The 560,926-nt window shown below is 51.5% G+C and overlaps 16 protein-coding genes, 6 long non-coding RNA genes, 1 other non-coding gene and 2 pseudogenes across 48 annotated transcripts; 9 read left to right on the top strand and 16 right to left on the bottom strand.

The window, feature by feature from the left end:
• Window positions 1–7,605: 7,605 nt before the first annotated feature.
• CRK (CRK proto-oncogene, adaptor protein) lies at window positions 7,606–41,071 on the bottom strand. 2 transcript variants are annotated; one of them, XM_055256368.2, is made up of 3 exons: window positions 40,681–41,071; window positions 19,373–19,908; window positions 7,606–8,626 (listed from the first exon to the last, which is right to left on the bottom strand). In XM_055256368.2, the coding sequence occupies exons 1-3, from the start codon at window positions 40,919–40,921 to the stop codon at window positions 8,489–8,491; spliced, it is 915 nt and encodes a 304-aa protein (XP_055112343.1). In that variant the 5' UTR covers window positions 40,922–41,071; the 3' UTR covers window positions 7,606–8,488. The 2 variants fall into 2 exon arrangements, with proteins under 2 accessions (XP_055112343.1, XP_055112344.1); XM_055256369.2 differs by having other exon boundaries at window positions 19,543–19,908.
• A 7,446-nt stretch (window positions 41,072–48,517) lies between these two features.
• MYO1C (myosin IC) lies at window positions 48,518–102,754 on the bottom strand. 8 transcript variants are annotated; one of them, XM_055256344.2, is made up of 43 exons: window positions 102,342–102,620; window positions 99,763–99,870; window positions 99,344–99,452; window positions 95,563–95,679; window positions 95,057–95,232; window positions 94,174–94,285; window positions 93,024–93,133; window positions 83,218–83,404; window positions 81,940–82,077; window positions 81,596–81,679; window positions 81,337–81,441; window positions 77,703–78,026; window positions 69,110–69,265; window positions 68,572–68,687; window positions 67,825–68,023; window positions 67,399–67,479; window positions 65,571–65,750; window positions 65,392–65,490; window positions 64,466–64,579; window positions 64,305–64,376; window positions 63,492–63,611; window positions 63,289–63,371; window positions 62,973–63,078; window positions 62,777–62,857; window positions 62,392–62,483; window positions 59,477–59,571; window positions 59,351–59,397; window positions 59,149–59,229; window positions 56,620–56,725; window positions 56,404–56,521; window positions 55,716–55,829; window positions 55,564–55,640; window positions 55,188–55,256; window positions 55,003–55,087; window positions 54,744–54,903; window positions 54,096–54,179; window positions 52,669–52,762; window positions 52,519–52,574; window positions 52,253–52,388; window positions 52,104–52,174; window positions 51,762–51,859; window positions 51,524–51,623; window positions 48,518–50,128 (listed from the first exon to the last, which is right to left on the bottom strand). In XM_055256344.2, exons 1-43 carry the CDS (start codon window positions 102,383–102,385, stop codon window positions 50,102–50,104), a joined length of 4,731 nt encoding a protein of 1,576 aa, XP_055112319.1. In that variant the 5' UTR covers window positions 102,386–102,620; the 3' UTR covers window positions 48,518–50,101. The 8 variants fall into 8 exon arrangements, with proteins under 8 accessions (XP_055112319.1, XP_055112320.1, XP_055112321.1 ...); XM_055256345.2 differs by lacking the exon at window positions 102,342–102,620 and having other exon boundaries at window positions 99,344–99,445; XM_055256346.2 differs by lacking the exons at window positions 99,344–99,452; window positions 102,342–102,620.
• A 38-nt stretch (window positions 102,755–102,792) lies between these two features.
• Window positions 102,793–116,147, top strand: LOC134735304 (uncharacterized). 2 transcript variants are annotated; one of them, XR_010118380.1, is made up of 4 exons: window positions 102,793–102,996; window positions 103,628–103,727; window positions 111,283–112,382; window positions 113,758–116,147. It is a non-coding gene; the product is annotated as an uncharacterized lncRNA (long non-coding RNA). The 2 variants fall into 2 exon arrangements; XR_010118381.1 differs by lacking the exon at window positions 113,758–116,147 and adding an exon at window positions 107,816–107,923 and having other exon boundaries at window positions 111,283–112,687.
• Window positions 103,898–153,547, bottom strand: PITPNA (phosphatidylinositol transfer protein alpha). The gene is made up of 12 exons (XM_055256371.2): window positions 153,284–153,547; window positions 149,284–149,314; window positions 143,213–143,358; window positions 138,043–138,134; window positions 131,071–131,078; window positions 129,587–129,661; window positions 127,354–127,437; window positions 123,262–123,339; window positions 123,003–123,113; window positions 122,087–122,209; window positions 107,492–107,559; window positions 103,898–106,434 (listed from the first exon to the last, which is right to left on the bottom strand). Exons 1-11 carry the CDS (start codon window positions 153,301–153,303, stop codon window positions 107,515–107,517), a joined length of 813 nt encoding a protein of 270 aa, XP_055112346.1. The 5' UTR covers window positions 153,304–153,547; the 3' UTR covers window positions 103,898–106,434; window positions 107,492–107,514.
• Window positions 153,548–166,170: 12,623 nt separating this feature from the next.
• On the bottom strand, window positions 166,171–219,767 carry SLC43A2 (solute carrier family 43 member 2). 8 transcript variants are annotated; one of them, XM_055256358.2, is made up of 15 exons: window positions 218,463–218,663; window positions 217,400–217,599; window positions 206,281–206,488; window positions 204,733–204,788; window positions 202,914–202,990; window positions 184,406–184,498; window positions 182,777–182,910; window positions 182,480–182,682; window positions 182,013–182,159; window positions 177,842–177,853; window positions 176,889–177,027; window positions 173,430–173,562; window positions 170,072–170,145; window positions 168,425–168,548; window positions 166,171–167,550 (listed from the first exon to the last, which is right to left on the bottom strand). In XM_055256358.2, the coding sequence occupies exons 2-15, from the start codon at window positions 217,557–217,559 to the stop codon at window positions 167,389–167,391; spliced, it is 1,722 nt and encodes a 573-aa protein (XP_055112333.1). In that variant the 5' UTR covers window positions 217,560–217,599; window positions 218,463–218,663; the 3' UTR covers window positions 166,171–167,388. The 8 variants fall into 8 exon arrangements, with proteins under 8 accessions (XP_055112333.1, XP_063485763.1, XP_063485761.1 ...); XM_063629693.1 differs by lacking the exons at window positions 177,842–177,853; window positions 218,463–218,663 and adding an exon at window positions 219,385–219,767; XM_063629691.1 differs by lacking the exon at window positions 177,842–177,853 and having other exon boundaries at window positions 218,463–218,620.
• LOC129470875 (small nucleolar RNA U13) lies at window positions 205,932–206,033 on the bottom strand. The gene has a single exon (XR_008653394.1). It is a non-coding gene; the product is annotated as a small nucleolar RNA U13 (small nucleolar RNA).
• A 4,884-nt stretch (window positions 219,768–224,651) lies between the features above and the next one.
• On the bottom strand, window positions 224,652–236,638 carry SCARF1 (scavenger receptor class F member 1). 3 transcript variants are annotated; one of them, XM_063629648.1, is made up of 11 exons: window positions 236,194–236,638; window positions 235,812–235,873; window positions 235,469–235,570; window positions 234,078–234,603; window positions 231,580–231,798; window positions 231,047–231,175; window positions 230,773–230,876; window positions 229,925–230,045; window positions 228,112–228,233; window positions 227,881–228,027; window positions 224,652–226,422 (listed from the first exon to the last, which is right to left on the bottom strand). In XM_063629648.1, exons 1-11 carry the CDS (start codon window positions 236,409–236,411, stop codon window positions 225,563–225,565), a joined length of 2,610 nt encoding a protein of 869 aa, XP_063485718.1. In that variant the 5' UTR covers window positions 236,412–236,638; the 3' UTR covers window positions 224,652–225,562. The 3 variants fall into 3 exon arrangements, with proteins under 3 accessions (XP_063485718.1, XP_063485719.1, XP_063485720.1); XM_063629650.1 differs by having other exon boundaries at window positions 226,183–226,422; window positions 227,881–227,990; XM_063629649.1 differs by lacking the exon at window positions 231,047–231,175.
• A 108-nt stretch (window positions 236,639–236,746) lies between these two features.
• LOC129469573 (rab-interacting lysosomal protein) lies at window positions 236,747–240,705 on the bottom strand. 2 transcript variants are annotated; one of them, XM_055256366.2, is made up of 8 exons: window positions 240,182–240,691; window positions 240,017–240,110; window positions 239,808–239,914; window positions 239,401–239,646; window positions 238,952–239,097; window positions 238,437–238,559; window positions 237,507–237,590; window positions 236,747–237,214 (listed from the first exon to the last, which is right to left on the bottom strand). In XM_055256366.2, exons 1-8 carry the CDS (start codon window positions 240,407–240,409, stop codon window positions 237,037–237,039), a joined length of 1,206 nt encoding a protein of 401 aa, XP_055112341.1. In that variant the 5' UTR covers window positions 240,410–240,691; the 3' UTR covers window positions 236,747–237,036. The 2 variants fall into 2 exon arrangements, with proteins under 2 accessions (XP_055112341.1, XP_055112342.1); XM_055256367.2 differs by lacking the exon at window positions 237,507–237,590 and having other exon boundaries at window positions 240,182–240,705.
• A 522-nt stretch (window positions 240,706–241,227) lies between these two features.
• Window positions 241,228–277,096, bottom strand: PRPF8 (pre-mRNA processing factor 8). The gene is made up of 43 exons (XM_055256343.2): window positions 277,011–277,096; window positions 276,703–276,813; window positions 275,765–275,933; window positions 274,399–274,563; window positions 274,091–274,309; window positions 273,752–273,964; window positions 273,191–273,316; window positions 272,988–273,093; window positions 271,563–271,753; window positions 270,931–271,050; window positions 270,657–270,846; window positions 270,392–270,511; window positions 270,148–270,282; window positions 269,198–269,327; window positions 268,611–268,807; window positions 268,147–268,353; window positions 267,849–268,012; window positions 267,570–267,696; window positions 267,277–267,469; window positions 266,809–266,996; window positions 266,100–266,338; window positions 265,406–265,552; window positions 265,017–265,227; window positions 264,742–264,858; window positions 252,666–252,913; window positions 252,371–252,550; window positions 252,030–252,165; window positions 251,750–251,919; window positions 251,455–251,584; window positions 251,189–251,335; window positions 250,757–250,917; window positions 250,272–250,463; window positions 249,449–249,686; window positions 249,180–249,308; window positions 247,252–247,365; window positions 246,997–247,170; window positions 245,947–246,140; window positions 244,382–244,621; window positions 244,147–244,288; window positions 242,250–242,390; window positions 242,016–242,155; window positions 241,709–241,911; window positions 241,228–241,557 (listed from the first exon to the last, which is right to left on the bottom strand). Exons 2-43 carry the CDS (start codon window positions 276,800–276,802, stop codon window positions 241,403–241,405), a joined length of 7,008 nt encoding a protein of 2,335 aa, XP_055112318.1. The 5' UTR covers window positions 276,803–276,813; window positions 277,011–277,096; the 3' UTR covers window positions 241,228–241,402.
• A 118-nt stretch (window positions 277,097–277,214) lies between these two features.
• Window positions 277,215–283,523, top strand: LOC134735299 (uncharacterized). The gene is made up of 2 exons (XR_010118367.1): window positions 277,215–277,348; window positions 283,148–283,523. It is a non-coding gene; the product is annotated as an uncharacterized lncRNA (long non-coding RNA).
• LOC129469956 (TBC1 domain family member 3G-like) lies at window positions 283,116–300,418 on the bottom strand (annotated as a pseudogene).
• A 2,807-nt stretch (window positions 300,419–303,225) lies between these two features.
• Window positions 303,226–303,861, bottom strand: LOC134735370 (uncharacterized). The gene is made up of 2 exons (XR_010118406.1): window positions 303,504–303,861; window positions 303,226–303,388 (listed from the first exon to the last, which is right to left on the bottom strand). It is a non-coding gene; the product is annotated as an uncharacterized lncRNA (long non-coding RNA).
• Window positions 303,862–311,361: 7,500 nt separating this feature from the next.
• Window positions 311,362–317,818, top strand: LOC134735300 (uncharacterized). The gene is made up of 2 exons (XR_010118368.1): window positions 311,362–311,409; window positions 317,443–317,818. It is a non-coding gene; the product is annotated as an uncharacterized lncRNA (long non-coding RNA).
• On the bottom strand, window positions 311,992–313,427 carry LOC134735305 (uncharacterized). The gene is made up of 3 exons (XR_010118386.1): window positions 313,117–313,427; window positions 312,420–312,512; window positions 311,992–312,240 (listed from the first exon to the last, which is right to left on the bottom strand). It is a non-coding gene; the product is annotated as an uncharacterized lncRNA (long non-coding RNA).
• A 3,846-nt stretch (window positions 317,819–321,664) lies between the features above and the next one.
• LOC129469954 (TBC1 domain family member 3G-like) lies at window positions 321,665–334,657 on the bottom strand (annotated as a pseudogene).
• A 2,507-nt stretch (window positions 334,658–337,164) lies between these two features.
• Window positions 337,165–338,019, bottom strand: LOC134735369 (uncharacterized). The gene is made up of 2 exons (XR_010118405.1): window positions 337,662–338,019; window positions 337,165–337,546 (listed from the first exon to the last, which is right to left on the bottom strand). It is a non-coding gene; the product is annotated as an uncharacterized lncRNA (long non-coding RNA).
• A 12,133-nt stretch (window positions 338,020–350,152) lies between these two features.
• On the top strand, window positions 350,153–374,226 carry TRPV1 (transient receptor potential cation channel subfamily V member 1). Its single transcript, XM_063629857.1, has 15 exons — window positions 350,153–350,436; window positions 351,150–351,316; window positions 351,387–351,539; window positions 352,101–352,241; window positions 352,387–352,685; window positions 354,094–354,273; window positions 356,609–356,767; window positions 358,969–359,061; window positions 361,569–361,639; window positions 364,314–364,479; window positions 364,886–364,952; window positions 367,489–367,811; window positions 369,112–369,239; window positions 369,716–369,831; window positions 374,054–374,226. The coding sequence occupies exons 1-15, from the start codon at window positions 350,153–350,155 to the stop codon at window positions 374,224–374,226; spliced, it is 2,520 nt and encodes an 839-aa protein (XP_063485927.1).
• A 9,338-nt stretch (window positions 374,227–383,564) lies between these two features.
• On the top strand, window positions 383,565–430,326 carry LOC129469951 (transient receptor potential cation channel subfamily V member 3). The gene is made up of 21 exons (XM_063629669.1): window positions 383,565–383,652; window positions 386,338–386,458; window positions 392,526–392,630; window positions 393,132–393,218; window positions 394,184–394,338; window positions 395,100–395,276; window positions 402,343–402,483; window positions 405,206–405,486; window positions 407,926–408,102; window positions 409,131–409,289; window positions 409,989–410,090; window positions 411,760–411,833; window positions 413,690–413,855; window positions 417,023–417,089; window positions 419,064–419,338; window positions 421,337–421,449; window positions 423,229–423,308; window positions 423,889–424,292; window positions 428,625–428,747; window positions 429,937–430,043; window positions 430,132–430,326. The coding sequence occupies exons 2-18, from the start codon at window positions 386,340–386,342 to the stop codon at window positions 423,984–423,986; spliced, it is 2,376 nt and encodes a 791-aa protein (XP_063485739.1). The 5' UTR covers window positions 383,565–383,652; window positions 386,338–386,339; the 3' UTR covers window positions 423,987–424,292; window positions 428,625–428,747; window positions 429,937–430,043; window positions 430,132–430,326.
• A 3,211-nt stretch (window positions 430,327–433,537) lies between these two features.
• LOC129469946 (TBC1 domain family member 3G-like) lies at window positions 433,538–444,670 on the bottom strand. The gene is made up of 14 exons (XM_055257185.2): window positions 443,736–444,670; window positions 443,386–443,458; window positions 443,141–443,223; window positions 441,809–441,848; window positions 441,255–441,335; window positions 440,694–440,801; window positions 440,258–440,367; window positions 438,956–439,004; window positions 438,310–438,430; window positions 437,501–437,595; window positions 436,482–436,581; window positions 435,960–436,112; window positions 434,541–434,979; window positions 433,538–434,500 (listed from the first exon to the last, which is right to left on the bottom strand). Exons 2-14 carry the CDS (start codon window positions 443,455–443,457, stop codon window positions 434,368–434,370), a joined length of 1,584 nt encoding a protein of 527 aa, XP_055113160.2. The 5' UTR covers window position 443,458; window positions 443,736–444,670; the 3' UTR covers window positions 433,538–434,367.
• Window positions 444,671–446,372: 1,702 nt separating this feature from the next.
• LOC134735188 (transient receptor potential cation channel subfamily V member 3-like) lies at window positions 446,373–459,041 on the top strand. Its single transcript, XM_063628412.1, has 6 exons — window positions 446,373–446,459; window positions 447,734–448,060; window positions 450,061–450,173; window positions 451,953–452,032; window positions 452,616–453,016; window positions 458,652–459,041. Exons 1-5 carry the CDS (start codon window positions 446,373–446,375, stop codon window positions 452,708–452,710), a joined length of 702 nt encoding a protein of 233 aa, XP_063484482.1. The 3' UTR covers window positions 452,711–453,016; window positions 458,652–459,041.
• LOC129469945 (TBC1 domain family member 3G-like) lies at window positions 458,969–473,381 on the bottom strand. 2 transcript variants are annotated; one of them, XM_055257184.2, is made up of 14 exons: window positions 472,464–473,381; window positions 472,114–472,186; window positions 471,869–471,951; window positions 470,526–470,565; window positions 469,972–470,052; window positions 469,411–469,518; window positions 468,975–469,084; window positions 467,671–467,719; window positions 467,025–467,145; window positions 466,216–466,310; window positions 465,197–465,296; window positions 464,675–464,827; window positions 463,256–463,694; window positions 458,969–463,215 (listed from the first exon to the last, which is right to left on the bottom strand). In XM_055257184.2, exons 2-14 carry the CDS (start codon window positions 472,183–472,185, stop codon window positions 463,083–463,085), a joined length of 1,584 nt encoding a protein of 527 aa, XP_055113159.2. In that variant the 5' UTR covers window position 472,186; window positions 472,464–473,381; the 3' UTR covers window positions 458,969–463,082. The 2 variants fall into 2 exon arrangements, with proteins under 2 accessions (XP_055113159.2, XP_063485760.1); XM_063629690.1 differs by lacking the exon at window positions 464,675–464,827 and having other exon boundaries at window positions 463,088–463,694.
• A 1,719-nt stretch (window positions 473,382–475,100) lies between these two features.
• On the top strand, window positions 475,101–484,852 carry LOC134735187 (transient receptor potential cation channel subfamily V member 3-like). Its single transcript, XM_063628411.1, has 6 exons — window positions 475,101–475,187; window positions 476,462–476,788; window positions 478,786–478,898; window positions 480,690–480,769; window positions 481,354–481,953; window positions 482,556–484,852. The coding sequence occupies exons 1-5, from the start codon at window positions 475,101–475,103 to the stop codon at window positions 481,446–481,448; spliced, it is 702 nt and encodes a 233-aa protein (XP_063484481.1). The 3' UTR covers window positions 481,449–481,953; window positions 482,556–484,852.
• Window positions 481,737–551,158, top strand: SPATA22 (spermatogenesis associated 22). Of its 3 annotated transcripts, none has more exons than XM_063629753.1 (9): window positions 481,737–481,754; window positions 526,431–526,541; window positions 528,277–528,405; window positions 531,175–531,235; window positions 531,364–531,459; window positions 541,972–542,314; window positions 544,515–544,644; window positions 547,892–547,989; window positions 550,830–551,158. In XM_063629753.1, exons 2-9 carry the CDS (start codon window positions 526,499–526,501, stop codon window positions 551,019–551,021), a joined length of 1,092 nt encoding a protein of 363 aa, XP_063485823.1. In that variant the 5' UTR covers window positions 481,737–481,754; window positions 526,431–526,498; the 3' UTR covers window positions 551,022–551,158. The 3 variants fall into 3 exon arrangements, with proteins under 3 accessions (XP_063485823.1, XP_055113153.1, XP_055113154.1); XM_055257178.2 differs by lacking the exon at window positions 481,737–481,754 and adding an exon at window positions 523,935–524,215; XM_055257179.2 differs by lacking the exon at window positions 481,737–481,754 and adding an exon at window positions 523,937–524,077.
• Window positions 490,968–523,290, bottom strand: ASPA (aspartoacylase). 4 transcript variants are annotated; one of them, XM_055257181.2, is made up of 9 exons: window positions 523,242–523,290; window positions 522,178–522,295; window positions 521,664–521,701; window positions 519,443–519,705; window positions 513,290–513,485; window positions 511,584–511,677; window positions 505,800–505,907; window positions 500,080–500,189; window positions 495,157–495,670 (listed from the first exon to the last, which is right to left on the bottom strand). In XM_055257181.2, the coding sequence occupies exons 4-9, from the start codon at window positions 519,676–519,678 to the stop codon at window positions 495,473–495,475; spliced, it is 942 nt and encodes a 313-aa protein (XP_055113156.2). In that variant the 5' UTR covers window positions 519,679–519,705; window positions 521,664–521,701; window positions 522,178–522,295; window positions 523,242–523,290; the 3' UTR covers window positions 495,157–495,472. The 4 variants fall into 4 exon arrangements, with proteins under 4 accessions (XP_055113157.2, XP_055113156.2, XP_063484461.1 ...); XM_063628391.1 differs by lacking the exon at window positions 521,664–521,701; XM_055257180.2 differs by lacking the exons at window positions 522,178–522,295; window positions 523,242–523,290 and having other exon boundaries at window positions 521,664–521,746.
• Window positions 551,159–557,326: 6,168 nt separating the features above from the next.
• On the top strand, window positions 557,327–558,266 carry LOC129470358 (olfactory receptor 1E2-like). Its single transcript, XM_055258096.1, is given in 3 exon segments — window positions 557,327–557,648; window positions 557,651–557,830; window positions 557,833–558,266. Coding segments are annotated over 3 exon segments (936 nt in total).
• The last annotated feature ends 2,660 nt before the right edge of the window (window positions 558,267–560,926 follow it).

Genomic DNA, 560,926 nt, shown 5'->3' with positions numbered 1-560,926 from the left:
TTGTTTGTTTGTTTGTTTTGAGATGGAGTCTCGCTCTTTCACCCAGGCTGGAGTGCAGTGGCGCGATCTCGGCTCACTGCAGGCTCCGCCCCCCGGGGTTCACGCCATTCTCCTGCCTCAGCCTCCCGCGTAGCTGGGACTACAGGCGCCCGCCACCTCGCCCGGCTAATTTTTTGTATTTTTTTAGTAGAGACGGGGTTTCACCGTGTTAGCCAGGATGGTCTCGATCTCCTGACCTCGTGATCCGCCCGCCTCGGCCTCCCAAAGTGCTGGGATTACAGGCGTGAGCCACCGCGCCCGGCGAGTTGTCTTTAGTTTTGTGCTTACTTCATTTTGCTGCATTGCGTACCCTGTGCCCTTGCATATTCTTTAGTAACCAGCTCTGTGCTAACTTTCATTTGAATATCAGGGCCTTGTTGGCTCATAAGGAACTTTTGTGGGACTCATTAAAAAAGGTACCCCTGCCAAAGAAATGCCCTCGGCTGGCCGGGCGCTGTGGCTCACGCTTGTAATCCCAGCACTTTGGGAGGCCGAGGCGGGCGGATCACGAGGTCAGGAGATCGAGACCATGGTGAAACCCCGTCTCTACTAAAAAATACAAAAAGTTAGCCGGGCGTGGTGGCGGGCGCCTGTAGTCCCAGCTACTCGGAGAGGCTGAGGCAGGAGAATGGCGTGAACCCGGGAGGCGGAGCTTGCAGTGAGCCGTGATTGCGCCACTGCACTCCAGCCTGGGCGACAGAGCGAGACTCCGTCTCCAAAAAAAAAAAGAAAAAAAAAAAAAAAAAGAAATGCCCTCGGTTGAATTAAAAAATGATCCTGCTGGGCGCAGTGGCTCACACCTGTAATGGGCGTGAGCCACTGTGCCTGGCCTAAGTGATTGTTATTTTAAGCCACTAAGGATTGGCATGGTTTACTTTGCAGCAAAAGCTAACTGATAGAGTAACTTTGTTTTGAGACAGAGTCCTGCTGTGATGCTCAGGCTGGAGTGAAATGGTGTGATCTCAGCTCACTGCAACCTCCGCTTCCTGGGTTCAAGTGATTCTCCTGCCTCAGCCTCTCAAGTAGCTGGGACTACAGGTATGCACCATCACGCCCGGCTTTTTTTTTTTTTTTTTTTTTGAGACGGAGTCTTGCTCTTTCTCCCAGCCTGGAGAGCAGTGGCATGATCTCGGCTCACTGCAACCTCCACCTCCCAGGTTCAAGCAATTCTCCTGTCTCAGCCTCCCAAGTAGCTAGGATTACAGGTGCCTGCCACTAGGTCCAGCTAGTTTTTGTATTTTTATTAGACATGGGGTTTCACCATGTTGGCCAGGCTGGTCTCGAACTCCCGACCTCAGGTGATCTGCCCACGTCGGCCTCCCAAAGTGCTGGGATTACAGGCGTAAGCCACCATGCCTGGCCTAAGTATCATAGTTTTTCGAATAGCCAAAAGTGGCACCTATAAAATTGATCTCACCAGAAAAAAAATAGACAAAGTTCATCCTGTTGTTCCAAATTCTAGTTGCTAGCCCAGTACACTGGTGTTTTATCTTCCCACTAAGATGAAATTTGCCACAAGTGATTCCAAACAAGTTTTCCCTGGTTCTTGCTGATGTAAATGTCGGTCACCATGACAACAACAGAAAAGACTGCCCTTGATCATATGGCAGGGCTTACTGAGGAACCAGAAGCAACTGGCCGGTTCAGACATAAACCTGATCCCACAGGCATGCCCAACAAGGGAAATGAGAAACTGGGGCAAATTTTTCTTCAAAAGTGAAAGTAGAGGAGGCACTGATTCTAATGGGAGAAAAGGAGAAATCAACCACTTTCTCTTACATTTTTTGAGGATGGTATCTGGCTTTCTCCTTTTTTTGTTATATTAAAAGACTCCTAAAAGGATATGGTCTCAGACTCACGCCAATTCTACCTTTTCTTTTTGTTTTTGAGAGGGAGTCTGGCTCCGTCGCCAGGCTGGAGTGCAGTGGCGCGATCTCGGCTCACTACAACCTCCAACTCCCGGGTTCAAGCGATTCTCCTGCCTCAGCCTCCCGAGTAGCTGGGATTACAGGTGTGCGGCACCACGCCTGGATAATTTTTGTATTTTTAGTAGAGAAGGAGTTTTGCCATGTTGGCCAGACTGGTCTGAAACTCCTGACCTCAAGTGATGCACTCGCCTTGGCCTCCCAGTGTTGGGATCCCAGGCATGAGCCACCGCACCCAGCCCCAACTCTATCTTTAACCCACCTTCACATTAAAATGGGGTTGTGACTTTAACCATGATGCACAAGAACAGTCACAAGAACTCTGCCCGTTAGTTGCTTTCTTGAGTTGAAGGCCTAAATAACAAGATAAGAGGTACTTTTTTTTTTTTTTTTTGAGACAGAGTCTTGCACTGTGGCCCAGGCTGGAGTGCAGTGGCGTGACTTTGGCTCACTGCAACCTCCACCTCCTGGGTTCAAGCAGTTATCCCACCTCACCTCCTGAGTAGCTGGGATTACAGGCAAGTGCCACTATGACTGTCTAGTTTTGTATTTTTAGTAGCGATGGTGTTTCACCATGTTGGCCAGGCTGGTCTCCAACTCCTGACCTCAGGTGATCTCCCTACCTCGGTTTCCCAAAGCACCGGGATGATAGGCGTGAGCCACTGCGCCCGGCCTGCTCTGTTTTTGAGCTTCACTTCTAGATGGCTGGTTCTTTTTTGCCCTCTACCTTATCTCCCATTTCATAGTCTTCAGAACATGGATGGCAACCGCACGCCACGTTCTCCGCCTCTCCCTGTCAAACTTAGCAGGGTTAATGGTTATTTTCACATTTTCTTCTATACCGGCCCCCTCTCATCTTTTCATACCTGTAAGAGGAATAGAATTTAACCTGGAAGTCAAGGTCACAAAATATGACAGCTGGTATGAATACTGTAGACTGTATAAAGGAACACACCATTCAACAGGTTTTTTTTTGGTTTTGGGTTTTGTTTCAGACAGGGTCTTATCCTGTCGCTCAGGCTGGAGTGAAGCGGCACAATCTCACTGCACCGTCAGCCTCTTGGGTTCAAGCAATTCTTCTGCCTCGGCTGCCTAAGTGGCTGGGATTACAGGCGCACACCACCACACCCAGCTGATTTTTTTTTGTATTTTTAGTAGAGACAGTGTTTCACCATGTGGGCCAGGCTAGTTTTAAACTCCTGATCTCAAGTGATTCCACCGCCTAGGCCTCCCAAGTGCTAGGATTACAGGCATAAGCCACTGTACCTGGCCTGCTTTCAGGCCTTTATATGATTCTTATGGTCCCCTCAAATCAGTATTTTATGACTCATACTGATGGAGACCCTTAAAAATATCACCAGGCCAGAGGCTGGGCGCGGTGGCTCACGCCTGTAATTCCAGCACATTGGGAGGCCGAGGCGGGTGGATCACCTAAGGTCAGTTCAAGACCAGCCTGGCCAACATGGTGAAACCCCGTCTCTACTAAAAATACAAAAATTAGCCGGGCCTGGTGGCAGGCGCTTGTAATCCCAGCTACTCGGGAGGCTGAGGCAGGAGAATCGCTTGAACCCGGGAGGCGAGGTTGCAGCGAGCTGAGATTGCACCATTGCACTCCAGCCTTGGGCACGAGAGTGAAATTTCGTCTTTAAAAAAAAAAAAAAAATCACGAGGCCAGGCACGGTGGCTCACGCCTGTAATCCCAGTACTTTGGGAGGCCAAGGTGGGTGGATCACCTGTGGTCAGGAGGTTTGAGACCAGCCTGGCCAAAATGGCGAAACCCCATCTCTACTAAAAATACAAAAATTAGCCAGGTATGGTGGCATGTGCCTGTAATCCCAGCTACTCAGGAGGGTGAGGCAGAAGAATCGCTTGAACACAGGAGGCAGGGGTTACAACGAGCTGAGATAGCACCACTGCACTCCAGCCTGTGCAACAAGGGCGAAACTCCGTTTCCCCACCCCGCCCCGCCAAAAAAAAAGGGCCAGATACGGTGGCTAATCCCTGTAATCCTAGCACTTTGGGAGACTGAGGCAGGTGGATCACCTGAGGTCGGGAGTTCCAGACCAGCCTGACCAACATGGAGAAATCCCGTTTCTACTAAAAAAACAAAATTAGCCGGGCATGGTGGCACACGCCTGTAATCCCAGCTACTCGGGAGGCTGAGGCAGGGGAATTGCTTGAACCCGGGAGGTGGAGGTTGCAGTGAGCCAAGATCGCAGCACTGCACTCCAGCCTGGGCAACAAGAGTGAAACTCCATCTCAAAAATAAATAAATAAATAAAAATTAAAAAAAAATCTGTATCTATATATCTCACCATTGATTAATCCCATCTTTTTTTTTTTTTTTTTTTTTTTCTGAGATGGAGTCTCGCTTTGTCACCTAGGCTGGAGTGCAGTGGCGTGATCTCAGCTTACTGCGATCTCCACTTCCCAGGTTCAAGTAATTCACCTGCCTCAGCCTCCTGAGTAGCTGGGACTACAGATGCACACCACAACGCCTGGCTAATTTTTGTATTTTATTGATTGATTGATTGAGACAGTGTCTTGCTCTGTTGCTCAGGCTGGAGTACGGTGGTGCCATCTCGGATCACTGCAACCTCTGCCTCCCGGGTTCAAGCGATTCTCCTGCCTCAGCGTCCCGTGTAGCTGGGACTACAGGCACATGCCACCATGCCCGGCTAATTTTTCATATTTTTAATAGAGATGGGGTTTCACCATGTTAGCCAGGATGGTGTCTATCTCCTGACCTTGTGATCCACCCACCTCAGCCTCCTCAATTGCTGGGATTACAGGCGTGAGCCATCATGCCCAGCCAGATTTTTTTATTTTTAGTAGAGACAGAGTTTCACTATGTTGGCCAGGCTGGTCTCAAACTCCTGACCTTGCAATCCGCTCACCTCGGCCTCCCAAGGTGCTGGGATTACAGGCATGAGCCACCACACCTGGCCTAATCCCACCTTTAATAAGCACCCACTGAGCTTGTATAATTGTTTATCTAATTATATGACTATAGGCTGCTGAAGGCACATACCTCCTATTCCCTAAGCATAAAGATTTACCTCTGGATGGGCGCGGTGGTGGCTGAAGCCTGTAATCCCAGCACTTTAGGAGGCGGAGGCAGGTAGATCACCTGAGGTCAGGAGTTCGAGACCAGCCTGGCTAACATGGTGAAACCCCATTTCTACTAAAAATACAAAAAATTAGCTGGGCGTGGTGGTGCATGCCTGTAACCCCAGCTACTCGGGGGGCAGAGGCAGGAGAATCGCTTGAACATGGGAGGCGGAAGTTACAGTGAGCTGAGATCGCATCACTGCACCCCAGCTTGGGCCACAAGAGCGAAACTGTCTCAAAAAAAAAAAAAAAAAAAGATTTAGCTCTTTTGTGAAAAATATTCAAAGATTACTTTTTCCAAAAGATCACCAAGCCAAACATTTGGCCATATTTTTATTTACTACATATACTATAAACATATACAATACATGCTACCAAAAAAATTTTTTTTAAATTTAACTGTCAAGAAAGTGTATAGTGTTATAATACAATGGCACATGTTTATATTTTATTTCAAATTGGTTTGCTTATCACCTATTTCAAACCATTAACAGTGAAATGTTACTTGTGGATAATTAAAAATTATCTATTTGCATTATTAACAATAAACGATTCCAACAAATTAATAAGAATTAACCATGTCAAATATTAGTATTCGAAAAATGGGATTTGCAGAAATGATTATATTAAATATAGCAGCCAATTTCAGTTTACTTTGCCAATAGGATTTCAGCATTTGTTGTTTTTGGAAGACACTTAAAAGACATCCTTTGATTTCTTGAGGTGCATTAACTGCCACACCCAACAGCCAAATCCAGCCCAGTGGTTCATGGAACGGCTCTGGATCACCGATCACTGAGGACTCCTTAGGACTTGAGTAGTGCTGCCTGTTCCACTGATATTACATACGATGAAGAGAGACATTACAAGCCAATATCAAAGCCAAAGGGAAATAGGAACATTCAAATCAGTTGCGACAAGGTTTTTCTACAAATATTTTAGATGCCATACTTTCAGGAAAACAAGATTTAATGTGTATGTGGATTTTACAGTATCTATGTTCTAACTGAAAATTTAACAAAGCAGTCAGATGGAATTACATCTAATATTACAAATTTGTTCATTCAACACTAATGAGCACCCACTCTGTGCATAGCACTGTGCTAACATTTTAAAAGTTGAGTTTCATGTCTTTATCAAGCATGACCTTAGTGTGAGGTAAAAATACATTAAATTAGCGTCAACTCATTAGTCTGCTTGTGGTCATGTATGGAATCCTGGGCCAGCTGGCTTCCCTGTGCCACGTCACCAGTTTCTCAGTCTCCTCATTCACTCAGACAAATACATGCACACTGACTGTATGTCAGACAATGTGCCAGTCATCGGATACCACAATCTGGTATAGGTTCAAAGAATGCAAATTTATCATATTAACCTATGCAGAACAATTAGAAAGGCAGATTATTTTTCCAAAATGAGGTCCAAAGCCAACTATAAGGTGTTTCATACCACATTACAGACCGGTAAGTGCCTTTATAGACTGAGAACTAACGTGGAAGTTTCATGCTGTCGTCTAAATAGCCTAGATCATTTTTGGTCTCATAGGTCTATTTTGTGGAGCACCTGACCCCGTATAAATCATTCCATACTTAAATGGGTTTGTAAACTAAACCTGAACATAAACAAAAAGAGCCAAAAATGAAGGCAGTTTATAATGTTCTTCAACAGCATTACTCTCCCCATGAGAAATGAATACTACATAAGTAATTCACGATTGGTTCAACTTTTTTCTTTTTTCCTTTTTTTTGAGACTGAGTCTTGCCCTGTTGCCCAGGCTGGAATGCAGTGGTGCTATCTCAGCTCACTGCATCCTCCGCCTCCCAGGTTTAAGCAATTCTCCTGCCTCAGCCTCCCGAGTAGCTGGGATTACAGGCGCGCGCCACCATGCCAGGCTAATTTTTTGTATCTTTAGTAGAGATGGCGTTTCACTACATTGGCCAGGCTGGTCTCGAACTCCTGACCTCATGATCCACCCGCCTTGGCCTCCCAAAGTGCTGGGATTACAGATGTGAGCCACTGCGCCCAGCCGGTTCAACACTTTTCAAAGCACTAACCCTACCCCAAACTCATGTAATACTAACTTGACTTTTATACAAGTTGCACAGAATGCAGAGGGCAGAATTTGGCCCCAAAACCTTCCACAGAATATTAGAGGTGATTGGTCCTTCCACTCCGAGTAGAACCTAAGAATTCCAAGAGTCTCCTAATAGGATACTGGCCCTCTGGAGAAATGGCCCTGCTAGATCCCATTAGTTAGGACTCTAGTTAGCTGCTGTAGAAGGGTGACCTACTACGACCCTTTTGGGGAAGGCAGAGAGCTGGGAGACTGGCTGTGCACTTAGTGAATCCAACACTGGCTTAAAGCTATGCACTGAATAAAGTGCTCGGTACATCCTGCTTTTCACCTGGAATGAAAATACACACTTATCTTAGGAATTAACCTACTTACAGGTTTCAGGGGACAAGAATGTCAAGGGCTGAAGGAATCCCAAGAAAAAGTATGAAGCATTGACTAGGAGGGAACAAATGCTTCTAGTAGTGTTTTTTTTTTTTTTTTTTTTTTTTTTTTTTTTTTTTTTTTTTTTTTTTTTTTTTTTTTGGAGACGGAGTCTCGCTCTGTCACCCAGGCTGGAGTGCAGTGGCGCAGTCTCGGCTCACTGCAAGCTCCGCCTCCCGGGTTCACGCCATTCTCCTGTCTCAGCCTCTCCGAGTAGCTGGGACTACAGGCGCCCGCCACCACGCCCGGCTAATTTTTTTGTATTTTTAGTAGAGACGGGGTTTCACCGTGGTCTCGATCTCCTGACCTTGTGATCCGCCCGCCTCGGCCTCCCAAAGTGCTGGGATTACAAGCGTGAGCCACCGCGCCCGGCTAGTAGTGTTCTTAGAATTCTTAGGATCTGAAATGTCAGAATGAGTCATACGCTGGTCATGCTCCATACAATGAAAGCAATCCTGCTTGATACTATTCACACGGTGCATGATTACTTCACAGGGGTGGAAGGGAACAGTCTGTCGCCATTTGATAGTATGGTTCCAGAATGAAAACAAAACCACTGAATCAATCAGGGTAAGCAGTGTGTAACACTCCTTCCTGTCCATCGGTTTTCCACAGGGTGATTTGCATTGCCTGAGAGAAAGGAAGCAAGATACCTATCCCCTCTGATACACACAGGCATGACCACTACATCCTCCAATTGCCAATTCAGAAGCTAACACACAAACCCTCCAGTTCGTACCCTGAATATGGTAAGTAAGACTAGGAATGGAGTAGTTCAGTCTAAAAAAGATCACAGGTAACAGAATGCTTATATAAACTAGACTGCTTTTGACATCTGTAAGAAAACTGTATAGATGGCAGTTGGAAAAAAAAAAAAAGATTGTTCCCATCTGTCAGCAAAACTGTTGAGCTATACTCAGCTGAAGTCCTCATCGGGATTCTGTTGATCCAGCAGACGGACATGTGTGAATGGGAAGTGACCTCGTTTGCCATTACACTCCCCTTCCCACTGACCACTCACATTAATCTTCGTAACCTTTACCAGCTCACCGACCTGCAGGAGGAGAATAAGGAGAGCACTTTATTTCCAGTTAGGAATGCAAGCTGAACAACTCCATTCTCTGGTTAGGCACACCCTGCCCATGTGACTGCTCTAGGGATATTACAGAAATGGCCATTTGCTGCCTCCCCAGCCCCAGCCACCAGACTGATTACTTGTGGTTAATGCAGGCAGAAGGAAGAAGTGTTTTTAGCAGTGCGGAAAAACAAGAGAATAAAGTAAAAAAGGATCCCAGATAATGATACTTTTTGATGAAAAAAGGAAAGTGATAATCATTGGAAACCTCAACTGTCTCTGCATGAGCAATCCCAGCTTCAGTGAGTTCGCTAGTGTTCCCTTTCTTTGTACTCACTACCCACAGCTTTCTGCCTGCTCCGCAGGCCCTGTCTGAGAAGAAGCAGCTTTCTCCCCCCTTTTTTTTTTTCCTTTTTTTTTTTGAGACGGAATCTCTCTCTGTCACCCAGGCTGGATGACAGTGGCGTGATCTTGGCTCACTGCAAGCTCCGCCTCCCAGGTTCAAGCAATTCTCCTGCCACAGCCTCCCGAGTAGCTGGGACTACAGGTGCCCGCCACCATGCCCAGCTAATTTTTGTATTTTTAGTAGAGATGGAGTTTCACCATCTTGGCCAGGCTGGTCTCGAATTCCTGACCTCGTGATCCACCTTGCCTTGGCCTCCCAAAGTGCTGGGATTACAGGCGTGAGCCACTGCGCCCGGCCGCCTTCTCCCCTCTTTAGCATATGGCAGCAGCACAATCCCCCAGCCCACTCGCACACATCCTGGCCTGTTACTGCTTGCACAGCAGAAAGCGATCATGGCAAGCATAGGTCACTTAGTCCTAGAGAATCAAGTGTTCCTATCACCTCCTGACCAAGGCAAGCCTTTTCCCATATGGGCAGGTATAGGCCAAAACTCCAACTCCAATTAGCTCCCAGAAAACCCCCACCTCATTCAGCAAGCTCCACTTCACAAGCCACTGCCTGCCCAGCCCCCGAATCCCACCATCGGACAGACCTTGCTGCTTCCTCAAAGCTGCTTGTTACCTGATCATTACCCAATGAGGGGTCAAAAAAACCAACTATGGCTGGGTACAGTGGCTGACACCTGCAATCCCAGCACTTGGTGAGCCTGACACAGGTGGATGGATTGCTTCAGCTCAGGAGTTTGAGACCCGCCTGAGCAACATGGTGAAACCGTCTCTACAAAAAATACAAAAATTAGCTGGGTGTGGTGGTGGTTGCTCATAGTACCAGCTACTCGGGAGGCTGAGGTGGGAGGATTGCTTGAGCCCAGGAGGCAGAGGTTGCAGTGAGCCGAGATCACACCACTGCACTCCAGCCTGGGCAACAGAGCCAGATCCTGCCTCAAAAAACAAAACAAAAAAAACCTTATGTTTTGGCATGTATTTATAAAATATCTCTTGTTCCAAAATGAAATATGAAGTTTTTTTTTTTTCTTTGAGATGGAGTCTTGCTCTGTCGCTCAGGCTGGAGTGCAGTGGCGCAATCTCGGCTCACTGCAAGCTCCGCCTCCCGGGTTCACGCCATTCTCCTGCCTCAGCCTCTCCGAGTAGCTGGGACTACAGGCGCCCGCCACCACGCCCCGCTAACTTTTTGTATTTTTTTTAGTAGAGACAGGGTTTCACCGTGGTCCCGATCTCCTGACCTCATGATCCGCCCGCCTTGGCCTCCCAAAGTGCTAGGATTACAAACGTGAGCCACCGCACCCAGCCTTTTTTTTTTTTTTTTTTTTAAGATGGAGTCTCGCTGTCGCCCAGGCTGAAGTGCAGTGGTGCCGTCTCGGCTCACTGCAAGCTCTGCCTCCCGGGTTCACACCATTCTTCTGCCTCAGCCTCCCGAGTAGCTGGGACTACAGGCACCCGCCACCACACCCAGCTAATTTTTTTGTACTTTTAGTAGAGATGGGGTTTCACCGTGTTAGTCAGAATGGTCTCGATCTCCTGACCTCGTGATCTGCCCGCCTCGGCCTCCCAAAGTGCTGGGATTACAGGCGTGAGCCACCGCATCCGGCCAAAATATAAAGTTTTAACAATCTATGATATATTTCTATCCTGCTATGAAACTTCAGAGGTCAGTCTGACGTATGGATTCACCCTGTGGGAAAATGCTGAATGGTGAAATAGAGCCTCAGATGTCACTGGACTAAAGAGTTTTATGACCATCCTTTAAGTATCAATATTTGAATTCTGAGCATACTCTGTTCATTTGGTTTTATTAAACCACCTACTATTTACTGAATTATTATATAGCACAGTAGAGGGCATTTTATACTTTATAATACTTTATATTACACTAAAATATAAGGTATTTTCCAATCCTCATAATAATCCTGCAATACAGGAACTATTTTCATTTCACAAATGAAAAGACGGCAGTTTAGAGAAATTGCACGATACCCGTGAGGTGGTACAGTTAGTGACAGGGCTGGGAATTTGAGCCCATAACTATCTGGATCCAAAGCCCATTTATGACTTTTATCTTTTTTTTTTTTTCCTTGGAGACAAAGTCTTGCTCTGTCACCCAGGCTGGAGTGCAGTGGCACAATCTCGGCTCACCGCAACCTCCGCCTCCCGGGTTCACACCATTCTCCTGCCTCAGCCTCCCTAGTAGCTGGGACAATAGGCACCCGCCACCACGCCCGGCTAATTTTTTGTATTTTGTTTAGCAGAGACAGGGTTTCATCGTGTTAGCCAGGATGGTCTCGAACTCCTGACCTCGTGATCCGCCCACCTCGGCCTCCCAAAGTGCTGTGATTACAGGCGTGAGCCACCATGCCCTGCCGTCTTTTTATCTTTTGTTTTTGAGACAGGGTCTCACTCTGTTACTCAGGCTGGAGTGCAGTGACACCATCATGGCTCACTGCAGCCTGTAACTCTTGGGCTCACGGGATCCTCCAACCTTAGCCTCCCGAGTAGCTGGGACTACAGGTGCATGCCACCATGCCCAGCTAATTACAGGCATGAGCCTCCACACAATTTATGAACTTTATACAGTATCAGGAACTTTCAAATTATGCTCCTGGGGTTGTACTGGGTTCCCTAAAAGTGTACGCAGGCACATCTACTGGCCAAAGCCAACGTAAGTCTAGCCGCAGGGCCTCTTCCAGGCCCAGCCTGACCTCCCTTACAGGTGGAACAGCTTGCCTATTGGCCCCTCCGTTGTTTCCTAAAGAACTCTCTAAAAATTACAGAGGCCTGAAGTCATTGTATGGGTGATAGGATGCTGAGAAAAGGAGGGACAGAAAGAAGGGGATAGAGAGACACATAAGATACAGAGGTTGAGAAAAAAATAGCAGCAGGCTTGGCGCAGTGGCTCATGACTGTAATCCCAGCACTTTGGGAAGCTGAGGTTGGGGGATGGCTTGAGCTCAGGATTTTGAGAGCAGCCCTGGCAAAAGAGTGAGACCTTGTCTCTACAAAGAATTAAAAAAGCCAAGCGTGGCCAACCGTGCTGGTGTGCGCCTGTGGTCCCAGTTACTTGGGAGGCTGAGGTAGGAGGTCACTTGAGCCTCCTGGGAAGTCAAGGCTGCCCCCTAGCCTGGGCAACAAGACCTTGTCTGCAAAACAAGAGAAAACCAAGCAGCTAACCCTGCCTGTGTTGTGACAAAGCCGGCTGAGCACACGTGTGGAAGAAGGGGAGGAAGGGATGATGGCCCTGCCTGTGTCGTGATGAAGCCGGCTGAGCACACATGTGGAGGAAGGGATGATGGCACGCCTATCCTTACACACGGGTGACAATCCTCACAGGCTGTTATCACCAGGGCTGTCACCACACTTGGCCTGCCAGCAATTTTAGAATTCAACCTTGGTTCTACCCTGCAGAGGAAAACCATGCCAAAATCCGAATCTTTTTTTTTTTTTTTTTTTTGAGACGGAGTCTTGCTCTGTCTCCCAGGCGGGAGTGCAATGGCGCGATCTCAGCTCACTGCAGGCTCCGCCTCCCGGGTTCATGCCATTCTCCTGCCTCAGCCTCCCGAGTAGCTGGGACTACAGGCGCCCGCCACCACGTCCGGCTAATTTTTTGTATTTTTAGTAGAGACGGGGTTTCACTGTGTTAGCCAGGATGGTCTCGATCTCCTGACCTTGTGATCCGCCTGCCTCGGCCTCCCAAAGTGCTGGGATTACAGGCTTGAGCCACCGCGCCTGGCCATCTTTTTTTTTTTTTACACCAGGTGCGGTGGCGTGCACCTGTAGTCCCAGCTACTTGGGAGACTGAGGGGAGAGGAACCCTTGAGTCCAGGGTTTTTTTTTTCTTTTTGAGACAGTGTATTGCTCTGTCACCCAGGCTGGAGTGCAGTGTCACAATCTTATCTCATTGCAAACTCCGCCTCCCAGATTCTTCTGCCTTAGGCTCCCAAGGACCTGGGATTATAGGCGCCCGCCACCACGCTCAGCTGATTTTGTATTTTTAGTGGAGACCAGGTTTCACCACACTGGACAGGCTGGTCTGCAACTCCTGATTTCAAGTGATTCGCCCAACTCGGCCTCCCAAAGTGCTGCGATTACAGGCATGAGCCACCTTGCCCAGCTGAGCCCAGGAGTTTGAGGCCTTCCTCAGCAACACAGTGAAACTCTGTCTCTCTTAAAAAAAAAAAAAAAAAGGCCGGGCGCGGTGGCTCACGCTTGTAATCCCAGCACTTTGGGAGGCCGAGGCGGGCGGATCACGAGGTCAGGAGATCGAGACCACGGTGAAACCCTGTCTCTACTAAAAAATACAAAAAAAAATTAGCCGGGCGCGGTGGCGGGCGCCTGTAGTCCCAGCTACTCGGAGGCTGAGGCAGGAGAATGGCGTGAACCCGGGAGGCGGAGCTTGCAGTGAGCCGAGATTGCGCCACTGCACTCCAGCCCGGGCGACAGAGCGAGACTCTGTCTCAAAAAAAAAAAAAAAAAAAAAGAGGCCAGACGCAGTGGCTCACACCTATAATCCCAGTGCTTCGGGAGGCCCAAGCAGGAGGAAGATTGCCTGAAGCCAGGAGTTCAAGATCAGTCTAGGTAACAAAGCAAGACCCCATTTCTACAAAATTAAAAGTACAAAATCAGCCAGGTACAGTGGCATGTGCCTGTAGTCCCAGCTACTTGGGAGGCTGAGGTAGGGGGATCACAAGCCCAGGAGTTTGGGGCTGCAGTGAGCTACAACTGGGCACCCTAGCTTAGGGAACAGAGCAAAGCCTGATCTCAAAAAAGAAAAAAGAAAAGGCCGGGCGAGGTGGCTCATGCTTGTAATCCCAGCACTTTGGGAGGCTGAGGCAGGCAGATCGCGAGGTCAGGAGATCGAGACCACGGTGAAACCCCATCTCTACTAAAAATACAAAAAAATTAGCCGGGTGTGGTGGCGGGCGCCTGTGGTCCCAGCTACTCGGAGAGGCTGAGGCAGGAGAATGGCGTGAACCCGGGAGGCGGAGCTTGCAGTGAGCTGAGATTGCGCCACTGCACTCCAGCCTGGGCGACAGAGCGAGACTCCGTCTCAAAAAAATAAAAAGAAAAAGAAAAAAGAAAAAAGAAAAACCACCAAAAACACAAATCTTTTCTTTACAGCTGATTAGCTTCTTGGCAGACAGGTTCAAATATACGGGGATGAGATAATGGCTATGCCATAAGTCAAACGATTCTTTTTTTTTTTTTTTTAAAGAGAGAGTTTCGGGCCAGGCGCGGTGGCTCACGCTTGTAATCCCAGCACTTTGGGAGGCCAAGGCAGGCGGATCACGAGGTCAGGAGATCGAGACCACGGTGAAACCCCGTCTCTACTAAAAATACAAAAAAATTAGCCGGGCGTGGTGGCGGGCGCCTGTGGTCCCAGCTACTCGGAGAGACTGAGGCAGGAGAATGGCGTGAACCCGAGAGGCTGAGCTTTCAGTGAGCCGAGATTGCGCCACTGCACTCCAGCCTGGGCAACAAAGCGAGACTCCATCTCAAAAAAAAAAAAAAAAAAAAAAAAAAAAGAAGAAGAACAAAGATAATGTAAGATTGAGGTATTTAAACATAGAGTTTGCTATCAAGTAAAATGGTAGACTTAAGACTATATCCTAAAGAACCACAATCCACAAAACACCTAGAAAAGTTGACTAAAATATAACAAGCATCCTTTCGTCTTCATTTTTTAGGAAGCAAGTCCAGCTGTATCATGGAGTCATTCGTAAAGAAGACTGAATGTGGTTACTACAGTTTCTTTGCTCCCAAGGAACGTAACAAACACTGGCTATTCCCTAGCTCTGTGTCATTTTCAAGGCTAATCGATCCTGGTGCAATCAGATCTAGAATTGGTCCAGGAACAAAAGATTACCCAGCTGATCAATGAGTTCCAGAGATAATGAGAACAAAATCAGAACCCAAATGGTATTAATTTTTGGAATTCACTACACAGGGGACATCACAGAACTGATTTTCTTTGCTGGCGCAAACCTAGGTGACTGCTTTTCCAGGTCCCTACTACCAACCAGCAGCACATCAGTGACTGCTAACATGCCTTGATCCAGACTTGCTTTCAGTGAGCTTAGGGCAAGAAGCACACACAAGGCCGGGCGCGGTGGCTCAAGCCTGTAATCCCAGCACTTTGGGAGGCCGAGGCGGGCGGATCACGAGGTCAGGAGATCGAGACCATCCTGGCTAACACAGTGAAACCCCGTCTCTACTAAAAATACAAAAAAAATTAGCCGGGCGAGGTGGCAGGAGCCTGTAGTCCCAGCTACGCGGGAGGCTGAGGCAGGAGAATGGCGTGAACCCCGGGGGGCGGAGCCTGCAGTGAGCCGAGATCGCGCCACTGCACTCCAGCCTGGGTGAAAGAGCGAGACTCCGTCTCAAAAAAAAAAAAAAAAAAAAAAAAAAAGAAGCACACACAAATTCATACACATAAAACCAGGGAAGAGCAAGTACAGAGAGGCAGCACAGGAGCCTTCTCTTCCAACCTCCTGGGCTCAAGCAGTTTTCCTACCTCAGCATCCCAAGCAGCTGAGACCACAGGTGCACACCACCATGCCTGGCTTTTTTTTTTTTTTTTTTTTTGATACGGAGTTTCACTCGTTGCCCAGGCTGAAGTGCTATGGCGCGATCTCGGCTCACTGAAATCTCTGCCTCCCGGGTTCAAGTGATTCTCCTGTCTTAGCCTCCCGAGTAGCTGGGATTACAGGTGCCCACCACCACGCCCGGCTAATTTTTGTATTTTTAGTATAGACAGGGTTTCATCATATCGGTCAGGCTGGTCTCAAACTCCTCATCTCAGGTGATCTGCCCGCCTCAGCCTTCCAAAGTGCTGGGATTACAGGCGTGAGCCACCGCACCTGGCATGTATTTTTTTTTTTTTTTTTAAATCACCTGGCTAATTTTTAAAAACATTTTTTGTAGAGACCGGGTCTCACCATGTTGCCCAGGCTGGTTTCAAACACCTGGACTCAAGCAATCCTCCTACCTCGGCCTCCGAGAGTGCTGGGATTACAGGCATAAGTCACAGCACCTGGCCAAACATCAGCCTGTTGTTTTTGCAGCTTTATTGGAACACAGCAAGCTCATTTGTTGTTTTATCTATGATTTCTTTCTTGCTACAATGGCAGAGTTGGGACACAGAATTTAAGGCCCTCAAAAACCTTTACAGAAAAGGTTTGCAGACCCCTGATCTAAGTAACAGGTAGTGTATCTAGGGCCCATCGACAGTCTTCCAAATCGATGGAAACAAATGAGGACAATTCAGCCTTAACAATTCACCTGCATCAGAGATGGACTGAAACTGGCATAGGTGGTATTGGTGGAAAGCTGCAGGTGTTTGAGATTTAACTGGTAGGCTTCCACATGAACAGAAAAAACATCCCACAGAATCCTGGGAGATAAGCCTTACCCTGGTTCTGGTGTGAGTCACAAAGATCTCTAGCTCAACAACTGATAATGCCTGAAGCTAAGCTCCCCATACCCTTGATGAGCAGTGACCACACATAGTACGTACGTTTTAGCTCAACATAAAGACATTTCTAGAAATTGGCCAGGCACGACAGCTCACACCTGTAATCACAGCACTTCGGGAGGCTGAGGTGGGTGGATCACCTGAGGTCAGGAGTTTGAGACCAGCCTGGCCAACATGGTGAAACCCTGTCTCTACTAAAAATACAAAAATCAGCCAGGCGTAGTGGTGTGTGCCTGTAGTCCCAAATACTCAGGAGGCTGAGGCAGGGGAATCACTTGAACCTGGGAGGCAGAGGTTGCAGTGAGCCGAGATTGCGCCACTGCCCTCCAGGCTGGGCGATGGAGAGAGATTTCGTCTCAAAAAGAACAACAACAAAAAAAAAATCCAAAAAAACCCAATACCCAAATCAAAAAGGAAAACTTACTAAAATCATGAACTTGTTTTCTACTCAAATCTTTACGTACAGGATGTGTGCTTCACAGCAGGCGGAGGAGCTCAACCGTTTTTTGAGCAGTGAAGTCTCTAAGGCAGGCATGATTAAATCTCCGAGACAGGAAACGCAAACAGAAGCAAAATTCACACGATAACTGGTTTCTCCTGGGTCAGCTGGCTTGTTCCATGGCTTTTTTTTTCTTTTTCTTTTTTTGAGACAGAGTCTCACCCTGTCGCCCAGGCTGGAGTGCAGTGGCATGATCTCAGCTCACTGCAGCCATGACCTTTCAGGCTCAGGTGATCCTCCCTCCTCAGCCTCCCGAGTAGCTGGGGCCACAGGCATGGGCCACCATGCCCGGCTACTTTTTTGTAGAGATGGCGTTTTGCCATGTTGCCTAGGCCGGTCTCCAACTCCTGAGCTCAAGTGATCTGCCCACCTCGGACTCCCAAGGTGCTGGGATTACAGGTATGAGCCACCATGCCCAGCCTTTGTTCCATGTTTTTATTTTTATTTTTATTTATTTATTTTTTTTTAGACAGTCTTGCTCTGTCACCCAGGCTGGAGTGCAATGGTGCGATCTTGGCTCACTGCAACCTCCACCTCCCGGGCTCAAGCAATTCTTCTGCCTCAGCCTCCCGAGTAGCTGGGATTACAGGCACCCGCCACGAAGCCTGGATAATTTTTTTGTATTTTTTTTTTTTTTTTTTTTGAGATGGAGTCTTGCTCTGTCACCCAGGCTGGAGTGCAGTGGCGCAATCTCGGCTCACTGCAAGCTCCGCCTCCCGGGTTCACGCCATTCTCCTGCCTCAGCCTCTCCGAGTAGCTGGGACTACAGGCGCCCGCCACCACGCCCGGCTAATTTTTTTTTTTTTTTTTGTATTTTTTAGTAGAGACGGGGTTTCACCGTGGTCTCGATCTCCTGACCTCGTGATCCGCCCGCCTCGGCCTCCCAAAGTGCTGGGATTACAAGCGTGAGCCACCGCGCCCGGCCAATTTTTTTGTATTTTTAGTACAGACGGGGTTTCACCATGTTGGCCAGGCTGGTCTCGAACACCCAACCTCAGGTAATCCGCCCACCTCCGCCTCCCAAAGTGCTGGGATTATAGGCGTGAGCCACCGCGCCCAGCCTGTTCCATGTTTTCATACTTCCTTCAACCCAGTGCTAACAAAGTCTGTAATAAATGTCAAGAGTTACATCTAGTGACTCAGTAAGGCCAGATAAAAATTTTAAAAAGCAGAGAGAAAAAAAAAGAAAATAAAAAAGTCAGATCCATCATACACACAGCACCATGCCGGATGTTACCGTCATCTGAACTCACAGGAAGACCTGAGGGTAGAAATCTATTTTCCTCCAAACAAGGAACGAGAACAAGAGGCAGTGATAACCCTGACAACACACATTCCATTTCTCATTCAAGCCAGGACTGCAGGTGCATGTACCATGCCTGGTGTGTGTGTGTTTTTTTTTTTTTTACTTTTTATTAAAAAAGCTGAGGTCTCATTATGTTTCCCAGACTGATCTTGAACACCTGGTCTCAAGTGGGCCTCCTGCCTCAGCCTCCCAGAGCACTAGGATTACAAGTGTGAGCCACTGTGCGCAGTCTGTACTAGCTTTTACACTGAACCATCAGCTCTTCTGAAAAGAAAGGAAGGGAGAGAGGGAGGAAGGAAGAAGAAAGGAAGGAGGTAGGAGACCAAGGTGTGAGTGCGAAAGAGGAATAAAGGAATTAACACCATGTAATGGCTGGCCAGAAGGAAGTGGGCTACCAAAGATATTTCATCACTAAAGGCAAAAGTTAATTCCTGAGGAAGAACTGGCTTTTTAAATGATTTAGAAAGACCCGTGCACCTGCCGCTCCTCGGAATGAGGACTTCTGGGTGTGCATCTCTTCAAACATCTACTAGGCCTGTTTCCTCCCGGATTCTACTCAATGAACACAATTAGTGGTAAGGAACTTCACGTCCTCTGAAGCAAAAACAAGTTTTTGCGGGAAAATTCCATTTAAGTGCTTTGATAGAGACCACTTATTACACTCAAATCCATCTGAACCCACCTTCTTTTAGACAACGACAAACAGAAAGCAAGAAACAGATGAGGATGTAGATGAGGAAAAACATTTGAGGTTAATTCCTGTGAATTCAGGTGGCGTTATTAAAGTAGTCCAAGTGTGTTTAGTAGATCAATTAAGAACATTCAGTTATACAGTTTTAAGCTTACTCACTCCCAAATAGGTTTTCTATGAAGAAGAGAAAACCCAACATTCAATGCCAAAATCAGTGCTTAGCGGCTTGCCATCTACAACATCCCAATGCTGTAGTCAGCATTGCTACAAAGCTCTAAGAGGACCGAGAGGAGACCCTGCAGCAGATCTCTTCTTTCTACATTGTGCACGTTATGTACCTCCAAAGCCAAGGCTGTCTTGTCGTAGGCATTGGGGACTCGCTTCTGGATAACCCTGGCATATATGGGCCCATTCTGGAGGTTAGGGAGCGGAGTGTTGACGCTGGGTTGGGCATAGGGCCCAGGCTCCGGCCCACCCAGTGGCTGTGGGTGGGAACCCTCCTGGTTACCTCCAATCAGAGCCGATACTGAGGCGGAGGCAGGTCTATACTTCTCGACGTAAGGGACTGGAATCATCCCTCTCTTGCCTTCGCTGTCCTCCGCATTCCACCACTGCTCTTCAGGCTTGTCCCGGATTCTCAAGATGTCTCCTTTCTTAAAGGGAAGATCTTCCTCATCATTCCCATTAAAGTCAAAGAGGGCCCGCACATACTCTGCCTCCTCCTGCCTGAGAGTCACTCCACTACCCTGCCTGGATCTGGAAACTGGTTCTATCAACGTTGTAGTGTCCAAATAGTGTATTTTGTAGAATTCCAGTAAAGCAGGCAATGAATCAAACTCTTGATCTCCTATTCGGAGTCTGGAGGGGCTCACCCCTGGAAAAAATAGAGCAGGCTGTTATTTAATGATGTACTATACTGGAAATGAAATGCAGATTTTATTTTTATTTTTTTTAGAGTTGGGATCTCACTATGTTACCCAGGCTGGTCTCGACTTCTAGGGCTCAAGTGATCCTCTCACCACAAACTCCTGAGTAGCTGGGGCTACGGGAGCCCCCCACTGTGCTTGGCGGAAATGGAGATTTCATGCATGCCTCATACACATTTAGTCAATATTTAATCAGCAAAAAAAAACTAGAAAAAATAACCCCTTCTCTTCACAGCATACCAACATCACATTTGAAAGCTGAAACATACCCTGGGAAGAAAGATGCCCATCACTACAGCCCCAGGGAAGGATCAGGAGGCCAGGAGACTAGGCTGGTCAGGACATGCTCTCATACTTGATCAAAGACGGGGGCTTTCACTGCATTCTCCAAATATGTTCTGTTGCTACCCCATTTACAGAGCAGTGTAAGCCTCAAGGTTCTGCTGCATATTTTTTTTTTTTTTTTTTTTTTTGAGACCAAATCTCACTCTGTCGCCCAGGCTGGAGTGCAGTGGCGTGATCTCTGCTCACTGCAACCTCTGCCTCCCGGGTTCAAGCGATTCTCCCGTCTCAGCCTCCTGAATAGCTAGGATTACAGGCTCCCGCCACCACGCCCAGCTGATTTTTTTTTTTTTTTTGTATTTTTAATAGAGACGGGGTTTCACCATGTTGGCCAGGCTGGTCTCAAACTCCTGATCTCAGGTGATCCACCCATCTCGGCCTCCTTGCTAAGTGCTGGGGATTACAGGTGTGAGCCACCACGCCTGGCCTGCATCTACTTTTCAACCTCAGGAAATGCAGCAAGCTCTCGTTTTTCATGGGTCCCTGCTGCTGTTCCAGAAGGTGGAGAGAGCTTGTGTCTACACTGAGCTCATACATTTTTTCTCTTCACATCTAGGATGTATAATTCCGAAGAAGAAAAACTATCTCTTTATTGTTGTGGTTTTTGTTGTTGTTGGGACAGAGTCTCGCTGTGTCGCTCAAGCTGGAGTGCAGTGGCACAATCACAGCTCACTGCAGCCTTGACCTCCCAGGCTCAAGCAATCCTCCCACTTCAGCCTCCTGAGTAGCTGGGACTACAGGCACGCTCAACCATACCTGGTTAATTTTTAAATATTTTGTAGACATGGAGTTTCGCTACGTTGCCCAGGCTAGTCTCAAACACCTGGGCTCAAGCAATCCTTCAGCCTCAACCTTCCAAAGTGTTGGGATTACAGGGATGAGCCACAGTGCCTGGCCTCTCTTATCTTTTTAAATCTAAGATAGGTGATCTCAATTTTATCTTTGACAGCTAAAAGGTAAAAGAACCAAGAAGCTCAACTGAAAAACTAAGGGGCTAACTGCTTAAAAATCAATTCCCAAGATCTTAAATAAAACATAGAAACTAGACTGTTCGCTATGAAGCAAACAGGTCATTAAAAAAAAAGAATGTTTGGGGAAATAAAGGGTTAAAACACTCAACATCTGATAACACACTGAGGATCCAGAGAAAGAACATATTACAAACGCTTAAAATTCCTAAGACACAAGTGTGTATGTGGCCCTACATACCATAATTCAGAATGGATTTCTTCTATGCTGAGATTCTAAAACTCAAGGAAAATATATGAACACACTCAAACAAAATGAGTAAGTTCAAACAAGAGTCAAAGTTTCTTTAAAAAAAAAAGAGTCAGGGTCTCGCTGTGTCACGCAGGCTGGAGTGCTGTGGCATGATCATAGCTAACTGCAGCCTCAGCCTCAAGCAAGCCTCCCACCCAGCCTCCCGAATAGCTTCAAATACAGGTACACGCCACCATGCCCGGCTAATTTTTGTATTTTTTGTAGAGATGGGGTTTCACCACGTTGCCCAGACTGGTGAACTCCCGGGATCATTAGGATTTCGGCTTCCCCAACTTTTGGGATTACGTGTGGGACACCACGATGGAGTCTCGCTGTCGCCCAGGCTGGAGTGCAGTGGTGCAATCTCGGCTCACTGCAAGCTCCGCCTTCCGGGTTCACGCCATTCTCCTGCCTCAGCCTCCCGAGTAGCTGGGACTACAGGCACCCGCCACCACGCCTGGCTAATTTTTTTTTGTATTTTTAGTAGAGACGGGGTTTCACCGCATTAGCCAGGATGGTCTCGATCTCCTGACCCAGTGATCCACCCGCCTCAGCCTCCCAAAGTGCTGGGACTGATTACAGGTGTGGGCCACTGCGCCCAGCCATAATGTTTCTAATTAGGAATGCAAACCTTTAATTCCCACTCAGCTAAGCACCCAAAATAGCAAACTATCTTCATTGGATTTTTCACATTATGGTTTCCTGAAGAAGTAATAAACAACTCTCTAATAACTAATAAACATTCTCCATAGAGAATGAGTTTTGGCTGGGCACAGTGGCTCACATCTCTTTTTTTTTTTTTTTTTTGAGACGGAGTCTCGCTCTGTCGCCCAGGATGGAGTGCAGTGGTGCAATCTCGGCTCACTGCAAGCTCCGCCTCCCGGGTTCATGCCATTCTCCTGCCTCAGCCTCTCCGAGTAGCTGGGACTACAGGCGCCCGCCACCACGCCCGGCTAATTTTTTGTATTTTTAGTAGAGACGGGGTTTCACTGTGGTCTTGATCTCCTGACCTCGTGATCCGCCCGCCTCGGCCTCCCAAAGTGCTGGGATTACAAGCGTGAGCCACCGCACCCGGCTTGGCTCACATCTCTAATCCCAGCACTTAGGGAAGGTGAGGCAGGTGGATCCCTGGAGCTCAGGAGTTCAAGACCAGCCTGGGCAACATGGCTGTCACTGCAAAAAACTTAAAAAATTAGCTGGGCATGGTGGCATGCTTCTGTAGTCCCAGCTACTCGGGACACTCAGGTAGGGGGATGGCTTGAGCCTGGGAGGTCAAGGCTACAGTGAGCCATGATCATGCCACTGCACTGCAGCCTGGGCAACACAGCAAGACTCTGTCAAAAAAAATAAAATGAATTTTGTTGGGCATGGTGCCTCACACCTGTAATCCTAGAACTTTAGGAGGCTGAGGTGGGAGGATCGCTTAAGTCCAGGATTTTGAGACCAGCGTAGGCAACATAGCCAAGACCTCAACACTACAAAAATTATTTTAAAATTAGCCAGGTTGGATGGGCACGGTGGCTCACGCCTGTAATCCCAGCACTTTGGGAGGCTGAGACAGGTGGATCACGAGGGCAGATCAAGACCATCCTGGCTAACATGGTGAAACCCCGTCTCTACTAAAAATACAAAAAATTAGCTGGGCGTGGTGGCGGATGCCTGTAGTCCCAGCTACTCAGGAGGCTGAGGCAGGAAAACAGCATGAACCCAGCAGGCAGAGCTTGCAGTGAGCCGGGATCGTGCCACTGCACTCCAGCCTGGGCAACAGAGCGAGACTCTTGTCTCAAAAAAAAAAAATTAGCCAGGCATAGTGGTGCATGCCTGCAGTTGCACCTACTTGGGAGGCTGAGGTGACAGATCGCTTGAGCCCAGGAGTTTGTGAGTACAGTGAGCCATGATCGCGTCAATGCACTCCAGCCTGGGTGACAGAAGACCTTGACTCTTAAAAAAAGAAAAAATAGGCCGGGCGCGGTGGCTCACGCTTGTAATCCCAGCACTTTGGGAGGCCGAGGCGGGCGGATCACGAGGTCAGGAGATCGAGACCACGGTGAAACCCCGTCTCTACTAAAAATACAAAAAAATTAGCCGGACGTGGTGGCGGGCGCCTGTAGTCCCAGCTACTCGGAGAGGCTGAGGCAGGAGAATGGCGTGAACCCGGGAGGCGGAGCTTGCAGTGAGCCGAGATTGCACCACTGCACTCCAGCCTGGGCGGCAGAGCGAGACTCCGTCTCAAAAAAAAAAAAAAAAAAAAAAAAAAAAGAAAAAAAGAAAAAATAAATAAGTTTGAAAAAAAAAAAATGGGCACAGTGGTTTATGTCTGTAATCCCAGCACTTTGGGAGGCCAAGGCAGGAGGACTACTTGAGGCCAGTAGTTCAAGACCAGCCTGGGCAATAAAGTGAGACCCAATCTCTTAAAAAAACAAAAAACAGGCTGGGCGCAGTGGCTCACACCTGTAATCCCAGTACTTTGGGAGGCCGAGGCGGGTGGATCATGAGGTCAGGAGAGTGAGACTCTGTCTCAAAAACAAACAAACAAACAAAAAAACTATTAGCCAGGCAAGGTGGTGCATGTCTGTTAGTCTCAGCTTCTCGAGAAGCTGAGGTGGGAGAATCGCCTGAGCCCAGGAAGTCAAGGCTACCATGAGTCGTGATCATGCCACTGCATTCCAGCCTGGGCAAAAGAGCGAGAGCTTGTCTCAAAAAACCTAAAATTGGCCGGGCGCGGTGGCTCACGCTTGTAATCCCAGCACTTTGGGAGGCCGAGGCGGGCGGATCACGAGGTCAGGAGATCGAGACCACGGTGAAACCCAGTCTCTACTAAAAATACAAAAAAATTAGCCGGGCGTGGTGGCGGGCATCTGTAGTCCCGGCTACTCGGAGAGGCTGAGGCAGGAGAATGGTGTGAACCCGGGAGGCGGAGCTTGCAGTGAGCCGAGATTGCGCCACTGCACTCCAGCCTGGGCGACAGAGCGAGACTCCGTTTCAAAAAAAAAAAACAAAACAAAACAAAAAAAAAACTAAAATCCAAGAGTTTTGTGAGTTTTTAGCTTTGTTGTTGTCTTGAGACATGGTGGTCTGGCTCTGTCACCCAGGCGGGAGTGCAGATCTCAGCTGAGTGCAACCTCTACCTCCCGGGCTGAAGCTATCCTCTCACCTCAGCCCCTGAGTAGCTGGGCCTACAGACACACATCACCACACCCAACTAATTTTTTGTAGAGACGGGATTTCGCCATGTTGCCCAAGCCAGTCTCGAATTCCTGAGCTCAAGTTATCCATCTGCCTTGGCCTCCCAAAGTGCTAGTATTATAGGTATGAGCCACCACGCCTGGCCTTGGCTTTGTTTTTTGATATAGGAGTCTCCCTATGTGGCCCAGGCTCATCTCAAACTCCTGGGTCCAGCGATCCTCTCACCTTAGTCTCCTGAGTATTAGCTTTTGTTGTTTATTTTTAGAGACAGGGTCTAACTCTGTTGTCCAAGCTGGAGTGCAGTCGTGTGATCACAGCTAACCGCAGTCTCAAACTCCTGGGCTCAAGATATTCTCCCACCTCAGCCTTCTGAGTAGCTGGAACTAAAGGTGCGGATGGCATTGCACCCAGCTGATTTTTTTTTTTTTTGAGACGGAGTCACATTCTTGCCGCCCAGGCTGGAGTGCACTGGAGCAATCTTGGCTCACTGCAACCTCCGCCTCCCGGGTTCAAGCAACTCTCCCGCCTCAGCCTCCCGAGTAGTTGGGACTATAGGCCCGCACCACCACGCTTGGCTAATTTTTGTATTTTTAGTAGAGACGAGGTTTCACCATCTTGGCCAGGCTGGTCTCCAACTCCTGACCTCGTGATCCATCCACCTCGGCCTCCCAAAGTGCTGGGATTACAGGCGTTAGCCACTGTGCCCAGCCCTTCACCCAGCTGATTTTGAAATTTTTTTTATAGAGACAGTGTCTTGCTTTACTGCCCAGGCTGCGGTTTTGTTTTTGTTTTCTGAGATAGGGTCTGGCTCTGTGGCCCAGGGTGGAGTGCAGTGGCATGACCTTGGCTCACTGAAACCTCCACTTCCTGGGCTCAAGCCATTCTTTCACCTCAGCCTCCCAAGTCGCTGGGACCACAGGCAAGCACTACCATGCCCAGTTAATTTTTGTATTTTTTGTAGAGACAGGATTTCACCATGTTGCCCAGGCTGGTCTTGAACTCCTGAGCTCCAGAGATCCACCTGCCTCTGCCTCCGAAAATGCTGGGTTTAGAGGTGTGAGCCAGGGCACCCGGCCTGTTTTTTTTTTGAGACAGGGTCTTGTTCTGTCACCCAGGCAGGGGTGTACTGGCATAATCTCAGCTCACTGCAGCCTCCACTTCCCAGGCTCTAGTAATCCTCCCACCTCAGCCTCCTGAGCAACTGGGACTATAGGCGCACACGACCACACCTGGCTAGTTTTTGTATTTTTTGTGGAGATGGGGTTTTGCTATGCTGCCCACGCTGGTTTCGAACTCCTGGGCTCAACTGATCCGCCCACCTTGGCCTCCCAGAGTACTGAGATTACAGATGTGCACCACTGCAGTACTGAGACTGCAGATATGAGCCAGTACAGTACTGAGATTACAGATGTGCACCACTGCAGTACTGAGACTGCAGATGTGAGCCAGTACAGTACTGAGATTGCAGATGTGAGCCACTGCAGTACTGAGACTGCAGATGTGAGCCAGTACAGTACTGAGATTGCAGATGTGAGCCACTGCAGTACTGAGATTGCAGATGTGGGCCAGTACAGTACTGAGATTGCAGATGTGAGCCACTGCATTCAGCCTATTATTAATTTTAATTATTTGCTTATTGGGATTTTTCTTGTGTGTGAAAGGGTCTTTTTTTTTTTTTTTTTTTTTGAAGACAGAGTCTTGCATTCCAAGCTGGAGTGCAGTGGCTGGATGTCGGCTCACTGCAACCTCCACCTTCTGGGTTCAAGCAATTCTCCTGCCTCAGCCCCCCAAGTAGCTGGGATACAGGTGTGTGCCACCACGCCTGGCTAATTTTTGTAATTTCAGTAGAGACACAGTTTCACCATGTTGGCCAGGCTGGTCTCAAACGCCTGACCTCAAGTGATCTGACCGCCTTGGCCTCCAAAAGTGCTGGAATGACAGGCATGAGCCACTGTGCCTGGTATGTGACAGGGTCTCACTCTGCTGTCCAGGCTGGAGTGCAGTGGCACAATCTCAGCTCACAGCAACCTCCCTTTTTTTCTTTTTTTTTTTTTGAGACGGACTCTTGCTCTGTTGCCCAGGCTGGAGTGCAGTGGTGCGATCCTGACTCACTGCAACCTCCCTCTCCTGGGTTCAAGTGATTCTCTTGCCTCAGCTTCCTGAGTAACTGGGATTACAGGCAGCTGCCACCACACCCAGGTAATTTTTTGTATTTTTAGTAGAGATGGGGTTTCACCACGTTGGCCAGGCTGGTCTCGAACTCCTGGCCTCAGGTGATCCCACCGACCTCAGCCTCTCAAAGTGCTGGGATTACAGGTGTGAGCCACCACACCCGGCCGCAGCCTCCACTTTCTAGGCTTAAGCAATTCTACAGTCTCAGCCTCCCAAATAGCTGGGACTATAGGCACAAGCCACCCACCAACACCCAGCTAATTTTTGTATTTTTATTTTTACTTTATTATTATTTTTTTGAGACAGAGTCTCACTGTTGCCCAGGCTGGAGTGCAGTGGCGTGATCTTAGCTCACTGCAAGCTCTGCCTCCCAGGTTCACGCCATCCTCCTGCCTCAGCCTCCCGAGTAGCTGGGACTACAGGTGCCTGCCACCACGCCCGGCTAATTTTTTTTATTTTTCAGTAGAGACGGGGTTTCACCGTGTTAGCCAGGATGGTCTCAATCTCCTGACCTCGTGATCCACCCGCCTCGGCCTCCTAAAGTGCTGGGATTACAGGCGTGAGCCACCGCGCCCAGCCCCACTTTTTTTTATTTTTTGAGATGGAGTTTCTTTCTGTTGCCCAGGCTGGAGTGCAGTGGCGCGATCTCGGCTCAATGCAACCTCTGCCTCCCGGGTTCATGCAATTCTCCTGTCTCAGCCTCCCAAGTAGCTGGGATTATAGGCACCCGCCACCATGCCCGGCTAATTTTTTTATATTTTTAGTAGAGATGGAGTTTCACCGTATTGCCCAGGCTGGTTTTGAACTCCTGACCTTGTGATCCGCCCGCCTCGGCCTCCCAAAGTGCTGGGATTACAGGCGTGAACCACCCCACCCGGCCTATTTTTTTTTTTTAATAACGGGGTTTTGCCATGTCACCCAGGCAGGTCTTGATCTCCTGAGCTCAAAGTAGTCCTCTTCCCCCTTGGCCTCCCAAAGTGTTGGATTATAGGCATGAGCCACCATGCCTGGTCTTGTTAATTTTGAGGCAGGTTTTTGCTGCACAGGCTAAACTGCAGTAGCTATGCACAGACACCAACACTGTACACCGTGGCCTCGTACTCCTGGCCTGTAGTCATCCTCCTGCCTCAGACTCCTGGGTAGCTGGGACTATAGGTGTGTAGCACCACGCCCAGCTAGAGACCTAATTATTTCGTTCAATGTTGGAAACATCCTGGCTAAAACACGGTAAGACCCCATCTCTACGGAAAAAAATACAAAGGCCAGGCAGGGTGGTGCGCGCCTTTAGTCCCAGCTACTTTGGAGGCTGAGGTGGATTGCTTGAACCTGGGGGGCGGAGCCTGCAGTGAGTCAAGACTGTGCCACTGCCCTCCAGCCTGGATAACAGAGCAAGAGCCTGTCTCAATTAAAAAAAAAAAAAAAAAAAAAAAAGGCCGGGCATGGTAGCTCATGCCTGTAATCCCAGCACTTTGGGAAGCCGAAGCAGGCAGATCACCTGAGGTCGGGAGTTCGAGACCAGCCTGACCAACCTGGAGAAACCCCGTCTTTACTAAAAAAAAAAAAAATTACCCGGGCGTGAGTCTCATGCCTGTAATCCCAGCTACTTGGGAGGCTGAGGCAGGAGAATCGCTGGAACCCAGGAGGTGGAGGTTGCAGTGAGCTGAGATCGCACCATTGCACCCCAACCTGGGCAACAAGAGCAAAACTCCGTCTCAAAAAATAAAAAGAATAAAAGAAAAAAACACAATTCTTCCAGTATGATCAGAAAAGGTACATTTAAAATTCATTCCACTTGGCCGGGCGCGGTGGCTCACACCTGTAATCCCAGCACTTTGGGAGGCCAAGGCGGGTGGATCACGAGGTCAGGAGATCAAGACCATCCTGGCTAACACGGTGAAACCCTGTCTCTACTAAAAATACAAAAAAATCAGCCAGGTGTGGTGGCGGGTGCCTGTAGTCCCAGCTACTTGGGAGGCTGAGGCAGAAGAATGGCGTGAACCCGGGAGGTGGAGCTTGCAGTGAGCCGAGATTGCGCCACTGCACTCCAGCCTGGGTGACAGAGCGAGACACCGTCAAAAGAAAAAAAAAATTCATTCCACTATTGGAGAGAGGTAAAAAGACAGAATGTTAACTTTGGAAGCCAATGAAAAGTCCTTCGGGTAGAAAGAGTACTGATGAGTGCCTTCTCTTTCCATCCAAATGAATGACGAGACCGTCTGAAGGGGAGCCGCACATTTTTCGTACTACCCAAAGTCCACCTGTGGAAGTCACGGCTGTCAGCTTAAAACAGTGAACAGCCCAGACTCAAGAATACTGGCCGTCTCTCCAATTTAAGACACTGAAAGGGGTGCAAGTGCCAGGACTGTCCTCTATGGCAAACACTCCTCATGCACCAATAGAAGGTGATTGCAAAAGTTCCGAGAGCAGGACTGGACAGGGGATTTTGGTTATGACCGTAGCAGAGCACGGAGGTGCTATATTCTGGAGATTCTCTTTATTGAGGAGGATCACTGATGGAGAATTATTCCTATTCAAGTCTGGTAGTCAAGGAGATTCATGACTGCCTTGCCTATCACCATTAGGCTAATTCTGGGTGATCTTTCAGGCCTATGGAGAAACTGTTAAGGACAGGGTCAGTGTGAGCATAGGGACCTACTTAGCACTGCCTGGTCAAGAAAACTCTAGGGCAGAGTGGTAGGGAGGCCACCTGGGCACCCATGGCTTAGAAATGGTTCTGATCACAACTGGGTGGAGAAAAGCTCCCTTGCTAAGGTTTACCCAACTACATGCCAAGGTGTTCTATTAGTTGTCCTTTTGGGACAGTGGTTGGCAGGTCAGTGCTCAGTTCAGTGTTGCTAATTTTTATATTTTTACTAGAGATGGGGTTTCACCACGTTGGCCAGGATGGTCTTGATCTCTTGACCTTGTGATCTGACCGCCTTGGCCTCCCAAAGTGCTGGGATGACAGGCATGAGCCACCGCGCCCGGCCAGATATTATCTTAATAAGCGTAACTCTGAAGTGCTGGAGAGAAGCTAAATACAATGCCCTCCTAGACTGGAGAAGCTCAGAGAAGTTCACAGGATTGCTGGAGATAACACGGCAAGCACAGTGTGGTTGGTGAACAAGGAGAAAGCGGCATGTCTTGGGAAGACAACCTCCCCATCAGGCTTTCACCTTCACCTGGATCTATGTTCCTGCTAAAGACAGTTGCAACAACACGCTGTGTCCTGAGATACAACAGAATCACCACGAGCAACTATGACCATCTGTGAACACTTCCAAGGTACTCTCTCCACTGGAAGAAGGACGGCAACCACCCCCTGCCACCCACTGTTATGGTTCCTCAGTTACCACAGTAGGCCGAGGGAAATGCATTTTGGCGGGGAAAGAACAAATAAGACTACTAAGCCAAGTCCCTCTGAAAGATGAGTGAGAGAAAACTTGGCAGATCATCTGGCACAAAGGTAGGAAGCAGGTTTAATTCTCTTCTTGTTCAAATGCTACAATAGTGTGAACTGGGCTATGACTTTTTTTTTTTTTTTTTTTGAGGCGGAGTCTTGCTCTGTTGCCCAGGCTGGAGTGCAGTGGCACCATCTCGGCTCACTGCAAGCTCCACCTCCCGGGTTCACACCATTCTCCTGCCTCAGCCTCCCAAGCAGCTGGGACTACAGGCGCCCGCCACCACGCCCGGCTTTTTTTTTCTGTATTTCTAGTAGAGACGGGGTTTCACCATGTTAACCAGGATGGTCTCAATCTCCTGACCTCGTGACCCGCCCACCTCGGCCTCCCAAAGTGCTGGGATTACAGGCGTGAGCCACTGCACCCGGCCATGACTTTCTTTTTGTTTGGCAATCCCAATAGACACAGAAATGTAAGCAAAACGCCACGGAAAACCTTTGATGTACTTTACTTATAAATTATTTTTCTATTCTGACACTATAATAATTTCACAGAGAAATGACCGTTTCTGTGAACTGCTGGGGGCCATCAAGCTTCATTCATCCAAACTCCAGAAGGAAGGGAGGAGAACAGAACACACATAAGTCCCAGATAAGCCCAAACCTCACCAGGGCTGTGTGTTCCGGCTCCTTTTCTCTCTTTCCTCTCCTTCCAACCACAAACAGCCAAAGGCAGGAAACAGAAGGGCGGGAAAGGAAGGAGGCACAGTCAGCCAGTCTAGAGAACAGAGGCAACGACAGGATTCTCGTAGCTATCTGGGACTTGGAAAACCTCAATGCCTTGTTCTACATCACCCCGTGCTGGATTCTGAACGTGGAGTTAGGAAGTCACACAAACGGAAATCAGAATCAACACAAGGAGAGGATATCCTTTTGGCTTCTCAGTACCTGTTCAGCCCATTACTTCTAAGCCTTCCAAGCATTTCAAGCCTCAGGTTACGACCATTTTTACAAGGCCACTCCCTGAAGGTTTCAAGAACACCTGAGGGCTCTGTGGGCTAAAATAGGCCCAATCACTTCTAACAGGTCTACCACACAAGAGCGGGCCAGTCTCTCCTTGATCTCACAGCACTTTCTCTTTTCCTTTTCCTTTTTTTTTTTTTTTTTTTTTTTTTTTTTTTTGAGATGCAGTCTCCCTCTGTTGCCCAGGCTGGAGTACAGTGGTGTGATCTCAGCTCACTGCAACCTCTGCCTCCTGCCTCCTGGGTTCAAGCAATTCTCCCTTCTTTAGCCTCTCGAGTAGCTGGGATTACAGGTGCCCGCCACCACACCTGGCTAATTTTTGTATTTTTAGGAAAGACAGGGTTTTGCCATGTTGGCCAGGCTGGTCTCAAAATCCTGACCTCAAGTGATCAGCCAGCCTCAGCCTCCCAAAGTGCTGGGATTACAGGCGTGAGCCACCACACCCAGCCCTCTCTTTTCCCTTCTTTCCTCAATTCTTGCTCCCTCCCTTTCTTCTTTGCCTATGGTATTTACAGGGGTTGCTTAGATAAATACCCACCAATACAAAACGCTAAAAAGGCCACTGGCTCGGGAGGCTGAGACAGGAGAATTGCTTGAACCCGGGAGGCGGAGCTTGCAGTGAGCAGAGATGGCACCACTGTACTCCAGCCTGGGCGACAGAAGGCCACTGGCTTCCATCTGAGAAGATATATGGCCTCCTAAGCAAACAGAATGTTCTAAAGATGCTGGGTATGAGGATGGTCCTCTGCAGGTCTGCTGTGTCCTGGCTCTCAGTTTCTAGCTGTCTGAGTGATCTAACTTCTGTGTGCCTCACCCCCGACTCTGCAAAATGGGGTCAAATACCTAATAAAGTTCCTAAAAGTGGCTAGAGGCTGGGCGTGGTGGTTCATGCCTGTAATTTTGGGTGAAAATTACAGCACTTTGGGTGGCAGAGCCAGGCAAATCACCTGAGGTCAGGAGTTCAAGACCAGCCTGATCAACATGGTGAAACCCAACTCTACTAAAAATGCAAAAATTAGCTGGGCATAGTGGTGCACACCTGTAGTCCCAGCTGCTGGGGAGGCTAAAGCAGGAGAACTGCTTGAACCTGGGAGGCAGAGCTTGCAGTGAGCCGAGAACACGCCACTGCACTCCAGCCTGGGCAAGAGCGAGACTCCATTTCAAAAAAAAAAAAAAAAAAAAAGTGGCTCGTACATTATAGGTGCTCAATAAAAAGCAACCTATCCTCCAAATTCCTTCAGCAATTTTCAATTCATCCTCAAATCCAGAGCCCACTGCACCGTTTCCCAGAGAAAATTCCATAGGATCTCAACATGCTTCTCACAAGTTCTGTGGTCAGGCAGGTGCAGTGGCTCACACCTGTAATCTCAGCACTTTGGGAGGCTGAGGCAGGAGGATCTCTTTATTTTTTCTCTATTTTTAAAAATTGATTTATTAATCAATCTTTTGGGAGAAATCTGTTGAGGCCAGGAGTGCAGGCCCAGCGTGGGTCATCCAGTGAGGCTGTAGTGAGCTGACGGAGCCACTGCACACCAGCCTGAGCAACAGGGCCATCGGCAGTCTCACGCTACCTTCAGAGAAGTGGCTTGGCCCAGCTGCCATCCTGGCATGTAGCTCTTCACTACCTAGAGGGAGTATCACAAACTATTACCACCCTAGCTTCTGTCCCACGCCTTCAAAATGAAGCACATTTTATGCCCCCCCTCCACCCGCTAGCACAACACGTGGGATGAGCGGGTAACAGGAGGCACCATCTTATTTCCATGTGCTGGACCCCAGGTCCTTTCGCACTTACGGATGGACCCCACCCAGGCACTTACTCCCTAAGACAAACTGTTTCACCAGTTCCTACCATCCACCATGAATTCCAGAGCCTCTCAAAGATGAGAAGAGTTTTCCATTTTGCTTCAAAAGCCCCCACATCTCACAGTTATGTTATTAAGATCAATATACATAAAATGCTTATAGAGTACTTAAAATGCCAGTACTTAATATGCAGTATCATTACAACAACCCTATGAGATTAGTATTACTATTTCCCTCCTTCACAGATGAGGAAACTGAAGCAGAGAAAAGTTAAACAATTTGCCCAAAGTTACACAAGTAGTAAGTGGTAGGTAAATAAGGCCCAACCCAGGATCCACAGCTCAAGCTTATAACGACTCTCCTAACTCACACTCCTTCAGTTGTGTCAACCTGAAAGGTTTAGCTGTTCCAAGAGGAAAATACTAGTTTCTTGCAAGCATTCCAAGGAGGTCCATCTTGAAGCCCAACCTGCCAGAATGTGACCAGTAGACTTGACCAAGCCCTTCCTTATGGGCCCCAGGGAACTCCCAAGCTATGGCACCATAGAAAGCCTATGCGAGCTGAGGACCCAAGACAAGTTAAAAACAGGTTCAACGGAAAACATTGAGAATCACTGGCCCATTCTGTACCCATGCCTTTAAAAATAATACCCAGCTGGGAATGGTGGCTCACGCCTGTAATCCTAACACTTTGGGAGGTCAAGGCAGGCGGATCACTTGAGGTCAGGAGATCGAGACCAGCCTGGCCAACATGGTGAAACCCCATCTCTACTAAAAATACAAAAAAATTAGCTGGGAGTGGTGGCGCATGCCTGTAATCCCAGCTACCTACTCAGGAGGCTGAGGCAGGAGAATGGCTTGAGCCGGGAGGGTGAGGTTGCAGTGAGCTGAGATCGTCCCACTGCACTCCAGCCTGGACAACAGAGCAAGACTCTGTCTCAAAAAATAAATAAAGTTTAAAAAATAAGGCGCAGTGGCTCACGCCTGTAATCCCAACACTTTGGGAGGCCAAGGCGGGTGGATCACGAGGTCAGGAGATCAAGACCATCCTGGCTAACACGGTGAAATGCCGCCTCTACTAAAAATACAAAAAAATTTGCAGGGCATAGTAGCGGGCGCCTGTAGTCCCAGCTACTCGGGAGTCTGAGGCAGGAGAACGGTGTGAACCCAGGAGGTGGAGCTTGCAGTGAGCCGAGATCACGCCACTGCACTCCAGCCTGGGTGACAGAGCCAGACTCCGTCTCAAAAAAAATAAAAAATAAGATAATGCCAGGCGCAGTAGCTCACGCCTATAATCCCAGTACTTTGGGAGGCCCAGGCGGGCGGATCACGAGGTCAGGAGATCGAGACCATCCTGGCTAACACGATGAAACCCCGTCTCTACTAAAAATACAAAAAAATTAGCCAGGCGTGGTGGCGGGAACCTGTAGTCCCAGCTACTTGGGAGACTGAGGCAGGAGAATGGCGTGAACCCGGCAGGCGGAGCTTGCAGTGAGCCGAGATTGCGCCACTGCACTCCAGCGTGGGCGACAGAGTGAGATTCTGTCTCAAAAAAAAAAAAAAAAAAAGATAAAGACGACACCTAAGCCATTCCATATATTTTCACCTATGTACTGTGTACACAAAATATACTCTGTAGGCTAGACGCGATGGCTCACGCCTGTAATCCCAGCACTTTGGGAAGCTGAGGTGAGCGGATCACTTGAGATCAGGAGTTAAAGACCAGCCTGGGCCGGGCACAGTGGCTCACGCCTGTAATCCCAGCACTTTGGGAGGCCGAGGTAGGCGGATCACGAGGTCAGGAGATCGAGACCATCCTGGCTAACACGGTGAAACCCCATTTCTACTAAAAATACCAAAAAATTAGCCGGGTGTGGTGGCGGGCGCCTGTAGTCCCAGCTATCCGGGAGGCTGAGGCAGGAGAATGGCGTGAACCCGGGAGGCAGAGCTTGCAGTGAGCTGAGATCGCACCACTGCACTCCAGCCTGGGTCACAGAGCGAGACTCTGTCTCGAAAAAAAAAAAAAACCAGCCTGGCCAACATGGCAAAACCCCATCTCTACTAAAAATACAAAAAAGTTGGCTGGGCATGGTGGCGCATGCCTGTAATCCCAGCTATTTGGGAGGCTGAGGCAAGAGAATTGCTTGAACCCAGGAGATGGAGGGTACAGTGAGCTGAGATCCCGCCACTGCACTCCAGACACGGCAACAAGAGCGAAACTCCCTCTCAAACAAAACAAAACAAACAGGCCGGGCACGGTGGCTCACACCTGTAATCCCAGCACTTTGGGAGGCCAAAGCAGGCAGATCACAAGGTCAGGAGATCGAGACCATCCTGGCTAACACGGTGAAACCCCGTCTCCACTAAAAATATAAAAAATTAGGCCGGGCGTGGTGGCTCACGCTTGTAATCCTAGCACTTTGGGAGGCCGAGGCGGGCGGATCACGAGGTCAGGGAATCGAGACCACGGTGAAACCCCGTCTCTACTAAAATTACAAAAAATTAGCCGGGCGTCGTGGCGGGCGCCTGTAGTCCCAGCTACTCGGAGAGGCTGAGGCAGGAGAATGGCGTGAACCCGGGAGGCGGAGCTTGCAGTGAGCCGAGATCGCGCCACTGCACTCCAGCCTGGGCGACAGAGCGAGACTCCGTCTCAAAACAAAACAAAACAAACAAACAAACAAACAAAAAAATATATATATATATAAAAATTAGCCGGGCGTGGTTGCGGGCGCCTGTAGTCCCAGCTACTTGGGAGGCTGAGGTAGGAGAATGGCGTGAACCCAGGAGGTGGAGTTTGCAGTGAGCTGAGGTCGTGCCACTATACTCTAGCCTTGGTGACAGAGCGAGACACTGTCTCAAAAAAAAAAAAAAAAAAGTAATAATTTTAAAAAGCTTCTTCATCATTGACTTTAGATAGCAGATGTGTATTGTCTGAATGATAAAGACAGTGGCACGATCTCAGCTCATTGCAACCTCCGCCCCCGGGGTTCAAGTGATTCTCGTGTCTCAGCCTCTCCAGCAGCTAGGATTACCGGCGCCCACTACCACGCCCAGCTAATTTTTGTATTTTTTAGTAGAAACGGGGTTTCACCATGTTGGCCAGGCTGATCTCGAACTCCTGACCTCAAGTGATCCACCCTCCTTGGCCTCTCAAAGTGCTGGAATTACAGGCGTGAGCCACTGCGCCGGGCTTCTTCTTGCCATTCTTTAATTCTAGTCTTTAAAAAACCTGGGCTGGATGCGGCTGTATGTGCCTGTAGTCCCAGCTACTCAGAGCCTGAGTCAGAAGGGTTGCCTGCCCCAAAGTTAAGGGCTGTAGTGCACTATGACTGTGCCTGTCAACAGCCACTGCACTCCAGTTTGGGCAACACAGTGGCGGGGGGGAACACAAGGCCAAAGTGGGTGGATCGCCTGAGGTCAGGAGTTCGAGACCAGCCTGGCCAACATGGTGAAACCCCATGTCTCCTAAAAATACAAAAAAAAAAAATTAGCCGGGCACGGTGGCACATGCCTGTAATCCTAGCTACTCGGGGGGCTGAGGCAGGAGAATCACTTAAACCTGGGAAACAGAGGTTTCAGTGAGCCGAGATTGCACCACTGCACTGTAGCAGCCTGGGGGACAAGAGCGAAACTCCGTCCAAAAAACAAACAAACAAACAAAAAACACCAAGTCTTAGACTCCAGGGCAGAGGCAAATTATTGAGGATATTGAGGATACGGACCTCTATGTGAACTGCTGAGACGCCAAAAGAACGCTGGCTTTGACAGAGTGTAGTGTAAAAGGGTCAGCTCTCAGGTCAGAATGCCTAGGTTCAACTTCTGAAAGTCATTTACTAGTTGTGTGACCTTAAGCAAGTTACTGAATCTATGAGTGTTTCCTCCTGTATAAAATGGGAATATTTTAATAAATGGAGATCATATTACTTATCTCACTAGATTGTCGTAGACAGTAAGTGAAATAAGGCACATAAAGCACTCAAAGTACCTGGCACAGAATGACCAGTCAATAAACATTAGTTATTAATATTGTATACGCCTCTCTAAAATTCAAGAAATTTCTCTGTGTGACTTCAAAAGGACTTGGTGAAGGGGAGAACAAAGATTCAGTATTTAGTACTTGAGATTTGTGAGGTACAAAGTAATTCTGAGGTTATACAGATGGGCCAGGCGTGGTGGCTCACGTCTGTAATCCCAGCAGTTTGTGAGGCCGAGGCGGGTGGATCATCAGAGTTCAGCAGTTCGAGATCAGCCTGGCCAACATGGTGAAACCCCGTCTCTACTAAAAAAAATACAAAAATTAGCTGAGCATGGTGGTGAGCACCTGTAATTCCAGCTACTCAGGAGGCTGAGGCAGGAGAATTGCTTGAGCCTAGAAGGTAGAGGTTGCAGTGAGCCAATATCGCGCCATTGCACTCCAGCGTGGGAGACAAGAGTAAAAACTCTGTCTCAAAAAAAAAAAAAAAAAGACAGCAAGCAACTGGCCAGGCACAGTGGCTCACACCTGTAATTCCAGCACTTTGGGAGCCTGAAGCGGGAGCTCTATTGAGATCAGGAATTTGAGACCAGCCTGGACAATACCATGAGACCCCTCATCTCTACAAAAAAATTTTAAACAGTTAACCAGGCATGGTGGATACGCCTGGAGTCCCAGCTACTCAGGAGGCTAAAGTGGGAGGATGGCTTGAGCCCAGGAGGTCAAGGCTGCAGTGAGCTGTGTTCATGCCACTGCAATCCAGCTTGGGTGACAGAGGCCCTGTCTCAGAAGAGAGAAAAAGACAGCAACTAAATCATAGAAAATGGGGTACAACATGGCAGAAAGAATTATCACAATACTCCTGAATTTTCCACACCCCATCCATGAACTTTGGGCAATCTTCACCTTCTTTCCTCAGCCAAGGAACTGAGTTCTTATCTGTTTTGAAAAGGTGGTGCTCCATTATTAAGGTAAGTGTTGAGACATAAAATCGTTATGCTAAGATGTGAAAAAATATCAAGCTAATAAACCTGCCTGCTGCCATTTTCAACTTTGGCAACCAACAAACACAAACAAAAGGCTGAAAAGTGAGTTTCAATGACAGTTTGCCATCATGTGACTACATATAATGCAAAACCCCAGATACCATGCAGGTGGCATCAAAGTAGAATATATCTGGTTCAGGGCCAACACAGGTACATCAATATTCCCATCTCATAATACTATTAAACTGGCCACAATGAGAAAGATCGAGGATAATTTGTGAGCTTATAGACCTCATACTCATTTTTAAAAAATGGTTATGTGTTGGACTGGGTGTGGTGGCTCACACCGGTAATCAGAGCACTTTGGGAGTCTGAGGTGGGCAGATCACCTGAGGTCAGGAGTTCGAGACCAGCCTGGTCAACTTGGCGAAACCTCATCTCTACTAAAAATACAAAAACTAGCCAGGCGTGGTGGCGTGTGCCTGTAATCCCAGCTACTAGGGAGGCTGAGGCAGGAGAATCCTCTGAACCCGGGGAGGTAGAGATTGCAGTGAGCTGAGATTGCACCATTGCACTCCAGCCTGGGCAACAAAAGCGAAACTCCGCCTCAAACAAACAAAGCTGGGTGCGGTGGCCCACGCCTGTAATCCCAGCACTTTGGGAGGCCAGGGCGAGTGGATCACCTGAGGTCAGGAGTTCAAGACCAACCTGGTCAACCTGGTAAAACCCCATCTCTACTAAAAATACAAAAAATTAGCTGGGCGTGGTGGTGATGCGCACCAGCAATCCCAGCTACTCGGGAGGCTGAGGCAGAATCACCTGAACACAAAAGGCAGAGGTTGCAGTGAGCCAAGATCATGCCACTGCACTCCAGCCTGGGCCACAGAGAGACTCCGTCTCAAAATAAATAAATAAATAAATAAATAAATAAGAAAAATTTAAAAAAATTGGTATGTGTTGGCCAGGCGCGGTGGCTCATGCCTGTAATCCCAGCACTTTGGGAGGCCAAGGCAGGTGGATCACCTGAGGTCAGGAGTTCGAGACCAGCCTGGTCAACCTGGTGAAACCTCGTCTTTACTAAAAATACAACATTAGCTGGTTATGGTGGCGGGTGCTTGTAATCCCAGCTACTTGGGAGGCTGAGACAGGAGAATCGCCATGAGCCGAGACTGCGCCACTGCACTCCAGCGTGGGTGACACAGCGAGACTCCGTCTCAGAAAAAAGTAAAATAAAAATTGCTATATGTTAACAACAAAGAGACTGCCTACCCAGTTCTCTTATTTCTGGCCGGAGCGAGTAAATCTAAATTAGAACTATCCTACAAGGGCAAGTCTACAAAGGATCGCTCAGGAGCTTCCTGATTCATATGAGACTAGTCTGAACCCAGTCTCAGCTGGCCAAGAAGAAACCGCTTCGACTTGGCAACAGTGTGAAGGCACGAGGACTCCTGACGCTGTTACACAGGTACACACACAATGAGAATCCCAGAATTACTTTGTACCTCACAGATCTCCAGTACTAAGGGCATCTATCTATTCCCTTAAAACACTTCCAAATCAACTCCAACGGCATCGGTAAGACAGTCAATCTCGGGGATCCCTGGCAAGGAAAACCCAGCGCAGGTAATTTACGTTCTTGGCGTAGAATGTGTTCCCAATATCCAGGAAGACAGCCCGTACCCCATCTTACTGAGCACGGTCACGCCCTGAAGTACACACTGACAATGTTTAAGTCCAAGGAAAATGAAGTTCCAGTCACTTCTAGGGAAGGGTCTGTTTCCATTGCCTCACTTCTGGTTTATTTTCTGGAATAAAATGCCTTTCCTCCACTAAACACTTTGAAAACCAGAACCTTCTAACAGCGGACAGTCTTCTGGACGCTTAGATCTCTTGCACATAGCCAGGCATCGCCTTAAACTGGGTTGGGCTGGTCACTGAAGGCTTTCTTCTACCACTATTTCTTCTATCACTTAGTTCACCACCTTCGTCCTCCACGGGGGAAGAGGACGGTACAAAGATTTTGGAAAAATGCCCAAGAAAGGAAAAAACTGACCGGTTTCCTGAGGGTGTCTCCATCCCTCCCGGCCAGTATGTGGTGACTTCCTACCAAAGGCCACCAGGGGAGCACGGCCAAACCCGGCTCTCCAACACGGCAGGAAACGTTTCCAGCCTAAAAGCCACTTGTAGGATTATCGGATTCATTCTGGGCGCCGCTGCCAAGTGATGCCCCCGCAGTGCCAACATCTCCCTCAGCTCTTTGTCCCCACGTTGCCTTGCCCTGCCCTACCCTTGCGCCTGGCCCGAGAGCCAGCCCCACCCTGGGACCGAAGCAGTTCCCCTTCCCCGGGGCTGCCCTCGCCAGGCACACCCCGGGTCTCGGTCCGCGGCTCCTCCTCCCCCACACTCCTGCTCCCCGGGTGGGAGAGAGCCCGAGTAGCCGGCGGGCCCCTGCCACGGTCACCCAGCCCTCTGCCTACGACCCCCGAGGGTCCGCTCTCGAGGACCAGCCAGCCAGGCTGGGAGTTCCGCGGCCCTCACCCCGCCCAGGGCCCGCCGTCCCGTCAGTCCCTCACCGGGCGGAGGCTGGGCGGGCGACGGTGGCACCGGCGGGCGCGGGCCGCTGCTGTTGATGATGTAGTGGGAGACGCGCGAGTTCTCTGAGACGCTGAGCACATAGTCCCCGGGGCTGGTGCTCGAGTCCCGCACCAGGAACACCCCGTGCCGCTGGCCCTGCAGCAGCGCCACCGCCTCCTGCCGACTCAGCCGCCCCCAGTACCAGCTACTCCGCTCCTCCGAGTCGAAGTTGCCCGCCATGGCTGCCTCCGCGCCTAAACGCTGGGGTGCCGCCGCCGCGCGCGCCCCTCCGGCCCCCGGCGCCCGCCGCCCAGCGGACCGGCTCCGGTTTCAGCTTCACAGCAGCGCCCGAAATGGCGGCGGCAGCCGCGGGCCTTCCCCACCGGAAATGACGCGCTCCCTGCCCTAGGGAGGCTGCCGGGAAGGGGCCCGCGGCCCGCCATTGGGAGAAGGGCAAGGCGCCACTCGCGCGCGCACTGCGCATGCGGCTTCATGGGCGGTGCCGCCCTGCTCGGCCCCGGGCTGCGGAGGATAGGAGGCGGGGTCTAGGGTCCGGGGGGCGGGGCCTCGCAGCCTCCCGCAGAGACGGGCGCCTGCGCTACGGACAGAGCGGTGCTTCTCCGGGCTCCCGTTCCTGGACGACCCGGGACTTATAGGCAGCGACTCCCAGACAGAATTGGAGGAGAAAAGATGCGTGTGGCCCTGGGGCCTGAGTTCTCGGCCAGGCTTCCTGCGATATCAGTCTGTTTCTTTTCTCTTTTTCTTTTTGAGACGGAGTCTTGTTCTGTCGCCCAGGCTGGAGTGCAGTGGCGCGATCTCGGCTCACTGCAACCTCTGCCTCCCGGGTTCAAGCGATTCTCCTGCCTCAGTCTCCCGAGTAGCTGGGACTACAGGCGTGAGCCACCGCGCCCGGCTGATTTTTGTATTGTTGGTAGAGACGAGGTTTCACCATGTTGGCCAGGCTGGTCTCGAACTCCTGACCTCAGGTGATCCACCCGCCTCGGCCTCCCAAAGTGCTGGGGTTACAGGCGAGAAACATCGCGCCCGGCCACGTCGCTCCGTTTATGCTCGTTCCTCTAGCTTCTCCACAGGCCAGCTGACGTTCTCATTTTCATTGATTCACCTAGGACGTTGTTGTTGACACTCCACTTGCACTACGGGTGCAAAGGTGATCAAGGCTGGAGACCAGTGAGAGGAACCAGGAAACTGGATGACAAAAGGATGACAAATGCTGACAAACGCTGTCATGGGAAATGGACATGAACACAGAGCAGAGCCCCCACATCCAGTCTGTGGAGTAATCCAGGAGGGCTTCCCAGAGGAGGCAGCATGTGTTGACTGCTGAATGACAAATGGGGAAGGACATTCTTTCTTTTTTTTTTTTTTTTGAGATGGAGTCTCGCTCTGTCACCCAGGCTGGAGTGCAGTGGCACGATCTCGGCTCACTGCAAGCTCCGCCTCCCGGGTTCACGCCATTCTCCTGCCTCAGCCTCTCCGAATAGCTGGGACTACAGGCGCCCGCCACCACGCCCGGCTGATTTTTTTTGTATTTTTAGTAGAGACGGGGTTTCACCGTGGTCTCGATCTCCTGACCTCGTGATCCGCCCGCCTCGGCCTCCCAAAGTGCTGGGATTACAAGCGTGAGCCACCGCGCCCGGCCCTCAACAACCTTACTTGACAAGTATTCCCATCTTACAAAAGAGAAAACTGAAGCTCAGAGAGTTTAAGTAACGTGTCCAGAGATACACGGTCGCAGAGTGAGGAGCTAGGGTTCAAATCCTGGAAGGAGAGACAGCTATGGTCACTCTGCTCTACCCTCAATTTTCTGAGATAGGAATTGGGAGGAAGGGGTGGCAGAAATCTACATTTTTAAAAAAGTCAGCTGTGGATTATGGTCTAATGAATAACACAGCCCTTCTGGACTCACACACCCTTGAGCCTGCTCTGGGGAAGTGGGGGTTGGGGGCTGGGAGGGACAAGGGCACCTTTCCTGCTGTAGGTGACTCATCGTGACCCTGGCTTAGTCACAGCCTGGCACTGTGAGCCAGCAGAAGCAGCCATCCCAGTGTGAATTCTGGCTGGTCTCTGAGCTCTGGACCTTACCCAGATACTGCCTGTTCCAAAGCAGTCCCTCTGAGATCCCTCCCTAGGGCGCATGGAAATTACAAGAAAAAGAATTTTTTTTTTTTTTTTTTTTTTTTTTTTGAGATGGAGTTTCACTCCTGTTGCCCAGGCTGTAGTGCAATGGCACAATCTCGGCTCACCACAACCTCCGCCTCCCGGGTTCAACTGATTCTCCTGCCTCAGCCTCTTGAGTAGCTGGAATTACAGGCATGTGCCACCACGCTCGGGTAATTTTTTGTATTTTTAGTAGAGACAGGGTTTCTCCATGTTGGTCAGGCTGATCTCAAACTCCCGACCTTAGGTGATCCGCCTGCCTCGGCCTCTCAAAGTGCTGGGATTACAGGTGTGAGCCACCGCACCCTGCCAAAAAAGAATTTTTTTAAGAAGAATAGGCCGGGTGCGGTGGCTCACGCCTGTAATCCCAGCACTTTGGGAGGCAAAGGCGGGTGAATCACTTGAGGTCGGGAGTTCAAGACCAGCCTGGCTAACTGGGTGAAACCGCATGTTTACCAAAAATACAAAAATTAGCTGGGAGTGGTGGTGGGCGCCTGTAGTCCCAGCTACTAGGGAGGCTGAGGCAGGAGAATCGCTTGAACCCGGGAGGCGGGGGCTGTGGTGAGTGAAGATCACGCCACTGCACTCCAGCCTGGGCGACAGAGGGAGACTCCATCTCAAGAAAAAAAAAACAAGAAGGAGGCCGGGCGCGGTGGCTCACGCTTGTAATCCCAGCACTTTGGGAGGCCGAGGCGGGCGGATCACGAGGTCAGGAGATCGAGACCACGGTGAAACCCCGTCTCTACTGGAAATACAAAAAAAATCAGCCGGGCGTGGTGGCGGGCGCCTGTAGTCCCAGCTACTTGGAGAGGCTGAGGCAGGAGAATGGCGTGAACCCGGGAGGGGGAGCTTGCAGTGAGCCGAGATTGCGCCACTGCACTCCAGCCTGGGCGACAGAGCGAGACTCCGTCTCAAAAAAAAAAAAAAAAAAAAAAAAAACAAGAAGGAGAAGGAGGAAGAAATCATAACTAAGATGGAAAACGAAGAGATAAGAAGGGAAGACCCCTCCATCAGCCGCCACTCAAGCGTGCTTCCCTCCTTGTAGACAGAGGAGAATCCACAAATTCAGATGCCAACAGCATAGGAACGGGAGTGAACCTCGGGACAATGAGTGAGCAAGCCCACCCCTCTCTCCTTTCTTTTCTCATCCTCCTCCATCCCCTTCAAACACAAGGATTTGCAGCTATGATGGCGGCTTTTGCCCTCTGATAAGCCTGAGACCTGTCCTACAAAGAAAGTGACCTCCTTGCTCAGGATAGGTTTCTGCTGTGTATTTGGGGCGGGGGGAAGGAGAGAAGGGAGGGTCCTGAAAAGAGTCTCTGAAGCAGAGGTGAAAGGGGGAGAGAATGGAAGGCTGCTCATTCCAACAGGAAAATCTACCCAAATCCTCCACTCCCAGCTCTGCTGACTAAAGAAAGACGTTCCTTCTTTCAGCAATGGGGAAGAAACTGGAGCTTGACAAGCTGCTTGCCCGCTGGTTCCGTCCCCTGAAGCCTCCAGAGCCGCATCATAGGGTCATGACACGGCACAAGGTTGGGTACCGTGTAAATGGCTCGCTCTGAAGTTGGGCTACTTATTCCCACTTTTCCTTGAAAAAAATAAAGTAGGCAGAAAGAAAATTATTTCTAGCCGGACATGGTGGCTCACACCTGTCATCCCAGCACTTTGGGAGGCTGAGGCGGGCAGATCACGAGGTCAGGGGATCGAGACCATCCTGGCTAACATGGTGAAACCCTGTCTCTACTAAAGATACAAAAAATTAGCCGGGCGTGGTGGCGGGCGCCTGTAGTCCCAGCTACTTGGGAGGCTGAGGCAGGAGAATGGTGTGAACCCGGGCGGCAGAGGTTGCAGTGAGGCAGAGGTTGCAGTGAGCTGAGATCGCGCCACTGCACTCCAGCCTGGGCGACAGAGTGAGACTCCGTCTCAAAAAAAAAAAAAAAAAGAAAAGAAAATTATTTCTATCAGTCTTTCCGCCATCTTTCCACGCCACCACAATGGTACCTGTGAATATCCTGGCCGATGCTGGCAACAGCATCAACAGTGCCGAAAAGAGAGGCAAACGCCAGGTTCTTTTTCTTTCTTTTGAGACAGAGTCCTGCCCTGTCTCCCAGGCTGGAGTGCAGTGGTGCAATCTCAGCTCACTGCAAGTTCCACCTCCCAAGTTCAAACAATTCTCCTGCCTCAGCCTCCCGAGTAGCTGGGATTACAGATGTGTGTCACCATGCCTGGCTGATTTTTGTATTTTTAGTAGAGACGAGGTTTCATCACGTTGGCCAGGCTCATCTCCAACTCCTGACGTCAGGTGATCTGCCCGCCTCAGCCTCCCAAAGTGCTGGGATGACAAGCGTGAGCCACCGCGCTCAAATGCCAGGTTCTTACTGGGCCGTGCTCTAAAGTCCTCATCCAGTTGCTCACTGTGATGTTGAAGCGGGGTTACATTGACGAATTTGAAATCACTGATGATCACAGAGCTGGGAAAATTGTTATGAACCTCAGAGGCAGGCTCACCGAGCGTGCAGGGATCAGCCCCAGGTTGGATGTGCAACTCAGAGATCTAGAAAAATGGAAGATAATCTGCTTCCATCCCACTGGTTTGGTTTCACTGCACTCAGCTGGCATCATGGACTGTGAAGAAGCAAGACGAAAACACACAGGAGGGAAAATCCTGGGATTCTTTTTCTAGGGATGTCATACATATTTACAAATAACATGCCTCATAGACCAAAAAAAAAAAAAAAGCAATTATTTGTTTTTTTGTTTGTTTTTTGAGACTGGAGTCTCGCTGTGTTGCCCAGGCTGGAGTGCAGTGGCATAATCTCGGCTCACTGCAACCTCCGCCTCCCGGGTTCAAACGATTCTCCTGCCTCAGGAGGCCAGGTTGGTGCCGAACTCCTGGCCTCAAATGATCCACCCATCTCAGCCTCCCAAAGTGCCGGGATGACAGGCGTGAGCCACTGTACCTGGCCTAAAAAGACAATTATTTGTATCAAGATGGCAAAAATGGCTATTTAAAGAGAAAACTGACAGTATCACCTTCCAAAATGTGTGTGAGAGAGAAAGAGAGAAAAGGTGGGTGTGTGCAGATACAATGTATGGTAGTGGGAAAATGCATTCCTGCCGTGTTCTCATCCACTTATGGAGACAGGGAGGGTAGAAAGGGGACAGGGAGGCCAGGTGCGGTGGCTCACGCTTGTAATCCCAGGACTTTGGGAGGCCGAGGCGGGCGGATCATGAGGTCAGGAGATTGAGACCATCCTGGCTAACATCGTGAAACCCCGTCTCTACTAAAAATACAAAAAATTAGCCGGGTGTGGTGGCGGGCACCTATAGTCCCAGCTACTCAGGAGGCTGAGGCAGGAGAATGGCGTGAACCCAGGAGGTGGAGCTTGCAGTGAGCCGAGATCGCGCCACTGCACTCCAGCCTGGGAGACAGAGCGAGACTCCGTCTCAAAAAAAAAAAAAAAAAAAAAAAAGAAAGGGGACAGGCAGATGTCCAAGGGATGGACGATGAGAAAGGGAGGCCCCAGTGCCTGCCTGTAGTTCTGCAGGGCGATGGAGTGAGACTCGTCTCAAAACACACACACAAACAAACAACCTGTTGCCCAGGCTGGAGTACAGTGGCGCCATCTCGGCTCACTGCCACCTCCACCTCCCAGGTTCAAGCAATTCTTCTGCCTCAGGAGGCCAGGTTGGTCTCGAACACCTGACCTCAAATGATCCACCCACCTCGGCCTCCCAAAGCGCCGGGTTGAATGAAGGAAGGATGAATGGAGAACTGGCGGAAGCTCGTCTAGAGCCAGGATTAGCTTTTCCCACAATTGGCAGATATTTCCTGGAGGGCACTGGACTTCCCTCAGGATGTGAGCTGAGGGCACAAGCCAGTCCTGGTTACCTCTCGAAAGGTCAGAGTAGGCTGGGCACGGTGGCTCACTACTGTCATCCCACCACTTTGGGATGACCACTTTGAGATCGTACCATTGCACTCCAGCCTGTGCGACAGAGACTCTGTCACCAAAAAAAAAAGGCGGACGCCTGGGTAATGTCTGCGATGTCATTCTCGCGTGCATTCTGGTTTGCTAGAGAAAGGAATGTCGACACAGTTATAAAGCACTTAACTCAATACCTATCTTAACTGTCAGCTTCTTGGAGCCACTGTTACTGTTGATAAAGTGGACGAATAATTGTGGTTTCATTTTTCCTCGGGAAAATTAATCATGGAGCGAGGCATCAAAATTTAGGTGTGTGTACAGGATTGTGTCAAGCCCAAAATATCACACTGCGTGTTATCTCACTGTTTGAGAATCTCCACCCCAGGTTACAAATCTAAGCTGCTCAGGCAGCTGGCCTGACCCAGGGCCAAACCTATTCTTGCCTCTAAGCTCTACATGCACCGTTCTCTCCACCTACAGCGTGCTGCCCTCTTGGAAAAACTCACAGCCATCTGCTGATGAGCTCCGTGGTTGCAGCTTGAAGCACCCATTCTTTCTTTTTTTTTTTTGCTGTATCACCCAGGCTGGAGTGCAGTGGCATAATCTCGGCTCACTGCAACCTTCGCCTCCCGGGTTCAAGGGATTCTCCTGCCTCAGCCATCCGAGTAGCTTGGATTACAGGCATGCGCCACCCTGCCTGGCTAATTTTTGTATTTTTAGTAGAGATGGGGTTTCACCATGTTGGCCAGGATGGTCTTGAACTCCTGACCTCAGATGATCCACCCGCCTCGGCCTCCCAAAGTGCTGGGACTACAGATGTGAGCCACCGTGCCCGGCCCACTCATTCTCTTTCTTGTGGAGGCGACACTGATTTCATTTTGGGGAGTCATCTCCTCCCACTCTTGGTCCTATGGTTTCCGGTGTGGTTCACGTAGCTCTGTCTCCGGGGCAGGCACTCAATCCAGGCCTGACCAATCAGAATCTACTCCTCTCCCTGGCTACAGTGATTGGGTCAGGGTGGATACCTCATTCAAGGTGCTGCACTGAGAATCAGCTCTGAGACTTTCACATTTTGGGAAAGAGGCACCTCCTCTTTCTGCCTCCAATGCTGAACTGACAGAATGAAAGCCTAGAGCTGTGGGTGGCTGTTGCTGCCACCCCACCTCCAGGTGAGAATCTGCTTGGGAAAGAAGCCACCGTAGAGGAAGGTTCAGCCAGGCGATGGTTCCAGACTCATTCCTGACAGTGTGTGAGCACCTGGAAGTAGCCTTACCCTGGGACTAAGGTGCTAATGCTCATAAATATCCTTTTTTTGGCCCAAGCCAGTTTGGACTGGGTTTGTCACTTGCAACAGAATTTGAACGAGAGGTGGCCGGGCGCAGTGGCTCATGCCTATCATCCCAGCACTTTGGGAGGCCAAGGCGGGAGGATCACCCAAGGTCAGGAGTTCGAGACCAGCCTGGCCAACACGGTGAAACCCCATCTCTACTAAAAATACAAAAATTAGCCAGGCATGGTGGCGCATGATGTAGTCCCAGCTACTCGGGAGGTTGAGGCAGGAGAATCACTTGAACCTGGGAGGCGGAGGTTGCAGTGAGCCAATATTATGCCACTGCACTCCAGCCTGGGTGACAAGAACAAGACTGTCTCAAGAAAAACCTGCAACACGAGGCCCTTGGTTGCCTCCCAGGGGCCCTCTTCGTTTCCTAATAGTCACAAGGAGACCACATTGGCAAACATGTATTGCTTTATTTAGTGTTTCTCTGGATTGCAGAAGTGTCAGCAGTGGGCTGAGACCCCCAGAAGGGCATAGAGGCAGCTGGGAAGCCCCCAGGCCCCCGAGGGTAAGAGCGGGGAGAAGCAGCAGAAAGAGGTGATACCCTGCCGCTCCTCCCAAGGCCAGCCCCTTCCCGACGCTCCCATGCCAGGGAGGGGTCAGGGGCCAGAAAAGGCCCTACATCCTTGAGTGGGCCCGAGTGTGTGGGCAAGTTGCTGTCTGTCATCCCAAGGCCTGTACTCAGGCAGAGGCGCTTCCCACCTGGCGGCTCCCAGGGCTGACTGCTGGTCAAGGAGCCAAATCTACTCTTAAGACATGAACTGGGTTTTATGGGGCTCCCTGTCTCTGGGAATGGCAGTGAGGCATGCTGAGGAAGGGCTGCCGTCTTGGTTTTGTGGCAACCTGCCGTATGACCGTGGGCAAGTGCCTTCTCCTGTTTGGGCGTCTGTCTTCTGCTCTGTAACATCAAGGGGCTGGGCTGGATGATCTCACACTTGATCTTAGCCAAAAGGCCGAGAAGCGATTGGGCTGGATGATCTCTCAGCATCTTCTAACCTCTATGGTCTAAGATGGCCTTCCCCACTCCAGCATGGCCTCAGACTGGGATGATGAGGACAGTAAAAGGGCATTCTTTTTTTTTTAAGAAGGAGTCTCACTCTGTTGCCCAGGCTGGAATGCAATGGTGGAATCTTGGCTCACTGCAACCTCCACTTCCCGCGTTCAAGCGATTCTCCTGCCTCAGCCTCCCGAGTCGCTGGGATTACAGACGTGCACCACCATGCCCGGCTAATTTTATATTTTTACTAGAGGCGGAGTTTCTCCATGTAGGTCAGGTTGGTCTCTAAATCCTGACCTCAGGTGATCTGCCCACCTCGGCCTCCCAAAGTGCTGGGGTTACAGGCGTGAACCACCGTGCCCAGCCTAAAAGGACATTCTTAAGGCAGAAAGAAGGGGGCAGGCAAGGGTGGTCTCAGCCCCCAGATGGAAGTCAGAGTGGGCTGCAACAGGTGCAGATGGGCAGGCAGGGAGACAGGCAGGCAGACAGACAGACAAGGTGCCAAGGGAATCAGGAAGAGAGGTGGCCGGGCCAGCGAAGAGGGCACCAGAGCCCAGCCCACACAACCTCCCGGCTACATTCCTCTCCCCGCTGGAGTCAGGGAAAACACATCCAGTGTGTCCTTGGGTGGGAAATGGCTTTTTTTAAAAAATAGTTTCCTATAAAGCATCAAAAAAACCTCAGAGAAAACCTCAGCAAAAGTTCCCTTCTCTCAAATATTTGGCATCGGCAGTAGGGCTGGCATGGCTTGCTCTGGCCCTGGCTTTCCTATTGCTGTGGCCCGGCCTGGCCCACTCCTGGGGCAGCTCCTGGCCCCTGCTGCTCCCTCAAGAGAGGGACGCGCAGGAGGTGGGGGACTGCAGGTGAGCTTCTGGGTATCCCTGGGTCCCTGTCTGGAAGCTCGAGTCTTTGGTAACTGGGAGGGGGAGGAGGAGAAAAGCAAAGCGTTGGGAGTTGGGAGGGTCCAGCGGGTGCCTTTATCACCGAGAATTCAGCCGTGGGGCGACCTGCGGGGGCGGAGAGAGACACCCAAGTGGTGAGGGGAGCAGACAGGGGCCCCGGTACTCAGGCTTTTTTATTCGTCCTTTTTTCCCCCTTTTTATGGAGAATGGGGTCTCGCTATATTGCCCAGGCTGGTCTTGAACTCCCGGGCTCAAGCTATCCTCCCACCTCTGCTTCCCTAAGAGTTGGGATTACAGCCGTGAGCCACCGCACCCAGCCCCAGCGCTTAGGTTCATGAGTTCGATGCAGGCAGGAGTGGTGGGGGCCTAGTGGTCTCCATCCTGGAGACTCAGACCTGACTCCCATAGGAATGCCCACCGCCCTGGCCAGAGTGAGCCTGTCCTCCCTCCCGGCACCCCCAGTCACCCTGTACCTTCCCTGCATTGCCGTGCTGCCCCTTTTTTTTTTTTGAGACAGGGTCTCATTTTGTCACCCAGGCTGGAGTGCAGTGGTGAGATCTTGGGTCTCATTGCAGCCTCAACCTCCTGGGCTCAAGCGATCCTCCCACCTCAGGCTCCTGAGTAACTGGGACTACAGGCGTGCGTCACCACACCAGGCTTTTTATATATATATTCTGAGACGGAGTTTTGCTCTTGTTGCCCAGGCTGCAGTGCAATGGTGCAATATCGGCTCACCGCAACCTCCACCTCCCGGGTTCAAGCGATTCTCCTGCCTCAGCCTGCTGAGTAGCTGGGACTACAGGCATGCACCATCACACTCGGCTAATTTTGTATTTTGTAGAGATGGGGTTTCTCCACGTTGGTCAGGCTGGTTTCAAACTCCAGACCTCAGGTGATCTGCTCGCCTCGGCCTCCCAAAGTGCTGGGATTACAGGCGTGAGCCACTGTGCCTGGCTTTTTTTTTGAGATGGCATCTCACTCTGTTCCCTAGGCCTGGAGTGCAGTGGCATGATCTCAGCTCACTGCAATCTCCACCTCCTGGGTTCAAGCAATTCTCCTGCCTCAGTCCCCACTAGTAGCTGGTATTACAGGTGTGCACCACCACGCCAGGCTAATTTTTGTATTATTAGTAGAGATGGGGTTTCATGATGTTGACCAGGCTGGTCTCGAACTCCTGACCTCGGGTGATCCACCCGCCTCGGCCTCCCAAAGTGCTGGGATTACAGGCGTGAGCCACCGCACCCGGCCTTTTGTATTTTTTTAGTAGATGGGTTTTGCTATGTTGGCCAAGCTGGTTTCGAACTCCTGGCCTCAGGTGATCCACCCGCCTCAGCCTCCCAAAGTGCTGGGATTACACGCATGAGCCACCGTGCTGCCACCTTTACAACTTTCTGCACTGGAAGAGGTGGTATGATGGCCTCTGGATGAAGGCCCATGGTGAGGGGAGGAAGGCTTGGCAATCGCAGCCAGGCCAGGAGCGGGAAAGCAGGCCCCACTCACCACAGCCAGGTGCCCGTTCTTGGCCTTGGTGATAAGCAGCTCCGAGCCGGGGGTGAAGTCAATGATGCCATCCCTGCCGGGGCCCCCTGCAAACGTGATGCTGGGGGACGGGGTGGGTGAGGGTTTTTCCATGGAGACAGACCCCCAACCCTAAGGTGGACCCCCGCCCTGTCCCTGGGTGCCCACACAGCCCCCTCGCCACCCCCCGCCCTGTCTCCGGGTGCTGCCCGCGCCTCACCTGCCCTGGTTGATGTTGATGTTGTTCACGCGGTCGGCACTGAGGGCTGTCTTGGTCAGTGTCTCAATCACGTGGTCACTCTGCAGCACCACATCTCCCTGGGGGGCCAGGCAGGAGGAGGGGTCAGGCCCTGCCCAGAACTCGAGGAATCCCCGCCCACCTCCCCATCCACCTCCCAACCCCCCAATCCACCCCCATCCGCACGCCCACCTCCGCATCCACCCTCCCACCTCCCTATCCACCCCCATTCCCCCATCTACCCCACCTCCTCATCCACCCCCCATCCCCCTATCCCCCCACTCCTCCCCACCCCCCCACCCCTCCCCATCCACGAAAGGGCACCTTTTGCTTATTGTCCTCACGCTGTACATGAAGCACAAAAAGACTGTCGCTCAGGCTGCTGACAGAGATTCCTGAGGGGAGAGGGCAAAGATCAGAGGTCGAGTGTCAGAGCAGGGGCCCTCCCCCTGCAGCCCTGGACCCTGGCTGACCGGTCAGGTTGGCGTAATCAATCCTCTGCTTGACTTTGGCGTCCTCCACGATGACCACGGCGTTGGGTGTGAGCAGCAGCTGCCGGGAGCGAGGCTTGTAGCCCTTGCGATCGTATTTCACGACAGGCACAGCATACTGGGGACAGAGGCCAGGCTGAAGCGGCTCGGGGAGAAGCTCCTGAGGCCCCGCCCATGCCCTGACCTGCCTCCAGCTCCTGGGCAGCAGAACCATGCTGCTGGACTCAGGGCTGTGGTCAGGCTCTCACCTGAATGGGCTCAGAGCCCAAGGCCTGCAGCACTCGGGGGCTGATCTCATCTGCACCTGCAACTCAGATGGCGGGGAGGGAGGTCAGCGGAGGCAACGGGGGACCAGGACGATGACGAAAGGTCTGAGTGCTGGGAAGTCAGGGGCTCACCAAGCCGAGTGCTGATGAAGAGCCTGGGCACACTCTGAGGGTAATTATCCTTCTTGCCCTTAAAGATCTCACTAGCCACGGCCTTCTGCTGCAGCTGAGGAGACAAGGGGAGTGAGGAGAGTGTCATGGTGGGGGCACCATCTCAGGGGGCAGAGCCAGCCTTAGGACTTGAGACAGCCTCCCTCACCCACTTGCTGGTCCCTCTCTGGCTCAGCACCAGGAGGCTGAGCCCTGCCCCCTACACGCCCATCAACCCCCCACTTCCTGACCCTCTGCTGCCACCAAGCACTCCCCAGCGAGGTCACGAAGGCACTGTCGGGTTTTGAAACCGGCCTTGGTAATGTTTCCCCACCCCATGAGGCCCTGAGACTCGGCTCCAGCTTGGGGTCTTGTAGTAGCAGATCACTAATACTCAAAGTTACTGGAGGTTATCTATGCTGGGTGGATCTTTTAGCATCATCCAATACCGAGTTGGCAAAAACATGGCACATCAACCAATGCCTGTAATCAGGGCAGACATCACCAATCGACCTGAGTGAAGACGCAGACTTTTCAGCACAAGGTTCTGAGCAGTCTCTACCAATCAAGGGCAGTTGGCCCACGATATGAACCCTATTGGCCACCCCAAATGTACTCCAGTGTCCACTTCCTACACCAGGCCCAGCAGGGCCTGGCATCCAACTGAGGTCGCCGGTAGACCAGGGTAAATACGGTAGACCGGGGTAAATACGGTACACCGGGGTAAATAGAGTAGACCTGGGTAAATAGAGTAGACCGGGGTAAATACGGTAGACCGAGGTAAATACAGTAGGCGGGGTAAATACGGTAGACGAGGTAAATATGGTAGACCGGGGTAAATAGAGTAGACCTGGGTAAATAGAGTAGACCGGGGTAAATACGGTAGACCAAGGTAAATACAGTAGGCAGGGTAAATACGGTAGATGAGGTAAATATGGTAGACCGGGGTAAACATGATAGACGGGGTAAATACAATAGACGGGGTAAATACAGTAGACCAGGGTAAATAGAGTAGACCGGGGTAAATACGGTAGACTGAGGTAAATACGGTAGACTGAGGTAAACACGGTAGACCGAGGTAAATATGGTAGGTGGGGTAAATACGATAGAGGGGGTAAATACGATAGAGGGGGTAAATACGATAGAGGGGGTAAATACGATAGAGGGGGTAAATAGGGTAGACTGGGGTAAATAGAGTAGACGGGGTAAATACAGTAGAATGGGGTAAATACGGTAGACCGCGGTAAATACGGTAGACCGGGGTAAATACGAGAGACCGCGGTAAATACGGTAGACCGCGGTAAATACGGTAGACTGGGGTAAATGCCCTCCAGGCGGACACCCTTTGAGCAATGCCTGCAGCTCCCTGACTCCACTTCCTCATCCTCGCCCAGCCCCGCTCTCCATACCTGCTGCTTCCACTCAGGGCTGATACTCCGGCAGTATTTCCACACCATATTCTTTATGCACAACTCCCGCAGAAGCTCTGAGGCCTGAGGGGAACAGTGAGGTCAGAGCTCCCGGACACCCTGGGCCCTTCCCTCTGAAGACATCGAACATACGCTACCCCAGCAACGCCCTCTCCATCTGGAGACGCTTCCACTCCTGAGTCAAGAGACCGTAATTACTCGGCTGGGCGCGGTGGCTCACACCTGTAATCCCAGCACTTTGGGAGGCCGAGGTGGGTGGATCACCCGAGGTCAGGAGTTCAAGACCAGCCTGGCCAACGCAGTGAAACCCCATCTCTACTAAAAATAAAAAAAATTAGCCGGGCATGGTGGCAGGCGCCTGTAATCCCAGCTACTCGGGAGGCTGAGGCAGGAGAATTGCTTGAACCCGGGAGGCGGAGGTTGCAGTGAGCCAAGATCGCGCCACTCCCTGGGCGAAAGTGTGAGACTCCATCTCAAAAAAAAAAAAAAAAGACCTTACTTTTCACTGCTCAGCTCTGGTCCGGGCCCACCGTGAGCCCTCCCTGACCGATCCTTTGGCCCCAAGAAATCAGACCCTTCTGCTGTGTACGTTGATGGCCCCTAAATTGGCAGGGGGCGCCCACAGACCTCACGCAGGGCAGGTGGGGGCGTGGGCCAGGAGGTGTCCAGGACATTCCGGGGCAGCTGCCGCCGCAGGTTTAGCAAAAAAGAGGTGCGCACATGGTCCAGGAAGAAGGCATTCTCGGGGCAGCGGGGGGCGTGGCGCAGGATGAAGCCTCGGATGAGCCTGCGGTGGGGGGCCAGACAGGGTTGGGGGTGAGGGGCCTGGCGGTGAACCCCCCACACGCCCTGCTCTGCAGCCCCGACAAGGCACCCTGGCACTCACCGCCGGATGGTCTGCGCCGCCCACTTCCTCTTGGCTGCCTTCCTGCGGCCCAGCGTTCCACGCCACCACGACTGGATGCAGATGGCTGTCGTGGAGACCACAGATGGCTGACCTCTATCTTCTTACCATGGTGGCCCCCCCGGCCCCAGACCCTGCCCCTCCTAAACACCCATGGGCCCGCGAACCTGATCTCTTCACCCGGAGAAATTTCTGCCGCCAGTGAAAGCCCCTCCAGGCAGCTTGGATCTTTGTGGCTGCGGTTGGGAAAGAAAGGCAGTTGGCCAGAGCACAGGGAGCCAGCTGGGAGCCTGGTGCCGTCTGCACTCCATGAATGGCATGAATGGGAGAGTGGCTGAAGGAACCAGCGAGCAAGAGGAGAGTCGTGAAGAAGAATGAATGTGGGGACTGCCCGGAAAAGGGGGGGTCGGCGAGCGGGATGGCGGGCTTGGGGCTGGAGCTGGTAGGGAGGGGTGGACTCCCTGGAGAAGGAGCCCAAGGGAGTGACTTCCCTGCTTCCCAGAAGGGACCCTGTGCAGCAGGAGGCGTAGGCCTCTCTCTCACCCAGGCTCTGCCGCCGGACCTCCAGGGCATCCTCTGTGGCAAACAGGGTCTTGGGGAAGCGGATGAAGATCTTGGTCCTGGGAGAGCAGCAGTGATCAGCCCGGGGTTGCCACTCCCATTCCCCACAGGCACCCGGCACGGGCACTACCCACCTGCCCATCTTGTACTCTTCTGGCTTGTAGCCCAGGTGTCGGACCAGCACAGCCACCCCATCCTGCGGCCGTCCTGCCCACGTGGGCCACGTCTCTGGGCACAGTGACTTGTACCTGGGGACAGGAGGGGCAGGAATGCACGCGGCCCCCACCCCAGTCAGCAGCCTGCCCTGGGGACCCAAATCAGCTTTCTCTGGGCACCTGCTGCGTGCTCCCACTGACTCGTTCACAGCTCGCAGGAGGCTCACTCGGTCACTGCCCCCGTTTTAAAGATGAGGAAACAGTTCTTGTCTACCTAAGGCCAAGTAACTAGAAAGCGGCAGAGATGGAATTCACAGTTTGACCCCCCAGACCCCCGACTCAGAAGAACCACAAAGCTGCTCCACCCTTTCGGAGCCCCTTGGAAGCTGCCCTACAAGGCTTGCTGTTTGCCTCTGGTGCCCGGCACGTGGACGGAGGCCTCCTGTACCCCTGACCGGGTGTCCTGGAGGGCACGGCCTACGGGAGCCGGGTATTCTTTCCACCCAGCTTGATGTCAGGTCCGCAGCACCAAGGGCCTCCACCAAGGGCAGCCCAGGGCCGCCGCATTTCTAAAATGGGGCCGAGAACCCTTGTCTGCCCTCATGGGACCTAGGGGCTCCTACCCTCCCGCTCCCCTTCCCTGGCACCAAGCCGGACCTGCCCCCACCTTTGCAGGAAAGCTTCGTATTTGCGGCGATAGGCAAAGCCGGCTCTGCGCACGCGCAGGTTCTCCATCAGCCCCAGGTACTTCACCTGGTGCCGGATCAGCACCTCGTCAAAGCGGCCTGGGGTAGGGGGAGCGCCGTGGTCAGCGGGCTGGCGCTGACAGCCTGTCTCCTGCAGGGGAGGCCCGGCCCCGAAGTCCCCCGTGGGAGGGGCCTACCGGGCTGTTTGGCATCATTCGGCTTGATGCAGCGGACGTAGGCGGGCTCCTTAGACTGCAGGATCTCCACCAGCTGCAGGAGGCTCATCTTGAACTGGGTGGCGACCTGGTGAGCCAAGAGGCATGGAAGGTTGGCCGGAGCTGGGCTAAAGCTGCTGACCCCAGCAGCGAGTACCCCACTCCCCCGGCTGGTGATGCGAGCAGCAGCCCCTGATTCTGCCTGCTCCTTATTCCTCCTACACCTTCCTCGCAGGAGAGGAGGGGGCCAGACTCCACCCCTTACCCCTCTGGCTGGGCGAGAGATCTCAGTCTACGAGCCTCACTCCAGCCTAAAACTCCTGCTCAGGTCTCCCAGCAATCTCAATGCTACACCTCCCTTTAGTGGCCCTTCTTTTTCTTTCTAGAACTTCAGGGCTGCATTCCTAAACAGCGTATCCCATGTTACGCATTCAGCTATTATCTGGGTATGCTGCTCTGCGGGACCTGGAAGGATCTCAGGCCTGGTGGAGAACACACTCCTTGGCAAAGACTCACAATCCCGCGTGGTCCGAGAGTAGCAGGTGTATGCCTGGGGGTTCTGAGAGCCTCATAAAGGAACAACTCATGCAGTCTGAGGGGTAGGGGCACTAGGTGAGGTCTTCTGGAAAGGACGCTCTGCTGAGCTTTAAAGGATAAGGAGGAGGGGCGGGTGCACTGGCTACAGGGAAGGACTGAGGGGAAGCTGCTAAGTACTCTGGCAAGATCCAGTGGCTGTCCAGTGGCTGGACTGGGGAGACAAGAGAAAAAGAACGAGGGGGCCGGGGCCAGGCGCGGTGGCTCACGCCTGTAATCCCAGCACTTTGGGAGGCCGAGGCGGGCGGATCACCTGAGGTCAGGAGTTTAAGACTAGCCTGGCCAACATGGTGAAACCCCATCTCTACAAAAATAAAAAAATTAGCCAGGCACGATGGCGGGTACCTGTAATCCCAGCTACTTGGGAGTGGGAAGTGGGAGAATGGCGTGAACCCAGGAGGCAGAAGTTTCACTGAGCCGAGATAGCGCCACTGCACTCCAGCCTGGGCAACAGAGCGAGACTCCGTCTCAAAAAAAAAACAAAAAAACAAAGAACCAGGGATGACACCCAGATTTCTGGCCTGGGGGACTGAGTAATCCCTGTCCTGAGTTAGGGAGAGAAGGAGAAAGCCTGGAGGGCAGACCAAGGGCCCGTTTGTTATAGACCAGTGGGATCTAGGGTGCCTGGGGCCATCTAGGGGAAGAGGATGAGATACACGAGTCTGTGGCTTGCTGGAGACGCCTGGGCGGGAGGGTGTGTAGGCATCCTCGCAGGGAGACGCTGGGGCTAGCAGGATGTGGGCGCTTTGGAAGAGGGTGGAGTGGACAGCAGCAGCGGGGAGGGGTGCAGGAAGCCAGACCCCGGGCAGCATGTCGCCTGCATGCCCTCCCTGCCAGGCAGTCTGGCTTCCACCTCTCTATGGACTCACTGACCTCACTCTTCTGGGGCTCCCCTGACCCTCTTCTTGCCAAGTCCAACAGCCGTACCTCCGCCTCCAGCTCGCTGGAGCTCTCCCTGCATCTGGCACCCTGGCCATGCCTGCCTTTCCCGGTCCTTCTCCTTGATGCCATCGCCTTCCCACTCACCTCATGGCCTTTTTAGACTCTCTGTATCTGGACTGGGCCCTCACTATAGGTTCACCTGACATTCCCAAGTCATCTCCAATGCTTCCTCCTCCAGGAGCCTCCCCAATCCCTCACCCCTTCCGCCCTGTTAGGCCGTTTGCTGTTCCCTCTTCTAAGTTTGCAAAGCACCCTGTGCACATTGCTGCAGGCACACCCACTCACTGTGGTACCTCAGTGCCTGGCAGCATCTGTTATAAATGTCTGCTGAGTGGGTGGACACATGACAGCAGCCACACAGAGACAGCTGTCAACATATGGGCACCCACAGAAACAGACGTACACACGGATTCCCCTACAGAGACAGCCCACACTGAAGACACACGGCTCCACTACAGACACAGCACACACACACAAGCAGGCAAACAGGGACGGGCACAGTGGCTTACACCAGTAATCCTAACACTTTGGGAGGCCGAGGCAGGTAGATCACCTGAGGTCAGGAGTTTGAGACCAGCCTGGCCAACGTGGTGAAACCCTGTCTCTACTAAAAATACAAAAAATTAGCTGGGCGTGGTGGTGGGCGCCTGTAATCCCAGCTACTCGGGAGGATGAGGCAGGAGAATCGCTCGAACCCGGGAGGTGGAGGTTGCAGTGAGCCAAGATTGCACCACTGCACTCCAGCCTGGGCGACAGAGCAAGGCTCTGTCTCAAAAAAAAAAAAAAAAAAAAAAAAAAAAAAAAAAAAAAAGTAGGCAAAGAGGCACCTAAGGCAGCCCCCCTACAGACACCTGCAGATGTGTGCACAGGCTCCAACACGGGTTCACATGCACGCTGCCCACTCCCAGGCTCACGCAGGTCCTCACGCACATTTGGGCGCACGCACCCCCGCACCCGGTCCCACCACCTCCTCACCGTCTCTGGCCGCTTCTTGTCACTGAGCTCGCTCCGGTCGAAGCACTGGCTCATAATGGGATTCTTCGAGCTACACATGGTCTGTGTGGGCAGAGCCAGGGTCAGGGTGGGGCACAGGGACAGGTAGGACAGGATCCTGGACACAGGTACAGAGCTGTGGGCTATCCCCACCCCCACCCCGGCCTCCCCAGGTCCTCCTCACCTCCTTAAGGTTCCGGAAGAGAAGGTCATTGTTTTTGTCCAGAAATCCTGGGAGGGGAGAGCAGATGTGAGGTGAGACAGAGCCTCCCTGCAGGCCCCTGTGGGGACACAGCCCCAGGATCCTCACCGGTCACACTGTAGGTCACCTCCCCAGCATAGTGCAGAAGGCGGAATTCCCCTCGGCCCAGAGATTTCCTGGTCCGCTGGTCAGCCAGCTTGTGCCTGGGGGTGACAGGGAGGAAGCTGCAGATGGCTGCCGGCCTGAGCCAAGCCCTCTGCCTGCTGAAAGGGCCTCAGGAGCAGGAACCAGCTGCCCAGTGAAGAGCAGGTGCACCCCAGGCCGGGCACAGTGGCTCACGGCTGTAATCCCGGCAGTTTGGGAGGCCGAGGCGGGTAGATCACAAAGTCAGTAGTTCGAGACCAGCCCGGCCAATATGGTGAAACCCCGTCTCTACCAAAAATACAAAAATTAGCCAGGCGTGGTGGCGGGCGCCTGTAGTCCCAGCTACTCAGGAGGCTGACGAAGGAGAATCACTTGAACCTGGGAGGCAGAGGTTGCAGTGAGCCGAGATCGCGCCAGTACACTCCAGCCTGGGTGATAGAGCAAGAAGTCGTCTCAAAAAAAAAAAAAAGCAGGTGCGCCCCCAGGGCTGGGTCACCGAGGCAGGCCAGGCAGGGCCAGTGGCCTCCCTGCTCAGAGCGGACCAGGGAGGCTCAGTGAGGTAGATGGCCTTGGCCAGGGCCACACAGTGCCAGGACCGGGACCTGGGCCTCCTGACGGCCAGGGCACGCTGCAGGGAGGGCAACTCTCGTTGCTTCCGGCCGCTGAGGGCTCTGCTCAGAAGGGGGTGGTGAGCTGCCCACTACTTTTCAGACTGGAATCTGCTGCCCCAAGAGAGCACTTAAGTCTTAGGCGTGTTTATACCTTTTCGCCCATTTGCTACTTTTACGAACTATTTCAAGCAGCTAACCAGACATACGGACAAAGATTGAAGGCACGGAGATGTCTGTGGCAGCCTTGTGATTTCAGCAGAAACCTGGGAGGCTGGCCAGGGGCACTGAAGGGCTGGGTGAGAGAGGGGAGTATCTGTGGGTCAGAGCTGCTCCAGGAAGCGTTCTGAGGAAAATGTTCTGTTTGATGATACAGGAAAATGCACAGGATATGGCATTACCCTGAGCTTCATACACAAGAAGTTCTCGACTATGAAAAAAAATGCATAGAAAAAGGCAGGAGGGAAGTGCCTCACACAGTTAACAGCCATGGCCTTCTGGCGACAGGATCACAGGTGGCTTTTGCGCACAATCCAGCTTTGTTCTAATGAGGAATATTATTTTTATAATCAGAAACAAGTTTTTAGTATTTGTTATTTAATGAATCAGGCAGCCCCTAAACCCGAAGAGATTCAGAGAGACTCCTAGAAACAAGTCTTTTTTTTTTTTTTGAGACGGAGCCTCGCTCTGTCATCCAGGCTGGAGTGCAGTGGCGCCATCTCAGCTCACTGCAAGCTCCGCCTCCCAGGCTCAAGCAATTCTCTTGGCTCCCAAGTAGCTGGAATTACAGGTGCCCACTACCACGCCTGGCTAATTTTTGTAGTTTTAATAGAGACGGGGTTTCACCATGTTGGCCAGGCTAGTCTTGAATTCCTGACCTCAGGTGATCCACCCACCTAGGTCTCCCACAGTGTTGGGATGACAGGCGTGAGCCACCGCGCCCATCCAGAAACAAATTTTCAATATATTATGATGCAAAAAATACTCATGGCTTTGGCATTCAACAGCCCTGGGACTGACCCCAGCTTGGCAACCTAGATGAGAGCTAATTTTGGGGAAATGACTTCGCCTCTTAGAGTCTCAGTGAGAAAACACCAAGAACCCCTCAAGGAGCGGCTGCAGGTGAAACAACGACGTGCACAGCACGCGTCAGACCGTGCTGGACAGAGGCGCTGTTCCTGTTGCTACCTCTTCCCACTTCAGAGGATTCCTTCAATAAAAAGCAATTTCCAAAAACGGAAGATGAAAAATCTTAGCAAGTTTCATTCTCAAAAAAGAATAGGGAGGAAGCCAGGCTACTAGTGTCTTGTTTTTTGTTTTTTTGGGTTGAAGTCTCACTCTGTCGCTCAGGCTGGAGTGCAATGGCATGATCTCGGCTCACTGCAACCTCCACCTCCAGGGTTCAAGCGATTCTCCTGCTTCAGCCTCCCGAGTAGCTGGGATTATAGGCACCTGCCACCACACCCAGCTAATTTTTGCATTTTTAGTAGAGACTGGGTTTCACCATGTTGACCAGGGTCGTTTCGAACTCCTGACCTAAGGTGATCCAACCAGCTCAGCCTCCCAAAGTGCTAGGATTACAGGCATGAGCCACTGCACCTGGCCTTCTTTCTCTCTTTTTTTTTTTTTTTTTTTTGAGACAGAGTCTCGCTCTGTCGCCCAGGCTGGAGTGCAGTGGCGCGATCTCGGCTCACTGCAAGCTCCGCCTCCCGGGTTCATGCCATTCTCCTGCCTCAGCCTCTCCGAGTAGCTGGGACTACAGGCGCCCGCCACCACGCCCGGCTAATTTTTTGTATTTTTAGTAGGGACGGGGTTTCACCATGGTCTCGATCTCCTGACCTCGTGATCCGCCTGCCTCGGCCTCCCAAAGTGCTGGGATTACAAGCATGAGCCACCGCGCCCGGCTTTTTTCTCTTTTTTAAAAAATTAATTAATTATTTTTTTCCTTTTTTTTTTTTTTTTGAGATGGAGTCTTGCCCTTGTCACCCAGGCTGGAGTGCAGTGGGTTTATCCTAGCTCACTGCAGCCTCAAAACTCCAGGGCTCAAGTGATGCTCTCGCCCCAGCCTTCTGCATAGATGGGACTCCGGGCGTGTCAGTGTGCCTGGCTGAGCTTCTTAGTTTCTGGACGCACGTGAGGGGTCCCTAACTCAGCACCTTCCCTGGTCACCTCCTTGCGGCTGGTGTTTTGTGATGGTGGAGGGACTCCTGCACTCCGCAGGCTCTGCTGCAAGTGAGTCCTCGCGCCCAGCAGCCCCGCAGCCCCACTCACGTCAGGAAGTGTGGATGGTGCTTGACAGTATCCTCCAGCTTCTCCAGGAAGGTCAGATCCGTGGCCTCCCCGGGGCGCAGACACTCCTCATCCTGGGGGGTGTGGCACAGGGGGAAGGACGTATGGGGGACAGGCCAGAGCGCACAGAGGATTGGGGTCACCGTGCTGGGAGGCACACACACAGGGGAGGGGCAGATCACAGGGAGCCTCCACAGAGAGCTTCCAACGGGGCGGCACCTCTCTCCATCCTCCATTCACAGCCCTGCCCTGTCTCTGCTCAGCCCCAAACTCTGGCCCTCTGTGGACCAGCCTGGAGAGAACGGAGATGGGGGACATCCCCCCACCCAGCCTCCAGCACGAGGCCTTGGAGGCACAGAGGACTCACCAGAATCGAGATGATGCCCTTAAACTTCTCCTCTACCAGATCACAGATGATTTTGTTGTTGAAATACTGGACGGGCTCCCACTGAGGGGCAGAAGGGAAGGAAGGCATCACCGTGCAGTCCTGGCACCCTCTCCCAGGGGCCCCGATGCCCAGGCTCCCCGTGGCCCACGGAGAGTGCCCTCAGGCTAGCACACACCGCGATGCCCTCCGCCTCGTACTCCTCCTGCTCCGACTTGAGCGTGAGCTCGATGAAGAGCTGCTGCAGCTTCTCGTTGCAGTAATTGATGCAGAACTGCTCAAAGCTGTAAGGAAGGAGAAGAGCTCACAGTGGCTCAGCGGGGACAGAGAGAGGGGAAAAGCTGGACGAGGCCCCTGAGCACAGGAGGTGAGAAACACAGAGACAGCCCCCAGCTGGTTGGGGAATCACAGGGCAGGAATGAGAGGCTGGGGGACAGAAGAGAGGGGGGAGGACAGGAGAACAGGAGGAGAGACGGGGGAAAGGTGGCACTGACCTGTTATGCTGAAACACTTCAAAGCCATAAATATCCAGGAGCCCGAGAACCGTGGTGCTCCGCCAGCTGGGGCTCTCCGCATCCTAGGGCAGTCATTCAACCGAAGGCGTGGGCCCCCGCGCGTGCCAGCCCCACCCCGCAGCCCCCCACCTCGCCGACAGCCCTCCCTCCTGCCTCGAGAGCCGTGTGGACCAAGCCCTCACCTTGGAGGCCAGCGACCTGTTGATCTTCCCGACGAGCCAGGTGAAAGTGCGGCTGTACACAGCCTTGGCGAGGGCGTCTCGCGCGTAGGCGGCCTGCTCCAGGTTCAGCGGGCTCAGGAGCTGTGGGCGCAGCGTGAGGCAAGGAGATGAATGCCACAGAGCCCGTGCCTCCCACCTGCCCCCAGACGCAGGCAGACCAGGAAGCCGTCACCACTCTGCACTCCCAGCTCCAGCGAGCCTGCGGTGTGGGGAGGGGTGCTGTAGTGGGACCTCAGGAGGACAGGTGGCCACCCCAGAGGGAAGGTGGTAGAGGGATAGGAGGCCTCATTCTCGAGGTGGGCGTCCGGTTCCAGCGGGACTGTTACTCTCTTCTTATGTGATCCTGCCCAGCTCACTGTGCTGCTTATTTTTTTTGAGACAGAGTCTAGCTCTGATGCCACGATCTTGGCTCGCTGCAACCTCTGCCTCCCGGGTTCAAGTGATTCTCCTGCCTCAGCCTCCCGAGTAGCTGGCATTACAGGCACCTGCCACCACGCCCAGCTAATTTTTGTATTCTTAGTAGACGGGATTTCACCACGTTGGCTAAGATAGTCTCGAACTCCTGACCTCAGGTGACCTGCCCACCTCGGCCTCCCCAAGTGCTGAGGTTACAGGCGTGAGCCACCGCACCCAGCTTTCACTCTGCTTCTCTGAGCAGCCTTCCTTCTGTCCCTCCAGCATTCCTGAGGGGACCAGGCGAAGGGGAGTGATGGGAGTAGGGGCTGCCTTGGAACACCTGCTCCTCCACACCCAAGGGCAAGGGCCTGGCCTCACCTCCTCCCCCTTGGCGATGATCTTCCTGTGTGTCAGGGCTTCTCGCAGTGTCGAGCCTTCCACACAAAGGAGCTGGCAAGGGCAGGCAAGGACGAAGTGAGGGTGCACCCCTAGCCCCTGCCCCCGGTGTCCTCCCGCTGCCCTCTGCCCGCCCTGCTCACCCTGGTCAGATACTTGAGCTGGTTCTCGGTGGTGACCTGGGCATTGCTCTCCTCATCGGCAGCAAAGTGGATGTTGCCCAAATGAAGGACGCTGGCCACGATACTCAGCAGGTCCTGGGGGAGCAGGCCAGGGGCAGGAGGGGGTGAGAGGGGCCGAGAGCCCCAAGAGGGCAATTAGTGGATGGCCATGCAGGGGTGGGTGGTGAAGTGTCGGAGAGGAGAAGGGGCTGGAAGTGGGAATGGGTGTTAAAGGTGGAAGGTGATTCTGGGGGTGGGCCGGGCACGGTGGCTCACGCCTGTAATCCCAGCACTTTGGGAGGCCGAGGCGGGCAGATCACCTGAGGTCAGGAGTTCGAGACCAGCCCAGCCAACATGGCAAAACCCCATCTTTACTAAAAATACAAAAATTAGCCAGGTGTGGTGGCAGGTGTCTGTAATCCTAACTACTCAGGAGGCTGAGGCATGAGAATCACTTGAACCTGGGAGGCAGAGGTTGCAGTGAGCTGAGATCACACCATTGCACTCCAGCCTGGATGAAAGAGTGAGACTTCATCTCAAAAAAAAGGAGCCAGGCACAGTGGCTCACGCCTGCAATCCCAGCACTTTTGAGAGGCTGAGGCAGGAGGATCATGAGGTCAGGAGTTCGAGACCAGCCTGGCCAACATGCTGAAACTCTGTCTCTACTAAAACTACAAAAAAATGAGCCGGGTGTGGTGGCGGGCGCCTGTAATCCCAGCTACTCGGGAGGCTGAGGCAGGAGAATTGCTTGAACCTGGGAGGCGGAGGTTGCGGTGAGCCGAGACTGCACCATTGCACTCCAGCCTGGGCAACAAGAATGAAACTCCGTCTCAAAAAAAAAAAAAAAAAAAAAAGGTGATTTTGGGGGTGTGACAGGAGGAAAGGGAGGGTCCCGGAAGAGGCCTCACCTCCACTTCATCCTCGGTGAAATCAATGACTGTCAGAGCCTTCCTGACGACCTTCCAGTCACTCTTGTCGTTGATGGAAGAGACTTTGGCACACTGGCCCTGGAGGAGGGGCACAGCTGCATTGCCAGCCCTGGCACCGGATCCCTGGGTGGCACCTGCCCTGCCTGCCAGCCACTCACCTTCACCAGGTACAGGTAGCTCTGGGGGCTCCGTTCCAAGCCCAGCCTGCGAAGAGTCTCCTCCTCGCCCCCCTCCAGCAGCTGGTAGAAGACGTGGAAGTTCCGCTCCCCGTGATTCTGGTGCACCACTCGTGACTTTTCCAGGAGGTAACTGAGGATATGGCCACCCACGGGGGCACCCTGTGGGCAGGGCAGGGCATGAGGCTGGGTCGGGGGACTGGGAAAAGGACCCACCGGCCCCTCTTCTCCCCTGCACTCCTGGGCTTTGGCAGCCAGACCTGGGCGCCAATTCCAGCCCTGCCACTAGTTGTGTGGGCTCAGGCACGCCACCCACGCTGGACTCAGTTACTTCATCTAGGAAATGGGGAGATTCAACTCCATCGACCTGGCGGCTCCACCTGGATGCCTGACAGGCATCACAAATTCAACAGGCCTGAAGCTGAACACTGGACCTTCTCCCTCTTCAAACAAGCTCCTGTGAGTGTCTGCCCACCTTGGTCAGTGGTGACTACATCCTTCTCGTTGTTCAAGCCAAGGACTTGGCAGTCCTCCTGGAAGCCTGTTTTTCTTCCATACCCTACATCCAATCAGGCAGCTGATCCTGCTGCCTTAACCTTTAAAACATCCAGAATCTAATCACTGCTCACCACTTCCACTGCACCACACTGGTCTGAGCCACTGTCACCTGTCACCTACACGATGACATCAGCCTCCTAACCGGTTTCCCTGCTTAGCCTGCTTCCCCCACCATCCATTCATCTGCTCCCAATCTCCCAGTGAAGCAGCCAAAGTCATTTTTTTATTTTTCATTTTTGGAGACAGGGTCTTGCTCTTTCACCCAGGCTAGGGGGCAGTAGCGCAATCACAGTTCACTGTAGCCTCGAACTCCCAGGGCCAGGCTGCAGGGCAGTGGCGCGATCTCGGCTCACTGCAACCTCCGCCTCCCGGGTTCAAGTGCTTCTCCTGCCTCAGCCTCCTGAGTAGCTGGGACAACAGGCACACACCACCATGCCTGGCTAATTGTTGTATTTTCAGTAGAGACAGGGTTTCACCATGTTGGCCAGGCTGGTCTTGAACTCCCGACCTCACGTGATCCACCCACCCCAAACTCCCAAAGTGCTCAGATTACAGGCATGAGCCACCTCACCCAGCCCGATGACTCCCCTTCTACTCAGAGTTAAAAAAAAAAAAAAAAAAAAGTTCTTGGAACAACCCAAAACGGCCTGCACCGTGCGCCCTCTTTTCCTGGGCACCTGCTCTCTTCTCTGGCCGCTGGGGCCTCCGTGCTGTCCTGCAACACTTTCAGCACCCTCGTATCTCAGGCCTTTGTCCTGGTCCTTCCCACTGCCTGGACAGGCACCTGCACAGCCTGCTCCTCTGTCTCCATCAAACCATTATTTTTTATTTTTTTTTAGAAACAGAGTCTCACTCCGTAGCCCAAGCTGGAGTACAGTGGCATGATCATAGCTTAGGGTAACCTTGGACTCCTGGCCTCAAGTGATCCTCCTGTCTCAGCCTCTAGAGTAGCTGGGACAACAGACATGTGCCACCCTACCCAGCTGTCAAGCCTTTATTAAAATGCCACTTTCTCAGTGAGGCCTACCCTAATACGACCGCACCTGCCCCCCAACTCCTTACTGTGTTTTATTTTCTGCCACGGCCTCAATTTCCCTGTTTATTGTTTATCACCCTGGAAGGCAGGATTTTCGTTTGCTTTGTTTGACTGCTGGAATTCCAGCACCTGGAATAGTCCCTGGTACCTAGTAGGTGCTTAACACATGTAGAGCCTACTGAATGGGAATCCTCACGACACACACATCCACGGTACCTTGAAGTCAAACTGCACATCCATGTACTTCCCGAACCTGCTGGAGTTATCGTTCCGGAGGGTCTTGGCATTTCCAAAGGCCTAGCAGTGGACGGGTGTATGAGGGACACCTGGCACTCTCCCCCTGCCCTCCCGCACTGGGCTTCTCTCCCCGCCCCTCCCCTCCAGCCCTGGGCTTCTCTCCCCGCCCCTCCCCTCTGGCACTGGGCTTCTCCCCCTGTTCTCTCCCTGCCCCTTCCCTCCCGCCCTGGACTTCTCTCCCTGCCCCTCCTCTCCCGCCCTGGGCTTCTCTCCCTGCCCCTCCCCTCTGGCACTGGGCTTTTCTCCCTGTTCTCTCCCTGCCCCTTCCCTCCCGCCCTGGACTTCTCTCCCTGCCCCTCCCCTCCCGCACTGGCCTTCTCTCCCTGTTCTCTCCCCACCCCTCACCTCCAGCACCGGGTTGCTCTGCAGCAGCCGGTCCCGCACAGCACCTCCGCGCTCGGGGGCTGGGCAGGTCTCTGCATAGAACTGTAGCAGCCTCTTGGTGGCCTCCGTCTTGCCTGCCCCACTCTCCCCAGAGATCATCACGGCCTGGTCCTGACGCTCCGTACGCAGTGCTCGGTACACAGTGTCAGCCACGGCAAACCTGGGGCAGAGGCTCGTCAGGGAGTTCGGGGAGGGGGGGGCCAAGTGGAGCCCCACGGGAGTCCCACTCCCACATCTGGGGTGGAGTCCTCTCGTGGGTGGGAGTTGAATACACCCTTGAGGATGGGGACTGGCGGTCCCTCGCAGGTGTGGGCCACGGGAGATCCGTCACAGCTGAGAATGGGCGTCCCTGCCAGCGGGAGGACTGAAGATCTCACAGGTGGGAGTCTGGAGGTCACTTAGGTGGAGGCTGGAGTCACTCACAGGTAGGGCTGGGGGGTCTTCACAGGTGGGGTTCAGAGGTCACTAAGATTGGGGGGCCACTCCCAGTCGGGGAATAAGTCATGGGTGTGAATCGGAGTAGGGACTGAGTCCCACTCAGATGGAGTTGAGTTGTGACATTCATCTCTGGTCACTGGGGGTTGAGAAACTGTGGGATTCCTCACAGATGTGGCGAGGGAGGCCAGGATCATTTTAGAGTAAGGGTTGGGCGGGTTCACCTCACATGGAGACAGAGGGGTCGCTCCCAGAGGGGGTGGGGTCACTCACAGGTGAGGGGGGACTTCATAGAAACTGACGCCGCGGTAACGCTCCATATGCTGCCGGCTGTAGATCTGCAGGTCCCGGTAGGGGTTGACAGAGACCAGGACGGGGCCAATGTAGGTCTGGGGTCAGGGGAAGAGGGTCAAAAGTTTATCCCGGGCCGGGTGCGATGGCTCATGCCTGTAATCCCAGCACTTTGGGAGGCCGAGTTGGGTGGATCACGTGAGGTCGGGAGTTCGAGACCAGCCCGACCAACATGGGGAAACCCCGTCTTTACTAAAAATACAAAATTAGCCGGGCGTGGTGGCGCATGCCTGTAATCCCAGCTACTCGGGAGGCTGAGGCAGGAGAATTGCTTGAACCCAGGAGGAAGAGGTTGCAGTGAGCTGAGATCGCGCCACTGCACTCCAGCCTGGGCAAGAGTGAAACTCCATCTCAAAAAAAAAAAGTTTATCCCGGTGACCCCTGGTGTCTCCTTCCCCCGCCTCCGCCCACCCATGTCTGTGACCCCAGCATCCCTGCTGTCTCCCCACAAGGGCCTCACGTAGATGAGGTTCTCCCGAAACCGCCGCCGCAGGTTCTCGATGAAGGCGGCCTCGCTGGTGAAGTTCTCCAGCAGCACGAAATCCTGCACCCCCACCCGGTCACGGGCGGTCAGCGCACTCTCCATGGTCACCCGAACCCCGTCACTGCCCAGGGCCTGCAGAGAATGGGCCACAGAAGAGGGTCAGAGTCATCGGGGGCGGGGCAAGGCCACTTCTCCACTGCGCCTGTGGGACCGAGAGGGAACGTAGGGGCTTGTGAACTCAGGGCTGGACATGAGCACGATGGGTGCGGAAGGCCTGGGTTCGGAGGGTCTGAGTGTGGTGGGCCGGGTGCGGAGGGCCCGGGTCCCGGTGTGGTAGCACAGGGATCGCCGAGGCTGCGGGCACAGAATAGAGACAATGTGAACCGCTTGGGACCCGGACACAGGGCACGGACACAGGCAGGACCAGAGGGCAGAACCCGGGAGGTGCTGGTTTTGGGTGGAGAAAGGGGGGTCACAAGAAGGAACTCCTTCCAAGAGCAGAAAGACTGCTCTGTTGAGCTTGGACCAATCCCCTCCTCTCTCTGGGTTGCTTCCTCCTCAAGGAGGAGGAGTTGAGTTAGACCAGGTGACCTCAGGTCCCTTAACTGTGAGCCACGTGTGACAGGTGCTTTGGAGGACAAATGGCTCAGGGTCAATTCTGCAGGCAGGGTGGGGCCATCTCTCCCACCCGGACCCACCCACACCTCCACGGGTAGAGCGTCTAGCACCAAGCAAGGGGTTACTCCCAGACTACACCAGAGGGGTTCTCCCTGAGGGCCTCCCACCCCAGCTGGGCTCAGCCACCCACTCCAGAAGGGGGGGCCACCCTCGCATGGCTGGGGCCACTCCCTTTTCTCCAGCTGCTGGGCTCCCCAGGCACCTCCTCCACTGAGTCCTGAGAAGCCTCAGGGGATGGGGGGTTTACCACGGAAAGCCCAGCTGCCTCTGGGTCCTACTGGAGCGTGGAGGGTGGTACAGGCTTAGCAAGACCCTCGCCCCACAACCAGGGCTGAGATGGATCCCTCTTCAAACAGGGTCTCAGGGCTCCAGAAAATGGACACCCAGAGTATCCAGGGTCAGAGAAGAACAAGGCGGTGGTGATTGGGGGTGGATCCCGAAGGGGCCGCCGGTGTCCTCTGACCACTAAAGGCCCAGATTTCTGGCCTGGGGCGTCACTCAGGGCCGGGCCGGGCCGGGGGCCTGCCCCTCCCCGGCTTGTCCTCACCGCCCCGCTCCAATCTCGCGCCGAAGCGGCTGCCAAATCCGGCCGCGGTCCCCGCCCCCTCGCCCTCGGGTCAGGGGTCTCCGCGTTCTCAGGCGTCCCCGGCAGCTCCTCATCCGGCCCCGGATCCGAGCGTCCCGCGCGGCCCTCCCCGCCTCGGCCTCCTCCCCCTGCAACTTCCCGGGACGTTTTTCCACCCGGAGTTCCTGGGCCACGCCCGCTTCCTGGCGAGGCCGAGGCGACGCCGCGAGGTGGGGAGGGGCGCCCGGGACCCCCCGCCCTGTCCTGCCGCCCCCAGGCTCACCGACGCCCGGTAGCGCATCCTGCCCCGCCGGCCTGGCGCCCGCTCCGCTGCCCGCGCTCTGGGTCCCGGGCTTGGCGGCGGCGTCAGCGAGGGAGGGCCCGCCCCCCGCACCGCCCCCACCCGGGCCCCTGAAGCGCGGGGCTTCCCCGGCCTCCTCCGCCTCCTCCGCGGCAGGGCTGGGGTCCCCTCCAGGTGGGGTTGGTGGAGGTGGGGGTGTCAAGGGAGGGGTCCGCGGGCTGGGGGCGGGGGCGGGGGCGGAGGCAGGCGGGGCGGGCTCCGCCTGAGTCAGGTTTTCCAGGAGGGACGCCGTTGGCACCAGGGTGGAGCCCGGAATCCGCGCGGCCGCCGCGTCTACACCGACCCGGAACTCACTTCCGGGCCTGGGACGACACTCCGCGGCGGTCCCGGGCGCTGGGCGGGCACCGAGGCCTGCGGGTCCCAGAGGAAGCAGTATTTTCCTCCCCCAACCCCCGAACTCGAGTCCCGGGAAAGTTAAAAATAGAACCAATGTCCAAATACGGCCGGCGCGCCGGGCGGGCTGAGCGTTCTCCGTGCGGGACGCCGTCCACCCACACGCGCCGGGGCCTGGCCCGAGCCTCGAACCCAGGAAGATCTTGGTTTCCTCGTCAGCACGGAGCGCGCGCCCCAGGGACAGGGACGGCCAACGGGTGCCCTGGCCGAGCGCGCGGAGTCCCCAGCCTCTCCGGAGGGCTCAGTTCCCCCTCTGGGAAATTCGCGTTCCCCCCGCCCACGGCATTTGGGGCCCACAGCCTCTCTCCACCCGGGACACCCCACTCGCCTCTGGGCCCAGACCTCCTCCCTCTCTCCTTTTTTCTTTTGTTTTTTTTGAGACGGGGTCTTGCGCTGGCTCCCAGGTTGGAGTTCAGTGGCTCGATCTCGGCTCACTGCAACCTCTGCCTCCCAGGTTCTAGCGATTTTCCTGTTTCAGCCTCCCGAGTAGCTGGGATTACAGGCGTGCGCCACCACACTCGGCTAATTTTTGTATTTTTAGTAGAGACGGGGTTTCACCATGTTGGCCAAGCTGGTCTCGAATTCCTCACCTCAGGTGATCCACCCGCCTCGGCCTCCCAAAGTGCTGGGATTACAGGCGTGAGCCACCGCGCCCGGCGCATCTCCCTCCCTGCTTAGTCCCTCGGGATCTCCGGGACGCCCCCCACCTCCGAACCGGCCTCGGCAGCCCCGCCCTCGCTGGGCTCTGCGGGCACCACCCTCCCACGCCTGGGGCGAACCTTGGCTCAGATCCCACCGCGGGCAGGGGCGGGGACGTCTAGAGCCTGCAAAAGGCTGGGCTGGTTCTTCCTCGCGGTGGGACTCTGAGCAAGTCACTTAACGTTTCGGCTTCTGTTCTTCATCCCTAACATGACGCTAACACAGGCCTAGAAGGGCCGTTGGGTGGCCTGAGATAGAGCGCGAAGGCACCTCCCAGACCCCCTATAGACCCCGCTGCCCCCACCCGCCGCCTTCCCTTGGCTGGACGCTCATTCCTCACTTGCTTGCGAGCAGAGGCCTACGGGGAGCCAGGCCGTGGGCCACGCTTCCGACCCGGTAGGGAGAGCCTCAGGCGCGTCTGCAGGCACCTGCCTCCTCCACCAACACAACGGCGGACACAGACTCGCCCTGGTGGGGTAGGCAGAGCGGGGACCCAAAGCCCCAGCGCCCCAACCCCAGCTCGCGGACCCCGCTCCCTGGGGAGAGGGCGAGGCTGCGGCAGGTGCGGGCTGGATCCTTGCGGGGAAGGCTCGTTACTGTAACAACAGCCCGGCCGGGGCGGCGGCCCCGGGGACCCCCGAGCGGGAGCACCAGCTGGTGGGGGAGTGGGAGCGGGGGAGGGGGAATGGGGGCGTCTCGGGCAGAGGCGGGGGAGGGCGGGAGGAGACGCCCGCTGCAGTGCCCCCAGGTTTAAAATCTAGAGGGAGGGCCAGGCGCGGTGGCTCAAGCCTATAATCCCAGCGCTTTGGGAGGCCGAGGCGGGCGGATCATCAGAGTTCAGGAGTTCGAGACCAGCCTGGCCAACATGGCGAAACCCCCTCTCTGCTAAAAAATACAAAAATTATCTGAGCGTTGGCCGGGCGCGGTGGCTCATGCCTGTAATCCCAGCACTGTGGGAGGCCGAGGCGGGCGGATCACCTGCGGTCGGGAGTTCGAGACCAGCCTGACCAATATGGAGAAACCCTGTCTACTAAAAATACAAAATTAGCCAGGCATGGTGGTGCATGCCTGTAATCCCAGCTACTCGGGAGGCTGAGGCAGGAGAAGCGCTTGAACCCGGGAGGCGGAGGTTGCGGTGAGCCGAGATCGTGCCATTGCACTCCAGCCTGGGCAACAAGAGTGAACTCCGTCTCAAACAAAAAAAAAATTAGCTGAGCGTGGTGGTGGGCGCCTGTAATCCCAGCTACTCAGGAGGCTGAGGCACGAGAATCGCTTGAACCCGGGAGACGGAGGTTGCAGTGAGCCAAGATTGTGCCACTGCACTCCAGCCTGGGCGATAGAGCGAAACTCCGTCTCCAAACAAAACAAAACAAAACAAAACAAGAATAATCTAGAGGGAGCAAGGAGGGGATTCAGCCTCCAGCCCGCCCAGGGGTGGGGAGCGTCCCAGAAGTCGGGGTAGAGAGTCAAGAGAGCCCCTACCGGAAGCTCAGCTCTCTTCCTGCCGGGCGAGGCGTGGGGTACTCGGGCCGGGGGCGTGGCAGGAGCCTGTGGGGGCGCGGCCAGAGGGCGGGGCGGAGCTTCGCGGCCGCAGTGTCCGCCCCGCCCCTCGCGTCACGCGGCTGGAATGAGGGGAATCCGCGCGCGGAGGGGTCGGGCCCGCTTCTTCCAGTTCCCGGGCCGCGCCGCCGCATTCCCGGGATGCCCGCTGGCGCCCCCGCAGCCACCGCCCGGCAGCGGAAGGAGGGGGCGTCTCCGCCGCTCGCGGGCCCCAGGGCGGCTCCAGCACTGGCAACCCCCGGCCTGCCCCGCCTCACTGGACGGAAGCGCGAGCCCCGGGTGGGGAGGAAAGCGGGGAACCCGGGTGGGAAAGACGCCGCGGCTGAGGCTGCAGCGCCAGGCGCCTCCTGCGTTCTCCGCGCTTTCTTAGGTTACTCCTTTCAGTGACCCCAGCCAAGCCATGAGGTCTGTATGATCACTCCAATGCAGAAGAAATTGAGGCTGGGCAGGTGACTTGTGCAAGGTCTGAGGAGGAGTGGGACTGGAACCTGGGCACTGGAACACCTTACTGCAGGGCTTCCCTGAGCCTCTTTGTGCGGTTATCAGGGCTACCAGGGCTGTGACCTTCAGTGACACGGTACAGGCCCCTGTCGGTGTCGTGTGATTCTATCATGTCACATGTGGGCTTTAGGAGTGGGCCAGGGCCTTTGGCTCTGGGCCTAGAGGTTCCCTGCAGGCCATGGCCCCTGAGTGACGAAGGAGACTTCTTCCCCAAGGCTGCCTCTGGGTCTTCTCCCACCTGGGGAGGCGTTTACTGGAACCACAGGGATGGGGTGGCCCAGCAGACCTGGGCTATCTAGTGCCCTTCAGCTCCTATAGGCCAGGTGCCTACAAGCCTGACTTCTGGGGACAGCGGAAACCTCAAATGTTCCCCCAGCCTAAGGGCACACAGATCTTGCCGTGGGGTAGGGGTGTTGGGGGCTGGGGGGAGGTGTCATCTGAGGCACCTGGGACTGCTGCTATAAACCGATGTCCACTGAGCCTGAGGCAGCAGAAAGGCAGCCATAGCCTGTCTCACGGGTGGCACAGTGCTGGGCACAGAGCAGGGCTTCAACTTCTGTTTATTAAACAAATCTTAGATCTGGGCCTGGCTGCCCATCAAGGACCATTCCAGGCCTCAGGGAACTGTTGTGAAGGGAAATGGGGAGGAGACGGTGGCGATTTACGGTGTCTACCCTGATTGCTCACTAGGGCCTCCTCGGTCAAGGACTAGCTACACAACCGTGGGTCTTTGGCTGCCAGACACCTCTGCCTGGGGGGTCCAGCCAACGTGAACAGAGGCAAGGTGCAGTGAGTGGCTCACGCCTGTAACCCCAGAACTTTGAGAGGCCGAGGTGGGAGGGTCGCTTGAGGCCAGGAGTTCAAGACTAGCCTGGGCCACATAGTGGTGAGACCCCTGCCTCCACTAAAATTTTTTTTTAAAAATTAGCCAGGCATGGTGTGTGCCTGTGGTCCCAGCTACTCAGAAGGCTAAGGTGGGTGGATTGCTTGAGCCCAGGAGGTTGAGGCTGCAGTGAGCCATGATGGTGCTACTGCACTCCAGCCTGGGTGCCCCAGAAGACCCAGTGTCAAACAAACAAATAAAGCAAAAAACCCATAACATGTTAACATAAATTTGTATGAGGGGAAAAAAAAAGTAAACGGCCCAGGAGTGGTGGCTCATGCCTGTAATCCCAGCACTTTGGGAGGCCAAGGCAGGCAGATCACTTGAGGTGTGGAGTTCCAGACCAGCCTGGCCAACATGGTGAAACCCCGTTTCAACTAAAAATACAAAAAATTAGCAGGGTGTGGTGGCACACGCTTGTAATCCCAGCTACTTGGGAGGCTGAGACAGGAGAATCGCTTGAATGCAGGAGGAAGAGGTTGCAGAGAGCTGGGATCACGCCACTGCACTCCAGACTGAGTGACAGAGTGAGATACTGTCTCAAAAAAAAAAAGGGAACAGGGCCTTTGACCCCAACCTGTACTCCCTGTTTAATGTCCTTGTAGAAAGAAGGGTGGCACTGTTTGAGCTGGTCATCACAGCCTGGCATTAACAGGCCTGCTCTCCTCCTTCCACTCCTCACACCAAGTAGTCACGACCTGCTAAAACCTCACCTCCAGGCCGGGTGCGGTGGCTCACGCCTGTAATCCCAGCACTTTGGGAGGCCGAGGCAGGTGGATCACAAGGTCGGGAGATCGAGACCATCCTGGCTAACACAGTGAAGCCCCGTCTCTACTAAAAAAAAAAAAAAAAAAAAAAAAATTAGCTGGGCATGGTGGCACGCGCCTGTAATCCCAGCTACTCAGGAGGCTGAGGCAGGAGAATAGCTTGCACCCGGGAGGTGGAGGTTGCAGTGAGCAGAGATCGCACCACTGCATTCCATCCTGGGCAACAGAGCGAGACTCCATCTCAAAACAAAACAACAACAACAACAAAAACAAAAACCTCACCTCCATCACTGCTCCTTACCTGGGCCAAGATAGCAGCCTCCTAACTGGCCTCCTTGCCTTCCTCCTATCAATCCATTTCCCCTCGGGCAACACAAATCAAACCAACACCTCATGTTCATAGAGTGAAGGTTTAGGGCACCCTCCATGTGCCAGGCCCATGATTCACACCCACTGCTGCTTACCAGAACCCTGCCTATGAACTCCGGAGACCCCCCTGCTGGCCTCAGTTTACCCCACTGCTCCTGCATTCTGGTGTGCGGTGGCCCGCCCCAGTCCCCTCTCTCCCCACCCCTCCCCCAGGAGGGGGCCTTCGCACCGTCGCCAGCCAGTCCAAGCTTCAGTGCCTGCACCTGCGGCTTCCGCAGCCCGGGGCACTCTCCCTGCCCACCTCACTGAGACTCGGCTCAGGTGTCACCTCCTTCAGAACCCCTTCCTGGTTCTCCCGAACACGCAGCGTCTCCTTATCGCACCCCGCAGGAATCAGCTGTTTCCTTGTCAGTCCCTCCCAGGAGACCTCTCCCACTCCCTACACCCAGCGAGGCACACGGTGGGGCTCAGTCACCCCTTCCTGGACCCCTGGATGAATGAATGAATCTCAGAGCCAAGCGGTGCGCGGGAGGCCGGAGCGTGAGGACTGAGGGCCGCGTGGCCATCCTCATTCTCCGGCCACCCCGGAGCCCCTCGCCCGCCACACTCGGGGCGCGCTGGGCCCCGGGGGCGGAGAACGGGAAGGGGCGGGTTTAGGCGGTTTCTCCGGAACCCAGAGGCAGAGCAGGGCTGCGGGCGGGGCCCGAAGGGCGCGCAGGGTCCTGGATCCTGCAGCCCAGGCCGCTCTTCCCCGCCTCCCGCTCCCCGCAGGTAAATCTAAGTCTCCACCAGGCTGCGCCGGCGCCTCCGGGTCGTGGGACCCCCCCCCCCGCACAGGTCCACCCGGCTGCTCTTCGGCCCCAGCGATCCCCGGCCGTGACCCCTGCTTCGCGCACGGCGGCTCCCGGCCCGGCCGCCCGCTCCCCACACCCGCCCCCCCGGCCGCCGTCCCCACGCCCCGAGTACCCACCGGCTTGGCTCTTCCGGCGCGGGCGGGGGCCGGGCTAGGCGGCGTGGCGGGCTCGGGGATCCGCGGCCCAGGCGCACTCTCCCCGCCCAGGGCCCGCCGGGGGCCGGGCCGCAGCCTGTCGTCATCCCGGGCAGGGCCGCGCACCCTCCGGCCCCGCCCCGCCTCAGCCCCGGCCGCGTCCGCGAAGCCTCGGTGCGTGCGGCCCCCACCTCGGCCCGTTCCCGGGGCAGGCGCGTCCGGCCACAGCGAACACGCGCGCGCCCCTCCGGCCGAAGACCGGGCTCCCCGCCGCGGTGCTGGGGGCGTGGGGGTGCCCGACTTTCTCCCTCCTCCCGGCCCTTTGCATCTCCAGCCCCTTCCTGCGGGCCGGGCCAGGGCCGCGCTCCCCCGTTTCTACCCACCCATGTCCCTTCACCCACCTCCCACACCGTCCTTCTGTTCTGAGTCTTAGGCGGTCCCAGCCCTGCGGACTGGAAAGGAGCGGGGCGTTGACTGAGCCTGGAGCTTCCATGCCCTCGTCCTTCGACCTCACAGCAGCCGACACTTGCCTTTTGTGCCCAGTATTCACAGTTCTGCCCACTGAGGTTCAGGAAGCTGGAGAAGAGTCAAGCCCAGACCTCCACTTCCAAAAATCCTGCTGCTAGCGGCCCTTACATCCTTACTCTTCTACTCACCCCGTCTTGTTCAGTCTGTTCTGGCCCCGCCAAGGATCGGAACCCCTCCGCGCTGCTCAGCTCTTGCCCGAGGGCTCTGCCTGAGAGGGGCTGCCCGGCCTTGGGGAGACACTCCCACCCTCCTCCCCGCCCAGAGCATCCCAGCTTACAAGCTTGCAGGGCCTGTGGGGATGAACCACGCGGATGATCTCCCCGGTGGGTACCAGCTCCACTTGCAGCGCCATTCCGCCCTGCGGAGAGCCAGCGCCCCTGGGCACTGGGGCCTGTGAGCAAAAGCTGCCTGCCCACTCGCTGGCTCTGACCGCTCCGGGAGCCAGGAACCGATGGTCTAACGCCGGGATGGCCACTTGGTTCTGCTTTAACTCCAGCCCCAGGGGAGGTGGCTGGTCCAGCGCCTCAGGACACAGCTGGAGCCGTCCAGGTCTGATTGGGAGGCCTCTTGGCCCGGATGGTTGGAGCAGGAAGAGGAGGGGCTGGGGGGGATGGAGGAAATGCCTGTTGTCCCAGGTAACCAGAGGAGCCGATGCAGCCACCCATGGGGTACCCTGGGCTCCAGGTCAAAGGGTAGGACGCCTTTCCCCTTCCCCCCATCCCCACAGCAGCTCTATGGCTGGGCCCCTCCTCCTGCCCACTCTCTGCTACCAGCTAGAGAGCACAGGGCCCACTCCCCGAACTAGAAGGCATGCCCTCCCCTAGGCTAAGAGGACCCCTCAGTAGGCACTGCCTTTCCTGCACATCCCCTCAACGGGGCTGCCCCCATAGCAGGTGAGCCCCCACGATGAGTTTGAGAGACCAGGGCTGCTGGGGCCTGGTCATGCGGGGCCCGGAGAGGGGGTGTCCCGCTGTGAGGAAGCTCTGGTCTTACTCTCCTCTGGGCCTCAGAGCTTGTGAAGTTAGTTCCTGGGTTCCCTGGGTGTGGGCAACCTCTAGCCCTGTTCATCCCTTGCGTTTCAACAGTGCCCCCAGGTGACCCCCACCCCTGATGTTCCTGCTTTTCTATTTTTATTGTTGCTAAATCACAGCTGACACTTTCCTGGCCTGAGACTGAGCCCTCCAGTCTCCAGCCATTCCTTATAGGAAGTAAGAACAGGGAAGTGGATAGGGGAAACAGACCTTTCCAGAGGGAGAGGCTGGCATAGGAAGGGCTGAGTCCCGTGGGCGTGGGCTGGCACGGACAGCCCCATAGGCAGGGGCCTTCTCCCCAGCACCCTTCTCTCTCCCCACAGCTTCCCCCGCCCCGGAAAAGCTAGCAAGCCTTCCTTCCTTCCTCCGGGAAGCACATCCATCCAGAGCAGGCTCATCCCCGGCGGCCACACAATGGCCCTTATCAGCCGTGGAGCCAGGCGTAGACCCAGTGTACACCAGGTCTCGCTTACTTCCTGTTTCCACCCAGCGGGTCGGGGTGGACCCAGAGCGGCCATATCCTGACTGGGGCCCAGAGGACGGAGAGCACCCCCCATTCCCCTTTCCGCCTCTCAATCACTGCTGGGTTCACCCCTCCCACACAGGAGGCTGGATGTGTGGGGACCTCAGTTCACCACGGGGGAGGTGAGCAGGTGGGGGGACCCCTGGGGTCAAGCCCCGGGGCTGCATTAATCAGAACGGGGAGGCGGGTCTAGTGCGATACACTTTTTACAATTGTTCTCCCACAAAAATCTTGAGAATAGGGACATCATCTATATTTTACAGACTACTGAGACCGCTCTGCGGGTGGGTTCAGACCCTACTCCTGTTTCTGGTCCTGTGGGTGCCTGGAACTTTGAAGAGGCTGCACCACTTCTCTGAGCCTTGGCTTTCCCGCCTGCCCAATGAAGGGTGCCATGCAGTGACCCTGGTGATGGCTGTGCATGTGAGAAGGAACAGATGGGCAAGTGAGGGCTTTGGAGGTCCCTAGGTATATGTGTTGGGGTCAGGGATAGGTTACCATGGGGGAAAAAAAGGGGCTGAGTAGAAGTGGGGCAGCAAGAAGATGGTGGCATTCTGGACTGGTTAACGCAGGGCAGAAGGCTCAACACCAGGGTATGCAGAGCAGCGGGTCAGGAGGGATGAACAAGAGCTCATTTGACTTAACAAGAGTACATTAAGCGGCCACCGGCATAGATGGCATGCTCCAGCTGGTTAGGGCCCCAGAGGCTCACCATTCTAGAACCTCATCCTAGCCCCAATCCTGGCCACTTCTGCAAATCTCAGACACAGAAGTCTAGTTGGGATCTACAGTGTCCCTGTTCCTGGAATCTATAGCTAGTCCCAGGCCCATTACCGTACCCCCCAACCCCCAATCATCAGTCACAGACAAGTGTAAAAGCCACGCTTCTAATTACCCCTGCACAATGTAACAGTCACAAAACAGCCAGCCATGGCCTGCTGGAAGCCAGGAGACAGTTCTTCATACACAGGCTTGCGGGGGAGAGTATGCAACATAGAGCAACTGGAGTAACCCTCAGTCCCAGGACACAGGATGGCAGGACGAGCACTGAGCAGGCTCCCAGAGGTGTCTTCTCCTGGGAAAAGGGCTGCCGAGTGACCATGGCAGGAGGCAAGTGGTGGATGTGGGGACAGGCCATGTCCACAAAGCCCCTAGAGTGTGTTCTCTGAAGACCCCCAGGGCCAGATCCTCCAAAATGTCTTGAGCTGGTTCTCCCTTCTGCCTGCCCCCACTCTGAGGTCCCGGGGGGTCCAGAGGGGGGCCCGTCGTCAATGACTCTTGACAAGGGTGGCGCAGATGCACCTAACCTGACAAGGAGCACCCTGGAAAAGTCTGTGGCCACAGCTCCTTGACCACTTGTCACCCCTTCCTCAGATGGCAGGGTGGAGGCATGGGACTCAAGCTACCAACAGAAGTGAACCTGGATCCTTCCCAGTTCTCTCTGTTCAGGATCTGGAACTTCCATGAAGGCAGACTCCATGCCGTGGGTAGGAAGGAAGGTTGTGCTGGCCGAAGGACCCTCATTAACCTGCTCACAACCATGGCATAAGAGCCTGGCTAGAGGGGCTCCTCCATTCTGCCCACTGAGTCAGACTGCTTTTGCTGAAAGCAGGAATCCCAGACCCTCTGCTCACTCCTCACGGGGACAAGCTGAGATGCCAAGACTCCTGGAATCCAGCACTGCTTGCACCAGTCTATGTAGCCTGTACAAATGTGAGCATCTCCCCTCCCAGACAGCCTGAGGCCCAGGATGGCATGACAAGAATGCAGGCCTGTGCCAAATGGGGCATGCGCCTGGCAGGACTACTTGGGCAAGACTAGAAGAGGGGGTAGGAATCCAGAAATGAGACGCAGAACTGTCCCCAGGTCTTCACTGTTGACACACTAGCTGGTTTCACTCACATCTCAGCAACAAAAACCTGTGTTTAAGTGGCTAATTCCAGAGGTGAGTAGTGGAGAGAGCAAAGGAGTCTGCTTAGAGCTCACTCTGGGAGGAGTTATGTGGAGCACACTCGGCTGTCTCTTCAGGGGGCCAGGCTGGGCCCCCAGCACTCCCGGCAGGGGAAAGGCAGAGCTGGCTGCCAGCTCTGCCTCCGCCTGGGATTCACTCCCATCCTGGCTCAGATCTGTGGCTGTGCTTCACCCAGTGGGTCCTCCCTCAAGGAGCCAGGCGGGATCTGCAGGGATAAAGCAGGTGCTGGAAGTGGAGAGCGGGTCTTCCTCCATGCTTTCCATCACTCCCATTCCTCCACTGCAGCGGCTCCTCATGTACAGGCCGGCTCCCAGGCCTGGGCCTCAGGGAACCAGTGATGAGCTCAAGCCCTCACCCTTCCCCTTCCCTCACCAGCATCGCTTACCTGGAAGGGTCTGCTTATCCCCACCACTGAACGCAGACTGTTGCTGTAGTAACAGAGGAGAAACTCATCTTCAGTTGTAGGGATATTGCTGATGTCAATGTAAACCTGGAGGGGGATGGACAGGACTGGGCTCAGCTCCAGGGCTCTGGGCTCCACCCAGCTCTGAGTGACAAGTTATTCAGCACTCTGTTCCTTCCACAAGACACGAGGGCTGAGGCAGGCCTGCCTGCTGGTGATGTGCCTGGAGCTGGTGACGTACCTGGTTCAGGTTGTCGCCGCAGGAGACCTTGCTGTCCCCGACCCAGGCATAGGACACGTAGTCATTAATGTCCCGCAGCCCCACCTGTGAGGGGGAGTCAGGCCATCAGTGGTCAGAGAGGACATGGGACCCAAGGCAAGTCCTGAGAAGATGGTCTCACTGCTGGGCCTGGCTACCGTACTGTACGCCTCCCCGCCGCCCTTCACTGCCAGCCCTTAGCTACAGAAGAACTGCCGGGGTGGATGAGGGTGAGTTCGTCAGCATCTGCCCAGCTCCCAGGAGCCCTTGGGAAGGATGAACCAGGGGCTGTTGCTGATGGACTTCCTGCCTTGCCACCACATCACCTTGTACAGTCCAATCCAGTCCCACGGGCTGCTGGGGAAGTCCGAGGTTGAAGAGTAGCTGACCATCATGTCATTTTCCACGGTCCACAGGTCCTCGGGCATCAGGACGATCAGCGGAGCAGACACCAATGGCTTCAGCTAGACACGGGGGTGGGAAGGGGGCTGAATCTCGCAGCATCATTCCCTCCTCTGAGGCTCAGTGTTCCTCACTGTGCCCTTCCAACATAGCGGGGAAGGTGGGGCACCCAGAGGGGGTGGGCGTGGAACTCCACGGGGCTGCTCCAACAGACCTTGGCTGGCCAGCAGGAAAGAGGGCCAAACACCAGCCAGGGGGGTGGCCGGCCCTGTCAGGGAATCCCATGGGGCCCAGCGCTGGGGGGTAGGAATGGCGGAGAGCAGAGGCACGGCTGAGAGGCTTAAGGAGGCGGCCAGGCAGCTGCTCTCAGGCCTCCCGTCTTATCTGACCCAAAGCCCCACATGGGGGGATGCTCTGGGGAGAACAGCTGTGAATGTGCAAGAACACAACGCAGACACCAGTGTGGGCCGGGCACGGTGGCTCACACCCATAATCCCAACAGTTTGGGAGGATCGCTTGAGCCCAGGAGTTCGAGACTAGCCTGGGCAACAGAGTGAAACCCTGTGTCTACAAAAAATACAAAACAGCCAGGCGTGGTGGCGTGCACCTGTAGTCCCGCTACTAGGGAGGCTGAGGTGGAAGGATCAATCACTTGAGCCCAGGAGGTGGAGGCTTCAGTGAGCTATGATACTGCCACTGCACTCCAGCCTGGGCGGCAGAACGAGACCCCGACACACACACACACACACACACACACACACACAGACGCCAGTAAACCTGTAAGAAAATGTGAAGCCTGAAGAAGGCCAACACCGCCTTGGTCATTTAGATAGCAAGATACAAGGACGCAGGGATGGAGGGGGCTCCTGTTGCAACTTGATCCAGATAGATTTAGGACAAATAAAAGACGTCCTACCTCTCACATTGGGTAATAAGCCTAATGGAACTCATTAGCCCCAAGGGAGAATACCCAAAGGAAATGGAAACCTTTGCACAAAGGGTTTGAACATGGTTTTGACAGACAGAGCCATCAACGGCTCCTAAGAGGAGCTGGGATATCTGACCTGGCAGGAAAGGCAATCATGGCCTCCACAGGTCTCCCCTGGGGGATTGGCTGACATTCGAATCCAGGGATGGAGGGCTTGGGGATGTGGCCAGCATAGCTATTCCTCTGGCAAGTATCAGGCAGCCCAGAAGTTCACCTCCAAGTCGAACGTGCCGGTGACAGGCTTATGGTCGCTGATGCCGTATATCATGTGGCTGCCGTAGCTCCTCAGAGACAGGGAGAAGTCTGGGGCCGGCGGTCCGGGAGTGTCGGGGCCAGCACAGGGCTGCCGCTTCAGCCTCCACAGGATGCGATCGGTCCACGCAGGCTTGCGTTTTTTCTCACTGCAGGGGCAGGGGGCATAAAGAAGAAGAATGGGGAGAGAAGAAAGGGTTGGCATAAGAGCAGAAATGAGCCCACATGAGCTTGCTGGAGCCCCTAACTCCAGCATCTACTGGCACCCACAGACCCCCTGGGCCAGAGCCGGAGGGAGCAAGGCGGCAGGCAGGAAGGTGCCCAACAGAATCCAAAGTATGCCAGCCCTTGTCAGACTTAGCCAGGACCCTCTGTATGTGTAGCTCATATTTTTATGGATCAAACTGTAACTCAGAAACATTCCATTTCAAAGCTTCGCTTCTTTCTTGAGCAAAAGCAGCAGTGGATCAAAGCAGCTGAGGTTTGAGATTCTGAGGCTGGACAGACCTGAGCTTGGATCTGGCTGCCCTGCATACTAGAAGTATGCCTCAGGAAAGGGAAGGGAAGCATTTGGGAAACGCTTATCAGACGATGCCTGTGATCAGTACTGTCACCACACCTTTTTTTTTTTTTTTTTTTAAAGAGGGGCTTGCTCTGTCATGCAGGCTGGAGTGCAGTGGTGACATCATGGCTTACTGTAGCCTCAAACTACTGGGCTCAAGCGATCCCACCTCAGCCTCCTGAGTGGCTGGGATGAAAAGTGCGTGGCACTATGCCTGGCTAATTTTTTTTTTTTTTTTTTGAGACGGAGTCTTGCTCTGTCGCCCAGGCTGGAGTGCAGTGGCGCGATCTCGGCTCACTGCAAGCTCCTCCTCCCGGGTTCACGCCATTCTCCTGCCTCAGCCTCTCCGAGTAGCTGGGACTACAGACGCCCGCCACCACATGCCTGGCTAATTTTTAAACATTTTTTTGGAAAGACAGTATGTTTCCCAGGCTAGTTTTGAACTGCTGGCCTCAAAGGATCTTCCCATCTCAGCTTCCCAAAGTGTTGGGACTAGAAGGCATGGGCCACTGTGCCTGGGTGTATCATGCTCTCTTCACAGGTGGAGAAACTGAGACTTAGCTTAGAGGGGAAGCACCTTTCCCAAAGTCACAAGCTACGTGGTGAAGCCAGGATTCAAGGCCAGCCAGCATGACCACAGAGCATGTGCTCTTAACCACCAAACTAACCTCTTTCAGGCCTCAACTTCCTCGCCTGCCAGTGGAGGGAATAACAACAGTTACCATGTAGGGTTGCTGAGGTGAGTAAATGAGATAAAGTCCATAAAATGTTTAGCACAGTGCTTGGTGCAAACGAGCTCGCCATGCACACTGGCCTTCATGATTTCCTCTCAAGAGTCCACTGAGAGGCGGGGCGCGGTAGCTCACGCCTGTAATCCCAGCACTTAGGGAGGCCAAGGTGGGTGGATCATGAGGTCCGGAGATCGAGACCATCCTGGCCAACATGGTGAAACCCCATCTCTACTAAAAGTACAAACGTTAGCCAGGCATGGTGGCGGGTGCCTGTAATCGCAGCTACTTGGGAGGCTGAGGCAAGACAATTGCTTGAACCTGGCAGGCGGAGGTTGCAGTGAGCTGAGATCATGCCACTGCACTCTAGCCTGGGTGACAGAGCGAGACTCTATCTCCAAAAAAAAAAAGAGTCGACTGGGAGACCTCCCACCTGTTCTTCACTTGCCAGCTTCCCTGAGGGCTTTGGAAAAGGTCATACGCCCCAGAGACAAAATGCATTCCTCCTCTAGGTAACTGAAGTTGACCAAAGACAAGTCTCTGACCCATAACTCAGCCTTCCGAAGCAACTACTGGGGCAGTTTCTAAGGCCAGCTTGGCCTTGAGGCCCTGCCCTCCTGGGGACCAGCAGCTCTGAGTCCTGAAGGTGGGGTACATGTGTGGTGGGGGAGCAGGACAGCTGCTGTTTCTGGGTTCCACCCCCTTCGTGGACAATCCCCTTTCTTGAATCAACCCAGAGTAATAAAGCCTGATTGGATCAATCAATCAATCAATCTATAGACAGGGTCTCACACACTCTATCTTATCTATTGATCGGTCGACAGGGTCTCACTCTGTTGAATCCTATCTATCTACCTATTGATCGATCAATCCATCGACAGGGTCTCGCTGTGTTGCCCAGGCTGAGTGCAGTGGCACAATCCTAACTCAGCTTCAAATGCCTAGGCTTCAAGCAACCCCCCACCTCCGCCTCCTGACCAGCTGGGACCACAGGCATGTGCTAGGGCACCTGGCTATTTTCGAACCTTTAAGGCATCTTCACTGCCTCCAGAATAAAGTTAAAAGTCCCCAAGTAGGGCTTTCAAGGGGCTCAGGAGTCTGACCACCCCCGTCCTTCATCTCACACCACTTCCCCAGACCCACTCCACCTTGGTGACTCTCTCAAGCCTCTGGACCTTTGCTTTTGCAGCATTTGCTGCCTGGAATACCTTTCTTCACCAGGGAGAGGCCTTTGCCAAAACCATCCCAGACATCAGCTTTTTGCTTCCGAAGCATTTTTTTTTTTTTTTTTTTTGAGACAGAGTCTCACTCTGTCGCCCCAGGCTGGAGTGCAATAGTGCAATCTCGGCTCACTGCAAGCTCCATCTCCCGTGTTCACGCAATTCTCCTGCCTCAGCCTCCAGAATAGCTGGGATTACAGGCACCCGCCACCATGACTGGCTAATTTTTTTGTATTTTTAGTAGAGACCGGGTTTCACCATGTTAGCCTGGATGGTCTTGATCTCCTGACCTCGTGATCCGCCCACCTTGGCCCCCCAAAGTGCTGGATTACAGGCGTAAGCCACTGCGCCCGGCCACTGAAGCATTTTATACCAGTATTATACGGCTAACACTACATTGCAATTTTGTTTCCCACTCAGCACATCACTTAGTGTGTACGCCCTGATGGCAAGGACTTAGCTGTTAGAGTGTCCTGTGTGTCCTCAGCATTAGCACAGATCCTGGCGCAGGTACTCAGTAACCAGGTACACTTACTAAAAACCCAAGCTGAAGCTCGCCCCTCAAAAATGCCCATCTAATCTCAATGTTTACAGCTCCGTATACTCGTAATCAGTTGGAAACACTATTTTTGTCTCCTTCTTTATTCAACTGCTATTTTTTTTTTTTTAAGACGGAGTCTCGCTATTGCCCAGGGTGGAGTGCAGTGGTGCAATCTCGGCTCACTGCAACCTCTGCCTCCTGGGTTCAAGCGATTCTCCTGCCTCAGCCTCCCAAGTAGCTGGGATTATAGGTGGGTGCCACCATGCCCAGCTAATTTTTATATTTTTAGTAGAGACTGGGTTTCACCATGCTGGCCAGGCTGGTCTTGAACTCCTGACCTCGTGATCCACCCGCCTCGGCCTCCCAAAATGCTGGGATTATAGGCGTGAGCCACCGCGCCTGGCCTATTCAACTGCTATTTTAAATAAATGTTCCCAATGTACAGGTGTCCCTTCAACAGTGAAAGAGTAAGTGTTCTAGCAACTGAGGAGAATGGTGGTGAGCTCAGACTTTAGAATCAGAGACCAGTTGGGGGAAGGTTCCGTCCTGTTAATTGAGAGCTGCATGCCCCTGGGCAAGTGACTTCATTTCTCTAAGCCTCAGTTTCTTCAACTGTTAAGATGGGGTGATAACAGTACTTACTTCAAAGAGCAATAACGAAATTAAAGGGCGTCAAGGGAGTGGTCAGGAAGCGGTAACTGACTAACCCTGGTCTGCCTGTTGGCTCCTTGGGTCATTTCCAATCTTTCACTCTCCTAAGGAGTGTTCAGAGGGCACTGGAATGTGGTATTCCCATCCCAGAGACTACAGACACTGCGTCCCTGAATCTGCCTTGGACAGCAGGTGCCTAGCAATGCTTACAACTTGGTAATGGGGCCGGGCATGGTGGCTCACGCCTGTAATCCCAGCACTGTGGGAGGCTGAGGCGGGCGGATCACAAGGTCAGGAGTTCGAGACCAGCCTGGCCAACATGGTGAAACCCTGTCTCTACTAAAAATACAACAACAACAAAAAAAATTAGCTGGGCGTGGTGGCATGTGCCCGTAACCCCAGCTACTCAGGAGGCTGAGGCAGGAGAATTGCTTGAACCTGGGAAGCGGAGGTTTCAGTGAGCCGAGATCGCACTGTTGCATTCCAGCCTGGGCAACACAACAAGACCCCGTCTCAAAAACAAACAAACAAACATAGGGCTGGGCGCCGTGGCTCACACCTGTAATCCCAGCACTTTGGGAGGCCGAGGCGGGCGGATCACGAGGTCAGGAGATGGAGACCATCCTGGCTAACATGGTGAAACCCCGTTTCTACTAAAAATACAAAAAATTAGTCGAGTGTGGCGATGGGTGCCTGTAGTCCCAGCTACTCAGGAGGCTGAGGCAGGAGAATGGCGTGGGAGGCGGAGCTTGCAGTGAGTGGAGATTGTGCCACTGCACTTCAGCCTGGGCGACAGAGCAAGACTCCGTCTCAAACAAACAAACAAACTTGGTAATGAACCACACAAATGCACGTTCTCTCCTTCAAAGCATTCTCCCTCCTTAACTTCCCTGTGATGGTTTGGAGCCCATATTTGCTGTCATGTAAGGGTCTTCCCCAAGTCCTGACCACAGCCTGTCTCTCCTTCCTCCTCAGAACTCTCAGCCCACCCCCACCCCCCTTTTTTCCTTTCCCTTGCCACGGCCAGGCTGATCACTGGGCATACCAAGATTTACTTAGCCCTTCTTATGTGCCCCGCAACTGGGGATATGAGAAATAGGATGGACACAGGCCGGGCGCGGTGGCTCAAGCCTGTAATCCCAGCACTTTGGGAGGCCGAGGCGGGCGGATCACGAGGTCAGGAGATTGAGACCCTCCTGGCTAACACGGTGAAACCCCGTCTCTACTAAAAATACAAAAAATTAGCCGGGCGTGTTGGCGGGCGCCTGTAGTCCCAGCTACTCGGGAGGCTGAGGCAGGAGAATGGCGTGAACCCGGGAGCCGGAGCTTGCAGTGAGCCGAGATCGCGCCACTGCACTCCAGCCTGGGCAACAGAGCGAGACTCCGTCTCAAAAAAAAAAAAAAAAAAAAAAAAAAGAAATAGGATGGACAAAGTTCTTGAGGAGCCTGTTTAGCAAAATCCAAGAAAGAAGCAAAGTGAGCGTGTACAAATTAATCAAGTTCTCTCCACCCCACCTTGTTTTTTTTTGAGACGGAGTCTTGCTCTGTCCCCCAGGCTGGAGTGCAGTGGCGCGATCTCGGCTCACTGCAAGCTCTGCCTCCCGGGTTCACGCCATTCTCCTGCCTCAGCCTCCCGAGTAGCTGGGACTACAGGCGCCCACCAACACGCCCGGCTAATTTTTTTTTTTTTTTTTTTGTATTTTTAGTAGAGACGGGGGTTTCACCGTGTTAGCCACGATGGTCTCGATCTCCTGACCTTGTGATCCGGCCGCCTCGGCCTCCCAAAGTGCTGGGATTACAGGCTTGAGCCACCGCGCCCGGCCCACCCCACCTTGTTTTTCTTTAGAGACAGGGTCTTGCTGTCATGCAGGCTGGAGTGCAGTGGTGTCCTCCTAGCTCAATGCAGCCTCCTTGAACTCTGAGGCTCAAATGATCCTCCTGCCTCAGCCTCCTGAGGAGCTGGGACTTCAGGGGTACATACCATGCCCAGCTATTTTTTTTTTTTCTTTTTAAGACAGGGTCTCACTGTTGCCCAGGCTGGAGTGCAGTGGTGTGATCACAGTCCACTACAGCCTCAACCTCCTGCACTCAAGCAAGGCTCCCACTTCAGCCTCCCGAGTAGCTGAGACTACAGGTATGTGCCACCACGCCCAGCTAACTTTTGTACTTTTTTGTAGAGATGGGTTTTCGCAGTGTTGCCCAGGCTGAACCTGAACTCCTGGGCTCAAGTGATCATCCTGTCTCTGCCTCCCAAATTGCTGGGTTTAGAGGTGTGACCCATCCCGCCTGGCCTTTTTTTTTTGAGACGGAGTCTCACTCTTGCCCAGGCTGGAGTGCAGTGGCGCGATCTCGGCTCACTGCAAGCTCCACCTCCCGGGTTCACGCCATTCCCCTGCCTCAGCCTCCCGAGTAGCTGGGACTACAGGCGCCTGCCACCACGCCTGGCTAATTTTTTGTATTTTTTAGTAGAGACAGGGTTTCACCGTGTTAGCCAGGATGGTCTCAATCTCCTGAGCTCGTGATCTACCCGCCTCGGCCTCCCAAAGTGCTGGGATTACAGGCGTGAGCCACCGTGCCCGGCCACACCTGGCCTTTTAAAAAAAGTTTGTAGGGGGAGGGTTCTCACTATGATGGTGAAACCCCATCTCTACTAAAAATACAAAAAATTAGCCAGGCATGGTGGCGGGGGCCTGTAATCCCAGCTATTCAGGAGGCGGAGGTTGCAGTGAGCCAACATCATGCCATTGCACTCCAGCCTGGGTGACAAGAGCGAAACTCTGTCTCGAAAAAAATAAAACACATTGTCTGGGTTCACAGTGGCAACTGTAACAAAACTCCAGTGTAACCCCGGACTTTAGCAGGATTCCCGCCCTGCCCTCAGCCCTTTCGCCCTCCCCTGTAAGGGAGCTGGCCTCGTTTCTCATTACATCTTGGCTCAGGGATGCTGTAGTGGCTGGCCCAGCACACTAACGCTCACAGTCACTTCATCAAACCAGCCCCCTCCAGGTGCCTCTCGTCAGTGTGCTGACTGATTGGAAAGCCCGCCCTTCTGCTTTCTGCCAAACTCTGTGCCTCCTTCAAGATACTCTCCTTGACAGGAAGTCTGATAGGCCTCTCCTAGCTTTAGCTGTCCACCTCAACATTTGCTCCAACCTTCTGCACGGAGTTCTAGAAACCTTCTATTGACTAACTCCCAGGCTTGGTAATATGCCAGGCACTGTGCTACTCCCAGGGATGGTCCTAAATCAGATCGTCTCTGCTCTCTGGGCAATCACAGTACAGTAAGAAAGGTACGCTGTGATTTAAAAGCAACACTGAAAGCATGGCGTGCGCAAGGCTGGGGGTGGCACAGGGCAGGAGAGGAACTCTCAGTGAGATGGGAGGGGCCGGGAAGGCGTCCTAGGAGAAGTGATGTCTCAACTGGGTTTCCAAGGATAAAATAACAGTGTCATTAGATAGGAATGTGTGTTCTCCAGGTGGGCTCAGGCCCTGCTCATTGCAGAACTCCCAGCTGCCCCTGGACCCTGGCCCCAGCCAGGAATATTTCAGTTACCATGTCCCCTGTTCCCGCCCAGACATTCTTCCATTTCCTGGGCTCCAGCCAAAGGGAAGGAGTACCGAAGGCTCATGAGTCTACAGACACACAGATACGAGTTCCAATCCTTGTGCGATGACGAAGTCTGTTACTCCTTATTTATATGTTCTTTGAGACTCAGTTGCTTTCCTTGTAAACAGTCAACAATAACTCTGTCTACCTAACAAGGACATGGTAGGAACTGATACAGGCGAAGCCTCGGCGCACACCTGCACGCCAATCACGATGAGCTGTTATTTGGAAATAGGTGTGTGCCTCCCACCGTGCCATCCTTCTTGCTGTTGCTGGCAAGGATGACCATGAATCCTGAGGTACAATGGGCTTGAGGAAAGCACTGTGGGCTCCAGACTCAGAGATCAGTCTTAGCCCCAGCTCTGCCACTCACTGGCTGAGCCACCTGGGGAAGCCCTTGAACTTCTCCAAAGCTCTCTACCCTTTCAGACCCTGCCAACTCCAGCCCAGATCCAGCTTTTGCAACAAACTTCAGTCTCCTGGAGGTCTCGCTGCCATAGGGCTGGGAGAAGGGGACGCCTGGCCGTAGGGCCTGCCAGCAGCTCTCTTCCTGCTGCTAAGTTTTTAAAGACGATTTTTTTTTTTGGAGACAAGGTTGCCCAGCTGGAGTGCAGTAGGTCAATCTCAGCTCACTGCAGCCTTTAACTCCTGGACTCAATTGATCCTCCTGCCTCAGCTTTCCTGAGTAGCTAGGACTACAGGCACATGCCACTACACCCAGCTATTTTTAAATTTTTGTAGAGACAGGGTCTAACTATGTTGCCCAGGTGGGTCTTGAACTCCTGGCTTCAAGCAACCCCTCCCCACCCAAGGCCCTACCCTGTCCTTACAGCTCCCACCATGACGCTTGTTTCCAATGGATGGCTGCAGAGACTGGCTCTCTCTGCAGCTGTTGATCTGGGCCGGCCAACCTGCTGCCCTCCTTTTTTTTCTGAAGCCTCATTATCTGGTTTGGAGACATGGCTTGGCCTCTTACCTCCTTTCCTGCCTGCTCTGTTGCCCAGGGCGGGTCCCTTCCCCAGCGTCCACTGCCTCCTCCTCTGTGGATGGCCCTGCTCACGACCCTACCCTGTCTTGCTCCACACTGCTGAATCGGCTCACTCTTCCCCCTTTCCTTGGCAAGGATACTTTGGCTTTGCTGTACCACTTCCAGGACCAAGCTTGAGTTCTACCTCTTGTCTTGGTCTGGCTGTGGAGATATTTCTTCCCTGGCTAAATCCCAAAGCCCTGGGCTGCCCTGCTGGTACCTCCCGCCTCCCTCACAGAGACACTCCGACTAGGAGGAATAACGAGCTGCTCCCGCTGGAACAAAGACCCTCATGACATGTAAGGGGCTCTTCTTTTCTTCAAAGAGATTAGGGCCCTTGCCCCAAAATGAGTCAGGGACATGTTGCCAGCGGTTCTTTCTCAGGTTTTGGTGGTTATTTGGCCCCCTTCTCAGCTTCTTAGAAAGGTTTTTAGTAAATCTATGACGGGAAGACATGAATCTATTTATTTTATTATTATTTTTTTGAGACGGAGTCTCGCTCTGTCACCCAGGCTGGAGTGCAGCAGTGAGATCTCGGCTCACTGCAACCTCCGCCTCCTGGGTTCAAGCAATTCTCCTTCCTCAGCCTCCCGAGTAGCTGGGATTATAGGTGTGAGCTACCCCAGCTACCATGCCCAGCTAATTTTTGAATTTTTAGTAGAGATGGGGTTTTACCATGTTGGTCAGGCTGGTCTCGAACTCCTGACCTTCAGTGATCCACCTGCCTCGGCCCTCCCAAAGTGCTGGGATTACAGGCGTGAGCCACCATGCCCAGCCGGCATGAATCGAAAAGTCACAATAGCAGTTCTCTCCCATGGTTACTGGGTGCTGGCCTCCCTCAATCCTCAGCCTCATGAGGTGTGTGCTCTTATCATCCATACCTTATAGCTGACAAAATCAAGGCCTAAACACTTTGGCTAAAGTAAGACAGAGCCGTGCTTCTAACTACCAGACTCATGATCTCTGCACTGATCCTGATGAAATTCTCTACCCACTACTTCACCTTCTCACACAAGACCTGACCCATTCACAGGCTGGGGCAGGCATCCTTAATACCAGTAACTGGCTGGGCCAAGCTTTCTGCCCCGTTTGGGGACCAGAAGGTCTGGGGTTTCCAGAAGCTGAAGTGCAGTCCCTCCTAGGTCAGGAGGCAGCTGCTCCACCCTCTCCTCTGGTTCTATCTGTAACACCCCCACCCCCCACACACCTCTCCTGCCCTTGCTGGCACTGGCTTTCCTCCCACTCTCTCTGAGACCTGGGACGGCTCCCCCAGTCAGCACCTCATGAAGTGGACAGAAGGTACCACTCTGGAGAGGGGATGGCTAGACCAATTCCTGCCCCCCTAACGCTTCTATCCTGAGACAGCTCCCACGCCAGCAGGGTCAGTGTAACCTGACTTCCTAGACCTCCTGGCCCCCCACTTCCTCCTCACCTGGTGTCATAGTTGTTGGAGTTCCTATCAAACTTGTAGGTGGGTGGGAAGAGTAGGCGGCCCTCCTGGAACTCCCGGAGCAGCGGGTCATGTTTCTTGGCAATGCTGAGCTGCAGACAAAGTCATAGTCCCCGTCTCCCAGTAGTCTCGACCCAGTGACCCAGCACCACACCCCATTCAAGGGGTCAGCACATGCAGTCACAAATGGGGCAAGAGTCAAGCAATGCCACTCCACTTCCTCACTGCCCCAGTGACTACTCAGCAGCCCACTCCCACCAGAAAGCAGGTGAATCCTTTCGGAAACATTACCAAGGCCCAGGGGAGGCAGCTGTCTGCTGTTTCCCAGTCCTTAGACTGCAGGGACCTGACTTGGAATTCCATCTCTAGAGGAGGTCACTAGCAGACAAGTGTCAGAGGGGAACCTGGGGGAGCCAGGGTCCTCCAAAGGGGCATCTCACCCTCCAGGAGGGAAACGAGGCTGGGGATGGGAAAGACGACAGGGATACGATGGGCTGATGCATGATGGTGCCTGGTGCAAAGCCCTTCTGGTTCCCTATTCTTTTTTTTTTTTTTTTTTTTTTGAGATGGAGTTGTTTTGTTTTTGTTGCCCAGGCTGGAGTGCAATGGCGCTATCTCTGCTCACTGCAACCTCTGCCTCCCGGGTTCAAGCGATTCCCCTACCTCAGCCTCCCGAGTAGCTGGGATTACAGGCACGCGCCACCACACCCGGCGAATTTTTTTTGTATTTTTAGTAGATATGAGGTTTCTCCACGTTGGTCAGGCTGGTCTCAAACTCCCGACCTCAGGTGATCCACCCACCTCGGCCTCCCAAAGTGCTGGGATTACAAGCATGAGCCACCGTGCCTGGCCCCTATTCTTCTTTTTTAAATAATTCATTTCATGCTTTGTATCTGGCTCCCTATTCTAAAGCACACCTAGGGGCTGTTACCCTGGCTTTTCCATGTGAAGATCAGGCACTGGCAGGCGTGGCTGCCTCACCCCTGGATGCGAAGCCCTGCTAGACAGCCTCCCCCACCAGACCTGGGCAAAGGAAAACAGCAACAAGGGCATCTAGCAACATTCTGCACAGCTCACATGGCCCCCACCGTGGGCTCAGATCACCCCCTGGGACCCTCCCCTCACTTGATACCTGGTCCTTCTCCCACAGGCCATTGTAGCACCGATTTTTAATGGATTCCCGAACAAAGTGCAACCCAAAGTCCTCGATCCGAAAGTTCATGTCTCCAAACCAGATAATGAGGCTTCAGAAAAAAAAGGAGGGCAGCCTGAGGATTTGTGATGAAGCCAGAGAAGGGAGATCACCAGGTGGCTCAGCCTGCTCAACCCAAGGGCTGCTGGGGCACAGAAAGCCCGAGGGGCAGGTGAGACGCCAGGGTACGCGTGGGTCCTCTAGAACTGTTCTCATGGCTCCTAAACCACCATTCAAACCGAAGAGACCTACCAAACAGCCTGCTCTGGCAAACACAGAGCAGGCCGTGGCCCTTCCTTCCTCTCAACTGGTCACGAGGAAAGGCTGAGAAGCCCTCCTGGTGACCTCAGGAGCCACAAGGTCCTTGACCTGTTCCCAAGTGTTCAGGGTTTCTAGGCAGGACAAACGGGCTGAAGGAAGGGGACCCCAGGCAGGCAAAGCAAGGGGAGACAGCAGATGGGCACCAGGGAAGGGGCAGGGAGAGGGTGGGAGCCAGAACACTGATGACCCTGGCTGGGGGATCCGTGACGGGGCAGAGGATGCCGGCTTGGGTTAGCGTGGGGCAGAGGGCGGGAAACAGTCTTCAGACCCAGGCTCACTCATGGGGGTCAGCGTGGAGCAGAGGGCGGGGAACAGTCTGCAGACCCAGGCTCACTCGTGGGGGTCAGCGTGGGGCAGAGGGCAGGGAACAGTCTGCAGACCCAGGCTCACTCGTGGGGGTTATCGTGGAGCAGAGGGCAGGGAACAGTCTGCAGACCCAGGTTCACTCGTGGGGGTCAGCATGGGGCAGAGGGCAGGGAACAGTCTGCAGACCCAGGCTCACTCGTGGTCCAGGATGTTGGGGATGTCTCGCCCCTCACAATTCTGCATCTCCAGGATCCGGTCAAAGTGCTCCAGCCGCTGGTAATTGTTGGAAATGTGGGGAGGCAGGTGGCAGTTGATGATGCTGATATAGTAGCCATAAAGCTTCAGGCAGATGTTGACTCCACCTTTGTTCCCCTGGTAGAACAGGTCAACAGGAGAGTGGGAAGCTACTCTGGGTTGGACACACCCCTCTTTCCACATCCTAGACCTAAGGGGAGACAGTCTCACTTCCCGCAGGGTCTCCTAGGGACAGTAGCTAAGCTTCCCAGGGTGATCTCTCCAAGCACAGGGCCCAGCTCGCCTCGCCTGGCCTCAGGGATAGCAAGATCACTCTGAAGCAAAAGAACAAACATGCATTGGGCTGGACAGAGGACCAAGATTCCTTTCACTTCCTTTTTCTTTTGCCCAGCTCCACAGTTCCCAGCCCTTCCCAGCTCACGACTCAGACAATAGCTCAGTCCTTACCCAGTACCCAAACAGGCCAGTGGGGGTGGATTTAGTAGACAGAATCTGGATATAAGGCAAATGCTGATACTTGGCAAAGACCAGTAAGAGGATCCCCTGCATACGGACATGGGAGACCTGCAGGAGAGAGAGGGCAAAGGTCGCTCATTAAACCGCACAGGCCAAGTGCAACCCTTCCAAGCCCCATGCTAGGGACTCTAGAGAGCCCTCAGCTGCATGCAGTGTCCTGCTCCAGGGTCTATGATATCCCAGTTTGAATCTCAGAGTTTCAAGCCTTTCCATTCTTCTCCTCAGCTGCCAAATGATACATTCTGGGGGCTGAGGGTTTAGATTCTGCTCCTGGGCCTGGGGGTGGCGGGAAGAGAAGATAAGGCTAAGGAGACTGGCTTTGAAGTTAGAGCTGGGTTCAAACCCTGGCTCTGATTCTTAGTATTTGACATTGAGGAAGTTTCTCAGTGTATTTTCTCATTGATAAAGCAGGAATCCATCTCATAGATGCTGTGGGGATTATCTGAAAGTTATTATTTTTTGGTTTAAGCATTCTTTTTTTTTTTTTGAGACGGAGTCTTGCTCTGTTGCCCAGGCTGGAGTGCAATGGCGCGGTCTCGGCTCACTGCAACCTCCACCTCCTGGGTTCAGGTGATTCGCCTGTCTCAGCCTCCCATGTAGCTGGGATTACAGGCGCCCGCCACCAGGCCTTGTATTTTTAGTAGAGATAGGGTTTCACCATGTTGGCCAGGCTGGTCTTGAACTCCCGACCTCAGGTGATCTGCCTGCCTTGGCCTCTCAAATTGCTGGGATTATAGGCGTGAGCCGCTGCGCCCGGCCAAGCATTCTTAAAAGGAAGGAACATGAGAGGTTTCCAGGATGCTGGAAATGCTCTTCTTTATCCCCTTCCCTTCCTCTCTCTCTCCTTGGAAATGTTCTTTATCCACCATCTGCCCCCATTCCTCCCTTTTTACTTAGAGACAGGATTCCGCTCTGTCTACCAGGCTGGAGTACAGTGGTGCGATCATGGCTCGCTGCAGCCTCGACGTCCTGGGCTCAGGCAATCCTCCCACCTCGGCCTCCTGAGTAGCTGGGACCACAGGTGTGCACCAACATGCCCGGCTATTTTTGTTTGTTTTGTAGAGACAGGGTCTTGCCATGTTGCCCAGGGTGGTCTTGAACTCCTGGGTTCAAGCAATCTCCCTGCCTCTGGAATCCCAAAGTGCTGGGATTACAGGCGTGAGCCACGACATCCGGCCTGCTCTTTTTCTAGATGTGGCTGATGGTAACACGGGTATATGTAAAAATCCATCAAAGTGTACACTGAATTTCTGCATGCTTTTCTGTGTACATTATAGCTCAGTGAAAAAAAAATAAGAAAATGCTCCCCCCAAACCCCATAACTATATACTGCGTGCAGCTGGGTGTCCATGAAGGCAACACCCATGGAATGCCAGTGGGTAAGGACACATGCTCACAGGCTGGGGAGAATAGCTAACATGTGCTCAAGTGCCTCCTCTCTCATTTCCTCCTGTCAACCCTGTAAGGAATCACCGTCCCTGTTTTGCAGATGAGGGACTAAGATTTAGGGAGGTTAAGGAACCAGTAGGGCTACCTGTGTTGTAAAACAACATCAAAGGGCTAGGACTGCCAAGATCCCTACTATCTGCAGCTGCAAAAGGTGGGGTGGGAATGGGACGCAGCCAGCAGCTCTCCCTCTCAGGTTCAGGCTGTCTACCACCAGCACCCGAGGAGCTGTTTCCGGAGAATGAAGTGTGGAGGCCAAGGAGGAAATCCCCGGGTGGGGAGCGTGTACTGGGGCCTTCCAGGAATTATGAAACTTGATCCTGCAGGCCACGAGCCCTAGCATAGCGGAGTCAAAGCAGGGGGACCTCAAACCCAGCACTGGGCAAGGGAGGCATCAGAACTTCAGGTGGGCCAGAGGTTGCTACAGATGTGTCCTCAAGCCTACCTTCCTCCCCAGTCTTCTCTCTCTCCCACACCCAAGCACACATGACAACAGGGATGGAGGACGGGCTGGACCATGAGGGGCTGACTCCCAGGGTCAGGATTGAAGCAAGGGGACTGATAAAGACTCAGGAAAAGTTTCAGGCTTAATCCTCACCCACAAAGCAGCTTTTGGCCACTGGGTTCCACCACAAAGACACTGGCTCACTTTGTGAAGGAGCAGCAGGGAAGTGGGGGCAGGGAGGGTGGGGTCGGGGCAGGACAGAGTTAGACTGGGAGAAAAGGTGGGGCTGTGGGAAAAGCAGGAGAGTTCTAGGGAAAGTTCTAGTTGGAGGAAATGAAGTAGGAGAAGCGAGGAAAGGACTAGCAGGAGGTGGCCGGGGGCCCTGGAGCACTGGAAGGGGGTCAGCCCTTCTCAGTCCATAGCTGGCAAATGCACACCTAATAAGAGGCTCACACGGAGCTCACCCACCCACCCTGGTTCTTGGCTGGGGAAAGAAGGGCATTCATTTTGGGTGCCAGGCCCTCAGTCTGGCCTCCCAATCTCAGTAGGCCACATGGGTAGAAAGGGCTGTGTCTCTGCCACAAGCTGAGCTAATTTCCTTGGCTCAATTCCATCCTACCAATCCTTTGCCAGTCAGCCGAGAAGCAAGGAGGCCTGCAGTCTTGGGAAGGGAGTGGCGGGTGAGAGAGAAGTGGTTCTGTCCTCTATAAGGATCTAGCTCCCTATCTACAGAAGGAGGCCTCTGGGTTTGATGTGGAGAGAACCAAGGACTCGGGCTGGCGTTTTCTATCCTCAGCAGGAGTTCTAAACCTTAGATTATTTCCTCCCCATTCTGCTCCCCCTCCAAAGGACACACAGCTCTTGCCTCAGGACCCCCAGGCAAACTAGGCTGACAGAATCCATTCTGAAGAACAAGAGTCATCCAGGAAGGGGAAAGAGGGAATTCTGGTATTTCTAAGCAGCTGTATACCAGGTGCTGTGAATGGGAGTGTGTTTCATCCCTCAGGTGTGCAGGGCAGAACCAAGGTGAAGATCTGGCAACCCGGGGCCTTCCTGTGGACTCTCCTACTGTCTAAAGACACCCCAGAGTATACTGGTCTCTCAGACTAAGAAGGCCGCCCAAAGTACCCACCACACCTGACTCCCCTCTCCTAACCTCTGGACCCCCAGAATCTGAAGTGCACGTCCCTATGACCTGAGGATACCCTGTGACACCAGCAGGCTAGCCATGTCTAAGACCTGTCAGTCTTAGAGTTCACCAGCATAGCAATGAAGTTAAGAACTTGGGTTATGACGTTTGAGAGATCTGGATCCAAATCCCAGAGAGCGCATGTGACTTCTGAGCCATGGTTTTCTCTGTAAAATACCTCTATTTCAACAGACTTGTTAAGATTTTAAAATAACATATATAATATAAAGAGCTACTTATGATGTTTAACACCAAGTAAGCACTTGATAAATGACAGCCGTATGATTACACTCAGAGACTTCAGGATGGGCATTTTGAGTAGAGACTGGTGGCTGGGGCAGGGGCCAGCACTGAGGTGTTGACAAGCCCTGCTGCACCTCCCCTCAGAATCTTCCCAAGCTGAAACATATCCAGGTGTTAACCCAACCCCTGGAGACTCCAGCTCCCTCAGAAAGGCGAAGGCAGGCAGCAGCCTCAGGGGTCCAGGTGGAAGTGAGGTTTAGCCCTTTAAACAAATGGGAAACAGCATGAAAGGCTGAGTAGGAGTAAGAGGAACACATCAGACCAAACAAGCAGGGGTCAGTGGAGATGTGAAAACACAGTTGTCAAGTGCCCATGAACTGGCAAGTTACCTTGATGAAGCTCAGAGGGGAAAGCACATCCATGAGGAAACTGCTCCACGAGTCATTAAAGGCAGCATCAGAAAGGAGGCTTATGATCCCAGAGTTCAATTCCTGCAAACTGACCATGCCAGCTCAGAGGCTTGGCGCCTGGCCTCCAGGCTACTTCCCCTGCCACAGATATTTAATACTGTCTTCACAGACTTTCAAGCCCTGAGTTCTGATGGCCATGAGGTCTCCCTCCCCTGCCTGCTGATCTCCAGCCCCCTTTGCCGTTGCTGACCCAGGACCAGAGACATGGGACTGTCCCTGAAGCAGGCTGAAAGCTCCCAGCCTTCAGACTCCAGAGCGGAGGAGGGCAGGTCACAGTGGTTCCCACAGGGAAACTTGGGACTGGTCAGGGATGGGCGAAGGAGCCTGCAGATACCTACCCAATGACGTATATGTCAAGATTCAGGTTCTGGTTGTTCAGCTGAAGCAGGTCACTGAGATCTAGAGGGGGCGCTGCCGAAGCCACGTTCCAAGTCACGACGTGTATGCTGTGGAAGGGATGCAGAGGGAAGTCATGGAGGAAGGAGGGTAAGATAGCGCGCGGGGTTGGCCGGGCGCAAAGGCTCACGCTTGTCATCACAGCACTTTGGGCGGCCGAGGTGGGCGGGTCACCTGAGGTCAGGAGTTTGAGACAAGCCTGGCCAACATGGTGAAACCCTGTCTCTACTAAAAGTACAAAAATTAGTCCAGCATGGTGGCAGGCGCCTGTAATCCCAGCTACTCTGGAGGCTGAGGTAGAAGAACTGCTTGAACCCGCGGGGCGGAGGTTGCAGTGAGCCGAGATCGCGCCACTGCACTCCAGCCTGGGTGACAGAGTCAGACTCTGTCTCAAAAGAAAAAAAAAAAAAAAGTGCACGGGGTCTAGGCCTGCTCATGTCACTGCAATCTGCCACACTCATAATGGGAAATGTGGGTTTCTGTGCTGGTGGAGGGAATGGGGATACTGAACCATCAGCTGTCCGTCCTCAGCTTTCTCTGCTGAAGCAAGAAATCCCCACCCTGGACTGGGTCCTCCATGCAGGCTCACAGCCGCCCACACCTGGCAGCACTGGTGCTGCTGATATAGCAGAGTTGCCAAAGGGAGCCCAAGACTTTCAGGTCAGGCTAGGGAAGGGTTAGGGGGCTGAACTGCCAGGAATGTATTGATTCCATCAGCTCCTCCAGCCACCCACACCCCTCCGTGATCATCTATGGCTCAGTTAGCAACTTCCAATCCCTACTTCTCACCCCAAGTGTTCCTAAGACCACCAGGAAGATCCTAGGGGTTCAGATTTCACCTTGTGATAGGCCTCAGCACTACAAGGGCAGAGGAATTTAAAAAATAAAAGAGATACCACCACCATATTCCCTTCCTCTCTCCTCCCTAGCAGATCCCTGGAGCAAACCAATTTTGCCAAGCACTTCAGCGAGCCTTTTTTTTTTTTTTTTGAGACTGAGTCTCACTCTGTTGCCCAGGCTGGAGTGGAGCGGGATGATCTCGGCTCACTGAAGCCTCCGCCTCTCAGATGCCAGCGGTTCTCCTGCCTCAATCTCCCAAGTAGCTGGGATTACAGGTGTGCGCCACCACATCTGGCTAATTTTTGTATTTTTAGTAGAGACGGGGTTTCACCATGTTGGCCAGGCTGGTCCTGAACTCCTGATCTCAGGTGATCCGCCCACCTCCGCCTCCCAAAGTGCTGGGATTACAGGCCTGAGCCACCGTGCCCGGCCAAGGAGTTTTTAAGTAACAGGTTTCTCGACATCTCTCTTAAGAGTCTATGTTCTATGTCTGTGTAGTATTCCGTGAAAAATAAAGAGTACTCTCTCGGGAAAAGTCATCAGTTGGATAACATTTTCCACCTCAGCTTACAAGTCTTAGGAAAGCAAGAAAACTAGATCGGGGCCTCAGTGACACTGGATCCAGTCAGAGGCTCAGGAAAGAGAGACCTACAGATGTCTTTAGTGGAACAGTCAGTCACAGTAGCTCTTCAAGAAGCCCCAGACTGTGCGGAGCACAGGGCAGGCACGAGCTGCAGACCCTGCAGAGACCAGGAACAGCCTAGCATGAGTCCTAGGCACACGATGAGGAATACCTGCAGCAGCTGGAGATCTGGAATGGCAGAGGGTACAGGGGGATGGGAGAAAAGGGCAGATGATGCCAAAACATCTCTCCTCCAACAGACCCTGTTCTTAGAGGTCGACGTTCTCAAAAGCACTTCAAGAAATTCTTGGCCAGTTTAAAGCAACTTCCTGTCCCTCCCTGTTAGCATAAACAACACTATACAGAAACCACCTTCCCAGGCACTCGGCCTGAGATTTTGAGCTTCATTTGTTTACGATCTCCCCCTGCTGTCCGACAGAGGCTTAAGGAACAAAGACCTTTTACTCAGAGACTTCTCCCAGACTCACTCTAAGAGGATGGAGAGCAGAAGTCCGGATTTCTTGTTCCCACTCTCAAATCCTACGATTAGCGGCAAATCCAAGCATCGTGACTTAGACTAAGTGGGCGATTAGCGTTGTTCCCCGTGAAAGAGCAGGCAACAGACCAGGCTAAGTCACTTCCCTAAAGGATCTTATCTCAATCTGATTTCGGATTCCCGGGGTTCACCATGGGATCAGGCCGACGTGCTGATGGAAAGTAGGAACAAGATTTCTAACCTAGAGCCGAAGGGTGACGGCCTCGTTATGTCTTTAACCTCAAACAACCCCACACGGCTGTCCTCTCCAAAAAGCAACCGGGACGCCTGCTTGCGCCCCAGTGGGAACGAGCTTGGCGGCCTCGGCTTGGAGGGGGCGCGAGGCTCGGGCCCAACACAGCCCACCTGACACAGGCGTGGGAGAAGGTGGGAGCGCCCCTGAACCAAAGGCAGTCACGGAGGTCTGGTGCCTCGTCTCCCAATCTGCGTCCACCCCCAGCCCGCAGCCCAAGGGGCGCCGATTCCCCCGAGCAGGCCTGCCTCTGCCGCCAGGGTGCCCTCACCTGAGCCTCCTGCCTTTCGGCCCGCTCAGCTTCCGAGAGCTCATGGCCGCCGTCGTCCCCGCGCGGTGGTCCGGCAGGTTCGCGTCTCCCGGCCAGCGGGTCCCGGCCAGAGCAGCCCTGCGGTCGGCCGGTCTCACGCTCCTCGCGGTCGCGGACTGTTTTTCTTCCGGACTCCGACCGTCCGCTCCGGCTTCCGTCAGAGACGCGCCCTCCGCGTACCCCGGGCTCTGGGTGGTGCGGTTCGCAGAAGGAGGCGGGACTCTCCCACGAGCGCAAAGCTGCGAGAGGCTGAACGAAGACGGGTTCGCGGACGTAAAGGGGGCGTGTCGGGTCCGTCATCAGCGCACGACGCAACACTGCCCCAGACAACGCGAGGTGCGCGGCAGTCACTAGACCCGGCCCAGCCCGCGCCCGCCGTCCGCAGCTCCCAGCCTGCCCCGCGCCAGGGGCCGTCTTCCGGCGGAAGTTGTCGCTTCACCGCAGTCGCAGCCTCCGTCCCAGTCGTGAGGGGTCCGAGGGTCCAGTCCTTGTGTTGTCTTCGCCCCGGCTCCCCGCCATCCAGAGACCCAGGGGTCAGACGAGGGTCGGGGGTGGGGACACGCATCCTAGCCACTGTCCTGCCTGGGATCCGGTCTCCCCCGCCCCCCAGCTGCAGGTAATCTCCCCATTCCCGTGGCGCTTACGCCGCTGCTGGAGCGCCTCCGTTCTCCACGCCCACTTTCAGGCGGCTTTCTGCTCCGAACTGATTGGATTACCTATTGCATATGGGACGTTTGGGGATTCCTGGACTCCTACAAAATTAGCCGTCAATAAATGAAACGTAGGCCGGGACGCGGTGGCTCAATGCCTGTAATCCCAGCACTTTGGGAGGCCGAGGCGGGCGGATCACTTGAGGTCAGGAGTTCGAGACCAGCCTGGCCATCATGGTAAAACCCGGTCTCTGCTAGAAATACAAAAGTTATCTGGGCTTGATGGCGCGCGCCTGTTAATTCCAGCTACTCGGGAGGCTGAGGCAGGAGAATCGCCTGAACCCGGGAGGTGGAGGTTGCAGTGAGCCGAGATTGCGCCACTGCTCCCCAGCCGGCGCGACAGAGCGAGACTTCGTCTCAAAAAAAAAAAAAAAAAAAAATTAGCTGACATGGGGTTTCACCATGTTAGGCTGGTGTCCAAATCCTGACCTCAGGTGATCCACCCGTCTCGGCCTCCCAGAGTGCTGCGATTACAGGTGTGAGCCACCGCGCCCGGCCTAAAACTACTTTAAGTAAATGTTTTGCTTGTTTGGTAAGGTGGATAAAGAGGAAGATGTGAAGAGGAAGCAGACAAAAGCAAAAGGAAATCCTGCCAGTAGCAAACGGCCAAATTACAATTCAGATGTGCAATGTTTGCGTAAGTAAACTGACAAGGGACTATTATATGCAGAAATCCACGTGCAAAATTTTTCAGACACATCTTTGTACCTCTTCCTAATCCTGCCCTGGTAAAATGGGGGTTATCAGTGCAAGTTTGAGGATACATACAGTTGGAAAATGGACATCACCAAACTGGACTCCAGAAAGTTCTGTCTAGGATTTTATTAGACTGCTTTTTTTCTCAATATACCTGTATTGGAAGATTGAGACAAAAAGGCACAAACTCACATTAAATAAACAAGGTAATCTAATCAATTCTACAAAGTGTAGTTTGTAAAAGAAGTAGCACTAGGAACCAACCAAAGTAAGTCAGGGAGTCCCAGCAGGAACTGTAGAAGAAATTGGGAAGCTATACACATGCCCACGATACTGACCCTGTCCCGGACCTCTCTGCATGAGAAGGCCAGACCCCAGCACCCTCCTACAGAGGCACTGCTGCTTCTGTTGGGGCTGTGACCCTGGAATTCTGATGGAAGCAGCTGGTGTGAAGGGGCATGGCACACAGGTACTGCCCCTGGAGTGAACCTTTATCATAAGTCCCTCTGAGTGCTAGTCAGTTTGGAGGTGGGTGAGGAGGAAAGGGGGTACTTAAAAGAAGCCAACACTGTTGCCCAGCAGCAACACCATCCGTGGGGAACAGACCAGGGACATCCTCCTTTATGTTTATGTGGGCTGGAGTTCCAGATCCAGGCTGACCTCAGCTCATAATGGATGCTTTTCAACTGGGGCAACAGGTGGAGGTGGGAGGAGGCCTTGCTAGGGCTAAAGTGATATGTGTGAGTCTCAAGAGCCAAAGGAAGGAGACTTAACAGCTGCTGACCCTCAGAACACATAAACAACTGTCTGCCTAGAATGTCAGTTTGTTTCTTTCAAGATAACCCACATCTGGACTTCCCCTAGTTGATGAATGAAGGAACGTCTTTAAGCACAAATATAATGAATAGCTAACACAGAGCTTATAGGAAAACACTGACATTTTTCTCCAGTAAGAATGCCTCTTCTCCAACTTTCCAAGTCAGATGAATGCTACCAGCAGTTGAGATGCTACCCAGATGCATTACTAAAGACCCCTCAAGGTGAGGAGACTCACACAGAGGAAGCTGCCTGTAACAAGACATCTGGTTCCAACGGGACCTGAATGAAGGTCAGAGCTAACCATGTTGGGGGTCTGAGTCTGTCCACCCTTGTCCCAGGGCCACAGGGAAGCGTCCATCAGGATGCCACAGGTGCAATCCTGTGAGACACTCCCTTATTGCACTTAGAAATGAGTAAGGCAAACAAACTGACAAAAACAGAAGGATACATTCTCCCACCCACTTCTTGCTTCCCGGACAAAGATTTGGTCTCTCATTAGCAGATGCACCCAGGCTAGCGTGGGCTGGGATCACGGCACATTTACGCCAATGTGCTTCACAAGGTTTGGGGAATGTCAGGTGACACTACAGCTCTCTCTGATTCTCCCACTAAGAGGCAACCTCAGGCTCTGTCAAGTTGTAGGAAGCTACGAACACTGGGCAGCGTCTGTTCCCCTGGAGCCTGGACTTCTCACCAGACTACTTTGGTCGGGTCCTGTACTATGATCACTACTTGCTTTGGGTTTTCCAGGGCAGAACTCAACATGGGGGTAGGACGAGCTAAGTTCTTGATCCCCAAATTCCTTTCCGGCAACTGGAGACGAAGGGAACATGTTCTGCTGGAAAAAGCTTTTTGCATGCTCATATTGTGCAGCATGAAAGATCAGGACTCTTGCGTCCTAACCAGCCTCAAAGACAGAGGACAGGGACCTAAGAAAGCACAGAGAAAAGAGGATTATTGCTGAGTGGCAGCACCAGCCCCAAAGGGAAGAGGAGGAGCAGGGACTTACAGAGCTCCTCGGGGTCGGACAGTTGATATCTAGGGGGTGACTCAATTCTAGGGGCCACACTGGACAATTCCCTCCAAGTGGAGAGTTGACTGGGGCAATTCTGTAGACTCTGCAGAGAGATTCAGAGCGGGCAACAGGAGGGCCAAGAAGCCACAGGTGTTTCTAAGAGTAGTAACTAGAGATTCAGTGATTGGGGCAGGGTTATTCGTATTTGTTAAATTTTCTTAAATAGAGACTGACTGAGCCTTGGGTACCTCCATAGTGCTAGAGTGCCCTAACGATGGGTTACTGGGAGCAGAAGTCAGAGCTGCAAAACCACATTGCTATTTTGTGGAAGTGGTGGGGGGACACTGTATCTTTAGCTCATTCCCACTCCCCATATGAGCACTCAAAATTGCAAAGATCTGCCCAGGAAGCAAAATACCTCAGTTTATCCCAAGGTTGAGAACAAATGAACTTAAATCATTTAAATCACCACATCACAAAAGGCAGCTATTTGATAAGACTGAAAATGTCACTTGGAAATAAAGGTCGGGGGCACACACAGAAATGGGTCAGAACACAATGGAGAGAGACGGAGGAGCTGTAAATACAGCAACCTACACGCCACGCATCTCGGAGGAGCAGGCTCCTGCACACGCGGGCTCTGTAACACCAGACGGTCTATTTGTTCACAATATTAAAGGGCATCTAGAATTAGCTACAGTAAGGAATCGAAAGTTGCCTGAAGAATGGGCACAGAACGGCTGCGTCCGAAGATGGCCTGTCACTTGGGAGGGTGGAGCTGCTGGGTCTTCCTGTTGACCACTGTCTTGCAAAACTAGAAGAAAAATGAAAGTATTAAGGAAGCAAGAGGAGAAAACAGAAACGCTGTAAATCATCATGAATGGGGAATTTCAAAAGGAGGAGGGAAGCCAGTGGGTGGGTGGGGAAGGGAGTGGGGGAGGGCACTAAGGCCCGAGCAGTGACTGAGAAGCTGGCATCACAGCAGTCCACCTAATTCCACCCTCCTGCCTCCCAGAAGCTGCTTTAGGAACACGGGGCAGGGAGAATAAGCAGGGCCTGGCATCACTGCTAGTGAGATCCTGGCCCTCCTTACCCTTAGTGTTAGAGGCCAGTTTTTATTTGCAAAAGTAATTTTCTCTCTGAGCCTAATTGGGAGCACAGCCAGGTTTTTCATTCAGTGATTAAGACTGCTTTGAGCTGCTGGAATCCCATGACTTGGGTGGTGTACAGGGCACTGGGAAACCAGCACCGAGCACTAACGGAAGGGGCTTGGGGAAGGGTGACAACATCAAACAAGGGGCCCCCAATCTGGCCCTGTGACCTGGGCAGAAACACCCTCCCAGCAGCTGAAAGATGCCACCTGTGATGAGGGCAGCTTAGTACGGGATCGGGGGGGTATAAAGAGGAAGGAAATGAAGCACCAGACACAACAGTGGGTGCTAACAAAAGCTGTCTGGCCGTCAAGTTTTCCAAGGGGGAAGGACAGGTAATGGCAGCTTTTGGGAGCTGGCGCTGGTGTGGGAAGGCCAGGGAGTGCCCAGCATGACAGCTGCAACTTGAGATGGATCAAGTTGCCAGACAGGAGGAGTGATTAGCAGCAGATGAACTTCCCTTCTATATCCACCACCCCCGTCCACTTCTTACCACCCTCCCTGTCCATGTCTCTATCTGGGTGGTTCTTTGGAAAACGTCCCTGAAATGTCCCAGTGGCCATAATCTCCTAGTGGAAATGGAGAGCTATTAAGCGTGGCAACCATCATTACTAGAGGGAAGGAGGAATAGGTTTGCTGACTCCATAGTGAGCTGCTGAGGCCTTGAAACCCAAACTGATTTTAGCTTCTGTGACACGCAGTGAGAAATTTGGTACGTACAGTGCAGAGGGGGAAAGGCGACTTTAGTCATCTGCTGTCATTCCTTTCACTGGGTCCTTTTGTCTCATCTGGAACAGAAAAAGCAGGAAAAATGGAAGAGGCTCCTGCCGCTGATGTAACTCCCGCCTCCTCAGTCCTGCCCACAGGTGGGGTGGGACATATTTTGTGTAAAAAGCAAGACACTGGAAGGACGGAAGAATTCTGCATATGGACTCGAAGCCATACATTTCCAGATCTGTGTCACTGGCCTCACCATTCATGATTTCTAGTTCTCTTCCTTGTGTCACGGTGTTTGAAGCACCTTTTTTTTTTTTTTTTTGGTAGAGACGTGTGTGTAGGGGGGTTTTCCTATGTTGACCAGGCTGGTCTTGGACTCCTGACCTCACGCGATCCTCTGCCTCAACCTCCCAAAGTGCTGGGATTACAGCATAGGTGTGAGCCACCACACTTGGCCCATTTCATTCATTTATTCATTCAACAAATACTTATGAAACATCTTTTTTGTGTGTGTGTGAGGAGTCTTGCTCTGTCGCCCAGGCTGGAGTGCAGTGGTGCAGTGTTGGCTCACTGCAACCTCTGCCTCCTAGATTCAAGTGATTATACTGCCTCAGCCTCCCGAGTAGCTGGGATTACAGGTATGCACCATCACGCCCGGCTAATTTTTGTATTTTTAGGGGAGACGGGGGTTTCACCATGTTGGCCAGGCTGATCTTGAACTCCTGACCTCAGATGATCTGCCTGCCTTGGCCTCCTGAAGCGCTTGGATTACAGGCGTGAGCCACCGCGCCTGGCCTCAGTGAGGCATCTCTTTAGTGCTAGGAACTTCCAGAGGGCTGGGGATATTTAGCTGTGAACTAAACAGACCAGTTCTCTCCTCAAGGAGCTTATATTCTGGGGCAGGGTGGGCAGAGAACAAACTCATCTATGTCAGCTGGGACTGTGGGCTGCTTGGATAGAGAATGACTGTGGGAGGCCGGGCGCGGCGGCTCACGCTTGTAATCCCAGCACTTTGGGAGGCCGAGGCGGGCGGATCATGAGGTCAGGAGATCGAGACCATGGTGAAACCCCGTCTCTACTAAAAATACAAAAAATTAGTCAGGCGTGGTGGCGAGCACCTGTAGTCCCAGCTACTCGGAGAGGCTGAGGCAGGAGAATGGCGTGAACCCGGGATGCGGAGCTTGCAGTGAGCCGAGATTGCGCCACTGCACTCCAGCCTGGGCGACAGAGCGAGAGTCTGTCTCAAGAAGAAAAAAAAAAAGAGAATGACTGGGGGTAAGTGCTATTTTAGGTAGTTACGGAAGCTTGTAAGTGAGGTTTGAGACGAAACCTGAAAGAAATGAGGGAGAAAATGGCTCTCCGGGAGAGGAGTTCCTGGCAGAGGAACAGAACTTCCCTTTCCTGACCTGTTTAAAGGTGGGCACAATGTGGTGTCAGAACTAGGCACAGGGATGCAGAAGTGGAAAGTGCAGGGGCAGGTCTCAGATCCACAGATGTGCGAGCCTGCTGGAAAACAGGATGGGGGCCTCTGTGGAAGCACCAAGTGGTCCCTGTCACTGGCACCTTCCAGGCAGAAGCAGACATCACTTACTGGGGATGCTGTAGATGTGATCTCTCTAAAATCAGTTCTGATTTGAAAACTCTATCCTATGTGAAGAATGTCAATAAGTATTTCTTCACTATCCATTAGTTTTCTGCTCAACTTTTGTTCTTTATAATGTTCAACAAATTTTGAGCACCTAATTGCATAGCTCCTAGAATCAAACTCCCTAGACTATACTCTGTTTTGAGACAGGGTCTGGCTCTGTTGCCCAGGATGGAGTGCAGTGGCGCAATCATGGTTCACTACAGCCTCGACCCCCCTGGCTCAAGTGATCCTCCTGCCTCAGCATCCCAAGAAGCTGGGACTACAGGCATGTGCCACCATGCCTGGCTTTTTTTTTTTTTTTTTTTTTTTTGAGACACAGTCTCACTCTGTTGCCAGGCTGGATGGCAGTGGTACGATCTCGGCTCACTGCAATCTCTGCCTCTTGGGTTCAAGCAATTCCCCTGCCTCAGCCTACCCAATAGCTGGGACTATAGGCACATGCCACCATGCCTGGCTAATTTTTCTTTGTATTTTAGTAGGGACGGGGTTTCACCATGTTGGTCAGGATGATCTCAATCTCCTAACCTCATGATCCGCCTGCCTCAGCCTCCCAAAATGCTGGGATTACAGGCGTGAGCCACTGCACCTGGCCGCCTGATTTTTTATTTTTTTGGTGTATGTGGAGACAGGGTCTCATTGTATTGCCCAGGCTGGTCTCGAACCCCTGGGTTTAAGTAGTCCTCCCGCCATGGCCTCCCAAAGTGCTGGGATTACAGGCATGAGCCACTGCGCCTGGCCTAGATTGTATTCTGACTCCATCACTAATTGTATGACCTTGAATAAGTTACTGCACTGCTCTCTAAGCCTCAGTTTTTTTCTTTTTTTTTTTTTTTTTCTTTTTTGAGACGGAGTCTCGCTCAGTCGCCCAGGCTGGAGTGCTGTGGTGCGATCTCGGCTCACTGCAAGCTCAGTCTCCCGGGTTCACGCCATTCTCCTGCCTCAGCCTCCCGAGTAGCTGAGACTACAGGTGCCCACCAACACACCAGGCTAATTTTTTGTATTTTTAGTAGAGACGGGGTTTCACCGTGTTAGGATGGTCTCGATCTCCTGACCTCATGATCTGCCCGCCTCGGCCTCCCAAAGTGCTGGGATTACAGGGATTACAGGTGTGAGCCACCGCACCTGACCTTTTTTTTTTTTTTCTTTGAGACAGGGCCTCACTGTGTCACTCGGGCTGGAGTGCAGTGGTGCGATCACCATGCCAGGCTAATTTTTGTATTTTTTGTAGAGATAGGGTTTCGCCATGTTGCCCAGGCTGGTCTGACACTCTTGGACTCAAGCAATCCACCCGCCTCAGCCTCCCAAAGTGCTGGGATTACAAACATGAGCCACTGAGTCTGGCCTAAGCCCCAATTTCTATAATAATAAAATAGAGATAACAGTACATGGGGTTGTGATGAAGATTTAAGATGTGCGGTCAGCAGTTCAAGACCAGCCTGGCCAGCATGGTGAAACCCCGTCTCTACTAAAAATACAAAAAATATTATCCGGGCATTGTGGCAGGCGCCTGTAATACCAGCTACTTGGGAGGCTGAGACAGGAGAATAGTTTCAACCCGGGAGGCGGAGGTTGCAGTGAGCCGAGATCGCACCACTGCACTCCAGCCTGGGCGACAGGGTGAGACTACATCTCAAAAAAGAAAAAAAGAAAAAAAAAAAAGAGAGATTTTCATGTACTTAGCACAGCAGAGTGCTTGACGTGGGAGTATACACTCAGTATTTGGGGCCTGTTGTAGAGATAAAAAATTATTGGAGACGCTGTTCCAAATGTTATTTATGTTATATAATAAAAAATTATTATTATTTTTGAGACAGAGTCTCGCTCTGTCGCCCAGGCTGGAGTGCAGTGGCATGATCTTGGCTCACTGCAACCTCTGCCTCCTGGGTTCAAGCGATTCTCCTGCCTCAGCCTCCTGAATAGCTGGGATTACAAGCGCACGCCACCACGCCTGGCTAATTTTTGTATTTTTAGTAGAGACGAGGTTTCACCATGTTGGTCAGGCTGGTCTCAAACTTCTGACCTCATGACCCGCCTGCCTCAGCCTCCCAAAGTGCTGGGATTACAAACATGAGCCACCACACCCAGCCGATAAAAAATTATTTGAGACCCTGTTTCAAATGTTGTTTATTTTATTCTTTCGTTCCAGACACTGTCCTATAGCAAAGGAGATGTGTATAGAAGCTCTGAAGAACCTGGAATTTTAAGCCATAGCCCACTTCAGAATTGTATTCTAGTCACTGAAAATTTAATACTGCCACATTTTGTGGAGATTCTATCTCTGGCAGTAGTTCTTCACTGGGAAACTTTTTTTTTTTTTTTTTGAGACAAGGTCTCACTCTGTCACTCTGTCGCCCAGGCTAGAGTGCAGTGGTGCAATCTTGGCTCACTGCACCCTCCACCTCCCGGGTTCAAGCGATTCTCCTGCCTCAGCCTCCCGAGTAGCTGGGATTACAGGCATGTGCCACCACGCCTGGCTAATTTTCTATTTTTAGTAGAGATGGGGTTTCTCCATGTTGGCCAGGCTGTTCTCCCAACCTCTGGTGATCCGCCTGCCTTGGCCTCCCAAAGTGCTGGGATTACAGGCGTGAGCCACCATGCATGGCCAGCTTGTCATATTTTTAAAAGACAACCCTGTGATGTTAGATTGGAATTAGATGCATTTGTGTGAACATGATATATGATGCAGATACAGAAATAACTATAAATGTGCAAGTCCCCTAGCTCTATCCTATGAGAAAGTCTGGGAGCTGCAATACCCTAGTGGAAATAGGCACACCCAGCACCCAGATCTCGTTTCCAAACACCCCTCTCCACTATACGGAAGCAGCGCTCCTTGAAGATGTGGCCAGTTACAGGGTCATGAAAAAACAAGACAAACCCGGAACACCTTGTGCTTCAAGGGGACAGCAGTAACCTCACCAGTAACTGGACAGAAAGACACAGAATAGGATAAAAAGAACAGAGTCTGTGACATTCAGGCTTCAAATACACAGGTGGGGTCTAATCATGCAGAAACATAAATCCACATTGAAAGACTTTCTTCAAAATGATCAGCCTATAACCTCCACAAACGCCAAAATCGTGGAGGTTCAGGAAGACTGAGGAACGGCACCAGGTGGACAGAAACGAGCACTGTGATGAATGGGGTGAAGCACGTGATCCTGGGCTGTAGCCTTTGCTCTAAAGGAATAGTCTCTGGGCAAAGGAGTGTACAGGAGTTCTTGGTACTCTTCTTGCCTATTTTCCGTAAGTTTAAAACTCTTTCATAATAGAATTTAAAAAAAAGACAATTTGCTCACTAATGACCATTTACAAAAGTTTTCAATAATCAGAGAATTTAACATCATGGGAGCAAAGCTCCTTCTCAACCAGATCCTTACACACGCTGAGAGTTCACCATCTTGCTTCAGTTACTAATGCAAAGCCAGGTCCTGTTTTCCCACTGCTTGAAATAAGATGCAACCTCCTACCAGGAGCATGATAGCTTCCCCTACTGTCAGAAACAAGGTTCCCCGCAGAGGGCACCACTGAAATAAAATTCATTACTTCAATCTTTTTTTGTTTGCTTTTTGAGACAGAGTCTTGCTCTGTCACCCAGGCTAGAATGCAGTGGCATGATGTTGGCTCACTGCAACCTCCGCCTTCCGGGTTCAAGTGATTCTCCTGTCTCAGCCTCCCAAGTAGCTGGGATTAGAAGTGCATGCCACCACATCCAGCTAATTTTTGTATTTTCAGTAGACAGGGTTTCACCATCTTGGCCAGGCTGGTCTCGAACTCCTGACCTCAGATTATCCACCTGCCTCAGCCTCCCAAAGTGCTGGGATTATAGGTGTGAGCCACTGCGCCCAGCACATTACTTCAGTCTTATAATGATCTAAGAATGCTTATTTCCTGTTTCCTGGGGCCTATATGACATGAGAGATTCATCTGATGTTGGTGGTGTTCCTCAGGTTTAGCCAATGTAGGCTATATATACACATATAAGATGGCTGAAGAAAATATGTGTATGTGAAAATAGGAAAACAGAAACTTCAATCCTGGTTGGTTGGTTGGTTTGTTTTGAGACAGAGTTTTGCTCTGTTGCCCAGGCTGGAGTACAATGGCGCGATCTCGGCTCACCGCAATCTCTGCCTCCTGGGTTCAAGTGATCCTCCTGCCTCAGCCTCCCGAGTAGCTGGGATTGCAGGCGTGCACCACCACGCCTAGCTAATTTTTTGTATTTTTAGTAGATGGGGTTTCTCCATGTTGCTCAGGCTGTCTCAAACTCCCAAGCTCAGGTGATCCACCCGCCTCAGCCTCCCAAAGTGCTGGGAGGTGTGAGCCACCGTGCCCAGCCCTGGTTTGTTTTTAACAGTGCTTTCCTCTAGGGAATGAGGCCAGGGGCTGAAACAAAGAGACTTTTATTTATGTATTCATCTATTAGTTATTTGGACTTCTATTTTAAAATTTTTTTTCTATCTTTTGAAAATCATTTTGACCATTAAGTATGAAATATGCCTTTGATCTAAAAAAATAGTAAAGTTCCTTCCTTCCTTCCTCCCTCCCTCCCTCCCTCTCTCTCTCTCTCTTTCTCTCTTTCTCTCTTTCTTTCTTTCTTTCTTCTTTTCCCTCGCTGGCCCAGGCTGCAATCTACTCGGCTTGCTGCTGCCCACGCCGCGGACTGCCTGGGACTGCCGGCGCGCGCCACCGCCTGCCTTTTCGCTGCAGGCACGCGTTCGCCATCTTGGCCACGCTGGTCGCCAGCTCCTGACGCCGAGTGCTCTGCCCGCCTCAGCCTCCCGAGGTACTGGGATTGCAGACGGAGTCTCGCTCACCCAGTGCTCGGTGTTGCCCGCGCTGGAGCGCGGTGGCGTGGTCTGGCCTCGCGGCAGCCCCCGCCCCCCAGCCGCCTACCTTGGCCTACCAGGGTGCTGGGATTGTAGCCCCTGCCCGGCCGCCGCCCCATCTGGGAGGTGGGAAGCGCCTCTGCCCGGCCGCCCCGTCTGGGAGGTGAGGAGCGCCTCTGCCCGGCCACCCACCGTCTGGGAAGTGAGGAGCGCCTCTGCCCGGCCACCCACCGTCTGGGAAGTGAGGAGCGCCTCTGCCCGGCCACCCACCGTCTGGGAAGTGAGGAGCGCCTCTCCCCGGCCACCCACCGTCTGGGAAGTGAGGAGCGCCTCTGCCCGGCCACCCACCGTCTGGGAAGTGAGGAGCGCCTCTGCCCGGCCACCCACCGTCTGGGAAGTGAGGAGCGCCTCTGCCCGGCCACCCACCGTCTGGGAAGTGAAGAGCGCCTCTGCCCGGCCACCCACCGTCTGGGAACTGAGGAGCGCCTCTGCCCGGGCGCCCCGTCCGGGAAGAAGTGAGGAGCGCCTCTGCCCGGCCGCCCCGTCCGGGAAGAAGTGAGGAGCGCCTCTGCCCAACCGCCCCGTCCGGGAAGAAGTGAGGAGCGCCTCTGCCCGGCCGCCCCGTCCGGGAAGAAGTGAGGAGCGCCTCTGCCCGGCCGCCTCGTCTGGGAGGTGAGGAGTGCCTCTGCCCGGCCACCCATCGTCTGGGAGGTGAGGAGCGCCTCTGCCCGGCCACCCATCGTCTGGGAGGTGAAGAGCGCCTCTGCCCGGCCGCCCCATCTGGGAAGTGAGGAGCGCCTCTGCCCGGCCACCCATCGTCTGGGAAGTGAGGAGCGCCTCTGCCCGGCCACCCATTGTCTGGGAGGTGAGGAGCGCCTCTGCCCGGCCACCCATCGTCTGGGAAGTGAGGAGCGCCTCTGCCCGGGCGCCCCGTCCGGCAAGAAGTGAGGAGTGCCTCTGCCCGGGCGCCCCATCCGGGAAGAAGTGAGGAGCGCCTCTGCCCGGCCTCCCATCGTCTGGGAGGTGAGGAGCGCCTCTGCCCGGCCACCCCGTCCGGGAGGAAGTGAGGAGCGCCTCTGCCCGGCCGCCCCGTCTGGGAAGAAGTGAGGAGCGCCTCTGCCCGGGCGCCCCGTCCGGGAAGAAGTGAGGAGCGCCTCTGCCCGGCCTCCCATCGTCTGGGAGGTGAGGAGCGCCTCTGCCCGGCCTCCCATCGTCTGGGAGGTGAGGAGTGCCTCTGCCCGGCCACCCATCGTCTGGGAGGTGAAGAGCGCCTCTGCCCGGCCACCCATCGTCTGGGAGGTGAGGAGCACCTCTGCCCGGCCGCCCCATCTGGGAAGTGAGGAGTGCCTCTGCCCGGCCACCCATCGTCTGGGAGGTGAGGAGCGCCTCTGCCCGGCCACCCATCGTCTGGGAGGTGAGGAGCGCCTCTGCCCGGCCGCCCCATCTGGGAAGTGAGGAGTGCCTCTGCCCGGCCACCCATCGTCTGGGAAGTGAGGAGCGCCTCTGCCTGGCCACCCATCGTCTGGGAAGTGAGGAGCGCCTCTGCCCGGCCACCTATCGTCTGGGAAGAAGTGAGGAGCGTCTCTGCCTGGCCGCCCCGTCTGGGAAGTGAGGAGCTCCTCTGCCTGGCCGCTCCGTCTGGGAGGTCTACCACGGAGGCCAGAAGCAATGTGGGGGCTGGACGTGGTGGCTCACGCCTGTGGTCCCGGCACTCTGGGGGGGTGAGGCGGGTTGATCACTTCGGGCTAGGAGTTCGAGACCAGTCTGGCCAACTTGGCGAAACATGAAGAATACAACAGACAGACCAACCAACCAACTCAGTGACAACAAAACAGGTCTACCCTGGAGTCATACTCTAATTTTTTCTATTTTCCTCCCTTTCTGATCCTTTATCCCACTTTCTTTTTCTTCCTCTTCCTTCTCCCTCTTCTTTGTCAAATAGAGGATTGAGTTATTATCACTGATCCATATAAAGTCCCTCTCTCATTTATTTTAACTCCCACCCCCCATTTCTATTCCCCGACTTCCCATGTGCAACCTTCCTAATATGTTTGATACGCATCTTTTTGTTTGTATGTATTTTTAGAAAATGTTTATTGTTTTTGTATGCAAAAAAATTAATAAAAAAAAAGTAAAAAAAAAAATAATAATAATAATAAAAAATAAAAAAATAGTAAAGTGTCAATGTTAATATCCAAGTTATTACATTGTACTATAGTTTTGCAAGATGTTACCATTGGCAAAAACTGGGTAAAGGGTACATAGATCTTTCCACATTATTTTTTATAACTGCAAGAGAATCTTTCAATCATTTCAAAATAAAAGGTTCGGTGCAGAAATGAAGCTGGCTGGGTGTGCTGGCCCATGCCTACAATCCCAACACTTTGGGAGGCTGAGGTGGAAGGATCACTTGTGGCTGGGAGTTTGAGACCAGCCTGGACAACATAGCAAGATCCTGTCTCTACAAAAATTAAACAAATTTTAAAAATTAGGTAGGCGTGGTGGCCTGCGCCTGTAGTCCCAGCTACTTGGGAGGCTGAGGTGGGTGGATCAGTTGAATCCAAGCGTTTCAGGCTGCCATACTCCAGCTTAGGCAACGGTGTGAGACCCTGTCTTGTTCTGTCGCCCAGGCTGGAGTGCAGCGGTGTGATCTTGGCTCACTACAATTTCTGCCTCCTGGGTTCAAGTGATTCTCCTGTCTCGGCCTCCCAAGTAGCTAAGATTACAGGCGCGCACCACCACACCTGGCTGATTTTTGTATTTTTAGTAGAGATGGGGTTTCTCCATGTTGGCCAGGCTGGTCTTGAACTCCTGACCTCAGGTGATCAGCCCGCCTTAGCCTCCCAAAGTGCTGGGATTACAGGCTTGAGCCACCATGCCCTAAACTGTATTTAAAAAGAAAACAGGGCCAGGAATAGTGAGTGGCTCATGATGGTAATCCCAGCACTTTGGGAAACCAAGGTGGGAGGATCACTTGAGACCAGTAATTCAAGACCAGCCTGAGCAACATACTGAGATCTTATCTCTAAAAAAAATTAGTCAAGTATAGTGGTGGGACCTGAAGTCCTAGCTACTTAGGAGCTTAACGTGGGAGGGTCACTTGAGCCCAGAAGTTGAGGGCTGCAGTGAGCTATGATCACAGCACTGCACTCTAGCCTAGGCCACACAGCGAGACTGTCTCTCTTTAAAAAAAAAAAAGAAAAGGCCGGGCGCGATGGCTCACGCTTGTAATCCCAGCACTTTGGGAGGCTGATGCCAGTGGATCACAAGGTCAGGAGATCGCGACCATGATGAAACCCCGTCTCTACTAAAAAAAAAAAATACAAAAAATTAGCCGGGCGTGGTGGTGGGCGCCTGTAGTCCCAGCTACTCGGAGAGGCTGAGGCAGGAGAATGGCGTGAACCCGGGAGGCAGAGCTTGCAGTGAGCCAAGATTGCGCCACTGCACTCCAGCCTGGGCGACAGAGTGAGACTCTGTCTCAAAAAAAAAAAAAAAAAAAAAAGAAAACAAAGAAAACAAAGCTACTTCCATAATTGGGGATGTTGGCTGATGTTCCAGATGGTCTGCAATCACTGCCAGCAGGTTGGAGGGAATTAAGACTCCCTGAGTGGCTGGGCACGGTGGCTCACACCTGTAATCCCAACACTTTGGGAGGCCGAGGGAGGCGGATCACCTGAGGTCAGGAGTTCGAGACCATCCTGGCCAACATGGTGAAATCCCATCTCTACTAAAAATACAAAAATTAGCTGGGCATGGTGGTGCACACCTGTAATCCCAGCTACTCAGGAGGCTGAGGCAGGTGAATGGTGTGAACCCGGGAGGCAGAGGTTGCAGTGAGCTGAGATTGTGCCACTGCACTCCAGCCTGGGCAACAAAGCAAGACTCCATCTCAAAAAAAAAAAAAAAAAAAAAAAAGAGAGACTCCATGAGGGCGGTGTCATCCTTCACATACAGGGATCCTGCAGCCTCTGCAGCTCCCATGAAAGTTTTAGAGACTGGGCGTGGTGGCTCATGCCTGTAATCCTAGCACTTTGGGAGGCTGAGGCAGGTGGATTGCCTGAGCTCAGGTGTTCGAGACTAGTCTGGCCAACATGGTGAAACCACCTCTCTACTAAAAATAGAAAATTATTGGCGTGTGGTGGCTGGTGCCTGTAGTCCCAGCTACTTGGGAGGCTGAGGCAGGAGAATTGCTAGAACCTGGGAGGTGGAGGTTGCTGTGAGCCGAGATTGTGCCAGTGCACTCCAGCCTGGCGCCACTCCACTCCAGCCTGGGTGACACAGCAAGGTTCTGTCTCAAAAAAAAATAAAATTTGGCCAGGCGCGGTGGCTCACGCTTGTAATCCCAGCACTTTGGGAGGCCGAGGGGGGGTGGATCACGAGGTCAGGAGATCGAGACCACGGTGAAACCCCGTCTCTACTAAAAATACAAAAAAATTAGCCGGGCGTGGTGGTGGGCGCCTGTAGTCCCAGCTACTCGGAGAGGCTGAGGTAGGAGAATGGTGTGAACCCAGGAGGCGGAGCTTGCAGTGAGCCAAGATCGCGCCACTGCACTCCAGCCTGGGCAACAGAGCAAGACTCCGTCTCAAAAAAAAAAAAAAAAAAAAAAAATTTAGATTCTTGGGTGGGCACAGTGGCTCACAACTGTAATCCTAGCACCTTAGGAGGCTGAGGCGGGTGGGTCATCTGAGCTCAGGAGTTCCAGACCAGCCCGGGCAACATGGGGAAACCCTGTCTCTACTAAAAATACAAAAATTAGCCAGGCGTGGTGGCGGGCACCTGTAGTCCCAGCTACTCGGGAGGCTGTGACATGAGAATTGCTTGAATCGGGGAGTCAGAGGCTGCAGTGAGCCAAGATCACATCACTGTATCACTGTACTCCAGCCTGGGCGACAGACCGATACTCCGTTTCAAAAGAAAAAAAAAAAAAAAAACAAGTTTTCTTAAAAATTTTTAAGTGAATCTCTTTTCTGAATCTCATTATCTAAAGAGTTAATGGCCAAAGGCCCAAGAGGTACTTGTTCAGTGAATTATAAAATGTCCTTAACTTCTGTGAGCCACAGTTTCTTTATCTACAAAATGAAACTAATACCTGTGTTATCGGTTGCCATGAAAAACTGAGTGATGTAATACATGTGAAACTCTTAGCATACGTGATAGGCACACAGGAAGTCCTCAATAAATGTTAGCTTCTATTAATAATACAAATATTTTTATTACTACCATATTTGGGAGACAGTGAGTTCCCCATTACAGGCAGTAATCAAGCATAGGCTGGTAGGAAAGCTGCAGAGAGGACTCCAGCACTGAACATACAATTGGACCAAATGACCTTTAAAATACCTCCTTCCACTTTTCAGATTATGGGCCTCTTAAGAGAGCAAGAGCTTGGGAAAGGGAGAAAAAAGGCAAGTTGGGGAGAAAGAGAGAGAGACAGAAAGAAACTGTTTTCCTACAGGCACATATTTCCAGAAATTTTTTCTTTTCAGGGCAAAGAACTAATCTCTCAATCCCTTGCTTCCCAAATCTTTAAGCCTCATTTTTTTTGAGACCCTGTCTCAAAAAAAAAAAAAAAAAAAAAAAAAAAAAAAAAAAAAAGAATTAAAAGGATTTTTGAGGCTGCAGTGAGCTATGATCATGCCACTGCACGATGCCAAGCACTCCAGCTTGGGTGACAGAACACAACCTCACCTCTTAAAAAAAAACAGGAACTACTAAGAGCATCAGCATAGATTATTGGAAAGTATGGAAGTAATTAACAAAAGAAACAACCATCAGAATTACAAGGGGCTCCTTCTGAGGGGGTGGGACGCATAATCCTGGGATGCTGAGTTTTAAAACTACAAAATATAACTTTGATAAAACATTTATTTTTAGATAGACAAAAAAATAAAAAGGCAAGCCACGCCAAGCACAGTCAGCACACAGAGGTCCTGCACAGTTGCTAAAGAGGCCACAACATGTACCACAATGAGGTGGACTTGCTTTCTCTCCCGCTGCAGACAAGTTTTAAAATTCTAATCCCAAAGAGAGTTTCTTCTATTTGCAGTTATCCTGGAGGATGGTGATCACCTAAGCTTTTGGCCATGATTCTCCAGGGAATGGAGAGATTTTCTTTTCTTTTTTTTTTTTCCCTCGAGACGGAGTCTTGCTCTGTCGCCCAGGCTGGAGTGCAATGGCGTGATCTCTGCTCACTGCAACCTCCGCCTCCTAGGTTCAAGCGATTCTCCTGCCTCAGCCTCCCGAGCAGCTGGGATTACAGGCGCCTGCCACCACGCCAGGCTAATTTTTTGTATTTTTAGCAGAGACGGGGTTTCACCATGTTGGCCAAGTTGGTCTCAGACTCCTGACCTCGTGATCTGCCCACCTTAGCCTCCCAAAGTGCTGGGATTATAGGTGTGAGCCACCACGCCCAGCCGAGAAAGATTTTCAAAAGGGGGAGAGATTAAAAAACAACTCTCTAACACTGAGGGCTCTCAAAGTTTGGATCTGAAGAAAGTAGATCCAGTAGATCCTCTGGAGAGTTCTTCTAGCTCCAAGAATTTGAATTCTACCCGAAGAAATGAAAGGTGGACAGCAAACACTTCCACAAACCCCAACACACGTCATGCTTGCCTTCGTCAGCCAGTGGATGGCTGAAGCTCCAGGCGAAACCTCCAATGAAAGTCTCTACGTTTCTTCATTTGTTAACATTTTCCCTTTCTTTTTTCAGGACTAGGGTGACCAAAAGCCTCAGGCTTCTCTTACACAGTCAGAATCACCAGACCCCTGGACACTGAGGTCTACCCCTTCCTAAAGATCCTTAGCAAAAGAATCAGGGATTGTGCCCCAATGAAATCCTGCCACTTCCCTGCTAAATGTAGCTAAATGAATAACCAAAACATCTGCCTTCAACAGGAACCAACTCAGTGCACCACTTACCAGTGAGTCAGCCCAGGAAAAGTATCATTCTGGATGGTAAAAACAGTTCGCTGCGGGGTTCCAGAGGAAGAACTTCTGGACCCAGTTTTCGCCCTAGACCAGCATGGTGAAGCAGGGAGCGTCCGTGCAGCACGGCAGCATGGGCGCCCAAGCCTGGCTCTCGCCTGAGGCCCTGCAGGAGAGCTGGGTGGCTGTTGCAAAGCAATGCCTCTACTGGATACCCAAACTCCATGCCAACCCCACCTGGGGCAAGGAGGAAGATGTGATGGCAGTTCTTATGAAACGGGGCTTCCTGCCTTATTATATTTTTAGCTCCAAGACAGCAGGAGGGCCCAAAATTGCATTTAGAAGGAGGAGTACAGGGGAGTGATTAAGAGCTGTGGTTCCAGGGCCAGAGAGTCCTGGGCTCTTACTCTGACCACATCACCTGCAAGACAGTGTGACCCAGGGCACCGCAGCATTGAGTTCTCAGAGCCTCCACTTCCTCATCTGAGGGTAGGGAGAGCAGCAGCACCTCCTCACGGGGTATCGTGAAGACTGCAGGACGGTGTATGTAAAGGCCCTCAGAATGGTGCATGGCACACAGTGAGTGCTTGAACGTTACTGACAATCTCCTCTGAGTGGGCCTCTCAGGGAAGCATCAGCATCTCCAAATGAGGCATGAGAAGTGCTGGGTCTTTAGGCTCCTGAGGAACAGGGAACCCTCCTTCTGCGATCCACGCCAAGGCCAAAAAAAGAAAAGCAAAAGCTCCCAACTCTGATAGCTCAAAACGACCACAGACAGCCGCCAGCTGTCAGCTCCTGCGTGCGCTGTGGCTGTCCTCTGTGGGTAACGTGCATGGTATTCACAGGTCAGCCCAGCCTGCCTCCTCCCAGGGTCACCTCCAGCTCTGCAGCCCCGCACGCTCTTCCCCACCAGGCTCTGAAGCATCGCTGTAGCAGCTGTATTACCCACTTGGCATTCGGCACATACTGCCATATTTGTCTCTGTGAATATGCCAAACTTCAACTCAACTGTCACTTCAAGAGCACAGGCTGTTTTCTTCCGTATAGTGCCCACATATTGCCCAGGACACCTTCCCTGTAGCAGACACTGACACGTTCCCAGAACTACAGGATGGTGCTCTCGGTGAAGTGCCCCAGCAAAACAGTCTCCTTAATCTTCGTGTGTTTATCTAACTGAGAGCCCCCAGAGCCCCCACTTACTTCATCCAGCTGTCTCTTTGTCTCTTCTTCCATCCTTCGAATGTCGTCCATGGTCAGGTCAACCCACTTATCGAGCCAGCAGAACAGCTGCCTGTGGAAGTTTGTAAACAGACGCCTCTCTTGCTATAGAAAGGAGGGAACCACGTTAGAACGCAGAAGGCAAAGGCTGCTGCCACAGCCCTTCTCTCCATGCCCTCCACACGAATGCCCACACTAGACTGGGGACGGGGGTACAGGAGGAGGAGTAATGCCCGGCTGGTTATCTGGACCAGCCATGGGTCAATGACCTTTGCCTTCACGTGTCTAACAGGTAGGAGGGAGCCCCCAAGAAAGAAGGACGCCTACCTCACACTAGGCCCTCTGCCCAAAGCACTAGCAAGACAGCAGCCCGTGAACTCCTAGGCAAGCCAAGGGTCCCAAACCACTGCCACATTTCTTCCTGTCTCCGGTGTCTAATGCCAGATTAAAACTGGCCAGCAGCTATGAAATATGGCCCAAGTGAGGCTCAAACACGTTGGAGGATTAAAAGGCTATAAAACTCCTTAGATCTGCCCAGCAGAGTAATTCAGGGCACTGGCCAATCTGGCTCACAGTACCTCTTGCCTTTTAGCTGCAAAAAAAGAAAGACTGAGTTTTATTTGTAGGTCAGTCATAGCAAGTCCCTTCCTGTGGCCTTCTTTTGCCTCAGTTTCCTTCCCTGTCACATGTGGTGCCCCTGGAAAGACAGCATTAAACTGTAAGACACTTACGTGCAAGGGAAGGTGGGCAGCTGGGAAGCCGCCAAACTGTGAGGTATGCTCATGTTGGCAACCCTGTCATGCAGGTCACATGGGCTGGGCCATCTTCTTCATTCGGCCAAACACCCCCCACCGCACACACACGCAGTCACTGGGAAGGCCTCAGCCAAGCTACTTACCTTATGGATAAAGTTCTCCACTTTGTTCTGCAGGCCCCACCACTTGAACTTGACAGTCACCAGTTTGTATGCACACATATACGGGCAGTCCTTCTGGTTTACAAGCTCTTGCTGCATTAGAAACATATACACGGGTAGGCGAGTAACAACGGGCAGACCTCAGGCCATCCCCAGCTCACCCCAGCCATTCCCCTCCTCCGCAGGGAGCGGCCCACCCACACGCTGCCCAGCCCCCTGGCAGTGAAGGTGTGAATGGTACCTTCCAATTGGGGCCCAAGGGTCCTCGGCCTGTTTTGATAGATTTAAATTTTGCTGGGTCTTCCTCTGCCTTGTAATCCTGAGAGAAATTGTGGAATTGGGGTTGGAGGGGAGTGGGAGAAGGAGTGAGACATGGGGAGGACAGATTTTTCATTAGCATTCACTTCATACCAGATCTTGATGCTGATGGCGCAAAGCAAATATGGGAAAATGTTATAAACAAGATGTGGAACTGTTTACAGTAGCCTCAGAGGAGAGTTCTATGTGATTTTCTCCAACAGCGTTTGTTTTCCATTTTGCCAGTGTGAAAGTATCACCAGACTGTCTGAGCAGGCACACATTTACGGTGTTGAAGACAGAGAATTTCAACCTGGGGTGAGCATCCAAATCACCAGGGAAGACTTTTTTAAAACACAAATTTTTGTGTCACTCCAACTAAAACCCAGTGACTGAGAATATCTGCAGGTGAGGGCAGCACAGATTTGTTTTTCGTTTTTTTAAATCTCTGTAAGTGACTCTAAAATACAGCCAGCGCCGGGCGCGGTGGCTCACGCCTGTAATCCCAGCACTTTGGGAGGCCGAGGCGGGCGGATCATGAGGTCAGGAGATCGAGACCATCCTGGCTAACACAGTGAAACCCCGTCTCTACTAAAAATACAAAAAATTAGCCGGGCGAGGTGGTGGGCGCCTGTAGTCCCAGTTACTCGGGAGGCTGAGGCAGGAGAATGGCGTGAACCCCGGGGGGCGGAGCCTGCAGTGAGCCGAGATCGCGCCACTGCACTCCAGCCTGGGTGAAAGAGCGAGACTCTGTCTCAAAAAAAAAAATAAAAAAATAAAATAAAATAAAATAAAATAGGCCGGGCGCGGTGGCTCAAGCCTGTAATCCCAGCACTTTGGGAGGCCGAGGCGGGCGGATCACGAGGTCAGGAGATCGAGACCATCCTGGCTAACACGGTGAAACCCCGTCTCTACTAAAAATACAAAAAATTAGCTGGGCGTGGTGGCGGGCGCCTGTAATCCCAGCTACTCAGGAGGCTGAGGCAGGAGAATGGCGTGAACCCGAGAGGTGGAGCTTGCAGTGAGCCGAGATCGTGCCAGTGCACTCCAGCCTGGGGGACAGAGAAAGACTCCGTCTCAAAAAAAAAAAATAAATAAATAAAAAAATAAAATAAAATAAAATAAAATAAAATAAAATAAAATACAGCCAGTGCTCAGAATACCCGGCTGTCATTCCTTAAATCTTCCAGTGTAATCTCCCTCTGGCTTGTTTTAACAAAATCATTACTGGAAATGTTCAATGTATGGAACCTACCCACTACTGGTGAGTCTCACTTCACAGATTTATAATGCAGTCAATTTCCTGTGTTAATTAACCACAACAAAAGTTTAATTTTCAGCTGTCCCTCTACATTGACTAATGTGGGCTCAGGAAATACAAACTTGTAGCATCTACTTAACAAAAATAACAAAGATAATAAATTTATCTCTCTCATAAAGTATTACCCAAAGCTGAGAAATTTTTTTTTTTTTTTTTGAGACGTAGTCTCGCTCTATCGGCCAGGCTGGAGTGCAGTAGCGCGATCTCAGCTCACTGCAAGCTCTGTCTCCTGGGTTCAAGCCGTTCTCCTGCTTCAGCCTCCCAAGTAGCTGGGACGACAGGTGCCCGCCACCACGCCGGCTAATTTTTTTTGTATTTTTAGTAGAGACGGGGTTTCACTGTGTTAGCCAGGATGGTCTCGATCTCCTGACCTCGTGATCCACCCACCTTGGCCTCCCAAAGTGCTGGGATTACAGACGTGAGCCACCACACCCGGCCTTATTTTTTTATTTTTATTTTTTGAGACGGCATCTCGCTGTCAGCCAGGCTGGAGTGCAGTGGCACGATCTCAGCTCACTGCAACTTCCACCTCCTGAGTTCAAGCCATTCTCCTGTCTCAGCCTCCTGAGTAGCTGGGATTACAGATGCCTGCCACCACACCAGGCTAATTTTTATATTTTTAGTAGAGACGGGGTTTCACCATGTTGGCCAGACTGGTCTCGAGCTCCTGACCTCAGGTGATCCACATGCCTCAGCCTCCCGAAGTGTTGGGATTACAGGCAGGAGTCACTATGTCCGGCCGATTTTTTTTCTTTTTTTTTTTGAGATAGAGTTTCGCTCTGTCGCCCAGGCTGAAGTGCAGTGGCACAATCTCAGCTCACTGGAACCTCCGCCTCCTGAGTTCCAGTGATCCTCCTGCCTCAGCCTCCCAAGTAGCTGGAATTATATAGGCATGCGCCACCACGCCCAGCTAATTTTGTATTTTTTTTTTTTTTTTTAGACAGAGTTTCACTCTTTTTGCCCAGGCTGGTGCAATGGCGTGATCTCGGCTCACTGCAACCTTTGCCTCCTGGGTTCAAGCGATTCTCCTGCCTCAGTCTCCTAAGTAGCTGGGATTACAGGCACCTGCCACCACGCCTGGCTAATTTTTTGTATTTTTAGTAGAGACGGGGTTTCACCATGTTGGCCAGGATGGTCTCGATCTCTTGACCTCGTGATCTGCCCGCCTCGGCCTCCCAAAGTGTTGGGATTACAGGCGTGAGCCACCGCGCCTGGCCCGTTTTGTATTTTTAGTACAGACAGGGTTTCACCATGTTGGCCAAGCTGGTCTCAAACTCCTGACCTCAAGTGATCTGCCTGCCTCAGTCTCCCAAAGTGCTGGGATCACAGGCGTGAGCTAATGTGCGCAGCTTCTGAGGAGATTATATTTATGTGTGCTTTAAAAAATAAATATTCTCCATCACTGCTTCCCTCCACTCACACAGATCAACGAGAGTTGACAAAATACTCAAAGAATCATACTTTTTGCTAGTATCCAGTTTGAGAAAATTCATCAAGGTGCATACTTATATTTACTTTGCTGTATATGTTAAACTTCCATAAAAAGTTTTTTGAAAAATCCACCAACGTTTTGAGGGTGGGGGTTGGGATATTAGGCAAGGAAGCACAAGATGGTTTTTATATCTTTTTGGAAATGTACAAATCAAAGTATCTTTTTTTGTGTGTGTGAGATGGAGTCTCGCTGTGTCGCCGAGGCTGGAGTGCAGTGGTGCGATCTCTGCTCACTGCAACCTCTGTCTCCTGGGTTCAAGTGGTTCTCTTGCCTCAGCCTCCCAAGTAGCTGGGATTACAGGCACCTGCCACCATGCCTGGCTAATTTTTGTATTTTAGTAGAGACGGGGTTTCACCATGTTGGGCAGGATGGTCTCGAACTCGGGACCTCAGATGATCGGTCACTTTGGCCTCCCAAAGTGTTGGAACTACAGGCGTGAGCCACCGTGCCCGGCCCCAAAATATCTTAAGTGCAGAGTGACCACAGGAAAGAGGTATCACACCCCTGGGATACAAAGAGCAAACATGCATTCCCTATCAGCGGGCAGACAGTTAAATTCCTGTCTTTTAATCCCAATGAGGCCTCTGCCTAGTAAGAATGGTAATGAATGAGGAGGAATCTAACTCCCTCATTCCCTGAGCAAATACTTCTGGGTGCAAAACAGTGAGCAAGCGAGACCTCGTCCCTCTTCTGACCAAGGTCATGGTCCAGCAGTGGACTATCCTTTTCCAGGGGTCTGCTCCAGTGTGTGTTACTGTGAAAAGGCACCACCAACTTCTTGAGGGCAGGGGACCTGTCTATTCATACATTCTGCATCCCTTACCTGGAACCCAGAGATCCTGACAGTATTCCACAACACAGTAGGCAGGAAATAAACGTTTTTTTAATTACTGAGTTGGAAAAATAAATTTGAGAACTGGTGCTCTGATTTTTCAGGCTAAGCATCATTTTAGCAGGGCAAAATACTCTAGCTACAGCACCTACTTAGTCCAGTAATAATTTTCAGAGGCCAAACAGGGCACACAAATTTGGGTCACTAATTTTCTGATGGCATCCCCAACTCAAGACAAGAAAACTCCTAATACTCACGTTTAAAAATAAAACAAGCAATACACATCAGAATTTCCTTTTGTGCCAAGTTGGGTATGGTTTCCTGGTTTCTTTAACATTGAGAAGTCATTTCTGCATCTCGAAGTCCACCCGCATCTTTAAACAGATCCTACCTTGCTAAGCACTTGGCTTCGATCTGCAATGTCTATATATATGGCTTCCACATGTTTCCACGTCTCAGGCTCCAGCTTATGCACCTGTGGGAACAAGTGGGTAACCACTATGCAGTTTTTGTCAGCTATAAAATATCCTTTAGCCAGAATGGACACCTAGGACCTGCCATTCCCATAGCTACAGATGTAAGATTCCTAATGGTAAGTAATTATACAATTACATACAAAATTATCCAAAGAAATGGGAGAATGGACTTTTTTTTTAACGGACGGGGTCTCACCATGTTTCTCAGGCAATGGCTATTCACAGGAGTGATCACAGCACACTCCAGCATGAACTCCTGGGCCCGAGTGATCCTCCTGCCTCAGCCTCCTGCCTGGGCCCGAGTGATCCTCCTGCCTCAGCCTCCTGAGGAGCTGGGACTATAGGTGCACAACACTGCACCCAGCTGGATTGTTTGTTTGTCTGAGATGGAGTCTTGCTGTGACGCCCAGGCTGGAGTGCAGTGGCGTGATCTTGGCTCACTGCAACCTCTGCCTCCCGGGTTCAAGCAATTCTCCTACCTCAGCCTCCCGAGTAGCTGGGATTATAGGCGTGTGCCACCACTCCCAGCTAATTTTTGTATTTTTAGTAGGAACGAGGTTTCACCATGTTGGCCAGGCTAATCTCAAACTCCTGACTTCAAGTGTTCTGCCCGCCTAAGCCTCCCACCCAGCCCCAGCTGGATTTTAAGTAGACATGACTGAGAATGAATGCTCTGACTGTTCAGGCTAAACGTCACTTCTGCAGGTCAAAATGCCTTCCGTGTGTTTACGGTGCCCACACCGTTTCCATATGTTCCCGGCTGTAAAGACTGTAAACCCTTCTAGAGATGGTGCCTGTTTAGCAACATGCTGATTATTTTGATCAGGCTGTACATGCACATAACACAAAATTATGACACAAATTCAAAATTACAACAGGATACAATAGAGCAACTAGAGTAACTCCTCTTCTTGCTTGTCCCTCGTCCCCAGTCTAGTAACAGCCACCTCTAAGAGATCCTACATACAAACATCCATGTGCATGGATTCTTCTTCTAATATGAAGGGCGGCATGCACACACATTGTTTCATAACTTCCATTCTTAACTGAACAGTAAACTTGAAGACTGCTCCCTATTGGTTTTTCCATGGCTGCAAGGATGTCACTATTTGGCTGCACCACAATTCATTTAATGTTGTCCTACTAACAGGCCTTTTCTTTTCTTTTTTTTTTTTTTTTTTGAGACAGTGTCTCACTCTGTCACCCAGGTTCGAGTACAATGGCACGATCTCGGCTCACTGCAAGCTTCGACTCCCGGGTTCACGCCCTTCTCCTGCCTCAGCCTCCTGAGTAGCTGGGACTACAGGTGCCCGCCACGAAGCCTGGCTAATGTTTTGTATTTTTAGTAGGGACAGGGTTTCACCGTGTTAACCAGGATGGTCTCGATCTCCTGACCCCGTGATCCACCTGCCTCGGCCTCCCAAAGTGCTGGGATTACAGGCATGAGCCACCGCGCCCGGTCTAACGGGCTCTTATGTTGTTTTTTGTTTTTGGAGACAGGGTGTCACTCTGTTGCCCAGGCTGGAATGCGGTGGTGCAGTCACAGCTCACTGCAGCCTTGACTTCCCAGCCTCAAATGATCCTCCACCCTTGGCCTCTGGAGTAGCTGGGACCACAGGCACATACCACCATGCCCAGCTAATTCTTTTTTTTATTTTTGGGAGAGACAGAGTCTTGTTATGTTGCCCAGGATGGTCTTACATTGTTTTTGATCTTTGGCTACACAAAGAAGACTGCAATGAGTCTCCTTGTATATATGTTATTTCACACATGTGAAAATAACTGTCTCATCTAAATTCTTGGGCATGGAAATGCTAAAGCATAGGTGTATTTTATATTTTGGGAGTTACTGCAAATTGTGCTCTATAGAAAACTGTAATTTTGGTCTTTTAAAGATACAGCTCCCATGTGCCAGGAACTGCACCAATCCAAGCAGTACGAGAAGACCCCATAAAAAGTTCCGGAGATCACATTTTGCAACTCAGAGTCACAGCAATCCCATGCAGGTAAGACAGGTCTAGGCAGAGGCCACTGCCTTCCTGGCCAGGCAAAAGAGGACCACAGAGAGGACCCCATGGTAGCGCTGGAGAAGCTACAAGGCAGAGACTCAAGACCTCACCCCCGGGGCTTTTGGGAACTACTACTCACATTCTCCTGCGTGCCAAGATCTGGTTTGTGCCAGGTTTCAATTTTAATCAGAAAGTCTTCTTTCATGTACTCATTCTGGAAGGAAAAAAAAATACATGAAAGTCACTAGGTTCACTGTTGAGAGTAACCATCTCCCATTACTGGAGATGGGCATTACTGGATCATGGGCAGCTAGGAGATTCCAGCCTCTGCCTTGTAATAACAGCTAACTTGACTGGGAGCCCACGACACACTAGGCACGTATTATCCCATTCAATCCTCACCCCAGCCTGAGAGCTCCGTAGAATCACCCTCATTTTACAGATGACGAAAGTGAAGTTCAAAGAGGTTAGGTGACTTAACCAAAGTCACAGAGATCGGGCCAGGCAGGGTGGCTCAAGCCTGTAATCTCAGTACTTTGGGAGGCCGAGGCGGGCGGATCGCTTGAGGTCACAGGATCGAGACCAGTCCAGCCAACAATGGTGAAACCCGTCTCTACTAAAAATACAAAAATTATCCAGGCATGGTGGCGGGTGCCTGTAACCCCAGCTACTCGGGAGGCTGAGGCAGGAGAATCGCCTGAACCCAGGAGGCAGAGGTTGCAGGGAGCCGAGATCGCACCACTGCACTCCAGCCTAGGAAACAACAGCAAGACTCCGTTTCAAAAAAAAAAAAAGTCATAGAGATGATGACAGCGTTGGGCCTCAAAACAGTTTTGTCTGACTTCAGAATCCACGCATTCAGCCACTCCAGCACACTTTAACGTGCAGAGTGCTGATGGGTAGTAAGCAGTGTGGAAAGAGCACAGACTTCCTAACCCATCAAAGATACTCACCACGGCCCCTTTCCCTCCAACTAGCCTGTGGCTGACACCTTAAGTTTTCTTCTCAGTAACTCAACCCTTCAAGCTAATTATTGCCTCCCTCCCTCCCTTCCTGCTTCTTAAAAATTGGAACTTCTCAAAGGAGGAACACATTAACCCATTAACTCCTCAGCAGGAACCAGTTTCCCTGAGACAGCCAGTGTTCACCAGCAGGGACAAGGCACTCAGATGAGTGTGCTGAATGGTTGGCGGGTGGGCAATGACAGAGGGGATGGCTGTGGAAGAGAAACCCCGTTGACTTCACGATTTTGCCAAGGATCAGTGCTCAGTGGGGTCAACAGATGCACAGATGGGGAAGGGATGTCGGTCAGGTCAGCTGAATGGAGATCTCTCTACAACCTTGAAAAGGTGTGACCTGGGGATGCAGGGCCTCGAGCCACCATGTACATGTCAGACCCACAGCCAGGATGCCCTTGATGGAGCCACAGGCCAATGCAGCTTAAAGCAGGAGGTCATCGTGCCAGTTAACAGGTTCCTTGTCAGTCCATTGACAGGACTCAGCCTCAGCAACTCCAAACATCAGCCAAGGGAAAGAGCACCCAAGACCACCCGTGCAGTTCCATTTTCCTCTCTCCTGTTCTCATACATCATCTACGGTTCCAACCCCCTTGACAATACTTACTGTAATAACTGCTCCCAGGCAAGGACATGGAAAGAAGAGAAAAAAAGATTAATGAAGATGAAGAAACACCTGCCCCCCTCCCCACAAGGACGAATGGCAGAGTTCTTGACTCCACAGCTACCTCCAAGCCCCAGTGAGTCAGAAATACCTTAACGCACCAACCCTCAAATTTCACTCAGACAAACGTCCCAAAAAACAAATAGGGAATTTAATTAAAGCAACGCTGCTACGGGCTTCTTGGGATTCTTTTCAGCAGGGCACTGACAGGGACCAGCGCTGATCAGTGGAGGTGCCGCAACCCATCACTCTGGCATCAGAGCGTTCCCGGGCACCTCCCACCCCTACCCCAGCCTCTACCTCCCGGGGCACAGAGCAGGGTGCTTTGGCCAGGCACTGTATCTGCCTCCTGCACCCTTCCTCTCGCTGTAATCAAACCTCCCAGGCTCTGCACTCCTGCTCATTGTAATGGGAACCCCTTAGAAAGCATGGTTCAATTATTTATCAGAGAAAATGACCGCAGCTCTCATGTCACTGGGGAACAGCCTAGCTCTAATCCTGAGACCGCCTGGTTCATTCTGTACCCTCTGAATTTAGGAGCTATGTCCACTTCTGCTGGCTGCCCCACTGCCATGTTTGTAGAATATGTGCGGCTAACAAACTCCATAACTGAAATTAAGGTTACCCCTGAGCAAAAAATGAGGCAAAGTTGAAATATAAAGAGTAAGAGCCATCATGTACAGAAATAACCCAAAAGACTGTCAGTAATCCCCCCAAACCCAACGAAAGACACTTAGAAGGAAGCACCAGATTAAGATTACAACGGAAAGGCCTACACTGAAGTAACTGCCCTGTTAGCAGCTTCAAGAAAACCACCTTAGAATAAGAAAGGGAAATGATGGGTATAATCTCTCGTCGGCAGAAATTCTCCCGTGCCGTGGTGGGCCGCGGAGCCCCAGCCCCCGCATGTGGCATCTCTGGCAGAGCCATCCCTGGAATGGGGGCAGCAGTGCCAGGCTGGACTGGTCTGATGACACCAGCCATTAAACTTCTCCAGCTAAGCACCTTTTCTGAATCCATCTCCTCTAAGAAAGCCTCTCCTAGTTCGGCCTCTCCGAGATGTGCTCATCAATGGACCCAAGAATCTGATCACTCAGCCAAGTGGACATTCTTTGCTACACAGTGGCATTCTGATTATAATTTGGTTTCTCATGTAGAAGAATCCACAAGAAAAGAATGCCCTGATCATCAAATGGGAATGCCCGGTTTCGGTAGTAATTTTGCATTTTAGTATAACTTCATAGATTGGCGTTGGGGTTTTTATACATTAGTCTTTGTGAGACCCTAGGAGACAGATCCACTCAATTCTGACAAACTGGCTTTCTGAAACCATGAGGGTGACAGCCCTTGCTGACCTTTTCATGCCAACTTGGGTGACCAAACAATCCTCCCCAAACCTTCTCCAGCCCTCCCAGGCCCTCAAACACCTCTCTCTGCATTCCAGTATTCCCTGTTCAAACTGCAACCCGAGGTACACAGAAAAGCCGCAGGAAATCTTTTGCAGTGGGAGAGCAGGGATTTCCAAGTAAGACTAACAGGCATTTTAAAAGCATGGCAGGGCCGGGCGCGGTGGCTCCTGCCTGTAACCCCAGCACTTTGGGAGGCCAAGGCGGGCAGATCACCTGAGGTCAGGAGTTCGAGACCAGCTTGGCCAACATAGTGAAACCTCGTTTCTACTAAAAATATAAAAATTAGCCAGGTGTGGTGGCACATGCCTGTAATCCCAGCTACTCGGGAGGCGAGGCAGGAGAATTGCTTAAACCTAGGAGGCGGAGGTTGCAGTGAGCCGAGATTGCACCACTATACTCCAGCGACAGAGGGAGACTCTGTCTCAAAAAATAAAAAAATTTAAAATAAATAAATAAAAGCATGGCTTAGTGATACTGTATCCAGCCGAGGGCTATGGTTCCAGGGAGAGATGGAAGGAGAAACAAACTTTCTTTTCCGGCCGGGCGTGGTGGCTCACGCTTGTAATCCCAGCACTTTGGGAGGCCGAGGCGGGAGGATCACAAGGTCAGGAGATCGAGACCACGGTGAAACCCCGTCTCTACTAAAAATACAAAAAATTAGCCGGGCGTGGTGGCGGGCGCCTGTAGTCCCAGCTACTCGGAGAGGCTGAGGCAGGAGAATGGCGTGAACCCAGGAGGCGGAGCTTGCAGTGAGCCGAGATGGCGCCACTGCACTCCAGCCTGGGCGACAGAGCGAGACTCCGTCTCAAAAAAAAAAAAAAAAAAAACTTTCTTTTCCTTTTCCCACTTTCTTTTTTTTTTTTTTTTGATATGGAGTCTCGCTCTGTAACCCAGGCTGGGGTGCAGTGGCCGCGATCTCGGTTCACTGCAAGCTCTGCCTCCCGGGTTTTGCGCCATTCTCCTGCCTCAGCCTCCCAAGCAGCTGGGACCACAGGCACCCGCCACCACGCCCAGCTAATTTTTTGTATTTTTAGTAGAGAAGGGGTTTCACCGTGTTAGCCAGGATGGTCTCGATCTCCTGACCTCGTGATCGGCCCGCCTCGGCCTCCCAAAGTGCTGAGATTACAAGCGTGAGCCACCGCGCCCAGCCCCTTTTCCTACTTTCATTCATTCACAGACCAACTCCTATCTTACCCTCTCCTCACTTCCAGCTCATCAGCTTCAAGGGAAAAAGAGAGAGGGAAACAAGCTATGAACAGCAAGAGCTGATCATTACCAGGGTGTCCCAGTCTGTTTTCACTCCACTCAAGGGAAAGGAAGAGCCTTCCAAAAGCCATGGGGCGTTTGACTTCACACTTCTTCATCTATCTTCCTTCAGACTCAGATCCACTGAGGCCAAGCTAAGATGTCTGAACTAATAACCACTCTCCCATCAGCCCCCAGAGGGAACTGGAAAGTAGCCTTCCTTGCCTGTTTGTATCTCTTATTTTAAAAGAGCAAGTGTCTAACAGATCTAAGATTCAACATATCCATTCTGTGTGAAGGTGTATCCTGAACTCAGCACCCACTGAGGAAACCAACCTTCCTTCCCCTACTCCCTGTCTCCATGAAGTATTTCGAAATTATATTTTTCCAGTGGAGCTCCAGTGGCGCAATCGGTTAGCGCATGGTGCTGATACAGAAATTATGTTTTTCGGCCGGGCACGGTGGCTCACGCTTGTAATCCCAGCACTTTGGGAGGCCGAGGCGGGCGGATCACAAGGTCAGGAGATCGAGACCACGGTGAAACCCCGTCTCTACTAAAAATACAAAAAAAATTAGCCGGGCGTGGTGGCGGGCGCCTGTAGTCCCAGCTACTCGGAGAGGCTGAGGCAGGAGAATGGCGTGAACCCGGGAGGCGGAGCTTGCAGTAAGCCGAGATCGCGCCACTGCACTCCAGCCTGGGTGACAGAGTGAGACTCCGTCTCAAAAAAAAAAAAAAAAATCCTTTTGGCCAAGGATCAATATATGAACATTTAATGTGCAGAAAAATGCCCATGTCAGCTGCAACACTCTCCCCAGAATTACACAGAGAACAGGGGCATCTCTCAGTTGGCACAAGCTGTGTACCCAGAACCCTGCCCCAGGAAGGGAGATGTCCACACTACCCGTTTGCCTCCTTTGTGCCAAGTTGGCTAAGGTTCTTGCAACGCATGCTCACTGCAACTCTCTTAGACATCAAGAAAATCCACCTTTGGCCCTGGACCAGACATACCCAGCCACACTGCATACTGCCTTTTTTTTTTTTTTTTTAAATAAACGGAGTTTTGCTCTTGTTGTCCAAGCTGGAGTGGAATGGCACGATCTCGGCTCACTGTAACCTCCGCCTCCCAGGTTCAAGCGATTCTCCTGCCTCAGCCTCCTGAGTAGCTGGGGTTACAGGCATGCACCACCACGCCCGGATAATTTTTTGTATTTTTAGTAGAAACGGGGTTTCACCAAGTTAGCCAGGCCGGTCTTGAACTCCTGACCTCAAGTGATCCGCCTGCCTCAGCCTCACACAGTGCTAGGATTACAGGCGTGAGCCACCGTGCACGATCCTGTCTTTTAAGAACATTTGTGTGCCGGGTGCAGTGGCTCAAGCCTGTAATCCCAGCACTTTGGGAGGCCGAGGCGGGCGGATCACGAGGTCAGGAGATCGAGACCATCCTGGCTAACATGGTGAAACCCCATCTCTACTAAAAATACAAAAAATTAGCCGGGCGTGTTGGCGGGCACCTGTAGTCCCAGCTACTCGGGAGGCTGAGGCAGGAGAATGGCGTGAACTCAGGAGGTGGAGGTTGCGGTGAGCCGAGATCGTGCCACTGCACTCCAGCCTGGGGGACAGAGAAAGACTCCGTCTAAAAAAAAAAAAAAAAAAAAAAAAAAACGAACATTTGTGCATGCCTCATTTCCAAGAATCTAACTTCCAGCCCACTGCTTAGGGAGTAGGGAGGGCTGCGCTTCAGCTGCAGCAAGAAAACTCTAAGGGTCTAACTTCCGGCCCAGTGCTTAGGGAGTGGGGATGGCTGTATTTCAGCTACAGCAAGAAAACTCTAAGGGTTACACATCCCAGACCCCACCAATGACCGCGCATCTCCTGATACAAGGTCCTTGAACCTGTGTGGGGCCACTGAGGGTTGCAAAGAGCAATGACCCCGTGTTCTGGATGGCAGTCATTCCCAAAGTCCACAGGGTAAGGGTGATATGCGTCACGTAAGGATCCCAGACTCATCAGACTCTAGGGAGTGCCAGGTGCCAACAAAGAAAGCAAGTGCAGGAGGACAGGTCAGCAGAGGCTGCCGGGAGGACCCCGCAGCCCAACACTGTACCCACACATGGAGGCTGGTGGGAGGAGGACCCCGCAGCCCAACACTGTACCCACACATGGAGGCTGGTGGGAGGAGGACCCCGCAGCCCAACACTGTACCCACACGGGGAGGCTGGTGGGAGGAGGACCCCGCAGCCCAACACTGTCTGTACCCACACGGGGAGGCTGACGGGAGGAAAGGTCACCCACCTCACAGACAAGTGCCAGGGGACTTCTCAGGACTCCCCAGGGTTATGAATCAGTACCAGCTTAGGCCCTCCCAACAGGTCTATTCCTAGATGGCCCTGGAAACCTAGGAATCTTAGAAAGCTAAGAATCTGAATCACTCAAAAGAAATCTAAGAATGTCTGAACTAGAATAGAAAGTTCTCTGTGGAGGTTCAAATCTTGCCTTTCCTTTCAAGAAACTCTATGCAGGAGACTGGCCAAGGTTAAGAAAATAATTATACCTCTATCTTCAATTACAGAACATGCTGTTTCAGCAGAAGCCACAGTTCATTCATATAATGGAAAACTATGCAGCTATTATAAATTAAAAAAAAAAAAATCAGATACCTTAGTGACAGGGAAAATGTTACCCATTCACTGAAGAAAAATGAGAAACTTAGGCCAGGCACAGTGGCTCATGCCTGTAATGCCAGCACTTTGGGAGGCCAAGGTGGGAGGATCGCTTGAGCCCAGGAATTTGAGACCAGCCTGGGCAACATGGTGAGACCCCATCTCTCCAAAAAAAAAAAAAACCTAAAAAAACCTAGCTGGACATGATGGCATACGCCTATAGTCCCAGCTATTTGGGAGGCTGAGGCAGAAGGATCACTTGAGCCTGGGAGGTTAAGGCTGCAGTGAGCTGTGGTTGTGCCACTGGACACCAGCCTGGACAACAGAGTGAGACAAAAAAAGCAATTTAAAAATCAGTAATCATATTAGTAATCCCAGCATTTTGGGAGGCCAAGGCAGGTGGATCACTTGAAGTCAGGAGTTCGAGACCAGCCTGGCCAACGTGGTGAAACCCTGTCTCTACTAATAATACAAAAATTAGCCGGGCATGGTGGTATACGCCTGTAATTCCAGCTACTTGTATGGCTGGGGCACGAGAATCGCTTGAACCCGGGAGGCAGAGGTTGCAGTGAGCTGAGATTGTGCCACTGCTCTCCAGCCTAGGCAACAGAGCCAGGCTCCATCTCAAAAAAATAATAATAATAAAATAAATAGTAATGATCTAAAATTTTTCTAGAAAATGTGTCTGGGCTGGGCACAGTGGCTCACACCTGTAATACCAGCAGTTTGGGAGGCCAAGGTGGGTGGATCACCTGAGGTCAAGAGGTCGAGACCAGCCTGGGCAACATGGTGAAACTCTGTCTCTACTAAAATACAAAAAATTAGCCAGACGTGGTGGTGTGTGCCTATAGTCCCAGCTACTCGGGAGGCTGAGGCAGCAGAATTGCTTGAACCCAGGAGCCAGAGGTTGCAGTGGGCTGAGATCACGCCACTGCGCTCCAGTCTGGGAAACAGAGCGAGACTCCATCTCGCAAAATAAATAAATAAATAAATAAAAACAAAAATGACTAGAAAAAAGGCCGGGCGCGGTGGCTCATGCCTGTAATCCCAGCACTTTGGGAGGCCGAGGCGGGCGGATTACGAGGTCAGGAGATCGACATCATCCTGGCTAACACGGTGAAACCCCGTCTCTACTAAAAATACAAAAAATTAGCCAGGCGCAGTGGCAGACGCCTGTAGTCCCAGCTACTCGGGAGGCTGAGGCAGGAGAAGGGTGTGAACCTGGGAGGCGGAGCTGGCAGTGAGCCGAGATTGTGCCACTGCACTCCAGCCTGGGCGACAGAGCGAGACTCCGTCTCAAAAAAAAAAAAAAAAAAGAAAATGACTAGAAAAATATACTAAAATGTTATAATGAATAACAATAATCAAAATTACAGCATCCCCAAGTGAGAGACTGGCTCTGTGCTCTCAGGCCGTGACGACCGGTGCTTCCCGCCCTGCTGTCCACCAAGTTGTGCTGGACACAGCACTGATACCCACCATCAGCCTGAAGGGGCCCCAGCCTGAGCCTTTCCCTGGTCTAATCCAGAACATGCAGGTGGGACACAAAGCCCTGCTGCCCGCCCCCCCGCCTGGCCGATGTGGCCACAGCTGCACTCACCGGTTCTGCAGTAAGGGTAGGCATTCCACGCTTTCTCGTGTATATTCAGGGCTCCCTCTGGGGCCAGCATTCGAACAAACGTGGGTACTTTGCTATAGCGGGAAAAAAAAGGGTTATAAAGAGAAATGGAAGAGAGAAAGGAGACAAGAGGCTTTTCAGATCCAGCTTCTTCATGGGGAGCTGACAAGCAAGTTTCCATGAGATAAGCAGGTTACTGGTGGGAGTGAGAAGTTACGTATGAGAGCCTGACACCCCACCTTGGCTGGCTCCTAACACGCACCCACAACGTTCCCCACCAGCCACCAGAAACAGGACCGCACAGGAGATCCCAGGCTACCTGCTGTGGCTTATCACCCCTTCCATCAGCATTACACATTTTTCCAGAGCCTGCTGGGCCCAGGGCATTATACTACAAGGTGCGAGAAAAACACACAAAGGAGATGCCTCCACGCATGAACCAGTCTCGGTTTAGGGCCAGGGTGACTGGCCGACTAACTTGGGTTTGGGATCCAGGATTATCTGATCTGCTTTCATCAGCTCTGAGAGGCCAGGAGGGCCTAGAACCATTTGCCTCCCAGGACAAAATATTTTCTTCTACTCAATTCTTTTTGTTTGTTTCTGTTTGTTTGACATGGAGTCTCCCTCTCTTGCCCAGGCTGGAGTGCAGTGCTGCGATCTTGGGTCACTGCAACCTCCACCTCCTGGGTCCCAGTTCAAGCGATTCTCCTGCCTCAGCCTCTTGAGTAGCTGGGATTACAGGCATGCGCCACCACGCCCAGCTAATTTTTGTATTTTTAGTAGAGACAGGGTTTCACCATGTTGGCCAGGCTGGTCTTGAACTCCTGACCTCATGATCCACCCGCCTCAGCCTCCCGCCGTGCTGCGATTACAGGCGTGAGCCACCGTGCCCAGCCTCTTCTACTCAATTCTTATCTCAGGTTACAGAACAACATGTACAGTATAAGCCCTTTTTTTTTTTTTTTTTGGTGGGTGAGTGGTTTGACGGAGTAGGAAAACATAGAGATTTTTTTTTTTAGACAGAGTCTTGCTGTGTCACCCAGGCTGGAGTGCAGTGGCGCGATCTCGGCTCACCGCAAGCTCCTCCTCCCGGGTTCAAGAGATTCTCCTGCCTCAGCCTCCCGAGTAGCTGGGATTACAGGTTCCCGCCACCACGCCCGGCTAATTTTTTGTATTTTTAGTAGAGACAGGGTTTCGCCGTGTTAGCCAGGATGGTCTCAATCTCCTGACCTCGTGATCTGCCCACCTCAGCCTCCCAAAGTGCTGGGATTACAGCAGCGTGAGCCACTGTGCCTGGCCTAGAAAAATTTTTTAAAATTAAAATGAATATAGTACATATATTCCTTTTCCTTTTTTTTTTTTTTTTTTTGAGATAGAGCCTTGCTCTGTCGCCAGACTGGAGTGCAGTGGCGCGATCTCAGCTCATTGCAACCTCCATCTCCTGGGTTCCAGCAATTCTCCTTCCTCAGCCTCCTAAGTAGCTGGGACTACAGGCATGCGCCACTATGCCCAGCTAATTTTTGTATTTTTGGTAGAGATGGGGTTTTGTCATGTTGGCCAGGCTGGTCTCAAACTCCTTACCTCGGGCAATCTGCCCGCCTCGGCCTCCTAAAGTGCGGGGATTACAGGCGTGAGCCACCGCGCCCAGCCGTCCTTGGTTTCTAACAGATAATCTATCCAGTCTTTGGCAAGCTCTGGCAACCTCATCAGCTTTAGTGCCTCAGGCCTAAGAAAGAAGAGCTAACTAGAGCAGAGCGCTAACCTGGAGAACTTGGGCCGACCTCTGTGATTCAACAACTCACTGCCATCCCAATTCAGGGGAGTATTTCTAGGTCCAGGCAGGGGGACACACAGAGAAACCAAACAGATGTGGCTCCCACCCTCAAGGAGTTTCCGGTCTACTGGGGCATGTAACTGGACAAGGCCAAGCACAACACTGTAAATTCATGCCATAATGAGGTCGGCACAGGGCCCTGGGTGGCGGAGTGCTGTGAGAACACAGTTGGGGACACGCAGTGCACCAGGAAGGCTCTGCAGGGAAAGTCAGCATGAACCAACACATGGGACAGAGAGTGGGGCTAAGCGAAGAGACAGATGGGGGTGGGGTGGGAACAGGTGGAGAAAAGAGGAAGAAGTTCAGTGTAACCTGTGCAGGTACAAGGTGGGGAATTCAAGGAGACACTTGAAGCTGGATCCTAAAAGATTTTCTTTTTTTTTTTTTTTTTTTGAGACAGGGTCTCACTCTGTGGCCCAGGCTGGAGTGCAGTGGTGTGATCATGGCTCACTGGCAGCCTTGACCTCCTGGGATCAGGTGATCCTCCCGCCTCAGCCTCCCAAGTCGCTGGGACTACAGGTGCACACCACTATGCCTGGCTCATTTTTGTATTTTCTGGTAGAGACGGGGTCTTGCTATGTTGCCCAGGCTGGCTAAAAGGTCCTATAAGTTATGTCAGACAGCATGGACTTCGTCCTGAAGGCAAAGGGAAGCCGTCGGCAGTTTTGGCTCTGGGAGTGACAGAACATCCAGACTGAACACTTGAAGCGGTGCTGAGAACTGGAAGGCAGGGAGACTCGTTAGAAGCTGCTGTAGTAATCCAGGCAAGAGGTGGCAAGGAAGGGACATGCTGGAGACACCCAGGAGATGGAGTCACGACCTGATGGGACACGAAGGGCGCGTGAGAGTGTTGCGGGGTAGAGTCAGCGGGACCTGATGGGACACGAAGGGGAAGGGAGCGTGAGAGTGTTGCGGGGTGGAGTCAGAGGGATCTGATGGGACACAAAGGGCGAGTGAGAGAGAGTGTTGCGGGGTGGAGTCAGCGGGACCCAATGGGACACGAAGGGCGAGTGAGAGAGAGTGTTGCGGGGTAGAGTCAGCGGGACCTGATGGGACATGACGGGGAAGGGAGCGTGAGAGTGTTGCGGGGTGGAGTCAGAGGGATCTGATGGGACACGAAGGGCGAGTGAGAGAGTGTTGCGGGGTGGAGTCAGAGGGACCTGATGGGACACGAAGGGCACGTGAGAGTGTTGCGGGGTGGAGTCAGAGGGACCTGATGGGACACGAAGGGCACGTGAGAGTGTTGCGGGGTGGAGTCAGAGGGACCTGATGGGACACGAAGGGCACGTGAGAGTGTTGCGGGGTGGAGTCAGAGGGACCTAATGGGACACGAAGGGCACGTGAGAGTGTTGCGGGGTGGAGTCAGAGGGACCTGATGGGACACGAAGGGCGAGTGAGAGAGAGTGTTGCGGGGTGGAGTCAGAGGGACCTGATGGGACACGAAGGGCGCGCGCGTGAGAGTGTTGCGGGGTGGAGTCAGCGGGACCTGATGGGACACGAAGGGGAAGGGAGCGTGAGAGTGTTGCGGGGTGGAGTCAGAGGGACCTGATGGGACACGAAGGGCGAGTGAGAGAGAGTGTTGCGGGGTGGAGTCAGAGGGACCTGATGGGACACGAAGGGTGCGCGCGTGAGAGTGTTGCGGGGTGGAGTCAGCGGGACCTGATGGGACACGAAGGGCCAGTGAGAGTGTTGCGGGGGAGCTGTGCTTTCTGCTTTGGGCAGCCAGATGGCTGACACAGTAAAGCTTCTCTTGTCACCACGGGGAAAGGTAGTGGTGGTAGTTACTGCTGGCCTTTTCTTTCTTTTCCTTTTTTTTTTTTTTTTAAGAGACAGGCAGGATCTCTGTGGCCCAGGCTGGAGTACAGTGGTGTGACCATGGCTCACTGCAGCCTTGACCTCCTAGGCTCAGGTGATCCTTCCACCTCAGCCTCCTGAGTAGACGAGACTACAGGCACTCGCCACCACACCTGGCTAATTTTGTTTATTTTTTGTAGAGATGGAGTCTCGTCATGTTGCCCAGGCTGGTCTCAAACCCCTGACCTCAAGTGATCCGTCCGCCTCGGCCTCCCAAAGTGCTGGGATTACAGGTGTCAGCCCCCGAAGCACCCAGCCAGGTTCCATCTTTTATATGTAGAGACCTCGTCTCTGCCAGTTTGGTTGGACCAACTTAGTTTTGGTCCCTTCTACCTAAAATACCAACTTCACCATCTCTTTTCAAAATCCTCTTTAAGAAATACAAATACCAGAGGAGGAGCAAAACGAGACATAGAGAAAAAGTGTGCTGGCGAGGAGACTGGGTGATGGTGAGGTTCCTCCCCGCTGGACAGCACTGCTCTCCTCGTACCCCGGCACTGAGGTCCTAGACCCTCTGACACCATCAAAGTGACAGACCACAGTGAGGTGGGGCTTTTACCAAATGAAAGTCAATTGATTTCAGTTCGGTTTAGAGACTAGAAATTAAGATCCAAGTTTCAGTTTCACAGCAGTGTGGACTTAATGTCACCGAACTGTATACGTAAAAATGGTGAAAATGGTGAATTTTATGTTATGTGTACTTTATCACAATTTTCAAAAAGATTCGGGTTTACCTTTACCAGTTCTGGATAGCTTCTAAAACTAGCTTGGTTTGACTTCCATTCACGCTGATGTATGATTAACATCATCACCGCCCTTTGGGTCTGCTCACAGTTTGCTGAAACATTACTGTTTTGGTTAGGGATTTAGCAAATTTGTGTAGTTTGATATGGATTCCAGTACACAAATCAGTTCAAGCTTCATTTAAAAATACTAATGCCTTTGACCCAAAGAGAGGTACCAAAATTTCTCTAGCAACCGATTTCACAATATCAGAATTTAAAACCCTATCAGCCCAGCAATTTTAGGAGTTCAATTTTAGGAATACTTGCTAAAAATCTGCATATACAAGTACATCAGAAGATGTACACGGCCTCCTCTGGAGGCCTTTACTGGATGATGTAGGCATCTGGAAATGACTAGAAATATGCGTCAAGACAGGAGGGTTAAACAACCTATAGCACATCTGTACCCCATGATACTGTGAATCGTACATGGACTTCAGAGACCGAGGCAGACAGAATAGGCTGAGAGAGGAGGCCATGATAAGTAACAAAACAAAAAGAATAGTATATTCCCATCTATATAAATGTGAGTATAACATTTGTATAGTCAGTATATAACTATTAATTGTTAGGATATAACAATTGGTATAATCCCATCTATATAAAACAATAAAGGAAATAACACTCATTCATACACACATGAAAGCCAGCATCCGGCCCCACTGCCCGCGCTGCGTACCTCTGCAGGTGGTAGATCTTGTGTGTGTACTGGCCTTTCTCACCGTCCTTCTCGTAGGGCTCATTCACCAGGACCTCCACGCCTTCGCCACCACCCGTTTCATTTTTACTGGCCTCAGCCACAGAATACAGCTGCCCCACTTGATACTAAAGGAACAGAGATAGATGTTATTCTCAACACAGACCTTCTCAATGGTTACACATAATCCAGCTGCCAGTAAGTGTCTGATTGGATCTCCCTGGGTCTCCTCATGCAGGAGCTCGTTCTGGAGTTTCACATCAGGCCTTGCCCAAATCCACCCAAAGCAACTGACAGTGCTGCTCCATGGCCCCTCTTGACCCATCAGACATGTTTAGTTCACCCTTCTCATTTTCACATCATCCATCCGGGTTTATTTTTATTTATTTTTTTTTTGGTAGAGACGGTGTCTTGCTATGTTGCCCAGGCTGGTCTCAAATTCCTGGTCTCAAGCCATCCTCCCACCTTGGCCTCCCAAAGTGCTGAGATTATAAGCATGAGCCACCGTTCCCAGCCAGTCCGTCAGGATTTAAAGAGGCAGGTGAATCTACTTAACCTCACACCACCATGCAGAAAACAGATTAGAGTCCAAAGGAGCTTTTGTGCTAAACCCGCTTCTGGTATTAAGACCCCAGAAGATCTAGGGTGGTTGCTAGAATCACTTGATCTCACTCATTTAAATAGATCCTAAGACATGATTTCTCGTCAAAGAAAGGTGCTCAGCGCTCTGTGAAATCCACTATCTCTGTTGTAAAACTGACTCATCTACTTGTTTCTGCTCTAGTGTTAGGCCTCTCCTCACCCCGCAAGTAGCTCTTTCAGGCAATGAAACCCCTTGACGTTTTCCAGATTCCTGGTGGGGCCAAGCAAGTATTCCTGCTTCCCACATGAGATTACAGATTCCTGCCGCACAGTCTGTGCCAGCTGGGTGCACCCTCTGTGTTGGCACTTTCTACATGGCAAAAGCCTAGTTTTCCTTTATTTGGGTCACATGCCACCCTATCAAGTCACCAGTCAACATGATTGGCCTCCTCTGACCCCATCAGGATGGGCCAATGACCTAGGCAGTGCCCAGACTTAGCCGTTCTGCCTTCTTCTCTGAGAAGCTGTCCAGAGGAGAAAACAAGGTGAAAAGAAAATGAACAGCAACATTTGAGGCAGGAAGTTATGTCTACAGCAACGGATGTGTCTTTCCTACCACTGCCCGTGCTAATCAGGCATGACTGCTTAGGGAATATGAGAAAAAGGAAAAAAGCTATGGGATTACTCAACATGCTGGGGGATGGAGCGGGGACAAAGGGTTTCCTCGAGCTCTGTGCCCAACTCCTGGTACCCCCGGGGGGAAGACAAGGGTGTTTCTCTATTTTTTTTTTTTTTTTAGACAGAGTCTTGCTCTGTCGCCAGGCTGGAGCGCAATGGTGCGATCTCAGGTCACTGCAACCTCCGCCTCCTGGATTCAAGTGATTCTCCTGCCTCAGCCTCCAAAGTAGCTGGGTTTTTCTCTCTTTGAGATTAAAACGGAAAGGATGTATCTCTAGGCAACTGCTACTTAAATCACTGCCTGCAACAGCAAGGAACAGAGGCAGCTTCCAGAGCTGCTTCACCTCAAACTTAGAAACCTGCTCTACCAGGCAGCTTCCTAAGCACTGCAGGGAAATTTCTGGGCAAAATCTGGAAGGTGAAGCAGAGGACCAGGACAATTCACTGCTCACCGCGAGGCTGAAACAGCCCCAACTTTCAAAGCAAAATCCCAGAACAAAATGCCATGAAAAGGGGCAGCAATCGAGGCTCAGTGAAATCCATCAAGAGGAACATTTGGGTGAAAGCCAGTCACCTTGACCTTGCTAATCCTAAGCTGCATCAGTGCTGCCTCAATGCCCCCCTGGAGCCCCAAACTGTCCCTGTGCCTTTCCAAGTCCACCACCTGGCTAGGCACACATGAAAACCCATCAAGTGGGTCAGCGCTTGGCTGAGCCAGGGGTGCCTAAGGAGGAGCAGTAGCTCCGTTTCAGAGAAGAGCTGTAAGAACATCTAACCGCTGACTCAGCAACCCTAAAGGACAGGCTGGGGAGAGGGGGCCTGGTGGAGGGGCGAGGTTCCCGGCTAGTGGTACCACTTGGGAAGGGGGCCCCCAGGCAGAGACTAATCGCCTTCATTTGGTTTCTCTTCAGCTGCAGGAATCAGAGGGCAGGTTCTAAGAGGATCAGCCTGTTGGCTGGCATCTTCCCCCTTTAATCTCTCTTGATATTCTGATCCTTTAATCCCAATGAGACATGTGAAGGCAGTTTTGTTAATCTAAAGGGGTAAGCAAGACTGGCCTGCACAGGCTACAAGTGAAGGGCGCTTTTCACGTTAGAGTTCCTTTTGGCACAGCTGCTCTGCCCCCTGGGAAAGCAGCCAGACTCGGATGGGGCAGAGATAGGAGTGGGGGGGTCAGATCATTAAATCAGATTTAAAAAAGCTCCAAGACTGGGACTCTAGCCTCCTCAGACCTACGATGATGTTCCTTGCTCTTGAGATCTGTTCACTTGTCCCAAAGAACTAAGACATTCAACTAAGAAAAACAGACTCCACCACTTTGGCAATCTGGGAGGGGGAGCCCAGTGGGTGGGCCTGCAATACTGACATGAAACACGTCATAAACAACAGTACAGCTTTGGTCCCACCAACGTGGCCCTGTCAGGCTGGGTACCAGACAGGGAATGGTGCCATAAATCTCTGGAAACAAGAAGTGAAGCAGCCCGGCCGACCTGTGCCAGGAAGCACTGGTGGACACACCCACGTCAAACAGCCAGGGCTTTCTCGCTCTGCCGCACAATGCCTAGACACTCAGGGTTAGACCAAAGGCTCTGGCCACCCAGAAGCGAATTCTGCCCCCAAAATATTGATGCAGGCCATCAGAATGATTAAAAGGCATGACCTTCTCTTTCTCTTTCTTCACTTTTCCCCCTAAATCAGAAAACTGCAAGGGTCTCAAGTCATGGCCTCCAATTTAGGAAGTGAGTCCACCAGTCACATGATGCTGAGCTGTTCCCATAGGAACTGAGTCAGGATGGGGTTACTGACAAACACTGAGAAGGCTGATCCTGACTTGCTTCTTCTTCGGCCTTCCCCTCCGAGATTTTTCTAATTCTCTGAAACTAAATTCCGCTTCAACCCTACCCAGGCCACGTGGTACTTTCTTGTCAATGGTTTCTTGCTGAGAACGGGCTGGCCACTGCCAGGCAGACAGCTGAATCCTGATCAGCACTCACTTCCCAAGCTTCTGCTTAGACTTGACGCTCTGATTACTCAACTCCGCCCACCACTTCCTCAATGCTGCAGAAAAACCATCACAAGCGAAAACCCGCCACCAGTGGATGCTCTCAAGGTGGAAGTTCCCCTTTCCTTCCAGTCTTGGCCCCGCCGTAAGCCATCAGTGTCTGGCCCTTCAGCCTTAATCCAAGAACAGCCTCAGGCGCTCCAGGACAGGCTGGCCCTCCTTGGTCTGCAGCACTTCTCAGAGACACTCCCGTCCTTCGTTCCATCAAGAAACTCCCTACAAAGGATCCATTTCACCCCTAATCACCACGCTGAGGAAATCCCGAGTTCCTGGGGCACATCTTCCTAACAATTGGGGTGGGATCATCCTGTACAGCAGAGAGGACGTCACTGGACACCTCCCCAGGAGCTGAGTTTGAGGGCAAGGGACGCGCTGGGCTTTCCTGCTTGGCCTTCTGCTTTAGAAAATCATCGCTTGCTATTTTCAATAAAGACAGCACAGGCTGGGTGAAGTGGTTGACGTCTGTAATCCCAGCACTCTGGGAGGCTGAGGCAGGAGGACTGCTTGAGGCAAGACCAGCCTGGACAACAGAGTGAGACCCTATCTCCACTATTTAAAAGAAATATTATAAAATAAAAAAAATAAAGACAGCATGGCCAAAGCAGGTAGGTTAGCAAGACCCTCCCAAGCCAACACCTGTCAGCCCAGGCACCTAGTTCTCAGGCCCCAGGTACATCCCCAGTGCCTACAGGGATCAGAGCCATCTACCCAGTCATTCCCTCATTTTCCCTGGTTCCCAGGTTCCCCAGTCTCGTTTCTCTTTTCTGCCCTTCCCAGAACCCCCAGATCACGGTCAAGGACCACCTCTGACCCCTCCCCAGGTCCCCACAGCTCTTATCAGATATGCAGCCCAGCCCTGGAGGCAGTCCTCTAAAGGGCCAGCGTCTGCCCACCCCTCTCGGGGGCCAACAAGCCTGGATGTCTGTCTCAGCTAAATGTGCTGCAGGCTCTGTTGGCCTGATTTCATTTTTCAAAGGTCCAGTTCATATTTGGAACGAGTGGAAGTTATCACAGAAGCTTCATGCTGACACTGCAGGAAAGAGAGACGGAGCCCAGTGACTGGAGGCACTATACTGGCTGACGAACCTCACCGAAACTCGAGTTTAACTGGAAGCTGGGGCGGGGTGGGGCTGTGACTTCAGAAGGAAGCAAAGAACAAGGCTGCACCAGGAGAGGAGAGTGAAAGAAATTCAGAGAAAGAGTGAGACAAGGGAGGTTCCGTGACAGTTTTCTGTTGTCCAAGAGACTGACTCTGAGTCAGCATGGCCTATGAACCTTCTTATAGCAAATCCTGCTGCCAGATCCCCACATACAAGGATGTCAGACCCAGGAACCATAAAAGGACAGAGGGCAAGCCAAGCCTATGTGTTATTCCCTGCCCTCCCTAAAAGGAGGGTTCTGTGTCTTGGTCTTTCCAGCAGTCACCTATTGTGGCTAGGGAGGGCCTCAAGAGATTTCCTGCCCTGCTGGTTTGCTGCGCAACCAGAAAGAGCCATGCACACTTGCCAGCCAAGTCATGGAGGTCCCAGAAATGCACACACTTGATCCCATCAATAATGTGTCCCCGGCCGGGTGTGGTAGCTCACGCCTGTAATCCCAGCACTTTGGGAGGCTGAGGAGGGCGGATCACTTGAGGTCGGGAGTTTGAGACCAGCCTGGCCAACATGGTGAAAGCCCATCTCTACTAAAAATATAAAAATTAGCCGGGTGTGGTGGGCACCTGTAATACCAGCTACCTGGGAGGCTGAGGCAGGAGAATCGCTTGAACCCAGGAGGCAGAGGTTGCAGTGAGCCGAGATCGCACCACTGTACTCCAGCCTGGGAGACAGAGTGAGACTCTGTCTCAAAAAAAAACAACAGGCTGGGCACGGTGGCTCACGCTTGTAATCCCAGCACTTTGGGAGGCCGAGGCGGGCGGATCATGAGGTCAGGAGATCGAGACCATGGTGAAACCCCGTCTCTACTAAAAATACAAAAAATTAGCCGGGCGTGGTGGCGGGCACCTGTAGTCCCAGCTACTCGGAGAGGCTGAGGCAGGAGAATGGCGTGAACCCGGGAGGCGGAGCTTGCAGTGAGCCGAGATTGCGCCACTGCACTCCAGCCTGGGTGACAGAGCGAGACTCTGTCTCAAAAAAAAAAAAAAAAAAAACAACAAAAAAAGTGTCCCCAAACATGCACAGCCTCAGCAGATAAAAGGGGCTGGTTTAGTCTCTACTCAAAGTTATCCAGCATACCAACAGCTCGGGGCAGGTTGCACACAATTACCCAGATATACAAACTGCCATTTTTCAACTGAAAGTGGCACCACGAAATTCACGTTGAAATATTTATGTTAGAACAAATAAGAGCCGGGCGCGGTGGCTCACTCTTGTAATCCCAGCACTTTGGGAGGCCGAGGCGGGCGGATCACGAGGTCAAGAGATCGAGACCACGGTGAAACCCCGTCTCTACTAAAAACACAAAAAATTAGCCGGGCGTGGTGGCGGGCGCCTGTGGTCCCAGCTACCCGGAGAGGCTGAGGCAGGAGAATGGCGTGAACTCGGGAGGCGGAGCTTGCAGTGAGCCGAGATTGTGCCACTGCACTCCAGCCTGGGCGACAGAGCAAGACTCCGTCTCAAAAAAAAAAAAAAAAAAAAAGAACAAATAAGAAAACTATATAAACAGGATAAACAGGATAAGCACTCAGAGCCCAGCTACACACAACTATGGACCAGAAAGTAAAAGGACTTACCTCATCTACAGACACAGGCAGGATTACTCGACTATAAGAAAGGGAAAAGAGAGTATCAACTTTAGGCTGTGCAATCTGCTCCAGGCTCTTTAAGGCATCATCCTAAAACAGGCAGCATTCTATTGCGTAAGACACTAAACTCAGTGACGAAAACCCCACAGAGAACGGCCCTTTGAGTGCTCTGGGGATAGGACCCTCTGTGCCCTAGAGGTGTAAGACACTAAACTCTGTGACAACTCCCCCCACAGAGAATGGCCCTCTTAGTGCTCTGAGGACAGGACCCTCTGTACCTTGGAGGCATCCCAGTTAGAACCCTATGATTCAGTCCAAACCTGTCCTCCCGCCAGCTACTTCCCAGGCCTCTACTTCACATTCGGAACTGGACATATGGATGATAAACTTCACCAAACTTGGCAATGAGTTGTCCCCCCAACAAGACTTGCCAGTGAGTCTAGTAAGACAGGTAACACAGGAGGACCTATCATGGTGAGGATTCAGACCCAAACAAGAGGCCCTGGGGACTTATATTTCTGTGGACCCAACCTCCCAATAACAGCCCTCCAGCGGAAAGGCCAGGAAGGGACCAAGCCCCTTGAAGCCTTAATCACCCTAAGAGCACACACCAGGCACCTCTGCTCAGGGCCGGATATTACAATCCAAGCTGCTACCACAAAGCCACCAAGAGGGCATTCAACTTATGTCCTGACCTCCAGGAGCTGTCCAAAGGAATCCCAATTTATCATTTTCTTTTCTTCTTCTCCAACTCAATGACCACCAATCGCTGGAGATGCCACCAATAACCTGATGGAGAAGCCATGGCCGGCAAAGTCTCCGCCAGGGTCAGAACCCCACAGACATACTAGGGCTAGCAGCACTTCTCCGGGTGCCTTGCATTTGAAATGCAGACCAAGAGCCAACCCCCAGTTCAAAGCTGTGAGGCGGGAGAGCTAAGACAAAACCTCTTGGTTTTACCCATACAAGTCCAGCCAGTTCCCAAGCTTAGAGGCTCGGTCCCCAGACCCTTGCTGGAGCCCTCTGGGTCCTTTTGTGTCTTGCATGTTTAGTGAAGCATTGGTGAAGCGTGAGCTGCTGTGCCTGCCTTATGCAGCGGGCTCACCACTCAGGCTCCTTGCTCCAGGCTAGTAAACAGCTGTTTTCCAGTTCCACAAAGGTCCCCCAGGAAGCAAGAAGGACACAGAGGGGTCTGAGGAAAACATCACATCAAAGGCAAGACACCAAGCAGGAAAGTAGCAGGAAAACCAAAATAGGCTCCAAGTCTTTACTGCCTGCTAACAACTCCCTTCCTCCAGAGTGACTCAAATAATAAATCCTCCAGTTTATTGCACGCTGCCACTGAGGCTCCCCTCCCATTACAGAAAGCCAGTGGTGCAGAAAAATATTCCCAACTTGGAGGCCAGAATTCCTGCACCCTTGGAAGAAACTTCCTAGAAAACAATAAGCCTTTTATCTTCAAGAACAGCAGTCAAAATCACATCCAAGATTTTGCAGAAATCAAATTAAACAGAATCCTGTTAGAGGAAGTGTTGGAAAAATCAACAGGGGCAACCTGCAGACGCTGGGTGGGAACCAAGTCTCACCCCAAAAGAGAATGCCATGGGCCAATTCCTGACGGGACGCGCGGAGGCTGCTGACGTGACGGCTGCACACTCTGACACTGCCCCCTTGCTCCTCAGGAACAAAACCACTTCGGCAGCAATAGGGTACAATTCCAAAGGACAGGGCCACAGAGGAGCTGCCGGGCTGGGCCTGGAGCAGTGCTCACTCTAATGTGACCTTCACTCGCACCCTTTCCAGAGCTGCAGCGCTGCAGCCACAGCCAAGTGTCTCGGATGCCCCTGCTCCTCCCCCATCCCCCGCCCAGGGATGCACACACACGGCACAAGTCGGGCAGGAAGGAAACGCAGATGCCAGGCGGGCTCTGCATCTCCGGCACCTTGGACTTTTCCCTTGCAGGCTTCAAGGGGAGGAGAACAAAGAAGGGGAAAGGAGTGCCTCTCTTCAAACCTCACTCAGATCTCTTCTGAAGGTCCCTTCCTTTCCCTGCCTGACCTTCATTTCAAAACCACAGATTTCTACAGATTCTAGGGTTCATCTGGGAACAGGAAAAAGAATCAGAAGGATGGGAAAAGCCTGTCAGTCTGGACATTGAAGATTAAAATCCAAAGTGTACCACGTTCTCCTGTTGGCATCCTAAAGTTCTTCCTCCTCACCATGAAAAGCTCCCAGCCCTGGATGAATTAACATCAGGCTGGACGTCAAGAAACAGAGGGGATGAGGCCTCAAGATAATGCTCTTCAGATGAGGTGTTTAGCTCGGCTCCCTCTGTTACCCAAACTCCACTCTATGTCCTAAATGTCCTAAGCACCTCCAAGGAGCCAGCCTGGTGGGGATGGTCAAAGTGCCATCGCTGACAAAGTGGCAAGAACCCTCTGCACACATGCCTGGCTGCCCAGAGCGCCCTACAAGTTGCTATTTGACCACCTCCCACTCCTGGGGCTTCTGGCCCTATGCTGCCCACTTGCCCTCCCTCCAGGAAAGCAGTTTCACTGTAAATTCTGTGCACACACGCGCACACACACACACACACATCCAATCTATCCTCTTTGGGGAGAAAAATGTCTCCTGATGTTTACTTGGAACCCTGAGCTTCAACGATGGGTCATCTTGTACTTGAAAGATTTAGCACGCCCAACATCTCCACCTGTCCCCCAGTTCCCTGGATTTCAGGAGCAAACCCATCATCCTGCAACTCCTTCCAGAAGTCACCAGTTTCCCACGCACCCCTCTTCACTACTCAAGAGCTCCCCACCCCTTCCACCATCTCTCCTCAGTTCACTGCTTCACGGACCCCTCAATTCCTCAAAGAATTTCCCCACCTCTTTGCACCGAGACTGAGAATCCCCTAGAAACAAGCTGGCCCTGCCCTGGTCTCCCCCATCTCCAACAACAGGTATACCCGTCCAAACATACTCTCTTTCCGGACCAGCCTCGACCCCTGGTAACTTCCTGGCCTTCTCCACTTCGGACCCTACCCAACATTTTCTGGCCTCCTCGCCCAAGTCTCCCCAAGTCCCAAGTAGTCATCCCAAGCTTGTTCCAAAAGCCTTCTCTTCCGCATCTGCTGCTTGAGCACCACGGTCACTCCGGTCCCCATCTCAGCCCCCTCTGCTTTATGTCCTCAGACCCTTCCCCTGTCTCCCGAGCCGGGCCCTGACTTCCTAGTCCTCCTCCTGCGTCCACTTACCACCACCTCTCACCTGATGCCTAAGGCGGCCACTCCTCCCCATCCCCATCCCAACTCCATCCCGGAGCCTCTGACCCACCCACCCGGCTCTCCGTGTGGACTGTTCGGCCCTCCACCCCTCCCCACCGCCGGGAGGCCCTGCCTGCCCCGGTGCGCCTCTTCCTCGGCCCGCCGCGAGGCCTCTCAGCGCCGCCTGCAGTCCCGACTGAGCCCGCGCCCTCGGCCCGCGCAGGGCGACCCCACGGCCCTCCCAGCGATCGGCGTCCCCTCGGCCTCCCCCAGTCCCGGGCCAGCTCTCCCTGCCCTGACCCTGTCTCGGGCCTGGCCTGGCCCTCGCTGTCCCCGGCCTCTCCTCGGATCCACTTGGGCCTCCGAGCCCGCGGGGCGCCTCAGGAGCCGTCCGTCCCGGTTGCCCCTCCGTGCCCGTGGGCCCCTCCATGTCCCGGCCGCCCGTCCATGCCCCGTGGGCCCCGGCTCAGATGCCGAACGCCCCGGCCGCCCCTCCACGCCCCGGTTGCCCCTCCACGCCCCGGCCGCCCCTCCGTGCCCCGTGGGCCCCGCCTCAGGTGCCGCCCGCCCCGGATCCCCTCCATCCCCGCTGGGCCCGCCTCAGGCGCCCTCCGTCCCTGCCGCCCCTCCGTCCATCCGGGCCCTGCGTCCCTCGCCGCGCCGTCGCCCCGGCGGCCGTCCCCACCCTCCCTCCTCCCCGCTTCCGCACGGCCGCCGGACACTCACTACTCCTTGAGCAGCACCATGTCGCTTCGCGGCTCGGAGGCTGCCCGCTGCCCGCGGCCCGCCCGGCCTCCCGCCCGCTGCCCGCCGGCCGCTCTCCCCGTGGCCCGGCCCGGCCCGGCTGCCTGTGCGTCTTCGTCGTGGTCTGCTCCGTCCCCGCCGCCCTCGCCGCGGTCGCCGCGCCGGCTCCTGCCGCCCCGGCCTCGTCACCTCTCGCGCCGCTGCCGACGCCGTCCGGAGCTCCGGTTCCGCAGCGCCGCGCGGGGGCGGGGCGTCTCTGCGGCAACCAGAGCGTCACACGCCGCGGTGCGGGCTGACGTCACGCGGGGCGGAGCCTTCCCAGGGCCGCCCTCCCGTCCTTAAATGGGCCGCGGCGGCGGCGTCGGTTCCGAGGTGGGGCCCCGGGGCTAGGGCCAGAGCCGGCAGAAGGCGGAGCAGACTCCAGGGTGTCCGTCAGTGCCCTCGGTGTGAACCGCCACGGATGCACGCGGGTGTTGGCTGGGGGGCCTCCCCGGTTGAGCGAATTGAGACCCAGGAAAAGGTTGTTTCAAAAAATATAGCCGGGCGCGGTGGCTCACGGCTGTAATCCCAGCACCTTGGGAGGCCGAGGTGGGCGGGTCGCCTGAGGTCAGGAGTTCGAGACCAGCCTGGCCAACATGATGAAACCCCCTTTCTACTAAAAATACAAAAATTAGCTGGGCGTGGTGGCACGCACCTGTAATCCCAGCTACACGGGAGGCTGAGGCAGGAGAATCGCTTGAACTGGGAGGCAGAGGTTGCAGTGAGCCAAGATCGCGATCGCGCCATTGCACCCCAGCCTGGGGGACAAGAGTGAGACTTCGTCTCCAAAAAAAAAAAAAGAAAAGAAAGGGCTGTGAGGCCAGGCGCGGTGGCTCCTGGCAGTAATCCCAGGCACATCATGCCTGTAATGCAGCACTCAGGAGGGCGCATCACCTGAGGTCAGGAGTTCCAGACCAGCCTGGCCAACATGGCGAAACCCCATCTCTACTAAAAGTACAAAAATTAGCCGGGCATGGTGGCAGGCGCCTGTAATCCCAGCTGCTCGGGAGGATGAGGCAGGAGAATCGCTTGAACCCGGGAGGCGGAGGTTGCAGTGAGCCGAGATCCCACCATTGCACTCCAGCTGGGGTGACAGAGCAAGACTCTGCATCAAAAAAAAAAAAAAAAAAAAAAGAATGAAAAGGGCTGTGAGAAATGAGACACAGGCTTAGCGCCATTACACGGGGGCGGGGGGAGCACCTAATTGAGCGTTAGGGATGTAGTCAGGGAAGGCTTCCTGGAGGAAGAGATTCTCAGATCTGCAGAGGGCTTCGGAGAAGAGCATAGCAGGCAGAGTGAATGCAAAGGCTGGAGGCAAGAGGGAGGGCATGGTGCATTTGGAGAACTGACAAGTGAGTGGAACAGAACGTTTCAGGGCTGAGCAGCTCGATAGGGGAGGGTTCCTGGTGGGTGATGATAAGGTATTTGGAGTCCACCCTAAGGGCATTGGGAGGGCATTTAAGGGCTCTGAGCAGTGACATGAGCGGGTGTCCTGGGCAAAGGCTCACTCTACTGGTTGCGTGGACAGAGGGGATGGAGTGCCAGAGCGTAGGCAGGGAGACTGGCGAGGTGGCTGCTGCAGATGTCCAGGTGCAGGTGGAGTAGGACAATAGGAGGGAAGAAAAGGAAGGGATGGATTCAGGAGCAACTCAGAAGGTAAACTCCGTGAGACTTGTTGACTCATTGGCTGAGAGGAGGAGAGAAAACCCGCGAGGTTTCTGGCCTGGGAGCCGGGGTGGACGGTGCTGTCTTCTCTGAGAACACAGGCAAGACAGGCTGGCATGGGGGCAGGTAATGACTCCAGTGCTGGACTCACACTCAGCGCAGGACGCTAGAGGGGCATCCAGGGGAGATGGTAAGCGGGCTGCCTAAGACAGGGACTTGGGAAGGGAGGGTGGAGCAGCTGGCCGTGTTGCTATCAGGATGTGACTGGCGCCCCGGGACTGCCCCGAGCACTGCGAGCACTGCGCTCACTTATCAGATCCTAGAGTGGGGGCCGGGCTGAGTGCCTCACACCTGGAATCCCCGCACTTTGGGAGGCTGGGGCGGGCGAATCACTTGAGGCCAGGAGTTCGAGACCAGTCTGGCCAATATGGTAAAACCCCATCTCTACCAAAACAAAAATTAGCTCAGTGTGGTGGCATGTGCCTGTCGTCTCAGTTACTCGGGAGGCTGAGGCAGGAGAATTGCTTGAACCCTGGAGGCAGAGGTTGCAGTGAGCCGAGATCATGCCACCACACTCCAGCCTGGGCGACAGAGCGAGATTCTGTCTCAAAAAAAAACAAGCCGACCACTATTCACAATAGCAAAGACTTGGAACCAACCCAAATGCCCATCGATGACAGACTGGATAAAGAAAATGTGGCACAGCCGGGCGCGGTGGCTCACGCCTATAATCCTAGCACTTTGGGAGGCTGAGGCAGGCGGATCACGAGGTCAAGAGATCAAGACCATCCTGGCCGAAATGGTGAAACCCCGTCTTTACTAAAAATACAAAAATTAGCTGGGTGTGTTGGCACATGCCTGTAGTCCCAGCTACTCGGGAGGCTGAGGCAGGAGGATCACTTGAATTCAGGAGGCAGAGGTTGCAGCGAGCCAAGATGATCGTGTCACTGCACTCCAGCCTGGTGAGAGTTAGACTGTCTCAAAAAAAAAAAAAGTCTCAGATAATGTGGCACATATACACCATGGAATACTAGGCAGCCATAAAAAAGGATGAGTTAATATCCTTTGTAGGGACATGGAGGAAGCTGGAAACCATCATTCTCGGCAAACTATCATAAGGACAGAAAACCAAACACTGCATGTTCTCACTCATAGGTGGGAATTGAACAATGAGAACACTTGGACACAGGAAGGGGAACATCACACTCTGGGGCCTGTTGTGGGATGGGGGGAGGGGGAGGGATAGCATTAGGAGATATACCTAATATAAATGACTAGTTAATGGATGCAGCACACCAACATGGCACATGCATACATATGTAACAAACCTGCACGTTGTGCACATGTACCCTAGAACTTAAAGTATAATAATAAAATAAAATAAAATTAAATTAAAATAAAAAAACAAGCCGACCTTGGACATCATGTCATCTCGCCCCTCCAGGTTACAGTGCACATTCTAGAAATATGCATATTTCTTACAAATGCATAATGCCATTGTCATACTTAACAATATTAATAATGATTTCCTGATGCTATCTCATCTCTAGTTCATATTCTAATTTCCCTGCTAATCTAAAAAATACTATAGTTTCCTTTAGAGAAGTTCAGTATCCAGGCAAGGTCCATGTATTTTTTTTTCACATTTTGAGTTATGTTTTTTACATCTTTTCCAGTAGCAAGTTTGCTGCAGGTGTCCATAGGGGTTAGAGGCAGGGGTCACACCACTCTCCAGCTGTGCCCCACTGTGAGCCAACAGCCCCGCCCAGGAGACAGACTCCCGCTGCCTTGGAGTCCCAGGCCTCCACTTCCTACCTCTGTGACCTTGTGCAAGTGACTTAACCTCTCTGTGTCTCAGCTTCTTCACTTGGGAAATAGGGAACATGCCGGTACCTGCGTCATGGGGCTGCTGAGCCTCCTTGGATGAGGCAATGGACATAAAGCAGCTTTGTGCAGTGAGTGGCATATTTCATTATTATTATTATTATTATTATTGGGAAAAGGGTGTTGTGAACAAGGAGGGATGGACACCCCTGCCCCTCAAAACTACCTCTAGGCTGATCACAGTGCCGCACACCTGTAATCCCAGCACTTTGGGAGGCCGAGGTGGGTGGATCACCTGAGATCAGGAGTTCGAGACCAGCCTGGCCCACATGGTGAAACCCCGTTTCTACTAAAAATACACAAATTAGCCAGGCATGGAGGTGTGTGCCTGTAATCCCAGCTCCTCGGGAGGCTGAGGCAGGAGAATCATTTGAACCTGTGAGGCAGAGGTTGCAGTGAGCCGAGATCGCGCCATTGCACTCCAGCCTGGGGGATAGAGCAAGACTCTGTATCAAAAACAAAACAAAACAACAAAACAAAACAACCTACTTCTGCATTTCTGCATGCTCCAGGCTTGACAGAGGAAAGAAACAAGCAGCTGTCCAGCGCCGTGGATCTCTCTCTCTCTCCCTGCCTTGCTCCCTCTGTCTGTCCTGTCTCTCAAGCTCCCTTTCTCTTCCTGTCTCTCAAGCTCCCTTTCTCTTTTTGTCTCTCCTGTCCCTTTCGTATCTCTCTGTCTCTCACTTGTGTCTCTCTGTCTCTCCCAGGCTGTCTCTCTCTGGACTTCTGTCTCCCTGTCTCATTCTCTCTCTGTTCTCTGTCCCTCCCTTCACATCTCTGTCTCCCTTTATGACTGTCGTCTCACTTCTCGGAGCTCTCTGCATTTCTGCCTCGCCTTTACCTCTCTTCCCGTCTCTTCTCTTTGGGCCTTTCCCTTCCCCTCTCTCCCACTTCCTGTGGTCTCAGTCTTTGTTTTTTATTTTATTTATTTATTTATTTATTTATTTATTTATTTAGAGACAGAGTCTTGCTCTGTCACCAGGCTCAAGTGCAGTGGTGATCTCGGCTCACTGCAACTTCTGACTCCCTGGTTCAAGCGATTCTCCTGCCTCAGCCTCCCAAGTAGCTGGGATTACAGGCGCGCACCACCACGCCCAGCTAATTTTTGTATTTTTAGTAGAGATGGGGTTTCACCATGTTGGCCAGGATGGTCTCGATCTCCTGACCTCGTGATCCACCTGCCTCGGCCTCCCAAAGTGCTGGGATTACAGGCGTGAGCCACTGTGCCTGGCCAATTTTTTTGTTTGTTTGTTTTATTTATTTTTTTTTTTGAGATGGAGTCTTGCTCTGTCACCCAGGCTGGAGTGCAGTGGCGCGATCTCAGCTGACTGCAAGCTCCGCCTCCCAGGTTCACGCCATTCTCCTGCCTCAGCTTCCCGAGTAGCTGGGACTACAGGCGCCTGCCACCGTGCCCAGCTGATTTTTTGTATTTTTAGTAGAGATGGGTTTTCACCGTGTTAGCCAGGATGGTCTCGATCTCCTGACCTCGTGATCCGCCCGCCTCAGCCTCCCAAAGTGCTGGGATTACAGGCTTGAGCCACCGCGCCCGGCCTTTTTTTTTTTTTTTTTTTTTAGAGACAAGGTCTCATTATGTTGCCCAGGCTGGTTTCAAACGATCCTCCTGGCTGCTGGGCGTCCCAAATTGCCGGGATGATAGATGTGAACCACAAGACCCCGCGTTTCGTCGTCTCTTTGCAGCTATCTCCTTTCCCGTGTGTGCTGTGTTCTATCGCAGTCTGTTTCTCTCTCTCTCACTCCTTCGTCTTTTTGTTTTGTTTTGTTTTTTCTTTTTTTTTTTTGAGATGGAGTTTCACTCTTGTTGCCCAGGCTGGAGTGCAATGGTGCCATCTCGGCTCACTGCAAACTCTGCCTCCCAGATTCAAGCGATTCTCCTGCCTCAGCCTCCCGAGTAATGGGGACTACAGGCGCCCGCCACCACGCCGGATAATTTTTTGCATTTTTAGTAGAGATGGGGTTTCACCATGTTGGCCAGGCTAGTCTCCAACTCCTAGGATCCAGTGATCCCCTCGCCTCGGCCTCCCAAAGTGCTGGGATTACAGGCATGAGCCACGGCACCTGGCTGCTCTTTCATCATTCTGTCTGTGGATCTCACGGTTCCAGTCCTCAGCATGGCTTCCCCTGGCTGGTTGGCCCTTGGTACTGCGTCGGTTACAGCCAGCCCTGTAACCCATCTCTGGGTGTCCTGGGGAGACTGTATTTCACTGTTTCCATCTTCCGCTCTGCTCTTCTCCCAGCCTTAGTCTATTTTAGCTTCTTTTCTGTTTATTTCTGCCTCTGTCTCTTTTTAAACTTCGTCCCCCAAATATTTATTGAGCAGCTATTCCATGCCAGGCACGATTCTAGGCACTGGGGGTAGAGTGGGGACCAAGGCAGAGCATGCGCCAGCCTTCAAAGAATGTTTTCCTCTTTTTCTTTTTTTTTTTTTTAAGACGGAGTCTCGCTCTGTCGTCCAGGCTGGAGTGCAGTGGTACAATCTCCGCTCACTGCAAGCTCCGCCTCCCGGGTTCACGCCATTCTCCTGCCTCAGCCTCCCAGTAGCTGGGACTACAGGTGCCCGCCACCACGCCCGGCCAATTTTTTGTATTTTTACTAGAGACGGGGTTTCACCGTGTTAGCCAGGATGGTCTCGATCTCCTGACCTCGTGATCTCCCTGCTTCGGCCTCCCAAAGTGCTGGGATTACAGGCGTGAGCCACCGCGCCCCGCCCAAAGAATTTTTTTTTCTGGTGGAGAGACAGCAGGCCAAAGAACAGAGAAGCACGTGACCCTGGCTGCCCTGCTCCTCCCATGGGGCGGGGAAGTGTTGGCCAGGCCAGCATGGACGATATAGGGAAACCACAACTCTACAAAAAATTTTTTTAAAATTAGCTGGGTGTGGCCGGGCACAGTGACTCATGCCTGTAATCCCAGCACTTTGGGAGGCTGAGGCGGGCGGATCACGAGGTCAGGAGATCGAGACCATCCTGGCTAACACGGTGAAACCCGGTGTCTACTACAAATACAAAAAAATTAGCCGGGCATGGTGGCGTGCACCTGTAGTTCCAGTAACACAGGTGGCTGAGGTAGGAGGGTCACCTGAGCCTGGGAGTTCAAGGTAGGGGGAGCTTTGACCATGCCACTGGACCCCAGACTGGGCGACGGAGTGAGACCCTGACTCAAAAAAAAAGGAAAAGAAAGTGGGGATGTTTTATATAAAATTCAGTCGTTCCAATTCCTTTTCCTTCTTTTCTTTTCTTTTTTTTTTTTTAAGACAGACTCTTGCTCTGTTGCCCAGGCTGGAGTGCAGTGGTATGATCTCGGCTCACTGCAACCTCCACCTCCTGGGTTCAAGCAATTCTCCTGCCTCAGCCTCCTGAGTATCTGAGACTACAGGTGCCTGCACCACGCTTGGCTAATTTTTTGTATTTTAGTAGAGACAGGGTTTCACCATATTGGCCAGGATGGTCTCGATCTCCCGACCTCAGGTGATCCGCCCACCTCGGCCTCCCGAAATGCTGGGATTACAGGCGTGAGCCACCGCGCTTGGCCTCCAGTTTGAGAAAAAAAAAAAAATCAGATTTGGTAACATCTGGCTGATTCCACATGACAATAATCGGTTGAAGCTTTGTCAAGGCTGTCCCTGTAGATGGGGGTTGCAACTTCCAGGCCCCCCAGTCTCCATCAGGATGTTCCCCACTCAGAGGTCAAGGTCTGACTGCCCTGTGTCATTGCAGGGCTTATGCTGTGGCTCTTTCTTTCTTTTTTGTTTTTTGAGACAAGGTCTTGCTCTCTTGCCCAGGCTGGAGTGCAGTGGCGCGATCTCAGCTCACTGCAGTCTCCACTTCCCGGGTTCACGCCATTCTCCTGCCTCAGCCTCCTGAGTAGCTGGGACTACAGGCGCGTGCCACCACGCCCGGCTAATTTTTTGTATTTGTATTTTATTTTATTATTATGATTATTATTATTTTTTGAGACAGTCTCGCTCTGTCTCCCAGGCTGGAGTGCAGTAGCACCATTTCGGCTCACTGCAAGCTCCACCTCCTGGGTTCACACCATTCTCCTGCCTCAGCCTCCTGAGTAGCTGGGACTACAGGCACCCGCCACCACGCCCGGCTAATTTTTTTGTATTTTTAGTAGAGATGGGGTTTCACTGTGTTAGCCAGGATGGTCTCGATCTCCGGACCTTGTGATCCGCCCACCTCGGCCTCCCAAAGTGCTATGATTACAGGCGTGAGCCACCGCGCCTGGCCATTTTTTGTATTTTTAGTAGAGACGAGGTTTCACCCTGTTAGCCAGGATGGTCTCGATCTCCTGACCTTGTGATCCGCCTGCCTTGGCCTCCCAAAGTGCTGGGATTGCCCGTCACCATGCCTGGCTACTTTTTGTATTTTTAGTAGAGATGGGGTTTCACCATGTTGGTCAGGCTAGCCTCGAACTTCTGATTTCAGGTGATCCAAGGGGACTTTCTTTATAAGCAGAATTCACCAGCAGCCTTGGTCTTCCCACCCAAAAGTCCCGTTGCTCTGCCCTCCCACACTCCTTCAAATGGCAGTGCAGATCAACCAGCAAATGCAGCCTGGCAGGGGTGGGGGTCAGGAACGCATCCCAGTCAAGGGACAGGGAACCTGGGCACCAGACAAGAGGCAAGAAATGTGTGATCTAGGGAGAAAGAGACACAGGAGCCAAGGAGGAAGCTGCTCGCAGCCATTCTCAGCATACATTTATTTAGTGCTTACTGTGTGCCAGGAAGTAAGCCAGGTGCTAGAAACGGCAGAGGAGCAGGGAAGAGGCGCATCAGCCACTGGGTTGACCCTGGTTAATACAGGGTACGGATTAACCCTTCAGGCTCCCTTCAGAGGGTCTGGGCCGGGTCTTGGGGCCGCTCCTGCCCAGGTGTTCTTTCCAGCAATGGAAAGGGATTCAGCGAGGTAAGACCCTTCCCCTCTCCTCCATTCAGGGAGAGGCACACAGGCAATCTCCTGCACACTCTTCCGAACATGTACACACCCTGACATGCCCGGATGCATCTCATACTTAGATACACACACACGCACACAGAGGCACGGTCACGCAGTTGTATGAGGATGCAGCATACAGGTGCCGCCTACATGACCGTACCTTGAGTCGCCCCACTCAGCAGAAACCTCACTCAGCAGAAACCTGTCTACTAGTGATTATCTCGAGCAGCTATTTGGCCAAGTCTTACCAAAATGTGAAAGCCACAAAAGAAAAGTGAACGAGAGAAGAGTTTCTTAAGGCTTTGCTGAGAGAGGGCTTCGGAGAAGGGCGGGGTCAGCAGATACAGACCTTACTTTTTTTTTGAGATGGAATCTCGCTCTGTCGCCCAGGCTGAAGTGCAATGGTGCGATCTTGGCTCACTGCAAGCTCCGCCTCCTGGGTTCAAGCGACTCTCCTGCCTCGGCCTCCCGAGTAGCTGGGATTACAGGCATCCACCACCACACCCGGCTAATTTTTGTATTTTTAGTAGAGATGAGCTTTCACCATGTTGGTCGGGCTGGTCTTGAACCCCTGACCTCAAGTGATCCACCACCCCCTCCCCCCTTCGGCCTCCCAAAGCACTGGGATTACAGGCGTGAGCCACCGCACTGGGCCCAGACCTTACTTTCTTGACTTGGCCACAAGTCTGTCCTGCTCAGAGCGGCTGAAAGTGGCTCTCCTGTTGTGTGGGCTTGGGTGTGGGGTGGTGGCCCTTTCCCTGTCCCAGCTGCCTTCTTCCTGGGCACTGAAAACGATGCTACCATTGTTAAGTGCCAGGCGTCCCACCGTGTAGGTCTTCACTGCGTATCCACGTAGCCGCACCCCGCAGGCATTCTTTCCTCCCTTTTGCAGACTGTGGCACCGAAGTTCAAGACTCGCCCAGGGCCACCAAGACAGTCCTCTAGCCTTTGGTCTTCCCTCCTTGCCTCCTCAGCGTGGGGTGGTGGAGCCTCGGTGTGAGAAGGGTCGGGGTCTGGGCACTGCCAGTGGCCGTGGCTCAGTCTCAGAGCTGCCCGGGGGGGTGAGGATGGCTAATTTGAGGAGCACAGGCGGAGGCTTCATGCTGGCAGGGAGAGGGCTGGGCTGCGGCAGGCCACCCAGGTGGAGTGTGCTGCACCTCCTTCAGTGGCCTTCAGGAGCTCTGTCCTCGCCCAGGGGTTGGGGTGAGTCAAGGCATGGGGCAACCGGCTCACAGAGGCCACCTGCTCACCCTGACCACCCCACCCCAGGGTACCCCAGGCTCCTACCTCTCAGAATCCCACGGTCTTTATTGGCAGAAGACGGGCTGGCACCCTTGAGGTGGGCCCCTGGTCGTTGGCACACATAAAGGGAGCTGCTGCTGAAGAAGCCCCGACGGCTGATTCTGTGGAGGCTTCTCAGAGCTCCTGGCAGGAGCCCCTCACCACAGGAGGCCCACAGCCCCTCCCAGCTGCAGATCGGCTCACATTCACGCGGCTGCCACACAAGTGCATGGGAAACGCCACTTGGCTAAACATGTCTGTGCTGCTCATAAGCCCAGTACTGGATGTCCCGCCATTTTCAGCCCCGGGGCCTACGGCAAAGTGACGCCCTCCTCGGAGTGCACCACACGGGGCCATGACAAGGAAGGTTTAAACGGAAGTTCTGGCCAGGACTATGCTGGGTGCAAGAGGGGACAGGGACGGAGCAAAACAGAAAGGACCCAGTGAAGGTTGGGACCTTGTGTATAGGTCCAGGCAGCAGGAGCTGCAGACAGAGGCCTAGAGGGTTTGGAGAAGGCCGACCACAAAGACATGCCTAGACCCCAGAGTCTAGTGACGAGAGGGGCTGGGGGCAGTGTTTCTGCAGCAGCCCCAGCCCCAGCCCCAGCCCCAGCCCCTTCCTCACTTATCAAAACCCCAAGCATAGGGAGCCCTTCCTGCTCCTTCCCCCCGGAGCCTGGAGAATGAGGGGCAGACGAGAGGCCTGGCCACTGGTGCCTGCTCCTTCCCCCCAGAGCCTGGAGGATGAGGGGCAGATGGGAGGCCCGGCCACTGGTGCCTGCTCTTTTGATCAGCTGTGGTCCCTTCCCCTTCACGGGGCACTTGTCTTGTTGTTGGTGTCACCAGAGAATTGCTCCCCCAAGTACCCATCAGCCTCCAGGGCCCAAATGATTCCACACAGTAGCTCTTGCCCCCTCCTCTGAGAAAGCTCTTGGCTCCCAGAAATGGAAACCATGCCTGGGCCTGCTCCCCTTCCTTGGGCTGTGGCCCCCCTGCCACAGAGGTCCCCCCGCCACAGAGGCCTGGTGGTCCCTGAGCTGCTGCTCCGTGTGGAATGTCCTGGTCTAGAGGGCTGTGGCTGCTCCAGTGTCTTAAGACCCATATGTGGGTCCTGGCTCTGACCTTGAACAAATTACTCCAACGCTCTAGGCCTCATTTTTCAGTTGTAAAGCAGGGATGATCGTATGTGTTTAACTCCTAGATTGTTATCAAGGACAACAATAGGAAAACATGTCACCTGTCAGCTCCACACAAGGCAAAGTAGGATGAGTGGCCCCTGACTAGGGGGTGGGGGTGCAGGGGGCACCCGACTCATCTGGCCAGCCACAGCCTCTGTACCCTGCTCCCATTTTCAGGCCTCAGTCCCCAAGCACTGTTGGCCCTGGACTGTTTTCCCAGCTCAATTCTGGTTTCTCAATGCCTGCTTCTTCCCAGTAAGTGCCACACCCTGAGGGTGGGTGGGAGAGTGAGGCAGCGGTGCCCACTTTGGCTGGGACTGGGCACTGCTGGGGACAGCACGGGCCACGTCTTCCCCATCTCAAGACTGGCTTTTTGGCTGGGCATTGTGGCTCATGCCTGTTATCTCAGCGCTTTAGGAGGCTGAGGTGGCAGAATTGCTTCAGCCCAGGAGTTCCAGACCAGCTTGGGCAAAATAGCAAGAACTCGTCTTTATGAAAAAGAAAAAAAAAAACAAATTAGCCAGGCATGGTGGCACACACTTAATAGTCCCAGACACTTAGGAGGCCTAGGTGGGAGGATCCCTTGAGCCCATGAGTTGGAGGCAGTGGTGAGCTATCAGTTGCACCACTGCACTCCAGCCTGGGTGGCAGAGCAAGACCCCAACTCAAAAAAAAAAAAAAAAAGTGGCCTTTTCCCAGGTGGCAGCACCCTGGCTAGTTAGGGTTTCCCTGAATCTGCACTCCTGTTTGATGGCGGGTCTCAAACGCTGGGAGGCAGCAGAGTCACCGGGCAGCAGCAAGGCCTGGAGTCTCCATTTGGAACCAGCACCCGGGAGCCTCTGCTGGGGGTAATCATGGAGCCGCACGTGGAGGCTGGTGGCTCTGGTGGTTCGAGCCGTTCCTCAGCAGCACGGCACACCCGCTCCTGAGGAGCCACTGAGCTCGAGCGTTCAGAAAGTGCTGTCAGTGCTGGCTCTAAGGAAACAGGCTTGACTTTAACTCAGCCTTTCCCGAATTTGACTAGAATACTTTCTTGAAAATTAGAATAACCACTAACATCACAAAACGAGTGTTCTCAGGAGTGGACGTGTTGATCTAGTTTTTTGTTTTTTTTTTTTTTGAGATGGAGCCTTGCTCTGTTGCCCAGGCTGGAGTGCAGTGGCGCAATCTCGACTCACCACAACCCCTGCCTCCTGGGTTCAAGCGATTCTCCTGCCTCAGCCTCCCGAGTAGCTGGGATTACAGGCACACGCCACCATGCCCGATTAATTTTGTATTTTTAGTACAGACGGGGTTTCTCCATGTTGGTCAGGATGGTCTCGAACTCCTGACCTCAGGTGATCCTCCCGCCTTGGCCTCCCAAACTGCTGGGATTATAGGCATGAGCCACCGCGCCCAGCCTTTTTTTAAACATTTGAGTGAACTAAAGCCTAGGAGATGTGTGTTCCAGCCGCCCAAGCTGTTAATGCGGAGCGTGAATGTGGCCTGGACCTGCCCTTTCCTCTTCTCCTTTCATCCCCCTCCCCCACGCCCACATCCTAAACTGCTCTGAGCCTGCAGAACCCAGCGGGAATCTTCAGGGTTGTGGAAGGGTGTAGAGATGGAAAGGGACCAGGATTCGCCTGTTTGGCTGGGAAAATCGGCAGAGGAAGGTGGCTCACACTTCTAAGATGTCTGCCGAGTTTGTTTGGGGGTGGGGGAGTAAGGTCTTTTCCTGGCCCACTGTCAGCAGTCCCCCAGAGAGACGAAGAGCAGCTGGGTACGGCTGGAGCTGGTCGGTGGCAGAGAATCTTGTCCTGCCTTTTCTTCTCAAGCTCAAAATAGGCACATGCAGCTATTAACTGATATGCCAGAAGGGGCATCCCTTACCAGGAGGAAAATGGATTTATTGCTTTATAAAAAAGAAGTCTAATAAAACTGAAGAGAAAATAACTAAAAATGCAAACATCAACTCACCCCTCTAAGCACGCCCAGGAGGTCTCAAGACACACTTCTGGGGGCAGTCAAGGTGGGTGGGTTGGTGGGCCAGGCGGACGCCTCCCCCGTCATCAGCTCCAGGGCCCCGCGGAGCCCGCCAGCAGGGGGTGCTGTGGGCCTGTGGCCCTGGACAAGCTCCCGGCCCCACGCCAGGATGGCTCCTGGGCGCTGGCGCAGCTGCAGGCCTGGCGACTCCCGCCTGCTAGGTGGGGATAAGGGCTAACTCCTACAGCCCACCTGACCCCACACACCCCTCGGACCCACCCACGTCCGCACCCCGGCCTGGACCTCCGTGTCTGCCGGCCACAGCCTTTCGTCCACCCCCACAAAAGCAGCTGTGTGTATGCAGGGGGTGCCCTGGCAGCGGTCCTCAAATTCCCGTCAGGTGGCGACAGGAACGAGGGTGACAGTGGAAACGTGTCCCCAGCATAGGCCCTGGGGGAGGAGGCGAGGGGCCACGGGCGACCCCGTCCACCAAGCCCGCTAAACCCTCCCCAGGGCGTAAGCCAGGTGGGGCTTCTCCACTGGCCTCCAAGGGGTGGACAGGCCCTGGACAGGCGACAGGGCGCTGGAATTACAAAGGAATTAGCACCAACAACAGGAAGCGGGTCCTTCCTTCCTCAGGCAGCCTCAGACTGGCCGGGGAGGGGGTGGGGGCCAGGCACGGGCGAGACAGTGCAAGCCTTTGTCCTCAGGCAGGTACGGCCGTGGGCATGCAGCCGAGGAGCAGGTGGCAGGCAGGGGACGGCAGCCCCCTCTGCTTTGGCAAGAGGCAGAATCCAGACACTGGCGGGAGAGCGCCTGCCTGCCGGGTGTTCCTTGCTCCTCCTGCAGGCGCCGCGGAGACCCCGGGCCCCGGGTCCTTCCGGGGGGGCGGCAGAGCAAAGTCAGGGCAGCCCCTGCGTTCGGCAGGAGAAAACTCGCATGTCCCGGGCCCTCTCCCGTCCTTGCACCACAGAGCTCTGAGGCAGGGCCCCGGGAGGGAGCGTGAACTCTGGCAGGGAGATGGCGAGGGTCCTGGGGGTGCGTGGGGTACTCTGGAGGGGCAGGACAGGGGTCAGTCACTGAAGCACAGGCAGGAGACCGCAGTTCCGAAGTGGCAGCCGCTACACGAAGGCCTCCTGGTTGGACGAGCCGTTGATTTTCAGAAAGAGTTTGTCGTCCTCCTGCCTCTGCTGCAGCTGCCGCTCCAGCTGGCGCCGGTAGCAGATCAGGTAGAGCGGGAGGCAGAAGCCCAGCAGGCTGAGAAGGAGCAGCCCCACGTTCACCTGGGGAGGCAGGGAGGCTGCGCATCACAGGGAGGCAGGGAGGCTGCGCATCACAGGGCGTGGCGGTGGGCCGAGGCTGCTGACCCGCCCTCCACTCGGGTTTGGGAAAAGGGAGAAAGTCAGCGGGTGGAGTGGGGAACGAAACAAGAAGGCCCACGAGGTCCCAGGGCCTGTCATTCCGTATTCCAGCATCCTAGTTCCCAACTCTTCACAGGCCACGTGGCCACCCTCAGGGCCTGGGCCCCCAGGAAACAGGGGCACACGGGCTGATCTGAACCTCTGGGCTTGGAACAAGTTCCTCGTTCCTGGTGAGGAAATCTGGCCCTCGCAGGTGGGGCGGGGACAGGAACTCTGTTCTTTTTTTTTTTTTTTTTTGAGACAAAGTCTCGCTCCATCGTCATTCAGGCTGGAGTGCAGTGGCGCAATCTCAGCTCACTGCCATCTCCGCCTCCCAGGTTCAAGTGATTCTCCTGTCTCAGCCTCCCGAGTAGCAGGGACTACAGGCACCCGCCACTACACCTGGCTAATTTTTGTGTTTTTAGTAGAGACCTGGTTTCACCATGTTGGCCAGGCTGGTCTTGAACTCCTGACCTCAAGTGATCCTCCCGCCTCGGCCTCTCAAAGTGCTGGGATTACAGGTGTGAGCCACCACGCCCGGCCCAGGAACTCTGTTCTGTTTCCCCCCAAATGAGGTCCAGAGAGGACATGTTTCTTCTCCTGCCTGGCCACCATTCACAAAGGGACTCTTAACCGATCCTAACCAACGCTCCCACATGTCCTCGGGGCCCTGAAGCCCCCCAAGGGGGGTCCTGCAGCTCGCAGTTAGCAGAAGGGGGCGGGCGCTCATGACCCACCATCCCCCGACCCCTCTTACCCACAGAGGGTCTCCCTGGAGGGGACCCATCATGGCCAGAAACAGCGGCTGCTGCAGGAGGGCGAAGAGCGCGCTGATCAGTGACTGCAGTCCTGTGAGGCTGCCGAACTGGGTGGAGGGGTACCTGCAGGGCAAGCGACAGCTCACAGCCATCCTCCCTCCTGGGCTTTGCTTGGCCCCAGGTGTCTGGTGACCCCAGGCTGCACCGTTGGTGCCAGAGAAGGGTGGGGTGCCAGCCCTTGGATTCCTTCCTGCTGGGCAGTGCTGTTTTTTTTTTTTTTTTTTAAGATGGAGTCTTGCACTGTCGCCTGGGCTGGAGTGCAACGACACGATCTTGGCTCACTGCAACCTCCGCCTCCCTGGTCCAAACGATTCTCCTGCCTCGGCCTCCCTAGTAGCTGGGATTACAGGTGCCCGCCACCACATCCGGCTAATTTTTTGTATTTTCAGTAGAGACAGGGTTTCACTACGTTGGCCAGGCTGGTCTCAAACTCCTGACCTCGTGATCTGCCTGCCTCGGCCTCCCAAAGTTCTGGGATTACAGGCGTGAGCCACCGCACCCAGCCCTGCTGGGCAGTTCTGCAAAGTGTTTCTCTTTGGACCAGCTCCAGGTCCCAGACTCCGGGGACGGCCCAGACTCTGGGGAGGGCCCACCCCACTCAGCTGTGCCCGGGGCCTGTGGGTGTCTGGCTGAGCCGAGTGGAAAGCGTGGTGCCAGCGGGGACCTGTGGTTTAGGAAACAGGCCCAGAGAGGAGTGTGGAGGCTGGACTTGGCTCCGCAGTGCCCTCGTCCAGAGAAGCATTGAGTAATCGTGGAAACTCAGCACCACAGATCCTGCCCCCTCCCTCAGACCCTGCCAGGACAGCCACAGCTTCCGCCAGGCCTGGGGAGGGGCAGGTGGAGGGCAAGCGGAGCTGGGATTACCCCAGGGGCTGTTGCGGGAATTGGGAGAGAGTTCCGGGCTAAATCTTAGCACACGTCAGGCTCTGCTGGCCCAGAGGTGGGAAAGGAATCCCAGCAAGGAATGAGCTGGTCCCACATCAGAGACTGTGGATGATGGTATTTGAGTTTCAGTTTTTGGGTCAAGGCCTGAGCCAGAGAAGGAGGAACCACCGTGGTTCCTTATGTTTCTGGGGCTTCTGGGAAAAAGATACAGGTTTCATGTTAGCCAGGGCTGGAGAAAGCCATGGCCAGAGCTGGGTGCGCTGAGGCTGTGGATGGGGCCCGTCTGGTGTATTCTCACTCAGTCATCCATGTTGCTGCCCGTGATGAGGGCCATTTGAACTTCGGCATTTAGCTTCAGGCAGCCAGAACCTACCCATCCTTCCCGGTGAGCAGCCAGGGCCGGCCCCAGGACTCGGTGGTGGCCCCTAAGGCCATAATGAGCTGCACAGGTGCCTGACCCTGGCTGGGGGAACTGACTTCGTGTTGAATGCCAAGGCTTGTGGGCACCCAACTGTCTGCCCACTGACCCGCTTCCCACAAGGTATTGCCTTTCCCTTACATACCCAGCAGAAACCCTGGTACCTGTCCCCTGATGCAGGAAGATGAGCCCTTCTGGGACAGGCTGACCCTGCCTCAGCAACCTCCCCCCGGCCATTCCCACGCCCTCGCCCACCAGGCCACCCGCAGCTTCCAGGACTTACACGGCGGCGTACAGGCCCCCGACAGCGGAGTGGATGAATCCTCGCACGATCGTGTGCAGGATGAAGGAGAGGATCTGGGGAGGAAAAGGAGACTGTGAGCATAAGGCCTTAAGGGACCCTCCCCTCAGCCCCCGCCCTCCAATTCCTGGGGGCCCTCACCTCAGGGGCAGTATCAGCCTGGGGTCGGATCAACCCCATCCTCCGGAGCCAATTGTGAATTTTCAGAAATTTTGCAAGCCAGTCGTTAACACAGTCATTTTTTGTTTGTTTGGTTTTGTTTTGCTTGAGAAGAAGTCTTGCTTTGTCGCCCAGGCTGGAGTGCAGTGGCGTGATCTTGGCTCACTGCAAGCTTCGCCTCCTGGGTTCAAGCAATTCTCCTGCCTCAGCCTTCGGAGTAGCTGGGATTATAGGCCCACAAAACCATGCCCGGCTAATTTTTTTATTTTTTAAGCAGAGATGGGGTTTCACCATGTTGGCCCGGCTGGTCTCAAACTCATGACCTTGTGATCCACCCGTCTCAGCCTCCCAAAGTGCTGGGATTACAGGCGTGAGCCACCGTGCCCGGCCTAACACAGTCATTATTAAAAATTAAATTATAGGCCGGGCATGGTGGCTTTCTCACCTCTCTCGTGAAGTGTTTCTTTGCTTTTTGTTTTGTTTTCTTTTTGTGGTTTGTTCTGTTTTATTTGGTTTTGTTTTGGGATAGTCTCACTCTACACCCCAGGCTGGAGTGCAGTGGTGTGGTCTCGGCTTACTGCAACCTCCATCTCCTGTGTTCAAGCGATTGTTCTGCCTCAGCCTCCTGAGTAGCTGGGATTACAGGCACGTGCCACCACGCCTGGCTATTTTTTTTTTTTGAGACAAGGTTTCATTCTGGTTGCCCAGGCTGGAGTGCACTGGTGCAATCTCAGTTCACTGCAGCCTCAACTTCCTGGGGTGCAGTGAGCCAAGATTCTCCCACCTCAGCCTCCTGAGTAGCTGGGACTACAGGTGCACTCTCCAACACCTGGCTAATTTTTATTTTTAGTAGAGATAGGGTGTCGCCATATTGCCCAGGCTGGTCCTAGTAAAGTTCTGTCGCTGTCTGTGGGAGGACCCCTGCCCAGGAAGGCTGCTGCTGAAGGAGTTTGCAAACTCCGAGAGGCACTTTTTAATGATCTCTGGCCGGCACAAGAGCCGTCCTCTTGGCCACCAGGTCCCTGTGGTTGCCTTGTCTTCTGTACACAGCCCTGCCACCCCGCCCAGCAGCCAGGACCTGTTCCCAGGAATGTGGGTGGCGGGGGGGGGGGGCAGGGGCTGCTCTTGGCAGTGTTGAAAGAGGGCTGTGCCCAGTGCCCACACACACACACACACACACACATATGCACACGCTGTGCAGGCCTCTCCACCTCAAATGCCTTGTTGCCTTTTTACAACTTTTCTTTCAGTGAGACCTACATAAAACAAAAAGATGACTGTCCCCATTGAGCACTGCCCCTCGACTGGACAAGGCGGTTAGGGCAAAGGTCCGCCAGTCTTGCAGAGAAAGCAGCCCAGGAGGCCAGGGAGGGCCAGAGGGATGCAGCACCCCCCGGGGCCGGCACAAATGTTCCACGGCCCACTGTGCCCTGCACGCCCAGTGTTGGCACGCACACATCACAGTTCCCACGGTGGGGCACACCTGGGTGTTCAACGTACCTCAAAGCCACCTGTAAAAAGGGAGGGACTCTTACTTCCCTCCTGGACTTGACCCAAGATACCATCTGGACTCAGGCTACACCTGTCTGTAAGCAAGAGCCACACTCGCGTCCCTCCACCATTTGTAAATTTAGGGATTGGGCCAAAACCTACTGCTAGACCGCTTTCACAGACCAATGGGTGGAGCCAGGCAGGTGACAAGGTCCACCTTACTCAAAATCTCTGTCAAAAATCAGGTTTCAGAAGCCTCAAAAGTTTGGCAAAGAAATTCAGTTTTTTTTTTTTTGAGACAGAGCCTCACTCTGTCGCCCAGGCTGGAGTGCAGTGGCGCAATCTCGGCTCACTGCAATCTCCGCCACCCGGATTCAAGCAATTCTCTTGCCTCAGCCTCCTGAGTAGCTGGGATTACAGGCATGTGCCACCACGCCCAGCTAATTTTTGTAATTTTAGTAGAGACGGGATTTCACCACTTTGGATAGGCTAGTCTCAAACTCCTGACCTCGTGATCCACCTGCCTCGGCCTCCCAGTGTGTTTTTGTTTTTTTTTTTTTTTTGAGACAGAGTCACTCTGTCATCCAGGCTGGAGTGCAGTGGCACGATCTCAGTTTACTGCAACCTCCGCCTCCCAGGTTCAAGTGATTCTCCTGCCTCAGCCTCCCGAGTAGCTGGGATTACAGGCGTGTGCCACCACGCCCGGCTAATTTTTATATTTTTTGTAGAGACGGGGTTTCACCAAGTCGCCCAGGATGGTCTCAAACTCCTGAGCTCAAGCAATCTACCTGCCTCCACCTATCAAAGTGTTGAGATTACAGGCATGAGCCACCGGCCTGGAATGAAGCTTTTGAATCCAGATACGAAGCCATCATGAAGGTCTTCCTCCACTCTGTTCAGTGTAGAAACCCCGTGGGACTCTGGTGACAGGGGAGCACATGCTCCCACCAACACCACAGATTGGCCAGACCTCTTTGGACGTCAGATTCCAGCTGTTTGAGCCAACACAAAACAAGTAACTCTACAGCGACCCCACACACTTCCGGGAAATGGCATGATGGTGGTATCCACGGTTATGCAAGATGCCCCCAAAAGCAAGACATGCCTTCCTGGGGAGGAGTCCCTTTGCAGAAGACAATCCAGGTGTCTAGCTCACCCCCAGCAGCAAGCACAGCGCCTGGCAGGGAACAGGCCCTCCACAGATAACAAAGGGCTGGTGGGCTGCTCAGTGGAATGGAATGAATGAAAGTCACCAACTGAGCCGGGCACGGTGCCTCACACCTGTAAAATCCCAGCACTTTGGGAGGCCGAGGCGTGTGGATCACCTGAGGTCAGGAGTTCGAGACTAGCCTGTCCAACATGGCAAAACCCCGTCTCTACTGAAAATACAAAAATTAGCCGGGCGTGGTGGTGCGCACCTGTAATCCCAGCTACTCAGGAGGCTGAGGCAGGAGAATGGCTTGAAGCCAGGAGATTGAGCCTGCAGTGAGCCGAGATAGCGTCACTGCACTCCAGCCTGAGCAACAGAGTTTGACTCTGTCTCAAAAAAATAAAGAAAGTCAGCATCTGCTTTGTGATGGCTTCCATGAAACATTACACACTTTTGAGTCTTTACATGTGCCTTCTTACTGCCCCACGTCCCACCTGGAGAAGCAGATTGGGAGGAGCCCCTCCCACGCCCCACACCCACCTGGAGAGGCAGGTTGGGAATGAGGCAGGTCACCCCAAAGCCCACGAGCAGCAGGTTGGTGAAGGCGAAGGCCCGCATGGCATTGGTGATCTTCTGGATCTGCCGGTCCCGCTTCTTCTTTTTCTTCTCGCCTCTGTGGAGACACAGAACGTGCAGGGGTGGGAGGGCTCCCCGGAGGAAGCCGGGTGCTCCTGAGAAGTCAGGCCTCAAGCGTCACAGCCCGTGAACGGACGCAAGACTCAGAAGCCACCCAGGCACGTTTTAGGGACTGTGTTGGGGCTGGACCAGCACTACGGACACTCCCGGCCCTTCTCAGTGGAGCGCTGAGTGTGACTCTCAGAGGGGGCCTCGGGTCAGAGAAGATGGCCGTCCCTACACTGCAGAGCTCTGTGAAGGCTGAGCTAAGACGACAGGGAGAGAAGTAGTAGCGTAGCTGGCACATGGCAAAGCCTCACTTCACCACTGGCTTCAAGTTCACCCACATCTTGCAGGATGCTGATAAGAAGCCAGATACAAGCCAAATAGGGGAGTGAATGGGTTTCCCCTTGTGGGGACAGGAGAGGGTAAAGGGGAAATGAGCAGGCAGCAGATGGAACTGGAGTGGACACAAATAACCCCTTGGCTGCAGGACCTGACCTAGATAGCACAGCACTCTGTTTTTTTTGTTTTGTTTTTTTGTTCTTTGTTTTTTTTTTGAGACAGAGTCTCGCTCTGTCACCCAGGCTGGAGTGCAGTGGCGTGATCTCGGCTCACTGCCACCTCTGCCTCCTGGGTTCAAGCGATTCTCCTGCTTCAGCCTCCCGAGTAGCTGGGACTACAGGCGTGCGCCACCTCGCCCGGCTAGTTTTTGCATTTTTGTAGAGGGGGTTTCACTATGTTAGCCAGGATGGTCTCGATCTTCTGACCTTGTGATCCACCTGCCTCGGCCTCCCAAAGTGCTGGGATTACAGGCGTGAGCCACCGCCCCCGGCCAAGCACCCTCTGTAATTATCTCTTGTGAAGGAACGATTACCGATCCCAGTCTCACACCCACGCAGACACCCCGGATGATCCAAGAACGGACCCCGGGTACTCGCAGACGTGCAGGGAGTCCCAGGCCCACCACTTCCTAACTGTGCGGCCCCAGGCAAACTACTGCAAGTCCCAGCCTCAGCTCCCTCATCTGTAAAATGGGTGTAACACTGGTCCCCACTTCACCGTGGTGTCGGGAGGCTTCACTGAGATACTGTGCATGGAGTGCCTGGCGGAGGGCCTCACGCAATAAACCGTAGCTTATTACATGAAGGTGTGGAGCCACAGAAAACAGCGTTTGGCCGGGCGCGGTGGCTCACGCCTGTAATCCCAGGACTTTAGGAGGCCGAGGCAGGCGGATCACGAGGTCAGGAGATCGAGACCATCTTGTCTAACACAGTGAAACCCTGTCTCTACTAAAAATATATATTAAAAAAAATTAGCCAGGCGTGGTGGCAGGCGCCTGTAGTCCCAGCTACTCGGGAGGCTGAAGCAGTAGAATCGCTTGAGCCCCGGGAGATGGAGCTTGCAGTGAGCCGAGATCGCGCCACTGCACTCCAGCCTGGGCAACAGAGCCAGACTCTGTCTCAAAAAAAAAAAAAAAAAAGAAAAGAAAAAAGAAAACAGTGTTTAACTCATCCTCTGACCTTGGAGCCCATCCCTTGCATAAAGTAGGACTCCGGTACCTTGTTTAATCTTCACAATCATGAACAATTCTATTAACACATAATATGGTCATAGCAACTTACTACTCAAACTGACTGGAATAAACCTTGCAGGCAGATAACAAAGGGCTGGTGGGCTGCTTGGTTGAATGGAATGAATGAAAGTCACCATGTGAGCCGGGCGCGATGCCTCATACCTGTAATCCCAGTACTTTGGGAGGCTTTAAGATGGTGTAGCCACTGCCAAGAGGTGGAGGGAGGGTAGTCTTAGGAGCAAAATGGTCTGCTAGCCGTTGTCCGCACGCTTTCACCTGTGTCTCTTTTTCTTCCATCTTACTCCACGCTTCTTTTTTTTTTTTTTTTTTTTTTGAGACGGAGTCTCTCTCTGTTGCCCAGGCTGGAGTGCAGTGGCGCAATCTCGGCTCACTGCAAGCTCCGCCTCTCAGGTTCACGCCATTCTCCTGCCTCAGCCTCTCCGAGTAGCTGGGACTACAGGCGCCCGCCACCATGCCCGGCTAATTTTTTGTATTTTTAGTAGAGACGGGGTTTCACCGTGGTCTCGATCTCCTGACCTCGTGATCCGCCTGCCTCAGCCTCCCAAAGTGCTGGGATTACAAGTGTGAGCCACCGCGCCCGGCCTGTGCTTCTTCTTTATTGTTTTTTCTTTTTGAGACGGAGTCTCGCTCCGTTGCCCAGGCTGGAAGTGCAATGGCGTGATCTCGGCTCACTGCAACCTCCACCTCCCGGGTTCAAGCAATTCTCGTGCCTCAGCCTCCTGAGTAGCTGGGATTACAGGCACGCTGCCACCGCACCTGGCTTATTTTTTGTATTTTAAGTAGAGACGGGGTTTTACCATGTTGGCCAGGCTGGTCTTCAACTCCTGACCTCAGGTGATCCACCCACCTCGGCCTCCCAAAGTGCTGGGATTACAGGTGTGAGCCATTGTGCTCGGCCCTCAGTGCTTCTTAAACTTTTTTTTAAGAGACATGGTCTTGCTTTGTCACCCAGACTGGAGTCAGCAGCATGATCATAGCTCACCGAAGCCTCAAACTGGGCTCAAACAGTCCTGCTGCCTCTGCCGCCTGAGTAGCTGGGACAACAGGCACATGCCCCCATGCCCACCTGAATTAAATTTTTTTTGAGACACAGTCTCGCTTTGTCACCCGGGCTGGAGTGCAGCGGTGCGATCACAGCTCACTGCAGTCTCAACCTCCTCAGGTCAGGCAATCCTCTCACCTCAGCCTCCCGAGCGGCTGGAACTACAGGTGCGCACCACCACACCTGGCTCATTTTTGTATTTTTTGGTGGAGATGGGGTTTCACCACGTTGTCCAGGCTGGTCATTAACTCCCGGGTTCAAGCAATTCACTCACCTCAACCTTCCAAAGTGTTGGTATTATAGGCATGAACCACCATCCCTGGCCAATTTTTAAATTTTGGTAGAGACGGGGGCAGGGCTGGCCATGTTTCCCAGGCTGGTCTCCAACTCCTGGCCTCAAGTGATCTTCCCACCCCAGCCTTTCACAGTGCTGCGATTATAGGCATGAGTCACCGCACCTGGCCTCAAACTTCAGCATTTCCATAGAATTCCAAAGAATTTCCATAAAGGGGAGCAGTTGAAATGCATGCTGAGCTGAGAGTGAGTCTCTGGAAGGACTCCGGGAGGAGCGGGAGTGCATTGCTCTCTCCCTCTGACCCACCCACCCTGTGCCTGACATGCGGCTCTGGGGTCTTTCTGCAGGGGCTGCGGGCTGGGAGCTGGGGCACCGGCCCTGCCTACGCACTGGTTGGTGTCTTTCTCCTCGGGCTCCTCGGAGGCGTCTTCACACTCCTTCAGCCTCCAGTCCATGATGTAGCCGATGACGGGGGCCGTCAGCAGGCACAGCAGCTGGAGCACGCCAAAAATGGAGGTGTAGAGGCCAACTGTGGAGGAAGGCGCTGCGTCATGGGGACGTCCGGCAGACAGCCCTGGAGCAGGGACTTGGCACCGGCTGGGAAGGGGCTGGTCCCCACAGGCTCTCTGGGGTCTGCCCCAGAACCCCCTGTCACTGTGGGTCTTGTGGGGAGCCCGGAGACCTTAACTCTGAAGTTGGAGCTGGAGCACGGGGCAGGCCACCTTCTTGGCTCCAAATCCCCTGCTTGTTTCTAAGAAACAGCTAATGAGACCCAGAGTGTCACAATGGCCTTCCCAGAGCTCCAGGAAGTCGCTATGACTTGGGAACTCCTGTGACGGAGGCTAAGTGATAGGCTGTTAGTTTCTGCCACTAGAAATAACCCAGAACGGCCAGGCGTGGTGGCTCATGCCTGTAATCCCAGCACTTTGGGAGGCTGAGGTGGGTGGATCACGAGGTCAGGAGTTCGAGACCAGCCTGACCAACACGGTGAAACCCCATCTCTACTAAAAATACAAAAATTAGCCGGGCGTGGTGGCACACGTCTGTAACCCCAGCTACTCAGGAGGCTACAAGGAGAATCACTTGAACCCGGGAGGTGAAGGTTGCAGTGAGCCAAGATCACGCCTCTGCACTCCACCCTGGGCAACAGAGCAAGAGTCCATCTCAAAAAAAAAAAAAAAAAAAAGAAAAGAAAGAAAGAAATATCCCAGAAGGGCACCACTCACAGGGCTCTGATGTCAGGGCTTCCATATTCAAAGACTTAAAATTACGGTAGATTTTCCAGACTGGCTGGGAGGGGACATCACAGCATTCCCTGACAATACCCCCCACCCCCTGCTTACCCGTGGCCATCACTGCATCAAGAAAGCAAAAGTGAAAAAGCAGAAAGAAGAGAAATTAGTGGCAGAAATCTCGTTGCTACAGAGAGATGGGAGAGGAGGCAGGCTCACTCCACACCCAGCAAGCACTGCATTTCCCACACTGTGTTTCCCGCACTGCATTTCCCACCAAGCGTGACTCGGGGCACTCAGGGGAGGCGGAGCTGCAGCCAGGCCTCTGGAAGTGGACTCGGGACAATGCCCAGCCCGGGCCCCTGCTGACATTCTCCTGTCTGCTGGTGCCGGGTCACAGGCAGGCTGGTGAATTAGGCCTGTGACGTTGGCGGGTAGCGTGATGGGGAAGTGGCGGGCATGCGGAAGGCCTGGTGCAATCAGGGTCCCTGTCACCACTGATTCACCGCTGCCTGGGGGAAGCAGCTCTGTCACAGCTACCTCCTGCTGTGCTCAGAGAGAGGGAAAGGTCAAAGAACCTGCCCCAGACGCCTGGCCAAGGCATCTGACACCATGGGTCTCCCTTCCACTCCAAGAAATGGGGACCATGCCTGGGCCTGCTCCCCTTCCTTGGGCCGTGGCCCCCCTTCGACAGAGGCCTGGTGGCCCCTGAGCTGCTGCTCCGAGTAGAATGTCCTGGTCTAGAGGCCCTTGGCTGCTCCAGTGTCTTAAGACCCATATGTGAGTCCTGGCTCTGACCTTGAACAAGTTACTCCATCACTCTAGGCCTCATTTTTCAGTTGTACATGATGATAGTATCTATCATAAATGATGATGTAAACAAATGATAGTATCTATTTAACTCCTAGATTGTTATCAAGTCAAGGACAACAATAGGAAAACATGTCACCTGTCAACGCTTACAAAGGGAGGGTAGGACAGGTGGCCCCTGACTAGGGGGTGGGGGTGCAGGGGGCACCCGACTCATCTGGCCAGCCACAGCCTCTGTACCCTGCTCCCATTTTCAGGCCTCAATCCCCAAGCACTGTTGGCCCCGGACTGTTTTCTCCCCTCAATTCTGGTTCCTCAATGCCTGCTTCTTCCCAGTAAGTACCACACCCCTAGGGTGGGTGGGAGAGTGGGGCAGCGGTGCCCACTTTGGCTGGGACTCGGCACTGCTGGTGACAGCACGGGCCACGTCTTCCCCATCTCAAGACTGGCTTTTTTGGCTGGGCATTGTGGCTCATGCCTGTTATCTCAGCACTTTGGGAGGCTGAGGTACGTGGATCACTTGAGGTCAGGAGTTGGAGACCAGACAGGAGTTGGAGACATGGTGAAACCCTGTCTCCACTAAAAATATAAAAATTAGCTGGGCATGGTGGTGCATGCCTGTAATCTCAGCTACTTGGGAGGCTGAGGCAGGAGAATCGCTCGAACCCAGGAAGCGGAGGTTGCAGTGAGCCGAGATCATGCCACTGTGCTCCAGCCTGGGTGACAAGAGCGAAAATCCGTCTCAAAAAAAAAAAAAAAGGCTGTATTTTTGGCTGGGCATTGTGGCTCATGCCTATAGTCTCAGCACTTTGGGAGGCTGAGGTGGGAGAATTGCTTGAGCCCAGGAGTTTGAGACCAGCCTGGGAAAAATGGCGAGACCTTATCTTTACAGAAAAAAAAAAAAAAAAAAAAATTAGCCGGGCATGGTGGCACACACTTAATAGTCCCAGACACTTAGGAGCCCGAGGTGGGAGGATCCCTTGAACCCATGAGTCGGAGGCTGCGGTGAGCTATCAGTTGCACCACTGCACTCCAGCCTGGGTGGCAGAGAAAGACCCCAACTCAAAGAAAAAAAAAAAAAAGGCGGCCTCTTCCCAGCTGGCAGCACCCTGGCTAGTTAGGGTTTCCCCGAATCTGCACTCCTGTTTGATGGCGGGTCTCAAACGCTGGGAGGCAGCAGAGTCACCGGGCAGCAGCAAGGCCTGGAGTCTCCATTTGGAACCAGCACCTGGGAGCCTCTGCTGGGGGTGGTCGTGGGGCCGTACATGGAGGCGATGGCTCTGGTACTTCGAGCCATTCCTCAGCAGCACGGCACACCCGCTCCTGGGGAGCCACAAAGTTCATGAGTTGCAGAAAGTGACCCAGACTGTGCAGCCGCCTCTCAGCCAGAGCTAGGGCTACGGGTGTTGGGTGTAACGGGTCACAGAAGGAGGAGGGGGAAAACCAGTGCCTCGTCTGCCACAGACCAACCTTCCTGGCCTGGCTTCCTCTACTTCTTGAAATTGACTTTTTGAACATAGGAACAGTTGGTCACATTCCTCTTGGGCAGCAGCAGATTTCTCAGAGAGCCTGAGTAAAAGACGCTGATGCAGCAGCAGGGAGATGTGCCTTTCGAGGGCCAGGGACCAGCTCTCTCTGCACACCTTGGGGTTTCCGCCACTCCAGGGCTGAGTGTTTACCAGGCCGGGCGTGGAGGTTTACGCCTGTAATCCCAGCACTTTGGGAGGCCAAGGGGGGGCGGATCCCTTGAGCCCAGGAGTTCGAGACCAACCTGGGCAACACAGCAAGACCCCATCTCTGCAAAGAATTTAAAAATTAGCTGGGTGTGGTGGCGCACCTGGGGAGCCCAAGAAGTCAAGGCTGCAGTGTTTGCATCACTGCACTCCAGCCTAAGCAACGCAGAGAGACCCTGCCTCAAAACAAGAAGGAAGAAAAAGACATGATAGATTAGGGTTTCCCAAAGTGTGTTCCACGGATTTTTTTTTTTTGAGACAGAGTCGCACTCTGTTGCCCAGGCTGGAGTGCAGTGGCGCGATCTCGGCTCACTGCAACCTCCACCTCCTGGGTTCAAGCAATTCTCTGCTTCAGCCTCCCAAGTAGCTTGGATTACAGGGGCCCACCATCACGCCCGGCTAATTTTTTGTATTTTTAGTAGAGATGGGGTTTCACAATCTTGGCCAGGCTGGTCTTGAACTCCTGACCTCATGATCCACCTGCCTCAGACTCCAAAAGGGCTAAGATTACAGGGGTGAGTCACCGCGCCCGGCCTTTTTTTTTTTTTTTTTTTTTTATGTACACAGAGTCTCACTCTGTCGCCCAGGCTGGAGTGTAGTGGCGCAATCTCAGCTCACTGCAACCTCCGCCTCCTGGGTTCAAGTGAGTCTCCTGCTTCAGCCTCCTGAGTAGCTGGGATTACAGGTGCCCACCACCACACCCAGCTAATTTTTGTATTTTTCGTAGAGACGGGGTTTCACCATGTTGGCCAGGCTGGTCTTGAACTCCTGACCTCAGGTGATCCACCTGCCTCGGCCTCCCAAAGTGCTGGGATTACAGGCGTGAGCCACCGTGCCTGGCCTAGACTCCCATTTTCACAGTAGAACTGGCTGTTATCTGGTTCCTTTTGCTATCTTTTCCTTTTGATAAAGCTGGATTTCTCATCCCCTAAAAACCTGATAACTGATTCTTCACAAGTCCTAGGGTATCTTCACCTTGATAAAAACAAGTAAACCATCGGAAAAAGTTGCACACCAGGGAGGCTGCCAATAAAAAGGATTTGGAGTGTTTGTCCCGCCTGGGGATGACTAAGGCTGACTCAGCTCAGGCCCCGGGGAAGTCTTGACTTTCTCTGTAGAATCGAAACCTCTAATCAGCTGAAGACCCGCGCTGTGAGGAAAAGTGGAGTGTGGGTTATCAGCTGTGTGTGCTGGAGCTGACAAGCCTCAACTGATTGCAGGCTCCGAGGAAGCCTCTGCCCCGCCCTGTTTCGCGGTGAGGGATGCAGATCCCAGTGTGGGCCAGTTGCCCCAGCGTCTCCAGCCACGTCCTGACCTCGACGCCCAGGGTGTCCACGCACCCACCGTGCCACTTTCTGGGAGGACTTCGGGCTTGACCTGCTGTCTTTCAGCCACGCTCAGGTGGAGCGTTCTGTTCTGTTTTCGTTTACAGACACACACGGCAACCCTCCCCCTCAGGCACTGGAAAACACACACCCCACACCCCACACCCCGCACCCCACACCCAGGAGGCTATTTTGGTCCTTCCCTCCCTCCTGGACCAGGAAACCCTGATGGGGACATGAAGAAACAGTTGGGGCTGGCAGTGATGAAGTAGCTCTGACACGCAGACAGCTCCTGGGATGCGGCCTTCCCGTGGCCCTGCTGGCCTGGCTCAGCTTAACACATTCCAGCCGGCGGCCAGTGGGCTGGGCTCAGGCCGGGGAGTGACAGCGACCGAGGCTGCCCGGGGCGCCTACCTGTCTTCTGGTCGCCGCTAACCAGGAACTTGAGGATGTTGTTCATGGCTCCCATGTAGAAGATGAGCCGCAGCTGCGTGACGCACATGGTGATGAGGCTGAGCAGCAGGATGGGGCTGAACACGCTGTGCATGAAGGAGGGGGCCGCTGCGGGGAGAGGGTGCGGGGCTCAGCGCCGGGGCACGCTGTCCCCGCCACCGGGGGCCGTGCAGATCCCTCCACACTGGAGGCCAGGAGGGGGCCCCTCGGGACGGGCCTGGTGAGGGTAATGGGGTTGGCGCTGCGGTGGGGTCACCTCTTGTGTGAAATCAGGCAAATCCCTTTCCCTCCTCCAAGCCTTCCTGAGCGCCTCTGCAGAACAGGGAGGGCGGGACCGTCTTCCCCTTTGGGGTGAGGTGGGAATGGGGTGAGCCGATACCCACGGAGCACTCCCTGCCCGTCGCCCGGCTGCGGTCTCACGCAGGTACCTGCGGCATCCGGCTGGCACTTCACCTCCAGGTCGACGGTGGACAGGCACAGCTTGTGGCCCTCCTGCAGCGCCACCTGCTCCTTGGCACTCCTCATGGAGCTGCCCACGCTCAGGCGCCGGCCCACCGTGGTCACCTGCTTGTAGAACTGCTTCCCTGTGATCTTGTGGTCAAAGCCCAGCCAGCTGAACTTGATCTTCACTCTGGGGCCCCAGGAGAGTGTCTGTGGGTGCTGCCCAGGACCCCGGCTGGGGGGCGGGGGCTGGGGGCAGGCGGGACAGGGGCACCTCTACTTACGAGTAGTCCATGTCCTCCGGCCCCGGGAAGGGCTCCAGGGGCCAGTTAAAGAAGCAGTTGAGGAAAACCAGCCCGGAACAGCCGGCCCAGACCACGAGGATGATGATGAAGGAGACACCGGCATCATAGATGAGCTGACAGGCACCGCGGGGACAGGGTGGGGTGGGGGAGGGGGCAGAGTTAGCCCAGGGAGGCCAGAGCTGCGGCAGGCAGGGGCATCTGGCCACCCCTGCTGTCCCTGTGCTGAGCCGCGCAAAGAGGCACAGCCCTGCCAGCCTGGGCGTGGGGGCATCAGGCACCCGCCTTCCAGTCCTCCCACTGTGCCTGCTCTGCTGGTTATCTGGGCCTGGCATGTCATTAGCCCCCCGACTTGCAGGCCTTCCTGACCACCCCGCCATGATCACGGCACGTCTTGCAGGTTCATAGTGATCTGCCCAGCAGAAGGGACGGTGCTTCTGGTCCATCCATCGGCTTGTCTGGCATTAGTGGAGCTCCCTGAAGGCGGGAACCGACCAGCCCCGTCCACTGATGCTTCCCCAGTGCCTTTGAGAGCTCACATGGCAGAGGCCAAAGAAATGCTCAAGGAAGCCGGGCATGGTGGCTCACACCTGTAATCCCAGCACTTTGGGAGGTCAAAGTGGGCGGATCATGAGGTCAGGAGTTCAAGGCCAGCCTGACCAACATGGTGAAACCCCGTCTCTACTAAAAATACAAAAATTAGCCGGGCGTGGTGGTGGGCGCCTGTAATCCTAGCTCCTTGGGAGGCTGTGGCAGGAGGATCACTTGAACCTGGGAGGTGGAGGTTGCAGTGAGCCGAGATTGTGCCACTGCACTCCAGCCTGGGCGACAGAGCAAGACTTTGCCCCCCACAAAAAGAAGGAGGAGGAAGAACTTTCGGGATCCTCCCCGCTCCAGGGGCATGAGAATCTCTGCAAGTCCATAGGATGGCTGGACCCAGAGTCCCAGCTCCCACCACCTCAATGCCCAGGTGGCCAGCCCACACCGTGACCCCCTCTCCTCGCCAACAGCATTCCTACACACACCCCTGAGGAAAGGGGCTTTTACTTAGTATGAGGGTCAGAGGTAGGAGAAGCCCTTACGAGGCCCTGGCAGAGCCGCAGGGTCTGGGGAACTCGGGCTGATGGACTGTGAGGTGTTTGCTTCGTCCTGACCCTGTGTGACTTCCACAGGCTCAAAATCCTGCCTAGGAGGGAAACAGCTGAACCACTTGGCCGAGAGCAGTGCTTTGGCTGGCGGGGACTAACGGCACAGTAACAGCAGGCTGGGGGGCGGGGAAGCCAGGGGAGCAGGGGGAGACCAGGATGACGGAGGAGACGGGGGCTGAACTCACAACTGGAGACAGACTCACCCACCGCCCTTTCCCTGCCCCAGCCCAGAAATGCAAAGGCACCTGTGGCAGATCCTGCAGCCACATGCGTGAATCCTGTCCCCTGAGGCCCCGCGGTTTTCACTTCTCGCTCCTGTGATGCCCAGGTGCATCCTGCCCGGGTTGGGGTGGCGGAGAGGGGCCACCCCCGGTGCCCACAATTGCCTCCCTCTTCTGAGAGGGCGGAAGGAGCCTGGAGCAGGCCTCTGCACAGACGCCAGGTGCAAAATACACGTGCTCACCTTGATTCCTGGGAAGGTGACCGCCGAGGAGGCGTAGGAACCAATCATCAAGGCAATAAACGTGGACCGAAGGTCGCCGAACATGTTGGGCAGCTGAGAGATAAGAAGCAGAGAAACCTCAGTGGGGAGGATGCACCGGGGAAGGGGAGGAGGAGGGGACAGAGAACTAGGCCCCATCAGGCCCCTTCTTCACCTGCACCCCTTCCTGTGTGACTCACAGGGGCATTAGTTCAATGACCGCTCACTGAAGGCTTCACCTTCCTGGACTGAGGCTGATGGGGGCAAGGAGAGAGGTAACGCAGAATACAAGCAGTTGTCTGACTTTCCGGCTGGCAACCCTCCCCATCTCTCTGCTCCTGGCAGAGCCCAGGAGCCTTCTTGTCTTTTCAGGGTAACAGTGAGATGCCAGAGAACAAAGTTATGAGCCTCCGGCAGCCCTCAAAGGGAAGAAAGCCTGTTAAAAATAAGAATCTATTTGGGGATAATAGCATCATTTTATAAATAAAAATATCAGCATCCCAGAAAGACCAGATGTCAGCAAAAACTGCTTTTGGAGAGGTCCATCAGAATTGACCTTTGTTTGGGAAGATGTCAATCAGAATTCTACAGTTCTCTTCGGTCTGAGGATGAAGCTGGCCCAGGATTCCTGCTTCTGAATTTCTTTTCTTTCTTTTCTTTGTTTTGAGATGGGGTTTTGCTTATTGTCGCCCAGGCTGGAGTGCAGTGGTGTGAGCTTGGCTCATTGCAACCTCCGCCTCCCTGGTTCAAGCGATTCTCCCTCCTCAGCCTCCCAAGTCGCTGAGATTAGAGATGCCCACCACCACGCCTGGCTAATTTTTGTATTTTTAGTAGAGACAGGGTTTCACCATGTTGGCCAGGCTGGTCTCAAGTGATCCACCCACCTCAGCCTCCTTAAATGCTGGGACTACAGACGTGAGCCACCGCACCCGGCCTCCTGCTTCTGAATTTCTCAGTACAAGCCGGGGATTACCTTCCCACAGGATGTCCTGCCCTAGCAGTTAGCATCCTAGAAGGCCAACGGGAAGAAAGGCCCGGGCTGTCTTCCCAACGAAGCCACGCTCAGCATCTCACATCAGCTCATTCTGGGTACAGGGCAAGAGGGGGCCCACCTGAGCAGGACTTCAAGGCTAACTCATGCTGATTCTACAGAAATCCAGGCCGAGGGCAAACTACATCCTCCCAAAGAGGCACAGCTCCTCTAACCTCAAGAGAGATCACACTGTGTGTAGCCAACCTTTCCTGTCCACACCCAGTGTCCCTGGCCTTGGGGGCTGCCCTCTGGATAGCCATACCAACCTATTTCATTAAATTCAGGCTACTTATGGGGACTTAATCTACGTCCCCCCTACCCTCCCCACCACTCCCCATTTGTCTTGAATCTTTTTTCTTTTTTTTTTTTTTTTGAGACGGAGTCTCGCTCTGTCGCCCAGGCTGGAGTGCAGTGGCACGATCTTGGCTCACTGCAAGCTCCGCTTCCCAGGTTCACGCCATTCTCCTGCCTCGGCCTCCCAAGTAGCTGGGACTACAGGCGCCCGCCACCGCGCCCAGCTAATTTTTTTGTATTTTCAGTAGAGACGGGGTTTCACCGTGTTAGCCAGGATGGTCTCCATCTCCTGACTTTGTGATCCGCCTGCCTCGGCCTCCCAAAGTGCTAGGATTACAGGCGTGAACCACCACGCCTGGCGTTTTTTTCTTTTTTTTAGAGACAGGATCTGCTGGACACAGTGGCTCACGCCTACAATCCCAGAGTGCTGCCTTTGACCTCAGAGTTTAAGACCAGCCTGGACAACATGGCGAAACCCTGCCTCTGTATCTTTTTAAAGTTAAAAAAGAAGAGAGAGCGACAAGGGGGACAGATCACCTGAGGTCAGGAATTCAAGATCAGCCTGGCAAACATGGTGAAACCCCGTCTCTACTAAAAATACAAAAATTAGCTGGGTGTGGTGGCGCATGCCTGTAATCCCAGCTACTTGGGAGGCTGAGGCAGGAGAATGGCTTGAACCCGGGAGGCGGAGCTTGCAGTGAGCCAACACTGTGCCACTACACTCCAGCCTGGGCGACAGAGCGAGACTCTGTGTCAAAAAAAAAAAAAGAGAGAGAGAGAGACAGGGTCTCATTCTGTTGCCCAGGCGGGAGTGCAGTAATGCAATCATAGCTCACTGCAGCCTCCAACTTGGTCTCAAGTGATCTTCCCACCCCAGCTCCCAAGTCACTGGGACAACAGGCCCACGCCACCATGCCCCAGCTAGTTTTTTTTTTTTTTTTTGGAGACAGGGTATCACTCTGTCACCCAGGCTGGAATGCACTGACATGCAGTCTCGGCTCACTGCAACCTCCGCCTCCCAAGTTCAAGTGAGTTTCCTGCCTCAGCTTCCTGAGTGGCTGGGACCACAGGTGTGCGCCACCATGCCTGGCTAATTTTTGTATTGTTAGTAGAGACGGGGTTTCACCATGTTGGCCAGGCTGGTCTTGAACTCCTGACCTCAAGCGATCCATCTGTCTTGGCCTCCCAAAGTGCGGGGATTACAGGCATCAGCCACCACGCTTGGCCTTTAATTATTTTTGTAGAGATGGGGTCTCACTATATTGCCCAGGCTAGTCTTGAACTCCTGGCCTCAGGCTCTTCTCCCACCTGGGCCTCCCAAACTAAATAATTTTTGCTTTATCAAACCTGCCTACCTGCAAGCAAATTAACTGTTGCTGAGTGGAGGGAGTTTGAACTTGGTGACATACCTGTCTGCAGTCATTTCTGCCTGTTTTGCCCACTTTTAAAAATGAGTAAGGGATGTTAGCAAAATTTAAAACCTCTGTGCTTCAAAGGATGGCATCAAGAAAGTGAAAAGACAGCTGGGCACGGTGGCTCACACCTGTCATCCCAGCACTTTGGGAGGCCGAGGTAGGAGATTACGAGGTCAGCAGTTCAAGACCAGCCTGGCCAACATGGAGAAACCCCGTCTGTACGAAAAGTACAAAAAATTAGCCGGGCGTGGTGGTGGACGCCTGTAATCCTAGCTACTAGGGAGGCTGAGACAGGAGAATTGCTTGAACCGGGAGGCGGAGGTTGCAGTGCGCTGAGATTGCACCACTGCACTCCAGCCTGGGCAAGAGTGTGAGACTCCATCTCAAAAAAAAAAAAAAAGAAAAGTGAAAAGAGGCCGGGAGTTGTGGTTTGTGCCTGTCATCCCAGCACTTTGGAAGGCTGGGGCGGTGGGATTACTTGAGGGCAGGAGTTTAAGAAAGTGAAAAGAATGCACAGAAGGGGAGAAACTTCTTACAAATTACAGATCAGGAGCTTGCATCTAGAATATATAAAGATAGTGCCCAACAGTTATTCAAAAAACAAAAAAGAGAAATATAAAGAACTCCTACATCTCAATAATAAAATGATAAATAACCATTATTTTTTTTTTTTTTTTTGAGATGAAGTCTTGCTCTGTCTCCCAGGCTGGAGTGCAGTGGTGTGAACCTGGCTCACTGCAACCTCTGTCTCCTGGGTTCACGCCATTCTCCTGCCTCAGCCTCCCGAGCAGCACCTCCCATTGCAGGTATGAGCCACCACGCCCAGCTGATTTTTGAAATAACCAATTTTTTAAATGGGTAAAGGATTTGAAAAGACATTTCTCCAAAGAAGATATACAAATGGCCAATAAGCATATGAAAAGATGCTCAAAATCATTAATTATAGTGAAATGCAAATCAAAGCCACAATGAGATACCACTTGACACCATTAGGACACCAAAAAGTCACAGTGAGGCTGGGCGCGGTGGCTCATGCCTGTCATCCTGGCACTTTGGGAGGCCGAGGCAGGCGGATCACAAGGTCAGGAGTTCCAGACCAGTCTAGGGAACATATGAGACCCCGTCTCTACCAAAAATACAAAAACTTAGCGAGGTTTGGTGGAACATGCCTGTAATCTCAGCTACTCTGGAGGCTGAGGCAGGAGAATCACTTGAACCCAGAAGGGGGTTGCAGTGATTACAGGATTACAGGTTGTAGTGAGCCGAGATCGCGCCACTGCACTCCAGCCTGGGCAACAGAGCAAGACTCTGTTTAAAAGAAAAGAGGCCGGGCACAGTGGCTCACGCCTGTAATCCCAGCACTCTGGGAGGCCGAGGCGGGTGGATCACAAGATCAGGAGTTCAAGACCAGCCTGGCCAACATGGTGAAACCTCGTCTCTACTAAAAAAAAAATAGAAAAATTAGCCGGGCATGGTGATGTGAGCCTGTAATCCCAGCTACTCGGTAAGCTGAGGCGGGAGAATTGCTTGAACCCGGGTGGTGGAGGTTGCAGTGAGCCAAGATTGTGCCACTGCACTCCAGCCTGGGCGACAGAGCAAGACTCAAAAAAAAATTAATTAATTAAAAAAGAAATGAGGCCAGGCGAGGTAGCTCATGCCTGTAATCCCAGCACTTTGGGAGGCCGAGGTGGGCGGATCACCTGAGGTCAGGAGTTTGAGACCAGCCTGGCCAACATGGTGAAACCCTGTCTCTACAAAAATGCAAAAATTAGCTGGGCATAATGGCGGGCACCTGTAATCCCAGCTACTTGGGAGGCTGAGACAGGAGAATCACTTGAACTTGGGAGGTGGAGCTTGCAGTGAGTCAAGATCTTGCCATTGCCCTCCACCCTGGGCGACAGAGTGAGACTGTCTCAAAAAAAAAAAAAGAAAAAAAAAGAAATGAAAAGAAATCCCTTCCAACAGAAGACAAAAGAAATGTGATGTGCTTACGGGTGCCCAGGCACACCCAGGTGAGCAATCTTACTCTCTGGGCACCTGCCTCCCAGGTATGCTGCAGTTTAAGGGACAAGCCTCGGTTCCCAAGCTCACGTATTTGGGCTGCTCCATTACTCCAGCGAGGCAGCAGTGTAGCAAAGGCATCTCCGTGGCCATATCTACCCCAGGGAGAATCCAAGTATTTGCTCTGCTTATGCGGAAGGAGGGAAGTGTTACTGCCCGGCATGCCACCCCAGCCGGGGCAAAGAAAGAAAGAAAGGGGCCGGGCACGGTGGCTCACGCCTGTAATCCCAACACTTTGGGAGGCCGAGGCAGGTGGACCATGAGGTCAGGAGTTCGAGACCAGCTTGGCCAACACAGTGAAACCTTGTCTCTACTAGAAATACAAAAATTAGCTGGGTGTTGTGGTGGGTGCCTGTAGTCCCAGCTACTGGGGAAGAGGCTGAGGCAGGAGAATTACTTGAACCCGGAAGGCAGAGCTTGCAGTGAGCTGAGATCGTGCCACTACACTCCAGCCTGGGTGACAGAACGAGACTCTGTCTCAAAAAAAAAAAAAAAAAAAAAATGGGGGAGCCCAAAGAAGGCTCGGAACCCAGCCAGAAGGGCAGATGGAAGCCCAGAGCCTGGCTCCCTTGGTGCAGGGTCAGGTGAGGCTGACATGTAGGTTGCTGCAGTCACCTTTGGGCAAAAAGAGTGTCTCAAACTTTTCAACAGAGCTAGAGAATGTTCTGGAAAAGCAGAGCTTGCTAGCTAGGCATTTTCCTTCTACCTTTTTAATCTCAAGCCTGCCTGCCTTAACCCTAACCTAGACTACAGACCACAGAGCCACAGGGGCTTGGGGTGACCATGTGGCCCTGCCTGGTCTTCTGGAGTCTTCTCCCCAGCACTAGATCCAGGATGGGGAAGAGCAGAACCTGGGGAAGAGGCCGACTCTCCATCTGTCCATGGATAAGGCCTTGCCCTCAGGCCTGGACAGGGCAGGGGCCTCCCAGCTGCTCTCTTTGATGCCCTGCCTCTTGCCGCCTGGAACATTCTTACCAGCACCAAGAAAATTCTTCCCAACATGTTATTCTGGTCAGCAGGGCCATTCCTTAGGGGAGTAGAGTGCCTTAGGGGAACCACACTAGGTAGCCTTCAAACCAACGCCGACATCTTGTATTTTTAATTATGATCTTTTCCTTAGAACAGCAATGCCTGGGCTGGGCGTGGTGGCTCACGCCTGTAATCTCAACACTTTGGGAGGCTGAGGTGGGCGGATCACGAGATCGAGACCATCCTGGCCAACATGGTGAAACCCCATCTCTATTAAAAATACCAAAAATTAGCCAGGTGTGGTGGCGTGCACCTGCAGTCCCAGGTACTTGGGAGGCTGAAGCAGGAGGATTGCTTGAACCCAGGAGGCGGAGGCTGCAATCAGCTGAGATCATGACACTGCACTCTAGCCTGGCGACAGAGACTCTGTTTCAAAAAAAGAAAAGAAAAGCATATCCGTCGCAAAATGTTTGGAGCAAAGTATAAAAAGAATAAAGTAAAAATCACCCTGAGGCCAGACGCAGTGGCTCACATCTATAATCCCAGCACTTTAGGAGGCTGAGGCAGGTGGATCACTTGAGGCCAGGAGTTCAAGACCAGCCTGGCTAACATGGCGAAACCCCATCTCTACCAAAAATACAGAAAATTAGCTGGGCGTGGTGGCGGGTGCCTGTAGTCCCAGCTACTTGGGAGGCTGAGGCAGCAGCATCACTTGAACCTGGGAGATAGAGGTTGCAGTGAGCAGAGACTGAGCCACTGCACTCCAGCCTGGGCAACACAGTTAGACTCCGTCTCAAAAAAACAAAAAACTTTTACTAATGACTTTCAGCATTTTTCTACAATTTAAAAAATCATTTGGCTGGGCACAGTGGCTCACGCCTGTAATCCCAGCACTTTGGGAGGCTGAGGCGGGTGGATCACAAGGTCAGGAGATCGAGACCATCCTGACTAACATGGTGAAACCCCATCTCTACTAAAAATACAAAAAATTAGCTGGGCGTGGTGGCGGGCGCCAGTAGTCCCAGCTACTTGGAAGGCTGAGGCAGGAGAATAGTGTAAATCCGGGAGGTGGAGCTTGCAGTGAGCCGAGATCGCGCCACTGCACTCCAGCCTGGGGAACAGAGCGAGACTCCATCTCAAAAAAAAAATCATTTGTCCTTTTTTCCTATGGGGATGTTAATCTTTTTTTTTTTTTACAGTAAGCTATATATTAATTGAATATATATGTATATATATACACATATATATATATACATATATAAACTTACATATATATATATTTTTTTGAGACGGAGTCTGGCTCTGTCGCCCAGGCTGGAGTGCAGTAGTGCTGTCTCGGCTCACTGCAACCTCCACCTCCCGGGTCCAAGCGCTTCTCCTGCCTCAGCCTCCCCAGTAGCCGGGGTTACAGGTGCCTGCCACGATGCCTGGCTAATTTTTGTATTTTTAGTAGAGACGGGGTTTAGCCGTGTTGGCCAGGCTGGTCTCAAACTCTTGACCTCAAGTGATCCGCCCACCTCGGCCTCCCAAAATGCTGGGATTACAGGTGTGAGCCACCGCGCCCTTCCAATATTTCATTTACCATAATTTCAAAGTAGGTCTGTGCTCTAAGGTGAGCAAAAGAACAGACATTCTAAATCTCATGAAAGATTTTTTTTCTTTCCTCTTTTTTTTTTGAGACAGAGTCTCGCTCTGTCATCCAGGCTGGAGTGCAATGGTACGATTCTGGCTCACTGCAACCTCTGCCTCCCAGGTTCAAGTGATTCTCCTGCCTCAGCCTCCTGAGCAGGTGGGATGGATTACAGGTGCCTGCCATGACACCCAGCTAATTTTCGTATTTTTAGTAGAGACGGGGTTTCACTATGTTGGTCAGGCTGGTCTCGAACTCCTGACCTCAAGCGATCTGCCCACCTCAGCCTCCCAAAGTGTTGGGATGACAGGCGTGAGCCACTGCGCCCAGACTTTTTTTTTTTTTTCCACACTGTTCCTCTGAGTGAGGAATCAGATTTCAGGGCCCTCAATGTTGACAACTAACATTTTACCCTTGAGATTTTACCTAGAGATACCGAAAGAGAAGATAATATCTGTATACAAGAATCGCGTTGCATATTTGCTGCCTCCGTACGGTTGTTGTGGTAATGACTGATTTTCCACCCCTCCCAGTTTGGTGGTTTTTTTTGTTTGTTTGTTTTAAGTAAAATGTCAGAAATGCAAAAATGATGCATTTATTTCTCTTAAGACATTGAAAATAGTGGAAGTTTGCAGATTTTTAATTCTTCTTAGGTCCAAGCTGGCACTAGACTGCTACCAAAGGGGTCTGTTCAACACACTAATTCCAGGCTTGGGGACCATCAGCAAACTGCAATTAAACCTGCGGGCACGAATCTTCCAGAGTGGTAGAGTCTCATTCCCATATGCCCGCCAAGGTTCCAGGTGTCGCTGGGAAAACCCAAATGCTCCCTGGATCCCGAGACGGCTAATAAGCACTCAGGCCTGCTATGCCACCGAAGAGAGCCCCACAGCCAGAGAGGCACACTGCCTGCTTCACACAGCCCACAACCCCACCAGAAACAACCAGTGCCGGGAGGCAAGGCCAAACCGATGCAAAGGCGCTCTTGAGCCAGAGTCCTTCTGCACCGAGACTACCTCAGGCATGCACCGCCCTCCTGAAGGTCCGCGTGGGTCCACAAGGGCGCACAAGCTGCGGGGGGCTGCACAGCGAGGTCTCCTTCAGCTTTGTTTTAATTCTTTTATTTTTATAGACACAGGGTCTCACTCTATTGCCTGGGCTGGTCTTGAACTCCTGGATTCAAGCGATCCTTCCGCTTTGGCTTCCCAAAGTGCGACGATTACAGGCATGAGTCACTGCACCCGGCCAATCTTTGTATATTGATTTTGTGAAGGCTCTTTATGTATTAAAGACATTCACAGGCCGGGCATAGTGGCTCACACCTGTAATCCCAGCACTTTGAGAGGCCGAGGAGGGCGGATCACCTGAGGTCAGGGGTTTGAGACCAGCCTGGCCAACATGGTAAAATCTTGTCTTTACTAAAAATACAAAAATTAGCCGGACATAGTGGCAGGCACCTGTAATCCCAGCTACTTGGGAAGCTGAGGCAGAAAAATCGCTTGAACCCCAGAGGCAGAGGTTGCAATGAGCCGAGATCGTGCCACTGCACTCCAGCCTGGGTGACAGAGTGAGACTCTGTCCGAAAAAATAATAAAAATAAAATAAAATGAAGACATTCACAGTTCTCTATACTATGAATAAGCTTTCCTAGTTTGTCATTTAACTTCTTAATTCATGGTGTTTTGTTTTTTCTTTTTTTTTTTTTTTTGAGATGGAGTTTCACTCTTATTGCCCAGGCTGGAGTGCAATGGCGTGATCTCAGCTCACTGCAACCTCCACCTCCCGGATTCACGCGATTCTCCTGCCTCAGCCTCCTGAGTAGCTGGGATTACAGGCGTGCGCCACCACGCCCGGCTAATTTTTCTATTTTTAGTAGAGACAGGGTTTCACCATGTTGACCAGGCTGGTCTCGAACTCCTGACCTCAGGTGATCCACCCGCCTCGGCCTCCCAAAGTGCTGGGATTACAGGCGTGAGCCCCTGCGCCCGGCCGAGAGTTTTAAAGATCATAAATAGGGTAGGTAGTAACAATAGTTACTATTATGTGTTATGACTTAATAACAAGGAAAATCTGGTCAAGCTGCTCCCGGGCACAGCCAACAAGGGAAGTGTCCTCTGGCAGGAACCACAGCTTTGGGAGGAAGAAAAGGAAGCCGACCACAGGATAAAACACAAATTAGTATTCCTCTTTAAATAAATAATTAGTGTCCACAGAGAAAGCCTTTCTTCTCCTGTCCTTGTTATTCTGTTGGGACCACACATTGACTGCCGTCAGGATGTTTATGCTTTGGATTTCACTGGTCAAGGTTATCCCTCATGTTCTCTTCAGAGAGATTTCATTTGACACAAATGCTAGGTACTCCCTAAAAGCTGAAACACACTTTTGACCACCTATTTAAGAAGTTTTATTGGCCAAACAACACCATAAGGCCGGGCGCGGTGGCTCACACCTGTAATCCCAGCACTTTGGGAGGCTGAGGCAGGTGGATCACCTGAGGTCAGGAGTTTGAGACCAGCCTGGCCAATATGGTGAAACCCCGTCTCTACTAAAAATACAAAAAATTAGTCAGGCGTGGTGGCATGCACCTGTAATCCCAGCTACTCGGGAGGCTGAGGCAGGAGAATCGCTTGAACCCAGGAGGCAGAGGTGGCAGTGAGTTGAGATGACGCCATTGCACTCCAGCCTGGGCAACAAGAGTGAAACTCTGCCTCAAAAAAAAAAAAACAAAAAAAACCTTAAAGATTAGAAAAGTCAAGGCACTCCCCCATGCTAGTAATGGTCAAATTGGGGATTCAAGCCAGGCCAAGCCTGTGCGTAGGCCCCAGGCCACACTGCCTCTCTGGAGTGTCCTGCAGCCCCGGGCAATACACACTTCAGTTTGGATCCCACAGCTTTTACATGTGCCTTCTCAAGATCCAATCTGTGCCCTTCAACTAGAGGTTTATTTTTCATTCATTTACTTATTTATTTTTTGAGACAGAGTCTCACTCTGTTGCCCAGGCTCCAGTGCAGTGGCACGATCTCAGCTCACTTCAACCTCCACCTCCCCGGTTCAAGCGATTCTCCTGCCTCAGCCTCCCGAGTAGCTGGGATTACAGGCACCTGCCACGATGCCCAGCTAACTTTTTTTGTATTTTTAGTAGAGACGGAGTTCCGCCATGTTGGCCAGGCTGGTCTGGAACTCCTGACTTCAGGTGATCCATCCGCCTCGGCCTCCCAAAGTGCTGGGATTACAGGCGTGAGCTACCGCACCCGGTCATTTTTTTAAATTTGTTTTTGGAGATGAGGTCGTGCTATGTTGCCCAGGCTGGCGCGCAGTGGCTATTCACAGGCGCAATCTCTCCACTGATGAGCAGGACGCTTTTGACCTGCTGTTTCTGACCTGGGCCGGTTCAGCCCTCCTTAGGCACCCTGGTGGTCCCTCAGCCCCCGGAGGTCACCATATTGATGCTGAACTTAGTGCAGACATCTCAACACAGCACACTATTGTGCAGAACTCCTGGGCTCAACTGATCTGCCCCCCTCAGCCTCCTGGGTAGCTGAGACTACAGGGGGATACCAGTCCCCATCTACAGATTTCTCACATTCCTTCTGAAGCTCCTTTCAGACCCATCTGCCCCCTGCCCTCACCTCCTGCTGCTGCCTTCGGCTGACCTCCCCACACTCCGGCGCCACAGAACCGGATGGGCTTGCATTTGCCTGTGGACTCCCGTGGGTCATCCTGACATCTGGGTCACTCCCCACATTCCCCGACTCACTCACTCTGTCTCCCCCTTCCCTGCCTCCACCGGTCTCAGCTGCGCATAATAGCTGTTCGGAAGCCGCGGTGCCAGAGTGAGGGCTGAGTGCTGAGCAGAGCACCCCAGTGCGGGCCTCGAGGGGCAGCGGAGGGGAAGGACCCCAGGAGGGGAAGGACCAGCTCTGCTGCCAGGCAGGAAGCCGGCGCTGTGTTTCCTGACTCACCACCGCACGCACAGGTGGGAGTGCAAGCCCCTCTCCCAGCCCTCGGGTGCTTCCCACAGCCCCCTTGCCTCCGCCTCCGTGCGGGTCAACCTGTCCTGCCGGCCCGGGCTGCTCACTCACTGCCTCCACGCGGCCTCACTCACACAGGGAAGCCCGTGACTCTCTCTCTTTCAGCCCCCTGGCTGCAGCATAAACAGGCCGGACTGTGTGACCTTCCCAGAGGGGAAAACAGCAGCTGCAGGCGGCCCCTCCCCTGGCATTCTGGCCGTACAGCATGGCCACCGGACAGGAGTCCCCGGAGGGCCAAGGCCCTGGGACAGTGCGGGCCGGGGAGCTTCTCTAAGATGCCAGACGTATGTGCCTTTTGGCCCAGGGCAGGCCATGGCATTGCTGGCACGCAGAAACAAGGGGCAACTGTGGCATCCCTGGCCCTGACTTTCCACATCCACGGCCTCCCAAGTCCTCCCTGGCATGCAGGAGGCTGGGGAGCTGGGAGGTGGGTGGGGGCTGGCATTCTGGCCCTCGGGTCCCTTCCAGAGGGAGACTTGTCCTCAGGTGGCTAGAGTACACACCCAGAGTTCTGTGCAACCTGCACAGGCCAGGATCCCAGAACCAGACTGCACAGGTAGACCTGGCCAGGCTGGGCTGTTTCCTACCCACAACCACTGGCACCTCCAAGCACACGCCGCCCGGGAGAAGGTCCTTGTGGTCACCTTTCTGCTTCAGTGCTGAAGGGAGGGGAAGGGCGTGCTCCCCTCCCCCGGCCACCTCCTGTGCCTTCCCGGCCGGGCCCAGTCCTGCCAATACCACTGCCCTTTCTGTCCAGCCCCTGAATGTGGTCACACGCTGCAGCAAATTCATGAGGCAGAACCTCAGACGGCGAATTCTCCCCAAACCAAGGCAAGCAGCTGACTGCCTGAGCTTCCCCAAGGCACAAGACAGAAACAGAGGAAGGTGGGGAGGCAGAGCAGGCACTGGGCACTGGCAAGTCCAGCTCACCAGGCACCTAGACCCTCCAGAGCTGGCCGGGGGGCACCGCGGGACCCTCTCCTGGACCCTCCAGAGCTGGCCGGGGGGCACCGCGGGACCCTCTCCTGGACCCTCCAGAGCTGGCCGGGGGGCACCGCGGGACCCTCTCCTGGACCCTCCAGAGGTGGCCGGGGGGCACCGCGGGACCCTCTCCTGGCTGCAGACACAGGGTCTACTGAGCCAGGGCACTAAATTCCTTTCCCCTCTCTGGGGGCATCTGCCGCCCTGCCCTCCTCTCCAGGATCTGAAGAGGGATGTTTATCCTCTTCACTTCCCTCAGATCCCACCTCCCATGAAATCATGTCTTCCTCAGGTTTTTTTTTTTTTTTTGAGACGGAGTCTCGCTCTGTCACCCAGGCTGGAGTGCAGTGGCGCAATCTCGGCTCACTGCAAGCTCCGCCTCCCGGGTTCACGCCATTCTCCTGCCTCAGCCTCTCCGAGTAGCTGGGACTACAGGCGCCCGCCACCATGCCCGGCTAATTTTTTGCAATTTTAGTAGAGACGGGGTTTCACCATGGTCTCGATCTCCTGACCTCGTGATCCGCCTGCCTCAGCCTCCCAAAGTGCTGGGATTACAAGCGTGAGCCACCGCGCCCGGCTTCTTCCTCAGGTTTAAAGTCAGACTTGAAGGAATCAAAAGGGAAACGCCACAGAGAAACATTTCATCGGGGAGCCTGGCAACGTTTTGAAACCCCGTTTTCTGTGTGGCTTCTGCTGAGAACTCCCTGTCCCACCCATGGGGACAGGGGTCAGAGTAATGGAGTGGAAATGGCAAGTTCACAATTTTGGCTGCAGCTGCTCCCATCTCTAAGCAACCCAGGCTCCGGGTTGGAGGGTGGCGACCCCAAGACACGTCCTCAGCCACCGGCCGTGTTTGTACTCCAGCCGATGAAGCGAGTGCAAAGGGCTGTACAAACGCAAGGCACTGAGCAAACACTGAGCGTGCTGTCCAGATGTCCCGGGGGAGGCTGAGGCTCCACACTGTGGGGAGTGCTCTGACCCCGTGGAGTGACCTGGTGTCCGCCCTCCACGGATGCTACGTGATGGCCCAGGCCCTCTGCTGCAGGGCCCTGGGAGAGCCAGCACTGGCTACTGGGCAGCCCACCTGACATGACAGCCACCCTTGCCCCTCGGAGCCTCCACTTGGGCACCATGGGTGCTGACCTCTCAGGTCTGGAAGGACGGCTCGCGGCCATCTCCTCCTGGAGTACAAGGAAAAGGCGTGTGCCCGCTTGGAGCCCGCTCTCCTACCAGTGGGGGTGACAGCTCGCAGCCCCTGGTCATCTCTATTTAGACCATAGCCCATGCAGCACAAAGCCCCGTGGGACCCAGGAAGTCCCCAAATTAAGGCTTCCACGGCAACGCCGTCCCCTAGATTCCTGGGTTATCACAGAGCCATTATCCACGGCCCCAACACGGTTGTTGAAGATTGGAGTTAGAAATTCCTAAAGGCGACCCTGGAGACTCCTTTGTCCCCAAAATTAGAACACGGGTGGGAGACACAAACAGAAAGTGCCATTGTGCCCTGAGCTTGGCGTCTCCGGGAGCTGATCCCGACAGTTCTGCTTTCTGAAGGCCTGGGTTGTATCAGAATGATTCAGCTCTGCTCAGCAGAAGCCCCAGTCAGCCCAAGGGTGTTGCTAAACTGCTTCAGCCCTGTCCTCACTGACCTCATTTCCCTTTTGGGGTCTGTTCTCAAGGAGCAGGCACTGGAGCCCTCATCAGAGGCCTCATGGGACAGGGGAATGCCCACGGAGCTCCCTCCACCCTGGGGGGAGGGGGAAAGAGATGACTTAGAAAGAGGGCTGGCCCAGGCAACCAGAGGGTATGGGTGTGAATGGTGGGTGTCAGCACATGCCCTCAGACGAGGAACAGTGACTTAGCAGCTTCCTGGGGCCTCTAGACCAAGGGTTGGCAAACTTTTTCCATAAAGGGCCAGACAGTAGACTTTTTTTTTTTTTTTTTTTTGAGTCAGAGCCTCGCTCTGTCACCCAGGCTGGAGTGCAGTGGCACAATCTCAGCTCACTGCAACCTCTGCCTCCCAGGTTCAAGCAATTCTCCTGCCTCAGCCTCCTGAGGAGCTGAGACTACAGGCACACACCACCACATCTGGCTAATTTTTGCATTTTTAGTAGAGACGGGGTTTCATCATGTTGACCAGGCTGGTCTCGAACTCATGAGCTCAGGTGATCCACCCGCCTCAGCCTCCCAAAGTGCTGGGATTACAGGCGTGAGCTACTGTGCCTGGCTAAGACAGTAGACGTTTTGGGCTTTACAAGCCATATGGTCTCTGTCACAACTGCGTGACTCTGCCGCTATAGCACAAAAGCAGCCATAGACAGGAGCAAACAGGCACAGCTCTACCTCATGAAGCTTTGTTTACGAAAACAGGCAGTGGTCTGGATTTGGCCTGGCAATGGTGGTTTGCTGACTCCTGCTCTAGATCAAAAAATAAAAACCTTGAAGAACAAACCAGCAGCCTCCCTTAGACAGACCTCTGATAGCCAAACGCTTCAAATGGTGATCAGGTGACTCTCTTGCCTGGTCACTCTCTAGCCTGTGTAGCTTTTTGCCTCCAGTGGGAGAGCCGCAGTGGTTTGTGGTTTTTTTTTTTTTTTTTTTGGAGACGGAGTCTCGCTCTGTCGCCCAGGCTGGAGTGCAGTGGCACAATCTCGGCTCACTGCAAGCTCCGCCTCCTGGGTTCATGCCATTCTCCTGCCTCAGCCTCCCGAGTAGCTGGGACTACAGGTGCCCACCACCATGCCCGGCTAATTTTTTATATTTTTAGTAGAGACGGGTTTCACTGTGTTAGCCAGGATGGTCTCGATCTCCCGACCTTGTGATCTGCCCGCCTCGGCCTCCCAAAGTGCTGGGATTACAGGCGTCAGCCACCGTGCCCGGCCGTGTTTTTTTTTTTTTTTTAAGACAGAGTCTCACTCTGCCACCCAGGCTGGAGTGCAGTGGTGCGATCTCAGCTCACTGCAACCTCCGCCTCCCGGGTTCAAGCAATTCTCCCGCCTCACCTCCCAAGTAGCTGGAATTACAGGCACCTGCTACCATCCCAGGCTAATTTTTTATGTTTAGTACAGATGGGGTTTCACCATGTTGGCCAGGCTGGTCTTGAACTCCTGACCTCAGGTGATCCACCCGCCTTGGCCTCCCAAAGTGCTGGGATTACAGGCGTGAGCCACCGTGCCCGGCCACCGCAGTGGTTTTTAGCCTTCACACAGACCTGCCAGAGGCCAGTGAAAGTAATGGACCCTCCCCTCCAGAAAGACACAGCTGAGCGGCACCTACACACGATTTGTTGGCATGGAATTTCAAGGGTGTACACAGCTCTCCTAAAGCTTACTCATGGACCATGTAGAGACCTGAAAACCCCAGGGTAAGATCTCTTGCTCACTCGGAAGGAACACTAGTTTCTTTGTATTTGAAAGAGCTCTTACAAGTCACTAAATACTAATAATAATAAAATCGAGAGCAGTGTAGAAAAATAGACAAATGACACAAAGAAGCAATTCACAGAAGAAATGCAAATTACCAATAAAGAGGAGAAAAGATGCTCTGTCTCACTAATAATGAAATAAATTTTAAAAATGGTATGTCGTTTTTCATCGGATCAGAGTGGCTATGTTTGAAAGAGGAATGACATGGCACTGGAAGGGACATGGAGGAAAAGACACTTGTGTGCACGCTGGTGGGCCTGTGGTGGCAGGCAGGCTTTTTTTTTGAGACGGAGTTTCACTCTTGTCACCCAGGCTGGAGTGCAGTGGCGTGATCTCAACTTGCTTGCAAGCTCCGCCTCCCGGGTTCAAGCGATTCTCCTGCCTCAGCCTCCCGAGTAGCTGGGACTACAGGCGCCCACCACCATGCCCAGCTAATTTTTGTATTTTTTAGTAGAGACGGGGTTTCACCATCTTGGGCCAGGCTGGTCTCAAACTCCTGACCTCATGATCCACCTGCCTCGGCCTCCCAAAGTGCTGGGATTACAGGCGTGAGCCGCCGCGTCCGGCCTAAAGTCTTTCTTAACAGGGATTCATGGTTGGTTTGTCGTTTTTCATGACAAAGCATCTCTCTGCATTTCAGAGTGTGAGGTCCTCAAGGTCAACGACCATCTCGTTCCTTTATCCCCGAAATTCAGGCCTGCCCTGACAGAGGCGTAGCGTGACTAAAATAATGGAGGTGAGGCCAGGTTTTTAGTTTTCATGCTGATGAAAGAGTTGCTGGTTTTCGGCCGGACGCCTTGGCTCATGCCTGTAATCCCGACACTTTGGGAGGCTGAGGCGGGCAGATCACCTGAGGTTGGGAGTTCAAGACCGGGCTGACCAACATGGTGAAACCCTGTCTCTACTAAAAATACACAAATTAGCCAGGCGTGGTGGTGCATGCCTACAGTCCCAACTACTCAGGAGGCTGAGGTAGGAGAATCGCCTGAACCCGGGAGGCGGAGGTTGCAGTGAGCTGAGATTGCGTCACTGCACTCCAGCCTGGGCGACTGAGCAGACTCAAAAAAAAAAAAAAAAGAAAAAAGAAAAAAAGAAGAGGCCCAGAAGCCCCCAGAGCTCCCTCAAAGCTGAACAAGAACCCTTCAATGGCACGACAAGGGAAATCGGAAACCAGAGTGTACTACGAATAGTAATGGTAGATATTGCGTCTTAGAAACTTTTTCTCCTGTAAACTGACACAGGCGAGGTTTCCTTGCTGGACAGAAGTCTCTCGGAAGAAAGCTATTATTCTCACTTCTTTCCCAGTGGCCAGCTCTGAATGGCATGATTGCCCAACTGGGCGAGCCACAGAGAGTTCCCTTCTTCCCTCTGGGAGAGACTTTTTGGTTCCTCTTTTGACTTTCTTTCTCTTTTTTTTTTTTTCGAGACAGAGTCTGCCTCTGTCGCCCAGGCTGGAGTGCAGTGGCTCGATCTTGGCTCACGGCAACCTCTGCCTCCCAGGTTCCAGCAATTCTCCTGCCTCAGCCTCCGAGTAGCTGGGATTACAGGCATGCACTACCCGCCTGGCTAATTTTTGTATTTTTTAGTAGAGACAGGGTTTCACCATGCTGGCCAGGCTGGTCTCAAACTCCTGACCTCAAGTGATCCGCCTGCCTCGGTCTCCCAAAGTGCTGGGATTTCAGGTGTGAGCCACCACACCCGGCCCCTTTTTTGACTTTCTTTCTTTCGACCCCACCTTCCTTCTGCCTCCCTGACATCAAGAAGAAGCACATTTTGTGATGTCCTGAGACTCCCAACAAGGGGGTGCTCAGTACCCCGAGAAAACATCTCCCCCAGGGGACTGTCTATGCCCGGGCACGGAGGAAACAAGAGGAGCAGAAGACCAGGTGTTCCCTGAGTTTTCCGTCTGGCTCCGGACAAAGGCAAAGGTTGGGGCAGTTCCACGGGAGGCGGGTGTTCAGGCTGCTCCATGAGCAGAAGCTCCCGGAGACCCTGATGACAGCTGCTGAGGAAAACAGGAAAAGAAAGTGGGCGGCAGCGTTTTGTCTTCCTGCCTCTGCCTCCGTGGGCACAAGGCTAGTGAGCTGCTTCCTCAGCGTCAAAGCCCAGATCAGAAGGCAGGGAATGTCGGCCAGGCAAGGTGGCTCACGCCTGTCACCTGGCGCTTTGGGAGGCCGAGGCGGGTGGATCACCTGAGGTCAGGAGTTTGAGACCAGCCTGACCAACATGGCGAAACCCCATCTGTACTAAAAATACAAAAATTAGCCGGGTGTGGTGGCGCATGCCCGTAGTCCCAGCTACTCGGGAGGCTGAGGCAGGAGGATCGCTTGAACCTGGGAGGCGGAGGTTGCAGTGAACCGAGATCGTGCCACTGCACTCCAGCCTGGGCGACAGAGCAAGACTCCGTCTCAGAAAAAAAAAAAAGAAAGGCAAGGGATTGTGAGAGCCACGCCTTGCTGCCTGTGGACCTCAGCTGAGGAGGCTCTGCCAGGCTCTGTTGCCAGGCCACCTCGCCCATAGCCCCTCTACTGTTTGGGACACCCAGGCACATGCAGGCACATGGAAGGCAAGGAAATAGAAAGCAATCAAAGTGGCCTCAAATTTAGAAGCAGATTACTGAACTACAGAGCTTTAAAAAGTCTGTACTCACTGTTAATGAGGTGAAGGTCATACACATCCCACCAAAGCCATTCAGAGCCAGGGCGATGAAGATGAGCACAGAGAGAGCTGTGGGGAAATGGAAAGCTCGTGAGTGGAGGAGACTCCAGCTGAGCTCCTGGGAAGCCGGGACCGGCTCAGAGTCCTGAGCGGTGCAGGCTCCCTGTAAATCCAGTAAATGCAGGCCAGGGTTAGTACCTGACATCTGGGGAGTGGAACTGCCCCTTTCTCATCCCTCCTCTAGCCTCCTATTTCTTTTTCTTTTTCTTTTTTTTAATTGAGACGGAGTTTTGCTCTTGTCACTCAGGCTGGAGTGCAAGGGCGCCATCTTGGCTCCTACAACCTCTGACTCCCGGGTTCAAGTGATTCTCCTGCCTCAGCCTCCCAAGTAGCCGGGATTACAGGCATGCGCCACCACACTCGGCTAATTTTTGTATGTCTTGCCATGTTGGCCAGGCTGGTCTCGAACTCCTGGCCTTTGGTGATCTGCCCATCTCAGCCTCCCAAAGTGCTAAGATTACAGGCGTGAGCCACCGTGCCCAGCCTCCTCTTGCCTATTTCACAAAGCGTGGGCTCTTGAAAAAGGTGCACACCCACCCTCTTTTCTCCAATTAATATTAGCAGTGTCCAGGCAGTGACTCACGCCTAGAATCCCAACACTTTGGGAGGCTGAAGCAGGAGAATTGCTTGAGTCCAGGGATTCAAGACCAGCCTGGGCAACAAAATGAGAACCCATCTCTAAAAAAAGTTAAAAATTAGCCAGGTGAAGCCAGGCGCGGTGGCTCACGCCTGTAATCCCAGCACTTTGGGAGGCTGAGGCGGGTGGATCACGAGGTCAAGAGATGGAGACCATCTTGGCTAACACGGTGAAACCCCGTCTCTACTAAAAATACAAAAAATTAGCCAGGTGTGGTGGCGGGCGCCTGTGGTCCCAGCTACACAGGAGGCTGAGGCAGGAGAATGGCATGAACCTGGGAGGTGGAGGTTGCAGTGAGCCGAGATCGCGCCACTGCACTCCAGCCTGGGCAACAGAGGGAGATTCCATCTCAAAAAAAGAAAAAAAATTAGCCAGGTGTGTGTGTGCGTGCCTGTAGTCCCAGCTACTCTGGAGGCTGAAGTAGGACGATCACTTGAGCCCGGGAGGTCCAGGGTCCAGTAAGCTGTGACTGCACCACTGCACTCCAACCTGGGTGACAGAGAGAGACCCTGTCTCTAAAACAAAACAAAACAACAACAACAACAAAAAAAGAAACAGCAGCAAGCAGGAGGCCTAAGGAAGCTACTTCACTGAAACCAAAAATATAGGTTCCTGAAAATCAGTAGATGAGCCTGGCTGAGATTTCGGTGAAACTCAAGTCCTTTTTTGGTGTTTGCTCTATAATCCTTAAAACAACGGCTCTACCTGAACAGGGTTGTGGACCAGGTGGCTTCTAAGCTATCCTTCATGCTTTGGCCTGTGCTGCCTGGAGGGGACTCGGCTCGTGACTTCTGCACACACTGAGGACCGTGCCCCTACAGCCGGCCTGGTTCTTAGAACTTGCCTCTCAGGTTGGCATCAGTGAGGGCCTGGCTTGGTTTGGTGATGAGATGGAAGTTGCTCATATCCTGGCAGCTCCTGTCTGGGGTGGCTGCTCCCTGATCCCGCCGTCCATTTGAGGTCAGTAACTGAGTAGAGGCCTAACAGGTGTCCCCTCTAACTTGAGCAGTGAGCAGCAAGCCCAGGACAGTGTCCAAGAGCAGGTGGGTCTGGGAGCAGCTCGGGGCGCTCTCTCCCCAGTCCCTGACAAAAGATGGAGGAAGAGCACACTCACCGTTTGGTTTACTTGCTCCATACGCAATCAGCAAGCAGGAAACCGCGAAGCAGGCGCTAAAAGCCAAGCAGAAACGGAATGTTATTTACCATTATGACTTTATTCAGTGTTATTGTTTTGTTTTTGTTTTTTTCTTTTGGTTTTCCTTGAGACGGAGTCTCGCTCTGTTGCCCAGGCTGGAGTGCAGTGGCGTGATCTCAGCTCACTGCAACCTCCGCCTCCTGGGTTCAAGCATTTCTCCTGCCTCAGCCTCCCGAGTAGCTGGGATATTACAGGCGCCCGCCACCACGCCTGGCTAATCTTTGTATTTTTAGTGGAGACGGGGTTTCACCATGTTGGCCAGGCTGGTCTCGAACTCCTGGCCTCAGGTGACCCACCCACCTCTGCCTCCCAAAAAGCTGGGATTACAAGTGTGAGCCACCGTGCCCAGCCCATTTTCATTTTGTATATGTATTATAAAGCACATTAAGAATGGCACAGGGGGCTGGGAGCCACTGCACTCCAGCTCCAGTTGCTTGGGCAACAAGAGCAAAACTCCATCTCAAAAGAAAAAAAAAAGAATGGCATAGGGGCCAGACACGATGGCTCACGCCTGTAATCCCAGCACTTTGGGAGGCTGAGGCGGGTATCACGAGGTGAGGATATTGAGACCATCCTGGCTAACACGGTGAAACTCCGTCTCTACTAAAAATACAAAAAATTAGCCGAGCGTGGTGGCGGGCGCCTGTAGTCCCAGCTACTCGGGAGGCTGAGGCAGGAGAATGGCGTGAACCCGGGAGGTGGAGCTTGCAGTGAGCCGAGACTGCGCCACTGCACTCCAGCCTGGGCGACAGAGGGAGACTCCATCTCAAAAAAAAAAATTAAATAAATAAATAAATATGAAAAAAATAAAAATATAAAAATTAGCTGGGTGTGGTGGGCGCCTGTAATCCCAGCTACTCGGGAGGGTGAGACAGGAGAATTGCCTGAACTGGGGAGGCAGAGGTTGCAGTGAGCCGAGATCACGCCACCGCACTCCAGCCTGGGCGACAGAGCAAGACTCTGTCTTGGAAAAAAAAAAAAAAAAAAGCACAGATATACATCATTTATAATTCCATGTGCTTATTATATTGGCGGTACGTGTTGACAATCTTTTTTCTGGTGGAGCTATAAGGTCAAACGGGCTGTGGAAACCAGTGTTTTGTTTTGTTTTTTTTTCTCATCAGATGGATACTGTGCCAGCTTCGTAACAAGGTTTGAGGGAAGCATGTCTCACATGAGAGTGAAACCCCAGTTATCGCGCTTATGAACTACAAAGCGACCGGAAACCCATATTCTTAGCGACAAGCAACTCCAGTCCCCGGGCGGCCTGGAGCCTGGAGCTTTTCTTATTTGGCACTGGAGCACGGCGAGGACCACAGCACCTGCTGATTCGGTGGCGGACGGGAGGGCCTTCAGGGAGCTCCACGGTACACCTGCTATCAGGTATGACCAGGATACCCTTCTGTGGGGAACTCAGCCCAGGGGTCCACCTGCCCACTCCCTGCCCCCTAAGGGACCCGCACTGACCTGCCCAGCAGCCTGAGCTTCCTCGGGCCATACTTGTCCATGACGATACCCAGGGGCAGGGTGATGGCACTGAGCAGAAAGGAGCCCACAGTGAAGGCCAAATTTAGCATCTCATCCTGCGCCTGGCAGCTGAGCCAGCCGTTCATCCAGCTCGCCTCCTCGTGCCCCGGCTCTGCTGTGCCGCCCACTGTGCCATTGGTGACATTCTCTGTGTGAAGAGGGAAGGAAACCCTGACCTCAGGGTCATGACAGGGATTCCCAAAGATCAGAAGGGCAGGTGCCCATTCAGAGTCCCCCCCACTGGGAATGCCAGGGCTGGCTGGGGGCCTCTCGAGGGCTCAGGCTACCCCTGCAGCAGGCTTGGATGGCCATTTGGCCCAAGTTCCCTGGAGTGAAAACGTAGAGGTTCTTAACTTTTGTGGGGGCCACGGACCCTTTGAAGAATCCAATAAAGACCTCCCCAGAAAATGCACACCAAGGTTTATCCACAGTTTCAGGAGCTTCGCGTGTCCCTTGAAGAGCAACACAGCCCAGGCTGAGAGTCCCGTTTGAGAGCATCGCCACCCTAGAACAGCAGACCTCAGGGCCCAGCCTTGGCTGTGGGGCCCCAGGCTGGCGAGAACCTTCTCACGGCAGCTACGTCCATGGGGACAGACTGCAGCCAATATGGAGGCAGACCCCAGACCACTTGGGAAGCACAAGCACTGGTCTCACCCCAATAGCCTGGTTCTCCTCTGTCCATGTGGGGAGACTGGGGCGCCTCCTTCAATGGGAAGTCCAGCTGCCTTCTCAAACATAGAACAGATGCCACCTTCTCCCCCTGATATTTTCTTTTTCTTTTTTTTTTTTTTTTTTTGAGACGGAGTTTCACTCTGTTGCCCAGGCTGGAGTGCAGTAGCACGATCTCAGCTCACTGCAACCTCTGCCTCCCAGGTTCAAGCAATTCTCCTGCCTCAGCCTCCCGAGGAGCTGGGATTACAGGCACCTGCCTCCGTGCCCGGCTAATTTTTGTTTTAGTAGAGACGGAGGTTTCACCATGTTGCCCAGGCTGGTCTCAAACTCCTGATCTCAGGTGATCCTCTCACCTCCGCCTCCCAAAGTGCTGGGATCACAGGCGTGAGCTGCCGCACCCCGCCGATATGCACCTTTCTTATTTTCCTTGCCGGGGTCATTGTGATGCCATCCCATGGCCATGCCCAGACCTCGCTGGGTGCTGAGTCTGGTGTGTCTGCCACACCCAGCCCTTAATGGCCCCCTCCAAAGTCCACCCAGCACCAAAACAACACAAAAAGGAAGAGAAAAGTGCTGTGGCAGCTGAAGACGGGAAGGTGGAGGACGGGCTGGGAACGTGGCTGAGAAGCTCTCCTGGCCGGGACTGCTAGTTAAGAGATGCTGACTAATCCTGCAGGAAACAGGAGCCGACTTTGATTAGATGTGAGGTCACACTGGGAGAGTCAAGCAAACGCTTTTCTTCCGATAACTGCCTGCCTTCCAATTGCAGCCCTCTGGCGCCAGGGCTGTAGCGCTGAGCTTTGCAAAGGCTTGCTCGGGCCTCCCGGGGCTCCTCCAAGGTCACTGGAAAGGATGCGCACAGGTGGAATCGTGCTTCATGCCAACGTGTGGCCAAGGAGCCCCGCCGGGGCCGTGTGGATGACAAGCGTGGAACTGGAATCTGGTTTCTAGCTTCCAGTTTTTGTTCCTCCACTTTCTACCTGCATGACCTTGCTCTAGCTCAGTTCCCTTATCTATAAAATGGACATCATATAATGATAAGATCCACCTCCTAGGGTTTGGGGGAAGATCAATGAGAAAAACTCAGAAAACCTTCTAGAGCTCACCCAGGCATAGAAAGCACTTAATAACAAACAGCTATAAGTTGCTGCTGTTCTCGTGGTTATTACGATGATTGCCGCTATTGGAGGCTCCGGGTGGAATCACGGCACCAATAGCCGGCACAGAGCCGGATGCAATGGCTGCGGGGAGCACAGGCCCGTTAGCGTGTGTGGAAGCGCAAAGGCACGTCTAATCCCCCAGGGCTGTGAGCACTGAAGGGCAGGGCCTGCATTGTGGTCACTTCTGTGTCCCCAGTATCTCACCCAGGTCTTGGCCTACAATAGCTGTTTACTGAATGAATAAAAACAACAGGGCCAGGTGTGGTGGCCCACGCCTGTAATCCTAGCACTTTGGGAGGCAGAGGCGGGTGGATCGCCTGAGGTCAGGAGTTCAAGACCAGCCTGGCCAACATGGTGAAGCCCCATCTCTACTAAAAATTCAAAAATTAGCCAGGCATGGTGGCACATGCCTGTAATCCCAGCTACTCGGGAGGCTGAGGCAGGAGAATCATTGAACCCGGGGAACAGATTCAGTGAGCCAAGATCACACACCACTGCACTCTCTGTCTCAAAAACAAACAAACAAACAAACAAAACAGAATCAGGCCAGGTACAGTGGCTCAGTCTGTAATCCCAGCCCTTCGGGTGGATCACCTAAGGCCAGGAGTTCGAGACTAGCCTGGCCAATAAGGTGAAACCCTGTCTCTACTAAAAATACAAAAATTAGCCGGGCGTGGTGGGCGTCTATAATCGCAGCTACTCAGGAGGCTGAGACAGGAGAATTGCTTGAACCCGGGAGGCGGAGGTTGCGGTGAGCTGAGATCACACCACTGCACTCCAGCCTGGGCAATAGAGTGAGACCCCATCTCGAAAAACAAAATAGAACAAAACAAAAAAACAATGGAACCAGATCACAATGGCCAAAAGGATCGAGAGAGGAATCAACAGAACCAAGTTGAATCTAGGGGGGATTTAAGGAGATCAGAACCACAAGTCAATCACTTGGAGCCATAGCAATACAACCTTACCAACCAGATTCCCCCTCAGCCACTTTCTCTCGGTTTTCCAAAAACAAGGTCCACCACACGGTCAGCCAAAGCACATGGCAGACGGGGTCCTCGAGCCCGTCAGGGTCGAGCTCAGAGCTTCACGTACACCACCTCAGCCGGCGGGCCTGGGCCACTCGCCCATCCACAGTGCGGCAGCTTCTGGAAAGGAGGAGCTGCTTTGTGAGCTGGTGTTGGTTTCAAATGCCAGCTCTGCCAGCAGCAAAGGAATTGGCTCTGAAGTCGGGGAAAGAGGGTCTCTACAAAGCAACAGCCATTTCCAGGCTGACATGCAGATAGGAGCAAACCAGCAGAGGTGACAGAGAGGATGGATGGAGAGGGCACGCCAGGGCCTAGGATGTGTGACTTGTGGGGCCATGCACAGTCTGGAGCTAGTGACTGCACAGGGGCCGTGGAATGACTGAGGGCTTGGGGGGCCGTAGGTTCTACTGCTGCAAGCAGGAGCCACAGGCACGAGGAATGGAGTGGGTGAGGCAGCACTGCCTATGAGTAAAGGCACCAGGGACCTCCAGTTACCCCAGGGAGGAACCGCAGCTGGGTCTCTAAACCCATGGGTTTTCTCATCTGGAGCCAGAAGATAAAAATCCCAAGGCTAGGCCGGGCGCGGTGGCTTATGCCTGTAATCCCAGCACTTTGGGAGACTGAGGCAGGTGGACCACTTGAGGTCAGGAGTTTGAGACCACCCTGGCCAACGTGGTGAAACCCCATCTCTACTAAAAATACAAAAAAAATTTAGCCAGGTGTGGTGGCAGGTGCCTGTAACCCCAACTACTTTGGAGGCTGAGGTAGGAGAATCGCTTGAACACGGGAGGCAGAGGTTGCAGTGAGCCAAGATCCCAACAGTGCACTCCAGCCCGGGCCACAGAGTGAGACTCTGTCTCCAAACAAACAAACAAACAAACAAAAGTCTTAAATTGATTAGAGATCTGGTCACCCCTTTAACCACATAGGGGAGAGGCAAGGTCAGGGTAGAGGCAAGGGTATCTGTCCTTCCCATCTTTTACCCTGGAGCGACTACACACAGGGGCAGGGACCTTGCACTTAGGCCAACAGCCTTCTCCTCTTAAACAAATCCCTGCCGATGGGGCCACCAGGCCCTCTGCCGGGCTGCCTGCCTCCAGGCCGTCCTGTCCGGCAACAGATGCGCCTGGGGCGGGGGAGGTGAGCGGCTTCTCCTTCTGCTTGTGGAGCAATTTGAGAGTCTCCCTCCTGCTGGAGGGAAGGAAGCCCTTGGTGAGCCGAGAAGCTCTGTTGACAGTAAACAGCCCACACGCACCCGCACCGTCACAGCCCCAGCAGATGCCCAAACACAGACACACCCAGGCTGTTCCTCTCCCCCTCCTCCCACCTGGGCCACCGTGGGCCAGGAGAGAGACAGATTAAGCACCCAGGAAGTGCCAAGGCGTGGGGTGGCCCTCTGCTTCCAGCCTAGAGCTTGACCCCGGGCCAGCCTGCTCTGCTCCACACCTGCACCTGTTTATTAAACAGATGCCTCCTCGGGGGCGGCCAGAAGTGACCCAGCCCAGCCCGGCCAGAGAAGGTGAACCGAGAAGACAGGCAAGAGTCAGCGTGGCCAGTGAGTGCCAAGAACAGGAACAGGGCGGCTCAGGGGGAGACCCAGGGCCAGGGAGGAGGAACACCGTCCAGCCCCGCTCGCAGAAGACGCACAAGATCTTTACAGAGGAATCAGGGAGATAAGAGGGTGCTGTGGCCCCCCAGTCTCCCCCGAGTCAAAGAGGAGCCTCCCCACACCCCGGGGAGACAAAGGGAGGGGGGCCTCCAAGATGATGCTTGAGGGGGCCAAGAAGTACCTGGCTTGAGGTCCCCTCTCAATTCCTGAGCTGCCCCCTTCCCTGACTGGTTGTTTTCTGAGTCCCCCACTCCAGGGTGCGGGCCCCTGGACAGCGCACCCATGGCCCCTGCCCGGGATCTCCTGTCTGTCAAATCCTTAGTCTATCCGGCAACAGGAAGCAGCATCTCAGTCCTCGGTCCGGCAGGGGAGATGTAGGTGAGAGGTCGGCTCAGACACAGAGCAAACAACAGGCAGGAGGGCACGGACAGGCAGAGGCTGTCCTGGGCTGACCAGGGCCTGGCCCCCGAGCAGTGGTCCCAGCAGCGGCTGCCATGTGCGCAGTGAAAGTGTGTGCCAGCTGCCACGCTCAACGGCTGTGCCCATGCCCACCCCATATTCCCCACGAGGATACTGTCAGCGTATGCCCGAGGGATGCTCAGAGCAGGCAAGTCACTTGCCGAAGGTCTCATGGGGGTCCCTGAGGAAGCTGGGCTTGACTCCAGGCTGTCAGACCCCGAAGCTCCCGCTCTTACCGCTCGGGCTGTGCCGATGCTGGCCTACCTGGGTTAGAGGCTCATATCCCAGAGAGAAAATGCTGAGAGAACAGAGCCGGGAAAAGGCTGCCCATGGCGTCGGCAACACCAGGAGGCCCTGAATATCGCTTGGTGAGCACCGGACTAAGACTGTCCCACGAGGTCCCTGAGTGCCAGCCTAAGCTGGACAGGACCTTCATGGACACCAGAAGCCAGGGGTGGCCAGCGGATGTCTGGGAGGGAAATGAGGTCACGAACCAAGAAGGAGGGAGGCTGGGGCAGTGGGAAGAGCCAAAGCCGCCAGCTCTTCTCTGAGACGCATCCTGAGGCTGCCGGCCCCAGCCTTTAAACCTTCTTACCCGTTGCTATGGAATTTTTAAAATTGCAAATAAACTGGGGGAAAAGTTTAAAAGTCACATTTACAGCAATAAAACTGAAAGGCTGGATTTAAGAAAGCTATCCGGCCGGGCGCGGTGGCTCACACCTGTAATCCCAGCACTTTGGGAGGCCAAGGCTGGTGGATCACCTGAGGTCAGGAGTTGGAGACCAGCCTGGCCAACATGGTGAAACCCTGTCTCTACTAAAAATACACAAAAATTAGCCGGGTGTGGTGGTGGGCACCTGTAATCCCAGCTATTTGGGAGGCTGAGGCAGGAGAATCACTTTAACCCAGGAGATGGAGGTTGCGGTGAGCTGAGATCATGCCATTGCACTCCAGCCTGGGCAACAGACTGAGACTCCATCTCAAAAAAAAATAAAATAAAAAACAAATACAAATACAAAAAATTAGCCGGGTATGGTGGCAGGTGCTTATAATCCCAGCTACTTGGGAGGCTGAGGCAGGAGAATCGCTTTAACCCGAGAGGCAGAGGTTGCAGTGAGCCGAGACTGCGCCACTGCACTCCAGCCTGGGCGACAAGAGTGAAACTCCGTCCCCGCCTCCCCGTCCCCCAAGAAAAAAGAGGTCCTCGAGGCAGCAGAGAAGTCTCCTGTCCACACCTGCAGCTTCACTCAGCCCGTGGGGATCAAGCCTGGCCCCGCTTCCCCAAGGTGGGCGGCAGCCCCTCTGCCCTTGCAGTGACCTCTGTGCCAGGGTGAACTCGCAGCGACCTCTGTGCCAGGGTGAGAAGCTCCCTGCCACCACCACAGGCAGAGCAACTGCAGCGGTCAAGAGCACACAACCGGGGTCGGCCTTCATGCCCATGGTCAGACCGTGAGTGACTTCCTCGGGCAGAGGCCATGATGGCTTCTGGTTTCTATGCCACCCAAACATACCAGCATGTGGCAAGCCCTCAGCAATTCACACGCGCCTCTAACAGGGGAATTGGATCGTCGCCCTCCTCTGCCTCCCTGGCTTCCTCCTGCCTTGGGAAAAAAATTCAGTTTCCCTGAATGGCCTCCCAGTCCCTGCAGGCCCGGCCCCTTCCCACTTCTCTCCTCTCCTCCAGGGTGTACCCTCCTCTCCTGAATCACCCCTCCTCAACTTCCAGGCTTCCGCCTGAACCCCAGAGAGGCCCTCCCACCCAGTAGCAGCCACATCTCCACTGCCGTTCTGGCTCCTGGCACCCTGCTTTCTTGGGGGCCTGACCACCCCCTGGAATTATACAGGTTACACAGGTATGTGTGTGATGACTTGTTTGCTCTGCACCCAGCACGGCACCTTCGTCAATGTTTACTGAATGTTTAGGTTACAAGAAAGAGGGGATTAACGATCCACATGTATGCCTGGAGCAGTGGGTCACGCCTATAATCCCAGCAACGTGGGAGCCCGAGGTGGGTGGATCGACTGAGCCCAGGAGTTCAAGACCAGCCTGGGCAACATGGTGAAACCCCTATCTCTACGAAACATTTAAAAATTAACTGGGTATGGTGGCTCACACCTGTAGTCCCAGCACTTTGGGAGGCTGAGGCCGGCAGATCACTTGAGCCCAAGAGTTTTGAGACCAGCCTGAGCAACACGATGAAACCTTTATCTCTACAAAAAATTTGACCGGGTACGGTGGCTCACACCTGTAATCCCACGGCTTTGGGAGGCCAAGGCGGGTGGATCACCTGAGGTGAGGAGTTCGAGACTAGCCTGACCAATATGGTAAAACCACATCTCTACTAAAAAATACAAAAATTAGCCAGGCGTGGTGGCAGTCACCTGTAGTCCCAGCTACTTGGGAGGCTGAGACAGGAGAATTGCTTGGACCTGGGAGGCAGAGGTTGCAGTGAGCCAAGATTGTGCCACTGCACTCCAGCCTGGTGACAGAGTGAGACTCCATCTCAAACAAAACAAAACAAAAAAAGTTGAAAAACTAACCAGGGGGTCGGATGCAGTGGCTCATGCCTGTAATCCTAGCACTTTGGGAAGCCGAGGCGGGCAGATCACGAGGTCAGGAGATCGAGACTACGGTGAAACCCTGTCTTTACTAAAAATACAAAAAATTAGCTGGGTGCAGTGGCGGGTGCCTGTAGTCCCAGCTACTCGGGAGGCTGAGGCAAGAGAATGGTGTGAACCCGGGAGGCGGAGCTTGCAGTGAGCCGAGATCGTACCACTGTACTCCAGCTTGGGCGACAGAGCAAGACTCTGTCTCAACAACAACAACAACAACAAAAACTAACCAGGGCCAGGCACGGTGGCTCACACCTGTAATCCCAGCACTTTGGGAGGCAGAGGAGAGCAGATCACCTGAGGTCAGGAGTTCGAGACCAGCCTGGCCAATATGGCGAAACCCCATCTCTACTAAAAATACAAAAATTAGCCGGGCATGGTGGTGGGCGCCTGTAATCCCCAAAACAAAAACAAAACACTAACTGGGTATGATGGCTCATGCTTGTAGGCCCAGCACTTTGGGAGGCTGAGGCAGGAGGATCGCTTGAGCCCAGGAGTTTGAGAACATCCTAGGCAACATGGCGAGACCCTGTCTCTACAAAAAATACAAAAATTAGTTGAGTATGGTGGCGCACACTTGTAGTCCCAGCTACTCAGGAGGCTGAGGTGGGAGGATTGCTTGAGCCCAGAAGTCAAGGCTGTGGTGAGCTGTGATTGCAACACTACATTCCAGCCTGGGCAACAGAGCGAGACCCTGTCTCAAATGAAAAAAGAAAACATCCACAGTTAGCCGCAGCCCCCCAGGCTGACCCTGCCCTGTTGAAGTGGGGGCCACTGGACAACAGAGAAAATGAAGAAAGAGCTCAGGCGTGGACGGTCACATTGCCATTCCAGAGGCCAAGAGGATACAGCTCTGGGAAGCCCCGTGCTTCTTGGGCTGAGAACCCAATTGGTCTCCTGCCCTCACCAGGGGGACGAGGGAGGCATCCAGCAGCCAACACCTGGAGGATGTTGTGCAAAACCCGTTGCCAGCTTCCCGCACCCAGGTCCCCAAACCCAGCCTGCCATGTCTCCCAGCAGGCAAGGAAGGACAAACTGAGGGGCAGCCGAGAAATGAGCTGTTTCCTTCCTTCTGCCACCTCACCCGGCTGGAACCCAATACCACGTCTGTGGCCAGATTCTGGCTGGAGTCCTAAGAAAGAGTTCTAAGAATCTTTCAACAGGTTCAGGCAAATTTTCTTTAGAAAACAAACAAACTAAAGCATCGTCCTAGAGTGACACGAAGCTGACAAATTTGCATCTCAATCAGCTGGACACTGCTCAGCCTTTCACAAGTCTAATTCAATAAATTCAAAAATGGCCTAACTGCTTCCCTGCAATTCAGCCATGCACCAAGTTTGAAAATGTTAGACTGAAGCAGAAACGTTCACCCTAACTTCGCCAGGCACTCCCAGACGAGCCAAGTGCGGGGATTTCTGGCCTAAAAGAAAACTGGTTATGCAGACTCCAAGAATCAAGGAGCAGTGTGTCCAGAGAGATAAGCTGTGTGGAATCAGCAGCCTTCCCGCCCAGGACGTGGGCCCAGCATGTTTGCCAGATAATCAGAAAAACCAAAATTGGAGGCAGGAGCAAAAGTACGGGAAAAAAAGTTGATGTTCAACCCACAATCCTGACCCTTCACCTTCACTTCGGTTTAGAGGAGCTACCTGTCAAGTCTGCCCAGGGCTTAAAACACCAACTCAGCACCGCGTTGGCACAATCTCTGGGACTCCTCCCACTTAGACAGAGGAAGAAGCTGAGGTTGAGGCAGGAATGAAGGGACCAGACCCAATTCTGCCAAAACCATACAATCAATTAAATCCGTGGACAATCTATTAAAAAAAAAAAAAGTCCTAGAATCTGACCTTCCGACACCATGGTGGGTAAAAAAAAAAACAACAAAAAACAAAAAAAAAACCTGCCCACAACAGTTCTCTGGTCTGGGTGAGACATTAAAAGCTTTCTCTGTGGATGATGACTTTTTTTTCTGCTTTTTTTCTTTCTTTTTTTTTTTTTTTTTTAAACCCTGTGTCCAGCTTGAAAGAGCCCATCAGGGAGGCGAGCAGGAAGGGTCACGACTCTAAGGGAGGAGAGAGGAAAGAAGAGGAAGCAGCAAACACTCCAACCTGTGCCTTTCGGGGACAGGCATTAATCTCCTAACAACTCTTGGCCAAAGCAGAAAGCTTGTTCAGGGAACAAGGTCTGACTCTTCCCAACTCCCAAGATTTCTTGCTGATGTGGGGAAAGGCCTGCCAAGAACCCTTAGGCTATTAGGAAATATTTTTGAGTGGCTAAAGGCTAAAGGTTAGTTATAAATCATATACTTTCTATCCTCTCCCCGCGGCCTCTGCATTCGCCTGCTTTCTCCTGCCCTGAACCTCTCCAGCTAAGCCTCCCTCCCTAGAGACTGGGACACACAGGAATCTCCAGGGCAGATCAGAGAAGGGAAACAGGGAGGCTTCCACAAAGGATTACACCCAGCATGAGCTGGTCCAAAGCTTTCTCTTCCTGCAAAGAGCTCTAGAAAGAAAAGGCCTGCTGCTGGGGATTCAGGAAGTCAAACCTGGGCTACCTCCATCTAAGGGCACTCTAGCACTGGCGAGAGAGATTATGTGAGCTCAGTTACCGTTGGGATCAAGGAGAAGGCAGAGGGAAACATTTCCTGTCAAGGTTGCCTAAGAAGGAGGGTAGGAGGCTAGAGGCTGGGGGCTGCTGTGGCCCTCCTGTGGGGCTGAAACTACTGCCCTGTAGTAATCAGGATCCTCCAACAGGGTGTGAAAGTGTGAAGGTGAGTGTGTGTTGGGTGGTGCAGATGTCATGTAGAGAAGCATCCTCAGCCTGCCTTCAGCAATTCCAGTGACGAGGCAAAGAGCAGAGAACAAGCCTAACATCATTTCCATAAATGCTCCCTTCTTCTCTTCCCCCTTCATGCCCATGAGGTTGGAAAGCCACGGAGATGTCCTCAGGGCCCGTGGGGGAAATGTCCTTTGGAGAATAATAAGGCAGCAAAAATAGACGAGAAATTGTGTCCAGCAAGCACTTGGGAGCCTCCACAATGGACTGAGGAACGTCTAGATTCTAGATGAGCCCTCCCTGGGGTGGAGGAGGCAAGGCCACTTCCTCTCTTGCTGCACCCCAGCCCCTAAATCTGGAGTTCCTCTTTCTCACAAGCAGACAGCAACATGTTTACTACCAGCCAAGCTATGTTCCAGGGCTGGGAGGAGAGGAGAGGAGTCCAGCAATGTTCGTAGCGGGTGGAAGGAACACCCTGGACAGCAGGTGGGGTTCTGGGTGGATTGCAGGCCCAGGCTCTGTGGCCTTGCGCAAGACAGATCGCTCTGAGCCTCCATGTCTTCGTCCACAAAACAGGGGCAATGACGAGTACCCGGCAGGGCTGGGTGAGGATCAGATGGGCCTTTTGATACCCGAGAGGCACTGGGCAATGCGGTGCTGTGGCTCGCTAGGTCTTCGCCCCCATCCCGCCCCCTCCCAAAGCCCTGGCTCCAGGAGCCCCCGGCAGCCCCAGGCGCCTGTCTCACCTGGCTCGGTACACAGGTAGGAGTAAAAGCCCTCCGACTTGAGCATGATGAGCAGCGAGCCCCAGCCCAGGAGGACTGCCGAGAAGAGGAGGTTCTCCAGCACGGCCGTGCAGGCCATCCACCAGCGGCGCCGATGGGCAGTGGCCAGGGTGGGCGCCATGGTGCGGCGCGGGGCGGCTCCGGCTCCGGCTCTGCACCACCTGCGCACAGACCTCGGCGTCAGCGGCCGGTCCTGCCCAGCCCCTGCGGCCGCCCCCAGCTGCCGCTGCCGCAGGGCTCGGGACTGTCACCCCTCCCCGGCCGCGGTGGCCGGTGCGCGCAGCGGAGGCGGCGAACCCCAGCCCTGCCCGGACCTGGGCCACCCCTACCCCGCGGCCGGCTCGTACCGCTACCCTCCGCTACGACAGAGCCGCCCCGGCCAGGCAGGGAGACGTCTCCCGCAGCTCACTCCGAGGTAAACTGAGGCATGGAGGCAAGAAGGGGCTAACGCATGCTCAGGGCCGTGGAACTAGTCCTGGCCTGCAGCAGGACTGACATCGCCTGGGGCCAGCATGGAACGCAGCGTCAGGTGGGCAGGGGCAGATCCGAGGGCTGCCTCTCCCAGGGACCCTGACAGGTGCCCTCCCGCCCGCGCCCGAGACCCTTCCCCAGAATTGGTTTCTTCAACCACAAGATCAGCGCCCAGAGCTACGGAACGGCCCGCCCCGGCGCGCTCATTGGCCGGACGGCGCAGGAACTGCCGCGCCATTGGCCGCCGTCTAGGTCGCTAGGCGCTGCGGCCACGCGAACCCGGCGTGGGAGACGAGGAGCCGGTTCAAACCGGCGGCGCGAGCCAGCCGCGCGACCCCCATCTCGGGCGTTTCCCCGGCAACTCGTCCATTTCCATGGCCTCGGACCCCCGCGCCTCCATCCCCAGCCCGCATCTGTTCGTCATCTCTTACTTGGCGGCCCCTCATCACTCCATCTCTCTCCTCTTATTCCCACGTTTTCTCCCTACGCCCCTTCGGCGGCCGCTTCTGCCCCCGCGCCCTCGCCCCGGCTGCGATCCCCGGCTCCAGCTCACCCGGCTCCTCCGGCGTGTGTCGGGCCCGCCCGGCGCCTTTTCTGCCCTCTTTTATTCCAGCCCTTTTATTCCGACCCCAAGAAGAAAACACTGCCGCCCGCTGATTGGCTGAGCGGGGCTGGAAACAGGCGTCGACCAATCAGCAGCCAGCCCCCCGCCCGCCCCGCCGCGAGCAGAAGCCGGTTCCGGCCGGACTCGGAGACAAACAAGAGAGATGGGGGGCGGGAGGGGCCTGGGCGCTGCGGGCCGGGCCTCCGCTCTGCAGTCTTCAACCCGAGTCACAGCGCAGCCGGGAACCCCCGGCGACATCGCCCCGCGGCCTCTCCAGCGGCCTGACCCTGCCAGGCTGGGGCTCCGGCTCCGCGTCCCGGCCCCCAGCGGACTCCCCACCGAGGCCGCCGGGCCACCAGCGCCCCCAGCCGGGCTCTCCCGCGGCCGCCCCGCCGTCCCCAGCTGCCCCCTGCGCGCCAGTCACCACGCCCAGATGCGCCGGCTCCGCACGGTGGTTCCATTCTCGAATCCCCACCCCGCCTCCTCCCCGCGCAGCGCCGCCGTCCCCGCCGCCTCGGGCTTTGCGTCCTGATTCCTCGCTCCCCCGCCCCGGTGGTTCCCGTCCCGGTGTATTCGGGGCCTGGGATCCCGGACCCGGTCCAGCCGTGGCGCCCCCTGCTGATGCACTGACCCCTTCCCCTCTCCCGGGTGCCGTCTGCCCGGTCCCTGGAAATTGGCCCTTGGAAATCTGCAAGGGGATTTGGGGCTGGTCTGTCCTGTCCTAGGACGGGGTCTCCTGAGGTCCCCCCATCAGACTGACCTTTCTCCGCCCGTGTTCACGCACTGCTCGGTCCCCCGGGGACCCTCCACCCTTGATCGTCATCTGGGTGCTCCCTGCCCGCACTGGCCACCTTCACCCCGTTCCCCGTACCTTTCAGGGAAGGTCCCTCCACAGGGCGATGCTCCGGGCCACGTCCGCCAGCTGGTACAAGCCAGCGAGGGTTCGAGGGGGCTCCGGGTCCCCGTCTGATAAGCCCGGGCTCCGAAAGCTCAGCTCCCCGTCTTCGTCCCCCGGATCCGAGGCACTAGCCCGACCTCGGAAGACCGTCTGACTGCCCCAGAATCGGCTTGGTCTCCCTGGCTTGCTCCGGGGGGGCTGGCTTAGCACTCCAGGGCTGCCGCGTGGTGTCCACGTCTGGAATCCCAGCGGTTTGGGAGGCTAAGGTCGGAGGGCCACTTGGGGCCAGGAGTTCGAGACCAGCCTGGGCAGCATGGCGAGAAACATCTCTACCAAAATAAAAACCAAAAATAAAACCCCACCACCACCCCAGGGCTGTAGGAGCCCCAAACCCCTCTTGCTCCACCTGCCCCAGTCCGAGTGTGCCCCCTACTGTCTAGAATCCGCCCGGGCCACCTGGCGAGGGCAACCACCCCCAGACGAGGCTTGGAGCTGTCAGCCTGCTGGGGAGTGGCTCCAGCTGGTAACCTCCCCGGTTCCTCACCCTGTGGAACCCTTCCCACTCACAAGCTTTCAACTGCCATCTGAAAAATCTCTTCCTTCACCCTTCCCTCCTCTTTGAGCAGCCTGAGGGCACTGCAGGGTCAAACATACTTCAAATATCCCCCAAAACTGTCCTCCACATTTTCTCAGATAACCATACTACTGTCTACTGAAGTTAGATACCAAGAACCCTCTCTTTTTTCTTTTTTTTTGAGACAGGATCTCAGGCACCCAGACTGCTGGAGTGTGGTGGCATGATCATAGCTCACTGCAGCCTCGACCTCCTGGGCTTAGGTGATCCTTCTGCCTCAGCCTCCCAAGTAGCTGGGACCACAGGTGCATGCTACCACACTTGGCTAATTTTTGTATTTTTTGTAGAGATAGGGTCTTGCCCTGTTGCCCAGGCTGGTCTCAAAGTCTTGGGCTCAAGTGATCGTCCCACCTCAGCCTCCCAAAGTGCAGGGATTACAGGCATGACTCACAGTGCCCTGCTGAGAACCATCCTTTCATCAGACATTTGTTAGGCAGTCGCTGTGATTCTGCCTCTCCCTCACTCCATCCCCATCAAGCTGATACAGCTGTATCTCCTACATATTTACCTAATCGGTCCATCTGAGCCCTTAGGCCCGTAACTACTGTTGAGCCACCTTCAAATTTCAGCTCCTCAAATCCAGCCCCCATCTCATCCCAGGGTACTAAGGGAAATGTAAATGTGACCTCCGCCAAAATCCTTCAGAAACTTATTTGTAAAACAGGATAAAGTTCCAGTTCCTGGCTGGGCACGGTGGCTCACGCCTGTAATACCAGCACTTTGGGAGGCTGAGGCGGGCAGATCACTTGAGGTCAGGAGTTAAAGACCAGCCTGGCCAACATGGTGAAACCCTGTCTCTACTAAAAATACAAAAATGGCTGGGCGCGGTGGCTCATGCCTGTAATCCCAGCACTTTGGGAGGCTGAGGCGGGCGGATCACAAGGTCAGGAGTTTGATACCAGCCTGGCCAAGATGGTGAAACCCTGTCTCTACTAAAGATACAAAAAATTAGCCGGGCGTGGTGGCACACACCTGTAATCCCAGCTACTCTGGAGGCTGAGGCAGGAGAATCACTTGAACCCGAGAGGTGGAGGTTGACAGTGAGCCGAGATTGTGCCACTGCACTCCAGCCTGGGCAACAAGAGCGAAACTTCATCTGAAAAAACAAAAGATCTGGGTGATGTGGCACGCGCCTGTAATCCCAGCTACCGGGGAGGCTGAGGCAGGAGAATTGCTTGAGCCGGGGAGGTAGGGGTTGCAGTGAGCAGAGATTGCACCACTGTACTCCAGCCAGGGCAACAAAGCAAGACTCCGATTCAAAAAAATAAAATTAAAAAGCTCCAGTTCCCCAATTTGACCCACACAGGCTCCTCCCTCTCCCTCCCTCTGGAGGACATCTGACCTGCCTGGGCCCCAACGCTCCAGTCACATGGAATCGCCTGTGGTTTCTGCACCTGCTGTTCTCTCTCCTCTAGCTCTCGACATAGCCTCATTTTGGACAGCACCTCCTCTGGGAAGCCTTCCCTAACCACTCCCCATTAATACTGCTCACTTTATTTGTCCACTGCTGGCATTGTTTTTTTTTTTTTTTTTTTTTTTGAGACGGAGTCTCGCTCTGTCGCCCAGGCTGGAGTGCAGTGGCGCGATCTCGGCTCACTGCAAGCTCCGCCTCCCGGGTTCATGCCATTCTCCTGCCTCAGTCTCCCAAGTAGCTGGGACTACAGGCGCCCGCCACCACGCCCAGCTAATTTTTTGTATTTTTAGTAGAGACGGGGTTTCACCGTGGTCTTGATCTCCTGACCTCGTGATCCACCCGCCTCGGCCTCCCAAAGTGCTGAGATTACAGGCGTGAGCCACCGCACCCGGCCGCTGGCATTGTTTTTTAATTAGCTATTCATCTGTTTGTCTTCCTCTCTAATTGACTATGAACTCTTTGGGGGCAGGACGGTGTCTTATTCAACTTTGTATAACTAGCCCTTGATAGAGAAGCAAGCACAAAGCAGTTGCACAATATGAGTTTGTGGAATGAAAACATGAACTCATGAAAAGTGGCAAAAGGCCAGGCGCGGTGGCTCACACCTGGAATCCCAGCACTTTGGGAGGCTGAGGTGGGTGGATCACCTGAGGTCAGGAGTTCGAGACCAGCCTGGCCAACATGGCAAAACCCCATTGCTACAAAAAGTACAAAAATTAGCTGGGCATGGTGGTGGGCGCCTATAATCCCAGCTACTCAGGAGGCTGAGGCACAAGAATGGCTTGAACCTGGGAGGCAGAGGTTGCAGTGAGCCAAGACAGAAAAGAAACTCAACCTTAGAATACTCAGAAATTTAAATTGTAATGAGATACAATTGTTGATGGCTAAACACACACAAAAAAATTATATATACTTTTTAGAAGCTTTAGTGGCTGGGCACAGTGGCTCACACCTGTAATCTCGGCACTTTGGGAGGCCAAGGCGGGAAGATCCTCTGAGGTCAGGAGTTCGAGAGCAACCTGACCAACCTGGCAAAACCCCATCTCTAATAAAAATGCAAAAAAATTAGCTGGACGTGGTGGCACGTGCCTGGAGTCCTGGCTACTCGAGAGGCTGAGGCAGGATAATTGCTTGAACCCAGGAGGCAGAGGTTGCAGAGCCGAGATTGTGCCACTGCACTCCAGCCTGGGCGACAGAAAGAGACTCCATCTCAAAAAATAAAAAAATAAAGAAGCTTTAGCGTATGTTACTTTATTTTTACCAAGGTAAAATAATGAGATACCATTTTTTAACTGATCAGATTGAGTGTGGGGAAATGGATTGCCCCATAATTTGTGAGAATACAAATCCAGGCAACATTTTTGGAGACAATTTGGAGTAAGTACAGAAGTGTCTAACTTCCTTACCCTACAACTCAACAACCCTGCTTCTAGGAATCTATTCTATAGAAAAACTTGCACAAATGTAAAAATAAATATGGGGCCTGGCGCGGTGGTTCACGCCTATAATCCCAGCACTTTGGGAGGCCAAGGTGGGCAGATCACCCGAGGTCGGGAGTTCGAGACCAGCCTGACCAACATGGAGAAACCCCCGTCTCTACTAAAAATATAAAATTAGCCGGGCGTGGTGGCGGGTGCCTGTAATCCCAGCTACTCAGGAGGCTGAGGCAGGAGAATCGCTTGAACCTAGGAGGCAGAGGTTGCAGTGAGCTGAGATCGTGCCACTGTACTCCAGCCTGGGCAACAAGAGCGAAACTCCGTCTCAAAAAAAAAAAATAAATAAATAAATATGGACAAAGTTGTACACTATGTCATTGCTTGTTGTATCAAAACAGATCAGAACAACGCAACCTTCCATTGGTGGGGGAATGATTTAAATAATTGTGCTAGATGGAATCTCATGTAGTCATTTTTTAAATAAAGAGAGTTAGCTTTATATTTATGGACATTGAACTATATCCAGGATATGTCGTTAAGTGAAAAAGCAAGTTGAGGCTGGCCGCGGTGGCTCATGCTTGTAATCCCAGCACTTCAGGAGACCAAGGCGGGTCAGGAGTTCGAGAACAGCCTGGCCAACATGGTGAAACCCCACCTCTACTAAAAATACAAAAATTAGCCGGGCGTGGTGGTGGGCGCCTGCAGTCCCAGCTACTCGGGAGGCTGAGGCAGGAGAATCGCTTGAACCTGGGAGGCAGAGGTTGCAATGAGCCGAGATTGCACCACTGCACTCCAGCCTGGGCCACAGAGCAATACTTTGTCTCAAAAACAAACAAAAAAAAGAAGATGAGGAATGGTATGCTTAGTATGCTAAAATTTTGTTTTTGTTTAAAATATTTGTTGACATGTACACAGAAAAACATCTGAAAGAAAGCACCTCAACTGTTGATGAGATTCTCTGAGCACTGAGATAGAAGGGGGAGGGGGGGCTGCCCCTGGCCAGGCGTGGTGGCTCACGCCTATAATCCCAACACTCTGGGAGGCCGAGGCGGTGGGGCCCTTGAGGTTGGGAGTTCCAGACCAGCCTGGCCAACATGGTGAAACCCTGTCTCCACCAAAAAACACATAAATTAGCCGGGCGTGGTGGCAGGCACTTGTAATCCCAGCCACTCAGGAGGCTGAGGCAGGAGAATCCCTTGAACCCGGGAGACAGAGGTTGCAGTGAGCCGAGATCATGCCACTGCATTCCAGCCTGGGTGACAGACTGAGACTCCATCTTAAAAAATAGGCCGGGCGTGGTTGCTCACAGCTGTAATACCAGCACTTTGGGAGGCCGAGGCGGGCGGATCACGAGGTCAGGAGATCGAGACCATCCTGGCCAACACAGTGAAGCCTTGTCTCTACTAAAATACAAAAAATTATCCAGGCGTGGTTGCAGGTGCCTGTAGTCCCAGCTACTCGGGAGGCTGACGCAGGAGAATGGCCTGAACCTGGGAGGCGGAGCTTGCAGTGAGCCAAGATCGCACCACTGCACTCCAGCCTGGGTGACAGAGGGAGACTCCGTCTCAAAATAAATAAATAAATAAATAAAATAAACCTAGGGGGGAGGGTTGCCCCTTTGCTTTTCTGACTAGGTAATATGTGAGCAAAGAATTCAAACAAGACCAAAAAGCTGCCAGGGAAAAGTAGATTCTGTCTCTCTCTTGACCCACAGACGCCTCTGGGGAGAAGGGAAATCTCTGTTTTACTTTATACATGTCTATAATGTTAGTACTTTTTATTTTTTTAACAAAGATCGTTGCTTTTTATTATACTTTATCAAATTCAATCTAGTAACAAAAGTAAAAAAGAATGTTCACTGTAGAAAATTTGCGAACTATACAAAAGTTCCAGAAGAAAATAAATATCACCTACAATCTCATCTTCCAGAGGAAAATACCATTTAGTGCCTTTCCCTTGAATCTGTTTTTATGCACATACATCCTTTTTAAAAAGTTCACAGGCCGGGCGCGGTAGCTCACGCCTGTCATCCCAGCACTTTGGGAGGCTGAGGCAGGTGGATCACGAGGTCAGGAGATCGAGACCATCCTGGCTAACATGGTGAAACCCCGTCTCTATTAAAAATACAAAAAAAATTAGCCGGGCGTGGTGGTGGGCACCTGTAGTCCCAGCTACTCGGGAGGCTGAGGCAGGAGAAGGGCGTGAACCCAGGAGGCGGAGCTTGCAGTGAGCCAAGATTGTGCCACTGCACTCCAGCCCGGGCGACAGAGCAAGACTCTATCTCAAAAAAAAAAAAAAAATTTGTCTAGCCAATCTTTTATCAGCAAACATGTAGGTTGTTTGCCATTTCAGAAAAATGTTTTGCACATGAAAGAAAGAATAGCCCTTCTGAGGCACACAGGGTCCAGGACAGCAGAGAAGTCCCTGCAGGCAACCCTTCCTGACCCCATCCTGCAGGGTCTCTGCCCAGGCCTTCCTGGCCCCCTCCGGGAGCAACGCCAGGGGCCTGGGCCAACTGGCCTGGAAGCCTTGCCTTTTCCCTGTGGAGGCGCAGAGGCCCTGGTTTGTCTGTCCTGGCCCTGGGATCATTTTCCAGCACACAGCACAGTCTAGTCCATGGGCAGTTTCGGTCCCATCCAGTCTCCCCACTCCCCAAATTCAAGGTCCTCAGGGTTCTGGTGGCCTGGAGATGCGTACAACGTTCTCATACTCAGGTTCCTCCTGCCTTTCCTCTTTAGCTTGCTTCTGGGGATCCCGTTTTGGGGAGCCACCCCCAGAGACTGGCTTCTGGACTCTCCCTGAACTCTCCATGCCAGCCCCCAGCCCCTGGGCCGCTTCCTCTGGTCTGACTGCCATAGGCCCTGTGGCCCCAGGAAGCCCAGCTTTTGGGGCTGAGTTGGGGCTCTGGCTGACAGAGCCAGAGGCCAGGCCAGGGCTGCCCTTTTTCCGATTCAGGGCCTGGCGTGGAGGCTTAGGGATGGCCCTCTTGACCTTGGGTTCTGCCTGGCCTTTCTGAAAGCTACCAAAATGGCGGAAGACAGAGCGGACAGGGCCTTCGGGTCCCTGGGGCGTCCCCGCCAGCATGTAGATGGTGGTCACGGGGCCTGAGCTCTCCTGGACACTGCCCTCAATGGCTTCCACGTGCTCAGCCACTGTCCGGCCACCAAGTGGGGGCCGCCGGTGGCCAGTGGCTGAATCCCCGGGACTGGCAGCTGCAGGAAAGGACTCGTGTGCTTCTGCTTCCTCTGGGCCTGTGGACTCTTCGGCTTCCCGGCCCTCAGGACCCGATTGTGCCCCCCGGGAGAGCCTCTTGGGCTTTCGGAGCGGGCTGGAGAGCTCCCCTGAGCTTCGGCGACTCTGTGGCGCAAACTTTGTACCTTCAGCAAAGGAGACCGATGGCCGCTTGGCCCGAGCTAGGCTGGAGGTGCGTGGGATGGCGAATGGCGTGGAGGCGTCTTCAGGGGGCGGGAAAGCACCTCCAGCCAGGCTGGCCTCTGACGACTCTGCCTGGGCCACAGGGACCATCCCTGGCAGAGGAGACAGAAGAGCTTGGCTGGAGCTGAACTGGCCACCCCAGTGCATCCTACCCACAGCTCAGCATCTTCCAGGAGGCCTCAAAAATAGGGCAAGGAAGAGGGCAAGGATGAGGAGAGTGGCAGAAGGACCAATTCACGTAGACGCTGTTACTTCTACACTCTTTTTTTTTTTTTTTTAATTTTTTTTTTTTTTTTTTTTTTTTTTTTTTTTTTGAGACGGAGTCTCGCTCTGTCGCCCAGGCTGGAGTGCAGTGGCGCAATCTCGGCTCACTGCAAGCTCCGCCTCCCGGGTTCCCGCCATTCTCCTGCCTCAGCCTCTCTGAGTAGCTGGGACTACAGGCGCCCGCCACCACGCCCGGCTAATTTTTTTGTATTTTTAGTAGAGACGGGGTTTCACCGTGGTCTCGATCTCCTGACCTCGTGATCCGCCCGCCTCGGCCTCCCAAAGTGCTGGGATTACAAGCGTGAGCCACCGCGCCCGGCCTTTTTTTTTAATTTTTGTAGAGATGGGGTCTCACTATGTTGGCCAGGCTGGTATCAAACCCCTGGCCTCAAGCAATCCTCCCGCGTCAGCCTCCCAAAGTGCTGGCATCACAGGTGTGAGTCACCACACCTGGTCTCTATACTCTTTCCTCACCACGTCTCCCTACTTTGAAATACTGTCACACTCTAACCAAGCTAAAACTCTTTTGATGGTACACAGCCACATCCCTCTCACCTCTGGGCCTTTGTGTATGCTGTTCCATCTTCCTGAAACATCATTCCCTCCTCTCCCTGACTTTCACTTGGCTAACTCCTACTGATTCTGCTAGACTCAACTGGGATACCACACACATCTTCCCTGACCCCAGTCACCGCAGCATGGCTAGCGAATGAGCCCCTACTTGTATGTCCCCCATGGAAACACATATCACTGTGTCCTGTCATTGTCTGATGACTGCTCATCTGACTCTAAGCTCGGTGAGGATAGGAATCTTCTTGTTATCTCTTGCATGCCCGGAGCCAAGAACAGTGACTAACACAGAATGGGCCCTTAGTAACTGTTTGCTGGCCGGGCACGGTGGCTCACGCCTATAATCCCAGCACTCTGGGAGGCCGAAGCAGGCAGATCCAGAGGTCAGGAGATCAAGACCATCTTGGCTAACATGGTGAAACCTGGTCTCTACTAAAATACAAAAATTAGCCGGGTATGGTGGCGGGCGCCTGTAATCCCAGCTATTTGGGAGGCCGAGGCAGGGGAATCGCTTGAACCCGGGAGGCGGAGGTTGCAGTGAGCTGAGATCACACCACTGCACTCCAGCCTGGCGACAGAGCAAGACCCAGTCTCAAAAAATAAATAAATAAATAAATAAATAAATAAATAAATAAATAACTGTTTGCTGGAGGACTAAAGAGGGGGTCGTGGTGGGCAGGGCTGCTCAGGGGCTATGTGGGCTGTTGGGGGGCTACCTTCTTGGGGTGGCACACAGTAGGCAGGACCCTCGTCTGCCTCTCCAGACTCAGGATCGGATGAGAAGGAGTCATCGGAGGCCCATCCGGCAGAGGGCGGCTCGATGAAGCTGTGGTTGAAGGGGACCTCCGGGTCGTGATGTGAGACTGCAGAGACTCCAGATCAGGCGCCTGCAGGACCTGATGCAAAGCCTTGTCCAATCCCAGCCCCCACCCCCAGTGCCCACTGACCTGTCACCCAGGGTAACTTGTGGGAGCTGAGGGAACCACAGGGCAGCGTGGAGCCCAAGCTGGTCAATGTCCCCCAGACCTGCAGCTTCATCCTGGACACAGTAGCTCCATCTCTCGCTGGCCTGAGGGAGGAGGGTAGGGAATAGTGGTCAGTACATAAGACCCACAGTGACCTGGGTCACCTTGGCAGGGTGTGACAGGGTGACTACCTCTACTTCAGTGGCACTCTACTGACTGCAGAATAAAATCTAAATGATTGAGCCGAAGATTCAGGCCTGCCACAGAACAAAGTGTGGCTCTAGAGTCAGACAGCCCTGAGTAACAACTCTGGTTCAGACGTCACCTCCCTAGGCCTCAGTTTCCGCATCTGTAACACAGATCCTATCTGTCTGTCTGTCTGTCTGTCTGTCTGTCTATCTATCCATCTATCTATCATCTATCTGAGCTTTTTGCAGGACCTGGCAGGTCTTTGTTATTATCGTCCTAGCTGAGCCCCAGCTCACCTGTCTCTCTCTCATTCTCTCTCTCTCTGTGTCTTTATTTTTTGAGACAGAGTCTCGCTCTTATTGCCCAGGCTGGAGTGCAATGATGCAATCTTGGCTCACTGCAACCTCTGCCTCCTGGATTCAAGCGATTCTCCTGCCTCAGCCTCCTGAGTAGCTGAGATTACAGGCGCCCACCACCGCGCCCAGCTAATTTTGTATTTTTAGTGGAGATGGGGTTTCACAATGTTGGCCAGGCTGGTCTTGAACTCTTGACCTCAGGTGATCCGCTCGCCTCGGCCTCCCAAAGTGCTGGGATTACAGGCGTGAGCCACTGCGCCCGGCCCACCTGTCTCAAATGACACCCCCTCCAGGAAGCCTTCCCTTGTTCCCACTCTGCTCTACCCCCACATGTGGAGGAGACTGCTCCGCTCTTCACCCTTCCTCCAACAGCACTTGCACCCGTCTTCGTGTCCCTGCAAGGGGCTTCTTGCCACCCTGGGCCAAGCACAGAGGAGGACGTGCTGTTGGACTAGGGCAGGAACTAGTCAGAGAGCACCAGACGAAGAGTCCAAAAAGGTGCAGAGGGGCTTCCTGTGTGTCAATAACCAACTAGATCACCTTGGGCCTCAATGTCCTCTGGGAATTGAGGACCATAATCCTTCCGGCCCCACACTCCCTGTTCCAAACCTCCACGCTGTTTTGAGTCTCAAAGGAGCCTGGAATGTGAAGAGGTTTCATAAAGGAACAAAGCTCTGCACAAGCCCCCCTGCGCGGGCCCCACCAGCCCAACCCTTCCTCCCCTCTCCGTCTCTCAGGCAGCTACATTCTCTGCTAAACCGCTGCACAGACATTGATGTCACTTTCCTTTGTGGGCCATCTGAGGCCTGTTCTCTTTCCCTCCTGGCCCAGAGCCGGGCTGCTCCTTCCGTGGTCCCAGCCCTCCTCCTCTGGTCCCCGCCGGTGTCAGCTCTCTGCCTCCCGCTGCAGGCTCCAGTTCACCAGCCTGGTGCCCATGCAACTCAGAAACTTCCTCATCGAAGGCTTCCGAGGAGGGCAGGCAGCTGACCCGGTGTCTCCAGTGTCTCTAGGCCATGGCCACTGCCAATTACCTCCATCACCTCTGACCCACGTGGGCGACAAGGCCAGCCCTCCTCACCCCCAACACCTCTGACCTATGTAGGTGACAAGGCCAGCCCTCCTCACCCCCATCACCTATGACCCATGTGGGTGACAAGGTCAGCCCTCCCCACCCCACAAGGAAACCAGATGCCCTCCTGCTCCCAGCCTGTGGCCTGAGCTGTGTGGGGAAGGGATGGGCTGGCGTTCACCTGTCCTTGAGGTCTGACCGGGTGGCCCAGCAGCAGCAGGCACAGCAGATGAGGCCCAGGAAGAGCAGCAGCAGAGGCACAAGGCTGCCCGCGATGAGGGCGGCGTCCCGACGGTGAGAGCCTGGGGGAGCCAGAGACGGGGGACACTCAGGCCTTCCTGTCTCCTACACATCCTGTCTTTGCTCTGAGTTGCCTGCTACCCAGAAGCTTCTTCCTGGGGGTCTCTCCCTGCCTCCGGGCAGCCCCTCTGCTGGCGTGTCCCCTCCACAGGTTCTGTGGCCCATTTCACAGGTTCTTGCCCCTGAGCCCATGTCAGTGTCCCGCCACCCCGCTGCCCATTTCATGGCTCTAGCCTGGTTTCGCAGGGGCAGGGGCTCTGTCACATCTTCAGGGGACCCCAGAGCATCCACACAGAGCTCAGGTATAAAGAATGTCTCTGGGCCGGGCACAGTGGCTCATGCCTGTAATCCCAGCACTTTGGGAGGCCGAGGTGGGCGGATCACCTGAGGTCAGGAGTTCGAGACCAGCCTGGCCAACATGGTGAAACCCTGTCTCTACTAGAAATACAAAAATTAGCCAGGCATGGAGGCGTGCGCCTGTAATCCCAGCTACTCAAGAGGCTGAGAGGGGAGAATGGCTTGAACCTGGGAGGCGGAGGTTGCAGTGAGCTGAGATCATGCCACTGCACTCTGGCCTGGGTGACAGGGCAAGACCTCGTCTTAAGGAAAAAAAAAAAAGAATGTCTCTGAAGTGCGCCCAGACTCCCTGGTGAGGAAGTTGCCCTGGAGCTCATGTGAAGGGCCCACCTTTCCCTGGCTACTGCACCCTGCAGCCTTCTTCCACCTTACCTGGCTGGCAGGACCCAGAGACAGGGTGGCAGAGTCCCTCTGGGCATTCACAAGGAACTGAGCAGTTGTTTCCATGGAAGCCGGCTGGGCAGGAGGCGTTGCAGCTATGGAGTAACATGGAGAGGCAGGCTGAGGGCTGGGTGAAGTTGGGGAGGCAGGCAGGAGACGGGCAGGGAGATTTCTGGGCACTGTCCAGGGAAGTTCAGGAAATGCTGCACACAGGCCTGACCTAGGCCCCTGGCACTCTCCTGCCCCCGGGGACCCCCGTCCTCACCTGGGCCCCCAGTAGCCGGCACTGCAGACACATTCCCCTGTCACAGCATCACAGGCCCCCTGAACACAGGTGGGGCAGGTAGAGCCACAGTCTTCCCCAAAGGTGCCAGTGGGGCAGGGGTCTTCACACCTGGGGTGAGGCAAGACTCGGGGAAGGGGAGAGCAAGGCAGGCCTGGCCCCCACCGTGGGGCCCCACCCCTCCGCCCCGGGCTCCTGGACTCAAGGACCCAACTGGCCACTCCTCAGCAGTGAAGCTCAGGTGCAAATAGGGCCTTGAACTTGGGGCCGAATCCAGCAGGTGACAGACAAGTCCCCAGAGGGGGAGGAGGGCAGGAAGCCTCAGAGGGGAGGGAGCTGGGATCCTGCCCAGGCCCCCCAGAACCCATTGCTGTCCCCTAGTCTTCAACAGGAGGGAGGCCCCTGGGGCCGCATGAACCTGTGTATCGGGGAGGGGTGGTGCTCTCAGACACAGCCGCTGAGCTGAGGGTCCTGGGGGGAGGTGTACCTCACCCTGAACAGAATGGTGCCCTCACCTGGGCCCCAGCCAGCCAGGGTCACAGCGCTGACAGTGGCCAGTATCTGGCTCACAGGCCTCCCCATGTTGGCAGTGAAGGCACTGCTGTTCGCAGCTCTCGCCAAAGGTGCCAGGCAGGCAGGGCTGCTGGCACTGGGTCCCATTCCAGCCCGGCTCGCAGGACTCACAGCTGCCCGTGTCTGGGGAGCATGGCTCATTGTGTTTGCAGTGGCCACAGCTGGGAAGAGAAGGGCTTCGTGGGAGCAGTGGGGGTGGATGGATGGAGCACCCACTCCTCCAATCCCTGTACTCCACGCAGGCCTTCGGGGGCCCTGGAGAGTGTTTGGGTCCCACCTGGGTCACTCAGGCAGGTTTGCACCTCAGTTTCCCCACGTTGTACAATGAAGACAAATGAGAGCTCTTACAGGACCCCACCCCTTTCCTTTGAAGCATCTGCTCTGTGACCATCTTTCCCTGGGTCCCAGGGTCATCAGCAGCCAGCAGCCCAGCCAAGGCAGGCAAGTCACCACCAAGCTCTGAGTCCCGTTTGCCAGGTCTGCCAGGTCTTCCCTCCTGCTCTTTTCACTTTTCCTTCTTCCACACTGAGCCGCCCCCAGGTCTGGCGTGAATGGGACTCAGTAGTGTCTTCTGCCCCATCATACAAAATACAAAAAATGTAAAGTGTTTTCACCCAGGGGTCCTCAAACCCTGGGCCATGGACTGGTACTAGTCTGTGGCATGTTAGGAACTGGGTGGCAGCATAGAGATGAGCAGCGGGGGAGCCTGACTGCCTGAGCTCTACTGCCAGCCAGATCAGCGGCGGCCTTAGATTCTCACAGGAGCGCCAGTCCTATTGTGAACTGCGCACGGGAGGGTCCAGGTTCCACGCTCTTTATGAGGCTCTAATGCCTGATGATCTGTCACTGTCTCCCACCACCCCTAGATGGCACCATTGAGCTGCGGGAGAACAAGCTCAGGGCTCCCACTGATTCTGTATTATGGTGAGTCATATAATTATTTCATTATAGATTACAGTGTAATAACAGAAAAATTGTCTGCCACGAAACCAGTCCCTGGTGCCAAAAGGTTGGAGACCACTGTTGTTACCAATATAATTTCACATGTGCCATATCTTAATTTCCCATTGATGCCTAACAGTTACCTGAAGGTTCTCCCTCAGATGCTTCACTAGCTGGGATCATATACTTGGGTTAGATCCATTAGTGGGGAGAAGAAGGGCAGTTTATAAAAGCCATTTAGCTGGTCCTGACCAGCATTTTTATTTTTTATTTTATTTTATTATTATTTTCTTTGAGACGGAGTCTCGCTGTGTTGCCCAGGCTGGATGGAGTGCAATGGCGCCATCTTGGCTCACTGCAACCTCCGCCTCCCGGGTTCAAGTGATTCTCCTGCCTCAGCCTCCCAAGTAGTTGGGATTACAGGCGCCCACCACCACGCCCGGCTAATTTTTGTATTTTTAGTAGAGACGGGGTTTCACCATGTTGGTCAGGCTCGTCTTGAACTCCTGACCTCAGGTGATCCGCCCGCCTCAGCCTCCCAAAGTGCTGGGATGACAGGCGTGAGCCACCGCGCCCAGCCAGGGATGAAATTTCTTATTGTGAGTGCAGCCGGTCAAAGTTTGAAAGCCACTGAGCCCTAAAGGGACCTTGCCCAGGACCCTTGGCCACTCTATCCACTTATTATCTACATTTGGCTTGCTAGCAGTGCTAGTATTTTTTGCACAGCAGTAATCGATGAAACGAGCAGGTGGGGCTGGACCTGAGGCAACAAAGGGTTTTTAAAGTTTTTGTTTTGTTTTGTTTGAGACGGAGTCTCGCTCTGTGGCCCAAGCTGGAGTGCAGTGGTGCGACCTCGGCTCACTGCAACCTCCGCCTCCAGGGCTCAAGCGATTCTCCTGCCTCAGCCTCCTGAGTACCTGGGACTACAGGCGCGGCCCGGCTAATTTTTGTGTTTTTAGTAAAGACGAGGTTTCACCATGTTGGCCAGGATGGTCTCGAACCCCTGACCTCAGGTGATGCACCCGCCTCAGCCTCCCAAAGTGCTGGGATTACAGGTGTGAGCCACCCCACCTAGCCGTCTTTTCCCCTTTCTCGTCCCTCTGCTTTGTATGTTTTTTGAGAGGAGCACGGCGAAGCCCTGACCCCTCCTCCCGGCGCCCCGCCCCGGCCACCTGTCTCCGCTCCACCCTGCCCGCTCACCTGTCTGACCTCAGGTGATCCGCCCGCCTCAGCCTCCCAAAGTGCTGGGATGACAGGCGTGAGCCACCGCGCCGAGCCAGGGATGAAATTTCTTATTGTGAGTGCAGCCCGCTGCCTGTGTCCCAGCCCCGCTAACCTGTGTCCACCTCAGCCCCCTCCCGCGACCGCCCATCTGTGCCCGCCCCGCCCCCACCCTGCCCGCTCACCAGTTTCCACCCCGCCCCCGCCCCGCCCCGCCCACCGGTGTCCGCCGCGCCCCGCCTGCTCACTTGTGTCCGCCCCCGCCCCGCCCGCTCACCTGTGTGCGCACTGCACCCCGTGGCTGCCTGCCGGGCAGGGCAGCTCGCAGCGCGCTCCGCGGAAGCCGGGCGGGCAGGTGCACTCGCCGGAGGCGGCGCTGCAGCGGCCCCGCACACACTCGCACTGCTGCCGGCATTCGGGACCCCACCAGCCCGGCCGGCAGGCGCAGCGGCCCGAGTCCTGCTCGCACGGGGAGCCGTGGCAGGCGCAGCGGAAGCTGCAGCGGCGCCCCCACCAGCCCGGCTTGCACACGCAGGCGCCCGTGGCCTGCTCGCAGCGCGCCGCCGCGGGGTTGCACTGGCACGGGCGGCGGCACGTGGACGACCACCAGCCCGGTTCGCAGTGGCACACGCCGGTCGCGGGGTCGCAGCGCCCGTGGGGGCCGCAGGCGCACGGGAACTCGCAGCGGGCGCCCCAGCGGTCGGCCTGGCACTGGCAAGCGCCCGTGGCTGGCTCGCACTGGCCGTGCGGGTGGCAGGGGCAGCTCTCACGGCAGTCGGGGCCCCAGTACTGGCCCGGGCAGCCTGCGGGGGTGGGGACGGGAGGGGTCAGCGGGCTCAGGGCCGCGGGCAAACCCTTACCCTGCATCCCCTTCCGCAAGGAAAAGGGGCGCTGGGCCCACCCTCCAAGAGCCGGGGACAGACCCTCGGAACATCCGGCAGCCTGTCCTGGGCAACACTCACTTCCTGTCCGCTCTGACCTACAGAAAACCCTTAGCCATTAGTGGGAGGCTCAGCCTGCCACTTCACGTTCCAGAACACACTCAGAGATCCTGAGTGGGCAGGGGACTTGCCCAGAGTGTGGCACCGAGGTTGGTGGGCCTTCCTCCACGCTTGCTCCTCTCCGCCCAGATGGATCTCTGCTGGGCTGGAGGAGAGCTGGCTTCCTCCCGATCTCAGGCCTGGATACTGCCCGCCAGGGTGTCAGGAGAAGCCACCTTTCCCCTAGTGATTCCTTGATTCCTGGTGCCCACCCTCTGGCTCTCCTGCTTCCCAACCCCTTTCCCTTCCCTCTCTTTCTGCCAGAGAGGGCAGAGAGCCCGGCCAGGGGCCCCCTTCCATCTGTCGCCCATGTATAAGGCATATGTGGGAAAGACAAGTAATACACTCATTTTGCAATGAAGGGGAATCACAGGTTTTCTGAGAAGTGGAAGAGGAAGATGCTCAGGTAGGCAGCGCTTTGTGGACGTGGGTAAAAACCCGGTGACTCAGGCCATCTCTCGGGAGTGTGTGTCACTTCCTGTCTCTGGATTGCAATTCCTCAGTGAAGCTGGGAGGGATTCTGGCCCTGCTGTTCTGAGGCTGCATGGCTACCTGCCTTGCCTGCCCCCACACCACTGCCCCCCTACCCAGCTCTGCCCAGCAACTTCATCTGGCCCTTGAGACTCACGGGAGCTGCAGCGGGCCCCAAAGAATCCAGGCTTGCATCGACAGAGGCCCGGCTTCACACACACCTCGTCTTTCTGGCAGGCGTCCAGCCCCTCACAGATGGCTGAAAGACACCCCACCCAGGTTGGAAAGACGGGAGCAGAACCAGGGGACACCCCTGCCCTCTCACTGGCTCCAGGGGCCATGCCTCCTCAAGAGGTGCCCCTTCAGGCCTGGGGGACGTCACAGGAGAAACCCTGGCTCCTGGTATCAGGAGGGGCAGGCTCCAGGGGGTAGGAAGGAAGGGTTGTCACTGGGCTACGGCCTCCCTTCTCCTTGGCTGAGGGTCTGTCCTGGCTACTCACGGACGGTGCATTCTTGATCCTTCTGCCTCCAGCCTGCGCAGCACTGCAGCTCAGCAGAGGGGCTGTGGGGCAAAAAGGGGTCAGCCGGACATGGCGCGGGGTGCAGCCTGGCCCCGAGCGAGGTGGATCACTGTCTCTGGCTGAAGTGGGGGAGGCTGCCTTAGTCCCCTGGAGAGGCCTAGCGGATCTTTATAGCTAGGGTCCCCAGCCCCTCCCCTCTCCTTCCCTGACCCTTCCACCATCCGCCCTGGCTAGCCACTACCTGCCAGACCGCCATCAGCAGCCCCTTCCTTTCAGCCTAAGCCCCCTTCCTAGTCTCCTCCTTCCCCTAACGACCTCAACACCGGTTCAACCACCAGCATCAGACTCCCACGAGACCCACCTGCTGGCCACACAGACGTGCTGCCCATTGGGGTCCAGCTCTGACCCCTGAGTCCCCTGAGTCCAGAGCAGCAGCAGCGGGAGCAGCAGCCCCAGCCCCATAGCGGCCAGCTCGGTGGGAGGGCTCAGGTTCATCTGGCCCCCACAGCTCCCAGCCCCCTCCCTGCTTCCTCTCAGGGCTTTTCCTGAGGAAACCAGGCCGGAGGGGCGGGCTGCCATGAGGCACCTCCCTGAGAGGGAGGGGGTGGCTGGAAAGACTGACACTCAAAAAAAGAAAGGGAAAGGAAGGCAATGGCAGGGCTGACTGGCCTGGGCCTGGAAGGGCCAGAAGAATGAAGTTGCAGGTCCCTGGGTGCCGGGGCCAGGGAAGGGGGTGGAGTGAGGGTGGGAGCCACGGCTTTCCATCAAGCCACACTCCCAAAGCAAGGCCTGAGCTCCAAGAAGCCACCCCACCCAGTGACGGAGCAAGGAGACCCGCGAGGACCCCTCAGCCAGCCTCTGCTCCTGGCAGGGTTGGGAGGCGGCACAGACGTGGACAGACAGGCGAAGAACAGTTTCTGTGTATTACGGGCAGTTCTTTATTACATGAGCTCAGGCCGTCTGCACAAAGCCCTGGGAGGTAGGCAGTCAGCTCTCATTTCACGGATGGGGAAACTGAGACGCAGAGAGGCACTCTTGTATCTGGCCCCAGAGGCTCGGTACAGACGTAGAGTGGGAGGCAGGCTGAGCCCCCGTCCTGCCCTGGTGCAGGCCAGGATTGGGGCAGACCCCTGACGAGGGCTGCGAAGGCGGGAGCCCTGTCCTCATTTGAGACCACGCATCCTTCCACAGCCAGACCCCTAAGTCAGGCCTCTGGGGCGGCTGAGGCCCCCAGACAAAGGTGTTCGTGGAGGGCAGAACAGGGCGGATCAGGAGCTGGCGACTGTGGTTGGGCCTCCTCTTCTCCCCCTAGCTTGCTGGGTGCAGGGCTGCTGGTCTCATCCTCAGAGGATTCGGCTTTACCCCGATACCATAGACCAAAGCTGGAGAGAGACAGCCAGAGGCACTTTGAGCGAGGAAGCCAGAGAGGTCAAGGATATGGGTGAGGGCAGGGGCTGGTGAGAAAAGGGGAGAGGGGGAAGAAAGGGCAGCCTGAGGGAGTGTGAAGGTGATGGGGGCCAGGGCCAGAGAAGCAGGAGGGGAGGGTGTGCTTAGAGCCAAGCACAGCAGGGTGACAGGCAGAGAAGCGGGAAAGGGGATCCTGAGAAGGACCAGCCAGGGCCCTTCCTCCCTCCCCACACTCTTGCCCTTCCCCTTCCCCTTCCCCCAACATACAAACTCTGTATTTTGGACTCCGGGGGTGGGGGAGGATCTCCCTTATCATCGGAGAGCAGAAGCCACGAGCCATCCTCATCGTCACTGAGACAGAGGAGAGAGGAGAAGTGAGGGCCATTGATCAAGGCCCCGAGGGACAACAGGAATCCAGCAGGGGGGATGGAGGGACTGCAGGGACCCTGGGGTTGGTGAGAAGGCAACCCTGAGGAGATGCAGGATGTCGAGGCTTTAATTTTTAATTTTTTTTTTCTTTGAGACAGGGTCTCGCTCTGTGGCCCAGGATGGAGTGCAGTGGCGCGATCTCAGCTCACTGCAACCTCCGCCTCCCAGGTTCAACCGATTCTCCTGCCGCAGCCTCCTGAGTAGCTGGGATTACAGGCGCCTGTCCCCACGCCTGGCTAATTTTTGTATTTTTAGTAGAGACAGGGTTTCACCATGTTGGCCAGGCTGGTCTCGAACTCCTGACCTCAGGTGATCCACCCACCTCAGCCTCTCAAAGTGCTGGGATTACAAGCGTGAGCCACCGCGCCCTGCCAAGGCTTTATTTTATAGCTTGACACACAGCAGGCCCTGACACAGCCGCGGCTACAGTTTCACCCCGGTGAGAATAAACAGACCCAGCCAAGACAGGAACTTGAAGAATGAATGTGGAGAGGCAGCGTTGTCAGGCAGAATGGACGGCAGGCAAGGCAAGGGGAGTGGTGAGATCCAGGGAGAAGGGCGCAGGCTGGACAGCGGACACGGGACACAGCCAGACCAGGTCAGCAGGCCCTAGAAGCGGCCAGGCTAGGGAGGCTCAAGGGGTGACCAGGTTGGGGTGACAGCCTCAGTCTGAGACAGTGGGCTCAGAGGGTGACCAGGCTGGGTCATCAGGCTCAGCAGAATGAGGGAGGGAGGCCTGGCTCAGTGGGAATGCAGGCAGGGACCTACCTGCTCTCTGCTTCCTCTGGTGTCCCTAACATCTTGGCCTTGATCTTCTTCCGCTGCTTCCGGACAGCCACCTTCATGGCCTCAAGCAGAAGGCCGGGGACCCGGTGGTCTGTGAGCAGCTCCCTACAAAAGAGGGGCAGGGAGGGAGAAAGCCCCGGTGATGCCAGCCATGGGGATGCCAGCAGTGGAGATGCCAGCCGCAGGCATCACTCCTGGTACCTGTGCACGCAGCTCTTCCCTGAACACCTGAAGCGCTCTGCCTTGCTGACACCCTCAGACCTTAGCTTAGGTGGCCCCGTGGCCCCCTCCTAGGAGAGCTGCCCTGGCTGCTGCAGCTGCGACCCTTTGCACTGTCCCTCTCCCCTGTCTGGATGACGTTGCAGGAGGGCAAGGGCTGTGCAATTCATGTCCTCCCAGTTCCCAAGGCAGGCCTTGCACATGTCACTTTGGACGTGTCAATGACTGGAGAATGATGTGGGGTGATCGGAGGCCCCCCGGCTTCCCAGCGTCCTCACCGCTGGAAGTAGGCCAGCTCCTCCTTGAGCAGGAACACTTTGGCTTTGAGTTCATTCCTCTCCTGAAGGATCTGCTCAAACTCCTCCCGACTGAAGCGGCACTGCCCTGCCTCCGAGGGGCACCCCAGCTGCTGTGCAGCCTCTGCCTTTGGAAGGACAGGCATGGTCAGAGGGTCGCCTCGGCTGGCGCTCCCCCGCCCCAGGGCCATCATGGGAATGCTAGAGGAAGTGACGGGCCGGGAGACTTGGGGGGCAAGGGTGCCCCAACAGATAACAGAGCAGTGCTCCAGCTGAGAGTGGGGGCCGAGGCCGGCCGGGGGCGCATATCTGTCTGCCACCTCCCCGCTTCCTGGCCCACCTGCTGTGCAGCATGCAAACCTTGCCCGAGCGCCCACCGAGCGCTGGACGCTGAGTCCTGGGCTGGGTCCTTGCCTTCATACGGCACTCACCGGGTCCTCAGGGTTCCCCGGGGCGCCTGCGCCGGTGGTCGCCCATTCGGGCTCCTGTCCGTACTGGTGCCTGGGCCGCCCGGCCTGCCCCCGCGCTCGCTCTTTAGCCTGCGGAGTCGCAGCTTCGCCAGGCTGCTGGAGCTCCCTCTCGCGGTCCTGCGCGGCGCGCAGCTGGGTCTGCACTGCCGCCAGCTTGTGCCGCAGCTCAGCGTTCACCAGCAGGAGGCGCTGCAGCTGCTCCTGCAACTGGGAGCGGAGCAAAGGGTGGGGTGGGCGGGGCACCGAGGGCCTCTGGAGCCCGCCCCACCCCGCGCCTGCCTCTCTCCGCCCCGCCCCCGGAGCCCCGCCCCGCCCCCGGAGCCCCGCCCCGCCCCCGGAGCCCCGCCCCGCCCGCGCCCCGCCCTCACCGCCTCGGTCTCCTGGCCGCGCTGCCGCAGGTCGCGGTTGTGCGCCCGGAGTTCGTCACGCTGTCGGTCCGTGACCTCCTTGAGCTGCCGCAGCAGCGCGCGCTCCTCTGAGGAAGGGGCGTTCTTAGCGGCGGCGCGCGGCCCGCGGGAGGGAGGGGAGGACCCGAGCCGGTCGCCACCCGCCCTGCCCTGGCCGGGGCTGCGCTTACCCTGTGGCCCCGCGCGCAGCTCCCTGCGGAGGCGCTCGTTCTCCTCCCGCAGCCGCCGCAGCTCCTGCTCCGCTTGCTGCGCCGACACCTGCAGCTGGGGAGACCCGAATCTCAGGCTTCGGCCCTGTCGGCCCCGTGGGTGGCAAGGGGAGGGCCGTGACTCACCGAGTCCGGGGCGGGCCCCACGGCAGCCTGTTCCAAGAGCTCCAGAGCTCGCACCACTAGCGGCACCAGCCCGGCCGCCGCCTCCGGTCCAAAACGGCGCGCCAGATCCTGCAGCTCAGTGCCCAGGGCCCCAGCTAGATGGTACACAAGCTCCGCGGCCGTTCCCGACCCCGCGGCCTCCCGAGACCCCCAGCCAGGCGCCCCAGGCGCCGCCCTCCTGGGCTCCATGTCTCCCAGAGACTTAGGGCTGCGACCCCCCGCCCCCCACCCCCAACTAGGACGGGGAAAAGCCAAACAGTTCCGCCCCAGGAAGCCGTTTAGGGCGGTGTGGGCGGGGTAGAAGCGAGAAGGGTGGGGAGGAACGAGGAAGGGAGAAGGCGTGGGGAAGGGAGATAGTGCCCTAGGCCCCCTGGGCCCTGTCCTTTCTACTCCCAAGGTCACAGGAAACAGGACAGCCAACTTCCAGCCAGGCGTCCAAGAGCTGAGGCTCAGGGCTGCCAGTGGCCACTTTGGTGGCGCCCTCCCCACAGGCCCAATCCAGGCTCCGCCCGTTTGCAGTCATGGGGCCAACTTGGCAGTGGCCCGCTCCAGGCGAGAGGTGACAGGTAGGCGGCCGGTCTCTGGCCTCCGCCCGGCTGTACACAAACTGCCTGCCTGTGTTCTTGTTTTCCTGTCCAGGACTGAGACAGAAAGCTTAAAGGGCTGGGCGTGACACCACAGCCGCTCAGCACAAGCCGGAGTTCCTAGACCCGGGAAAGGGCAACTGCTCCCACAACTGTGGAAAGGAGGCGAGGGCTTCCAAGTAGTTTCGTAGAGAAAGCAGCAAATGTGGTCAAGGCAGCGGAGTGTGAAAGCCCAGCCCCGCCTCAGGTCTCCACTGAGTTCTGGGACTATCTCCCCCGAAGCCCTGAACAGGAAGGGGCCTCACACTCCTCCTTCACAGCTGAGCCCAGCACCTTGCTGTGAACCGCTCCAGTCCAGCCTCCTGTTAGACCTAAATCCAGAATTTGAGTTCGGGGGAAAAAAAAACAAACCTGCCCCTGAACTCCTGTTTATACAAAATTTATTACAATATTTTATTCAGGATGACAAGCCTTCAGGAGGTCACCACCACAAGCACAGACAGAGGGAAAGAGGCCAAACTGCTGAATGTCAGTGGCCTGTCTGGAGGGGCTGAGGCTGCAGCCTCGGGAGGCTGAAGCAGGAGGCAGGAAACAGGCACTAGGCATACAGGTCCTCCCGGTCCGCAGAGTAAACCTCCCCCTCCTGCAGGAGAGCGAAGTTGAGGAAGTGGGAAGGCCTGTGCACCTCGTGGTAGAACTCTTTGGGGTTCGCCAGCTGCAGCTCATATTTCATGTTGGGGTCATGCCGAACACCTTCGGGGAGAAGGAAACAGCCAGTGTTAACAGGGCTCCTGCCTCATGCGGCCTGTGCCACCTCCAAGCCAGCCAGGCCCCAAGTGCAAAGGGCAATGGCCTCACCTTATCCCTACTTCTACCCCCACATCCCCAGGCTCCTTCCACCTACCCATAAAGTTGTAGTTCCATGAGGACTGGGCGGGGACCATGAAGAAGCCCAGGAAGCGGTCGGACAGCAGCATCTGCACCCTCTCGTAGTGCGAAGGCAGGTAGCCCTTGGGGTTGTTGCCCTTGTCTGTGTTCTGGCGGCCCCACTCGTAGCCACTGGGGGTCAGCTTGTAGGCCGTCAGCGTACAGGAGCCTGGTGTGAAGCTGGGGGAGGGACGGGGACCAGAGTAACAGCTCGGGCCACTGTTCTGGGCCCTGGCCTGCAATCCCTGCCCCTCCATACTTCCTCCCAAGGAGCCCAGGCCCACCTGCATGTGATGATAATGGTCTTCTCGCCATCCCAAGATGGGTTGTCAGCCATGATCTTGGCGTGGGTGGTGACATCCTGGGGTGATAACTGCGGGGACTCATTGGGCTGAGTGTGGATCCAACCTAAGGGTTCCATCTCCTATAGGTAAAGAGGAGTACAGAGCTGAATCCCACCCACAGACAGGAATCACACCGGCTTTTCCACACTCCCAGGCTCCATCACTCCCCATTACCTTGAGGTACTCATGCTGGGGCAGCTGGCCAGGCAGGTGCACGGTCTGGTGAGTGCCCCACTGCGGCACCATCACGATGCAGCGGATCTCCTTCACCTGGGGGTTATCTGGTGGGCTCACCCCATATAGGTATCCTGCAATCTGGAGACAAAGGGGTCAGGAACCAAAACTCTTCTTAGTACCAGCTCAGAGTTGGAGCTGCCGGCCCTCTGTTTCCTTCTTTCTCCCAAGAACACGGACAGAGTTTCTTAAAACGTGATCAGAACTCCCTGTATCAGAATCAGCTGGGGTGCTTGTTCAAAATGTTAAACATGGACCTCATCTCGGACTTACCACGTCAGAATCTCCTGAGTGGGGTTCAGGAATCTGCGCTACTCACAAGCTCCCCAGCTGATTATTAAGTATAGTATTCATAAGCAAATGAGCATACATAAAGCTCAATGTATTTTCACAAGCTGAAAACATCTGGAAAACCAGCACTTGGTGCTATTTTAAATTTTACATTATCACCAACAAAGTAAGAGGATCTGTTTACTATAAACTCACCCACACAGGATATTAACAATCTTTTCAAATTTGCCAACCTGACAGCCACTAAATAGTGCGTCTGAGATGGAGTCTCACTCTGTCGGCAAGGCTGTAGTGCAGTGGTGTGATCTCAGCTCACTGCAACCTCCGCCTCCTGGGTTCAAGCAATTCTCCTGCCTCAGCTTCCTGAGTAGCTGGGACTACAGGCACATGCCACCACGCCCCGCTAGTTTTCATATATTTAATAGAGACGGGGTTTCGCCATGTTGGCCACGCTGGTCTTAAACTCCTGATCTCAAGTGATCCACCCCCCTTGGCCCAAAATGATGTTTTATAAACTATGACTATCCCTGATACACTAGTAAAGTTATGCATCTTTTCTCTTTTTTGAAGCAGGGTATCACTCTGTCACCCAGGCTAGCAGGCAGTGACATGATCTCAGCTCACTACACTCACCACCCTCCAGGATCAGGTGATCCTCCCACCTCAGCCTCCTGAGGAGCTGAGATTACAGGTGTGCGCCACCATGCCTGGCTAGTTTTTTTTTTCTTTTGTAGAGACACCATTTCGTCATGTTGCCCAGGCTGGTCTTGAACTCCTGGGCTCAAAAGATGGGCCCACCTCGGCCTCCCAACAGTGCTGGGATTACAGTCATGAGCCACTGTGCCCAGCCTGGAGTGCAGTGGGGTCATCAAAGCTTACTGCTTGTGTTCAAGCAACCTCAGCCTCCTGAGTAGCTGGGACTACAGCCACGTTTTTTTTGTTTTGTTTTGTTTTTTTAGACAGGGTCTTGCTCTGTTGCCCAAGCTGGAGTGCAGTGACGCGATCTTGGCTTACTGCAACCTCCACCTCACCTCCCGGGTTCAAGCAATTCTCCTGTCTCAGCCTGCCTAGTAGCTGCAACTACAGGCGCATGCCACCATGCCTGGCTAATTTTTTGTATTTTTAGTAGAGACGGGGTTTCACCCTATTGGTCAGGCTGGTCTCAAACCCCTGACCTCAGGTGATCCACCCACCTCGGCCTCCCAAAGTGCTGGGATTACAGGCATTAGCCACTGTGCCCAGCCTAGTGTTGGGATTACAGGCGTGAGCCAGCGCACACACCTGGTCAGGAATTTGTTTCTGACCATATCTGTTCTCTTCCAAATACTATCAGGCCAATACTACATTTACTACCTTCTCTCAGCTGCCACAGCTTTTGCTATCTCATGGGGCCAAAACCCTCCTCGTTGTTTTGGCTATCCTTGTATAATTACTCATCCATGAATCTTGAAACCAGCATCTCAAGTTCCAGACAATCTCAGGTCTGAGTTTTAGGCACAAAATGTGTTGGGCACACACTGTGGCCTAGCTGAGTCCACTTACTCACTTGGGCCCGAAGGTCAGATATGCAGATGAACTTCTTAAGCACATTCTTAGGAAGGATGTAGGTGTAGCCAGTCTCCTTGATGTCGTCAGATGAAACATAGATGTGATTGGTCCTTAGGTGCAGGTTGGCAGCAGAGATAGCCCTAAAAACAGGCAGGGAGTGTCAGCATTGCTCAGCCCAGCACCTTAGGTAGTGCAGCCGGCCTTTCCATCCCCACCCTCTTGCCCGACAGTACCTGACCCTCCACTCAGTCTTGGATGAGAAAGTCTGGGTCTCATAGTTGCTGGTGGTGGAGGTGATGATCTCATCACCATGCTTGTTGACAGTGCGAGTCTGTGTTGCCGTCAGCTGCGACTGTTCCTTGGTCTGCTTCTCGATCTCAGCGATCTGCTGCCGCTGCTGTGACGGTGCCGAGATCTCCATACCCAGGATGATGTCTCGAATTTCTGATTGTGTCAGTGATGCCACGTTCACACTGTGGGGATAGTGTGGGTTCTATTACAAGGATCCCTTCCCCTTGGTCACTTTTGCCTCAATGGAAAGGGTGTAACTTGGTAGGACAGGGCAGCCTATACTCATGCCCCAGACAATCCGCAAGAGCTGCTTCTACAGGAAGTGTGAAACGGAGGTGCACTAACACTTCCAAGATTTGTCAGATCCAAGCAGGACGGCGGCACACTGCGTGTGCACCTTCCCACTGTTCAGCATCCGTAAACCCCACGCTTCCTTGACCAAAACAATGCTCTGGCAGGAAACAATTCTCAGAAATGGAAACCCCAGAAACCCTAGACTACTGGTTCTTAATCAGAGGTGGTATTGTCCGTCACCCTATGGATAGTTTTGGTTGCCACGATGACAGGGAGGGAGACGGGGGGAGGAAGGTGTGTCTGTGTTGGTAGCAGTCTTGGATACTTAGGGTCTCGGATGTTCAAGATTCTTACCATGTATGGACAGTAAAGAAATGCCCTGTTCGAAATGGCAACAGTGAGAAACAATGGCCAAGAGTCAGACTGAAGCCCTAAAACACGGACGCTTCCCATACTATTGGAAGACACTGCCGTATCTCTCTTCTATGAGACTCTGTAAGATAACTTCTTTCCTTGTTTTCAAGACAGGGTCTCGCTCTGTCGCCCAGGCTGGAGTGCAGTGGCATAATCATGGCTCACTGCAGCCTCAAACTCCCGGGCTCAAGCAAGCCTCCTGCCTCAGCCCCCAAGAAGCTGGGACTACAGGCGTGTACCACCACACCTGTTTTAAATTTTTTTTTGGTAGAGATGGGGTCAGTCTCTTTTGGTGATCAGGCTGGTTTCAACTCCTGCCTCGTGCAATCCTCCCACCTTGGCCTCCCAAAGCGCTGGTATTATTAGCATGAGCACTCAAGCCTGGCTAAGACAAGATAATTTCTTGAGAAACTTCTTTATTTTTTTGGAGACAGAGTCTCACTCTTGTCACCTAGGCTGGAGTGCAGTGGCGCGATCTCGGCTCACCGCAACCGTTGCCCACAACGTTCAAGCAATTCTCCTGCCTCAGCCTCCTGAGTAGCTGGGATTACAAGTGAGCACAACTGCACCCGGCTAATTTTTGTATTTTTAGTAGAGACGGGGTTTCACCATGTTGGCCAGGATGGTTTCAAACTCCTGACCTCAAATGATCTACCCACCTTGGCCTCCCAAAGTGCTGGGATTACAGGTGTGAACCACCACACCTGGCCTTCTTGAGAAACTTCTAAGCCTAAGTGCTTCCAAACCCCAGAAAACCATATATAGACCTCCTGTCTGTCTCCCCACCAGCACTGCTCACTTGTTTTTCTTGCCGTAGTCAGCCAAGATCAGATCCTTGAGCTGCACCTCGACCTTGATCCATTCTTCGTCAGTCAGAGTGGGCCAGATGTGGTGTGGTTCTGTAATAGTAGTCTTGTCTGGCTTCAGGATCACTTTTGCCCTATCATTGTTCACATGTAGGGCACGCAGAATCAGGATGAGACGGGAGAAGGCCTGGGAAAAGATTTGGAAGAGTGGGGTAGGTCAGCTGCTTGAGGCTCTCCCGCTTTAATCCTAATCTTTCATGAAACCCAAGACTTTTTTTTTTTTTTTTTTTTTTTTTTGAGACGGAGTCTCGCTCTGTCGCCCAGGCTGGAGTAGAGTGGCATGATCTTGGCTCACTGCAAGCTCCGCCTCCCGGGTTCACACCATTCTCCTGCCTCAGCCTCCCGAATAGCTGCGATTACAGGCGCCTGCCACCACACCCGGCTAATTTTTTGTATTTTTAATAGAGATGGGGTTTCACCGTGTTAGCCAGGATGGTCTCGATCTCCTGATCTCATGATCCGCTGCCTCGGCCTCCCAAAGTGCTGGGATTACAGGTGTGAGCCACTGTGCCTGGCCTTTTTTTTTTTTTGAGACAGTCTCACTCTGTCGCCCAGGCTGGAGTGCAGTGGTGCCATCTCAGCTCACTGCAACCTCTGCCTCCTGGGTTCCAGTGATTCTGGTGCCTCAGCCTCCCGAGTAGCTGGGACTACAGGTGCGTCCCACCACACTCAGCTAATTTTGTTGTATTTTTAGTAGAGATGGGGTCTCATCATGTTGGCCAGCCTGATCTTGAACTCCTGACCTCAGGTGATTCACCCACCTCAGCCTCCCAAATTGCTGGGATTACAGGGGTGAGCCACTGTGCCCGGCCCCAAGAGTTGATTTTTAACTTTAAGGTCTTAAACTCTCATGAAAGTCAACAGAGTTCTCACCCAATCTATAGGCTAAAAATGTGAAAATGGCAAAAACCTAAGACATAGGATCTTCTCCTAACCCTAAACCTACTCCTCCTCCAGCGGTCTTCTCTTCCCGAGGTTCATACCGTGTAAGATGAAATAGTCTTGAGCCAGTCATCATAGAGGTTGAAGAGAACCATCTGGGGCTCAGTGGCTTTAAGGATGAGATCCCCAAACTTTTCCACCTTGAGACATGCCTGGAAAGGGAGTTGGAGCTCCGATCCTTTGATGACAATATTGGGGAAGTCCAGTAAGTGCACCTAAGACAAGATCAAGTCCAAGATGAGAAACAGCCTAAAAGTCTCAAGGTCTCTTTTCTCCTACCCCCCCAACCCTCTTACCTCCAGTGGGTCCAGCATGCCCTTCCTGGTGACAATGATCTGCTTGGGCTGCTCCTCCACAGGCAGAGATCGGATCAGGGCGGCCACCTCCTCAGCTGTCTTCCACTTAGCCAACTTAAAAGCAAGAGAAGAAAATGGAAATTTAGTCTCTACCCTCCCAGATCAACTAGAACAGAATATCCTAGTTTTGAAATAATCCAACTATGTTTCTACTGAACATTAAATGTTAGGCACTTAGAAGGTAGAAAGAGTATCAAATGGCCTTGTCCAATGACCAGGCTGACAGCCCCTTTCAACAAGACAATACCACAAGCTGACACAAGAGTATGTGCTAAACTATATACTGTTTTACAGAGTTCAGGAACAAAAGAAATTAAGGCTACCAGGATCAGAAAAAAGCTGCACAAAAAAATGTGTCTTAAGGAGGGACTGTGTTTAAGAGCAAAGAGGGGAGTTCATTCTAGAAAGAAAAATATAAGCAAAACACAGATATGGAGATGAGCAACAGGGGTTTGGGTTACTAAGATCCTGGACTGAATGTAAGATGAAACATGCTACAAATGTAAAGGAAGAGAAACTGGCTGGACAGATACAGCCCAGCCAGATGTTGAATGTCTAGGAAGCTAAAGAAGAGTTAATTCAGCAAGAGTTCTGAGGTAGAGATTTGGTCAAAGTGGATGTTTCAAGAATATGCGTTGCTGGGCCAGACGCGGTGGCTCAAGCCTGTAATCCCAGCACTTTGGGAGGCTGAAGCGGGTGGATCATGAGGTCAGGAGATCAAGACCATCCTGGCCAACATGCTGAAACCCCGTCTCTACTAAAAATACAAAAAATTAGGCTGGGCGCGGTGGCTCACACCTGTAATCTCAGCATTTTGGGAGGCCGAGGCGGGTGGATCACGAGGTCAGGAGATCGAGACCATCCTGGCTAACATAGTGAAACCCCATCTCTACTAAAAATACAAAAAACTTATCCAGGCATAGTAGCGGGTGCCTGTAGTCCCAGCTACTCGGGAGGCTGAGGCAGGAGAATGGCGTGAACCCAGGAGGCGGAGCTTGCAGTGAGCAGAGATGGCGCCACTGCACTCCAGCCTGGGCGAGAGCGAGACTCCGTCTCAAAAAAAAAAAAAAAAAAAAAAAAAAAACAGATAAATAAATAAAAATAAAAATACAAAAAATTTAGCCGGGCGTGGTGGCGGGCACCTGTAGTCCCAGCTACTTGGGAGGCTGAGGCAGGAGAATGGCATGAACCCGGGAGGCAGAGCTTGCAATGAGCTGAGATCAGGCCACTGCACTCCAGCCTGGGCAACAGAGCAAGACTCCGTCTCAAAAAAAAAAAAAAAAAAAAAAAAAAAGAGAGAGTATGCGTTGCTGGCCAGACGCGGTGGCTCACACCTGTAATCCCAGCACTTTGGGAGGCCGAGGCGGGCAGATCACGAGGTCAGGAGATCGAGACCATCCTGGCTAACACGTTGAAACCCCGTCTCTACTAAAAAATAAAAAAAAAAATTAGCCGGGTGTGGTGGCGGGCGCCTGTAGTCCCAGCTACTCGGGAGGCTAAGGCAGGAGAATGGCGTGAACCCTGGAGGCGGAGCTTGCAGTCAACTGAGATTGCACCACTGTGCTCCGGCCTGGGCGACAGAGTGAGACTCCTGCTCAAAAAAAAAGAATATGCGTTGCCTTTGGAAAAATGATTTTTGATAGCCCTGTTCAAGGTTAGAAATTCAGGAAACAGACCAGCTGGAAGGGAACAAAGCACCTCATATACTCTTAGACCTCCCACAGAATACTTCCCAAGGAATTCAGGGGATAAGTTCAAATGAGATGTTCTCAGCCTTTCATCTAACAAACCAGTAAATATTACCAAGTCCACCCCAAGAATAAGAGGCAACATGGTTCTATGGCCTCTTCATCTTTAAACCTGCTCACCTGCCCCAAACGCTTCTGTCCCGCCCACACGGATGTGTGGATTATCTTGAGGAACAGCTGCCCTGTGCGTGGGTTGAAGATGAAGATGGCTCCATTGATGGGCTTGGTTGTCAAGTTCCCTTCAAAGGTCTAGAGAAGGACCGCATTTGTTAGCATGGCCTACACATCACCATCCTGTCTTCTTCCCAGCATGTGTACACACTTAGCCCATTAACTCTCCCACAGCCATGTACAGAGTCCCGCACCCATACACTGCTGCTAACACTCACCTTGTGAATGGTCACTCTGTAGACGTTGGTGTCATCCACAAACCAGATAATCTGGTTGGAGAAGAGCTCCCCATAGTTCTGAGAAGACAAATAAGGCTCAGTGGGCTCAGATGAATAGAGCTGTAGCCCCTTGCGGATCCGTTCACGTAACACATACAGGGCAGGGTTTGCCTTCATGATCTTGGCCATGGCCTGCTGTATGAGAGGCTTGCTGCCTGGGAACCAGTTTCCATAGGCACTGTGAGGATAAAACGGTCAAGAAAAGTTAAGACCAGGCTGACAGCCCCAGACAAGACAAACTGCCAACTCTACAGAGGAAGAAAGACTGTTGGCCAGGCTGACAACACTCTGCTCATGTGTACATACAGGCTGGAGAAGAGAATCAGTGACCCACAGGAGGAATGGGCCACTTCCTGTCACTTAGGTAAAGTAAAAAAGTATGACTACATTAAAGTATGGAGCTAATGGAAAATACATGGGTTATTTTTTATTATTATTATTTTTTTCTTTGAGATGGAGTCTAGCTCTGTCGCCCAGGCTGGAGCGCAGTGGTGCCATCTCGGTTCACTGCAAGCTCCGCCTCCCAGGTTCAAGTAATTCTCCCACCTCAGCCTTCTGAGTAGCTGGGACTACAGGCGCGGACCACCACGCCCAGCTAATTTTTTGTATTTTAGTAGAGCTAGGGTTTCACCATGTTGCCCAAACTGGTCTCAAACTCCTGAGCTCAGGCAATCTGCTCACCTCGGCCTCCCAAAGTGCTGGGATTACAGGTGTGAGCCACTGCGCCTGGCCTGAAAATACACGGTCCTGAGCCTCAACTCACCTGTGCAAGTTATAGGCCAGGTCAATGGCGATGAGTACACCTGTGGGTGAAGGGTAGATACTCATGTTGTCCGTGGTGTAGTCCAGGAACTTGGCCCGGGCATAGCGCTCAATGTCGTGGGAATCATAGTCCCCCCAGCGCAACTGGATGTCAATCCAGTATTTCTGGGTAGTGGTGCTGTCCATCACATCCCTGAGGATGAAGAGGGTTCAAGCTTCTAGGAAACCATGGGCATAACCAATGTCCCCAGAACCAGAACCACTTAAATCCCAAAACCATCCCACCCACTCCACCAACTTGTTGCAGATCAGCAAGACCTCAGGGAATCAGCAGATCTGACTAAGGGTGTTGATAGGCTCCAGGGGTAGCACTGGCTCCAAGTTTGAAACAAAGGCAGACAGGGACAATTCCTAAAGTTGTAGGGCTAGAAGAACAGGAAAACGAAAGTGTCCTGGCTGCCTAGGGCTGGGTCCTGAGGCACTTACTTGGAGTCAGCCAGCAATGAGGGCCGGGAGACATTCCACTTATAGGAGGCAAAGAGCAGGATATCTGCACAGGAAGAGTTCATCTTATATGACTTTCGGGGATGGATTGTCTCCTTTTGTACTGTCTCAATTTCCAGTGCATCGAGTTCCTGGTCAAACACCTGAAGGAAAAGATGGAGAGATTAAGACTTGTTAAGGAAACCCAATTAAAATCAGAGTTTGTACAATAAGATAATGAGGCAACAGGGGTCTCATCGTCAGAGCTTCCAGGGTGGATTTCCCATGTGCAAAAGAGCAAGCTTAGCTGACTCTGTACAGCACCCTCTCCCCGCGATTCCACCTGAGCTGACTCTGTACAGCACCTTCTCCCCTCGATTCCTGCCCACGTGAGCTGACTCTTTACAGCACCCTCTCTCCTCGATTCCAGCCCACCTGACATAAGTCCATAACAATGCTCTCATGGATCTTCTGCCACAAGTGAGCTCGGAAGATCTGGATGAGAGAGATCTTCAGCGTGGGGATCTTGCCATGCATGAAGATACCCGTCAGGTCTAGCTGCACCTGAAAGCCTACATATACCTGCCAGGAAAATGACAATGTGACATTAGAGATCAAGAGACTCGGGCGCTCATGACATAACCAAGGCAAGAAGAAGCAACTGTTTTTAGCTTCCCATCTCCAGTGTCAATCACACTCACATTGGCTCGATTGATGGTCGGGGACCACCAGAGGGTGAATCTACGATTGGGAATCTGGTTCAGTCCTGATCGCTGAGCATTAGTTAGCTTCTTCCACTTCATAGATTCCTCAAAGCCACTGGCCTTCTCCCTGGGGAGCAAGAGAAGCAGGTGAGGTGATATCCTGCCATCTTCCAGCACACTGCTGACCTTCTGGATGTGAATGTCTGGGAAACACCACAGGAAATCACAGAGGCGCACAAGAGATGAGCTCAAAGGGTTGTGATAGGTCCCTCTAAGAGGGGAGAATCCTCACCAGAAAAGCCCCTCCCAGGTAGGGAAGTAAGTGCCCTTGAAGAGTGTGTGTTCCAGAATGCCTTCCACACCACCCAGGGCCTGGATCATGTCTGTACGGTAGTTGTTCAGGTTCCAGAGCTTCCCATCATGCCGCTGGTGTGTCCACCAGAACGGATTCTGCTTCAAAACCTAGATGGCAAGGCAGGCACGGTCAAGCTTCTGGGTGCCTACTGCCCCAAGTTTCTGGGATAGCCATGGATTGTCCTGACTCAGGGAAAATCTCCTCCCCCTCTACATACCTGATACTGCTTAAAGTCAGTTCTGACACGCCAGCCCTTATCATAAGCCAGTGTGTGCCGGTCCTTCTGGAAGAGGGTATTGATTCGAGGAATGCCACGATCCCATGAATCTTCTAGGTCTTCTAAAGTCAGGCGTCTTCCAAAAAAAGAAAGATTCAAGTCAAAACGCGATCTCACATGAGGAGCTCAGCACTCCTTCCTGGCCAAAAATAATTAGGGTCAGTAGAACCAGCCTTCTCACCTCCATACAACTATGGCATGCTCTGACCCTGAACTCCACACAGTTCAAAGGCCACCACCTGCCCCTGCCCCAGGGTTGGCATGCCCTCCTAGGTGCCCACCTGTTCTGAGCAATGGCCTCTTGCCTCTTGAGTGCGTACTCAGCCCAGACCCGCTGAGAATCAATGAACTCGCTCTCCCATGGCTGTATGTAGCGGTACAAGTTGGGAATGAGCTGGTCTTCTTCATGGCTCATTCCTGAACGAAAGTGTGTGATACCTACATCTGTCTGTTTGGACCACCTGTTTGGGGGTACAACCGAGATTAGAGAAAAGATAAAGCCTAAAACTAAAGAAATACCCACTTCCTTTAGGGCCTGAGCAATAGGATTTAGAAATACGTTTAACCGGGCTGTACCTGAGGTCGGACTGGGGGATGAGCACATGGCCCATTGAGAGCATGCCGAGTCCACCCAGCTCCTTAGGGGTGTAGAACACAACCGGGGGGAACCGACTTGGCATCTTGGAGTTGAGTCCAATCTTGATACGTGTCTGGATCTTGTTCTCACACTTTACCAGTAAGTCCAAGAGCTCTTGGGTGTTCACCACAGCCTCCCGAAAGTATGTCATAAGGCCAATGAGAGCTGTATTCCACTTATTCACAATCTAAAGATAGTAGAAAAAAAAGTAAATTACAGATGAGCCAGGGGCGGGGAGGGTGGAGACTACTTGATCCAGTTAGTTTTATCCCTACTAGTCAAGAAAGATTTGAATTCAACATCATTAGTCACTAGGGAAATAGCAAAACCACAATGAGGCTGGGCACGGTGGCTCATGCCTATAATCCCAGCACTTTGGGAGGCCAAGGTGGGAGGACTGCTTGAGCCCAGGAGTTGGAGACCAGCCTGGCCAACATGGCAAAACTCTGTTTCTACTAAAAATACAAGAATTAGCCAGGTGTGGTGGCAGATGCCTGTAATCCCAGCTACTCAGGAGGCTGAGGCAGGATAATCGCTTGAACTCGGGAGGTGGAGGCTGCAGTGAGCTGAGATCTTGCCACTGTACTCCAGCCTGGCAACAGAGTGAGACTCCATCTCAGGAAAAAAAAAAAAAAAAAAAAAAAAAGAAAATGGTTCCCCTGGGCCAGGCGTGGTGGCTCACACCTGTCATCCCAGCACTTTGGGAGGCCGAGGTGGGTGGATCACCTGAGGTCAGGAGTTCAAGACCAGCCTGGCCAACATGAAACCGTCTCTACTAAAAATACAAAAATTGAACCCAGGAGGCAGAGGATGCAGTGAGCTGAGATCGCACCACTGCACTCCAGCCTGGGAGACAGAGTGAGACTCTGTCTCAAAAAAAAAAAAAAAAAAAAAAAAAAAGAAAAAGAAAAAGCACACCAGATGGAGCTATACAAACTAGTGAAGAACACCAGGAACAGTAAGTGTGTGGGTAAAATGCAAAAAATATTTTTTCTCATTTTGCAATTTCTACAAAAGATAAAGGCTGTTCAAAGCAAAAAGAGTAACAAAGTATTATAGCACTTATATTACATGTACAATTAAAATGTTATGACAAAACTACTACTAAGAGTGGGAGCGGAACTTCAAGTGTATTATTCTAAGGTTCTTGTACTATACGTGAAGTGATCCGTAGTAGACTAATGGTCACAACAGATCACAGTAAGTGAGGGATGTATACTGTAAACCTTAGAGCAAACAATTAGAAAAAAACCACGTAGCCAAATAAGTGAAAGTGGAGATAAAGTCACAAAACAACTAAATTCAGAAAGCAGGACAAGAGAAAAGCAGAAAAAATAATTTTAAAAAATAATAAGACGGTAGATTTAAACTGAGCTACACTGCCACAGTGATAGTTACATTAACCTTAATTGAGGTATTTAGACCATTTGTAAGGCAAACATTGTCAAACTGGATTTAAATAAAAAGGCCGGGCATGGTGGCTCACACCTGTAATCCTAAGCACTTTGGGAGGCTGAGGCGGGCCTTGGGGTCAGGAGTTTGAAACCAGCCTGGACAGCATGGTGAGACCCCGTCTCTACTAAAAATACAAAAATTAGCTGGGCGTGGTGGCGTGCGCCTGTAGTCTCAGTTTCTTGGGAGGCTGAGGTAGGAGAATTGCTTGAACTCGGGAGGCAGAGGTTGCACTGAGCCAAGATCATGCCACTGCACTCCAGCCTGGGCAACAAAGGGAGAGACTCCATCTCAACAAACAAAAAAAAAGATCCAACCATATGCTGTCTATAGGAAATAAACTTTAGTTACAAAGACACAGATTAACAGTAAAAAGATGGAAAAATACACCCATGCAAACACAAAACAAACCTGGAGTGGCACTACTGATGTAAGACAAAGACTTCAGACCATGGAATGCTATCAGGAATACAGAGGGATATTTGATACGATAAAGTAGTCAACTTGTTCAGAAGACCTAATGATCCTAAATACATTATGTAACTAGTAACAGAATTTCAAAAATGATGGACCTGAAAGACAATAAACTCACAGCTATAGCTGGAGCTTTCTCTCAAGCAAGACAGGGTCTTGCTCTGTTGCCCAGGCTGGAGGGCAATGGCACCATCTCTCTCCACTCATTGCAGCCTCCACCTCCCAGGCTCAAGAAACTCTCCCACCTCAGCCTTCCAAGTAGCTGGGACTACAGGCATGTACCACCACATCCAGCTAATTTTTGTATTTTTTTGTAGAAATGGGGTTTCGCTACGTTGCCCAGGCTGGTCTCAAACTCTTGTGCTCAAGCAATCCACTAGCCTCAGCCTCCCAAACTGCTGGGATTACTGGAGAGTTCTAATACTCCTCAGTAATCGATAGAAGTATACAAAAAATATCACTAAGGATATAGAAGACTTGAGCAATGTAACCAATTGACTGGCCCTGATGTTTGTAAAACACTCAACCTAACAACAGCAGAATACAGATTAACAGATATTTTCCAGCACACATGGGACGGGCACCAAGATAGACTGTATGCTAGGACATCAAAAAGTCAGCCTTGGCCGGGCGCGGTGGCTCACGCCTGTAATCCCAGCACTTTGGGAGGCCGAGGCGGGCAGATCACAAGGTCAGGAGATTGAGACCATCCTGGCTAACACGGTGAAACCCCGTCTCTACTAAAAATACAAAAAAATTAGCCAGGCGAGGTGGCAGGCGCCTGTAGTCCCAGCTACGCGGGAGGCTGAGGCAGGAGAATGGCGTGAACCCCGGGGGGCGGAACCTGCAGTGAGCCGAGATCGCGCCACTGCACTCCAGCCTGGGTGAAAGAGCGAGACTCCGTCTCAAAAAAAAAAAAAAAAAGTCAGCCTCAGCCAGGTGCAGTAGCTCATGCCCGTAATCCCAACTCTTTGGAAGGCTGAGGCAGGAGGATCACCTGCACCCAGGAGTTTGAGTCCAACCTAGGCAAGAGTGAGACCCCACCTCTAAATTAATTATTTTAAAAAAAATCTTGATACATTTTTTAAAACTAAGATCACATAGAACATCTTTCCTAATCATAATGGAATCAAAGTAGAAACTAATAAGGGAAACCCCCAAATATGTAAACAGCATAGTTTGAAACAACCTAAGGTGGAATATGAACTCATAAGGGAAATTAGAATATACTTTTAACTAAATAAAAATGAAAACACAACATATTAAAATGTGAGGAATGGGGCCGGGCACGATGGCTCATATCTGTAATCCCAGCACTTTGGGAAGCCAAGGCGGGTAAATCACGAGGTCAGGAGTTCAAGACCAGCCTGGCCAACATGGTGAAACCCTGTCTCTACTAAAAATACAAAAAAAAATTAGCTGGGTGTGGTGGCAGACACCTGTAATCCCAGCTACTTGGGAGGCTGAGGCAGGAGAATCGCTTGAACAGGGTAGGTGGAGGTTGCAGTGAGCCAAGATCCTGCCACTGCACTCTAGCCAGGGTGACAATGTGAGACTCCACCTCAAAAAAAAAAAAAAAAAAGGGGAGGAATGCAGCTAAAGCAATGCTGACAGGAAAATTTACAGAAGTGAATAATTCTATTAGAAAAAGAGAAAGGTTGGCCAGGCATGGTGGCTCACACCTGTAATCCCAGCACTCTGGGAGGCTGAGGCGGGTGGATCACGAGGTCAGGAGATCGAGACCATCTCGGCTAACACGGTGAAACCCCGTTTCTACTACAAATACAAAATTTAGCTGGGCGTGGTGGCGGGTGCCTGTACTCCCAGCTACTCAGGAGGCTGAGGCAGGAGAATGACATGAACCCAGGAGGCAGAGGTTGCAGTGAGCCGAGATCGCGCCACTGTACTCCAGCCTGGGCGACAGAGCAAGACTCTGTCTCAAAAAAAAAAAAAAAAAAAAAAAGAGAAAGGTCAGCCGGGCACGGTGGCTCATGCCTGTAATCCCAGCACTTTGGGAGGCCGAGGCAGGTGGATCACGAGGTCAAGAGTTCAAGATCAGCCTGGCCAAGATGGTGAAACCCTGTCTCTACTAAAAATACAAAAAAAAATTAGTCGGGTGCAGTGGCAGGCACCTGTAATCCTAGCTACTCAGGAGGCTGAGGCAGGAGAATCGCTTGAACTCAGAGGGCGGAGGTTGCAGTGCGCCGAGATTGCGCCACTGCACTCCAGCCTGGGCGAGAGAGTGAGACTCCATCTCAAAAAAAAAAAAAAAAAAGAAAAAGAAAAAGAAAAAGGTCTAGGCCGGCACGGCGGCTCACACCTGTAATCCCAACACTTTGGGAGGCCAAGGTGAACGGATCAGGAGGTGATCAGGAGATCGAGACCATCCTGGCAAACACGGTGAAACCGTGTCTCTAGTAAAAATACAAAAAAAAAAAAAATTAGCCGGGTGTGGTGGCGGGCACCTGTAGTCCCAGCTACTCGGGAGCTGAGGCAGAAGAATGGCATGAACCCGGGAGATGGAGCTTGCAGTGAGCAGAGATCGCGCCACTGTACTTCAACCTGAGTGACAGGGCGAGACTCCGTCTCAAAAAAAAAAAAAAAAAAAAAAAAAAAAAAAAAAAAAAAAAGAGAAAGGTCTAAAATTGATAATCTAACCTTTTACCTTAACAAACTAGCAAAGGGATGGCTATGATAAGAGAAGAAATCAATGCAACAAGGCCAGGTGTGGTGGCTCACACCTACAGTCCCAGCACTTTGGGAGCCCAGGGGGTGGATTACCTGAGCTCAGGAATTCAAGACCAGCCTGGGCAACATGGCGAAACTGTCTGTATCCAAACTACAAAGAAAAATCAGCCAGGCATGGTGGCATGTGCCTGTGGTCCCAGCTACTTGGGAGGCTAAGGTGGCAGGGTCTCCTGAGCCTGGGAGGCAGAGGTTACAGTGAGCTGAGATTTCGACACTGCACACCAACCTGGGTCACAGAGACCCCATCTCAAAAAGAAAAAAAAAATCAACGCAACAAAAAAGAGAAAAACCATAAAAATTAATGAAACCAAAGCTGTTTCTTTGAAAAGCTCAATAAGACAAGATAGCAAACCACAAAATACCAAATGATATAGTCAAGACTTTAAGGCAAAAAATGTCTTCTGAACAATGATTGAGGTGAAAGAGTGCGTTGGCTGGAGTTACGATAGTAACCTGCCTTGAGCAAATAGTATTCAGACGAGCAAGGAGAAAAGACTGCAGGTGAGATAACAGCTCAAACCCTACTATGAAAGCTAGACTGAGCATCTCGCATGTCCACAGGATGGGACAACCAGGCAGATCTACAGAAAGGAGGGGGGCTGGGTGTGGTGGCTTATGCCTGTAATCATAGCACTTTGCGAGGCCGAGGCAGGCGGATCATGGGGTCAGGAGTACAAAAATTAGCCGGGCATGGTGTCAGGCACCTGTAATCCCAGCTACTGAGGAGGCTGAGGCAGGAGAATTACTTAAACCCGGGAGGCGGAGGTTGCAGTGAGCTGAAATTGTGCCACTGCACTCCAGCCTGGGCAACAGAGCTAGACTCCGTCTCAAAAAAAAAAAAAAAAAAAAAAAACGAGAGCCAGGGGCCACGATGAGCTAGATATTGGGGTAAAGGCAAGTGGACAATTCCCATTAGGTTTAGTAAATTCTCTGACTGCACTTGGAATGGCTGATGTGTGTAACGGAACACAGTATTTCTGTCGTAGTTAACAGTGCTCTATCCCTGAAGGGGAGGAAGCATAAATTCCTGAGGAGCCCAGTGTTCCTTTACTAAATAGCAGAAATTCCTGGGAGATAAGGGGAGGCAGGAAGGAAAATAATATTTACTCAGGTCTACATGTACTAGGTAACATGGTTAAGAAATTTAAATATATTATACCTCTTATGTCTTCATAAAAAAACAAGTTATAGAACTTGCCCATGACACAGCTTTTTTTTGTTTTTTTTTTGAGATGGAGTCTCACTTTGTCACCCAGGCTGGAGTGCAGTGGCGCAATCTCAGCTCACTGCAACCTCCACCTCCGGGGCTCAAGTGATTCTCCTGCTTCAGCCTCCAGAGTAGCTGGGACTACAGACATGCACCACCACGCCTGGTTAATTTTTGTATTTTTAGTAGAGATGGGATTTCACCATATTGGCCAGGCTGGTCTTGAACTCCTGACCTCGTGATCCACCTACCTCGGCCTCCCAAAGTGCTGTGATTACAGGCATGAGCCACCGCACCCGGCCTATTTATTTATTTTTAAATATAAACAGGATCTTGCTATGTTGCCTAAGTTGGTCTCGAATTCCTGGGCTCAAGTAGTCCTCCCACCTCGGCTTCCAAAAGTGCTGGGATTGCAGGCATAAGCCACCGTGCCCAGCTTTATCAAGCAATTTATCAAGTAATATGGCTTACTAAATACCCCGTTTCATTTAATTCTCACAAAAGCCATCTGAGCTAGATCATATCAGTATCCCTATTTTACAGATGAGGGAATTGAGGCCCAGCATGGGCAATTTTCCCAAGATCCCAACTAGTAATATGACAAAGGTATGATGTGAACCCCATCTGACTCCAGAGCCTGTGCTTCTAACCAGTAGAGTCAACTGCATCCTAACCCTCTCAGACACTCCTCCACTCCTCAGCCTCTAACTTCTTATATCCAGTTCCCTGATGCCTACAATTCTTTCCCAGGCCAATGGCCTCTTCTGCTCTCTCTTCTCTCCCCTCTTCCAGGATCTCAATGGGGTCCAGCATTCTTTTTTTTTTTTTGAGACAGAATCTCGCTCTGTCACCCAGGCTGGAATGCAGTGTTGCAATCTCGGTTCACTGCAAGCTCTGCCTCCCAGGTTCCTGCCATTCTCCAGCCTCAGCCTCCCGAGTAGCTGGGACCACAGGCGTCCGCCACCACGCCTGGCTAATTTTTTGTATTTTTAGTAGAGATGGGGTTTCACCGTGTTAGCCAGGATGGTCTCGATCTCCTGAACTCGTGATCCACCCGCCTCGGCCTCCCAAAGTGCTGGGATTACAGGTATGAACCACCGCGCCCGGCTGGGTCCAGCACTCTTGATTCCCTTGCATCCAATCCCTTACCACTCCACAACTGTCTTCTAACAGAGCTCAATTCCTTAATCACCAGTGTAATCTATCCACCTTCTCCATCCCTGTCACTGAGTAGCTGGGTGATTCTGGGAAAAATAAATGCTCAGAGTTGTCTTCCCAAAACCCACCTGAGCTCTCAACACACCTTCCAATCCCTCTCACTTTCTTCAGCAATCATCATCATACCCTAATACCATCAAATTCACTACATACAACTCTTTCCCCTAACTCCAGCCCAAGCAAAGCTGAAAATCTCAAAATCCTGTTATAGCTTCCCACTAACCTCATCTATATCCACATCTTTCCAGACCTCTTTCCTGTTAGGGTCAAAGGATTTTTCCTCTGCTTGCTCTTTATTCTATCCCTAGTGAGACCCTCTGCACCTCTGCTCATCAATTACCTACTTTTCTTTTCTTTGAGATGGAGTCTTGCTCTGTCACCGAGGCTGGAGTGAAGTGGCACGATCTCGGCTCACTGCAACCTCCACCTCCCGGGTTCAAGCAATTCTCCTGCCTCAGCCTCCCGAGTAGCTGAGATTACAGACACCCGCCACCGCGCCTGGCTAATTTTTTTATTTTTAGTAGAGACGGGCTTTCACCATGTTGGCCAGGCTGGTCTCGAACTCCTGACTTGGTGATTTGCCCACCTTGGCATCCCAAAGTGCTGGGATTACAGGCGTGAGCCACTGCGTCCGGCCAATTCCACACTTTTCTATTGTACACTGAACTGCTACTGGGCTCCTTAATTAAAATATACTCGAGTCACTGTCATTCAAAAACACCTGCACTGACTTACAGCTCCCTCTAGGTGGCATCTGATGTCCTTCCTTCTCTTCAACTGGCAAACAGATTGTCCTTCCTGTCTCCACTCACTTACTTCCCATGAAGCCTCACTCACTGCCATCTGGCTTCCACCCCTACTATTTCTGTAACAGCTCCTGCTAAGGTCACCAATGACGTCCTAACTGCCAAATCCAATGGATACTTTTCAGTCCTTATCTAACCGAAATGCTCTTAGGCAACTGACACCGCTAAGCATCCACCCCAATTCTGGACACGTGTTCCTGAAAGCCTTGGTTCCAAGACCCAGCACTCTCCCACAGGTTCTGGCCACACTTAATCTTGGTATTCCCCACAGTTCCAAATTCGTCCCTCTCCTCTTCTCACTCTACATTGTCCCTGGGTGATGTCACTCATTCTTGAGCTCTTGACCTTTTGTGGACAGGCTCCTAAATCTACATCTTTAATCCAGACCTGTTCTCCATGCTTCTTCAGATTGGCACTCACCTAAGAACCTCTAAGTTATCCCTGACTGCTCTTACCTTTCTAGTTTCATTTCTCTTCCTTGAATGTCACACTCATACTTTTTAAATCGAATCTAACAGATCATCAATTACAGAGGCACCACTAAGGGAGCAGAAGGAATCGGGAATCTACGCATGTGTATATATGTACTTAAATATGTATCTTGGAACTGAAGAAATATGGTATAAATAAATACCTGGGGAAATCTCCACCTGAATGTTCTCAGGAATTTCAAACTTTATATATCCTAAACTAGATTTCTTTATCTTCCGTCCTAAACCTGCTCTTGTTCATGTAGTCTTCCAGTTGGTGGCACTAACATCCACCTAGTCACCCACGCCAAAATCTGCACATCTTTTTTTTTTTTTTGAGACGGAGTCTCGCTCTGTTGCCCAAGGCTGGAGTGCAGTGACGTGATCTCGGCTCACTGCAAGCTCCACCCCCTGGGTCCACGCCATTCTCCTGCCTCAGCCTCCCGGGTAGCTGGGAATATAGGCGCCCGCCACTACGCCCAGCTAATTTTTTGTATATTTAGTAGAGACGGGGTTTCACCATGTTAGCCAGGATGGTCTCGATCTCCTGACCTTGTGATCCACCCGCCTTGGCCTCCCAAAGTGCTGGGATTACAGGCGTGAGCCACCGCACCCGGCCTGCACATCATTTTTGACTTTTCTTTGAGCATCCCAGGACCACAAAGTTCTGCTGATTTTATCGGCTAACTTCTTATCAAATCTGTTCCCCTCTTCCTACCTCTACTTTCAGTGCTCTCATCATTTTTACTGATTTATGTATTTTTTTGGAGACAGAGTCTCACCCTGCTGCCAGACTGGAGTGCATTGGTGGAATCTCGGCTCACTGCAACCTCTGCCTCCTGGGTTCAAGCGATTCTCCTGCCTCAGCCACCTGTGTAGCTGGGATTACAGGTGTGCGCCACCACGCCCGACTAATTTTCATATTTTAAGTAGAGATGGGGTTTCCCCATGTTGGTCAGGCTGGTCTCAAACTCCTGACCTCAGGTGATCCACCTGCCTGGGCCTCCCAACGTGCTGAGATTACAGGCGTGAGCCCCCACACCCGGCCTGCTCTCATCGTTTTTATCTGGACTTCTTCAGTGGTCCCCAAACCTGGTCTCCCGACCTATCCTTTCAGGTACATCCTTCTCACAGCTGCAAGAGTGAATCATCTAACACAGAAATTTGACAAAGTCTACATCTGTAGTGTGGGAAGTTAAAAAAAAAAAAAAAAAAAAAAAAAAGAAGAAAAACAAATCTAACAAAGTCACTCTGTGCTTAAGACCCTTACATAATTCTTCCTAAGGTGTGTGATGCCCTCCATGTCCATGATATGGCTCTCCACTATTTATCCAGCCTCATCTCTTAACATTCCCAATTCCATAATTTACTCCAGCAAACCTTGAACTTTCCATGGTCCCATGTACACCAAGCTAGTTACATCGCCACACTTCTGCCTAAAGGAATGCTCTCCCTCACCTGCCTCATCACATGCTACTTCTTTCAGGAATCCTTTCCTCTTCCACTTCCAGACTGGGCTAGAGCAATCACTAACTCTAGTGCTCTCAGATTCCCAGATACAGGTTAATCTAAAACCCAAAATGCTCAAAAAGCTGAAACTTGGCCGGGCGCGGTGGCTCACACTTGTAATCCCAGCACTTTGGGAGGCCGAGGCGGGCGGATCACGAGGTCAGGAGATCGAGACCACGGTGAAACCCCGTCTCTACTAAAAATACAAAAAATTAGCCGGGCGTAGTGGCAGGCGCCTGTAGTCCCAGCTACTTGGAGAGGCTGAGGCAGGAGAATGGCGTGAACCCGGGAGGTGGAGCTTGCAGTGAGCCGAGATTGCGCCACTGCACTCCAGCCTGGGCAACAGAGTGAGACTCCGTCTCAAAAAAAAAAAAAAAAAGCTGAAACTTTCTTGAGTCCCAACGTTCTGAGCACCAACATGATGCTCAAAGGAAATGCTCATTGGGGCATTTCAAATTTTGGATTGGGTATCCTGAACCTATAAGTATAATGAAAATATTTCAAGGCAGGGCACGGTGGCTCACACCTATAATCCAGCACTATGAGAGGCTAAGGCAGGAGGACTGCTTGAACCCAGAGAGTCTGAGACCAGCCTGGACAAGAGAGTGAGATCCCAGCTTTACAAAAAATTTAAAAATTAGGCCAGGCGCGGTGGCTCACGCCTGTAATCCCAGCACTTTGGGAGGCTGAGACAGGCGGATCACAAGGTCAGGAGTTCAAGACCATCCTGGCTAACATGGTGAAACCCCGTCTCTACTAAAAATACAAAAAATTAGCAGGGCGTGGTGGTGGGCGCCTGTAGTCCCAGCTACTCGGGAGGCTGAGGCAGGAGAATGGCGTGAACCTGGGTGGTGGAGCTTGCAGTGAGCCGAAATTGCGCCACTGCACTCCAGCCTGGGCAACAGAGCAAGACTCCGCCTCAAAAAAAAAAAAAAAGAAAAAAAAATTAAAAATTAGCCAGGCATGGTGGCATATGCACCTGTGGTCCCAGATACTCAGGTGGCTGAGGTGTGAGGATCACTTGAGCTGCAGTGAGCTATGATAGTGCCACTGCACTCCAGCCTAAGTGACAGTGAGACCCTGTCTCTAATAAAAATAATGAAAATATTAAAAAAGAAAATCTGAAATCCAAAACATTTCTCGTCCCAAGAATTTCGGATAAAGGAAACTCAACCGTAATGCAACAGTTCTAAAACACAATAGAACGTATCCTTAACAGACTTAACTAAAAAACAGAAAACATTCTGCTCATGCAAATGCCACACATTTGGAGATATGAAGGTCGGAATGCAAGAAAAATGTTATAGCTAAGAGTTACTCTAATGGAAACCAGAGGAAGGTAACTTTTTTTTTTTTTTTTTTTTTGAGACAGAGTTTTTGCTCTGTCGCCCAGGCTAGAGTGCAATGGTACGATCTCGACTCACAGCAACCTCCGCCTCCCAGGTTCAAGCAATTCTGCCTCAGCCTCCCAAGTAGCTGGGATTACAGGCGCCTGCCACCAGGCCCGGCTAATTTTTGTATTTTTAGCAGAGACGAGGTTTCAGAACCACATTGGCCAGGCTAGTCTCAAACTCTTGACCTCAGGTGATCCACCAGCCTCGGCCTCCCAAAGTGCTGGGATTACAGGCATGAGCCACTGTGCCCGGCCAAGGTAACTTTTTAAATTTTGTGAAAACTTATGTAGCTGAAAATTCCTCAGATTTTTCTTTCTCAATTCCAGTTGCCTTCAGCTGGGCCTCTGAAGGTAAGTGAAGGAGAAATGAACCCTGAGATGCCTTATGAGTGCTGCTTTTTCACAGGTTCTCTATGCCACTGGTTAACATGACTTAGATAAGCCCCTGAGAAAATGCAAAAATAATGCTTTTCTGTTCAAAATAATAAATCCAACTTTTACTCCTGCCTTAATTTAGAATCATCACAACTCCACAAGAAGGAGACTACAGAATTTCTACAAGGAATGCTCAGAAAATAACTATGAAGCGACCTGACATACTATAAGCCGCTATTGCACAGAGCATGGAAACTGGCACACTAAGCAAAGAGGAGAAGGAAGAAGCCAGCAGGGGAAGAAGTGAAAGGGATGTGAAATGAGCAGAGGACAAGAGGGAAGCTGGGGATGATGGCCTTGTACCTTGGTGAAGGTGGTGGAGCCAGAGGCCATGAGAATTTGACGCACACGGTTGTGGAAGCGCTGCATTGACTCATCATCCACACGCAGGAAACACTGAGCTGTGCGCTCCTTAGTAACCTAAACCACAAAGTCAAGGTGAACTTGTCTGAGGAACTCCCACAGAAGCAAGAGCCAACTGTGCCCACCACTCAGCCTTTCAACCCAACAAGGCTCCGGTGACTGACCCAGGAAGTACAGGCGCGCTCATGTCACTCTCAGCCCCTCCCAGGCTGTACCTCATTCTGCAGGTTCCAGACCCCGTCCTTGTGGGTGAACTCCTCATAGCTGGTGCGGCACTTAGGCAGGATGCGGCACTCGAAGCCACACATGTTGAACAGCAGGTTGGGGTTGTCCTTACTGTACACAGACACGAAGCTGTTCTCCCACTGAACTGTAGTCACTGACCGTGGCAAGCGGTTCTTGATGTCCCAGAATACTGCCCGGCCTCTGCCCACAGAGAACATATGGTCACATCAGTTTCTTGGAAGGAACTTCCCTTCAAAGGCCAACTGATGATATCCTGACACAGCCACGCCTCTCCCACCCAGGACACAGCCTCAGGTATGCCCGCTCTGGGCCCTTAGCCTATGTCCTTCCAGCTCACACAGCCCCAACCTAGACTCACAAGTTAACATCATGTTTCATGAGGCGCATGCGGGCATCTCGGGGCCAGCACTTCTTGTTATTATAGCCAACGATGTTTTCATTGTTGGGGTCAGGGTGCTCTGTCAAGTAACGTTGAATCAGGTCCCGAGCCTCATCTGCTGTGAACCTACACCAGACCAGGTACATTGCTGAGGCCCCAATACACTGAGATTTGGGACACCCACGAGTCCTCCAGCTCCACAGATGAAGACCCCACCCCATCCTACCCCCACCCTCCCCAGGCTTCATTACATTTTATTTAATTTTAATTTTTTTTTGAGACGGAGTCTCGCTCTGTTGCCCAGGCTGGAGTGCGGTGGCGCAATCTCGGCTCACTGCAAGCTCCGCCTCCCAGGTTCACGCCCTTCTCCAGCCTCAGCCTCCCGAGTAGCTGGGATTACAGGCGCCCACCACCACGCCCGGCTAATTTTTTGTATTTTTAGTAGAGACGGGGTTTCACCGTGTTAGCCAGGATGGTCTCGATCTCCTGACCTCGTGATCCGCCCGCCCCGGCCTCCCAAAGTGCTGGGATTACAGGCGTGAGCCACCGTGCCCAGCCGCTTCATTCCATTTTAAGGCCCCAACAGCAGTTAAGTCAACTCAGATACAATAGCTGATTTCAGAGGCATATGCCTCAGTACCCTGCAAGGCTAGGAATCCAGGCAAGCCCTCACCTGAAAAAAATATGAATGCGATCAATATATCTGCAGAAGAGACGGATGGGGTGGGCAGCCTCAGTGGCTATGTCCTGGAAACTGAGAAAGTCATTTGGCATCTGAGGGGGCCCAGCCATCTCACTGGCCCGGTGCAATCCCAATACAAGCAAATCCATCACCAGGCCATAATACTGCACGATGAATGAGGCAAACTGCAGGCCTCTGATGATCCCATATGAATTTGTATGGTTCATGTCCTAGAAAGAAAGAACTACAACTCTTAACAACTTGAGCCATGTCCCAGGATTCTCCAGGGTCAACCTCTTTTGTTCTCCCCACAGCAAATTCTATTTTTTCCCCACCCTGAGGCAGAGTTCTGCTCAGTCACCCAGGCTGGAGTGCAGTGGCGCAATCTCAGCTCACTGCAACCTCCACTTCCGGGGTTCAAGTGATTCTCCTGCCTCAGCCTCCCGAGTAGCTGGGATTACAGGCACCCACCACCACACCCAACTAATTTTTGTATTTTTTTAAGTAGAGACGGGGTTTCACCATGTTGGCCAGACTGGTCTCCAACTCCTGACCTCGTGATCCGCCCGCCTCAGCCTCCCAAAGTGCTGGGATTACAGGCGTGAGCCACTGCACCCAGCCTCCTCCTCAGCAAATTCTGAGTCAGTGAGCCAGACAACCACTCCACACACAATTCCGTGCTACTGTGCCTGAGACACACCTTATAGTTGATGACGACATTGTTCTTGGCTGTCATGTAGTCGGCTATGTTGTGGTCCACGATGAGGCGCAGCAGCCTATTGAGCAGGGTCAAGTCGATCTTCTCATACATCTTCTCAAAGCGGGATTCTAGCATGACATTGCACTCGCCTTCACTTGTCTCCCACACGTCCTGCAGGTTATTGATGCCTGAGGAGTAGCAAGGCAGGTCTCCAGCAGGTTAGAAATCCTCTTTCAAGACTAGCCCCACAGTAACTATCATTACCTTCCATAACCAATCCCACTAAGAGTCCATGTATTCATCTGGATTGCTTTAACTATGAGCTTGTCCTCAGTTTAACATGAACACTACTTCCCTTTATTACCACGCATCAAGAGAGTAAACCAATCATGCTGCCCAGATGAGAATTTCAACGTAGAACTAAATTCCTCCCCCGTTCCTCACAGGGCAATCTCAGGAAAGTTCTACCTTGACACCACTTGTAAACAAGCAGCGGAGGTGGTTCTGTGTCAGCAGGCTTAATCCAGGGTGGGAACAGGCGGCGCTTGTCGGCTTCATACCACAGGTACTGGTCCAGGTAGGCATCAGTTATTTTCTCCAGGGGCTCAACGTCATATACTGGAACGAGGTGACTATAGAGATCCATGAACTCAATGCCCACCTGTGGGACAAGGAGGCTGGTTCACACCAATCCACCAATCACCTGAGGCAACTGCTACCTTTGGTAGCACCAAAAAGAAAACTTGGGAGGCCTCACTCACCTCTTTGAAGGCTCTCTGTGTGAGGAGGTGACGCTTGATGCGAGACAGCGCCTCGTGGGGGTTATCATAGGCCTGCTCGATCAGACCTAGCTCCTCCCTCTGAGACTGGTTCAATCGAGACTTCACACTGATAAAAGCAATGGGAAGGGTGAATGGGAAAACTAGGAGGAAGTAAAACCAGAAAAGACTGGGGCTACACCTTCTTTCTTTGGACTCTGAGGATGATGCCATTCCCTGCTGTCACCTTCCCAGCAGGAACCTATCTACCCTACTACTCACCTATAAGCTTCCTTGAGCCGCTCCAATGCCAAGATGAGCAACTTGGTGTCATGCTTATAGGAGAGTGGGGGGAATGGGATGGGTGAGAACCTGCGGCTTTCCAACCAATGCACTGTGGTGGTATATACTGCCACTGCTTCCTCCGCTGTGATGTAAGGCCCGTCCTGCAAGGTGGACATGAAATTAGCCTCCTGCTACAGCCTGATCCCCCCAAAACAAGGTTCAGTCACAACTCTACAGTCCTCCCTCCTGCCCACTCCCCCACCACTCACACCCAGCCCAGCCTACTCTGCCCAACCTTCAGGTAGTTGTGCTGCCGCTCCTGTTCTGCCTTCAGATAGAGCCGGGTGAGGCGGCCCAGATTCTTTTTACAAACAGTCTTGTCCACAGTGGCCCCTCGGCGGATCCGTTCTCGGTTGTAGTGGGCAGTGTTGGTCCACCAGTCAGCCTTGGCCTTCACATATCGAAGGATCATATTCTCTATGGGCGTCGGCAGCCCAGGGACCTAAAAGTCCAAAAAGCACAATCAAGCCAGGATCAAGCCAGGTACTGTGGCGCACACCTGTAGTCCCGGCTACTCAGGCTAAGGAGGATCGCTTGAGCTCAGGAGCTTGAGGCCAGCCTAAGCAACATGGTGAGCCCCCTCTCTCAAAGGGAAAAGAAAAGAGATGGGAGCCAGATAGCCCCCTAATGATTCCCGAAGTGGTAATCCTAACCTAAAGACGGATGTTTACACCTCCGAGGAAATAAAGAGACACCCACCTTCCAAGGAATGTTGGCTTTCCAGCAGCGCCAGGCTTCACTGAGGTGCTGCAGGATTGTCCGGGCCTTGTTCTGTTTGATCCCCTCAGGCATCATGTCCAGAATATCATGCATCACAGCTGCCCGCAGCTCAAGGTCAAAATGTGACTCCACTCGTTGCTTTGTTACTGTCTTTGCCACCCCCTTTGAGTGTCGACCTGGAAGTAGAGCGTCCCAAGGGGATTACAAGGAAGATTCCTTGCTTTCAGTAAGGGTCTCTACCTTCATGCTCCTCACTCATTATGGTTATTAATAAAATTAGGTATTAACAAAGCGTCCCTGTGCCCAGCATACGCAAAAAGACCAGCTACCTTAAACATTCACAACTATGCTTCTGAAGAATTTCCACTCCTGCAAATGCATGACTGCCTCTCAAGGCCCCAGAAGGAAGCCCAAGAAATAGAATACTAGGTCAGACTCATTTGAGAACTGGACCTAAAGGCAATCTAGTAGGAAGAGTGCTCATACAAGAGCAGGGAACAGACCCAAACGGGCAGGTACCTTTGAAGCAATAACAGGAGGAGCTGGATACAGAGAAAACCACTCACCTTCAAACTGCCGGGCCAGGAGGTTGCCCAGCCATCGTTCCAACAAAGGGGTAATGCCACGCATGAAAAACAGCCAGACCCGCCAACCGGCAGCCCAGAAGCCACAGCCAGGACCCTTCCCTACAGGGCCCTATGATCCCAAGCAGAAGTTAAGAACACAAGTTAGCAATGCATTTTAACAACAATAAAAACCTGGGCAGAGATGGGGCATATATGTATAATATACACATAGAGGAACATATACATGGCAGTAGAGGGGTAAAAAGAAAAAAAAACTCTGGGACCTCAACATCTAAAACAAAAGGGTAAATGAGAAACCTTAAGGCAAAAACCAGGAACTAAGATTGCCCATGTGAATTTAAAGGAGCAGTAAGGACACGCTCATAGCTGCTCTCCAAATAGGTCCCTGGAAAGAGCCCTGTCTAAATGTATAAATGAAAAAAGATCTGAGAAAGTTAAGTCCAGTGAGGCTGGGCACAGTGGCTCACACTGGTAATCCCAGTACTTTGGGAGGCCGAGGAGTGTGGATCACCTGAGGTCAGGAGTTCAAGACCAGCCTGGCCAATACAGTGAAACCCCGTCTCTACTAAAAATTCAAAAACTAGCCAGGCATGGTGGTGCGCGCCTGTAGTCTCAGCTACTTGGGAGGCTGAAGCAGGAGAATCACTTCAACCCGGGAGGTGGAGGCTGTGGTGAGCCAAGATTGTGCCACTGCACTCCAGCTGGGGCAACAGAGCAAGACTCAGTCTCAAAAAAAAAAAAAAAAATAGCCAAGCGTGGTGGTGGACACCTGTAATCCCAGCTACTCGGGAGGCTGAGGCAGGAGAATTGCTTGAACTCAGGAGGCAGAGGTTGCAGTGAGCCGAGATCGTGCCATTGCACTCCCGCCTGAGAGACAAGAGTAAGACTCTGTCTCAAAAAAAAGAAAGTCAGTAAAGTCAGGGTCTCACCGTGTTGAAACGATAATAGATGAGATGCTTCAGGTCCTTGCACATGCGAATCTGTCGCATCAGCTTGTATTTGTATCGATACATGCCCGTCAACTGCCCAACATGGGCAAATATATACTGCAATCCATCTGCCAGCTGCAATACAATTGCCCCATCAGACCTGGAGCTTAAACCAGCTCCACGGCCAGCACAGGCTTCCTCCAGCCTCCTCACCCAGGCAGGGGTTGGGAATACCTAACCTCACCTGGAAGGCATCCACATTGCCCAGCCGATACTGCACGTGACTATCCACCACCAGCTTAGTCAAACGCAGAACTTCCCGACACAGGTGGAAAGCATTCCCAAAACGAGATTTCTTTCTTTCCTGGAGAAGACGGACAAGACGCAAAAAACAGAAAGAACATGAATGAGCAATGGACCCAACTGGATGTATGCCTTCATCAGTAGCCAGAGCAAAACAGCTGTCCGTCCCTGAAGCCCAGGAGGCCCCTAGGGTCCAATGCAGGCACCTTGGTGGTGAGCGTTTTCACAGGCTTGAGGTTGAAGTTGTAGTCCAGGTGCAGGTAGTTGAGGTTTTTGCGGTGAATGAGAAGGTTGAGCATGTTGTAGCCCTGGCGGCAAACCTGGAGCCCAACCTCCACCCAGTCCAGCTTTGTGGACTGAAAGAATTTGGTGGCTTTGAAGGAGCGGAACAGATACCTGAGGTGGGAACATGGAGAGTAAGAGTCAGCCTACTGATATCTCTGGAACAGAAGTCTGCGCAGGGGCCCTGGGGCACCTTACCTCTTCTTTTGAGCCTTAGGGGGCCGATGCTTCAGGGCATTCAGCACATAGTACTTAAGCAGCTTCTGGTAGGAGACCCTCACTTTCACAGGCTGCCCGGCAGGACAATGCTCCCGATACCTACAAAAATAAGCCCACCAGAGTTTGGCCATCTCTTCTTCCAGCCACTCTGCTAAAGGCTGCAAGCCTTGGGTTGTCTACCATTTTTATGGAAAAAAAAAAAAAAAAAAAAAAAAAGAATTAAAAAAAAAAAGGCTGGCTGGGCGCGGTGGCTCACGCTTGTAATCCCAGCACTTTGGGAGGCCGAGGCAGGCGGATCACGAGGTCAGGAGATCGAGACCACGGTGAAACCCTGTCTCTACTAAAAAAAAAATACAAAAAAATTAGCCGGGCGTGGTGGCGGGCGCCTGTAGTCCCAGCTACTCGGAGAGGCTGAGGCAGGAGAATGGCGTGAACCCAGGAGGCGGAGCTTGCAGTGAGCCGAGATTGCGCCACTGCACTCCAGCCTGGGCAACAGAGCAAGACTCCGTCTCAAAAAAAAAAAAAAAAAAAAAAGGCTACATGCCCACCTAGTTGGAGTCTTTTCTCCTATACATCCACTATCATTCCCCCTGCCACAGGGAAAACCTTACCAGTTCTTGACAAGGGGTATGTCCAGGGCCCGACGGGTGCGACCAGAGCGTAGGTTGAAGGGCCGCGGGGCCCAGAGCAGGGCAATGCCATTGGCTGTATTGTCTGTATAGAGGGGTGTGTCCTTCAGGAAGGGCTCCACAAACTCCGGGAGCTCAAATTCCTCATCATCATCCGGCAATGGTTCCTGACTCTGAAAAAGGAATCCCTCTAAGGGTTTAGCTCCTGATGAACTAGGCACAGACTTAAGAGGAGGGAAATTCTCTGGGGCCAAGCACAAAGCCTGTATCTGCCATGGAAACTGGGCTGTCTGACAAAAGCAGCCCTGAAGTGCCAGCGCAAAGGAAACCAAAGACAGCAAAGAACAAGACAGGGCCACCAGGAAAGCAAGAGTCACTTCTCACACCTCAACTGGCCACCACCAGAAAGCCTCCCAACGGAGCCCCAACATCACAGGAGGTCAACATTGCAATCATCTCCCACCCAAGCTCCAAACACTGGGCCTGGACACAACGGAACACAGATGAGCATCAGAAACATTATGGTAAGCTTAAGAAGCCAGTCACTGAAGACTACATAGTGTACGATTCTATTTCATTCTATTATATGAAATGTGTAGAATAGTCAAATCTATAGACAGAAAGTAGATTGGTGGTTGCGTAAAGAAGTTGGGGAGAAATGGCCAGTAACTGCTAAGAGTTTCTTTCTCAAGTAATAAAAATATTCTCGGCCAGGCGCGGTGGCTCAAGCCTGTAATCCCAGCACTTTGGCAGGCCGAAGCGGGCGGATCACGAGGTCAGGAGATCGAGACCATCCTGGCTAACATGGTGAAACCCCGTCTCTACTAAAAATACAAAAAATTAGCCGGGCGTGATGGCGGGCGCCTGTAGTCCCAGCTACGTGGGAGGCTGAGGCAGGAGAATGGCGTGAACCCGGGAGGCGGAGCTTGCAGTGAGCCGAGATCATGCCACTACACTCCAGCCTGGGCAAGACTCCATCTCAAAAAATAAAAAATAAAAAAAATAAAAATATTCTCAAATTGCATGTCGTGACAGTTGGGACAACTCTGAGAATAAGCTAAAAACCATCAAATTACACACTTTAAATGGGTAACTTGTATGGTATGTTAACTACATCTCAATATAAAGACTAAAACAAACAAACACAATAGAGACAGACCAGGACAGATTATCTAGAGCACCCAAGAAGAGAACCATAAAGTCCAGAAAGAGAGTCACGGAAACCAGGATTATACCAATGACATGTTTTAAGGCAAATGCTGAATTCTCATATTCGCTTATAGCTCAAGGGGAACACTTAGCAAGACGGAAAATACGTCTCCCTCCACCTGAGTGTTTAGTAACGTCAGCCAGCCTCAGGTATTTCTCCTGGAAGAGCTGAGGGAAAGTGTCCCTTCCCTTCCTCACCTTGACCGAGTGCCTATGGGAGATTGGGTTGATCAAAGGGTCAAAGTAGAAAGCTGGCAAATCAGGATCCTCAGTTTTGATGAATACAACATTGGGAGTATGGTACCTAAAATGAAAGGAAGAGTCAGCCAAAGTTCTCCGGCCCTGGCCCAACCTAAACAGCAGCCTTCTCCTTTCCAAATGTTGTGTTCCAGGTCTCTTACCAGGTGAGGTGGACATGGTGTGGAAGATTGTTGTACAAGTAAGGAAAAGCAATCTTGTATTCAGTGCGGATAGGCTGCCGGATGATAATCTTGTTAATATCGTTGAATTCATTCCAGTCTTCATCCCTAGGGTACAACATCAAGAATAAGCAGATTTTTTTTTTTTTTTTTTTTTTTTTTGAGACAGGGTCTCACTCTATCACCCAAGCTGGAATCCAACGACATGATCATTGTTCACTGCAGCTGTGACCTCCTGGGCTCAAACAATCCTCCCACAGCTCAGCTTCCCAAGTAACTGAGACTACAGGAAGCTGCGAGTGTCACCACACCCAGCTAAATTTTTTGGTAAAGATAGGGTTTTGCCATTTTGCCCAGGTTGGTCTCAAACTTCTGGGCTCAAGCAATCCTCCTGCCTCAGCTTCCCAACGTGCTCAGATTACAGCATGAGCCACTGCACCTGGCACAAAAAGACTAATTTGGAAGTTATATCAGGACTTTAAGAATCAAGATTACATTTTATTCAACTCAAAATGTCTAAAATCCCTCATCTCTCCAACTCACTGTAGGTTGATGTCTCGAACAAGAGGTTCAAATTTGGGGCCTCCAGGAATGGCCATATTGAGTGCCTTGGACGTAAAGAAGGCCTTCAAATCAAACAGGTAGAAGTAGTTGTCATCCACCAAGTCTGTCAGGAGCTGATTAGCCAGGCGGTAGAGAGTTGACATCATAGGTAGCGTGAACTGCCAGCGTTGGTACGTGGAGCCATTTACATACCTAGGTAAAAAATGAAAGGCCCACCTCAAGTAAGCAGCTAAACAAACCCATACCACCTACTGATCTCCCAGGACTCCTGCGTTTCCAGAACTCCTCCCAGGAGGAGTATCTCCATCTACCACTCACTTCCTGCTGTCCCTCAACGGCTGGTGGTCATAGAACCAGTCCAACACAGGGGCGTCCTCCTCAGGGTCCAGCTCTAGCTGAATGGCCTCCAGTGGCTCAACATCTAGGATGTTGTCAGCATAGTCCAAGGGCGGCTCCTCGTCATCAAAAGGGGGAAAACGCATCCTCTTGAAATGCCTCCTATCTCTTTTTTCTCGGCGCATCATAATCCACATTGACCTGGAAGGCAAGAACGTCACAGAACCATTTCTACCCACTGCCTCCCAACCACCACCACCACCCACCCACCATATTTCAGCCTTTCTCACCCCCACTGGGAGATGTAGACAGGTTCAATGACCCAGGGAATCTCATTGACGAAGGAAATGGCTCCAGTGATGTGGTACAGCACAGGCACATCCCGAATCTGCTCCCAAGGCATAGGCATGTTCTCCAGGAGTTTGAGGACTGCGTGGGGCATGTACTTTAGGGCACTGGCACATTAGAAAAAGAGAAGGCTATTAGAAATGACAAGGTGTTCTGCTACCTGTCCCATGCAGAGAAGCCACATGTTCATGTTCCACAGTAAATCCTACCTTACAATCCAAACTCCCAAACTTAGCCCACAGGCCCTTCCTAACCAGAAACCCTGCCTCTCCCTCTCCAACTTCGCCTTGCGCCACTCTTCTTCAACGTCATAATCCCACAGTGCTGGTATCAGCTCCTCTAAATCAATGGCTATCCCTCTGGAGACAGCTTTGCGGCTGTCTCACATCCTATTCCCTCCGCATCTTCTCATAAATCGTAATAAAGTATTCACCGTACTTCACTATCAGCACTTGTCTCATGTCTGTCAGGCCACTCGACTGCACACTGCAGAAAGGCGGAGATTGTTACCCTCTGCTCGCTACTATATCCCCGGCAGCCAGCACAGTTTTCAAAGTATTTTTTGAAATAGCCAAAACTTCCAGTTCATTACATGGTAGACATTTTTGTGTCCAAATAGAACAGGAATCTGCTAAGACATCTGTACCTGTACTCGCCCAGTTTAGAGCCACAGAAAAAACAGGAGTAGGGAAACCTCTGAAATTAAATACCCCAACCACAGAATTCAGGTCCCTGAGGAGTGACAGGCTGCACTATGCCCAGTATCCCACTCTGGGCTTCAACCAGCTCAACCATAGGGACATCTTATTTTTATTTTTATTTTTTTTTTGAGACGGAGTCTCGTACTTTTGCCCAGGCCAGAGTGCAGTGGCATGATCTCCTGCCTCAGCCTCCCGAGTAGCTGGGACTACAGGCGCCCGCCACCACACCCGGCTAATTTTTTGTATTTTTTAGTAGAGACGGGGTTTCACCGTGTTAGCCAGGATGGTCTTGATCTCCTGACCTTGTGATCCGCCCACCTCGACCTCCCAAAGTGCTGGGATTACAGGTGTGAGCCACCGCGCCTGGCCAGGGACATTTTATAATACCATCAACAGGACAAATTAAAGCACCAGTCCCAGATAGGGAAGAGAGGGGAAACAGACCGCATAAGTGGAAGATGTAGAAATTATCAGAGACTCCTACCGGTTTTCTTCTTTCTCTTATATCCACCAAAATGAGCTGTCAAAGCACCAATCCAAGACTGTGGGACAGGGAGAAGGGAAAAGGGCCAAATTCCAAATGAAATTATTTCAGGATGTTCCTTACCCCAGGTAAACCCTTTTGTCATGGCGGAACTTCCTGTTGGTCATGTCTCCATGGTCTCGAATGATCTTCCTGACATGTTCTGGGGGCATGTCTTCCTTCTGGGCATCCACAAACCCAAACTTCCGCTTTTCTGCATAGCGCTTGGCCTGCAATTGCTGCCATTTTCGAGCTGCAAAGGCACCTCAGTTTAAAGGTCTGCACATCCTCAGCCTAATCCTTTTCACCTCTTGCCCTAAGGTAAGCTCCTGTCAGTGAGTGTGAGGGAGGAGCAGGCAACCAGCAGGAAGAAGCACCCCTTGCCAATTCCCTTACCATTTTACTCTATTTTTCCCTCCATCACATTTATCACTATCTGACTTTTTTTTTTTTTTTTTTTTGAGACGTCGTTTCGCTCTGTCTCCCAGGCTGGAGTGCAATGGTGCGATGTCGGCTCACTGCAACCTCCGCCTCCCGGGTTCAAGCCATTCTCCTGCCTCAGCCTCCCCAGTAGCTGGGATTATAGACACGCGCCACCACACAACTCATTTTTGTATTTTTCGCACAGACGAGGTTTCACTATGTTGGCCAGGCTGGTCTCGAACTCCTGACCTCAGGTGATCCGCCCGCCTCGGCCTCCCAAAGTGCTGGGATTACAAGTGTGAGCCACGGCGCCCGGCCTGACATTTTTATTACAGAGCCTCAAGGTTTTGTTACTATCTCTCCCGCTGTAATTTAAACCCCGTAAAGACAGGAATTTTGTCTCCATTACTACTGTACCCCCGCTGCATCAGCGCTTGCAAATAATACGGCCTTAAAACGACTTGATGAAAAGTTAAATGGGGATAACAAGGGAGCTGACACCTCAGGAGTTGCCCAAGCGGGGAGGGTCCCCACCCGCCTGCGCGCGCGCACACCCGCCCCGCCTCCGGCCCGCGCGCCGCTCCACACCCTCGCCTCACCTTTCTCCTGCAGCTTCTCCTCTGACATGTAGTCCGGTAGCGGGGCTAGAGGGCCAGGCACCGGGTTACCCGGCCCTCGATAAGGAAATACTCCGGCCATATCCGGAGAATCTGGGGAGCGGCGGGACAGAAAAATTCACTAACCACAGGCCCGCGCCCACAAGAAGCGCAGCAGAAAGGCGTCCGGGGACCCCGGCCTGCAGTCCCGCCACGCAGTGCATCCAGCCCCGCCCGGCCTAACCCCTTCGGTCACTCGGCCCGACCCGACCACGCCTCCCGCAGCCCGGCCTTAAACGCCTGCCACGCACCCCACAGCCCCTCACACTGGAGGCCGCTTGTCCCGTAGCGCAATGGCGCCCAGTCTGCGTCCGCTCCGCGTTCCCAGCGCCGGGAAGTGCGCAACCCGAGTTCAGCAGTTGATCCAATCGGCGCCGAGATGCTCAGATGGATTAGTGAGGCGACCAATGAGAGTTGCACACTGCGCCGAGGAGGCGGGCCCATAGGCGGAAAGGCTTTGAACGCAAGGGGGTGTTGTCGGGGTGAAGCCCCGCCTCCTCCATTTCCGAGGCTGTTTCTGGGGCCTCTGACAGACCTCAGCGTGTGATGGGCTCCCGGCGTCGCACTGTGAGAGACCGAAGTCTGCAAGGTTTGAATAAATTTGCCAAGATTGCGCCTTGTACGATGTCTGTTGTCATCAATGTGTACATGCAATGCAGTACTAGCTCCAGGACAGTCATTTGTTCATGCATTCATTCATTTAACCATCACTGTCTACCAAGGACGAGGGATAAAGCAGGAAAAAAGACAACCAGTAGAGTTTACAGGGGAGCAGAAAGGCAGACAAGAATCAAGACCTTGACCGGGCGCGGTAACTCACGCCTGGAATTGCAGCACTTTGGGAGGCCGAGGCAGGCAGATCACTTAAGGCCAGGAGTTCGAGGCCAGCGTGGCCCACATGGTGAAACCCGGTCTCTACTAAAAATACAAAAATTAGCTGGGCGTGGTGGCGCGCACCTGTAGTCCCAGCTACTCGGGAGGCTGAGGCAAGAGAATCGCTTGAACCCGGGAGGGGGAGGTTGCAGTGAGCCGAGATGGCACCACTGCACTCCAGCCTGGGTGACAGAGCGAGACTCTTGTCTCGGGGAAAAAAAAAAAAGTCTGAAATTCCCACCAAGTTTATTGTGGAGGATGCAGAGGAATTGTAACCCATACAGCCCCGAATCTAGTTGAGAATGTACAAATCAAAGTGAAATAATTAGAAAAAAATTCAAAGGATGTCAATGTGCTTTCAGAACGGTAAAAATTTAAAAACAATTCCTTTTGTTTTTTTGAGACAGGGTCTCACTCTATTGCCCAGACTGGAGTGCAATGGCACGATCTCAATTCACCACAACCTCCACCTCCCAGGCTCAAGCAATTCTCCTGCCTCAGCCTCCAGAGTAGCTGGATTACAGGCATGCGCCACTACTGCCGGCTAATTTTTGTATTCTTAGTAGAGACAGGGTTTCACTATGTTGGCCAGGCTGGTCTCAAACTCCTGACCTTACGAAATCCTTCTGCCTCGTGTGCCTCGGGCCTCGCAAAGTGCTGGGATTACAGACGTGAGCCACCATGCCCCGCCTAAAATCTATTTTTTAATGCAATGGGGAGTTTTGGCAAGGGCTGGGTGTTCTAAAGGTCCCTACAGTCAAAAAAGACAGAGGAGAATTGTTAAAGATTTGATGGAGATGGATGGATGTGAGGATTTCATAAAGCTAAATGGAGAGGAAGGAAAAAAGGTAATCCCAGGTGGTGGACCTACTAGAAAGAGTTAAGAAAGAAGCTGGGCACCGTGACTCATACCAGTAATCCTAGCACATTGGGAGGCAGAGGCGAGAGGACTGGTTAAGCCCATGAGTTTAAGACCAGCCTGGGCAACATACTGAGACCCTCATCTCTACAAATAATAAAAATATTAACCAGGAGGCCGGGCGCGGTGGCTCACGCCTGTAATCCCAGCACTTTGGAAGGCCGAGGCGGGCGGATCACGAGGTCAGGAGATCGAGACCATCCTGGCTAACACAGTGAAACCCTGTCTCTACTAAAAATACAAAAAAAAAAATTAGCCGGGCGTGGTGGCGGGTGCCTGTAGTCCCAGCTATTCGGGAGGCTGAGGCAGGAGAATGGCGTGAACCCGGGAGGCAGAGCTTGCAGTGAGCAGACATCGAGCCACTGCACTCCAGCCTGGGTGACAGAGCCAGACTCCATCTCCAAAAAAAAAAAAAAAAAAAAAAAATATTAGCCAGGCATAGTGGTACGTGCCTGTAGTCCCAGCTACTCGGGAGGCTGAGGTGGGAGGATCATGATGGCACCACTGCACTCCAGCCTGGGTGACAGAGCGAGGCTAGTTTCAAAGAAAAAAAGTGGGGGTTTTGGTTTCTTTTTTGAGGCAGAGTCTCACTCTGTCACCCAGGCTGGAGTGCAGTGTCAAAATCTCAGCTCAGTGCAACCTCTGCCTCCAGGATTCAAGCTATTCTCCTGCCTCAGCCTCCTGAGTAGCTGGGATTACAGGCATGCGCCACCACACCCGGCTAATTTTGTATTTTTAGTAGAGATGGCATTTCTCCATGTTGGTCAGGCTGGTGTCGAACTCCCGACCTCAGGTGATCAGCCTGCCTCGGCCTCCGAAAGTGCTGGGATTACAGGTGTGAGCCACCGTGCCCAGTCTATTTTTGTATTTTTAATAGAGATGTGTTTTCACCATGTTGGCCAGGATGGTCTCGAACTACTGAGCTCAAGTAATCTGCCCACCTCAGCCTCCCAAATTGCTGGGATTTCAGGCGTGAGCCACTGTGCCAGGCCAAAAGTGTTTAGAAATAGAAACTAACATGCCATGCTCTGAAAATAGGCACCAGATCGATCTGGCTGTGCTAGAAAGTCCAACATCATCATTATCATCTTCCTCATCATCATCATCATGGTAGTGACGTCCTTATCACCTGTGTAAGGTTCACTATGTGCCAGACATTGCCCTAAGCCCTGGTGAAATCCTAATATGGGCTGTAGTTTCATTAAGAGTATTGTGGCCGGGCGCGGTGGCTCACGCCTGTAATCCCAGCACTTTAGGAAGCCTAGGTGGGCGGATCACGAGGTCAGGAGATCGAGACCACCCTGGCTAACACGGTGAAACCCTATCTCTAATAAAAATACAAAAAATTAGCCGGGCATGGTGGCACGCAACTGTGCTTCAAGCTACTTGAGAGGCTAAGGCAGGAGAATCCCTTGAACCCAGGAGGCAGAGGTTGCAGTGAGCTGAGAGAGCCACTGCACTCCAGCCTGGGCGACAGAGCAAGACTGTCTCAAAAAAGAAAAAAAGAGTATTGTACCAATGTCAATTTCCTGGTTTGATTGTCGCACTATGGTTGTATAAGAAGTTCTCGGGGGTGGCTGGGCGCGGTGGCTCACGCCTGTAATCTCAGCACTTTGGGAAGCCGAGGAGGGTGGATCACGAGGTCAGGAGATCGAGACCATCCTGGCTAACACGATGAAACCCCGTCTCTACTAAAAATACAAAAAAATTAGCCAGGCGTGGTGGCAGGCGCCTGTAGTCCCAGCTACTCAGAGAGGCTGAGGCAGAAGAATGGCGTGAACCCGGGAGGCGGAGCTTGCAGTGAGCCGAGATAGCGCCACTGCACTCCAGCTTGGGTGACAGAGTGAGACTCCGTCTCAAAAAAAAAATAAAAAAAAATAAAAAGTCAGGAAACAACAGATGCTGTAGAGGCTGTGGAGAAATAGGAACACTTTTACACTGTTGGTGGGAATGCAAACTAGTTCAACCATTGCGGAAGACAGTATGGCGATTCCTCAAAGATCCAGAAGCAGAAATACCATTTGACCCAGGGATCCCATTACTGAGTATACACCCAAAGGAATGTAAATCATTCTCCTATAAAGACACATGCACACATGTTTATTGCAGCACTGTTTACAATAGCAAAGACATGGAACCAACCCAAATGCCCATCAATGAAAGACTGGATAAAGAAAATATGGTATATCTACACCATGGAATCTATACAGCCATAGAAAGGAATGAGATCATGCCCTTTGCAGGAACATGGATGAAGCTAGAAGCCATCATCCTCAGCAAACTAACACAGGAACAGAAAACCAAACACCACATGTTGTCACTCATAAGTGGAGTTGAACATTGAGAACATATGGACACAGAGAGGGGAACAACACACACCAGGGCCTGTTGGGGGGTAGGGGGTGAGGGGAGGGAACTTAGAGGATGGATCAATAGGTGCAGCAAAACACCATGGCACACGTATACCTATGTAACAAACCTGCATGTTCTGTACCCATATCCCACCCCCCTTTTCTTGGAAGAAATAAAAAAATAAGAGGGCTCTATCCATCATGGCTGTTGGCTGTCAAATTATTTTGAGTGAATAGAAACCCATGGTTCCACCTGGAGAACAGAAGGTATAAATACCTCCTGTCCACCACACAGGATTTTCACGAGGAGGCAATGAGAGAATGGATAGGAAAGAGCTGATGTTGTTACTATCATTATTACTGATAAGCCTAATTCATAGGTATATGCAGTTCTTCATTCCTTTGAGTTATTTCATAAGGATGGCTGTTCTCAACTTGAACAGCCAAGTCTTGAATGCTTGTCTTGATGGGTTGTGTAACTTGCAACCGATTTGTTAATAAGTGAAATACTGCATTTGGTGAATTATTCACTTAATTCAGATGATTCCCAGAATAACTTCCTTCACTGGGATGTATCTTGTTGAGTGGCAACAAAACAGGGATTGTACGTGATTCCCATCCTAGCTTAATAGGCGTTAGTCCAAAACCCAGGAATGTGCCATCCGTGGGGATGTTTTGGGTGGATGGGTAGAAAAAGGGTGGAAACCCTTGTCATAGGATATATTTCTGGGAAGGAGATGCCTAGGTCAATAGGTTTCAACATTTTTATGGTTCTTGATACTGTGAAAAATTACCTCCCCAAAGGATTCCATCAATGTGTTCAGCCTTTGAGATTGTATGCTACACTGTTTACAGAGCTCTTTCGGTCATGTTGGTTATTGTTTTGTAGGTTTGGTGAGTGTGGTATCCCGGTTTAACAGGTAGGGAGATTGAGACTTGGAGACAGACGGAATGACATGGGAAGTTCACAATCCTTTTTCCTGGCTGGAGGATCCAGGTTCTCTGAAGCTTAGTTAGTCTAGTATCAAGAACGACCATTTTTCTCACTGCACCAGCACCCCCTCTGACAGTAACAGCAAAGTTCTGCAGAAAGGATTCAGTCCAGCTCAAAAAATGTATCTCACCTACTATGTGTGAAGATTTAGAACCAATTCAACAACAATTGAACATGAAGGATGGGCAATTACAGATGATACAAATATAAGAATTTCTTCCACTTAAGATGGTGGTAGGAGGGGAGAAGGACGTGAACATTTATAAAGTTCCGTGCACTTTACATACATGTCTGATTTAATGTTTATAGCAACCCTTGTTACTGTCCAGCTGTTCTCTTTCATTGGTTTTGTTTTATTTTTTAAAACTATCATATTTTGTTATTTCAAAACCATCATACTTCTTAAACCTGTGACCCCCACCACTTCCGTATCAATAGCTGTAGTTGGTTTTATCCCATTTTACAGTGAAAATGGAAGCCGTAGGTTGGAAACACCTTCAACTTCTGACCACCAAACCAGTGAATTTATTTGCACCCACATTCCTAAGTTTGGTTGCCTTCCCCTCCCTCCCTCCTTCCCTCCCCTCCCTCCCTCCCTCCTTCCCTCCCTTCCTCCCTCCCCTCCCTTCCTCCCTCCCCTCCCTTCCTCCCTCCCCTCCCTTCCTCCCTCCCCTCCCTTCCTCCCTCCCCTCCCTTCCTCCTTCCCTCCAGGGTTGCCTGTTGAATGTTGTTAGGAATCTAAGTACTGAAGGGAAACTGCCTGGGTTTGAATTTTGTTCTGTCCCTTGCACCCTGCCTGGCTTCAAATCCTAGCTCTGCTTATTCAGTTCTTTTAAGGGGATGATCTTTGAGCAAATGTCTTAGCTTCTGTTTTCCCAAGTAAATGGACACAATAGTTGCTACCTTGTGAAAGAGTCATGTAATTGACCAGCATTTACCAAGTAGCATCGATGTTCAGTTTCAGTCATTGGTGATTCTGCAGTTGGACTGTGAGGGGGTGTTGGGGTGGGGGGTGGTGTGTGTGTGTAGCACTTCATTGCGTGGAGAAAGGAAAAGATACTTTTGATAACTGACAGGCAGCTTTTCTCTGCTTTCGTGTCAAAAGGGAAGAAGGGAGTTTGGAGAGGGAAAGGAATTCTCTGTAACACTAAGCTCTCTTCCACAAAAACAGAGGTACAGAATGTGTAATAATTTACAGAATTTCTAGACTTCAAGGATCTGATTTTTTTAAATTTACTTTTAATTTTTCAGGTTGAGACTGAGCTAAAGTTAATCTGCGGCGACGTTCTGGATGTACTGGACAAACACCTCATTCCAGCAGCTACCACTGGCAAGTCCAAGGTTTTCTATTATGAAATGTAGGTTCTATACTAACAATTAACAAGTGTACTTCAATACATTTAAACATTCTCAGGAATAATTGGCTTTGTTTCTTTTTTTTCTTAGGCATTTAATATTATTTTCCTTATTAAATATAACCAAAAATCCCACAGAAATTAACAAGAGGAGGAGCCTCTAAATATCAACAAAATTATCACTTGATAGACTAGAATTAAACAAGCAAATGATTCTAAGAAATGGCACAAGTGTATTCATCATAAAATAAAATTTCTACATGAAACATTCAGCCATTCCAGACCATTTCCGTCTGTGCAGACTCATCTTTTCCTGTGTTTTGCAAAGCCCAGCTAGAGCAAGCAAGTTCTTCCCAATAGGTTTTTCCCATCTCTGGTTGCTTGGCTGGCTGGGCTTCCCCTACAAACCCCCTTCCTTTCCCCTAGGCAGGGCCCAGTGTCCCCATCCTGAGGAGTTGAGCTCATGAGGGCATCTGACCAGGAGTAGCTATTCGTGGTGCTATTGTCATTGTCCTGTTTGATGTGTGAACATGGCTGCTGGCTCTACAGAGATTTGGCAGGTAGCAAGGAGGTTTCTTTTCAAACCTTCCTTTGGAAGTCAGACTTGGTGAGGATCTTATGCCCACTTTTTCCTAGCTCTGTGGTGTCAGGCATAGTCTCAGTTTCTGCAAATTGGGGTTAAGAATTCATACCTCACAGCAGTCTTTTGATAAATAAATAAGATCTTAAGTGTCAATTATTCCACTAGAAATTGTACAATTACTTTGGTCTTCATCCTGGAGGTCCACTGACAAGCCTCATGCAAACCTGTGGCCCTGTTCATAAAGTGTTTTGTTTTTTTTTCTTTTTTTTTTTGAGACGGAATCTCGCTCTGTCGCCCAGGCTGGAGTGCAGTGGCGCAATCTCGGCTCACTGCAAGCTCCGCCTCCTGGGTTCACGCCATTCTACTGCCTCAGCCTCTCCGAGTAGCTGGGACTGCAGGCGCCCGCCACCACGCCCGGCTAATGGTTTGTATTTTTTAGTAGAGACGGGGTTTCACCATGGTCTCAATCTCCTGACCTTGTGATCCGCCCGCCTCGGCCTCCCAAAGTGCTGGGATTACAAGCGTGAGCCACCACGCCCAGCCTTCTTAATTTTTTTTTAAGAGATAAAGTCTCACTCTGTCACCCAGGCTGGAGTGCAGTGGTGCAATCATGGCTCACTGCTTCCTGGAACTCATGGGCTCCAGCAATCCTCCTGCCTCAGCCTCCTGACTAGGTGGGACTATAGGCACACGCCACCGTGCCTGGCTAATTTCTTGGACTTTTCTCTAGAGACAGGGTCCACCCATGTTTCCCAGGCTGGTCTGACTTCTAGACTCAAGTGAACCTGAACCTCCCGCCTCGACCTCTCAAATTGCTGGGATTACAGGTGTGAGCCACCACACCCAGCCTGAATTTCTTATGTGCCATGCTACTACAAAACGTCATTATTAGGGGCAGCAGGATGGAAGGTGTAGGAGGACGCTGTAGTGCCTTTACAATATTTCTTTTTTTTTTTTTTTTTTGAGACAGAGTCTCGCTCTGTCGCCCAGGCTGGAGTGCAGTGGCGCAATCTCGTCTCACTGCAAGCTCCGCCTCCCGGGTTCACGCCATTCTCCTGCCTCAGCCTCTCTGAGTAGCTGGGACTACAGGCACCCCCCACCACGCCCGGCTAATTTTTTTGTATTTTTAGTAGAGACGGGGTTTCACCGTGGTCTTGATCTCTTGACCTCGTGATCCGCCCGCCTCAGCCTCCCAAAGTGCTGGGATTACAAGCGTGAGCCACCGCGCCCGGCACACCCGGCTAATTTTTTGTATTTTTAGTAGAGACGGGGTCTCACCGTGGTCTCGATCTCCTGACCTCGTGATCCGCCCGCCTCAGCCTCCCAAAGTGCTGGGATTACAAGCGTGAGCCACCGCGCCCGGCACACCCGGCTAATTTTTTGTATTTTTAGTAGAGACGGGGTTTCACTGAGGTCTCGATCTCCTGACCTCGTGATCCACCCGCCTCGGCCTCCCAAAGTGCTGGGATTACAAGCATGAGCCACCACGCCCGGCCTGCCTTTACAATATTTCTGTATATCTAAAATCATTTCAACAGGAAACATTTATTTCAAAACGTGAAGGTTTTGATGACACCATGAGCCTGCCTTTGTACTTTAAACTCATGGAAGGAGAACCACCTTCACGTTTTGAAATAAATGTTTCCTGTTGAAATGATTTTAGATATACAGAAGTATTGTAAAGGCACTACAGCGTCATCCTGCACCTTCCATCCAACTTCCCCTCATAATGACTTTTTTTTAATTTTATTTTTATTTTATTTATTTATTTATTTTTGCACACAAAACAATAAACATTTTCTAAAACTACATACTAACAAAAAGATGCATATCAAACATATTAGGAAGGTTGCACATGGGAAGACGGGGAATAGAAATGGGGGGTGGGAATTAAAGAAAATAAATGAGAGAGGGACTTTGTATGGATCAATGATAATAACTCAATCCTCTATTTGACAAAGAAGAAGGAGAAGGAAGAGGAAGAAAAAGAAAGTGGGATAAAGGATCAGAAAGGGAGGAAAATAGAAAAAATTAGAGTATGACTCCAGGGTAGACCTGTTTTGTTGTCGCTTGGTTCGTTGGTTGGTTTGACAGTTGTGTTTTTCATGTTTCGCCATGTTGGCCAGGCTGGTCTCGAGCTCCTAGCCTCAAGTGATCAACCCGCCTCAGCCTCCCAGAGTACTGGGACTACAGGCGTGAGCCACCACATCCAGCCCCCACATTGCTTCTGGCCTCTGTGGTAGACCTCCCAGACAGGGAGGCCGGGCAGAGGCACTCCTCACTTTCCAGATGGGGCGGCTGCGCAGAGGCGCTCCTCACTTCCCAGATGGGGCGGCCGGGCAGAGGTGCTCCTCACTTCTTCACAGACGGGGCGGCCGGGCATAGACGCTCCTCACTTCCTAGATGGGGTGGCGGCCGGGCAAAGGGGCTCCTCACTTCCCAGATGGGGTGGCCGGGCAGAGGCGCTCCTCACATCCCAGACGATGAGTGGCCGGGCAGAGGCGCTCCTCACTTCTTCCCAGACGGGGCGGCTGGGCAGAGACGCTCCTCACTTCCTAGACGGGGTGGTGGCCCGGCAGAGGCGCTCCTCACTTCCCAGACGGGGCGGCCGGGCAGAGGCGCTCCTCACTTCCCAGACGAGGCGGCCGGGCAGAGGCGCTCCTCACTTCCCAGACGGGGTGGCCGGGCAGAGGCGCTCCTCACTTCCCAGACGGGGCGGCTGGGCAGAGGGGCTCCTCACTTCCCAGACGGGGTGGCCAGGCAGAGGCGCTCCTCACTTCCCAGACGGGGCGGCCGGGCAGAGGTGCTCCTCACTTCCCAGATGGGGCGGCCGGGCAGAGGGGCTCCTCACTTCCCAGACGGGGCGGCCGGGCAGAGGCGCTCCTCACTTCCCAGATGGGGCGGCTGCGCAGAGGCGCTCCTCACTTCCCAGACGGGGCGGCCGGGCAGAGGTGCTCCTCACTTCTTCGCAGACGGGGCAGCCGGGCATAGACGCTCCTCACTTCCTAGATCGGGTGGCAGCTGGGCAGAGGGGCTCCTCACTTCCCAGACGGGGTGGCCGGGCAGAGGCGCTCCTCACATCCCAGACGATGGGTGGCCGGGCAGAGGCGCTCCTCACTTCTTCCCAGACGGGGCGGCTGGGCAGAGACGCTCCTCACTTCTTCCCAGACGGGGCGGCTGGGCAGAGACGCTCCTCACTTCCTAGACGGGGTGGTGGCCCGGCAGAGGCGCTCCTCACTTCCCAGACGGGGTGGCCGGGCAGAGGCGCTCCTCACTTCCCAGACGGGGCGGCCGGGCAGAGGGGCTCCTCACTTCCCAGACGGGGCGGCCGGGCAGAGGCGCTCCTGACATCCCAGAAGGGGCGGCCGGGCATAGACGCTCCTCACTTCCTAGATGGGGTGGTGGCCCAGCAGAGGGGCTCTTCACTTCCCAGACGGGGCGGCCGGGCAGAGGCGCTCCTCACTTCCCAGACGGGGCGGCCGGGCAGAGGTGCTCCTCACTTCCCAGATGGGGCGGCCGGGCAGAGGTGCTCCTCACTTCCCAGATGGGGCGGCCGGGCAGAGGTGCTCCTCACTTCCTAGACGGGGGGGCGGCCGGGCAGAGGGGCTCCTCACTTACCAGACGGGGTGGCGGCCGGGCAGATGCTGCAATCCCAGCACCCTGGGAGGCCAAGGCAGGCGGCTGGGAGGCGGAGGCTGCAGCGAGCCAAGACCACGTCACCGCACTCCAGCCCGGGCCACACCGAGCCTCCTTCTGCAGTCCCAGCACCTCGGGAGGCCGAGGCGGGCAGAGCAGTGGAGGTCAGGAGCTGGAGACCAGCCTGGCCGACATGGCGAAACGGCGCCTCCAGCCAAAGGAGAAAAACCAGGGAGGGGTGGTGGCGCGCGGCGGCAATCCCAGGCAGCGCGCAGGCCAGGGCAGGAGAATCACGGGAGCCGGAGGCAGGGAGTCTGCAGCGAGCCCAGTTTACTCCAGCCGGGGCCACAGAGGGAGGGAGGGAGGGAGGGAAGGAAGGACGGAAGGGAGGGAGGAAGGAAAGGAGGGAAGGAGGGAGGGGAAGGAAGCCCTAATGACGTTTTGTAGTAGCATGGCACATAAGAAATTCAGGCCGGGTGTGATGGCTCACACCTGTAATCCCAGCAATTTGAGAGGTCGAGGCGGGAGGTTCAGGTTCACTTGAGTCTAGAAGTCTGAGACCAGCCTGGGAAACACGGGTGGACCCTGTCTCTAGAGAAAAGTCCAAGAAATTAGCAGGCACGGTGGCGTGTGCCTATAGTCCCACCTAGTCAGGAGGCTGAGGCAGGAGGATTGCTGGAGCCCATGAGTTCCAGGAAGCAGTGAGCCATGATTGCACCACTGCACTCCAGCCTGGGTGACAGAGTGAGACTTTATCTCTTAAAAAAAAATTGAGAGATGTAACATGAGTACAATCCTATTAACTAAATAATAAGGCCCTGAGGTGGGGGTGCACTGCTCCTCGTCCCTAGCTGCGAAGGAGGTGTCCTGGTCGGAATCAGTGCTGGGTGCACTGCAGGGCCCGGAAGTCCATGCCCACATTGTTCAGTTCGGCGAGAGCCAATCTCACTCCCTCGGCAGAGTGTTCAGCCTGCCAGCAGGTGGCCAGCTGGTCCTCCTGGGATATGGCACGGACCCAGCAGCTCTGTTCGAAATCATAATGGGGGAACCAAGGGCCCCCTACATCCAGGTCCATCGGGAGACGGGGCATGGAGTTCCACTGCAGGAATCTCCAGGAACCCTGAGGTCCTCCCTGAGCCAGGGCCGGGCTGGGCACACCCTGAGTGCCCACAGGGTAGCTGTCTTCCCGGACAGCCCCACCAGGACAGGGTGTGGAAGAATGAGGTGCCCGTGGCGGGAAAGCTGACCAAATGGGCCGCTGGAACCGGGCTGGTGGGCCTGGAGGGGCCTGCCTGTCCCCCTTGCAGAAGGTCTTCCCGCCACGTGAAGCCAGCACAGGCCCGGGTGCCGAGGACCCTTGCTCGGCTTTGGCTGAAAGGAAAGCAGATGTGGTCAGCGTCTCCAGGGAGCCCATGCAGGCCTTTCCGGGCTGGGCCCCACCTGCCTGCGTCTCTGTAGTCCTCGGGGTCTCCGTGTGGCCCCCGTGGCCTGACACTGAGGACAAGCCTGTAGTCTGCTGATCCCAGAGGGAGGGGTATGCGCTCCCTGGCATGGGGAAGCTGTCGTGGCATGGCGGGTGGCTCCTGGGACTGCCCCCAGGGTTGGGACTGGCTGTGGGTTTCCTTCCACACACATTCGTCCCAGGGCTGTTGGGCCTGGGATACGGCCCCCAGTCAGAACTCAGGTGGGAGGGTCCTTGGATGTCACCCAGCCCCTTGCCACCTCACATGGGGACCCGTCTCTGCAGTGGGTTTTTGGGCCCGGACGTGGGTCACCCTCTGCCCTCCTGGGCTGCCCAGTCCATGCCAGGACTGACTGTTCCCACATCGGGCTGAATTCTTGGCTCTGGCTCTGGGCCCGGAGTCCCGCCTGTGCCCTCTCCCTGAATGCTCTGGGGGTCAGGGACCCCCAATTCCCTTGTCTCCCTGGCTCAAGGCTTGTTGTCCTGGCAACCTTGGAGGAGCGTGCAGGAGTGAGGGGCCTCTGCTGCTCTCTGAGGCTGTGGGTGCTGGCAGGGAGAGGCGGGGTCTCCCACAAATGGGTCTGGCTCCTCTAGTAACTTTGAGGGCCCTGTGAGGGGGAGAGCCAGACACCGTGGAAAGTGGGGGGGGCTCGAGGGAGGGTCTTGCCCACATCCCCCTCCTGCGTGCACAACACGTCCAGTACACAGGCACTGAGTGCCTGCCCTGAGGACCGGTGGGCCTCCTGTACTTTCTTAGAGTCCAGGAGGAAGAGGAGGAAGAAAAGGTGAAGAGGAAGGCCCAGGTAGTAGGGTTGCAGGTCCCGGGCCCTCCCCCACTGTTGACTGCCCCAGAGGGTGACATGGGAGGGGACACGGCACTGGAGCCCACCTGAGGGTGGCAGGTCCGCTTGCTTCCTCCCTCGTTTGTTCACAGAGGCCCTGACGTGCTTGAGCACCGTGTCATCATCCCTGGCCCAGTGACGGCAGAACTGGCTCCGAAAGCACGCCCACAGGCCAGAACTGGATGTCTCCTTGAGGCGCTCTAGGGACAGGGTGGACATCAGGCCAGAAGAGTTCCCTGGGAGGGGGCCAGCCCATACCCCGTGGCCACTTCAGCCTCTCACTGGGTGGTGCTGGATCCTTTTGTGGCCACCCCCGGGGTCCAGATGTGCACAGGAGGCTGTGACTGGGGGGCGATCTGGACAGGGAAGTGCCCGCCACACTCCTGACTTTCATCTGGGTCATGTGGCGGATGGGCTCGCTGTCACAGTGCCCTTCCCGGCCCACCTGGCCAGACCTCCCTCTGAGCCAGAACAGGGGATCGTGAGGACAGTGTGAGGAAGCTGCCTTCGGGCCAGTCGGGGTCTGACCCCGGGGCTCCCCAGGCCCCATTGGGCACACGTAGACTTACTCTTCTGCACCTCGAACGCAATGGTGGTCATGGGCATCCGTGCTTGTTTTCCTTGTAGCAGGTACACGTCCCACAGGCGCAGGGTCAGCCCGAGAGAGATCTGTGGAGACAGCAGGCGTGGGAGAACCTGGCCCTTCCAGGCTGGGACTGGTGGCTCGAGCTGTGCCCATTGGGGTTTCAGTCCCCAGAGTCAGTGGCCTTCCCCATGAGCGTCGCCTGGGCCCTCCAGGACGCTGGGTCAGGCAAGGTCTTGCAGCTCCTCATGGGGGGCACTCATATGAGTGGAGATGTGGCTCCTGGAGAGAGGGGCCTGCCCAGCGCTTGAGGCTTCCCTGAGCCCTCTCGAGTCGGGTCCTGGCGCAGTCTGCCCATGAGGCTGGGCCTGAGCCCCAGCCATTGCCCTGGGATGACCCCTCTTAGGCAGAGGGTTTTGCTTGCGTGTCCTTCGGGGACCCGCCTGAGCCTCCTGTGGGCTGGGGTGAACCAGACTGCCGGACTGAGGAAGCAGGGCACTGCAGGGCAACGAGGGTCCCTGAGCCAGGGTCTCCCTATGCCACCTTACCTTCATTAACATCCGGAGAAGCCAGCCTAACGAGAAACACTGCCCGCATAGACCAGCGTCTATGTCCTGGTCCTGATGGGAGCAACAGAGGTGCTCAGGCCACTGGGCTGCCCTAAAAACCTCCCTCTTCCAGGGCCTCTGAAGAACCTATGCCTAGTGCAGAACACTGGGCAGTGTCCAGGGCTCCCCGCCACACCGTCCCCTTCCCGCACTCTCGGTGGACACACTGCCCTTTGCCCTGCTCTGCGGGAGCTGGGGCCCCATCCCTGTGCCTCTGTCTCCTCCAGGGCAGGAAAGGAAACCAACTCCCAGCCCATGCAGAACCCGGCATCCCAGGTCAGGCCCTGGCTGGGACTCAGCCAGTCACCAGCCCCACGAGGGGCTCCAGCCCCCCTGCTCCTCCAGCCCCACGGGATGCAGGGCCTCTGGGGAAGAGCCGAGGGGACCATAAACTCACCAGATGCCACATGGTCTTGGGTTGTGACGTGGGTACCACATGCTCCTGATGGTCTTGGAGCCCCTGGACTGTCCCGCCATTTGGGCTGTGGAATCCTGAGAAGCCCCCAGCCCATCATGAAATCAGAGCCTTCTCCCAAGATGTGGAGCCATCAGCTGCAAGAGCTGGACAGCTTGAGAGGCTCCCAAACCTGAAGACCTCCCACCCTCCCATCTGGTGACCCCACCATGCGGCCTTTACCCTGGGGAGGTGGGGCGGGAACATCCCCTGGAGCCTGGCTGGAGGTTCCCCTGGAGGCCTCCTGGGCCAGGGTGCAAAAAGGGCAAGGCTGACTGTGAGGTCACAATAGGGTGGCCAGAACAGCGTGGGTACTGGGCTTCCTGGTCATCTCCTGGAAGTGGGGTCGGGCCAGGGGACACGGGATGGGGAGATGCTGCCACCTGGGCTTGCTCGGCCCATTCGTGTGCACCAAGGGCAGCGGGAGCCCTGGCAGTTGGAGGGCAGGAGGACTCTCAGGGAGGGGAGAGTCAGCTGCACAGAATCAGAGCCGGAGGGCGTGGCTCCGGGACACAGAGGGTGGCCACGGGGAGGATGAGATGCCCTCTGCTGATGGGGTTGAAAGGTGTCTGACTTGGGCTGTGGGGGGTCGGCTGCGGACTCCTGTGGGACCCTCAGCAGAGACGTCCTAAAGGCTCCCAACGAGCCGGCGACACAAGGAGAGTGCCTTGGCTGAAAGCCGAGATCACCTGGCCACGGTGGCCGTCCCCGGGTCTGGCTGCGTGAGGCCCCAGGGGCAGCTGTTCACCTACCCTGCAGGGAGTGCCTCTCACTGGCCAGCAGCTGCACCAGTGCCCAGAATGCGTCCTCCTCAGGCAGATACAGGAGGAACAAGGGGGCGATGTGGCTCAGGTTCCTGTGGTAGCCCACCTCCTGCAAGAGCCAGAGTCACCATGGAAGGACATCAGCTGGGAGGGCTGAGGTCACCTGGGAGGACTCATGTCATTGGAGAGGGCAGAGGTGACTGGACAGGCTTCCTCTGATGAAGAGGCTTCCTCAGGATGCAAATTCATTTCATGACAAGAGCCAAGTCCATCAGGCACTTCAGCACCTTGTCCAAAATGTCTCCTGAGACCACCATCCTGCGTGTGACGCTGCCAAGCTCCCAGGCTTTGGGGCAGCCCCAGGAGGAGGGCGTCATTTCTTGTTCTGAGAAGTGGTGGTCAGGCCCAGGTGACACCAGGAGTCCAGGCCCCAACTCCTTTGTGTCTCAGCTTGACCCCTTGAGACCACCCCCTTGCTTGGAGGTTTATGCCAGCGGGGAGCTGGAATCCTACCTCCTATAACCTGGTGGGTCACAAATACTAACTTTAAAAGAAGCAATGACACCCCCACCAGACACCCACTCCTGTGAATGTGGAAATACGGCCCGGGAACCTCACTGCCGGGAATACTCACCGGGTTATACTCCGCAGATGCCAGGAGGATGTAGAAGAGTTCCCGCTGCCTAGGAAACAGAGAAAGGGGGCTATGGTTTGGTTTGTGCAGACGCTGTTACTTTCACTTTGTCTACAAATCCTAACGACAAATCCCATTTCAGGTTCAGATGATTCACCAGATAAGCAGTGAGCTCTTCAGGGCCTGAGACTGTTGAAGAAATGTTTCAGTAAAATCCACATCCGTGACATGCAAATAGCCCAGTTGTAGTGAGTTGACCGATCCTTTTCACTCTGAATGATTCTTTTTTTTTTTTTTTTTTTCAGTTTGCGCACATGCCAGTTCAGTCTCTGGGTGTACAGTTTCTCCACAGTTCCAAACCAACGTGCGGAGTCTCCTGGCCACCGCTCCAGCCCCTCCTGGAGTGACTCCTTCATCCTCCAAGTCTCCAGAGTGGCCCCTATGCACCCAGCCTCTCCCCGATTCGTCAGCCCCTGGCCACCCAGACTGCTTTTCAGTCCCTGTGGTTTGGCCTTTTCCAGAATGGCCTAGGAATGGGAATGCTACTGTGGTAGCTTATTGGGTCTGGCTTCTTTCCCTTAGCAAAATGCATCTAGGATCCACCCACGTTCGTGTGGGCATCACTGGCTCGTTCCCTTTTCTCACTGGGTCTTCTGTTTGAAGGGAGGACCAGCCTTGCTCTCCCCACGACGTGTTGAAGGCCGTCCCCGAAGGCTCGCTGTGTGAGTGACGGTGAATCAAGCAGTGAACCTGGCATGCAGGTTTCATGTGGATGTCAGTTTCCAAATCAGTGGGTTCCATATCTGTGACACCTTGGGGACACGTGGTTCAAGTCCATTGAGCTTTGTGAGCCACTGCCCAACTGGCTGCCAACGTGGCTGTGCCGTGTCATGTTCCCAGCAGACCTGGATGAGAGTTTCCAGGGCCCATAATTCTCCCAGCGTTTGGTGCTGTCAGTGTTGTCTGGGTAGGCTCATGGGCCCTCCATCCTGCCACCCTCCCGTGGGTCCTACCACGGGTCCCCGTGGGTCAGGGAGAGCACCTTTCACCATTGTGCATGATTTTCTTTGCTGTCTTCTGTCTCCTCAGGATCCTCCTGGGCTCCGGCCCCACATGTTCCAGCCTGGCCCAGGGCTTGGAGACAGGGAGGTGCTCGGTTCATGGTGCCGGCTGCTCCCTGGGCCAGGAGAGCTCTTGGCAGCTCTGTCATCCCTCTTGGGTGACCCTGGCTTCTGCTCCGGGGAAGTCCCCATCCCTCTCGTTCACCCCATCTCCACTGGGACCCTGTGGCTCCCGTAGGCTTACCTGGCTCCATATCGATGCCTGAAGAAGACATGGTTCTGGAGAGTCCTGCTAACATCCCGGTCGATCTGGTGGATGTGTTCAGATGACCTCTTGCCCTTCTGCTTCACGAGCTGTAGGGCAGGGCCAAGAGAAGGAAGCAGCCTCAGAACAGATGGAAGACTCCCTGCCCCAAATGGCAGTCGGCCCACAGTCAGCACTTTGGGAAAGAAGGCTTCCTTCTGCAGAAAGCTGCTTTTTGGCTTGTTACTGAAGCCAGGGAGGGTCACCAGAGCCAAGTTTTTCTGTCTGTGGTGACTGTATCACCATCTGTGCCCAGGGTGTTCATCTGACCTTCCCCCTCACCCCACCCCCCAGGGTGGGCTTGGCGTTCCCTCCAGCTGGAGACCTGGACCCGTGACACGGCTTGTCCTGTTTGTTGTGCTCTGGCTGAGCGTACCTTGTATTTGCTGGGGTTTTTTAACTTGATTTCCTGAATGTTCAGGAGGACTGACCACGCCGGGCCCCGGATGTTCGTGGGAATTCCCTCATATATGCGATCTACGAGCTGTGGGCAGAAAACAGTCTGGTGTCACAGGCCACGGGGTGACCCCAGTGAGGACCAGAGCCCGGGGATTCTGGGAATTGTCGGTTTTGGCCCCATGATTCTTCAGTAGAGGTGAGATCGAGCTGGGACAGGGTCTCCCTTCCCAGGACTGAAAGAGTGGATGGACACTCAGAGTTGAAACTCTGATCTGAACCTTTTTCTTCCTTCGGGTCACCAGGACATCCCTAGCCTTGAACTCCAGGTGGTCCGAGCCCTAGATTCAGATTCCCTCCCAGCAAGGTGACGCTTGCACGAATAGGCAGGCAATCTGGCGACCAGGCCTGCAGTCCTCCGGGCGAGGACAGTGTGCCACCCGCCCTCTGAGAGGCTGACGGTGCCAGGCCACAGCCATGGGTGCCTGTCCCCTGTCTCTGCAGAGAGTGCTTCCGGGGGCCTCTCCCTCCACACATTACCTTTTCACTGTTCTTGTACGTCTCCCATTCGCCCAGCATCTCCAGCCACTTGCTGTTTCTCCTTGTCTCCCGCCGAATTCGCTGTCAAATGAAGAATGTTGGAGTTAGTGGAGCTGCCGGGCTTCCCAGAGCTGCCCGTGGATGCTGGGTCTTGGGCTCTGGAGCCCTGGTGGGACCCAGCTGGAAGGAGCCAGGGAAGGGCAGACCCTAAGGGCTGAGAGCCTTTGAGCAAATGAGCACCAGTGGGCTGGCTTTGGGACCCCGGGATGTGCCATCCTCGGGCCACAGACACACCAGTCTTAGGTCCCAGCCTCTCGGTGGGGTCCTGACACAAGCGGGCAGCCACCCTCAAGCCAGGACTGTGGTTCTCACTTTGGAATTGTATCAAACTGCCAAAGTTAAATCAACCTGGGGTCAGGTCTCTGCTGCCCCTCCCAGTGACAGAGTGTTGCCCTCACCCACCACCGCCCAGGCCGGCTGCTTCCTCTGCCTCACTGACCACCCGCCCAGTCCCTACGTCCCTGGACCAGCCCCTCCATGCATCAGGCTCTTACCTTGGCCTCCCGCGCAGTCAGAGGAGGCAGCTCCATCTCACTGTAAGGCAACCCAGGCAGCGCTGAGGACCTGCACAGGGCCTGGAGCCACCCCAGCCTGGGAGCCGACCCCCAGAAAGGACTGGCTCTGTCCCTACCCAGCTCAGGGCTCAGCCCGGGAGAAGGCACAGGGAAGGGAGGACAAGGGCCTTCCTGTGGGGCTGACTCCCAGGAGGGGCAGGACCTGGGAGAAGGAGTGCGGGGACTGCCTGGCCGGGGTTACCGGGGCCCCTGGCGTGGGGGCTGGTCAGGCTGCACAATGGGGCTGCCCATCCCGGACTCGAGGTGGTGCTTACTGCTGGAGCTGAGAAAGGTCAGCCTTGAGATGGGATGGGGGCCGCCCAAGGTGGGCGACCGGGCCCTGACAGGAATCCCTCAGGGATTGGCCACATCACCCCGCCAGGGTCAAGGGAGGCTGCCCTGAGACCTGCCCGGTGTACTCTGGGTGCACCAGGGGCCCATCCCACTTGACAGCCCCAAGGCTCTTGCAGGCTCTGACCTCCCAGCATCCACCTGCCTCTCCCTGCATCTGAGCCACACACCCTGCATTTCAGAAGTGGCACGGCTCATCAGCTCCCTCCCACCCTACTTCCCCCGGGATCCGCTGTCTCTCCATCCTCTGATCCCTGAGGGATGGGCTCCAGGCTGGGCTCCTCTTACCTGGCCCCAGATCCCTTCCCAGCACCAGACCCAGGGTCTTTAGTCACAAGCCCTGCTGCCTCCCCGGCCTCACCCTGAGATGCCTAGAGCGGGGCCCTGCCCGTCTTCTCCCCCATTCTCTTAGGGCCAAGGCCCCCACTGTCCCCACACCTTTCTCCCTTCCCCATGGGGACAGTGAGGGCTGTAGCTCTAGGGAAATTGGGGAGGACAGGGGCAGGTGGGCTCTGAGAGACCTGCTGGACAACAGCCCCGAGGCTGGGCCAGGTGTCTCCTCACCCTGTGGCCACAACCCTTGGATCTCACTGGGGTTGTCTCCTGGTAGACAGGGCCAGACCCTCAGGCTGCCCCGCTCCTCTTGTGCTGACTTGCCGACAGAACTGCTGAGAGCCCGGGTGCCTGACCTAGCCCAGTCTCCATTCCCACCGGCTCCCTAGATGGGCCTTGCACCTCTGGCCTAACAACAACCTCGGGCTGGACCTGCAGGGGAGCCAGGGGGGAGTTCTGACCCTGGAAAGGAGGTTGGCCCGAGCTGGCGAGACATGTCCTGTGTCAGAAAGGCCTTTCTAAAAGCAAACCCATCCCTGAGCTGAGACAGATGCTTTAGGGGTGAGGGGAGCACAGAGGACTCACTGCACAATCCCAAACAGATCCATGTGTTCGAACATTCCGATGAGCACAGGCCCCTTGTCCTCTGGCAGCCCAGCTTGGTGCCCCTGTAACCCAGAGGGAGCCTTGGTGAGGGGTCCAAGGTAAAGGGTGCAAGGGCCTGGGGGTATTGGCCACCCGTCCCTGCCCTGTGCTCCTAGGGAACCCAGGACCCTTTGACCAGGGCGCACTGGAAGAGGCCTCCCTCCAAGAAGCAGACCGAACTGTACCTGTTCATATTTCCTGATGACGTCCTCTCACTCCTGCGCCCGCCAACTATCTACATCCTCCACCACGTTCATCCTGTGAGACAAAATTGGCTAAAGGTTACACTGTACCCGACAGCTTCGGAGAACACCTGAACCGCTCCCACCGGGCTCCCAGATGCTGGTTGGTTGTGTAACCTTCATTCCACCATTGCACTCTGGTAAAAAGGGGCCAAACCCCATGGCCCACACCTCCATGAGTCTCTGCAGTCTGAAGCCGCAAGCAGGGGTGAGCATCTTCCCAAGGACTCGAGAAGAGTGGGACCTGGACAGAGAATCCCGTTTTCCCCTTATGCCATGAAACGGGCACATACCTGCCCCAGCAGGTTGAACGGTGTCCACCTGCCAAGGGTGAAGGGCCTGTGATGGGCTATTCCAGGGTTGTGGATGCGAACTGGGGTCAGGCACCAGAGGTCTCTGTACGATCAGCCTCCTGGGATACTCAGGGCCACAGAGATGCCCAGTTTCCTATGGGGAACAAGGTCTCTCCTGACTGCTCCGTTCTACCTCGCTCATCACTTGGGCTACCGTGGCCCTTCGGTCTAACCAGTGAAGCTGCTTTAGGAATAACGCCATTTGAGCGGGAGTGTGTTTGGTTTTGGGGATGAGGGATGAAAATGATCTACTGTCTCCAAAGCAGCCACTGCGCTCATGGAAACCACATCTCTCGGGGAGGGACTGTGGACTCCACCATTCTGAGCTGTCCCTATAGGAGGGGGCTTCATTTTCCTGGGTCAATGATGAAGAACAGTGGGTCCTTGCTCCTGGAGAACATCTAGATGGACCGTCCCTCCTGAGAATACTCAGGGCAAAAGGAAAGCGAGGCCAGACAGAATAAGAAATACTTGGGGAGAAGCCCAGTGCCTGGACCCCTTCGAACACAAGGGAAGATAGTCTCCCCAGAGCCAGCCCTCCAGGGCTCCTTCACTTTCCACAACCGCCCAAGGGCAGAAGGCTCCCCATGCCACTCCCAGACAAGGGACCGTGTGTGTCCAGTGGGTCCCACAGTGACCATCAGGACCCAGCTTAAGCTCCAGGTGTGTTCTGAGGACACTTCCCTCCTCCCCACCCACCGTGGCATTCTGAGGTCATGGCACGCATCACAACGGGGCCTTGCCCGGGTCAGCAGGGCCCAGATTCAGGGTCCTCCGCTGCCTGGGGCGTCAACATGCCTGCCTGCAATGTGTGCACGTGCGTGCACACGCGTACGTGGCTAAACACGTCTGTGCACGTGTGTGTTGCTTCTCTGGCCAGGCCCAGCTGCCCCACTCATGTGTGCACCCAGTTCCTCATCACTGTCACCCCCAGGGCCCAGGGCCAGCATCAGAGCATCCATGGGAGCTCCCTAACCTCAGTGTCTCTGCCAGGGCCAGGCTCTGCCCCATCGGGATCAGAAATCTGGGCAGATTTGGGATCTCGAGCAGGGAGGTCACAGGGTTGAGGCCTGAAGTCTAGCACGGCACACAGCAGGGCTGAGAGCAAAACCCAGAGTCATGTCTGGATTTTCAGGCCGGTTACCGCCTCTCTGACCCCAGACGACTCACCTGTCGAATGGGTACATTCGGGAACAGCACCCACTCTACGAAGCCACCGTGAGGACAAAAGAGAAAATCATCTACACAGGCAGCGTAGAACGGGCTCCCTGTGAGTGCTCAGGGATGACCCTCCTCCTCAGCAGCTGCCCAGAGGCCAACACCGCCCATACCATAGCCACTGTCCCCAAGTCAGCCTGGAGGGAAGAGAGCAGGTCACACTCACCTGATTCTGATCAGCTGGCCTGGGTTACGTATGCCTCTCAGGGAGAAAACCTCAGGGAGAAACCAGAAAACTGGTGCTCACAAACCCCACTGCCTGTGTGTAACTGCCGCAGAACACAGAAGGCAGGCCGGAGAGCGGATAGATGCTAAGCACCAGTGGCATTCTGAGGTCATGGCACGCATCACAATGGGGCCTTGCCCGGGTCAGCAGGGCCCAGAGTCAGGGTCCTCCGCTGCCTGGGACGTCAACATGCCTGCCTGCAATGTGTGCACGTGTGTGCACACGCGTACGTGGGTAAACACGTCTGTGCACGTGTGTGTTGCTTCTCTGGCCAGGCCCGGCTGCCCCACTCATGTGTGCACCCAGTTCCTCATCACTGTCACCCCCGAGGCCCAGGGCCAGCATCAGAGCATCCATGGGTGCTCCCTAACCTCAGCCCTCCCCACCGAGGGTGGTCCTGGGATACACATAGGGGTGGAGGGAAGTGACTGCTGCTGTTGGATCTCAGAATACAAATGCTAATACTATTACCCAATGGTCTTTTTAGCGTCTCTAATGGTATCGCTTTTTCATTTCTGACATTTTAGCTGCGTATTTCTCTCCATGACCCTTGGCTATTCTAGCTAGAGGATCCTGTGGGGAAAGTGCCGGGCACACAGTAGGGGCTCACTCTTCTAGACACGTTATCTAAAACCTGGCTCATCTGTCCTTCCACCCAGGGCCTAGGGCATGCCAAATTCCAGGGGCCAGAAAGAGCTCGGGATAAAATGAACCTTCAAGGGGAGGGCTTTGACCTGGGCTGAGTCTGCCTGTGCCATCCAAACGGAGTCTCAAGTCCTGAGGCAGAACGTCCAGATGCCCCAGTGCAGGGCCCTCCTGATCAACACCTGCTCCCCTGTACTCATTAGCAACCTCACCCACCCGACTCTCAAAGCACACTTGGCTCTCGTATCCAGGAGCTCTGCATCTGTAGATTCAGCAACAGCAGATGGAAAATATTCAGAAAATAAATTGGATGGTTATGTTTCTATTGAACATGTGCAGACTTTGTTCTTGTCATCATTCCCTAAAGAATACGGTATCACAACCATTTATGTAGCATCTGCATCGTATTACGTATCATAAATAATCTAGTAATGGTCTAATGTCTACGGGAGGATGTGCATAGCTTATACGTAAGTACTACGCCACGTTATATCAGAGACTTGAGCACCCATGGATTTTGGCATTCCCGGGGACCCTAGAACTAATCCGACATGGGTACCAAGGGATGACTGTATATACTCACTCAGGAAGGCTTCTCATTGGAGGAAGGGCCCGGTTCAGGACAGACAGGGACATCATCCCTGGACTACCGTCCATCCATCCATTCATCCATTGGCACCACCATCTAGGACTGTCCCAATGACAGCCCTAGCAAGTGGAGACAAGAAAAAAGACTGGCTCAAATTGTACAGCTTTTTGAGGTCTTGGAAGATGTTGCACCAGTATGAGAATAGTGGGTCAGTTTTCTCCAGGATCCAGAAAGCATATCAGGCAGGCTCGGGGAGAGGAAAGGAGCACGGCCTCTCCAGCAGCCACACAGGCCTGCGGTAGGCTGGGGCTGGGGCTGGGGCTGGCCCTGTTTATCACTTGGGCCTCACGGGGGAAAAGAAAGAACAGGGGGCAGAGGAGGAGCATGGGGGCAGCTGGTTGCCTAAGGAGAAGGCGTCTCGGGGAAGGGGTATTCATTCGTTTTCACACTGCTATAAAGAAATAACTCGAGACTACGTAATCGATAAAGGAAAGAGGTTTGACTCCCAGTTCAGGGAACTTACAACCATGGCAGAAGGCGAAGGGGAAGCAGGCACCTTCTCCACAAGGCAGCAGGAGGGAGTGAGTGGAGAACCAGGAAGTGTCCCACTTTCAAACCATCAGCTCTCCTGAGAACTCCCTCACCATCCGGGGAGCAGCAGGGGGGAAACTGTCCCCACATCCCATCCCCTCCCACCAGGTTCCTCCCTTGACACAGGAGGATTACAATTCCACATGAGATTTGGGTGGGGACACAGAGCCAAACCCGTGAGGGTCTCAGTGTATCTTGCAGCTCCCCCGGGGCTGAGGCTGAGTACAGATCTGCTGGCCTGCTCTACAGCACGCGGGGACTCTGCCTGTGTGCCCCCATCTGCTCTTCCTGGGGATGGTGGCTGCTTCCTCAAGAGGAGGGTGGATCTGCTCTTCTGCCCACCCCTCTCCAGGGCCTTTTGGAGCCCTGGCCACGACCTCCCAGGGTAAGGCCAGGACACCGGCTCCTTGCCCTTCTTGCTGCTTGGGTGACAATCCTGGGGTCACCCATAGGCCCCATCACTGTTGCTGCTTCTAAATGGAGAGTATTTTGGCACGTCTTCCTGGCAGAGTCCGGGGCCTCATCCCTGTTATTTATTCTGTCTCGGTAAAGCCAGGTGAAGACATCTGGGCAAGGAGATAGTGGAGTGGCCCCCAGGAAGGGGGGGTGGAGGGCGCTGGCCTTCGGGCTTGCCTGGACCAGGGTGGGAAGGGGCAAGGTTACCAGGAAGCAGGGCTGTCAGGGCTAAAATCAGGAGGTGGTAATAATGCTGGTGGGGGACAGGGCTGTGTGATTGGCTTGGGGTGGGGCATGAGAGCCAAGGTTTGTCAGCACGCAGAGGGGTGGCTGACTCACGGACTAGGGGCTGTGGAACCCAGTGGTTGCCCTTAGCTCCTGGATCCTGGGAGACTTCTGGAGCCTGGATGTGGGGCAGCCGAGGGGTGGAGGTGCGGCAGACAGGGGTAGGGGTGGGAGAGGAGGCCCTGCATGGCAGGGTGCAGGGTAGGAAACCAGCCAGGGGCCAGTTTGCATTGGCGGCTCCCATCCCCACCCCCACCCCCAAGCCCACCCCTACCCCTGCCCTGCTGCAGAGACGGGCCTGGGCTGCTGTCCTCTGCTTTGGCCTCAGCAGATCACACGATGGAAGCTGGCAGCCCACTTCCTGTGGGTGCACCACTCGAGCCAGCTGCGACCTGCACTTTCTGCTTCCTGGAGTGTGCGGCGCCCACTCAGGAGAGCACGGCACACCCCACACCCCTCATTTCGAGGATGCTGGGAGGTGGGGACCAAGGTCCTGCAGCCCTGTGCTTGCACTATGAAAGGTAGCCTGGGAGTCCTGTGTGCGCCCATCCACGTGGGGCCCCAGGAGCCTGAACAGTGGCAGGCAGAGAGATGAGGAGGGAGAGAGAAGAGGAAAAGAAGGAGGGAGAAAGAGAGATGGGGAGAAGAGAGTGAGACACAGAGAGAGAGGAAGAGAGATAAGGAGAGAGACAGAGGAGGCTCAGAGGAAAAGGAGCCAGAGAGATAGGGAGAGAGACGCAAAAGGCAGAGAGAGAGACAGAGAGACGAGCATGAGTAGGAGGTCGCGTCCCTCTCGATCCCAGTTCCCAGTGAAAACCGTAGGTTGCCATCACCTAACCCCGCATGCAATAAAGTCTTCTGCCTCCTGCTTACAGCCCGAGAACCCCTTCTCCGAGGGAATAAAATCTTTGACCATTGCCCTTTCTCACCGGAGTTTGCTTGTGTCTTCTGACGAACCGTGATGTCTCACCTACTGCCTTCCTGGGCTCAAGGATCCATGAAAAGCCGACGCCTCTTTTGGGGAAGCTCTGCAGTACCTTCATCTCACTAGGCTCCCCAGGAAGCTTGTGAACTTGGCTTGAGCCCTAAGCAGCCGAATATGTGCCGGGCCTCTGCTTCTCTCTTTCAGTAAGAGGGAGAACCAAGAAAGAGACTGAAGCATGGTCTGCAGAGAAGGCACTTGTGCAAACACCAGGAGAATGAGGGGCCTGAGTTGCCTTCATTTCTCCTAAAAACACGCATTTCCTCCCAGGCCACCCTAGTGAGGACATGAAGCACAGCGTGTGTGTGTGTGTGTGCAGGTATATACATGTGAATGTATTTATGTATGTGCATCTGTGTGCATGTGTGTGTGCAAGTATATGCATGTGTATGTGCAGGTATATACATGTGAATATTTATGCATGTGTATGTATGTGCATGTGTGTGTGTACATGTGTGTGTGTGTGTGCGTGTGTGTGTTGCAGGGCTTTACAGTGGACAGGATGTGGGAGGGCAGCTGCAGCTCCAAGCTGCAAGTCTTTCTGATAGAATGGTTAAGATTCCCTGGACCACAGAAAGAGTGTTTTCATTTGCACCTATTTTTGTTAGCATTTAAACCTGTATTCTTCGTAGCATGTAAAGCTTAAGTTGCTTAACTATTCTTAGAAACATTTACACCAGCAGTCTCCAAAGTTTTTGGCACCAGAGAGCAGTTTTCTTGAAGACAACTCTTCCACGGACCTGGGTGAAGGGGAAGGGATGATGCAGAGATGGTTCAAGCCCATTACATTTATTGTGTGCTTTATTTCTATTATTATTTCACTGTAATATATAATGAAATAATTACACAACTCACCACAATATAGAATCAGTGGGAGCCCTGAGCTTGTTTTCCTGCAACTACATGGTCCCATCAGGAGGTGATGGGAGACAGTCACAGATCATCAGGCATTAGGTTCTCATGAGGAGCACGCAATCTAGATCCCTGGCATGCGCAGTTCACGGTTGGGTTCTATGAGAATGTAACGGCACCACTCCTCTGACAGGTGGCAGAGCTCATGCGGTAACGCGAGGGATGGGGAGCAGCTGTTTCTACAGATGAAGCTTTGCTCACTGGCTGGCTGCTCACCTCCTGCTGTGTAGCCTGGTTCCTAACAGGTGGGGACCCCTGATTTACCCAGTAAGATAAACACATTTTTATGTCAATTGAAATTATTCACCTCGCACCACCCAAAATTATCGTGCATACCTCACCCACCCAAGGGTCCGGTAGTGCACGTTGGGAGCTGTAGACAGTAAGCCTGGAGCTCCACTGAGCATTCCATCCTCCACCATCTGTGGGCTAACAGGCTGCGTTAGCTTCCTAGGGCTGTTTTACGGTACCACAGACTGGGTACCACAGGCCCATGTTTGGAGTGTCCTCCTTGTGGGGCAGAATCCTTCTCCTTGTCCAAGGCCCAGACCAAATGCCATCTGCCCGCTGCACAGGGCCTCCTTGGTGACACATATGCCATCGGATTACAACTGCAGGGGAGGCCAAGACCCGGCTCAACATTTGTTGTTGGCACGGCCTGTTGGCCCCAGAGCCCCAGCCTGTGCCTGTTACAGGGTGCCCTGCCCTGCCTAGGGTCAGAGCCTGTGCAGATCTTCCTTTCCTGTCCATCCTGGGCTCCTTGAGTGCAGAGACCACCCTGTTGACCCTACTGCTCTGCTAGGGGATTTGTATAGCACAGGGCGGGCCCTCAGGAGAGAGGGTCCCACCTGGCCTCTCCCCTCAGCCACGGGTAGATGGACGGGCCGCGTCTTTGAAAGTGGGATAGTCCTGATACATAGAGATGCTCACTTGCGTGACTCATCAAACATTAAGCAAACTTTGTTTTTTTCATTAAAAAACAATTAGTCCTGACTTCGAGCTAATGGCTGGATACAGCTCAGCAGTCAGCAGATGTGGTCCTCAGGCTGAGATAATGAAGATGAGCGCAATCATCTCTCATGCCTGCCTAGAGCTTTACCAGGCTCAGAGCCCATTCACACCCACTGTCCTGACTAATCCCAGAAAAGCCCCGTAAAGCAGGTAGGGCAGGTGTTCTTGGCTGTAATTTTGTGGAGGAAGAAGCAGACCCAGAGGTTCAGCTACCAGCCCGAGTCCATACAGCCGGCATCTAGCATATATGGGTCCATACAGCCGGCGTCTAGCATACACGGGTCCATACAGCCGGCATCTAGCACAAGCGGGCCTCTTCCATCCAAGGTCCAGGTTCTGCCCACCTGCTGACCCTCCATTGGCCCTCGTCCCTCTTGTTCCCAGTCCCTGCCCTGGAACATAGCTCTGCAGAGCGGGGCTCCAGCGTTCTGTGCTGACTGGGTGTCTGACCCCTCCCCGGCTCAGACTTCAAGCTCCAGCCACTTCTGGAGGGTGCTGACCCTCTCGCAGACCCCTGCCCTCCACGGGAGCTGATCTTTTAGACGCATGTGGGCACCCGGTGACACGAACACAGAGACGAAATGCAGAAAGGAGGGTATTTTTCTTTTTTTTTAATTTTAATTTTTTGAGATGGAGTCTTGCTCTTGTTGCCCAGGCTGGAGTGCAATGGCGTGATCTTGGCTCACTGCAACCTCTGCCTCCTGGGTTCAAGTGATTCTCCTGCCTCAGCCTCCTGAGTAGCTGGGATTACAGGCATGGCGAGGCTAATTTTCTATTTTTAGTATAGACGGGGTTTCTCCATGTTGGCCAGGCTGGTCTCAAACTCCCGACCTCAGGCGATCCACCCGCCTCGGCCTCCCAAAGTGCTGGGATCACGGGCATGAGCCACCGGGCCCGGTCGGGGCTCAAATCTTGAGAGGAACCCAGGTGAGTGAAGAAAAGAATTTTGTCTCCGATGGCCAGTGTCAAGAGAAATACTACATGTTCTCACTTATAAGTGGGAGCTAAATGATGAGAACTCATGGACACAAAGATGGGAAAAACAGACACTGGGGTCTACTTGAGGGGGAAGAGTGGGAAGAGGGAGAGGATCAGAAAAAAGACCTGTGGGGTACTATGCTTAGTACCTGGGTGGCAAAATAATCTGCATACCAAATCTCCATGACATGAGTTTACCTATATAACAAACCTGTACATGTATCCCCGAACTTTAAATAAAAGTTAAATTTAAAAAAGAAAAAAAAAAAAAGAGCTCAGTTTAATGTCAAGAGCTCGGCTTAAGTCAATGCGCCCCCTAGTGGTAACACTAAGAGAAAACTGCCACCATTAGCGATGGTGACGGTGTTTAGCATCTGTCATTCCAGACTTGGCCCAGCCGCCGGCTGGCGCGTCCGCAGATGCTTTCCTGAGCTGCCTCTCGCTCCCATCAAACCCGAACTTAGAAAAACACCCTCCCTCCCAGAAGTCATTAAAACTTTTCTACTCACAAGGAGTTTTAATGGGTACATCATTACATAAATGCAAGAACATCCTGTTTCAAATGATGACCCAGAAAACCACACTGATGGCAGTGATGGCCAGCCCTGAGGTCTTGTCCCCGCCACCATGTCGAGAGTTTCAGTAGAATCATTCGGTGAAGGTGCTGTTCAGATAAAGCCGAAAACCACGCCAACAAACGTTTCCTGAGTGCTGCTTTGAGCAAGGTGCAGGCTAGGTTCAGAGAGGGGCGGGCAGGCACGAGAGCCTTATTTATCTCACCCTGGAGCCGCTTAAATCTGCAAAGCAAGACACAAGAAAATCATGACGTTAAATGTTCATACAAGATTTAGAAAGCTCCAGACGAGACTAGTAGAGCTGTCACTGTCCTTCGGCAGGTGTGTAGCCTGTCTGTGCTTCTTTCCTTATCAGTAAAATGGGGACAAAATTGCACTCACCTCATGAACTCTTAGTGAGGTCTGATGAGATAGTGCATATAAAGTGCTCATGCCAACGCCCAGGACGTTATACGCACTCAACACATATTCACAGCCATTACTGTTGTCATCATTGTGGCTATGAGTACTGTGCCCGTTGCCATAGGAAGCGCATTGGTTGAAGTTCCTGTAGGAGTTTAGAAGTGAGCACTTCTGGAGCTGGGTGTGGTAGCTCATGTCTGTTATCCCAGCATGTTGGGAGACTGAGGTGGGGGGATCACGTGAACTCAGGAGTTTGAGACCAGCCTGGCAAGATGGCGAGACTGTTGCTACAAAAATAAAATAAAATAAAAAATAAAAAATCCAGGCGTGGTGGTGCACACCTGTAGCCCCAGCTACTTGGGAGGTTGAGGCAGGAGGATCCTTTGAGTCCAGGAGGTTGAGGCTGCAGTGAGCTATGATTGTGCGTCACTGCACTGCAGCCTGGGTGACAATGCAAGATACCACCTCTTTAAAAACAAATAAAAGGTGAGAAATGAGCTGTTTATGCTGGGGCCTGTGGGATTTGAGCCTCCCTAGGGCTCACCTCGCACCTGAAGATGGATTAAATGGGGTACTGGGATGGAGGAGGTGGGGGAATGGGTGGAGTCAGCACATTTAGTGTGGCTGGGAAGGGCTGTGCCCAAGTGACAGAAGGTGGGTCACGGTGGGAGAGGAGACTGGGTCTGCAGGCTCAGGGTGCGGGGGTGGGGCGTTGCTCAGCAGTGGGGACCCCTGAGAGGCAAGGGGGCCTGATCAGGATGAGCTTCCAGGACTGTTGATCTGGAGGTGAGGGGTTGTGGGAGGTTGGACCAGGGAAAGGAGGCACTTCTGGTCGTTGAGGTGAGAAGAAGGGGCTCCCAGGTAGAGGAGGGATAGACAGAAGCCACAGAAACAGCCCAGGGAGGGCCGAGGAGGAGAGGTTGGAGGTCACAAAGAGCATCGGGTTTGGTGGCCAGAAGGAAGTTGGTGCCTTTCCAGGCAGGGACTGCTGCAGGGAGGGGGAGGGGAGCGAATGTGGAGGGAACAGGAGCCTATCCTGGGTTATGACGGGGGGCGGGGGCTTGTGGGCTTCACCTGCAGATTCAGGGAAGCAGGGATGGAGCTCAGGGGAGAGGGCTGGGTGGACTCTGGATGAAGCAGTCGCTGACTTGAACACATCAGACAGGTTCTTGGGCCGGGCCGGGCGAAGGTCTCCAAGGACAGTGGTGGGGCCGGAGAAGATAAGGCTGCGGATGGGGTCCTTAGACCCCCATGTGTGGGGAATGGCAAGAAGAGGAGAGCAGTCAAGGAGTCCCGGCAGGAGCGGCCAGGGCAGGAGGAGGGCCGGGACTTCCCCTGCAGGCCTCTGAGCAGGCACGGTGCCCTGTAGACTGCGGTGATACTGTTAGCACCAAGGGTTCTGTTAACAAAGAGGACAGGACACATTTAGTGATGTGTGCTGGGTTCACTGGAGATGGTGCTGTGTTTTTTGTTTGTTTGTTTGTTTTTTGTTTTGAGACGGAGTCTCGCTCTGTAGCCCAGGCTGGAGTACAATGGTGCGATCTCAGCTCACTGCAACCTCTGCCTCCTGGGTTCAAGTGATTCTCGTGCCTCAGCCTCCAGAGTAGCTGGGACTACAGGCGTGCACCACCACGCCCAGTTAATTTTTTTGTATTTTTAGTAGAGACAGGGTTCCACTGTGGTGGCCAGGCTTGTCTTGAACTCCTGACCTCAGACAGTCCGCCAACTTCTGCCTCCCAAAGTGCTAGGATTACAGGCTTGAGCCACCGCGCCCGGCTCCGTGCTGTCTTTCCTGGAGGCAGAAATCACTTCGGAGGCTAAGGCAGTGGTTCTGGAGAAGAAGTGCGACCCTCCCCTTTCCCGGCCGTTGCTCTATCCCACATCGTTAGAAGGAGATGATTCCAGAGTACTAGAGAGTTGAGAGGTCGCCACCGCTGAGTCTTTTACATATGACAGATCCCACTTCTGGGTCTATATGTGCCCAAAAGAATGGGAAGCAGGGACAGGACCAGATGTTTGCACGCCCATGTTCATAGCAGCACTAGTCGCTATGGCCGAAGGTGGAAGCAAGCCAAGTGTTCATCAGCCGGTGAATGGATGAGCAAAATGTGGCCCATCCACCCCGCGCCCCAGTGGAATATTATTCAGCCTTAAAAGGGAAGGAGGGCTGGGCGTGGTGGCTCATGCCTGTAATCCCAACACTTTGGGAGGCTGAGGCAGGTGAATCACAAGGTCAGGAGATCGAGACCTGCCTGGCCAACATTGTGAAACCCCGTTTCTACTAAAAATACAAAAATTAGTTGGGCGTGGTGGCATGCACCTGTAATCCCAACTACTCGGGAGGCTGAGGCAGAAGAATTGATTGAACCGGGGAGGCGGAGGTTGCAGTGAGCTGAGATCACGCCATTGCACTGTAGCCTGGGGGACAGAGTGAGACTCCATCTCAAAAATAAAAGAAAAAAAAAAAAGGGAAGGAAATTCTGTCACAGGCTACAACACGGATGAGCCTTGAGGAAATTATGCTAAGTGAAAGAAGCCAGTCACAAAAAGACAAATATTGTCTGATTCCTGCCCAGAGGACTCCCAGAATAGTTAAATTCATAAAGACAGGAAGTTGAATGGTGGTCGTTAGGGGTTTGGGGTCGGGAAGGGGAGTTAGCGTTTAATGGGTGCAGGGTTTCAGTTTGGGGTGATGAAAAAGTTCTGTGCATGGATGATGCTGATGGTTGTACAATAATGTGAATGTGTTCAATGCCAGTGAACAGTACAGTTAAAAATGGTTGATATGATGTGGGGCGCGGTGGCTCATGCCTGTAATCCCAGCATTTTGGGAGACCGAGGTGAGTGGATCACGAGGTCAGGAGTTCAAGATCAACCTGGCCAAGATGGTGAAACCGCGTGTCTACTAAAAATACAAAAATCAGCTGGGTGTGGTGGCTCGTGCCTGTAATCCCAGCTACTCGGGAGGCTGAAGCAGGAGAATTGCTTGAACATGGAGGCAGAGGCTGCAGTGAGCCGAGATTGTACCACTGCACTCCAGCCTGAGTGACAGAATGAGACTTTGTGGTTACAGAGTCTCATTCTGTCACTCTCATTCTGTCAAAGTGCTGTGGTTACAGGCATGAGCCACCGCGCTCAAAGTCTCATTCTGTCAAAGTGCTGTGGTTACAGGCATGAGCCACCGCGCCCGGCTTTTTGCCACAATTTATAAACAAGAATGAATTCTAACGTTCATATTAATTGAAGCTAACATGACACACATAGCATACGCATGTCTAAGGGGCCAGGCACGGTGGCTCATGCCTATAATCCCAGCACTTTGGGAGGCCGAGGCAGGTGGATCACTTGAGGTCAGGAGTTTGAGAACAGGCCTGACCAACATGGTGAAACCCGGCCTCTACTAAAAACACAAAAATTAGCCAGGCATGGTGGCACGTGCCTGTAATCCCAGCTACTTGGGAGGCTGAGGCAGGAGAATCGCTTGAACCTGGGAGGCAGAGGTTGCAGTGAGCCGAGATCGTGCCATTGCACTCCAGCCTGGGAAACAGAGCGAGACTCCATCTCAAAAAAAAAAAAAAAAAAAAAGTGACTAAGTGAGGGGTATGGTGGGGTGTGGCATGGTGGGACGGGCCTGGCTTTTATGCCTAGACCAACACTGCGGACTGGGCAATTATCTAATTATCGGTTGTCTAATTGCCCAGCATCACACATTTCTCACCTGTAAAATGGGTGACAGTCTCTGCCCTCCCACTGCCCAGGGTTGCTTCCCGGCCTGCGAGAGCAGGTTTGGGAAAGCTCTTTGTCAACTGTTGTGCAGAACTGATGGGGTGGCCACACTTCAGTGCCTTGACTCAGGGGTCAGAGCTTTCAAGCGACCCCAGGCAGGGCTATGAGGGCCCCTCTGGCAGTGGCTGCTCATTCCAGGCTGGGCCGGCCCCATAGCTTGTTGGCGTCCCGCGGGCAGCTGCTGTGATGGTTTTTGCAGGGCATTTGGGCCGCAGCCTGGATGCATACCTAGACCTCGCTGTTCTTCTCAGCCAGGGTCTGGGAGAGAATGAAACCTATCGTTCTAGTTATCTGCTGTATGCGACTCTCTCCTGTGCGTTTCTCTCTTGTGGGTCTTCTCTCCTGTGCATTTAGGGTGGTACGAAGGGAAGTGAGAAAATAGGCACTGGTGGCCGGGCGCGGTGGCTCACACCTGGAATCCCAGCGCTTTGGGAGGCCGAGGCAGGTGGATGACGAGGTCAGGAATTCAAGACCAGCCTGGCCAACATGGCGAAACCCCGACTCTACTAAAAATACAGCAATTAGCTGGGCGCAATGGCAGGTGCCTGCAATTGCAGCTGTTTGGGAGGCTGAGGCAGGAGAATCGCTTAAACCTGGGAGGCGGAGGTTGCAGTGAGCTGAGATCGCGCCATTGCACTCCAGCCTGGGCGACAGAGTGAGACTCCATCTCAGAAAAAAAAAAAAGGAAATAGACACTCATAGTTATCTGTGTTTTGTGGTTCCCTGAGGAACCCCCAGTTGAGAAGAAAGGCTGGGACCTGGCTGACCCAGAAGCCCCCCTCGACGCCAACGCCTACTCCAGGTTTGGGGACCCAGGAACGAGAGGCCTAGGAGAGTTGGGGACTAGTTCAAGGTTGCTCCGACTCTCAAAACAAGTCCCTAATGCCAGGCCAGGACTGCGTGGCGAGCGGCACGACCCTCCATTCCTTCTTTATTTTGAAAACGGAACAGTTACAGGACGCTAGTTTTGACGTCGCTGGCTGTGAATGTGCATTTGTGGAGCCATTTCCCAGACCTCCAGGCGCAGGAGCCACAGGTTTGGGAGGCCGAGCACCCTCCTTCCCTGAGAGCTGAGGTTGCAGCTCTGGCTGGCTCTGGTAAGTACTCTGTAGCCCTGGCATGGCTGGAGGAGGGGCAGCGGCTAAGTGGTTTCTGAAAAAGGGCAAAAATGATAGGAAAAGCTTTGGGATCCTCTGGGAATCAGAGCCGCAGCAAAGGCAGCTGCTTGCATCGCTGGAAGCGTTTTTTCCTTGAGTGCCGAAGGGCACCCACAGCCCACTCCTGCCAGTGCAGGGCAGCTGCTGCCAGGCCGGGCCTGGGACCCCACGGAGGCGGGGAGACCACTCTTCTCCCACACGAGCCCAGCTCTCCCTTCGAGTAGCAACCGCCTTCGAGCTCACGAGCACCCGTAGGCCTGGGGTGTGCCTGCGTCTAGCTGGTGAGTCCCTTTCTTTGTTTGATGGCCACTGCGGACGTTAGCTTTTAGGCTGGCATAGTGAGTGGCCAAAAGCTGGGCCCTGCCACTTTCCAGCTGTGCGACTGTGGGCAGGTCCACTCGCCTCTCTGTGCCCCAGTTACCTCATCTGAAAACGGGGGGTAGTAACAGTGGCTGCCTCAAAGGTGGTCGTGAGGCTGAAGCGAACTTGTGGTGCCCTCAGCCTGGCTCCTAGGAAGCACCTGGGAGGTGAGAGCGGAGGCTGTTGTTACCGGGGTTTGTTCTTCTTGCTCCTGCACCAGCCGTCCTCGGGGGAGGAGGCTGCAGCTGCTGCTGAGGTTGCTGGTGTGTGGCCGGAGGTTTTCAGCGCGTCGCCCTCTCTGTGGAGCGGCCGAGCGCAGGGCCGGGAAGCAGGCACGCTGGGTCCTTGTGCTGCTGTCCTATCTCTTTGTTCTTCACCCCTGGGTTGGGAAGCCCGCAGCCTACTGCCTCCCTTTGAGAGAAGGGGCTATTGAGAATAATCTGGCTGGGTCCCGGGCCAGCGTCTCCCAGCTTCCAGAAAGTCCCCAGTGGCGAGCGGGAGGTGCTCCCAAGAACTTGGATGGATGGATGGATGGATGGATGCTTTGGGCAGAGAAGGGAGCAGGGGAGCCACACCCCAGGTTGTCCCACCTGCACTGGGGAGAGAAGGGATCCTTCCCACAGAGGGTGGGCAGTATCTGTTCTGGCTTTAGAGTTGAGAAAGACTCAGATCATACCAGGTATCTGTGGGCAGAATTGATTTTTTTAGGATTGTCCTTTAGTCCACATTGATGAGTTTGTGAATCTTGTGTAAACCACAATCACCATCTCCATCACACAGCCAACACTCGTTTGCCTAAATCACGGTAGAAGTTCCCCTGATCACTGTAGAATGTTTTGCGGTGACAGGTGCATCACCACGGGCTCAGGTGCAGGGTACACTCCGGGCCTGGCAGTGGAGGGCTGTCCTGACCCTCTTCTCCGGCCCAGCCCAGGGCACATGACCCCTCGGTTCCTGTCCCACCCCGTTCCCTGGAAGAAGCTTGGTTTCCAGTAGGGAATCAGGTGCAGAGTGTGCAGTATAGACTCAGCGTTTGTCGACTGACTGAATGATAGCACAATCCAGGCTGCTTCCTGTTGGCTGGGTTTGGTTGGACTGGGACCGGTCAGAGGAAGAGGCAATGCCGCTGACAACGTTGCTGAAAGGTTCACGGGAGGCTCCGGCTGACAGGTGCTCTCTTGCTGGGCTGCCTAACAAGCAGCCCCTATTCTTATTCTTAGCTTCTTCTTGGAAACCACAGACATCCCCGGGACAGCCAGACGTGGGTATGGCCTGGGTCTTACTCACACTGCATTTCGGGGTTCCTGAGCTGCTTGTTTGAGCGGGAGGTGCTTCAGGTTCAGGTCTTACGCCTAGCCCTGAGGGTGAGAGGGCCTATTCTGATTGGCCCCCAGGCCCTGCTGTGGAGTCTGGGTCTGAGTTGAACAGCTGAGAACGAGCCCCAGACCTCCATCATGGTGGTGGAGCATTGCAGATGCCCTGGAGCCAGCCTGCCTGGGGTCAAGTCCTGGTTCCGTCTCTGACTGTGTGACCTCGGGGACGTGCCATAACTGCTCTCTGTGACCTCGGGGACGTGCCATAACTGCTCTGACTGTGTGACCTCGGGGACGTGCCATAACTGCTCTGTGTGACCTCAGGGACATGCCATAACTGTTCTGACTGTGTGACCTCGGGGACGTGTCATAACTGCTCTGTGCCTCGGTCTCCTCATCGGTGAACTATTTCCCTCTTAGGGATGTTGTGGGAATTCAGTGGGTGAAGGAATGCGAGTCCTGAGAACCGTGTTTGCTTTGTGCACATGCTCAGACGCATCAATGTTTCTGATTCTCATTCACTTCTGGTGACTTTTAAGCGCTGTCAGGCTGTCCCCACTGTGAACAGTCCTTGACAGGGTGTTATCTTCAGAAAGCAAAGACTAGCACCCGGCCCCCCAGGCTTCCAAAGCTACTCATGGCTTCCCACTGTCCAGGCAACCATGTTGGCTTTCAGTTCCTTGGAGCTAAGGCCAAAAAAGGTTTAGAAATAGAAACTAACATGCCATGCTCTGAAAATAGGCACCAGATCAATCTGGCTGTGCTAGAAAGTCCAACATCATCATTATCATCTTCCTCATCATCATCATCATGGTAGTGACGTCCTTATCACCTGTGTAAGGTTCACTATGTGCCAGACATTGCCCTAAGCCCTGGTGAAATCCTAATATGGGCTGTAGTTTCATTAAGAGTATTGTGGCCGGGCGCGGTGGCTCACGCCTGTAATCCCAGCACTTTAGGAAGCCTAGGTGGGCGGATCACGAGGTCAGGAGATCGAGACCACCCTGGCTAACACGGTGAAACCCTATCTCTAATAAAAATACAAAAAATTAGCCGGGCATGGTGGCACGCAACTGTGCTTCAAGCTACTTGAGAGGCTAAGGCAGGAGAATCCCTTGAACCCAGGAGGCAGAGGTTGCAGTGAGCTGAGAGAGCCACTGCACTCCAGCCTGGGCGACAGAGCAAGACTGTCTCAAAAAAGAAAAAAAGAGTATTGTACCAATGTCAATTTCCTGGTTTGATTGTCGCACTATGGTTGTATAAGAAGTTCTCGGGGGTGGCTGGGCGCGGTGGCTCACGCCTGTAATCTCAGCACTTTGGGAAGCCGAGGAGGGTGGATCACGAGGTCAGGAGATCGAGACCATCCTGGCTAACACGATGAAACCCCGTCTCTACTAAAAATACAAAAAAATTAGCCAGGCGTGGTGGCAGGCGCCTGTAGTCCCAGCTACTCAGAGAGGCTGAGGCAGAAGAATGGCGTGAACCCGGGAGGCGGAGCTTGCAGTGAGCCGAGATAGCGCCACTGCACTCCAGCTTGGGTGACAGAGTGAGACTCCGTCTCAAAAAAAAAATAAAAAAAAAATAAAAAGTCAGGAAACAACAGATGCTGTAGAGGCTGTGGAGAAATAGGAACACTTTTACACTGTTGGTGGGAATGCAAACTAGTTCAACCATTGCGGAAGACAGTATGGCGATTCCTCAAAGATCCAGAAGCAGAAATACCATTTGACCCAGGGATCCCATTACTGAGTATACACCCAAAGGAATGTAAATCATTCTCCTATAAAGACACATGCACACATGTTTATTGCAGCACTGTTTACAATAGCAAAGACATGGAACCAACCCAAATGCCCATCAATGAAAGACTGGATAAAGAAAATATGGTATATCTACACCATGGAATCTATACAGCCATAGAAAGGAATGAGATCATGCCCTTTGCAGGAACATGGATGAAGCTAGAAGCCATCATCCTCAGCAAACTAACACAGGAACAGAAAACCAAACACCACATGTTGTCACTCATAAGTGGAGTTGAACATTGAGAACATATGGACACAGAGAGGGGAACAACACACACCAGGGCCTGTTGGGGGGTAGGGGGTGAGGGGAGGGAACTTAGAGGATGGATCAATAGGTGCAGCAAAACACCATGGCACACGTATACCTATGTAACAAACCTGCATGTTCTGTACCCATATCCCACCCCCCTTTTCTTGGAAGAAATAAAAAAATAAGAGGGCTCTATCCATCATGGCTGTTGGCTGTCAAATTATTTTGAGTGAATAGAAACCCATGGTTCCACCTGGAGAACAGAAGGTATAAATACCTCCTGTCCACCACACAGGATTTTCACGAGGAGGCAATGAGAGAATGGATAGGAAAGAGCTGATGTTGTTACTATCATTATTACTGATAAGCCTAATTCATAGGTATATGCAGTTCTTCATTCCTTTGAGTTATTTCATAAGGATGGCTGTTCTCAACTTGAACAGCCAAGTCTTGAATGCTTGTCTTGATGGGTTGTGTAACTTGCAACCGATTTGTTAATAAGTGAAATACTGCATTTGGTGAATTATTCACTTAATTCAGATGATTCCCAGAATAACTTCCTTCACTGGGATGTATCTTGTTGAGTGGCAACAAAACAGGGATTGTACGTGATTCCCATCCTAGCTTAATAGGCGTTAGTCCAAAACCCAGGAATGTGCCATCCGTGGGGATGTTTTGGGTGGATGGGTAGAAAAAGGGTGGAAACCCTTGTCATAGGATATATTTCTGGGAAGGAGATGCCTAGGTCAATAGGTTTCAACATTTTTATGGTTCTTGATACTGTGAAAAATTACCTCCCCAAAGGATTCCATCAATGTGTTCAGCCTTTGAGATTGTATGCTACACTGTTTACAGAGCTCTTTCAGTCATGTTGGTTATTGTTTTGTAGGTTTGGTGAGTGTGGTATCCCGGTTTAACAGGTAGGGAGATTGAGACTTGGAGACAGACGGAATGACATGGGAAGTTCACAATCCTTTTTCCTGGCTGGAGGATCCAGGTTCTCTGAAGCTTAGTTAGTCTAGTATCAAGAACGACCATTTTTCTCACTGCACCAGCACCCCCTCTGACAGTAACAGCAAAGTTCTGCAGAAAGGATTCAGTCCAGCTCAAAAAATGTATCTCACCTACTATGTGTGAAGATTTAGAACCAATTCAACAACAATTGAACATGAAGGATGGGCAATTACAGATGATACAAATATAAGAATTTCTTCCACTTAAGATGGTGGTAGGAGGGGAGAAGGACGTGAACATTTATAAAGTTCCGTGCACTTTACATACATGTCTGATTTAATGTTTATAGCAACCCTTGTTACTGTCCAGCTGTTCTCTTTCATTGGTTTTGTTTTATTTTTTAAAACTATCATATTTTGTTATTTCAAAACCATCATACTTCTTAAACCTGTGACCCCCACCACTTCCGTATCAATAGCTGTAGTTGGTTTTATCCCATTTTACAGTGAAAATGGAAGCCGTAGGTTGGAAACACCTTCAACTTCTGACCACCAAACCAGTGAATTTATTTGCACCCACATTCCTAAGTTTGGTTGCCTTCCCCTCCCTCCCTCCTTCCCTCCCCTCCCTCCCTCCCTCCTTCCCTCCCTTCCTCCCTCCCCTCCCTTCCTCCCTCCCCTCCCTTCCTCCCTCCCCTCCCTTCCTCCCTCCCCTCCCTTCCTCCCTCCCCTCCCTTCCTCCTTCCCTCCAGGGTTGCCTGTTGAATGTTGTTAGGAATCTAAGTACTGAAGGGAAACTGCCTGGGTTTGAATTTTGTTCTGTCCCTTGCACCCTGCCTGGCTTCAAATCCTAGCTCTGCTTATTCAGTTCTTTTAAGGGGATGATCTTTGAGCAAATGTCTTAGCTTCTGTTTTCCCAAGTAAATGGACACAATAGTTGCTACCTTGTGAAAGAGTCATGTAATTGACCAGCATTTACCAAGTAGCATCGATGTTCAGTTTCAGTCATTGGTGATTCTGCAGTTGGACTGTGAGGGGGTGTTGGGGTGGGGGGTGGTGTGTGTGTGTAGCACTTCATTGCGTGGAGAAAGGAAAAGATACTTTTGATAACTGACAGGCAGCTTTTCTCTGCTTTCGTGTCAAAAGGGAAGAAGGGAGTTTGGAGAGGGAAAGGAATTCTCTGTAACACTAAGCTCTCTTCCACAAAAACAGAGGTACAGAATGTGTAATAATTTACAGAATTTCTAGACTTCAAGGATCTGATTTTTTTAAATTTACTTTTAATTTTTCAGGTTGAGACTGAGCTAAAGTTAATCTGCGGCGACGTTCTGGATGTACTGGACAAACACCTCATTCCAGCAGCTACCACTGGCAAGTCCAAGGTTTTCTATTATGAAATGTAGGTTCTATACTAACAATTAACAAGTGTACTTCAATACATTTAAACATTCTCAGGAATAATTGGCTTTGTTTCTTTTTTTTCTTAGGCATTTAATATTATTTTCCTTATTAAATATAACCAAAAATCCCACAGAAATTAACAAGAGGAGGAGCCTCTAAATATCAACAAAATTATCACTTGATAGACTAGAATTAAACAAGCAAATGATTCTAAGAAATGGCACAAGTGTATTCATCATAAAATAAAATTTCTACATGAAACATTCAGCCATTCCAGACCATTTCCGTCTGTGCAGGCTCATCTTTTCCTGTGTTTTGCAAAGCCCAGCTAGAGCAAGCAAGTTCTTCCCAATAGGTTTTTCCCATCTCTGGTTGCTTGGCTGGCTGGGCTTCCCCTACAAACCCCCTTCCTTTCCCCTAGGCAGGGCCCGGTGTCCCCATCCTGAGGAGTTGAGCTCATGAGGGCATCTGACCAGGAGTAGCTATTCGTGGTGCTATTGTCATTGTCCTGTTTGATGTGTGAACATGGCTGCTGGCTCTACAGAGATTTGGCAGGTAGCAAGGAGGTTTCTTTTCAAACCTTCCTTTGGAAGTCAGACTTGGTGAGGATCTTATGCCCACTTTTTCCTAGCTCTGTGGTGTCAGGCATAGTCTCAGTTTCTGCAAATTGGGGTTAAGAATTCATACCTCACAGCAGTCTTTTGATAAATAAATAAGATCTTAAGTGTCAATTATTCCACTAGAAATTGTACAATTACTTTGGTCTTCATCCTGGAGGTCCACTGACAAGCCTCATGCAAACCTGTGGCCCTGTTCATAAAGTGTTTTGTTTTTTTTTCTTTTTTTTTTTGAGACGGAATCTCGCTCTGTCGCCCAGGCTGGAGTGCAGTGGCGCAATCTCGGCTCACTGCAAGCTCCGCCTCCTGGGTTCACGCCATTCTCCTGCCTCAGCCTCTCCGAGTAGCTGGGACTGCAGGCGCCCGCCACCACGCCCGGCTAATGGTTTGTATTTTTTAGTAGAGACGGGGTTTCACCATGGTCTCAATCTCCTGACCTTGTGATCCGCCCGCCTCGGCCTCCCATAGTGCTGGGATTACAAGCGTGAGCCACCACGCCCAGCCTTCTTAATTTTTTTTTAAGAGATAAAGTCTCACTCTGTCACCCAGGCTGGAGTGCAGTGGTGCAATCATGGCTCACTGCTTCCTGGAACTCATGGGCTCCAGCAATCCTCCTGCCTCAGCCTCCTGACTAGGTGGGACTATAGGCACACGCCACCGTGCCTGGCTAATTTCTTGGACTTTTCTCTAGAGACAGGGTCCACCCATGTTTCCCAGGCTGGTCTGACTTCTAGACTCAAGTGAACCTGAACCTCCCGCCTCGACCTCTCAAATTGCTGGGATTACAGGTGTGAGCCACCACACCCAGCCTGAATTTCTTATGTGCCATGCTACTACAAAACGTCATTATTAGGGGCAGCAGGATGGAAGGTGTAGGAGGACGCTGTAGTGCCTTTACAATATTTCTTTTTTTTTTTTTTTTTTGAGACAGAGTCTCGCTCTGTCGCCCAGGCTGGAGTGCAGTGGCGCAATCTCGTCTCACTGCAAGCTCCGCCTCCCGGGTTCACGCCATTCTCCTGCCTCAGCCTCTCTGAGTAGCTGGGACTACAGGCACCCCCCACCACGCCCGGCTAATTTTTTTGTATTTTTAGTAGAGACGGGGTTTCACCGTGGTCTTGATCTCTTGACCTCGTGATCCGCCCGCCTCAGCCTCCCAAAGTGCTGGGATTACAAGCGTGAGCCACCGCGCCCGGCACACCCGGCTAATTTTTTGTATTTTTAGTAGAGACGGGGTTTCACCGTGGTCTCGATCTCCTGACCTCGTGATCCGCCCGCCTCAGCCTCCCAAAGTGCTGGGATTACAAGCGTGAGCCACCGCGCCCGGCACACCCGGCTAATTTTTTGTATTTTTAGTAGAGACGGGGTTTCACTGAGGTCTCGATCTCCTGACCTCGTGATCCACCCGCCTCGGCCTCCCAAAGTGCTGGGATTACAAGCATGAGCCACCACGCCCGGCCTGCCTTTACAATATTTCTGTATATCTAAAATCATTTCAACAGGAAACATTTATTTCAAAACGTGAAGGTTTTGATGACACCATGAGCCTGCCTTTGTACTTTAAACTCATGGAAGGAGAACCACCTTCACGTTTTGAAATAAATGTTTCCTGTTGAAATGATTTTAGATATACAGAAGTATTGTAAAGGCACTACAGCGTCGTCCTGCACCTTCCATCCAACTTCCCCTCATAATGACTTTTTTTTAATTTTATTTTTATTTTATTTATTTATTTATTTTTGCACACAAAACAATAAACATTTTCTAAAACTACATACTAACAAAAAGATGCATATCAAACATATTAGGAAGGTTGCACATGGGAAGACGGGGAATAGAAATGGGGGGTGGGAATTAAAGAAAATAAATGAGAGAGGGACTTTGTATGGATCAATGATAATAACTCAATCCTCTATTTGACAAAGAAGAAGGAGAAGGAAGAGGAAGAAAAAGAAAGTGGGATAAAGGATCAGAAAGGGAGGAAAATAGAAAAAATTAGAGTATGACTCCAGGGTAGACCTGTTTTGTTGTCGCTTGGTTCGTTGGTTGGTTTGACAGTTGTGTTTTTCATGTTTCGCCATGTTGGCCAGGCTGGTCTCGAGCTCCTAGCCTCAAGTGATCAACCCGCCTCAGCCTCCCAGAGTACTGGGACTACAGGCGTGAGCCACCACATCCAGCCCCCACATTGCTTCTGGCCTCTGTGGTAGACCTCCCAGACAGGGAGGCCGGGCAGAGGCACTCCTCACTTTCCAGATGGGGCGGCTGCGCAGAGGCGCTCCTCACTTCCCAGATGGGGCGGCCGGGCAGAGGTGCTCCTCACTTCTTCACAGACGGGGCGGCCGGGCATAGACGCTCCTCACTTCCTAGATGGGGTGGCGGCCGGGCAAAGGGGCTCCTCACTTCCCAGATGGGGTGGCCGGGCAGAGGCGCTCCTCACATCCCAGACGATGAGTGGCCGGGCAGAGGCGCTCCTCACTTCTTCCCAGACGGGGCGGCTGGGCAGAGACGCTCCTCACTTCCTAGACGGGGTGGTGGCCCGGCAGAGGCGCTCCTCACTTCCCAGACGGGGCGGCCGGGCAGAGGCGCTCCTCACTTCCCAGACGAGGCGGCCGGGCAGAGGCGCTCCTCACTTCCCAGACGGGGTGGCTGGGCAGAGGCGCTCCTCACTTCCCAGACGGGGCGGCTGGGCAGAGGGGCTCCTCACTTCCCAGACGGGGTGGCCGGGCAGAGGCGCTCCTCACTTCCCAGACGGGGCGGCCGGGCAGAGGTGCTCCTCACTTCCCAGATGGGGCGGCCGGGCAGAGGGGCTCCTCACTTCCCAGACGGGGCGGCCGGGCAGAGGCGCTCCTCACTTCCCAGATGGGGCGGCTGCGCAGAGGCGCTCCTCACTTCCCAGACGGGGCGGCTGGGCAGAGGTGCTCCTCACTTCTTCACAGACGGGGCGGCCGGGCATAGACGCTCCTCACTTCCTAGATGGGGTGGCAGCCGGGCAGAGGGGCTCCTCACTTCCCAGACGGGGTGGCCGGGCAGAGGCGCTCCTCACATCCCAGACGATGGGTGGCCGGGCAGAGGCGCTCCTCACTTCTTCCCAGACGGGGCGGCTGGGCAGAGACGCTCCTCACTTCTTCCCAGACGGGGCGGCTGGGCAGAGACGCTCCTCACTTCCTAGACGGGGTGGTGGCCCGGCAGAGGCGCTCCTCACTTCCCAGAGGGGGTGGCCGGGCAGAGGCGCTCCTCACTTCCCAGACGGGGTGGCCGCACAGAGGCGCTCCTCACTTCCCAGATGGGGCGGCCGGGCAGAGGCGCTCCTCACTTCCCAGACGGGGCGGCCGGGCAGAGGTGCTCCTCACTTCCCAGATGGGGCGGCCGGGCAGAGGTGCTCCTCACTTCCCAGATGGGGCGGCCGGCAGAGGTGCTCCTCACTTCCTAGACGGGGGGGCGGCCGGGCAGAGGGGCTCCTCACTTACCAGACGGGGTGGCGGCCGGGCAGATGCTGCAATCCCAGCACCCTGGGAGGCCAAGGCAGGCGGCTGGGAGGCGGAGGCTGCAGCGAGCCAAGACCACGTCACCGCACTCCAGCCCGGGCCACACCGAGCCTCCTTCTGCAGTCCCAGCACCTCGGGAGGCCGAGGCGGGCAGAGCAGTGGAGGTCAGGAGCTGGAGACCAGCCTGGCCGACATGGCGAAACGGCGCCTCCAGCCAAAGGAGAAAAACCAGGGAGGGGTGGTGGCGCGCGGCGGCAATCCCAGGCAGCGCGCAGGCCAGGGCAGGAGAATCACGGGAGCCGGAGGCAGGGAGTCTGCAGCGAGCCCAGTTTACTCCAGCCGGGGCCACGGAGGGAGGGAGGGAGGGAGGGAAGGAAGGAAGGACGGAAGGGAGGGAGGAAGGAAAGGAGGGAAGGAGGGAGGGGAAGGAAGCCCTAATGACGTTTTGTAGTAGCATGGCACATAAGAAATTCAGGCCGGGTGTGGTGGCTCACACCTGTAATCCCAGCAATTTGAGAGGTCGAGGCGGGAGGTTCAGGTTCACTTGAGTCTAGAAGTCTGAGACCAGCCTGGGAAACACGGGTGGACCCTGTCTCTAGAGAAAAGTCCAAGAAATTAGCAGGCACGGTGGCGTGTGCCTATAGTCCCACCTAGTCAGGAGGCTGAGGCAGGAGGATTGCTGGAGCCCATGAGTTCCAGGAAGCAGTGAGCCATGATTGCACCACTGCACTCCAGCCTGGGTGACAGAGTGAGACTTTATCTCTTAAAAAAAAATTGAGAGATGTAACATGAGTACAATCCTATTAACTAAATAATAAGGCCCTGAGGTGGGAGTGCGCTGCTCCTCGTCCCTAGCTGCGAAGGAGGTGTCCTGGTCGGAATCAGTGCTGGGTGCACTGCAGGGCCCGGAAGTCCATGCCCACATTGTTCAGTTCGGCGAGAGCCAATCTCACTCCCTCGGCAGAGTGTTCAGCCTGCCAGCAGGTGGCCAGCTGGTCCTCCTGGGATATGGCACGGACCCAGCAGCTCTGTTCGAAATCATAATGGGGGAACCAAGGGCCCCCTACATCCAGGTCCATCGGGAGACGGGGCATGGAGTTCCACTGCAGGAATCTCCAGGAACCCTGAGGTCCTCCCTGAGCCAGGGCCGGGCTGGGCACACCCTGAGTGCCCACAGGGTAGCTGTCTTCCCGGACAGCCCCACCAGGACAGGGTGTGGAAGAATGAGGTGCCCGTGGCGGGAAAGCTGACCAAATGGGCCGCTGGAACCGGGCTGGTGGGCCTGGAGGGGCCTGCCTGTCCCCCTTGCAGAAGGTCTTCCCGCCACGTGAAGCCAGCACAGGCCCGGGTGCCGAGGACCCTTGCTCGGCTTTGGCTGAAAGGAAAGCAGATGTGGTCAGCGTCTCCAGGGAGCCCATGCAGGCCTTTCCGGGCTGGGCCCCACCTGCCTGCGTCTCTGTAGTCCTCGGGGTCTCCGTGTGGCCCCCGTGGCCTGACACTGAGGACAAGCCTGTAGTCTGCTGATCCCAGAGGGAGGGGTATGCGCTCCCTGGCATGGGGAAGCTGTCGTGGCATGGCGGGTGGCTCCTGGGACTGCCCCCAGGGTTGGGACTGGCTGTGGGTTTCCTTCCACACACATTCGTCCCAGGGCTGTTGGGCCTGGGATACGGCCCCCAGTCAGAACTCAGGTGGGAGGGTCCTTGGATGTCACCCAGCCCCTTGCCACCTCACATGGGGACCCGTCTCTGCAGTGGGTTTTTGGGCCCGGACGTGGGTCACCCTCTGCCCTCCTGGGCTGCCCAGTCCATGCCAGGGCTGACTGTTCCCACATCGGGCTGAATTCTTGGCTCTGGCTCTGGGCCCGGAGTCCCGCCTGTGCCCTCTCCCTGAATGCTCTGGGGGTCAGGGACCCCCAATTCCCTTGTCTCCCTGGCTCAAGGCTTGTTGTCCTGGCAACCTTGGAGGAGCGTGCAGGAGTGAGGGGCCTCTGCTGCTCTCTGAGGCTGTGGGTGCTGGCAGGGAGAGGCGGGGTCTCCCACAAATGGGTCTGGCTCCTCTAGTAACTTTGAGGGCCCTGTGAGGGGGAGAGCCAGACACCGTGGAAAGTGGGGGGGGCTCGAGGGAGGGTCTTGCCCACATCCCCCTCCTGCGGGCACAACACGTCCAGTACACAGGCACTGAGTGCCTGCCCTGAGGACCGGTGGGCCTCCTGTACTTTCTTAGAGTCCAGGAGGAAGAGGAGGAAGAAAAGGTGAAGAGGAAGGCCCAGGTAGTAGGGTTGCAGGTCCCGGGCCCTCCCCCACTGTTGACTGCCCCAGAGGGTGACATGGGAGGGGACACGGCACTGGAGCCCACCTGAGGGTGGCAGGTCCGCTTGCTTCCTCCCTCGTTTGTTCACAGAGGCCCTGACGTGCTTGAGCACCGTGTCATCATCCCTGGCCCAGTGACGGCAGAACTGGCTCCGAAAGCACGCCCACAGGCCAGAACTGGATGTCTCCTTGAGGCGCTCTAGGGACAGGGTGGACATCAGGCCAGAAGAGTTCCCTGGGAGGGGGCCAGCCCATACCCCGTGGCCACTTCAGCCTCTCACTGGGTGGTGCTGGATCCTTTTGTGGCCACCCCCGGGGTCCAGATGTGCACAGGAGGCTGTGACTGGGGGGCGATCTGGACAGGGAAGTGCCCGCCACACTCCTGACTTTCATCTGGGTCATGTGGCGGATGGGCTCGCTGTCACAGTGCCCTTCCCGGCCCACCTGGCCAGACCTCCCTCTGAGCCAGAACAGGGGATCGTGAGGACAGTGTGAGGAAGCTGCCTTCGGGCCAGTCGGGGTCTGACCCCGGGGCTCCCCAGGCCCCATTGGGCACACGTAGACTTACTCTTCTGCACCTCGAACGCAATGGTGGTCATGGGCATCTGTGCTTGTTTTCCTTGTAGCAGGTACACGTCCCACAGGCGCAGGGTCAGCCCGAGAGAGATCTGTGGAGACAGCAGGCGTGGGAGAACCTGGCCCTTCCAGGCTGGGACTGGTGGCTCGAGCTGTGCCCATTGGGGTTTCAGTCCCCAGAGTCAGTGGCCTTCCCCATGAGCGTCGCCTGGGCCCTCCAGGACGCTGGGTCAGGCAAGGTCTTGCAGCTCCTCATGGGGGGCACTCATATGAGTGGAGATGTGGCTCCTGGAGAGAGGGGCCTGCCCAGCGCTTGAGGCTTCCCTGAGCCCTCTCGAGTCGGGTCCTGGCGCAGTCTGCCCATGAGGCTGGGCCTGAGCCCCAGCCATTGCCCTGGGATGACCCCTCTTAGGCAGAGGGTTTTGCTTGCGTGTCCTTCGGGGACCCGCCTGAGCCTCCTGTGGGCTGGGGTGAACCAGACTGCCGGACTGAGGAAGCAGGGCACTGCAGGGCAACGAGGGTCCCTGAGCCAGGGTCTCCCTATGCCACCTTACCTTCATTAACATCCGGAGAAGCCAGCCTAACGAGAAACACTGCCCGCATAGACCAGCGTCTATGTCCTGGTCCTGATGGGAGCAACAGAGGTGCTCAGGCCACTGGGCTGCCCTAAAAACCTCCCTCTTCCAGGGCCTCTGAAGAACCTATGCCTAGTGCAGAACACTGGGCAGTGTCCAGGGCTCCCCGCCACACCGTCCCCTTCCCGCACTCTCGGTGGACACACTGCCCTTTGCCCTGCTCTGCGGGAGCTGGGGCCCCATCCCTGTGCCTCTGTCTCCTCCAGGGCAGGAAAGGAAACCAACTCCCAGCCCATGCAGAACCCGGCATCCCAGGTCAGGCCCTGGCTGGGACTCAGCCAGTCACCAGCCCCACGAGGGGCTCCAGCCCCACTGCTCCTCCAGCCCCACGGGATGCAGGGCCTCTGGGGAAGAGCCGAGGGGACCATAAACTCACCAGATGCCACATGGTCTTGGGTTGTGACGTGGGTACCACATGCTCCTGATGGTCTTGGAGCCCCTGGACTGTCCCGCCATTTGGGCTGTGGAATCCTGAGAAGCCCCCAGCCCATCATGAAATCAGAGCCTTCTCCCAAGATGTGGAGCCATCAGCTGCAAGAGCTGGACAGCTTGAGAGGCTCCCAAACCTGAAGACCTCCCACCCTCCCATCTGGTGACCCCACCATGCGGCCTTTACCCTGGGGAGGTGGGGCGGGAACATCCCCTGGAGCCTGGCTGGAGGTTCCCCTGGAGGCCTCCTGGGCCAGGGTGCAAAAAGGGCAAGGCTGACTGTGAGGTCACAATAGGGTGGCCAGAACAGCGTGGGTACTGGGCTTCCTGGTCATCTCCTGGAAGTGGGGTCGGGCCAGGGGACACGGGATGGGGAGATGCTGCCACCTGGGCTTGCTCGGCCCATTCGTGTGCACCAAGGGCAGCGGGAGCCCTGGCAGTTGGAGGGCAGGAGGACTCTCAGGGAGGGGAGAGTCAGCTGCACAGAATCAGAGCCGGAGGGCGTGGCTCCGGGACACAGAGGGTGGCCACGGGGAGGATGAGATGCCCTCTGCTGATGGGGTTGAAAGGTGTCTGACTTGGGCTGTGGGGGGTCGGCTGCGGACTCCTGTGGGACCCTCAGCAGAGACGTCCTAAAGGCTCCCAACGAGCCGGCGACACAAGGAGAGTGCCTTGGCTGAAAGCCGAGATCACCTGGCCACGGTGGCCGTCCCCGGGTCTGGCTGCGTGAGGCCCCAGGGGCAGCTGTTCACCTACCCTGCAGGGAGTGCCTCTCACTGGCCAGCAGCTGCACCAGTGCCCAGAATGCGTCCTCCTCAGGCAGATACAGGAGGAACAAGGGGGCGATGTGGCTCAGGTTCCTGTGGTAGCCCACCTCCTGCAAGAGCCAGAGTCACCATGGAAGGACATCAGCTGGGAGGGCTGAGGTCACCTGGGAGGACTCATGTCATTGGAGAGGGCAGAGGTGACTGGACAGGCTTCCTCTGATGAAGAGGCTTCCTCAGGATGCAAATTCATTTCATGACAAGAGCCAAGTCCATCAGGCACTTCAGCACCTTGTCCAAAATGTCTCCTGAGACCACCATCCTGCGTGTGACGCTGCCAAGCTCCCAGGCTTTGGGGCAGCCCCAGGAGGAGGGCGTCATTTCTTGTTCTGAGAAGTGGTGGTCAGGCCCAGGTGACACCAGGAGTCCAGGCCCCAACTCCTTTGTGTCTCAGCTTGACCCCTTGAGACCACCCCCTTGCTTGGAGGTTTATGCCAGCGGGGAGCTGGAATCCTACCTCCTATAACCTGGTGGGTCACAAATACTAACTTTAAAAGAAGCAATGACACCCCCACCAGACACCCACTCCTGTGAATGTGGAAATACGGCCCGGGAACCTCACTGCCGGGAATACTCACCGGGTTATACTCCGCAGATGCCAGGAGGATGTAGAAGAGTTCCCGCTGCCTAGGAAACAGAGAAAGGGGGCTATGGTTTGGTTTGTGCAGACGCTGTTACTTTCACTTTGTCTACAAATCCTAACGACAAATCCCATTTCAGGTTCAGATGATTCACCAGATAAGCAGTGAGCTCTTCAGGGCCTGAGACTGTTGAAGAAATGTTTCAGTAAAATCCACATCCGTGACATGCAAATAGCCCAGTTGTAGTGAGTTGACCGATCCTTTTCACTCTGAATGATTTTTTTTTTTTTTTTTTTTCAGTTTGCGCACATGCCAGTTCAGTCTCTGGGTGTACAGTTTCTCCACAGTTCCAAATCAACGTGCGGAGTCTCCTGGCCACCGCTCCAGCCCCTCCTGGAGTGACTCCTTCATCCTCCAAGTCTCCAGAGTGGCCCCTATGCACCCAGCCTCTCCCCGATTCGTCAGCCGCTGGCCACCCAGACTGCTTTTCAGTCCCTGTGGTTTGGCCTTTTCCAGAATGGCCTAGGAATGGGAATGCTACTGTGGTAGCTTATTGGGTCTGGCTTCTTTCCCTTAGCAAAATGCATCTAGGATCCACCCACGTTCGTGTGGGCATCACTGGCTCGTTCCCTTTTCTCACTGGGTCTTCTGTTTGAAGGGAGGACCAGCCTTGCTCTCCCCACGACGTGTTGAAGGCCGTCCCCGAAGGCTCGCTGTGTGAGTGACGGTGAATCAAGCAGTGAACCTGGCATGCAGGTTTCATGTGGATGTCAGTTTCCAAATCAGTGGGTTCCATATCTGTGACACCTTGGGGACACGTGGTTCAAGTCCATTGAGCTTTGTGAGCCACTGCCCAACTGGCTGCCAACGTGGCTGTGCCGTGTCATGTTCCCAGCAGACCTGGATGAGAGTTTCCAGGGCCCATAATTCTCCCAGCGTTTGGTGCTGTCAGTGTTGTCTGGGTAGGCTCATGGGCCCTCCATCCTGCCACCCTCCCGTGGGTCCTACCACGGGTCCCCGTGGGTCAGGGAGAGCACCTTTCACCATTGTGCATGATTTTCTTTGCTGTCTTCTGTCTCCTCAGGATCCTCCTGGGCTCCGGCCCCACATGTTCCAGCCTGGCCCAGGGCTTGGAGACAGGGAGGTGCTCGGTTCATGGTGCCGGCTGCTCCCTGGGCCAGGAGAGCTCTTGGCAGCTCTGTCATCCCTCCTGGGTGACCCTGGCTTCTGCTCCGGGGAAGTCCCCATCCCTCTCGTTCACCCCATCTCCACTGGGACCCTGTGGCTCCCGTAGGCTTACCTGGCTCCATATCGATGCCTGAAGAAGACATGGTTCTGGAGAGTCCTGCTAACATCCCGGTCGATCTGGTGGATGTGTTCAGATGACCTCTTGCCCTTCTGCTTCACGAGCTGTAGGGCAGGGCCAAGAGAAGGAAGCAGCCTCAGAACAGATGGAAGACTCCCTGCCCCAAATGGCAGTCGGCCCACAGTCAGCACTTCGGGAAAGAAGGCTTCCTTCTGCAGAAAGCTGCTTTTTGGCTTGTTACTGAAGCCAGGGAGGGTCACCAGAGCCGAGTTTTTCTGTCTGTGGTGACTGTATCACCATCTGTGCCCAGGGTGTTCATCTGACCTTCCCCCTCACCCCACCCCCCAGGGTGGGCTTGGCGTTCCCTCCAGCTGGAGACCTGGACCCCTGACACGGCTTGTCCTGTTTGTTGTGCTCTGGCTGAGCGTACCTTGTATTTGCTGGGGTTTTTTAACTTGATTTCCTGAATGTTCAGGAGGACTGACCACGCCGGGCCCCGGATGTTCGTGGGAATTCCCTCGTATATGCGATCTACGAGCTGTGGGCAGAAAACAGTCTGGTGTCACAGGCCACGGGGTGACCCCAGTGAGGACCAGAGCCCGGGGATTCTGGGAATTGTCGGTTTTGGCCCCATGATTCCTCAGTAGAGGTGAGATCGAGCTGGGACACGGTCTCCCTTCCCAGGACTGAAAGAGTGGATGGACACTCAGAGTTGAAACTCTCATCTGAACCTTTTTCTTCCTTGGGGTCACCAGGACATCCCTAGCCTTGAACTCCAGGTGGTCCGAGCCCTAGATTCAGATTCCCTCCCAGCAAGGTGACGCTTGCACGAATAGGCAGGCAATCTGGCGACCAGGCCTGCAGTCCTCCGGGCGAGGACAGTGTGCCACCCGCCCTCTGAGAGGCTGACGGTGCCAGGCCACAGCCATGGGTGCCTGTCCCCTGTCTCTGCAGAGAGTGCTTCCGGGGGCCTCTCCCTCCACACATTACCTTTTCACTGTTCTTGTACGTCTCCCATTCGCCCAGCATCTCCAGCCACTTGCTGTTTCTCCTTGTCTCCCGCCGAATTCGCTGTCAAATGAAGAATGTTGGAGTTAGTGGAGCTGCCGGGCTTCCCAGAGCTGCCCGTGGATGCTGGGTCTTGGGCTCTGGAGCCCTGGTGGGACCCAGCTGGAAGGAGCCAGGGAAGGGCAGACCCTAAGGGCTGAGAGCCTTTGAGCAAATGAGCACCAGTGGGCTGGCTTTGGGACCCCGGGATGTGCCATCCTCGGGCCACAGACACACCAGTCTTAGGTCCCAGCCTCTCGGTGGGGTCCTGACACAAGCGGGCAGCCACCCTCAAGCCAGGACTGTGGTTCTCACTTTGGAATTGTATCAAACTGCCAAAGTTAAATCAACCTGGGGTCAGGTCTCTGCTGCCCCTCCCAGTGACAGAGTGTTGCCCTCACCCGCCACCGCCCAGGCCGGCTGCTTCCTCTGCCTCACTGACCACCCGCCCAGTCCCTACGTCCCTGGACCAGCCCCTCCATGCATCAGGCTCTTACCTTGGCCTCCCGCGCAGTCAGAGAAGGCAGCTCCATCTCACTGTAAGGCAACCCAGGCAGCGCTGAGGACCTGCACAGGGCCTGGAGCCACCCCAGCCTGGGAGCCGACCCCCAGAAAGGACTGGCTCTGTCCCTACCCAGCTCAGGGCTCAGCCCGGGAGAAGGCACAGGGAAGGGAGGACAAGGGCCTTCCTGTGGGGCTGACTCCCAGGAGGGGCAGGACCTGGGAGAAGGAGTGCGGGGACTGCCTGGCCGGGGTTACCGGGGCCCCTGGCGTGGGGGCTGGTCAGGCTGCACAATGGGGCTGCCCATCCTGGACTCGAGGTGGTGCTTACTGCTGGAGCTGAGAAAGGTCAGCCTTGAGATGGGATGGGGGCCGCCCAAGGTGGGCGACCGGGCCCTGACAGGAATCCCTCAGGGATTGGCCACATCACCCCGCCAGGGTCAAGGGAGGCTGCCCTGAGACCTGCCCGGTGTACTCTGGGTGCACCAGGGGCCCATCCCACTTGACAGCCCCAAGGCTCTTGCAGGCTCTGACCTCCCAGCATCCACCTGCCTCTCCCTGCATCTGAGCCACACACCCTGCATTTCAGAAGTGGCACGGCTCATCAGCTCCCTCCCACCCTACTTCCCCTGGGATCCGCTGTCTCTCCATCCTCTGATCCCTGAGGGATGGGCTCCAGGCTGGGCTCCTCTTACCTGGCCCCAGATCCCTTCCCAGCACCAGACCCAGGGTCTTTAGTCACAAGCCCTGCTGCCTCCCCGGCCTCACCCTGAGATGCCTAGAGCGGGGCCCTGCCCGTCTTCTCCCCCATTCTCTTAGGGCCAAGGCCCCCACTGTCCCCACACCTTTCTCCCTTCCCCATGGGGACAGTGAGGGCTGTAGCTCTAGGGAAATGGGGGAGGACAGGGGCAGGTGGGCTCTGAGAGACCTGCTGGACAACAGCCCCGAGGCTGTGGCCACAACCCTTGGATCTCACTGGGGTTGTCTCCTGGTAGACAGGGCCAGACCCTCAGGCTGCCCCGCTCCTCTTGTGCTGACTTGCCGACAGAACTGCTGAGAGCCCGGGGGCCTGACCTAGCCCAGTCTCCATTCCCACCGGCTCCCTAGATGGGCCTTGCATCTCTGGCCTAACAACAACCTCGGGCTGGACTTGCAGGGGAGCCAGGGGGGAGTTCTGACCCTGGAAAGGAGGTTGACCCGAGCTGGCGAGACATGTCTTGTGTCAGAAAGGCCTTTCTAAAAGCAAACCCATCCCTGAGCTGAGACAGATGCTTTAGGGGTGAGGGGAGCACAGAGGACTCACTGCACAATCCCAAACAGATCCATGTGTTCGAACATTCTGATGAGCACAGGCCCCTTGTCCTCTGGCAGCCCAGCTTGGTGCCCCTGTAACCCAGAGGGAGCCTTGGTGAGGGGTCCAAGGTAAAGGGTGCAAGGGCCTGGGGGTATTGGCCACCCGTCCCTGCCATGTGCTCCTAGGGAACCCAGGACCCTTTGACCAGGGCGCACTGGAAGAGGCCTCCCTCCAAGAAGCAGACCGAACTGTACCTGTTCATATTTCCTGATGACGTCCTCTCACTCCTGCGCCCGCCAACTATCTACATCCTCCACCACGTTCATCCTGTGAGACAAAATTGGCTAAAGGTTACACTGTACCCGACAGCTTCGGAGAACACCTGAACCGCTCCCACCGGGCTCCCAGATGCTGGTTGGTTGTGTAACCTTCATTCCACCATTGCACTCTGGTAAAAAGGGGCCAAACCCCATGGCCCACACCTCCATGGGTCTCTGCAGTCTGAAGCCGCAAGCAGGGGTGAGCATCTTCCCAAGGACTCGAGAAGAGTGGGACCTGGACAGAGAATCCCGTTTTCCCCTTATGCCATGAAACGGGCACATACCTGCCCCAGCAGGTTGAACGGTGTCCACCTGCCAAGGGTGAAGGGCCTGTGATGGGCTATTCCAGGGTTGTGGATGCGAACTGGGGTCAGGCACCAGAGGTCTCTGTACGATCAGCCTCCTGGGATACTCAGGGCCACAGAGATGCCCAGTTTCCTATGGGGAACAAGGTCTCTCCTGACTGCTCCGTTCTACCTCGCTCATCACTTGGGCTACCGTGGCCCTTCGGTCTAACCAGTGAAGCTGCTTTAGGAATAACGCCATTTGAGCGGGAGTGTGTTTGGTTTTGGGGATGAGGGATGAAAATGATCTACTGTCTCCAAAGCAGCCACTGCGCTCATGGAAACCACATCTCTCGGGGAGGGACTGTGGACTCCACCATTCTGAGCTGTCCCTATAGGAGGGGGCTTCATTTTCCTGGGTCAATGATGAAGAACAGTGGGTCCTTGCTCCTGGAGAACATCTAGATGGACCGTCCCTCCTGAGAATACTCAGGGCAAAAGGAAAGCGAGGCCAGACAGAATAAGAAATACTTGGGGAGAAGCCCAGTGCCTAGACCCCTTCGAACACAAGGGAAGATAGTCTCCCCACAGCCAGCCCTCCAGGGCTCCTTCACCTTCCACAACTGCCCAAGGGCAGAAGGCTCCCCATGCCACTCCCAGACAAGGGACCGTGTGTGTCCAGTGGGTCCCACAGTGACCATCAGGACCCAGCTTAGGCCCCAGGTGTGTTCTGAGGACCCTTCCCTCCTCCCCACCCACCGTGGCATTCTGAGGTCATGGCACGCATCACAACGGGGCCCTGCCCGGGTCAGCAGGGCCCAGAGTCAGGGTCCTCCGCTGCCTGGGGCGTCAACATGCCTGCCTGCAATGTGTGCACGTGCGTGCACACGCGTACGTGGGTAAACACGTCTGTGCACGTATGTGTTGCTTCTCTGGCCAGGCCCGGCTGCCCCACTCATGTGTGCACCCAGTTCCTCATCACTGTCACCCCCGAGGCCCAGGGCCAGCATCAGAGCATCCATGGGTACTCCCTAACCTCAGTGTCTCTGCCAGGGCCAGGCTCTGCCCCATCGGGATCGGAAATCTGGGCAGATTTGGGATCTCGAGCAGGGAGGTCACAGGGTTGAGGCCTGAAGTCTAGCACGGCACACAGCAGGGCTGAGAGCAAAACCCAGAGTCATGTCTGGATTTTCAGGCCGGTTACCGCCTCTCTGACCCCAGACGTCTCACCTGTCGAATGGGTACATTCGGGAACAGCACCCACTCTACGAAGCCACCGTGAGGACAAAAGAGAAAATCATCTACACAGGCAGTGTAGAACGGGCTCCCTGTGAGTGCTCAGGGATGACCCTCCTCCTCAGCAGCTGCCCAGAGGCCAACACCGCCCATACCATAGCCACTGTCCCCAAGTCAGCCTGGAGGGAAGAGAGCAGGTCACACTCACCTGATTCTGATCAGCTGGCCTGGGTTACGTATGCCTCTCAGGGAGAAAACCTCAGGGAGAAACCCAGAAAACTGGTGCTCACAAACCCCACTGCCTGTGTGTAACTGCCGGAGAACACAGAAGGCAGGCCGGAGAGCGGATAGATGCTAAGCACCAGTGGCATTCTGAGGTCATGGCACGCATCACAACGGGGCCTTGCCCGGGTCAGCAGGGCCCAGAGTCAGGGTCCTCCGCTGCCTGGGGCATCAACATGCCTGCCTGCAATGTGTGCACGTGTGTGCACACGCGTACGTGGGTAAACACGTCTGTGCACGTGTGTGTTGCTTCTCTGGCCAGGCCCGGCTGCCCCACTCGTGTGCACCCAGTTCCTCATCACTGTCACCGCCGAGGCCCAGGGCCAGCATCAGAGCATCCATGGGTGCTCCCTAACCTCAGCCCTCCCCACCCAGGGTGGTCCTGGGATACACATAGGGGTGGAGGGAAGTGACTGCTGCTGTTGGTTCTCAGAATACAAATGCTAATACCATTATCCAATGGTCTTTTTAGCGTCTCTAATGGTATCGCTTTTTCATTTCTGACATTTTAACTGTGTATTTCTCTCCATGACCCTTGGCTATTCTAGCTAGAGGATCCTGTGGGGAAAGTGCCGGGCACACAGTAGGGGCTCACTCTTCTAGACATGTTATCTAAAACCTGGCTCATCTGTCCTTCCACCCAGGGCCTAGGGCATGCCAAATTCCAGGGGCCAGAAAGAGCTTGGGATAAAATGAACCTTCAAGGGGAGGGCTTTGACCTGGCCTGAGTCTGCCTGTGCCATCCAAACGGAGTCTCAAGTCCTGAGGCAGAACGTCCAGATGCCCCAGTGCAGGGCCCTCCTGATCAACACCTGCTCCCCTGTACTCATTAGCAACCTCACCCACCCGACTCTCAAAGCACACTTGGCTCTCGTAACCAGGAGCTCTGCATCTGTAGATTCAGCAACAGCAGATGGAAAATATTCAGAAAATAAATTGGATGGTTATGTTTCTATTGAACATGTGCAGAGTTTGTTCTTGTCATCATTCCCTAAAGAATACGGTATCACAACTATTTATGTAGCATCTGCATTGTATTACATATCATAAATAATCTAGTAATGGTCTAATGTCTACGGGAGGATGTGCATAGCTTATACGTAAGTACTACGCCATGTTATATCAGAGACTTGAGCACCCATGGATTTTGGCATTCCCGGGGACCCTAGAACTAATCTGACATGGATACCAAGGGATGACTGTATATACTCACTCAGGAAGGCTTCTCATTGGAGGAAGGGCCCGGTTCAGGACAGACAGGGACATCATCCCTGGACTACCGTCCATCCATCCATTCATCCATTGGCACCACCCTCTAGGACTGTCCCAATGACAGCCCTAGCAAGTGGAGACAAGAAAAAAGACTGGCTCAAATGGTACAGCTTTTTGAGGTGTTGGAAGATGTTGCACCAGTATGAGAATAGTGGGTCAGTTTTCTCCAGGATCCAGAAAGCATATCAGGCAGGCTCGGGGAGAGGAAAGGAGCACGGCCTCTCCAGCAGCCACACAGGCCTGCAGTAGGCTGGGGCTGGCGCTGGGGCTGGCCCTGTTTATCACTTGGGCCTCATGGGGGAAAAGAAAGAAGAGGGGGCAGAGGAGGAGCATGGGGGCAGCTGGTTGCCTAAGGAGAAGGCGTCTCGGGGAAGGGGTATTCGTTCGTTTTCACACTGCTATAAAGAAATAACTCGAGACTACGTAATCGATAAAGGAAAGAGGTTTAATTGACTCCCAGTTCAGGGAACTTACAACCATGGCAGAAGGCGAAGGGGAAGCAGGCACCTTCTCCACAAGGCAGCAGGAGGGAGTGAGTGGAGAACCAGGAAGTGCCCCACTTTCAAACCATCAGCTCTCCTGAGAACTCCCTCACCATCCGGGGAGCAGCAGGGGGGAAACTGTCCCCACATCCCATCCCCTCCCACCAGGTTCCTCCCTTGACACAGGAGGATTACAATTCCACATGAGATTTGGGTGGGGACACAGAGCCAAACCCGTGAGGGTCTCAGTGTATCTTGCAGCTCCCCTGGGGCTGAGGCTGAGTACAGATCTGCTGGCCCTGCTTTACAGCACGCGGGGACTCTGCCTGTGTGCCCCCATCTGCTCTTCCTGGGGATGGTGGCTGCTTCCTCAAGAGGAGGGTGGATCTGCTCTTCTGCCCACCCCTCTCCAGGGCCTTTTGGAGCCCTGGCCACGACCTCCCAGGGTAAGGCCAGGACACCGGCTCCTTGCCCTTCTTGCTGCTTGGGTGACAATCCTGGGGTCACCCATAGGCCCCATCGCTGTTGCTGCTTCTAAATGGAGAGTATTTTGGCACGTCTTCCTGGCAGAGTCCGGGGCCTCATCCCTGTTATTTATTCTGTCTCGGTAAAGCCAGGTGAAGACATCTGGGCAAGGAGATAGTGGAGTGGCCCCCAGGAAGGGGGGGTGGAGGGCGCTGGCCTTCGGGCTTGCCTGGACCAGGGTGGGAAGGGGCAAGGTTACCAGGAAGCAGGGCTGTCAGGGCTAAAATCAGGAGGCGGTAATAATGCTGGTGGGGGGACAGGGCTGTGTGGTTGGCTTGGGGTGGGGCATGAGAGCCAAGGTTTGTCAGCACGCAGAGGGGTGGCTGACTCACGGACTAGGGGCTGTGGGACCCAGTGGTTGCCCTTAGCTCTTGGATCCTGGGAGACTTCTGCAGCCTGGATGTGGGGCAGCCGAGGGGTGGAGGTGGGGCAGACAGGGGTAGGGGTGGGAGAGGAGGCCCTGCATGGCAGGGTGCTGGGTAGGAAACCAGCCAGGGGCCAGTTGGCATTGGCGGCTCTCAACCCCATCCCCACCCCCAAGCCCACCCTACCCCCGCCCTGCTGCAGAGACGGGCCTGGGCGGCTGTCCTCTGCTTTGGCCTCAGCAGATCACACGATGGAAGCTGGCAGCCCACTTCCTGTGGGCGCACCACTCGAGCCAGCTGCGACCTGCACTTTCTGCTTCCTGGAGTGTGGGGCGCCCACTCAGGAGAGCACGGCACACCCCACACCCCTCATTTCGAGGATGCTGGGAGGTGGGGACCAAGGTCCTGCAGCCCTGTGCTTGCGCTATGAAAGGTAGCCTGGGAGTCCTGTGTGCGCCCATCCACGTGAGGCCCCAGGAGCCTGAACAGTGGCAGGCAGAGAGATGAGGAGGGAGAGAGAAGAGGAAAAGAAGGAGAGAGAAAGAGAGATGGGGAGAAGGGAGTGAGACAGAGAGAGAGAGGAAGAGAGATAAGGAGAGAGACAGAGGAGGCTCAGAGGAAAAGGAGCCAGAGAGATAGGGAGAGAGACGCAAAAGGCAGAGAGAGAGACGGAGAGACGAGCATGAGTAGGAGGTCGGGTCACTCTCGATCCCAGTTCCCAGTGAAAACCGTAGGTTGCCATCACCTAACCCCGCATGCAATAAAGTCTTCTGCCTCCTGCTTACAGCCCGAGAACCCCTTCTCCGAGGGAATAAAATCTTTGACCGTTGCCCTTTCTCACCGGAGTTTGCTTGTGTCTTCTGATGAACCGTGATGTCTCACCTACTGCCTTCCTGGGCTCAAGGATCCATGAAAAGCCGACGCCTCTTTTGGGGAAGCTCTGCAGTACCTTCATCTCACTAGGCTCCCCAGGAAGCTTGTGAACTTGGCTTGAGCCCTAAGCAGCCGAATATGTGCCGGGCCTCTGCTTCTCTCTTTCAGTAAGAGGGAGAACCAAGAAAGAGACTGAAGCATGGTCTGCAGAGAAGGCACTTGTGCAAACACCAGGAGAATGAGGGGCCTGAGTTGCCTTCATTTCTCCTAAAAACACGCATTTCCTCCCAGGCCACCCTAGTGAGGGCATGAAGCACAGCATGTGTGTGTATGTGTGTGTGTGTGTGTGTGTGTGCAGGTATATACATGTGAATGTATTTATGTATGTGCATCTGTGTGCATGTGTGTGTGCAAGTATATGCATGTGTATGTATGTGCATGTGTGTGTGTGTGCATGTGTGTGTGTGTGTGTGTGTGTGCGTGTGTGTGTGTGTTGCAGGGCTTTACAGTGGACAGGATGTGGGAGGGCAGCTGCAGCTCCAAGCTGCAAGTCTTTCTGATAGAATGGTTAAGATTCCCTGGACCACAGAAAGAGTGTTTTCATTTGCACCTATTTTTATTAGCATTTAAACCTGTATTCTTCATAGCATGTAAAGCTTAAGTTGCTTAACTATTCTTAGAAACGTTTACACCAGCGGTCTCCAAAGTTTTTGGCACCAGAGAGCAGTTTTCTTGAAGACAACTCTTCCACGGACCTGGGTGAAGGGGAAGGGATGATGCAGAGATGGTTCAAGCCCATTACATTTATTGTGTGCTTTATTTCTATTATTATTTCACTGTAATATATAATGAAATAATTACACAACTCACCACAATATAGAATCAGTGGGAGCCCTGAGCTTGTTTTCCTGCAACTACATGGTCCCATCAGGAGGTGATGGGAGACAGTCACAGATCATCAGGCATTAGGTTCTCATGAGGAGCACGCAATCTAGATCCCTGGCATGCGCAGTTCACGGTTGGGTTCTATGAGAATGTAACGGCACCACTCCTCTGACAGGTGGCAGAGCTCATGCGGTAACGCGAGGGATGGGGAGCAGCTGTTTCTACAGATGAAGCTTTGCTCACTGGCCGGCTGCTCACCTCCTGCTGTGTAGCCTGGTTCCTAACAGGTGGGGACCCCTGATTTACCCAGTAAGATAAACACATTTTTATGTCAATTGAAATTATTCACCTCGCACCACCCAAAATTATCGTGCATACCTCACCCACCCAAGGGTCCGGTAGTGCACGTTGGGAGCTGTAGACAGTAAGCCTGGAACTCCACTGAGCATTCCATCCTCCACCATCTGTGGGCTAACAGGCTGCGTTAGCTTCCTAGGGCTGTTTTACGGTACCACAGACTGGGTACCACAGGCCCATGTTTGGAGTGTCCTCCTTGCGGGGCAGAATCCTTCTCCTTGTCCAAGGCCCAGACCAAATGCCATCTGCCCGCTGCACAGGGCCTCCTTGGTGACACATATGCCATCGGATTACAACTGCAGGGGAGGCCAAGACCCGGCTCAACATTTGTTGTTGGCACGGCCTGTTGGCCCCAGAGCCCCGGCCTGTGCCTGTTACAGGGTGCCCTGCCCTGCCTAGTGTCAGAGCCTGTGCAGATCTTCCTTTCCTGTCCATCCTGGGCTCCTTGAGTGCAGAGACCACCCTGTTGACCCTACTGCTCTGCTAGGGTATTTGTATAGCACAGGGCGGGCCCTCAGGAGAGAGGGTCCCACCTGGCCTCTCCCCTCAGCCACGGGTAGATGGACGGGCCGCGTCTTTGAAAGTGGGATAGTCCTGATATATAGAGATGCTCACTTGCGTGACTCATCAAACATTAAGCAAACCTTGTTTTTTTCATTAAAAAACAATTAGTCCTGACTTCGAGCTAATGGCCGGATACAGCTCAGCAGTCAGCAGATGTGGTCCTCAGGCTGAGATAATGAAGATGAGCGCAATCATCTCTCATGCCTGCCTAGAGCTTTACCAGGCTCAGAGCCCATTCACACCCACTGTCCCGACTAATCCCAGAAAAGCCCCGTAAAGCAGGTAGGGCAGGTGTTCTTGGCTGTAATTTTGTGGAGAAAGAAGCAGACCCAGAGGTTCAGCTACCAGCCCGAGTCCATACAGCCGGCATCTAGCACACACGGGTCCACACAGCCGGCATCTAGCACGCGCGGGCCTCTTCCATCCAAGGTCCAGGTTCTGCCCATCTGCTGACCCTCCATTGGCCCTCGTCCCTCTTGTTCCCAGTCCCTGCCCTGGAACACAGCTCTGCAGAGCGGGGCTCCAGCGTTCTGTGCTGACTGGGTGTCTGACCCCTCCCCGGCTCAGACTTCAAGCTCCAGCCACTTCTGGAGGGTGCTGACCCTCTCGCAGACCCCTGCCCTCCACGGGAGCTGGTCTTTTAGACGCATGTGGGCACCCGGTGACACGAACACAGAGATGAAATGCAGAAAGGAGAGTATTTTTCTTTTTTTTTTAAATTTTAATTTTTTGAGATGGAGTCTTGCTCTTGTTGCCCAGGCTGGAGTGCAATGGCGTGATCTCGGCACACTGCAACCTCTGCCTCCTGGGTTCAAGTGATTCTCCTGCCTCAGCCTCCCGAGTAGCTGGGATTACAGGCGTGCACCACCACGCCCGGCTAATTTTGTATTTTTAGTAGAGACGGGGTTTCTCCATGTTGGCCAGGCTGGTCTCAAACTCCTGACCTCAGGCGATCCACCCGCCTCGGCCTCCCAAAGTGCTGGGATCACGGGAGTGAGCCACCAAGCCTGGCTGGGGCTCAAATCTTGAGAGGAACCCAGGTGAGTGAAGAAAAGAATTTTGTCTCCTATGGCCAGTGTCAAGAGCTCAGCTTAAGTCAATGCGCCCCCTAGTGGTAACACTAAGAGAAAACTGCCACCATTAGCGATGGTGGCGGTGTGTAGCATCTGTCATTCCAGACTTGGCCCAGCAGCCTCTGGCTGGCGCGTCCGCAGACGCTTTCCTGAGCTGCCTCTGGCTCCCATCAAACCCGAACTTAGAAAAACACCCTCCCTCCCAGAAGTCATTAAAACTTTTCTACTCACAAGGAGTTTTAATGGGTACATCATTACATAAATGCAAGAACATCCTGTTTCAAATGATGACCCAGAAAACCACACTGATGGCAGTGATGGCCAGCCCTGAGGTCTTGTCCCCGCCACCATGTCGAGAGTTTCAGTAGAATCATTCGGTGAAGGTGCTGTTCAGATAAAGCCGAAAACCACGCCAACAAACGTTTCCTGAGTGCTGCTTTGAGCAAGGTGCAGGCTAGGTTCAGAGAGGGGCGGGCAGGCACGAGAGCCTTATTTATCTCACCCTGGAGCCGCTTAAATCTGCAAAGCAAGACACAAGAAAATCATGACGTTAAATGTCCATACAAGATTTAGAAAGCTCCAGACGAGACTAGTAGAGCTGTCACTGTCCTTCGGCAGGTGTGTAGCCTGTCTGTGCTTCTTTCCTTGTCAGTAAAACGGGGACAAAATTGTACTCACCTCATGAACTCTTAGTGAGGTCTGATGAGATAGTGCATATAAAGTGCTCATGCCAACGCCCAGGACGTTATACGCACTCAACACATATTCACAGCCATTACTGTTGTCATCATTGTGGCCATGAGTACTGTGCCCGTTGCCATAGGAAGCGCACTGGTTGAAGTTCCTGTAGGAGTTTAGAAGTGAGCACTTCTGGAGCTGGGTGTGGTAGCTCATGTCTGTAATCCCAGCATGTTGGGAGACTGAGGTGGGGGGATCACGTGAACTCAGGAGTTTGAGACCAGCCTGGCAAGATGGTGAGACTCTGTTGCTACAAAAATAAAATAAAATAAAAAATAAAAAATCCTGGTGTGGTGGTGCACACCTGTAGCCCCAGCTACTTGGGAGGTTGAGGCAGGAGGATCCTTTGAGTCCAGGAGGTTGAGGCTGCAGTGAGCTATGATTGTGCGTCACTGCACTCCAGCCTGGGTGACAATGCAAGATACCACCTCTTTAAAAACAAATAAAAGGTGAGAAATGAGCTGTTTATGCTGGGGCCTGTGGGATTTGAGCCTCCCTAGGGCTCACCTCGCACCTGAAGATGGATTAAATGGGGTACTGGGATGGAGGAGGTGGGGGAATGGGTGGAGTCAGCACATTTAGTGTGGCTGGGAAGGGCTGTGCCCAAGTGACAGAAGGTGGGTCACGGTGGGAGAGGAGACTGGGTCTGCAGGCTCAGGGTGCGGGGGTGGGGCGTTGCTCAGCAGTGGGGACCCCTGAGAGGCAAGGGGGCCTGATCAGGATGAGCTTCCAGGACTGTTGATCTGGAGGTGAGGGGTTGTGGGAGGTTGGACCAGGGAAAGGAGGCACTTCTGGTCGTTGAGGTGAGAAGAAGGGGCTCCCAGGTAGAGGAGGGATAGACAGAAGCCACAGAAACAGCCCAGGGAGGGCCGAGGAGGAGAGGTTGGAGGTCACAAAGAGCATCGGGTTTGGTGGCCAGAAGGAAGTTGGTGCCTTTCCAGGCAGGGACTGCTGCAGGGAGGGGGAGGGGAGCGAATGTGGAGGGAACAGGAGCCTATCCTGGGTTATGACGGGGGGCGGGGGCTTGTGGGCTTCACCTGCAGATTCAGGGAAGCAGGGATGGAGCTCAGGGGAGAGGGCTGGGTGGACTCTGGATGAAGCAGTCGCTGACTTGAACACATCAGACAGGTTCTTGGGCCGGGCCGGGCGAAGGTCTCCAAGGACAGTGGTAGGGCCGGAGAAGATAAGGCTGCGGATGGGGTCCTTAGACCCCCATGTGTGGGGAATGGCAAGAAGAGGAGAGCAGTCAAGGAGTCCCGGCAGGAGTGGCCAGGGCAGGAGGAGGGCCGGGACTTCCCCTGCAGGCCTCCGAGCAGCACGGTGCCCTGTAGACTGCGGTGATACTGTTAGCACCAAGGGTTCTGTTAACAAAGAGGACAGGACACATTTAGTGATGTGTGCTGGGTTCACTGGAGATGGTGCTGTGTTTTTTGTTTGTTTGTTTGTTTTTTGTTTTGAGACGGAGTCTCGCTCTGTAGCCCAGGCTGGAGTACAATGGTGCGATCTCAGCTCACTGCAACCTCTGCCTCCAGGGTTCAAGTGATTCTCGTGCCTCGGCCTCCAGAGTAGCTGGGACTACAGGCGTGCACCACCACGCCCAGTTAATTTTTTTGTATTTTTAGTAGAGACAGGGTTCCACTATGTTGGCCAGGCTGGTCTTGAACTCCTGACCTCAGACAGTCCGCCCACTTCTGCCTCCCAAAGTGCTAGGATTACAGGCTTGAGCCACCGCGCCCGGCTCCGTGCTGTCTTTCCTGGAGGCAGAAATCACTTCGGAGGCTAAGGCAGTGGTTCTGGAGAAGAAGTGCGACCCTCCCCTTTCCCGGCCGTCGCTCTATCCCACATCGTTAGAAGGAGATGATTCCAGAGTACTAGAGAGTTGAGAGGTCGCCACCGCTGAGTCTTTTACATACGACAGATCCCACTTCTGGGTCTATATGTGCCCAAAAGAATGGGAAGCAGGGACAGGACCAGATGTTTGCACGCCCATGTTCATAGCAGCACTAGTCGCTATGGCCGAAGGTGGAAGCAAGCCAAGTGTTCATCAGCCGGTGAATGGATGAGCAAAATGTGGCCCATCCACCCCGCGCCCCAGTGGAATATTATTCAGCCTTAAAAGGGAAGGAGGGCTGGGCGTGGTGGCTCATGCCTGTAATCCCAACACTTTGGGAGGCTGAGGCAGGTGAATCACAAGGTCAGGAGATCGAGACCCACCTGGCCAACATGGTGAAACCCTGTTTCTACTAAAAATACAAAAATTAGTTGGGCGTGGTGGCATGCACCTGTAATCCCAACTACTCGGGAGGCTGAGGCAGAAGAATTGATTGAACTGGGGAGGCAGAGGTTGCAGTGAGCTGAGATCACGCCATTGCACTGTAGCCTGGGGGACAGAGTGAGACTCCATCTCAAAAATAAAAGAAAAAAAAAAAAGGGAAGGAAATTCTGTCACAGGCTACAACACGGATGAGCCTTGAGGAAATTATGCTAAGTGAAAGAAGCCAGTCACAAAAAGACAAATACTGTCTGATTCCTGCCCAGAGGACTCCCAGAATAGTTAAATTCATAAAGACAGGAAGTTGAATGGTGGTCGTTAGGGGTTTGGGGTCGGGAAGGGGAGTTAGCGTTTAATGGGTGCAGGGTTTCAGTTTGGGGTGATGAAAAAGTTCTGTGCATGGATGATGCTGATGGTTGTACAATAATGTGAATGTGTTCAATGCCAGTGAACAATACAGTTAAAAATGGTTGATATGATGTGGGGCGCGGTGGCTAATGCCTGTAATCCCAGCATTTTGGGAGACCGAGGTGAGTGGATCACGAGGTCAGGAGTTCAAGATCAACCTGGCCAAGATGGTGAAACCGCGTGTCTACTAAAAATACAAAAATCAGCTGGGTGTGGTGGCTCGTGCCTGTAATCCCAGCTACTCGGGAGGCTGAAGCAGGAGAATTGCTTGAACCTGGAGGCAGAGGCTGCAGTGAGCCGAGATTGTACCACTGCACTCCAGCCTGAGTGACAGAATGAGACTCTGTGGTTACAGAGTCTCATTCTGTCACTCTCATTCTGTCAAAGTGCTGTGGTTACAGGCATGAGCCACCGCGCTCAAAGTCTCATTCTGTCAAAGTGCTGTGGTTACAGGCATGAGCCACCGCGCCCGGCTTTTTGCCACAATTTATAAACAAGAATGAATTCTAACGTTCATATTAATTGAAGCTAACATGACACACATAGCATACGCATGTCTAAGGGGCCAGGCACGGTGGCTCATGCCTATAATCCCAGCACTTTGGGAGGCCGAGGCAGGTGGATCACTTGAGGTCAGGAGTTTGAGAACAGGCCTGACCAACATGGTGAAACCCGGCCTCTACTAAAAACACAAAAATTAGCCAGGCATGGTGGCACGTGCCTGTAATCCCAGCTACTTGGGAGGCTGAGGCAGGAGAATCGCTTGAACCTGGGAGGCAGAGGTTGCAGTGAGCCGAGATCGTGCCATTGCACTCCAGCCTGGGAAACAGAGCGAGACTCCATCTCAAAAAAAAAAAAAAAAAAGTGACTAAGTGAGGGGTATGGTGGGGTGTGGCATGGTGGGACGGGCCTGGCTTTTATGCCTAGACCAACACTGCGGACTGGGCAATTATCTAATTATCGGTTGTCTAATTGCCCAGCATCACACATTTCTCACCTGTAAAATGGGTGACAGTCTCTGCCCTCCCACTGCCCAGGGTTGCTTCCCGGCCTGCGAGAGCAGGTTTGGGAAAGCTCTTTGTCAACTGTTGTGCAGAACTGATGGGGTGGCCACACTTCAGTGCCTTGACTCAGGGGTCAGAGCTTTCAAGCGACCCCAGGCAGGGCTATGAGGGCCCCTCTGGCAGTGGCTGCTCATTCCAGGCTGGGCCGGCCCCATAGCTTGTTGGCGTCCCGCGGGCAGCTGCTGTGATGGTTTTTGCAGGGCATTTGGGCCGCAGCCTGGATGCATACCTAGACCTCGCTGTTCTTCTCAGCCAGGGTCTGGGAGAGAATGAAACCTATCGTTCTAGTTATCTGCTGTATGCGACTCTCTCCTGTGCGTTTCTCTCTTGTGGGTCTTCTCTCCTGTGCATTTAGGGTGGTACGAAGGGAAGTGAGAAAATAGGCACTGGTGGCCGGGCGCGGTGGCTCACACCTGGAATCCCAGCGCTTTGGGAGGCCGAGGCAGGTGGATGACGAGGTCAGGAGTTCAAGACCAGCCTGGCCAACATGGCGAAACCCCGACTCTACTAAAAATACAGCAATTAGCTGGGCGCAATGGCAGGTGCCTGCAATTGCAGCTGTTTGGGAGGCTGAGGCAGGAGAATCGCTTAAACCTGGGAGGCGGAGGTTGCAGTGAGCTGAGATCGCGCCATTGCACTCCAGCCTGGGCGACAGAGTGAGACTCCATCTCAGAAAAAAAAAAAAGGAAATAGACACTCATAGTTATCTGTGTTTTGTGGTTCCCTGAGGAACCCCCAGTTGAGAAGAAAGGCTGGGACCTGGCTGACCCAGAAGCCCCCCTCGACGCCAACGCCTACTCCAGGTTTGGGGACCCAGGAACGAGAGGCCTAGGAGAGTTGGGGACTAGTTCAAGGTTGCTCCGACTCTCAAAACAAGTCCCTAATGCCAGGCCAGGACTGCGTGGTGAGCGGCACGACCCTCCATTCCTTCTTTATTTTGAAAACGGAACAGTTACAGGACGCTAGTTTTGACGTCGCTGGCTGTGAATGTGCATTTGTGGAGCCGTTTCCCAGACCTCCGGGCTCAGGAGCCACAGGTTTGGGAGGCCGAGCAGCACCCTCCTTCCCTGAGAGCTGAGGTTGCAGCTCTGGCTGGCTCTGGTAAGTGCTCTGTAGCCCTGGCATGGCTGGAGGGGGGGCAGCGGCTAAGTGGTTTCTGAAAAAGGGCAAAAATGATGGGAAAAGCTTTGGGATCCTCTGGGAATCAGAGCCGCAGCAAAGGCAGCTGCTCGCATCACTGGAAGCGTTTTTTCCTTGAGTGCCGAAGGGCACCCACAGCCCACTCCTGCCAGTGCAGGGCAGCTGCTGCCAGGCCGGGCCTGGGACCCCACGGAGGCGGGGAGACCACTCTTCTCCCACACGAGCCCAGCTCTCCCTTCGAGTAGCAACCGCCTTCGAGCTCACGAGCACCCGTGGGCCTGGGGTGTGCCTGCATCTAGCTGGTGAGTCCCTTTCTTTGTTTGATGGCCAATGCGGACATTAGCTTTTAGGCTGGCATAGTGAGTGGCCAAAAGCTGGGCCCTGCCACTTTCCAGCTGTGCGACTGTGGGCAGGTCCACTCGCCTCTCTCTGCCCCAGTTACCTCATCTGAAAACGGGGGGTAGTAACAGTGGCTGCCTCAAAGGTGGTCGTGAGGCTGAAGCGAACTTGTGGTGCCCTCAGCCTGTCTCCTGGGAAGCACCTGGGAGGTGAGAGCGGAGGCTGTTGTTACCGGGGTTTGTTCTTCTTGCTCCTGCACCAGCCGTCCTCGGGGGAGGAGGCTGCAGCTGCTGCTGAGGTTGCTGGTGTGTGGCCGGAGGTTTTCAGCGCGTCGCCCTCTCTGTGGAGCGGCCGAGCGCAGGGCCGGGAAGCAGGCATGCTGGGTCCTTGTGCTGCTGTCCTCTTTGTTCTTCACCCCTGGGTTGGGAAGCCCGCAGCCTACTGCCTCCCTTTGAGAGAAGGGGCTATTGAGAATAATCTGGCTGGGTCCTGGGCCAGCGTCTCCCAGCTTCCAGAAAGTCCCCAGTGGCGAGCGGGAGGTGCTCCCAGGAACTTGGATGGATGGATGGATGGATGGATGCTTTGGGCAGAGAGGGGAGCAGGGGAGCCACACCCCAGGTTGTCCCACCTGCACTGGGGAGAGAAGGGATCCTTCCCCCAGAGGGTGGGCAGTATCTGTTCTGGCTTTAGAGTTGAGAAAGACTCAGATCATACCAGGTATCTGTGGGCAGAATCGATTTTTTTAGGATTGTCCTTTAGTCCACATTGATGAGTTTGTGAATCTTGTGTAAACCACAATCACCATCTCCATCACACAGCCAACACTCGTTTGCCTAAATCATGGTAGAAGTTCCCCTGATCACTGTAGAATGTTTTGCGGTGACAGGTGCATCACCACGGGCTCAGGTGCAGGGTACACTCCGGGCCTGGCAGTGGAGGGCTGTCCTGACCCTCTTCCCCGGCCCAGCCCAGGGCACATGACCCCTCGGTTCCTGTCCCACCCCGTTCCCTGGAAGAAGCTTGGTTTCCAGTAGGGAATCAGGTGCAGAGTGTGCAGTATAGACTCAGCGTTTGTCGACTGACTGAATGATAGCACAATCCAGGCTGCTTCCTGTTGGCTGGGTTTGGTTGGACTGGGACCGGTCAGAGGAAGAGGCAACGCCGCTGACAACGTTGCTGAAAGGTTCACGGGAGGCTCTGGCTGACAGGTGCTCTGTTGCTGGGCTGCCTAACAAGCAGCCCCTATTCTTATTCTTAGCTTCTTCTTGGAGACCACAGACATCCCCGGGACAGCCAGGCGTGGGTATGGCCTGGGTCTTACTCACACTGCATTTTGGGGTTCCTGAGCTGCTTGTTTGAGCGGGAGGTGCTTCAGGTTCAGGTCTTATGCCTAGCCCTGAGGGTGAGAGGGCCTATTCTGATTGGCCCCCAGGCCCTGCTGTGGAGTCTGGGTCTGAGTTGAACAGCTGAGAACGAGCCCCAGACCTCCAGCATGGTGGTGGAGCATTGCAGATGCCCTGGAGCCAGCCTGTCTGGGGTCAAGTCCGGGTTCCATCTCTGACTGTGTGACCTCAGGGACGTGCCATAACTGCTCTGACTGTGTGACCTCGGGGACGTGCCATAACTGCTCTGACTGTGTGACCTCGGGGACGTGCCATAACTGCTCTGTGCCTCGGTCTCCTCATCGGTGAACTATTTCCCTCTTAGGGATGTTGTGGGAATTCAGTGGGTGAAGGAATGCGAGTCCTGAGAACCGTGTTTGCTTTGTGCACATGCTCAGACGCATCAATGATTCTGATTCTCATTCACTTCTGGTGCCTTTTAAGCGCTGTGAGGCTGTCCCCACTGTGAACGGTCCTTGACGGGGTGTTATCTTCAGAAAGCAAAGACTAGCACCCGGCCCCCCAGGCTTCCAAAGCTACTCATGGCTTCCCAGTGTCCAGGCAACCATGTTGGCTTTCAGTTCCTTGGAGCTAAGGCTGACGGCCACATGGTTCTGACCCGGCCGCCTGTCTTCCTGTCCCACTGACTTCCTCTTCTTCAGCTGCTCTAGGCTTCCCTGTCTGTCTGCAGGCCCTAGCCCAGCTCTGTTCCCTTTCCAGGCTCAGCTCATCCATCACCAACTGCCATTGAGCCCTCTTCAGCACGCTGCCCCCTCCTGCAGTCCCTCTGCCCAGCCAGTACCTGGTTTCTGTCTCAGCGGGGGGCTGACTCCTCTCTGTGCCCCCAGCGCAGGCCTGGACTCCAAGGAGGAGGACTCAGTAGATGGGTATTGAGTGATGAGATGAGGGAATCGGCTTTTTGTGGCCAGGAGCACTCCTGCTGCAGGGGGTCCACCTGATGGGTGAGTCAGAGAAAGACTCAGTCCTGTTGAGAGTGGATCAACAGGCAGGGAGATGGCCAGCAGCCAGCCGTCCGTCCTGTTCACAGCCTGTGGGTGGAGTGGGGAGGCTGCCTCTGTGTTTTCATGGATCTGGGCTTCAGAACATAGCTGGTTTACAGCCATGGCCCAGCTGTGAACTCTGGAGTTTCACTGCCTGAATTTTCACTTGAAAATGCAGGACTTGGGAGTCTCTCTGAGCTATTCTGGCTTGGGAGATTGCCTGATTATATATTTCAAAAAAAAGAAAATGCAGGACTTGAGAAGCCTCTCATTCCTGCTGTGGCTGTTTTCCAGAATCTAGCCGCCGCTGGAACAGTCATCTCCCTAACTTCCTAGGGAAATGGGAATTAGAAGGGTCTGATTGCTCTTATTTCCCCACTCATGACCAGATGACCAGTGCAGCTTCTTTTTTTGAGACACAGTTTCACTCTGTCGCCCAGGCTGGAGTACAGTAGCACAGTCTCAGCTCACTGTAACCTCCACCTCCCGGGTTCAAGCAATTCTCCTGCCTCAGCCTCCTGAGTAGCTGGGATTACAGGCGCCCGATGCCATACCTGGCTAATTTTTGTAATTTTTTAGTAGAGACGTGATTTCACCATGTTGGCCAGGCTGGTCTCGAACTCCTGACCTCAGGTGATCCCCTGCCTTGGCCTCCCAAAGTGCTGGGATTACAGGTGTGAGCCACCACACCCAGCCCAGTACAGCTTCTTCATAAGGAGATGGATCAGGCAAGGTCCCTGCCCAGGAGGAGGTCACAGGTGCGGGAGAGATAAATCAGTGACAGATAGCAATTGCTAGACCACATGGTGGGCTGTGTGGGACGGACGGTCAATGGGCTGGGCCACTGTGCAGAGGACGGCGAGGAGCATGACCAGGGCAGGGATCTGGGGGCTTCATGGAGGAGGCGGCATCAGTGCTGGATCCTGAGGGGAAGTAGCATCTGAGTGGTGGTAGGACTTTTGCAAGGGTAGAAGGAGGAAAAAGCCCTTAGGTGGAGACCCGATGGGAATAGAGGCTATGGGAGGGATGTATGGGCCCGCCCTGGGTGCCAGGGAGTGGGGATGCCCAGACAGAGGGAGGGGAAGCATGGGGATAGGGCAGGATGGGAGTGGAAAATAGCATCAGCTCATGTGTCCAACTACACATGCTGCTGCCAGTGGCCAACTGATCTCTAGGTGTTTAGGCCTGGAAGACCCACCAGCTCCAAATCACTTAAAGCCTAAACGTTCCCCGTCTCTACTAAAAATACAAACATTAGCCAGACATGGTGGCGGGCGCCTGTAATCCCAGCTACTCGGGAGGCTGAGGGAGGAGAATCGCTTGAACCCAGGAGGTGGAGGTTGCAATGAGCAGAGATTGCCCCATTGCACCCTAGTCTGGGCGACAGGATGAGATACCGTCTCAAAACCTAAATGTTCAAGGCCAAGGTGCTTGACAGATGCTGATTCCTAAAAATGACAAAAAGCACAAAATCCAAAATCTCGTATAAGCTCAGTGGCTGTGGCAGCGAGGTTGAATAGCGAAGGTAGCCTGGGCACCTGGCTGATGGTGTGTGGACCTGTGGCACAGCAGGGCCCCGCAGTGCAGTGTGGGTGTAGGGCGTGCCAGTCTCTGCTGCTCACCCTATTCCAGGGACACAGTCTGCTTGGCTCTTCTGGACTGAGCCATCCTCATCACCGAGATCCTCCCTGCATTTAGCCCACGACGGTCACCCCGGCCGTTTTCCTTGTTCTGTGTGGGGAGGGAGGCAGCGCGGTGGTTATCAAGCTCACCCTGCAGAGGAGGCACCTGAGGCCCAGAGAGGAGGAGGGATGGGTCTAACCCAGAACCGCAGATGGCTCTGAGACGGGGGCCTGTCCACCCTCCCAGGCCGACGTCAGTGGCCGCAGGACTGCCTGGGTGCTGCTAGGCCTGCTCACCTCTGGGGCCTCTGGGGTGAGAGGTTCAGTCCTGGAAATGCTTCAGTTCTAGGGGGCTGGGGGCAGCAGCAAGTTGGGGTTTGGGGGTACCCTGCTTCACAGGGCCCTTGGCGAGGAGGGCAGGTGGGGTCTAAGGATAAGCAGTCCTTACATTGGGAGTCAACCCCGGCGTGGCGGCTATTGCAGGTTGCACACTGGGCTGCAGAGGATCCAGCAAGGATGAAGAAATGGAGCAGCACAGACTCGGGGGCGGCTGCGGACCCACTCCAACAGGACACCTGCCCAGACCCCCTGGATGGAGACCCTAACTCCAGGCCACCTCCAGCCAAGCCCCAGCTCTCCACGGCCAAGAGCCGCACCCAGCTCTTTGGGAAGGGTGACTCGGAGGAGGCTTTCCCGGTGGATTGCCCTCACGAGGAAGGTGAGCTGGACTCCTGCCCGACCATCACAGTCGGTCCTGTTATCATCATCCAGAGGCCAGGAGACGGCCCCACCGGTGCCAGGTAAGTCCGCGTCTGGAGCCCCCCTCCCTGCTACAAGTCCAGCTGGCCATGGAGATGCCACAGGGTGGTCTGGCTTCTGGGCTAAATGTCACAAAGCCAGGGGGCTGGAGAGCCTTAGGGGTGGTCTGGTCCAGCGTCCTTCCTCATATGACCTCGTGGGATGTGCAGTCACGGGGGCTGGTGTCTGTGCTGGGTCTGCGTGTCCACGCCTGCAATGCCTACCCGCCACACACACTTGGACTTGAAGTCTAAAAGCTCAAGGGCAGGAGGCTTTTAGAGAGCACAGCACAGCTCCAACGAGCTGCAAGGCAGGGCAGGGAGGGCCCCAGGCTGGCTGACTTCTGGGGAGTGTGAGGCCACCTTTTCCCTTAGAGGGGCTGTCTACACCCCTGCCTCCACCTCCCTCCATCCCCACCAGGCTCCTGCCTCCCGAACTCCCGAGCAGGGAGAGAAGCCAGTGGTCTGGGAGTAGCCGGGTGACTTTCTAGATGGTGTCTGTAGACAGGGTGGGGACAGAATGGGGACACATGCTCCCCACTGTCCCTGTTACGTTGGTTTTCTGGACAGTCACCTAGACTGAGGGGCAGCTTTTTTATCATCTTTCCCCCTTTTGGTTTGCCTTGGGGTTTAGTCGTGTTCCCTTGACAAGCTCCGAAGGCCTCAGGGCCGAGGGGAGGCCACAGTATGAGATGAGGGTGTTTTCTGGCCCGCAGGCTGCTGTCCCAGGACTCTGTCACCGCCAGCACCGAGAAGACCCTCAGGCTCTATGATCGCAGGAGTATCTTTGAAGCCGTTGCTCAGAATAACTGCCAGGATCTGGAGAGCCTGCTGCTCTTCCTGCAGAAGAGCAAGAAGCACCTCACGGACAACGAGTTCAAAGGTGGCCCCAGCGCTGGGCTCTGGGGAGGGCCCCAGCCCTGGCCTGCCCTGACCCTCCCTTTGTCTTTCAGACCCTGAGACAGGGAAGACCTGTCTGCTGAAAGCCATGCTCAACCTGCACGACGGGCAGAACGACACCATCCCCCTGCTCCTGGACATCGCGCGGCAGACGGACAGCCTGAAGGAGTTTGTCAATGCCAGCTACACGGACAGCTACTACAAGGGTGAGGAGGGCGGCGGGGCCGGGCAAGGCTCAGCCCGCAGCACCAGGAACCAGGAAGGCATGGTTGTCCCTGGGCCTCCTTGCTCCTCTGGGATCCTTACTCCCTGTCCCAGCCACTGCGTTGGTGGCTCCCAATCCTAGGGGGTCCCTGCCTCTCCCATCTGCTGGCTTGATTTCTCCTGGTCCTGAGGGTCCCTGCCTCCCCCATCTGATGTCTCCTCTCTTGACCCTGGGAAATCCCTGTCTCCCCCTGCTGACTGGATGGTCCCTGTTCCTGGAAGTCGCAGCCTTTCTCTCTGCTGCTGTTCCTTGCCCCTGGGGCAATTTTGATCCTCTGGCTTCCAACCCGTTATTTCCTGTTCCCAGGGGTCTCCTGTCTCAGGACCTCGCTGGGACCCCTCGGGGGACCCTGGCCTGGCCTCCTGCAGTGGGGGGTCCTCCAGGCACTTTCTGCCCAGTTCCTCCTGCAGCAGCTGCTGCCTGCCCAGAGCCCTTCCTCAGCACCTGTCCCGGCAGCCCCAGAGGACTGTGACCTGAAGCCAACAGTGCGCGTCCTCTGTAGGCCAGACAGCGCTGCACATCGCCATCGAGAGGCGCAACATGGCCCTGGTGACCCTCCTGGTGGAGAACGGAGCAGACGTCCAGGCTGCGGCCCATGGGGACTTCTTTAAGAAAACCCAAGGGCGGCCTGGATTCTACTTCGGTAGGGAGACAACGTGGCCGACCCTGATCTTTTTGGCTTTTGCTAAGGGGAGGTTTGGGCAGAGACAGAGGGAGTTGGAGGCCGGGGGTTCAGGGGCCAGCTGGATCTCACTCCTGAGGCCCACCTGGGCCCTGTGTTCGTGCAGGTGAACTGCCCCTGTCCCTGGCCGCGTGCACCAACCAGCTGGGCATCGTGAAGTTCCTGCTGCAGAACTCCTGGCAGCCGGCCGACATCAGCGCCAGGGACTCGGTGGGCAACACGGTGCTGCACGCCCTGGTGGAGGTGGCCGACAACACGGCCGACAACACCAAGTTTGTGACGAGCATGTACAATGAGATTCTGATCCTGGGGGCCAAACTGCACCCGACCCTGAAGCTGGAGGAGCTCACCAACAAGAAGGGAATGACGCCGCTGGCTCTGGCCGCCGGGACCGGGAAGATCGGGGTAAGAGGGGGCTTCGGCCCAGGCTGGTGCGGTGCGGGGATGGTGGCATGGGAGAGGACTGCCTGACTCACTGCGGGAGCCTGGCGTCACTATCTGTGTGTGCGGGACTCTGATTCTGTCATACCAGCCTGTAGGGCTGTTAGAATAAGTCTGAAAAATTGGGAGCCGCAGGGCAGAACCCTGCGTGGCCAACGTGCCATTTTGGATTTCCAGCTCTGAGTATCAGCAACAAGACACGGGGTGGGGTGGGGTGCTGGGCAATGGGGGAGGGACTGCCTAGGGTGGAACAGAAGAAAAGCTGTTGGGCTGGGCACGGTGACTCACTCTTGTAATCCCAGCATTTTGGGAGGCCGACGTGGGTGGATCACCTGAGGTTAGGAGTTTGAGACCAGCCTGACCAACCTGGTGAAACCTCTACTAAATATACAAAAATTAGCCAGGCATGGTGGCAGGTGCCTATAATTCCAGCTACTCAGGAGGCTGAGGCACAAGCATCACTTGAACTTGGGAGGCGGAGGTGGCAGTGAGCTGAGATTTCGCCACTGCACTCTAGCCTGTGTGACAGAGCAAGACTCTGTCTCAAAAAAAAAAAAAAAAAAGAAAAGGAAAAGAAAAAAGCTGTTGGTGTTTTTCCATGGCAAGCAGGAGCTTTAGGTAACAAGGCTGGTGGCTCCAGCTCCCAGCTCCAGCTGGTGGCTCCTGGTGACAGGCCTCCAACTCCTGGCCTCAAGTGATCCTCCCACCTCAGCCTCCCAAGTAGCTGGGATTACAGGCATGAGCCACCCCATCTGGCTCTCATTTCTTGCATTCTCTTTATTTCTTTCTGGCTTGAGGTTATCGAGAATGGACCACCACCGTCCTTCATGGTGAGATGGTAGAGCTGGGGTCTCGCTGTGAGGGGATGGTGGGCCTGATATGGTGCAGGTACTATCCGAGGCAGCTGGCTGGTTGACTTTTTGTTTTTGAGATGTGGTTTCGCTCTTGTTGCCCAGGCTGGAGTGCAGTGGCACAATCTCAGCTCACTGCAACCTCTGCCTCGCAGGTTCAAGTGATTCTCTTGTCTCAGCCTCCCGAGTAGCTGGGATTACAGGCACACGCCACCATGCCCGGCTAATTTTTTTTGTATTTTCAGGAGAAACAGGATTTTGCTATGTTGGCCAGGCTGGTCTCAAAATCCTGACCTCAGGTGATCCACCTGCCTTAGCCTCCCAAAGCGCTGGGATTACAGGCGTGAGCCACCATTCCCGGCCGGCTGGTTGATCTCGATGGTGGTCAGGAGTGGGTGGAGACTCGCCTGGGGCTTGGGCGGGGCCACCAGCTGAGCTGGGAAGCAGAGCTGGTTGTTGAGGTACCGTCTGAGGCGGAGCCTGGGGCTGGCCTCTGACGGGCTCTTGCTCCCCGGTGGCAGGTCTTGGCCTATATTCTCCAGCGGGAGATCCAGGAGCCTGAGTGCAGGCACCTGTCCAGGAAGTTCACCGAGTGGGCCTACGGGCCCGTGCACTCCTCGCTGTACGACCTGTCCTGCATCGACACCTGCGAGAAGAACTCGGTGCTGGAGGTGATCGCCTACAGCAGCAGCGACACCCCTGTGAGTGGCTGGGGCACAGCCAGGGAGGGCCTCAGGGCCTCTGCACCCCAGCCCCAATCCCAGCCCCTGGTCCAGCTCCAGCTGGCTTCTCATGAGTGAAAGCCTGCTGCCCCCCAGCCCAGGCCCTGCAGCCTCACGTCCCCATTCATGCCCACTGAATTTTCCCTGAGCATAGCAACCATACATGATTATCATCCCGTAAAAACAGAAACGTTTCAGAGGTGCATAGACAAAAGGACCTTCCTTTTATACTATTTAAAAATGCACAGTTTCATTTTGTTTACATAAATGGGATCAGATTATACACAATGTACAACCATTTTTTTTTTTTCACTTGATGGCAGGGCTTGTGGATTTTTCTTTTCTTTTCTTTTCTTTTTTTTTGAGACGAAGTTTTGCCCTTGTTACCCAGGCTGGAGTGAAATGGTGCCATCCTGGCTCACTGCAACCTCCATCTCCCAGGTTCAAGCGATTCTCCTCGAATCCCAAGTAGCTGGGATTATAGGCACGCGCCACCACACCTGGCTAACTTTTTGTATTTAATAGAGATGGAGTTTCTCCATGTTGGTCAGGCTGGTCTCGAACTCCTGACCTCAGATGATCCGCCCTCCTTGGCTTCCCAAAGTGCTGGGATTACAGGTGCGAACCACTGCCCCAGGACAAGAATTTATTTTTGTGTAGGTGTGAAGTAGGCATCTTACTTAAATATTTTGGCTCCAAATGAATGTCTTAGTGTTACTTGGTGAGTAATCCATCCTGCCACGCTGTTTGGAAAGGCCACCTTACCTGTCCCTTCTTTCTAAGGTGATGCTCTGAGCTCCTAAGGCAGACTTGGGGGCCGGAGTCTGTGCCATCAGCAGTGAGGGGCTTCCACGACGTCTCACAGGTCAGAGGTTGCGTTTACAGGAGCAGAGTCCGGGGCTGGGAGAGGCCTGGTCTGCTCTGCCCACCCTGGGCTGCCATGCTGAACCTGGGCCTCCAACTCAGAGTGCTGGGTACAAGCGTTCCCAGAGGAGTGGCCCAGATAGGAGGTGGCCTCAACAAGGACTGCGGTATTTGACCTGGGGGAGAGGCTCTGGGACCACCACTGACATCTTCATGTCTCTGAAGGCTCTCAGGGACAAGGAGTGTGGACTTGTCCTGGGGACCCTAGGGCAGAGCCAGGACCACTAGTGGAAAGGAGAGAAGACCAAAGAAGAGGTATTCCCTACAGGCAGTGAGCCTCCATAGCCTCTCGAGGCAGGAAGGGGTTTCCCATCCTCAAAGGTATTCAAGAAGACACTGATCAGGAACCTCTCTGAGGGAGCTTAGGTTTGGGGTGGGGGTTGGACTCGATGGCCTGAGGGAGGCTGGGATGATCTGATTTTGCTCATCAGTCTCAGGGATACTTGAACTTATTTTTATTTTATTTTATGTTATTTTATTTTATTTTATGTTATTTTATGTTATGTTATTTTATTTTATTTTATGTTATTTTATATTTCGAGACAGAGTCTCGCTCTGTCACCCAGGCTGGAGTGCAATGGCGTGATCTCAGCTCACTGCAACCTCTGCCTCCTGGGGCTCAAGCAGTTCTCCCGCCTCAGCCTCCCGAGTAGCTGGGATTACAGGCACCTGCCACCATGCCTGGCTGATTTTTGTATTTTTTGTAGAGAAAGAGTTTCACCATGTTGGCCAAGCTGGTCTTGAACTCCTGACCGCAAGTGATCCACCTGCCTCGGCCTCCCAAAGTGTTGAGATTACAGGCGTGAGCCACTACACCCGGCCTATTTGAACTTTATCAAAATCTCTGGATATGAGACATTTGCCCCAAAGCATACTTGTAATGATGGCATGAGGCACTGGGCCCTCCTGGGGAGGAAGGGCCTCCTAGTTCCCTGCCGCCCTGCCTGACCCAGGGCTGGAAACGTGAGAAGTGAGGACCCAGAGGCTCTTTCCTGCCTGCCCTCAGCCCCTCATGCCCAGGCTCTTCCTAAGCCAACTACTTCTCATTCCTGTGGGCTCTCGGGAGTGAGTTATTAGACACAGTGGGCATAGACTGTTGGGCAGTGCTGTGGGCCATTTAGTGAGCACTTAAGAGCTTGTCCAGTTTCACCCCATTCACTGCATCTTTGGGGACACTGAGGCCAAGAGGGCAGGTCCCTCCGGGAGCCGCGGCAGTGCTGGGACCAGCCCCAGGCTCTGGCTGCCGGCTGGCTCAGACCTCCCGTCTCACCTGCTCCGTGGGCTGAGGACTGTGCGGGCCACATGGCTGTGAGGGGCACCACGGGCTGGCGTGGGGGTGCGAGGACTTCCTGCTGCAGGAGGGAACCTCACTTCTCTCCGCTCCCCCTAGAATCGCCACGACATGCTCTTGGTGGAGCCGCTGAACCGACTCCTGCAGGACAAGTGGGACAGATTCGTCAAGCGCATCTTCTACTTCAACTTCTTGATCTACTGCCTCTACATGATCATTTTCACCATGGCTGCCTACTACAGGCCCGTGGATGGCGTGGTGCGGCCAGAGGCTCAGGCCTCGTGGGCGAGGCTGCGGGTGGTGGGGAAGGGGTGTGGGCGTTCCGGAGAGGCCTCCTCAACCCCAGGCCCAGGCTCTGCCCTGGACTCCTTCCCGGCTTGCGGGAGCGATGGATGGAGAACCTGGAGAACCTTGTATCCCTGTGCCCATTTCCCCTGCCTCAGGCTGTATGGGCGACCCGCCCCCTTCCTGCTTCTCAGTCCCTCTCCTTTAGCCTTGAGGTCCTGTGGGGCTGAGTGTATAGTGACTCAGGTCCCTGATTATAGATGGGGTGTACTTGGTTAGAAAGCATGCAGGGGCCGGGCTTGGTGGCTCACGCCTGTAATCCCAGCACTTTGGGAGGCCGAGGCGGGCAGATCACCTGAGGTCTGGAGTTCGAGACCAGCCTGACCAACATGGTGAAACCCCGTCTCTACTAAAAATACAAAATTAGCCAGGTGTGGTGGCGCATGCCTGTAATCCCAGCTACTCAGGAGGCTGAGGCAGGAGAATCGCTTAAACCTGGGAGGCAGAGGTTGCGATGAGCTGAGATGGCACCACTGCACTCCAGCCTGGTCAACAAGAGTGAAACTGTGTCTCAAAAAAAAAAAAAAAGAAAGAAAAAGAAATCACGCAGAAATCTGGGCTCGGGACAGGGTTCACCTCTGGCCTGGGGGTCCCCAGGGATGTGGGCTGGTGTAAGCCCAGAGCCCACCATCATCCTGCTTGCCTGCCCTCTTTATTCACCCACTTGCTCATTATTCATTCCCTGGATTTAGACTTTTGAGCAGCTCTGTGCCAGGCCCTGGGCCATCCATCAAATTAGCCTGAGACCAGATTTTTCCTCTGCCAAGAGCCAAGACCTCATCGAACTTCTGGACTTAGTCCTTCGTGTCCGATACCCAGGGCACTTAATTTGCTGCTTTTGTTTCCAGGGCACTTTACAAGTTTACTTACTTAATTTTTTTTTTTTTTTTGAGACGGAGTCTCGCTCCATCACCCAGGCTGGAGTGCAGTGGCGCGATCTCAGCTCACTGCAACCTCCACCTCCCGAGTTCAAGTGACTCTTCTGCCTCAGCCTCCCGAGTAGCTGGGACTACAGGCGCCCACCAACATGCCCAGCTTATTTTTATATTTTTAGTAGAGATGGGATTTCACCATATTGGCCAGGCTAGTCTTGAACTCCTGACCTCAAGTGATCGCCTGCCTCGGCCTCCTGAAGTGCTGGGATTATAGGTGTGAGCCACCGTGCCCGGCTGCATGTTTACTTTAAAAACTCAACTTCATAATTGCATGAAACCCGATTTCCGTCCACCTATTAAGGCCACATAACGACTTCCTTTTTTTTTTTTTTGAGACGGAGTCTCACTCTCTTGCCCAGGCTGGAGTGCAGTGGTGCCACCTTGGCTCACCGCAACCTCTGGCTCCGGGGTTCAAGTGATTCTCCTGTCTCAGCCTCCGAAGTAGCTGGGATTATAGCCATGAGCCACCACGCCCGGCTAATTTTGTATTTTTAGTAGAGATGGGGTTTCTCCATGTTGGAGGCTGGTCTCGAACTCCTGACCTCAGGTGATCCGCCCGCCTCGGCCTCCCAAAGTGCTGGGATTACAGGTGTGAGCCACCGCACCTGGCCAGTGACTTCCTTTTAAGAGAAAAATGTGCTGGTAAGGCAAGCTGATGAACTAGTGCTTAGGAAATGTGGATGGTGACCCACTCCAGGAAATGGCAACTGAAACACAAGGGTGACAACCACGAGTGTGTGTGGCACAGTCTCTCCCTCCATGGTCAGCGGGAGTCCCTGACACTCGTGGGAGGCTGGCCATGGGCTGGGGTGGCGGCGGGATGTGTGTGGCCTGGGGTCCGTGAGAGTGCTTCCACCTGTCCATCACCCTGCTGTCCATCACTCTGCTCCCAGCGAGGAGGCGCTCCGGGCCTGCCGGGACATTGCCTGGGAGGTGGCACAGCATTGTAAGATGCTCCGCTTGGCACCTGCAGGCTGCCATTTTGGGGAATCAGGCCCACAGAGGGGCCTTCTTGTGGGCACTCCCTAATAACACACTGTCTTTGTGTGTCCTTCCCCTGATGGAGGCTGTGCCTCCTGGGCAGGGACTATGGTTTCATCACAGGGCTTGGTACCTGGTCCATGTTTGTTGAATGACTGAATGAGTAAATGGAGTCACCAACTTCTCTGCATCTCACAGCCTCCCTTTAAGATGGAAAAAACTGAAGACTATTTCCGAGTAACTGGAGAGATCCTGTCTGTGTTAGGAGGAGTCTACTTCTTTTTCCGAGGGGTAAGCATTCCTTCCTACATTGTGAGTTTCCATCATCACCAAAACAAAAGCCAAGAGAATGCCTCAGCGCTCACTCGCTTTTTAATTCATCAGACACATAATGGCCCTGGTTGGGGAGCTGAGAGACGCAGAGGTGAAGATGAGAGCCCTTCAGTCAGTCACCGCGGGGCAGGAGGGTGCTCAGGGCATCTCCATGGGCCCAAGGCAGGCAGGCTTGAAAACAGACACTCCAGCCACTCCACGGAATGGAATATTTAATTACAGGGGCAGAGTGGAGGCCTCTTAAGTGATAGGATCACGACTGGTAGTTTTTTAGTTAAACCAATCTGTTAAAGCTCTGAGCAATGAAGGAAATCTCCATGCATACTAGAATCTTTTTTTTTTTTTTTGAGATGGAGTTTCGCTTTGTCATCCAGGCTGGAGGCTAGTGGCGCGATGTCGGCTCACTGCAACCTCCGCCTCTTGGGTTCAAGCAATTCTCCTGCCTCAGCCTCCTGAGTAGCTGGGATTACAGGCGCCTGCCACCACACCCGGCTAGTTTTTTTGTATTTTTAGTAGAGACGGGGTTTCACCATGTTGGCCAGGCTGGTCTCGAACTCCTGACCTCAGGTGATCCACCTGCCTCAGCCTCCCAAAGTGCTGGGATTACAGGCATGAGCCATCACACCAGCAAGGAATTGTTTTATTTTTAACTGGAAACTCAAACATGTGCAATCCTTGGCCATTTTTTTTTTTTTTTTTAATGCAGGAGTAATCTTTTCTTTGAATGTGGGACTCACTGTTTCAGATTTTATGTCACCTTTCTTGCAAAAACCATATTTATATAATCTAAGATTTCTAGTTTCAGCTTCTTTAAAGAAGAGTGGGAACTTAGATGCGTACAAAAAAAGTCTGAATGTAGAATTTGAGATGATCATGGTTTTGTTTTTTTTTTTTTTTTGACTCCAGAAACCCTTGTAGTAATTTTAATTCTTATGAGATGGGGTCTTGCTGTGTCACCCAGGCTGGAGTGCATTGGCGTGATCATGGCTCACTTTAACCTCTGTCTCCTGGGCTCAAGTGTTCCTCCCACCTCAGCCTCTGGAGTAGGTGGAACTAACTACAGGAAGCCGTCAGCATGCCTGGGCTCCACTGTGACTTTTTTTTTTTTTTTTGAGACGGGGTCTCGCTCTGTCGCCCAGGCTGGAGTGCATTGGCACGATCTGCGCTCACTGCAAGCTCCGCCTCCTGAGTTCACGCCATTCTCCTGCCTCAGCCTCCCGAGTAGCTGGGACTACAGGTGCACGCCACCACGCCCAGCTAATTTTTGTATTTGTAGTAGAGACGGGGTTTCACCATGTTAGCCAGGATGGTCTCGATCTCCTGACCTCGTGATCTGCCCGCCTTGGCCTCCCAAAGTGCTGGGATTACAGGCTTGGGCCACTGTGCCTGGCCTTCGATTGTAATTTTTATCCCCCAGTCTTTTTTGGTGTAAGCTCTATCCAGTTTTTTTTTTAAGTCACTCACCTTTATGGAATTGTTCTGTCATCGAACTTTGTCTTCACAGAGACAACTGTCTTTCTTTTCACACTCATGGCTTACATTACAGTAAAGTACAGCGCCACAGTAGCAAGTGTGGCTGGAATGGCAAAAGCAGGATTGGCCTGTGGGAGGGAGCAGAAGTGTGGGGGTGTCTTGGACAGGACTCACGGCTGACAGTGGCAGCTCGTTACAAGAATTTTTATTTTAACACTTACTTAAAATTAAGAAAAAAGTATGCACGGCATGTGAAAAATTAAGAAAAAAGTGGCTCATGCTTGTAATCCCAGCTACTTGGGAGGCTGAGGCCAGGAGTTTGAGACCAGCCTGGGCAACATAGTGAGATTCTGATCTCTTAAAAAAAAAATAGGAAAAAGCTCCAATTAGAAAGAAGAAAACAATTTGCCCAATTCAATACAGCAACTGATAACATTTTAATGATTTTCCTTCCTGTCTGTACTTCTGGGTATAGTTGTAAATCCACTGTGTAATTTTTTTTTTGAGACGGAGGCTCGCTGTCACCCAGGCTGGAGTGCAGTGGCACCATCTTGGCTCACTGCAACCTCTGCCTCCTGGGTTCAAGTGATTTTCTTGCCTCAGCCTCATGAGTAGCTGGGATTACAGGTGCCTGCCACCACGCCCAGCTAATTGTTTTGTATTTTTAATAGAGACTGGATTTCACCATGTTGGCCAGGCTGGTCTCGAACTCCTGACCTCAGGTGATCCATCCACCTTGGCCTCCCAAAGTGCTGGGATGACAGGCGTGAGCCACCGCGCCTGGCTTCCACTGTGTATTTTTAACCATCTCTACTGACTGGGCCACGTAGTGTCACCCATTGGCCTGACCCATGCCGGTCTGCTCTTTTCACAATCTGTGCTTTCACACATTCGGCCACCCCATCGTGGTGCCATTTAGGAAGCATCTGAGTGCTCACCATTTAGCCACATCGAGCATTGCCTGGGATCTTACTCTCTGTGTTTACCTGCAGATTCAGTATTTCCTGCAGAGGCGGCCATCGATGAAGACCCTGTTTGTGGATAGCTACAGTGAGATGCTTTTGTAAGTGACACTTTGACTCATTCCCAGTCCAGTCCCCAGGTGACCGAAGTCAGTTCTCACTTGAGCTCTCATTCACGCCGGGCCTGGCACATAGTGGACCTCAAGGAACATGCTGAGGGAATGACGGAAGGCACTCAATACATACTCGGGGGATGAATGAATACTGAGGGCCTGCTCTGTGCCAGGTATGTGCCAGGGGCCAGGGATCGAGAAACCGTGCCGTGAGTTACAGTCCAAGTGAGACGGACCCTCGTTCACCTTCCCACTCATTGTCCATCCATCTGCCTTTCGCGGGGTTGGCCCTGGAATACTGGATGAAACAGACATGGCGCCCGCCTTTGGGGAGTTTCCTATCTTTAACGGGGGTTCTGCAACCTTGGCACTGTTGATATTTTGGACTGGATAGTGCTTAGTTGTGGTGGTGGTGGTGGGGGCTGCCCTGTGCATTGTAGAATATTTGGCAGCATCACTGGCCTCTACTCGCAGATGCCTGGAGCTCTTCCCCATCCCCCAGTCTTGACAATCAAGAACATTTCCAGATATGGCCAAAAGCCCCTCACTTGTTTTGGGGGGTGGTGCCAGAATCACTCCTGGTTGAGAACCACTGCTTTAGGAGGAAGCAGATGAGTGAAAGCACAGTTCTAGAACAGTTTGGATGGCTGGGCGCGGTGGCTCACGCCTGTAATCCCAGCACTTTGGGAGGCTGAGGCGGGCGGATCACTTGAGGTCAGGAGTTCAAGACCAGACTGGCCAACATGGTGAAACCCCCGTCTCTACTAAAAATACAAAAAGTAGCCAGGCATGGTGGCACGCACCTATGATCCCAGCTACTCAGGAGGCTGAGGTGGGAGAATAGTTTGAACTCGGGAGACGGAGGTTGCAGTGAGCCCAGATCGTGCCATTGCATTCCAGCCTAGGTAACAGAGCGAGATTCCATCTCTAAATAAATAAATAGAACAGTGTGGATGTGGCAGGAAACCTCCTTCGTTCAGAAAGTAAGCCAGAGCCTCAAGCCCCAGTGTGCACCGAGGGCCTTCCAGGACCTGTCTCCTGGGATCTCGGCTCACAGCCCCTGTCCTGAGCTCTTCCTTCCTGGAAGAGCAAGGAATAATTTCGAATCCTCTTGCAGCTAGCTTGTCCGTAGGACTCACAAACCGCATCCTTTCACCCAATTTTTTTTTGGACAAGTAAAACTAGAATCAGCTTTATTTTACATGGTCGTGAAAGGTACACTTTTTTATTTTAATTTTTTTTAAAGAATTTAGATTTCGGGGTATATGTGCAGGTTTGTTAGGTGGGTATATTGTATGATGCTGAGGTCTGGGGGTCTAATGATCTGGTCACCCAAGTAGTGAACATAGTACCTGATAGGTAGTTTTTCAACCCTTGTCCCTCTCCCGGCTGCCCCACTTTTGGAATCCTAAGTGTTTATTGTTCCCGTCTTTGTGCTTGTGGGTACCCAATGTTTCGCTCCACTTATAAGCGAGAACATGTGGGATTTGGTTTTCTGTTTCTGTGTTAATTTGCTTAGGATAATGGCCTCCAGCTGCATCCATGTTGCTGCGAAGGACATGATTTCATTCTTTTTTACGGCTGCATAGTATTCCGTGGTATATATGTACCACATTTTGATTATCCAGTCTACCATTGATGGGCACCTGGATCAATTCCATGCTTTGCTATTGTGAATGGTGCTTTGATAAACATAGGAGTGCAGGCATCTTTTTGGTCGAATGGGTTCTTTTCCCTTGTTTTCCCCCAATTTTGAGATACCCATACTTTAGCCCCAAAAGGCAAACTCAAGAGGCAAGGTCTGTAGGTTTAGCACATACTGATTTACCTGCCTAAGAGAAGCAGTGTTCTACACAGCATTGCGATTCTCCTGCCTCAGCGTCCCCAGTAGCTGGGATTAGAGGGGTGCACCTTGTCCAGCTAATTTTTGTATTTTTAGTAGAGACGGGGTTTCACTGTGTTGGCCAGGCTGGTCTTGAACTCCTGACTTCAAGTGATCTGCCTCCCAAAGTGCTGGGATTACAGGTGTGAGCCACCACGCCTGGCCACTATATATCCTTTTATGTACTTTATTTATTTATTTATTTATTTATTTATTTATTTATTTATTTATTTGAGACAGAGTCTCGCTCTGCCTCCCAGGCTGGAGTGCAGTGGCATGATCTGGGCTCACTGCAACCTCCGCCTCCCGGGTGCAAGCGATTCTCCTGCCTCAGCCTCCTGAGTAGCTGGGATTACAGGCGTGCACCACCAGGCCTGGCTAATTTTTTTATTTTTATTTTTAGTAGAGGTGGGACTTCACTATGTTGGTCAGGCTGGCCTCGAACTACTGACCTTGTGCTCTGTGTGCCTCGGCCTCCCAAAGAGCTGGGATTAAAGGCGTGAGCTACTGCGCCTGGCCTTTATGTACTGTATTTATATCCGTGCTTTCTACATAAAGAGAGTGAGATTTTGCACAGCTCCTCATCAAGCCAGTTTCTGCTCCTTGGGGACGATGCTGCTTCTACGGAGAACGCCTGGGCTGAAGGAGTCAGGACAGCCCAACCCTAGCTCCTATCGCGGCCTGCAGTCTGGGCCTCTGAGCAGCCTGTGGCCTTTTGTTCTGGGGGTGCCAGGCCTCCCGGGTGTCCATAGACGGTGCTTTCTGCCCCTCCACCCTCAGCTTTCTGCAGTCACTGTTCATGCTGGCCACCGTGGTGCTATACTTCAGCCACCGCAAGGAGTACGTGGCTTCCATGGTGTTCTCCCTGGCCTTGGGCTGGACCAACATGCTCTACTACACCCGCGGTTTCCAGCAGATGGGCATCTACGCCGTCATGATAGAGAAGGTGGGTGCCCTGGGCCCCAGTGGATCTCCTCAGAGCCCGCTTACCTCGTCGGCGTGTGAGAGGCTGACCCAAGAACTCCACCCATCCTGTCTGTCGTGCCTGGGAAGGGGCTGGTTTAGCCCCCAGCCCATTTTCCAAGAATCAAGCAATCTTGCCCTGACCCAGGTGTGTGTAGGGGGGTCCCCTGAAACCTGACCCCTCTGCACACCAGGCCTCCATCTCCAGACCAGAGCAAAGGCCATGGGGGAAGGGTGGGTGACTCCCTCATGACCCCTGAGCTGAGAACCAGCAAAGCAAACCGTCCTGCACATTCTCAAGATGCATCCCCAGGCCAATGCGGCCCAGCTCTTCTCTCAGCTCCTCCCGGGCCTGGCCTCGGCTCTGACGAGCCCGCTGTCTCCTGCAGATGATCCTGAGAGACCTGTGCCGTTTCATGTTCGTCTACGTCGTCTTCTTGTTTGGGTTTTCCACAGGTAATGAGCTTGGTCAGGGTTGGGGGAGGGCAGGGGTCCGGCTTGGCTGAGCCTTCTGAAGACTCTGCCAGGAGCTGAATGAGAAGGCACCGGGTGGGCAGGTGACTGAGAGGGTGGACAGAGGACACACTGGAATGAGCCCCAGGACTTGGCCACGTGTTATATAAAATGCTTTAAGAATTTTCCAGGCTGGAAGTGCTGTGGCTGTCGCACAGCATTTTGGCTCACCTGTTTTTTCAACTTTTTTTTTTTTTTTTGAGATGGAGTCTCGCTCTGTCGCCAAGGCTGGAGTGCAGTGGCACGACCTCGGCTCACTGCAACCTCCACCTCCCGGGTTCAAGCAATTCTCCTACCTCAGCCTCCCGTGTAGCTGGGACTACAGGTGCGCACCGCCATGCCCGGCTAACTTTTTGTATTTTAGTAGAGATGGGGTTTCACCATGTTGCCCAGGCTGGTTGCAAACTCCTGACCTTGTGATCCACCCGCCTCAGCCTCCCAAAGTGCTAGGATGACAGGTGTGAGCCACCGCACCTGGCCTGAGTCTCCTTTAATCCAGGGCAGTTCCTGTGTCATCCCTTGTCATTTGCGACCTCAGAATTTGTAATGAGTAGAGGTCAGTGGTTTTGACAATGTTTCTCAATTTGGGTGTGTCTGATGTTTCCTTATGATTATAGCCGGGCATGCATTTTTGGCCAGAATATCAAGAAGCGATGTGTGTCTTCTGCTGTGTGTTTTATTGGGAGTCACGTGATGTCTGTCTCACTTCTGGTGACGTTAGTTTTGATGACTTGGTTTTGGTGGATCTGCCAGACTTTTCCACTATAAAGCTACTATATTTACCTTTGTAATGGATACTTTTCAAGGAGATGCTTTGAAACTATGTGACTAGCCTGTTTCTCATCAGGCTTTCACCCAGGAGTTTTAGCATCCGTTGATGAGTCTTACCTGAATCACTTCATCCTATGATGGTGGCCAAATGATGATTTTTTTTTTTTTTTTTTTGAGAAGGAGTTTCTGTCTGTCGCCCAGGCTGGCATGCAGTGGTGCCATCTCTGCTCACTACAACCTCCGCCTCCCAGGTTCAAGCAATTCTCCTGCCTCAGCCTTCTGGGTAGCTGGGATTACAGCTGCCCATCATCACACCCGGCTAATTTTTATATTTTTAGTACAGATGGGGTTTCACCATGTTGCTCAGGCTGGTCTCGAACTCCTGACCTCAGGTGATCCGCCTGCCTTGGCCTCCTGAAGTGCTGGGTTACAGGCGTGAGCCACCGTGCCCGGAGAAGTTGATCTTCTAACTCCATCATTGCTTCTGCATTTATTACCTGGCATTCTATTATAGAGAAGAGCTAACCATTCCCCATTTCTATGTATTTATTTGTATCAGAATGGCCTCATGGAGTCTTGTGTTTTCATGGATTCTCACTTTGTTAAATGAGTTATAATCCTTACTATCCTCTTTTATTTTATACTCAAATTGTCTGAGATTAGGCACTGGAGTCTCTTCCAGCTGGCTCCTGTGCTCTTTTGACATGTCCACATCTTTTTTTTTTTTAAGATAGAGTCTCGCTCTGTTGCCCAGGCTGGAGTGCAGTGGCGCGATCTGCAACCTCCGCCTCCCAGAGTTCGCACCATTGTCCTGCCTCAGCCTCCCGAGTAGCTGGGACTACAGGCACCTGCCACCACGCCCGGCTAATGTTTTGTATTTTTAGTAGAGACGGGGTTTCACCATGTTGGCCAGGCTGGTCTCAAAACTCCTGACCTTAGGTGATCCACCTGCCTCAGCCTCCCAAAGTGCTGGGATTACAGGCGTGAGCCACCATGCCCGGCCTCCACATCGTTTTTTGAGCACTGGACCCTGCTTTGATGCTCATCCGAGTCCCACAGTTACATGGTTCACGTGGTGCACCCTCCCTGTCCCCACCCTGCCACTTGCGTTGGAATCTCTGGCTGGGAGGGATGGGCGCTTGTGACTAGGAGAGACCTAATAGGTGTGGGCTCTGGCACCTGGGTCTGAAGGCCCTGCATTTCAGTAGGTACAGGAAGGGACGAGGCCAGGGGGTTAGTGGATACTGATAGGCAGCAACCGCGATGCACAGCTGCTGCAGAGGCTCTCAGGCTCTGGGCCACACTTCCCATAGAAGCAGGCAGCACATGGGGAGAGGTCATTTTGCTCTGAGCTGCTCAGTGCTCATGGAGCAAAATGGACCTCTGAGGGATGCAGGCCAACAGGGTGTGATAGACAAAGCAGGTGTGGAGCCAGAGCCGACATGTACGGTTAAGCAGGTTGTGCACTGCACAAAGGTGGCTGTATTCACATTGCACGTAGAGATTTATATATTTATTTATTTTTCTAGCAGATGATGATAAAGTTCTTAAAAATATACTATGAAAAATTTTTGATAGTTTTAAAGAAGGGGTGCTTTAAAAATAACTTCTCACAAAGTTATTTGAGGCTGAGCAGGAGGGTGTATGTCAGGGGACTTGGGATATTGGCTTCTATCCAGTGGCACCCCGCCCTCCCCGTGCCCTGTAGCGGTGGTGACGCTGATCGAAGACGGGAAGAACGACTCCCTGCCGTCTGAGTCCACGTCGCACAGGTGGCGGGGGCCTGGCTGCAGGCCACCCGATAGCTCCTACAACAGCCTGTACTCCACCTGCCTGGAGCTGTTCAAGTTCACCATCGGCATGGGCGACCTGGAGTTCACCGAGAACTACGACTTCAAGGCTGTCTTCATCATCCTGCTGCTGGCCTACGTAATTCTCACCTACATCCTCCTGCTCAACATGCTCATCGCCCTCATGGGTGAGACTGTCAACAAGATCGCACAGGAGAGCAAGAACATATGGAAGCTGCAGGTAGGTGGGTGGGTGGGTGGGGGCAGTGTGTGGCCAGGAGGGTATGGGCCTCTCTACCCGCTGCCTTACCCAGCTGGGCACATGAGCCCTGCAGGATTTGAGGAGGGAGCAGAAAGCCCGGCCAGGCCCGGGGATCCAGCCTCAGCACCTCCCTCAGTGGACTTCCAGCAAGTTCCCCGGCCCAGCACCTGCTCAGGGGCAGAGGAGCTCAGCCGGGGTTTATAGACACCGTGCTTGGCTGTGGTCCGGGTGGTCCTGGAGGGAAGAAGGGGGAGGGCTCAGCCCCACAGGGCGTCCACCTCAGAGGAGCCTGGTGTAAGGTGGGCACCAGAGGCCAGACTCGGGGGAGCAGCTACCGTGAGGCAGGGCCCTGACAACTGCATTCCTGAGCCCTGTGGGCCACATCTGCATCCCCAACTACTAATAGTAAGTTTTGTTCTTATGAAGAAGCACTTTCTCTGTGATAGGGACTGTACTAAGTGTCTGTCTCACCTGATCTCATTTAATCCTCACAACTGTCCTGTGAAGTGGATTCTATGACTGTTCCTTTTTTTTTTTTTTTTTTCTGAGATGGAGTTTCGCTCTTGTCGCCCAGGCTGGAGTGCATTGGCGCGATCTTGGCTCACTGCAACCTCTGCCTCCTGGGTTCAAGCAATTCTTCTGCCTCAGCCTCCCTAGTAGCTGGGATTGCAGGCGCACACCACCACACCCAGCTAATTTTTATATTTTTAGTAGAGATGGGGTTTCACTATGTTGGCCAGGCTGGTTTCGAACTCCTGACCTCAGGTGATCTGCCTGCCTTGGCCTCCCAAAATGCTGAGATTACAGGCATGAGCCACGGCGCCTGGCTATACTGTTCCATTTTTGAATAAAGGCACTGAGGCGTAGTGAAGTTAGGTATCTGTGCTCAAGGCCACGTGGCTAGTAAGTGGCAGAGCCAGGACCTGGCCCAGGCAGTCTCACTCATGGCCCTGCTCTCAGCCCCTACCCTATGTTGCCCCTTGTGAGCTCCTCAGGGCAGGGTCTGGGACACTCCGTATCACTCCTGGGGCTGCCCTGCCCAGGCCCAGCAGGGACCAGTGGCACCTGGACAGGTCTGGGCTGGCCGGGCTGTGCCCCTTGCATAGAGTGTACCCCCACCAGGCTACAGAAACAAAGCTAGCGTGGAGGGCACTGGACAACCACCCCGGAGGCATCTGGGTCTGGGAGAGCTCCTGGGGAGGTGGATGCTGGCAGCCAGGGTGGCCCTGGGATGCACCCTCTGCCCCTTAGCTCCTCTGTCCTTGGTGTCTTCCTGCAGAGAGCCATCACCATCCTGGACACGGAGAAGAGCTTCCTTAAGTGCATGAGGAAGGCCTTCCGCTCAGGCAAGCTGCTGCAGGTGGGATACACCCCTGATGGCAAGGACGACTACAGGTGGTGCTTCAGGTAATGCCCAGGCTCCACCTGAATCAGAGCTTGGGTGCCTCAGGGCTCCCCTGTGGACACAGAGCCTGCCTCGGCCTCCATGAGGAGCTGCTCATCAGCACAGGGGGCTCTCCCAACGCCAGCTGCAGGGATTGGGGCCGTCCTGAGCTCAGCTGTGGCATGCACCGGGGACCATCTTAGATCTCAGCTGGGGGGGCCCAGACACTAAATTCTGGAAAATTCGAGGTGTCCAGAAGGGGTCGTCTAGTGAGCAGGGTCAGAGCCTGGCGTCCAATATGTAAAATCCCTGGGCCTCACAGCATGGTCAGAGTCACATCTTTGAGGATGGTGTCCAAAAATCAAGTCCTCTCTGCCCTCCCCAACCCACCACATCTCCATCCCGATGGGTGGGTTTCTCGGGCTTGGCCTGTGGGCAGAGCCCTCGGCCTGGGAAGCTGGGCACAGCTCTCAGGCTCTCCCAACCCCTTACCCTGCAGGGTGGACGAGGTGAACTGGACCACCTGGAACACCAACGTGGGCATCATCAACGAAGACCCGGGCAACTGTGAGGGCGTCAAGCGCACCCTGAGCTTCTCCCTGCGGTCAAGCAGAGGTGAGGCGTGAGGGCCGGTGCTTGGCACCTCCTTGGCTGGTGGCCTGACATTGGGCAGTGGGAGCTTTGCAGGTTCCCCACGCCTCGCCGGGCTCCTCATTCCCCCAGGACCCAGGAGCTGTAGCAGCTCCTGACATCGGCCATGAGCACGTAGTCACGGGCTGACTCGAGTGCCTCACTCATGCTGTCACAGCTGACGGCTCACTGGGCCCATGCAAGTGGCTGTGCCAGCGCCTCCAGCCCAGGCACCTGTCCTCAGCGCCCCAGGGGACACAGCCCAGCCCCGCCCTGCCTCCTTGTATGGGCTGCCCTGCCTCCTCAGCCCTGTTCCTCACTCTGCACCTGTGCATGTGTCATAGCTCTGTGAGGCTGTGGGGACATAAACAGGCAGACGGGAACACTTGTCGCTCATGGACACATCTGGGCAGGTGGAGAAGAGGGGAGGGTGAGAAGAGGAAAGGGGATGCCTTGAGCAGAAAAACCCCAAGGAGGCCGGGCACAGTGGCTCATGCCTGTCATCCCAGCACTTTGGGAGGCTGAGATGGGCGGATCGCCTGAGGCCAGGAGTTTGAGACCAGCTTGGCCAACATGGTGAAACCCCATCTCTGCTAAAAAAAAACACAAAAATTAGCCAGGCATGGTGGCAGTCACCTGTAATCCCAGCTACTCGGGAGGCTGAAGCAGGAGAATCGGTTGAACCTGGGAGGCAGGGGTTGCAGTGAGCTGAGATCTCACCACTGCACTCCAGCCTGGGCAACAGAACGAGACGCTGTCTCAAAAAAAAAAAGAACAAATAGAAAAACCCTGAGGAAAATTACTACCAGAAAGAAAGCTGTTTAACAGTTACTGGGAAACATTTAATAGAAAACATTAAATAAATGTCTAATTGAGGACACTTACTTAAAAATGAAGCAGGCATAGTTTATAGTGGACAAATTTTGAGTTATAATTACAACCCTGAACACTGTTTTTGAATTACTTTGTATTTAATTGTAAAAAATTGTGGTAAAATATCTATCTCCTAAAACTTGCCATTTAAATCCTTTTCAAGTGTACAGTTTAGTGTCATTAAGTACATTTACATTACTGTACAACTCTCACCACTATCTATTTCCAGAACATTTTTTTTTTTTTGAGATGGAGTCTCGCTCTGTTGCCCAGGCTGGAGTGCAGTGGCGTGATCTGGGCTCACTGCAACCTCCGCCTCCTGGTTTCAAGCGATTCTCCTGCCTCAGTCTCCCGAGTAGCTGGGATTACAGGTGCGTGCCACCAACGCCTGGCTAATTTTTGTATTTTTATAGTAGAAACGGGTTTTCACCATGTTGGGCAGGCTGGTCTCCTGACCTCAGGTGCCTCACTCATGCTGTCACAGCTGACGGCTGACGGCTCACTGGGCCCGTGCAAGTGGCTGTGCCAGCGCCTCCAGCCCAGGCACCTGTCCTCAGCGCCCCAGGGGATGCAGCCCAGCCCCGCCCTGCCTCCTCAGCCCTGTCCCTCACTCTGCACGTGTGCACCCCAGCACTTTGGGATGACAGGCGTGAGCCACCGTGCCCGGCCTTTTTCCAGAACATTTTAATCATCCCAAACGGAAACTCTGTTCCCTTATAATAACTCCATGTCCCCTTCTCCCTGACCCCTTGTCCCCTGGTCCCTAACCCCTTGGCCCCTATTCTGTTTTCTATCTTTATGAAAGTGGGACAGAGACGTTAAAGGTTGAGTAGTACTGAGGGCCTCAGAGGCCCAGAGACCTTCTTAACACCCTTTAAATACTCTGAGCCACTCTCTGGTCACCCTCATGCAGTCACACCATGAACTAGCACAGCTCAGCTCTCAGCAAGGACTTGTGGGGAACCCATGTGCCCCAAAGACTTCTGGGCTTCCACCCCCATAAATCCTTCCTCCTCCTCTCCTGTGCTCTGATCCACAGATTCTAGCTGCTTCCGCTGCCCAGCTCTTGATTTCTTCTTAACTCAAAGGCAATTCCATGCCCTTCTTCAACTGCAGCTCCCTGCGTTGTAGTTGGGGAAATTGTCCCTAGGCAGAAAGTTAGGGAGCTCACAGGGCTCCCCTTGTGAATTTCACTTCTCTTGGGAATTGCAGTTTTTATTTTTTATTTTATTTTATTTTTGAGATGGAGTCTTGCTCTGTTGCCCAGGCTAGAGTGCAGTGGCACGATCTTGGCTCACTGCAACCTCTGCCTTCTGGGTTCAAGTGATCCTCCCACCTCAGCCTCCTGAGTACCTGGGACCACAGGCACCTGCCACTACACCTGGCTAATTTTTTTTTTTTTATTATTATACTTGAAGTTCTAGGGTACATGTGCACAACATGCAGGTTTGTTACATATGTATACATGTGCCATGTTGGGGTACTGCACCCATTAACTCGTCATTTATATTAGGTATATCTCCTAACGCTATCCCTCTCCACTCCCCCCACCCCACAACAGGCCCCGGAGTGTGATGTTCCCCTTCCTGTGTCCATGGGTTCTCACTGTTCAATTCCCACCTATGAGTGAGAACATGCAGTGTTTGGTTTTTTGTCCTTGCAATAGTTTGCTGAGAATGATGGTTTCCAGCTTCATCCATGTCCCTACAAAGGACATGAACTCATCATTTTTTTATGGCTGCATAGTATTCCATGGTGTATATGTGTACACCCAGCTAATTTTTATATTTTTAGTAGAGACAGGGTTTCACCATGTTGGCCAGGCTGGTCTCGAACTCCTGACCTCAGTCGATCTGCCCACCTTGGTCTCCCAAAGTGTTGGGATGACAGGTGTGAGCCACCGTGCCCGGCCTTTTTTTAATGTTTAATTTTAAAAAATCTTTAGCTGCTAAGTTGGTGTTATTTGAGGGACTGCCGTTTTTCACTGCCTGATGTCCTATCTCTGAAAAACATTTGCTGCACGTATGTTGCCTAGTTTTGTGATCGTTGACAGCAGGATGGCTAGCCCAGTACTAGATACTCCATTATAGCTGGAAGCGAAAATCTATTTTATCAAAGGCTCATTTTTAGAAAACTGCTCGAGGGCTCCATCGGTTTTTCCACAGGCCTCTTGCGATCGTGTGATTTTCCTGTGAGTTTAGTTAGAAGCAATCCCTGCATCCCGTAATAATGCTTATTGATGATCTCTTTGTCAGTTGTTAACTGGTCTAACTTTGCCAGAGAGCTATTGAAAGATAGCGTTGCGTGTGATTTGAGTAGTTTTTCAATGTCACTCTTGTTGATTTAGTGACATCCCACATCTTTGACAAGATTTGCTGTTTCACTTGGCAGTTGATTTTATTACGTTTGCGTGACACTGTGGGCGGTTTACAGCACTGCACATTCACTGTGATATTTATAAAGACGTCGACCCAGTGGCAGGGATATACACATCCATGTTAACGGGGGCAGGCATGGGGGATGGTTGGAGGCTGCCTGATTGCACCTTTATAATTTTTTGTTTTTTTGAGATGGAGTTTTGTTCTGTCGCCCAGGCTGTCACCCAGTGGGCCTGGACCCCAAATCCTGCCTCTTTGGCTGGTGCTCATCACCCAGAGCTGCCCTGGTGTTGAGCCACTCACAGGACAGGCCTCGGCGTTGCTCTGTGGGGACCTCCTTTCCCTCCCACTTGGGCAGGGAGGAGATGGAGGCTGAGAGCGGCAGGCGATGGGCTCTCGTGAGGCTGCAAGCAAGTCGGGGTGGGATGGAGGAAGAGAATTTAAGGAACAGCGAGAGTGCATGAGGCTCTTTGAGCAGTTGAGGGAGGAGGACGTTGCACCGATCCAGGTGCCTCAGGAAGCACTTGCATGCCTGGGCCTCCTTTTTTTTTCTTTCTTTCTTTCTTTTTTTTGAGATGCAGTTTTGCTCTTTTCGCCCAGGCTGGAGTGCAGTGGCGCAATCTCGGCTCACTGCAGCCTGTGCCTCCCAGGTTCAAGTGATTCTCCTGCCTCAGCCTCCCAAGTACTGGGATTACAGGCATGTGCCACTATGCCCGGCCATTTTTTTTTTTTTTTTTTTTTTGTATTTTTAGTAGAGATGGGGTTTCACCATGTTGGCCAGGCTGGTCTTGAACTCCTGACCTCAGGTGATCCACCCACCTTGGCCTCCCAAAGTGCCTGGATTACAGGCGTGAGCCACCACATCCGGCCTGGACCTCCTTTTATCTGGAGACTTGGGAGGCCAAGAAGTGAATGTTTTGCTGCATCCAAGGTAGTAATAGTGTTTTACACTTCAGTTTCAGGCAGACACTGGAAGAACTTTGCCCTGGTCCCGCTTTTAAGAGAGGCAAGTGGTCGAGATAGGCACTCTGCTCAGCCTGAGGAAGTTCATCTGCGACAGTTTTCAGGGTCTCTGAAGCCAGAAGACGCTGAGGTCTTCAAGAGTCCTGCCGCTTCCGGGGAGGAGTGAGGGCCTCACGCAGACAGCACTGTCAACGCTGGGCCTTAGGAGACCCCACTGCCACGGGGGGCTGCCGAGGGAACACCAGTGCTCTGTCAGCGGCCTGGCCTGGTCCGTGCCTGCCCAGCATGTTCCCCAGTCTGCACTGGACAAGCTGTGGGAAGCATTCTTGGAAACATGGGGAGTGACGTACATCCAACCGTCACTGTCCCCAGGTGAATCTCCTAACAGACTTTCAAGTTTTAACTCACTTTACTAAACAGTGTGGATGGTCAGTCTCTACTGGGACATAATAGGCCCTTGTTTTCTTTGATTTTATTCTTATTCATTTATTTATTTTGAGACAGACTTTCACTCTTTTCACCCAGGCTGGAATGCAGTGGCACAATCTTGGCTCCTTGCAACCTCTGCCTCCTGGATTCCAGCGATTCTCCTGCCTCAGCTTCCCGAGTAGCTGGGATTACAGGCACGCGCCACCATGCCTGGCTAATTTTTTGCATTTTTTTTTTAGTAGAGACGGGCTTTCGCCATGTTGGCCAGGCTGGTCTCGAACTCCTGACCTCAGGTGATCTGCCTGGCTCGGCCTCCCAAAGTGCTGGGATTACAGGTGTGAGCCACCACGCCTGGCCGTTTTCTTTGATTTTATTCTTTTTTTTTTTTTTTTTTTTTTTTTTTTTTGAGACAGAGTTTCACTCTTGTTGCCCAGGCTGGAGTGCAGTGGCATGATTTTGGCTCACTGCAACCTCTGCCTCCTGGGTTCAAGCGATTCTCCTGCCTCAGCCTCCCGAGTAGCTGGGATTACAGGTGAGCACTACCACGCCCGGCTAATTTTTGTATTTTTAGTAGAGACGGAGTTTCACCATGTTGGCCAGGCTGGTCTCGAACTCCTGACCTCAGGTGATCTGCCCGCCTTGGCCTCCCAAAGTGCTGGGGTTACAGGCGTGAGCCGCTACGCCCGGCCTGCTTTGATTTTATGTTACTAGGAGCAAAACTCAGCGAAGCCCAGGAAAACACGTTTGGGAACAAACCCTTCCTTTGATGGAAAATGCAGAGGCCCTTCCTGTCTGTGTTGTGCTGGCTCCTCTTACCTGCCCGGGTGGCTTGGGGGTGTTGGTGTTTCCTCCCTGGGGAAGGTGGGGGAGGCCGTCCCACTCCCAGCTCTGACAGAATCAAGCTGTTGCGGGAGTGCCTTCTTCATCCTTCCTTACGATCAGTCACAGTCTCCAAAATATCAGCTCGATTGCTGTTCAGGTTAAAAGTACAGAACCACATCCCAAAGGTACCTGGTAAGAATGTCTGAAAGGTCTTCCATTTGTAGGGACCCCAGTCCTGCTTCCCCGCAGTGGCACATGCTTCCACTCCATCCATACTGGCATTCTCAAATAAATAGATATGTACACATATATATCGTGTCAAGTGTAAAGTTTGTGCCAGGGAATGGGCTGGCATACCTAAGTGGCTTTGTGTAGGCTGCTTGTGGATGCATGTGTGTACACGTGGCGGGGTGTGTGTGTGGGTGTGTGCATGCATGCATGTTTATGTGTGTGTGTGCATTCTTATGGTTGCATTCCTGCTATAATGCAGAAATGAATAGTTGCAACAGAGACCAAATAGTTTGCAAAGCCTAAAATATAAAAAGCTTACCTAAAATATAAAAAACATACTATCTGGCCCTTTACAGAAGAGTTTGCTGACTCTTCCTTTATAGAATAGAGCTTAAGAGACAGATACTCTGAAAGAGACATCTGTTCCAGACATGGGCAGCTTGTGTTAGTATCTGCGGAGTGTAGAATGAGTTGTTTAGTTGTGGAATTATTGGATGTTGGCTCATGAAAGGATGAACTTTGGCTGAGGCTGGGGCTTGGGCCCTACCAGGAGACGTGTTTTGGGAGAAAATACTGGGATCCCTCCTCCCTGTTCTCTGGCATCGTGTCTGCCTCCACATAGGAGGAGCCGAGGGCTGGTGCCCCAGGTGCCTGCATGTGACCATGGCAAGTGAGCCTGCAGCCTGGAGGAGGGAGGCCGACAGCCGGGATGTGAGGAGTGTTTCTGAAGGTGCTCCATGTGCATCTCCCTTTAAGTCTCCTAACAGCTCGTGAAGAAGCTATTATTAGTTCCCTTTTATAGATGAGAAAATCAAGGTTCCAACAGTGAGTAAGGTTGCACAGCCAGTAAACACGTTGCCTGGATTTGACCCCAGGCAGTCTGACTCCAAAGCCTGGCTCTTAACTGCTGTGTCAGGCTGCCTGGCAGAGAATGTGCTGGGGCATGCCAGCCTATCCTGGGCCAGAGGGAGGTGGGAGGGCTTCTCCCTTCCTGCCGTGGGCCTGGGGCTCTGTGCTTTACCTGTAGGCCTTTCTTAGAAAATGTGTGGGTGTCAGACAGCTGCAAACTTCTGCAAATTGGATCAGCTTTTTGTTTTGTTTTTGAGACAGAGTCTTGCTCTGTTGCCCAGGCTGGAGTGCAGTGGCGTGATCTCGGCTCACTGCAACCTCTGCCTTCTGGGTTCAAGGGATTCCCCTGCCTCAGCCTCCTTAGTAGCTGGGATGACAGGCGCCTGTCACCACGCCTGGCTAATTTTTGTAGTTTTAGTAGAAATGGGGTTTCACCGTGTTGGCGGGGCTGGTCTTGAACTCCTGACCTCCAGTGATCCACCTGCCTTGGTTTCCCAAAGTACTGGGATTACAGATGTGAGCCACGGTGCCCAGCCTGGATCAGCTTTTGAATTTACTCAGCACTGGAAGGGATCCTGTGGTTGTACTTTTGCAAAACTAATGATAGAAATTTTTTGTTATTAGATGGGAAACCTGAGATTGTTTAAGGAAGGACATACCTGCAATTGCTATGTCTTCTTTCTTTTTTTAAAAATTAATAAGCTTTATTTTAATTTTTTTTTAGACAGAGTCTTGTCTTGCCCAGGTGGGAGCGCAGTGGTGTGGTCATGGCTCAATGCAGCCTCAAACTCTTGAGCTCAAGCGATCCTCCTGCCTTAGCCTCCTGAGTAGCTGGGTCTACAAGCGTGAGCCACCACGCCTGGCAATTTTTTTTTTCCCCTGCAGAGATGGGGTCTTGCTATGTTGCTCAGGTTGGTCTTGAACTCCTGGCCTCAAGAAGTCCTTCTCGCCTTGGCCCCACAAAGTACTGGCATTGCGGTGCCAGCCACAGGGCTTGGCCAGCTTTATTTTTAGAGCAACTTTAGGTTCACAGCAAAATTGACACAAAAAAGATAGAGGAAGTTCTCATACACCCGCTGTGCCCACAACCTCCCCAGCTACTGACATCCCGCCGCAGAGTGGTACATTGCTACAATCAGTGAATCGACATTGATACATCATCATCATCCAAAGTCCAGCTCGTGCCTGTAATCCCAGTACTTTGGGAGGCTGAGGCGGGTGGATCACCAGAGGTCAGGAGTTTGAGACCAGCCTGGCTAACACAGTGAAACCCCGTCTCTACTAAAAATACAAAAATTAGCCAGGCGTGGTGACGCACGTCTGTTACCCCAGCTACTCGGGAGGCCGAGGCAGGAGAATCGCTTGAACCCGGGAGGTGGAGGTTGCAGTGAGCCGAGATTGCGCCACTTCACTCCAGTCTGGGCGACAGAGTGACTCTGTCTCAAAAAAAAAAAGAAAAGAAACCAAAATACAAAAAACAAAGTCCACTGGGGTCACTCTTGGGGTTATAGATTCCATGGGTTTTGACAAATGTGTGACCTGCGTTTCTCATTATAGTATCATACAGAGGAATTTTATTGCCTAAAAATCCTCCAGGCTCCACCTATTCATTGGTCCCTCTCTCCAGCTCCTGGCAACATTGACCTTTTTTTTTTTTTTTTGAGATGGAGTCTCGCTCTGTGGCCCAGGCTGGAGTGCAGTGGCACGATCTCTGCTCACTGCAAGCTCCGCCTCCCAGGTTCATGCCATTCTCCTGCCTCAGCCTCTCCGAGTAGCTGGGAGTACAGGCGCCCGCCACCACGCCTGGCTAATTTTTGTATTTTTAGTGGAGATGGGGTTTCACCGTGTTAGCCAGGATGGTCTTGATCTCCTGAACTCGTGATCTGCCTTCCTCGGCCTCCCAAAGTGCTGGGATTACAGATGTGAGCCACCGCGCCCGGCTAACACTGACCTTTTTTTTTTTCGAGACGGAGTTTTGCTCTGTCGCCCAGGCTGAAGTGCAGTGGTGCAATCACGGCTCACTGCACCTTTGACCTCCTAGGCTCAGGGATCCTCCCACCTCAGCCTCCTGAATAGCTGGGACTATAGGTGACAGCCACCACGCCTGGCTCAGTTTTGTAATTTTTTGTAGAGATGGAGTTCTGTCATGTTGCCCAGGCCAGGTCTTGAACTCCTGGCCTCAAGCAATCCGCCTACCTTGGCCTCCTCAAATGCTGGGATTACAGATGTGAGCCACCGTGCCTGGTCAGCCACTGATCTTTAACTGCCTCCATGCTTTTGCCTTTTCCAGCATGTCATGTAGTTGGCATCATCAATACAGTACATAGCCTTTTCGGATTGATTTATTTTACTTAGTATTATGCATTAGAGTTTCCTCCATGTCTTTTCGTGGCATGAGAGCTCATTTCTTGTATTGGAGGATAACATTCCATTCTCTTGGATGTAGCACTCCTTTTTTTTTCTTTTGAGACAGAGTCTTGCTCTGTCACCCAGGCTGGAGTGCAGCGGTGCAATCTCGGCTCACTGCAAGCTCCGCCTCCCAGGTTCACGCCATTCTCCTGCCTCAGCCTCCCGAGTAGCTGGGACTACAGGCACCCGCCACCATGCCCAGCAAATTTTTTTGTATTTTTTGTAGAGATGGGTTCGTCATGTTGCCCAGGCCAGGTCTTGACTCCTGGCCTCAAGCAATCCACCTGCCTTGGCCTCCCAAAGTGCTGGGATTACAGGTGTGAGCCACTACACCCAGCCGGATGTACCACTCTATCCATTCACCTACTGAAGGACATTTTGGTTGCTTCCAAGTTTTGGCAATTATGAGTAAAGTTGCTATAAATACCTATGGGCAATTTTTGTATGGGCATAAGTTTTCAGCTTCTTTGAGTAAACACCAAAGAGTGTGATTGCTGGATTGAATGGAAAGAGTATGTTTCGTTTTGTAAGAAACCACCAAAGTGTCTTTCAAAGTGGCTGCCCCGTTTTACATTCCCACCAGTGATGGCTGAGAGTTCCTGTTGCTCCACGTCCTCATCAGCATTTGGTGCTGTCAACATTTTGGATCTGGGCCATTCTAAAAAAAGTATGAAATGGTCATTTTATCTTTTCTCTTTTTTTCTGTTTGTGTGTGTGTGTGTAATTTAAACTTAATAGAATTGACCAATGTGTTGTATGCATTTACACTATAGCATGTTATATTTTTGTTCTGATCATACTCCTTTTCACTTTTCCATTCTTTTTCTTTTTTCTTTCATTCTTGTTTTTTTTCGGGAACAGAGTCTTGCTCTGTTGCCTGGGCTGTGCTGTGGTGCAGTCTCGGCTCACTGCAACCTCTGCCTCCTAGGTTCAAGCAATTCTCCTGCCTCAGCCTCCCGAATAGCTGGGACTACTGTGTGCAGCACCTCACCTGGCTAATTTTGTATTTTTAGTAGAGATGAGGTTTCACCATGTTGGCCAGGCTGGTCTTGAACTCCTAGCCTCAGGTGATCTGCCCGTCTCAGCCTCCCAAAGTCCTGGGATTACAGGCGTGAGCCACTGCGCCCAGCCTCTTTGTTCTTTTTCTTTATTAATGCTCTCTTAAAACAAAATGGTAAAAACGGGAATGAAACAAAAAAAAATCGTTTTACATCATGCTATTGATTTATATATTTATGCTTTTTAAAGTTTATTTTTAATGGACAAATGAAAATTGTATATATTAACAACATACGACATGATGTTTTGATATATGTATACAGTGTGGAATGGCCAAATCAAGTTGTCTAACATATGCAGCACCTCACTCTTTGGTGTGATGAGAACACTTAAAAAATCTACTCTCTTGGCAACTGTCAAGTCTACTGCTGTCTCTGTCTTCATGTCCTTCCCTCCATCACCTGGAAGCAGGATGAGCCACAACCCAGAATCCACTGTGAGCAGCTGCTGAGCTCTCCTGGCTCAAGAACGGTGGTGGCTGCCAGGACCCTCTCCTGGCCGTTGTCCGGGTCAGCCTGCTCGGGCGTGAGGCTGCTGTTGGAGGTCGGCGTGGCTCCCTCTCTCCTTCCTCGCTGCACCGAGTAGGGCGTATCCTAGAGTGTGTGGGGGGACCGGCCCCTCCTTGCCTGCCACCACCTTACAGAGACCCCCTTGTCCCCTTCTCCCCCTGAGCGGGTGGAACTTGTGGGCTTTTGCTTGGGCTTGGTGTCTGCAGGGCTTGGGAGTTTTGGGAGGTGGAGGGGGCCTGCTCAATGCTGCCTCGTGTGTCCTCTGTGGGGTGCTTTACAGAGGCAGAGGACGGCCCCTGCATCGTGCAGATCGACGCTGCTGGCGAAGGCTTCCACTCTGAGCTCAGTCTGGCGGGCTGGGCACACATGGGGCACCTCGGGACTGTCTGAAAGTTAGACCTCGGGGGAGCGGAGTTGGGGCAGGAATATCCGGAGGCTGCCCTCTCCCTCTCCCCACCTGCCTCCCACCGCAGGCCCCAGCCCCGTCGCCCCTGGTTGTACCAATTGGGAAGTTTCCTTCTCGGGACTGTCGCCTCTCCAGGTTCTGTGTGTTCCATCCACTGCCAGAGAAGGATCTGCGATCACAATGAAAGGTGAGCACAGCGTGGCTTATGGCTGCCACCAAGAGTGAGGAGTCAGACACTGTCGGGGGGCAGCTCCTTCATCCTTCCAGGCTCCCAGGCATTGGGGAGGCTGGGAATGAGCACTAAAGGTCACCTGTGAGCTGGCCAAGATGGGGTGGGCTGTGCTAGTTGGGCGCCTGCAGAGTGAGACTCATGGCCACACACTCCTGTGGCTGCTGTGTGGACCCCAAACGCAGGACAGAAACCCCACCAGGGACCTGAACCCTGGCAAGGCTCAGCCGGGGTTAGACAGGCAGGGGCACGGCCATGGTGTGGGGTCCTGGCTCACCCAGTGGGTGTGTTCCTTTCCATCATATTGGTGACAGCCCATGGTGTGGGTGCTGGCTCAGCCTAGTAGGTCTGTTCCTTTGCATCATATTGGTGACAGCATCCCCACCAGGCCACAGGCCATGAGCCCTCTGAGGCTGGGCCAACACAGCCCTGTGGGACTCAGGAGTCAGGGCCGCCCCAGCGGCCTGGAGTCACTCAGTGTGCCGCAGCCTGGCTTCGCGGCCCCATCTCTGCTCAGCCCACTGGGTCTGTGTGTTGCCCAAGCCTCTCACCGCTCCTTGAGCGTGCCGTGCTCCTGGCCTCCGAGCCTCCGTGGGCGTGGCTTTCTCTTGTGGCCTCTTCCCTCCTTCCGAGTCCAGGCAGATGCTCCCTCTTTCCCGAACCCATTCCCTACGCCCCGTCAGAGGGACTTCCTCCTGCCTTGGGGGATCTCAGCCCATTTTGTTCTGATGCCCCCACCTGGTGGGTCATGGTTCCTGCCTGAGCCTGTGTCCCCTGTGGCCCACGAGGGTGGAAACGGCCTTCTCCAGTTCTGAATCCCTCGTGGTCCACCTGCGTCCTTGCCACGGCCTCTCCCGTGGGCTCTCACCCTGTGCTGGGTTAAATGGGGTTGAATATGGACCATCTAAGGGGCCGAAGCTGCTGCTTCCGTGTGTTTGGGGCAGGACTGGGACGGGCTCGGGCTTCCTAAGTAGTGACTGTGACTCCACTGGGTGACCTGGCTCCTGCTGCCTCTCATAGCAGAGCGGGGGTCCCCTTCTTCCTTGCTGGGCACAGGGCACACCTCTGGGTGGGAGACAGGGGCCTTTTTCACCAGCTCCCACCTGCCCTCCGAGAAAAGGCATGAACACGAGCAAAGTGGAAGCACTGACATTCGGCGGCAGCCTCCTCCCCAGGGGTCTGAGCCGCCGGAGGCAAACCGGGGGGGCACGGGGCTGGGTCGGGAGAGGGCGAGTGAGCAAGTGGCCGGAGGCCGTGGTCAGCCCCAGGTCGGGCTTTACCGGTGGAGTTTCAGGCACAGTCATGAGGTTTCAAATTGTGAGTGGGAACTTCAGGACCCCCTGACTTCAACGGCAGAAGCGGTCTCCTGCTTCACCCACACCTGCAAGTCTGGTCTGCCCTTACCGGCCACGGGTCCTGCGCTCCCGTGGCCTAGAAGCCTCACCTGCCTCCTGCCTCCTCCCCAGGCCAGGCAGCTTGTGATGATGCAGGATTGAGAGGCTCACAGCTGGGGACTTCCCTGCCCATCAGGCGCCAGCTCCGGCCGCGTCAGCAGAGACTTCCTGCTCTGTCCCAGCCGTGTCTTGTCCACATCTCGCCCCGGGGAGCAGGTGTGCAGTTCCTGAGTGACGCCAGACACACAGGGCCATCCTGACCTCGCTCCACCCACTTCACAGCTGCAGCCTGGGCCAGGAGAGGGGGCACCGATTCTTCCTGTGATGCCCTGGCCTTGGAGAAGGGCAACCCGGGCAGTTGCTGGGAGAATACGTTGAGATGACAAAAGCAATCATAGCTAAGAGCCGACATTGTTTATTGAGTTCTTGCCGTGCCCTGGGCCTTGTTCTGGCCCTTTCTACTTGCACTTGTTGAAGCCCCACGATAACCTTGCAAAGTGGGTTTATGAAGCACGTTTCACAGATGAGGAGACTGAGGCTCGGAGAAATGACCTGCTAAGGTCATTCAGCCAGGAAGGGGGTGAGGCTGACACTAAGGGCCATAATGCATGACTGCCGGTGGACAGCATTAAATGGGGACTTCTGTCCCCTAGAGACCTGATCCCAGGAACCAACTTTTGAGAACAAGTGCCGAGTCTTGGGGCTGGCCGCCCTGAGGTCAACCAGGCTAGGCCTGGGCTGTGGTGTTCCCTCCCAGGGGACAGAGCAGAGCGCTTGACCCTTCACTAAGCCCTCCCACCTCTGTGATCTCTTTGGCTCTTCACGGCACCCTTGGAAAGTAAGTGTTATCATTCCCATTTCCTAGTTGGGAAAACGGAGGCCTGAGATGGGTAGTCCCTGCCCAGCATGGAATGCCAGAGAGGGAGGAGTTGGACCCAGAACTTCGACCTTGGCACCTTCGGCCTCCCCTGCCTTTTCTCCGGTGGGGGTGAGGCTGCTGTGTGGGTGTGGGGGTGACTCACATGGGCCACGTGGGTGGGCGGGTGCTGCAGCTGTGGCTGGTGGGCGTGGCCTGCCTGGCGCCGAGGGCAGGTGGCTCAGCCAGTTCTGCCTCTGATGCCTCATTCCAGCCATCCCTCTGCCTGCAATGAGAGCTTCCCACCGCCTCAGCCACAGTCCCACCCGGGGGCCTTGGGCCCCAGACATGCGGTGATCTCAGGGCAAGGGTTGCCACGACCACCCAGAACCTCACCAGGTGAGTCTTCCGTGCACAAGGCAGCTGGTGATCTCCAAGGCCCCTGGGGAGCCCAGAGCGTGGCCCTCAGAGGTCCTCTGGGCCATGTCTGCCCTTGGCCAACAGGCCTTGGGAGGAGGGTTGGAAGGAGCTTGGGCCCCAGCCAGGAAAGCAAGGCCGTGCACTCTTGGCTGTAGGGATGTGTGAGAATACAGGTCCTTACGGACTCAGAACATTCCCCTGAGGTTTGGGGATCCTGGGGAGGGACATCTCAACCTCACCACTGCTGAGGGGTAGAGGAGAGGCTCCTGCTTCCCGAGGCCGGCCCAGGGAGGCGGCTTTCTGGGGCAGGAGTGTGATGGGAGTTCAGGATGGGAGGAGGTGGCCCCACCGCGGGAGACAGGCGGGGCCCAGGCATCTCACAGGTGCTGAGTCAGCAGCTGTGGCTCCGCGGCCTGGTCTGTCGCATGGGAAGGGCCATTTCAATCAGTGTCAGGGATTGGGAGAGAGAGGGAGGGCCAGGGCAACAAGAGAGTCCAGCAGGTGAGAACGTGGGGTTTACGGGGTGACTCAGGGAGCTAATGACAGCTGCTGCGGCCCTGGTCTGGAGTTCCCTGAGCCTCTCCTGCCCCAGAGGCCCAGGGCAGGCCACATTCTCGGGCCCAGAGAAGGGAGAGAGCAACCAGCTCTCAGGGCCACAGAGCCCTTGGGGACCATTCAGCGCACTTCCCAGAAAGGAAACCAGAGGCCCTGGGAGGGGCGAGAGACGCGCCCTTCATCTGTCTCCTTCACGCTCGGTGCGTCCCAGCCTTTTAGTCCACCAAAGGCCACGTGGGGATGGGGAAAGCCATAGAGGCTACCCGTCCTCATCAGGCCGTGACTGGACACGGGAGGGCCGGGTGCCCAGGAGTCCCTCTCTGTGGGCTGCTCCACCTGCCTGGCCTCGAGGTTGCCTACGCTCCAGGGCCAAAGCTCTCCCTCGCCGATGCCTCCCCCATCCTGAGCCTGCTCCCTTTGAGTTGGATGGTGGGGGACTCTCTCCAGCCTGATGACACGCGGCTCCGGAAACTTCCTCCAGGAAGCTTTCCTACTGGGGTAGGATCACCAGTGGCCCCAGCTCCACCCCGCCCAGCTGGGTTCTTCTTACAGAAATCCATCTTCCTGCCCCCACCTAGGTGTCTCCGGGTGAGTCCCCTGAGGGTGACTCAAGCTCAGAGTGGCACCCCCTGACCACACAGTCACCACCTGTCCACACAGCCCTTTCCCCGCCCGTGTCATCCCTCTGTGGCCAGCTGGCCCCCTTCCCCGTCCCTATGGCCCGGCAGCAGCCTCCTCCTGGTCCCTGGCCTCTGGTCTCCCCACCTCCCAATGCAGCCCGCACTCTCCTATGTAACCCAGAGCCTCTGCACCCAACTCCCAGCTGCCCCTGGGGGTCAGCCATAGCTCCTTTTTCATGTTTAATAAAAACTTTATTTATTTTTTATTCATTTTTTTGAGACGGAGTCTCGCTCTGTCGCCCAGGCTGGAGTGCAGTGGCGCCATCTCGGCTCACTGCAACCTCGGCCTCCTGGGTTCAAGAGATTCTCCTGCCTCAGCCTCCTGAGTAGCTGGGATTACAGGCGTGCACCACCACGCGCGGCTAATTTTTTGTATTTTAGTAGGGACGGGGTTTCACCATGTTGCCCAGGCTGGTCTTGAACTCCTGAGCTCAGGCGATCTGCCCACCTTGGCCTCCCAAAGTGCTGGGATTACAGGTGTGAGCCACTGTGCCTGCCTAAAGCCACAGCTCTTATGCGGTGTTCAATGACTATACGGGGCCCAGCCTGCCCGCATGGCTTTTGCTTCCAGGGTCCCCATGAGCTTCCCAGGTTCTCTGGCCACAGCAGCTCCCGCCACTCCCGCCACTCCTGACCCTCCCAGGCTCTGCCCTCTGCCCGGCTTGTCCTTCCTCCACACAGCAGCCTGTATGGTCTATCCTGGTCTTGTTGGAAGATCTATCAGTCCCCCTTCCCCAATCCCCACACCCCTCGGAGCTCGGCACAGTGCCCAGCCCACACTGAGCATCAGTAAAGCAGGTCTGGACTGGGGGGTTGGCCTCCTCTGCCTGGGGCAAGGGGACTCAGCTAGTGAGAGGGGAGTCTAATGGACAGGCAGCCATAAGCTGGTTACACGCAGCTTTGGGTGGGCGGGGGAGATGATCGGTGTGTTGGCTGCAGAGACCACCTGGACACTGAGGAATCCAAAACACCTGAGGAGCTTGAGGCTGTGTTACTAGGAGCATAACATCTAGAGCAAAGGAGGTGACAATCTTGCTCTGTGGAGGTCAAAACTCTTGGAGAGCTGCTCATCACAAAATCGGAGAGGGACCTCGAGAAAGCAGAGCTAGTGCTCGGGAGTCCGCCTGGGGACTGGTCGGCTGGAGAGGGTGTCACGAGAGAGGACAGGGGCATGGTGGTCTCTGCCGGGACACCCTGCTGGGCTCTCCTAGGACCACAGCATCGGGGGTGCTAGAGCGGGGAGCTGGGGAAGCTTTGGGGACAGCTTCTCTGTCCTTGAAGAAGGATCGGTGACCTGGGAAGGGAGGAGTGAGCTTCCTGTCCCAGGTAGTGTGAACAGGAGCTGGATGCAGCCACACGGGGGTCCTAAACTCCCTGAAGCTCCCCCCGTCCCCCCGGCCTGAGCATCTGCCCTGTGGTTGTATTCCAGCCATGAATGCCCACCCTAAGGAGATGGTGCCTCTCATGGGCAAGAGAGTTGCTGTCCCCAGTGGGAACCCTGCCGTCCTGCCAGAGAAGAGGCCGGCAGAGATCACCCCCACAAAGAAGAGGTGGGTTTGGAGAGCTCGGGACAGGGACGGTGGCACCGTGAGGGGCACGAGCAGGGGCCTGGCACCCATCAGGAAGCCCTTGCCCTGGGGAGACCTGAGACTCTCAGTCTCACCTGGGGTGACCTGGTGCCTGGCGAGGTATGACTGGGGGATGGTGCCGGGGGGAGCACAGCACACTCAGGGGGCTGAGCTGGGGTGGTCAGTGTGACTGGCACAATTAGGGAAGCCTCCTTGGAGGGATCAGAGGGTGCTGAGGCAGGAGCAGTCAGGAGGGCTCCTGAGGGAGGTGAGGGATGGCTGGAGCCATCCTTGAGACGAGGAGCAAAATGCTGGGTGGAAGTTCCAGGTGACCTGGAGCCTCTGTTTGGCACGTTTTCCACACACACCAGCGGCTTTCCATCCACTCTGCACCCAGCCAGGTTATTCAAGCTCTTGAACTCCACCTTTGGAATGGGGACACCGGCAATGGCACCAACTATAGGATGATGGTTAATTGGGATCAAGTCAACAAAGTGCTCAGTGCAGCGCCTGGCACGCGGTCAGTGCTCAGCATTGAGAGTGTTTCTGTGACCTTCACCATCATCATTGTCCTCATCACTCCACGGAGCCCCTGGGAACTGGGCAGGGCTGGGATGATCAGCTTTACTTCTTCACTGGGGACATGGAGGAGACCTGGAGCAGAGAAAGGACCTCTCTAGGGTCACCCGTCCCGCCCCTCCGCTGCCTCCATTATAGATCCTGCACCCCCAGCTCATTTGGTGCCTTTCAAGCTGTCCCCCAACCCACCTCACCTGTGCGTCCCTTGAGTGCAGGGTGGCCCTGCTTCCTCTGCCTGTATCCCAGGCCCCCTTTGGGCCAGGGGTGAGCTTGGTGCTTCCCCTCTGTTAGTTGGAGCTATAATCACTGAGGTGTCCTGTGTACCAGCCCCAGCGTTGGGCTCAGGATAAGGAGTTTGGGACATAGAGAGAAAAATGCCCACGCCTGCTCACAGTCTGGTGAAAGGGGAGTCGAAGAGAGAGTGGGAAGTGACCACAGAGAGGTGAACTAGCCCCATGGGGCCTGAAGAGCGGCAGGTTATTCTGATCCTGTAGGCAGTCTCAGGGGACTTCCTGGAGGAGGTGGTGCTAGAGAGGATGTGGAGAGGAAGGAAAAAGTGCATCTGGGCAGAGGGACATGGGAGCAGTGGCTCAGGGTGGGGTCACTGAGGTGAGGAGTCTGGTGTAGCTGAAATGCCGGGTGGTAGAGGAGTCTTTGGGGAGACGAGTCCCGTTGGAGCTGGGTCCTGGGGATCAGTCAAGGAACTTGGACAATCCTGAGGGCAGTGGGGAGCCATGGAGGGATTTTTCGTGGGAGGGAGGGCATGGTGAGATGTGAGAGGTGACTCTGGGGGATCTGCGTGGATGATGGATTGGAGGACAGGCTGATGGCAGGGAGACCATGAGGAGGCCTTTGGGAAGCCCAGGTGATAGGAGGTGATGTCTGAGCCTGGGTGGTCAGGGATAAAGAGGAGGGGACAGCACAGACAGGTATCAGTATCATGGGGTCTGCGGGACCAGCCATGGGAGGTAAGGGAGGAGGAGGAATCCCGGTGAGAGGGCCTGGAGGGATGGCGGTGCCGTCTGACATGGCGCATCAGAGGAGAAGATCCAGGTCAGGAGGAATGAGCCAAATTCAGTTGTGAAATGCTGGGTAAGAGCCAGGTGGAGGCTCCATCTTGGAAGGCAAGAGGGAAAACTGGTGGAGGTGGAACCAGACAGGTGTCGTGTGGGGCCACGGGGGCAGCTTGGGTCTGGGTGGGCTTGCCCAGGAAAGGGCGCAGACATCCCTGAGCTAAGCTGGCAAGGGCCACCTCCCTGGCTCTCCTCCCCCTTCCCATCCGCTCTCACTTTTCCAGGGGAAGTTTGGACCTTGGGAAAAACACGAGGACAGAGTTTTGGGAAAATCCCAGGTCCTTTCCTCAGCAGGAACCATCAAGCCGCCTTCTCTGAGCCCATCCCCCCCATTCACAGACTTAGCTCCAGGCTCAGCTCTGCAAAGCCTCCTCCGCCCAGCCAAGGGCTGAGCTTGACGTGTCTCCTAAATTGCTGTCCACTCCTCTGCCCCAGAGGCTCTCTGAGGACCCTCATGTGAAGGTTTGGGCATCCCCCTCAGAACTGAGTAGGGGACTTGGGCCCAGAGAGAAACAGAAAAGATAAGAATAAATTAAAAGGCCAGGCACCGTGGCTCATGCCTGTAATCCCAGCACTTTGGGAGGCCGAGGCGGGTGGACCATTTGAGGTCAGGAGTTTGAGACAAGCCTGGCCAACATGGTGAAACCCTGCCTCTACTAAAAATACAAAAATTAGCCGGGTGTGGTGGCATGCGCCTGTAGTCCCAGTTACTTGGGAGGCTGCGGCAGGAGAATCACTTGAACCCAAGAGGTGGAGGTTGCAGTGAGCCAAGATTGTGCCATTGCACTCCAGCCTGGGCAACAGAGCAAAACTCTGTCTCAAAAAAAATAAAAAAGGCCAGGGGCGGTGGCTCACGCCTGTAATCCCAGCACTTTGGGAGGCCAAGGTGGGTGGATCACAAGATCAGGAGTTTGAGACTAGCCTGGCCAACATGGTGAAACCCCGTCTCTACTAAAAAAAAAAAAAAAAATACAAAAATTAGCTGGATGTGGTGATAGGCACCTGTAATCCCAGCTACTTGGGAGGCTGAGGCAGGAGAATTGCTTGAATTTGGGAGGCGGAGGTTGCAGTGAGCCGAGATTGTGCCACTGCACTCTAGCCTGGGTGACATAGCAAGATTCTGTCTCAAAAAAAAAAAAAAAAAGAATAAATTATAGGTGAAGAAAGAGGGCAATGCTGACCCCTAAGGAAACAGGCAATAATGGTGGAATCAAAGGCACCAGGGAGTCTGGAGATAGGAGAGACTTTTGGACCTGGGAGTGCTCCTGAACCACCGTGCCATTCCCTGAGAGCAGCTGTCATCTTGGCTTCCTTCCTGGACCCTGGAAAAGGTGATGCCCAGGGACAGAGACACAGACTGATGGAGGCTGTGGAGGCACTGGCCTTGCAGAGCCCAGAACACTTGGGCATTTCTTGTCACAAAGCAAATGGACGGACAGTCTCCTTCCCAGCCCTGGGCTGTTCAGGGATAGTTCTTTGACTTTAAAGGAACAGAAATGCAGTAGAAATGGTATAGAGCTATCTGCTCACCTGGGTCAGCCACGCCCAGCTGGTGCCCTTTGGTCTGGACAGAAGGAAGGGAGGAACAAACAGCACCTCCAGCAGGTCAGGAGCCGGGGTGTCACAGGGCCAAGGCCTTGCCATGTGCTATGATGCTGGGTGGGATGTGGTGTGTGCAGTGACCAGTAGGGCGGGCGCAGGACAGACCCTCACGGTCTAGCAGCTGCTCTGCCCCAGGAGTTAGGTCTGTGCCCAACAGTTGGGGTCCTCCCCAGCCCTGCGCTTATCACTGTCTTCTCACATCTGGTGCTCCAGCTGCCAAGGGCTTCCTTCTCCAGACATAGACTGCAGAAACAGCTGCAGAGACAGTGCCTGGCGCATTGTCGATGCTCAATAAATATTTGTTGAGTAAATGCAACACTGAGGAATGCAGACAGGTACGGCGGGATGGGGAGCAGGGGAGGGACTGGACCGACAGTCTTGGGGGAAAAGCTGTGGGTATAGGGCTTGGAGCTCTGTCTGGAGATAATTTGGCAAATCTCAACCGGGATGTTTTGGGGCTGAACCACCAGCAAATGTGTTTGGAGCTTCTGGGTCAGGCTGTTGTTGCGGAGTGACTACTTTAGGGTGAACGTTCTGGGGCACTGCAGGGCTGCAGGGAAGTGGCAATCAGACTGGTTGACCTCTGATGCCCACTTCAGCTGGACATTCCATAGGAGGACGATCCCAGAGCTGCCCTGGCTCCAGGGTCCAGGCCTTAGGGATCATCTGGCCCAACCATCATCCATTCAGGTGAAGATGACTGGCCCAGAGATGGCAACTGATCATCTGGGGTCACACAGGAGGCAGAGGCAGAGCTGGACTAGAACCCAGGCTTTAGGTTCCCAGGCAAGGGTTTAACTCCTCCCTTCATCTTCCCTTTTGGAAGAAGGATTTGACTGGGGGCTCAGATCAGAAGGTTCCTTTTGGTGGGCAGGAGACTGGCAGGTGAGGCAGATGAGACTGGCAGCCAGTACTGCCCTCCACCCCACGTATCTCCATTTCTGGATTAGCGCTGAGCCTTCCAGGCTTGTCTGTGCTGGAGGAAAGGGCAGAGATTCCTCGGGCAAGCCCGGGGTCTCTCTCTTGCTTGCCCCACCCTAGGAAGTGACTGTGCCAAGCAACCTCCCTTTGTGGCCAACCCCTGGAGCTAGTTTAGCTGGAAGAAGGCTCAGATTGCTAAGGCGAGAGCAGAGAAGCGTGGATTGCAGTGTGGACTATGAGCCTGGACATCGGGAAGCAGGTTCTTTGACCACCTTGACTTTTACCCTGGGGGGTGACCATGGATGAGCTGCTTCTCCGTACTGAGCCTCAGTTCTCTTGTCTGCAGAATGGGGCCACAATCCCTTCCCTGCTGCCCTCCCTCCTGAATGTGACGCGGCTGAGACTGCCCTTTGGGAGCTTTTCTGTAGTCTTGTGAGGAAGGAAGGGGCATGTTGGTCCTTCTGGGCCTGAGAACGAAGGAGGCAGCAAAGGTGCTTAGGAGCCCCGTGTGCCCAGAGAGGCCCTGCTGGTCAGGAGGCCACAGTCCCTGGCCAGGCCACAGAGGCTGCAGTTGTCCTGTAGCAGCTGCAGGGCAGGAGTGTTGCTGCCACCGAGGTCACCCTCGACCTCATCCTCACGGTCCGGGTTGTCGTCAGCCAGAAGGCTCTTCTCTGTGTGTGTGACTGTGGTTTCGAAGGACACAGGTGCCTGTGTTTGTGGGTGTGTCTGAAGGTGGAGCTGGGGCTGTGTCTGACTGGGAGTCACATGTTGGGTGTACGTCTTGCTTCTCATAGGCCAGTGTCTCTCCTTCTCTGGGATTACAGGCATGCGCCACGACACCTGTCTAATTTTTGCATTTTTAGTAGAGACAGGGTTTCTCCATATTGGTCAGGCTGGTCTCGAACTCCCAACCCCAGGTGATCTGCCCGCCTAGGCCTTCCAAAGTGCTAGGATTACAGGCGTGACCCACCGTACATCCATGTTTATCTTCTGTAAAGTGCAGATTTACTGGGCGCAAGATGAATCCATAATTGACTGTTTCTTCTACCCACCCCTTTTCACGTGCAACACATGTACTCAGTAAGCAGAATCGAAGCCTCACAAGAATGTGGCCCTGTGCTCCCTGTTTTCTTTCTTTCTTTTTTGAGACAGAGTCCCGCTCTGTCACGCAGGCTGGAGTGCAGTGGCGCGATCTCGGCTTGCTGCAACCTCCGCCTCCCAGGTTCAAGCAATTCTCCTGTCTCAGCCTCCCGAGCAGCTGGGGTTACAGGTGACCACCACCACATCCGGCTACTTTTTTTTTTTTTTTTTTTTTTGCATTTTAAGTAGAAACGGAGTTTCGCCATGTTGGCCAGGCTGGTCTCAAACTCCTTACCTCAGGTGATCTTTCCGCCTCAGCCTCCCAAGGTGCTGGGATTATAGCCCCTGCACCCAGCCTGCTCCCTCTTTTTTTTTTTTTTTCTTTCCTCCTTTCTCTCTTGCCCACTTTTCGCCTTTAAATATTGAGGCCCTCAAAATCCTGTTCAGAGGAGGAAGTGTGGGCCACAGATCCCACTGGGGCTTGTGTGTCTTTCTCCCGGGTGTGTCCTCAACCTCGGCAAAATCAACCTCTACATCAACGGGGTTCGCCTCAGTGCTTTTCTTTGGTTTCACACTTGACCAGCAGCTCCCCAGAGACCATCTGTGAAACGTAGGTGATGATGACAGTGTCCATCTCCGAGGGCTCCTGGGAGGGCTGGGCGAGGTCATTTGGGCTCAGAGCTGGCCAGGGTGTGTGCTCAGCATGGGGGCACGCTCTGTGGCCGGGAGGCAGGACACAGGCAGACAGGCTCTGCCTGGCTCGGCCCTAACAGACTTCCTCCGTGTTCCCTCAGTGCACACTTCTTCCTGGAGATCGAAGGGTTTGAGCCCAACCCCACGGTTGCCAAGACCTCTCCTCCTGTCTTCTCCAAGCCCATGGATTCCAACATCCGGCAGTGGTGAGTACGGGCCCCAGCCCGACCCCCTGCCCTGGGCCCAGCCTTCAGCTCCAGCACGTGGCCGGTGACTTGCCCTGGGTCACGGGGCCAGGCCTGGCTGTGGCATGCTACCACCGTCTATTATAAAACTTTATTATTATTATTTATCTTTTTGAGACAGAGTGTCACTCTGTTGCCCAGGCTGGAGTGCAGTGGCCCAATCTCAGCTCACTGCAGCCTCCACCTCCCGGGTTTAAGCGATTCTCCTGCCTCAGCCTCCCAAGTAGCTGGGATTACAGGCACATGCCACCACGCCTGGCTGGTTGTTGTATTTTTGGTAGAGACGATTTAGTAGAGACGGTTTAGTTTCACCATGTTGGCCAGGCTAGTCTCAAACTCCTGACCTCAAGTGATCCACCTGCCTCAGCCTCCCAAAGTGCTGGGATTACAGGCATGAGCCACCTCACCTGGCCCATTTTAAAAGTTTAAAACCCTCTCTGTTCCCCCTGCCAACACCTCCAGCATCTCTGGTAACTGTGATGACATGGACTCCCCCCAGTCTCCTCAGGATGATGTGACAGAGACCCCATCCAATCCCAACAGCCCCAGGTAAGTCTGCCCCTCCCCCTCCTCCCACTGTGCCCACCCAGGCTGGGGGTGCCAGAGAGACAGGATCTGGGGCCCTGCAGGAAGGAGAAAGAATCCACCATTCCTGGGGGTTGAGACAAGTGGAGTCATGGGTCCATGGCATGTAGGACGTTTGCAGGGAAGGAGTGGAGTATTGAATTCTATAAAACCCATTTGTTGTGAAACATTCAAACAGCAGGATGCAGTGGAACAAGAATTGTAGCACGATACCATTTATGTGAACTAAAAATACATAGCTGGGCGCAGGGCTCATACCTGTAATCCCAGCACTTTGGGAGGCTGAGGCAGGAGGATCACGAGGTCAGGAGTTCAAGACCAGCCTGACCAACATGGTGAAACCCTGTCTCTACTAAAAATACAAAACTTAGCCGAGCGTGGTGGCGCATGCCTGTAATCCCAGCTACTGAGGAGGCTGAGGCAGGAAAATTGCTTGCACCCTGGAGGTGGAAGTTGCAGTGAGCTGAGATTGTGTCACTGTACTCCAGCCTGGGTGACAGAGCAAGACTCTGTCTCAAAAGAAAAAAAAAAAAAGAAGAAACAAAAGGAGACATCAACGCATTACCGTGGTTGCTTATCTGGAGTGGGAGGACAGGGAGGGATAGATTTAAAAAGTTCAAACAACTTTAAAAAGTTCATAAAATATGAAATCTTATATTTTCAAGGTAATGTCTATTAATAGGCATAGATCCTTCCTGATCAGTACTTCATGCATCCAAACATAGGTATTTTGACAAAATGTGATTGCATATGGATTACAAGGGGGGCCTGATGGGTCCACACAGAGCCCAGGGGTTTGCAGGCATTGTGACAGGCATGGGAGACGTTAGCGGCAGGTGCAGCGCCCTGTAGGCAGCTCTGGCGGGGAAAAGGAGAGATTGAGCTTGAGAGGACGTGTGTGGTGAGTTGGAAACGCTTTCTGGCTTCAGTGCACACCTGGCCAAGGAAGAGCAGAGGAAGAAAAAGAGGCGGCTGAAGAAGCGCATCTTTGCAGCCGTGTCTGAGGGCTGCGTGGAGGAGCTGGTGGAGCTGCTGGTGGAGCTGCAGGAGCTTTGCAGGCGGCGCCAGGACGAGGATGTGCCTGGTGAGTGTCTGAGCCTGGCAGAGGGTGCAGGGCTGGGGGCCCTGCCTGGCTTCTGGTGCCCATCTTCCCCTCCCCTTACCAATCCGTGAGGCTGGAGTGTGAGGGGCCTTGAATTCTGGCTAGCGACTTTGAACTTGACTCTGAGGGGAATGCAGAGCCACAGAAGGGTTTGGGCAGGTGAGAGTCGGGTCTGACTACTGTGCGGAAGATGCGGGGTGAAGCTGGAGAAGGCCGCTGTTCAGGCAGGGCTGGGACCCTGAAGCAGGGCTTGAGAAGGGGAATGGTTCTGAGCAGCTCTCAGCCAGGAGCATTGGCAGGATTTGAGGACCTGGGGAGCGAGGGACGGGGGGGTCCAGCATGGTGCCATTTAAACTTGGGTAGCTTGGTGGCTGGTGGAGCTCTGGGTGTCTCGGGGACCAGTGCAGTATCAGGTTGATGGGGAGGCCATGAGCTTTATTTGCAGGCCACGAGGAGGGGGCAGGCTGGAGACAGAGATTCCAGGGTGGCAGCAGGGGGGTGGACAGCAGGAAGCCATACAGTGGGCAAAGAGCCAAAGGCCTCAGATAAGGCTCCTACAGGCCACAGAAAGCAAGGAGCCAGCACAGGAGATGGAGGAGGACAGCGGCCAAGTGTGAGACCTGGGAGCCGGGGTCTGGAGCAGGGGCTTGAGGTCTGCGGCTGCAGCTCCCACACCCTCTGGGCTGGGAGGGCCGAGGGCAGCCGGGGCCCTCCTCTAACTCCATCCATGGCCCTGCCTGCAGACTTCCTCATGCACAAGCTGACGGCCTCCGACACGGGGAAGACCTGCCTGATGAAGGCCTTGTTAAACATCAACCCCAACACCAAGGAGGTCGTGCGGATCCTGCTTGCCTTTGCCGAAGAGAATGACATCCTGGGCAGGTTCATCAACGCTGAGTACACAGAGGAGGCCTATGAAGGTATCCTGCCCGCAGAGGGGCTGTGCAGACGGAGTCTCTGAGGGTGGGGTGTGGGGCCGCAGGGCCACTGCCGGCCAGGCCACGTGGAGGCACTGCTGCCACCGAGGAGCCCCAAGCATGTGGCATGGTACTCAGGGATGCTGCAGGCAACCCTCTCTTTCTTCCTTCATTCTGCAAATAATTTTGAGCACTGGTTCCATGCCAGGCATTGTTTTTGGCACAGGCACGCATTGGTGAACAAGACAGGTTAAAGCCACTGCTCTGAGGCTGGGCGCAGTGGCTCATGCCTGGAATCCCAGCACTTTGGGAGGCTGAGGCGGGTGGATCGCCTGAGGCCAGGAGTTCAGCCTGACCAACATGGTGAAACCCCGTCTCTACTAAAAATACAAAAATTAGCCGGGTGTGGTGGCAGGTGCCTGTAATGTCAGTTACTTGGGAGGCTGAGGCAGGAGAATCACCTGAACCCAGGAGGCGGAGGTTGCAGTGAGCCGAGATCGCGCCATTGCCCTCCAGCCTGGGCGACAGAGCCCAACTCCATCTCATAAATAAATAAAGTCACTGCTCTAAATAAGGTAATTTTAGATAAAATATGCTGTGAAAGTAAATGAAGATAGTGTGACAGAAAGTGACTGGGGGAGGGCAACTTTAGAGTGGACAATCAGAGTGGTCACCTTTGGTGTGAGGCCGACATGATAAGAAGGATCAGGGCAAAAGACCTAAGATGGGATTGAGCTTGGCGTGGTTGAGCAACGCAAAGAAGGCTGGAAGCGAGGCACGAGAGCCGGGCAGGGGCCACCATCATCACCGTCATCATCATCATCACCTGTCCCCATTCGGGTCTCAGTTTTGTGGATTTCTTTGCAAGTGGGCCAGAGAGGGTGCTGGGGGAGCAAATTTGGGAGAGTGACTCCCTGCCAGGAAATCCACTGGGGAAAATCAGTAAGGTGTGTCCTCATTTGAGTTTTGGAGTCAGTCAACAGCTCTTTAGGGTCTTATGAGGTGCTTGTGGCAAAAATGATTGGCTCAAGTATAAATGGATGCCGTCTTGCTGATATGCCAGGGGGCACTAAACGTTTGAGGGTTTTTGGTTTTTTTTTTTCTATTTTTGGAGACAGAGTTTGGCTCTGTTGCCCAGGCTGGAGTGCAGTGGCTCAGTCTCTGCTCACTGCAACCTCCTGGGTTCCAGCGATTCTCCTGCCTCAGCCTCCTGAGTAACTGGGATTACCGACGTGCATCACCACACCCAGCTAATTTTTGTATTTATTAGAGACGGGGTTTCACTATGTTGGCCAGGCTGGTCTCAAACTCCTGACCTCAGGTGATCCTCGGTCTCCCTAAGTGCTGGGATTACAGGCGTGAGCCGCCACGCCCTGCCACATTTTAGCTTTTTCCAGGTGGGAGTTTAGCTTTGGCCCTTAACCCTTCTCATGGGAGAAAGTAATTGTGATTTATTATTTGAACTCTGCAGACTTTCAAAAGCATTTTTGTTATATATAAGAAGAAGCCAAGGATTGTGACAAACTAGAAGGTATGGAGCAGAGGAGAGGAAACCTAGGGAAGACTGCTGCAACTGAGTGCTAAACTGCTCACTGAGCTCCCTGGTAGCCAATGCAAAGAGAGAAACCGGATGAACCATATCACATTCTCAGCCTGTCTCTAAGGATTTGACAGTAGCCCTGCAGACAGGGAGGTTCAGGCCAGTGCCTCAAGCTTGCTTGTCCTAATTCTCCCTTTTCAGTCCCCTTTGTATCCTCCTTTCTTCTTGTCAGTATTGTGGGACTTACGAACTACCTTTGCTAGCAACATGTTTCCCTTAAGGGCAGGGACGAAGTCTGTTGCTTACAGTTCATTTCCCAGTACCCTTAGGGTCTCACATAAGAGATGCTTAGTACATATTTTTTGCATGAGTGAATGAAGGAAGGTTGTTAGTGTTTCTATGAAGGCTTTGCCGTCCTGGTCACAGATCCTTACCTCTCCCTGTTCTTAGCCTCCCATTTCTCTCTCCTTTCATGAATCTGCCTCTTGCTGGGGCGAGGAGGTCTTGGGGGCTGTGGGCACCTCCTTTCTCTCTGAATGGTGGGAGGAGCTATTTATTCTTGTCTTCCTGAAAACCAGCCTCACCGCCGTTCTGACCCATCAGCTGGTGCCTTCCTTCCTCTCAGCATTTCCTCCGCCCGGAGCAGAGGGGCCCGAGGACCAACAGGGTAGCATTCTTCCACACTCGGCAGGACCCAAGGTGACCACTCTGATTGTCCACCCTAAAGCTGCTCTTCCCCAGTCACTTTCTGTCACACTATCTTCATTTATTTTCATAGCATTTTTTAGAATCTAAAATTACCTTATTTAGAGCAATGACTTTATTTATTTATTTATTTATTTATTTATTTATTTATTTATTTATTTATTTTTTGGGATGGAGTTCCGCTCTGTCACCCAGGCTGGAGTGCAGTGGCACGATCTCGGCTCACTGCAACCTCTGCCTCCTGGGTTCAGGTGATTCTCCTGCCTCAGCCTCCCAAGTAGCTGGGACTACAGGCAACTCCCTTGCCTCTCTGAGCCCCAGTTTCCCCACTGGGCAAGGGTGAATATTTCCTCCCTATGCTGCTAAGAGGAACCAATCACAACTTTATTAATATCATTTTAAAGCATTTTATCAGAGGCCTTCAGAGTTTTACTTTTTTAAGCAATTCTTCAATTAAGACATTTTTATTATAAAAAATTTAAACATAAAGTTATTAGAATAACAAACCTCTACACATCCATCATCAGATTCAATATAACAGTTTATTTTTATTATTTTACTTTATTTTATTATTATTTTTGAGACAGGGTCTCACTCTGTTGGGCAGGCTGGAGTGCAGTGGCGCGATCACGGCTCACTGCAGCCTCGACCTCCCTGGGCTCAGGTAATTTTCCCACCTCAGCCTCCGGAGTAGCTGGGACTATAGATGCGTTCCACCACGCCCAGCTAATTTTTCTATTTGTTGCAGAGATAGGGTTTCACCATGTTGCCCAGGCTGGTCTGTAACTCCTGGGCTCAAGCAATCCTCCCGCCTCTGCCTCTCAGTGATGGGATTATAGGCCTGAGCCACTGCACCCAGCCTAACAACATCCACATCACATGAATAGAGTTTCATGGTAAAGCAGCCCAGCATTTTACGTAAGTTTTTTTTTTTTAAAGTCCTTTACCTATATACTCTGAGGAGTTTTCTAGGCCTTTGACATATGTGTGTGCATATGTGCACACAGAAAAAGTTTTATTTATTTAACATAAAATAGTATCATACTGTCTGTATTCTACAAGTTGGTTTTTTTGATTAACTATTAACTATATGTCTGGGAGCACTTCTTATGCCAAAATATGAAAGTCTCGCTTCTTTTCACCAGATTAGTCTGCAATTGCGGCTGCACCCTGGCTAATTTCACCACTCCCCCACTGACAGTCAGGTGTTTCCAGTTGTGTTGTGACAATGTCACAGTGCACGATCTTGTCTATGACCCTGTGCACAGGTGCACATATGTTTCAGAAAATATTTTGAATTGGAATATTTGGGTTCAAGCGCATGCACATTTAAAGTTATAATAGTGGCCAGGCGTGGTGGCTCACGCCTGTAATCCCAGCACTTTGGGAGGCCGAGGCGGGTGGATCACTTGAGGTCAGGAGTTCCAGACCAGCCTAGCCAACAAGGTGAAAACCCGTCTCTACTAAAAATACAAAAACTAGTAGGGCGTGGTGGGGCACGCTTGTAATCCCAGCTACTCGGGAGGCTGGGGCAGGAGGATCACTTGAACCTAGGAGGTGGAGGTTGCCGTGAGCCAAGATCACGCCACTGCACTCCATCCTGGGCAACAGAGGGAGACTCCATCTCAAAAAAAAAATTTTTTTTTTAAATAAATAAAATAAAGTTTTAATAGTTATTGCCAAATTTGTCTCTAAAAGTACTAATTTACTCTCTCTCCACAACAGTGTACAGAAATACTCATTCTCCTACTCATCGCTAACACTGCAAACTATCCTTTTGTTGTTGTTGTTCTTTTGCAGTCTGGTGGGTGAAAAGGGTTAACTCTTTAGGTTCTAATTTTCATTTTCCCGACCACCAGGGATTCCAAACATTTTTCACTTTGTTTATTCACTGCGTGTGTTTTCTCCTCTATGAGGTGCTTGTTTATAATCTTTTCTCAGTTTTCTTTTAGGTTATTTGTCTTTCTATTGATTCATAGGCGCTTTTAATATATTATAGACTTTTAAAAACACAATGCCTTAGGCCGGGCGCGGTGGCTCACGCTTGTAATCCCAGCACTTTGGGAGGCCGAGGTGGGCGGATCACGAGGTCAGGAGATCGAGACCACGGTGAAACCCTGTCTCTACTAAAAATACAAAAAATTAGCCGGGCGTGGTGGCGGGCGCCTGTAGTCCCAGCTACTCGGAGAGGCTGAGGCAGGAGAATGGCGTGAACCCGGGAGGCGGAGCTTGCAATGAGCCGAGATTGTGCCACTGCACTCCAGCCTGGGCGACAGAGCGAGACTCCGTCTCAAAAAAAAAAAAAAAAAAAAAAAAAAAAAAAAAAAAAAAAAAAAAAACACAATGCCTTTTTTTTTTTTTTTGAGATGGGGTCTTGCTCTGTTGCCCAGGCTGGAGTGCAGTGGCACGATCTCGGCTCACTGGAAACTCCACCTCCTGGGTTCATGCCATTCTCCTGCCTCAGCCTCCCAAGTAGCTGGGACTACAGGCGCTCACCATCATGCCCAGCTAATTTTTTGTATTTTTAGTAGAGATGGGGTTTCACCAGGTTAGCCAGGATGGTCTCGATCTCCTGACCTCGTGATCTGCCTGCCTCGGTCTCCCAAAGTGCTGGGATTACAGGTGTGAGCCACCGCGCCCGGCATGCCTTTTTTTTTTTAAAGACAGAGTCTTGCTCTCTAGCCCAGGCTGGAGTGCAGTGGTGCAATGTCTGCCTCCTGAGTTCAAGTGATTCTCCTGCTTCAACCTCCTGAGTAGCTGGGCCTACAGGCGCCCGCCACCACACTTGGCCAATTTTTCTTTTTGTATTTTCAGTAGAGATGGGGTTTCTCCATGTGGGCCAGGCTGGTCTCGAACTCCTGACCTCAAGTGATCCACCCACCTCGGCTTCCCAAAGTGCTGGGATTACAGGCGTGAGCCACCGCGCCCGGCCCTTAAACGCATTGCCTTTTTATATATCTCAGATATTTTCCACAGCCTATCACTTGTCTTTCATTCGGAAATACAGAAATCTCCGAGGTAGGGAGATTGCTTGAGTCCAGGAATTCAAGACCAGCCTGGGCAACACAGCAAGATCCTGTCTCTACAGAAAATTTTAAAAATAAGCCAGGAGTGGTGGTGCAGGCCTGTAGTCCACACATGTGTGTGTATATATGTACGCAGAAATAGTTTTATTGATTTACTTATTTAACATAAAATAGTACCATCATGTCTGTATTCTACAAGTTGCTTTTTTTGATTAACTGTATGTCTTAGAGCATTTCTTATGCCAAATATGAAAGTCTAGCTTTTTGGGGGCTGCGGCAGGAGGATTACTTGAGCCCAGGAGTTCAAGGTTGCAGTGAGCTATGCTCACGCCACTGTACTCCAGCCTGGGTGACTCAGCAAGATCCTATGTCAAACATACAAACAAACAAACAAACAAAAAACCAAAAGCCCCCCAAACCAAAAACCTTTATGTAGGCAAATATGTCAGCCTTTTCTTTATGGTTTCTGCCTTTTGGATCTTGCTTAAGAAGGTCTTCCCTACCAAAAGGTTAGCTATAAACAAACTTTCTAATTTGTTTTAAAGCTTAGTTCTTTAATCCACCAAGACTATTTTTGTTTATGGCACGGTGGCAGCTCTTTGCAAAATGCTGTTTCTGTTGGTGCATTTTGAGACCCTTCCCCCACTGCAGCGTTCTGGTCCCTTCCATCTGGAAGTTCTCTGGTCTCCAGCAGGCTTAGTGTCTCTCCCTCTGCCCTTCTTTCCTCTTGCTGTGTCACCAGCATATCATTCACCCACCCGCCAGGGCTGGATACCTAGATCTTACCTGAGACACCCTTCTCCCCAGCCGGTCATCCCGAAGGCTCTTTCTCCGGAGGGTCTTTGGGCTTCCTCCTTTCTCCACCCTTCATGTGCCTTCCACCTCCCCTTAGTCCAGGCCTCGTCATTTGTCTTTTTTGTTTGTTTGTTTTTTGAGATGGAGTTTCACTCTTCTTGCCCTGCCTGGAGTGCAATGGCCTGATCTCAGCTCACTGCAACCTCTGCCTTCTGGGTTCAAGTGATTCTCCTGTCCCAGCCTCCAGAGTAGCTGGGGTTACAGGTGCTCGCCACCACGCCCAGCTAATTTTGTATATTTAGTAGAGACGGGGTTTCACCATGTTGGTCAGGCTGGTTTCGAACTCCTGAACTCAGGTGATCCACCTGCTTTGGCCTCCCAATGTGCTAGGATTACAGGCCTCATCATTTCTTTCACTGCTCTGGACTGCTTCTAACGCATCCTCCACTTTTGCAACCAGAGAGGTCTGAAAACACCCATGCACCAAGCCCTACATTCTCGTCATGCCAGTTTCCTAATTCAAGGCCTTCTGTGACTCTGGCCCTTAGCACAAGCTCTGCCCTGGCTGATAAGCTGGCCCCACCCCGCCTCGCTAAACTTTGAGGTCCCAGGTTAGAGAGCTCCGGGAAGCCCCCTGACGCTCTCTGGCTGTGAAGGGCCCTTGCTCTGGGTACCGCAGCTCCTGCAGCCCTCTGAATCGTGGCACCTAGTTCTCAGTGACACTGTGGGCTTCTTGTGGAAAATAATCGAAATTGCATCTCGTGCACCACTGACCCCCAGCGCCTGGGGCCGGAGCCCGGAGCAGGCGCTCCGCAAACATTCCTTGGGTCCGCGCAGGCATGAAGAAAGCAAAGAATAAAGCTGGGATTCCCGGTAGCTGGCGACACAGACCAGGGCTCTGATTTCCCCGTGGGTTCGGGGAGGGTATGGAGGCCAGAGAGGGTGGGCAAGAGGCCCCGGTTCCCGGCGCTGAGGCTCCGTCGCGTCCCCGGCCGGTCCGCAGGGCAGACGGCGCTGAACATCGCCATCGAGCGGCGGCAGGGGGACATCGCGGCCGTGCTCATCGCCTCCGGCGCCGACGTCAACGCCCACGCCAAGGGGGCCTTCTTCAACCCCAAGTACCAACACGAAGGCTTCTACTTCGGTGGGTGCCGCCCCCCGCCCGGTGCGGAGTCTGGGAGGAGGGAGGAGGGAGGAGGGAGAGGAAGGGAGGGAGGGGGAAGGAGGGAAGAAGGGAGGAGGGAGGAAGAGGGAAGGAGGAAGGAGGAAGGAAGTGAGGAGGGACAGGGAGGAAGGGAGGAGGGAGAGGGAGGAAGGAAGAGGGAAGCAGGAAGGAGGGAGGAGAGAGAGGGAGGAGGGAGGAAGGAAGAGGGAAGGATGAAGGAGGAAGGAAGGGAGGAGGGAGAGGAAGGGAGGAGGGAGAAAGGAAGAGGGAAGCAGGAAGGAGGGAGGAAGGGAGGAGGAGGGAGAGGGAGGAATGAGAGGGAGGGAGGAGGAGGAAGGAAGAGGGAAAGAGGAAGGGAGGAAGGGAGGAGGGAGGAGGGGGAGGGAGGAAGAAGGGAGGAGGCAGGGAGGGAGGAGACAGAAGGGAAAGGGAGGAGGGAGAGGGAGGAAGAGAGAAGGAGGAGGGAGAGAGGAAGGGAGAGGGAGAAAGGGAGGAGGAAGGAGGGAGGAGGGAGAGAAAGGAAGGAAGGAGGGAGGAAGGGAGGGGCCACCCACTTTGAGCTCCACCCGCACTGTCCCTGCCTTAAGAGGCTCTGGTGCCCCAGAGGGGCAGGAGGGGAGGAGGCTGGGCATGTCCATCTGAGCAGGACACCAGGGTGGACCAGAGAAGGAGGGGCTGGGAAGAGGTGTTGGGGGAGGAGTCCATGTTCCGGTGGTGTCACCTGGTGGTCTTAGAAGCGTTGTCCTGGGCAGCCCTCTGAGGGAACAGAGACCTGGGAGGGAGGCCAAGGAGGCAGCTCCATTTTACAGGTGAGGAGATGGCTCTGCGAAGGGAAAGGACTTTCCCCATGGTAGCAGGGCGTTGACTTAGGTGTCCTGGCCTCCAGCTCTGACCTCTGTGCCGGGGCCCAGTGCATCTCAGCACTGCAGACAGGGAGTCAAGAGTGAGAGGGCAGAACTCCCCTGCCTGAGAAGTCACAGAGTCCAGAAGCAGTTGGGGTTAGGATGCTCTAGGAAAAAAAAAATGAAATGCATAATTTAGATATAGTGAAAGTCACCCGTTTTAGAGGACAGTTCTGTTCATTTTCACAATGCGTCGAGTTGGCTAACCACCACTGCAATCAGGACAGGGAACAAATGGCTCCGTCACACCCAAAAATTTCTCTGTGCAACTCTGTTGCAGAGGAGACCCCTCCTGCCACCCAGGCTTGCCTGACTGATGATCACCCATCTGTTTTCTCTTCTGGGTGGTTTTTTTTTTTTTTTGGACTCTCACTCTGTTGCCCAGGCTGCTGGAGTGCAGTGGCACCATCTCGGCTCACTGCAGCCTCTGCCTCCTGGGTTCAAGCGATTCTAATGCCTCAGCCTCGTGAGTAGCTGGGACTATCTTCTGCGTGGTTTTTAAATCACCAGCTAGTCTGTGCTCTGGGCAGCTCTGGGCAGCCCTGGGTGTCCAGGTGTGGGTGTCCTGGAAAACGGGGTCTTGTCCAGTTCATAGTGTGTCTGTATTACCCTGCATAGGACCTGGTTGGAGCTGGTGTTGGGAAGCATTTGTTGGGTGGGGTGAGGAGAGGGGAGGCAGCGGAAGACCTGGTGTCCAGGGCTGGTCGTGTCCCAGGCTTGCTGTGTGACTTCATGTGAGTCACTTGCCTTATTTTTTCTTAACAAGCATTTATTGAGCACTTACTGTTTACATCAGGTACTGTTCTAGGTACTTGAAATATATCAGTGAACAAAACAGATATCCTTGCCCTCATGGAACTTACGTTCTAGACAGGGAGAGACCATCGGTAAAAAGCATTATAAATAAGCGTTTTATACACTATGATACAAAATGATAAGTGCTCTTAAAAAATACAAAGTAGACCGAGTGCAGTGACTCACATCTGTAATCCCAGCACTTTGGGAGGCTGAGGCAGGTGGATCACGAGGTCAGGAGTTCAAGACCATCCTGGCCAACATGGTGAAACCCCATCACTACTAAAAATACAAAAATTAGTCAGACATGGTGGTGTGCACCTGTAGTCCCAGCTACTCGGGAGGCTGAGGCAGGAGAATTGCTTGAACCCAGGAGGCAGAGGTTGCAGTGAGCCAAGATCGCGCCACTGCACTCCAGTCTGGCGACAGAGCAAGACTCCATCTCAAAAAAAAAAAAAAAAAGAGTAAAGCAGAGGACAAGGAATCTGGGGCAAGAGGAGGGTGGATTTTAATTTTAAATAGAGTGGTTCGGGTGGCTCACTGAAATGTGACGTTTGAGCAAGGACTTGAAGGAGGTGAGGGAGCAAGTGACTCGGCTATCTACAGCCAGAGGGGACAACTGAGCGAAGGCCCCCGGGTCGCGTGTTGGAGGAGATGGAAAAAGGCCGTTGTGGCAGGAGGGAGAGAGGAGGTCAGAGTATGCAGGGCTTTGTGGGCTGTCGTTGGAACCTGAGTTTTCATTCTGGGGGAAGCTCTAACAGGTTGGTCTGGCTGCTGTGCTGAGCAGAGTATTAAAAGGCCAGGGTGGAGGCAGGGAGGCCAGTTAGGAGGCTACCGCAGCGATCTAGCTTCACTCTTCCCCATAGAAGCGGGAGATGGGGAGAGGGCCAGGGAACCTGTGTTGCCCATCCTGCTGAGATAGGATACGGGCCCCAGTCCTGGGGCTTGGGGGACGCTGCTTCCGGCCCATGAGGGAACCAAGCTTCGGTGCGCCCATCCCCCAGGTGAGACGCCCCTGGCCCTGGCAGCATGCACCAACCAGCCCGAGATTGTGCAGCTGCTGATGGAGCACGAGCAGACGGACATCACCTCGCAGGACTCACGAGGCAACAACATCCTTCACGCCCTGGTGACTGTGGCCGAGGACTTCAAGACGCAGAACGACTTCGTGAAGCGCATGTACGACATGATCCTCCTGCGGAGTGGCAACTGGGAGCTGGAGACCACTCGCAACAACGATGGCCTCACGCCGCTGCAGCTGGCAGCCAAGATGGGCAAGGCCGAGGTGGGGCCATGGGGCGCGGGGAGGTGGGAGGTCGGGAGGTCGGGGGGCACAGCTGCCACTCTCTCAGCCCCGGGGGCCCTACCGGGGATTCACAGACCACAGCCTCAGCCTTGAGAAGGTCCCAGCCTTGGGTCCAGAACTGCAGTGGCGTGGCGGCCCGAGGTGGGTTTGTTCTGAGGGGCCACGCGGAGCTGGTGCGATGCAGCCCACTCTCTAGACTTCAGTCCCCAATACGCCGCGTTTCCATCTCTTGTCCTGGAAGGGCCAGGCTGGGGGAGCCTGAGGCTGAGGTGACACAGTAGCCCTGGCAGTGGGTGGCCCTTGGGGCCTTCTGCCTCTCACGAGGACGGGAATTCCAGAATGGCTGCTCCGGGCCCAGAGCTAATGTGCTGCCATTTCCCAATTATGGAGAGACCCCAGCCTGTTTGTCCGGTTGGAACTCTGTCCCCAGCAGAGAGTGTGGCTGCTTTGGGCCCCTCTTGCCTTGTGTGATGTGGCTGAGAAATGGAGGCTTAGCTGGGAGCCTTGGTGAAGACTTGAGCAGGGCTGGGCTCAGATCTCTTTCAGGGGCCGGCGTCATGGCTTGGTCTGAGATGTTCTTCTCAGGGGACTGATTCCGGGGTCCAAGCGTGTTCCTCAGCCTCACTGTCTCTGCGCTCTGCGAGGAGGCTGTGGCTCCTGGGTTGCCATCAGAGGACACTGCGGGGTGGTGGCTGTTGAGTAATCGCAGCTGTGCCAGCCTCAGGGTACCCGCCTCCCTGGTCAGCTGCCCCGAGGGCCTTGGTCCTGTCCCAAGTGGTCAGGGCTAGGACCCACAAGGGGCCTTTTGATTCTCCTGTCGGGGAGGAGGAGATGGAGAACGGCCTCAACAGAGGAGGAATTGTGCGTCTGCCTCCCCGCAGCTCCTGCCTACCCTCATGGTCACAGCTTGCTGGGGCTTTGAAGAGTCAGCTTGTGGTTGCAGAAGGAGCCTTCTCCAAGGCCATCTTCCCTGTGTGCCACTGTGGCGGGTGCTGTCCCTGCCACCCCAGCCCAGGGAGGAGGCTTCCTGCACGGAGCATGGTCCCAGGACCCCCTTGTTTTCTAGGGGACAGTGTGCCCACTGTGGCCGGCCTGGGGGAGGCACCTGTCCCCTGCTTCCCTCCTCTGTTCCGTGTCCTCCAGAAAACTTTTCTGGATGCTGCCCAGGTTGGCCACCGTCCTGGGGCTTTTATAGGCTGGGGTGCGGGATGGGGAGACCTGGCCTTATCCCTAGAAGCTCTCTGCCTGGGCTATCATGACAGATGGGATGGGAACCCAGGGGGTCCTGTGAGGCCAGGTCTCTGACACTGTCCTTCCCAACAGTCCCTTCCTCTTGGGTCTTGAGTTGGTGCCCTAGGAAGCCCTTGTGTCATCCTGGGATAACCCAGGGCTCAGCTTTTTGGAAGTAGGAAGCCAGAGACAGTGGCTCTGTGTCCAGCCTGCACTTTGGAGCCAGCCAGGAAGCTTCACAAATACAGACTCCTCGGTCCCGCCCTGGAGATTTCGATTTCATTAGTTGATGCTGTGGGAATTTTTTTTTGTTTTTTCGTTTTTTTGTTTTTTGAGACTAGAGTCTCACTTCATCGCCCAGGCTGGAGTGCAGCAGTGCAGTCATGGCTCACGGCAACCTCCGCCTCCCAGGTTCAAGCGACTCTCCTGTCTCAGCCTCCTGAGTAGCTGGGGTTACAGGCACGCACCACCACACCCAGCTAATTTTGGTATTTTTGGTAGAGACAGGGTTCCACCATGTTGGCCAGGCTGGTCTGGAATTCCTTACCTCAAATGATCCACCTGCCTTGGCCTCCCAAAGTGCTGGGATTATAGGCGTGAGCGACCGCACCTGGCCATGCTGTGGGAATTTCTAAGTTTCCCAGTGACCCTAACATGCAGCAGATTTTGAGGATCACTGACCTACTGAAGTCCCACGGGCCTCCCTGTAGGGTGTGGTGTGTCTCTCGTCACCACCTCTCTGGCCAGAGTGGTGAGCCACAGCTGGAAGGGTCTTGGCTTAGGGTGGGCTGGGGACGCTGAGAACACTTCTGGCTTCTTCTCAAGTCCAGAGCAAATGGAAACTGTTTCTAAAAAATCATCAGTGCCTGGAATTTTCACTGAACCGGGGCCCCAGCTGGCGTGAGGCATTTCAAGCTGATCGTGCAGCTTGCTGCAGCCTGCGAAGAACCTTCACCCCTTTTGTCCCTGGTATTCACAACCCCCAGTGAGATGGGCAGAACAGCAAGCTTTGTGCACATTCCACAGATAAAGACAGGGCCCAGGGGCCATGGCGCCAGGCGCCGAGGCAGGTTTCCACCCATCCTGGGCGGGTGCATCCCCTGGGCCCAGCCAGCCTCTGGCTGGTCCAGCCCTGTTGGCCTCAAGCCCCTGTTGTGCAGCTGACGGCTGTTCCTCGTCCTGTCCCAGATCCTGAAGTACATCCTCAGTCGTGAGATCAAGGAGAAGCGGCTCCGGAGCCTGTCCAGGAAGTTCACCGACTGGGCGTACGGACCCGTGTCGTCCTCCCTCTACGACCTCACCAACGTGGACACCACCACGGACAACTCAGTGCTGGAAATCACTGTCTACAACACCAACATCGACGTGGGTCTCCTGCGCAGGCGGGGAAGGGCAGGGAACAGAGGGCTGGACCTCAGGCCAGGGGCTCAGAGGACGCTGAGAAGACCCAGTGCTGCCAGCTCCATCCCCCGGCGTCTGCATACCCCACTCTGTTGCCTCAGTGGGCAGAGTCAGGCACAGAAAGGGCGAGGCCTGGGGCAGATGCTGGGCCCAACTCTTCCTGATTAACCTTGGACTGTAGACCCGAGTGGTGGTGGTGGGGGCCACGGTGGGCGGGGGTTCTTCTGGACCCAGTATCCAGGGCTGTTTGGGTGTGGGTGTTGGGGTGATTGGGGTTGATCCTTTCCATATTGTTTCTCTCTCACCCCCCGTTGGTGTATATGGCCAGGCTTAGAATTCTTTCTTCCCCAAAACCTGGTCCCAAATGAGGGTCAGAGAGTGCACTGAGGAGCAATCGGGGGGCCTTCCTGGAGGCGGCTAGAGGGGAGAGTTCGGTGCAACTGGAGGTGAAGAGAGGAGCAGCTATGAGAGGTGTTCAGCTCTTGGGGGCAGTGAGGCAGCAGGCTGGGTCTTCCTCCTTCATACTTTACTGAGAGTTGTGCTTCCCAGCGTCTCCATGCCTTGGGTCTTCCCAGACCCTCACAGGAGCCTGGTCGGTAGGGCAGGGCTTGTTAGCAGTTTTATAGGTGAGGAGTCTGAGGCCCAGAGAGGGTCAGGGGCTGTCCTAAAGTCACACAGCGAAGGAGGAGCAAACTGGGGCTGGAACCCCTGCCACCACCTCCTGCCCGCTTCTATCCTCCACTTTGTGCTGTGCATCAGGTCCTCCTGCTGCAAGCCCGGCCTCCCGCGGCCTCTGACTGCTGTCCTAGTACCCTGGGGAGGAGCCTCAGGAGCCGGAAGTCACCCTCCCAGCATTTCCAGCCAAACCAGTCCATCGGGCATAATGATGGGCCCCTTCTGCAGCACTGACTCAGAGCTCCCACAGGCCTTTCGAAAATGGTCCCTCCCTCTCTCCCTCATCTCCATGGTGACTGGTGGCATTCTACCCCTAGAACCGGCATGAGATGCTGACCCTGGAGCCGCTGCACACGCTGCTGCATATGAAGTGGAAGAAGTTTGCCAAGTACATGTTCTTTCTGTCCTTCTGCTTTTATTTCTTCTACAACATCACCCTGACCCTCGTCTCGTACTACCGCCCCCGGGAGGAGGAGGTACGTGGGCCCCTTGGAGGGGGAAAATGGGGCGGTCAGAGCTGGAGGGGCTTGGAGCTGCCCCACGTGCAGATGGGAAAACTGAGGCCCGGAGAGGCCAGGAGATTGGGCGGGGTCCCCCAGTTGTCCTTCACGCTTTCCAGGGAACTGAATGTGTCTTCAGTGCTTAAGCCCCAGGTGCTGAGTCCCAAGGGCAGACCCGTGTTGGGAGGAAAGTTGGAGAATTCGGAGACTCAGGCCCTGCACAGGGTCTCTGTCTATCAGTATGGAAGTGGTTGGGTGTTTCTGCTGTGGGGGCTGCAGGAAATGGGAGGAGGATAAACTCTGCCTGCCTGCTGGGCCTCGGTTTCCCATGCGTCACGTGGGGCACAGAGCCCCGGCTTTATTTAATGGTGCTGTGAGGCCATGTTGAGTGCCTGGATATGGATGGGTTCTGGGAAGGCTATTGCAATGGAGCGTGAAGGTTGTTAGCACGGATTGGATGATACTCCTCGTTGTAGAGTTCTGGGTTTCCATCAAGGGTGGGAGAGTTGGGGTCACGGAGCTGCTTTTCCTTCTCTTGCCCTGTACAGAGATCAGGTTTCATGCTGGTCTCTGGCCTGGCTTGAGTGTTTCACCTGGGTTTTGGTCCCTCTAGAGTTGGTGCCAGCCCAGTCCTCCTTACTCCCTATACTGACCACCCCTCTTCTTTCCCCACAGGCCATCCCGCACCCCTTGGCCCTGACGCACAAGATGGGGTGGCTGCAGCTCCTAGGGAGGATGTTTGTGCTCATCTGGGCCATGTGCATCTCTGTGAAAGAGGTGAGTGGGCCACCCGGCCCTTCCAGACCACCCCGCAAGGCAGGCAGGTGACAGCAGGCCTGGCCTCCATCCCTCTCTGCTGTGCCATTACTGCTGGGGGGCTCTGGGGAGGCGTTTCCTTCCCAAGCCTTACCTTTCTGAGTTATGGGAAAAAATGGATAAGGATGGCCTATCCTACCTATTTCATCCATCTACTTCTCTATCCATCTGCCCAACTATCTGCCATTTATCTACCTTCCCAGCCACTCAGTGTCCTTCGTCCTCTTCCATCCCCATCCACCCATCCGATCACCTGCCCACTTTCACGGACCCAGCCACTCGTTCATCCATTTACATGTCCACTCATCCTTACCAACCATCCTTCTATCCTTTATCCATCCATCCATCCATCCATCCATCCATCCATCCATCCATCCTTCCATCCATCCATCCATCCATCCATCCATCCATCCATCCTTCCATCTATCCATCCATCCATCCATCCATCCATCCATCCATCCATCCTTCCATCTATCCATCCATCCATCCATCCATCTGTCCGTCCGTCCGTCCATCCATCCATCCATCTGTCCATCCATCCATCCTTCCATCCTTCCATCCATCCATCCATCCATCCTTCCATCTATCTATCCATCCATCCATCCATCCATCCATGCATCCATCCAATCATCCATCTATCCCATCCATCCATCCATCCATCCTTCCATCTATCTATCCATCCATCCATCCATCCATCCATCCATCCATCCATCCTTCCATCCTTCCATCTATCTATCCATCCATCCATCCTTCCATCCTTCCATCTATATATCCATCCATCCATCCTTCCATCCTTCCATCTATCTATCCATCCATCCATCCATCCATCCATCCATCCATCCATCCTTCCATCTATCCATCCATCCATCCATCCATCCATCCATCCATCCATCCTTCCATCTATCCATCCATCCATCCATCCATCCATCCATCCATCCATCCATCCAATGAATCAACACATATAATCTGAGCACTTTCTATATATGTGTGGCCTTGGAGGAGGTGACAGGGATGGGACGAGTTTGCCCTCTTTGAGTTCACAGCCTGGTGGCGGACATAACATGGGCATAAATACCAAGACTTTATGATAGACCAAAAAAGACCCTAAGCTGGGTTCTGGTCAGTGTTCAGAGGAAGGGACGTGACTTTTATCTTGGGACAAGGAATGGTAGAGATGCTTGAAGGCAGAGATGGCACTTACTCCGGTGGGGTAGGATTGGGCACGAGAACGATGAGGACAAGGTCATTACAGGGTGGGTATGGGGAACAGCATGAGCAAAGGCTCGGAGGCTGGAACACTAGGCTGGATGTGGAGAATGGAAGGCGGCTGTAGTGATAGTACCGCTTTGCAGGTTCTGGGGTGAGGATGGGGTAAGGAGTGAGGGAGGTGAGAAGATTTGAGGGAGCGTTCACCTTCACTGTGGAGGTGCCTACGCCCCCCAGGCACAGGTCCCCTTTCAGATCCGCCACCTGGACTCTAGCTGGGCGTTTGTGCATTCAACCCTCACTGAGTCTTGGTCCTGGGGAAGCACCCTTTGCTCAGCTCCCCCAGTGAGGGCCATGAAGAAGCTCAGCTCCCCGGTTGAGAGCCATGAAGAGGGTGCAGTTTTTCTTTCCTTCCTGGCCTTAGGGCATTGCCATCTTCCTGCTGAGGCCCTCGGATCTGCAGTCCATCCTCTCGGATGCCTGGTTCCACTTTGTCTTGTAAGTAGGTCTGGCTCCTTGGTTATTGCCTCACAGGCAGGGTTGACGTCCTGTATGGTGGCTGCCATGTCCCTCTTGAACAAACACCCTACCATGCCACCGTGTCCCAGTCACTCTACCATGGTTACACGCCAGGGGTCTCCTCTCTTCCTCCTAGTAGGAGACACGTAGATGCCCATGGAGAGGGTCAGAAAACTTCAGGGCTGCCGGGCGCGGTGGCTCATGTCTGTAATTCCAGCACTCTGGGAGGCCAAGGTGGTGGTGATGGCCAACTCCATCCATCACAGAGCCCCGTGCAGAAGGCAGCATGGAATGGAGAAGGCAGGAACAGGCTTAGCAGTCCTTTTTACATTTTTTTAAAAATTCAAATGGAGTTTCACTTTTGTTGCCCAGGCTGGAGTGCAATGGCGTGACCTCGGCTCACTGTAACCTCCACCTCCCAGATTCAAGCGATTCTCCTGCCTCAGCCTCCTGAGTAGCTGGGATTACAGACGTGCACCATCACACCTGGCTACTTTTTGTATTTTTAGTAGAGACGGGGTTTCGCCATGTTGGTCAGGCTGGTCTTGAACTCCTGACCTCAAGTGATCTGCCCGCCTCAGCCTCCCAGAGTGCTGGGATTCCAGGTGTGAGCTCCTGCGCTGGCCTCTTCTGCTTCTTGTTTTGTTAGTGTGGAGGGAGACATTCTTCCTCATTTCAGTCTAAAATGCAGTTGATGAATCAGATGGTTTTTCTTACAATCGTGCCTGTGTTGTGACTTTGGCTAGCTATTTTATCATTTTGGAAACTGCCTGATGTTATAAGACAGTGTTTTTATCCAGATGTCTGCATAACGGATGTTATGCAGATGTCTGCGTATGACTGTGTAGGAGTAAATATTGATTTTGTATGTTTGCGATATATTGTACTTAAAAACATTTTAACCGTGGGCCGGGCACGATGGCTCATGCTTGTAATCCCAGCACTTTGGGAGGCCGAGGTGGGTGCATCACCTGAGGTCAGAAGTTCGAGACCAGCCTGGCCAACATGGTGAAACCCCGTCTCTACTAAAAATACAAAAATGAGCCGGGCGTGGTGGCGGGTGCCTGTAATCCCAGCTACTAGGGAGGCTGAGGCAGGAGAATCGCTTGAGCCTGGGAGGCAGAGGTTGCAGTGAGCAGAGTTCATGCCACTGTACTCCAGCCTGGGTGACAGAGCAAGACTCTGCCTCTGCCCCCCTACCCCCCCAAAAAAAACCACGATTTAAAAAGTATGATTGGCTTATAAGTATAGATATTGGCAGTTTTGTCATTTTGGTTAAAAATACAATCCTTTACCACATCTTTGGTCTACTCCAGTAGTTCTCAAATCGATGCAGGAATCAGAAATTATGTGGGTGATTTAGATTATTTTTCTTTTCTTTTTTTTTTTTGTAGAGACATGGTCTCACTATGTCGCTCAGGCTGGCCCTGAACTCCTGGCCTGAAGTGTTTCTCCTGCCTCGACCTCCCAAAGTGTTGGGATTATAGGCAACAGCCACTACACCAGGCCCGTGTGGGTAATTTAAAAAATATATGGCCTCCTGGGCACTACCCTAGAATCTTCTGCGGCCCTGTGGATGTGTGTTTTTTCTTTTTTTTAAGTCCCCACCAGCTGCAATCAGCTTACCACAGACTGTGAGTGGCATCTGGTGATGTCTCTACAGGCTGAATTCTATGGTAGCCAAATGGATCTGAGGCAGCCTGATTCTGGTCTCTTGTGCATCCGTCACCGGGGTGACTGTTCAGGGGGTTTAAGGGAGGTTTGGGGGATTTGCATATCTTTGCCCTGATGCTGAGAAGTAAGTAAGGCCCGTGTCTCCTGTGTCTCCTGAACAGTTTTATCCAAGCTGTGCTTGTGATACTGTCTGTCTTCTTGTACTTGTTTGCCTACAAAGAGTACCTCGCCTGCCTCGTGCTGGCCATGGCCCTGGGCTGGGCGAACATGCTCTACTATACGCGGGGCTTCCAGTCCATGGGCATGTACAGCGTCATGATCCAGAAGGTTCGTTGGGAGCTGCGCCGGCGGGAGGGCCCTCGGAGGATGGCTTTTTTTCAGATGGGGAAACTGAGATCTGGAGCGGAAGAGGGGTTTACCAGGGGGCAGGCCACTGCTCTTCCTGCCGAATGCCACGCGCTGCCTTTGCTTTCGGTCAGGCTTTAAGTGTCGAGACCTTAAGTCCCCCAGGCTTGTGGGGTGCTGGGGAGGGGTACACTTTGTGGAGGACTGTTGTCACCCCTGGGCAGTGGCGTGCCGGTAAACATTTAACAACTGTTCTCTGTGTGTATGTGTGTGTGTGTAGGTGGAATATGTATATTCCATACGTATACACATACACTTATCATACATTTTACTATATAAACGATGTGTATCACACAATTTGCAAATAATGAAAATATACAATACAATTTATTGTAAATTGCACATAGCCAGTTGAGTCTCAGAATAATTTGTTGCTTTTTTTTTTTTTTTTGAGACTGAGTCTTGCTCTGCTGCCCAGGCCAGAGTGCAGTGGTGAGATCTCGGCTTGCTGCAACCTCTTCCTCCTGGGTTCAACCCATTCTCCTGCCTCAGCCTCCGGAGTAGCTGGGATCACAGGCATGCACCACCACGCCCGCCTAATTTTTGTATTTTTAGTAGAGACGGGGTTTCGGCATGTTGGCCAGGATTGTCTTGAACTCCTGGCCTCAGGTGATCTGCCCGCCTCGGCCTCCCAAAGTGCTGGGATTACAGGCGTGAGCCACCGCACCCGGCCTATTTGTTGCCTTTTATTGAATTCTAGTTTTTGTTGTCAACCTTTGGTTGCAATTGACAAAAGAGTGCTATTCACCCATGAATGTTGGTTGAGAGTTTTCTTTATAAGCAGTGATTAAAGTGAAACAATTAAGATTTACGTTGAACTTTACTTGTTTATCAATGATGTGAGCAACTTCTTTGCTGAATTGGATACTAGTTTGCAAATATCAGAAGAATATTCTGTTGATATTTTTGTGCTATACACAATGTAAAGGCTGCAGACAGAACATATTTTAAAATTTAATTGGATTAATAGTTTCTCCATCACTGTCTTCAATCATTTAGATCTAGATATCAACAAAACAGTGAGTCAATCAATCTCTGATTTGTGGCATTTACCAATTTTCATGATGTAAATACAGTAGCTCCCCCTTAATCTTGGGGGGAAATGTTCTAGGACCCTCCATGAATGCCTGAAACTGCAGATAGCACCAAACCCTATATAATATGCTATGTTTTTTCCTATACATATACTATGAAAATATACTATACAATACAATTTACTGTAAATTCCACTTAGCCAGTTGAGTCTTAGAATAATTTTTTGCTTTTTTTTTTTTTTTTTTTTGTGACCGAGTCTTGCTCTGTTGCCCAGGCTGGAGCGCAATAGTGCGATCTCGGCTCACTGCAACCTCTGCCTCCCGGGTTCAAACAGTTCTCCCGCCCCAGCCTCCTGAGTAGCTGGGACTACAGGCATGCACCATGCCCAGCTAATTTTTGTATTTTTAGTAGAGTCCAGGTTTCACCATGTTGGCCAGGCTGGTCTTCAACTCTTGACCTCAGGCGATCCGCCCGCCTTGGCCTCCTAAAGTGCTGGGGCGCAAAAAACAAAGCAACAAATTATTCTAAGACTCAGCTGGCTATGTGGAATTTATAAAATTTATTTTATAAATTAGGCCCAGTGAGATTAATGGCAATAACTAACAGAACAATGATAGCAATATACTGTAATAAAAGTATGTGAATGTTGTCTCTCTCAGAATATTGCATTGTGTGTAATATTTCTGGGTCTTAGTTGACCACAGGCAACCAAAACTGCAGAAAGTAAAACCGAACAGAAGGGCAGACTACTGTTCTCCTCTCAGGGCCAATTTCCAGCTACCAACTTTATGTTACCGGACATGGAGTTAGGGAGAAACATGCAGATCCACATCACTCTAGAATTCCCACCATATGGCTATGATAGAGATAAGTAACCTCAAAAGCACACACAATTGTAAATATAGTGAAATAACTGGACAGGGATGAGTTTTGAACATTTATTGTCTTTGTTTTATTTAATTAAATTAATGAATGAATGAATTAATTAATTATTTGAGACAGAGTCTTGCTCTGCCTCCCAGGCTGGAGTGCAGTGGTGCGATCTAGGCTCGCTGCAACCTCTTCCTCCTGGGTTCAAGCAATTCTCCTGCCTCAGCCTCTGGAGTAGCTGGGATCACAGGTGTGTGCCACCACACCCAGCTAATTTTTGTATTTTTAGTAGAGACGGGGTTTCGCCATGTTGGCCAGGCTGGCCTCCAACTCCTGACCTCAGGCGATCCACCCACCTCAGCCTCTCAAAGTGTTGGGATTACAGGCGTGAGTCACTGTGCCCCGGCCTGTCTTTGTTTTAAATATAACTTATTTTAATTTAATTGTAAGTTTATGTGGTTTAATTTTTTGGCAATACAAATAATAATTTCTTTACCCCCAGCTTTATTGAGGTATAGTTGACATATATAATTGTATAAATTTAAGATAATTTAAGATGTACAATGTGAGGATTTGATATAGGTATATATTGTGAAATGATTTCCAATTTCAAATTAGTTAACACACCCATCACCTCACATAGTTGCCATTTCTTTGTGTGTGGTGAGAACATTTCTGATCTATTCTCTTAGCAAATTTCTAGTACACAACACAGTATTGTTAACTATAGTCATCATGCTGTCTATTAGATCCCCAGAACTTATTCATCTGATAACTGAAAGTTTGATTTAGTTCTGAATAATGGCTGTGTTTAACAACCAGCTCACAAGCTTCATAAGAATTTAACGATCAGCTCTTGCAAGCTGTTCTGAGCTGGCTCCAGCATGCCACTGCCCCCAGGAAGTGTGAGGATTCCAGATGTGAGACCCTATGGTGAAAGGTACAGGGTGAATCACAGGGAGAAGAGAACCTGGGGCTGGAGCAGAAGCAGAAGGCTTGCTGGAGGAGGCGGGATCCGGAGTTGAGCCTTGGAGCATCAGGAGGATTTGGCTGGGGGAAGGGAGAGTGGCCCAAGTGAAGAGACAGTTAGGGTGGGGGGTGGGAGAAGGTGGGAAGCAGGAAGATCAGGGTACCGTGAATATGTGCTTGCACCTTACACTTGAATTATGTTTATTTCTTTATAGGTCATTTTGCATGATGTTCTGAAGTTCTTGTTCGTATATATTGTGTTTTTGCTTGGATTTGGAGTAGGTAATTGATTTATAAATAATAGTAACTCCCACATTTATAAACACTTTATACAGATGTCAAAATGACAAAGTGTATGGTGGCGTCGGCAACAATTAGACCAGCTACCAGTGGGGCACTTGCCATGCTTGGCATTTTCCATGCATTACCTTTATATATATATATATATATATATTTTTTTTTTATTATACTTTAAGTTCTAGGGTACATGTGCACAACGTGCAGGTTTGTTACATATGTATACATGTGCCATGTTGGTGTGCTGCACCCATTAACTCGTCATTTACATTAGGTATATCTCCTAATCAAGCATTACCTTTTTACTTCTCTCAACAACTTGATCAAGAGGGAATCATCACCCCGATCATAAGGTAACTGAGGCTTAGAGACTCCAGGATTCAAATCAGGCCAGCCACTCATAATCCAACTTCACCATGTGGTATATAGCTCTGGCTTTCCCATTCATTGCTTACGCGGCCCTCACGACCTAAGATAGGTTCTGCAAGTGTTTTCAGCCCCATTTTAACAGATGGGGAAACTAAAGTCCACAGAAACTCAATTGATGGTCTTTGCAAAGTAGGAGCAAATTAGTGCCCTGAGGCGACTTCCTTTGGATTTCACATCATGTTACTCTCACAGTTTGCTTTAGACATAACTGTGAGAGCCTCTCTGGTCTGCTGGGACCAGGAAGGAGCCCCCTCTTAAAATCTCTCCATTTACAACAGAGGGAACAGCACCATCTGGTTGCATTTCTAACCTCTGCATAGAGAGATATTGTTTTCCCCCATGTACCAGTTGCTTTTTTTTCTTTTCTTCAGTGACCATTGACATTTGAAATTAGGTAGCTGTTTCCATCTGTCTGGTACCTTTTCTGGGTCACAATTTGCTTATTTATTTGCTCCTTCACCTGCTTGTTTATTCATCCATCTATTTACTCTCTCATTTAATTTGCTCATCCACTTATCTGTCCATCCATCCATCCATCGATCCATTGATCCATCCATCCATCCATCCATCCATCCAGTCATCCATCCATCCATCCATCCATCCATCCATCCATCCATCCATCTAATCATCCATCCATCGATCCATCCATCCATCCATCCATCCATCCATCCATCCATCCATCCAATCATCCATCCATCCATCCATCTAATCATCCATCCATCGATCCATCCATCCATCCATCCATCCATACATCCATCCAGTCATCCACCCATCCATCCATCCATCCAGTCATCCATCCATCCATCCATCCATCCAATCATCCATCTAATTATCCATCCATCCATCCATATCCATCCATCCATTCATCCATCCATACCCATCCATCCATCCATCCATCCATCCAGTCATCCATCCATCCATCCATCCATCCATCCAATCATCCATCTAATTATCCATCCATCCATCCATATCCATCCATCCATTCATCCATCCATATCCATCCATCCATCCATCCATCCATCCATCCATCCATCCAATCCATCCATATCCATCCATCCATTCAGCAGTGAACCTCTACTGTGGTGTGTTGGAAAGAATGGAAGTGTGAGCCTGGTCTTGCTCATGGGGAACTCACGACAGAGCATTAGGAAGAGATTCAGGATCTTACAGCCTTGAGGGAGGTGACCCAGGCTAGAGGAAGTCAGGAGCTCAAAGACTAGCTGGGGAGCCAGGGACACACACACGGATTATAATTAGCAGCTCTGCAAGGCTGCAAGTGATCAAGGGCAGACTGTGGGGTAGAGGAAGGAGAGAAGACTCTGGGCTTTGTTAGGTAGAAGGGCTTTCTGCAGGAGGCCAGGGCAGAGAAGCCAGCCTTATGAGGCTTTGGGAGGACCTGAAGCTGGAGATGGGATTTAATGGCTAGAGAGAAAGAGGCAGCAGGCTTGTCATGTGGGCAAATCCATGCAAACTTGTAGAGTAATTCACCAGGCGGAGAGCTGAGGAGAGCACCCTGTTATGTTCCCTTAGCCCTGGCCTCGCTGATCGAGAAGTGTGCCAAAGACAACAAGGACTGCAGCTCCTACGGCAGCTTCAGCGACGCAGTGCTGGAACTCTTCAAGCTCACCATAGGCCTGGGTGACCTGAACATCCAGCAGAACTCCAAGTATCCCATTCTCTTTCTGTTCCTGCTCATCACCTACGTCATCCTCACCTTCGTTCTGCTCCTCAACATGCTCATTGCTCTGATGGGCGAGACTGTGGAGAACGTCTCCAAGGAGAGTGAGCGTATCTGGCGCCTGCAGGTGAGTCTAGGTGGAGACCCCAGTGTGGGGGCCTCCATGCGACTCAGTTCAGCACATGGTCATTGACTACTGTCAGCACCAGTGAGTCTAAGGTGAGGCCTGAGAATCTGCACAGGCTCCTCAGTGTGTGGCCAGGTTTGAGGAGGCCTTAGCCCAGGTTCTTTGAGCGTAGAGTCTAGGAAGTGTGGCTGTGCAACAGCATGCATAGAAAACCTCAGGCTTCTGGGGGTGCTCTGCTCAGGGTTGACAGTGTGATGTGTGGATGTTGAAGTTTGACCTTAGGTTGCATTAAGAGGAGTACAGTGTCTAGGACAATGGGGGTGACAGCTCTGCTGTATTCCATCCTGGCCTGAACACTTCTTACGTGCTGAGGAAACCAATGCATAGGATGGGTCCAGAGGTGGTAACCAGGTTTGGGAGAGGACTGGAGACTGCCTCTTATGAAATGGTTGTTGGTGGCCGGGCATGGTGGCTCACCCCTGTATTCTTAGCACTTTGGAAGGCCGAAGTGGGTGGATCACCTGAGGTCAAGAGTTCGACACCAGCTTGGCCAACATGGTGAAACCTCATCTCTACTAAAAATACAAAAACTAGCCCGGTGTGGTAGTACGTGCCTGTAATCCCAGCTACTGGGGAGGCTGAGGCAGGAGAATCGCTTGAACCCCGGGGGTGGAGGTTGCAGTGAGACGAGATCGTGCCATTGCACTCCAGCCTGGGTGACAGAGCAAAAACTCTGTCTCAAAAAAAAGAAAAAAAAAAAGAAATGCTTATTGAAAAAGGTGAGCGTGCTTTGGATATCTGCAGAAGAACCTGTGAAAGAGGGAGCAGATCCCTTCTGTGGTCCGGAAGGTAGATGTACATGGGAATACTACAGGGAGAAAAGCTTTGATGTCACACATGGAAGTTTCTCACTATTAAGGCCCTCCTTTTTTTTTTTTTTTTTTTTTTTTGAGACAGGGTCTTGCTCTGTTGCCTAGGCTGGAGTGCAGTGGCACGATATCAGCTGACTGCAACCTCTGCCTCCCAGGCTCAAGCGATTCTCCCACCTCAGCCTCCCTAGTAGCTGGGATTACAGGCATGTGCCACCACTCCTGGGTCATTTTTGTATTTTTTGTAGAGATGCGGTTTCACCACGTTGCCCAGGCTGGTCTCTTACTCCTGAGGTCAAAGCGATTCTCCCGCCTCAGCCTCCCAAAGTGCTGGGATTACAGGAGTGAGCCACTGCGCCTGGCCAAGGCCCTCTTAATTGGTTTGTTGACACTGTTCAAGAGAGACTGGAAAAATTATGGCCAGGAAACTGCAGAGATTCCAAGCTGGGGAGGGGGTGGGACTAAATGATGTTTGAACAGTCTTCTGCCATGGGATTCCAGGACCCCAGCATTGTCAGATAGGAAGCTCCTGGGCTTTCAGAAATATTATTTATATCATGGAGTTTCGCTCTGTCACCCAGGCTGGAGTGCAATGATGGGATCTTGACTCACTGCAACCTCCAACCTCCAGGTTCAAGTGATTCTCCTGCCTCAGCCTCTTGAGTAGCTGGGATTATAGGCACCTGACACACGCCTAGCTAATTTTTGTGTTTTTAGTAGAGATGGGGTTTCGCCATGTTGGCCAGGCTGGTCTCGAACTCCTGACCTCAGGTGATCCACCCGCCTTGGTCTCCCAAAGTGCTGGGATTACAGGCAAGAGCCGTCACGCTTAGCCCTAATTTTTGTGTTTTTAGTAGAAATGGGGTTTCGCCATGTTGGCCAGGCTGGTCTCGAACTCCTGACCTCAGGTGATCCACCCACCTTGGCCTCCCAAAGTGCTGGGATTATAGGCGTGAGCCACTGTGCCCGGCCTGCTTTTTTGTCTTTGAATTCTGTAGATTAGCCAAACCCTTGCGATCTATGCATTAAGCATGAGGTGAGGGTGGAGTGGGCTCTCTGACAGTGTGTGTGCATTTGTGTGTGCTTGTGAGTGTGGATGCCTACTCCTTAGACTTGCTTATGTCCCCAGAGAGCCAGGACCATCTTGGAGTTTGAGAAAATGTTACCAGAATGGCTGAGGAGCAGATTCCGGATGGGAGAGCTGTGCAAAGTGGCCGAGGGAGATTTCCGACTGTGTTTGCGGTAACAAAGGGAGAAGGGCCCTGGGGCGGTGGTCTTTGGGGTGGGTAGAGAGGAGCAGGTCAGTGACAAGATGTTAGAGAAACAGTGCTGCCCCTTGCTCACCATAACCACAGCTACTGTCTCTTACAGTGGCCTCCTCGGAAGAAGGAATTTGCTTATGGGGTTGCAGGCCCTGGGATGGGGGTTCCCGAGCTTCAGAAGAGAAAGAGAAGGAGACTGCCAACAGTGGCTCCCCTCTCTGCATTTTTCTTTCTTTCTTTTTTTTTTGAGACGGAGTTTTGCTCTTGTTGCCCGGGCGGGAGTGCAGTGGTGCGATCTTGGCTCATTGCAACCTCTGCTTCCCGGGTTCAAGTGATTCTCCTGCCTCAGTTTCCCAAGTAGCTGGGATTACAGGCATGCGCCACCACACCTGGCTAATTTTGTATTTTTAGTAGAGGCAGAGTCCCACTATATTGGTCAATCTGGTCTTGAACTCCTGACCTCAGGTGATCCACCCACCTCAGCCTCCCAAAGTGCTGGGATTACAGGCGTGAGCCGCCGCACCCAGCCCCTGTCTCTGCCTTTTTGGAGGTGCCTCCACGGTCTCTCTCTGTTCGCTATCTGGTTTAGGGAAGATCTGCCTGCTGGGTACTCCTTTTCCTGCTGTTTACCCTGTGTGAGTTCCTGTGACCCCGGGTGACTTGAGGCCCCTTTTGCCCCTGGCAGATGGAAAGTGACACGGCTACTTTGACAGATCTCTGGCTTTTGGATTTTTTTTTTAAGTCCTTACATATCCTATGACCACCTTTTCGTTTTTTTTTTTTAAACGGAGTTCCAGGCTGGAGTGCAGTGGTGTGATCTCTGCTCACTGCAACCTCCACCTCCCTGGTTAAAGTGATTCTCATGCCTCAGCCTCCCCAGTAGCTGGGACTACAGGCACACGCCAGCACGCCTGGATAATTTTTGTATTTTTAGTAGAGACAGGGTTTCATCACCTTGGCCAGGCTGGTCTTGAACTCCTGGCCTCAAGTGATCCACCAACCCCCCGGCCTCCCAAAGTGCTCGGATTACAGGCGTAAGCCACGGTGCCCGGCCCCATGAACACCTTTTCTGGTAAGCCCACCTCCTCCTACCCTGACCCAACTGCCTGAGCCTACAGACCACCTTCTTTGAGTATGACCATACCTTAACCCACTTCTCTGACTGAAACCTCACCCCATGGAAAGCATCATTTCTGACTGCAATCATTACCCTAACAGACAGTTCTGATGTTGCCACCCTCACTCTAGAGATGTTCTCTGGATGTGAATTTAAGTCACATCAATGCCTATGGTTCTATTCTAACAACTCAGACGCCACCCACTCTTCTTGGGGCATAGACCCTGACCACAGGCTCTTTGTGCCTCCTCAACCCCTGTTACACTTGGAGTTTAATCTTCACACCCTTGTGGCCTGGGCCCTCCCTCTGTCTGTCCCCGCTTCCCCCGGGCTGTCACTAGTCAGGCGCAGCAGCTGGGGTCTGAAGTTGGACCCTTTACGCCTGTCTGGGCAACTTGAAGGATTTCCGAGTTCCCTACAGTGGAAGGAGAACTGATTCTCTGAGGCCTGGGGACATGGAGATGGGGATAGAGTTCGAACTCCAACAACTCTGGTGTGACCCCTCGGGTCAGGGGTGCTCCTGATCTCTAGGACAGACAGATGGGGAGCTGTGTAGACACCAGGATGTCCCAAACGCAGGGCTATTTGTTTGTACTCAGTGAGGCACTGGTGAAATAGTAAGAATGATGATCACACTTGCAGGATCAATGAAGTGAAGTGGACTGAATGGAAGACGCACGTCTCCTTCCTTAACGAAGACCCGGGGCCTGTAAGACGAACAGGTACTGTCGCTGTGAGGTGACATGGTGTCCGCTCCTGTCTCAGACCATGTAACCTTGGGCAGATCAAGCCTAAGGGTCCTGACTTTCGCCATCTGTCAAATGGGAGGGTTGAATGGAAATGCTTCTTAGGTCTCTTCCAGCTCTGACTTTTAGAACCCTAGTTGGCACAACTTTTAAAATGGTGTAGCCCTAAGCCATAGAAACACATCATGCAGGCCGGGCGTGGTGGCTCACGCCTGTAATCCCAGCACTTTGGGAGGCTGAGTCGGGTGAATCACCTGAGGTCAGGAGTTTGAGACCAGCCTGGCCAACATGGTGAAACCCTGTCTCTACTAAAGATACAAAAATTAGCTGAACGTGGTGGCAGGTGCCTATAATCCCAGCTACTCGGGAGGCTGAGTCAGGAGAATTGCTTGAACCTGGGAGGTGGGGGTTGCAGTGAGCTGAGATCGCACCACTGCACTCCAGCCTGGGTGACAAAAGTGAAGCTCCATCTCAAAAAAAAAAAAAAACGACAAGAAAAAAAAAGAAACACATTATGCAGAGTGATATATTTCTAAAATATATATTTTTTAAAAAGCAGATTTCAACAAAATCCAAGATTCTTCCAGGAACAACAGCAAAACCACTCTCAATGCATTTGAAGAAATAGAGGAGTTCCCAGAAACGTCGGTGTAGAAGCGGAACCCGGAGCTGGTGTGCGCGTGCGCTGTCTGGCGCTGCAGGCGGAGTCACCGACTCTGTGCAGAGAGGATTCCAGGGATGATGGAGTCCCGCTGTGCTGGCCTAGAAGCAGAGTGCACCCTCATGCTCAGTGCTCAGTGGGTGTCTGAACTGAGGGGCAGTTGTCAGTTTGTCTGAGTGGGAAACATCCTGGATTTTGTTACTTGGCAAAGAGTTGGTGTAAACCTACAGCCAGCAGCAGTCTGGAGCCTGGGAGCCTCCTGAAGTCCTGGGTGAAGCCTCTGGTTTTACCAATTGCAGGTCAGCTTGGCTGGGAGAGATGGGTGGCGGGGAAGGGGCAGGAGCCTTGAGGAGGAGGGAGAGGAGTCTTTCCTCCTCCAGCTTCCCCCTGTCAGCCCCAGCCCCAGCCCACACATTGTACCATCTCTCCTGCTGTAACTGGGTTGCCTGAATTTGTGGGAGACCCTTGATTCCATCCCAGAGTGTGCGGGGGACGGAGGTAAGGCGGATATCCTGGGGGAGGAGGGGAATGCGCTCTGGAAATGCCCTTCTGGAACCCTTCAGGGAAAAGGAGACCATCCTTGGAGTGAACGTTTCCTGACACCCCAAGGTTCAAACTTTCTCAAGCTGAGAGATGTTTTTGGTAGCATAATTAACACAGGGTTTTAATTTTCAATATGGAAAAGACATTTCAGTTGAGAATGAAAATTACTACAATGAAGTATGTGATTTTAAAAGTGGAGACAGACTGGGGGCTTTGGGGCTGGATGTAAGTATTATATATTTGGCCTCAGGGTGCCCAGAGCAAGACAAAAAGCTTTTCTTCACACACACAAAAGTCTGCATGAGACAGCAAGTCCTGCTGGGCCGCTGCGATCTGGGTGAAAGGGCCTGGCTCTTTTCCTTGTCCTGGCCTCGCAGTAGCCTCTGTGCTGGGATCGTGGCTTCAGCTTAAGCAGAAATAGCAGGTGCTCGATCGATACCATCTTAGCACTCAGCAGTTAGTCGCATACCTCAGTATGTCTCGGTGGGGGAATTTAACAAAATGCCTCAACTGCTTTGGTACGAAGTTTTTTTTTTTCTTTTAACTGTGAATTTTGAAGCTGAAGGGGAAGCTTGTGAGAGAGAAGCATCTGCCAAGACTTCGAGCTTATTTTTATGTCCTCATCCTCTGATGTTCTCCTTCTGAAATGACACGGAGTCAGTCTGGGGGGCAGAGGTGAAGTGGAGACGGAAGGATTTTCCAGGTGACCGGGGCCAAAACCACCAGAACATCCACTCTGCCGCCACTGTCTGGTGAAAGGATTCATGTAAAAATGTTCGAGGTGGAATTATAAAAATAGTAACCATAAGTGTTAATCTTAAATAGCAGAAATAGAAACTTGGCCTTCAGATAACATGGCGATTGATTAGTTCATCTGGCTTGAGGCAAACTGAGGAGTCCGGGCCTAGCAGTGCCCTCTGGGCCGGTTTCTCTGCCCTGGGCCACTCTGTGTGCCAGACTAGCTGGACAGATAGAGACTCTGTGCCCCTGATGGGGCTGGCTGGGGAGAGGTGGGCTGGGGTGTGTGAGGCTTCACCATCCACAGCAGCCCCTGCCCTCCCAGCTGACCCAGGGAGTAACCGCACGCTCTAAGCCACAGTGGTCGGGGCTGGGCGTGGACCGCTGGAGAAGAGAAGATTTGAGGGGGACTGTCCTAGAGGCAGGAGGAGCGGATGTGTTCCAGAATGGGCAGAACTAGGAAACTGAGAAAGATTTTGGCTCAATAGAATCCAGCAACTGCTCCACATGTTGGAGATGTGTAAGCAGAAGCTGGTCGAGCACTTAATGAGGAATGTTGTTGAAAATGGTCATTGGAAGAAGTTTCAGGTCCCTTTTAGCCTGGAGATTGTACAAATCAGCATTCCACATCTGGAGTTAGTGACCCGCATTAAGCCTGAACAGACATCTTGGTCTGAAAGGAAGTGGTTTGGATTCATGACGCCACGCTCTACACTATGGAGCTGGGAATTCCAGAATTGCTTTGACTCAGATATTAATGGAGAAAGTTATATCCATTAGTGGATAAAGCCATATCTGTTATGGATAAAGCCATATCCAGAACTGCTTTGACTCAGATGTTAATGGATAAAGCCAATTATTGATTTCTATTTGCCTAACCTGCCAGCTTTTGTCCCAGCGGCGAATGGAGAGCCACAGGGATGTTTGTCGTCTCCCACGTTTTGGTGATCTGCTGTCTGTGGGTCTCGATGGAATTTGTTGGCAAGACCGTTTTCTGTATTGGATATTCTTCCCAACAGTGTCCACCCCAAAAGGCTTTCAGCCGAAAGGTCTGAGCCTAGGTAGGTTTACCAAGGGAAGCCATGAGTCAAGAAGCATCAGAGTGAAAAGGATCACTTCCTTTATTTTACCCGCAGGGGCTAATGCTCCGAGAGGAATGTGTACTTGGGCAAAGTCATGCAGGAAGGTCATATCAGAGCTGTGCAGGCTGGAGTGTCCTGATTCTTGGACCACAGATGTCTCCCTGAGCCATTATTTATTTATTTTTGAAAAGCACAGTTATTCCATCATTTTGAATCTTTCTTTGTAGTTGGCTTACATTGGGGGGCAGGACTGTTTTCTCATGTGTCTCATTTGGCAGTCAGCATTGTCCCCTATGTTCCCTATGACTAGCTGAAAATTCAAGTGTGCCCATAGGGGTGCACAAAACCACACCCACACCCACACCCCCACACACATACCCACACCCCATTAAACCCATGGGTCTATCAGGACATCTTAAAACTCCGTGATTGGCCGGGCGCGGTGGCTCACGCTTGTAATCCCAGCACTTTGGGAGGCCGAGGCAGGCAGATCACGAGGTCAGGAGATCGAGACCACGGTGAAACCCTGTCTCTACTAAAAAAAAAAAAAATACAAAAAAATTAGCCGGGCGTGGTGGCGGGCGCCTGTAGTCCCAGCTACTCGGAGAGGCTGAGGCAGGGGAATGGCGTGAACCTGGGAGGCGGAGCTTGCAGTGAGCCGAGATTGCGCTACTGCACTCCAGCCTGGGCGACAGAGCGAGACTCTGTCTCAAAAAAAAAAGAAAAAAAAGAAAAAAACAGACAACCCCATCAAAAAGCAGGCAAAGGATATGAACAGACACTTCTCAAAAGAAGACATTTATGTGGCCAACAAACGTGAAAAAAAGCTCATCATCACTGGTCATTAGAGAAATGCAAATCAAAACCACAGTGAGATACCATCTCACGCCAGTCAGAATGGTGATTATTAAAAAGTCAGGAAACAACAGATGCTGGCGAGGCTGTGGAGAAATAGGAACACTTTTACACTGTTGGTGGGAATGCAAACTAGTTCAACCATTGCGGAAGACAGTATGGCGATTCCTCAAAGATCCAGAAGCAGAAATACCATTTGACCCAGCAATCCCATTACTGAGTATACACCCAAAGGAATGTAAATCATTCTACTATAAAGACACATGCACACATGTTTATTGCAGCACTGTTTACAATAGCAAAGACATGGAACCAACCCAAATGCCCATCAATGAAAGACTGGATAAAGAAAATATGGTATATCTACACTATGGACTACTACATAGCCATAAAAAGGAAAGAGATCATGCCCTTTGCAGGAACATGGATGAAGCTGGAAGCCATCATCCTCAGCAAACTAACACAGGAACAGAAAACCAAACACCACATGTTCTCACTCATAAGTGGAGTTGAACATTGAGAACATATGGACACAGAGAGGGGAACAACAAACACCAGGGCCTGTTGGGGGGTAGGGGGTGAGGGGAGGGAACTTAGAGGATGGATCAATAGGTGCAGCAAAACACCATGGCACACGTATACCTATGTAACAAACCTGCATGTTTTGTACCCGTATCCCCCCCCTTTTCTTGGAAGAAATAAAAAAATAAGAGGGCTCTATCCATCATGGCTGTTGGCTGTCAAATTATTTTGAGTGAATAGAAACCCATGGTTCCACCTGGAGAACAGAGGGTATAAATCCCTCCTGTCCACCACACAGGATTTTCAGGAGGAGGCACTGACAGAATGGATAGGAAAGAGCTGACGTTGTTACTATCATTATTACCGATCAGCCTAACTCATAGGTATATGCAGTTCTTCATTCCTTTGAGTTATTTCATAAGGATGGCTGTTCTCAACTTGAACGCCAAGTCTTGAATGCTTGTCTTGATGGGTTGTGGAACTTGCAACCGATTTGTTAATAAGTGAAATACTGCATTTGGTGAATTATTTACTTAATTCAGATGATTCCCAGAATAACTTCCTTCACTGGGATGTATCTTGTTGAGTGGCAACAAAACAGGGATTGTACGTGATTCCCATCCTAGCTTAATAGGCGTTAGTCCAAAACCCAGGAATGTGCCATCCGTGGGGATGTTTTGGGTGGATGGGTAGAAAAAGGGTGGAAACCCTTGTCATAGGATATATTTCTGGGAAGGAGATGCCTAGGTCAATAGGTTTCAACATTTTTATGGTTCTTGATACTGTGAAAAATTACCTCCCCAAAGGATTCCATCAATGTGTTCAGCCTTTGAGATTGTATGCTACACCGTTTACAGAGCTCTTTCGGTCATGTTGGTTATTGTTTTGTAGGTTTGGTGAGTGTCGTACCCCAGTTTAACAGGTAGGGAGATCGAGACTTGGAGACAGACGGAATGACATGTGAAGTTCACAATCCTTTTTCCTGGCCGGAGGATCCAGGTTCTCTGAAGCTTAGTTAGTCTAGTATCAAGAACGACCATTTTTCTCACTGCACCAGCACCCCCTCTGACAGTAACAGCAAAGTTCTGCAGAAAGGATTCAGTCCAACTCAAAAAATGTATCTCACCTGCTATGTGTGAAGATTTAGAACCAATTCAACGACAATTGAACATGAAGTACGGGCAATGACAGATGATACAAATATAAGAATTTCTTCCACTTAAGTTGGTGGTAGGAGGGGAGAGGGACGTGAATATTTATAAAGTTCCGTGCACTGTACATACATGTCTGATTTAATGTTTATAGCAACCCTTGTTACTGTCCAGCTGTTCTCTTTAATTGGTTTTGTTTTATTTTTTAAAACCATCATATTTTGTTATTTCAAAACCATCATACTTCTTAAACCTGTGACCCCACCGCTTCCGTATCAATAGCTGTTGTTGGTTTTATCCCATTTTACAGTGAAAATGGAAGCCGTAGGTTGGAAACACCTTCAACTTCTGACCACCAAACCAGTGAATTTATTTGCACCCACATTCCTAAGTTTGGTTGCCTTCCCCTTCCTCCCTCCCTCCCTCCGTCCCTCCCTCCCTCCCCTCCCTCCCTCCCTCCCTCCCCTCCCTCCCTACCTCCCTCCCTCCCCTCCCTTCCTCCTTCCCTCCAGGGTTGCCTGTTGAATGTTGTTAGGAATCTAAGTACTGAAGGGAAACTGCCTGGGTTTGAATTTTGTTCTGTCCCTTGCACCCTGCCTGGCTTCAAATCCTAGCTCTGCTTATTCAGTTCTTTTAAGGGGATGATCTTTGAGCAAATGTCTTAGCTTCTGTTTTCCCAAGTAAATGGACACAATAGTTGCTACCTTGTGAAAGTGTCATGTAATTGACCAGCATTTACCAAGTAGCATCAGTGTTCAGTTTCAGTCATTGGTGATTCTGCAGTTGGACTGTGAGGGGGTGTTGGGGTTGGGGGTGGTGTGTGTGTGTAGCACTTCATTGCGTGGAGAAAGGAAAAGATACTTTTGATAACTGACAGGCAGCTTTTCTCTGCTTTCGTGTCAAAAGGGAAGAAGGGAGTTTGGAGAGGGAAAGGAATTCTCTGTAACACTAAGCTCTCTTCCACAAAAACAGAGGTACAGAATGTGTAATAATTTACAGAATTTCTAGACCTCAAGGATCTGATTTTTTTAAATTTACTTTTATTTTTTCAGGTTGAGACTGAGCTAAAGTTAATCTGTGGCGACGTTCTGGATGTACTGGACAAACACCTCATTCCAGCAGCTACCACTGGCAAGTCCAAGGTTTTCTATTACGAAATGTAGGTTCTATACTAACAATTAACAAGTGTACTTCAATACATTTAAACATTCTCAGGAATAATTGGCTTTGTTTCTTTTTTTTCTTAGGCATTTAATATTATTTTCCTTATTAAATGTAACCAAAAATCCCACAGAAATTAACAAGAGGAGGAGCCTCTAAATATCAACAAAATTATCACTTGATAGACTAGAATTAAACAAGCAAATGATTCTAAGAAATGGCACAAGTGTATTCATCATAAAATAAAATTTCTACATGAAACATTTAGCCATTCCAGACCATTTCCGTCTGTGCAGACTCATCTTTTCCTGTGTTTTGCAAAGCCCAGCTAGAGCAAGCAAGTTCTTCCCAATGGGTTTTTCCCATCTCTGGTTGCTTGGCTGGCTGGGCTTCCCCTACAAACCCCCTTCCTTTCCCCTAGGCAGGGCCCGGTGTCCCCATCCTGAGGAGTTGAGCTCATGAGGGCATCTGACCAGGAGTAGCTATTCCTGGTGCTATTGTCATTGTCCTGTTTGATGTGTGAACATGGCTGCTGGCTCTACAGAGATTTGGCAGGTAGCAAGGAGGTTTCTTTTCAAACTTTCCTTTGGAAGTCAGACTTGGTGAGGATCTTATGCCCACTTTTTCCTAGCTCTGTGGTGTCAGGCAAAGTCTCAGTTTCTGCAAATTGGGGTTAAGAATTCATACCTCACAGCAGTCTTTTGATAAATAAATAAGATCTTTTTTTTTTTTTTTTTGAGACGGAGTCTCGCTCTGTCGCCCAGACTGGAGTGCAGTGGCGCGATCTCGGCTCACTGCAAGCTCCGCCTCCCGGGTTCACGCCATTCTCCTGCCTCAGCCTCTCCGAGCAGCTGGGACTACAGGCGCCCGCCACCACGCCCGGCTAATTTTCTTTTGTATTTTTAGTAGAGACGGGGTTTCACCGTGGTCTCGATCTCCTGACCTCGTGATCCACCCGCCTCGGCCTCCCAAAGTGCTGGGATTACAAGCGTGAGCCACCACGCCCGGCCTTCTTAATTTTTTTTTAAGAGATAAAGTCTCACTCTGTCACCCAGGCTGGAGTGCAGTGGTGCAATCATGGCTCACTGCTTCCTGGAACTCATGGGCTCCAGCAATCCTCCTGCCTCAGCCTCCTGACTAGGTGGGACTATAGGCACACTCCACCGTGCCTGGCTAATTTCTTTGACTTTTCTCTAGAGACAGGGTCCACCCATGTTTCCCAGGCTGGTCTGACTTCTAGACTCAAGTGAACCTGAACCTCCCGCCTCGACCTCTCAAATTGCTGGGATTACAGGTGTGAGCCACCACACCCAGCCTTAATTTCTTATGTGCCATGCTACTACAAAACATCATTATTAGGGGCAGCAGGATGGAAGGTGCAGGAGGACGCTGTAGTGCCTTTACAATATTTCTTTTTTTTTTTTTTTTTGAGACAGAGTCTCGCTCTGTCGCCCAGGCTGGAGTGCAGTGGCGCAATCTCGTCTCACTGCAAGCTCCGCCTCCCGGGTTCACGCCATTCTCCTGCCTCAGCCTCTCTGAGTAGCTGGGACTACAGGCGCCCGCCACCACGCCCGGCTAATTTTTTTGTATTTTTAGTAGAGACGGGGTTTCACCGTGGTCTTGATCTCTTGACCTCGTGATCCGCCCGCCTCAGCCTCCCAAAGTGCTGGGATTACAAGCGTGAGCCACCGCGCCCGGCACACCCGGCTAATTTTTTGTATTTTTAGTAGAGACGGGGTTTCACCGTGGCCTCGATCTCCTGACCTCGTGATCCGCCCGCCTCAGCCTCCCAAAGTGCTGGGATTACAAGCGTGAGCCACCGCGCCCGGCACACCCGGCTAATTTTTTGTATTTTTAGTAGAGACGGGGTTTCACCGTGGCCTCGATCTCCTGACCTCGTGATCCGCCCGCCTCAGCCTCCCAAAGTGCTGGGATTACAAGCGTGAGCCACCGCGCCCGGCACACCCAGCTAATTTTTTGTATTTTTAGTAGAGACGGGGTTTCACTGAGGTCTCGATCTCCTGACCTCGTGATCCACCCGCCTCGGCCTCCCAAAGTGCTGGGATTACAAGCATGAGCCACCACGCCCGGCCTGCCTTTACAATATTTCTGTATATCTAAAATCATTTCAACAGGAAACATTGATTTCCAGACGTGAAGGTGGTTCTCCTTCCATGAGTTTAAAGTACAAAGGCAGGCTCATGGTGTCATCAAAACCTTCACGTTTTGAAATAAATGTTTCCTGTTGAAATGATTTTAGATATACAGAAATATTGTAAAGGCACTACAGCGTCGTCCTGCACCTTCCACCCAACTTCCCCTCATAATGACTTTTTTAAATTTTATTTTTATTTTATTTATTTATTATTTTTGCACACAAAACAATAAACATTTTCTAAAACTACATACTAACAAAAAGATGCATATCAAACATATTAGGAAGGTTGCACATGGAAAGACGGGGAATAGAAATGGGGGGTGGGAATTAAAGAAAATAAATGAGAGAGGGACTTTGTATGGATCAATGATAATAACTCAATCCTCTATTTGACAAAGAAGAAGGAGAAGGAAGAGGAAGAAAAAGAAAGTGGGATAAAGGATTAGAAAGGGAGGAAAATAGAAAAAATTAGAGTATGACTCCAGGGTAGACCTGTTTTGTTGTCGCTTGGTTCGTTGGTTGGTTTGACAGTTGTGTTTTTCATATGTTTCGCCATGTTGGCCAGGCTGGTCTCGAGCTCCTAGCCTCAAGTGATCAACCCGCCTCAGCCTCCCAGAGTACTGGGACTACAGGCGTGAGCCACCACATCCAGCCCCCACATTGCTTCTGGCCTCTGTGGTAGACCTCCCAGACGGGGAGGCTGGGCAGAGGCGCTCCCCACATCCCAGACGGGGCGGCCAGGCAGAGGTGTTCCTCACTTCCCAGACGGGGCGGCCGGGCAGAGGCGCTCCTCACTTCCCAGATGGGGCGGCTGCGCAGAGGCGCTCCTCACTTCCCAGACGGGGCGGCCGGGCAGAGGTGCTCCTCACTTCTTCACAGACGGGGCGGCCGGGCATAGACACTCCTCACTTCCTAGATGGGGTGGCGGCCGGGCAGAGGGGCTCCTCACTTCCCAGACGGGGCGGCCGGGCAGAGACGCTCCTCACTTCCTAGACGGGGTGGCGGTCCGGCAGAGGGGCTCCTCACTTCCTAGACGGGGTGGTGGCCCGGCAGAGACGCTCCTCACTTCCTAGACGGGGTGGCGGCCCGGCAGAGGCGCTCCTCACTTCTTCACAGACGGGGCGGCCGGGCATAGACGCTCCTCACTTCCTAGATGGGGTGGCGGCCCAGCAGAGGGGCTCTTCACTTCCCAGACGGGGCGGCCGGGCAGAGGTGCTCCTCACTTCCCAGATAGGGCGGCCGGGCAGAGGTGCTCCTCACTTCCTAGACGGGGGGGGCGGCCGGACAGAGGTGCTCCTCACTTCCCAGATGGGGCGGCCGGGCAGAGGTGCTCCTCACTTCCTAGACGGGGGGGCGGCCGGGCAGAGGGGCTCCTCACTTACCAGACGGGGTGGCGGCCGGGCAGATGCTGCAATCCCAGCACCCTGGGAGGCCAAGGCAGGCGGCTGGGAGGCGGAGGCTGCAGCGAGCCAAGACCACGTCACCGCACTCCAGCCCGGGCCACACCGAGCCTCCTTCTGCAGTCTCAGCACCTCGGGAGGCCGAGGCGGGCAGAGCAGTGGAGGTCAGGAGCTGGAGACCAGCCTGGCCGACATGGCGAAACGGCGCCTCCAGCCAAAGGAGAAAAACCAGGGAGGGGTGGTGGCGCGCGGCGGCAATCCCAGGCAGCGCGCAGGCCAGGGCAGGAGAATCACGGGAGCCGGACGCAGGGAGTCTGCAGCGAGCCCAGTTTACTCCAGCCGGGGCCACAGAGGGAGGGAGGGAGGGAGGGAGGGAAGGAAGGACGGAAGGGAGGGAGGAAGGAAAGGAGGGAAGGAGGGAGGGGAAGGAAGCCCTAATGACGTTTTGTAGTAGCATGGCACATAAGAAATTCAGGCCGGGTGTGGTGGCTCACACCTGTAATCCCAGCAATTTGAGAGGTCGAGGCGGGAGGTTCAGGTTCACTTGAGTCTAGAAGTCTGAGACCAGCCTGGGAAACACGGGTGGACCCTGTCTCTAGAGAAAAGTCCAAGAAATTAGCCAGGCACGGTGGCTTGTGCCTATAGTCCCACCTAGTCAGGAGGCTGAGGCAGGAGGATTGCTGGAGCCCATGAGTTCCAGGAAGCAGTGAGCCATGATTGCACCACTGCACTCCAGCCTGGGTGACAGAGTGAGACTTTATCTCTTAAAAAAAAATTGAGAGATGTAACATGAGTACAATCCTATTAACTAAATAATAAGGCCCTGAGGTGGGAGTGCACTGCTCCTCGTCCCTAGCTGCGAAGGAGGTGTCCTGGTCGAAATCAGTGCTGGGTGCACTGCAGGGCCCGGAAGTCCATGCCCACATTGTTCAGTTCGGCGAGAGCCAATCTCACTCCCTCGGCAGAGTGTTCAGCCTGCCAGCAGGTGGCCAGCTGGTCCTCCTGGGATATGGCACGGACCCAGCAGCTCTGTTCGAAATCATAATGGGGGAACCAAGGGCCCCCTACATCCAGGTCCATCGGGAGACGGGGCATGGAGTTCCACTGCAGGAATCTCCAGGAACCCTGAGGTCCTCCCTGAGCCAGGGCCGGGCTGGGCACACCCTGAGTGCCCACAGGGTAGCTGTCTTCCCGGACAGCCCCACCAGGACAGGGTGTGGAAGAATGAGGTGCCCGTGGCGGGAAAGCTGACCAAATGGGCCGCTGGAACCGGGCTGGTGGGCCTGGAGGGGCCTGCCTGTCCCCCTTGCAGAAGGTCTTCCCGCCACGTGAAGCCAGCACAGGCCCGGGTGCCGAGGACCCTTGCTCGGCTTTGGCTGAAAGGAAAGCAGATGTGGTCAGCGTCTCCAGGGAGCCCATGCAGGCCTTTCCGGGCTGGGCCCCACCTGCCTGCGTCTCTGTAGTCCTCGGGGTCTCCGTGTGGCCCCCGTGGCCTGACACTGAGGACAAGCCTGTAGTCTGCTGATCCCAGAGGGAGGGGTATGCGCTCCCTGGCATGGGGAAGCTGTCGTGGCATGGCGGGTGGCTCCTGGGACTGCCCCCAGGGTTGGGACTGGCTGTGGGTTTCCTTCCACACACATTCGTCCCAGGGCTGTTGGGCCTGGGATACGGCCCCCAGTCAGAACTCAGGTGGGAGGGTCCTTGGATGTCACCCAGCCCCTTGCCACCTCACATGGGGACCCGTCTCTGCAGTGGGTTTTTGGGCCCGGACGTGGGTCACCCTCTGCCCTCCTGGGCTGCCCAGTCCATGCCAGGACTGACTGTTCCCACATCGGGCTGAATTCTTGGCTCTGGCTCTGGGCCCGGAGTCCCGCCTGTGCCCTCTCCCTGAATGCTCTGGGGGTCAGGGACCCCCAATTCCCTTGTCTCCCTGGCTCAAGGCTTGTTGTCCTGGCAACCTTGGAGGAGCGTGCAGGAGTGAGGGGCCTCTGCTGCTCTCTGAGGCTGTGGGTGCTGGCAGGGAGAGGCGGGGTCTCCCACAAATGGGTCTGGCTCCTCTAGTAACTTTGAGGGCCCTGTGAGGGGGAGAGCCAGACACCGTGGAAAGTGGGGGGGGCTCGAGGGAGGGTCTTGCCCACATCCCCCTCCTGCGGGCACAACACGTCCAGTACACAGGCACTGAGTGCCTGCCCTGAGGACCGGTGGGCCTCCTGTACTTTCTTAGAGTCCAGGAGGAAGAGGAGGAAGAAAAGGTGAAGAGGAAGGCCCAGGTAGTAGGGTTGCAGGTCCCGGGCCCTCCCCCACTGTTGACTGCCCCAGAGGGTGACATGGGAGGGGACACGGCACTGGAGCCCACCTGAGGGTGGCAGGTCCGCTTGCTTCCTCCCTCGTTTGTTCACAGAGGCCCTGACGTGCTTGAGCACCGTGTCATCATCCCTGGCCCAGTGACGGCAGAACTGGCTCCGAAAGCACGCCCACAGGCCAGAACTGGATGTCTCCTTGAGGCGCTCTAGGGACAGGGTGGACATCAGGCCAGAAGAGTTCCCTGGGAGGGGGCCAGCCCATACCCCGTGGCCACTTCAGCCTCTCACTGGGTGGTGCTGGATCCTTTTGTGGCCACCCCCGGGGTCCAGATGTGCACAGGAGGCTGTGACTGGGGGGCGATCTGGACAGGGAAGTGCCCGCCACACTCCTGACTTTCATCTGGGTCATGTGGCGGATGGGCTCGCTGTCACAGTGCCCTTCCCGGCCCACCTGGCCAGTCCTCCCTCTGAGCCAGAACAGGGGATCGTGAGGACAGTGTGAGGAAGCTGCCTTCGGGCCAGTCGGGGTCTGACCCCGGGGCTCCCCAGGCCCCATTGGGCACACGTAGACTTACTCTTCTGCACCTCGAACGCAATGGTGGTCATGGGCATCCGTGCTTGTTTTCCTTGTAGCAGGTGCACGTCCCACAGGCGCAGGGTCAGCCCGAGAGAGATCTGTGGAGACAGCAGGCGTGGGAGAACCTGGCCCTTCCAGGCTGGGACTGGTGGCTCGAGCTGTGCCCATTGGGGTTTCAGTCCCCAGAGTCAGTGGCCTTCCCCATGAGCGTCGCCTGGGCCCTCCAGGACGCTGGGTCAGGCAAGGTCTTGCAGCTCCTCATGGGGGGCACTCATATGAGTGGAGATGTGGCTCCTGGAGAGAGGGGCCTGCCCAGCGCTTGAGGCTTCCCTGAGCCCTCTCGAGTCGGGTCCTGGCGCAGTCTGCCCATGAGGCTGGGCCTGAGCCCCAGCCATTGCCCTGGGATGACCCCTCTTAGGCAGAGGGTTTTGCTTGCGTGTCCTTCGGGGACCCGCCGGAGCCTCCTGTGGGCTGGGGTGAACCAGACTGCCGGACTGAGGAAGCAGGGCACTGCAGGGCAACGAGGGTCCCTGAGCCAGGGTCTCCCTATGCCACCTTACCTTCATTAACATCCGGAGAAGCCAGCCTGACGAGAAACACTGCCCGCATAGACCAGCGTCTATGTCCTGGTCCTGATGGGAGCAACAGAGGTGCTCAGGCCACTGGGCTGCCCTAAAAACCTCCCTCTTCCAGGGCCTCTGAAGAACCTATGCCTAGTGCAGAACACTGGGCAGTGTCCAGGGCTCCCCGCCACACCGTCCCCTTCCCGCACTCTCGGTGGACACACTGCCCTTTGCCCTGCTCTGCGGGAGCTGGGGCCCCATCCCTGTGCCTCTGTCTCCTCCAGGGCAGGAAAGGAAACCAACTCCCAGCCCATGCAGAACCCGGCATCCCAGGTCAGGCCCTGGCTGGGACTCAGCCAGTCACCAGCCCCACGAGGGGCTCCAGCCCCCCTGCTCCTCCAGCCCCACGGGATGCAGGGCCTCTGGGGAAGAGCCGAGGGGACCATAAACTCACCAGATGCCACATGGTCTTGGGTTGTGACGTGGGTACCACATGCTCCTGATGGTCTTGGAGCCCCTGGACTGTCCCGCCATTTGGGCTGTGGAATCCTGAGAAGCCCCCAGCCCATCATGAAATCAGAGCCTTCTCCCAAGATGTGGAGCCATCAGCTGCAAGAGCTGGACAGCTTGAGAGGCTCCCAAACCTGAAGACCTCCCACCCTCCCATCTGGTGACCCCACCATGCGGCCTTTACCCTGGGGAGGTGGGGCGGGAACATCCCCTGGAGCCTGGCTGGAGGTTCCCCTGGAGGCCTCCTGGGCCAGGGTGCAAAAAGGGCAAGGCTGACTGTGAGGTCACAATAGGGTGGCCAGAACAGCGTGGGTACTGGGCTTCCTGGTCATCTCCTGGAAGTGGGGTCGGGCCAGGGGACACGGGATGGGGAGATGCTGCCACCTGGGCTTGCTCGGCCCATTCGTGTGCACCAAGGGCAGCGGGAGCCCTGGCAGTTGGAGGGCAGGAGGACTCTCAGGGAGGGGAGAGTCAGCTGCACAGAATCAGAGCCGGAGGGCGTGGCTCCGGGACACAGAGGGTGGCCACGGGGAGGATGAGATGCCCTCTGCTGATGGGGTTGAAAGGTGTCTGACTTGGGCTGTGGGGGGTCGGCTGCGGACTCCTGTGGGACCCTCAGCAGAGACGTCCTAAAGGCTCCCAACGAGCCGGCGACACAAGGAGAGTGCCTTGGCTGAAAGCCGAGATCACCTGGCCACGGTGGCCGTCCCCGGGTCTGGCTGCGTGAGGCCCCAGGGGCAGCTGTTCACCTACCCTGCAGGGAGTGCCTCTCACTGGCCAGCAGCTGCACCAGTGCCCAGAATGCGTCCTCCTCAGGCAGATACAGGAGGAACAAGGGGGCGATGTGGCTCAGGTTCCTGTGGTAGCCCACCTCCTGCAAGAGCCAGAGTCACCATGGAAGGACATCAGCTGGGAGGGCTGAGGTCACCTGGGAGGACTCATGTCATTGGAGAGGGCAGAGGTGACTGGACAGGCTTCCTCTGATGAAGAGGCTTCCTCAGGATGCAAATTCATTTCATGACAAGAGCCAAGTCCATCAGGCACTTCAGCACCTTGTCCAAAATGTCTCCTGAGACCACCATCCTGCGTGTGACGCTGCCAAGCTCCCAGGCTTTGGGGCAGCCCCAGGAGGAGGGCGTCATTTCTTGTTGTGAGAAGTGGTGGTCAGGCCCAGGTGACACCAGGAGTCCAGGCCCCAACTCCTTTGTGTCTCAGCTTGACCCCTTGAGACCACCCCCTTGCTTGGAGGTTTATGCCAGCGGGGAGCTGGAATCCTACCTCCTATAACCTGGTGGGTCACAAATACTAACTTTAAAAGAAGCAATGACACCCCCACCAGACACCCACTCCTGTGAATGTGGAAATACGGCTCGGGAACCTCACTGCCGGGAATACTCACCGGGTTATACTCCGCATATGCCAGGAGGATGTAGAAGAGTTCCCGCTGCCTAGGAAACAGAGAAAGGGGGCTATGGTTTGGTTTGTGCAGATGCTGTTACTTTCACTTTGTCTACAAATCCTAACGACAAATCCCATTTCAGGTTCAGATGATTCACCAGATAAGCAGTGAGCTCTTCAGGGCCTGAGACTGTTGAAGAAATGTTTCAGTAAAATCCACATCCGTGACATGCAAATAGCCCAGTTGTAGTGAGTTGACCGATCCTTTTCACTCTGAATGATTTTTTTTTTTTTTTTTTTCAGTTTGCGCACATGCCAGTTCAGTCTCTGGGTGTACAGTTTCTCCACAGTTCCAAACCAATGTGCGGAGTCTCCTGGCCACCGCTCCAGCCCCTCCTGGAGTGACTCCTTCATCCTCCAAGTCTCCAGAGTGGCCCCTATGCACCCAGCCTCTCCCCGATTCGTCAGCCCCTGGCCACCCAGACTGCTTTTCAGTCCCTGTGGTTTGGCCTTTTCCAGAATGGCCTAGGAATGGGAATGCTACTGTGGTAGCTTATTGGGTCTGGCTTCTTTCCCTTAGCAAAATGCATCTAGGATCCACCCACGTTCTTGTGGGCATCACTGGCTCGTTCCCTTTTCTCGCTGGGTTTTCTGTTTGAAGGGAGGACCAGCCTTGCTCTCCCCACGACGTGTTGAAGGCCGTCCCCGAAGGCTCGCTGTGTGAGTGACAGTGAATCAAGCTGTGAACCTGGCATGCAGGTTTCATGTGGATGTCAGTTTCCAAATCAGTGGGTTCCATATCTGTGACACCTTGGGGACACGTGGTTCAAGTCCATTGAGCTTTGTGAGCCACTGCCCAACTGGCTGCCAACGTGGCTGTGCGGTGTCATGTTCCCAGCAGACGTGGATGAGAGTTTCCAGGGCCCATAATTCTCCCAGCGTTTGGTGCTGTCAGTGTTGTCTGGGTAGGCTCATGGGCCCTCCATCCTGCCACCCTCCCGTGGGTCCTACCACGGGCCTCCGTGGGTCAGGGAGAGCACCTTTCACCATTGTGCATGATTTTCTTTGCTGTCTTCTGTCTCCTCAGGATCCTCCTGGGCTCCGGCCCCACATGTTCCAGCCTGGCCCAGGGCTTGGAAACAGGGAGGTGCTCGGTTCATGGTGCCGGCTGCTCCCTGGGCCAGGAGAGCTCTTGGCAGCTCTGTCATCCCTCCTGGGTGACCCTGGCTTCTGCTCCGGGGAAGTCCCCATCCCTCTCGTTCACCCCATCTCCACTGGGACCCTGTGGCTCCCGTAGGCTTACCTGGCTCCATATCGATGCCTGAAGAAGACATGGTTCTGGAGAGTCCTGCTAACATCCCGGTCGATCTGGTGGATGTGTTCAGATGACCTCTTGCCCTTCTGCTTCACGAGCTGTAGGGCAGGGCCAAGAGAAGGAAGCAGCCTCAGAACAGATGGAAGACTCCCTGCCCCAAATGGCAGTCGGCCCACAGTCAGCACTTTGGGAAAGAAGGCTTCCTTCTGCAGAAAGCTGCTTTTTGGCTTGTTACTGAAGCCAGGGAGGGTCACCAGAGCCAAGTTTTTCTGTCTGTGGTGACTGTATCACCATCTGTGCCCAGGGTGTTCATCTGACCTTCCCCCTCACCCCACCCCCCAGGGTGGGCTTGGCGTTCCCTCCAGCTGGAGACCTGGACCCGTGACACGGCTTGTCCTGTTTGTTGTGCTCTGGCTGAGCGTACCTTGTATTTGCTGGGGTTTTTTAACTTGATTTCCTGAATGTTCAGGAGGACTGACCACGCCGGGCCCCGGATGTTCGTGGGAATTCCCTCATATATGCGATCTACGAGCTGTGGGCAGAAAACAGTCTGGTGTCACAGGCCACGGGGTGACCCCAGTGAGGACCAGAGCCCGGGGATTCTGGGAATTGTCGGTTTTGGCCCCATGATTCTTCAGTAGAGGTGAGATCGAGCTGGGACAGGGTCTCCCTTCCCAGGACTGAAAGAGTGGATGGACACTCAGAGTTGAAACTCTGATCTGAACCTTTTTCTTCCTTCGGGTCACCAGGACATCCCTAGCCTTGAACTCCAGGTGGTCCGAGCCCTAGATTCAGATTCCCTCCCAGCAAGGTGACGCTTGCACGAATAGGCAGGCAATCTGGCGACCAGGCCTGCAGTCCTCCGGGCGAGGACAGTGTGCCACCCGCCCTCTGAGAGGCTGACGGTGCCAGGCCACAGCCATGGGTGCCTGTCCCCTGTCTCTGCAGAGAGTGCTTCCGGGGGGCCTCTCCCTCCGCACATTACCTTTTCACTGTTCTTGTACGTCTCCCATTCGCCCAGCATCTCCAGCCACTTGCTGTTTCTCCTTGTCTCCCGCCGAATTCGCTGTCAAATGAGGAATGTTGGAGTTAGTGGAGCTGCCGGGCTTCCCAGAGCTGCCCGTGGATGCTGGGTCTTGGGCTCTGGAGCCCTGGTGGGACCCAGCTGGAAGGAGCCAGGGAAGGGCAGACCCTAAGGGCTGAGAGCCTTTGAGCAAATGAGCACCAGTGGGCTGGCTTTGGGACCCCGGGATGTGCCATCCTCGGGCCACAGACACACCAGTCTTAGGTCCCAGCCTCTCGGTGGGGTCCTGACCCAAGCGGGCAGCCACCCTCAAGCCAGGACTGTGGTTCTCACTTTGGAATTGTATCAAACTGCCAAAGTTAAATCAACCTGGGGTCAGGTCTCTGCTGCCCCTCCCAGTGACAGAGTGTTGCCCTCACCCGCCACCGCCCAGGCCAGCTGCTTCCTCTGCCTCACTGACCACCCGCCCAGTCCCTACGTCCCTGGACCAGCCCCTCCATGCATCAGGCTCTTACCTTGGCCTCCCGCGCAGTCAGAGGAGGCAGCTCCATCTCACTGTAAGGCAACCCAGGCAGCGCTGAGGACCTGCACAGGGCCTGGAGCCACCCCAGCCTGGGAGCCGACCCCCAGAAAGGACTGGCTCTGTCCCTACCCAGCTCAGGGCTCAGCCCGGGAGAAGGCACAGGGAAGGGAGGACAAGGGCCTTCCTGTGGGGCTGACTCCCAGGAGGGGCAGGACCTGGGAGAAAAAGGAGTGCGGGGACAGCCTGGCCGGGGTTACCGGGGCCCCTGGCGTGGGGGCTGGTCGGGCTGCACAATGGGGCTGCCCATCCTGGACTCGAGGTGGTGCTTACTGCTGGAGCTGAGAAAGGTCAGCCTTGAGATGGGATGGGGGCCGCCCAAGGTGGGCGACCGGGCCCTGACAGGAATCCCTCAGGGATTGACCACATCACCCCGCCAGGGTCAAGGGAGGCTGCCCTGAGACCTGCCCGGTGTACTCTGGGTGCACCAGGGGCCCATCCCACTTGACAGCCCCAAGGCTCTTGCAGGCTCTGACCTCCCAGCATCCACCTGCCTCTCCCTGCATCTGAGCCACACACCCTGCATTTCAGAAGTGGCACGGCTCATCGGCTCCCTCCCACCCTACTTCCCCCGGGATCCGCTGTCTCTCCATCCTCTGATCCCTGAGGGATGGGCCCCAGGCTGGGCTCCTCTTACCTGGCCCCAGATCCCTTCCCAGCACCAGACCCAGGGTCTTTAGTCACAAGCCCTGCTGCCTCCCCGGCCTCACCCTGAGATGCCTAGAGCGGGGCCCTGCCCATGTTCTCCCCCATTCTCTTAGGGCCAAGGCCCCCACTGTCCCCACACCTTTCTCCCTTCCCCATGGGGACAGTGAGGGCTGTAGCTCTAGGGAAATGGGGGAGGACAGGGGCAGGTGGGCTCTGAGAGACCTGCTGGACAACAGCCCCGAGGCTGGGCCAGGTGTCTCCTCACTCTGTGGCCACAACCCTTGGATCTCACTGGGGTTGTCTCCTGGTAGACAGGGCCAGACCCTCAGGCTGCCCCGCTCCTCTTGTGCTGACTTGCCGACAGAACTGCTGAGAGCCCGGGGGCCTGACCTAGCCCAGTCTCCATTCCCACCAGCTCCCTAGATGGGCCTTGCACCTCTGGCCTAACAACAACCTCGGGCTGGACCTGCAGGGGAGCCAGGGGGGAGTTCTGACCCTGGAAAGGAGGTTGACCCGAGCTGGCGAGACATGTCCTGTGTCAGAAAGGCCTTTCTAAAAGCAAACCCATCCCTGAGCTGAGACAGATGCTTTAGGGGTGAGGGGAGCACAGAGGACTCACTGCACAATCCCAAACGGATCCATGTGTTCGAACATTCCGATGAGCACAGGCCCCTTGTCCTCTGGCAGCCCAGCTTGGTGCCCCTGTAACCCAGAGGGAGCCTTGGTGAGGGGTCCAAGGTAAAGGGTGCAAGGGCCTGGGGGTATTGGCCACCCGTCCCTGCCCTGTGCTCCTAGGGAACCCAGGACCCTTTGACCAGGGCGCACTGGAAGAGGCCTCCCTCCAAGAAGCAGACCGAACTGTACCTGTTCATATTTCCTGATGACGTCCTCTCGCTCCTGCGCCCGCCAACTATCTACATCCTCCACCACGTTCATCCTGTGAGACAAAATTGGCTAAAGGTTACACTGTACCCGACAGCTTCGGAGAACACCTGAACCGCTCCCACCGGGCTCCCAGATGCTGGTTGGTTGTGTAACCTTCATTCCACCATTGCACTCTGGTAAAAAGGGGCCAAACCCCATGGCCCACACCTCCATGGGTCTCTGCAGTCTGAAGCCGCAAGCAGGGGTGAGCATCTTCCCAAGGACTCGAGAAGAGTGGGACCTGGACAGAGAATCCCGTTTTCCCCTTATGCCATGAAACGGGCACATACCTGCCCCAGCAGGTTGAACGGTGTCCACCTGCCAAGGGTGAAGGGCCTGTGATGGGCTATTCCAGGGTTGTGGATGCGAACTGGGGTCAGGCACCAGAGGTCTCTGTACGATCAGCCTCCTGGGATACTCAGGGCCACAGAGATGCCCAGTTTCCTATGGGGAACAAGGTCTCTCCTGACTGCTCCGTTCTACCTCGCTCATCACTTGGGCTACCGTGGCCCTTCGGTCTAACCAGTGAAGCTGCTTTAGGAATAACGCCATTTGAGCGGGAGTGTGTTTGGTTTTGGGGATGAGGGATGAAAATGATCTACTGTCTCCAAAGCAGCCACTGCGCTCATGGAAACCACATCTCTCGGGGAGGGACTGTGGACTCCACCATTCTGAGCTGTCCCTATAGGAGGGGGCTTCATTTTCCTGGGTCAATGATGAAGAACAGTGGGTCCTTGCTCCTGGAGAACATCTAGATGGACCGTCCCTCCTGAGAATACTCAGGGCAAAAGGAAAGCGAGGCCAGACAGAATAAGAAATACTTGGGGAGAAGCCCAGTGCCTGGACCCCTTCGAACACAAGGGAAGATAGTCTCCCCACAGCCAGCCCTCCAGGGCTCCTTCACTTTCCACAACTGCCCAAGGGCAGAAGGCTCACCATGCCACTCCCAGACAAGGGACCGTGTGTGTCCGGTGGGTCCCACAGTGACCATCAGGACCCAGCTTAGGCCCCAGGTGTGTTCTGAGGACCCTTCCCTCCTCCCCACCCACCGTGGCATTCTGAGGTCATGGCACGCATCACAACGGGGCCTTGCCCGGGTCAGCAGGGCCCAGAGTCAGGGTCCTCCACTGCCTGGGGCATCAACATGCCTGCCTGCAATGTGTGCACGTGCGTGCACACGCGTACGTGGGTAAACACGTCTGTGCACGTGTGTGTTGCTTCTCTGGCCAGGCCCGGCTGCCCCACTCATGTGTGCACCCAGTTCCTCATCACTGTCACCCCCGAGGCCCAGGGCCAGCATCAGAGCATCCATGGGTGCTCCCTAACCTCAGTGTCTCTGCCAGGGCCAGGCTCTGCCCCATCGGGATCGGAAATCTGGGCAGATTTGGGATCTCGAGCAGGGAGGTCACAGGGTTGAGGCCTGAAGTCTAGCACGGCACACAGCAGGGCTGAGAGCAAAACCCAGGGTCATGTCTGGATTTTCGGGCCGGTTACCGCCTCTCTGACCCCAGACGTCTCACCTGTCGAATGGGTACATTCGGGAACAGCACCCACTCTACGAAGCCACCGTGAGGACAAAAGAGAAAATCATCTACACAGGCAGTGTAGAACGGGCTCCCTGTGAGTGCTCAGGGATGACCCTCCTCCTCAGCAGCTGCCCAGAGGCCAACACCGCCCATACCATAGCCACTGTCCCCAAGTCAGCCTGGAGGGAAGAGAGCAGGTCACACTCACCTGATTCTGATCAGCTGGCCTGGGTTACGTATGCCTCTCAGGGAGGAAACCTCAGGGAGAAACCAGAAAACTGGTGCTCACAAACCCCACTGCCTGTGTGTAACTGCCGGAGAACACAGAAGGCAGGCCGGAGAGCGGATAGATGCTAAGCACCAGTGGCATTCTGAGGTCATGGCACGCATCACAACGGGGCCTTGCCCGGGTCAGCAGGGCCCAGAGTCAGGGTCCTCCGCTGCCTGGGGCGTCAACATGTCTGCCCGCAATGTGTTTGTGCACGTGCGTGCACACGCGTACGTGGGTAAACACGTCTGTGCACGTGTGTGTTGCTTCTCTGGCCAGGCCCGGCTGCCCCACTCGTGTGTGCACCCAGTTCCTCATCACTGTCACCCCCGAGGCCCAGGGCCGGCATCAGAGCATCCGTGGGTGCTCCCTAACCTCAGCCCTCCCCACCCAGGGTGGTCCTGGGATACACATAGGGGTGGAGGGAAGTGACTGCTGCTGTTGGATCTCAGAATACAAATGCTAATACTATTACCCAATGGTCTTTTGAGCGTCTCTAATGGTATCGCTTTTTCATTCCTGACGTTTTAACTGCGTATTTCTCTCCATGACCCTTGGCTATTCTAGCTAGAGGATCCTGTGGGGAAAGTGCCGGGCACACAGTAGGGGCTCACTCTTCTAGACACGTTATCTAAAACCTGGCTCATCTGTCCTTCCACCCAGGGCCTAGGGCATGCCAAATTCCAGGGGCCAGAAAGAGCTCGGGATAAAATGAACCTTCAAGGGGAGGGCTTTGACCTGGGCTGAGTCTGCCTGTGCCATCCAAACGGAGTCTCAAGTCCTGAGGCAGGACGTCCAGATGCCCCAGTGCAGGGCCCTCCTGATCAACACCTGCTCCCCTGTACTCATTAGCAACCTCACCCACCCGACTCTCAAAGCACACTTGGCTCTCGTATCCAGGAGCTCTGCATCTGTAGATTCAGCAACAGCAGATGGAAAATATTCAGAAAATAAATTGGATGGTTATGTTTCTATTGAACATGTGCAGACTTTGTTCTTGTCATCAGTCCCTAAAGAATACAGTATCACAACCATTTATGTAGCATCTGCATCGTATTACATATCATAAATAATCTAGTAATGGTCTAATGTCTACGGGAGGATGTGCATAGCTTATACGTAAGTACTACGCCATGTTATATCAGAGACTTGAGCATCCATGGATTTTGGCATTTCCCGGGACCCTAGAACTAATCCTCCATGGATACCAAGGGATGACAGTATACTCACTCAGGAAGGCTTCTCATTGGAGGAAGGGCCCGGTTCAGGACAGACAGGGACATCATCCCTGGACTACTGTCCATCCATCCACTCATCCATTGGCACGACCCTCTAGGACTGTCCCAATGACAGCTCTAGCAAGTGGATACAAGAAAAAAGATTGGCTCAAATGGTACAGCTTTTTGAGGTCTTGGAAGATGTTGCTCCAGTATGAGAATAGTGGGTCAGTTTTCTCCAGGATCCAGAAAGCATATCAGGCAGGCTCGGGGAGAGGAAAGGAGCACAGCCTTTCCAGCAGCCACACAGGCCTGCGGTAGGCTGGGGCTGGGGCTGGCCCTGTTTATCACTTGGGCCTCATGAGGGGAAAAGAAAGAACAGGGGGCAGAGAGGAGCATGGGGGCAGCTGGTTGCCTAAGGAGAAGGGTCTCAGGGAAGGGGTATTCGTTCGTTTTCACACTGCTATAAAGAAATACTTGAGACTAGGTAATTGATAAAGGAAAGAGGTTTAATTGACTCCCAGTTCAGGGAACTTACAACCATGGCAGAAGGCGAAGGGGAAGCAGGCACCTTCTCCACAAGGCAGCAGGAGGGAGTGAGTGGAGAACCAGGAAGTGCCCCACTTTCAAACCATCAGCTCTCCTGAGAACTCCCTCACCATCCGGGGAGCAGCAGGGGGGAAACTGTCCCCACATCCCATCCCCTCCCACCAGGTTCCTCCCTTGACACAGGAGGATTACAATTCCACATGAGATTTGGGTGGGGACACAGAGCCAAACCCGTGAGGGTCTCAGTGTATCTTGCAGCTCCCCTGGGGCTGAGGCTGAGTACAGATCTGCTGGCCCTGCTCTACAGCACGCGGGGACTCTGCCTGTGTGCCCCCATCTGCTCTTCCTGGGGATGGTGGCTGCTTCCTCAAGAGAAAGGTGGGTCTGCTCTTCTGCCCACCCCTCTCCAGGGCCTTTTGGAGCCCTGGCCACGACCTCTAGCTGGAGGAAGTCAGGAGCTCAAAGACTAGCTGGGGAGCCAGGGACACACACATGGATTATAATTAGCAGCTCTGCAAGGCTGCAAGTGATCAAGGGCAGACTGTGGGGTAGAGGAAGGAGAGAAGACTCTGGGCTTTGTTAGGTGGAAGGGCTTTCTGCAGGAGGCCAGGGCAGAGAAGCCAGCCTTATGAGGCTTTGGGAGGACCTGAAGCTGGAGATGGGATTTAATGGCTAGAGAGAAAGAGGCAGCAGGCTTGTCATGTGGGCAAATCCATGCAAGCTTGTAGAGTAATTCACCAGGCGGAGAGCTGAGGAGAGCACCCTGTTATGTTCCCTTAGCCCTGGCCTCGCTGATCGAGAAGTGTGCCAAAGACAACAAGGACTGCAGCTCCTACGGCAGCTTCAGCGACGCAGTGCTGGAACTCTTCAAGCTCACCATAGGCCTGGGTGACCTGAACATCCAGCAGAACTCCAAGTATCCCATTCTCTTTCTGTTCCTGCTCATCACCTACGTCATCCTCACCTTCGTTCTGCTCCTCAACATGCTCATTGCTCTAATGGGCGAGACTGTGGAGAACGTCTCCAAGGAGAGTGAGCGTATCTGGCGCCTGCAGGTGAGTCTAGGTGGAGACCCCAGTGTGGGGGCCTCCATGCGACTCAGTTCAGCACATGGTCATTGACTACTGTCAGCACCAGTGAGTCTAAGGTGAGGCCTGAGAATCTGCACAGGCTCCTCAGTGTGTGGCCAGGTTTGAGGAGGCCTTAGCCCAGGTTCTTTGAGCGTAGAGTCTAGGAAGTGTGGCTGTGCAACAGCATGCATAGAAAACCTCAGGCTTCTGGGGGTGCTCTGCTCAGGGTTGACAGTGTGATGTGTGGATGTTGAAGTTTGACCTTAGGTTGCATTAAGAGGAGTACAGTGTCTAGGACAATGGAGGTGACAGCTCTGCTGTATTCCATCCTGGCCTGAACACTTCTTACGTGCTGAGGAAACCAATGCATAGGATGGGTCCAGAGGTGGTAACCAGGTTTGGGAGAGGACTGGAGACTGCCTCTTATGAAATGGTTGTTGGTGGCCGGGCATGGTGGCTCACCCCTGTATTCTTAGCACTTTGGAAGGCCGAAGTGGGTGGATCACCTGAGGTCAAGAGTTCGACACCAGCTTGGCCAACATGGTGAAACCTCATCTCTACTAAAAATACAAAAACTAGCCCGGTGTGGTAGTACGTGCCTGTAATCCCAGCTACTGGGGAGGCTGAGGCAGGAGAATCGCTTGAACCCCGGGGGTGGAGGTTGCAGTGAGACGAGATCGTGCCATTGCACTCCAGCCTGGGTGACAGAGCAAAAACTCTGTCTCAAAAAAAAGAAAAAAAAAAAGAAATGCTTATTGAAAAAGGTGAGCGTGCTTTGGATATCTGCAGAAGAACCTGTGAAAGAGGGAGCAGATCCCTTCTGTGGTCCGGAAGGTAGATGTACATGGGAATACTACAGGGAGAAAAGCTTTGATGTCACACATGGAAGTTTCTCACTATTAAGGCCCTCCTTTTTTTTTTTTTTTTTTTTTTTTTTGAGACAGGGTCTTGCTCTGTTGCCTAGGCTGGAGTGCAGTGGCACGATATCAGCTGACTGCAACCTCTGCCTCCCAGGCTCAAGCGATTCTCCCACCTCAGCCTCCCTAGTAGCTGGGATTACAGGCATGTGCCACCACTCCTGGGTCATTTTTGTATTTTTTGTAGAGATGCGGTTTCACCACGTTGCCCAGGCTGGTCTCTTACTCCTGAGCTCAAAGCGATTCTCCCGCCTCAGCCTCCCAAAGTGCTGGGATTACAGGAGTGAGCCACTGCGCCTGGCCAAGGCCCTCTTAATTGGTTTGTTGACACTGTTCAAGAGAGACTGGAAAAATTATGGCCAGGAAACTGCAGAGATTCCAAGCTGGGGAGGGGGTGGGACTAAATGATGTTTGAACAGTCTTCTGCCATGGGATTCCAGGACCCCAGCACTGTCAGATAGGAAGCTCCTGGGCTTTCAGAAATATTATTTATATCATGGAGTTTCGCTCTGTCACCCAGGCTGGAGTGCAATGATGGGATCTTGACTCACTGCAACCTCCAACCTCCAGGTTCAAGTGATTCTCCTGCCTCAGCCTCTTGAGTAGCTGGGATTATAGGCACCTGACACACGCCTAGCTAATTTTTGTGTTTTTAGTAGAGATGGGGTTTCGCCATGTTGGCCAGGCTGGTCTCGAACTCCTGACCTCAGGTGATCCACCCGCCTTGGCCTCCCAAAGTGCTGGGATTACAGGCAAGAGCCGTCACGCTTAGCCCTAATTTTTGTGTTTTTAGTAGAAATGGGGTTTCGCCATGTTGGCCAGGCTGGTCTCGAACTCCTGACCTCAGGTGATCCACCCACCTTGGCCTCCCAAAGTGCTGGGATTATAGGCGTGAGCCACTGTGCCCGGCCTGCTTTTTTGTCTTTGAATTCTGTAGATTAGCCAAACCCTTGCGATCTATGCATTAAGCATGAGGTGAGGGTGGAGTGGGCTCTCTGACAGTGTGTGTGCATTTGTGTGTGCTTGTGAGTGTGGATGCCTACTCCTTAGACTTGCTTATGTCCCCAGAGAGCCAGGACCATCTTGGAGTTTGAGAAAATGTTACCAGAATGGCTGAGGAGCAGATTCCGGATGGGAGAGCTGTGCAAAGTGGCCGAGGGAGATTTCCGACTGTGTTTGCGGTAACAAAGGGAGAAGGGCCCTGGGGCGGTGGTCTTTGGGGTGGGTAGAGAGGAGCAGGTCAGTGACAAGATGTTAGAGAAACAGTGCTGCCCCTTGCTCACCATAACCACAGCTACTGTCTCTTACAGTGGCCTCCTCGGAAGAAGGAATTTGCTTATGGGGTTGCAGGCCCTGGGATGGGGGTTCCCGAGCTTCAGAAGAGAAAGAGAAGGAGACTGCCAACAGTGGCTCCCCTCTCTGCATTTTTCTTTCTTTCTTTTTTTTTTGAGACGGAGTTTTGCTCTTGTTGCCCGGGCGGGAGTGCAGTGGTGCGATCTTGGCTCATTGCAACCTCTGCTTCCCGGGTTCAAGTGATTCTCCTGCCTCAGTTTCCCAAGTAGCTGGGATTACAGGCATGCGCCACCACACCTGGCTAATTTTGTATTTTTAGTAGAGGCAGAGTCCCACTATATTGGTCAATCTGGTCTTGAACTCCTGACCTCAGGTGATCCACCCACCTCAGCCTCCCAAAGTGCTGGGATTACAGGCGTGAGCCGCCGCACCCAGCCCCTGTCTCTGCCTTTTTGGAGGTGCCTCCACGGTCTCTCTCTGTTCGCTATCTGGTTTAGGGAAGATCTGCCTGCTGGGTACTCCTTTTCCTGCTGTTTACCCTGTGTGAGTTCCTGTGACCCCGGGTGACTTGAGGCCCCTTTTGCCCCTGGCAGATGGAAAGTGACACGGCTACTTTGACAGATCTCTGGCTTTTGGATTTTTTTTTTAAGTCCTTACATATCCTATGACCACCTTTTCGTTTTTTTTTTTTAAACGGAGTTCCAGGCTGGAGTGCAGTGGTGTGATCTCTGCTCACTGCAACCTCCACCTCCCTGGTTAAAGTGATTCTCATGCCTCAGCCTCCCCAGTAGCTGGGACTACAGGCACACGCCAGCACGCCTGGATAATTTTTGTATTTTTAGTAGAGACAGGGTTTCATCACCTTGGCCAGGCTGGTCTTGAACTCCTGGCCTCAAGTGATCCACCAACCCCCCGGCCTCCCAAAGTGCTCGGATTACAGGCGTAAGCCACGGTGCCCGGCCCCATGAACACCTTTTCTGGTAAGCCCACCTCCTCCTACCCTGACCCAACTGCCTGAGCCTACAGACCACCTTCTTTGAGTATGACCATACCTTAACCCACTTCTCTGACTGAAACCTCACCCCATGGAAAGCATCATTTCTGACTGCAATCATTACCCTAACAGACAGTTCTGATGTTGCCACCCTCACTCTAGAGATGTTCTCTGGATGTGAATTTAAGTCACATCAATGCCTATGGTTCTATTCTAACAACTCAGACGCCACCCACTCTTCTTGGGGCATAGACCCTGACCACAGGCTCTTTGTGCCTCCTCAACCCCTGTTACACTTGGAGTTTAATCTTCACACCCTTGTGGCCTGGGCCCTCCCTCTGTCTGTCCCCGCTTCCCCCGGGCTGTCACTAGTCAGGCGCAGCAGCTGGTGTCTGAAGTTGGACCCTTTACGCCTGTCTGGGCAACTTGAAGGATTTCCGAGTTCCCTACAGTGGAAGGAGAACTGATTCTCTGAGGCCTGGGGACATGGAGATGGGGATAGAGTTCGAACTCCAACAACTCTGGTGTGACCCCTCGGGTCAGGGGTGCTCCTGATCTCTAGGACAGACAGATGGGGAGCTGTGTAGACACCAGGACGTCCCAAACGCAGGGCTATTTGTTTGTACTCAGTGAGGCACTGGTGAAATAGTAAGAATGATGATCACACTTGCAGGATCAATGAAGTGAAGTGGACTGAATGGAAGACGCACGTCTCCTTCCTTAACGAAGACCCGGGGCCTGTAAGACGAACAGGTACTGTCGCTGTGAGGTGACATGGTGTCCGCTCCTGTCTCAGACCATGTAACCTTGGGCAGATCAAGCCTAAGGGTCCTGACTTTCGCCATCTGTCAAATGGGAGGGTTGAATGGAAATGCTTCTTAGGTCTCTTCCACCTCTGACTTTTAGAACCCTAGTTGGCACAACTTTTAAAATGGTGTAGCCCTAAGCCATAGAAACACATCATGCAGGCCGGGCGTGGTGGCTCACGCCTGTAATCCCAGCACTTTGGGAGGCTGAGTCGGGTGAATCACCTGAGGTCAGGAGTTTGAGACCAGCCTGGCCAACATGGTGAAACCCTGTCTCTACTAAAGATACAAAAATTAGCTGAACGTGGTGGCAGGTGCCTATAATCCCAGCTACTCGGGAGGCTGAGTCAGGAGAATTGCTTGAACCTGGGAGGTGGGGGTTGCAGTGAGCTGAGATCGCACCACTGCACTCCAGCCTGGGTGACAAAAGTGAAGCTCCATCTCAAAAAAAAAAAAAAACGACAAGAAAAAAAAAGAAACACATTATGCAGAGTGATATATTTCTAAAATATATATTTTTTAAAAAGCAGATTTCAACAAAATCCAAGATTCTTCCAGGAACAACAGCAAAACCACTCTCAATGCATTTGAAGAAATAGAGGAGTTCCCAGAAACGTCGGTGTAGAAGCGGAACCCGGAGCTGGTGTGCGCGTGCGCTGTCTGGCGCTGCAGGCGGAGTCACCGACTCTGTGCAGAGAGGATTCCAGGGATGATGGAGTCCCGCTGTGCTGGCCTAGAAGCAGAGTGCACCCTCATGCTCAGTGCTCAGTGGGTGTCTGAACTGAGGGGCAGTTGTCAGTTTGTCTGAGTGGGAAACATCCTGGATTTTGTTACTTGGCAAAGAGTTGGTGTAAACCTACAGCCCGCAGCAGTCTGGAGCCTGGGAGCCTCCTGAAGTCCTGGGTGAAGCCTCTGGTTTTACCAATTGCAGGTCAGCTTGGCTGGGAGAGATGGGTGGCGGGGAAGGGGCAGGAGCCTTGAGGAGGAGGGAGAGGAGTCTTTCCTCCTCCAGCTTCCCCCTGTCAGCCCCAGCCCCAGCCCACACATTGTACCATCTCTCCTGCTGTAACTGGGTTGCCTGAATTTGTGGGAGACCCTTGATTCCATCCCAGAGTGTGCGGGGGACGGAGGTAAGGCGGATATCCTGGGGGAGGAGGGGAATGCGCTCTGGAAATGCCCTTCTGGAACCCTTCAGGGAAAAGGAGACCATCCTTGGAGTGAACGTTTCCTGACACCCCAAGGTTCAAACTTTCTCAAGCTGAGAGATGTTTTTGGTAGCATAATTAACACAGGGTTTTAATTTTCAATATGGAAAAGACATTTCAGTTGAGAATGAAAATTACTACAATGAAGTATGTGATTTTAAAAGTGGAGACAGACTGGGGGCTTTGGGGCTGGATGTAAGTATTATATATTTGGCCTCAGGGTGCCCAGAGCAAGACAAAAAGCTTTTCTTCACACACACAAAAGTCTGCATGAGACAGCAAGTCCTGCTGGGCCGCTGCGATCTGGGTGAAAGGGCCTGGCTCTTTTCCTTGTCCTGGCCTCGCAGTAGCCTCTGTGCTGGGATCGTGGCTTCAGCTTAAGCAGAAATAGCAGGTGCTCGATCGATACCATCTTAGCACTCAGCAGTTAGTCGCATACCTCAGTATGTCTCGGTGGGGGAATTTAACAAAATGCCTCAACTGCTTTGGTACGAAGTTTTTTTTTTTCTTTTAACTGTGAATTTTGAAGCTGAAGGGGAAGCTTGTGAGAGAGAAGCATCTGCCAAGACTTCGAGCTTATTTTTATGTCCTCATCCTCTGATGTTCTCCTTCTGAAATGACACGGAGTCAGTCTGGGGGGCAGAGGTGAAGTGGAGACGGAAGGATTTTCCAGGTGACCGGGGCCAAAACCACCAGAACATCCACTCTGCCGCCACTGTCTGGTGAAAGGATTCATGTAAAAATGTTCGAGGTGGAATTATAAAAATAGTAACCATAAGTGTTAATCTTAAATAGCAGAAATAGAAACTTGGCCTTCAGATAACATGGCGATTGATTAGTTCATCTGGCTTGAGGCAAACTGAGGAGTCCGGGCCTAGCAGTGCCCTCTGGGCCGGTTTCTCTGCCCTGGGCCACTCTGTGTGCCAGACTAGCTGGACAGATAGAGACTCTGTGCCCCTGATGGGGCTGGCTGGGGAGAGGTGGGCTGGGGTGTGTGAGGCTTCACCATCCACAGCAGCCCCTGCCCTCCCAGCTGACCCAGGGAGTAACCGCACGCTCTAAGCCACAGTGGTCGGGGCTGGGCGTGGACCGCTGGAGAAGAGAAGATTTGAGGGGGACTGTCCTAGAGGCAGGAGGAGCGGATGTGTTCCAGAATGGGCAGAACTAGGAAACTGAGAAAGATTTTGGCTCAATAGAATCCAGCAACTGCTCCACATGTTGGAGATGTGTAAGCAGAAGCTGGTCGAGCACTTAATGAGGAATGTTGTTGAAAATGGTCATTGGAAGAAGTTTAAGGTCCCTTTTAGCCTGGAGATTGTACAAATCAGCATTCCACATCTGGAGTTAGTGACCCGCATTAAGCCTGAACAGACATCTTGGTCTGAAAGGAAGTGGTTTGGATTCATGACGCCACGCTCTACACTATGGAGCTGGGAATTCCAGAATTGCTTTGACTCAGATATTAATGGAGAAAGTTATATCCATTAGTGGATAAAGCCATATCTGTTATGGATAAAGCCATATCCAGAATTGCTTTGACTCAGATGTGAATGGATAAAGCCAATTATTGATTTCTATTTGCCTAACCTGCCAGCTTTTGTCCCAGCGGCGAATGGAGAGCCACACGGATGTTTGTCGTCTCCCACGTTTTGGTGATCTGCTGTCTGTGGGTCTCGATGGAATTTGTTGGCAAGACCGTTTTCTGTATTGGATATTCTTCCCAACAGTGTCCACCCCAAAAGGCTTTCAGCCGAAAGGTCTGAGCCTAGGTAGGTTTACCAAGGGAAGCCATGAGTCAAGAAGCATCAGAGTGAAAAGGATCACTTCCTTTATTTTACCCGCAGGGGCTAATGCTCCGAGAGGAATGTGTACTTGGGCAAGGTCATACAGGAAGGTCATATCAGAGCTGTGCAGGCTGGAGTGTCCTGATTCTTGGACCACAGATGTCTCCCTGAGCCATTATTTATTTATTTTTGAAAAGCACAGTTATTCCATCATTTTGAGTCTTTCTTTGTAGTTGGCTTACATTGGGGGGCAGGACTGTTTTCTCAGGTGTCTCATTTGGCAGTCAGCATTGTCCCCTATGTTCCCTATGACTAGCTGAAAATTCCAGTGTGCCCATAGGGGTGCACAAAACCACACCCACACCCACACCCCCACACACATACCCACACCCCATTAAACCCATGGGTCTATCAGGACATCTTAAAACTCCGTGATTGGCCGGGCGCGGTGGCTCACGCTTGTAATCCCAGCACTTTGGGAGGCCGAGGCAGGCAGATCACGAGGTCAGGAGATCGAGACCACGGTGAAACCCTGTCTCTACTAAAAAAAAAAAAATACAAAAAAATTAGCCGGGCGTGGTGGCGGGCGCCTGTAGTCCCAGCTACTCGGAGAGGCTGAGGCAGGGGAATGGCGTGAACCTGGGAGGCGGAGCTTGCAGTGAGCCGAGATTGCGCTACTGCACTCCAGCCTGGGCGACAGAGCGAGACTCTGTCTCAAAAAAAAAAGAAAAAAAAGAAAAAAACAGACAACCCCATCAAAAAGCAGGCAAAGGATATGAACAGACACTTCTCAAAAGAAGACATTTATGTGGCCAACAAACGTGAAAAAAAGCTCATCATCACTGGTCATTAGAGAAATGCAAATCAAAACCACAGTGAGATACCATCTCACGCCAGTCAGAATGGTGATTATTAAAAAGTCAGGAAACAACAGATGCTGGCGAGGCTGTGGAGAAATAGGAACACTTTTACACTGTTGGTGGGAATGCAAACTAGTTCAACCATTGCGGAAGACAGTATGGCGATTCCTCAAAGATCCAGAAGCAGAAATACCATTTGACCCAGCAATCCCATTACTGAGTATACACCCAAAGGAATGTAAATCATTCTACTATAAAGACACATGCACACATGTTTATTGCAGCACTGTTTACAATAGCAAAGACATGGAACCAACCCAAATGCCCATCAATGAAAGACTGGATAAAGAAAATATGGTATATCTACACCATGGACTACTACATAGCCATAAAAAGGAAAGAGATCATGCCCTTTGCAGGAACATGGATGAAGCTGGAAGCCATCATCCTCAGCAAACTAACACAGGAACAGAAAACCAAACACCACATGTTCTCACTCATAAGTGGAGTTGAACATTGAGAACATATGGACACAGAGAGGGGAACAACAAACACCAGGGCCTGTTGGGGGGTAGGGGGTGAGGGGAGGGAACTTAGAGGATGGATCAATAGGTGCAGCAAAACACCATGGCACACGTATACCTATGTAACAAACCTGCATGTTCTGTACCCGTATCCCCCCCCTTTTCTTGGAAGAAATAAAAAAATAAGAGGGCTCTATCCATCATGGCTGTTGGCTGTCAAATTATTTTGAGTGAATAGAAACCCATGGTTCCACCTGGAGAACAGAGGGTATAAATCCCTCCTGTCCACCACACAGGATTTTCAGGAGGAGGCACTGACAGAATGGATAGGAAAGAGCTGACGTTGTTACTATCATTATTACCGATCAGCCTAACTCATAGGTATATGCAGTTCTTCATTCCTTTGAGTTATTTCATAAGGATGGCTGTTCTCAACTTGAACGCCAAGTCTTGAATGCTTGTCTTGATGGGTTGTGGAACTTGCAACCGATTTGTTAATAAGTGAAATACTGCATTTGGTGAATTATTTACTTAATTCAGATGATTCCCAGAATAACTTCCTTCACTGGGATGTATCTTGTTGAGTGGCAACAAAACAGGGATTGTACGTGATTCCCATCCTAGCTTAATAGGCGTTAGTCCAAAACCCAGGAATGTGCCATCCGTGGGGATGTTTTGGGTGGATGGGTAGAAAAAGGGTGGAAACCCTTGTCATAGGATATATTTCTGGGAAGGAGATGCCTAGGTCAATAGGTTTCAACATTTTTATGGTTCTTGATACTGTGAAAAATTACCTCCCCAAAGGATTCCATCAATGTGTTCAGCCTTTGAGATTGTATGCTACACCGTTTACAGAGCTCTTTCGGTCATGTTGGTTATTGTTTTGTAGGTTTGGTGAGTGTCGTACCCCAGTTTAACAGGTAGGGAGATCGAGACTTGGAGACAGACGGAATGACATGTGAAGTTCACAATCCTTTTTCCTGGCCGGAGGATCCAGGTTCTCTGAAGCTTAGTTAGTCTAGTATCAAGAACGACCATTTTTCTCACTGCACCAGCACCCCCTCTGACAGTAACAGCAAAGTTCTGCAGAAAGGATTCAGTCCAACTCAAAAAATGTATCTCACCTGCTATGTGTGAAGATTTAGAACCAATTCAACGACAATTGAACATGAAGTACGGGCAATGACAGATGATACAAATATAAGAATTTCTTCCACTTAAGATGGTGGTAGGAGGGGAGAGGGACGTGAATATTTATAAAGTTCCGTGCACTGTACATACATGTCTGATTTAATGTTTATAGCAACCCTTGTTACTGTCCAGCTGTTCTCTTTCATTGGTTTTGTTTTATTTTTTAAAACCATCATATTTTGTTATTTCAAAACCATCATACTTCTTAAACCTGTGACCCCACCGCTTCCGTATCAATAGCTGTTGTTGGTTTTATCCCATTTTACAGTGAAAATGGAAGCCGTAGGTTGGAAACACCTTCAACTTCTGACCACCAAACCAGTGAAATTATTTGCACCCACATTCCTAAGTTTGGTTGCCTTCCCCTTCCTCCCTCCCTCCCTCCGTCCCTCCCTCCCCTCCCTCCCTCCCTCCCTCCCCTCCCTCCCTCCCTCCCTCCCCTCCCTTCCTCCTTCCCTCCAGGGTTGCCTGTTGAATGTTGTTAGGAATCTAAGTACTGAAGGGAAACTGCCTGGGTTTGAATTTTGTTCTGTCCCTTGCACCCTGCCTGGCTTCAAATCCAAGCTCTGCTTATTCAGTTCTTTTAAGGGGATGATCTTTGAGCAAATGTCTTAGCTTCTGTTTTCCCAAGTAAATGGACACAATAGTTGCTACCTTGTGAAAGTGTCATGTAATTGACCAGCATTTACCAAGTAGCATCAGTGTTCAGTTTCAGTCATTGGTGATTCTGCAGTTGGACTGTGAGGGGGTGTTGGGGTGGGGGGTGGTGTGTGTGTGTAGCACTTCATTGCGTGGAGAAAGGAAAAGATACTTTTGATAACTGACAGGCAGCTTTTCTCTGCTTTCGTGTCAAAAGGGAAGAAGGGAGTTTGGAGAGGGAAAGGAATTCTCTGTAACACTAAGCTCTCTTCCACAAAAACAGAGGTACAGAATGTGTAATAATTTACAGAATTTCTAGACTTCAAGGATCTGATTTTTTTAAATTTACTTTTATTTTTTCAGGTTGAGACTGAGCTAAAGTTAATCTGTGGCGACGTTCTGGATGTACTGGACAAACACCTCATTCCAGCAGCTACCACTGGCAAGTCCAAGGTTTTCTATTACGAAATATAGGTTCTATACTAACAATTAACAAGTGTACTTCAATACATTTAAACATTCTCAGGAATAATTGGCTTTGTTTCTTTTTTTTCTTAGGCATTTAATATTATTTTCCTTATTAAATGTAACCAAAAATCCCACAGAAATTAACAAGAGGAGGAGCCTCTAAATATCAACAAAATTATCACTTGATAGACTAGAATTAAACAAGCAAATGATTCTAAGAAATGGCACAAGTGTATTCATCATAAAATAAAATTTCTACATGAAACATTTAGCCATTCCAGACCATTTCCGTCTGTGCAGACTCATCTTTTCCTGTGTTTTGCAAAGCCCAGCTAGAGCAAGCAAGTTCTTCCCAATGGGTTTTTCCCATCTCTGGTTGCTTGGCTGGCTGGGCTTCCCCTACAAACCCCCTTCCTTTCCCCTAGGCAGGGCCCGGTGTCCCCATCCTGAGGAGTTGAGCTCATGAGGGCATCTGACCAGGAGTAGCTATTCCTGGTGCTATTGTCATTGTCCTGTTTGATGTGTGAACATGGCTGCTGGCTCTACAGAGATTTGGCAGGTAGCAAGGAGGTTTCTTTTCAAACTTTCCTTTGGAAGTCAGACTTGGTGAGGATCTTATGCCCACTTTTTCCTAGCTCTGTGGTGTCAGGCAAAGTCTCAGTTTCTGCAAATTGGGGTTAAGAATTCATACCTCACAGCAGTCTTTTGATAAATAAATAAGATCTTTTTTTTTTTTTTTTTTGAGACGGAGTCTCGCTCTGTCGCCCAGACTGGAGTGCAGTGGCGCGATCTCGGCTCACTGCAAGCTCCGCCTCCCGGGTTCACGCCATTCTCCTGCCTCAGCCTCTCCGAGCAGCTGGGACTACAGGCGCCCGCCACCACGCCCGGCTAATTTTCTTTTGTATTTTTAGTAGAGACGGGGTTTCACCGTGGTCTCGATCTCCTGACCTCGTGATCCACCCGCCTCGGCCTCCCAAAGTGCTGGGATTACAAGCGTGAGCCACCACGCCCGGCCTTCTTAATTTTTTTTTAAGAGATAAAGTCTCACTCTGTCACCCAGGCTGGAGTGCAGTGGTGCAATCATGGCTCACTGCTTCCTGGAACTCATGGGCTCCAGCAATCCTCCTGCCTCAGCCTCCTGACTAGGTGGGACTATAGGCACACGCCACCGTGCCTGGCTAATTTCTTGGACTTTTCTCTAGAGACAGGGTCCACCCATGTTTCCCAGGCTGGTCTGACTTCTAGACTCAAGTGAACCTGAACCTCCCGCCTCGACCTCTCAAATTGCTGGGATTACAGGTGTGAGCCACCACACCCAGCCTTAATTTCTTATGTGCCATGCTACTACAAAACATCATTATTAGGGGCAGCAGGATGGAAGGTGTAGGAGGACGCTGTAGTGCCTTTACAATATTTCTTTTTTTTTTTTTTTTTGAGACAGAGTCTCGCTCTGTCGCCCAGGCTGGAGTGCAGTGGCGCAATCTCGTCTCACTGCAAGCTCCGCCTCCCGGGTTCACGCCATTCTCCTGCCTCAGCCTCTCTGAGTAGCTGGGACTACAGGCGCCCGCCACCACGCCCGGCTAATTTTTTTGTATTTTTAGTAGAGACGGGGTTTCACCGTGGTCTTGATCTCTTGACCTCGTGATCCGCCCGCCTCAGCCTCCCAAAGTGCTGGGATTACAAGCGTGAGCCACCGCGCCCGGCACACCCGGCTAATTTTTTGTATTTTTAGTAGAGACGGGGTTTCACCGTGGCCTCGATCTCCTGACCTCGTGATCCGCCCGCCTCAGCCTCCCAAAGTGCTGGGATTACAAGCGTGAGCCACCGCGCCCGGCACACCCGGCTAATTTTTTGTATTTTTAGTAGAGACGGGGTTTCACCGTGGCCTCGATCTCCTGACCTCGTGATCCGCCCGCCTCAGCCTCCCAAAGTGCTGGGATTACAAGCGCGAGCCACCGCGCCCGGCACACCCGGCTAATTTTTTGTATTTTTAGTAGAGACGGGGTTTCACTGAGGTCTCGATCTCCTGACCTCGTGATCCACCCGCCTCGGCCTCCCAAAGTGCTGGGATTACAAGCATGAGCCACCACGCCCGGCCTGCCTTTACAATATTTCTGTATATCTAAAATCATTTCAACAGGAAACATTGATTTCCAGACGTGAAGGTGGTTCTCCTTCCATGAGTTTAAAGTACAAAGGCAGGCTCATGGTGTCATCAAAACCTTCACGTTTTGAAATAAATGTTTCCTGTTGAAATGATTTTAGATATACAGAAATATTGTAAAGGCACTACAGCGTCGTCCTGCACCTTCCACCCAACTTCCCCTCATAATGACTTTTTTAAATTTTATTTTTATATTATTTATTTATTTATTATTTTTGCACACAAAACAATAAACATTTTCTAAAACTACATACTAACAAAAAGATGCATATCAAACATATTAGGAAGGTTGCACATGGAAAGACGGGGAATAGAAATGGGGGGTGGGAATTAAAGAAAATAAATGAGAGAGGGACTTTGTATGGATCAATGATAATAACTCAATCCTCTATTTGACAAAGAAGAAGGAGAAGGAAGAGGAAGAAAAAGAAAGTGGGATAAAGGATTAGAAAGGGAGGAAAATAGAAAAAATTAGAGTATGACTCCAGGGTAGACCTGTTTTGTTGTCGCTTGGTTCGTTGGTTGGTTTGACAGTTGTGTTTTTCATATGTTTCGCCATGTTGGCCAGGCTGGTCTCGAGCTCCTAGCCTCAAGTGATCAACCCGCCTCAGCCTCCCAGAGTACTGGGACTACAGGCGTGAGCCACCACATCCAGCCCCCACATTGCTTCTGGCCTCTGTGGTAGACCTCCCAGACGGGGAGGCTGGGCAGAGGCGCTCCCCACATCCCAGACGGGGCGGCCAGGCAGAGGTGTTCCTCACTTCCCAGACGGGGCGGCCGGGCAGAGGCGCTCCTCACTTCCCAGATGGGGCGGCTGCGCAGAGGCGCTCCTCACTTCCCAGACGGGGCGGCCGGGCAGAGGTGCTCCTCACTTCTTCACAGACGGGGCGGCCGGGCATAGACGCTCCTCACTTCCTAGATGGGGTGGCGGCCGGGCAGAGGGGCTCCTCACTTCCCAGACGGGGCGGCCGGGCAGAGACGCTCCTCACTTCCTAGACGGGGTGGCGGCCCGGCAGAGGGGCTCCTCACTTCCTAGACGGGGTGGTGGCCCGGCAGAGACGCTCCTCACTTCCTAGACGGGGTGGCGGCCCGGCAGAGGCGCTCCTCACTTCTTCACAGACGGGGCGGCCGGGCATAGACGCTCCTCACTTCCTAGATGGGGTGGCGGCCCAGCAGAGGGGCTCTTCACTTCCCAGACGGGGCGGCCGGGCAGAGGTGCTCCTCACTTCCCAGATAGGGCGGCCGGGCAGAGGTGCTCCTCACTTCCTAGACGGGGGGGCGGCCGGACAGAGGTGCTCCTCACTTCCCAGATGGGGCGGCCGGGCAGAGGTGCTCCTCACTTCCTAGACGGGGGGGCGGCCGGGCAGAGGGGCTCCTCACTTACCAGACGGGGTGGCGGCCGGGCAGATGCTGCAATCCCAGCACCCTGGGAGGCCAAGGCAGGCGGCTGGGAGGCGGAGGCTGCAGCGAGCCAAGACCACGTCACCGCACTCCAGCCCGGGCCACACCGAGCCTCCTTCTGCAGTCCCAGCACCTCGGGAGGCCGAGGCGGGCAGAGCAGTGGAGGTCAGGAGCTGGAGACCAGCCTGGCCGACATGGCGAAACGGCGCCTCCAGCCAAAGGAGAAAAAGCAGGGAGGGGTGGTGGCGCGCGGCGGCAATCCCAGGCAGCGCGCAGGCCAGGGCAGGAGAATCACGGGAGCCGGACGCAGGGAGTCTGCAGCGAGCCCAGTTTACTCCAGCCGGGGCCACAGAGGGAGGGAGGGAGGGAGGGAAGGAAGGACGGAAGGGAGGGAGGAAGGAAAGGAGGGAAGGAGGGAGGGGAAGGAAGCCCTAATGACGTTTTGTAGTAGCATGGCACATAAGAAATTCAGGCCGGGTGTGGTGGCTCACACCTGTAATCCCAGCAATTTGAGAGGTCGAGGCGGGAGGTTCAGGTTCACTTGAGTCTAGAAGTATGAGACCAGCCTGGGAAACACGGGTGGACCCTGTCTCTAGAGAAAAGTCCAAGAAATTAGCCAGGCACGGTGGCGTGTGCCTATAGTCCCACCTAGTCAGGAGGCTGAGGCAGGAGGATTGCTGGAGCCCATGAGTTCCAGGAAGCAGTGAGCCATGATTGCACCACTGCACTCCAGCCTGGGTGACAGAGTGAGACTTTATCTCTTAAAAAAAAATTGAGAGATGTAACATGAGTACAATCCTATTAACTAAATAATAAGGCCCTGAGGTGGGAGTGCACTGCTCCTCGTCCCTAGCTGCGAAGGAGGTGTCCTGGTCGGAATCAGTGCTGGGTGCACTGCAGGGCCCGGAAGTCCATGCCCACATTGTTCAGTTCGGCGAGAGCCAATCTCACTCCCTCGGCAGAGTGTTCAGCCTGCCAGCAGGTGGCCAGCTGGTCCTCCTGGGATATGGCACGGACCCAGCAGCTCTGTTCGAAATCATAATGGGGGAACCAAGGGCCCCCTACATCCAGGTCCATCGGGAGACGGGGCATGGAGTTCCACTGCAGGAATCTCCAGGAACCCTGAGGTCCTCCCTGAGCCAGGGCCGGGCTGGGCACACCCTGAGTGCCCACAGGGTAGCTGTCTTCCCGGACAGCCCCACCAGGACAGGGTGTGGAAGAATGAGGTGCCCGTGGCGGGAAAGCTGACCAAATGGGCCGCTGGAACCGGGCTGGTGGGCCTGGAGGGGCCTGCCTGTCCCCCTTGCAGAAGGTCTTCCCGCCACGTGAAGCCAGCACAGGCCCGGGTGCCGAGGACCCTTGCTCGGCTTTGGCTGAAAGGAAAGCAGATGTGGTCAGCGTCTCCAGGGAGCCCATGCAGGCCTTTCCGGGCTGGGCCCCACCTGCCTGCGTCTCTGTAGTCCTCGGGGTCTCCGTGTGGCCCCCGTGGCCTGACACTGAGGACAAGCCTGTAGTCTGCTGATCCCAGAGGGAGGGGTATGCGCTCCCTGGCATGGGGAAGCTGTCGTGGCATGGCGGGTGGCTCCTGGGACTGCCCCCAGGGTTGGGACTGGCTGTGGGTTTCCTTCCACACACATTCGTCCCAGGGCTGTTGGGCCTGGGATACGGCCCCCAGTCAGAACTCAGGTGGGAGGGTCCTTGGATGTCACCCAGCCCCTTGCCACCTCACATGGGGAGCCGTCTCTGCAGTGGGTTTTTGGGCCCGGACGTGGGTCACCCTCTGCCCTCCTGGGCTGCCCAGTCCATGCCAGGACTGACTGTTCCCACATCGGGCTGAATTCTTGGCTCTGGCTCTGGGCCCGGAGTCCCGCCTGTGCCCTCTCCCTGAATGCTCTGGGGGTCAGGGACCCCCAATTCCCTTGTCTCCCTGGCTCAAGGCTTGTTGTCCTGGCAACCTTGGAGGAGCGTGCAGGAGTGAGGGGCCTCTGCTGCTCTCTGAGGCTGTGGGTGCTGGCAGGGAGAGGCGGGGTCTCCCACAAATGGGTCTGGCTCCTCTAGTAACTTTGAGGGCCCTGTGAGGGGGAGAGCCAGACACCGTGGAAAGTGGGGGGGGCTCGAGGGAGGGTCTTGCCCACATCCCCCTCCTGCGTGCACAACACGTCCAGTACACAGGCACTGAGTGCCTGCCCTGAGGACCGGTGGGCCTCCTGTACTTTCTTAGAGTCCAGGAGGAAGAGGAGGAAGAAAAGGTGAAGAGGAAGGCCCAGGTAGTAGGGTTGCAGGTCCCGGGCCCTCCCCCACTGTTGACTGCCCCAGAGGGTGACATGGGAGGGGACACGGCACTGGAGCCCACCTGAGGGTGGCAGGTCCGCTTGCTTCCTCCCTCGTTTGTTCACAGAGGCCCTGACGTGCTTGAGCACCGTGTCATCATCCCTGGCCCAGTGACGGCAGAACTGGCTCCGAAAGCACGCCCACAGGCCAGAACTGGATGTCTCCTTGAGGCGCTCTAGGGACAGGGTGGACATCAGGCCAGAAGAGTTCCCTGGGAGGGGGCCAGCCCATACCCCGTGGCCACTTCCGCCTCTCACTGGGTGGTGCTGGATCCTTTTGTGGCCACCCCCGGGGTCCAGATGTGCACAGGAGGCTGTGACTGGGGGGCGATCTGGACAGGGAAGTGCCCGCCACACTCCTGACTTTCATCTGGGTCATGTGGCGGATGGGCTCGCTGTCACAGTGCCCTTCCCGGCCCACCTGGCCAGTCCTCCCTCTGAGCCAGAACAGGGGATCGTGAGGACAGTGTGAGGAAGCTGCCTTCGGGCCAGTCGGGGTCTGACCCCGGGGCTCCCCAGGCCCCATTGGGCACACGTAGACTTACTCTTCTGCACCTCGAACGCAATGGTGGTCATGGGCATCCGTGCTTGTTTTCCTTGTAGCAGGTGCACGTCCCACAGGCGCAGGGTCAGCCCGAGAGAGATCTGTGGAGACAGCAGGCGTGGGAGAACCTGGCCCTTCCAGGCTGGGACTGGTGGCTCGAGCTGTGCCCATTGGGGTTTCAGTCCCCAGAGTCAGTGGCCTTCCCCATGAGCGTCGCCTGGGCCCTCCAGGACGCTGGGTCAGGCAAGGTCTTGCAGCTCCTCATGGGGGGCACTCATGTGAGTGGAGATGTGGCTCCTGGAGAGAGGGGCCTGCCCAGCGCTTGAGGCTTCCCTGAGCCCTCTCGAGTCGGGTCCTGGCGCAGTCTGCCCATGAGGCTGGGCCTGAGCCCCAGCCATTGCCCTGGGATGACCCCTCTTAGGCAGAGGGTTTTGCTTGCGTGTCCTTCAGGGACCCGCCGGAGCCTCCTGTGGGCTGGGGTGAACCAGACTGCCGGACTGAGGAAGCAGGGCACTGCAGGGCAACGAGGGTCCCTGAGCCAGGGTCTCCCTATGCCACCTTACCTTCATTAACATCCGGAGAAGCCAGCCTGACGAGAAACACTGCCCGCATAGACCAGCGTCTATGTCCTGGTCCTGATGGGAGCAACAGAGGTGCTCAGGCCACTGGGCTGCCCTAAAAACCTCCCTCTTCCAGGGCCTCTGAAGAACCTATGCCTAGTGCAGAACACTGGGCAGTGTCCAGGGCTCCCCGCCACACCGTCCCCTTCCCGCACTCTCGGTGGACACACTGCCCTTTGCCCTGCTCTGCGGGAGCTGGGGCCCCATCCCTGTGCCTCTGTCTCCTCCAGGGCAGGAAAGGAAACCAACTCCCAGCCCATGCAGAACCCGGCATCCCAGGTCAGGCCCTGGCTGGGACTCAGCCAGTCACCAGCCCCACGAGGGGCTCCAGCCCCCCTGCTCCTCCAGCCCCACGGGATGCAGGGCCTCTGGGGAAGAGCCGAGGGGACCATAAACTCACCAGATGCCACATGGTCTTGGGTTGTGACGTGGGTACCACATGCTCCTGATGGTCTTGGAGCCCCTGGACTGTCCCGCCATTTGGGCTGTGGAATCCTGAGAAGCCCCCAGCCCATCATGAAATCAGAGCCTTCTCCCAAGATGTGGAGCCATCAGCTGCAAGAGCTGGACAGCTTGAGAGGCTCCCAAACCTGAAGACCTCCCACCCTCCCATCTGGTGACCCCACCATGCGGCCTTTACCCTGGGGAGGTGGGGCGGGAACATCCCCTGGAGCCTGGCTGGAGGTTCCCCTGGAGGCCTCCTGGGCCAGGGTGCAAAAAGGGCAAGGCTGACTGTGAGGTCACAATAGGGTGGCCAGAACAGCGTGGGTACTGGGCTTCCTGGTCATCTCCTGGAAGTGGGGTCGGGCCAGGGGACACGGGATGGGGAGATGCTGCCACCTGGGCTTGCTCGGCCCATTCGTGTGCACCAAGGGCAGCGGGAGCCCTGGCAGTTGGAGGGCAGGAGGACTCTCAGGGAGGGGAGAGTCAGCTGCACAGAATCAGAGCCGGAGGGCGTGGCTCCGGGACACAGAGGGTGGCCACGGGGAGGATGAGATGCCCTCTGCTGATGGGGTTGAAAGGTGTCTGACTTGGGCTGTGGGGGGTCGGCTGCGGACTCCTGTGGGACCCTCAGCAGAGACGTCCTAAAGGCTCCCAACGAGCCGGCGACACAAGGAGAGTGCCTTGGCTGAAAGCCGAGATCACATGGCCACGGTGGCCGTCCCCGGGTCTGGCTGCGTGAGGCCCCAGGGGCAGCTGTTCACCTACCCTGCAGGGAGTGCCTCTCACTGGCCAGCAGCTGCACCAGTGCCCAGAATGCGTCCTCCTCAGGCAGATACAGGAGGAACAAGGGGGCGATGTGGCTCAGGTTCCTGTGGTAGCCCACCTCCTGCAAGAGCCAGAGTCACCATGGAAGGACATCAGCTGGGAGGGCTGAGGTCACCTGGGAGGACTCATGTCATTGGAGAGGGCAGAGGTGACTGGACAGGCTTCCTCTGATGAAGAGGCTTCCTCAGGATGCAAATTCATTTCATGACAAGAGCCAAGTCCATCAGGCACTTCAGCACCTTGTCCAAAATGTCTCCTGAGACCACCATCCTGCGTGTGACGCTGCCAAGCTCCCAGGCTTTGGGGCAGCCCCAGGAGGAGGGCGTCATTTCTTGTTCTGAGAAGTGGTGGTCAGGCCCAGGTGACACCAGGAGTCCAGGCCCCAACTCCTTTGTGTCTCAGCTTGACCCCTTGAGACCACCCCCTTGCTTGGAGGTTTATGCCAGCGGGGAGCTGGAATCCTACCTCCTATAACCTGGTGGGTCACAAATACTAACTTTAAAAGAAGCAATGACACCCCCACCAGACACCCACTCCTGTGAATGTGGAAATACGGCCCGGGAACCTCACTGCCGGGAATACTCACCGGGTTATACTCCGCAGATGCCAGGAGGATGTAGAAGAGTTCCCGCTGCCTAGGAAACAGAGAAAGGGGGCTATGGTTTGGTTTGTGCAGACGCTGTTACTTTCACTTTGTCTACAAATCCTAACGACAAATCCCATTTCAGGTTCAGATGATTCACCAGATAAGCAGTGAGCTCTTCAGGGCCTGAGACTGTTGAAGAAATGTTTCAGTAAAATCCACATCCGTGACATGCAAATAGCCCAGTTGTAGTGAGTTGACCGATCCTTTTCACTCTGAATGATTTTTTTTTTTTTTTTTTTTTCAGTTTGCGCACATGCCAGTTCAGTCTCTGGGTGTACAGTTTCTCCACAGTTCCAAACCAATGTGCAGAGTCTCCTGGCCACCGCTCCAGCCCCTCCTGGAGTGACTCCTTCATCCTCCAAGTCTCCAGAGTGGCCCCTATGCACCCAGCCTCTCCCCGATTCGTCAGCCCCTGGCCACCCAGACTGCTTTTCAGTCCCTGTGGTTTGGCCTTTTCCAGAATGGCCTAGGAATGGGAATGCTACTGTGGTAGCTTATTGGGTCTGGCTTCTTTCCCTTAGCAAAATGCATCTAGGATCCACCCACGTTCTTGTGGGCATCACTGGCTCGTTCCCTTTTCTCACTGGGTCTTCTGTTTGAAGGGAGGACCAGCCTTGCTCTCCCCACGACGTGTTGAAGGCCGTCCCCGAAGGCTCGCTGTGTGAGTGACGGTGAATCAAGCAGTGAACCTGGCATGCAGGTTTCATGTGGATGTCAGTTTCCAAATCAGTGGGTTCCATATCTGTGACACCTTGGGGACACGTGGTTCAAGTCCATTGAGCTTTGTGAGCCACTGCCCAACTGGCTGCCAACGTGGCTGTGCGGTGTCATGTTCCCAGCAGACGTGGATGAGAGTTTCCAGGGCCCATAATTCTCCCAGCGTTTGGTGCTGTCAGTGTTGTCTGGGTAGGCTCATGGGCCCTCCATCCTGCCACCCTCCCGTGGGTCCTACCACGGGCCTCCGTGGGTCAGGGAGAGCACCTTTCACCATTGTGCATGATTTTCTTTGCTGTCTTCTGTCTCCTCAGGATCCTCCTGGACTCCGGCCCCACATGTTCCAGCCTGGCCCAGGGCTTGGAAACAGGGAGGTGCTCGGTTCATGGTGCCGGCTGCTCCCTGGGCCAGGAGAGCTCTTGGCAGCTCTGTCATCCCTCCTGGGTGACCCTGGCTTCTGCTCCGGGGAAGTCCCCATCCCTCTCGTTCACCCCATCTCCACTGGGACCCTGTGGCTCCCGTAGGCTTACCTGGCTCCATATCGATGCCTGAAGAAGACATGGTTCTGGAGAGTCCTGCTAACATCCCGGTCGATCTGGTGGATGTGTTCAGATGACCTCTTGCCCTTCTGCTTCACGAGCTGTAGGGCAGGGCCAAGAGAAGGAAGCAGCCTCAGAACAGATGGAAGACTCCCTGCCCCAAATGGCAGTCGGCCCACAGTCAGCACTTTGGGAAAGAAGGCTTCCTTCTGCAGAAAGCTGCTTTTTGGCTTGTTACTGAAGCCAGGGAGGGTCACCAGAGCCGAGTTTTTCTGTCTGTGGTGACTGTATCACCATCTGTGCCCAGGGTGTTCATCTGACCTTCCCCCTCACCCCACCCCCCAGGGTGGGCTTGGCGTTCCCTCCAGCTGGAGACCTGGACCCCTGACACGGCTTGTCCTGTTTGTTGTGCTCTGGCTGAGCGTACCTTGTATTTGCTGGGGTTTTTTAACTTGATTTCCTGAATGTTCAGGAGGACTGACCACGCCGGGCCCCGGATGTTCGTGGGAATTCCCTCGTATATGCGATCTACGAGCTGTGGGCAGAAAACAGTCTGGTGTCACAGGCCACGGGGTGACCCCAGTGAGGACCAGAGCCCGGGGATTCTGGGAATTGTCGGTTTTGGCCCCATGATTCTTCAGTAGAGGTGAGATCGAGCTGGGACACGGTCTCCCTTCCCAGGACTGAAAGAGTGGATGGACACTCAGAGTTGAAACTCTGATCTGAACCTTTTTCTTCCTTGGGGTCACCAGGACATCCCTAGCCTTGAACTCCAGGTGGTCCGAGCCCTAGATTCAGATTCCCTCCCAGCAAGGTGACGCTTGCATGAATAGGCAGGCAATCTGGCGACCAGGCCTGCAGTCCTCTGGGCGAGGACAGTGTGCCACCCGCCCTCTGAGAGGCTGACGGTGCCAGGCCACAGCCATGGGTGCCTGTCCCCTGTCTCTGCAGAGAGTGCTTCCGGGGGGCCTCTCCCTCCGCACATTACCTTTTCACTGTTCTTGTACGTCTCCCATTCGCCCAGCATCTCCAGCCACTTGCTGTTTCTCCTTGTCTCCCGCCGAATTCGCTGTCAAATGAGGAATGTTGGAGTTAGTGGAGCTGCCGGGCTTCCCAGAGCTGCCCGTGGATGCTGGGTCTTGGGCTCTGGAGCCCTGGTGGGACCCAGCTGGAAGGAGCCAGGGAAGGGCAGACCCTAAGGGCTGAGAGCCTTTGAGCAAATGAGCACCAGTGGGCTGGCTTTGGGACCCCGGGATGTGCCATCCTCGGGCCACAGACACACCAGTCTTAGGTCCCAGCCTCTCGGTGGGGTCCTGACCCAAGCGGGCAGCCACCCTCAAGCCAGGACTGTGGTTCTCACTTTGGAATTGTATCAAACTGCCAAAGTTAAATCAACCTGGGGTCAGGTCTCTGCTGCCCCTCCCAGTGACAGAGTGTTGCCCTCACCCGCCACCGCCCAGGCCAGCTGCTTCCTCTGCCTCACTGACCACCCGCCCAGTCCCTACGTCCCTGGACCAGCCCCTCCATGCATCAGGCTCTTACCTTTGCCTCCCGCGCAGTCAGAGGAGGCAGCTCCATCTCACTGTAAGGCAACCCAGGCAGCGCTGAGGACCTGCACAGGGCCTGGAGCCACCCCAGCCTGGGAGCCGACCCCCAGAAAGGACTGGCTCTGTCCCTACCCAGCTCAGGGCTCAGCCCGGGAGAAGGCACAGGGAAGGGAGGACAAGGGCCTTCCTGTGGGGCTGACTCCCAGGAGGGGCAGGACCTGGGAGAAGAAGGAGTGCGGGGACAGCCTGGCCGGGGTTACCGGGGCCCCTGGCGTGGGGGCTGGTCGGGCTGCACAATGGGGCTGCCCATCCTGGACTCGAGGTGGTGCTTACTGCTGGAGCTGAGAAAGGTCAGCCTTGAGATGGGATGGGGGCCGCCCAAGGTGGGCGACCGGGCCCTGACAGGAATCCCTCAGGGATTGACCACATCACCCCGCCAGGGTCAAGGGAGGCTGCCCTGAGACCTGCCCGGTGTACTCTGGGTGCACCAGGGGCCCATCCCACTTGACAGCCCCAAGGCTCTTGCAGGCTCTGACCTCCCAGCATCCACCTGCCTCTCCCTGCATCTGAGCCACACACCCTGCATTTCAGAAGTGGCACGGCTCATCGGCTCCCTCCCACCCTACTTCCCCCGGGATCCGCTGTCTCTCCATCCTCTGATCCCTGAGGGATGGGCCCCAGGCTGGGCTCCTCTTACCTGGCCCCAGATCCCTTCCCAGCACCAGACCCAGGGTCTTTAGTCACAAGCCCTGCTGCCTCCCCGGCCTCACCCTGAGATGCCTAGAGCGGGGCCCTGCCCGTCTTCTCCCCCATTCTCTTAGGGCCAAGGCCCCCACTGTCCCCACACCTTTCTCCCTTCCCCATGGGGACAGTGAGGGCTGTAGCTCTAGGGAAATGGGGGAGGACTGGGGGAGGACAGGGGCAGGTGGGCTCTGAGAGACCTGCTGGACAACAGCCCCGAGGCTGGGCCAGGTGTCTCCTCACTCTGTGGCCACAACCCTTGGATCTCACTGGGGTTGTCTCCTGGTAGACAGGGCCAGACCCTCAGGCTGCCCCGCTCCTCTTGTGCTGACTTGCCGACAGAACTGCTGAGAGCCTGGGGGCCTGACCTAGCCCAGTCTCCATTCCCACCAGCTCCCTAGATGGGCCTTGCACCTCTGGCCTAACAACAACCTCGGGCTGGACCTGCAGGGGAGCCAGGGGGGAGTTCTGACCCTGGAAAGGAGGTTGACCCGAGCTGGCGAGACATGTCCTGTGTCAGAAAGGCCTTTCTAAAAGCAAACCCATCCCTGAGCTGAGACAGATGCTTTAGGGGTGAGGGGAGCACAGAGGACTCACTGCACAATCCCAAACGGATCCATGTGTTCGAACATTCCGATGAGCACAGGCCCCTTGTCCTCTGGCAGCCCAGCTTGGTGCCCCTGTAACCCAGAGGGAGCCTTGGTGAGGGGTCCAAGGTAAAGGGTGCAAGGGCCTGGGGGTATTGGCCACCCGTCCCTGCCCTGTGCTCCTAGGGAACCCAGGACCCTTTGACCAGGGCGCACTGGAAGAGGCCTCCCTCCAAGAAGCAGACCGAACTGTACCTGTTCATATTTCCTGATGACGTCCTCTCGCTCCTGCGCCCGCCAACTATCTACATCCTCCACCACGTTCATCCTGTGAGACAAAATTGGCTAAAGGTTACACTGTACCCGACAGCTTCGGAGAACACCTGAACCGCTCCCACCGGGCTCCCAGATGCTGGTTGGTTGTGTAACCTTCATTCCACCATTGCACTCTGGTAAAAAGGGGCCAAACCCCATGGCCCACACCTCCATGGGTCTCTGCAGTCTGAAGCCGCAAGCAGGGGTGAGCATCTTCCCAAGGACTCGAGAAGAGTGGGACCTGGACAGAGAATCCCGTTTTCCCCTTATGCCATGAAACGGGCACATACCTGCCCCAGCAGGTTGAACGGTGTCCACCTGCCAAGGGTGAAGGGCCTGTGATGGGCTATTCCAGGGTTGTGGATGCGAACTGGGGTCAGGCACCAGAGGTCTCTGTACGATCAGCCTCCTGGGATACTCAGGGCCACAGAGATGCCCAGTTTCCTATGGGGAACAAGGTCTCTCCTGACTGCTCCGTTCTACCTCGCTCATCACTTGGGCTACCGTGGCCCTTCGGTCTAACCAGTGAAGCTGCTTTAGGAATAACGCCATTTGAGCGGGAGTGTGTTTGGTTTTGGGGATGAGGGATGAAAATGATCTACTGTCTCCAAAGCAGCCACTGCGCTCATGGAAACCACATCTCTCGGGGAGGGACTGTGGACTCCACCATTCTGAGCTGTCCCTATAGGAGGGGGCTTCATTTTCCTGGGTCAATGATGAAGAACAGTGGGTCCTTGCTCCTGGAGAACATCTAGATGGACCGTCCCTCCTGAGAATACTCAGGGCAAAAGGAAAGCGAGGCCAGACAGAATAAGAAATACTTGGGGAGAAGCCCAGTGCCTGGACCCCTTCGAACACAAGGGAAGATGGTCTCCCCACAGCCAGCCCTCCAGGGCTCCTTCACTTTCCACAACTGCCCAAGGGCAGAAGGCTCCCCATGCCACTCCCAGACAAGGGACCGTGTGTGTCCGGTGGGTCCCACAGTGACCATCAGGACCCAGCTTAGGCCCCAGGTGTGTTCTGAGGACCCTTCCCTCCTCCCCACCCACCGTGGCATTCTGAGGTCATGGCACGCATCACAACGGGGCCTTGCCCGGGTCAGCAGGGCCCAGAGTCAGGGTCCTCCGCTGCCTGGGGCGTCAACATGCCTGCCTGCAATGTGTGCACGTGCGTGCACACGCGTACGTGGGTAAACACGTCTGTGCACGTGTGTGTTGCTTCTCTGGCCAGGCCCGGCTGCCCCACTCATGTGTGCACCCAGTTCCTCATCACTGTCACCCCCGAGGCCCAGGGCCAGCATCAGAGCATCCATGGGTGCTCCCTAACCTCAGTGTCTCTGCCAGGGCCAGGCTCTGCCCCATCGGGATCGGAAATCTGGGCAGATTTGGGATCTCGAGCAGGGAGGTCACAGGGTTGAGGCCTGAAGTCTAGCACGGCACACAGCAGGGCTGAGAGCAAAACCCAGGGTCATGTCTGGATTTTCGGGCCGGTTACCGCCTCTCTGACCCCAGACGTCTCACCTGTCGAATGGGTACATTCGGGAACAGCACCCACTCTACGAAGCCACCGTGAGGACAAAAGAGAAAATCATCTACACAGGCAGTGTAGAACGGGCTCCCTGTGAGTGCTCAGGGATGACCCTCCTCCTCAGTAGCTGCCCAGAGGCCAACACCGCCCATACCATAGCCACTGTCCCCAAATCAGCCTGGAGGGAAGAGAGCAGGTCACACTCACCTGATTCTGATCAGCTGGCCTGGGTTACGTATGCCTCTCAGGGAGGAAACCTCAGGGAGAAACCAGAAAACTGGTGCTCACAAACCCCACTGCCTGTGTGTAACTGCCGGAGAACACAGAAGGCAGGCCGGAGAGCGGATAGATGCTAAGCACCAGTGGCATTCTGAGGTCATGGCACGCATCACAACGGGGCCTTGCCCGGGTCAGCAGGGCCCAGAGTCAGGGTCCTCCGCTGCCTGGGGCGTCAACATGTCTGCCCGCAATGTGTTTGTGCACGTGCGTGCACACGCGTACGTGGGTAAACACGTCTGTGCACGTGTGTGTTGCTTCTCTGGCCAGGCCCGGCTGCCCCACTCGTGTGTGCACCCAGTTCCTCATCACTGTCACCCCCGAGGCCCAGGGCCGGCATCAGAGCATCCGTGGGTGCTCCCTAACCTCAGCCCTCCCCACCCAGGGTGGTCCTGGGATACACATAGGGGTGGAGGGAAGTGACTGCTGCTGTTGGATCTCAGAATACAAATGCTAATACTATTACCCAATGGTCTTTTGAGCGTCTCTAATGGTATCGCTTTTTCATTCCTGACGTTTTAACTGCGTATTTCTCTCCATGACCCTTGGCTATTCTAGCTACAGGATCCTGTGGGGAAAGTGCTGGGCACACAGTAGGGGCTCACTCTTCTAGACATGTTATCTAAAACCTGGCTCATCTGTCCTTCCACCCAGGGCCTAGGGCATGCCAAATTCCAGGGGCCAGAAAGAGCTCGGGATAAAATGAACCTTCAAGGGGAGGGCTTTGACCTGGGCTGAGTCTGCCTGTGCCATCCAAACGGAGTCTCAAGTCCTGAGGCAGGACGTCCAGATGCCCCAGTGCAGGGCCCTCCTGATCAACACCTGCTCCCCTGTACTCATTAGCAACCTCACCCACCCGACTCTCAAAGCACACTTGGCTCTCGTAACCAGGAGCTCTGCATCTGTAGATTCAGCAACAGCAGATGGAAAATATTCAGAAAATAAATTGGATGGTTATGTTTCTATTGAACATGTGCAGACTTTGTTCTTGTCATCAGTCCCTAAAGAATACAGTATCACAACCATTTATGTAGCATCTGCATCGTATTACATATCATAAATAATCTAGTAATGGTCTAATGTCTACGGGAGGATGTGCATAGCTTATACGTAAGTACTACGCCATGTTATATCAGAGACTTGAGCATCCATGGATTTTGGCATTTCCGGGGACCCTAGAACTAATCCTCCATGGATACCAAGGGATGACAGTATACTCACTCAGGAAGGCTTCTCATTGGAGGAAGGGCCCGGTTCAGGACAGACAGGGACATCATCCCTGGACTACTGTCCATCCATCCACTCATCCATTGGCACGACCCTCTAGGACTGTCCCAATGACAGCTCTAGCAAGTGGATACAAGAAAAAAGATTGGCTCAAATGGTACAGCTTTTTGAGGTCTTGGAAGATGTTGCTCCAGTATGAGAATAGTGGGTCAGTTTTCTCCAGGATCCAGAAAGCATATCAGGCAGGCTTGGGGAGAGGAAAGGAGCACAGCCTTTCCAGCAGCCACACAGGCCTGCGGTAGGCTGGGGCTGGGGCTGGCCCTGTTTATCACTTGGGCCTCATGAGGGGAAAAGAAAGAACAGGGGGCAGAGAGGAGCATGGGGGCAGCTGGTTGCCTAAGGAGAAGGGTCTCAGGGAAGGGGTATTCGTTCGTTTTCACACTGCTATAAAGAAATACTTGAGACTAGGTAATTGATAAAGGAAAGAGGTTTAATTGACTCCCAGTTCAGGGAACTTACAACCATGGCAGAAGGCGAAGGGGAAGCAGGCACCTTCTCCACAAGGCAGCAGGAGGGAGTGAGTGGAGAACCAGGAAGTGCCCCACTTTCAAACCATCAGCTCTCCTGAGAACTCCCTCACCATCCGGGGAGCAGCAGGGGGGAAACTGTCCCCACATCCCATCCCCTCCCACCAGGTTCCTCCCTTGACACAGGAGGATTACAATTCCACATGAGATTTGGGTGGGGACACAGAGCCAAACCCGTGAGGGTCTCAGTGTATCTTGCAGCTCCCCTGGGGCTGAGGCTGAGTACAGATCTGCTGGCCCTGCTCTACAGCACGCGGGGAATCTGCCTGTGTGCCCCCATCTGCTCTTCCTGGGGATGGTGGCTGCTTCCTCAAGAGAAAGGTGGGTCTGCTCTTCTGCCCACCCCTCTCCAGGGCCTTTTGGAGCCCTGGCCACGACCTCTAGCTAGAGGAAGTCAGGAGCTCAAAGACTAGCTGGGGAGCCAGGGAAACACACATGGATTATAATTAGCAGCTCTGCAAGGCTGCAAGTGATCAAGGGCAGACTGTGGGGTAGAGGAAGGAGAGAAGACTCTGGGCTTTGTTAGGTGGAAGGGCTTTCTGCAGGAGGCCAGGGCAGAGAAGCCAGCCTTATGAGGCTTTGGGAGGACCTGAAGCTGGAGATGGGATTTAATGGCTAGAGAGAAAGAGGCAGCAGGCTTGTCATGTGGGCAAATCCATGCAAGCTTGTAGAGTAATTCACCAGGCGGAGAGCTGAGGAGAGCACCCTGTTATGTTCCCTTAGCCCTGGCCTCGCTGATCGAGAAGTGTGCCAAAGACAACAAGGACTGCAGCTCCTACGGCAGCTTCAGCGACGCAGTGCTGGAACTCTTCAAGCTCACCATAGGCCTGGGTGACCTGAACATCCAGCAGAACTCCAAGTATCCCATTCTCTTTCTGTTCCTGCTCATCACCTACGTCATCCTCACCTTCGTTCTGCTCCTCAACATGCTCATTGCTCTGATGGGCGAGACTGTGGAGAACGTCTCCAAGGAGAGTGAGCGTATCTGGCGCCTGCAGGTGAGTCTAGGTGGAGACCCCAGTGTGGGGGCCTCCATGCGACTCAGTTCAGCACATGGTCATTGACTACTGTCAGCACCAGTGAGTCTAAGGTGAGGCCTGAGAATCTGCACAGGCTCCTCAGTGTGTGGCCAGGTTTGAGGAGGCCTTAGCCCAGGTTCTTTGAGCGTAGAGTCTAGGAAGTGTGGCTGTGCAACAGCATGCATAGAAAACCTCAGGCTTCTGGGGGTGCTCTGCTCAGGGTTGACAGTGTGATGTGTGGATGTTGAAGTTTGGCCTTAGGTTGCATTAAGAGGAGTACAGTGTCTACGACAATGGAGGTGACAGCTCTGCTGTATTCCATCCTGGCCTGAACACTTCTTACGTGCTGAGGAAACCAATGCATAGGATGGGTCCAGAGGTGGTAACCAGGTTTGGGAGAGGACTGGAGACTGCCTCTTATGAAATGGTTGTTGGTGGCCGGGCATGGTGGCTCACCCCTGTATTCTTAGCACTTTGGAAGGCCGAAGTGGGTGGATCACCTGAGGTCAAGAGTTCGACACCAGCTTGGCCAACATGATGAAACCTCATCTCTACTAAAAATACAAAAACTAGCCAGGTGTGGTAGTACGTGCCTGTAATCCCAGCTACTGGGGAGGCTGAGGCAGGAGAATCGCTTGAACCCCGGAGGTGGAGGTTGCAGTGAGACGAGATCGTGCCATTGCACTCCAGCCTGGGTGACAGAGCAAAAACTCTGTCTCAAAAAAAAGAAAAAAAAAAGAAATGCTTATTGAAAAAGGTGAGCGTGCTTTGGATATCTGCAGAAGAACCTGTGAAAGAGGGAGCAGATCCCTTCTGTGGTCCGGAAGGTAGATGTACATGGGAATACTACAGGGAGAAAAGCTTTGATGTCACACATGGAAGTTTCTCACTATTAAGGCCCTCCTTTTTTTTTTTTTTTTTTTTTTTTGAGACAGGGTCTTGCTCTGTTGCCTAGGCTGGAGTGCAGTGGCACGATATCAGCTGACTGCAACCTCTGCCTCCCAGGCTCAAGCGATTCTCCCACCTCAGCCTCCCTAGTAGCTGGGATTACAGGCATGTGCCACCACTCCTGGGTCATTTTTGTATTTTTTGTAGAGATGCGGTTTCACCACGTTGCCCAGGCTGGTCTCTTACTCCTGAGCTCAAAGCGATTCTCCCGCCTCAGCCTCCCAAAGTGCTGGGATTACAGGAGTGAGCCACTGCGCCTGGCCAAGGCCCTCTTAATTGGTTTGTTGACACTGTTCAAGAGAGACTGGAAAAATTATGGCCAGGAAACTGCAGAGATTCCAAGCTGGGGAGGGGGTGGGACTAAATGATGTTTGAACAGTCTTCTGCCATGGGATTCCAGGACCCCAGCACTGTCAGATAGGAAGCTCCTGGGCTTTCAGAAATATTATTTATATCATGGAGTTTCGCTCTGTCACCCAGGCTGGAGTGCAATGATGGGATCTTGACTCACTGCAACCTCCAACCTCCAGGTTCAAGTGATTCTCCTGCCTCAGCCTCTTGAGTAGCTGGGATTATAGGCACCTGACACACGCCTAGCTAATTTTTGTGTTTTTAGTAGAGATGGGGTTTCGCCATGTTGGCCAGGCTGGTCTCGAACTCCTGACCTCAGGTGATCCACCCGCCTTGGCCTCCCAAAGTGCTGGGATTACAGGCAAGAGCCGTCACGCTTAGCCCTAATTTTTGTGTTTTTAGTAGAAATGGGGTTTCGCCATGTTGGCCAGGCTGGTCTCGAACTCCTGACCTCAGGTGATCCACCCACCTTGGCCTCCCAAAGTGCTAGGATTATAGGCGTGAGCCACTGTGCCCGGCCTGCTTTTTTGTCTTTGAATTCTGTAGATTAGCCAAACCCTTGCGATCTATGCATTAAGCATGAGGTGAGGGTGGAGTGGGCTCTCTGACAGTGTGTGTGCATTTGTGTGTGCTTGTGAGTGTGGATGCCTACTCCTTAGACTTGCTTATGTCCCCAGAGAGCCAGGACCATCTTGGAGTTTGAGAAAATGTTACCAGAATGGCTGAGGAGCAGATTCCGGATGGGAGAGCTGTGCAAAGTGGCCGAGGGAGATTTCCGACTGTGTTTGCGGTAACAAAGGGAGAAGGGCCCTGGGGCGGTGGTCTTTGGGGTGGGTAGAGAGGAGCAGGTCAGTGACAAGATGTTAGAGAAACAGTGCTGCCCCTTGCTCACCATAACCACAGCTACTGTCTCTTACAGTGGCCTCCTCAGAAGAAGGAATTTGCTTATGGGGTTGCAGGCCCTGGGATGGGGGTTCCTGAGCTTCAGAAGAGAAAGAGAAGGAGACTGCCAACAGTGGCTCCCCTCTCTGCATTTTTCTTTTTCTTTTTTTTTTTTTTTTTGAGACGGAGTTTTGCTCTTGTTGCCCGGGCGGGAGTGCAGTGGTGCGATCTTGGCTCATTGCAACCTCTGCTTCCCGGGTTCAAGTGATTCTCCTGCCTCAGCTTCCCAAGTAGCTGGGATTACAGGCATGCGCCACCACACCTGGCTAATTTTGTATTTTTAGTAGAGGCAGAATCTCACTATGTTGGTCAATCTGGTCTTGAACTCCTGACCTCAGGTGATCCACCCACCTCAGCCTCCCAAAGTGCTGGGATTACAGGCGTGAGCCGCCGCACCCAGCCCCTGTCTCTGCCTTTTTGGAGGTGCCTCCACGGTCTCTCTCTGTTCGCTATCTGGTTTAGGGAAGATCTGCCTGCTGGGTACTCCTTTTCCTGCTGTTTACCCTGTGTGAGTTCCTGTGACCCCGGGTGACTTGAGGCCCCTTTTGCCCCTGGCAGATGGAAAGTGACACGGCTACTTTGACAGATCTCTGGCTTTTGGATTTTTTTTTTTAAGTCCTTACATATCCTATGACCACCTTTTCGTTTTGTTTTTTTTTTTTTAAACGGAGTTCCAGGCTGGAGTGCAGTGGTGTGATCTCTGCTCACTGCAACCTCCACCTCCCTGGTTAAAGTGATTCTCATGCCTCAGCCTCCCCAGTAGCTGGGACTACAGGCACACGCCAGCACGCCTGGATAATTTTTGTATTTTTAGTAGAGACAGGGTTTCATCACCTTGGCCAGGCTGGTCTTGAACTCCTGGCCTCAAGTGATCCACCAACCCCCCGGCCTCCCAAAGTGCTCGGATTACAGGCGTAAGCCACGGTGCCCGGCCCCATGAACACCTTTTCTGGTAAGCCCACCTCCTCCTACCCTGACCCAACTGCCTGAGCCTACAGACCACCTTCTTTGAGTATGACCATACCTTAACCCACTTCTCTGACTGAAACCTCACCCCATGGAAAGCATCATTTCTGACTGCAATCATTACCCTAACAGACAGTTCTGATGTTGCCACCCTCACTCTAGAGATGTTCTCTGGATGTGAATTTAAGTCACATCAATGCCTATGGTTCTATTCTAACAACTCAGACGCCACCCACTCTTCTTGGGGCATAGACCCTGACCACAGGCTCTTTGTGCCTCCTCAACCCCTGTTACACTTGGAGTTTAATCTTCACACCCTTGTGGCCTGGGCCCTCCCTCTGTCTGTCCCCGCTTCCCCCGGGCTGTCACTAGTCAGGCGCAGCAGCTGGTGTCTGAAGTTGGACCCTTTACGCCTGTCTGGGCAACTTGAAGGATTTCCGAGTTCCCTACAGTGGAAGGAGAACTGATTCTCTGAGGCCTGGGGACATGGAGATGGGGATAGAGTTCGAACTCCAACAACTCTGGTCTGACCCCTCGGGTCAGGGGTGCTCCTAATCTCTAGGACAGACAGATGGGGAGCTGTGTAGACACCAGGACGTCCCAAACGCAGGGCTATTTGTTTGTACTCAGTGAGGCACTGGTGAAATAGTAAGAATGATGATCACACTTGCAGGATCAATGAAGTGAAGTGGACTGAATGGAAGACGCACGTCTCCTTCCTTAACGAAGACCCGGGGCCTGTAAGACGAACAGGTACTGTCGCTGTGAGGTGACATGGTGTCCGCTCCTGTCTCAGACCATGTAACCTTGGGCAGATCAAGCCTAAGGGTCCTGACTTTCACCATCTGTCAAATGGGAGGGTTGAATGGAAATGCTTCTTAGGTCTCTTCCAGCTCTGACTTTTAGAACCCTAGTTGGCACAACTTTTAAAATGGTGTAGCCCTAAGCCATAGAAACACATCATGCAGGCCGGGCGTGGTGGCTCACGCCTGTAATCCCAGCACTTTGGGAGGCTGAGTCGGGTGAATCACCTGAGGTCAGGAGTTTGAGACCAGCCTGGCCAACATGGTGAAACCCTGTCTCTACTAAAGATACAAAAATTAGCTGAACGTGGTGGCAGGTGCCTATAATCCCAGCTACTCGGGAGGCTGAGTCAGGAGAATTGCTTGAACCTGGGAGGTGGGGGTTGCAGTGAGCTGAGATCGCACCACTGCACTCCAGCCTGGGTGACAAAAGTGAAGCTCCATCTCAAAAAAAAAAAAAAAACGACAAGAAAAAAAAAGAAACACATTATGCAGAGTGATATATTTCTAAAATATATATTTTTTAAAAAGCAGATTTCAACAAAATCCAAGATTCTTCCAGGAACAACAGCAAAACCACTCTCAATGCATTTGAAGAAATAGAGGAGTTCCCAGAAACGTCGGTGTAGAAGCGGAACCCGGAGCTGGTGTGCGCGTGCGCTGTCTGGCGCTGCAGGCGGAGTCACCGACTCTGTGCAGAGAGGATTCCAGGGATGATGGAGTCCCGCTGTGCTGGCCTAGAAGCAGAGTGCACCCTCATGCTCAGTGCTCAGTGGGTGTCTGAACTGAGGGGCAGTTGTCAGTTTGTCTGAGTGGGAAACATCCTGGATTTTGTTACTTGGCAAAGAGTTGGTGTAAACCTACAGCCCGCAGCAGTCTGGAGCCTGGGAGCCTCCTGAAGTCCTGGGTGAAGCCTCTGGTTTTACCAATTGCAGGTCAGCTTGGCTGGGAGAGATGGGTGGCGGGGAAGGGGCAGGAGCCTTGAGGAGGAGGGAGAGGAGTCTTTCCTCCTCCAGCTTCCCCCTGTCAGCCCCAACCCCAGCCCACACATTGTACCATCTCTCCTGCTGTGACTGGGTTGCCTGAATTTGTGGGAGACCCTTGATTCCATCCCAGAGTGTGCGGGGGACGGAGGTAAGGCGGATATACTGGGGGAGGAGGGGAATGCGCTCTGGAGACACCCTTTTGGAACCCTTCAGGGAAAAGGAGACCATCCTTGGAGTGAACGTTTCCTGACACCCCAAGGTTCAAACTTTCTCAAGCTGAGAGATGTTTTTGGTAGCATAATTAACACAGGGTTTTAATTTTCAATATGGAAAAGACATTTCAGTTGAGAATGAAAATTACTACAATGAAGTATGTGATTTTAAAAGTGGAGACAGACTGGGGGCTTTGGGGCTGGATGTAAGTATTATATATTTGGCCTCAGGGTGCCCAGAGCAAGACAAAAAGCTTTTCTTCACACACACAAAAGTCTGCATGAGACAGCAAGTCCTGCTGGGCCGCTGCGATCTGGGTGAAAGGGCCTGGCTCTTTTGTTTGTCCTGGCCTCACAGTAGCCTCTGTGCTGGGATCGTGGCTTCAGCTGAAGCAGAAATAGCAGGTGCTCGATCGATACCATCTTAGCACTCAGCAGTTAGTTGCATACCTCAGTATGTCTTGGTGGGGGAATTTAACAAAATGCCTCAACTGCTTTGGTACGAAGTTTTTTTTTCTTTTAACTGTGAATTTTGAAGCTGAAGGGGAAGCTTGTGAGAGAGAAGCATCTGCCAAGACTTCGAGCTTATTTTTATGTCCTCATCCTCTGATGTTCTCCTTCTGAAATGACACGGAGTCAGTCTGGGGGGCAGAGGTGAAGTGGAGACGGAAGGATTTTCCAGGTGACCGGGGCCAAAACCACCAGAACATCCACTCTGCCGCCACTGTCTGGTGAAAGGATTCATGTAAAAATGTTCGAGGTGGAATTATAAAAATAGTAACCATAAGTGTTAATCTTAAATAGCAGAAATAGAAACTTGGCCTTCAGATAACATGGCGATTGATTAGTTCATCTGGCTTGAGGCAAACTGAGGAGTCCGGGCCTAGCAGTGCCCTCTGGGCCGGTTTCTCTGCCCTGGGCCACTCTGTGTGCCAGACTAGCTGGACAGATAGAGACTCTGTGCCCCTGATGGGGCTGGCTGGGGAGAGGTGGGCTGGGGTGTGTGAGGCTTCACCATCCACAGCAGCCCCTGCCCTCCCAGCTGACCCAGGGAGTAACCGCACGCTCTAAGCCACAGTGGTCGGGGCTGGGCGTGGACCGCTGGAGAAGAGAAGATTTGAGGGGGACTGTCCTAGAGGCAGGAGGAGCGGATGTGTTCCAGAATGGGCAGAACTAGGAAACTGAGAAAGATTTTGGCTCAATAGAATCCAGCAACTGCTCCACATGTTGGAGATGTGTAAGCAGAAGCTGGTCGAGCACTTAATGAGGAATGTTGTTGAAAATGGTCATTGGAAGAAGTTTAAGGTCTCTTTTAGCCTGGAGATTGTACAAATCAGCATTCCACATCTGGAGTTAGCGACCCGCATTAAGCCTGAACAGACATCTTGGTCTGAAAGGAAGTGGTTTGGATTCATGACGCCACGCTCTACACTATGGAGCTGGGAATTCCAGAATTGCTTTGACTTAGATATTAATGGAGAAAGTTATATCCATTCATGGATAAAGCCATATCTGTTACGGATAAAGCCATATCCAGAATTGCTTTGACTCAGATGTTAATGGATAAAGCCAATTATTGATTTCTATTTGCCTAACCTGCCAGCTTTTGTCCCAGTGGCGAATGGAGAGCCACATGGATGTTTGTCGTCTCCCACGTTTTGGTGATCTGCTGTCTGTGGGTCTGGATGGAATTTGTTGGCAAGACCGTTTTCTGTATTGGATAGTCTTCCCAACAGTGTCCACCCCAAAAGGCTTTCAGCCAAAAGGTCTGAGCCTAGGTAGGTTTACCAAGGGAAGCCATGAGTCAAGAAGCATCAGAGTGAAAAGGATCACTTCCTTTATTTTACCCGCAGGGGCTAATGCTCCGAGAGGAATGTGTACTTGGGCAAAGTCATGCAGGAAGGTCATATCAGAGCTGTGCAGGCTGGAGTGTCCTGATTCTTGGACCACAGATGTCTCCCTGAGCCATTATTTATTTATTTTTGAAAAGCACAGTTATTCCATCATTTTGAGTCTTTCTTTGTAGTTGGCTTATATTGGGGGGCAGGACTGTTTTCTCAGGTGTCTCATTTGGCAGTCAACATTGTCCCCTATGTTCCCTATGACTAGTTGAAAATTCAAGTGTGCCCATAGGGATGCACAAAACCACACCCACACCCCCCCCCCCACACACACACATACCCACACCCCATTGAACCCATGGGTCTATCAGGACATCTTAAAACTCCGTGTTGACATTTCAGTAATTTCAGGGGAAGGCGTTTTCCAGGGATGGGGTCTCCCAGGCTCAGATAGTGCCTTTGGCTGCAAATGCTCCTTTAGCTAAACTTTTCCTCAGGAAGAATTCATTATTCTAGACATGATGTGATATATCTGTTTGGAATAAAAGGTGCTTAACCTTCCTCCCTGGGATGTGGGAGAAGGTGCTGGAGGTTGTACTGTGAAGTCTTTAAGCTCTTAGAAGGCTCCAGCCTGAGAGAGCCCAGTATTATTGACATTCCTTTCCTTCCTCAAGGCCTGGTGACCTGTGACCTTTCGCTCTGGGCAGGGCCCAGGTAGATGGGCCGTCATCCGGGCCTGTAAGCCGTACTTGATTTCTGCATTGATTTACATTTTTTTACTGTGATCTTGGTTCTAAACACAGAATTGTCACTCCATTCTCCTTGAATGTGCCGGATCCTTGTAAATTCTCATTTACCTACTTGTTCTTAGTGTTGTGTGTGTGTGTGCGAAACTCTATGTTCAAGAAAGAAATCATACAAAGAGTAAGAACATGTTTGTGCCATTGAAGAAATGGTTTTTTGATTTCTAATAAATATTTATTTTGCCGTGTTATGGCCACGTTTTATCCTTGCCTTAGGTGTGCCAATGTGCAGACTGACTAGAAACCCTAGAGTGTTGTTAACAGGAGTGGGTAAAGGGAAGGCCAGTTTTTGGACCTGAAGCATTATCATTGGTTCCGGCTTAGGAACAGAGCCAGCAAGCCGTAAGACATGTCACCTTTGTACGTATTTGCATCTCAAAGCGCATTCACATCAGGTAGCCAGTTTGAGCCACTCAGCAGCTTTGGAAGCAGTTTGAGTAAAAGGAGACTCGGGGGTTGAAGCGATGTGCCCAGGGATTCACAGTCAGATAATGCCAGTGGTTCAGGCCATGAAAGCCCTCAAAGAGTGCTCTATCCGCTTCTGCACAGCAAAACAAACCACCATCAGAGTGAACAGGCAACCTACAGAATAGGAGAACATTTTTGCAATCTACCCATCTGACAAAGGTCTAATATCTAGAATTTACAAGTAACTTAAACATATTTATAAGAAAAAAACAACCCCATCAAAAAGTGGGCAAAGGATATGAACAGACACTTCTCAAAAGAAGACATTTACGTGGCCAACAAACATATGAAAAAAGCGCATCATCACTGGTCATTAGAGAAATGCAAATCAAAACCACAGTGAGATACCATCTCACGCCAGTCAGAATGGTGATTATTAAAAAGTCAGGAAACGATAGATGCTGGAGAGGCTGTGGAGAAACAGAAACACTTTTACACCGTTGGTGGGAATGCAAATTAGTTCAACCATTGCAGAAAACAATATGGTGATTCCTCAAAGATCCAGAAGCAGAAATACCATTTGACCCAGCAATCCCATTACTGAGTATGCACGCAAAGGAATGTAAATCATTCTCCTATAAAGACACATGCACACATGTTTATTGCAGCACTGTTTACAATAGCAAAGACATGGAACCAACCCAAATGCCCATCAATGAAAGACTGGATAAAGAAAATATGGTATATCTATACCATGGAATACTGCATAGCCATAAAAAGGAATGAGATCATGCCCTTTGCAGGAACATGGATGAAGCTGGAAGCCATCATCCTCAGCAACTAACACAGGAACAGAAAACCAAACACCACATGTTGTCACTCATAAGCGGAGTTGAACATTGAGAACATATGGACACAGAGAGGGGAACAACACACACCAGGGCCTGTTGGGGGGTAGGGGGTGAGGGGAGGGAACTTAGAGGATGGATCAATAGATGCAGCAAAGCACCATGGCACACGTATACCTATGTAACAAACCTGCATGTTCTGCACCCGTATCCCCCGCCTTTTCTTGGAAGAAATAAAAAAATAAGAGGGCTCTATCCATCATGGCTGTTGGCTGTCAAATTATTTTGAGTGAATAGAAACCCATGGTTCCACCTGGAGAACAGAAGGTATAAATCCCTCCTGTCCACCACACAGGATTTTCACGAGGAGGCACTGAGAGAATGGAAAGGAAAGAGCTGACGTTGTTACTATCATTATTACCGATAAGCCTAACTCATAGGTATATGCAGTTCTTCATTCCTTTGAGTTATTTCATAAGGATGGCTGTTCTCAACTTGAACAGCCAAGTCTTGAATGCTTGTCTTGATGGGTTGTGGAACTTGCAACCGATTTGTTAATAAGTGAAATACTGCATTTGGTGAATTATTTACTTAATTCAGATGATTCCCAGAATAACTTCCTTCACTGGGATGTATCTTGTTGAGTGGCAACAAAACAGGGATTGTACGTGATTCCCATCCTAGCTTAATAGGCGTTAGTCCAAAACCTAGGAATGTGCCATCCGTGGGGATGTTTTGGGTGGATGGGTAGAAAAAGGGTGGAAACCCTTGTCATAGGATATATTTCTGGGAAGGAGATGCCTAGGTCAATAGGTTTCAACATTTTTATGGTTCTTGATACTGTGAAAAATTACCTCCCCAAAGGATTCCATCAATGTGTTCAGCCTTTGAGATTGTATGCTACACTGTTTACAAAGCTCTTTTGGTCATGTTGGTTATTGTTTTGCAGGTTTGGTGAGTGTTGTATCCCAGTTTAACAGATAGGGAGATGGAGACTTGGAGACAGACGGAATGACATGTGAAGTTCACAATCCTTTTTCCTGGCTGGAGGATCCAGGTTCTCTGAAGCTTAGTTAGTCTAGTATCAAGAACTACCATTTTTCTCACTGCACCAGCACCCCCTCTGACAGTAACAGCAAAGTTCTGCAGAAAGGATTCAGTCCAACTCAAAAAATGTATCTCACCTGCTATGTGTGAAGATTTAGAACCAATTCAACAACAATTGAACATGAAGTACGGGCAATGACAGATGATACAAATATAAGTAAGACAGTTTCATCCATTTAAGATGGTGGTAGGAGGGGAGAGGGACGTGAATATTTATAAAGTTCCGTGCACTTTACATACATGTCTGATTTAATGTTTATAGCAACCCTTGTTACTGTCCAGCTGTTCTCTTTCTTTCATCGGTTTTCTGTTTTATTTTTTAAAACCATCATATTTTGTCATTTCAAAACCATCATACTTCTTAAACCTGTGACCCCACAACTTCCGTATCAATAGCTGTAGTTGGTTTTATCCCCTTTTTTACAGTGAAAATGGAAGCTGTAGGTTGGAAACACCTTCAACTTCGGACCACCAAACCTGTGAATTTATTTGCACCCACATTCCTAAGCTTTGGTTTCCTCCCCCTTCTCCCTCCTTTCCTCCTCCCTCCCTCCTCCCCTCTGTTCCTCCCTCTCTCCCTTCCTCCCTTCTCTCTCTCTCTCTCTCTTTCTCTCTTTCTGTCTTTCTGACAGAGTCTTGCCCTGTCGCTCAGGCTGGAGTGCAATGGCATGATCTCGGCTCACTGCAGCCTCCACCTCCCGGCTTCAAGCAATTCTCCTGCCTCAGCTTCATAAGTAGCTGGGACTACAGGCACCCGCCAGCACGCCTGGCTCATTTTTTGTATTTTTAGTAGAGATGGGGTTTCACCATGTTGGCCAGGCTGGTCTCAAACTCCTGACCTCAGGTGATCCACCTGCCTCGGCCTCCTGAAGTGCTGAGATTACAGGCGTGAGTCCCTGCGTGCAGCCCTGCCTTTCACTCAGAGCAAGAAAACTCCTGTCTAGGGACCTCTCTTTATGCCCTTGAGCTTTCTTATGTTTCAAGACTGTTAAAGTTATTCTTTCCCTTAATATGTAGTTTCTAAAAGTGAACTTTTTCTGTTAAACATTTAGTCTAACTGTAGGTAATGGGGCTTTAGTATTTTTTCCTCTTAATTATACTACATGAATCCCCTACAGACCTCAGTTTTTTGGTTGACTTTGTTTGCTAGTCAAGTTCCTGTTCTTTTTCTTGGCAGAATGGAGGAAACTTTAGTGCTGTTTTTGCTTTGATGGGATGTAAGCTTCTGGGCTGTGCCATTGACTTTGTGGTGTGTGTAGGGACCTTCCTGGAGTTTCACATTGTGCAACCCAAGCCTGATGGGGCAGCCCTGGGCGAAGTCCTCTCTGAGTGAGCCTGTCAATCACTGGCTTGGTAGGTGTTCAGGAACTGTCTGCCAAGTACTAGACTGGGGTTTTTGGTGTGTCTGCTTTGGGAACAGACATACAAAGGTCTCTACAGGTAGATTACAAGCCCCTTGAAGGCAGTATGTGTGGGAAGTATAGAGATATTAGAAAAGCAGCCAGGCACGGTGGCTCACGCCTGCAATCCCAGCACTTTGGGAGGCCGAGGTGGGCGGATCACCTGAGGCCAGGAGTTCGAGACCAGCCTGACCAATATGATGAAACCCTATCTCTACTAAAAATACAAAAATTAGCCAGCCTTGCTGGCGCATGCCTGTAATCTCAACTACCCAGGAAGCTGAGGCAGGAGAATCGCTGGAACCCGGGAGGCAGAGGCTGCAGTGAGCCGAGATCATACCACTGTACTGCAGCCTGGGTGACAGAGTAAGACTCCGTCTCAAAAAAAAAAAAAAAAAAAATCAAAAAACCCAAAAAACAAACAAAAACTCTAAGCAGCTATTTACCTTCAGACTCTGTTTTTGTCAGATATGCAAATACAGACCTTTCAGACGCTCCTTGGTCCTGCTGCCCTGGAACATCCGTGACCTGTATAGGCTTCTCTCCCAGCGTCGGCCCTGGTCACCCCCATGGGACTCTCAGGCTTCAGGGTTTCCCCAGCTGCCACTTTTCATTTGCTCCTCCTATCAGAGCATTGACTGTACGTGGTTCACCATTCCCACCCTCTGTGGTCTCCAGTGGCTATCTTGGGGTCACCCTTGTGAGGGAAGTGACAACTTATGCTTCCACAGAAGCCCTTCCAGATAGCTTTACACTCAGCAGAGCAACTCTCATTTATCCAGCAAAATGCATGGAGCTCCTTCTATGCGTTAAGTGCTGTGGGTACGACAAAGAATAAGACAAATGCTATCCCTGCTCTCCTGGAGCTTTTGCAGTTTAATCAAAGAGACCGACAATGACTTCCCCTGCCCCAGTGTCATAAAGCATTATGGTTGCAATTTGGGTAAATGCCAGTCTAGTACTGTCAATGAGCTTGTATAACAGAGTGGCCTAACCTAGCCTGAGTCATGTTTAACGGTAAGTATCATTTAGCTAATAGAAGTGTGGAGATGGGGAAGGGTTTCAGTAAGTGGGAAAAATGTGGGTAAAGGTGGTAGGGAACTTTGTGCATTTGAGGACTGGAGAAGTCTTATGTGGCCAAATTGCTGGGAGCAAGGGCCCAAGTGACATGAAATAAGGCTAGAGGAGTGGGCAGAGGCCAGTGCATGTAGGACTTGGACAGCCGTGGTGAGGCTTTGAGATCTCATAGCAAGGATAAGAAGCCACCAAAGGATTTTAAACAGGGGAATTGTTGAGTGTGAACATTTCCTTGTTTTAGCCTGCTGTGGTGGCTCACGCCTGTAATCCCAGCACTCTGGGAGGCCGAGGCAGGCGGATTATCTGAGGTCGGGGGTTCGAGACCAGCCTGATCAACATGGAGAAACCCCATCTCTACTAAAAAAAATACAAAATTAGCTGGGTGAGGTGGTGCATGTCTATAATCCCAGCTACTCAAGAGGCTGAGGTAGGAGAATCACCGGAACCCAGGAGGCAGAGGTTGCGGTGAGCCGAGATCATGCCATTGCATTCCAGCCTGGGCAACAAGAGCGAAACTCCATCTCAAAAAAAAAAAAAAAAAGAAAGAAAATTTCCCTTTTTTTTTTCCCGTGGATTTGCAGACTTAAATGTGTGTTTTTTCCTTCCACTGTCCTTTGGGACATAGTAACAGTCTGGAGGGTGTAGAATGAAGTGTTTCACTTGGAAGTGATGGGGACAATTCTCAGGAGGTGCAGGAGGTGACTGGGAAGGAAGATAAAAAGAAGGCAGGCCCATTGGTGGAAGATGAAGATGTTTCAATAGAGAAGGGATGTTTGAGCATGCTCGTTTATTCAACCATTGGTCACTTTCTAGATTGTAGACATCAAAAAAGACACTGCTAATGCCCTCAAGATGGGATAGAAAGAGGGGCAAAGTGGCAACGAAGTCAGGTAGACGAAGACCATGTTGGCTATGAAATGAAAGTTGGGTTGCAGTTTGAAGGAGAAACAGGCATTATTAGCAGTCTGAGGTGGGGTGGGAGGTGGAGGACAGTGGGGGAGAATTCTGGTTACCGGAGTCAGTCTAGGTGAAGGCCTAGAGGAATAAACGGCGGGAAGGACACCCGAGCGGAGACGTCCCAAAGGGAGATGAGTGCAGGGAGGCGTCGGGGAGGGAGGGCAGATCAGGAAGGGCCTTCCGTGCTAGGAATTTGAACTTCAATGATTTATTAAGTGTATATTCTGTGCTAGGCACTGAGCTAAGTGCTTATATGTCTTAGCCCACTTGATCCTCACAGTAACCCCATGAAAGGGGCACTATTATTATGATCATTCCCATTTTATAAATGAGAAAAAATGCAAATGTAGATTGTTAGAAATAATCAAAATAAAACTCAAAGTGGCAAAAACCACACAGCAATGTTATAGATTAAAAAAAAAAAAAAAAAACATGCATCTAATTAGAAACTCTAAAGACTGTAAAAGGGAAAATTAGACTTGATAGGAATAATCAACCCCGAAACCAACTGAAGCCACAGTGAGATAAATTGTACGTTGTAAATTTTACAAATAACTAAAATTTGAGGGAAGAATAAAGTATTCTTGCCAAAATTTACACCTGGAAAAAGCTGACCTAGAAAAATTGGACTCAGAAATAAAACACAATGGAACATTCACAGCGGGAGAAGGAAGCTTGGCAAAACTTAGGTACAAAAGCTGATAAATCACATTTTTACTACAGAATTCAGAAGGAAGAGAGTTTATTCTAATGCAAATAATTTTGGTGAAGTACAAAAATAGAAAAAAATGCTGAAAAATTTAGAAAGAATATGTGCTTTCCAGAACAGTGAATATGAAGTAAAATTGGCTTAGTGGGGTTCAATTTGGAAGAATGAAAATGTATAAATATATAATATTTATTTATTTATTCATTCCAGATAATGTTAGTGTTTTTGGTAAATACATTTGAAACTATGATTATGGATTCATTGGGGGTACAGATCATGGAATAAAAACACTATTGGCTGCTGTGGCCTAAGAGGATGGCAGGGAGGGCCCTGGTAGGGCTGGAGAGGGAGGGGGTGGCATCCAGCAGAAGGTCCTTTGAGGAGAAGAATCATGGGAGGCAAGGGATTTGGGCATTTAGGACGTGGCAGGACTTCTTGAAAGACTGTATTTGCAAACTATAGCTGTGGGTCACATTTCTATGTGTGTCCAGTGCCCTGTTGTTGACTTTCACCACCTCTGCTGGCAACAGCTGGAGCCCAAAGACCTCCTCACACCTTGCCTGGGAATAAGGGTGGGCATATTCTTTCAAAATGAGAAGTGACAGCTGTGAAGAATAGGCCTCTTCCAAATTTTCCATGTTGGGAAGAAACATTAGCTCCTCAGGGGGTGCATGAGGTGTCTGAAGGAGGCTCTCTGCTCCATGAGGTCAGTGCAGAGCAGTGGGCATGCCACAGTAGCAATGCTGTGTGGGTTACTGTCTGTTTGTGGACAAAGGGCCGCTCAGTTTCTTAATATAGTCATATGTCATCTTTACCATTAAGCCCTCATTTCTCTTTCATATTTCATCTACAAAACAGCACTTAAAAGTCTCCTCTGGATTTCGCAACGAATGCTGAAGTTTATAGACTGTACACTTAGTATATTGCTATTAACCCAAATATAAAAATTGGAAAAATAGCAAGCCTGCACAACTTGTTTCTACTAGCACTTATACATTACAGGCATACCTCAGAGATATTTCAGCCTTGGCTCCAGACCACCACAATAAAACAAATATTATGACAGATGAGCCACACACATTTTTTGATTTTCCAGTACATGTAAGTTATGCTCACACTATACGTAGTATGTTAAATGTGTAATAGCATTATGTCTAAAACATGTACATTCCTTCATTAAAAATGCTTTATTGCTAAAAAAGCTAACCATCATTTGAACTTTAAGCAATTCATGATCTTTTTGCTGGTGGAGGGTCTTGCCTTGATGACGGCTGCCTGATCAGGGTGGTGGGCACTGAGGGTTGGGATGGCTGTGACAATTTCTTAAAATAAAACAATGAAGTTCGCTGCATTGATTGACCCTTTCATGAACCATTTCTCTGTAGCATGAAATGCTGTTTAATAACATTTTACTCACAGTAGAACTCATTTTTTTTTTTTTTTTTGAGATGGAGGCTCGCTCTGTCCACCAGGCTGGAGTGCAGTGGCGCAGTCTTGGCTCACTGCAACCTCTGCCTCCTGGGTTCAAGTGATTCTCCTGCCTCAGCCTCACAAGTAGCTGGGACTACAGGCACGTGCCACCATGCTCGGCTAATATGTTTGTATTGTTATTAGAGAGGGGGTTTCACCATGTTGGCCAGGTTGGTCTCGAACCCCTGGCCTCAGGTGATCTGTCTGCCTTGGCCTCCCAAAGTGCTGGGATGACAGGCATGAGTCACTTCGCCCAGCCGAACTCATTTCAAAATAGGAGTCAATCCTCTCAAACCCTGCTGCTGCTTTATCAACTACGTTTATGTAATATTCTAAATCCTTTGTCATTTCAACAATGTTCACAGCATCTGCAACAAGAGTAGATTCCATCCAAGTAACTACTTTTTTGCTCATTTATAAGAAGCAACTCCTCATCCATTCAAGTGTGATCATGAGATTGCAGCAATTCAGTTACATCTTCAGGCTCCACTTCTCATTCTCTTGCTGTCATATCTGTATGACTTCCTTTACTCAAGTCTCGAACTCCTCAGAGTCATCCAAGAGGGTTGGAATTCACTTTTTCCAAACTCCTGTTAATGTTGACATTTTGATCTCCCCCCACGGATCCTGAATGTTCCTAATGGCATCTAGAATGCTGAATCCTTTCCAGAAGGTTTTCTGTTTACTTTGCCCAGCTCCATCAGAGGAATCACTGTCTATGGCAGCTATAGCCTTATGAAATGTTTTTTTCTTCCTTTCTTTTTTTTCTTTTTTCTCCCCTCCCCCAGCCTGGAATGTATTTCTTAAATAGTTAGATTTGAAAGTCACAATGATGCCTTGATCCGTGGGCTTCGGCTGGATGTCATGTTAGCAGGCACGAAAACAACGCTAATCTCTTTGCACATCTCCAGCAGAGCTCTTGGGTAACATGGTGTATTGTCAGTCAGCAGTAATATTTTGAAAGGAATTTTTTTTTTCCCCAAGCAGTAGGTCTCAACAGTGGGCTTAAAATATACAGTAAACCATGCCGCAAACAGATGTGCTGCCAGCGAGGCTTTGTTGTTCCATTTATAGAGCTCAGACAGAGCAGGTTTAGCATCAGTCTTCAGAATCCTAGGATTTTTGGGCTGGGCACAGTGGCTCACGCCTGTAATCCCAGCACTTTGGGAGGCCGAGGCAGGCAGATCACGAAGTCAGGAGATTGAGACCATCCTGGCTAACACAGTGAAACCCATCTCTACTAAAAAAAAATACAAAAAATTAGCCGGGCGTGGTGGCAGGCGCCTGTAGTCCCAGCTAGTTGGGAGGTTGAGGCAGGAGAATGGCGTGAACCCGGGAGGTGGAGCTTGCAGTGAGCCGAGATCGTGCCACTGCACTCCAGCCTGGATGACAGAGCGAGACTCCATCTCAAAAATAAAAAAAAAAAAAAGTAACCAGAGTTCTAGGATTTTTGAAACAGTTAATGAGCTTTGGCTTTAACTGAAAGTCACCAGCTATATTAGCTCTTAAGAGAGTCAGCCTGTCCTTCGAAGCTTTGAAGCTAGGCATTCATTTCTCCTCTCTAGCTAGGAAAGTCCAAGATAGCATCTTCTTCCGATAGAAGGCTGTTTCAACTACACTGAAGATCTGTTGTTTAGTGTATCTGTATTCGTCAATGATTTTAGCTACATCTTCTGGATAACTTGCTACAGCTTCCACATCAGCAACTTGCTGGTTCACTTTCCACTTGTAGGTTTTGGAGCTGTCTTCTTTCCTTAAACCTTGTGAACCAACCTCTGCCAGCTTCCTGCTGCTTCCTCACCTCTCTTAGCCTTCACAGAATTGAAGAGTTAGGGCCTTGCTCTGGGTCATGCTTTGGTTTAATGTTGTGGCTGGTTTGATCTTCTATCCAGACCACTAAAACTATCTCCATATCAGCAATAAGGTTGTTTTGCTTTCATATCATTTGTGTGTGTGCACTGAAGTAGAATTTTTAATTTTCTTCAAGATCCTTTTCTTTGAATTCACAACTTGGCTAACTGGTGCAAGAGGCCTAGCTTTCAGCCTGTCTCAGCTTTTGACATGCCTTCCTTACTAAGCTTAATTTCTAGAATTATGACCCTTTCTTTCACTTGAACACATAGAGGCTGCTGTAGACTTATTAATTATTCTGTCTCAAGGAATAGGGAGGCCAGAGGACAGGGAGAGAGACAGGGAAATGGCCGGTCAGTAGAGCAGTTAGAACACACACAACATTCACGAAGTTCACAGTCTCACATGGGCACGATTCATGGTGCCCCCAAAACACTTAACAACAGTAACATCAAAGGCCACTGATCACAGATCACCATAGCAGATATAATACATCATAAAAAAGCTTGAAATATTATCAAAGAGTGACACAGAGACAAGGAGTGAGCACGTGCTGTTGGAAACATGGCACTTAGACTTTCTAGACACAGGGTTGCCAAAAACCTTCAATTTGTAAAAAAAAATACAGTATCTGTGAAGTGCAATAAAGCAAAGCACAATAAAACAAATAACTTTATATATATCTATTTCAATTTTATATTCTGAATACAAAGGCTGTTTATTAAGAATGTTGAGCTACCCAAGTATAATGTATAATAAGCTATACAGAAATAGCAAACACTTCTTTGAATAAGCTACCTACATAAAATATGATATCTTTAAGATATATTAATTAATTTAAGAAATTTGCTTAGATGCCTACCGAGTAAGGCACTGTGCTAGGAGCTATGTATGCAGTTGAATAAGGCACAACCCTGCTCTTAAGGAGCTTACAACTAGCAGAATTTGTAAGACACTGTATAAGATGTGAGCTACAAGTGATTTCTAATGTGAAGAGCAGCGAATACTTTTTGCATTGAGCGTCAGTTTAGTTGTCTTTGCAAAAGCTTCTTTCTTTTCGTAATACGCGGCCTCATTCACAAACACGGGGTACACAGTACAGTCTCCGCCCAGGGGGATCGTCTTCCCATCAAGAGTTAAAAACACGGGATCCCCAGGATGCAGTGGTTTCCAGTCTTGATCCTCTCAGGAACAATCAAAATAAATATATTATATTTGGTTTTTCTCCTCTAAAAATGTATGTGAGACTCTAGACAACTAACAAATTACAGTATTCTGTTGTTTTAAAAGAGATACTTGAGCGAGGCATCGAGATGCAGGCAAGTGATCTGACTGCACTGAAATTGGGTCATGAATTTTGGCAGTAGTTTTAAGAGTTCCCCTTTGCATTTGTATAATTGAAACATGTAATTAACATTTGCTTCAGCCAGGTGCAGTGGCTCCTTGCCTATAATCCCAGCACTTGGGGAGGCCGACGTGGGCGAATTGCTTGAGCCTAGGAGTTCCAGACCAGCCTAGGCAACACAGAGATCCTATCTCTAGAAAAAATACGAAAAATTAGCTGGGTGTGGTGGTGCATGCCTGTAGTCCCAGATACTCAGGAGGCTGAGGTGGGAGGATTGCTCAAGCCCCCAGAGGTTGAGGCTACAGTGAGCTGTGTTCACACCACTGCACTCCAGCCTGGGTGACAGAGCAAAACCCTGTCTCTAAAAAAAAAAAAAAAAAAGAGTTTGCTTCAATACCAGGTTTACCTTGAATGTAGCCAAAGAAATTTATAATATTAAAAGGCAAAACTAAATGCATGTCTACCTAAGTGCATAGTCTGCCTGTTGCCAGCTCAAGTTAAATTCTGTTCAGCAAAATTTAGGAAATATCCATTAGGAGTCTTCTGTGTGCAAGACATTCTACTGCTGGGAAACATAAAAATGAGCCATGTTGTACCTGCATACAAGGAGATTCTATTCTGACGGGGATTGGTGAGAGAAGGTGGTGCTGGGCTGGGGAGAGTCTGGGACAAGGTGAGTGTATTCCAAATGTGCTCCTACATTAGGGTAACAACTGAGTTATCTGAAGGGTCCTGCACCAGGGGTTTGGACCTTTGAGCCCTCAAGCACCATAGCTGTCACACCACAGGAATCCCAGAACAGTTCTTCTCAAACTTTGAGGTGCTTGTAAATCATCTGGGGATTTTGTTAAGATGAAGATTCTGATTCTGTAGGTTGGAGGTGGGGGCCTGGGATTCTGCATTTCTAACATTTCCCAGCAGCATCTGTATCACCCAGGAGCTTGTCAGAAAAGCAGGATTTCATTATGCGCAATAGACCTACCAAATCAAAATCTTCATGTTAACAGGTCCCGACGTTCACATGCGCAACATTAATGTTTGAGAAGTGCCGCATCACAGCAGTTTTCTCCATCCTGGTGGCGCATTATGATCACTTGGGATGTTAAATACATATATACAGGTAGAGGGGCTGGCCCATTTCAGATATCAAATCAGAATCTGAGAGGAGGGCCTAGGCATCATTATTTTTAAATTTTATTTTAAAATTTACAAACAGTGAAATTCACTCATGTTTGTGTACAGTTCTATGAGTTCTGACTTGCAGAGCATAGAGTCATATAACCTGCAACCATGCGATCAGGATACGTACTTCTTTCACCCATCTCCTCGAATCCCTCATGCTACCCATTTATAGTTCACTGTTTTCTGTGTTTATTGTATTTAGGCCCCAGATGATTTACAGGGTGGCTCGGCTGAGAACTATTTCTCTGAACCGGTGGTTTTCAGGCAGAGACTTGCCCCAGAATCACTAAAGGAACCTCTTCAACACACGTCTGGCTAGCCCCACCTGCGGAGATTCCGATGTCGTGCAGTGCTATCCAGACCTGAGCCACATAAAAATCACCTGGTGAACTCAATTGATTCCCTGTCTACACCCTGATGAATTAGATCAGAGCCTCTGGGAATAGGACTCAGGAATCAGCATTTTTTTTTTTTTAGACTTCTCAGCGCTGTCCCGGCTGGAGTGCAGTGGCACAATCTCGGCTCAGCGCAACCTTTGCCTCCCAAGTTCAAGTGATTTTCCTGCCTCAGGCTCCCGAGTAGCTGGGTCTACAGGCACCCACCACCACGCCTGGCTAATTTTTTGTATTTTTGATAGGGACAGGGTTTCACCATGTTAGCCAGGATGGTCTCGATCTCCTGACCTCATGATCCGCCTGCCTCGGCCTCCCAAAGTGCTGGGATTACAGGCATGAGCCACCGCTCCTGGCCAGTAATCAGCATTTTTAAAAAGCTCCCCATAATTGTCACGTGGCTCAAGTTTGAGAAGCGCTACTTTAGTAGTTTGTGGTGGGTTCTAGGCACTGGGAGGGGGTCCCTTACGTGATTCCAATTAGCATCCCTTAGTAAGAACTATCACTCTTAGGACAAAATCTAGACTCATAACTGGGTCCCGGACTGTGTGTTTTCTCCAGGCTCTACTGTCCTCTGCTCACTGCTCCTCTCCAGGGACATGGGTCTTCTTGCTGTTCCTCAAATGCTCCAAGTTTGTTCCAGCCTCAGGACCTTTCACTTGCCTTCCACATGGCTGGCTTCTCATCTCCTAGGTTCCAATTTCAGTGCCACCATCTCTGAGATGGCACTTTGTGACCACTCCATCTAATTGGAACCCTTTGTTATACCCTCTGCTATATTATTTTGTGTATTTCTTTTACAGCACTTATTACAGTTTGAAATGATTTGGTTTACATATTGTTTACTTATTCATGGTCAGTTCTCCTCACCCATTGGGATGGAAGCTCCATGAGGAACATTCCCTATCTTGAATCTCAGGGCCCAGAATGAGCTTAGTTGTCATTCAAAAATATTTGTTGGAAGAATTAACCAATCAATCCCTCCTGTAGAATACTGAACCATTCCTTATTGTCTGTCAAATCAAAACCATCCTTCCTAACTTTCAAGACCTACCACTAGCCCAGTTTGCTACTGACCTCATCCATCTCACTTCTCCGCCTGTCTGGGATTATTTTTGTACTCCTCAAGAGCATCCTAAAACCTGAAAAATCCTGTTTTAGCCTGCCATGACATCATCACCTTGGCCTCTGTTTCTTGTACTTGATATTTTTGTCACCAATAGTGCTTTCTTCCTTTCTCTCCCCCAGTCTTTACCTTTCCTTTAAAACATTGCCTAAGGCCGGGTGTGGTGGCTCACGCCTGTAATCCCAGCACTTTGGGAGGCCAAGGTGGGCGGATCACGAGGTCAGGAGATAGAGACCATCCTGGTCAACATGGTGAAACCCTGTCTCCACTAAAAATACAAAAATTAGCTGGGCGTGGTGACGTGAGCCTGTAATCCCAGCTACTCGGGAGGCTGAGGCAGGAGAATTGCTTGAACCTGGGAGGCAGAGCTTGCAGCGAGCCGAGATGGTGCCACTGCACTCCAGCCTGGGCGACAGAGCGAGACTCCGTCTCAAAAAAAACAAAAACAAAAACAAAAACCAACACTGCCTAAGGCTCCTTCTTCAGGTTTCCACCTGGGTCCCATTAAGCCACAAAGCAGGATTTGCTTCACTCCTCTGTATTACTGGGCAGGCCACTTCATTCCGTTGCAAGTCTGAATGACTATTAGAGTCACTAAACAGGGATAGGAACTGGATCAATCAGTGTTTTTCGATCCTGATTATCCAAGCCAAAAAGATCAGAGTATCTCAGAGTGGAGTCCTGCCATTGCTATTATTATGTTTTTTAAAAGCTCTCTAGGTAAAGGTTAGTCGGGGTTGAAAGCCCCGGACTAGATAATCCACCAGTTCTCTTCCATCTCTGAGGTCTGAGAGTATGCAGGCCATTCGCGCTGGGGAATGGATACTTTGGCTTTGGAAATCTGTTCTTCTCTCCTTTTCCCTTTGCCTTTTCCAGATTTAAACCTCCTACATTCTCTCAAGAGCCTTTTTTCTTTTCCTTCTTCACTATGTCATTATTGATAAAACTAGGCGAGGAGTAGATTCTGGGTGTTCTGAGGAGAGTCAGGGACTAGTGGCAGAAGAAAGAGGTTCCAACTGTTTTTCTCTAACTTATTCTGTCACAGGGAGGTAGCAAGCAATGTGGCCAATTTGAAAGAGCACTAACTCTGGATCTGTCATTGATAGCTACATGGCTATGGGAAGGATCTAACTTCCGGCCCTGTATTTCCTTATGTTAAAATAGACATCATAATTCCCACCTGCTGAATGTGGGTAGGAATTTCACTTTCTCTAAGCAGCCTTGGCTGACCACTCCTCTCCCACCTCATTATTCTGTCATCACATCTGGCTATCTTCATTTCTAGACTAAAGTTAGACTTTTGTGTACCTACACTATAAATTCCATTGAGCGTGTAGGCCATACTTACTGATGTGTCTACACAGCCAGCACAGGTTACACTGAATAAGTATTGAGCGACTGTCCGAACATCTTCCCTATCTACACTCAGTGTCTTTTGAGAGCATCAAATGGGCGAATGTACGCAAAGTGCTGTATGAGCTGTAAACTTCTATTCAAAGGTACAGCATTATTATCTTCAACACTTTAAAGAAAGAACAAATGTTACCTGCAGATTAGGATGGATGATAGCAGCAATTTCTCCATTTTCATCCCTGGGATAATCAACTTTCTCTATAATTTTATAGACCTCGATGGCACAGGGAGGAAATTCTTTTCCTATGACAAAAACAATATGTATCAATGGCAACTAAAAACATCTCTGGGCCGGGCGTGGTGGCTCATGCCTGTCATCCCAGCACTTTGGGAGGCCAAGTTGGGTGGATCACCTAAGGTCAGGAGTTCGAGACCAGCCTGGCCAACATGGTGAAACCCCATCTCCACTAAAAATACCCAGGTTGGGATTATCCTAGCTACTTGGGAGGCTGAGGCAGGAGAATCTCTTGAACCTGGGAGGTGGAGGTTGCAGTGAGCCATTGCACTCCAACCTGGGCAACAAGAGTGAAACTCTGTCTCAAAAAAAAAAAAAAAAAATCTAGAAAAAGGGAAGTTGACAATGTAAGAAAGAAACAATAATAACAACAACAACAATAACAAAATGAAGAGCGATGGGGAGAACAGATAACGTTTAGTTAAGGATGTTCATAAACAGCACGAGGCCAAAAGATGTCCTTGAATGATTCCTATCAGCACTCTGTCCACAAACATGCCAACGGACAGAGGTAGAAAACAGAACTGAAAAAGCCAGTTTGGGAGAAAAAGAATCTAGGTTTGGGGGTCAGGAGACCTGGGCTCTAATCCCGTGGCTATGCGGCCTTGAACAAGATGCTGAACTTCTTTTTTTTTTTTGAGACAGAATCTCGCTGTTGCCCAGGCTGGAGTGCAGTGGCGCAATCTCGGATCACTGCAAGCTCCGCCTCCCGGGTTCACGCCATTCTCCTGCCTCAGCCTCCCGAGTAGCTGGGACTACAGGTGCCCGCCACCGCGCCCAGCTAATTTTTTGTATTTTTAGTAGAGACGGGGTTTCACCGTGGTCTCGATCTCCTGACCTCGTGATCCACCCGCCTCGGCCTCCCAAAGTGCTGGGATTACAGGCGTGAGCCACTGCGCCCGGCCAATGCTGAACTTCTTGAGGCTCGCTTTCTTGACCTGTCAAATGAAGGTATTGGATTAGCTTATCTTGGAGGACCCTTCCAGCTATGATGTTTTATGACTGAATATTTTCAGGAGGAGTTCCAGCAACTTAGGTGACTTCAGTATCGTGCTCTTTTTCTTTTCTTTTTTTTGAGATGGAACCTCGCTCTTTCACCCAGGCTGGAGTGCAGTGGCACGATCTCGGCTCACTGCAACCTCCACCTCCTGGGTTCAAGCGATTCTCCTGCCTCAGCCTCCTGAGTAGCTGGGACTATGGGCATGCACCACCATGCCTGGCTAATTTTTGTATTTTTAGAAGAGATGGGGTTTCATCATGTTGGCCAGGATGGTCGCGATTTCTTGACCTTATGATCCGCCCACCTCGGCATCCCCAAGTGCTGGGATTACAGGCATGAGCCACCATGCCCGGGCCTCTTTTTTTAACTAACTACATTAGACACTTGGACAGCTCCTGAGTAATGAGATCTTGCGATGCAGGCAGCCTGCCAGTGGTGGAGACCAACTTCCAAAGATGCAGCAACCTCAACCCAGTTCCCAGAAACTTGGAAAAGGAGTAGTTTATGTATATACCAGGCTATCTCTGAGCAGACAGGATGAACTTTTGGTCCAACGTAGGGCCCACGGTGTGTTATGGTCACAACTCAAAGGAAAGCCTTCCTTTGCTTTTAGAGCAGAGTTAGAATGGGTATACCCAGTGATCACTTCTGTGTCAGTTAGCTTCTGCTGCATAACATACTACCCCAGAATTTAGTGGCTTCAAACAACCACCTCCTAATTTAGTTCATGATTCTGTGGGTTGGTTGAAAAGTTTCTTCCGTCTACACTGGCTTTGTGGATTCTTGATTGTTTTGCTCCTGCCTTTGTGGTAAGCTGACAGCTCACCTAGAGGCTGGATCCTATGGGATAGCCTCACTCTTATGTCTGTCAGCTGGAGTTGCATGACTGTCTGTTAGGGTGCCTGAGTTTTCCACCTCAAAGTCTTTCATTATCCAGCAGGCCAATGTGGGCTGTTGCACATAATGGTACATGTACAGGGTTTGCAAGAGCAGGAAGAGAGCAAGCTCCAATGTGTAAGTGCTTTTCAAGCCTCTTCTATGGCACAAAACAAGTCACATGGGCAATCCAGCTATTCCAGAAGTGGAAAAATAGACTCTATCTCTGAACAGAAGGATATGAAACATCCACTGCCAGGATGTGGACACGGGAAAGGGAAGAATTAAAATCTATCACACCTTCCAAGATGAAGATGGGAACTTAACCAGATCTCATTTCTTTAAACCAAAAAGTTGGATAGGAATAAAGTAAAAACTGATAGAACACAAAGGAGTATGTTTTTGCTATTTACAGTTGGAAGGAGTCTTGAAAACCTAACTTCCATCTCTGTTTGAGTATTCTCCGTATTGTTCTGGCCATCTTACAGATGCAGAAGATGACTTCTTACAGCCTCACAAAGTGCGGCCCGTTTCATTGCTGCTCAGCTTTGTTAATAAGAAATTTCTGTCTCGCCAGGTGCAATGGCACAGGCCTGTAACCCCAATGCTTTGGGAAGCCGAGGCAGGTAGATTGTTTGAGCTCAGAAGTTCAAGACCAGCCTGGGCAACGTGGCAAAACCCTGTCTCTACAAAAACCACAAAAATTAGCCGGGTGTGGTGGTGCACACCTGTGGTCCCAGCAACTCAGGAAGCTGGGTGGGAGGATTGCTTGAGCCCAACCAGTGAGCTGTGACTGCACCACTGCACTCCAGCCTGGGCAACAGAGTGAGACCCTGTCTCAAAAAAAAAAAAAAAAAAAAAAGAAAAGAAAAGAAAAAAAATTCTGTCTCTAGGTAACTTTATCTCATTGATTCTGTTCTGCCCTCTGGGTCACAGAAAATATGTCGAATTTCTTTCCAATGTAGACTTCTTTCTTTCTTTTCTTTTCTTTTTTTTTTTTTTTTTTTTTGAGACAGTCTCACTCTGTCACCAAGGCTGGAGTGCAGTGGCGTGAACTCGGCTCACTGCAACCTCCGCCTCCTTGGTTCAAGTGATTCTCATGCCTCAGCCTTCGGAGTACCTGGAATTATGGGCGCATGCCACCATACCCAGCTAATTTTTGCATTTTTAGTAGAGACGTGGTTTCCCCATGTTGCCCAGACTGGTCTTGAACTCCTGACCTCAAGTGATCTGCCTGCCTTGGCCTCCCAAAGTGCAAGGATTACAGGCATGAGCCACCACACCTGGCCAGGAATTATTCTCACTATGATTTTCAAGCTCTTCAACATTCTCAATGCTCTCCTTGGCTAAATTCCTCTTTATAGATGTTTCTCCTGGATTACAGACTCAGAATTTATTTACACTTCTCAAGTGTTGTTTATTCAAGGCAGAAAAAAAAGACCATTACCTCCCTTATTCTGGGATTTTTTTTAAACATAAGAACAAAACTTTGTCCCTGATGTTGTTAACCTTAAACATTTGGTTTAAACAGTTGTTAAAGATGGTCAGGACTTCTTGGCTCTGCCTTCTCAGCCAGGATGTTTTCCTGCTATCTTCCTGCAACCTGTCACTTAGGTGAGCATGTGGCATATGTCTCTATCCAGTTCGCTAACTACAATTCTGAGTAGTACAGAGTCAAGAGCAAAGCCCTTCAACACACTTCTTGAGACTTTTCACATGGCGGCTATGATTCATTTGTCAGCATTCTTTGGATACAAGTGCTCCGTTGAAAATCCACCAAGCTAGATAGTCTAAATTAATCGTGGTTGACAATTTTTGAATTGCCAAATCCTTTGCTTAAATGAAATGTTACACAGAAGAGCTCTAACATACAGAAGAGCTCTGGTTGAAGCAGAGATAAGGGGTTAAGGGGTGGGGTGTTGCAGGAACTGCTTTTCTCTACCCTTGTGATAGGATTCTATAGACCATGATCTGAAAACCCTGTTTTCCACCCAGATTTGTGGTCTTCTATCTGAAGGTATCACTTCTTAACATACTGTAGTCCCACACTATTTAAAGGATTTACTGTAAATATGTTGTGGTCTTCTCAAAACCAGTTCCATTAGACACTATAGAACCTGCCCTCAGACAAAGATGGTAAAAAGCACATTTTCAGTTTTCATGATTTTGGAGTCGAAGGATTTCCAAGCACAAAAGGAAAGTCTGTGATTGCAGTAGGGTGCACAATCTGAGGTTGAGGAATTTACTCCCCACAGACGCTGAAGTACACACCAGCTCTGTTATTGTAATTGCCCATTCCTCAACAACAATTTCAACTCAGTCTGTTGGAATAATTGTTTACATAGAATGCCTCTTTGATTTTAAGCAATTATTTTCCATTTTAAAGTAAAATTCTTTTATAATTAATAGACTTTTTAGTGCAGTTTTAGATTTACCAAATAAATGTGCAGATAGTACATAGAGCTCTATATACCCACCTTGTCCATCAGTCCCCATTTAATTAATTTTTAATTACAGAAATAATACATAAATACATTATTCTTATTGAATATAATTAAGACAAAATTAGCCTGGGTTTTGCCTGCCCTCCCCAGTAACTACTGTTATCAGTTTGGTGTGTTTTCTTCTAGGACTTTTCCTGTGATATGTTAACATATATATGTATCCTAGAAAGTGATGACTATTAGTGTTATTTTAAAGCCAATTGGTGTACTGAATGTCTTGGGCTGCAACTTGCTTTCTGCTAATTACCAACATGTTTTGAAGATTCTTCCATGTTAGTTTATTTAACTGTTCACCAACAGGTGGACATTCATGCTGTTTCCATTCTTTTGCTGTTATAAATGATGCACGATAACTATCTTTGTAAACAACATGTTGCTTGTGCTTGTGTTTCTTTGAGATGTGGAATTGCTGGGTAATAAGATTGGTGTGTTTTAAGAAGTGGATGATGTAAAATTATCCTCTAAAATGTCTTTACCAACTTATATGTTCACTTATATGTTCACCAGCAGGTAATGAGAGTTTCCCCTTTTCCTACACATTTACCAATGCTTGATATTTGCAGACTTTAATATTTTCCCAACTTAATGGGGGAAAATGATTACTTATTTTAATTTGCATTTCTCTAATTACTAGTGATGTTGAACATCTTTTCATATGTTTACTGGGCATTTGTATTTTCTCGTCTTTTTTTCTTTTTAAAATGGAGATTAACAGGAAGTGAGGATTTAATGTGGAGTCTTTATTTGGCAGCTGCTTTTCTTGGATGTGTCTATCCTGGCCATTGCGGAATAGCTGAAGTAGATAAAAATTTTAAAAAGCACTTCATATCATTAGCATGGCAAATTTGACCCAGGTTCCAATTGTTTTTTTGTTTTTTGTTTTTTGTTTTTTTTTGAGATGGAGTCTTGCCCTGTCGCCCAGGCTGGAGTGCAGTGGCGCGATCTCGGCTCACTGCAAGCTCCGCCCGCTGGGTTCACGCCATTCTCCTGCCTCAGCCTCCCGAGTAGCTGGGAATACAGGCGCCCGCCACTACGCCCGGCTAATTTTTTGTATATTTAGTAGAGACGGGGTTTCACCGTGTTAGCCAGGATGGTCTCAATCTCCTGACCTCGTGATCCACCCACCTTGGCCTCCCAAAGTGCTGGGATTACAGGCATGAGCCACCACGCCCGGCCACCAATTGTTATTTAAATGTTTGGTGGTTAAGTTTGATAACGTCACCTTCATTATTACTTACCTTCATTGAAGTGATGTATAAAATCAAGAGCATGTTTAATCATTTTTCTCATTTGATCCAAGATATCAGCTCTCAGAACCCCTTGAGGCTGAGGACCAACTTCTATACCTAGGTACAGAAGGAGAGATAGTCACATTTATATAAGTATGAAAATATATTATAAAACGAAGCATTTTAATGTATCAAGATTTAGAATTATGTTATTAAAAATTATTAAAAAGGTAAACCATGTAGCATCATGGAAAATATTTGAGACATAATGTTTGGCAAAACATAAAGCAGAACATTTACATGTTTAAGTTAGATGCATAGTGAATAAAGACTGGGAAAGAACATGGAAAAAATCAGTGGTATTAGAAATAGGAAACTCTTGTGGTCTTTTTTATTTAGATTTCCTTCAATATTGCTAAAATATTTAAAAGTCATAACATAGTAAAAGAGGTGGATAAGTTTATGCTGACAAAATAATAGGTAGACCTGAAGAGAAACTGTTAAGATCTAACACTTAGCCGTGACGGGAGGAAGGACATCTATTTTTATAGATTTCACAGAAATCCAGACTAGATGAATCATGGATTTCAGTCAATATGACAACCTACGTGACCCTTGAGCAATTATTTTGTGCTTAACATAACAATCCATCCTAACACAATAGTGCAATGGTTTTAATTTTTTTTTTTTTTTTCGAGACAGAGTCTCACTCTGTCACCCAGGCTGGAGTGCAGAGGTGTGATTTCTGCTCATTGCAACCTCTGCCTCCCAGGTTCAAGCGATTCTCCTGCCTCAGCTTCCCAAGTAGCTGGAATTACAGGCACGGGCCACCACTCCCGGCTTATTTTTGTATTTTTAGTAGAGGCAGGGTTTCACCATGTTGGTCAGGCTGGTCTCAAACTCCTGACCGCAGGTAATCTGCCCTTCTCGGCTTCCCCAAGTGCTGGGATTACAGGCATGAGCCATTGTGCTTGGCCTGGTTTTAATTTTATGCAGGAAAAACTTGTGTTCATTTCTTCTAACTCATATGAAATGATGCCTGTACTATTAGGTCTACTTTGTGTGGCTGTGAAGCATCCATCCTTACAACTACAAAACACTCTTTCTTTAAACTATTTTTGTAGACCCTTCCTTCCTGTTCAAGTCTCCCACAGTCATCTCCCCAGTCATCACCTTCTCCATTTGTCAAACCATTTACCAACTGCACTACCCTCATTCTCTTCCATCCCATTAACATACTGCATTCTTTTATACTTACCTTGTTTTCACCCGCTTCTGTTATTTCCCAATACACAAAATCTTATCATATTCTCTTGCATCATTTTTTATTTGTTGTGCTTAGGTTTCTTGCATCTACGTGTGAACATATATTTAAGTATATGTTGTTGTAAATGTGGCTAAGGTATGCATCTGTGCATAAATGACTTACACAAATACGTGAAAAAGTGTGTTTGTAGATATGTCTGTAGGAATACTATAGAATACATTGTTGTTTGCCTACCCCAAATCCATTTCACCTTCCTCCTTTTTCTAATAGAATCCTGATTTTAGTTGGGCTTCCAATCTTCAAGGTAGGTAAATTTTTCTCCAGTTCAAGAGTAAATGTTGAATAGTTTAAGTCAATCATAGTAATCTCCTAGTCAATGATTTAAGAATAAAGGAATCTTTATTATGCACAAAAGTATCAATACTTGAAGTAAGGGATTGGAGTAAGCTAAATATCAAAATATAGGCAATTAGCTGAAACAAATCAAAGGTTTAGCAATAAGAGATACAGATCCTGTTTCTCTGTGACACCAAATAAAAGCTTAAAATTTCCAAACTTTCAAATATCAATCTTGGGCTATGATATTTGTGGGCAATGCTACTCTTAGCCAGAACAAACATCTGCTGATATGTTTGGCCCTTACAAGTTCAGCCAAATCTTTAAAATATTTCAATATGAGGGAATATTAAGTTCATTGTAAATAATTAGAAATGTTATATGTTCTCCTTCCAACTTTGCTGTTTTATTTGGAATATTTTTATATCATGCACTCATTGGAAAAAAAGCATGTTTAACATTAGAGAGAATCTTTCTGAGTCAACATTTTATAATGCACTAAGAATATTACTGCATACAAATTTTGCTTTAACTTCTAGTAGGCACCTACAAAGACCACCTTTGTACTCTGTTCCCAAGGCAGAAGAAATGTGACAGGATCATTCTAGGTAAACCTTATCCTAGAAAGAAGCAGTTTGCTGCAGCCACTCTTATGATCATACACACACACACACACACACACACACACACAAACACACACACACACACAAATATGGGAAAGCAACTGGACACAGCCCTCTCCTAACTTTCTCAGATTAACCGTGGTCTCATTTGAGACTTAGAAAAGTTATTTGTATAATTATTGTTCATTCAGTGCCACTCCTGACTCTGCCATAGCCATGTCCTACAATCTAAATATTCTGCTCTGATATGAGATCTTGTATTGAAAAGTTAATTTTTGGTTTGGACAATAGGGCCACCAAAGATGGCCACATAAAGATCCCTGTATTATGCACAAAAGTATCAACGCTTGAATATCCAGAATAATTTTAGATTTTTATTTATTTATATTGTTTGCCAACCTGCTTTTAAATTAAATTACTCCTGGCTAAACCATCTGAGATTTAACAAAAAATATTTTAAGTTGTAATTTTAATTGTAGTGTAGTCTGCAGATAATTAATTATGCTAATGGGGCGCTCAGGAAAGAGAATAGAATAGAGAAGAAAGAGGGTGTTTGAGAGGGTGTATGAGAGTGTGGGGCTGCATCTTGGAAGTTACCAGAAGGTAAAGATGAAGTCACAGCCTAGTAACTGGCAGGATAAACAAGTGAATAGATGACAAACAGCTCGTGAAATGCCTATTGCAAAGCAGGTGGTAAGAGGAATGTGGAGAGAGGATTCTTCACGGATCTTCTGCATATGTGCAAGTCTCGTGAGCAAGACACGGACTATTTTTGTTCCAGATGATCTTTTCAAGGATGTCTGTATAGTGAACAGCCTTGGAAGTTAGGAATGAGGTCTTCCTTGGGGCAAGGGGCACTCGTGCCTACTGCCCATTATAAAAATGAAGGTTCACAGCTGGGCGCGGTGGCTCACGCCGATAATCCCAGCACTTTGGGAGGCCGAGGTGGGTGGATCACCTGAGGTCAGAAGTTCGAGACCAGCCTGGCCAACATGGTGAAACCCCGTCTCTACTAAAAGTGCAAAAAATTTGCTGGGTATGGTGGTGGGCATCTGTAATCCCAGCTACTCGGGAGGCTGAGGCAGGAGAATCACTTAAACCAGGAGGTGGAGGTTGCAGTGAGCCGAGATCGTGCCACTGCACTCCAGCCTGGGCAAAAAGAGCGAAACTCCGTCTCTAAATAAATAAATATATAAATAAATAAATAAATAAAATTAAAGTTCCCTCAGCTCAGGGTTTCTCTCCTAGAATGCAACCACTGGCATGGATAGCTGCCATCTGGCTCTCTCCATGTCACCCTGTGGGAACTGGAGCTTGGGGAATGGTGCAGAAATGCTAACACTCTGCTATTACTACTGTCAATAATCTATTCTTTGTCTCTGTTTCAGGAGTCTTGTGTCTTCTACTGGCATCCACTCAGAGGTGCTAGGCTAATGGTTAGCTTGAAAGTCGGGTACAATTTCTCAGATCTTTGACAGGTCTTGATAAGGAGAGGGTCAGAAAACCACCTGGAGTAGGTCACTGGTAGCACAAGCACTTTGGAGAAACAGATCCCTTGCCTTTCTGATCCAGTCAGATCTGATCGGACAAGCTCATGAATGTATGTATTTCCGGTGTTAGATGGCTACTATTTTTTGTTTGTTTGTTTTTTTGAGACAGTTTCACTTTTGTTGCCCCGGCTGGAGTGCAATGGCATAATCTCAGCTCACTGCAACCTCCACCTCCGGGGTTCAAGCAATTCTTCTGGTTGGCTAGTATTTTATATATGGTTATAGTTATAGAACCCGCGTGGGAAGGAATGGATAAGTTTGTATGAGTCTGTGTGGGATATGTGTGATTAAAACTGTGAATGAGGTACAGGCATGGTGGCTTATGCTTGTAATCCCAGCACTTTGGGAGGCCAAGGTGGGAGGATCTCTTGAGTCAGGAGTTTGAGACCAGCCTGGGCATCATACCGAGATCCTGTCTCTACAAAAAATAAAGAATTAGCCGAATGTGGTGGCACGTGCCTGTAGTTCAAGCTACTCGGGAGGCTGAGATGGGAGGATTGCCTGAGCCCAGGAGGTCAAGGCTGCAGTGAACTGTGATCGTGCCACTGCACTCAGCCTGGGCAACAGAGTGAGACCCTTTCCCAGAAAAAAAAAAAACCCAACTGTGAATGATGATCATTTATAAGTTGGAATTGTGTACTTACTGGTAATTTGAGCTAATATTTAGTAAGCATATATTAGCAGCCTGCAGAAGTGGGTAGGGAACAGAGAATGCTAAGATAAATGGAGAACACAGTGTATCAAGTATGGCATGTCATCAATTAGGGGTTTGGGGCCTTTGTATATGATATTCCTTTTTCCTCAAAGTGTTGTCTGAGGACAGGGACTGGTCCACCAATTGTCTGCTGCTAGTCCCAGGCAAGATAAGTACAGAAATTAAAGTAAGTGTTTGGAAACTTTTATAGCAATTTGACATTGCTGCAACATTCAAGTATGTGATTGTTTTTCTAGGAATTCATTTTAAAATTATATTTTACAAAAGTATTGCTCTACAGCAGATTGGAAATCAACAATGGCCTTTCGTCACAGATATTTCAAGACACTTGTCTAGAATCCTGTTGACTGCTCTCAATTTTTTTCCTTTCCTCCCCCAAACACATACACATACACAACCTCAAGATGGATCCCACTTCTTTGGGCCTTCTGTGATCCATCAAGCCTGGGTTAGGTCTTTCCTGCTCTTCCAGTCTCCTGTAATTGCCCCTATTTAGCATTTATCACTCTGTGCAGTGATTACCTGGTTACCTGTCTGTCTTCTCATCAGATACGAAGCTGTCTGAGGGAAGATGGTATGTCTTGCTCATTGTTCTGTCCCCCGTACCTAGCACAGGGTTGGTCTCTGGTAGGCAACTATAAATATTAGTCAAATGTACACATTTCTGGAGTAATTAATGCTGTAGAGGGGGGTCAGGGAAAGTTCTATAGGAGGTGACAGGTGAACTGAATCTTGAGAATGAGAAGAGTTGTGCCAGACTCAATAGAAGGGCCAAGCATTACAGCAAAGGGAACATGAACAAAACCAGAAAGCTGCTCAGTGAAATTGGGGCAATTCGATACAGTTAGAGCCTGCCTGGAGCTACGCTGCTTGTTACTTGACAGTTATAAGCCCAAGGATATGGAAGGTAGCTGTAAATGTTTTTTTAAAAATAATTTTCTCGACCAGGCACAGTGGCTCTTGCCTGTAACCCCAGCACTTTGGGAGGCTGAGGCAGGTGCATCACCTGAGGTCAGGAGTTTGAGGCCAGCCCTGGCTAACATGGTGAAACCCCGTCTGTACTAAAAATATAAAAATTACAGGGTGGCACATGCCTGTAATTCCAGCTACTAGGGAGCTTGAGGCAGGAGAATCACTTGAACCGGGGAGTTAGAGGTTGCGGTGAGCTGAGATCACACCATTGGACTCCAGCCTGAGTGACAGAGCAAGACTCTGTCTGAAAAATAAAATAAAAAGTAAATTTCTCTGAGTTTCAGCTAGGACATATTTTATTGAGTTATGACAATGGGAACTATGACTTACCCACAGGATACTTGGCTATAGAACGAGTGGTCGCATATTTGAGGGAAGGATGCTCAATAAGATAAACATAGCAGGGTAGTGGAGCCAAAGAAGTCTGAAAAAAATCGAAAACATCTTTCTTATTATATAAAAACCGTATGTTTTGTTCTCTTTGCTTCAACAGAGTCAATAATACCTTCAATACGTTTTACTTCATCAACTAAGATTGGTAAGACAGCTTTATGAAATACTTTAAAACCCAATGGTATTATAGCTTTGAAAACATACAAATAAATTATACAATATGAAATTCATATACAATTGAATTATACAATGTCTTTCCAGGTAAAATGTACATTAAATAGTTCTCCAGAACCATGATCAAAAAACATGAAATAAATGTTCTTTCTTAATGGATGTGGTGATTTTTGTTTCATCACTGGTTACACTAACTATTTATCTTGGTATTGGTCTCTTAAACAATTCTGTTTCTATTCCTGTGGTCCAGCTCTCTACAGATGTTGGGTGATTCCCCCTCCTCTTGCTTATCTGCATGAAAATTGAAGACAGGCCTCTTGGTTTGGATAACAAAGTGTCAGCAATACTGCTTCCATATCTGGCAACCAAAGCATTCAGCTCTCTCTTCAATAGGCAATGAAGAATCGCTACATTGTGGTCTCCTACCGGGACCACTACCCAGTTACTGTCCAAAACTGAAGGGAAACAAAAATAATAATCTTTACTATAGGCCAGGTATTAGGCTAAATGCTTTAAATACTTTTATGTCACTTAAGGCTTTGAGTACCCTTATGGGTAAGTGTTGTTATGACACCAATTTTATAAAATGAAGGAGGCAAGGTTTTGGGAATGGTGTGTTTTGTCTAAGGTTAGCGAAGGAGAAAGTGAGGATCTGAGCACAGGCCACGCTCTTTCCTCTCAATCATCCTCGCTCTCAGGAAGGAAGGCTATCTAGTACACAGAAATAAGCACACAGTTCCTTATGTGTGTTTCTGGCTATTTTCTAGCAAATCTTCTCCGAGATTTCTGAGCCTTAAAATGATTAACTATATGAAGTACTGAAAGATTAGACGTGTTCTGCGGTGTCTAAATCAAATGGGGACGAGGGCAGGACTAAAGGGAGGCAATCTTTTTTATCACTCGGCTTTAGTCTACTTTAAAGGGCTATTTCTTAAGTTTCCTAAAACCTTGTAATTGAGATCCCATACCATTTAAACTTTTAATATTAATTTTACTTGGTTTTAACAAATTGACCATACCATTTAAACTTTTAATATTAATTTTACTTGGTTTTAACAAATTGACCATACCATTTAAACTTTTAATATTAATTTTACTTGGTTTTAACAAATTGACCATACCATTTAAACTTTTAATATTAATTTTACTTGGTTTTAACAAATACCCCACCATCTGGTGGCTGTCTGGATAAAACATGTAATTTTATAGACACAAGAATCCACAAGTGTTTTATTACTTTATTAATTGTGTTTATTATTTTACTTGTTTCCTCTCTTTTTCTCCTTCCTCTCACCACTGCCTCTATGTTCTGGTAGCACCCTTTCCCCCAACCACCAAGCCTGGCTGTGGAATAAATCCCATTTCTCTTGCACCTTCCCTCGTAACCGTTTTCTGATTGTCTCACATCCATAATTGACTTAAAAGTACAAGTCCTTTGCTAACTTATGAATTAATAACATTAACATTACCTTAATATAATGAAACATCTGAATTAAAAAGTTATTCCTGGAATCCTCAAGAATAAGAGTGCACCCCATGTTAGAAGTGGTGTTGTGAAGGTCAAAAATAATGTCATAGGAATCTTCACTATCTTTTGGACCAAATAAATGATTTATTTCTTGAGCCCTTCTCACTTCATATGGCAAATCTTCTGACATTTTTTTGCTGTTATAAGCAGAAAGAAAAAGATTAACAACATCTGTGCCTGAGGTAATATAAACATATAATAAGAACACAGTGTAAAAAGAAACAGCCGCCAAATCTTTAATATGAAAAATCTGTGTGGTAAGTAAAAACTTACCTGAAATGTTTATACATGAAAACTTACATTCTTTTTCTTCATTTGATTCCATATAACTAATGTTGCATTGGCATGCTTGCAAAGTAATACGTTCATTTATGTGGCTAGTCATGAATAGGACATATCAAACAGAATTTATCATTTGATTTCTATCTTGAACACAACATATCCATTAATTTAATGAACAGTTTCCTAGTAGTTATGGTACACTGGGTTATTTATTATGGGACTAGACCATCAAATGCATCTTTTTTTCCCCCACTTTAGCTAATTCTAGTGCACAAATAAAGTCACTTAGGGGCTCACATAATCTAATTAGAGATCATTTTAATTTTTTGAGACAGGATCTTGCTCTTTTGCCCAGGCTGGAGTGCAGTGGCCCAATTGTGGCTCACTGTACCCTCAAACTCCTGGGCTCAAGCAATCCTCCCATCTCAGCCTCCCGAGTAGCTGAAACCGTGGTGCGCGCCACCATGCACAGCTAATCTTCTTATCTTTTGTGGAGATACAGTCTTGCTATGTTGCCCGGGCTGGTCTTGAACTAAAACTGCCTTTGCAAAAATTATAACTGAGACAATTATTACAATGAAAGAGATCTAACCTGACTCCATCTTGCTTCTAATCTCCAAGCTATTCTTGTTCATGCCTGGGTGTAAACTGAACTAACTTTGGGAGGAACTTATAGTTTAACTTTGAAACAAAGATGATAACAGCCCTTTCCCAAAACAAGCCCCCTTCCTACCTGGGGACTAGACTGCCTTTGCAGGACTAACAAATTAGCCACAAGATTAGAAATTATGATTTAGGAGTCATGCAGCCGGAGGGCCGAATGATTCTGAACCTCCTGAAATTGCTCCTGGGGATAACACCACTATTGTAAAACCTAAGATCAGGGCTTGAGATATTTTGTAAACCCTGAGTTGACAGATCAGCTGGCACCACCCAGATGGATAAACTGGCTTATCTGGTCCGTGGTCCCCAGTCAGGAACTGATTCAGCGCAAGAGGACAGCTCCAACTCCCTATGATTTTACCTCTGATCTGACCAATCAGCACTGCCAACTCACTGGCCCCCTACCCACAAAATTATCCTTAAAAATGCCAGTCTCTGAGTTTTCGGGGAGACTGATTTGAGTAATAATAAAATTCTGGCCTTCTGTACAGCCAGCTCTGCGTGAATTAAACTCTTTATTGCAATTCCCTTGTCTTGATAATTCAGCTCTGTCTGGGCAGCGGATGAGGAGAACTTGCTGGCTGGTTACAGAAGTTTTGGCCTCAGGCAATCCTCCTGCCTTGGCCTCCCAAAGTGCTGGAATTACAAGCATGAGCAGCCACACCTTGCCTAATTAGAGATTCTTAATTGAGGTCCAGGAACCACTAGAGGTCCAGGGACAACGTTTTCAAAGAGTCTGTAACCTCTCCAAAAAGGCCACAAGTTTGCAGGTACAGATATATGTATTTTTTTTCTGGCACAAGGGCCAATAGTTTTTCTTCCATTCTCAAATGGGCCTCTATCCTCTCCCCACTTCCCACAATGGTTAGGATACATTTTTTTTTTTTTTTTTTTTTTTTTTTTTGAGACGGAGTCTCGCTCTGTCACCCAGGCTGGAGTGCAGTGGCGCGATCTCGGCTCACTGCAAGCTCCGCCTCCCGGGTTCACGCCATTCTCCTGCCTCAGCCTCTCTGAGTAGCTGGGACTACAGGCGCCCGCCACCACGCCCGGCTAATTTTTTGTATTTTTAGTAGAGACGGGGTTTCACCATGGTCTCGATCTCCTGACCTCCTGATCCGCCCGCCTCGGCCTCCCAAAGTGCTGGGATTACAAGCGTAAGCCACCGCGCCCGGCCAGGATACATTTTTTTTCTAGATACAATAATGTTTTTCATTTACTTTTCCTCATTAAACCGTTCGACCACATTTTCTTAAAATTCCATCTATTTGTATTCCTTGGTTATTTTTGCTAGTATCTTCAAGAGACCTACTGTGCAATGGGCTAATTCCTGCCTGGAATGCGATCAGGAAGGTGGAGTAGTTATTTTGTGACTTTGAAGCAAAAACCATGAGGACAAAGCCAGCATCTTGAGACAGGGCAGTGGGAAGGTAGAAGGGACCATGTCGAGATGGTGCAGTGGTAAGGTGGAAGGGGCAACGTCGAGACGGTGCAGTGGTAAGGTGGAAGGGGCCACGTCGAGACGGTGCAGTGGTAAGGTGGAAGGGGCCACATCGAGACGGTGCAGTGGTAAGGTGGAAGGGGCCACGTCGAGACGGTGCAGTGGAAAGGTGGAAGGGGCCACGTCGAGACGGTGCAGTGGAAAGGTGGAAGGGGCCACGTCGAGATGGTGCAGTGGAAAGGTGGAAGGGGCCACGTCGAGATGGTGCAGTGGAAAGGTGGAAGGGGCCACGTCGAGATGGTGCAGTGGAAAGGTGGAAGGGGCCACGTCGAGATGGTGCAGTGGAAAGGTGGAAGGGGCCACGTCGAGATGGTGCAGTGGAAAGGTGGAAGGGGCCACGTTGAGATGGTGCAGTGGAAAGGTGGAAGGGGCCACGTCGAGATGGTGCAGTGGAAAGGTGGAAGGGGCCACGTTGAGATGGTGCAGTGGAAAGGTGGAAGGGGCCATGTCGAGATGGTGCAATGGAAAGGTGGAAGGGGCCACGTCGAGATGGTGCTGTGGGAAGGTAGAAGGAGCCTATGCATTGATGATATCATGTGGCCACTGCGCCAGCCCTGGACAGCCTACTTCTGGACTTATTATTTGTGAACAAGAAACCCTTATTTGTTTAAACCACTATTCTTAGGTTCCTATTATATGCAAACCAAGCCTAATGGATATTTATACATTTTAAAAGTTAATTCATGAAATAACCCCCTGAGGTCACCTCCAACAATTTTAGTTCTATATCATTCTTCCGCATTTGAGTAAATGGTGCTAGTATCTACCCAGTTGCTCAGAGTCAAGTCTTGAAGTTTTGAAAAATGATGGACACTTTTGAGTTCTCATGCCTGCAGTTGAGCTCCCATTGGAAGAGTCCCAAGGGATGAAGAATAGGGAAGAGTGAGATTCTGAAGGGCATTAGCCATACTAGGTTGATTAAATCTATTCTGGATACATTTTTAAAGAATTTTCAGCAGGGGAGAGACATGATAAGATTTGCATATTAGGATGATTCCTAGAGGTATCAGATGGAAAATAGATGGCAAGAAGGGTCAGAGCAAGTCTGGATGCAGAGACCCTTTAGGAGGCTATTCTAACTGTCCACAGAGGAAATCAACTAAGGTAGTAAAACTGGGGAGGAAGGCTGGATTTGTGAAGTACTTGCAAGGAATAATTGGGAGGACTTACTGACCCACTAGACGTGGGAGACGAAGCACTGGGAAGGTTCTAGGGTGATTTTCATATGGGAGTTGGTGGATAATGATGCTACCACTGAGATGAGGAATACAGGAAAATGAATAAATCTGGGAGTGGTAGGATGGGAGAAGTTAATTAGTTTATCTATTTTATAATTTTTCAGCCACACTGGGAACAGTCTAGTCTCTGAATAGTGTTAACAGTAAGGAGCAGAAAGTGAATTTAAGTGAAAAGACTGTGCTCACTGAAATGCATACTTCTGGGTGTTCATAAACTCACCCTAGTCCATTTCACACCTATCTGGGAAGTTAATATGCCAACTAAAAGTTATTCTTCAACAAATTCTTACTTGTAATATAGAAGTTAGTTAACAGCTATCTTAGGTCAATAGATAAGCATGAATTGTGTTGACATAACCTCAGTCATGAAGATAAAGCATTTCTCAAATTAAAATTTATGCTAGTAAAAATATGATTTGATACAAACAGGATGACTGCCGTATAATTGCCCTGAAAAACATCTATTCCATAAAGTGAGGCATGTTTCTATTAAGAGTAGTGTCCATTTTTTGATCTGTGGTGAGACTAAACCTAAGGAGTGATCTAACTCAAATTAGAGTTGATCAGAAAACAGGCACATAGAACAGCGGCTAGTTGTGCCTGTGCGTATCTTATATCTTTTTTTTTTTTTTTTTTGAGATGGAGTCTCGCTCTGTTGCCCAGGCTGGAGTGCAGTGGTGCCATCTCTGCTCACTGAAAGCTCCGCCTCCCAGGTTCACGCCATTCTCCTGCCTCAGTCTCCCGAATAGCTGGGACTACAGGTGCCCGCCACCACGCCCGGCTAATTTTTTGTATTTTTTTTAGTAGAGACGGAGTTTTACCGTGTTAGCCAGGATGGTCTGGATCTCCTGACCTCATGATCCGCCCGCCTCGGCCTCCCAAAGTGTTGGGATTACAGGTGTGAGCCACTGCGCCCGGCCATGTATCTTATATCTTAGCTAGTAGTCTACCAACTCCTTGAGGGGTAGAAACCAAGTGTATAGAGCTGTGTACTCCCCCAGCACCTGGCGCAGTTTCCTGAGAAAAACAGATGTTTCAAAATATTTTTTAGTAAAAGAAAAAAAGTGGCCCAGCGTGGTGGCTCACACCTAAAATCCCAGCACTTTGGGAGGCTGAGGCAGGCAGATCACCTGAGGCCAGGAGTTTGAGACCAGCCTGGCCAACATGGCGAAACCCCATTTCTACTAAAAATAAAAAAAATTACCCGGACATGGTGGCGGGTGCCTGTAATCCCAGCTACTCAGGAGGCTGAGGCAGGAGAATCACTTTAACCCGGAGGTGGAGGCTGCAGTGAGCCGAGATTGCACCATTGCACTCCAGACTGGGCAACAAGAGCGAAACTCTGTCTCAAAAAGAGAAACAAAGAAAGAAGAGCTAAAAAGCAAATATGTGGAGTCATATTATATCTACAGTGATAGCTATTATGATGTAAACAAAGGCAAAAATAATTAATAAGGACCTAACCTAGCATGTTATGACTGCATACTTGTATGCAATATATTATAAATCAGCAAAATTTAAGCTCTGAAAATTCAGATGGTGTCTTTAGTTCTCATCTCTGGCATCCCATCTACGATAATCTACCACGGAAGTTAAGTACGTCTGCTACTTCGGATCACAGGCAGATCTGATGTCTTCTGTTTTTTTTTTTTGAAACGGAGTCTCGCTGTGTCACCCAGGCTGGAGTGCAGTGGCGCAATCTCGGCTCACTGCATGCTCCGCCTCCTGGGTTCACGCCATTCTCCTGCCTCGGCCTCCCAAGTAGCTGGGACTACAGGCGCCCGCCACTACACCCGGCTAATTTTTTGTATTTTTAGTAGAGACGGGGTTTCACCGTGTTAGCCAGGATGGTCTCGATCTCCTGACCTTGTGATCCTCCTGCCTCGGCCTCCCAAAGTGTCTGATGTCTTCTGGCAAAAGATTTAATAACGCTTTCATTCAACAAATATTACTTGAAACATTACATTTTTTTGAACTAGAACTTTATGCATTACCGTAAAGACAGTTGCTTGAAAACATAGTAGTGAATTTCCTAAAAAGCTAACAATTATGTATTCAAGCATAGTGGCCAAACACTAACTCAATGCAAAGGAGTATTAAATCTGTTTCTTTAAAGGTATGATTTTAAAACAAAACCCTGTTCTATTTATTGTCTCAGTCTGTATACATTTGAAAAGAAAACTTAATAATCCAATGCTTAAGAAAGTTTATAAAAGAGCACGTGAATGCCCAGTTTAGATAACTGTGCAATTCACAATGCAGTATAATTAAAAGTGAAAGTAATCTTATTCAACATACGACTGCATGTACGGACATCAATTATCATCTGCATATACATATATGTGTTCTCTTTCACACGCCTACCACTTTTCACACAACATACATACATATACAATACAAAGCATAGTCTTACCCAAGATTTTCAAGGTCAAAAATGCGATTCAGGTCACAGTCAATGTATCTGGTACACTTCTTCACTGCTCTGGGGTTAGTAATAAATGGTTTTACCTCCAGCCCTGTTCTCCGAATCTCAGCTCCATTCTCTAGCCAATACTTAACCAGAAATACTCCGGTTAGCTCATTGCCATGGGTTCCTCCAAAGATAGCAACCTTTTGTATATGTTCTTCAGCAATGTGACTAGAAGTCATTTCACCAAGTAGTTTTTTATCTGATTTCTGCAATTCAGAAGAGAGATCAAAGGAAATTTTATTTTCTTAAGAAAGGTTTAGAAATTTAAATGAGACTTTACCCAAAGGGCAAAGTATAGAATTCCCTTGAGTGGAGTATATTTTAATTTTCTGTTACAAGTTCTGAGCCCCGTTTATGGACACTCCCTTATTTAGCCCTGCCCTTTACCATATTTGGATTAAAATATGCAAAGATCAACTAGAGATACAGCTGTTTACTTTAACTTCTAACTCCCTCAGATGGTCAGTAGATCTAAATACAGTAATAAATTAGCATTTCATACTAATACAAAAATTCTGTTCTTTTCCTCAGCTAGGATGTTGTCCAGTGAGGCTTTCACAATTATTTCTAATAATAAAAATTGTTTATACATTTCTAATCTCAAAAAATAAAAAAGTGGCCCACTCAGTATTTCCACGGGCATTTCAAAACATTTCTTCTCTGAAATAAGTTCAAGCACTTTTCACGATCTGGGGGCATTTGAATCTCACCTCTATAAACAGCCAAAGGCTGACCCTCAGAGACCTCCTCTTGAACTGGCGCCCATTCTTTCAGAATGCTTTTTCACAATCAGAAACAGAAGGGCCAAATCAATGATCACTTGGGACTCGAAAAGCTACCCTGAAACATCCCTTCATTTCTTTCCCATGAAGTTTTTGGTAATTCTGTGTTAACTTACTTATGAATCTTCCTCATTTTTTGCCTAAATACCAAAGGAAAGACAACTGTTAGTAATTTTCAAGTCTTTGTGATGCCTGAAAATGTCTTGGGACATACTGCATGTGCTAACCACGTCATGTGAACTTATATAAACACAGCCTTATTCACTGTCAGCAGGGACTCTCCACTGGACTGTGTTACTCCAAAAGGGGTCTTATTAGGGGAAATTATCCAGAATACTAAGATGATTACATCCCTTTGGAGAAATGACTCTGGGCCAAATCTGATTTGATTTCATGCTCAATCACCCAGAAAGTCAAATATGTTCAAGTACTGGAAATACCATGTGCTAGTAATGCCAGGTTGTTTGATAGAGGGTATGATAAGAGTAATTTATTATAATTGCACAGTTTAATTTATAACGTTCTTCCACTCAGTTTATTCATACATTAATTTTATATGATAGGGTGGGTTAGGTGTTGACATCCCCACTGTAGGGGTAAACGAAAGAGAGGTTAAGTAACTCAGTTAAGGTTCTGCAGGGATGTAGGAGAACCTAGGCCTGAGATCCATGTTTCTCATTCCAAGTCTGGTGTTTTTCACAGGACAATAGGGTGCCTGTCTATTATTTTTGGTCTTCTTCACAGTTCCAGTTTTGCTCTTTCAGAATTCACATAAACAGCCATTACAGTGTGCTCAGGAAACAAACATACATACAAAGAAAAGACATGGTGGAAAAATAAAATATGAAAGCTTCCTAATATTTAATAAACCCAATGAATGTTCTTCCTTTAAGAGCTTATAATGCAGAGACAGAGAAAGCAAAATAACCACATCAAATCTACATATTAAAATGACTGTTCTAATAGAAAAAAAAGCTCCTGTAGCCTTTGACTGTCTGTCCACATCCATGTACACTGAACACTTCGGACGGTGTAGAGATGATGAAAACACACGTAAAAGTAAACAGATGACAGTTGTTTAGTTGCTTTGGTTTTAAGAGCAGTAACTGTGGTGAATTATTAACACTCTACTATGCTTGGTTTCTTTTCTGCTGATTTGTAGTTTGTTCTGTCCTTTGCCCTACTCTCTCTGGAAATGCTGCTTCAGTTATTTACTCGTAGCTGGCACAAATGACTTGCATTTTGAAGCTTGTTTTATGGAATTTTAACAGATCAGCACTTCGAAGCACATTTCACATTCATAAATAAAGTTTCTCTTACATGTCAAAATGAATAACTTTTTTGAGAGTTAATGAATTGCAGCAATTATTTCCCATACTTACCTTGTTTTTTGTGTACAGAGTTTGTCTTCTGTGGAAAGCTTTATTAGGAAAAAGGAGAGCATTTCCTCAGAACTAGAGCAACAGAGGCTTTTCATACTCTTATACCAAGTTAACTTCCGAAAGATTTTTAACTCCCTGTTTCCCAAAGTGTACTTGATTTTTGGGATGACCCACAAAAACCACACTTTTTTATTAGTTCTCAGCGAACTGATAGTATATGAAGTGAAACCCTTTCAAATTGTCACTATCTCATTATTAAGTTGAATATATAATATTCTGAAGTACTTAAAAGAGTAAGCATAACTTACAGCATTATAGATGTTTTGTGAGATAGAGTTGCCTGATGTATTAATAAAATAATGTAGTTTAAAACAAAAGGAGGCCAGGCGTGGTCTCACGCTTATAATCCCAGCACTTTGGGAGGCCGAGGTGGGCGGATCACCTAAGGTCAGGAGTTCGAGACCATCCTGGCCAACATGGTGAAACCCCATCTCTACTAAAAATACAAAATTACCTGGGTGTGGTGGCAGGTGCCTGTAATCCTGGCTACTTAGGAGGCTGAGGCAGGAGAATCACTTGAACCTGGAAGGCGGAGGTTGCAGTGAGCTGAGATCGTGCCATTGCACTCCCACCTGGGGAACAAGAGCGAAACTCTGTCTCAAAAACAAAACAAAACAAAAGGAGAGCAAAGTTTTACTTCACAGTCATGGCTGTCCAGTAGATCATTGCCAGAAATTTTGTAGGAGACAAATTTAAGGTGGGTTGTTTCCTAAATGGTATGATAGGGGGATAAGAAGGGTTTTTTGTTAAATATTATACATAAGATGTCTCATACATAATGTGATGTTCAGTAGTTACGTAATCAAACTACTTTTACTACTTTTTCTCCTTCCCTGTGACCCATTCTGACCAGCTTTCCAGGTGGAAATAACCAGAACAAGACAAGTATAAAACAGATTAAGTTTATAAACTGCTAGCAAAGATTCTACATTGCTCATGTCTGCAGTCCTTACAGAAGTAATTGGCTTAAGGTGTTTTTTTTTTAATGAAAAATCTATTTTTGGGGTGGGTAGGTGAGTGTTGTAAATGTATGCACATCCGTATGTAGATATCAAGTCAAAATCTGCCTCCCTGAAGCTTCTATTCATGTTTTGGGTAACTCCTCTCCGGAACCATGATAAATAACAAGTTTTATTTTTATTGTTCAAGTCTTCTTCTTCCCAAAATAAAAGATGGCCCTATTCCTTGAAAGCTATTCCTTACTATGGCATTCAAGGTCTGCTATTATCTGGTCTCAGTCTACACCTAATATTATTTTCTAACACTCTTCTTTACTTGAGATAGTTTTAAAGCAACTACTAAAATGTCTGTGGTCTTATAGGCCTAGGCCTTTACCAACAATCTTCCTTTCATCTCTGAGCCCTTCCCTATCCCATTCTTCAAATGGTTAGAAGACACAGTAACAACAAAACATGGTCTTTGAACTCAGACAGAACTAGAATCCACTACCTGGCCCATAGTAAGTTCTGGATAAATGGCAGCTACTGTTATTCATATTAAATAAGGGCTAACGTTTACTGGGCATTTACTGTGTGCCAGGATTATTTCATCTTCTAGTATTTTTAGGGCAATTGTTGTTATTGTTCTTTTACTGGTAGGTCCAGAGGGTGTTCAGTAAGTAACTTGCCCAAGGTCACAGGGCCAGGAATCCACAGTCCTCTTTGCCAGGAAGCCTGGAGCTCAACGCTCAGGGTCACACACCACGCGGCTTCCCCTATAGAGCGTCTCTGCGGCTCACGGGCGCTTCCCTCCCGCAAGCTCCCGCAGCCCCGGCCCTGCCTCGCTGACGGCTCTCCGCCTTCCATGGCCGCCATCTGAACCCGGGCTTCAGCTCTGTCCCCAGCCTCCTGGGGACTCAGATTCCCTGACCCTGATCCGACCCAGAAATTGAGCCAGACACCTCGGGTGGCCTTCGAGTCAACGTCTGAGCACACCCTGGCTGGCCACCAGCATCTAACAAACGGATGTCTGCACCCTAAGAAAGGGCCAGGGGGTACGGGGAAGCGGGGCACACTTTTTGACGACGCTGGGGCTGACGCCGGTTGGGCAGGAGATCTGCCCCTGTCTCTCCAGTCACAGGACAGTCTCCTTTCCTTTTTGGGCAAAACTCTAAGGAGTTGGAGCCATCCCTGTGCCCACACTGTGAGAACGCCAAGGAAGCGCGTTAACGTCATCGCCACGCAGGCCGCGACAACGCCATCGCGCCGAGGAGGCGGCCACTGCGCCTGCGCGGTCCGCGGCGCCTGCGCACAGCCTGATTCCCGCGCTTTCTTCGCAGGCGGGAAGGGCGGCGGTTGCTGACGGGGCTGCCTGGACGACGGTTGAGGCGGCGAGGGAAACCGAGGGCGAAAGTTGTGCGTCGTGTTGGCAGGGGGGCCTAGAAGGGAAAGACTGTGCGTTGATACCAAAGTGCCCCCACTCCGTGGGCGGGTCAGGAGAGGCCTTTGGAAGAGCGTCTCAACTCTGACTGGAACCTCTTCTCTCCCGCCCCGGTCAGGAGCCAAAACAGGCCGCCATTTGAGGCCGTGGCTTTTGTGGGTGTGTGTGGGTGGTGGTGTGTGTGCGTGTGGTGGTGTGTGTGTGTGTGTGGTGGTGTGTGTGTATGCAGATGGAGCACACTTTTTGCACACCAATGCCACCAACCCCATTACTAACGCCACTTAGGTTCATTCGGGAGCTGGGATTGGGGGTAAATGAGGGTCCCCGCCCTCAGGGTCAATGGTCCCGCGGGTAGAATGTTACACTTAAAAATTTTGTTGTTGTTGTTGTTTATTCTGTTTGTTTGATCCTAAGAAACATAATAGCCCTCGTAAGCCCCTCTAAATACAGGATGTGAGTTGCGCTGGTAGAGAAGGTGGCAGAATCCCTGTTGTGGCTCCTAGGATGGCACCAAGAATATTTTTCTTTCCTTTCCCTTCCTTCCTCCCTCTCCCTCCCTCCCTTCCTCCCTCTCTCCATTTTTTTTTTCCTAGAGTCTCGCTCTGTCGCCCAGGCTGGAGTGCAATGGCGTGATCTCAGCTCACTGCAACCTCTGCCTCCTGGGTTCAAGTGATCCTCTTGTCTCAGCCTCCAGGGTAGCTGGGATTACAGGCATGCACCACCATGCCCGGCTAATTTTTGTATTTTTAGTAGAGACGGGGTTTCACCTTGTTGGTCAGGCTGGTCTTGAACTCCCGACCTCAGGTGACCCACTTGCCTTGGCCTCCCAAAGTGCTGGGATCACAGGCGTGAGCCACTGCACTTGGCCACCAGGAATATTTTCTAAAGGGTCTGTCTCTTCTACCCAGCTTCACGCCTAAAATGTGGAAACAAAGGAGAGGCAGCACCTGACCTCGTGTTTCCCAAGTTTGTTTGTTTGTTTGTTTTTTTGAGACGGAGTCTCACTGTCGCCCAGGCTGGAGTGCTGTGGTGTGGTCTCGGCTCATTACAACCTCTGCCTCCCGAGTTCATGCCATTCTACTGCCTCAGCCTCCCGAGTAGCTGGGACCACAGGGGCCTGCCATTGCCCCCGGCTATTTTTTTGTATTTTTAGTAGAGACGAGGTTTCCCCGTGTTAGCCAGGATGGTCTCAATCTCCTGACCTCGTGATCCGCCCGCCTCGGCCTCCCAAAGTGCTGGGATTACAGGCATGAGCCACTGTGCCCGGCCTGTTTTCCAAGTTGTATTTTCACAAACGATATTTGAAAATTAACACCTCGGCCTGACTTGCATTATTGCTTAGTTGTGTATGTGTCGGTCTGTCTGTCTCATTGGGTTGTGAATTTGGAACAGAAGTTACCTGGTTTGGGTTTGTATCTTGCCTCTTCATGCAGTGGGCAAGTGTTCGTTGAATTAGATTGGGATTGAAATGTGTTAAGGGGCTAAACATGCGAAATTACAGGAGAAATTCTATTGTAAAAGAAGAAACTAAGGAAAAACTTATTTCACTTGTTGAAGTTGTGGAAATGGAGTAGAAACTTGTCATTACAATTATTCTAGATATGAAGGGAGGACTTAGTCTTTCTTTTTTTTTGAGATGGATCCTGGGTCTTGTTGCCCAGGCTAGAGTGCAGTGGCACGATCTTGGCTCACTGCAACCTCGGCCTCTCGGGCTCAAGCAATTCTCCTGCCTCAGCCTCCCGAGTAGGTGGGGTTACAGGTGCCCGCCACCACTCCCGGCTAATTTTGTATTTTTAGTAGAGATGGGCTTTTGCCATGTTGGCCAGGCTAGTCTTGAACTCCTGACCTCAGGAAAACTTAGTCTTTGATATTATATAATCCAGGCATTTCAAACTGATGCAAAGGCAGATGACCTGCACAATGCCTTAAAGTGGGGCATAGAGGAAGTTCCCGGTGGCTAAATACCGTGTTTCCTGCTTGGCCTTGGAAGCATGTATGTTTGCCAACGCTGTGGTCCGTTTTCCTCTTTGTAGGTGTGGTTCAGAATTCTCTTTGTGGGTGCTGGATTCTGAAATAAATTACATATACTGTGTGAAAAAATGCACATATGTTTACGAAGCAAGGTTACAGTTGCCCTAGTCATAACTTAATTTGAACAGGGTTGGAAAAGTGGATTATGGTGTAAACTCTTAGAAAGCAAAGGACTCCCTAAAGTGTTTAAATGATCAGGTTTGAAAGTAGTTTAAAACCATAATTTCATTAATCACTGAGCTGATGATTGGGCTTTGTAGTTGAGACAATATGAGTTATAAGTTTCTTTCTTTGCAGGTCTAGTGGGACAATGTCATAAATTTGGAATGCTGAAGAGAAAATTATAGATTTTGATATTGAAGGAAATGAAGCGAAGCCTAAATGAAAATTCAGCTCGAAGTACAGCAGGTATTGAACAACTTTTTATTTTTAAATTTTCTATATAGCATATAAAGCTTGTATAGTTTATAGATATAACATTGGAAATAAATTTAAAATAGATTGAACAGTTAATCTAGCCTCTTTACTTTTTTAGGTCCAAGGAAGTAAAATAACTTACTCAAGACAAAACATTTAGTGGTAGAGGTGGGAGTAAGATCAAAGTTTCTTAGATTTATTTTGATATTCTTTCTACAAATTCGATGTGCTTGAGTTATTCTATGCCTTAAAACTGAAAACAAAGAAATAGATCTATTTTTGTTTGTATTTGTGACTTACTTGTTAAAAACATTTCCAGAAGCACTTCTGTCTTTCTAATAGCTTCTCCTATCATTTTTGCTTTCCCAATTTATTAATATAATGACAGAGGGCAAGGATGATAAGAACCAGGGGAATGATTATGCATAATGAAGATAATAATAACTATTATTTATGGTGGATTAACTGTATTCAAGACATTAATTATATATATTAATTTATTTAATCTTTACACCAATACTCCGAGATAGGTTATTATGATCATTTATATTCTTCAGATGAGAAAACCAAGGCTAAAAGAGGTTAAATAAGTAATCCATGAAGTAGCAGAATCAGAATTTGAACCTAGGAATCTGGCTTTTAGTCCATGCTCTTAATCATTATGCTATCACTATATGTCATATTGGCACAAAGAGTTTAGGGAAATTGCCCAAGATCATACTCTGAAGTTGTAATTCAAACCTACTTTGAAGTCATAATTCAAGACCCAGGTGGTCTGATTCCAAAGTCCATATAATTCTCCCAGACTTTCATCAGAGACTGTTCACAGAGTCTGTATTTGCCTGTAGAACAATTGATGATGACCAGTTAGAGAATGGTACAGTGGCAAGAGATCTGAACTGATATTTAGGAATCTTGCGTCCTATCTAGATTCTTCCACTGACTTGCTCTATAGCAATGCATAAGCTTTTTGAACTTCTTTTCCCTTCGAGTTCCCTAAGTTTTAAAGTTTATATTTTGTGACTTTTGGCCTGAATTGAGATCCTAGATCTGCCATCTGGAGGAATTGGTATTAGTATTTATTCTCATTTGGACTGGATATTATTACTCTCTAAGGCATTCTCAAAATGATCCACAAAATACATAATTACAGATACCTGAGGTGCTTGTTAAAATTGCAGAGTTTTGAGTTCCAGGCTAAATCTGTTGAAATAAAATCTATGAGAGTGGAGTCTAGGAACCTGCACGTTAAGCAGAATTCCAGATAAATCTTAGTCCAGTGAAACTTTGAGAACCAAGGCCCAAAACGGTGTGCCACTATTGTCCAAAGCATGGTTCAGAGTTTGGTTCTTCCTCACCTCTGTTGTACTTCAAAGGTCCCCTGCAGTTGATATGGTAACGGGCAAGCACAGGAGGGGGATAAGGAAAACAAAAAGTGGATTTGGAAAGGTTGGGGGATGAGGGGGGAGATGGGAATTACTTCCATATGAGAGGAATTAAAACTGTTAGGGTAGAATGAGAAAAGGTTTTTGAAGGAACAAATTAGGCGATTCAAGATCTTAAAAAGAATGTAAAAATCAGTCTAAGGTTATAGAAATCTGTAAGTATATTAGCATATAGAAGTAGATAAATTTAAAGTGTGTATTATTATATACTAGTAATTGTTTTACAACTAGATCTGCTTATTTGTCTATTATGTACTAATTTATTGGTACATTCAATTTAGGCTGTTTGCCTGTTCCATTGTTCAATCAGAAAAAGAGGAACAGACAGCCATTAACTTCTAATCCACTTAAAGATGATCCAGGTATCAGTACCCCTTCTGACAATTATGATTTTCCTCCTCTACCTACAGGTAAGAAAATTAATAAGGTAAAGATTTTCAGGAAATACAAACTAGGATTATAGAAAATTGTAATTTATATTATGAAAATAGAAAGTTTATTTTTTCTTCTTTCCATTATCCACTTACAGAAATTACATGGCACTTTCTGAACATTCCAGGTCAGGAGTTTAAGTTTCCTTATCTACAAGGGTGGCTTAGCATTTAAATGGAGTATCTTAGATTTGGAGTCTTTGTTCTAATAAAGTAGTAACATATATTGCAAAAAATATTTTTTCTTTCTCAAAATACACATGGATATTGTATTATAGCCTATACATTTGGTGGTAAAGAATGGAAACACTTGAATTGCCTCAGGAGTGGGGATAAGTGTGCATGGGAACACAGGAAAAATGGGAAAAAAAAGATAGATTTTAGGAAGTGCAGATGCCTGGAAATATCTGGTGCCTGGCCGTAGTCTTTTTCTCTTTTTATGGCATTTTTGCCTTCATTCATTTGTTAGCTGTTTATGGTCCAAATGTGATCCCCCCCCAAATTTATATGTTGAAACTTAATTGCTGGTGTGATAGTATTAAGATGTGGGGGCCTTCAGGAGGTAATTAAGTCATGGGGGCAGAGCCCTCATGAATGAGATTAGTGACTTTACAGAAGGTATGAGGGAGCTTTTCCATCCTTCTGTCATGTGAAGACACAGTAAGAAGCCTTGACTTCCCAGCCTCCAAAACTGAGAAATACATTTATCATATTTATAAATAACCCATTCTAAAGTATTTTGTTGTAGTAGTCCAAACAGACTAAGACCCACCTTCATCCAGTTGGCTTCTTTATAGCTTCAACTGGCACATGAACTAAGTTGCCCTTCCTGTGAGTTTGCATAACCTTTTAGTTCTTGTTCTCAGAGGTCACCGGTAGACTGCCCTCTGTATCTCTTAATTCAAATCCTAGAGACAGCCTGTGATTCAGCTCATCTTTTAAGTAAGGCCACTGAAATCCTGGCTTAGGTTTAGGTTAGGCCTCTTAACTCTGAACCAGTTAGCTGAGGTTTGGTGGGTGCTGGGAGGTCTTAATGGTTGTTGTTGACTTTTTGCTTTCCTCTGGAAGAGGTATGGGCAGGCAGACGTTCTGAAATATACGTGGTACATGCTGGTTATATACATTTACATTTTGGGGGCACATTTTAAAAATCATTAATAGGATTTTATATAGCTAGAATTTAAAAATATCTCTGATATAGCAATACTTGTATTGTTAATTTCATCCAGTGTGCTCCCATAGACTTTAATATACTTCTAAATCTGTAATTGTTTTGTTTAAAGAAAACAAAATATATAAAAGATGTATTTGAAGAATTTTAGGTATGAAGTTCATATGTTTCCAGTTTTTGTGTATAAAAATCATAAATTCACATGGATATGCACAACTGGGCATTTGTCTGGTCATACTCCACCATTTAAAAAACATTCCATCATTTAAAATATTTTTATAAGTAGCATGAATGTTGACCTTGAAAACTTGAGCTACTCCATAAGGAAATGTGTATCCTCCTGAAGTACTTCAAGCTTGGACCAGGGTTACTACTTGTTAGAAATAGTAGTTTTCCTGTATTGGGTAAGAGATAGGACTACATCAGTGTTTTTTAAAAATTTTTGTCTTGATCCATTAGTCAGTCTGAGGTATAATCGATCTTTGAAAAAAGAAATAGAAGAGAATAGAGTAGAATAGAAAATACAGCCATGCACTGCATAACCATGTTTTGGTCAGTCGCACCACCTGTGTGATGGTGGTGCCATTACAAATATAATGGAGCTGAAACATTTCTATCTCCTAGTGACATAACGTAGTAGCTGTCATAATGTCATAGCACAGTTCATTTTTTTTTATAAATGTAGCCTAAATGTATGGTGTGTTTAGTGTACAGTAGTGTATACAATAATGTCCTAGGCCTTCATATTCACTCACCACTTAATCACTAACTCACTCAGAGCAACTTTCAGTCCTGCAAGCTCCATTTATGGTAAGTGCCCTCTTAGGTGTATTGGTTTTTATCTTTTATATTATATTTTTACTGTACCTTTTCTATGTTTAGATATGTTTAGATACACAAATACTGTTATGCTACAATTGCCTATGGTATTGGGTACAGTAACATGTTGCACAAGTTTGTAGCCTAGGAACAATAGGCTGTTACATACAGCCTAGGTGTGTAGCAAGCTGTACTCTCCAGCTTTGTGTAAGTACACTCTATGTTGTTTGCACAACTCACCTAACAATGCATTTCTTAGAATGTATCCCTGTCATTAAGTAACACAAGACTGTGTCAGAGTGTGTCATACATATTAAGGATAAGATTTGATGGTGAAGTTTTATATTCTTTTTTCTCCTTTCTCTCTCTGTTTGTCCCTGTCTCACACATATACCATGCATATATATGTTCTGAGTTATGATGTATTTCTTTCTGTGGGCGAGATTTTAAAAGTTCAGTAAACATTGGATTAGGTGAAATTCATGTTACAAAGTTAAAGATACTATACTAGAACCGATTGTAGAAAAGATACAGATTAAATTAGCTTTGCTTAAAATACAATGTATAAGAAAGACATCTATAAAAATTAATAAATCAGGCTGTGCAGGTTTTCCAACAAAGTATTGTTGAAGAAATCCATATATTCAAGTTTTTTCTTCTTCAAGTTTTTAAACCCCCCAAATTAAATAAGTATGAAGTTATCATTTTGAAAAATACTACCTATCTTACTTTTATCTATGTTACTTATATCTTTTGAGATTGGGCCTGGGAAGCTATGAATCCAGAGTTGGCTCCTGTAATGCAAACAGTGGACACCGGGTATGTGGAGAAATATAAACCATTGGATGTGTGTCTGTTACTGACTGATGTTATTCTTCTATGTATATCTTAATTTCTCAATTTGAAAGCAAACTATTAATATTTAACAAGACATATTCCCTTGAAAGGCAAATACCACATTCAGTTTCTCGTCCTCTGAGAAGTCAAGATTCTATCTTTAACTCTATTCAATCAAATACTGGAAGAAGCCAGGGTGGTTGGAGGTGAGTCTACTTAAAATTTCTTTCTTCTTCTATTCCTTCTCATTTTCTTGTCTTCCTCTTCATTCTTCCCTCCTCCTTCACTTGTTTGTTTCTCAGACAGAATTACATTTAGGAAATTTCTATAAATAACAACTATGGCAGTATTAATTATGTTTTATGAAAAAACTTAAGAGAACATGCATGTAAAACTTTAAAAAAATGTAAATTTCACAGTGATTATGCTTCAAAAGATTCTTAATGTGACAATGAAATTTCTGCCAATATTCATTGCTATGAATTTATGATTTTGCTTATGGGTTATTAATGATTTAATTGACAATAGACAGGAATCGTATCTTAGTATTGATTATATTTAGGAATTGAGAATCAATTAGAGTGCTCAGTCTTATCCTGTAAGACAGTCGGCTTCAAGGTAAACAGAATGGAAAAAGAAAGAAAAATGGAGGCTGAGATGCATATGCATCTGCAATAGTAGGGGCTCAAGAAGTGAAGGAAATGGTCAAAAAGATGGTGAGGGTTCTTGCCATAAGGACCAAAGTTTAATGCTTAAATAGTATGAAAAAATTGATAGAAAAAGAACATGGATTTTTCTTGGTTGGATTTTAGTAGCCTTGGATAAATGGCAATATTGAAGGAAATAATTTTGGAAACGAAGTGCTGGGAAAACAACACCAAATCAGTCACTGTTAAGTGCTTTGATATGTTATTTCAGTAATCCTTACAACAACCATATGAAGTTAATACTATTCTCATTTTTATTATATAAAGATAGCATATTTTTTTAAAAGGGGGAACTTTTTATATAGTTGTTAATAAATACATTGCAATAATATCTTTATTTAAAAATTAGTTTTGATTTTATTATTCATGCTAGTTTCCCCAGGACAAGTCCATTAGTTTCTTCATAACAAGGCCTTAAAACTAGGCCTGTTCAGTGGTTTGGGATGGTTCTCAGAGACATTGTTCCAACTGCAGGTGCTAGAAGAAAATCCATTCTGACAAGCATTAGGCAGATAATTAGGTAAACAGGTTGTAATTTGGACAGGCAGCCAGCATAGGATATTACAATTTGAATTAATACATGATCTGTCAGACTGTTGGAATACAACAGGAAATCCAGGAGTAGAGAACATTTAAAAATCTATGCAGGTAGTTGGTAGTCTGCTGAAGATCTTTTGAACCAGTTAAAGGACTAATCTTCAGATATAGAGTCCAGGCTACAGTTGCCAGATTTAGCAAATAAAAATAAAGGATGCCCGGTTAAATTTGAATTTCGGGTAATGAGGAATTTTTTAGTATGTGTCACAGCCAATATTTGGGACATACTTATACCAAAAATTTGTTACTTATTTGAAATGCAAATTTAACTGGCCATCCTGTATTGTTTCTGGCAGCCTAGTCTAGACTTTCTTGGGACATGGAGTTTTCAAGAGCAAAGTACACTCCTATTCTTATAGATACTGTGTTATTAGACACATTGATCAATATAGATTTCATTTACCAGAATTAGGATATGGGCAATTAGTAACATTAGTAAGGATGAGCTTCTTTGCCAAAGCTCCTGCAATTGGCTTTAGAGTCTGAGGAGACATTGAGCTTGTACTTACTTAGTAGTTAAGACTTCTCAGTTGAGGAGTTGAGGTGATATGAGGACTTTTAACATTTTTAATCTTTTTTTTTGAGACTGGATCTTGCCACGTTGCCCAGGCTGGAGTGCAGTGGCATGATCATAGCTCATTGCAACCTTGAGCTCCTGGGCTTAAACAATCCTCCTACTTCAGCCTCCTGAGTAGGTGGGACTGACTATAGGTTTGCACCACCATGCCTGGCTAATTTTTACATTTTTAGTAGAGACGAGGCCTTGCTGTGTTGCCCAGGCTGGTCTTGAACTCCTGGGCTCAAGTGATTCCCTCACCTCAGCCTCCCAAAGTGCTGGGATTACAGGCATACACTGTTGTGCTCGGTGAGACGAAGGCTTTAGAAGCTGAGAACTGAACACAGCCTGGCAAACGGGGTCAGGTAAATGCATACATTTTAAGGGAACATAAGGATATTATTTTTTTCTAAAATAACTTACTCTTCTCATTATGAAAATAGGAATAATTCTAGAAAAAAGGTAAAAAGAAAATTACTCATAGTTGCACTGATCTAGAGTTAATCATTAATTTATTTTTGAACAGAAAAAAGCCATTTCACCTTTTTTGAGTCTTACGTCTTTATCCATGGGAAAAAAATTGAACTAGATGATATCTAAGGTTCCTTCAGTACTCAATATATATTGTGGATAAAACATACAGTTCTGATGTATTTATATAACTTTGTGCTGTCTTGTCTATCACTACCAAGAAAACCCTTGATTAAGGATTTTACAAATACATGAATTTATCTAACGTGCTTGTATGTGGAATACTTAGAATGCCTATTGCTCTGATTCACCCAGAATTGTTTTCTTATTACACATCGTGTCTTTCAACCATTCTTGTTACACAGATCTATTATAAAAGTTTAATAATATAAAATAGTATATAACTTAAGTCAGTAATTCATAAAAGGAGGTGGCAGGCCCCCAATATCCATACTAAATTTTTAAACTTTTAGATCTCCTTCAACTTGCTCAGGATGGCCAAAGATATGAGGAATATTTTCTTTTGGACTCTATTTGCCTCTGGAACACTCTCTTGACAATCTCATCCTTGTTAACAGTTCTGACTGCAGTTGAATATTGTATTTCTATTGTTATCTTAAAAAATTTTTAATTAGGGCCAGATGCAGTGGCTCACACCTGTAATCCTGGCACTTTGGGAGGCGGAAGCGGGCGGATCACTTGAGGTCAGGATTTTGAGACCAGCCTGGCCAACATGGTGAAACCCCGCCTCTACCAAAAAAATACAAAAATTAGCCAGGCATGGTGGTGCATGCCTGTAATCCCAGCTACTTGGGAGGCTGAGGCAGGAGTATCACTGGAACCTGGGAGACGGAGGTTACAGTGAGCTGAGATCCTGCCACTGCACTCCAGCCTGGGTGGCAAAGTGAGATCCTGTTTCAAAAAAAGTATTTTTTTAAAAAAATTATATATATTTAAGGTGTACAACCTGATATTTTAATATGCATATACATAGTGACCTGATTTCAGTCAAGCTAATTAACATATCCATCTCTTCACATAATTACCATTTTTTTCTTGTAGTGAGAACACTTAAGATGTACCTTCTAAGTGATTTTCATCTGTGTAACACAGTATTATTAACTATAGTCCTCATGCTCTACATTAGATCTCTAGAATTTACTCATTCTATGTAACTGAAACTTTGTACCCTTTGACTGACATCACCTTATTTCTCCCACCTCTTCATCCCTGGTAACCACTTTTCTACTCTCTGCTTCTATGAGTTTGATTTGTAAAGATCCCACATATAAGTAAGCACATATAGTATTTTTCTTTCTGTGTCTGACTTATTTCACTTAGCATAACATCCTCTAGGTTCATCCATGTTGTCAAAAATGGCAGGATTTACTTCTTTTTAATGTCTGAATAGTATTCCGTTATCTCTTTATGATACATTTGTTAGTCCATTTATCTGTCACTTACATTGTTTACATATCTTGGATGTTTTTTTTTTTTTTTTTTTTTGCGAAGTGTCGCTCTTGTTGCCCAGGCAATGGCAACAAGACAATGTGAGTGCAATGGTGTGGTCTTGGCTCACTGCAACCTCTGCCTCCTGGAATCAAGTGATTCTCCTGCCTCAGCCTCTCGAGTAGCTGAGATTATAGGTATGCGCCACTATGCCTGGCTAATTTCATATTTTAGTAGAGACAGGCTTTCACCATGTTGGCCAGGCTGGTCTCGAACTCCTGACCTCATGTGATCCACCTACCTCAGCCTCCCAAAGTGCTGGGATTACAGGTGTGAGCTACCGTGCCTGGCCCTCTTGCCTATTGTGAATAATACTGCAATGAATCTGGAAATGCAGATATCTCTTTGAGACACTAATTTCATTTCCTTTGGATATATATCCAGAAGTGGAATTGTTAGATTATATAGTAGTTCTGTTTTTAATTTTTTGAGGAACTTCCATACTGTTTTTCATAATGGCTGTACCAAGTTACATTTCCACCAAGAGTGTACAAGGATTGCCTTTTTTCTGCACCCTCGCCAACACTTGTTATCTTTTGAATTTTTGATGACAGCTATCCTAACAAGTGTGAATTGATAAAATATCATTGTAGTTTTGATTTGCATTTTCCTGATGATTAGTGATGTTGAGCACCTTTTTATATACCTATTGGCCATCTGTGTGTCTTCTTTAGAAAAATGTCTGTTTAGTTTCTTTGCCCATCTTTAAATTGTGTTGTTTTTTGTTACTGAGTTCTGTGAATTCCTTAAATATTTTGGATATTAACTACTTATCAGTTATATAGTTTGCCAAAATTTTCTCCCATGCTATAGATTGTCTTTTCACTCTGTTGATTATTTCCTTTACTGTGCAGAAGCTTTTTAGTTTGATGTAGTTCTCAAATATTTACTTTTGCTTTTGTTGACTGTGCTTTTGGTGTCATATTAAAAAAAGTCATTTGCAAGACCAATGTCAAGGAGCTTGTTCTCTACGTTTTTTCCTAAGAGTTTTCTGGTTTCGGTTCTTACATTTAAGTCTTTAATCCATGTTGAGTTGATTTTTGTATATGGTATAAGGTAAGGGTCCAACTCCATTATTCTGCATCTGGATATCCAGTTTTTCCAACACTATTTATGGCAGAGACTTTTTTCCCATGTGTGTTCCTCTCACTTTTGTTGAAAATCAATTAAATTTAAATGTAAATGTATGGGTTTATTTCTGGGCTCTCTACTCTGTTCTGTTGATGTATGTGCCTGTTTTAATACCAGTACCATACTGTTTTGATTACTATAGCTTTTAGGTATAACTTGAAATCAGGAAGTGTGATGGCTGCAGCTTTGTTCTTTCTCAAGATTGTTTTGGCTGTTCAGAGTCTTTTGTGGTTCCTTATGAATTTTAGGATTTTTTTTTCTGTTTCTGTGAAAAATATCATTGAAATTTTTATAGGGATTGCATTGAGTCTGTAGATCACTTTGGGTAGTTTGGAAATTTAACAATATCAATTCTTCAAATCCATGACACAGGATTTTTCATTTATTTTGTCTTCAGTGTTTTTTTTTTTTTTATCAGTGTTTTATACTTTCTAGTATATAGACCTTTCTCCATCTTGGTCATTTATTCCTAAGTATTTTATTCTTTTTGGTGTTATTGTAAATGGGATCATTCTCTTGGTTTCTTTTTGGGATATCTGTTGTTGGTGTAAAGAAATGCTCCTGATTTTTGTATGTTGATTTTGTATCCTGCAACTTTACTGAATTCATTTTTCAGTTCTAACAGTTTCTTAATGGAGTTTTTAGGGTTTTCTACATACAAGATCATGTCATCTGCAAACAGAGACATTTACTTCATCCTTTCCAATTTGCACTCCTTTTATTTCCTTTTCTTGGCTAATTGATTGGCTAGGACTTCCAAGACTAGCTGAGTATTCCTTATCTGAAATATTTGGGATCAAAAATGTTTCAGATTTTTTTGGAGTTTGGAATATTTGCAGAATACCTACCAGTTGAGTATCCTAAATTTGAAAAGTCAAAATCTGAAATGCTTCAGTGAGCATTTCCATTGAGCATCATGTTGTTGCTCAAAAAGTTTCAAATTCTGGAGCATTTCGAGTTTTGGATTTTCGGATTTAGAATGCCCAGCCTGTAACTATGTTTGAATAGAAGTGGTAAGAGTGGGCATCCTTGCCTCGTACTGGATCTTTGAAAAAAAACTTTCATGGTTTTAGGTCTAACATTTAAGTCTTTAATCCATCTTGAATTAATTTTTGTATAAGGTGTAAGGAAGGGATCCAGTTTCAGCTTTCTACTTATGGCTAGCCAGTTTTCCCAGCACCATTTATTAAATAGGGAATCCTTTCCCCATTGCTTGTTTTTGTCAGGTTTGTCAAAGATCAGATAGTTGTAGATATGCGGCATTATTCATTCAAATAAGATAGCAATACCACCTGCAAAATAAATGGGGTCATCATTTCTTCTAAAAAAAAAAAAAGAAGAAAAAAAACTTTCAGTTTTCCCCCATTATGATGTTAGCTGTGGGAATTTTGCAAATGACCTTTATTGTGTTGGAGTATGTTCCTTGTGTACTTATTCTTTTTAGAGTAAACTGAATGGATGTTGAACTTTGTCAGATGCTTTTTCTGAATCTATTTTTATCTTTAATTCTGCTACTGTGGTGTATAACATTGATTGATTTGCATATGTTAAACCAACCTTGCATCCCAGAAATAAATCCCAGTTAATCATGGTGTATAATTTTTTTAAAAAAGATTTCAACTTTCACTTTAAATATAGGGGGTACATGTGCAGATTTGTTTACATGGGAATATTGTGTGATGCTAAGGTTTGAAGTATGGATCCTGTCGCCTCACCCATGAAGTGTGCAGAGTACTCGACGGGTGATTTTTTTGATGCGCTGTTGAATTTGCCTTGCTAGTATTTTATTGAGGATTTTTGCACCTGTGTTCTTTAGTGATATTTGCCTGTAGTTTTCTAGCAGTGTCTTTGTTTGATTTTGATATCAGAGTGATGCGTCTCATAAAATGAATTTGGAAGTGGAATTCCCTCTTGTTTTACGAAAGAATTTAAGAAAGATTGGTATTAATTTGTCTTTGGATGTTTGATAGAATTCACTGTGAAGTCATCTGGTCCTGGGCTTTTCTTTGTTGAGAGGTTTTTGATTACTTCTTTGATCTCCTTATTGGTCTGTTTAGGCTTTCTACCTCTTCTTGATTCAATCTTGGTAAGTTGCTTGTTTCTAGGTATTTATCCATTTCTTCTGCGTTACCCAATTTGTTGTCATAACGTTCATAATAGTTCCTTATGATCTTTTTTATTTCTGAGAAATCCATTGTATGTCTCCTCTTTCATTTATTTAAATCTTCTTTTTTCTTTTTCTTAGTCTATGTAAGGGGCTGTCAACTTTATCTTTTCAAAAAAATAAGTTCTTAGTTTTTCTTTTTTTTTCTTTTTCTTTCTTTCTTTTTTTTTTTTTCTTTTTGAGATGGAGTCTCACTCTGTTGACAGGCTGGAGTGCAGTGGTACGATCTCGGCTCACTGCAACCTCTGCCTCTCGGGTTCAAGCAATTCTCCTGTCTCAGCCTCCCAAGTAGCTGGGACTACAGGCCTGCTCCACCATGCCCGGCTAATTTTTATATTTTTAGTAGAGACGGGGTTTCACCATGTTGGCCAGGATGGTCTCGATCTCTTGGCCTTGTGATCTGCCTGCCTCGGCCTCCCAAAGTGCTGGGATTACAGGTGTGAGCCACCTCGCCCGGTCCCAGTTTTGCTTTTTTTTTTTTTTTTTTATTCTCTATTTTATTTATTTCTACTCTAGTCTTATTATTTCCTTTATATGCTTATTTTGGGCTTAGTTTGTTATTCTTTTTCTAATTCCTTTAAGTGTGAAGTTAGGATGCTTATTTGACATCTTTTTATTTCCACTTAGGCATTCATTGTGATAAACTTCCCTTAGTACTGCTTTTGCTTTCCCATAAGTTTTGGTATGTTATGTTTTGTTTCTATCTCAAGATAATTTAAAAATTTTCTTTTTTAATTCCCTCTTTGATCAATGATTGTTCAAGAGTGTGTTGTTGTATTTGTGAATTTTTTCATTTTCTTTTCTTTTTTTCTTTTTTTTTTTTTTAATTGAGACGGAGTCTCGCTCGCTGCAACCTCCGCCTCCCACGTTCAAGTGATTCTTCTGCCTCAGCCTCCCAAGTAGCTGGGACTACAGGTGCATGCCACCACACCCAGCTAATTTTTGTATTTTTAGTAGAGACGGTGTTTCACCATGTTAGCCAGGACGGTCTCGATCTCTTGGCCTTGTGATCCGCCCACCTTGGCCTCCCAAAGTGCTGGGATTACCGATGTAAGCCACCATGCCTGGTGAATTTTTCCGTTTTCTAGCTGTTACTGATTTTTAGTTTTATACCATTATGGTCAGAAAAGATACTTGGTATGATTTTGATCTTCTTAAATTTGTTAAGTCTGATTTTGTGACTTAACATGTGAGTTATCCTTGAGAAAGTTCTATCTGTGCTTGAGAAGAATGTGTAGTCTTCTGCTGTTGGTTGGCAAATTCTGTATATGTCTTTTGGGTCCATTTGATCCATAGTGTTGTTCAAGTTCACTGTTTATTGATTTTTCTGTCTGGATGATTTATCTATTATTAAAAGTGGAGTATTGAACTTTTTTTTATTATGTTGCTGTCAATTCTTCCTTTTAGATTTGTCAATATTTGCTTTATATATTTAGGTGCTCTAATATTGGATGTATATATATTCACAATTTTTATATCTTCCTATTGAATTTACCTATTTATCATTATATAATGACCTTCTTTGTCTTTAGAGACAACTTTTAACTTAAAGTCTATTTTATCTGACATAAACTTAGCCACCCCTGTTTTCTTTTGGTTGCTGTTTGCATGGAATATCTTTTTCCATCCCTTTATTCTCAGCTTTTTTGTGTCTTTGAATCTAAACTGAGTTCATTGTAGACAGCATACAGTTGGATCTTTAATCCACTCAGCCACTCCTCATATAGGCATACCTTATTATATTGCACTTTGCTTTATTGCACTTCACAGATACTGCATTCTTTACAAGTGGAAGGTTTGTGGTAACGCTGCATTGAGCAAGTCGATTGGTGCCATTTTTCCAACAGTATGTGCCCACTCCACGTTTCTATGTCACATTTTGGTACTTCTTGCAATATTTCAAACTTTTTCATTATTATTATATCTGTTATGATGATCTGTAATCAGTGATCTTTGGCATTACTACAAATGTGCTGTTACCAATAGAGAGTTGTAAAGCTGAAATAAATTTTTCTAGACTATGAATAATAAAAGTAATTTCTATAACCATGAGAGAAAGACAAAATTGTGTTTCCGTTCTCTTTATTGAAAATAAAATTACAAAATTGTTGCATGTGATGGTACATACCTGTAGTGCCAGCTACTCTGGAGGTTGAGGCAGGAGAATCACTTGTGCCCATGGGTTTGAGACTGGCCTGAGTCCAAAAAAATTACAAAATTATTGTCGTATGAAGAAGTGATCAGTGTAGGAAAACATTTCTATAAAGGAGTATCAGGCAGTTAATTTATAATAATTCTAATATTTTTTTTCTGGGTATCGTGATGTTTGTGGTGTTTATAACTTAAATTGTTGTAATTGTGCTTTCTTTTCTCATTATTTTGTACTAACTTTGTACCCAATTAACAGTGTTCCCCAAATTATACAAGCTTCAGGCCTCATAAAACTTGGATTTGTTCCTGGTCAGTAGTGTACCTAGACCTCTTTTTGAATTATTTACCTAAGTAAGGGATGGGTTGTATTGGTTGCCCTCTTGTGATACTTGTGGTATTTCCAGGAAAATTACTGAGAATTAAGAATTTGTGGGCTGGGAATGGTGGCTTATGCCCCTAGTCCCAGCACTTTGGGAGGCCAAGGAGGTGGATCACTTGAGCCCAGGAGTTTGTGGCCAGCTTGGGCAACATGGTGAAACCCTGTCTCTACAAAAAATAACAAAAATTAGCTGGGCATAGTGGCACTCACTTGTAGTTCCAGCTACTCAGGAGGCTGAGGTGGGAGGATCGCTTGAGCCTGGGAGATTGATGCTAGAGTGAGCTGTGTTCTTGCCATTACATTCCGGCTTGGGTGACAGAGCGAGACCCTGTCTCCGAGAAAAAAAAAAAAAATTTGTGACTTGGACTAGTTTTGTTTCCTTTGGAACTCCTAACTAGGCTGCTCAGAAATTATGCTTTTGATTTTGGCCTCATTAGCAACTAGCATAATGTTCTGGTCAGCTGATATAACACACTTAATGTTGCTTACAAATGCTGTACCAAATACATTATAGGGCTTTTAAACTATGCAGTAAAACCACAAAATTTCTAATCAAATATTAATAGCTATCTATCCTGCTTATATGTATTCTCTTTGTGATTTAAAATCATTGATAAGCCACAGTTTAACTTCTTAAACTTTTACTTTGTAGAAAATTTTAAAATTGAATATATAAAGAAGCATGCAAATGCCCTCAAAGTCTTACCACTTGGATACAACTACTATCATATGAAGAATGCTATCATTTAGAAATATACTTTGTAGTACTAGACTCTGAGTTGGGAGATCTTGTATTTCCTGGGTTCTAGACTTATGAGTAATTTCCTGTATGACTTTGGACAAGTTAATTCCTCATTAAGGATCAGTCTTCTCATCTGGAAAGAGAGGTAATACAACATTGTAGGGTTGTTGTGATGTGTTTGGAATTTCTCAGTAGTTAGTTATAAAGTGCTTTCTAAATCATAAATTGCCATATAAATGAATTTTTCATTATTAAATTTTTGTAATTAAGAAACCATATAGAAACAAATGCTTTTTTTTGCACTATTACAGCTACAGAGATGGTAACAAAAAAACCAGCTTGAAAACTTGGAATGAAAATGATTTTAAGCCTCAGTGTAAACGAACAAACTTAGTGGCAAATGATGGAAAAAATTCTTGTCCAATGAGTTCGGGAGCTCAACAACAAAAACAATTAAGAATACCTGAACCTCCTAACTTATCTCGCAACAAAGAAACCGAGCTACTCAGACAAACACATTCATCAAAAATATCTGGCTCCACAATGAGAGGGCTAGACAAAAACAGTGCACTACAGACACTTAAGCCCAATTTTCAACAAAATCAATATAAGAAACAAATGTTGGATGATATTCCAGAAGACAACACTCTGAAGGTAAATGTTTAAATATCAATTAATGACTTATTTACGTTTTTAAAAATATAAGGTAAATATTTAGAAAACTACAGAGATAAGAGCACCTGAAATAAATTCCATGACATACATTACTTGATTAGCATAAATATTCAGTTCCATTGAAGTGGATGAATGTTAGTTTCCAAAATATTTTCTTAGAGGGTATGAATGGCTGCTCCTTTTCAAACTTTAGAGTTTTCTACTGGATTCTGACTTTCACTTTACACTCACTTTAAAGATAATGACAGTTTATCCATTGTTTATGAAGTTACCCAGGCTCTTCATATGTCATTCTAAGTATTTTTCAACAGAGGTCAGCAAACATTTTCCTTAAAGGGCCAGACAGTATTTTTGGCTTTATGGGCCATACTGTCTCTGTTGCAGCTACTCAACAATACTACTTAACTCTGCCACTGTAGCTTGGAAGCAGCCATAGGCAACACATAAATGAATGGGCATGGCTCTCCTCCAACAAATGTTTACACAAACAGATAGCAGGTTAGATTTGCACTGCAGGCCATAGTTTTCTTTATGATCAACTTATTATGACCTTTGCTTTGTGATCTTGTCCTAGTCTACCTTTGTAGCCTCATATTTCATAGTCTACTAATTGTCTAATGCTCTAGCCACTTCAGACTCGTCACAATTCTCTAAACATAGCATACACTCTGTGCTTTGGTTTATATTCTTCCCTATACCTGTATCTCAACTGTACTTCCTCTCTACGCTCAGTGCTCTAATTGTTCTTTGTAAATATTATTTATATATTATGTGTGGTGGTTATTCCTCATCTCTGCTCCCTGGCCCCTTGGCCCACTTGATTCTTCACCTGTCCTTCTCTGTGTTCTGGAAGGCTGAACTGTCCTATGTAGTGCATCATCCTGAGATTGTTTACTTGCTGGCTTTTGCTAGAGGTCAGCCAGTAGGAGTCACTGGTACAACATCACAGGGTGGGAGGAAAGGTTGAGTTTTCTCACTTTCTCCTGTCTTAAATGTTACATCACCAGCAGTAGCTGTGTCACTGCGTGATGTAGCCCCTTCATGAGTATAGCTTTCCTGGGCTTGATACTTTTACTTTCTCCTCTTGTCCTTTCAGCCTAGGAATGGTAACAACTTACAGTTGTTAGTTTTTGTTCTGCCGATATGTCTGAAAAAGCAATCTTTTCAAAAAGCCATCGGGGCAAAATTTGTTTTTGCATGTTTTGTTTTTTGTTGGAAATAAGATTAATAAAGCATGTTTCACAGTGGTTCTCAATCTTACGTTTCCTTGTACTCAAGAATTATATGACATAATCACCTTAGTAACAGCGGTTTACTGTGGCCATAATCATCAACAGGAGGTGTGTTAGAATCTTGGTTAAGAGGAGGAAGAGGGAAGAAACTACCTGTATTTTGAAAAAAAGTCCCATCATATGTTCTTCACAACCCTCACCCTCACAAAGGAAAGTGTCCCCCTGCCTTTGAAAATTAGTGTTTTAACACACTGTATTCTTAGTTGATCTTCAAAAATGCTAAGAACATTTCCATCTCAGGGCTTTTATACTTGCTGTTCCCACTGTCCTCATTCAACAACCCACTTAAAATAATAACCCCCATCTCTCTCTATTTCCATTTACCTTGTGTGTTTTTTTCTAAAAAAAAGTACATTTCCTGACATTCTGTTATATGTTTATTTTATAAATCCTCCACTAGACTATAAAATCTTTGAGAACAGATACCTTGACTGTTTTGTCCATGAATGTTTCCTTAATAGCTATGTTTGGCATGTAGTAGGTGCCCAGTAAACACTTTTGAAACGAATGAATGAGTGAATGTGTCTGGCTCCTTCCCTAGAGTCCCCTAGAGTGTGAGTGCACTAGGGAAAGGAATGGCCTTACCTATATTTGTCACGGGATCTGGCATATGATGCTTTAAAATATTCAATGAATGAATGAGTGAACGAATACCTATATAAATAATTCTCCTCTTGATTAATTGTCTCTAAGTGCACGCTGGTTTCTCCATCTGTAATATAGTATTGATGGCCTTATTTTAGGGAAGTAACTATATTAAAATTTTCAGTAGTTCTTTTTACACACTTGTCCATTGTAAGGACTTAGAATTTTTACATAGAAGGTAAATGAGTATGATTTAAAAAACAAATATTTTTCTAATACTATGTTTCTTATTTTTTCAAAAGGAAACCTCATTGTATCAGTTACAGTTTAAGGAAAAAGCTAGTTCTTTAAGAATTATTTCTGCAGTTATTGAAAGCATGAAATATTGGCGTGAACATGCACAGAAAACTGTACTTCTTTTTGAAGTATTAGGTAGGTAAAATACTTCAAAAATACTTCAGTAATACTCTTTGGAGAACAGGTTTTAATGTCTGATTAGTCCTTTTTCTTCCAAATAAAACAGTCTGATTTTTGCTACTCCCTAAAGTATATTCAAAGAACTGAAGTTTTAATAATAGTCCGTGTGGTAGATAGAATAATGCTCCCTAAAAATGTCTACATTCTAATTACCAGAATAATGCACCCTAAAATGTCTACATTCTAATTACCAAAACCTGTGAATGCTACCTTATATGGCAAAAGAGACTTTGCAGATGTAATTAAGTTACGGATCTTGAAATGGGAAGATTATTTTGTATTATTTGGGTGGGTTTAATGTAATCACAAAGGTCCCTTATACAAGGAAAGCATTGAAAGATGCTACCTTGCTGGCTTTGAAGATGGAGGAAGGGGCCATGAGCCAAAGAGTGCAGGCATCTTTGAGAAGCTGGAAAAAGTAAGGAAATAGATTCTACTCTAGAGCCTCCAAAAGGAACACAGCTTTGATGACTCATTATAAGAATTCTGACCTCCGTAACTATTAAGATAATGCTTTTGTGTTGTTTTAAGCCAACCACTAAGTTTGTGGTAATTTGTAAGCGGCAATAGGAAACTGATACAACCTCCTCCTTTTCCTTTTGTCCTGTTTATATATATATATATATATAAATGTGTGTGTATATATATATATATATATATATAAATATATATATATATATATAAATGTGTGTATATATAGATGTAGATTTCTATCAGTGCACTCATTTCACATGTTTAAGTTTCACCTAAAAATGATTCCAGTTTCTCTCTTGTTACCATTAAGGAAAAAGCTTTATTATATAAAGTGACATTGGATTCAATAGAGACTCAGACTTTGAGTAAAGCACACTGTATTCATTTTCAATTGCTGCGTAACAAAGTAATGGAAACTTAGCAGCTAAAAACCACACCCACTTCTTAACTCAAGTTTTGTAGATCAGAAGTCCATGTGGGCTTGACTGCGTTCTATACTCAGGGTATCACAGTACTGAAATCAAGGTGTTGGCTGGGCTGGTTTTGTTCAGTTTTCATTTTTGGCTTTTTGGAGGTTGCCATGTCTCTGGCCTCTGAAACTCCCATATACTTAAGGGATTCTTTATCAAGTCCTACTCATGTTGCTTGAAGCATATCTCTTAACTGGTTGGCATGGCTGTTACTACTCTATGTTGAAGCTTGACTTAGCTCCTATTTTGTTCAGTTCTTACCAGTAGCCACATAACTGCAATAGCAGATGGTATTGTATTTCATGTCAGTTTTCTGTCAGAGCTAGAATACTGTCAGAGGTAGAGCATCTTATTTCAAAGATCTTAACCTCTGTTGGACTTCCCACTAAATTGCTTTTTCCTGTGTGAAGGATGCCTTTGGCTCTCACCTCATTTACAGAATATAAATATTAAAAATAACCTGAGCCTATTAAAAGGACATGCTAATTCCACTCATTTCCCCAGGTTCTCTTTGGTGAATTGTTCAGGTTCACTCCAGAATAATCCTTTTAAGAATATCACAATACTCATTATAAACACCAATAGACATTCTTATCAAGAAATGAAGGGGGTCCATGCTTTTATATGTGATGGTTAGCTTTCATAGTGCTATAATAATCTTGAGTTCCTAGGCTAGACTCTAAACTTATCAAAGGTAGATACTTCATTTTACTGCACTTTAGTGTCTAGCACACTGCACAGTATATAGGAAGTACCTTTCAGTTGCAAGCATCCCCCCCAAAAAAAACAACTTTAGTGGATTTTAAATACTCATTTATATTGCTATGTATAATATTGTGTTGCATAGAGAATTATTCACGCAACTGAAAAGTGGCTAGGTTTCTGACTTCAGGCAAAGCTTGATCTAGCTGCTCAAGAGATGGCACAGTGATTTCTCTCCATCCTTCTGGCCAGTCATAATGTTGGCTTCACCTTAAGGCTCCACACTATAGTCTCTCCAGAAGCTTCTGACTCTCTCCTTATGGTAGCAAGTTGATTATTAAATTTCTGTAGACTATACATTCTTATACCACACCGTCATATTCTTAGATTTTTCTTCTGATTGCTCTTTCCTAGAAACTAACAAGTGAGTCTTTGCATATAACCATTTCTGACTTGGTAACATGCCCATTGCAGAAACCCTGAACTACATAGTTGAGTAATAAAATATGCTGATTGGATTAAGTCAGTCACAGTTCGCTTCTGGATCTGGGGGTGGGGACAGATCCTATCCAAATAATATGGCTAAAAATGGAATTTTCCTGAAGGATAATCTGGGTCTTTTTAGCAGAAATGGCGGCCAGCCTCAAAATAACAAATGCCCACTACCGGTACTCAGTAGATGGTTATTAAATAAATGAATAATGCTGTCACTTCATAATAGTTTCTTGAGATAAACATGAATTACAATTTTCATTTTATAGGTGAAGAAACAGATTTGAAAGTGGTTAAACAATTTACTCGAGGAGGGAATAGGGAGATGTAGGTCAAAGGGTACAAACTTGCAATTATGTAGGATGAATAAGTCTAGAGACTTAATGCACAGAGGAGGTCTATAGTTAATATTATTGTATTGTATATTAAAATTTTGGTAAGAGTAGATTGTAGGTGCTCTTACCACACACAAAAGGGGTAACTATGGAAGGTGATGGGTATGTTAACTTGCTCACTGTAGAAATGATTTCACTATATATATGTATATGAAAATATGTTGTATGTATATGAAAATATGTTGTATACCTTAAATGTATATAATAAAAATAAATTTAAAACCCAGTTTGCTCAAAGTCACAAAATATTAGTAAGTTGAAGTACCTGGGACTTGAATGCATGACTCCTGATTATAATTCAATGTTTCTTTTTTCACTAAATTATGATGCTTATTTGTTACACATGTGCATTTTATTATTATAATGTTGTAGACTGTTCTGGGGATTTAACCACTCTACAAGGAAAAAGTTTCAGATGGCCATTTATTGTCAATTATATGAGCTTGGCATATAATCTGTTCCTAAGTTGGAGAGAGTCAGAAGTTTTGTTTTCCTACCCATGAAACTGCCTGATAAATATCTTCTCTTCTTAAAATATCTTCTTTATTACTGTATAAATAGAACTATGAGAGGTTGATATGGATAGTTATTTAAACATCAGCTTCTCCTTGTTAAATTTTATTTGCAGTTTACCAACATTTATTTTTCCCCCATTTCAATATTACTTAGCTGTTCTTGATTCAGCTGTTACACCTGGCCCATATTATTCGAAGACTTTTCTTATGAGGGATGGGAAAAATACTCTACCTTGTGTCTTTTATGAAATCGTGAGTATTTTTAAAGAATTATTCGCAAAGCCTATGTCAACAGAGTATAAACATGCAGGCTATAATTCCAGTTGAAATATAAATTCTGTTAACAATTTAGTACTTCTAACACTTTGGTTTTAGTTCTGATATGAAAGTTGTTTATTTGTATAATATAGGGAGCCTACTATGTGCCAGGTACTGTGCTGGGTGTGAGGGATATAAAGTGGCATATAAATGGCAAACGACTCTTTCTCTCAAAGAGTTTGTAATCCCAGGTAGAATGGTACAGAAATGTTACACTGTGGTATGGTGAATGGCATGGTGGATCTAGGTATGTGCAGGGTGCTAGAGAAGTAGGTAAGAAGGAAGGGGCAGATCAGGGAAAGATTTTCAAAGAAGCTGGTAACTTATCCTTGATCTTTAAGGACTAATAAGAATCAACTAAGCCAAAATGTGTTGGGGAGGGAAAGAAGGATATAGTCTAAGGTGAGGGAGCAGCATATGCAAAGACTTGAAGCTAAGAGAGAGCTTCAGTTGTTCAGGGAACTGAAAGTAGTTATAATTACCAAAGTGAAGAGTTAGGAACTGATAGGGGTAAGGGTAGTGGTTCTGAAATTGGGGGAAAGCATAGTGGGCTGGGATATAAGGAAGAGGCTTGGTGACAAGTCTGGAGATTGCAAAGCAGGCTATAGACCTACACACATTGAGGCTGTGTAAGAGCTACATAAACTTTGTAAGTTTGACCTTAATTCTGACATTGGTCTCAATTCTGAAATCAGACTTGGATTCCAGCATTTACCCCAACATTTTCTAGTTTTATGACTTAAGAATGCCGCTTAAATTACTTGAACTTCAGATTTTTAAAAAAATCTATAAAATGGGGAGACAAATTCCTACTTCGGAAGGTTGTTAAGGGGATTAAATGATGAAACATGAATATACGGTGCATGACACCTAGTAGGTGATCAATAAATAATTGTCAATTCCTATAATATCTTGAATGTGTATTATTTTTATTTAGTCTGAAGTTTTTTAAAAAAACTTTGTTATTGAAGTATAACATGTACAGAAAAGTGTAAAAATCATAACTGTACAGTTCTATGAAGTATCACAAAGTGAATGCCACCTAGGTTAAGAAATAGAACATTACCATCACCCCCCAAATCCCTTTGTACTTCTTCCCATTCACTACCTCCTGTCTTCTACTTACAGGTAACCACTAGCCTGACTTTTAATGTCATCAATTAATTCTGCCTGTTTTTGAACTTTATAAAAATAGTATCATACATTATGTCTTTTTAAATATGTGAGTTCCTTTATTTGACAAAATGTTTGTAAGATTCATCTATGTTGTTGTGTGTAGCTGTAGCTCACTCATTTATATTACTATGTATAATATTGTGTTGCATCAATATGCTACAGTTTTCTATTTCACTGGTGGTGGGCATTTGGGTTTCTGGATTTTTTGCTGTTATGCATAATGTTCTATGAACATTCTTATCTATGTCTGTTATGCATTTGCATGTATTTCTGTTTGATATATACTCAGAAGTAAAATTGCTGGGTCATAGAGCACGTGTATATTCAAATACAGTAGTTATTGCCAAAGAATTTTTCAAAGGATTGTGTCAATTTAAGTACTCACAGGCAATGTAGGAGAGTTGTGGTTGCTCTGCATTCTTACCAACACTTAGTATTGTCAGTCTTTTTTATTATAACCATTCTGGTGAGTAAATTTAGTGTTATCTCATTTCTTTACAATTCCCTGGTAAGTAATTAGGTTGAGTACCTTTTCATATGCTATTTAAATATCTTTTTTGTAAAGTCTGTTCAGGCATCTTGCTGTTTTCTTCTCTTATTTGTCTTTTTCTTACTGATTCTAGGAATTAAAAAAAAAAACTATTCTGGGAATCAGTTTTCTGTCCATTATGTGCATTGCAAATATTTTCTCATATCCATGGTTTGCTTTTTCCCACTTGATGGCTTTTGATAAACAGAAGTTTTTCATTTTCATATAATCCTTTTATCAATCATTAGTCTTTCCCATTATAATTAGTGCTTTTTGTGACTATTTAATGAAAGCAATTTCAGAATGCTTTAATTTTATTCATAATTGAGAGGATTTGGAGATTGCTAATCTTTTTCTGATTTACTTGTCTCTAAAGGCATCACACTTTTGGGTCCCAACCTTAAGCTTCAGGTCTGAGTGGGGGTTGTTACTAGAATCTCTTTTCCTTGGACGCCTAAGATTCCATCTTTTGTTTCCCACCTATACAAGTCTGTGAAATCTCTGCTCAGTTTCTTAGACTTTCAAATGCCTTTCTGTAATTTGCAGACATCTCAGGCAGAAAGCACCCCCCAAATCAGGTTTCGTCTGAGACTCCCATACTATCCTAGATGGGGGGTGGGGGGTCTCTGTTAATTCCTCACTGTCTTGATATCTCTCTGATGCTTACGAGGAGGTTTTTAACAAAACATTTCATCCAGCTATCCTAATTGTCATCTGATGAGCTGTTTTGAATCACCCAGCCTGCTGCCTACTGAAAGTGGAACTCTGGGAATCTGATAAAAGAGTGGGTAATTTCATGTGTCATTACACTGGGAATTACTCAGTCTTTGAAGAAGCAACAACTTGCTAGCTTGTAAAAGCCCTACCAAGTGAGGGTCTTTCCTCTGTTACAGGGCACCAATATGTGAGTAACTATCATTGTCTTGTTAGCAGTGGGGCCCTGACTCACGTGAAGGAATTATAGCATTTTGAGGTGACACATGTTTAGCTGATCACATAAATATTTAAAAAAATTGAAATTCAGATGAAGTAATAACTATTTTTTTGACATTTATTTTTTGAAAAACAGGATCGTGAACTTCCGAGACTGATTAGAGGCCGAGTTCATAGATGTGTTGGCAACTATGACCAGAAAAAGAACATTTTCAAATGTGTTTCTGTCAGACCGGCGTCTGTTTCTGAACAAAAAACTTTCCAGGCGTTTGTCAAAATTGCAGATGTTGAGATGCAGTATTATATTAATGTGATGAATGAAACTTAAGTAGTGATAAAAGGAAGTTTAAATAGCATAAATTATAGCAGTTTTCTGTTATTGCTTAATTTACCATCTCCATAGTTTTATAGCTACTATTTTCTTGTATTTCACGTGTTGAATTAAAGTATTTGAATTCTTTTAAATGTGAGAAGAGTTTTTGAAGTATAATTTTAATGTTTTTATTAAAATGATATATTTGCTAAAATTCCACAACCATCCTAGATAAAAATGATCACTATAACAGGAATAGATGATGCTTATTTAATACGGGATAATAATACATCTGAGTTAGCTCAAAAGCCAGCATTGGGCTTAAGGGGGAAATACTAGAAGTATTTGCACTATCAGGAAAAAGACAAGTGTGCCCACTGTCATTACTGTTATTAAGCATTGTTCTGGAACTGCTAGTCTGTGCGGTTCATTTAATTACTTCAAATATTTAATGAAAATCTGCTTTGTGCCAGGCATTGTTGCAAATGCTAGAGACAAAGCAGTTCACAAAGTAACAAAAATTAGGGGTACCAGAAAGGTTGGTGTGCTTTGAACCAGGAGCTCATGTATCATCATGTTTCTCCCATAGCCATGATTCACAAGTCTGGAAATCAAGGAGTGGTAGCAGGGCTGACTTCCTCATTATTACACCAACTAACATACCCACAGAACTTTTGCTCCCTACCGCCACAATTTTGGGCTCTGTTGATTAACAGATCTTACTTTTTGTCATAGCCTAGGTTACCCAAAAAGTGGAGACTGAGAAAAAGTCTTATTTGTAAGTAGTTTATTTGAGAATTTTACGTCATGTGAAGAAGTAAGGAATAGAGAGTGTTAAATAGGGAAGAAAGGAGACCAGTTACTAGGATGGCTTATTGAGTTGGCAACCACTAGGAGGGACTAAGGCATATATATGCATAAGCTCCCAGTACCTGTATTTAATGGTTGACCAACACGGCAACAACTCCCTTGCACTTTCTGGTTGTGTATGTATGAGCATGGGGCTGGTTTTCCATGGTATTCCACTCCATGGAATCAGAGGAACCATATGGCAGGACACAAGAAGCAGATGGAATAGGCCTGAGGTAATACTGTCAGACCAAATCTATGTGAAGCTGGTCAAAGTCTGCGCAGAATTGGTTATTGCAGCCATGGCTGGAATAAGAGAAGATGGCTGAGAGAATTTGAAGTGGTGGACAAGAAGTGTCTGATACAATTCTTGAAGAAGTGTCTGATACAATTCTTAATGTTTTACCAGAAGTGCTTCCATGGTTCCATTCTACTGAAAGTTGAGACTGCCATTTGGCAATTTTGGTTCTTTATGTTTTCGAATCAGTAGGCAAAAAAGGGGTTTACTGTGCTGCCTGTGGTACTTCAATCCCAGTTAACAATGGAAAATTGTGTTTCTCTGCATAATGAGGGAAGAGAAGACCATATCTGATATGCAGGGGATTCTTTTGGATGTCACTTAGTAAAAGTTAATGGAACACTATTATAGCAACCCAAGAAAAACAATAACACTGAGGATTCAGACTCACAAGGAATGTGGGTTGAATCTAGCTGAATTTGTGTAAAAGAGAACATGGAATGGGTGTGGAAGAAGGAGTTGTAAATGTCAGTTGTGGTCTTGTGATCAGTTGTAGGGTAAGGAAAACCTAGTATGAAGAGGTAATATGACACATGAAGAGTGGTTGAGATAATGATGGTGTCTGGTTATTAAGGTTTTCCTAGAGAGGTAAGGAGCTAGAAGTAACTCAAAGGGCTGCAAATATGTATTTACTTTTCCATATTTGCCTGAGGAAGAATTGAATGTGATCCAGGAGAGTTCATCTTTTCTCTTATTCCTGTCCTTTATATCTGTATATGGTTGGGTAATGGAAGTCTGATCCTTGTTGGTTACCATTTTTCTCTCTCCTAGGGCCTATTTACAGGGAGTTGGGTTATAGTGAGAGATTCTGCCACCTGGAAATATTTCCAAAGTATACGTCTTTCCATGGTGGTCCTCTATTCAAATATCACTGATGTCTTGTTGTTGTCTACAGGATAAAGCCTAAACTCTTAGACTCTTAAGATATTTTAGGACATTTACAGTCTGGTCCATGCTTGCTTCTATGACTTCTCCAACCAGTTTTCTTCACGTCTCAAGATGTAGGCCCCAACCTCACAGGCATGTTCTCCAGTCCCTAAGCAGGCAATGATTAAACACCCATCCCTGAACTTCTCTCCATTCTCATGATCCCCCTAAGTATAGTAAGGTGTGATCAGCAGCTGTAATCAGTCACTGTTGCAGGACTCTAAGATAATTTGTTCTAGAGAGGTCCTGTGTAATTACTTTGTTTTTAATGAGTTCCTCCAGGATCTAGGCTCCTCTGGGATGCACAGTCCCCTAGGGCCAGGGATAGGTAGAAAGAGAGATGTCAGAAGGGTGGGTACAGACACAGGTGATGACTACAAAGGCTGTTGCAACCAATAAAGGGGAGGAGGATTTTGGATCGGGGCCCTGGAGTTAACCTCAGACGCAGAATAAGTTGGGCAGGAGGGTACCAGGGATACTGGTACCTTAGTATCCCTACAACCTGAGGGTCTTGATTTCCCTGGTTGTATGATGTTCTATAGGATAGTTTTTCAGATATAACTCCTTTTCTCCACCTCTCTGCTTTTCAAGACTTTTCTACGTTCCAGAAATATTTTGATTTAATGTTCACAACTTAATATCTTTATTAATGGCAGTGTCCATTAATACTGTGCAGTGTCCTCTCTCATGATTGTATCATTTCAACATAATGACATCTCTATGAGATAGGCATTTAATACAGAGATTTCAAGCCCTCGGCATGTATTTGAATTACTTAAGGAGCTTACTTAAGGCCTCCTCCGGAGATTCTAATTACATTTATTGGGGGATGGTGCCGTAATCTGTATTTTTAAAATGTATTATATGTCCTTACTACTCAGTGTGGTCCACAGAACAGCAGAATTGGCATCACCAAATGTAAAATTTTAACTTTCGAAATGTAGACTATTAGGCCCTACACCAGACCTATTGAATCAAAATCAGCATTTAACACGACCACCAGATGGTTTGTATGTAAATTAAAGTTTTAGAAGCAGTGACCTTTGTGATTCTTATATTCAGTCCAGACTGAGAACTGTAGATTTACCAGGTGAAGAAGATGAGAGGCATTATTGAGGGAGCAGCTGAAATTTATATTCCCCATCAGTGGCAGCATTCACAAGTGATGTCTCCCTGGTTTGGAATTTCTAATAAGACCCTTGACACCAGAGATTTGTCCCACTCATTTCCCAAGCAGGCAAACTTCTGAGAGAACAGGCATGTGAAACTTCACTTGATGCCATTTCCCTACTACAATACTAGCACATTATGTCCAAATGTGAAAAACTGTTAACGTGGCCAGACTAAACATCATTAGCAGGGTGAAGATCTCGGCAGTTAGACTCAGCTGCATCCCTCTATGGAAGGAACTTCTCATATACCCTAACACCCTTCAGCTTTCTTAGCTCAGAGGCGTTTTGAGGTGTGGATATCTGGAGAGGAAGCACAGCGAGGTCTCAAGGGTGGATATCCTCATTCCCTTTCTCCCCAAATTATACAAACTTTCAGATACATTTCTTCATGTCAACATAACAACCATGTAGACATCAACACCAAAACCAAAATGACAGTGTCAACACGCATAATGGGCTGTCTTTTTAAAATAAAGAGTAATGTGGTTGGATGGTCTAACATTTTCCATAGGTCTGAAGTTTATCTCAGAATTGTGTAATAAAGTGTCAAAACTAGCACTAAATGGTTAAGGCTAGTGAATTCTTATTCTGGGAGGATTTAATAGGAGTAGTTATTCTAACTACAATGGGAGTTGCCTGCTTTAAAGTTGGAGGGGCTGGGCGCTGTGGCTAATGCCTGTAACCCCAGCACTTTGGGAGGCCGAGGCGGGTGGATCACCTGAGGTCGGGAGTCCGAGACCAGCCTGACCAATATAGAGAAACCCCATCTCTACTAAAAATACAAAAATTAGCTGGGTGTGGTGGTGTATGCCTGCGATCCCAGCTATTCATGAGGCTGAGGCAGGAGAATTGCTTGAACCTGGGAGGCGGAGGTTGCGGTGAGCCGAGATCGTGCCATTGCACTCCAGCCTGGCCAACAAGGGTGAAACTCTGTCTCAAAATAAATAAAATAAAAAATAAAGTTGGAGGAGTGTATGTCTCAGCCTGAAGGACAGCCAACAAATACTAATGAAACATTGGCCATATCCAGGCACCATCCCAGGTGCTGGCCTTGCTGCAGTCACAAAGGCAGTCATGGCCTTATCTGTATGGAGTTTACAATTTGGTAGGAAACTCAGCTATAAACAAGAAATCAAGGTCATTGAATGCTGCTGGATGAGTACAGGATGCTGTGGAAACATAGAAGCAGGTCTTAGAAGCAGGTCTCACCTGGTCTAGGTGATTGAGCTGAGCCAGTGACATGTAATAAACCTGCAGGAGAAGCAGGGGTATGCCAAGTAAGGAGGCAGAGGGGCCGGGCGTGGTGGCTCACGCCTGTAATCCCAGCACTTTGGGAGGCCGAGGCAGGTGGATCACTTGAGGTCAGGAGTTCAAGACTATCCTGGCTAACACGGTGAAACCCCATCTCTACTAAAAATACAAAAAAATTAGCTGGGTGTAGTGGCGGGTGCCTGTAGTCCCAGCTACTCGGGAGGCTGAGGCAGGAGAATGGCATGAAGCCGGGAGGCAGAGCTTGCAGTGAGCCAAGATCGTGCCACTGCACTCCAGCCTGGACAACTGAGCGAGAATCCTTCTCAAAAAAAAAAAAAAAAAAAGGAGGCAGAGGGAGGATGTTACACAGGAACAGCAAGTGTGAACGTCTGGAGGCAAGAAATTATGACTTCTAAGTCTAGCATTGCTGGAGAATGCTGGAGAATGCTGATGCTGGAGAATGCTGATGCAAGAGTCATTGTGGGACCAGATGAGGCTGTGGAGGTAGGCATGGGTCAGATAATGAAATACCATTTGCATCCTTGAAAGGAATTTTGCCTATATATTAAGAATAATGAGAATCCATAAGGACTCTGAGCAGGAGAATGATGATCAGATTTTTATCTTAGAATGCCACAGTATGTGGCCGGGCGCGGTTGTTCACGTTTGTAATCCCAGCACTTTGGGAGGCTGAGGCGGGCGGATCACGACCTCAGGAGATCAAGACCACGGTGAAACCCCGTCTCTACTAAAAATACAAAAAATTAGCCGGGCGCGATGGCGGGTGCCTGTAGTCCCAGTTACTCGGGAGGCTGAGGCAGGAGAATGGCGTGAAACCGGCAGGCGGAGCTTACAGTGAGCTGAGATCGCGCCACTGCACTCCAGCCTGGGTGGCAGAGCGAGACTCTGTCTCAAAAAAAAAAAAAAGAATGCCACAGTGTGAATGGATTGAAGGCTAGTAAGCATAGCAGCAGGGAGGTGAAGTAAGAGACTATTCCAACAGTCCAGACAAGAAAAGACGTCAGCCTGTTCCAGATTGTGGCAATTGGGATAAGCAGTGGGTGAATTAGAAATGGAATGAAGTACAGAATCTATATAACTTGCTAGGATTAGATGTTGATCTTGAGAGAAATAAATGAATGAAAGAAAACTCCCAGGTTTCTGACTTGAGGCTGGATTCCTTTTGCTGAGATATGAGAGACTGGAGGAGCAGATTGGAAGAGCGGCAGGGTGAGATAACGAGTTTCATCTGGGATCTGTGAAGCTGAGGATGGTCATGATCCATGGGGAGATAATCAGGAACTGGTAATGCAGCACTAATGATGATAGGTTTACCCAGGAAGTTCAGATGGTAATCAGTGTCACGAGGACAGGTGAACTCTTTCAGGGCTTGATCTGTAGAATTAGAACAGAATTTAGGAAAAATTCCCAGAAAACACCAATATATAAGATACTGTTAGAGAAGAAACCATTTACAGTTGTTAAGAAGGAATGGCCAGTATGTGTCAGGAAACCAGTGTGATTGCACGGAAGCTAATAGATAAGAGTGTTTTAGAAAGAAAGGAGGAGTCAATCTCATTACATGTTATGAAAAGTGAGATGGATCAGTGTGAAAAGTAGCGTGGGTTTTGTGATGTGGCACATTTCTGATTATAGAAATCATTATAGAAATCTCAGAATATAGAGCTTGTTGTTAGGAAAAATGACGGTGAAATCAATGATTGAAGAACACCTATTGACCATGTATCATAGGAATATATTTATTTTTATTCATGGTTTTAAGGGACCCTATTATATTCTCTTAAAGATACTGGAGACAGAGCATGATGGGACAAAATCAAACCAGCATCTCAGAGTTCCTGCTCCTGGGCCTGCCCATCCAGCCAGAGCAGCAAAACCTGTTCTATGGCCTGTTCTTGGCCATGTATCTTACCACCCTCCTGGGGAACCTCCTCATCATTGTCCTCATTCGACTGGACTCCCATCTCCACACGCCTATGTATTTGTTTCTCAGCAACTTGTCCTTCTCTGACCTCTGCTTTTCCTCAGTTACAATGCCCGAATTGCTGCAGAACATGCAGAACCAAGACCCATCCATCCCCTATGCAGACTACCTGACCCAAATGTACTTCTTCTTGTACATCTCTCTCTAGAGAGCTTCCTCCTTGTGGCCATGGCCTATGACCGCTATGTGGCCATCTGCTTCCCCCTGCACTACACCGCCATCATGAGCCCCATGCTCCGTCTCTCCCTGGTGGTGCTGTCCTGGGTGCTGACCACCTTCCATGCCATGTTACACACTTTACTCATGGCCAGGTTGTGTTTTTGTGCAATGTGATCCCCCACTTTTTCTGTGATATGTCTGCTCTGATGAAGCTGGCCTGCTCTGACACTCAAGTTAATGAATTTGTGATATTTATCATGGGAGGGCTCATTCTTGTCATCCCATTCCTACTCATCCTTGGGTCCTATGCACGAATTGTCTCTTCCATCCTCAAGGTCCCTTCTTCTAAGGGTATCTTCAAGGCCTTCTCTACTTGTGGCTCCCACCTCTCTGTGGTGTCACTGTTCTATGGGACCGTTATTGGTCTCTACTTATGCCCATCAGCTAATAGTTCTACTCTAAAGGAGACTGTCATGGCTATGATGTACACTGTGGTGACCCCCATGCTGAACCCCTTCATCTACAGCCTGAGGAACAGAGACATGAAGGGAGCCCTGGAAAGGGTCATTTGTAAAAGGAAAAATCCCTTCCTTCTATGACAGTAATACTTGGGAGTCTTACATAATTTTATCCAATAGATACATGGACATTAATATTTCAATATTATTTCAGATCTCTTTTTTCTGCACATGAAACCTTTTGTTTAAATGTAATATTACATAATTTCTGAGATGTAGGGGGATATGTAGTTGAAGTAAGGTGTTCTCAGTAAACTGCTAGGAAGATTTTCCTTTTTTCTAATCCCAGGTGAAGAAAATCTTTAAATTAAAGATTTAAAATATTTAAATTAAAATTTCTGTCTTCATTGTTAAACCACCAGTTTATCATGTGTACTTAAAAAAAAACCTGTAGGTCTGCTTTAAATGATATTCTGTCCTCTCATGTCAATAATAAGACCTAAACATCTCAGTCCCCTTCTTTGCTAAACAAAACTACAAATTTTGAATAAAATTTTTTTACTCAATTTCCTGAGCAAGTGTTCACATCAGCCTGTCTCCTAACCTGGTTTTCTTCTTAATTTTTATGTCTGCACGTCTCTTTACCTGACCCAAACCTAAAATGAACTTTCTATTTGCTTAGATACCATAGTTTAGTTTATCTATATCTAAGAACTAAGTCATACCTGAGGCCCTAAAAGGACTTCTCAAGCATGAGGAAGGGAATCAAAGTCTGCTTAAGAACCTCAGTCATTTGTTCAGTCATTCATTTATATTAGTTATTTTAAAATTGTCTAAAAAATTGACACATAATAATTGTACATATTTATTGGGTACAGTGTGATATTTTGATACATGTATACAATGTACAATGATCAAATCAGGAAAATTAGCATTTCTATCACCTCAAAATTTATCATTTCTTAATATTGAGGACATTCAAAATTCTCTCTTCTAGTTATTTGAAAAATGCAATAAATTGTTTACCAGAGTCATCCTACAGTGCTATAGAACACTAGAACTTATTCCTCCTATCCTATAATTTTTTATCTATTAACTAACCTCTATAACCCCACTTCTTCCCCTTCTCAGCCTCTAGTGGCCAATATTCTACTCTATACTTCTATACTGCCAACTTTTTAAGCTTCCACACATGAATGAGAATATGTGGTATTTATTTTTCTGTGCCTGACTTATTTAACAAAATATCCTTCAGGTTCATCCATGTTGCCATGAATGACAAGATTTTATACTTTTTAATGACTGACTAGTATTCCATTGTGTATATATACACCATATTTTCATTATTTATCTGTTGATGGCCACTTAGGTTGATTCCATATCTTGGCTAACATAAATAGTGCTAGAAGTGAAGATGTCTCTTGGACATACCTATTTTCTTTCTTTTGCATACACACCTAGTAATGGGATTGCTGGATCATTTGGTAGTTCTAGTTTTAGCTCTTATGAGAACTTCCATACCATGTTCCATAATGGCTGTACTAATTTACATTCCCACCAACAACAATATATAAGAATTATCCTTCTCCACATCTTTGCCAGCATTTGTTATTTTTAGTTTTCTTGATAATACTCACATTAATTGGGGTGAGATGAGGTATCATTTTGGTTTTGATTTGAATTTCCCTGATAATTAGTGATGTTGGGCATGTTTTCATACACGTTGTCCATTTGTATGTCTTCTTTTGAGAAATGTTTATTCAGATCCTTTGCCCATTTTTTACTTAGATTATTATTATTATTATTTGCTGTTGAGTTGAATTCCTTGTACATTTTGGATATTAAAACCTTACCAAATGAATAGCTTGCAAAGATTTTCTCCCATTCTGCAGGTTTTCTGTTCATTCTGTTGATGGTTTTCTTGCTGTGTAGAAGCTTTTTAGTTTGATGTAATCCAATTTGTCTATTTTTTCTTTTGTTGTCTGTGCTTTTGAGGTATTATCCATAAAATCTTTGCACAGAGTAAGATGCTGAAACATTTTCCCTATGTTGTCTTCTAGTAGTTGCATAGTGTTGGGTCTTACATTTAAGTCTTTAATCAATTTTGAGTTAATATTTGTATATGATGAGAGATAGGGGCCTAGTTTTATTCTTCTGCATGTAGATGTGCAGTTTTCACAGCACAATTTATTGAAGAGACTGACTTTCCCAGTATATGTTCTTGGTGTTTTTGTTGAAAATCAGTTGGCTGTAAATACATGGATTTATTTCTGGATTCTCTGTTGTGTTCCATTGGTCTATCTGTCTGTTATTATACCTGTACCATGCTGTTTTGGTTACTATAGTTGTGTAGTGTAGTTTGAAGCCAGGTAGTGTGATACAGTGAGTTTTGTTCTTTTTGCTCAGGATTGGTTTGGCTTTATGGGGTGTTTTGTGGTTCCATATAAATTTCAGGATTTTTTTTCTATTTCATGAAAGAATATCATTTCTATTTGATAGGAATTAATGGAATTGGTAGATCGCTTTGGGTAGTATGGTCATTTTAACAATATTTAACAATATTATTTCTTCCAATCCATGAACATAGAATGTTTTTCCATTTTTTTTACCCTCTTCATTTTCTTTCATGTAATTTGCCTTATATTGGTTAGATTTTTTTCCTAGGTAGTGGGATTGCTTTCTTGATTTATTTTCAGCTACTTTGTTTTTGGTATATAGGAATGCTACTGATTTTTGTATGTTGATTTTGTATTCTGCAACTTTACTGAATTCACTTAATTTAAGTTAAATCTAAGACATTT

Source organism: Symphalangus syndactylus, chromosome 20, assembly GCF_028878055.3.
Source record: "Symphalangus syndactylus isolate Jambi chromosome 20, NHGRI_mSymSyn1-v2.1_pri, whole genome shotgun sequence".
Taxonomy (NCBI): domain Eukaryota; kingdom Metazoa; phylum Chordata; class Mammalia; order Primates; family Hylobatidae; genus Symphalangus; species Symphalangus syndactylus.
This window is presented reverse-complemented; position numbering and strand designations above follow the sequence as displayed.

Coding starts and splice junctions, on each gene's coding strand:
- SLC43A2 (XM_055256358.2), bottom strand. CDS start 217,559: ATGGCGCCCACCCTGGCCACTGCCCATCGGCGCCGCTGGTGGATGGCC. Junction 182,911..184,405: donor TCACCTTCCCAGGAATCAAG/GTGAGCACGTGT, acceptor GGTGCCTGTCAG/CTCATCTATGATGCCGGTGT. Junction 168,549..170,071: donor GGGGGCCTGTACGCCGCCGT/GTAAGTCCTGGA, acceptor CTTGCCCTGCAG/GTACCCCTCCACCCAGTTCG.
- LOC134735188 (XM_063628412.1), top strand. CDS start 446,373: ATGTTATATCAGAGACTTGAGCATCCATGGATTTTGGCATTTCCCGGG. Junction 446,460..447,733: donor ATGGATACCAAGGGATGACA/GTATACTCACTC, acceptor GCAAGCTTGTAG/AGTAATTCACCAGGCGGAGA. Junction 450,174..451,952: donor GATTTCCGACTGTGTTTGCG/GTAACAAAGGGA, acceptor TCACACTTGCAG/GATCAATGAAGTGAAGTGGA.
- MYO1C (XM_055256344.2), bottom strand. CDS start 102,385: ATGAGCTCTCGGAAGCTGAGCGGGCCGAAAGGCAGGAGGCTCAG. Junction 55,257..55,563: donor GGTCCGGCGGCAGAGCCTGG/GTGAGAGAGAGG, acceptor TCCCAACCGCAG/CCACAAAGATCCAAGCTGCC. Junction 52,763..54,095: donor GCCCTGAGTGGAAGCAGCAG/GTATGGAGAGCG, acceptor TTGTCTCCTCAG/CTGCAGCAGAAGGCCGTGGC.
- PRPF8 (XM_055256343.2), bottom strand. CDS start 276,802: ATGGCCGGAGTATTTCCTTATCGAGGGCCGGGTAACCCGGTGCCTGGC. Junction 274,564..275,764: donor GACAAAAGGGTTTACCTGGG/GTAAGGAACATC, acceptor CTAATGTGCCAG/TGCCCTAAAGTACATGCCCC. Junction 270,283..270,391: donor GCAATGTGGATGCCTTCCAG/GTGAGGTTAGGT, acceptor ATTGTATTGCAG/CTGGCAGATGGATTGCAGTA.
- ASPA (XM_055257181.2), bottom strand. CDS start 519,678: ATGACTTCTAGTCACATTGCTGAAGAACATATACAAAAGGTTGCTATC. Junction 513,486..519,442: donor TTTGACCTTGAAAATCTTGG/GTAAGACTATGC, acceptor TGCTTATAACAG/CAAAAAAATGTCAGAAGATT. Junction 495,671..500,079: donor TCATCCATCCTAATCTGCAG/GTAACATTTGTT, acceptor TGTTCCTGAGAG/GATCAAGACTGGAAACCACT.
- LOC134735187 (XM_063628411.1), top strand. CDS start 475,101: ATGTTATATCAGAGACTTGAGCATCCATGGATTTTGGCATTTCCGGGG. Junction 478,899..480,689: donor GATTTCCGACTGTGTTTGCG/GTAACAAAGGGA, acceptor TCACACTTGCAG/GATCAATGAAGTGAAGTGGA. Junction 480,770..481,353: donor GGGGCCTGTAAGACGAACAG/GTACTGTCGCTG, acceptor TTTAAAAAGCAG/ATTTCAACAAAATCCAAGAT.
- LOC129469951 (XM_063629669.1), top strand. CDS start 386,340: ATGAATGCCCACCCTAAGGAGATGGTGCCTCTCATGGGCAAGAGAGTT. Junction 410,091..411,759: donor TGTGCATCTCTGTGAAAGAG/GTGAGTGGGCCA, acceptor TCCTGGCCTTAG/GGCATTGCCATCTTCCTGCT. Junction 421,450..423,228: donor GATTTCCGACTGTGTTTGCG/GTAACAAAGGGA, acceptor TCACACTTGCAG/GATCAATGAAGTGAAGTGGA.
- LOC129469946 (XM_055257185.2), bottom strand. CDS start 443,457: ATGAACGTGGTGGAGGATGTAGATAGTTGGCGGGCGCAGGAGCGAGAG. Junction 438,431..438,955: donor CATATGCGGAGTATAACCCG/GTGAGTATTCCC, acceptor TGGCTCTTGCAG/GAGGTGGGCTACCACAGGAA. Junction 434,980..435,959: donor AGCGGACCTGCCACCCTCAG/GTGGGCTCCAGT, acceptor CTTTCCTTTCAG/CCAAAGCCGAGCAAGGGTCC.
- LOC129469945 (XM_055257184.2), bottom strand. CDS start 472,185: ATGAACGTGGTGGAGGATGTAGATAGTTGGCGGGCGCAGGAGCGAGAG. Junction 470,053..470,525: donor TGACTGCGCGGGAGGCAAAG/GTAAGAGCCTGA, acceptor CTCATTTGACAG/CGAATTCGGCGGGAGACAAG. Junction 469,085..469,410: donor AAAACCCCAGCAAATACAAG/GTACGCTCAGCC, acceptor CCTGCCCTACAG/CTCGTGAAGCAGAAGGGCAA.
- LOC129469573 (XM_055256366.2), bottom strand. CDS start 240,409: ATGGAGCCCAGGAGGGCGGCGCCTGGGGCGCCTGGCTGGGGGTCTCGG. Junction 239,098..239,400: donor CGGGGAACCCTGAGGACCCG/GTGAGTGCCGTA, acceptor GTCCTTCCAAAG/GCAGAGGCTGCACAGCAGCT. Junction 237,215..237,506: donor GAGTCCAAAATACAGAGTTT/GTATGTTGGGGG, acceptor GTCTCTCTCCAG/CTTTGGTCTATGGTATCGGG.
- SPATA22 (XM_063629753.1), top strand. CDS start 526,499: ATGAAGCGAAGCCTAAATGAAAATTCAGCTCGAAGTACAGCAG. Junction 528,406..531,174: donor TTTTCCTCCTCTACCTACAG/GTAAGAAAATTA, acceptor ATATCTTTTGAG/ATTGGGCCTGGGAAGCTATG. Junction 531,236..531,363: donor ATGCAAACAGTGGACACCGG/GTATGTGGAGAA, acceptor TTCCCTTGAAAG/GCAAATACCACATTCAGTTT.
- SCARF1 (XM_063629648.1), bottom strand. CDS start 236,411: ATGGCAGCCCGCCCCTCCGGCCTGGTTTCCTCAGGAAAAGCCCTGAGA. Junction 231,176..231,579: donor CCTGGCTGGCTGGGGCCCAG/GTGAGGGCACCA, acceptor GCCTCACCCCAG/GTGTGAAGACCCCTGCCCCA. Junction 230,046..230,772: donor CTCTGGGTCCTGCCAGCCAG/GTAAGGTGGAAG, acceptor TGGCTCCCCCAG/GCTCTCACCGTCGGGACGCC.
- PITPNA (XM_055256371.2), bottom strand. CDS start 153,303: ATGGTGCTGCTCAAGGAGTA. Junction 143,359..149,283: donor TGCCTGTGTCTGTAGATGAG/GTAAGTCCTTTT, acceptor CTGTTCCTTTAG/TATCAAGTGGGGCAGCTGTA. Junction 107,560..122,086: donor CAAAGAGACAGCTGGATGAA/GTAAGTGGGGGC, acceptor TTTCTGTTCCAG/ATGAGACAAAAGGACCCAGT.
- TRPV1 (XM_063629857.1), top strand. CDS start 350,153: ATGAAGAAATGGAGCAGCACAGACTCGGGGGCGGCTGCGGACCCACTC. Junction 351,540..352,100: donor CACGGACAGCTACTACAAGG/GTGAGGAGGGCG, acceptor CGTCCTCTGTAG/GCCAGACAGCGCTGCACATC. Junction 369,240..369,715: donor GACTACAGGTGGTGCTTCAG/GTAATGCCCAGG, acceptor CTTACCCTGCAG/GGTGGACGAGGTGAACTGGA.
- CRK (XM_055256368.2), bottom strand. CDS start 40,921: ATGGCGGGCAACTTCGACTCGGAGGAGCGGAGTAGCTGGTACTGGGGG. Junction 19,909..40,680: donor GCCCGCCCAGCCTCCGCCCG/GTGAGGGACTGA, acceptor TATTTTTTCCAG/GGGTGAGCCCCTCCAGACTC. Junction 8,627..19,372: donor AGACAGCCTTGGCTTTGGAG/GTACATAACGTG, acceptor CTCCTCCTGCAG/GTCGGTGAGCTGGTAAAGGT.